This window comes from Pteropus medius, unplaced genomic scaffold (genome assembly GCF_902729225.1).
Source record: "Pteropus medius unplaced genomic scaffold, Ma_sr-lr_union100, whole genome shotgun sequence".
In the NCBI taxonomy this organism is placed as follows: Eukaryota; Metazoa; Chordata; class Mammalia; order Chiroptera; family Pteropodidae; genus Pteropus; species Pteropus medius.
In genome coordinates, this window is record NW_024354500.1 from 18920476 (window position 1) to 19497191 (window position 576716).

A 576716-nucleotide genomic window follows, 5' to 3' on the forward strand; every position below is an offset into this window, starting at 1 on the left:
TCTTAGGTCAGTAACAAGACAAGGATGCTCACCACTTCTGTTCAATATAGTATTGGAAGTCCTAGCCAGACCAATTAGGCAAGAAAAATAAAAGTCAATCAAATCAGAAAAGAAGAAGAAAAATTGTCTGTTTGCAGATGACATAATCTTTTATATATAGAAAACCCTAAAGACTTCACCAAAAAGCTGTAGAATAAATGAATTCAGCAAAGTTGTAAGATACAAAAGTAACATACAAAAACTAGCTGTGTTACTATATACTAGCAATGAACTATCTGAAAAAAAATTAAGAAAATAATCCCATTTACAGTAGCATAAAAAGGAATCAAATACTTATATAACCAAGGAGGCGAAAGATCTGTACACCAAAAACTATAAAGAAATGGAAGAAGACACAAATGGAAAGATATTCTGTATTTATAGTAGGTTGGAAGAATTAATATTGTTAATATGTCCATACTACTCAATGCAATCTATAGATACAATGCAATCCCTGTCAAGATTTCAATGGCATTTTCCACAGGAAAAAAGCAATCCTAAAAATTCATGTGGAATCACAAAAGAGCCTGAATAGCTAAAACAATTTTGAGCAAGAAGAACAAAACTGGTGATATCACACTTCCTGATATTATATTGCAAAGCTATAGTAATCAAAATAGTATGGTACTGGAATAAGAAAAACAGACACATAGGCCAATGGAATAGAATAGAGAGCCCAGAAATAAATCTATGCACATACAGTCAATTAATTATTGACAAAGGTGCCAAAAATACACAATGGGGAAATAATAATCTTTTCAATAAGTGGTGTTGGGAAAACTGGATATCCACATGCGGAAGCATGAAATTGAACCCTTATCTTATACCACACACAAGAATCAACTCAAAATGGATTAAAGACTTAGCTGTATAACCTGAAACCATAAAATTTCTGGAAGAAAACAGGGGAAAAGCTCCTTGACATTGGTCTTAGCAATAATTTTTTGGATACAATACCAAAAGCACAGGTAATAAAAGCAATATAAACAAGTGGAACTGCACCAAACTAAAAAGCTTTGCACAGCAAAGGAAATAACCAATGAAATTAAAAGGCAGTCTACAGAATGGGAGAAAATATTTATAAGCTATAGTGTGATAAGGGGTCAATATTTAAAGACCTCATACCAGTGGAAAAAAAAATAAACCCTCAAGAAATCTGATTAAAAAATGGGCAAAGACCTTGAATTGAAAAATTTCCAAAGAAGACATACAAATGGCCAACAGATATTTAAGAAGGAATTCAACATCAGTAATCATCAGGCGAAATGCAAATAAAAACCACTATGCAATATTCTTTCACATCTGTTAGGATGGCTATCAAAAAGTCAAAAGATAAGTGTTGGTGAGAATGTGGAGAAAAGGGAACCCTTCTACCCTGCTGGTGGGAATGTAAATTGGTACAGCCATTATGGAAAACAGTATGGAGGCTTCTCAAAAATTAAAATAGAACTACCATATGATCCAGTAACCTCACTTCTGTATATATATCCAGAGGAAATAAAGTCACTATCTAGAAGAGATAGCTTCACTTTCATGTTCATTATTACATGATTCACAAGAACCAAGATACAGAAACAACCTAAGTATCAAAAAAATATTATTCAACTTTAAGAAAGAAAATTCTGCCTTTTGTGATAACATGGATGAATGTGGAGGGCATTATGCTAAGTGAAATAAGACAAATACTGCATGATCTCCCTTATATGTGGAATCTAAAAAAGTTTAATTCATAGAAACAGACAGTAAGAATAGTGGTTACTGGAGTGGGGTGTGGGGGAAATGATCAAATGGTAGGAACTTTAGGTTATAAAGTTAACAAGTTCTGGAGAATTAATGTATGGCCTGGTGACTATAGTTAACAACAATGTGTTAAATGCTTGATATTTGCTAAGAGAGTAGATATATGTTAATTAACTTGATTATGATAATTATTTCATAATGTATACACCTATCAAAACATCACATTGTGGAGAAGGGGGGTAAAATGGGTGAAGATAGTTAAAAGATACCAACTTCCAGTTATAAAATAAATAAGTACTAAAGAAGTAATGTGCTATATGGTGATTATGGTTAATAATACTGTATTATGAATCTGAAAGTTGCTAAGAGAGATTTTAAAAGTTCTCAACACAAGAAAAAAAAAACTGTGTAGTGATGTATGTTAATAGAGTTACTGTGGTGATGATTTCTGAATATATACAAACATTGAATCATTATGTTGTACACCTGAAACTAATTAATGTTAAATGTCAACTATACCTCAAAGAAAAAAGAAAGAAAGAAAGAAAAAAAAATGACATTTTCAGATGCTGTTCAAGGTCATCTGCTAAAATGTAAGCTCCCTGATTTGTAGGAACCATCTATGTATCCCAGTGTCTTGCAAAGTTTCCTCTAAGGTCAAAATCAATAAATATTTATTGAATAACAAACAAACACAATTATCATATTCTACACCTTAAATGTAGGCATTTTATTTGTCAATCATACCTCAGTAAAGGTGGGAAAAAAACTCCCAAGATATGTAGATTCAAATGAAAAAAATATATTGCCAATAACAGTCAGTCCAGGGAGAGTATGTCAGTGCTCAGATTGTTTCTCCGTATTTCTCCCTTCTCACTTCGTGTTGTGTTAGCTTCATCTTCATTTCAGACTGGTAGTAAGATGCTTGTAGCTCTTTCCCAAATCGTATTCAGTCATAATTACCAGAAGAAAAAGGACAAAGTCTTCTTTATTTCTCTTTATAAAACCTATCCAAGAAGGCTTTCAGGCTGTACTTCATCTCAAAATTGGGGCATGTGCCATTTCTAAACCTATCACAGGCAAGAGAAATGAGATTATCATTAGTCTAAACTAATCATCTGGAGTTGAACTGATATTAGGAGTTACTTACCATCAACACCACAGGATTCTCTTTTGTCTGCATTTTGAAGTCATGTGGGAGTTGAAGACGTTTCTATTGTTAGCCAGAGACTGGCAGGGTGAAAAAGCTACTGAATAAGAAATAGACTTCCCTGACCAACCCGGGAACCTGAGAAGCCATGTGAAACAAAATCCAAAACTCTGAAGCTGTCTATTTCTCATAGATTGTCTGTTTTCCCAAGGCTAAGGAACCTCCAGAATCTCATATGGAATTTGGTACAAACTATATTTTGAATGCTCATTTGTTAGCATATTTTTCTGCTTTTAAAAAACTCTGCAATCAGAAAATTATTGACATTTCTGGATTCAGCTGTAGCTGATGCTGTCCACATCCATCAGGAGACAGGCAAACCCAAGAGCACTAAGGATCCTGTCCTATTCTTTTAAAAAATTTTCATGATGTAGTTTAGAAGGTAATTCTTTGTTGATTGTGTTGCCACTATTCTCTACCTTATAGCTTGTATTTTAGATTTATTTAGCACACCTTTTTTTGTAAAACATTAAATTAAAACTTTAAAATTTTGGCATTAAAAAAGGATCCTATTCTTAGTGTGCACATTCACATGATTATATTAAATCAAAGCGGTTACTTGCTCATAGGTTATACTTGTAACCCTGCCTTTTTTATTGCTCTAAAATATGTGTTAACAAAGTTTGTGCATTATTAGCATTTGATAATCGACTGCACACTCTATTTCTGGACCCATTGTGGTTCTTTGGAATTGTTATTTGTGTAATTTTACATGAATGAATTGATAAGTGGCTTGTTTTTTTTCAAAGATAATTTTTCTACCTCGAATCTGATTTTTGTTTAGCTTTACCACAAAAGTTAAATGGTTGCTTTATGTCACTAAAGGGTTAATATCGGAGAAAATGAATATCAACATGTATACAAAGCTAACTAGGTCAGCTTTCTCAAAGTAGAAATCCAAGCCTCCTGATAATACTGGTGTCACTTACAAATGTTTTAAAACTTTACATCTCCCCCACACCCGCAACATAAAAGGCCACACCAGGGAACCTCAGGAAAGTAATTATTTTTTAAGAAATCACTCAGTTCAGACACTGATGTGCAACACCAAATAGCCTTATGGGACAGACGGAAATAGAAAAAGTCAGACGGTTGGCGCTTAAAAGGGACAGTAATTAAGCACTTACTTGAAAGTGGGTTGGATTGTTGGATAATTTTTGTTCCATATGAAGGAATCAAGTGAGAGTTAAAGTCTCTTGCAAGGGGGAGATCATGTCAGACTTGACACTTCCTCTCTCTGATAGAGAGGGCAGGATGATCCTTATTCAACTTAATTGCTGTATGTTCAGTACTCTTAATTTTCCGCAGAGGTCGTATTCCAGCTTTCTCCTTTCTTCACCTCTTTTCTCTGAGAACAAGCAGTTCTCCCCAGGAGGAGAAAGAAACCCTGTGAATGCTCAAGATGGGAGGAAGGTGAAGGAGAGAGAGAGGCGGAGAGATTGGGACGTGAGGGACGGAGGAGAGAGAATGAGAGAAGGAAAGAAGGAGGAAGAAGATGGGGGGAGGCTCCAGGCTCTAAGTCTCAGGAGCTGTGTGCAAAGCGCTTTTCCAGCAGATGCGGATGTGGTCTCACTGTATTTCTCACAATAGGCCACTGGAGCTCCCTCCCCAGGATTCAGTCTACTACTACCCAAACCCAGTGTATCAAGAAGAAAATCTCGTGGACAGGTTCAAATAAATAGCACCAAGGGAGCCGCGCCGCGGTTTGGCAGCCTTACGTGGAGGGCAGACCAGGAGGTGGCGCAGACGAGTTGAAGGCCCACAGGGTCTCTCATTGCCTCAGCTCTTGGATGCTCCGGGTGCCACACAAAAGGGGTGTGTGTGTGTGTACAGGAGGTTTTACGGGCCAGCAGCTGGTCTCAGCTGGTCATCTCCTCCTACGCACATTCTTTCGGGGTGCTAATCTCCCCTCTCATCTGAGCAGCACCCTGGAGGACATGCTGGGGGATGGGGCGGTGTCGGTGTTGGGGGTGGGGGGCAGACTCAAATTGCAGCTGCTAACTGCCTCTGCTGCAGGAGTAGAAAGACTCTGGGGGCATTACTCGGTCTCAGATCTTATTTTTAAAAACAATTTTTTGAGCCCCTTGCCCGAAATCTTGAAATCCTGCTGGCTCTATCTTCAAAATACACTCCAAATTCCTACTATTTCAACCACTAACACTCTAGTCTAAGATGTATATTCTTCTTTTTTTATCCCTAAAATTCAGCCTCCGAATCCAAAATAATGAAACCATTAAGATGTCTTTTATCCGAGTTTTTGCTCTTTTAGTTTATAAAGGAAAGAATAATAGGAATATTCAGGTTTCCTTAACATTCTCCAAATTTTGAGTAACAACCATATTATGGATTTTTTTGGTTAATAAAACTTATAAATCAAAACAAAAGTTGAGTTTTTCTAACTTAATTATAATAAAATAATTGTGTACTTCTAAAGTTAAAAAAAACTCTCTTGCTAATTATATAGACTGATATAATAACTGTCAACACACCAATTTTGAAAAGGAAAATTCTTTGTCGACCGGTGACATTCATAATACACTACATGGAATGAATTAAAGTCCTTGAGTGTTTGTTAGTGCCCTTATTAACTTTCCTGGCAACTCTCCTCTCCTTACTTGAGGAGGAAGAGTTCATGATTATTTTTCACCAATAATAGGGTACAATTATATATATATATATATATTTGCTTAAAACTCCTTTGCTTAAGATTATTTACTGTTGCTTGTTAATAGTCCATACTTAAAAATATAAAGTAGAAATTTTCAAGCATTCTATGCTATCACAGATAAACTCTTGCCAGTAGAATACATACATATCGCCTTCTCTCAGAGGTGAAATGAGCTCAAATGACTGAATTGTTCTCCCTTACTTGAGCTTGTAAGCTCACAAGAAATTAAAAAACTAAGTATTTATGAAGGCATATGATTAGATTGGCCTGTTTTAGGAAACTTTGGAAATAGAGAGGTTCTTCCTTCCTTCCTTCCTTCCTTCCTTCCTTCCTTCCTTCCTTCCTTCCTTCCTTCCTTCCTTCCTTCCTTCCTCCCTCCTCCCTCCCCTCCTCCTCCTCCCTCCTCCTTCTCTCTCTCTCTTTCTTACCTCTTGTGGAAATCTCACTAAAAATGGCAAGAAATTAAAGAACTTTTAGAAGTTTTGCTATTCTCACAAGGGTAGCCATAATAAAAAAGTGCCAGTTCATTTAAAGTCAGATGACCCAAAACTCTGAGGTAATTCCTTAACTTACCACTATGCTGAACAAGTAGCACAGACCAAAGCGATTGACCCCAGTGAGGGCTTATAACTATGTACTGGCCATTGTTTGCTTATTTTCAGGATAGATCGAGGACATTCCTGATGGTTAGCCAAGATGCTGATGGTAAATTGCTTGAAAGTTATTCTGGACCTAAGGAATTCCAGCTGATTTCTTTGGTGATGTGAGGCACACATTTCCGCTGTGGTTGTTTCTCAAAAAAAAAAAAAAAAAGCTCCAAAACTAGAAAGAAAAAATGAACTCTAAATCTAAACTTGAGAATACCCTCCAAGACTGTTGAACTTCCATATTCTGAGAATTGCTATTAGCTTTGATGACAATGAGATCAACTCCTGGGATTCAGAAGATTCCTTTAGGAGTTCATTTTGAGCCTGTACTCTGACATATTGCAAGCTTACAATTATAAGTATTACAAAGGACTCATTTGACACATCCGGCTTTGTTATTATAGGGATATGCAATATCCCCCTAATTAGCCATGTTTATTGGAAACATGGAAATTTAGTCTTTTGAATGAGACTAAACTTCCAAAAATCTGGAAAAACTCTACTATTGGCCTGGATGGAAAGGACTTCATTGGAAAACCCTAAACTGAAGATTCTTAAGTATCCTCCAGAAGTAAATACTCTTTAGAGAAAGACTAGTGAACCAAGACCTTCAGATCAAGCCAATGATGACATGAAGTAGATAGCTTCCTCTCAAGACAATAAAGCAAGAGATATTTTTGCTCTCTGCCCTCCTTTTTCATTTTGCTGTACTTATCATTGTGCTTTGGTGCCCCCTAGAGGTCAACCAAAATTTTTCACGGTTCTTTCACATATCTACACATTTTACTCTAACCATCTGTAGTATTTCTCTGCTACCTCAGGAAATGCAAAACTCGTGTGTTTTTCTCAGACTGTAGCTATTGTTCTAAATCTAATCGATTAATGGATTTGTTATCCTCTACCTGATTTGACTAACAAAAATTTAATAGCTGTTCTTTCCAACACTTTGAAAGGTAAATTTTCTTCTACTGGTTCCTTCTGGAATTTGAATTTTCCTCACAGTATTAATCCTAAACTTTACTGCTATAAAAATTGGACATTGACCCCAAATAACAAAATACTTATGCTGACTTATGAAGCACATGTACAGGAGTAGAAACAAATATTGAGGCTATTCTTGCCATATAAATTTGTTCTCTTCAGTGACTCCCCAGCCTCTACTCAAGCTTAATATTAAGAGACTGATAATTGTCCCACTTTCGTTGTGATCACTGATACTTGTATTATCCATTCAGCTTGTGCAATATTAATGTACTCCTCTTTATGTGGACATCAAGCTTTCACCTGATTATTATACTAACCTATCTTGTGTATATGGAGTAAATTTTAAAGACTTTCTAATATTTAAAACACCTAGTCCTGCAGGAAACTATGCTTCTCTGAAAAAGATAGTCAGAGACCTAAAATGAGGGAAACATGGACTATTCAGGAAGCTCCAAAAGAGAGAACTGATTCTCTCTTCATCTATACTCTGGCTGCTTCAATTCTAATAGTAAGAATACAATTAGAGAAGATGGTCTAAAATTTGTCTCTGACCCTAGCAGAAGTCATAAATGACACTACCTCTGGTCAAGAGATCCAATAAACTAGCTTAAAGTTTCATGGTGGTTATGGATGATTATACAGACTTTAGCTCTTTCTTGGCTACCTAAGAACTTTGTTTTATAGCAAACACTGCAGCACCTACTTAAAATACTATCAGTCAGGTAGAATAATTTGTAGTTAAGTTAAAAAAAAGACTACCTGGCTCTCTAGGATCATCTAGATTCAGATGGATTTGGGAACCTGATTTCATGGCCTGGTTTTGGAATCTAGGCTCTTTCTTTTGCAGGGTAGTAATAAGATTAATAATCATTTTGTTTCTGGTAATTACCTGTACTGTAGTTGATCCATGTGTCCTGTTCAGGCTTAAACGCTACTGTGCATTCATTGTCAATTTACATGATTCAATAACTCATCTTGCAACAGAAGGCACATGAGAGAATCACGGTGGTTCAGATGCAGACGGTGTTCTCCAAATAACCTTGTGATCAATGGATTCTGATGATATTGTGAATCTGAACCCTGCAGATGAATGTCCTAAGGGTTGACTTGACTTTAGGTCAAAAAGGGAGATAGGAAAAAACAAACAAACAAACCCATACTTAGGAGCATGCTGCTGCTAGCTGACAGGTAAATGCCAATGTTCCCTACCAAACATAATACATCTCTTGCAGAATATTTTAACCAGTCAAGACCTTAGTGATCGTGGTGGAACAAGACGTAGAAAGACCACTCTATCACTGTGTTTGAAATTAGACAGTGACAATGACACTCTGAAGTCAAAACCCATAATCTCCCTGCTTCCTAGATGAAAATTGCTACAGTTACCACCAAATTGCCCCATTTTTACTAAACTGGCCTGTGTTTCTCTAATCACTCCTTAGAATCACTCGACCAAATGCTGTGATAAGCTTCCCACAACCCCCATCAATGAAGAGGCTCTGTATTCCTGTGTTGTTTCCTCTCCATGCAACACACTAAATAAGCTCAGTTTTATTTGCTACACATGTATAGTTATTGGTGGGCCAGCAGTAACTGCTCTGGTCTGAATGTTTGTGTACCCCCAAAATTCACACGTTGGTGATGGTATCAGGAGGTGAGGCCTTTGGAAGGGCTCCTCCTCATTAATATGATTAGTGTCCTTATGAAAGAGTCCCCAGAGAGCTTGCTTGCTCCTTTGGCCACATAAGGACACATTGAAAAGAAGGCTGTCTAGGAACCATGAAGCTCTCACCAGATACCAAATCTGCTGGTGCTGTGATCTTGGACTTCGCAGCCTCCGTTTAGTTCTCTCACCTATGAGAAATAAATGCTTGTTTATAGGCCACCCAGTCTATGATATTTTGTAACAGCAGTGTGAACAGACTAAACCAGTTCCTGTCCAAGTCCTGGGAGGCCATTTTAGGACCTTCTTGCCCTAGTACCTTCCATCCCTCAACCCCTGTCAGTTGCCCTGCTCCAAAATCTTTTGAAATTAGAATGAAAATGATTTTGAATTCCCGAGCATCAGAGAGACAAGTACTAATCAGATAATCCAATTTCATATGAAAGAATTAAGCTTGGAGTGGATTTTTTTTGAGAGAAGCTATAGGGATGGGCCACCCCTCCCTAAGGTGGTCCAAGACATGGGGTTATTTAGACACACATGGCCCGGTACTTTCCTGATCTTCTAAGTTTTTTTTTTTTTTTGACAGATCAATTGAGCTTTCCCCTATTCTGAATCACGACATGGAAACAAGGACTTGCAGTGAGGAGCCATGGTGGATTAACCCTGAAAACTTTTACCTTCCATTGGTATTTTACATGGAAGAGGACCAGGAGGAGCGCATCTTTGGTGGGTGGCCCTTGCCCATGTCCTTCCCCTACTCCTCTCTTCCAGGCTGCCAACCTTCCATCTGTCCCAGGTCTCTATCTCCAAATGACCTCCCACTTTCTGCCTCCCCCCACCCGCCTTTGCTAATAGTTTACTGTGCTTCTCCCTGGGCTCACAGGCCGTCTTGACACAGACCTTCATTGCATTGAGGTGCACAGCCACACCTTCATTCAACTGGAGGGGTGGTTCACGGCCACAGGCCAGACACGTGTCACCATAGTCGGACCACCTGAGGCAAGGCAGTGGCTGTTCCTTATGATCTTGAGCATGGGGAGCTGGGATTTGGACCAGCAGGCCCGAGGTAGGTGGTTGAAAGCTTGACGATGAAGTTGTGTGGCATCTTGGTTTCTTCAAGGATCACTTGGGTGGCTGGGAATCCAGGTGCTCCCTGGAGCCCTTGAGAAGCAGGGATCTGGAGACACAGCTATTTTTGTGGTGTGCAGTCTGGGAGTTATGGGAAGGTAGTGGCAAGATGTGGATGGAGCACCTGGAAAGGCCTGGGCTGGGGTAACACCCTTCAGCATTCCCTTGGGGATCCTGGCCTACCCTGGGGTCCCAGTTGTGAGTTCTGCCTCACTAGGACACTCTCTGCAGGCCTCAAGATGCTGCAGCGTGTCCGGAGCCAGGCACTGACCAAGGACGACCTGGCAGCGGCCCCCAGCATGCAGCTCTACCCTACGGCCCTGTCTTTGCCAGTCAGGAGGGGCAGGACTGTCCATTGCAGGTTTTGCTAGACTTCCACTTACCAGTTGCTTGGTTCTTCTGGATTCCATTAGATTTCACTGTCAGTAACAAAAGACTGATCTCCTCTGGGCAGTTGAGATATAGGGGAAGCTTTGGCTTAGCCGTTGTTGAGAAAGAGGTGAAAGGCATTGATGGAAGTTTGCATTTGTAGCCTAATGCTTTCCTCAGATGTTCCAGGCAGGTCTGAGAGACATGTCTCCGAAATGTAAGAAAGTGTTCTGTGGGCAAAGAAACTCAATAAAATAAGTGGCTCAATGTGCACAGCCTTTAGCATGCTGTCCTCTTTCCTTTGGATAAGCTTATCTATCTCAGCAGGGGCTTCTGCGCAGGTTTGGTGCTGAGATTTGGAGAACCATGATGTACTGCATTTGCTGCCTCCAGGAGACAGCCCAGTAAAAGAGTATGAAACAGAAAAGACAGCTCTTATACAAAGAGAAAAGACAGCTTCTCTCAGACCCAGAGCTTGGTCAGACTGCTCTGGATTGAAAACAGGGGCTTCTAGAAAAGACCCTCCTAGGAACCCTAGGATTCCCCCACTTCCCGTATCTTAAGAAACAGAAAATTGAGAGAAGGGACATATGTGGAGGAGTGTATTTAGATGGAGATAAAGTAGTCCCACCCCAACTGCCTGGGGAAGTAGCAGTCAGGAAGCCTGGTGAACACCGTGTGCCCAAGCATTGTCCTTGACTGTCAGAAATTAAAGGGTGGGATTGGGAAGTGGGGGGTTCTGGAGCAAAGGATCCTTGAGGTCCCTCAAGCCATGAATAAAATGATGAGTAAGGCTGCTTGAACATTCATTCTAGAACTTTCCCGAGTGCCAAATCCACATTTGGATCTCTTTGCCCAAGATTACGGCAAGCTAAACATGTCCTCACTTGAACTCCTCCTCTTCAACCTTCTCCGGCAGCCTGCATCTCACAATGAGGCCATTGTAGTGCTCTAGGTCAGAGAAGATGGTGTCTTGGACTACCGTGGAACGGTGGAAGTGCTAAGAAATGATTGAATTTGGAATATATTTTGAAGCCAGCAAGATTTTTTCTAATTTCATGGTTTTTGGCCAGTTATTAAACAAAAATTACATCAGGTTCGTGGTAGAAAAACACTCATGAATCTGGAAGAAAACCAAAGCATACTATTCTCAAAGGAAATATCATGCTTACTTTCTCATGGGTAATTTAAAGATTAATGGCTCATAAAGTAGGGGGAAAAACATTTTTGTGTGTATTAAAGACTTTTGCAAAAAGACACTATTGTCTCCCTTAATTAAGTTTCGCACCAGGAATTATCAAATTGACATTCTGCCTTCTCGGAGCTGTAATTTTGATTGCTACATCTCAGTCACCAAAGATTGCTGTGTGGGCACAGCTCAGGTATTAATGTAGTTTATATCTTGAACAATGGAGAGAGACTAAATGCATTTAAATCTTATCTTTACCACTAAATAGCTTTGTGATCTTTGGCAATTTACTGATTTCTCAGTGCATTACTTCTCTCAACTAATAATAACTACCTATAACTATACAGGTCACACACACACACACACACACACACACACACACACACACACACATCTATTCATTATTCTATTCTATTCTAACAGTTATAGTTTTGTAGGATTCTCCTCCCTAGTTTCAAAGGAGGAGTTCTGATTGGCTGAAGCCAGTCAGGGCATACACATAGTGACTGCTACCAGATTCAGGAATGAGCATGTGATCTAATCAGGTGTCTAATCAGTCTAATCAGGTGTCAGGAAAGGATTTATATTCCACAGTTGGGTGGAGAGTTCCCACCCCATTTGCAATCCTGTTAGATGTGATCAAGGAGGTCTGTGACACCAACTGGCCCTGGAAGCCATCTTTTGGACAATAAGAGAAACCATCAGTAGTACCCTGCTGATGAGGAGGAAAGCAGAGAAAGAACTTGGGACCTCGATGTTGTAACTGAGCAAATCATATTTTACCTGGAGCCACCGTACCTCTGGACGTCATTTATGTTAGATAATAGAAAGTCCTTATGTTTAAAGTTGTTTCAGCCAGGGTTTTCTTATACCTATAGCCAAATACACCCTAAGTGATACATTACCTGTGGGAATGAGGGGAGGATTAAATGAGATAATACATGAGAAGCATTTATTGGCACAGTACTGGGCAGTTCACCAAACATGGGCTGTTATTCTAAAGTCTGGGACCCAAACACTCCGTAGGCTGGCTCTGGCTCTGGGCCTGGCATGGGTAGGATACAGAGTAAAGATAAGTGGGGAGCAGGAATGTGATATTCCAGGGCTCAGGAACAGGGGAAAGAAGACTAGACCCCCTGATTTTCTTTGGAGCCGACAGTGAAGTTGAGAGAAGTCAGTCTTCCCAATGAACTAGCAAAGTTTAGGCATGGACATCATATATGGTGTCTTGGGGATGGAGAGGGATAGAGGCCAAAGATGCTGAGGCCTGGGTGGGGTTGAGAGAGGGGCTGCTATTTTAAGTCCTGTAGAAACATGATTACCAGTTATTTGGCATTAATTAATTTCCTGTCAGACCCCTTTAAAATACGAAGACCTTTGAGAGAAGTAACAGATTAAATCTGGGACAATGTAAATGAAGCTTGATGATTGTTCTTTCTCTTGACTGAAAGACTTCTGAATTTGCAGATTGGAAGTTGCTGAAAGCTGAGTAAAAGGCCCAGGGAGATCGAGGCACTTCCATTCATTTGACATTATTGAGTGCCTACTGCATGGCATGGTATAAGAAGCCCAAGTTATAATGTGAGTGAGATGTCCCTGCCTCAAGCAGTTTCAGTCTGGGGCATCTGAAGTGACTCTGGGCCCAAGTGAAGACATTTCAGGGTAATGCTCAGGAGGAAAATCTAGGCAGGAGATATATGATTGGGTGGGCTTATTCTGCGTTAGTACTTGAGATCATAGATAAGACCACCTGGGGGAGAGTGTGAAAGGTGAGGAGCAAAGGGAAGTGGGGCATGATAGAATCTGTGGGGACTCTGACAGTTAAGTGATGAAAAACAAGAAGGTTGGAAAAGTGAATAAAGATAATTGAGCCAGAGAGGTAGGAGACAAACTGGGAAGCAGTTTTAAGTAGTTGCCGTGTCAGCTACCTCAGAAAGTCCAAAAGGGATGCTGACTGAATGTGTCCATTGAATCTGTTTCTAGAAAGTCATGGATGAACTCAGACCAGTTTTCCGTGGTATTGGGTAGACTGTGGGTCTGACTCTCACGTGCTGGTTAGCAGACGGATGTTATGGAAATGGGAAAACCTCATGTAATTTATTTTATAAGTAGTTTGGTTATAAAAAGAAGGTGAGATGTATAGCAAAACAAAGAGGAAGGTTAAGTTCTCGAGTGTTGCTAATAGCATGGGAGAAGCTTACTCAGTTTATGAGGGGAAAGAGTGAGAGTGAGATGTTACCGATAAGAGGAAGGAGAGAGGCAACAGGAACAACCAGGGGCTTGGGATCTAGAGCTGAACAGACCTCTTTAAAGGCAAGGAGTTCCCATCCTGGAGTGGCAGAGGTCTCCCCACCACCAGGCGCCGCGGTGGGACCTCTGATAACTGGAGGTAGTGTTGGAACATTGCCCAGAGGGCTCAGGTGAAGCACTTCAGAGATGCTCAAAAGCATCTGTGACCTGAGTGTGTGTGGTATGATGTCTTCATGACTCAAATGAAGGAGAGTGGCACCCTGAGCTGTAGCAAAGGGAAGGTGTGAGTAGCTACTTACTCGAGGGCACAGGATGGGCCGGGATCGGAACTCTGGGAAGGGAGTCACAGCGATGTGGACGAAGAAAAAAGGAAGGAAGAAGCAGCAAGTAGTGGACAGGTGAGCATCCAAACAATAAGAAAAAGGGCAGATCAGTGAAAAGTTGAAAAAGTAGGTGCAGGTGTCCTGACAGTGTTTGGGAACGCTAGAACCCCCATGTCTATCCTAAAGCGTACAGGACTTAAAATAGTAAAAAAGTTATGATTCATGTGAATGAGCAAAGAGAAATATATCATACAAATGTATCTTTGGAATTTCTTCTATTTGTCTGAGCAGGAAATTGTTTTCCATTCAATAGGTTTGTGGTGCTGTGATTTAAGGCAGTGCATAAACCTATAGTTTGCATAGTATCTGATAAATTTCTGCTTCGAAATGTAGTAAAAATCTCAATGATTTGGAATTAGGTAGGCTTGAGGGTGAAGTCTTATTGTAATTAATGAGAATTTAAAAAGTTTAAAAAAAATTTTTTCTGTACTAGATTTTTAAAGCAGTTGAAACCAGGCTAATAAAAGTGGCTGCTCTAAGGTCTGGGAGCTTATTTTTATCCATGATTAGGACAGAATAATCGTTGTGAGTATATTTTGCTTTTAAATGGTGATGCTGAGAGGTACTGCTAACGTATGTAGTTGCAAAAGTGTTTGGAAGTGGCTTACACTTTTAAGTTGGTCAAGCAAGCCTGTTTCATACAGTGTTGTTGTCACTGGTCTCTCTAGAAGGTGGTAGAATGGACACATACCAGTCTGATCTCATTAGAACCATGCTGGGTGATCCCCTTACATTATCCTCCAGGATAATACTGCCTCATTAATTTTCCTCTTGTCCGAAACGTATGAAATGTCTCTGTTAGAACTTTGTTGCTTTGTATTCCAGAGTTCTAACATTCTGAGACTCCATTAAAATAATTCCCTTGGAATTAATCATGGACACATAGTGCAAAATTGCTAGTGGAATAGAAGGAATGGGATTTTTTAGAGAAGAGGGAAAAAATCCATTTTGGAGCAGGAGCCCTCCCCTGGAAAGACAGAGCTGAGTAGGTGCTAAAAATGGTTATTCTGAGTGGCCAGGGACTGCAGCATTTGGGTACCTGCCTGGTCACCATTTCTTATCATTTGTTTAGCAAACTTTTTTTATTATAGTTAGCACAAAGCTCACATGCACTGGTATCTGAGTTTTGATATGTCAAACTAAAAAAAAAAAAATCAAATTTATATCAAATTATTTTTCTTATGATACCCTCAAAAACATTTACAAATCTCTCTCTTTCCAATTATTTCTTCAGCAACATTGCAAAAAGATAGTTTTATATTTTATACCAAAATTTGTATATAGTCAGTTCGGTTGACTGGGACCAGTCAGTTCAGACCCAAACAGTTAGTTCCAGATAACAACAGTCACATTAGCTATTTATAGACATCTTTTTAATGTTTTACTTTAAAACAAATAATCTCAGTAAAAGAGAGCAAAGGAAATTACATTTTAATGGTAGCTTGAAATGGATATGGTATTCCTGATTTATTTGTTTTCAGGAAACAGACAATTGCATTGTCATACATGACTTTTAGAACTGCTCACTTAAATGCACATAATTATATAAATTAAGTTTCTCTTACAAAAACATAACCAAGTCATTTTAAGGCAAAAAAAAATATCAGCTTCTGGGGGAGATAAGGTAATATTTATGATATTTTCTTAAGTGACCCGTTAATTTAGTTGCTTAGGTTTCATCATTCCTTATAGTTTTGTTTTGCAAATGGACGTGAGAATTAGCCACTTTGTGCCTGATTTCCTCCTATTAGACTTGTTTAACCTGCAAATTAAGAATGTTCAGAATCACTGAGTCAATGGGAGGTGAGAAAGGCACCTTAGAGCAAGAGATAAAAAATTAAAAACTCAATAAAGTGTCTTTAAACAAAACTTGCTATCTATGGATATCAATTTAGTTGAACACAATGCAAACGTTTAGATCAGACATAGCAACATTTTTTTGTTAACCTCATACAAGGGATGTTTGCAATTAAGTGTTAGCTTGATTAACCCTGCACATTGAAGAAGGCAGACAAACTTGAACTGAGAAAGCACATGGCTACTCAGTGCTTAGTTAAACTGTGCTTCAAGACACCATTTGGGATTGACCAATGGGACCTTGCTAAGTGTAAATGGGAGACCCCTCTCAACTCCACAGAGAGTAACACAACAGTTGAATCCTATGGTTTTCACATAATACAACTATCTTTTAACATCCAAGAGTTTTTTTGCTCGAGTAAGATAGACACAAAATGGCCATTGGCTTCAATGCATAAGTTTTTCACAATATGGTTTATCACATTTTTCTGTGATTAAGACCTCAGTGATGCTTATAGATTTTGTTTTTGAATCTTCTGTCTTCAGCAATTCTGGATGAACTCTACTGTGTTTGAGGCCTAATGAGGCCCAAGGAGGGGTCCCCAATACATTCAGAATTCCTGCTGCCAGTGGGGTTCGACCCAGGACAGAGTATGTCCAAGAATCAGTGCTCCCTGAAAGTTGCTGCCTCCATCCTCTACCTCCAAGTGCATGGCAGGTGTCTGGCTTTAGGTCAGTGGAGGCGTGTATGTGCGTGTGTGTGTGCGTGCGTGTGCGTGTGCAGCCTCCTCTGGAGGGCGTATCACAACTTCAGGTTGAGTGGAGAGGTGGGTAGATAAAAAAAAATCACATTTAATAATTTACTAAGAGTCTGTTTCAAAAATGAAAATACTTACTTTAAAAGCTTGATAAATTTTTTTAACTAAAGTGGAAAATTTAGACTCTATTTCCTCTGTGTCTCCAGCAACCAAGAAGATCCTGAATGGTACACTCCAGGGCAGTATGCTAGAATTCAGGGGTGTTTGAGAAGAGAGAGCTTTCAAAATTTCAGTGTCCATCAAAAGGGACAAGGATTTTAAAAGGTTGAGAAGCACATTTTGGTAGAGTGGAGAAGTGGTTTCCTTGGGGACGGAGGCTGATTAAGGCCTGGTGAAGTTCAGAAGTAAAATAGTGACAGGGAATTGACAAGCAATTAATGGAGAAGAAAGGTAAAGAGAGTCGAGAATGGAGAAAGCTGGTTGTGGAAGAGAGCTAGGAAGGACTGGTGGATTTCAGGGCTTCCTCCACCTTTGGGTACCCGGTTGAGATCCCTGCTCATTCTTCTGGACTGCTGGAGAAGTTTGTCTGGAGGCACTTCTCCTTACCATTTGAAGGCCATTACCTTGGCCGAAGTTTTGCCGATCTGAGATTACTAGACTGGTTTCTAACAAGCAGTCAGCATTGCTTGCTTTCTGGTCAATACATTTTTCATTTTGTTTCTCTTGGGCTTTTTGCCGTCAAGCTGAATGATAAAGTGTTTTGATCTGCAGACCTTGCCAGTGCTACCTGACTTCCAACAGTAAACATTTATACCAGGAAGCTGAACCGATAATTTCAGATTTGGGGCAACATTCTTGGAAAGAACAGCAAATGTTCACTATGGTATAAAAGGTGAAGGAGGTTTAGTTTTAGCCTTTCATATGCAAAATGTACTCCATAATAGCAAAAAACATTCAGGGCATATTAAAAAATAAATAACTTGCAAAATTCTCTGTTTATATATAAGAATAAGATGTTTAGGCAGTTGAACTCCTTAGCAGTATTCATTTTCTAAAAAATCGAGTTCTTTTATTTTGGTTTGTTCCTGTCCTTCTCCTTGCCCTTTGAGGGGAAGTCGTTTTCTCGAACTTCACTTACTTCCTGGTGTTGTGTCTGGGTTCTTCCCCAGCCTTTCCCATCTCAGTCTCACTCACATGTCTCATTCCCTGGGATCCTGCCTGTATATCAGCTTAGTGGGAATAGCTCCTCACACTTCCCCTTTATGTGGGTGGTACTGGCAAGCCTGGGGCGGCGCCATTGCAGAGAGATCAGCCCAGTCACACTGGCCGTTCTATTGATCGGTATTTCATATGCTTGTGTAGAAGTTGACCACTTAGAAAGTTGATCCAGCCATTAGGGAATATGTTTCCATGAAGTCAAATGTGTCAAATAGTCAGTCTATTTGCCCCACTGGCCCTGAATTTCACGCTTTGCACATTTTCTAGTTGAAGAACATTCTCGTCATAAAGAACAACAACATGAAAATGATGTGCAAAATTGCTTGCCACAGCGTTAAATCACCAAAAGCATACAAATCGACATTCAAATTACATTAATAATAACATGACTGAATAGGAATGGGTTGGCAAATATATCTCGAAATAAGCAGCCATTTCTATTATTCCCAAATTCTGCTTTACTTGATACCTTGTTAGCAGCTGTTGTTGATAACCATTGTGTTTAAATATACATCATGGCCTAATTTTGAAAATGTATTTTGTATTTAATCGCAAAGCAGAAATGGCTGAAATTTGAAGGTGTTTACTCCCATAATTTCAAAACACAGAATCAAATCTTCTAAATGACCTAATTTTCACACACCCCACAGCGTTAGCAGTGTTCGATTTCTCAGGATTTTTAACTCAAGGTACGTTACTAAATGAGTGGGTTAATGTTGATGTACCTTGGAATTTCAGCCATCCCTAAACATGCATTTTCATGCAATTAAAAGATAATGGGCTTATAAACCGCCTTTCACGTTCTTCCTGATTCTTGCAAATTGAATTTTAGAAGGGCTTTCAAAATAGTTCATGCAATGATATGTATGGCTAAAGGAACTGCTATGCTTAGAAAGAAAACGAGGAACTTATTTCAGTTTGACATGAGGCAAGCTGAGGGCATCCGTACTTTCTCCGGCCTTACAAATGCTCTGAGATGATCGTGATCTTCCAGTCCTTAGAGAGTCTGACGCCAAAGCCGATTCCCTGGCCGGCTGCGGCATGGCATCAAAAGCGTCTGTCTCAGTCTCTTCCGGACCCACCTCTTCATCAGTTATAAACAATTTGGATTCCCTCCATTTGGGGTAAAAATCTTGGCTGCCTCTGGAGCCACTTGACTCGCTCCCTGAAAGCTGTATATTCAGTTCCTCTGTCGACCTGATCAAGTTTTGTACAGACAAAGATTTGCCCAAGTCCTTGGGCCCTACAGGGTGGACAGATAGCAGAGTTTCTCCTCCCATGTCAAAGCTTTTCCTCAAAGAACGGTCCTTGGTCAGATTCGACTGTGCAACCTGAACATTTTCCTTGGAAGCAACAAGGCAGGTGGTGACATCTGAAATGCTTTCCTGTAAGCCTGGGGGGGTTGGGTGCAGGGTGTCTGGCCTGGGCAGAAGCTTGATGGCTGGGAGAGGAGGCGGGATCTGTAAAGTTGTTGGGGCTGCCGGCTTAGGTGCCGCGTTTATTTGGTTTGCAATATTGTTGGTGGCTGCCACTGCAGAGCCATCGCTTTGACTCATTGGCACCTGTGTTGTTTGACTGTGCATAGTAGGGCTAAGCGCGTAGAAAGTCTGAGCGCTGAACTCATTTGGCGTCAGAATGAACTGCAGGCCACGAGAGATGTTGGCACTAGCTGATCTGGTTAAGCAGCCACTGTTCTGTGCGGAACTGGACAGGTCCTTGCTGTCAACGGGGCTTTGATAGTCAGACGTCTGTTCACATTCAAAAGGTGGGATCTGGAATGAGGCCAAAGTGAGGGCTGAAGCAGAGCCTTTCCGGAGGACCTGTTGATATATGTCTAGTAGGCAGTCCAGCTTGGACTCTATGGATTGTACCTAAAAATGGGGAAAATGATTACAGATGAGTATAACCTGTTATTAAGAATGGGCTTCCTGTCTAGGATTAAAAAATCAAGTCAAGGTGTGTCAATATAATTAAATATTGAGTGTAAAGTATAATACAGTCCTGACACTTAGTGCTGTTTTAGAGAGTGACGTCTAGCAATGGTGGGGCCAAAGGAAAACTTGAGAGGAGAGAGATGCTTTGGCATCTACATAATCTCCATTGGCACCCCTCTCCCCCAAGTCTTTAAAATGGACAATTGATGTTCTCAAGAAACATATAAGCACTTTATACAAATGCAACTCCGACTCCCCAGCCTAGTCAGTTTGCCTTTCCTAAGCCTCTTCTGTGAAGACATTCTGGAACTCTACTGCAGTGTAGTAAGGAACTTATTCTGTAATAAAAACAAGACCTTAAATGTCAGTCTAGGTAAACTTAAAAATAAAGGTACAAAATGCTTCAGAATTAATACCTAGAATATTTATAACTAAACTGAGGGAGCAATTTGATTTCTGGAAAATTTGTATAAGATACAGCTTGAGGGTTAATAAACATTCAATTTATCATAATAGCAATAATGAGTTTTTTTTAAAGAGTGGCCTAAAAGACAATGAAAATAACCAAAACACAAATGAAAAATAGATACTTTTAATCTTACTGTTGAAAATATACAGTTGCTAACTGCTTGATGGATGAAATTTTCTATTCCTTATATGGAAATCCAGGTGTTTTAGAGAACACTTTCTACACACAAAGAAAAATGAATTTCATTCATTCTTTCTTGATTTTATTTCTCTTTAAATATACTAATCACTAAACATATCCAATTGCCTATAATCAGTTTTGATTTTAAAAAAATTCTGGCTAGAAAGTTAACTAGTATTTTTGAGTTGTACCTGTTTCTCAACCTTGACCACCCGGCCGAGCATACTGAGATCATCTGTGGTCTCATGTTCTGCCGTTATTTTCTCTCGGCTCTTCTTATCTGATGTGATTTGCCCTTTTCCAAGAATTTGATCAACACTATCAGAGAAAGAGGAGATATGATGTGAGTGCTAAAGATGGAGGTTGCCTTAGGCCAGAATGAAGTGTTTTGAAAAGAAAAATTAAATACAATTATCTTTAATTTATGTAAGAAGAAGCAAAAATGAACTTGTTTCAGTTGATGTGCTTATTTTCTTAACATGAGAATTACACGAGATTAATTTTGTCATTATTCCAATCCATGATAAAATCATTTATGGGTGATCTTCTAGAGGAAAAATTGTCTTAAACTACAAAGCGATTTGTCTGTTTCCATCTCTGACCAAGTATTTCCTGAATTCAACTACTTAAAATATAACAAAATCATAATTATGATTATTTAATGTTAATAGACTAGATTATTCAATGAACACTTATTGTACATCTAATATTTGGGAGATAAGCAGATAAGAAAGCTATTGGAATTCCATTTGGAGAATATATTCTACATAAGCTAGAAACTCAGGATTTGTTCTGCAAATTCTGTAGCAGTTGATTTTATAAAAACTGTGAGAGCCACAGATAGTTCTATTATAGGACTCGGAAGATTGTTACCATGTATGAGGCTGTGACACGACCATAGGATGAGTTGAAATAATTTCCAAAAATACTTGATCAACCTAAATGAGAATTACAATACTTTCTTCTTTTTTGTGTTTTTTACAACTGAATTATCAAGACTACTGACTCAACTTTCCGGTTTACTTTTTCTGCATAGAAATACAGGCAGTGCCTACCTATTAAATTGCAAGCTCAGAAGGACAGAGATCATTATTTTATTAATATTTGGATGTCCACAATGCCTGGCACATATTATAGGCTCAATAATTACCTGCTAAATTAATGAATGAATAAACAAATTGTGATTTTTTAAAAAATAATTGATGAACAGATGTACTACTAAAGGCCTAGTATATGCCTCACCCTGGGATAAGTGTGTTATGGACATATAAATGAATGTTTCAGACTTAGTCCTTGTATTTTCAGAACTGTTCAATCACAAATGCTGGTAATTTATACCTGATAGGGAAGCAAGATTCTTAAAAAACTGAATCTACTAAATAATTTGGCTTTCAGATAACACAATCAAACACATATAGTTGGAATAATATGTTGAATTCATTTCTTTTAATCACTCAATAACATGTTCACTGGAAAGACAGTGTGTCTCTAGCATTGTACAGGACATGGAGGAAGGGAAAGGCCCAGTCTTAGTCACAAACAAGGAGAACAAACTTGCAACCAGGAAAGAATACAAGAGCCAACGAGTCATTTCTCAGTCTCAACTCTCTGGTGTAGTATACCAAGATAATAACAAAAACAACAGGAGCAGCAATAATTCAAATGACACCAGAACAACCATTAACATTTATTGTGCAAGCAGTTAACTTGTGTTGACTCATTCAGTCTTTGTGACAACCCTATGATACAAGCACTAACAATATCACCATTAGTACAGATGAGAAAACTGAGACACTGTATAGTTGGAGGCTGTTAGTACTTGATTTACATCCTTAAATAAAATCTATGTTAAAAGCAAAGTCCAGTTGTCCACTAGAAATGCACTAGAAACATGAAATTTAAGAGTTTTCTCTACTACAGAGTTCCTCTGATAGTTTATATGCCTTTCCTTTTCAATAAATGCTATTTTCATTGCTTACCGTGTTTGAAGGCTTTTAATTCTACACAACATGTCGAGATGGCCAGCAGAATATTGTTCAATGACATCTTTTACATCGTATGGGCGTAATGTTTCTTTAAACTTCCGTTTTGCAACGTGGAATTTCATTATTCTGTAAGAACAGCATATTATATATTAATTTTCATAATTTAATTAAAAGAAGTCACAAGAATAGCTTACTAGTAAATATAAGAAACTCTGGGGAAAAAAAGTCATGCATCAAATTGTTTTAAGCTCCTATGAAAATGAGATTACAGAGGACAATTTCAGAATATCTCATGTGAGGCACACCTTGAGAGTAAAAAATACACTAAAAAAGAGACTAAATGCTAAATGTTATACCTTTTTAATATTCACTGAAACCCTGGATTAAAATCAAAGTCAGAATGCAATTCTACCTTTTCCACGTGATCTCCAGAAGTCCAAGATATAACATCTAGTGGTTGCATCTCTTATAAAATATAAAAATTGTTAAAATGGTCTTTTATGTAACTATATTTATTTCTGAGATGCAGATGTATCTGCAAAACTCTCTTATTCCCTCTAGAGAAGTGTACCTTTGTATAGATGTACATTTATGAAACAAAAGCTTCATAAATTATTTTTGCAGAATACTGCTCAATTAGCTAGCCAAATTCCATTGGTTTCAAACATAATACACTTATAACCAAGCTTGGATGTCTAAGCTTTTCAGAACCAGAAATCTTTGATTACAATGCCTCCCCCAACATGGAACCCATTTTTTTCTTTTTTTTTTTTTTTTTAGGAAAAGTAATATTTATTGAAGTACATTTCAAGAGAGAAATGGGCTACACCAGAGAGGGCTGGACCCCATGTTTTAAAACAATATTTTTTCGATAAATTCTATAATGCCATAAATAGCTAAGCTGCCTAAGATAACCAGTGACTGTGGTAACTTGATATAATTCCTGAAGAAAGCAAAGAAGCATAACATTTTAATGAGTCTGTGCAGCCTTACTGCAGGTAAATGTTAAGTCTTGGTGCTTTTTTCAACTATTAAATGGCTCATAGACTCCCATTATCACATTCATGGATCTCAGGCTGGGAATTAGACAATGAGGCTCTATGAACCAAAATTTATTGTCCCTTGGCGGAAAGTGAGAAGATTAGGAACAAATGTAGAGTTTAAATAGGATATACTCATTAGCTATCCTAAACGATAGCTTATTACGAGGAATCCAAATTGCTTTATTCGTTAAAAGGCCCCAAACTCTATCTTGTAATTGTCTTACTAACTTTAAATTAATTGTATCCCAACTATTCCTGAATCATTTATCCATAATACATATTCTTTTTTTTAATTGCGGTATAATTGACATGTAACTTTATATTAGTTTTAGGTGAGCAAAATAATGACGATATTGGTATATATCATAAAATTACCACCACAGTAAGTCTAGTTAATATCCGTTCCCATACATAGTAGCCATAAGAATATGGATATCCAAGAATATCAATAATATTCTTGTTCTTCCTCTCTATCACATCTTCTCCACCAATCTTTTCTTTATTCAGGTTTGTTTTTTTGCAAAGACATTTAAGCAAAGTTATCAGCAGAAAGTAAAGGAAATCTATTTTAATTCAAATTCTTAACACTTAGATGGGTGAAAAGGGGAAGTGGATTATAGTCAATATTGTGATATGTTCGAACAGTGACAAATGATTACTAGAATTAGCGGTGTGATCACACTGTAAGGTATAAAAATGCCTAATTACCTGAAACCAATATAATCAGTATAAGATTGTATACCAGCTATACTTATATATGGAAATGAAAAAAAAAGTTAAGTTTTCTAAGATGGAGATCAAGTAGATTTTCTTTACTGGCTTGTTGTGGGTTGTAAACAAAAACATGAAAGAGATCTGAGGTGAGATAAGAGAATTCTGAATCAGGTAATATGTTTTATAAATGTAGAGGGAGTGTTTAAAAGCGTAAGTATTTTTGAAATCAATAATTTATATCAAGGATCGACAGTCATTTTGCCTTTTTTAAGGGCAGACCAAGCATGTACCAATAGCTCTTGAAACTGTTCCCTCCTTTCCATCTGCACTACTCTAGCCTTAAAAAGAATAAACCTTTCGAAATGCAAAGATGACCATCCATATTACTGTAACCCCTCCCTCCAACAGCCTTCATTGGTTTTCTATGGTGCCTATCAGGTAAACATCAAATTCTTTAGCATATCCTATAAGGCTGTTTATGGACTGGCCTCTATCTACTTCTCTCACTTCATCCTCTCCCACTTCTTTGGCACTTGAGGTTCCAAAAATAATAAAATATCTGTGGGTCCACAAAACACCATTCAATTATTTGCCCATGCTATTTCCTCTTTCTAAAATCCTATAATATCTTTAAAACTCAGCTCTTAAGTCACTTCTTTTATAGAAATTTCTGTGATTCTTTCAAAGCAGTTATCACTTGTCTATCAACCTCTATTTTAGTGCCTAACGGACCACATTGTAATTATTTGCTTACATATTAGCCTCCTCCACCAGACTGTATGAAGACCTGGAATGCAGGCTTGTCTTTTCCCCTTGATAATCCAACACTTGTCATAGAGTTTAATGAACAAAAGAGGTTTGTTTGTCTAGAAGCTCTACCAAGGAGACTGGGTGGGCAACTGGAGAGAGAAGAGAGTAACTGATGGCAAGAGCTCCTGCCTTCTCTCTCTCCAGGTGATCATCTCTATTCATTCCTCAGTATGCAGCCTGCACTCTAGCCCTTCAGGATTTTCTTGTCACCAAAAGTGCTCATTTATTAGGATTCTGTCTTTGCACTCTACCTAAAATGCTCACTGTTCTGGGTTTAGTTCGAGCATTGACTTCTCTAGGAAATCTTTCCTGACCTCTCCCACGGGGGTAGATGGTCTTGCTCCGTGCTCTAAAATGTGCTGTCATGTAGCTAAATCTGTGACATTCATCTCATCCATTGTATTACTGATGTCAGAGACTGTGGTTTTTACCACATCCCCTGGGAAGGATTCAAGATTCAATAAATGCTGGCTGAACAAATGAATGAGAATCAGCTACTCTTTAGTTGTTCAAAGTGTATTGTGTTTGTGATGAGGCAGACTCTTGTAGAGATCCTCTAAAAAGAATGCCTTAGAATAGATCTGAGGTCTTCAGGCACATTTTGGGGACAGCATAAGCTTTTAACGCTTTTCCATGAATACAAAAAGTAAAAGAAGTATTTATTCATTGATAGTTAGGACCCTGCCTGGTTTAGAAAAGAGTTATTTAAATAGAATTGCTTCTGAAAATCATAAAAATATATATTTTTCCTTAGATAACCGATACAATTTGCATCTCACAAGCAATTAAATCACCACAATAAGCTGTTATTATGAGGAAGGAGAAAGACAAAAACATTGAAAGTCAAGGAATAAATCATACTGTAACCCAATAAGTGCCAAATGTGAAGTGAGAGCTAATGGCAAAATGGAACTGTTCAGGGTGGGGAGGGGGAAGAGTTTGAATGAATAGAAATTATGTTGGCCGAATGAATTTCACAGTATCATAGGACTATCAAGAAAACAGAGATGAAAATAAGTGGTTAAAGTCTAAAAAGAGTAAAACTTCAGTTTTTTGTTCCTAGGAGACTACTCTAAGTGCTTCCAACAGTCATGTCCATCTAAGGGATAGTGAGTGCGAGGTGCACTACCTGGGGTTTCTGACCATTTTAGCCATTATAAGATGATCCTTTTTGAGGTAAGACCCTTGGTCATCAGAATCAGGTGATCTGAAATGTGTATATCATTCAATAACCTAAGCCTCCCTCCCTCTACCCAATCCCCTTGCACTTCTCCAGGGACTGGACATGATTTTTATGGTAGAAATCAGAAGGTAGAGAGCAGAAAACCTGAGAGAACAAGCTAAACCCGAGAAAGCACCTCCGACTTGTTAGTCTTGTCATCCTCGTTCCCTGCAGCATTTCCTCATTTCTCTGGCTGTCACTGGGATGTCTAAAACTGCTTCTGTCTCTACAATGCAATGAACTTGACATGAGAGCACAGTTTCCATCTACCGGACACAGAGCTGGATAGTGAGGATATGTCTTGCTTATCTTCATGAGCAAGACACAGATCTTCTTAAGGAAGATCAATTTAATGTCGATTGGGTCTCCAGTAGTGATGACTCTACCGGATGGCTGGCGCTATGTTAAGCACTTTATCTGCATTATGCCAACTCAAAACTCTTAAGAATCTCCCACCTTTCATATTTGAGTCAAGTGAAAGCTCAGGAGGATGAGTAACTTGTTCAAAGTCACACAACTAGTAAGAAGCAGGTTATTGCTGATGCCAAGGCCTGTGTTTTTACCATTCCACTAAGCTAGCATGACAGAGTGGGTCACAGCACTTAGCCTATTAAAGGTTAAGGAGAACGTCTAGGCTGTCTACTTGTCTGAACTCCTACTGTTTCCTGTACTTTCTGACACTCTTCACACAAGTAAGTCTGTTCAACCCATTTGTCTGTTCAACCCAACTCCATCTCTGTCTTCCCAAAGGGGATCTCATGCTTGGAATGTGCTCTGCCCTTCAAATTAGCCACCTCCATTCTCTCAAAGGGCCCTCTCCAGGATCCAGGCCATGGCTAATGTGCTTCCTTACCTCCAATAACTGTAATGTTTTCTAATCCTAGGAGCCTTTTGCTGACTGTACCCCAGTTGTAGGATATACATATCAGTTTCACTGTAGTCATCAGTTTGCTTAACAGTGTATATTTCCCAGCCAGTAGCTACAACTGCACAATGAGCTTTTGTGAACAGAAGGAGCCAGTAGGCCATTTTCTGGTTATTTGCAGGAAGAAATGAGGTCCAGAGTCCAATAATTCTCAATTTCAGGAAACATATGAGGGTACTGAAATTGAAGAAAATGTTCAAAGTAGCTGTCACACTATGCATTTGAAAGGTCTTTCAATTTTTTGATTTTTGTTCTCTTTAAGATCATTGAATTTCAGATATTAAGACTTATAATTACAGAGTGATGAGGAGAAAGGAGAGCTGGGAGTTAGGGGAGTCCTGGCTTGGCAGGCGGAAGAGAAAAAGCTGATTTTCCATCTTGGTTCTTGCATAGGCTAGCCTGAATGTTACAGATCTTCATTCTTCAAATGCAGCTGGGCATACATCCAGAGCAACTCCTAGTCTAGACAAGGGGCTGCAAGCATTTTCTGTAAAGGGCCAGATAGTAAATATTTTATGCTTTATGGGTCGTATGGTCTCTGTCGAAACCACTCAACTCTGCATTATAGCATGGGAGCAACCACAGACCACACACACACCAATGAGTGTAGATCTGTTCCAATAAAACTATTTACAGAAACAAGCATCGGGTTGGCTTTTGGCCCCCAATGTAGTTTGCCAACCCCTGTTCTAGATAAGAGCTGTGAGGAAATGCTTTGAAGCCAGGAATAAACTAAAGCCTGTGAACTGGCCTGGGAAAAAGAGGCAGAAGACCTTGATGGCCTCTTGCATGCTTATAAAAGAAGTTTAATATAAACTATGTATTGTCTTGTAGAAAGAAGTGTTTGAGTAAATCATTTTAAAGTAAAATTAGGGCCTTTAGATACATTTAATGATTAAGATGATGATAATGTCAGGCAGTACTTTATAGTATAATCCATGAGAAAGGTACTATTCGTCATCTCCATTTTGCAGATAAGAAGACTGAAGCACAAAGAGGTTAGGTAACTTGCTTGGGTTTAAATGGTTATTAAGTATAGGACTGGGATTTGAATCAGTCTGGCTCTAGTGCCGAGCTCTTAATCATGATGTTCTACTATTGTCTTAATATTAAGATACTATTTTAACACAAAATCATGACAACAGAAAAGATACTTTGATATGAAACAGCTCTTTTTACTCATTTGTGCTTTGCTCGTAATAGGTGCTCAATAAAATTTTGCTAAGTGAATGGCTCATTCTTACCGGTGTTGTTGGAAGGTCCTTTGGAGGAACGACAAAATGCTGAAGAGTAAGTCACACTCTCATTGGCTTCTTCTCTTTATGAGGATAATTTGCACCACCGGAGCTAATGCAAATAGCAAGAGCAAAAGGCCCTAAAGCTAGCCTCACTGATGTGGTGGGGGAACTAAAAGGCTAGGAGTCTAAGAGAAGGCAAGCTATTGCACAAAGCTGACATGCCTCAGTACTACCACTAGAGGGGGGAAAAGATTCATGACAAACCTAAACTGGCAACTGGTCTTAAAACTGCTTATACAATTTTCTGAGCATGAAAAAATAACTACGGCAAAGTTAAACTCTGGGTAGAATATATCTATATATACACTCAAACACATGTGCACTTATAAGGAAATGTAGGTGCATTTGTTGTGCTGCCATGAGTTATAAAATCTTGCAAAAGTCTTGTTCCAGCCCTCTAAATCAGGGTAAAAACATTGCGCATGAATATGCAAAGATAAGAATGATTAGAAACAGAAGTGGCAGTGACTGTTGCCGCCACCAAACAGATGGACGGGCCCGGCCAGCAGCCAAACCATGTGCAGGGTGGAGAGGGCTCAGCCGACTGTGAACTGAAGAGGCAGATTGATTGACTATAAAGACAGCAGTTCTTCTCAAGCTTGGCTGCTCATTGGAATCAGACAGGGAGCTTAAAAAATGCCGATGCCTGGGTGGCACATTCAGAAATTCTGTTTTAATTGCTCCAGGGTGTGGTCCAGAGATTTTATAAAACTCAAGGTGATTCTAAAGTGCAGCTCAGATTGAGAACGACTGAAATGGAGGTGGGATTGGGGTGGTGGTGGAGGTAGAACAATCTCCGTACTCCCTGCCTTCATGCAAAGAAGTGACGGTGGGTTTTGCATAAGTCTTTTAAGTCACACAAATTATATCCATTAGGCAAAGTGTCAGTGTGGCTTGGTGTCAGGCCTCCAATCAGAACCCAAATGCTTTCTGGGCCTCCTCGCCGGAGTCAGGACTGCAGTTTGCATGCAAGAATTAGTTAAGATCAATTAGTTTTTCAAAGGGCTACCTTGGAAGTGAAGGAGAATGCCAGGTGAATGATTGATTCATTCTTTCAATGAATATTTATCGAGCACCTCCTAGGTGTGCTGGCCACTGTGCTAGGCGTTGAGGTGCACTGACTCTGCTGGCAGAGTTGAAGAAGCCTCCAACGATCACTTGGTCTACAGTCTCTTTCTCTAACAGTCCTGCACTGGGAGCTCTGATGGGATTCAAGAGTCTGATTCCTCACAGCCTGGAGCTTTTTAGATGAGCTCAGTGCCACTGCTTCCCCAAATAATGCCAAAGGTGTGCCTGCCGAGTGGGACTCAAGAGTTCATTCATTCATTCACTCACTCACTCATCAGACATTTATAGCATGCCTGCCAAGAGCCAGGCCCTGTGCTAGATGCTGTGGATACATCAATGAAGAAACATACCCTGCTGCTTGAGCACTCCAGTTGTGTGGGGCAGACAGACAAGCAGGCAGTCATAATCCACTCAGTGAATGAAAGGTGGTGAGAAGCACAGGCTGATGAGGGTGTGCAGAAGAGGAGAGTTTACCCTCAGTTGGTAGAGGTGATAGGAAACAATTGCTGGAGGAGATGACAGTCCTTTACCCACTTTGCTCCCCTACCTCTGCAGTATAATTACCGAATTCCTCTAGGCTCCAGGAATGGCCCCATTATATTCCTAGATCTTATATTTTTGAGTGGATGTGTGTTTCTCCTCTCGACCCCTCTTTGACTTTATGTTGGCTAGTTGGGTTGATTTACTCTACTGACGTGCATTCCACATCCCCTTCCTTCTCAGTTTGGAAAACTATCCCTTGATTTCTGACTCTCTGTGAGAAACATAGCCACTATTTGCCTTGAAAGCAAGGATCTCAGGGCTCATTCGTGAGGTGACCCTTCTGATCACCATCTCTCCCAAGGTAGCCTTCTCTCGCTTTTTAGAGATTGGACAAAGTATGGTATTGATCATAGGGCAAATTCAGCAGACAGCTAGGCCTATGGAAGTTGATAATTTGGATCACTATTGAAGGTATATGTATTACTTGTTTGGATGATTTATTAATGCTATTTTCCTATCAATACAGAAACATGATTCAATAATAGAGATTGCACTTGTGTATACAATTGACCCTTGAACAACGTGCTTAGGCCCACTCATATGCAGATTTTTTCAATAAATACTGCAAATGTATTTTCCTTATGATGTTCTTAATATTTTTTCTATAGCTTACTTTATTGTAAGAATACAGTATGTAATACATATAACATACAAAACATGAGTTAATTGTATATGTTATAGGTAAGGCTTCTGGTCAACAGTAGGCTATTTGCAGTAAAGTTTCTGAAGTTATATGCAGATTTTTGACTGCATGGGGGCAGGGGTTTGCATCTCTAATCTCTATGTTGTTCAAGGGTCAAATATATAGTATTCAGACTTTGAAAACCCTTCAGAGCTGGTTATAGAATTATATATCCAAGACCACTCCACCCTTCTTTCATCTCAGATTGGGCTCCTAGCCAGTGACTAGGGAACCCCAGGAGTTTCTGGATATACCGACTTGTCTCATTTTCTTACTTTCAACTCTTCATAGGGACATGCAAATTAGCTTCATTTGTATATAGTCCACTGCAGGGGTGAGCAGATGCCTCACTTGGCTGACTGAGAGATCAAGAAAGTTCTGTGCCACACTGTTTTCACCACTGGGAGTAGGGATATTTTTCTAATGCTTGTCATTATTGTGCTTCATATTCAGGATCTAGTAGGCTCTCCTGTACATTTCGTTAGGTTTTCTTTTAAAGTGATAGGGTAAAGAATAAAACCCAAGCGATAACTTTTGGATCCAAGCAAGTCTGTAAATGGTAACTTTTCTCTCAGGATTTTGTGAACGCTGATTTAGTACCTAAATTTGGGAATTTTATTTTCCTAGGAGTATAAAATCTTAGTAACAAGTAAATAAATAAATCAATAAATGCCCACACATGCTGATTGCTCTTAAGTATTTTCAGTCACAGCAATGAATAGGAGATTCAGTTTAAATTACAACCAAATATAAAATTAAAAATTAGATGCTGCAAAGTCAGTTCATCTTCAGTGAAAACATTAGTTTAATGCAGCCTCAGAGCCAAACGTGGCCACGATTATCTTCAGACAAGAAACAAACAAAAAGAATATTCTAGGGAATATATTAGCTGATTTTAAAAATATGTGCTAAATGATCCATGAAATGTTCTTCCAGCAGTGTCTTTTACTGTAACAAGTCGTAGCCTTGGCTGTCAAGAACGCCTTACTGGTGACTTGCAAACAAAGACTCCTCACCTCTGCTGAAATAGCAGAAATGCCATCAGCACAATTAAGAGCTGGTGATGATTAAACAGCTTGTAGATTTAACAAAAACCTACAATGGCAAACACATGCCTCTTCTTCTCTATTTGTGGAATATTCTTGTCTGAAGTACGAAGTGAGATCTAAGAAAAATTCAGAGTTGAAAATGCATTTTAGGGGATGGTCAAGAGCATGGTCCCATTCCTGCCTTTCAGAAAAGGAAGGATTACAAGAGCGAGAAAACTGGGAAACTTCATCGCTTATTCCAGGGTTACACCGAGGACTGATTTGCATAACCCACCTCCGAAACGCTGACATGTCAGCAGCGGTTCTTCTCTTCGATGATCAGATCTGAGCAATTTAGAAGAGCTGATGAGTCTTTGCTAGTTATAAAGGAATTCTTGACACCTCATCTATGTTTCTATTAGAGTGCAAGATTCTGATAGATTGTTTTTAAAAGTTCATGCTCTGACTCCAAACGTTTTTGCCTCTACTGTATTTTTCTCCAAAGTCACTGGTGACTTCCATGTTGCCACTTTTGAAGGACCTTCTCACGCTTTATCTTTTTGACCCCTAGGCGACATTTACGCAGTTGACCACTCTGCCTCCTACCCGAAACACTCCTCTGGCTTCACTTCCACCACACTCTCCTGGTTTCCACCTGCGTGGCTGCTACGAGTCTGTCTCCATCAGAACCTTCTTCCTCTTGCTGCTCCTTATGTATTTGTGAGCCTCAGCTTCTGTGCTTGCCGATCACCCTTCTTTCTTTACTCCCACACTCTCCCCAGGGTGACACTTCCGTACTGATGACTAACAAGTCTGTCCTCATGCCAGATTTTCCCCCAGGGCCTCAGATCTAGGTAGGGATCCACCTGCCTGCTGGGCTTCACTGTGACCCCCAAACTCGACACCTGCAACAACGTACCATCTTCCCCAAAGCTGGCCTCTGTCTGACGAGGCACCTAGATGAATCACCCTCGATTCCTCTTCCTCTTTTACTCCATCGTCTCCAACCAGTAAATATCCAAATCCTATCATTTTTTATATCTGAGGAGCTCTGAAATCCATCCTTCACTATTCTTCACCATGACTGCCTGGCTCAGGCCCCAAGCAGATCCAGGTATTCTAATAGTTGCTTCTTTCCAGTCTGTTCTTTACATTGCAATCAAAATCATCTTTCTAAGTGTTAAGATAAAGCATCAATCTGATAAATTTACTTCTGTACTTAAAAGCCTGCATGCCTTCCTGCTTGTTATAATGGTCTCTGCTCCTCTTTTCAGTCTAACTTGCCCTCCCCACATCCTCTGTCCTCCTCCAACATGAATACTTTCTAATGTCACTTTCTCCTCTGGTTCCGGGCCATTGCAGTTCCCTCTGCCTAAACATACACCTCTTCACTAACCTGCCTGGAGCCTACACATCTACCAGATCTCTGCTCGGATACCCTTTCTTCCAGAAAGTCTTCCTGAATGCCCCCTCCCATGTAAGTGCCGACGTTATGTCCGCCCAAACATCCAGACTTCTGTTATTGCAGTGATATGTTACTCTGCATCTTAACTGACCCTTTACTTTTCTGGCAACTCCTCTCACTCTGAGCAGGGATGCATCTTTCTTGTTAACATTTAACCCTGTGCCTGGTGCAGGCTAGAAGCTCAACATAGTTTTTTGAGTGTATGAACTCTGGGAGGAACTTTAGAGGGTTTATGGTCAGGCCTCTGTGTGGGTGGGTGAGGGAGAAGACAGGTACCCTCTACCTTTCATTGTCTTCTTACTTCTTGGGAAGGTGCCTGCGGGGGCAGCAAGCTCACCCAGTGGACAAAGCGGGAGAGGGCTACTTGGAACACTGCCTCATGGTTGAGTGAAAAAATTGTTCTTCCAGCCTTGAGTGGCATTAGTCTGAGTGACTCCTCAGTGTAGGTGGTGAAGAGGTGACTTCAAGGGGTAACAGCAAATGCTTCCTGCAGAGGGTGCAGGTGGGCAAAGTTGCAAATGTTTGGAAGTTGGGAGCACCCCTTCAGAAGAGAGAAAGAAGTGCTCCTCTCATGTATGCACCGTGGGAGCAGGTGGGGCTCAGAAAGGAGAGGGTCTTGCCTCAATGGAAGACAGGCAGTGGAGGCAGCATGCTAAGAAGGTACTAAGGAGCCCAGAGGCTGTAACGGCTAGCGTTTATATAGTGCTCACCATGTGCCCAGCACTGTCCTAAGTGCTCTGCAAATGTTAATTCATTGAATCCTCCCCACAACCCCATAAGATCAATATTATTACCATCCTCACTCCACCAATGAGAAAATGAGGCACAGAGGGCACACAGAGGCTTTTGTTTCTTGGACTACCTTTTCTGAGCAGCTCTGGGGAGGGTTAAGGGTGGGGTGGAATGAGCCAGCGGTGCCAGGTGAAGTTGGGCTGCAGCTTCAGCTAAAGAATTCTTTGGGCTATCACCCAAGACCTTATTTACTTATTTCTCTAGATGGCTGGTTCGGCCTGGGAAATAAAAGGTTGGATATAAGTGAAGCACAGCAGGCACGGTGATTATGGCATAGAGATACTAAGAGAAGTTAAGAACATGATACAATCAACAACTTCTTGGGCATTTCTTTTCAAAATAATGAGTAAGCTCCACTGGTTTGTTCAGGTTATCGTCACAAGAACAGGTTGTACAGTATTCTGATTCACTTCTTGGTGACTGGCAGAAAACATGGTTGTATAAAACAAGCTGACAAGAGAACAATTGTTGAGGATCTCGTTAAGTGTGGCCTTGATCCTAAAGTAATTCTTTGAAAAAATACTGGTGAGAAGCAGGTAAGCTTTGCATTGCAACATTTTAACTGACAAAGTTCTCTCCCCAATTGCCTAGCACTTGTATGTTCCCTGGATATGCATATCTAAGAATTTATCTAGTCAGTTTGGTACAGGAAAACAAATACAAACGTTTCTTTTGTACTTAAAAAAATATTATCTGTGACCTTTTTATAAATATAGAGATGTACTGGATATAACTTTAAAAAATCTATTTATTATTTCAAATAAATGACATATTAATTTTTGTGTGGAATTTTGCCCAGGATTCACACTTACATAGTGTTTACACAATGCCAAGTGCAAACCTAAAAGATAAGTTAGTCAATTTCTTCAGATAGTCCTAAATAGCTAGATGTTTGATATTGTGATGGAACATATCTAGGTAATTGATAGACTTTTTTTTTTTAATCTGAAAATTTCGATATTGTGTCTGAGAAAATATTTTCCAGTGATATGGAAACAGATGTCTTGCCATGTGTTATGGGCTGAGTTGTGTAGCCCCAAAATTCATATGTTAAAGCCCTAACCTCCATACCTCAGAATGTAACTGTATTTGGAGATAGGGCCTTTAAAGAGGCGATTAAATTAAAATGAAACTTTTAGGGTAGGCCCTAATCTAATCTGACTGGTGTCATAAGAAGGGGAAGTTTGGACACAGACAAGTGGGTGCACAGAGGAAAGACCATGTAAAAATACTGTGAGAAGATGGCCACCTGCAAGCCAAGGAGAGAGGCCTCAGAAGAAACCAACCCTGCTGACCCTGTGATCTTGGAGTTCAAGTCTCCAGAACTAGGAGAAAATAAGTTCTGTTGGCTAAGCTATCCAGTCTGTGGTATTTTGTTATGGCAGCCATATCAAATGAATATACCATAATAGAGTGAAAAGTGAGTGTGCAAAATGTTCAGGCGTTTATTAATTTGCTTGTCAACCTGTTTACTTCTCTGCTAATTTCATCTTTCTATGTAGAAATTAATTTCTGAGTGGAAGAAAAGACACTTAACATTGTTTGAATTATATCATTAACAAGATATAGAACTTTTGTTAAAAATAAGCACAGTCTTCACTCGCAGACATGAGTTTGAAAACATATTTCCAGTAACTGTGCATTCCCACTAACTAATATTTTGAGACTAATCTGTAGTAACTTTGGAGGAACTATACAAAACTATGTATTCTTTTGTCTCTTAAGACATATTTTGAAAATGTCTAAGAATAGCCATTGTTCAGTACTACAAAAAGTGATGTCATTCATTAAAAAAAAGTCTCAAAGTATATTCAGGTAATAGAACCCAGACAAGTTTGAGGAGTAGCCTTAATCATCACCTTATTACCTGAGAATTTTTACTCTCAGAAATAACTATAAAATGGCAGATGCTTACTAAATATTAATAACTGAAAATAAGAATTCCTACTTTGCTTTTTGTGAAGATAACAATGTCATTTTTCCTGCTATCATCCTTGCAATGGAATACATATTTTCTGTTACACATTTTAATTTGGTTTTTAAGAAAAACTACCGGAAGACAAAAGGCATGTTCAAGTAGTCATATTAAATAATACAACAACCAAAAAGATCGAGGAAAATGCCAAAACAAAGTTGCTATTTTAGAGATGAATAATAGATGGTTCATACCTGCAATCAGTAATATACATACAAGATATTATTTTAGGTGAGCCGTAAGAAGTGAGCATGTTTTGGCAAAAACTATTCCAGTCAACTGATGTTCAGTTTATTTAAGTAATTAAACTTAAGAAAAGGACACATTCATAAGATTTAGGGACGTATGTTTGCAAAGTGCTTTTCAGAACTGCTAATTGTATTGGTTGCTATTTTTAGGAATTAAGTGCTATCTTGAGTCAAAAACTTCAAATTAGTTATTAACTATTGAATGCAGTTGTTATGTTTTAATAGAGTCCAACAATTTTAAGCAGAACTTGGAAGTTAGAAAAAAATTACCCACTAATCGGAATCATGACATGGAGGAGAAAAACATCCCTCTCAAGTGTCACCAAGTAGCAAGCAGAAGGCTTCCAAAATCCACAAAAAGGAGAGACATGTAAATAACAAAGTCCTGTTAAAAATAAGAACCGAGAAAGAATTCTGAAAAGAAGGGAATTCTGCAAAGGTCTTTACAAAAATCAGTCAAGTTTCAGTAGGAAGGTATAAGAAAGTAAATCTTAAGCTGCTGCTAAAGTGCTTAGCTAGCAGAATAAACCTGTTTCATTTTCTTTCTTGCAATTCTTTTTATAGGTTGCGAGGCAAAAGTAGAAAGCTTCTGCAGGTCTTGAGAAATGGCACAAACTGGATTAAGTGTGACTTTTAGGAAACCTAATCTGCTCCCATTAGATAACATTATTACCTTACTTGTTGCAAGTCAGACTAATCTGTGAATGAATTGCCTTACCCTCACTTTAGGGTCTTTGATGGGTATAATGAATGAATCTAAACAATTTCAAGGTGACTTCTAGCAATGTCCAACAGAACTTGCTGCAATGGTGGAAATGTACTATATCTTCTCTGCCCAACAGAGTAGCCACTAACCACCTGTGGCTACTGAGCACTTTAAATGTTGGTGCTACCGATGAACTGAATTTTAAATTTTATTTAATTTTAATTAATTCAAATTTAAATAGCCTCACGTGGCCAGTGGTTATCGTATTGGGCAGTGCAGTTCTAGATCCCTTCTGCCTCTTTAAATGAAGGCTTCAGGCATCATCTTACTACATATCGCTGTGTTTTCTGGGATTAAATATTGTCCAAGGCTTCTCAGTTCCTCGGAGGTATGGTGATCATGTAATTGTCTAAACTGGGATATTTTGAGAAAGACAATGAGTGTTACTAACAATTACGATGAGACAATAAGCATAATCTGAGATGGTCTATGGCACAGAAGACGGTTGTTCCCCCAATGCATAGGGATTGTTGCTTGCAGGTTCTATTGGGAAGTAACTGGGCTATACATCACTTCTTTTTAGGTTATAGATAACATTTAAGCATCTTCTGGGACACACGTTTCATCAAACTATAATCTTCTTTGCCCCACAAACATTTACCAAAACCTCTATAACTCATTTCTGCTTTCCCGGGGACTTCCAACCACAAAGTAAAGCAATGTCTAACATGATGCCAAATGACCAATTCAAAATGGAAGTAAATAATCAATCTTACTGATATCTGAGTTTAGACCAAGTATCTGAATAGCTAAATTGGGTTGCATAGTTAAGCTTTCCTCTGGCTTTTTGGCAAGGGCAGAAAGAGCCAAAAAGATCAGAGCGATTTCTTTGCAATAGAGAATTACTCAGCATTTCCTGACAGACAAAAATTTTCCCAAAGGGATTAAAGGCTGAGCACGTGGCAGTTCATTTAGTCCAGATTCCGATTTTTTTTTTTTTTTTTCTGGAGAGTGGATCCTGGATATGAGTTGCTTTGGGTACGTGCTTACCTTTCTGTCATCGATAGAGGAAGTGTATTAAGATCAGCTTTTCACAGTTCCATTTCAGCAGGATAGGAGCAACTAACTGCAGAATGCTTTAGGTTTCTCATTTTCAGAACGGAACCTGTTTTGAAATAATCTAGAGGGCTTTTTCTTTAATACAAAGTACAGAACGTGGATTGGAACGTCATAAAAAATAATTTTAAAAAGTCCAGTTGCATCTATACACTAAATGTCCTTAAAGAAACCAGTCCACATGACAAGTCAATTCTCATGTAATCTTGCTGACGTGGCCTGGTTTTTCAAATCTAACCCACATTTTATAACATACTTTGTGTTGAACACAGTAGAGTTTCGTATTAAGAAAAAATATTTCAGAATTTAATAGGCATGTGGATGAATAGGAAAAGAGGAAGCAATTATTCCAGGAAATTTACCTGCGGGGAAAATAACTTAACAATATAGTAATTCAAATAACCGGAGGTAGGTCTCTGAATCATTTCGTCAACAGTTTTCCACCAACCTGATAGCTCGAATGACAGTTTTAAGTGGTGGGGTGAGGTCTTCTACAGATACATCACACTGGCATCCTTTTTCATCATATACATCATCAGTGCCAAGGGCTGTGTCAGCTGGAAAGAAAAACTGCTGGTTAAATACCACCGTCAGCAATTTCAAACATGCAGCTGAACTTGGTCTCACATAAGAATAGGGGGAACTCAAAGACTAAGCTTATAAATCAAGATATATATCAGGTCAGCAAGTTGTTCTTCCTCAATATTATTTCTTCTCTTTTTCTACAACCTCACCATGGGGAAGATGAAGATGTTGGCACATTGTATTTCATTTAGTGGTGGTGGATTTGTATTGATCCACCCATGCTCTTTTGCCCAGTTCTTTGAAACTAACAGCCAGTATTTAAATAATAGTCGTTTGGGGTACGTAGGGAACCAGTCTACGTACACTTAACTAAATGACCTGTATATGCAGAGCTCGAAACCTATGATATTGACCCTGTTAGCTCCATGCCCTGAACAAATGAGCAAGCAATCAGACCCAAGAACACTGGCTACTTATCAGTTATTGAACACAGGTAGCCCAGGAGAGAGAGCTTGCTTAAGATAACAGCTAATGCTGAGAGATTTTCAGATTGGCTAATAAAATTGGTTCCTCATAAACCAAGCAAATTAACTTTTGGGTTAATTGCAAAGTTTAGAAAGGGGCTTGGGTTATAGTAAATACCAAATTAGTAGAAGTTTATAAGATTAATAAGGAATACACTCATATCACTGAAGCTTTGTTTTCAGCAACAAATAATTGAAAACAAATTAAAGTTCTTGGAATGGAGGATGAATTAAATAAATATTGGTAGGTTTATACAGTGGAATATTGGAAAGCTGTTAAAAATGATGTTGAAGACCAATGACTGGAAAAAAAAGTCACAATATAAAAGAAATAAATCTACACATCTGGGATTAAGAATGATTTTATTATTTTTGCTTGGCTATCTTTCTAAAATTTCTACAATGAACATGTATTACTTTGGTATTAAAGTAATAAAAATTCACTTATGAATAAAAATTGACTTCAAATTCTATTTAAGCTTCTTTAAACCCTGACATGCGCTAAAGGACTAACACTGCTTTCTGTTGTCTTTGCTCTGCCCAGTGTTCATTTGCTAGGTCATGAAAGGTACATTGCCATGCGCTGTCCTGATTGGGTTAAAAATCCTGAAAACCTTTTGGGGGTCCATTCATTGAAGCAGTGCTTGTAATGAAATGCAGTTGATGCGCCATTTTGTTCAGCTGCCTCTGTTTGCTGTGTGTTTACTAAGTTTGCTGTGTGCTGAGAGTGGAAGTGGTAGTGGAAACAGGTTTTCACAGCTCTTCCTCATGGTCCCTCTGATCTGGTGCCCTATAGCCTAGGAAGTGGGGAGAGTCAGAACTACCACCTTACAATAATAGCAACCACGCACTAAAATTTATGCCAGGCACCTGGGTGAAGCTAGTTAGTATTCTTACTCACAGCAACTCTACAAGTTGGTGGTGATACTATGCCTGATACTTAGATGCTGAAATTGAGGCTCAGAGAAGATAAAAGTGATAAGTGGAGCTAGTAATTTGCAGAGCATCCAGTCCCCTCAGGCTCCAAAGCCCTCGCCCTTGCCATGGCATTACTCAGTGTCGGAATGTGTTCAACAGTGGTTCAGTAGTGTCATGCAGCATGTCAGGAGAGGGCAGCGGGCAAGCTCAGCACAAGTGCTGCCTGATGGGTACAGCCTGTGCCTGCTGGGTACATTCAACTTCTCTCCAGAGAAGTTCCAAGAGTACATAGATTAATTCTGTGTTTGACAGAGTTCTGGCTCAGTGATGACCTTGAGGGTAGCCAGCCCATTTTGCTTGATTACCCACAAAACACAACACTTTTAGTGAATAACATTATGCCCAAGATGACATTCTTTCAGGATCTGTTCATGATTTCAGCCTCCAATTTGATCCCAACCTGCTCTTAGTTGATGTAGTAGGCTGAATAGTGTTGCCCCCCAATTCGTGTCCACTTGGAACATCAGAATATGACATTTAGAATAAGGGGCTTTGCAGATGTAATTAAAATAAAGTTTGAGATGAGGTCATACTGGATTAAGGTGGGCCCTAAATCCGACAAAAGCGTCCCTGTAAGATAGAGAAGAAGACACAGGAACACAGAGAAAATGGCAGCAGAGACTGGAGTGATGTGTCTATAAGCCACGAGCACTGAAGATGGCTGGCAACCACTAGAAGCTGAGGGAGGCACATGATGGTTTCTCCTTTAGAGACTCCAGAAGAAACCAACCCTGGTGACACCCTGATTTCTTGAACTGTGAGAGAAAAGATTCCTGTTGTTTCAAGTCACCCAGTTTGTAGTAATTTGTTATGTCATCCCTTGGAAACTAATACAATTGGGAAAACTTTTCTTCATGGTTGCCAAGTCTTCACTCAAGAACAATAATTATGATGATAATAATAGTAAGTGCTTTTTAGGGAAATTAAATTATGTGCCAAGAACTTTAATTAATTGCTACAAACCCACCCCATGAAGTATGTATTATTTTTACCTCCTGTTATACAGATTATGAAAGTGAGGCACAAAAAGCTAAGAAAGTTGCCCAAGGACACATGAAGAGTAAGTGACAGAACCAGAATTTAAATCTAGGCAGTTGGTTTGGAGCTGCACTATTAACCACTGCCTGACCCTAAGTCTCAACTTCCAACTCTTTCTAGCTTTGTCTTTCTTGCTTCTGTTGTTGTCACCTGGATTCCCTTCTCCTGCATTACGTTTTCCTTCACATGGCTCTGTGTATCTGGCTATTGTGGTCTCAGGTAAAGTGATCCCCCAATCTTAAGAGAGGATCAGATTCGGAGCAGCGTGGTTACCATGGCCATGTGCCGAGCCAGTCCACACTCCAAAGGAGACCAGCAAATACACTTACCCTGGAACTGCAAGGAGGGTGAGTGTGGTGTGGGAGAAGGGGGTGGGGAAGCTCACATACAGGCTGAGTGGCTGACGGAGCCAAGACCACCAGGCACCATTATGGAGTCCTGTGATGTTAGCTCCCCAAAGGAAATATCAAATAATGCACTTTATTAGGATTCCCAGTACAGAATTCACAAAAGTATTTTATGCTGCCTTTCAAAATAGAGGCAAATGCCTGCTTTCCCGTATCTGAACTCTAGTGAGGACCAATTCTAAGCATGGTCCCTTCTTATACCTCAGAAAACTGGGGAACACTGGAGAGGTTACAGGGAAGGCAGATAGTGCAATGCCTGTATTAATGACTTATCTGCTTGAAAATACAATATAACCAACCATAACACGATGATGCAGGTCCGAACAATTAAACAGTATAAAATGCAGGGTCCTTTTATTAAGAGGTTAATGGAAAACTTTTTCAGTGGGTGTGTACTATCACAATAAGCACAAAAGTAAAGACTGAAATTATAATGTTCGCACTGACTGTAAATAGAGCTGGGAACATCCCAAATGAGTAAAAGAGTTTCCTCCCAGCTTAATGCTGCTCCCTCTCACCCCTGTCCTGTACCTCGACAAGAGCTTCAGTCTATCCATCTTGTTTAGGAAACAGGACTAGGCAGAAGATGGGAGGCAGTCTTGAATTGCATTATATTCAAATGTATCGTATTGTGGAATTTATTATACCGTTTAAACTTGATTGTTCATGGCATAAATTGAACTCTCAGTCTTTAAAAAATTTTCTTCGTAAATTTGGTCAGAGCAAATGAATAGGAAATATATCTTTGCTGGCATGTATTGCAGCTAGGGTTGAGTTAGAAAAGTTTTCTCTTTATTTTAAAGCCACAAAAATGGAGAAAATGCCATCTTTCTGCTTCATAAGTATCTTGAGATGTCAATTTTCTTTCCAATGAGGTTAACACCACATTAAATGTCTTCCTTATGATTTCTAGAAGCTTAAAACTCTCTGTGAACTCTAAGGTACCTGGGTGGGGCTAAATTTTCAGCCAAGGCTGGCCCTGTGCTCTCCAACCACATAGCTGGCTTTCTGTCCTGGCATTTTAGAAAATGTGGGCTATGGGACCATAAGCACATGTGAACACCAATTTGAACAAAACCTAGTCATGAAGGGCAAAATGCCAATGGAGTGAAGTGCTCCCTGGGGCAGTCCTCCTAGGATTGTGAGCCTGCCCCAGTGCACAATCTATGCCTACAGAAAAAGAAGTATAAAATACAATCTTTTATCTGTCCCAATCCTCTTCTGTTTCCTATTAATTAGCAGTGTTCAAGATTTGCTTTCAAGTACTATGTTCACCCACATTTTGGAAAATCCATTTTATAGTATTTGGAAAGGATCACTTGGACCTTAGATGATGAAGAGGGAGGAGGTAAAGATACATTCTGGGAACTTCTGCTGTATCCAAAGACTGTTTTTCTGTTCCCACTATGCAATTTTGCCATCAAGATGCAGATATTTCTGAAAAAAGGACATGTTGTTTCTAGTTCTTTCTCTTTGTCACCTTCTTTAATGGATTATATTTCTTTTTTACATTTCCTGATGAAATAATTACAATAGTTTTCAACTTTGGCTACACATTAGAATCACCTGGGGAGTGTTAAAAAAAAAATCTCAATACCCATAATGCCCTCAAGACCAATAACACTAGGAAATGGAGGGTTGTAACCTAGGCATCACTTTTTTAAAACTCCTCGGAGAAATCCAGTGCAGCCAAGAGGCCGGGACCACTATTGTAAGTAGAAAAATGATGTCCCCTGGCTTCTTTCAGCTGTGCCGAGGGGTGTGTTTGACTAATTTGCCATTGAATTTGGACTGATTCTCCATTTTTCCCCTGGTGCCAGTAGTATATTTTCCACAGGAACAATTTACTTCACACGACAACAGGAAATGACTGAATCATAAAAAACAGAAACAAAAACAAACAAAACAACAACACCCCCTTCTCCCCAAAAAATCCCTTGAGAAATCGGTGTTATATGAACAAGTTTTCATCATGTTTTTATTCAGCTGAAAGGCCTCAGCTTTCTTAATTCTGGTTATTGTCCTCTGTTCCTCAGCCCTCTGAGACCCCATTCTGTTCAGGCCTTGGTACTGTTCTCTTTGAAAGGAATCACTACTGTTTTTATACATAGGAAGCTTACACATTCATAGACCAAAATCAAATTGTCAAAACCTAGCAGAAAACACTTTTTCTGTCTGTGGAGGAATGATAATGTCCGAATGTTAGGACCAACAGAAGAAATAAAGGGGGCACCTGACAGCTTTGATCATGAAGACAGAAAATGTTACTACTTGAAATAACTAAATTACGATTCAAAGAAAAATGCTTGATTAGAAAAAAATTGGAAGATATAAAGAGGTTTAATATTTATAATGTGTAAATATTTGAATGGGTCACAGTCCAAAATACAAGTGTGCAAATAAGTCAGTCAAGAGAGACCACTTAATAATAAAAAATGATTGAAAACTATTCAACTTTATTAGAAATAAAAAATTAAGTTAAAATTATGTGGAAGTATGGATTTATAACTAATTAGAAAAAGAATAATAACATACTAATCAAATTGAAGTGAGTCTGGTACACTTTGATATTGCTAGCGATAATATAAATTGGAACAATTTTTATGGCAATAAAAATTATAAAAGTTTGATCGGCAATTTATAAATTTACACAAGAGATTTTCTTTGGAAAGTAATTAAAAAATAAAGATAGATTAATGCAATAATGTTTATTGCAACATTGCCCACTGTAGAAAAGTAGTTATATAAATTTCAATGTCCCAAAGTAAAAAACTGTAAATTATAGTATTTGATCATGATGGTGTACCACACAGCTACAAAAAAGATATCTATTGATAATATATAATAATGTGAAAGTATTTTTAATGTTAATAAAATAAGCTGTGAAACTAATGTTCATGTTGATTATAACTATGTACAATGATATGTGAAAAGAAAACCAGCTAGAAGAGAATATGTTAAGTGAAATCAACTATACTAGTGTATAAGATCATAAATGATTTGTATTTCTCTTAAAATTTCTTAAGAAATTTAAAGAAGCTTTTCCATCATAAAAATAATGTATGCTTTTAGAATGAAGAAAAAAAACCTTCCTGAATTCTAGTACTAAAAGGCAAGACTATTGTAATATGTTTCTTGTAGTGAAAATGTGAGGGGTGGAAGTTCACAACACATTTTTATTTTAAGAATTTAAATGAAGCAGGTAATGATTCTATTCCATTATCCTATGGGGAACTCACTTTAAAATGGCCATTATTAATGGTGGCAATGATGAATTAATTACATCCTGTTTTGAATCATAATTTATTTTCTAAGGGTTCCTTCCTTCTGCTGCTGTTTGTATTTCAAATACCTTTTCCCTACTATCATTTCCCAACACCTTAAATATCATCCTAAATTTAGAGGCTCCATTTTAGTCATGTGCTAGTCCAAAGGTAATTCTTTTAATCCAGCTGGAGTTTAGAATAACTGCTTGGGCACTGATGTAGTAGCACAATTTTATTTCACTATGTTCTTGGCTCAGACTTTTTTTTTTTTTTTTTTTTCAATTCTATCCTAGATGCTGCTAAGTCACCAAGAGATATACTGGGCCCTCAAGACACTATTAAGGAACCCAGAAAAAATACTCTATATATTTTTTGTTGTAGACTTTTTTCTTTTCAAATACTTTTTATTTTATCTTTGTTTTTCTCTCATAATCATAATACTTGCTCTCCGTAGAAACCTTGTACATTTAAATTTTAAATTACATCATGAAGAATGAGAAAAAATTTACATAGTTCTAACACTCTGAGGTAAACTCTATTAAATTTTACTGTATTTCTTTCCAGTCTCTTTTCCTCTGCGTCAACTGATGTTTAATATCAAATTGATATTGTTAGGTGAGGGAACTTTATTCTGATAGCTCAGAAACCCTCATTCGGCCTCATCTCATTATTGCTTTTCTGGACCATGCTCCAACTACACCAACTACTAACAGTTTCTTGAGATGCTGTTTAAGCATCATTACCTTTGGATACTCTCCCAAAGGATATTATCTACACACCCCTACCTAACCTCTTTTCCTTTCTCTTTTATTTTTATTTTTTGGCTGGCAACCTCTGGGCACTGAATTTGGAGTGAACAGATTATAATATGCATACAGTCCTGCAAAACCAAAGGGCACCAAAAAATGAGAGACCATCAGAATATTTAGAACATACCACTTAAATTTCAGCATATGAGGACAAGGTGTAGAGGACAGCATGAAAGAGTTTACAGCCTCAGATTCAGTTCTACAATTATAAGCCCTTCAAGAGTCTATCACCTCCGTGTAACTCAGCCTAATCCCCGAGACCAACTCAGCCTTGTCTTCCTGTACTGTGGACATGTTATCTCTTATGATTGTTATTACACAGTATTATATTTGGTTGTTTACAAGCTCCTTTCCTTGCTAGACAGAAAGCTCTGTAAGGGCAGGGACGATGTCTTCTTATCCATGTATCTATCTACTGTATATCACCTCATCCATTTTCTACCCCTGGAACACTGGGTGGTACAAAGAAGATACTCAAGACTCGTTTGCTTCATGAATGATAAAGCATTTTCCCTTAGCACCAGGACAGCAGTGCCTTGAATTAAATAATGTCTAGATTTAGGATTTTAAAAATACATGAACTCTGTGGTTGGGTAGATGGCCCTTCACCGTGTCCTTGTTTACTCGGTGAATCAGCTCCCAGAAGCCGACGGACGAGTGTCTTCACTGAAGAAGCTGTCAGCTGAGAGGCCATGAAGGCCCCTGATTCTAAACTTTGTGTTCAGAGATGGCTGAATTCAGGGCCGTTTGCCTGAAGCACTTTGTAGCATGAAGGTGTAGGCCCTTTTTTTTTTTTTTATTAATGATAGCTGTCATTTATTCAGTCCTTGCATATGAGGTGGTTTATAAATATAAACTGTAATTCAAAATATAATACTGTCATATTGGAAATATTATGCTCATTTTACAAGTGAAGAAACTGCAGCTCATCAAGGTTAAATGGCCTGCCCAAGATACAGGGTTATTAAGGGCAAAACAATCCTTTTAAAATTGAGATCATGGCTCTCTGCACACAATTCTCCAATGGTGTCCTGTTTTTTCCACAGTAAAAGCCTAAGTCTTTACAAGGCCTACAGGCCCTGTGTGTCTGTCCCCTCCCCACTTCCTTTCTGACCTCATTTCCCATCACTCTCCAGCTTGCTGTTTCTCTCCAGGCTTCCTTCTCTGCCCCTAGGTCTCCTAGTTGCTCCGTGAAAGAGCAGAAGCCGCTGTCTGTAGGGTTCCCTTTGGGGAATGTTCCTCTCCAGAAGCCTTAAGGCTCCTTAGCTGCTTTAGTTCAATATCAGTTTTCCAGGAGAACCACCCAGACTACCCTACTTAAGGTTATATATGTCCCCTCTCCACCATTCTGAATCTCCCTACCCTGCTCTCCCTTTTTTTTTTTTAATAGCACTTGTTTCCTTCTAGCATACAAAACAATTCACTTGTTTGTGTTTTTTATTTATCTTCTCTATTAGAATGTGAGCTCCACAAAGACCAGGATCTTGTTCACTAATCTTGTTGTCTGATTAGAACAGTGTGCTAATATTTATTGAAAGGACCAGTCAAGGTGAGAGTGATACCCCTCAAATAACTCATTAGCTAACCTCTGAATTTTGGCCAGATAGTGTTCTCTTGTTTGTTTGTTTCTTCTTCTTCTTCTTCTTTTTTTATTTTTGATGATCTTTCTTGACTAGGTATACCTCAAGATCCTACTGTAAAAAAAAAATCAATTTTCCTCATAATGTTTAATTTTTATAGGAGTTTAACATAGGATTTTCCTTCAGTGGCCCATGAAAATATTTAAAAAGCAAACGAGTTCAAAGTAAAAGAATGAATAACTTCTATAGTAGAACTCAGGAAATGCTTGTCGAATAAAATCACATTGCAATTTTTAGGTAGAAATGGAACCTCTAGGTCCACTTTAAATTCTTGGGCCTATAAGTTCATTAGTAAATAATAGAAAAATTTTAACATTAGTACAACAAGCAAAAGGGATCTCTTACTAATTATCTATATCTATATCATTCATAGTAATATAATAAAGAAGGCAACCTAGACTTTTTTCCTCTTCAGAAATAGTGTAACATTAATGTAAATATATGTAAATATATTGCAGTGAGATATAATGTAACTTCGTATGTCACTTTTGGTTATTCGCTCCCTTATATTTTTCTAAATGTCACCTTAATCCTAGTATCTTATATTGCTAGTACCATAGGGACATATTGTGAAATTTCAGTCATGTGACCATTGTTTACTCAATTCTGAATCTTAGGAGATTTGGAGTTAAATAGCTTGAAAGTGAGTTTATATTAAGAATTAGATAATACCCATCTGATCGGCATAACTGAAGAAAATCAAGATGTTGAACAGCTGTTTGAAGGAATAATGATGGAAAACTTCCCTAACCTGGTGAAGGCAATGGACAGACAAAACTGAGAAACTCAGAGAATTCCAAAAATAAGGGATCCAAAGAGGCCCATACCAAGACACATCATAATTAAAATGCTAAATTTTAAATACAAAGAAAGACTATTAAAAGCTGCAAGAGAAAAACAGATAATTACTTATGAGGGAACACCCATAAGACTGGCAGCTGATTTCTCAAAAGAAACTATGTGGGACAGAAGGACTTGGCAAAAAATGTTTGACAGGGTGAAGACCCAGGATCTACAACTAAGAATAATTTATCCAGCCGAGCTATCATTTAGAGTTGAAGGACAGATAAAGAGCTTCTGAGACAAAAATAAGCTAAAGGAATTTATCACCACCAAGCCAGTATTACAGGAAATGTTAGAGGGATTTCTTTAAGAAGAAAAAACATGTATCAAAAACAGGAATAAAGAATTCAATAAGTACCTTAAATGAAAACAAATTAAGTGCTCCAACTAAAAGATAGAGGGGCAGAAAGGATAAGAAAACAAGACTCCTATATATGAAAAAGAAGAGGATGGAAAAAGATATTGCTTTGATGGACCTAGAAGGTATTTAAGTCAGACAGAGAAAGATAAACACTATATGATTTCACTTATATGTAGAATCTAAGGAAGAAAAAGAATAAACTGATCAAAAACAGACTCACAAATAGAGTGGAAAATTTGGTGACTGACAGAGGAGAGAGGGAGTTGGGGGCCTGAGAGAATGGGGCAAAGGGTTAAAGAAGTACAAATTAGTAGCTGATGGATGGTTACGGGGATGGGGAGCACAGCATAGGAAATGCAGTTAGCATTAATACGTTGCCTAAGTGGAGGGTCAGAGGAGGGAGGGAACAATTGGGGGGATCATTTTATGAGTTATATAGATGTCTAACCATTGTATTGTATACTTGAAACTAATTAAAATAAATAAATTAAAACAATGTTAAAAAAAGAATTAAGAAATAATCTTATTGAATTCCCATAGAGATAAAAGATAATCCTATATGAAAATTTTTGATGCATCTATGAACATATTCCCATTAAATATTTTCTAGGTTGTAGAATTAAAATGCTACAGCATTTGAAACTAAATTTGATAAACAAAAAATTTGTTTTTATTGAAAAAAAGTCCAAGTATTCATATCTGCAACATACATTGCTATCACAATAAAATATGCTCTTGAGTTTTTAAAGCAATATTTTAGTTAAAGATATTTTTAACGTTTTGAAGAGGTAATTTTCCTGTGTATTTTTACCAAAGTAGATGCAAATGCTAGCACAATTGAAGATTATAGATTAATAAAGATTGCATAACTTAGCTGTGCTTGCTGTTTATTTTATTTTTTGATGTTATGACAATTTTGACATAGAACAAAATTTGGGACCCAGAATAAGTAATGCTAGTACCTAGCACAGAAATGAAGAGGCACATCTGAATACACTATCAGAGGAAGTTCAGCTTATCTTTTTTTCCCTAGAATTAGATCTAGAGTTCTGTGAATACCACATTCTGGAAAAAAGAGCCCCATACACCTTCAAAACTGTATCAGTTCCATAGAAGACTTTCATGGTAAAGAGAAAATACAATTAGCTTTGTATGGACTTGACCATTTTGTTGTTGGTGTGACCTAGCTGCAGTTTTCGAATTTTTTGATTTCCATCCACAATAACAAATACATTTAATATTGCAATCCAGCTTGTGCACGTGCACACGCACACGCATGTACATACACACACAATACACAGACTCTCTTTTGGGTTAAGATGGTAGATTGAACATACACATCTAATCTTGATCCCTCTGAAAAACATAAACGCATGAAAGGATAGAGAAAGAGGCAGTAACAGCATAATTTTGGTAGTGGGAAAGCAGATGAACAAGTAACTGACTAGCTGATACCAGACTGAAAACCCTATGCCAATACAGGGAAAAGCTGAGAAACAACAAAATTTACACTTTAGAAAACTCAAAAGGCTCAGGAATCGGCACCACTAAGTATCTCCAGGGATAACAAGATAAATAAGGAAGGTTGTGTGCAGTCCACCCCATACTCTTGGGCATATGCTTCTATCCTTTTCCAGCAGAGGACAGACTAGAAGTCTTTGGATGAAGGGTCATTGGGCACAAATGAAGGGTGGTATTACACCAAAAACCAGGGCATCAAGTGACCATACATAGCCTGAATGTCACAATCATAACGATGGCAGCAGGACTTTACCCTCCAGCTAAGAGTTTGGATAAATACTCTCCAGGGAATCTGAGCAGCCCAGCAAAAAAGAGCTAAATATACTGACACCAGAAAATTTCCAAGAAATGGCCGATCCAGATCAACCTTTGACCCAGTAAAGGTCAAAGTTGATAGGCTTCAATCAAATGGTTGAAAATTCTAGTCACCCTTGCCATCTTCCACACTTCATTATGAGGAGACATCTAAGGTTTACTAAATACCTGAGGAAATCTTCCCATACAAAATAGAGGTCAAAATAAACTAGAAGGAAATAGAAATTAAGGAAGAATTTCAAAACATTGCCATTAATATCTTTACAGAGATAAAGCAACATACTGTATCTATGAAACAAAAATAGGAAGCTAAAACACAGGGACACTTAGTAAACAACAACAATAAGAAACCTTAGAAATAGCAGCAGAAATAAAAATCTCAATAAGAGGTTTGGTCGATAAAGTAGGCCAAAACTCCTAGGAAGTAGAGCTATAAGAGGTGAAAAATAGAAGAAAGATAAGAAAATCAGAAGTCCAGTCCACAAGTTCAACCTCCAAATAACGGATTTCTATATGAGACAACAAAAAAATGAAGGGAGGTGATTATACAAAACAATAAAATATTCCAGAACAGACGGTCATGAATCACCACTTTGAAATGACCCCTTGAGTATCCACTGTAGTAGATAAAAATAGACCCATACCAAGAAATATCATGAAAATTCAGAATACTGGAGACAAGAAGTGAATTCTATAAGTTTCTAAAATAAACAAACACACAAAAAGCCCACTGCTCACATGTAAAAATCAGAATGCCTTTCTACTTAACAGTACTGAAAACAAGCACACAGGGTTCAAATGCTTTTGAAAGTCTGAAGGGACATTATTTCTAGCCTCAATTCTTCTGTATCCAGCCAAACTCCTAAGTAGCATAAGGATGGACAAAAGCCATTTCAGGCACGAAAGATCTCAAAAAATTTGCTTTTCTTGCACTCTTTCTTAGGAATGTACTGGAGGATGCACCTCATCAAAATGGGAAAGTAAACAAAGAGAGAAGGAAATGCAGGCACAGGAGACAACAAGAATCGCAGGATGATGGTGAAGGAAAACCCCTGTGTGACCCCAGTGTGAAGGCAGAGAGGGTAATTGGTCCCTGTAGGACTAGTGAGAACCAAGGGACAGGCACATTGACAGCTGTCAGCATCACGCCTTCTGTCATCATGCCATCTTTTCGCAGGAAAAAAAAATTGGAATTTTACTTTCTGAAATAAGAATAAATCAAGAAAGACAAGAACATGAGACTCTGTAAACTGGGAATTCAATCTGAAAGAAAATCAAAAGAAATTCAAAAGATAATGGCCATGCAAGCAAACTTGGAGGGCAGTCAGCTCAACTGAAAAAGGGATGGAGGTTTTCAGGAGGGCTTCTCCAAGAAAAATCACGATGGGACTGATTGGTTACTTGTTGTAACTGACTTTGTGGAAAATTTTACTGAGAGATTTTTGGAAGATGTGAGGAAAATTATTGCCCCATTTTCACATGCTTCCTTATCAGGTGGTACCCAGCAATGCACATGGTCTTCGACCCACATAAGAGTCTTCAAGTACAGTGGTTCCCCCTTACCCAAGAGGAGTACGTTCCAAGACCCCAGTGGATACCTGAAACCACAAATAGTACCAAACCCAGTATGTTTTTCTCCACATGTACGTATACGTTATGATTTGTCTTTGGTGTATCTGAATTGGCAGCATCACTACTCTTGAATTTTCGCAGGGGTAGTCATTACTAAGGAAAATAAGCATTACTTGAAAACATAAACATTGTGATAGCATGATAGTCCATCTGATAACCGAGTTAGCTACTAAGTGACTAACGGATGGGTAGCTATGCATACTATGCACAGTGCCTGCCAACTGCACGAAGCTTGGTTACTGGGAGATTCAGTCAAAACAGTAACCTACCATGTTTCCTAAATACACTAACCAACACTCTTTGATTTGGAAAACTTGATTTTTATTATTTGTTCTCAGGTTTGTTAATTAGCAACATTCAGAAAAACTAAATCACACTAATGAGGGATCTTACTCATGTAAGCTACTACTGCACTTTCTCCTCAAGATCAAAGATCCCAGGTACACTGATTGACTAGGTAATTCATGTCTTATCAGCATCTTAAATTATGTTAATTATGATACAAATTTCTCTAAGATTCTTTATTAAGAATTGTCAATTAACCTTACTTACTGGTTAGCAGAAATGCTGGCAAAATTTCATGGAATAGTTCCTGACACTTAATTAAAAGGAGTCCTTTTGTTTTGAGCGATGATATGAAGTACTAGAGATTTTTGAAAATAATTAGTATCGTCTTCACTGCTAAAATTGCTGATCACACCATAATAATGGCTTAGTAACTGCCCATAGGTAAAAAGAAAAAAAAATGTAAAAACTTTTTTCTTTCTTCTTTTTAATTTCATGTTACTATATTCATTATCTTTATTCAAATGAGAACACTGGAGTATGTTTTTATGTGTTCTTTTAAAATTATTGCAACTATAAAGCAATACAGGAATTTTGTTATCTCCTTAAAAATCACTCAAATACCCATTTTATTGAAAACCTTAGCATTCAGTTATTCAGCAATAAAGACTTTTACTAATATCACACTCTATGCTTCAATGATACTTCTCATTTGTGTGGGGGCTTTTTACAGTCTTAAAGCAATTTTTATCAACAATGTTACTGAATTGACTAAATAACTAAATATTAAACCAATTATTTGTTCATTCTATTCATCATTCATTTACAATAAATATTTTTAAGTAACTATTATGTGCCACACGCTGCACTGTCATATAGTAAACCAATGCCTCTCTTCCAGAATAAATGAACTATTGTCATCTTTAATAAAGGCAATGATCTCTGATAAATAGTAATAGCATGAGGTATAATAAAGATACATCATTCTTTTTGTGATTATATAAATTATTCAACAAGAGGACTCTTAAAACTCAGTCTAAGGAATGAAGGAATAAAGTTTGAACAAATAACTTTTCACTTCCATTTACTACAGATAGAAATTGCCATTAGGAACTGGAAGGAGGGAAGATGAAAACATGCAAATTAATAAAGCCTAGCACTTTAACTCATGAAAATTAATGTAGAAATTAACATTAGTGAATTAATAAATAATAACAATACATTGAATTTATTACCTATTCTGTGCTGGGCATTGTACAAGGATTTGATATACATTATATCTCATTATTTCACACGAAACCATATTAGGTAGGTATTAGTCCTGCTTCTTTAAAGAAAGATAGATAGAAACCACAGTGAGGTTAAATCACTTGCCTCATCTCACCCAATCTGGTGGGGGAACTAGGATTTGAAACATTTTATCCCAGGACTGGTTTTCTCACCAGTGTGTCAAATTACTTCAGTTTTTTATAAATTTCTTGAGAACTCACCATACTCAAGTTATCGAGTCTTTCCAATTGAAAAGAAAGACAAAAAACTCCCAGCTTTGTGAAATCATTTAAAAAAAACCCAAAAAAACCTCATACACACACTAATTGACTTTTGCAGACTTTTGTAGTTCCACTAGCAAATTATCTAAGTTTGTAATCAGTGCAAGGTAAATTCACAGCCTAGCAGGACTGCCTCTATTAGAATGATTGTTCAGGTAATCTTAGCCAAGCCAAGTGATTTATAGCAAAACAAAGGGCAATCACATGCAGATAATTGGGGCAGTCAGTGGTCTGCACCTGACAGCATCATCTTAGACACCCTTCTCTCACAGCAAAATAATTGAATGAGGTCAGATTAGAAGAGATCGATGGATTGCTCTTGCCATTCTAAACTAAGACAGTCTCAAGGAGAAATATTTTGAATCAATGACAAAGTAACTAAAAAATACTTATTTAATCCTGTCTCCAAAAATATGAGATCTGTCTTCTTTGAATCATATTCAGAGACATCTGATGTCAATCAAAGCAGTCATGGTTTTCAATGCCTGACAAACTGTGGAATTATAAATATGCATTATTCATTAACCAAATCTTTTGGGAAATTCAAAATAGATATGATAAATTTTTTTCCAACTTTCAATTCTTATTAGCCTAGCAGTAATACTGTCAGAAAACGGCAATGTGTAAACCTGCATACCATTTGGGCTAGCCTGGCCGGAGATGGCAACATATAAGTGTTGCTTTCAAAAAATAATGGGAATTACTGGTGCATTACCTTAATCGACACTTGAAAAGAAAGGGAGAGAATATTTCTGGTGTATATATCATGACAAGGGACATGGCTTGAGCAGATTTGCCATATTAGTTGAAAAAGAAGATAAATAATTAACCTAACACTAAACTTACAGCTGATTTACACCAAGTTTCATTCACTCATTTATTAGTGATGTGACTTATGTGCAAGAAAACATACTAAGCAGCATGGTAGAACATAAAGAGCTCGGGAATGTACCTAAATGCAATTTCAAACCTCAACTTTGGCATTTAGATTGAGCTACATGGGCAAGTTATTTATGTTTTCCAGGTCTAGATTTTCTTATCTGCAAAATGTCTGTGCGGGTATTGAATGAACCAATAGAAAATGCCTAGTCAATGCCTGACATATATTAGGTGCTAACAATGCTGTCTTCCTTCTCTTTCCTTCTTAGGCTCTAGATATGGAGGAAATTTAAAAAAGGAAAAAATAAATCAGACATAGAACCAATAGGATATTATTGCAAAGAATAAAAGTGAATAAAATACAAATGACTGGGATGGTAGATTGCAATATTGGCCGCAATACTCACAGCTCACCTTAAGAGGTGGAACCTCTTTCCCCATTCCTTGTATTTGGCTTGTTCTTGTGATTTACTTTGATCAACAGGATGCAGTGGACATCACTCTGTGAGAGTTTGAGCCTAAGCCTCAATAGGCCTTGTAGGCTCTGCTTTTATTGATTTAGGAACCCACCACCACCATGTGAAGCAGCCCAAGCTGCTGGAGACTGAGAGACCATGTGGAGCAGAGATGATTCAGCCCAGTTGGCCCCTTCTTAGGCCAATCAGCCCCCAGGCAACCCAGCATCTGTGATCGGATGTGTGAGTGAGTCCAGCCAAGACCAGAAATACTGCCCACCAACAGAACTGTGGGCTAGATAAATGGTTGATGCCACTAAATCGGGGTGGGGAGAGGATAGTTTTGCTGCAACAGATAACTGATACAGATATAAGAAAATATGAGGACACGACATTTTTCAACCAAAACAAAATCATGGGAACACAGGCTCAAACCAATTTTGGGAAAGAACAGTCACCGACTCCAACAGAATGATATGGTACAGCAGTTGCTATTGCATTAGATTAGTGAAAGATGCAAATTTCTCACCACTGGGAATTAAGGATTTCATGTGCAAATGAAACTTTGTAACTGGAGGTACAGAGATTAATTTTCCCTAGGTAATATTCTTCTGAGGTTCCTATATTCTCAGAGCCCAGGAACTGTTGTTATGCATTGTACATGGCAACAGAGGAAAAAGATGGCAAGAGAAGAAATGCTGGGAAAAATTAGACATTGAAAATAAAAGGAATTTGGGACAATGTAAGTGAGTTTCATACTGCAGAAAGCAAAGCCTGGGTAACGTGTCTTTTTCCTGTGTCAGCCATCCGTTGCAGAAAAAGGATCCTGGCCTTTCCTCAACCTTTTTCTTTTTTTTCTTCTTCTTTACCAAGTAGAGCACACCATGAAAGCGATTAAATACAATTTTAAAATTGTGTCATATTGGTTTCTCTTTGTGAAGCAGACAACTAAGTATGCCTTTGAAGGAAATAATTTGAAATCTACGAATAAAAAATCACCGTGCAGCTGCAAAGTGCTTCTCTTAAATACGGGCTAAATTCTGTGATTTGTGTAATGGGTAACTTTGTGCTTATTTCGTGAGAATTTCAGAGTTCACCCTCACAGGTTATTTCTGAAAAGTGTGAAGTCTGAAGAGGAAAAAGATGCCTTTTGTCCTCTTCCTTCCCCCGTTTCAATCAATATTGTAAGTAGAATGGGGCTGGGTGGTAAATCTTACAGATAAATAGCAGGTTCTTTGAAGTGGTAGTCATTGTGTCTACTCACTTTGCTCCCTTTGGTGACCAGGAAGATGCTAGCCCTGAGTAGCAGCCCCCAAATACTTGCTGACTTGAATTGAAATCCACCAGTTGAAGACTTATTCAAATTCTGTGAATGCTCCACTATGGAGCAGACACATATACCTCATAATGATAAGAGGATAACGACACTTGACACACTTCTCAGGGAATTAAGGGCTACAGCTGACAGTGAAAAGGGAAGAGGAAGAATGAGACTAGTGAGAGGTAAGAAGCAATAGAAATCACTTTTCTCTGTGTCAAAGAGAGATGAAACTAGGGTCAGGACAGAAAATGTGTCCCTGTCATTCCTCAGCCAATATTTCCCTCCCTCTTCTCCTTTTCAGTTTGGGATTGCCAGGGAAGATAGAGGTAATGGCCAAGGAAGAGACAGCAGTTTCAGAAACTTGGGTTTGGAAGAAAATTTCTTAGGGGTTGTCAGCTTGATTTTGTTAAAGGCCCAGAAATTCCCAAGTGTTGGTCATCCATGTTTGGTTTGAAGATTTTCAATGACGGACTTCATTCCTTGGGTGTGGGGTCTCTAATTGCTAGGCTGTCATGATGTTGAGATAAAAATTGGTAGTACACCACTGGGTCTGGTCCTGCCCTTTGAAGTGACCAAGAACATCTCTTCAACCTTCTGAAGCAGCTGAAGGCTGGTTGCACATTGTCAAAAAGAGAGCAGTGGGGTAGAGGTTAGAACACATACTAAGAATGGAATATAATCGTGTAGTTCTAAGGCGATTAAGGTTGAGCTTTGTTTTTGTTTTTTTAAATTATAATACGTAGAATACTGGATATGAAATAGTCAAACTAGAGGTCACAAACCTAAATGCCTTTAGAGGCAGGCAGGTAAAGGAAACATTTGAAAGGGGTGGAGGTTGGTGGTTGGGGTTCCTGGAAAGACAATAGAGAGTGGTGAAAATCTGCCACTTGAAAGACATACCCACTTTAAAAGCACTTGTGGGTAGCCAGCTCCTCCTGGTATTTACCCCTTTGTACCAGTCCTGGTCTGTGTGCCCACTAGCATATATGATGGTATGTCACTTATGAGGTTAGACTAAAAAAGACCGCAGCTTCTGTCTTGGATACTCTCTCTCTTTGTTATCTGCATGTCATAAGGATATTCAGGTAACCTATGGCGTGGCTGATGTAGCAAGAAAATGAGACCTTCTAGCAAATGCTCCAGTGAGCTTGGAAATGGATCCTCCCCCAGGTGAGCCCTGAGAAGACTTCGTGCCCAGAGAGAGCTTGACTGCAACCCCATGAGAGACTCTGTGCCAGAATCATCCAGCCCAGCTGCTGCTGAATTCTTGACCATAGAAACTGTGAGATTATATCTGGTGTTTTAAACTGTCAAGTTTGGGGCAGATTGTTATGTAACGATAGATAACTAATACAGCATTCTAATTCATTTTAGAGCACCAGTGTACACAGGCACATACACTTTGCTCTGCTATTGAAACAGAATTCAGAGCTCCAGTTTACAACCCTGGATTTCTCAATAAACTCTGGATCTGTGGAAGCCAGAAAGGTATGGCTTAAGGTTGTACTTAGAGGTCACTTTGCAGCTCAGATTCTGCTGGAAGGGAGGAGATGGAATCCATGTACAGCTTATATCTTAAGCAGGGAACTATTTCTCCCACTAGTAGGAACAAAATATATTTTTTCTAATCACTCTAGGGTGATAGCAAATGTTGGAGCAGAAGCTAGAAATATCTGGACAGAAATACTGTTCTATAATACAAAAAGTACTTGGAATAGAATAGAAATCCAGGGGAAACTTAGATTCAATCAAAAAGGAAATATATTTCCCAAGTAATTAAAAACCAGAAACAGGCATTTCACAAAAAGTATTGGAAAAAGCAACGCTTACCAGAAATATAATAAATACTTAGTTGCTTAGAGTTTTATGACCAGAGCCTGAGACGTTCCTTCTCTACACCCCCCTTCCCATACTAATAATAATAGCCTTGGGACACAGAAGTAGATCTTAGAGGGACAGGAACAGTATAAGACACACAGGAGAGGACCAGGATGTCTTTGAATGAAGAAATTACCGATTGACTGAATGAGGAACCTGTATGACTAAAGGAAAAGGAAACCTATGGACCAAAATTCAGAAAATTCCTCCAAGGTAATGGTTTTCACGAATTCTTTAGTGAAGAAAAACTGAAAGCGTGTTTCAGAATCCCACTGAATATCCTCTGTAGGCTTTTGCATAGAATTATGCTAACTATTAAGTCAGGTATAGAGAGAGCTACAGAGTGTTGATTTCCAGAGTTTAGAGTCCAGTCATTCTCAATAAATCCTTTTGCTTTGTTGTGAAAGAAAATCTTCAGGTTTTGGTACAGCTCACAGGAGTGGGATGCTCCTTAGTCAGGATTTTCCCTGCCAGGGATGTGTACAAACAGATTAAGCCGAAGCCCTAATAGAATACTGTTTGGTTTTTTTTTTTTTGGTCAGCTTACAATCTCTTATTTTTTAAATTTTTTACACCTACAGCACCTGGTCTTCCTAGGTGGTCTCCCATCCAAGTACTAACCAGGCCCGACCCTGCTTAGCTTCTGAGATCAGACGGAATCGGGCTTGTTCAGGGTAGCATGGGCCGTAGACTAAAATACTGTTTTAACAAGAATTATTTCTGTCAACGCAATGCAGAGTCATTTTCACGTAATTTCCAAAAGTGCCAGGAAGCATCACATATTGAGGAAAATTATAATCAAAGTCTAGCTGAAGCTGGGCCATCAAAATGGAAAACCAGGAAAAATGTTAAGTGCAATGCAGTGCTTGGCCTTTTTTGTGCTAACATCAAAAATGTCTGCTGGGAAGACTGAGAAAAACATGAGAGAGGAAGATGCTATTAGAAAATAAGTGTAAAAGTGGATTAGTATAAGATGAAAGGTCTATGTGCATAAATTAGACAAATATAAAATATCGATAGCATGCGATTTATACTACTTAGAAGAAAACATCCATTGTTGGTAAAGGAATCTGTTAGTCAAGATAGTTGTCAAAACCACGGCACTAAAATGCTTCCTTTTTGTCAGTATTCTCATCAACTTAATATTGATAATCTCAAACGAGAGTTTTAGGAGACTGATGGACCCAGAAGACAGAGGTTAAAGAAGGGAGGAAGGGGATGTACTTAATATCTTCAAAAGTAGTTGAGGGTTTTGGAACTCTGTGCATTTCTACTCTTTTGCTATTTTTAGGGGAGACCAAGTTAGTTATCATTAGCCTAAAAAAAAAAAAAGGAGTCTCCAAGGCAAGCAGCTTGAGGAGTGAGGCGTGCTGGGGCTGGTGAGGAGGTGAGGGAGGCAACTGGGCCCGTTTTTTCTTGGTGGTGGTGTGTGGGCATTCTTCCTCCTCACTTTCACCACAAAGTAGAAAAAATTTCTTGGCTCTATGAGACACGATCAGAGGTTGCTTCCCAATATCTGATCTCTGAACATAAGTCCTCAAATCTATCCAGTCACCCCCCTTTGACCCATGTGCTTCAAAGGGAGTTTGGCCCCAGATCCGGGTGCTGGATCCTGACTGGTGACGGCCAATGCCCATTCTTATTACCAGTGACTATTTCAGGCATGAGACCCAATTCTGCAAAAATAAGATATGAATAGACAGTCCTCTTCACTTTAAGAGGAGATACCAACATAAGATGGTCCCTTTTCTATCTCTCAAAGTGTTGTGTCTGGATAAGATGCTTGGGGCTGCTGTAGCCATCCTGCTCCCCGCCTGAGGGGGAGGCAGGCACAAAGACTGGCAGAGTTGAAAGAAGACTTGAGAATCATAGAAGAGCGAAGCCGGGATCCTGACGGTCCTTGCTGGGAGTTGTCCTACCTCTGACCTTCTTTTGATGTGGTTTTATACATTTCATTTTGTTTAAGGTATTTGAATCTGCTTCTTTTGTGCCCTGCAACCGAATGCACCCTATCTGGCTGAGGGGAGAAAGGAACATGGAAGAAAGAAGAGATTAATTAGCAGTGCCTGAACAAACTGGCCTCAAGGGACACCCATGATTTAGAAGGTATTCCACATCTTCAGCTCACCCAGCCTCTGCTCAGGTGAATCCTTCACATCTCCTGCACCCAGATCGGGCTACTCTTTCTCATCAACATCTAGTGAGGATGTACCTCCCATAGTAGCTAGCAAGGGCCCTGAGGATTGCTCAGCAGAATCGATATGTTCCCCTTAAGTGGAAAAAATGTTAAACATGTTAAAACATGCAGGTTATACATGTACGTGGGAGATATAATGTATGAGCATTACAGGGTGGAGCTATCTCAAGCTACCTCCTTATCCTCCTCTATAAAGATTATTGTACTGAGTGTAATTCTGAAAGGTGTTCCCAAGTACAGCAAGGTCCAGCAAGTATAGCCCTCCTGGGTAGCAAACTAGTCACCAGAAATCTGGACTTTCTTCTAGCTCTATCTTAGTTGGACTCTTGTGGATTTTGGCTGCTAGGTATTCCTTTTTCTTGTCGTCTACCGTTTTCCATTTGCTCGTCCTCTATTGACAGCCATTTATATCTTGACACTACCTTTTGCATCTTGAAACAGGCCTCAGATGATTTCATCATTTACTTCCCTCTCTCCCTGTGTAAACGAACACAGACCAGCATGACTGCTATTCTGAGCCTCTTCCCAGATATTTGATCAAAACAGAGAAGGGCCATCTAAAGGTCATTTCCCCAATTTGCCTAATCTTTTAGCTCTGGCAGTCTTTGAAGGTGATATAGTTCAGAGATTTGGGCACTGGGTTGGGAGAAAGACAGGATGGGATAGTGGCAAGGTCAAATGATTTATATGGCAAGGGGATCTGACCAATTGCAGATAGAAGAGTGAATGCAGCTGAGGGAGGAGGGGTGGCAGAGAAAAAGAAGAAATGAAAGATGCTTAAAGGGAAACTGATGTGACATCTGGGAGCACATCTGAAAGTATGTCCTAAAGGAGGACTGTGAAATTAGACTCCTAGGTGTGTACTGTGGCTCCCTCACTTATATGTGTTAGACTTTGGGAAAGTTACTTAGCTTCAGTCTCAGTTTCCTCATTCATAAAATGGGGATAATAATGAACTTACTTCACAAGGGTATTAGAAGAATTACTTGAAATAATAGTAGAGCATTTAGAACAATGTCTGCCATAGAGAAGGATCTAATAAATGTTTTCTATACTACCTAATTTCTTTTTATTTTATTTTTAAAATAAAATTGTATATATTTAAAATGTACTACATGATGACTTGGTATACATATACACAGTGAAATGAAGTTATGGTATAATTATACAATGGAACATTATTCATCTTAAAAAAGAAAGACATCCTGCCACTTGCAACAGCATGGATGAAACTGGAGGACATTATGCTAAGTGAAATAAGACAGACACAGGAAAAAAAAAACTGCATGATCTCACTTACCAGTAGAATCTAAAAAAGGCATATCCTACCTAATTAAAAAAAATTACATGAAGAGTCTTAAATATCATTGATTGACTACTGAAACATTTTTATTTCTTATTATTGGATTTAAAAACTAAAAATACTATTCATATCATGTCAGTCAAAATAAATTTGCTATGGCAACACTGCACCAGTTCTTTATAGTTTATTTCTTGCTAAATTTCTTTTGTTTTTCTATTATAGTATCTTTCAATAACAGGCCCATTATTTTCCAAATGTAATGGTTATTAGCTTAAAGGCCAACCTGAATTTCCATTATTCTTTTTGCTATTCTTCCACTCTCCCTGAGCTAATGGGCAACGAAATGTCTAAAATATGTAAAGGAAAGAGAGAAGTAGAAGAAAAGAACCCTTAAAATAAATAAGCAAATAGATCTGGAATATTTGGGAGCTGGCCGGAGTGTTACATATTATTTTCTATGAATGGTAAGTGGATTTTTAGAAATATTTATAACCTGGAAAGGCACTATAAATAAAAATATATGAGTGAAGTTTACTTCAATTAAAGTTACTTTATTATTTTTTTTCCTGTAAAAAGAGAACTTCCATTTTTCCAAGACCTAAAGTTGAGTTAAATCAGACGTAAAGATTCTGAACTATTAGATCAAACAAAGCATGATCTCTTCACGTGGGCAGCCAACAAAACTACTTCAACAGAAGAGCAATCAGGCCTCCTGTCACTTGGAGAACTCAGAACCAATTGAGACGGACGTCAACCAGAGAAAAGCAATCCCTCACTAACGAAACAGGACTGCACTTGTATGGAATGATGTATGGCAGGAGACCTTTCCAGTTTGTGATCTGGTAGAGAATAGGACTTCTGTTTCTGTCTGACCTCTGAGACATCTTTGAGTTAACCGAAAATACTGTGATGGATAGTGCTGTCTCTAGGAGTCTTTGAAGAATGCTTTCCCTCTGGCCAAATATACAAGCAAAATTCATTTTTCATATTCAAAATCCAGATTCTAAGAATTTTATATTTAGATGTGTTCAGCCCACCATAGGGACCTCACAGCACAGAGTCGAATGCTTGAAGCCTACTTTGGAAGAATACGGACCCATTGTGGGTAACGTATGTGTTTCTAGCACAATGTGAACCCAGGGCTAGGCTTGATGATATGGGCATACCCCAACCTGTCTAAGAATGCTGTGATGTGAGTGGGCTGGAGCTCCGATATGGACTGAAATGTGTCCCTCCAAAATTCATATGTTGAAGTCCTAATCCCCGGTACCTCAGAATATGATTCTATTTGGAGATAAGGTCTTTAAAGAGACAATTAGGTTAAAATGAGGTCATTTGTATGGTCCCTAATCCAGTATGACTGATGTCCTTATAAGAAGAGGAAACCTAGACATAGACATGCATAGAGGAAAGATAAAAGGAAGACACAGGGAGGAGGTGGGCATCTACAAGCCAAGGAGATCTCAGATTTCCAGCCTCCAGAACTGTGAAAAAATACATTTCTGTTGTTTAAGTACTTTGTTATGGCAGCCCTAAACCTAATGCGGCAGCTTTATTTTTAATAAGAGCTGTTAAACTTCATTAGACAATCCATGTCTACATTCATGAAGGCTGGTCTCCAGTAGGAAGACCTGGTGCTCCTTTTCCTACTTGGGAGGAAATTGACCTAAAGAGAGAGGGATTTGGTGACCACTAATTAGAACAAGGGCCCCCAGAGTTGGGAAGGGGGAGAGGGCAGTGTGTGAAAGGAAGGCCCGAGTTTTTAGTAGAAAATCCACTTTTGCTTTCTTATTACAAAAGCTTTACATGCTCCTTGTAGAAATAACAGGAAATACAGATGGACAAAATGAAGAAACAAAATATAACTATGATTTCATCACTTGGAGGTAACTGTTCATACAATGTGAATCTGTCTAGACCTTTTCTTATAAATACATGAATTTATACACACACACACCAAAAATGGAATAATTTACTTTTTGTGATCATCTTTTCATGTCAATGATTTTAAGTTTATAGCATCATTCTAATGTCTGATATTATTTCATTTTATTGATTATATCCTAGAAAAGGAATTGGTGGGTGAGATGTGTCCAAGCTTAGACATATTTAAAGGCTTTTGATATATGTTGCCAAATTGCTTTCCCAAAACGATGCACTCGTTTATAACCAGAAAGTCTATTTTAAGGGCAACATAAAGCCCTGTAACTGGTAACTCTTGACTCAGCTGTTCATGGGCTTTCAGCCAATTCCGAGGGAGGAGATTGTAGAAACCAGAGGACACTGAAAATCTGTGCTGCCAGGGACTCAGGACACTCAGGGATTGATGGGGGAGTGTCCCATGCTGGCGGAGGGGACATTTCCTATCTTAGCACAGTGGCAGGTGACAAGAAGCCTGGCAGGATCAGCACATCCTGCAGCCGAGATGGGAGCTGCAAGCCACACCAGGAGGGGTCACATTGGGTCAGCCGCTAGGCATCTACTTGGAGAGCATGGCGCCCGTGGGGTTGCAGAGAATGAAGAAGTGGCAAGAGGGGATTCATATTGCTTGCTTGAGAGTGGGAGATGTCCCCAAGGATATCTGAATGAACTGGGAGGGACCCTGGGGCTGAGGGTCCAGTGATGTCACAGCAGGGAGCCTGAGAGCACTATGGTTGTGACCCTGGTTGTTAGTTTTATCCCTCAGGCTTTCAGGGCCTGGGAAAATACAGGTTATGCTGGGAACGAGAACAGAAGGACTGATAGCCTTTGCAGTTTTTATGCATCAATGGAAGATGCTATTGGATTTTGGTTCTTTGCCCAGTAGAAGAGATCCCAGGGGGCATACTTAAAGGGAAAGCCAAGCTAATCGTAAATGAAAAAGAAAATATTTTATTTTATAAGCATGAAAGTTATGTGGCACTCAATAAAATGTGTTGGCAAGTAAACTTCTGCCACAGAGAATGATAAATAAAATAGTTAATTCCTCTTGGGAGAAGAACTTGGATTCCACTTATCATTAGATAAGAACTTTCAACGGGAATCTTTCTAAGGAAGATAAGCAGTGGTCTCTGATTTAGTGGTGGATTGAAGGGGAATGGCACCTTTATCATTGTCCTGGAAGATACTGTCACCCTTCTTAGTGTGTTTCAAGACTTTCAGAGTACTTGCTCGTCTTTGGGCCCTGGACCTCTACTGGTCAAATATAACCTATACATCAGGCCAGTCACGTTGATCTTGATATAGAACTTGTCTGAGAAATAATGATGTGTTGTAGATACTAGTGAAGGATTAGTAACATTTTGTTTTATTACTTTGAAATTTAGATTTAGCTGCCAAAGTTGCTTCCAAAAGGAAATGTATGTTTTGTACATTTGCCCAAGGCAAGGAATAAATTTCCAATAAAATGAACAATTCTTTCTCTGGGGTTGTTTCCTTCTATCTTCAAGTGGTACCATGGAGAATTAATTACTTCATAATCTCACTCACTATAGCCTAGCAAATTAAAAATGGCTACGGAAAAACGGCTTACCGTCTATCACTGGTTTTGGCTGAGAACTTTTGAGGCGCAGCGAGGGCCGGAAACGGGTTCGGTCGTTGAAGCTCCAGCTCTTCTGCACTTTGGTAGGGCTGCCCTCGGCAGTGATGTCGGTGCTTGGGGACCTCCTGTCGCCTACCGAGGCTTGTCTGCTCTTAATGCTCTGGCCTCTCGGGCTAGCCATGCGCACTCGCTCCTTAAAACTTAGCTTCTGACTGTGGACAACAGAGGCACAATTATTCCATTTCAAACAATTTCTTCCATTCCACCTGGGTAAATAATTTGACGAAATGGTATATGGTCATATATTTCAATAAGTAAAATGTTTTCAGCAAATAGGAGCACATAAATATATTTTTCCCTCGTTGAAAATTTGAGCTTTGTTTAATCTCTCTGCATTCATTTGAAGTCAATCTCATACTACAGGTATTCACACCTTTCCTGGATTCATCATAGAAGGACTGAGATAAAGTACAGTAGTATGAATACAATTACACTGGAAATAACCAAGAACTGATTTGATACTCACTTTCAAAACAGATTTTAGCTTTAACCTCAACTTTTGAGATTTAAAACGTTTTTTTTGGGGGGGGAGGGGAAGGATATCTTTTTGTAATTTCTAAACATTTCTATAGGAAAACAGGGAGACGGTTACATATACATACATTACTACATTCTGCATGCATTTTATAGTCCAGGCAAGATTATGATATCCATAAATTCATGCAATCTCACAGCAGTTGATAGCACTGCATACATAATATTAAACATACAACACTTAACACTACATTTCTTTTATGCCTTCATTCATTCTTAAGAGATAAAACCACACAAGGTTAGAACAATTCCAACATGTAATGAATGTGATGACTGATCAACGGAATGAAACGTTATGTTCACTAACACAATTTCCTGTTATTAGACAGGTTATTGATTTGCTGTGGCAGCTACTGGTAAATTATATTTGTTCAGACATTCAGTCCTCAGATGCCAGCTAGGATTGAACTATTGTGGGTTGAAAAAGGAAGCATTAATAACATCCACAAATTTCAAAGTGCATCTCCATGCTTTTTAATCAAGAGATGTGGTATGATGTGGTGGGAAGGGCGGGTTAGAGTCTAACAGATTTGGGTTTTGGAGTCCATATCTCTCACACAGAGACAAAAATAACAATACAGCTAAGGGATTTTTGTGGGAATCAAATGAACTATATGAAGCTTTATGCACTTATTTTGTTTGTGTTCTCATTTTATTTACAAATTACTGTGTTACTCATTAGAAAATAGCACCATTTATTATTGAGTGAGAGGCCCAGGATTTTTCAGGGCCTGAAGAAATGAAGGGCGATGGTTTGAGGGGAGTCATGTGGAACAGCTAATGTGAGGCCGAGACCTGCAGTCATGCTGCAGCCTTTGTGGGGCATGAAGGCAGTGTTCTCATGGAGACGGATTATCTGAGACAAAGTGGAGGCCTTGTCTTTCCACTTACCGCCGTGTCCACTGTCCCCAACTGCAGCATGCCAACAGCAAATGTGTTTAGTGGATATGTATTTTGGAGCTAATAAGAAACAGTAACATTTATTTTTCCATGCCAAGTTGCTTAACAAATGATATTCTAAAAAGACACCACGCTTTATGTCTGTGTTACGTGAAAACAAATCAAATAATGAACTATGGTGATCAGAAAACCCTGGTAACAATAAACACATTGACCATGCAACTGACAGCTCTCCTCTGAAATGCAGACACAGCTAAATCCAGCATGAGTAGCTGAAGGCACATGCAAAGAACAGGCTGGGCAGTTTTGCGATAGGGTCAGGTGGGTTTAAGAATTCTTTTAAAAAATCCCTTGAGTCATAGAGTTTTTCTGTACTTGACACGTGTGTGATTAAATGGTGGATTACATTAAACAAAAGCAACAATAACATCATAAAACTGCATTTTTTTTTTATTTTCAGGCTAAGTTACCCATCTTAAAAAAAGCCTTCAAATTATTTGAACCAATTCTCCAAGGAATAGTGACTGAAGTGTCTATTCTTCTCAAGCTTTTTAAAATTTTTTTAAATGCCTACAGCATCTGGTATTCCTAGGTGGTCTCCCATCCAAGTACTAACCAGGCCCAATCCTGCTTAGCTTCTGATATCAGACGAGATCAGGCACGTTCAGGGTGGCATGGCTGTAGACTTTTTTTTTAAGTAGTAAAAATTTCAAATCTCTTTTCAGTTTCATCACATCTGTTCCATCATTGAAATTTATGATGATCTGGTTCAGGAACATATGCTTACCTCTACACCTTTATTTAAATTAATGAATGGCTTAAGTTGACATAGCTATCATTACAAGTGTTTTCACTGTTCTTTATCTAATTGATTACCTTTTCTGGCACTAACATGTCAATTACTACACAAGGTTGGGTTTAGTTAACATCAAATTATTTCCCCAAGTTTTTAACATGTATCTCTTTCCCATGCCAACTAAAAGAACAGGAAACTGATAAAGACATCATAAAATCATTTAATATGAAATTTAGTTTTTCCTTTTTAAAAGAGTAAAAAAAAAAATCAAAAATGAATATCAACATCAAATCTACCATGTCTTATTTACAATAACAAAAATGTTTACAGACAATTGCTCCTGTGAAAGTATTTTAAAAAATGGCCCATTTGAAATATTTTGATATTATTTTTAAGAATTAATAGAAAGTGAAAATAATATTATTCTCTGAATCAGCATCATATAAAGCATTTAAAGTTGATATAAATGAGTTCTAGGTACCATTTCCTTTTTTGTCCTTCTTAACTATCTGAATATTTGTTAATGTCTAATATTAAACAAATTCTCAAGAACTATTTTAAAGTGAACTCAACATATCACATACTAAATTACAAAAAGCATGTAATATTTTCAGTTTCTTTATTGACATAATTGTAGGAAAGTTAAAATTAAGATCCTAATCCAAAACTTTTTAACTAGGCAAAATTTTCTTTTCCAAGGCGAAGATGTGTTCTTGTGTCTTCTTACAAAAAGATCATTTTTATTAGTTTTTCTACTCCATGTCCCTTTGGAAATCAACAGAGCATCTTGATTAGGTGGCCATTAAACTGATTAGGTGGCTGTTACTGGAAACACAAATTGATTAAAAAATATAGATTCTTCACTAGCCCATTGAAGTTTTCATTATTTTCCTATGTGTGTGTGCACGCTTGTGTGTGAGAGACATTTATAAACATGATTTTTGAGGAAGATTTATCCTAACAGCGTTTTTAGAAAGAATGCCGAGGATTTTCCCCAGGAGACCAAGAAGGAGCTCTCTCTTGGGAGACAGTAACCAAAAGGTCACTGTGGCCATCAATTGCAGCATCTTTCTTAGTATGCAGTCTCACATTCCCAGCTGAGGACTCTGCTCAGGGGGAGCCTGCACAACCGCTCTGCAAGGGACTTCTTCCCTCTCTAGGAACCAGATGTACGAGTTACCCAAATAGCTCAGCATGCAGTCTACTACTGGTTGTTCCCTGCCAGGGAATTGTGTGGCATCACTGTAACCCCACATTAATCCTCTTGGACTTAGAATGCTGTAGTTATTGTTATACTTAATTAGGGGTTTTAGCCCTTCATAGGATAAGCATTCTACAAATTCTCGCCTCAGGCACAATATGGCAACTGAGCCATAACAATCCAGTGCGTGCAGCAGCTCAGCAGTTGTCCCACCACAAGGAGGCGCCAAGGGGCTGACTGACAGTACTGAGCGGGACCCTGCCATTAAGACAACTGTGTTCCTCGAGTAGAGAGTATCAAAGCAGGCAACAAGCAACAAGGAATACTACAAGCGGGTTGAAAACCTCATTCAAGAAGTCCCTAGGAAGAGTGAGTCTCTGAACAGGGCGTCAAGTGGGGTGGCGTGTAACCTGGTCATGCACCTGAGGTTAGTTGGCATTCTCAAATCTCATGTCAATAGCTGGGATGCTGGGTACCTCTGCTTCCGTAAGGTGTACGTTCTGAAGAGCTTCTGTTTATTACTACAGAACTTACTAGGAGTGAGGGAAATAGAGCAGCACATTACTAAGAATTTCACCACCAGAAAAATGCTGAGGGAATTTATTTTCCATTTTGAAAAACAGTCATTTCGCTATATTTTTTTTCCCCAGATATAAGTATACAGACTATTTAAACAGTAAGTACTAACTATGTAGTTTAATTGTGCTGCTCGAAATATATCTAGTGCTCATAATTAGATTTGAAATAGGCATTACACATGATGATAGTTTATGTGTTAGCATATGATTCATATAAAAATAAGAATATAAATATTTTAGACTATAGCAACGCTTGTAATTAATAGCAATGCAACATAGTATTAATATGGAACAAAATATTTCAGAACTTAAAAAAATAAATATTATAGGAATCAATGAAGTTGACAACATTAATTGCTTTGAAATAAAAAATAAGTTCTCGATTTGTGTGAAACACCTGCAGTTATAGCTAATATAGGTAACCAATTGCCAGTTATATATGTGTGTTCAAAAATACAGAAGAAAAGATTCTAGGTTGCTAGTTTGTTAAAAAAATTTTATTTTAAATCTTATGATGTGTTTTTAAAAGACTAAATCCTTCCCCTCTATCCACAAATGTGAACAGGAGAGACTATTTTGAAAAAATTAATTTTGAAACAATCTAACATTTTGTCAATAAGGACACAAGGTGACTACACTAAAAAAATTAAAGTCTAGTCTTACTGAGTTTAGTTTAATAAGACATGCAGATCATTCGTTACACACAGAAGAAAGGAAATTTGAATAATGGAAATAAATGCCGAAGAAATATAAGAATACAGTGTTCTAGAGTTCCCTCTCCCAAAACTACACATCTCCTCAGAACCTAAGAAAATCAACCATGTAGGAGCAATCTGGACAAAGCACACAGCACACCACAGCACGAGATTGTAATGTAATAAAAGAATATCATTTATGCTTTAACTTTTAAGACATGCATCTTTATAACAGTCTCACAAGTACCTGTTAAAGCAACTTTAGATAGCTACTAAGACGTCTGACGGTTCTATCAATGCCTTATAAACTGCAATTGAGGCAGCTCAACTGCGAAGCAGATAACCAATAATAGTTGATTAAGGATAAAGGGTAAGCAGAGGCAGTGAACTTTATAGATAAGCCCTAAACCTTTGAGGGTATGATCTATTCTTGTAGCAATAAAAACTTAACAGGTAGAGGAAATTTGACAGAAAGGAAATTTAACAGAGCCTTCTCGTACCAGTGTGATGACTAACTCACAAACTGCTTGACTTCCTTGAGGAGGAAGAGGAGAGGTCATAAAACCTCAAGGTGAGAATACTGGCTTAATCTGGTTCGATGGGTTTACAAGTCAAATTTTTTTTTTTTCTCTGAAAGTGACAATTTATACCATAGCAAAGAAAAACTGTCCAGTTTAAAAGTGAGCTGGAAAAATTACTAATGGATGATTAATTAGAACAAATTAATAACTACATTTACCACCACATATGAGATTAGAACTGTTTTAGTGGGAAGACAGAGGAAAACAAATGAAAAATTAAATGACGCTAAAGAAGTTGTATTTATGGTCTCAGTAGAGGAAGAACAAAACAGGCTCAGTCGAGACTAATAATAATTTGTACCTGACCCTCTACCAAGAGAGTCAAAGAAATATTATTTTCACCATTGTTCAGTTGAGCTCTTCTTGAGACTGATGGTTTGTATTTTTAAAAACCTTTTTGATCTGTCACAAATAATGCAATGCCGTCTCCAAACTGGATGTCTTCCTTAGTGGCCTAAGATGCCGTAGATAAATTTTGTTTAAACATATCTTAACCTCAATGCAGATAGACAAAAATCTCTTTAACAAGAAGATTTCAGAGCAGGGAACCTAGTTAACTAAGGATGTGATGCCTCGATCCATTCTGCAGAGAGGAAAAAAACCCTCTCTTTGTATGTATGGCCCAGTCTACAATTGTGGCCCTCTCATTCAGAGGGAGCCAGCGCCAGGCACCAGGAGAAGAGGATTGGTTGGCTGCTGTATTGAACTCATCTACACTTGGGTTACACCCAGTTCTTGACACGATGAAAAACCAGGAGGAAGGATTTAGGAAATTCCCGGCTCTGAGATACCAGGAGAGTTGGCTGACACTTATCTATTTTGCTTATTGGAATCACTGCCAATAACCCAATGGCCCCAAACAGTAAATGGCTCTGCACGTAGGAGGTATTAATCTGTCTGTTTAAAATTGGGTCAAGCATTAATCAACAATATTCTGGACCCAAATCTGCTCTCTGCTAAGGGAGAATTCTCATTATAAATGCACTTTCCTTTGTGCATATTTTGGTTGAGTAAGGGCAAATTCGTTATATCCTCAGATGGTACTGTTGCTATTATTATTACAATAGTCTCTCGGCATTCATTAAACAATATTATAAATTTCATTGCCTATGCAACACAATAAGGTGAAAGCTAAGGTAATATTGAAATGGGAGCTTCATATTATTTTCTTTAGGCTATTGAAATGTTTTTCATTTTCCATTTTATCTCATATTTCTCCTCTTTCCCACTTTTGTCATTTTATCTCTACATAAACTACTCGAGATCAGAAACATTTTATTACACTGTTCAAGAATTATTTAGTGAGCATATTCTCTGTCAGAGCTTTACATTGGGTGATGTGATACATATTTGGGGGACAGAATACCTAAGTGTATGAAGTATGAAGCATTAAGTAAGGTATGCATGCTAAATAGTGATACACGTACGTGTTTCAAGGTGGTTTTTGCCAAATGTCCAATGGCCACAGAGAAGCAAGAATCTCTGTGTGTGATTCTCTAAGTCAGTAACTTAGCTCTGTTGTTCCGTATATATTCAGACCTACAGGTAAGTTATCTTTGACAGCCTCAGCCACAGCATGCAAAATAAATTTTAATGTTTCAGGTATATGTGAGCATTATAAAATTTAAAAAAGTGGCTGCCAGCCTTTTTGATCTTGACACCTGACTAGGAGGTTCGTTTTTGGACTGAGGAGCTGATGCTCAAGAGTTCCACTTTAATCTTGTTATTGTTTTCTGCCTTGCTAACATTGGGAAAAAAATGTCATATCCCTGTCAGCTCAAGGTGACCCCTCCTCACTCAGGGCTGCTGTGAAGTTACACTTTAGCAAGCTCCTCCACATGATTTACAGACTTCCCTTTTAGGTGTCAACAGCTCTGTTTTGGAGGATGAAACCAAGACAGGTGGCCTTGCTCTCAGGTAGCTACGAGGTTTGTGCCAAAGATGGTCTCTGACCTTAGAATTTAGAGAAAATCGTTCTTGGAGATAATTTGTAAATGGATAACTCCTGAGACAAGGAAAACTTTTCAAATATCACCAAAGACACTAAAACGGCTTGTAATAGCTATGATTTATTTAGTGTAACTTTTTCAAGTAAAGTTGTTACAACAGAAGGATGGCAGGATTTGCTCTGTGTACCAGATAAGAGAAGGGTCTTTAATGGCCCCCGTGTGTACGCTTACTCACCCCAAAGGGGTGCTTGATGTTGAGCATCCTACCACATCCATTGCCCATCATAAATGAATACATTTATGTTTTGGTTTGTGAATCTTTTAAAGTGTTAATATAAAGCAGAAATGATTGAGCCAGAGCCTCATCACCCCAAGTGAACTTTAAAAACTAGTTTCAGTATTATATAAATATATTATGATTAATGCCATTAGTGTAACAAAGCTAAAAGAACGATCCTGGGACCCACATTGGCCCCCACCTGGAGGCTAACAGGGCAGGGGATGCCTCTGTTGCCTCATTACTCAAGCAAATGGCAATAATAGGGAAAAGACTTATATCCCTTCTTTTCTTGTGGGCACCTGGAATTCTCCTGCTGGTTCTGCTTCCGCTATTAATCACACCATCACCGGGCTCTGTCTGTCAGGGCTTTGCTCCCAAACCCAGACTCGGGGGTACTTACTGGTACTAATACAGATCAAAATGATGTCTTTCACTTCCTATTCCGTCTAGGTCTCTCTGCTGTTTAATCTGATAAAGCAATCCCTTCTAAAACATGAAAGAATGACCATAAATTATTTGGTAACATTTCTGGGAGGATTATCTTTTTCCTGAAGGATGGAGGTGGGGAGACTCTTCTTTTGAATCAGATCACCTGACTAAACGTCAATGTTCAATGAGCTTGAGATGTTACAGAGACTGTTCTCACCTCCTATATAGTGTTTCGTTTGCCAAACCAACAAATACCCTAATATCTCAGTCTAAAAGAAGGATCCTGATGAAGGGAGTCCATCTTATATGGCTTCTTGGGATTTGAATACTTGGGTGAGACTTTTGTCTGGAAAAATTGTAGCAAGGACTAACCAAAGGCTATAATTATTATCTCTCCCCACCTCCCCAATATTCCATGCCCTGCAGATTGTAAAAAGCAGTGAGTGAGTTAGGGGAAGACACTTGTGTTCCCAAAGCGGGGGAAAAAAATCAATAAAACAGCAACTTCTGCAGGCAATCTTGTGAAAGGTCACTTTTAATCATCTTGTATTTGTTGATCGATTTTACTCACATGAGACACATTTAAAACATCTGTTAGGTACAGATATATAAACAAATATGTAGCAGAAGAGATTACAAACCTGCTTGATGTTTCCCCTTGTTCTTTCCTTCAGGTGCGTGCAGACAGAAGAGAAATGATGATAAACCGGTGAATACATTTATAGTACTTGATAACAGCTAAATTGGAGACTGGGGACTCAAGTACCTTAAGTAATTCTTTTCAAGCAAGATGCATGGAGGCAATATTCTTTATAATAAATGTACCCAACTTTTTAACATATATTCTTTGTGGCACAGACCTGAGATAGCATAACGTCTATGTAGCAAAAACCAATGCTGCCCACATGTAACTGAAAATTATAAACTCTTCATTAGCTTAAGTTATCCATAATGCCAACCAGCATTAGCAAACACTCTTAGAACGGTGCTGGTTACCCTGTATCTGCAGTCCCCATATTTTGGACAGACTTTTGTTTTTTTTTAATCTGGATTCATTAATGTGCAACTTGTACTTCAGTTACTTCTTGAGGCAGACTTTGTTTTCCTATTGTATAAAGGATGAATTCTCTTGGATCATACTAGGTGCATAGAAAGCCTATAAGGACTCTTCCAATTTAGTGTTGGGTGGCATTTTTAATAACCTATGTTACCAAATTCAGGTCTGTGCAACATGGTGCAAATGAGCTGTGTGTCTTTGGGTAGACACTTTGCTTTCTTGTGAGTTTTGATTTTCTTATGAATAAATTGAAGGTATTGGGTTAGATAACATCAAAATTCTGACTTCTCAAGGTACCACTAGGCATCCTTGGAGCTTGATGATTCGCTATAGCTTCATAAAATATTGGATTCATTCCCTAACATGACACATTTACGTGCTTTTCACTCTTTGCATAGCCTTCATTCCCTTTGAGAAGAAAATCAAGAGAAATATGTTTCCTCTATAAATCCTTCTGTTATTAAAACAAAATTTTAAAATAGCAACTATGGAGACCTCAAAAGAAATTTGAGACAAACCAGAGAGGAGAGAGTAAGAAACTGCTGGCTGTGCCCCTGGCAGGTTTGAGTGGATATGGTATGCTTGTCACACTGCCCCTCTCTCCCTTACACAGTTCTCACATCTCTCTTCCATCCTATTCCCTGGGATGAGGTAGTGGATCAAAGCATCCCATTGTATCTCTAAAACTGTGGGGAACAAAAGTGTGGGCTGGTGTTTTTTAATGATAACGATGATGATGATGATGATGATGATGATAGTGATGGTGATGTCAATGCTATTGACAACATGTTCTCTTTGCTGACCACCTACTTAAAACTGCAGCCTTGAACACTCCTTAAATTCCTTTGCTACTTTTTTTTTCTTAGCATTTATCACCATCTAGCCTATTATATATTTTACTTATTTTTATTGTCTCTTCCCAGCATCCCTTGAATATAGACTCCCTGTGGCCTGAGGTTCTAAACTATTTGTTTTTTCTCTTCCACTGCTGCATTCTTATTGCCTGGAACAGTGCCTTGCACATAATAGGTGCTCAATGAATAATTGTTGAATGAATAAATGACTGACTGAATGATATTTCCCCTCAAAAGTTTTTAAACCCTGTTATAGGGAAATAAAAAGAAGTTTAAGTTTGTTTCTTCCTATATCACTTTGTGCTCATAAGGCAGTTAGTTATAAATGTAAAAATATCTCTCTAAGTCACTGTAAATTATTTTCCTACACACTTAATTAAAGCAGGTTTGCCTTTTTAGTATATGTACTGCCGAAGCGAGCATAAGGCTTGCTTTCTAAAACAAAGGTTCCGAACTTGGTTTCAGCAAGTTTGTGAATACATTAAAATTTTAGGCAAAGATTTAATTTTTTATGCAGTGAATATTTTACTGAAGAAAGAGTCCATAATTATCATCACATTCTCGCTGGTTTAACAAACAACAACAACAACAACAACAACAATAACAACAAAGATTAAGAACCATTATGATTTAGAACAATGAAGTATGGCTGGTGGGAGAGATGTTAGGACACTCAGGTTTCCATGAACTTTGCCAGTGACTGCTGTGTCATTCTGAACAAATACCTGTTATTCAGTACATGGGGCTGAGACTCAGGGGTTAGTTGGTGAGGGATGCAGGGAAAGGAGAATGAGGGAGATGCTTGATAGCCACAGTGGAACAGGATGAATGTAGGTGTTTGCATAAATTCTCCTCCACTCCCACCCCATTTAAAATAGGGAAATATCAAAGGAAAAGAGAGAAACCATGTGAGTAAAATAGAGGTTTATGCACTGGAAGGATCTGAATCATTATTAAATAATTTCTCCAGGCTTCAGAATGACTTTTAATTCAAAAACTCAGGAAGCAGGAAGCCAAATAGTCACATATGGTGACAGACCACTCTCTTTTGTGACTTGAGAACCTTCTTTTGGTTTTACTGCTAGCCCTCTTCTTACACATTTATCTGGCAATCTTCATGAAGACAGAAATACAATTTCTATATAATTCCCATTTTTCATTCATACCCCCAAGGAATAGATGGCACAGGGGTTATATTCCTTTTTTTTCATACTACGACTTTGAAAGTGTCCAATACTCAATAAAGGGAATTTAACTAAATTTTAAAATCTAAATGAAAAGACAATTCTCATTCACACATTCACTCAACAATGTCCATCCTTCCTTCCTTGCTAAGGTTCCATCCCTTTTATAATCCTGGTGTTTTATGACTATTTCTGTCACAGTGGCTGACAGAGTTTTGACGCTAGCTTTTAGGAGACATGTCCCGTTAGAGCTTAGAAGTTATATCGCCAGCTCTTGTCTTTCATTTTGTGGATGGGAAAGCTGAAACTCATGGCAGGATAGGAAAGCAATATAGCAGATGCTGTCAGTTAATGATGGATCTGCTGCCCCAACGGTGTGGATTCTGCTGCATCACAAACCTCCTTTGAGACTTCAATTCCTGGAAACATGTCATAAAGGTTTCCCCAGCTGATTTCTCTTCCACTTCAGTAAGAAAGAGGTTTCTCTGACTGAGTCACAGTAGTTAGGTGTCTTGAATCCCATATAGCCACTAGGATTAAGATTTTGTTGGGCTATGAAGGGAAACAGCAGGTGTTCTAAAATATTAAGTCGGATAAGCAATTTGATAACATTGAACAAACCAAGGAAGTGACCATTTTTATCAAGCTGGGTGACTCACAGAAAACCTTTCCCTTGATTTCTTTTGGTTATTTCAATGAAGAGTTCTTTAATTAGGTGGTGGTTATAACTTAATATGTACTCTGTTAGTTGAACTGGAGTCCAGGATTCCAGGACTAAGGATTTTTTTCTTTTTTTTAAATTGAAGTTCAGTAACCATCAGAACTTCATAATTTTTCTGGTTCTCCTCTCTTTCCAGGCACATGGTAAGATTGCATTTTCTCATCCTCCTGAAGTTTAAACATGGCCAGGTGATTTTCTTTGGCCAATGAATTGTGAATGCAAGTAATATTACTTTAAAATTTTGAAAGCTAATGCCAAATTTTAATCTGTTTGGTCCCATCACCTCATTATAGACTGTAATCCGATTAGGACTCCAACTATTATTTGCTACTGATATTAGTTTGCTATGCAAGTGAAAGCTCGAGGACCATTCTGTAAGGGGATCCAGATGAAAAATGACTTTGAGGGACTGAAATGTGCAAAGATATATAGTTCTCAAAGCATTCCCTGCTTGAGGTCAGGCGATGGATGGAGTTTAAACAGTCATGTTTTTCAAGAACCATGGTGCTTACCTTTAGACTTCTGGAGGGCTTTATAAAATGAGATATTAGAAAATGAGATATTATAAAATAGTAGAAATAAATCTCTATAAAAGTTCAGATTCCTTTAATCTTTAAGCCCTATCTGCAAATGGTGAGGAATGATACTGAGTCCATTTAGTTTTGTGCCCGAGTTGCTGCTACTAAACAGGTTGAGTCCCTTCAAGAGCAGCAGAGAATAAAGCCAAAAATTGACTCTCTGTGTGTGTGTGTTTGTGTGTCTGTGTGTGTGTGTATCTGGTTTGTTTTACAAACTTGAAGAGACTTGAGTACTGCACCAGCTGTCACACTGATACCTACTTGGTAGGGCTGCAGGTGTGCAAGGCCTTCAAGTGTGGCTTCCAGGTTGCAATGGAAACAGATTTCTCATCAGCTGCATAACTACGCCAAACGCACTGCATGTGGCATACATGGGTACATAAAGAAAAATAAAAGAGAAGAAGGTAGAATGAAACACAGGGAGATTATTAAGTTAATGCACACCAAGAATTTTTTCCTCGTCATACTCAGCCCTGATAAATGCCCAAAGGGTGATGACCATCTTGGCATTTTCAGCTGGCTATTAAACATATTCTACCACATCAGTAGAATTGCTTTTCAAAACATTTCATACCAAAGAACAAAAGTACCAATATGTGTAACATAATGCAATTTTTGAATTGGTTAGGGAAAGATATTACATTATCCAAGATAAATTACCTGAGCACGAACATACATTCCAAGATCCAACTGCACATCTTTAATCACTATTTGATAAGATAGAGGCAAAGGACTACTGAAAACTCACAATGCAACTAGTAAACTAACTAGCAAACTAGCTGGTGAACTAATGACCACCAGGGTATGTTAATGACTTAATGAAACTCCATCAGGTTGAACTATGCAACATTTTTAAGGCTAAAAATGAAGACAATGATAACAAAAAGCAGGGCTACACAAGATAGAGAAAAATGTACTCTCTAGGAATATAGCCGGAAAGCACTTAAGGATTTAATGTCAGAGTCTAAGAATATGTTTATAGCTCCTTGATGTAAAACATAAGCTCTGTCTACTTTATATAATTATATCTGACATATACGAAATATTTCCTTGAAATCCTCACAATCAGAGTGTGGATTAAGATTTTATTTTGTACATGAGAAAATAAAGTCTCAGATAAATTAAGAGGTTTATACAAGGTTGGGAGAGTTGAGATATCATCTCAGATTGCCTGGCTCTTGGTCTTAGCATCCTTTACATTCCTTTGCTGACTGAGGACTGTTGGAAAAGCTTCTCTCTGAAACGTCTATTGGAGAGATCGCTTGAATTGACTTTCCACATAGATTTTGGTGAATTTCTTCCTCTGTATTAAGTCTGGAAATATCTCCAGTGACCACTTGCTTACTCCAGTGTCCTGAGAGAAAATTTTTTATTATAATTCATAAATCAAAATGTTCTATTTATGTGGCAAATTCATTTAAACAGGTCACATTCCTGCTATATAACCATCATTCATGATTATGAAACCTAGAATGAAGAAAGCAGAGATCTAATAATATTCCTTTTCCTGAGAATATCATTGAATAAATGCAAGCTGAACAAAAAGTTAAAAATCAACGCAAGTACTTTGGAAAACGGTTTGGTAGGAACGCATACATTACCCTATGATACAGCCACAGACTTCTATGTACATACTCAACAGATATGTTTCTAGGTGCTTATATAGTACAAGAGATATGTACTATAATGTTCAAAACGACATTATTCTTAACAAATAAAAGCTGAAAATACTCAAATACTTATCAAAAGTAGAATACATATATGTTGTTAATATTAACAGAATGGAATAGTACACGGTAAAAGTATGCTATAACTATTCTCAACAGTATGGATGAACTTTACATGAATAATGGCCAGTGAGAGAAACAAGACACAAAAGAATACATACTGTGAATCCATTTCTATAAAGTACCAAGAAAAAAAAGAAGGAGGAATTTTTAGAAGGCAGTGTGGTGGTTACCCTTGGGATACAGTTATTAAGAATTGGTACAAAAGAAGTACTGGACATATTCTGTGTCTTTATCTGGCGCTGGAGTGCTCAGTTCTCGCAAGAGATGCGCTTTTTTCTGTATGCACATTACAGTTTAATAAAATGTTCAAGAAGCGATATTAAAAATCTAGAAAAATATATAGTAGAACCTGACTTCTTTATAAAAAAATAATATTAAGGAAAGTTTAAATAATTGAAGCAGGGTTCTTTGCCTGGAGCCTTGCTCACATGGCTCATGCTAATTTATCCCACAAATCTGGGAAAACTTATGCTAAACCTCTTGGCATCTTATAGAGAATAAAGCAGTTATTATATCATCCTGAAATGTTAGTTTTTGTTTGCAAATATTATATAAACACAACTTATAGAGTGGTTCAGAGTAATCAATGAAAGGATGTATTATTGCAGCTTCTTCTGTAGAGAGGCTGAGAGAACCTCCAATGCTGTGATGGCATTGATGGCTGCTTTAATTAAAAAATTTTCATAGAAGGCACCATATATATGTGAACTCAGTTTCTTTGGAAGCAAGACTCATGGAGAACTAGAAGCACACAGCAGGTCTATATGCATTACTAGACACCAGTAAAAAAATCCCAAACAACAATACAACAAAAAGTGGGACCAAGTAATTATCTGCCAATGTGTAAAGAATTGGGGGCAAAAGAGGCCACTCTTAGAAAATTGAAAATTTTAACAATGAGACCTACCTTCTTGCTCTTTTTCTATCAAATTGATCTCAACTGCTAAGCTCTTATTCCTTCATTACTTTTTTCTTAAAAATATCTTATAAATGGGAGGTACAGAAGGAGCAAGCGACCATGTATCTCAGGGCCGATATGAGCTAACCGGCAAAATGGAAGTGGAAAGTGTAACTCTATTACTCTTACACTCGAATAACTTTGTCCTGTCCTTAGCTCTTTCTCTCTCAGCTATTTGTTTCTAGTAGCTGAACCTCAAGCCCACAACCATATGATCAAGTAGCTGATGTTCCCATATTTAAAGCCAAAATCACAGTGGTTGACAAGAAAAAAAAATAATGCCCCAGAGAGATTTAATTTACATGTCATATACTCTCCAAAGGATAAGTCAATAAGGAGCAGAATGAAAGCCAAGTTTACCATTTATCAGGCCACCCTGGTGCTCTAGGAAGCTAAACAAATTCAAAATTTGGTCTATAATTATAATTACAATGTTAGCGTAATTAAGTTTTTAGGGAGTTTTTAGTTTGTATTGTCTGGAGTATTACAGCTATGGCACATTTGACTCTTTCTGAAAATTTTAATTTCGGCTGGCCATCTGAAGGTATAATTAACATGAAACTGATTATTTTCAGGATACAGAATTTAAGAAGTCAGGGCATTAAAAGATTCAGGATGAAAATCAGTAATCCCTTTCCCTACCTTGCTTTTCATTAATTTTTGTTCTTTAGAGGCAACCGCCTTCAATTCTTAGAGTTGTTGCTTCTATTTTTAAGAATCCTAATATTTATGGATTGTTCTCATTCTTATATTTCTTGATTTTTTCAATTTTAGGCACTATCAATGAACTTGTTACCATAAAAAATAATGACATCTCACTTACATACTCTCTTCCCTTCCTCTCATCCTACCAACAATTTTTAGTTAAGTTACTATTTAGTGTTTGCTTTATTATGACTCTGTAACTATTTTTCCTACATCAGCAATGTGATGTACCACGGCTTTTTTCTTTCTTATATAATTTTTTTGTTTTTGTTTTTGTTTTTGTAGTTATCGTTGCCCTATTTTAATTTCTTGATTTGCCTTTATATACCTATCATGAATACATTTCTGAACCCCCCAAAAGAACTCTAAGATTCCACTGGTTAAATACATCATGAAATCTGTCAGTTCCATTTTATATTTCCTTTAAGGATCTTTCTCCTGGAGCTCCCTAGCTGCCTGCTCACTCTGTTCTCTAGGCCTATTATAGCTTTTGTTCTGAGATTTCTCTTCCTTATCATCCTAGAAATTCCCTCTGCTCTTTCCTGTGTGGAATCTCTTGTGTTCTGGATCTCATGTCTCTCTTTCTTGGTTTATCTCCTTGTTTTAGAAGAATAATTTTATCCAAATAGCTTCTTCTTCTTTTTTTTTTTTAATTAGCTTTATCAATGTATAATTAACTCACAAAATTGTAAGATATTTGAAGTATACATAGTGATTATATATTTTTATATTTATACTTAATATAAATATATATTAAAAAGATTTCCCCTATCCAGATAATTAATACATACATCTCTTCACATATTTATCTTTTCTTGTGTGTGAGAACATTTAAGTTCTACACTCTTAGCAAATTTCAATTACATAATACAGTGTTATCAATTATAGTCACCATGTTTTACATTAGATTCTAAGACCTTGTTCATTTTATAGCTGAAAGTTTGTACCCTTTTATCTCATTTCCTCCACTCTCCATGCCCTAGCAAACACTTTTTACTCGCTGTTTCTAAGAGTTTAACAACAACAACAAAAAGTTAGACTCTACATATAAGTGATACTATGCAGCATTTGCCTTTCTTTGTCTGGCTATTTCACTTAGCATGATGCCCTCAGGGTCTATCCATGTTGTTGCAACATGGCAGGATTTCCTTCTTTCTTATGGTTAAATAATGTCACTGTGTGCGTATATATACACAAACACATATATAAATCCCACTATAGAAACAGTATGGAGGTTACTCAAAAAATTAAAAATAGAACTACCATATGATCCAGGAATTCCATTTCTGGGAATAGATCCAAAAGAAATGAAAACACAATATCGAAGAGATATCTACACTCCCATGTTCATTGCAGTGTTATTCGCAATAGCCAAGACATGGAAACAACCTAAGTATCCATCAATGGATGAATGGAAAAAAAGATGAGATACATATATACCAAGTAGTTTCCTGAGTAAGAGTAAGTGGAAGGTAAAGTTTTGAGATCTTACATGTCTAGGAGTGCCATTATGTTACTCTCACACTCAATGAATAGTTTGGCTGGGTCTAGAATTATAAGTTAGAAATAATTTTTCTCCATAATTTAAAAAGTATTGTTCTGCTGTCTTTTAAGTTTAGTGTTACTAATGAGAAATTCAACATAATCCTGTTTCTTGACCTTTCGATACTTCTTGCCTGGAAAGCATTTAGAATCCCATTTTTTGCAAGTGTTCTGATATTTCACTATGGTATACTCAGTGTGGCGTTTTTCTTTTCTTCAGAGGGTTGGGCATTTGGTGGGCCCTCTTGCTGTGGCTACTCATTTCCAGAGAATAATAATGTAATCTTTCTTTGATAATCCTCCCTTAGTTTCCCTGTACTTTTTTTGAAATACTGTTAGTTGAATATTTGATCTCCTGGAAGGGTCATCCAATTTTCATATCTTTTTTTGTCTTATTTTCCATCTCTGTGTTTGTAGTCTGCTTTCTAGGAGATTTTCACAACTCTATCTCCCTTTTGTTTTCTTTTCTTCTACTGTCATATTTTTCACCTTTAGAATTTTTTTTTCTAAATCTGTTCTTATTTATGACAGAAACACTAAAAAAGATGTATAAGCTCTGCATAAATGGTTTAAATTTATTGACTGGTGATCTTACTTTAAAGTAACTGGGTGAAAACCCAGTTATTTCACTAGTCAAAGCTAAAGTTTCTCTCTTTGTCTCTCTGTGTCTCTGTCTGTCTGTCTGTCTGTCTCTCTATATACCTATATATATCTAGATATAAGTGTATATATATATACATATATATGTATATACACATATATATGTATATATATATACATACATATATTTTTTTCTTTTGGGCCAGCTAGTTTCCTTATAGCAACACCTTCTAATCTTTTCAGGAAAATAAGGCTACCTGTCAGCATTCATTTCACAAACTTTCACTTAATTCTCCTGTTTCTGTTTCTAGTAAAGCATCTTGGCTCCATTCTGAACTGGCCCAGTCTCTCCAGAGTAAACTTCTAACATGGAACTTTTGAAGTACCTTTAAGTGCTAATCCCAAGGCTTCAGTAATATATATATATTATTCATATATTCATATATATATATTCATATATATATATGAGGACGCAACTGCCGCTATTTGAAAGGAGTAATGGATTCAGATCCGGACACAAGGGTTCTGAGTCCTAGCTCTTCCTAGGCTTGTGCTGGAGATCAATTGACATAATGTATTAGAAACACTCTGCAAACTAAAAAGCACTTCACAAGTCTTAGCCATTATTAATAAAAGTTGCGACATTTGGACAGGCATTTAAAACTTTAGTGAGAGCTGCCTTCTTTTTCCAGACTGCTCCACTTGAAATGAAAAGTTAATTTAAATGAATCATGCAAAGATATTGACACAGTTAAATTTGCTGCAAGCTGCTGGGGTTTTAAACTTTTCCCTCAACCCCTGAAATTCTGGTTAACTTAGTTGTATCAACCAAATGAGAAAGCAATTTGGAAATTTCAGTGCCCCTTTAGAAAGACAGTGAGTGGCTCTGGCTTAAAACAGATGATTGCTCTTGGTCTTGATGCTTTGTGTGTTCAGCAAATCAAGGCAGATTTATTGGGTAGAGAAATGAATGGATCAGTAAATGAGGCCTGCTTTGCAATCTAGTGCATCCTTAAAAATAAATTTCTACAGTATATAATTAAGGCTTAAAGCCCTGAATTCTGGCTAGGGGTCAGAATAATGAATATATTTAATACTTATGTAATTATTCCTATGTCTAATAGATGAATTAATTGCATTTGGATGGGGACACACAATTGCTTTTTAAATTCGTAGATTCTATTTTGATTAGTAGAATGAAACTACAAATAGATTTTAAAGGTATGCCTGAGTGTTTCAAGGCTTTCATTTTACACTCTTTTTGTTGTTGTTGTTCAGAACAACGTATAAGCTAGAGTTTTAAGTAAAAGAAAAATTAATGATTTTACTCCATTGTTACCTACATTTGTGTAAGTTCAATTATTGATCACAGTGTTATATAACTGAGTTCCATAAAATAATATTTTAGATCTCCAGGCAAAGCTGTTCAATCAGTCTCTTCTCCACCTTTTATGGGTTACCTAAGAGGAAGGCCTTGCCTTGCTTTGGCTGTGAACATATAAATGTCTCTGGTCCAATGATTTGCTGCAGGAGTAATATTCTATTTTCAAGTTCAATTGGAAATTGTTTTTGCACAATTTAGTAGTTGATAATAAGTTAGATCAAGAAAGTTCCACCTAATACAGAGATATATTATTCTCTATATCTATCTTGTGCAATTTAATAGCTAACAGCCACCTATGGCTATTGAATTTTTGAAATGGTGGCTAGAGCCACTGAGGAATTGAATCTCTAAATTTAAATAGTCACATGTAGCTAATGGCAACTGTATTCGGTGGAACAGCTCTATTGCATCACAAGGGATACATGCATAAGAAATCCCTCCAAGGGCTCACTTTCTAACGGAACAGCTGATATTCTAAAATGTTTTTTGATACAGAGTCCCCTTTTAATATTCAGATGTATCAAGGATCTGCACACAGAAGTGATTGTATTTTGAGTATGTGTTCATTGAGAAATGTAAAAAACTAATAACTTAGTAAGAGTTTTAAATAAATTTGAACTTTATTCATAATTATAGTATCTCCATTCTCCTGAGAGCAAGTAAGATACATCATTGGTTCTATATGTAGACAGGGCTTGGTGCCCGGATGGATGCAAGGAACCCAGGGAATAACTTCTGCATTCACAGGTTGGAAAACATTGTTCTAGAATTAAAAGATAAGAAATAAATTAAAGGATAATTAAGAGGTAAAAATAGTAAGGAGACAAGTTCTTTAGAAGTACGGAAACACCTCATAACCAGTTAGGAAGCACCAAAGGCTGAAAGACTATCAGTCTGAGCTTCAAGGTATCTTGTGTGCACACTTGAGTGTGTGATACCTCTTTTCATTAAGGCGATTGTCATTTGGTTTCACATCTTAAACTCCTACTACTTAGGGACCTTTTCCTTCAAGAAAACAAAGTTAACTTTGTTTTTAGGACTATTTTAAAACGTGGAAATTAAAAAAAAAAGACCTTCAGTGGTTTGTATTAGAAGTTATGCCCAATGCTCCATTTCCTTGTCAATAGTTGCAGAATAGCTTGATTTAAAGATTAATATCTTCATTTAGTCATCAGATACAAAATAGATTGCTTTCATAGTATAACTAAACCACCCTCACCCACTTCTTTCCCTTGCTCCATTTCTGTAGGAGCAACTTCATTTCACAGCAATTGGTAAGGGATAAGGATAGGGTTGTGTAGTGGTTCCCCCAACCCAACCCACCCACTTAAACCTACAATCTAAATTAAAACAATGTGCTTATTACTACAACATGAAAACAAGTCTCCTAGTACTTCAGATCACCACTTCAAACCCCTTCAGTTAGGAATTCTGAATCTCTCACTGGCTGACAGAAGAAGAAAACACTAGATTGTATAATCAGTGTGTCTATAATTAAATACCAACTCCACTTTATGGATCTATAGAAAAATATACTTCATGATTCTTAAACAACCTGGTTCTAGGATGGTGCTACTCCCAAAAGATATGGACAGCAAAAGGAGAAGAATTCCTTTGTGCTGAAGCAAATCCTGAGTTATTGACAAGGAAATGAAATGTTAAACACCTGTATATTATGAGTTAGCTTTCAAATAACATGCTCATGATTTCATATTCTCAAACATGGAGGTATTCCATAATCTCACCAGCTCTTAAGATAACTATTTTAAGTTATTGCTCTAGATGACATTAAAAATAATTCCACAGGTACACATCCTTGACATTCTAAACAAATATGCTGTTCTTCAGAACAGTGGCATCCATCTGGCTGGAGAAGGTAATTGTAATGCAGAGAACAATGCCATGTTCTGCTCCATCACTTGATGATCTATTATGTTTCACCGAGTAATTCTTAAGACATATTTGGTTATTGCAGGCGCAACATGGCTGCTAACCTCTGCATGACTTTGCTGGCATGACTAATTAACCTGAACAATACCTGGACTATTTACTGAAAGTATATATTATTTTTCTGTTTGGGAGGGGGGGAACATTTGTCCAAATCCAAGACTGTGTGTTAAGTTCCAGCTTCAGTTTAAAAAACAGAACAAAAGAATAGCTCTACTAAGCAATGAAGCATAGAGATTAGAAAATGACCCAGCAAGTGCTTATGGAGACAGATGTTGCCATCTACCTATTACACTGACATTTACCTGAATGAGGTTGGCAGCTGGGTTCCTTCTTTTCTCAAAGTGTTTCTGGCGGTGCTGTTCTTGTACTTTTAATGCAAAACCTGAGCCAAGAATGCCCTGGAAAAAAATACAAATCGGTACTTCAATTTTTTTTCAAAAGCACTGTTAAATACTATAAATATTAAAAAGTAACTCTCTAAAATGAGTTTGAGAGAAGACAGACAGTATGCAACCTGTCCATAAACATACTACTTACTCAAACAAACACTATTTACCTCTATTATAATACCATTGGCCAATGGCAAGTTGTTGGGCAAGACTGCCAAGAAATATAACAACTTCTGTTCTTTAGTAAATCAATGAGGCATTGCCATTTACTGTCTCTTATAGTATAGTAGAGGCACCATAATTACAGATAAAAATCACTATTAAAAACTATTTTTTGTGTGGTCTTCTCTGTAACATTAGGATAAATGGTGCTATCCAGTGATGGAATATGGAGGACATGAATTGTGGTTTTGAACAGAGTTGGATTTTAAATCTGGGACGGTTCAAGTCTTGCTGCTGTGGACATGGGAGTTTTTCTAGCACTTTGATGAAACTACTGAATTTTATATTTTCCATTTGTGAAACAGTGGGCGGGGGAGTGTTTAAAATTTGTCCCAGTTTAATCTTCGGGATGCTATAATTCTATACCTATCAAAGTCAAGTGAAAGAGGTGAGGGGAAGGACAGTTATCCAGATAAGACAGTTTTGAAGACATAGGAGGTTTTCCACTTTCCTTGTTTGTATAACAAAGACAAGAGCATGGGTAATTGCAAAGCACATTCCTATTTCCCTGAGTTTTAATCTCATACTTTTAGCATTCCTTGCCTTTTTGGTTTTGGCTCACCTATTCAGATTTTGGGGTTCGTAAGATTAGTATGTTCCTCCTATGTTTATGTAAATTTTTTTGGCTGGTTTGCTTCCTTCTGCCTCTCATCTTAATTTGCCAAAATTCTGGCTTTTAAAAATGCTCCTGTCTTCAGTTTGCTTTGGTCTAACATTGTGGAATCAAGATGTTTTGTCTCAGCCTTGGGTTGGCTTTTGGAGCTTGCTAAATTCAATCTCCGAGCTTTGTCTATAATTCTCCACTTTATTGGCATGAGACGTAGAGATCCACTGCTTTCAAGTCTGTAGATTTTGCTTGCTAGCTATAAATTATTAGCTTTTAATTAAACTTTAAAGAGTCTAACCCTTAGGTGAGATATGGGTGTCCTAAAAGCACTAAGTCGGTATTAATCACAAATAAGGAATGGTTGTTTTTCTTTTCTTTACTTCTTTAAAGTAGCTCAAAGATAGTATAGGCTGCCTGGGGAGGTGATGGGTTTCTCATCTTTAGGAGGTGTTAAGTCTCAGCTGGATGATAGCTTGGCTCAGATATTTTTGGGTTCTAGATAAACTTTAAGCTTTCTCTTATCTTGAGAATCCACAATTCTGAGTACATCTGTGACAATAACTAGATAATAAGTAATGTGATTACAGTAGTCCCCCCCTTTGTCACAGGGATATGTTCCAAGACCCTCAGTGGATACTCAAAACCGCAGTTACTATCGAAACCTATATTTGCTATGTTTTTCCCTATACATATGTACCTATAATAAAGTTTAATTTACAAATTAGGCACGGTGAGAGATTAACAAGAACAACAATAAAATAAAACAATTATAACAATACACTGTCATATAAGTTATGTGAATATAGTCTCTCTCTCTCTGATAACCAGTCTCATAATGGAGATGGCTATTAAGTAACTATTGAGTGGGTAGCATATACAGCATGGATATACAGTCCTGTACAGGCTGTAGTCCAAGAGTGGGAAATTTCATCACGCTACTCAGAATGGCATGCAATTTAAAACTTATGAATTGCTTATTTCTGGAATTTTCCATTTAATATTTTCCAATCAAGGTTGACCGTGGGTAACTGAAACCACAGAAAGTGAAACTGCAGATAATGGAGTGGGGGAAGGAATGACTACTGTATGCAAAATACAGTTATACGATAATACTATTTACTATTAATGAGCAGTTATCAACTTCATTATTAATAAGAATAAATGACTACCATAAAATTAGAAATTATATCATAGGTTCTGTTTTCCATTTCTTTTTCAGTGATTGTCTCATAGAGGTTGTGATTGCACAAACTAAACTTTATAAAAATCTGGACTGTATGATCTTGTTTTTAGATTTAAACATTTCTCTCCATTTGGAGGTTATAAAAGTGGCCTCCATTTCTAAATCCAAATCAACTATAGTCATTCTTAACTCCTAATTTTTTTTTCCTGCTACTTAAGATCATTTAGGAAAGATTTACTTATTTTCCTTTTAATGTCATTTTTCATGAAGTATAAACGTGTAAGAGAATATGAAACATTAGAATTTATAGCATATATTTATACCACATATTATGTGTAATCCACTCGGAGCTTGATTCAGATTTTGTACATATTGAATTAACAGCAATAGCTACCATTTTGGAGCATTTAGTACGTGGATATGAGGCTCAGAGTTAAATCCCTTTTGGAAATTGAAGACAGGCCCCACATAGCACAAACTTTGCATCTTCCAAATAAATTCAAATGTGCTGAAAATCACATTGATATTGCTTAGAAACATATATTAGTTGATGGCAAATATGCCAGACTGTACATTACAACAATTAAACCAGGTCTACTCATCGTCTCATTATAGCTCTATTCCAATTTTCTACCACCTTTCTTACTACACAGCTCAGTGAACCTAAATGGAAGTCTGTTAAAATCTATTATGAAATATATAATAGATTTTAGTTAAAAATATAATATATTATTATAAAATATAGATAATATATTAATATATATAAAATCACTGATTATTGAGTGAATATGTACAATTTATGTGCCATCCCTTCAAATATTGACACCTATACATACAAATTCTTAGAAATTGAGTTTTGTTGTAATCTATTTTCTAAGATCGCATTACTTAAATTTTTAGGTTTTAAATTTTAGTACTATGCCAAGAAGGGCTACGTAAACACCAAATGGGAAGAAAATATATTTTGGTAAGCATTTAAAATATTTATCCCTGTTATCTTCCAGGTTAAAGGAGCCTAATTCATACCCCACACATGGCAAACAGGATAGACCAAATGATACTCTTAGGAGTATCAAGCAGGAGGGAGGGAGCATCCTGAAGAAGAGAAAGACCTGCCTCTGAGGACGAAGAGCTGGGGGTGCCTCTGCAAGCTCGTTAGGCCTTAGGGAAAGCAACCCCTTAGTGGAGCTTGGAAAGGGTGGCCTTTGTGACTCTGTGATCTACAAAAGAGTCCTTTTGCTTTGAGAGAAAAGATGAGAAAATGCTCTTCTCTTTGTTAGTTCTCAGGTTTCCTGGGTGGGAGAAAACCTAAACGAGTGGCCCATGATCGACATATAACTTTCTTAGCAAAATGCCAATGTGCTCTCCTAAATCTCAATCAGACAACATGTCGGCCTGCAGGTGCACAAGACATAATGGCATTTCCAGCCATTCTTTTTTTAAAGGTATATATGAACCATTTAGTCTTTCACTCACTATATAAGAGCTCAACACCTTTTACAGAGGTTGCAGTAAAAAGATCCATGGTAAAGTTTACTTTTCTTGGCATTGTTAGGGAATGTTCTGTGCAAGCAAGTTTTTTGATTTCCAGCATATATTTATTTAATTTACATAAATAAAATTTTATAATCACTTTATTGAGAAACCTTTCCAAGAATGATTACTTAGTCTCTGATCTTGAACCTAAAAGAGTGACACAGTTTAAGCTCCCTGTAGTAGGCCAAAGTTTATTGACAGGGGCACGTATTTCTCTGTGCTGGATGTAGCCAGCTCCCAGAGGTGCGCTGACCCTAACACTCACTGGCCCTAGGTCTTTATGCCTTTGAACATTTATATATAGCTTGCTTACAGATTTTCTTTTCCTTCCCTTGTTGTTGTCTTTCACCATCTCTTCTTGTTGTAGTGTTTGTTCTATCAGTCTATCTTTATATTTGCTGTTTATAATCTTCAAAGAATTGTGAAGCTATATAGCCATGTTCATCAAAATTTTCTCTAAATTAAGAAAAGGTTCTGCATAGGTCTCAAGAGGCTCTCCCACGAGGACAGCACCTATAATGTGGATTTTAACAGCCCAGAGGTTGACAACTTCCCTGTTTGTGGTGTTTCACTGGATCACAGAAGTTGTTACATATGCGGCCTCAGGATGAGTATAAACACAAAAGCAGCGGTATTTCATGCCATTATTTTGGGGAAAAAAGCCCCAAATTGCATTTTATTTTTTCTTAAGGTATTTTCCTATAAGAAATCTGATTATTAAGTGAAGCTCTGCTCGTTCTAAATTGTTGAGACTGCTGGATAAGTTGACTCTGAATAAGTGAGATGCTTTTTTGACTCTCTTTGATTTTTGTCACTTTACAACAGTAAATTCATATATTGAGATTCATACAGAAAACAATGACTAGCACTGGACTTGCATTATCATATAGGTCTTCACAAAATTTCTCTGGGTGTAATAATTCTTCCTTCATTATACTGATGAAGAAACGTACCCAAGGTTATTGTTATGGACTGAATTGTGTCCCTCCAAAATTCATATGTTGGAGTCCTAATCTCTAGTTCCTCAGAAGGTGACCCTATTTAAAGATAAGATCTTTAGAGAGGTAATCAATTTACAATGAGATCATTAAGGTAGGACCTAATTCAATATGACTGGTGTTCTTAAAGGAAGAAATTTGGACACAAACACGTACAGAGGAAAGACAATGTGAAGACTCAGGGAAAAGACTACCATCTACAAATCAAGGAAAGAGGCTTGGAACACATCCTTCTCTCATCTCCCTCATAAACAACCAACCCTGACAGCTCCTTGATTTTAGACTTCTAGCCTCCAGAATTGTGAGACAATACATTTCTGTTGGTTAGGCCACACAGTCTGTGATACCTTGTTACAGCAGCCCTAGCAAACTAAAACAGCCACAGAAGTAGCACATGACAAAAACAGAATTCACAATGAGGTCTAATGCTCAAGCTTTTGCATGGTGTTTTCAGTCTCTTCTCTGTGATTTTGTGTGGTCTGGGGTAGAATCAGCTGGTCAAACCGGAGTTGGACAGTGGCCATGGGAAGGACAAGCATGTCCTCTGCACTCATTCACAGGCTGAGAAGGAACTCTGTTAGCTAAGCCTGTGGTGCTGAAAATCCCCACCCCCTCTGCTTCCTTGGAGGCGTGCTCTGGGGTCTCTGCTTGGCAGAGACTGTGACTATGAGTCAGCTTGTGTCTGGAGCAAGACTAAGGCTATTGTTCCTTAAGCATGACTGCTGCCACTTGTGGATGGAGGCAAACTGTAATATTTTGATCAATTTCCTTTAAAGAAACAAGTAGAAAATGGAGGAGCTTCATCCATTAAGGGGAAAATAATCAGAAGCTTGGAAGAAGATAAATGTGCTCTTCATTCTGATAAGATGCAGAAAGTGCTCATTAAGAAAAATCAATGATGATGACACAAAGAATAAATCATCTGACACATTGAAAACCCTTTAAGGTCATATAATTTTCACTCAAATGGATAAATACTACACTTGTGCACATCTATCTCTTTAGTAGCACATATTATAAACCAAATTGGAATGATCAGCTTAAAAAGAAATCTTTGTCTTTACAAATATTCTAAATGTATTAGTAGGATGTTGACAGAAAGTCGATGCCATCGGAATTATTATTTGGTCATAAAGACCTAGCTGGTATAAAACTCTCAGGTTAAGTGTCTCCAAGGGAAAACTATTTTAAATAAATTATCCACATAGATATATGTAGAAAGGTCGATATTATATCAGAAAAATTATATTTGTAAACAATATAGATATGTTCCTGGGCATGTGAATTTGTGAAAGCTCACACTAACAAACCTTTAAGATCTAATTTAAATTGCTTTATTTTTGCAGAGATACTCACGGCAGGAAGTGCAAAGAAAGAAATGCCAAGGAGCGCAAAGCCTGCAGAAAGCAATCTTCCCAGCCAAGTTAGGGGAGTTTTGTCTCCATAGCCAATCGTTGTCAATGTAATCTAAAAACAAAATAAATAGAATGTGCAGCTTAAGTACGTGAGAGGAAAGTTAGGACCTATGAACAAGAGGCAAAGCAACGTTTCCACTAAATCATTATTCAACACGTCTTGTGGGTGCATTTTATTACTGTGCTTTAATTTTCCATGACGCATAACAGAACCTCTCTTTGTTTAAGATAGGGAATAACCTACATACTTGTTCCTCTCTTATAACACAATTTTATTTTCCATCTTTTTAATGTGTGTTCCAAGAAAGGTTATTTAAGTTAAGTGGATAACCATCAGTGATATAGAAGCGATAGCACCATAGATTTAGGACTGGATCAGTACACAAAACAATAACTTATGTTAATTATGGCTGTCCATTTATTACCTTGGCAGGCATTTCCTGAAGGTCTGGTGTGTGCAAGGTACGTGTTATGATTTATAGTGGAACAAAAACAAGAGGTACATAGTTCTTGTCCTAAGATATTTACAGCATAAGAGGGCGACATGTCACACACAAATCATTAAAACACAAAATAGGGCAAGACAGGTATTATGATGGATGCACAATTAATCTACCACGGGAATTCAGAGGATAGATTATTACCAGCTTGGGGAGGATGTGATCATACCTAGCCTTTGAAAAATGAGTAATATTTTGAGAGGCAGAAATGATACAGAGGGTGATCTGGAGCCGGGGAAGGGGGTTGCAGGGGAGGAATCAGGTGACCAGCTTTATAGCAGTGAGAACAGAAAGGGTAGGTTCTGTTCAGCTGGGCTGGAGCATGGTGAGCCTGAAGAGGATTAGTGAAAGAGGTTAACTAGATATGCTAAAGCTGGACCAGGGAGTGTCTTTGAAAAACGCTAATTAGTTCATGTCTTTCCCCTGATCAAACTGTTCCAGGGTCTTCCCATGCCACTTAGAACAGTCCCAGCTCCTCTCCAGGGCCGACGAGGTTCTGCAAGATCTGGCAGAATGATGCAGCAATTGAATTGGAACAGTGGCGATGGGACTACACGGGAGTGGAGAGTAAAGAGATGTGTTTAGGAAGTTCAATAGAAATATATTTACTGATTGTCTGGGATCAAGGGGAAGACTAGGTCAACAAGGACTTGACAATTTCAAGGGGAAGATAGTTCCACCATAAATAAAAATATGAGAAAGAGAAGATTTTGGAGCAAAGGTGAGTTTGGTTTTGCAAAGAAAGGTTCTTTAAAAAGTCAGTATGATTCAGATCTAGAAAAGTTGAGCAGGAAATTGAGATCGTGAACCCGAGTCTTGAGAGAGAGAGAGAGAGAGAGAGAGATTGGGTTTCCCATGAGATTTGAGTTTTGGAATCGGGCACAGGGTAGTTGTTTAAGCTTTGTGAATAAATGAGATTGCAGAGCATTCAAAGAAGGAGTCCAAAGAGACCTCAGGAAACACAGACATTTAAGGGATGGAAGAGTAAGGAAAGTCAGAGAAGAATATATTTTTTTCAAAAAGCGGGAGAACTAGGAATGGGTTATATAAACAGAAACTCAACGGAGAAGAGGAGTTTCACAAAGGACCAGGTGATTCCCGATGTCACAGGCTCATAGATAACAAAGAGAATAAGGACTGAGAAAAGATTTTGGACACGGAGATAGGTAGTTACTGATGATTTCTAAGAAAGTGGTTGCTTTGTTCATGTCACCTTACCTGGGCTTTGAAGGAGTCGTAAGTTTATGAGACAAAGAAATGATAGAGGGATATAAACTCCACAATGCCAGACCTTTCAGAAGTACTCCACTCACCTGACCACTCCTTTCTAGAATCTCTCTTCTCTTATCACTTCTGTGGTTTTCCCTTTATATCTCCTATAGCTCCTCTTACGTGGCTCCTCCTCCTCTAGTCAACCTTTAAATATCACTTGAGGTTTGGTTCTGCATCTTTTTCTGTTTTTTTTTTTTTTTTTAAATTATATTATCCTCTAACTTTCCTTTCTCTTTTAGCTCCTCTTTTATTTTTTCTCTCTTCCCAGATGATCTTAAATGTTCTCGTGGATTTAAATACCATTTTTATGCTGAACAAACCAAATTTATACTTCCAGGCCAGGCCATTCTTTTGAGCTCCAGATTCTTACATCTGTGGTTGATATTTTTATTTGCATGTTGCGCAGTCATTTAAACTTAACATGTTTAAAACAGAACTCTTGTTTCTTCTCAACCTGTTACTCCCCCAAATGTATTCCCCCGCACTGTAATCCAGAGCGCTGTCATTTACTCCGTTGTCACATCAGAAGCCGTAGAGTCACCCTGATTGCTCCGTTCTCTCACTCCCTTCACTGAATCTATCAGCAATTCCCATTGATTTTATCTCCCAAAGATACTGCACATTTATCCCCTTTGCTCTGTCTTCACTGCCACCATGATAGACAAGGCAGCTACAGCAGCCCCTAAATTGCTCTCTGATTTTGCTCTTGCCTCCCTTCAGTTCCTTCTCCACACTCCTGCAAGCGGTATCATTTCCTTATTGCCCTCTAAAAATACTTCAATGGCTACTCATTGAATTCAGAATAAATTCCAAGCTCCTAACCATGGCCTACGTGACACGGACTCCACCTGCTTCCTAAGATCATCCTGCTTTCATCCTCGCTCACTGCATTTTAACCACAGTATCCTTTCAGCTCTTCAAACACACCAGGTTACTTCTGCCTCATCCTGTTCCCTCAGCCAGAAGTGCTCTTCCTACTCTTCCCAAGGCTCCTTCTCATCCTTCAGGTCGTCTTCAAAATATCTCGCCAACAGAGAGGACTTCCTTACCCACTTTGTCTACAATAGGGCCTCTGGTCATCTCTATTTCAGATTCTTGTTTCTTAATAGCACTTGTCCTAAGTGGCAGTTTGCTGTATTTTTTTATTTTTATTTTTTATTTTTTAGTGGAAGGGTCCTTATTTCCTTTACTAGAAAGAGGAACCATGTCTTTATTCTTTGTTATCTCCCTGACATCTAGCATGATGCTTGCCACGAAGTAGAAGGAACTCAATGAATATTTAGTAAATCAATGAAGAATTCTTTCAAGAATATTGGTGATAAATGGAGTGAGAAACAGGGCAAAAACTCCTTGAAATCTCTGACTCTGCGGGGATGCTTTCTAAAACGTATTTGCGCATGTTTGCAGAGAGGATGAGCCTGGGGAAGGAAGAGCTGGTGGCTTTATGATGAGTTAAGGCAGAGAAAATAGGATGAAGAGTACTGTTGGAGGGGTTAGCCGTGGCAGGGTGAAAGGACACCTCTTTCATGTGGGGGGAAGTTGTGGACACAGTGTGAATGGAGGGCAGGACTGAGAATGCTGGAGCTGTTTCCCTTCAATTCCAGTGAGGAAGAGGGTGAGATCATCTGTGGGGAGAGAAAAGTTTGGAACAGAGGAAAAGACTTGGGGCTGTGAGAGTGTGAGAAAGTGTTAAGTACAAATCAACGAGAGGCCTACTGGGCAGAGGAAGCTCATCCAAGGTTGGAGAGAGGGAATTCGTAGCAGAACCTAGTAGCCAAGTTAATTAAATACCACGAGCAGTATCAGTATGGGACTCTCAAAGGAATTCCTTGAGATTGCAATGAAAATATTCCAGCTCAATTTTATTACAGGTTCCTAATCTTAAATATGTGAAAATGATTTTAATCTGCTATGCTTTTTCTGCAAAATAGTTCAATCCTTTTACAGCAGTTTATTAATAATCATGAACTAAAAAAGAAATTTCATGGTTTGGTCACGGTGATAATGTTACATTTCAGGGTTTGCTTTACGTTCTAATAATACATTTGAGTTATTCTCCTTGGCCCAGTGCTCAGAGAGTGGGTTTTAAACCACTGCCTCTAATTCTGAAGAATGTGACATGGCGAAGTGACAATGTGCTCAGTGTTTTATTCTGAGTAGAGAAGAACGCCTGCTCCCTCTCATTCCAAGACAGTTGCCCTTACAAGAGTTGTGAACTTTGAGTTGTGAACTCTGAGAGCAGCACCCTGGGGTCCCTCTGGGGGCAGCGAAGGCTCTGTCTGCCTTCTCTGCACTCTGGTTCAGGCTTCCGGATGATCATGTCTCCCCACATGCAGGGGACTGGAATGACCAGCAGTGCGGCCAGCCGCAGCAACTTCCTCCACTCCGATTTCAAAGTCAAAGTCATTTAGGGTGTTGCTTGGTCGAAAGTGCAGGGGCCTTTTGTTGCCAGGCTAAGTGTGAGAAGGGTCAGGCAATAGGGGGCAGTTTCCTTTCTCTCCATGCCAAGGAGAAAGTTAGTGGGGAGTTTCCTGGGTGCATCAGTTCACATCTTGTGGCCGAAAGGAGACCACTGGGCTTCCTGATGTGAACGGAGAAGTAGCACCAGAGATGAAATTATGATGTTTCTAAGATAAATTTATGATAAAAAGATGTGAGCCTTCTTTGTGAATTCACACTGGCCCATATGCTTGATCTAGCTGCTGACTTTTTAAGGCCTTAATTGGCTGCATTTGATAAAACCATCCCCAGATGAAGCTTGCATAGATATTCATTGATTTTCTTAACTTTCAGGTCAAGCTGTCCTTGAAGTACCGGTGAGTCTTCTGGGAACAGGACAACTGCATTACCATTCTTTCCTTTTCCCAGCACCTGGAAGGCTCTGCTAATGGATATCAGTGGCTCCTTTGCACACGGACTGAGTAGCAGAAGCCCTTCTAGTGTGTACTCTCCCCGACTTGTGTTAAACAATAAACCCATTTCTATCCTTCGGAAATCTTGTGAATTTTTCAGTGGCTGAACCCCGTAATGATTAGTTTCATTTGGATCTAAAGTTAGAGAAAGGCTCACACAGAACCCCAAAGACATCAGCTCTTTAGGGAGCTCCTGGAACAGCAGCTTGTTTTAGGCAGTCTTGAGAGGTGGCATATGTGATATTGAGGGGATTGGAGGAAATCACACCTGGAGGAAATTGACTATATTGGGCATAATTCCATTTTTTGACCTACTTCTAGAGCTTATAGGAGGTATGTTAGTGAACATATGCTGAACTGATTAAATTTTCAAAATTTATTTATGTATTTATTTATGCACTTATTTATTATTGATTCTTACTCATTTACTTTTTTTTTCCTTTGCCAGTAATTTATTTAGCACAGGTTTGCTGTGGGAATTATAATAAATTCATTAGCCTTTAGCATACAAGATAATATTTCTTAATAAGCCAATTAAAGAAATAATATACTCCAAACAAATGACAGATTAATCACAGTATTGCTCCAGATAAGGGGAGATGAGAGGAATAAAGTCTAAATTTGCAGAGGTATATTTTTTTTATACGTTACACATTGACTTTTGACTATGGTGTCTACTATCTCATTAGAAAGGTCGTGAAATTTTGAATTTACTTTTAAAAGTTAGAAGATAAATTTAAAACACTTCCAATATCTCTTCCAGAGCAATTTTAAGGAGAGTGATACTTTCATGAAGCAAGAGGATGCCATTTATCAACCACACTTTATGACCTGAGGTGGAAGCTGGCAGATGCGTTCTCAGGCTGCAGCCTGACAGGATAGATGAGGACCTGAGAGGGATGGTTGAGCCTGTTGCTCAACCTTGGTGAGCCTAAGGAAGGCTGGGAGTTTGTGCTGCCTCTCCAGATGGACGATTTACTTGAAGGTGATTTGGCAAGTGGGAACAGCTCAGATGAATGTTTGCCCTCATATTCCATATGCTCAGCTGCAGTCATGCAGGTGAGAAAAGATATTTTCTGAAAATTCATGGGTTGCAAATATGGGCATAAAGTTATATTCGTAGTAGCAAAGTCTGAGGTACACTGGGGACATCTCAGTGTTTAGTGATCAAGAATTCTTCCTCAGGAATAATACTGCAAAACAAATGCAATTTTTTTTTTTTATGGGATGGCAGATGCTACGGTCAGATTATAACTTAGACATCAGCTGGACTACTGTTATTATTATTATTTTCAATAGCAGAATTCATTCAAGACCAGGAGATATAAATCTTTCAAGCAACAAATCAACAAGTATTTATTGGTCTGATTTTGAGGATACAATTATGAATACTAGTTTATAGCTAATGTACTTATGTGAACAAGTTAAGAATATACTATCTGTAGATTTAATTTCTCCATAAGGGGGTCTATTAAGGGAGGATGACTAACACTGGTAGTTTGTCAACAGTCTCCTCTTTCCCCCATTCTTCTTTCGTTTCTCTCTTCTCCTCCCCCACCTCCTCCATAGTCATAGAACCTGTGTAGTTAATTTTGAAATTTGGATACCTTGAGCTAGCAGATTAAAAAGGTTAGATCTTCAACATCAGAAGCTCCTGTATTGGTGGTATCATACAACTTGGGTTCTGCTGTGGCAGGTAGCTCAGGGCATTAGCATTCTATATTGATCTTCTGGGCTTGTGGTCGAATATGTAATAATAGTAGTAACTAACATTTGTGTAGTGCTTGATAAAGCACATCTACATGTCCTAATCTCATTTAACACACACAGCAACTTTGTGTTTGGCTGATATTACTATCACCATTTTACAGAGATATTAAATGATTGCTTAATATCACACCTCCACTAAATCATAACGACGAGGGTAGAACTCAGGTCTACTGACTATCGTTCTGTTATTTTCCATACAACATGTGCTCAACACTTATGGAATAATACTGAGCAAAATTTCCAGAACCATGTGTGAGATGATATTATACAAGGAATAGACTTCTTAGGAAAGACTTCCCCAAAGAAGTTTATGACCAATGCACTTCACAAATGCATGCTGCTAAGGTAGGCGTGCGACTTGCTGATGCTCATAACAGCCGGGGTGTTTGGGTGGATAGCGGCTGGGGGATGTGTGTCTCAGTATTTGCTTGGCAGTGAACAATGTTCTTGAATAGTTAGGAACTGGTGTGTTCATTATTTCATAGCCAAGTAAAGCTTAGATACCATCAGATAATGCATTGGTAGTAAGAAACACTTGTTAACTTTTATTTAATGTACCAGCACTGAGTCAGAAAACAAGAGTTTATAAGTGGTTCCAGAAAATGTTTTGTCCTGGTGAACCCAATGTAAGGAGGGTTGATTCTTAGAATTATAATGTATTATCAAGGACAAGGGTATCTTTGTTCATTCCACAAACTTACACCATTTCTTATTCTTAGATTTTGCAGGGGGGATGAAACTTATGGCATATATTTGGGCTGTATGACCTGTTGAGTGCACAGTACACTATATTATACATTGAGCTGTCTATATTGTTTGCTTCGAGAAAGACTGTAAAAATTTCAGCATGAATTCTAACTCTGGCTGATACTGAATTCTTCTACATGCCTGAAGTAATCATTTCAAGCACACAGTCTCAGGTGGAGGCTGTATTTAGATGCTTACTCAAGAGTAGATTTATACTATCTGCTGCTGTATTTTTTAAAAAAACCCACAACACCATCTTCATCATAGAAATAGCATTAAATAGAAAGAGGACAAACTGGCCTTTACTCGGTCATTACCAGAAAAAATTACTTCAGGAAAACCTGATCTTAAGTCAGTTCTGAACAAATTTAAAGCAAATCAAAATGAGAAAAATAATAACAGGAAATAAGATAATGATAAAAGATAACTCCAGAAATACCTGTTACAAATTTACTTCAGAATAAATCTAAAGCAACTAACAAGGAGGAAAATAATAACAGGAAATAACATCAAATGGAGCTGTGCCCATCAGAAGATCCTCTTTTCCTGTAGCTGCCAGCGCCTGAGCCACTAGAATTGCCTTCCCTTACCTCTCCTCCACTTCCTTTGTCATCAGGGCCCCTTGAGTTACCACTTCAGAGCCCAGAACATCTTTTAATCACAACCCCCAATTCCCGAGACCCTCCTGTGCGTAAGCTGTGGGTCCACCATGAAGCATATAGCTCTTTCTGTTTCTTTCGTTATAAAGGTGCTTCCATCTAATATCCACAATAGCAGTGACTACACCAAAAGTGGCCACCATCTTTGTTTGGGCACTTGTTATGGTCTTAGTACCAGGCCCTTTATCTCCATTATCCCATTTGAGTTAGGTACTGTTATTTACCTAGTATGGAATTGTTTTTAGAGATCAAAGTTCTTTGAATTGTTATTGGCTTTGAGCAGTGCTGATCACACCACTGTATTCTTCAAAAGGTAGTCTTGGAAATAGCCCACAACATCTTTTTAATGAAAGGAGTTGCGTAATTAGTATTTAGAATTCACTGGAATACTGTATCCCTGACCACAAATGGCGTTTTGATACTTAAGTCAATACTTGGGGCTTTTTTAACAAAAGGAATTTTCCTTTTCTCACCAAAGCCCAGCACTTAGAAACACTCAATTCTGGATGCCTTAATTTCTCTACTTACTCTGGATACTTCCATAATTAGCAAGATGTCTGTTATGTGCAACATGGACAACTTTACCTAAAAAGTATCGAACTATATATTCCTTAAGGTCTTGATTAACACATGATAAGGGTATAGTATTCTAAATTTACTTTATTTCACACTGGAGATGTGGTATATGTTCTCATAATGAATAAAAATAATAAGCCCTCTGCTGTTTGTGTCTTCTAGGCTTTACACAATTCCGTTAATGAGTCAGTTAATACCAAAAAACTCAGTAAGGCCTTTTTTATTCCTAGAAACTTAACATTTCAGAAGATTTTTACTCTCATATTCGAGACTAGATTTTTAAAAAATGGAGGCATAATTAGGCCATTCAAGGAACCTGTTAATCACAGGTTAAACTTCAGTCAGAATAGCACTACTGAAATGGAAATCAATGAAAATAGAGTGTTTTCCCACCCCTCTCCCCAAAGTCACAGATATGACCTTTGAAAACCTGCTACTTGGATTATTCTGGCTAAAGAAACAGCTGGTGACTAAGTGGGAGGTGTATTAAGAGGTTCTCACACAATTCTTATTAGTAATAAGGAGAAAAGGAGGACTGATAGGAAGAAGGATAAAGAACTGCCAGGCTGAACTCACGGGCAACTGCATCTCAGTGGGAAGAGGTGCGCCTGAGTGTCTCTGAGTAACTGCCTGAGTAACTGGTTTAAATAGTTACAATTATCAAAGAGAAGGAAAAACTGAACTTAAATTCAAATTGTTGCTTTGAAAGCTGGGATAATAAATTGTCTTCTCCTCACTGGCTAGAAAAGCCTCCTGTTTTCTTAATTTACACAGTTTACCGCACCATGAGTCATAGATTTTTGTTTGCTCTCCGCGTTTAAAAGTATTTTAAGAATGTCGGATGACTGCCCTCTTTTGGGTTTTCCACTTTCCTCCTTTCAAAATGTCCAATTTTCGCCTGTGGGGATGGGAGGGGGGAGGAGCTGGAAACCAAATTCAAATGAACAGAATGCCTTGTTATCAGTGGCACAATCTTGTAGACATTTACTCTGATAATTTAAGAGAAAAAATCTTAATCTTCAGGTACACATTTCTGATTTTTACTCATTTTATTACTGCTATGCTACCAACGAACATATCAAGTTCTTTTTAATACAGTCCTGAAAAATTTCCTTTGTCCGTGACAAGAGTTCTAGCTCCTGCTGATGAGGTTATGATATATAGTGGAATAACACAACAACTGGTAACTTAAACCTATGTTCCACAAAGTTAAAACAAACAACTTATCAATGTTTTAATCGCAGTTTAAGAAATATATTTTTTATTCAAAATATTTAAAAATATTTATGTATTTTTTTTGGCAACAATCTGACACTCAAGAAATATTGATGATTTATGAGTGAACTTTGTTGGACCAAAAAGATGGAGAAATTCTTTAAACAATTGTAAATGCTGTATATTTTTGCATATGAACCTTTTGGAATATCTTAGGGAATAAAACAAAAAGAAGTATGGTTTATATATTGATCAGAGCACTTTATTCTGTGACATTCTTATTAGGGCACATGTCTCAATTACTGTTTTTTGAATTCTTTACAAGTAGGGAAGTTTTTGCTTTAGTGGAGAACTATGCGTTGTTTAGCGTATACATGTCCAGGTTATTGAATTCTGATTTAATGGGGCTCGGCATGGCCTTTGAGCTATTTCACAACTCTAAGTTGCAGATAACTGGTAGTAATGCAAAATAATACTTGTCTATAGACATGTAAGTAAATTCTATCTAGTGGTGGTTTAATTGAAGCCAGTTTTGCCTCTATCTGCAGATTCATTTTAATATTCCTGATCTTTATACGTTTCTGTTCTTTGGCTAGTCCTTCGAACTGCTTGTAGCATCTTCCTGGTTCTCTCATCAATACTTAATTAAATAATAATAAAAAAATGAGTTAAATAAAATCTTTAGCATATGTTTATTTTCTTTCTATATGAGTCATGATTACTTTTATTTATTTGGAAAATCATTTCTTACTAAAAATATAAAAAAAAGTAGGTTTTTAAGTGGAAAATTTTGAAATCAGGTGTCTATACTATACTCTCTAATCTCATATATGGTTACCAGTTTTCTCTTTTTCACTTTTCGTGCCATAATTTTACTCTTCTAACTTTTATTCAGCTACCCTACCCCCTTTTTTTTACATTAGATAAACTTTTTGATGAATGTCAATCCAGTGCGGCAATTGGTAATTTAAATCTGTGCTCCACAAAGCTAAAACAAACAAATAAGCCCATCAGCATTTTAATCACAGTTAAAAACATGTTATATTTTTATTTTGGCAACAGTCTAGTACTCAAGAATTACTGCTAATGATTTATAATGGAACATAATTTTGTCGAACCAAAGAGATGGGAAAACTCTTTAAACAATTATAAGTACTGTATATTTCCATATAACTTTTTTTTAAGAGTTAATATTTTTATTGAGACCATTCATAGGAATCATTACACAGTTCAAAGGAAAAAACTTCATGCATCCAATAAATAAAAACAGATTTTTCTACTTACTGTGCCCCACCACAGAGCATCTGCATATGTAGAAAACTCTTTATTGGCGTCCTTTTCCACCAGATAGACGAGGAAAGATGAAAAAATAAGAACCAAAAATCCTATGTACCAAGCCGTGATTAATTCCTAGATAAAAAAGGAATGAAAGATTTTTAGCAGTGGAAAATCTTTGAAAAAGAGAGCTATCTATTCATGATTCCATTTGTTTGACTACGTCTTGGATATCTATGATGACTTTTAAACAATCTATTATATACCACATCTCAAAATTGCTTTGACCAGTTTCTGAAATGACTATTTGTTTGTGATGTTTATTAAATATTACAGCAATCAATGAAAAAGTTAAAAAACATCTTATCTTATAACTCAGAAAGCAAACCTTACCTTGCTGTGAGCATAAACCACTGAACCTAGTAATTTCCAAGTGCCTCCCCTTCGATCCATGCGCACCATACGGAGGATCTGTAGGAAACGGAGACTTCTGAGTGCAGACGTGGCAAAAATATTACCCTGAGTTTTCGCAGAAACAACTGCTATTGAAGCGATAAGAACAATGGTATCTGAAAAAAACAGGTTGAAACAGCCATAAATAGCGTGACTAGACGATTTAATTTCTCAAGACAATATTTCAGAAAGGTGCACTTGGACCTATTTGAGGTACAAATAACCATATCTTGAACCCCAACCTGGCTTAGTGCTACGTAGTGCTACTTGGACTCTGGGGTTACCCAAGAGTGAGAAGGCAGAGAACAGGGCCTACCTCTTGCCTTAGTTCTGGCCCCGTGACCATTCTATGCTTTACCTATGTAATTCTGAACCACTTACTATTTAATCTTCAACAAATTGACAATGGCTTTCAGGAAGTTTAGTGTTCCAGGGAGCCCTAAAGCTGTGGGACAGCTTTCCACAACATCTCTGGTTCCATTAGCATTTCTGTCTGGCAGAAAGGAGCTTCTGCCTCTGTCTTAACACCCTGCTTCCTAGTTGATTCCACAGTGGCATCATAGTCTATGCCGCTATAAAGGTGCCATTTGGTATAATCATTTCTCTTGTTTTCTTGCCAAAGAAGCTTGTAGCTCCTTTCTGGGGGGGGAAAAATCCCTTATGTTGTGGAGTCTGCAACTTTACATACTGTTTAACAAAGGCCTCAACTAAGCTGAATATTCTAAGCTCTCTGCAGAGTACTCTTTATACCTGTGCAGTCAATTATGTGTAAGTTTACTACACAAATTAAATAATATTATATTTGTTACAATAGAGTATGTAATTATACACACTGTGCATTGCATGGAAATGAATATTTAATGTTTGACTTATTGGCATTTGGCTTAGAAAACCTGCCCTTTTGTAAGCTAAAAAGAGAAAAAATGCAGCTAATGAAAGCATAGAAAAGATAAAAGAGGACTTAATTGCTCCAAAGGTAAACATCTGAATGATGTAAAGTAGGCTTTGAAGTGGAAGATGTGAAGTGGGGATGAATGGCCTCCTATGGCAATTTTAAAATAAGTTAGCCTGACCTTAACATCCTCAAATAAAATTTTCTTCCTGCTTTAAGCAGGCATCCACGGAGTTTTAGTTCAAGGGTATTGCATTTATAATGTTCCCATGATCCTTAGGATTAACTGCTGTATGAATGTGTACTCATCATTCAACTCAGTCCTTCCAGCACTTAGAAAGCTCTTGTCTCCTGATGTGGACTGAGAAGATCTTCTGAGTCACTCTCCTGGGGCCCCTTTTGGGTTAGGACTTAGAAGGAGACGGGTCGGTAGATGGCAGTATGAATGTCACCTGAAAGCTTTTTTTCAATCAGCTCTGGATGCTAGGTGGTTTTGTATATAGAAAGCCACACGTGCATCTTAGAATTACTGCTCTCTGCAGCTGTTGAAAATGAGAAGGAACTAAATGTGTTGTTAAAGATATCAAAGACATTATATGAGGTAAATAAAAGCCAGTTACAAAGCAGTATGTACAATGTAATCTTATTTTAATAAATATTTATATTATACGACCAGGAACACATGTGAGAACATACACAAATTATTATCGTTAATTATCTCTAGTTGTGGAGAGTTGGGGTGTGTAGATGCATAAATAGCCTTTTCAGTTTCTCAGTTATTAAATTCTCTAATGTTGGAATTTTATAACAATGATTTCATCTTTTGAAATCAGAAAAAACTTCAAAAAAGTTAAGTGTGAAACATCTCTTGGTTTTTATCATTTGAAGGGAATTACTCCTGAGACAAATGGTTTACAGACAAAGAGATATTCCTTATATGGCCCTGCTGGATATATATTTGCTTGTAGTTTTCATTGAAATCTTGCTTCCCAACAAGTGTACAAAGAAAAATTTACAATATCCCATTTACTATGTTAAAATATTAGAAATAGTAGAAGTAAGTAAATGACTGGTAGGGATGCAGAAAACATAGCACTTGAAACTTACTATGTGCCTGCACTTTCTTTAGTTTTAAGTGTTTTACAAACATTATGTTACTTAATTCTGTAACAACTATGTTGGGTAACTTAATTCTGTAACAACTATTTTGCAGATGAAAAAGGTGAGGCACAAAAAGCATACATATTGTATTAGTGTAAAAAAATCGCTACAGATCTCTTAGACTACAGCACAAAAAGTATGCTACGAAGTTAGTTCATTAGAGAAAACCTAGAAAAAGTAAAAGGAACACTGCTGGTTTGAGATAATTTAAAAAAATTATGCACACAGTAAATCATAATCTAAATGTTTGAAGTCACAAAATATGCAAAGGTAACCACAGATTTGATTTAATACCCTCATTGTAATTCAGATCAGAAGAAAGTCAGAGTTCAGTAAAATTAAATCATAAATGAGCAACCAAATGACAATCAATGAATGCAGTCACAAAAATGTTTCTGGTTGGGTTACAGTCATCTACTGGAATTTTGCTGTCAGTACCACCTAGAATATTTTCTAAGTTAATATTTTAGAAGTTATGAGTAATCTTTACTTTTATTTGTGTATTTATTATTTTTGAAGTCCATTACTTTATAGACTGGAGCCTCCACAAGATTGGATACTTATATTCCGAGTGCCTAGAACAGTACCTGAAACATGGTAGGCACTTGATTAGTATTTATAGAATAAACTTAGATTAACGGACACTTAAAAGTAGCTTGAGCTTTTTTCTCTTACCACATCAGTGGCTTAATGACTAGACTATTAATTTAAAACACTCTTAGGTTAATAGAGGGTCACCTCAATATTCAGCACTGAATTCAACTGCAACATAATAGTTCATAGTGATCATCCATTAAAGTTTATAAGAAGCTAATCTCACTAAGATTTACTTCTTATAAAACTGGGCAGAGGCAGTCTTTAAAGATGGCAACGTAGGAAGCTCCTGAAATCCTCTCCTCCCACAGACACACTGAATGAAGAAATTCCCTTTCAAGGAAATCCAGAAACTAGCTGAGGGACTCCTATATGTCAAATTAAAATTTACATACGTCTAAATAGGTAGGAAAAGGTGAGACACACTCTTGTCATAAACCCCACTCTCAGCACAGTGCCATATAATCTGAAGAGAACCCAATTTCTAGCCTCTCCCTGAGGGGGTAAGGGTTTGGACCTCACATCTAGTGCCTCAACTTTTAAGAACCCACCTGAAGGATGGGACCCTAAAACACCTAACTCTGAATCTTGCATCCATGAGACCCACAAGACTAGCACCCAAAGAAGCTGCTATTCACGGATGTGAGAACTCATGGTGATTATCCCCCATGGTTCAGTGCAGAGAGAAGAGGCAGAAACGCTCATCTCCCAGTCTTTCCCTCAAAGAGTTCTATTTGCATTCTTCAGTAGCTGCTGCCTGAAGGTCAGGCTTCTAATTTAGCAAGCATCTTGGAGCTGACGGTAATCCTTCCTGGAGACCTGGATGGACACCTCCCTTGCCCTCTTCTTCTGGCCCTATCAAAGTTGCCAGTAGCTCCCCAAAAGAGCTTGTACTTAAATCTGGTATCGCTGCTTTTGAGGCTGCTGCTTGAGGGAAAGGTCCCTGGGTCACCTGGGGCTTGTATTCATGAGTTCCACAGGACTACAGCAAAGAAGAAATTCTTCATGGGCTCAGGAGCTCTCCTCCCCACCTACTTCCCTCTGGCTATACAAGTGGGATGAGCACTGATGAAGCAGGTAAAAATCGCTAACCTCCCAGGTTCTCTAAGGAAGGGGCCTAACTACATACTTTCCCAGCTGCTGCCTGAAGGTACAGCCTTGGTAAACACTCAACACCTGGGAGCCATTAAGAACAAAGAAGATAGCTACACAATAACAAAAGTTTGAGAGACAACCAGAAGCTCACCTAGGCTGATTGATGAAGCTGATCTCTTATAAAAAAACCTGTCTGTCAAGATTGGGAAAGGTGGTTGTTTTATGTAATGTACAGAAATCAACACAGAGAGTCAAGAAAAATGAAGAAATGGTAGAATATATTCCAAACAAAAGGACAAAATAAACCTCCAAGAACAAATCTTAATGAAACAGACAACCTAGAAGAAATGGATAAATTCCTAGAAACATACAAATTACCAAGACTGAATCATGAAAAAATAGAATGTCTGAACAGGCCAATTATTAGTAAAGAGATTAAACAAGAATTTGAAAACCTCTATACATACATGGAGATGTGGGAGAAAACAAAAAAAAAAAAAAAAAAAAAAAAAAAAAAAAAAAAAAGAAAAGCTCTATACAAACAAAAGTCTAGGACCAGATGGCTTCACTGGTGAATTCCACCAAACATTTAAAGAAGAATTAATGCCAATCCTTCTCAAATTCTCTCTGTTCCGCCCCGCCCCCGAATAGAAGAGGGCAGACACTTCTAAACTCAATAATAAAAAAACAGTCTGATTAAAAATTGGGCAAAAACTGAGTAGACATTTTTCCAAAGAGAATATATAAAGGGCCAATAGGTATATGAAAAGATGCTCAACATTATTAATCATCAGGAAAGTGCAAATTAAAACCATAATAAGATATCACTTCACACCTGTTAGAATGGGTATCACCAAACAGACAAGAGATAACAAGTGCTGGTGAGGATGAAGAGAAAAGGGAATCTTAGTTGGTGGGAATGCGAATTGGTGCAGCCACTATAAAAAGTAGTATGGAAGTTCTTCAAAAAATTAAAAATAGAACTACCACATGATCTAGCAATTCCACTTATGGGTATATATCCAAAAGTAATTAAAGCAGGATCTTAAAGAGACATCTGCACATCCATGTTCATTGCAGCATTATTCTCAATAGCGAAGATATAAAAACAACTGAAGTTCCACCAACAGATGAATAAATAAAGAATATATCTATATCTATATCTATATCTATATCTATATCTATATCTATATCTATATCTATATCTATATCTATATCTATATCTATATCTATATCTATATCTATATCTATCTATCTATCTATCTATCTATCTCCATCTATATGGTTCAGTTGTGAGAAAGAAGGAAATCCTAATGTTTGTAACAACATGGATGGACCTTGATGGCATCATGCTAAGAGAAATAAACTAGATAGAGAAAGACAACTATTGTATATCACCTATAAGTGGAATCCAAAAGAGTTGAACTCATAGAGACAGACTAGAATTTTAGTTACTAGGGGCTGGGGGGATTGAGGGGAAATGCAAAGATGTTGGTCAAAGATTACGAACTTCTAGTTATAAGATGAATAAGTTCTGGAGATCTAATGTACACCATGGTGATTATATATAATAATATTGTATTATATACTTGAAAGTTGCTAAGAGAGTATATCTTAAATGTTCTCACCACTAAAAATAAATGGTAATTATGTTATGTAATGGAGGTGTTACAATATATAAGTGTATCACATCAATAGGTTGTATACTTTAAGCTTAAACAATGTTATATGTCAATTATATCTCAATAAAACTGGGGAAAATTGGGTAGAATAACTTAAGCTTTGCAATTAGTTAACTATCTAAATGTTTTTTGAAACATAAGAGCCTTGTCTCAAGTGAAGATACCACATTTTAGTATAAGGTAAAAACTACAGATAACCCTTGAAGTGCATTGGCTTTAGATTCATTTACTTATCCATTCATGAGTTAAGCAGTTAATCGAATGTCAAGCATTATATTAGCCACTTGAATTTGAAATGAATATTCATTCATCTGATCATCAATCTATTACAAATATTTATTAAATTCCTACTATGTACCAGACATTGTGGTAAACGCTTCATGTACATCAATGGTTGTCAATGGGGACAATTTTGCCTCCCGGGGACATTTGGCAATGTTTAGAGACATACTATTTGATTGTCCTAACTGCAAAGGGAGTTGCTACTGGCCTCTAGTGGTAGAGGCCAGGGTTGCTGGGCATGCTACAATGCCCAGAACAGACCCAGGGAAAAGGAATTACCCAGTCCCAAATGTCAATAATGCCGAGGTTGGGAAACCCTGATGTACATCGTTTTGTTTAGTCCTCCAAACAACCCTATGAGGTAGATGGAAGTATTACCATCTCTTGCTTACAAATGAAGAACTAAGTAAGGCCTGTAGTGGTCAACTAGCTGAGGCTAAACATCTGTAAGTGGTTGAGCTGGTCCTTACTTGACACCAAAAGTTGTGCCCTTAAGAGGTATGGTACACCATTCTTTGGATAAGAAAATCCAAAGTGACATGGGTGGGTGGTGGATGAGAGAGGGGTAGGCTGTGAAAGCAGGTGGATAATAAAACAAGAATAAATTGTTATTGCATAAAGCGTGCAGGAAAAAGTGAATTAGAGGGAGGATAAAGCAGAAATAAAATTATACTAAAAACATATGGTACTTGTATGGACAAATCAAGAGAAAATGGGGCTAGAGAAAGAAATAGAACTGCTAATAAACAAGAAGGAGCTAAAACTGCATAGAAAAAAAGTATTTTATTCTGAGCTCTTAAAATCAGCCCCTCCTAAGGGAAACAGATGTGAACAAGTTGGGAAGTAGTGAAGAAATAGTTATTGATTACAAGCACCTCATTAGAAGTGTGAAATATAAGCTTATAAGGTAGTAGGAGGTAGTTCACCTAGTCACTGAATCCAAATGATTTATGGATGAATTCTTGAGATTTGAGAAGACTGCAAAGATTCGAACAAAATAAAAACTGTAATAAAATTTAAAACACATAGAGACTGTTAAAGAGCTTGTTATTAAACTCCACTGGAACTTTGCTATTGTATTATTTATAAAATCAATATAAATTGATCACCCTGGACCCTGTGTAAGAGGGATTAGTCACTGAAATACTGAAAAGCTCTCATTATAAAATAGATTCACATTCAAAATTACCGTATTATGCACCCAAAGCTTGGGTTAAAGCAAGGTCAGTTGTACATCTGAACTTTATGGGCTGTACTTTTGCTACAATTACAAGACATAATGCTCCTATTGGAAAGTATACAGTTGTCCCTTGGTTTCTGGGGGAGATTGATTCCAGGACCTCCCATGGATACTAAAAGCCATGGAAGCTCTAGTCCCTTATATAAAATGGCATAGTATTTGCATATAACCTATGTACATCCATTCCTCTTTATACTTTAAGTCATCTCTAGATTACTCACAAAACCTAATACAATGTAGATGCTATGTAAATAGTTGTTTTACTGTATTGTGTAGGGAATAATAACAAGAAAAAAAGCTTGTACATATTCAGTGCAGACTCAACCATCATAGGCCTAACTACATAGTACATATCGGCAACAGTGTAACTCTCCTCTTCCCCACCTCCATATTTTCTACTTGTGGTTGGTTGAATCTGCAGATGCGGAACCCATAAATACAAAGAAAGGGCAACTGTATTTTACCATACTTGGCTTAATTAATTAATTAATTAATTAATTGCTTTTTTACAATTTTTTAAATTGTTTTAATTTAAAATCATAAAGGAAAGAACTAAATCATATGGATTAAACAAAGCATGATTAAACATTTTTAAACTAGTAATTGTAAGGACAGATAAATTCTCTAGAAGTAAACTGTAAAGAGAGTACATCTTGACTCCTAGAAACTGTCTGGAGACTTCAGACTTTTAACATTTTTGTAAATTATTGTAGAGTCTCAGAAAGTTTCACCTAATAGCTAACATAAATTTTCCTCATGCATTTTTAACTCATTTAATCTTGTTATCTGTGGGGAAAAAACAGAAGTGCCACAAATACAATATTCCTGATGATTATATCATCCTCTCCCACCACTGTTTTTGTTCCAATTCCCTCAGCTCTTTTTAGTGGCCTTATTGTAGGCTAAACCTTGGATAATTTTAATGAAATGTATGTTTTAAACTTATAAAAAATAATATCTGTTATAAAATATTAAAACATTGGACATGGGTATAAGTATGAAATAAATTTAATAAATTTATTTACTTGGCCAATAACTTGTTAATACAGTTTAGGTTGCTTTAATTTTTGCTGTTAAAATAATGCTGAAGTGAATAGCTCAGTACATACATTTTTGTACGTATTCTTTTTTTTTGTAGGTATTCTTTTTATGAACAAATTTCTAGAGATTGGATTTTTGAGCTGAATGTTGGCATATTTTGAGTTTTGATACAAAAATGCCCTCCTAATGATGGTACTAATTATCACTAACAATGTATGAAAAGACTTATTTTTCTATCTCCTTGATAATTAAAAGTAATGCTAATAAAAATAATAGTGGCAGTTAAAATTTACTGTTTACAGTGAGAAACATACTGTTCTAAGCATTTTCGTGCATTATATGGTATAAGTTTGTAATCTTTGCCAATACGATGGGCAAAAACATCACTTAAAAAAATCAGATTCTGAACATCATGTCATTTACAAGTCACAGAAGTCACATCATCTAGAAAGACTGCCTAAGATTATAAAAATATTTTCCTAAATTTTATTTTGGTATATTTAGATGTTCAAATTGTTAAAGTATTTACTTTTACTATTTAGAATTGTCTTCATGGCAAAGATGGCTAGCTGTGTACCAAAGGGGCATGTTTCTATTCTGCGGTGTAGAACTATGCCTATGAAGTGGTTGCCCATCCAGGGACATCACTTTCTAGGTCTGTTTGCCTCTGGGTGGGGGAAATGTGATTGGTTCTAGCTAATGGAAGGTGAATGGAAATGATGCATGCCACTTCCAGGCTGAGGGGAAGAACACAGCCTTATGCAGTCAATGTTTTCCTATCTACCAGCTGCATATTGGTACTAAGAATGTCCTTAGAAGCCAGATGCTGAGGATGGCAGTGCCTTTGTCAGCCTGGGTTCCTGAATGACTGCATGGAACACAGCCTTTACCACATATCACGTCCCAACACCCAATAAGAAGCACCTTCATTGCACTATTGTACAAGTTAGAAATAAACTTATATTGTGAAGTTACTGGAATTTGAGGATTTGTATATTATAACAATTAGCATTACTTTACCTTACACAATCCTTAACTTTACAGAAGTTCCGTTTGTCTCTGTGCCGAAGTAGAGAACTAACATTTTAATCCTATGTGATAGTCTATTTTTCTAATAGCAGCTAAATAAAAGGTCTATCCTTTTGAAAATACTTTCATATATTCTATTGCAAGGTCTGGATTCTATTCTATTTTATTGCCTATTCATGTATCAGCATGACACAAGACATTAGCTAGAGTAAGATCCCTTTAATGTTATTCTTTTTTAAAAAAATCATCAATTATCCTAAATCTAATTCTTTTCTCAGGTAAATTTCAGAAATAGTTTATCAACTTAAAAAAAAAAACAGAATTCTGATACAGATTGCGCATTAAACTTATGGATAAATATCTTTTTTATCTGCTTCCCTCATCTCATATCCACTGAGTTGTTTAGTCCTGTCGATTCTCTCTCCATAATATCTCTCACCTCTATTTTCTTCTTGCCATTTATCCTTTCTTCTCCCTAGTTCAGGCATGTCCTATCTCTCTCCTGGCCATCCCCATAACCTCTGACCTGGTCTTCATACCTGTTGTTTTTTCTCTGAATTATTTTGTATTCCATTGCCAGATTAAAATGTTAAAGTGATTCTATTTCTTCAGTAATCAAAAAAAAAATGTTTTTTTCAATACCTATGACAAAGATCAAATTCTATTGCTTGGCTTTCAAAGTGCTTTACAAAATGCTGCTGCTCTGCCTGTTAAGCCTTCCCCTTTCCCTGATTGGTTAACTACTAATTGCTTCCAGAACTCGACCCAGGCATCAACTTGTCAAGGAAGTCTGCTTTCGCACTAGTGCCCAGAGCTCCAAGGTACACTTCTATCATAACACTAACTACCATTACTACACTAGTAGTCTGTTTACCTGTCGGTCCTTGCCAGTAAACTGTAAGAAATTAAAGGCAGGCAGAAATACTAAATTTGGTTTATAACCTCAGTGCCTCGCTCAGTACTTACCGCAGTGTAGATGTTCAATACTTAATTATTTGACAGGTTATTTGCAAAGAAACAAGATAACATTTTATAATTTCGAAGGTTTTGAAACATAGTTCAATAGCCTCCATTTGGCAGTTGAGAAGCCGAGGAACAAATATACAAAAGTTAAAAATTCCAAATGTTTAAAAAAGCCCCACATAGATTGAAATACAAAAACAAAATGAAAAAATATATTTGCAATATATATGATGATGGACAATTAATATCCTTAATATATAAACATAAACTAATAAGAAAAAATGCTGGTAGAAAATTGAACAGAAGACATAAATATAAATTTACCCTAGGAAGAAATAAAAATGGCCAAAACTAGATGGAATAAAGTTCTTTATAATTTCTAGTTTTAAAATTTTAAATAGTAGCAAGTTACCATTTTAATCTATCAAACTGACAAATTCAAGAAAGTAAATATTGTCAAGTAAAAGGAGAGAAAGTTTTTTTCATGAAAATTTGGTGTAAGAATAAAAAGATATAATTTTTTTGACAGGAAATTTTGGCATTATTTGCCAAAGGTATTAACTATTTGAAACTCATTATTTCAGTAATTTTACTTCTAGGAATTTGACCTAATGAAAAAATTGTAGATGTCAACAAAGGTTTGCATAAGAATGCTTAATATACTATTACTAACAATACAAAATATTAGATTCAATTCAAACTTCTCATGAAAATGGATTCATCAAAAACAATATTGTCTGTCTAATCCAGAGCATGGACTATGAAGCTCATCTGCCTGAATTCAAACCCTGGCTCTGCCTCTTGTAAGCTGGGTTACCTGGATTAATTTACTGAACTTCTCTGTGCCTCAGTTTCTTTACCTGTAAAATGAAAATTATAAAAGTACCTATGTCATAGAGTTATTGAACTAAGTCAGGTAACACGTTCAAAGGATCTTAGTACAGTTCTAACACATAATAAATTTTATCTAATTTATTATCAGTAGTATTTTTACCATAGATAACTGTGCAACTGCAAAGCATCATGTTTTAGAAGAATATTGATGAGATAAGTAAATGTTTTCTTCAATACATCATTATGTAAAGAATTGATTATATAGCAGGATAGATAGAATGATTCCAATTTTGCCCTCCAAAGGATTATGTGTTCTTAAAATATATATAAAAATAAAAACTATGAAAGTACCTATAACAGCATTCTAACAGTGATTATCTTTGGATGGTGAGATTGTGTGTGAAGTTCAGTTTCTTTATACATATCTCTTTTGTCCAAATGATCTATAATACACATGCATTGCTTTTGTAATGAGAACAAGAATTATTATTTATTTAAAATAATAAGCTATGACCAAGGAAGGTTAGCACATTGACCAAGGTAATTTATCTAGTCAGTGGTGGGAAAGGAGCTTAGTACACTGACCCTGTTTCAGTCTTTCTCCATAATGGCTCTCCAAGGAGGCACAGAGGTTATGAGTATAGACTTTGTGTGCGAGAGAACCCAGATATTCTTCATTTTATCCTTTCTTAGCTGTGTGACCTTGGGCCTATTAATCTTGCTAAGTCTTGGAGTCGTCACCTATGAATAGGGGAGAGAACCATTTTCCTCACAGGGCTGCTATGAGGATTAAATGAGATAATATCCATAAAGCCCTTAGTCTGCCTTAGTGTACCTGGCATCATGTTAACTTTTTGACTTAAAAATAATTATTTTATGTATACACACATACTTTTATAGATCAGGAAATTGATACAAAGAAGATTCAAGAATCTTATCCAAGGTCATTTAGCTAGTAAACAGAGCCAAGAATCTAATCCACATCTGTCTGATTCCAAAGTGCTTATAATTTATTCCATGCTACTGTTTTGATAACTTTTCTCTAATAAAAAGACCAATATATCATGCTAAATGAAATAAGCCAGACAGAAAAAGTTGAAAACCACGTGATATCACTTATATGTAGGATATAAACTTAAAAGCAACAAACGAACAGGACAAATAAACAGACTCAAAGACATGGTCAATAGAATAGTGGTTACCAGAGGGCAGGGGGAGGTAGATGGGGTAAAAGGGGTCACATATGTGGTGACATTAAAGAATTACAAAAAAAGACCAGTAAACAGAAATGTAGGCAGTCAAGCAAAGCTTAAATGTGAAACTCCAAGAAGTAAATTATTACTAGGAATAGGGAATATAATTACTTGCAAATGGTTGATATTCAGATAAATTTAGCAAAAATCTTTACAATTTTTATATTTTCTAATTTATAAATTTTTATATTTTACTTTATCCCAATGAGATGGCAGAATATAAGAGAGTGATTAGCCTGTCCTGCTTATGTGAGGTCATTTCTGCTTGAGTTTGTAATTTTTTAGTGTCCCATGTATATCATATGCCAGATGCTTTATTGCCAACAGAACAGCAAAGAATTGAAATTTCATGGTTCCATTATATTTGCTTATGTATATAAAATTCTAACTCTCGAAAAGAACAGAGATATAAAGTACAGAAGCATACAGAGCTTTGAACTATGCCTGGTTTAACTATCGGTTTTACCAGTACCTAATTTAGTCACCGCTTATAACTCAGGGCTGGTTTCCATATCTTTAAAATGAAGTGGATTGAACTGGAAAGTATCAAGAATCCTTTCTAACTCTGAGTTTCTAGAATTCTAAGTGGTACATTTTTTATTTGGTACATTTTTTAAATGATCGAATGATGCAGTATCAGCAGGGGTGTTTTGGAAGTGATTTTTCTCAAATTAAGCATGTGGGTAATTAATTCACTTATGCATTAGTTCATTCAACAAATATTTTTTTATTGCATGTCTGCTGTGAGCCAAGCACAAGGGATAGAGCAGTGGAGAAATAGAAACGTTTTTGCCCTCAAGGAGTTTAAGTTCTACTGCATAGGCTGACACATTAAGCAAGTAAATAGGTAAAGAAAAAGAAAAGATAAAAATCAGGGGAAGAGATGGGATCACAGATGAGCAGAGTGCTGCTGGAGATGGGATGGTCAGGGAAATCATCTTTGAGGAGATGACATTTGAGCTCAGATCTAATGAAGTGAAGGGGTGGCTGTGACCACATCTGGAAAGAAGTTTTCCAGGCAGAAAATGTAAGAACCTTGAAGTAGAAGCACGGTCAGTGTGTTCAAGGAGAGGCAAGGAGGTCAGTTCAACTTGAGTGGACTGAGAGGGCGGGAGAGCGGGCCCTGGTCAGATCACGGCAGCTTTTGTAAGAGCTTTAGATGTCCTAAGTGTGATGTGTTTTCGGCAGAAGAGCACAGGATCAGAATTGTATTTTACAAGATCGTTTTGGTCGCCTTAAGAAACTGATCAAAGATGCTCAACATCACTACCTATAAAGGAAATGCAAATAAAAACTACAATGAGATACCGTCTCACACCTGTTAGAATAGCTATAATCAATAGGACAAGTAATAACAAATGTTGGAGAGGATGTGGAGAAAAATGAACCCTCATACATTGCTGGTGGGACTGCAAATTGGTATAGCCACTATGGAAAATAGTATGGAGGTTCCTCAAAAAACTAAATTGATCTATCATATGATCCAGCAATGCCTCTACTGGGTGTTTACCCCAAAGACATGAAAACCCACATCTGAAAAGATATTTGCACATACACCGATGTTCATAGCAGCATTATTCACAGTGGCTAGGACATGGAAACAACTGAAGTGTTCTATGATAGATGATTAGCTAAAGAAGCTGTGGTACATATATACAATGGAATATTTCTCAGCCTTTAGAAGAGATGAAATACTGCCATTTGTGACAACATGGATGAACCTCAAAATAATCATGCTAAGCGAAATAAACCAGATAGAAAAAGTTGAAAATCACATGATATCACTTATATGTGGGATATAAACCTAAAAGTAACAAATGAGCAGGAAAAACAAACAGAGACTCATAGACATTGACAATAGACTAGTGGTTACTAGAGGGTAGAAGGTGGGGGAGGAGAGGGTAGGTAGACAGTTAAAGGGGGTCAAAATATGAGCAGGGGGGGTGATGTGGGTAAAGGAGATCAAATATATGGTAGCTGAAAGAAACTAGACTTTGGGTGATAAACACACAATAGAATATACAGATGTCAAGTGATAATGTACACCTGAAGATTATATAATTGTATTAACTAATGTTACCCCAATAAACTTAATAAAAAAAAAAAGAAGTTACTGCCGTAGTCTGGACAAAGCATGAGAGCAGCTTTAGAAAAGCCAAATTAAAGTGCAGAGGAGCAGAGAAAAGGTTGGATTTGGGACACATTGTGAAAGTGAAGATGTCAGGACTTGCTGAAGGATTGTGCAATGTGGCACAAAGAAGGGACGGTAAGGGTAATACCAGGTTTTGGGCCTATGCAATTGGGTGAATGAAGTGCTATTTACTGAGATGGGAAAATATTGTGGTAGAGATATGGAGCAGGAAGAATGGCTATTATTAACAGTTTGGTTTTGGCCATATTAATATTGAGATACCCTCTAGACATCTGGTAGACATTGAGACTGAAGTTCTGGAGAGAGGTCAGGAGTTCTGGAGAGAGGTCAGGGTTGCAAAGTTAGGCAATAGATTTATTTATTTTTTTAATGCCACAGGACTAATCTCTTCTAATATCAGTAATCCCCTAAAACTATTGCTTCACAATGTGATCGCAAATATTAATTTCAGATGTGGGTTACAGACTGGAGGATGTAAGGAAGCTGTGTTTCTGTATTCATGAAGCAGGAAAGAAGCATTTGTCCTCTGAGAATCATCGTGAATGAGTAGGAGGCAAACCCATCCTATTTAAGGCACACTATAGTATCTTTAGTAAATTACCTAGGTATGATCCTATTGGTCTTCAATAAATCAAAAGAATGAAGAGTCGGTCACATTTAATTTTGGATGATTCAGGACCTGTTTTAGGGCAATGACACAGTGGCTGTATATTATGTTCCTTTATATAGAAAGTACAAGAAAGGCTTTTAGAAGCAGCGATTTTACACATTGATGTCCTCAGATGTTTAAAAATTTCTCCTAGCCCCTATTTTCACACATAACAAATGGCAAACCTGCAGCTAGTTTCAATTCAAAAGAGCCCCACACCAGTATTTAAGTGCAGGTCTAAAAAAAGATTTGGATTCCAACCAATGAATGATCAAAGTTAAAACTTCTACTGGAAATCCCCTAACATCCTATGATGAAATCCAATGCTTAGATATCTTGTTCAGTGTAATAATGTGAATGTTTATACGCCAACAGTTGAGCAATGTCATTACAGGTTTAAATTTACAGAGTAAAACCAAAATACCTAACTTTCAATACTCCCTTTTTGCACTTACTCTAAGCAGTTGAATGATACTGACTCTTTGAAACTTGGCAGCTGGTTATGTTTAGTACTGTTGGGATCTGCAATTTTTCTTTGAGAAACTTGATACTTATTTTCAGATGACATCAGGTTATGATTAATCATCACCTAATACTAAAAGTTTTTGAAAGGATATATTCAGGAAGCTCTTTCAATAGACTGTGCTATTTGGATTTTGCAGATGAACATGCCACTTCAGCTAAAATGTCACTAAGCAAAGGACATCTATCAATGGGAATTCATTCTAAGTATTATCGGGAGAAATTGAGAATTACCTGGTACACCTGGCTCTCTTTAATCTTTTTTCAATGCGCAATGTATTATTTTTAGAAATAAGAAATATATACAGTTTAGGCTTCTGGATAATCCTTAGGGATAAACACTGGGGTGTGAAAATGGACTTTTCCTTCTGTGAAGAATGAAAAGATAGTGCTTTAAAGGAGTGAATTTGAGTAAACACAAACCACAAATAAATACCCGACACTCATTATAATTTTGGACATCCTACTTGTTGCCCTGTGCAGATCTATTATATCCATCTTATTCAGAGGGATTATTAACCGAACAGATCGTGTTTAATTACACATCTAAATTCATCTTTAATTATAAAATCCTTGCCCCAAATTACCCTCACTGGCCCTTGATAATGGGCAGTTTTCAGAACTTTCTCATTTCATTCTTGCTTTTATGTGTTACTGTTTATGAACCCTACAAAGTATGTTACTTTTCCTATCTGTGCTTAAAGGAAAGAAAACAGTGTCCCAGAGAGGCTCGTGAAAGATAAAACAAGCCAGGACAGGATTAGGATTCATGGTAACCGCCTCACGAAGCTGCAGCTCAGCCTGTGAAACATACACAAAATCTTAAAGCTATGAGAAAGAATCTACTTTGGGCTTACTTTCTTTTTATTATGGACTCCTTTCCTACCATCATGAGCTTTTTGAGTACAACACACTCTGTTTAAAGAACAAAATACAAGGTTTGTTGAAAACATGTGACGATACAACCTAGGGATTGTTTCTGAGGAGGCTGGAGATGGCCTAACAGAGCTCAGTGCCATTCGGGAGCAGAATATTTTCCCACACACTAAATATGGAGAAGTCTTAGGAAAACGTAATTCAAAAATAGTTTCAGATGTGCACATTTGAACATTATGACCAGTAAATACTCCAGAAAACCACAGAAACTTGATAAGAGATGGATTTTTAAGTCATACAATGGCAAATGTGCTGAGGATTAGTGACAGTACTTTGATCACCAAATTCCAAGCACAGATTTGGAGTCTGTGGTAGGGGCTAAAATCAAATATTAAAAACATTTTGTAAAAGGCAGAAGTAAAAAAATTGAAAGAAAGTCTGTATGGTAGTAGAAGAGCCTCCCGTAAAGGAGCCTACGATTAGGAGGAAGCAAAGTAAGCATTTCATTAAAAAATGTTATCTCATTCACATGGCCACATTAAAGTAGGTAACTGAAGCAATGAGATCCAAAAATGCAGGCAACATTATTCTTCTGAAAACTCTTGAGGTAAAGGTGGCATTTGTTGTCTTGCATTGCTTGGATAATTTTCTTCATTTTCTCACATTGTTTTTACATTGTGTATGTCGAGGGCACAATGGGTGGGGGATGAGCTTCTACATGTGAATGTCTGCTAGCTTGCACTTTTTTGAAGATACATAGGCTCTCAAATTCTAGGAATTTAGTATTGACGGAGATATTTTGAGAAAAAACAATCAACAAAAACGTACAAAGAGGTCTTACCAAATTGATAATTTTTTTCTGATTGTATTTATAGATTCTAGGATTGATCAGAGATCAGACTGAACCCATTACTTTTATGGTTCAGTTTACTACCATTAACAATTATGGAGTATTTATTCCAAGCCAGGCATTAAGCTAAGCACTTTACATGTATTATCTCATTTAATCTTCTTGGGCAACCTTTGAGAAGGTAGAACTACAATTCCAAATTTAAAATTAAGGAAATGTGAGGAGGGCAAATTAAGGCAAATCATGCAACACTTTTCAGGAGAGGGTTTTACTTAAGAGAGTTAAAAATGCCATTCTGTGTTGCTTCGGCCTAGGAATGAGGACATTCATGCAAAAATCCTATGGTAAGTTATCTTTAACATTATCCTTTGCAATGACAAAAATGCCTTGAGTGTGAGATTCTGCACAACTGTACATTATAGGAACTGATTAACCCATCCCAATATTGCTAGACGACAACAATAACAATAGTCAACATTTACACTGTGCTTACTATGTGCAGATGACATTGCTTTTATATCGTTTTTGAATAGTTAATATGTTTACATGGTTTAAATATCAAAATGATATAAAGAGATAAATGACAATCTTGCTCCCACTCCTCTCCCCATTCTCTTTATCCCTACTGATTATCTTCAGGTGAACATATTTATTAAAAAAAAAAAAAATCTTCCCAGTGTTTCTTTAGTCAAATAAAAAGCAACATGAATATATTCCTATTTTTTCTTTTCTTATACAAAAATGTAGCACACTACATATGCGGTATTACATTCTTTTCCTCTTAATATATCCTGAGATCCTTCTATAGCTATACAGAATGATCTTCATTGCATTCTGTTTAATGTATTCTTAGTTCATTCAGCTATACTGAATACTTACTATAAATAGATGAAACTATTAGGAAGTAGAATGTCTGAGTCGAAGAGTAAATGTCATGTAATTTTAGGAGATATGGACACTTTTCCATAAGGGCAATACCACTTTGCACTCTACAGAATATAAATGCCTGTTTCCTTACAATTTCACTAAAAAGTGTGTGGTTGGATTTTGGATTTTTGCCAATCTGATAGGTGAGAAAATGCTATCATGTGCATTTACTTTTGCGAGCGAGATTGAGTACATTGAAGAGGCATGTATGTATTTCTTTTTCTGTGAAAACTCTGTTCATATCCATTTGACATCTTTTATTTTCTACTATGTTGTTGAATTTTCTTCTGGATTTCTAGAGCTTCTTATATTTTAAAATGATTAACTCTGTTTCTGATAAGAGTTGTAAATATTTTCCCACATTTGTCTTTTGACTTTGCTTCTTGTTTCTTTTGTTTTGTCATGCAGTATTCTTTGATTTTATGTACCTAATTTTATTAATTTTTAACTTTTATGTAGCTTACATTTATCAGTATTCTCTTTGATGGCTTCTATACTTTTAAGTATGGTTAGAAAGGCCTTCTTGGTTCTAAGGTTACAAGAGAATTAACTCATTTCTGCCATATGGTATTTATAGTTTTATTCAATCTACATCTTTGATCTATTTGGAGTTTGTCTTAGAATATGATAAGATATATATGGATCAACTTGATCTTTTTCCAAATGAGTAATTAGTTGTCCTAACATCGCTTATAACCAGAATGAGGATGGAATTGAAATTCATTAATTTGGCCACATGGGGTTGTTACTAACTTTTGAGAAAATGACTTCTTTTAGTTGTGATGAGGGATCCACTGGGAGACATTAAGGTGAGTTATGGAGGAAAAACAGAGTCTGAGAGAATAGTTTTAAAGACAAGGTGATTTTTTGAGAGGTGCAGGATTAGGGAGAACAAATTACTTCTTTTTAGATCACATTAGAACCATGAATAGTGGGCCCATTTTGCTATAAAGCACTGTTGGGCATTGGTAGTAATTTTGAACTTTTTATTCTGTTAGAGTTGTGCTTTGAGGCTCTAACTAATGTGATGACAGTTGGCCCTTCTTATTCACTTTCTGTATCCACAGATTTAACTGATAGTTAATCAAAAATGTTTGGAAAAAAATATGTTACAATGTTGCAGATGGTTGAGTCTTTACTGAACATATATAGACTTTTTTCCTTGTCATTGTTCCCTAAACACTACAATATAACAACTATTTGCGTAGCATTTACTTGTGTTAGGTATTATAAGTAAACTGGAGATGATTTAAAGTATGTGGGAAGATGCACGTAGGTCATATGCAAATACGAGACTTGAGCATCTGAGGATTTTGGTACCTGCGAGGGTCCTGAAACCAACCCCCTGAGGATACTGAGGGATGGACAGCTGTATATGTATCCTTTAGCAGGCAAGCATAATTAGTATCAATTTCATTAAAGTTTGGTTGAAAAAGGGCTTTCTACAAAGTAAAGTTAGATTTAAGTAAAGCTCCTTTAGAAATTTGCACAGTATTGGCTTTTTGCATTAATTGGTCTCTTAATACTTCATCTATGTAAACATCAAATTTACATTCATTTACCAGAGCATGAAGAACTGCTCCTTAATAAGCTATTTTTTCATTTGTTTTATTGAGTGGTTAAATATGAATTTCATCAACTTTTGCTTATGAAAATAATTTTCATAGAAAAACAGATAAAGCAGAAGCATACATTTTCTATGAAAATAAAAAAAAAGTCACTTAAGTAAGCATAGATGTAATTTACTGCCATGAAATATTCCAGGCATTTTTATATCTTAAAGGAATGGCCACATTCTGGAAAACAGTTTGGCAGTTTCTGATAAAGTTAAATAAACACTTACCATATGACCCAGTAATTCCACTCCTGGGTATTTACCCTAGAGAAATAAAAACTTATGTTCATACAAAAACCTGTACATGAATTTTCATAGCAGCCTTATTTGTAATAGCCAGAAATCTAAAAACAACCCAAATGACCTTTAACAAGTAAATGAATAAACAAACTGTGGTACATCCATTTTACGGAATACTATTCAGCAGTTAAAAGGAATAAACTACTGATATATGCAATGACTTGCAAGGATCTCAAGAGTATTATGTTGAGTGAAAAAAAGTGCCAATTTCAAGAGGTTACTATTGTATGATTCTATTTACATACTATTTTAAAAATGACAAAATTACAGTGATGAAGAATAGATTAGTGATTCTCAGGGGATAAGACTGGGAAGGGGAGAGTGACTCTAAAGGGATAATGCAAGAGATAGCAACCCAAGATATTTTAGGATGATGGGAAAGTTTTGTATTTTGATCGTGATGGTTAAATTAATCTATACATGTAATAAAATTTCAATGTAGAATATATAGAAAAAATTGAGTGTATGCAAAAATTGGTGAAATCTGAATAAGGTCTGCCATTTAGTTTGTAAAATATATCCATATCAACTTTCTGGTTTTGATAATTGCACTACACTTATGTCAGATGTTGTCATCGAGGGAAGCTGGATGAAGGTACGTGGGTACAGGGAAACTCTCTGTACTACATTTGTAACTTCTAAGTCTAAAGTTATTCCAAAACAGAAAGTTAAAAAAAGTTCAGATCTTAGGAAGATGACTGTTGGGAAAAGGAATTGTACCTTTTATGATGCCAACATCTATTTTCTTTTAGACTTTACAATAGCTAAAATGTGAGGTAGAGAGGAAACTTAAGGATAGGAATCAGACCTCCTCACATGGTTTATTAATTTGTTCCTATGTCACAAATGGGTGGTGCAGAGAGATGATGTGGTATCATAGGAAAAGAATTTAGGACTTGATGTGAGCAAATCTCTCTTTTTTTTGTGTGTGTGTTCTGACTCTTTTGCTTATATGCTGTGTGACCCTTGATAAGACCCTTAACATAAGATTCAGTTTTTAAATATGTAAAATTGATATCATAACTTAAAACTTTAATCAGATTGTTATAGGGATTAAATGAGATGGTTCATAAATATGATTTACAATTTAAACTATGAAATTTTCTTCCTGTTCATGTGATACCAGATAGCACAACTCTTAACCTCAAAGGAAGATTTCCTATCTAAATATAGCTCTTAAACTATTTTTTTTTTCTAACATATGTGCAGGAAATAGGCAATAGATTGATTAGCATGTACACAGCCACAGTGAATTAGTGGATAAGTAATCAAAAGTCAAAAATGAAGCAAAGGCTCACTTATTTTTTGTTTTAAGGAAGGCTGTAAGTTGAGCATTTAACTCAATGTGGTTCCTTCTTTTAACCCAGAAGGGATACAGAGGGAAATTAATACACTCTTTTCATAATTTTAAAAAAATCAATGTTATTTCTAACAAGATGGTCTGTAGCACCTTCAGGTGGAACCTTTACTTATGTTTGAAAGTGAGGAAAATCAAAAAGACCTTTGCCAATTGTGGCCAGTGGAATTAGAATCATCTCTTTCATGGCATTAGATACCATCTAAAAATCTGTACCCCAAAAACAAAGTGGTTAATTTATGTAACATAGTCTCCCACCAACCAGTTAATAAATTCATTTTTCCTGCACCTTCATTATTCCTCCATGTTTAGATCAAATGGATTATGCTGTAATTAAATTTGGCTCTCACAAGAGGCAGTGCTTTAGAGCCATGGGCTGGAGGGAGGCTGGAATTCTATTCTTAGCTTCACTGCTGACTTAGGGGCCCAGTAAAGCACCCTCACTTCACAGTGCCTCAATCTTTCTGTCTATAGAGTGAGATAAACAATGTCTCAGAGGGATGTGTGCTGCTTTTTGAGCTCTATATTTTAATTGAGCTCCAAATTCCTTTATAGAAGGTGCTCTTTGAAGAATTAAAGATGTATTTATATTGTTGTTGTGACTCTTAACAGCAATAAAGCTTTAAAATCTAATTTTAAAAGCCTCCTACTGCACAGTACATTATCCACATTCTTAAATACTGCAATCAGCTGTGCACTGAGTTGCTCTGTGGTATTTATTAAAAATAAAAAAAAAAGCACCACAAAGATGTACTATAGAACATTTTCAAAGCCATGTGCAGCGGTTTAACTGTAGGACTTCCCCTGAAGTTAATGGGACTCATACTGGCAAATTCCAAATGCCACTCTGAAAATTTACCCCACAGTGATAGTTTAATGCTTCTTATTGATCATAAGCCTTCAGATAACATCTCAAGGCAAAAAGGGACAATTTATCAAAGGAAATAAATAATCTAATGAAATAAATCTGCATTGCAATAAGAGGATGCAGCAGAGTAATTTGGTAGGCAGGCTCTTGGGGATTGTTTATTAACGATAGTTACCAGTGGGACTGTGAAATGGTTTCTACCAAATTCTCCTAATTCCAGTGGCTCATAGAAAATAATACATTTTCTTTTTATTATTCAAATTTCATGTTTCTAAGGGTAGATATGTAGCTATGTGGAAAAGAAAGAGAGAATAGGTTTATATTCTTCTGAATGGGTAAAATTTGGATATTGCTGGTATAAAGTTCAAGCAGGTATGGATGACTGAAAAACCCAAAGCCTCATATAGCCATACTTTTTGTTGCCTGATCAGAACTTTTTTTTTTTTCTTAACTCAAATATTCAGCATTATGCTTGCCACCAATCTACCTGACATTTACCTGGTGACCTGTCTCTAGAAATTGCCTTGTATCAGGCAACTATATGCCTTCACATGACCCTCAGGATGTGACCTCTGTTTTTCTCCCCATCAGCTCCAACTACTCTACCCACTGCTCATTGTGCTCCAGCCACAATGAACTTATGTTTCTTCCTTATACAAGTCAAGCTCATTGTGTCTCAAGAATGTTTGCAATTACTATTTTCTGGCTTGGAAAAATATGTGCCTAAATCTTCTCTTCTTCGTTGTCTCCTTTTAAATACTCAGGTCAGCTTGAATGTCAACTCCTTAGAGAGACTCTCTCAGGCCACCCAATCTAAAAAATCTCCAATATCTCTGTTTCATTTTCTTCAGTGTATTTACCTCTAGTTGATATTATCTTGTTCTGCAAAAATATTTGTGTATTGTTTTTCTGTCCATTGGGATATTATTTCTATGAGTAGGACCTTGTCCATTGGTGCAGCATTACCTTCCCAGCATCTAGAACCATGCTTAGACATGGTGGACATTGTATAAATGTTTATTGGGTGACCAAGCTCAAAACCTGGGGTGCCTTTTGCTCCTCTGTCTTATACAATTAATCATAAAATTCTATATTCTCTCTCCATGTCTACTTTTACCATCATCACCTTTACTTTGTAGCACCGTAATTAGTCTCCCTTCTTCCAGTTTTGTCCATCTTTAAGGACATGGGACACTGTACTTTTACAGGCTCGGACCATATTTTATCGATCTTCGTGTTTTTTGTACCTAAGACCATGTTTGGCATATAAGAAGTGCTCTGTCTGTGAAAGAGTTTATTATTTAACATTTGGTAGTGCAGAATATTAGTACAATATATCATAGTGCTCTACTGAAGTTTATAGAAGAGGTAGGAAATAAGTTTTAGTTATTCATTTCCCTCTAAGGGCATTTTCTATATGGTCAAGTCATGTTAGCTCACCAAGCTACTTTACAAGTTCAAATTTGTGCACTAGGTCAACAATTACCTAAATAGATCTCTCAACAGTCAACTAATATTAACAAACATTCAAAGGCTTTTTGGGGAGTAACATCGCTTACTCCGGAGATGTCTCCTATTGAGAAAAAGATGGAGAACTTCATGATAATATTGATCAAGAGCATATGCAATATGATACAAGGTGAGTAAGTCTATTTTAGAACCTAATTTCCCCTTTAAGTTAGAGAACGACCATAGGTGTTTTAATACTAAACCTGCTATAATTAGGGCTGACACTGCAATTAAAGTCATTTTATAAAGTCTGGCTTCTAATTCAAAGATCTTGGATTATGAAAGATGAACATAAAAATATCAGATTTTTTTTTGTGTGTGTGAGTTGATGACAATGAACAAAGTTCAATTCAATTTAATTTAAAAATGCTGATAAACAATAAGGTCAACTTTCTCATAGCTGGGTAGTGTGGTACAAGGGAAAATAGATACTTGGTCATTGTCCTTGGTTCCTGGCACGCAGCTCCTAAAATGCTTGGAGTCTCTGGAGTAATAAGTGTCTTTTCCATGCTCATGAGATGACTGGTAGCTGGGGGTGGGGGGGGGATCCCTAGATAGCTTCAAAATGGGGTCTAGTTACCAGGAAGACCAAAGCATGATTCGAGAGTTGGAAGTTTAAGCTACAACCCCAGACATCTGGGAAGGGAAAAGGACCTAGAGATGAGTTCAGTAACCAATGGCCAATAATTTAATCAAGCATGTCTACATAATGAAAGCTTCATGAAAATCTCTAAGCCATGGGGTTCTGAGAGCCTCCAGGTTGGCAAACACATCGAGGTGCTGAGAGGGTGACATGCTTGGAGAGGGCATGGAAGCTCCATGTTAGCCACTCTTCCCCCTCACCCTCCAATCAATATCTTGCGCTATGCATCTCTTCCATTTAGCTGTTCCGGAATTGTATTTTTAAAGTAATAAACCGATGATAGTAAATAAAGTGCTTTCCTGAATTCTGTGAGTCGTTCTAGTGAATTATCAATCCTGAAGTGGGTTGTGGAAACTTCTGAATCTGTAAGCAGCTGAGCATAAGTATGTGTAGCCTAGGCACCTCGTTGTGGCTGGCATCTGAAGTCGAGGCTGCGGGGAAGAGGAGTCTTGTGAGACTAAGTCCTTAACCTATGAAGTCTGTACTATCTTCAGGTAGTTAATATCAGAATTTAATTGAATCATTGAACACCCAGTTTGTGCCTGGAGAATTGGAGATTGGTTGGTGTGAGATAAAACCTCGTACATTTGGTGCCAGAAGTGTTGTGAGTAAAAACAGTTCATCAAGTAGGTCTATTTTTCTAGAGTGAAATCACAAACACTGAATTCCGGTTCTTTCACCTACTATCTTTCTAATTGTGGACAAGTTTCTTTAGCCCTGTCTTACTTTCTCATCTATAAAATGAGATATAATATTTATAGGGTGCTTAGATAGTACCTAGCATTATAGTGGGTCTTAATAGATATCAGCTATTATTAAATAAAGAGATTGAAAAGCTTTTCATGTTTTGTGATCAATGAATCCAACAGGGTTTAATTGTCCTCTGGTTGTTCAATGAATCATGTCAAGGAGTCTATATGTGCCAAAGAAATTTGAACACTTAGAAGTAAAGAGAAGCAGTGGCATATTTCCTATGACAGATAGGAAACGACTTGAAGGAACATAATTTCTACTAAAGGAGAAAAGAGATTAGAAGGTATAGAAAATGATGCAATCCAAGGACTTAGGACGAAATTCGATGTCTCTTAGAACAAAAGATGAAGTCAGAGAGGCAGAAAAATGTCTCAGATTTTCAGCTGAGAAGCCAGTGGCAGTTCTGGGAGTTTCTAACTTAACTTTTGAGTATATTAGCAGCTTAAGTGCCTTTTAATGAGATGAACTCACAAATATATTAAAGTGGCCTTGCCTGTGTGGTTGATTTTAATAAAAGCTTCAATTTTGTTTTAGCCAAGTAAGAAGCTGGTTAGTATGTATGTATGTATGTATGTATGTATGTATGTATGTATGTATATATGTATGTATTTACTTATTTTAGGTGAGGCAATCCTTGGTTGCAAGGACCTTGTCAGCTTACAATCCCTTATTTTTGGGATTGCAAGGACCTTGTCAGTTTACAATCCCTTATTTTTTTATTTTTTTATGCCTACAGCACCTGGTCTTCCTAGGTGGGCTCCCATCCAAGTACTAACCAGGCCCGACCCTGCTTAGCTTCTGAGATCAGACGAGATCGGGCTTGTTCAGGGTGGCATGGCTGTAGACTTCGTTATTTTTTTCTCATTAAAGAAATATACTTGTTGGCATTTTCCTGAGTGACTGTTATCTCATGTCAAAGGCATATATGCTCAGTTCATGGGGGAAACATCTGTGCTGTGGTTCGCCTCTTTTGTCCTCTTGTGGAAATATTACACTGAAGGAAAACTGTTAAAATAGCATTAAGAAAACACCTTATATTTAGCATCAAATACAGATCCAAAATTAATAACAGGCTGGTATTTTATGCTTCCCTGAGATGCACTGCAAGACTGAAAAAATATGATTCTGTTATATCTGTCTTTAGAAAGAGTCACTAGGGAATCCAAAAAAGCCACTGTTAGAAGTAATTTGTTGGCTTCCTGACACATTAGGCTCATTATCCTGATCTAAGTACCAGCCTTTGGCACTACTTGCAATTTTCAGGTAGGTCATTAATGAAAGCTTAAAAGAAGAATGACTACAAAATCAGTCTTTGAGGTTATTTCACACATTCTCAATACCTAGGTCATTGAATGAGTGATTTGTGCTTGAATGTAGAGAAACAGTAAAGCTGCCAGCCCAGGTACATAAAGGGCAACCTGGGTAGTCATCTCCAAATATACTTGACTCTCCAAATTGGTAAGGTAGTGATTATCACCCATAGGTGTAGAAATGTTGTTTCAACAGAGTCTTAGGAGAAAGATATAAATTGAACATATAGGTATAAAGAAGAATTTTGTAATTCAAGAAAGATTTTACCAGTTTTCATAGCAAACTTCCTAAACCAAGCAGAGAATAATAAATATAGCAACAAAAGAAAGCACCTAATCAAGAAAAGGCAAATAGATTTTTCTCTTTCCTTGGGCTATGGTTGTTTAACATGTTTTCTCAACACAAGTATACAATGATTTTATAATTTTTTACATCAACGAGTTTTTGAAATGCTCTTGGTTTTAGCTAGAGTACAGGGGTAAGAGGGTGGGCAGTACAGGAAGAAGAGGAGGGTTTAAAGTCTTTGGGAATTAGCTTGTGGGCCCTCTATCAAGTTGTGTCCAAATACTATCAGTTGGCCTATAGGGCTCAATGCTGTAGGAGGCTTAATAGTTAACCATTAGGGTGGCTTCAATCTCTTTCTAATTGGAAAGAACAATGCTGGTGTGCTTAAAGAAAGCAGTTCCCACACTGAAGGCAGAGCCAGCCTATCATAATCTTTTCTATATCCTTTTCTTGACTGCTCAACACTTCTAAGACCGTTTGGGTGTGTATTTGGCATGTTCAGAGTAATCACATCTTACAAACACATGGAGTCCTGAGAAATCTTAGCTACATTTCCAAACTCAGAACAGTTATCACGGACAGATGAGAGAGATGTTATTCCTTTTTCCATTTCACCACGGTAAATTATGCTGAACAAGGGAACTACAAGGTTCATTTCACATTGTACTTCATCATTTTATCAGTGACATCAATCATTTTTATGCATCTATTAAATGGACCTACAAAGGGTTTTGTCATCTGGCACAGCCTGTTGCCTTCAGGCAGGTGACATTTGGTTCTTCTGTGTAAGTTAAATTTTACTGACCTCATACTGAAGGGCCACATTTGAACATGTTTCACTGTTACATCGATTCAGCTGAACCATAGATCAAACTGTAACATGTACAATAAATAAAAGACTGAAAAATATGTAGTTATCCTAAATGCAAGTACAAATTTTGTCTTTGTTCTAATAGGAATTCATTATATATTTATTCATGAAATTTTCTTCCAAACCAATTAATTTGCTAGCAGTAAAATATCCAAATGAAGAAAAGGCCAAAAAGTTAACTAAACTGCAATTACACCTAAACCATATGATATTAAATTTGTAAGGTCACTATTGGTAGGTCCAAAGGCGTCTAAAATGACAGATAATATAACATCATTTTTAGAGCCACATGTTATATCAAAACCTGCAAGGATCTGAGACAAGAGGAGAAAGATTAAAGGACTAAGATGTGCTGATGTATCCACAGATGAGAACAGCTATCAAAAGGCAGCAGGCATCTGGGAAATAACTTTCTTTTCAGCTCAGGGGCCAGAAACACATTGGCATTGCCTCTGAAACTGGAACAAAACCAATTTTTAATTGGTTTTAAAATCTGGAATGGAACATTCCTGCAGTCATCCATGAATCGACCTTATCCCGAAGAAACTGAGTGAATCTCGGCCAACCATCTGCCTTGTGAATTGTTTTTTGGGCCCCTTATAGGACAGAAAGTACTTGTTGTGCAGTAGTTTCACGTCAAGTTATAGTCCTTCATGATGTTGCTTGCGCAGAGAATTCAAAAAGAGAAAAAAATCTTCAGGGAGAGAAATCAAATGCCTTCACTAATATGCCCTGGGGCTGGATAGACCTGCAAGGCTGGGAGCTACATACCCACTTTTCTCCAGAGCATAATGATTTCCAAAAAGTACAGGCTATTCTTGCAGAAGAGAGGCAGCTGGACAAATAGAATGTTCCAGTGAAGGACAAACAAGGTATTTTAAGATTGATTTAATTTAAATTTCACTATTGTCACTCCAATGCTTTCCACAGCCAAATTTCTATAAAGTTTGATTGAATAAATGGTGACTCTTTTGAAATGTACATACTATGAAATTACCTCAGCAGAGAGTGCGTGGTAAGCCCACCCAGCTCTTCCCTCACAACAAGGATGGAATAAAATATTCTTCTTAACAGTCCCCATGGATGGGGAGACACTTTCTCTGATTCTTTCTTAAGTTCACTCTGCCCCTGCCACAGGGAACAGGGGTAAAAGAGGAAACTAAGATTACTCAACAATTTGTGAAACAAAACAAAATAGAAATAGAAAACTTGTCATAGATGAAGAAGGTAGTCTAAACTACCTTGTAAATTAAAAATCAACTTTTGGAGATTGGAAGTAGTTGAAATAAATAAGCCTCACCAAGAATTTTCAGTATTTGGATCCAAATGGCTACCAAAGAAGTGAAAAGGTAAAAAGAGAAAGACAACTGAATTTAGCTGTTAAATAACAACCACCACTACCACAACAATAACAATAACAGCTTTTATGTATAGGGTTTTCTTTTTTTCCTCCCAAAAGAAGAATATTCCATTTATTAAAAAGAGGGAGCACAAGGTTGTATTTTTCAAAAAGCACCACTGGCACGAAACAAAGGAAGTCTGAAGAACTTTCCAAATTAAGAGACTAAAGAGACACAACAAACAATGCAGTATGTGGTCCTAGATCGGATTATGTATTGGAGAGGAGAAAATGGCTGTAAAGGACATTATTGGGTCAACTGACAAACCTGGAATACAACCAGTAGATTAAATAAAGTATTATATCAATGTTAAATTTACCTAAGTTTATATAAAAATATCTTTAGTCTTAGGAAATCTATATTGAAATATTTAAGGATAAAGGGCCATGGCGTAGGCAACTTACTCTATTTTTATTGAGGTATAATTTATAAGGTTTTCAATTTTATGATATACTTTTAAATGTATTACCAGAAGATCCCATATCTTAACTCCAGAATGCTATGTGGCATCTTCATTAAGAAGTATAATTTCAAGTTGGCACCCAGGTGAATGGAATCCCTCTGAAATCACAGCAGCTAGGTAGGTGCAAAGATGTGATACTTGTTTGGGGACTGCAGCGCGGGGGATTCATATTCCAGAGTGTAAAACACTTGATCTGAAGTTACCAATGCATAAAGTAAAACATACTTGTAATCATTCTTGAGACATAGTAATTGATATGCATTATCAGGGCTAACACACTGCTATCCATTCCAGTTAATTAAGAGCATAAAAAGAGTACTGCTCATAGTGTAGAGCAAAAAGAGGTTTTTATACTTACTGAAATCAATGTTTTCCTAATTCAAAGAAACACCGGAGAACCATATAGTTCAGTGTAACTTAATTGATACAAGTGGATGTTCTAGAGCCAGACTACCTGGCTCAAATCCTAACTCCACTGCGTACTACCTACATGACTTTTAGTAACTTACTTCACCTCTCTTTGTCTCAGTTTCTTCATTCGTAAAATAAGGATAGTAAAAATACCTATGTCACAGTGTTGGTTAAGGATTACACGGGTCAACAGCTTTTAAACACAAACGTGCCTGTCCATGGTAAATACTCCATGATTGTTAGTTTTAATATGAATTAAATGTTGCACTATCGGAAAATTTCTATATAAGGAAAGGATGCGAGGTCAAGGTATCTGAACATTGATACTCACCTATAACACAGAAGGGCTTTCGGGCAAACCTCAGTCTTCCTTGCCATCCTCTATACCGACAACAACAACCTGCAGACCAAATGCGAATGATGAACTCCAAACCAAAGACGACAATCATCACGAACTCCTGGAATATTGAATAAGACATGTATGAGAGAGGTATTATGGAACAAACCATAGCAAGAAGCTCTATGGGTGTTTCTGGATATTTAGGCACTTCATCTAAAACATCTATTTGTTAAATGTCTAAAGTTAAGAACATCTCTTTTCCAAGAAGATATTTTCCTAGAAGATATTGAAACCTTGTATTGTCTGCATTTGCTATCATGGAATGCCATTCCTTTTCAAGTCTCTAACACTTCGCAAATTAGGAGTCAGTTTTAACACTAAGTGTGCAGGCTGAATTACGGATTTGCCTTGTCTGGAATATAGACTGTAGCTGAATTTAGCTACTTGGTGAAATATCTGAAATGAAAGAGAGGACTCTGAAAACATAGCTTTACAGTTTTACAGAAAACAGAGCTTCATTTTGCTGCGAGGGGTGACACAATCTCTAAGCTCTTAAGAGCTGTTTTCAGAGAAAAAGAGCTAAATATTTAGAAGTATGAATTCTTTTGTTATGGTGTCCAAATCTCTTTATAACAGCAAATTTCAAAAACATTACTGCATGTGTGGCACATGTATCCTTTGCCAGAAATGAGACTCTAAATTCTTCGGATCTGAAGTTTGTTAAGTATTATGCTGCGCTTTGGTGAGAGCTGCATAGAAAATAACACCTGTTCCAGCAAAATGACTTTGAGATTATTTAGGAAGACTTATGAGTAAACCTTGGGGAAAGGCTGACTAAAGTGACTCATTAAGCAGTGGGCCATAGAATGAGAAACCAAATGGAATTTGTAAGAAAGAAGTATTTCTGGAACAAGCTTATCATAGTCACCTCATTGTCCCTATAGAGATAGGCACTGAGTTGATCAAAATTGGTTTTCCTTTAAAAAATAATGTCCTCCCTTGTTTTTAACTCAGAATTTATAATGCAGAACAATATTTATTGATTGAATTTTACTATAATAGCTTAATTATAAAAGTCATGTATGGTCTTTATTAAAACATTCAAACATTGCAGGAATATACTGCATAGAAAGTGAAGGTCCTAATCCACTCCCCATTCTCCCACTCTATGAAACAAAATAAAAACTGTTATCAAATTTAGAAAAATGGCATTTTTGTTGCAAATTTCAGGCAAATGTCTATTTCTTCAGTTAGAGCATGTGATGATGTGTTGCACTTTTGAAATGCCTGGTAGAGATATATCATTCTATCCCGTTATTTTGTGCTGAGTAATCCACAAATATTTCTCATAATGGGAAATAAATCTTCAATACCATTACTGCTTACTTACAGTGACTGAGAGCTATCTGTGGGATAAATCTCCGAAGATTACTTTATGCGGATAACTAAAACTATGGTCAATATACATTCATTAATGAGGGTTTTGTTTTGGCTTTATTTTGATTTTGAGTATATATCTAGGTAATTGAATCTATTCATTCATTAAGCTGGCTGCCATATGATATCACCTGTTTCTGATCCAGTACATTTTCCCATGTGTAGAAAGCATCTTGAGGCCCAAGATGCCCATGTAGCTGTGCCTGTGCCCCATCCAGGTTTAATGGCAAGTCCACTTTTCTATTGCTGCCCCGGCTCTTATCTGTGCCAAGAAGTTTGGCACACCTCTAGTGAGAGTCCATATTATAAAAGATACTCAAGAAAATCCCAAATGTGGCCTGAGTCCCAAGGCACAACCATATCACAGTTTTTCTTTTTTCGTGGGAATAGCTGACACCAAAAAATATATGATCATTATTCTAAAGTAAGGGAGGCTGCCTCTGCACCATTTCTATGTTGCACTGAGGCAGGATAAATTAAATCTACAAATTCTTTACTCAGGGCCTCTTGTTCAGGAATATTGCTTGTTACTTTTTTTTTTCTTTTTAAAAGTTTAAGAAAAAAATCCTTCATTTCCATATAAAGAGGAAGTTATAATCTGATTTCACCATGGGGTCACAACTTCTGCTTTGGGAGAGAAGAATTCTCTTTTCCTTGCTAGACCATTTCTTAGTATTCTCTATGATGGCTTAGTTTCAGACTATCTGAAAAATAACCTCAAAAATCTCCAGTCACTGAGTAAGCAGCAGTGAGAGAGGAGAGCTCAGCAGATTGTGGGGCGTTTATTTCAGGCCCAGAGCTGTAGGCTGTGGGAATGTCCTCTTTGGAAGATTTGGGCTTGTGTGATAGAGAACAAAAGTGTGAAAATCACTTTGAGCAGATTCTGTCTCTTGGTTCCTGAAATTTCCATCTTATTTCAATAAAAAGGAACAAAGTGCTATTGAGCCAGAGAAGGGAAATCATCCTTAATCTGACAGATTTAGAATAAGTGGGGAATGGAAGTGTGAGAAGACCAATTTTTCTCTTTTTTTCCCCGCCTTTGTCCAGCTCTGTTGAAGTATATAAAATAAAATTGTATATATTTAAGGTGTACCATGTGATGTTTTGACATACATATGCATTGTGAAATAATTACCATGACCAAGCTAATTAACAAATTCATAACCTCACAGTTAACATTTGTGTGTGTGTGTGTGGCGAGAACAGTTAAAATCTACTTTCTTAACAAATTTTCAGTATACAATAAAATACTATTAATGATGGCTACCATGGTGTAAATCAGATATCCAGAACTTATTCATCTTGCAAAACTGAAATGGAAACATTTCCCCACTTCCCCAACATCTAGCCTTGGTGAACACCATGCTACATTGTTTTTATGAGCTCAGCTTTTTTAGATTCCACATATAATTGAGGTTGTGCAGTATTTGCCTTTCTCTATCTGGCTTATTTCACTTAGTATAATGTCCTTCAGATTCATCCATGTTATTACAAATGGCAAGGATTTCCTTCTCTTTTAAGGCTGAATAATATTCCATTGTACATGTACATCACATTTTAAAAAATCATTTGTCCATCAATGAACACTTAGATTGTTTTCATGTCTTGGCTTTTGTGAATAATGCTGTAATGACAGTAGGGGGTGCAGATATTTCTTCAAGATCCTGACTTCATTTCCCTTGGATATGTGCCCAGGAGTGGGATTGTTGGATCATATGGTAGTTCTAATTTTAATTTTTTGAGGAAACTCCATACTGTTTTCCACAGTGGTTGCACCTATTACATTCACACCAACAGTGCACAGGGATTCCCTTTTCTCCACATCCTTGTCAGCACTTGTTATTTTTTTGTCTTTTTGATAATATACTCTAACAGGTATCAGATGATATATCACCGTGGTATTGATTTGCATTTTCCTGATGATTAGTGATGTTAAACATCTTTTCATATATCTGTTGATCATTTGTATGTCTCGTTTTGAGAAGGTCTATTCAGGTCCTTTTATTACCATTTCTTTAATTGGGTTATTTATTTATTTATTTTTGCTGTTGAGTTAGAGAAGTTCCTTACATATTTTAGATATTAACTCCTTATCAGATGTTCGGTGTGCAAATGTTTTCTCCTATTCTAGAGGCTGTCTCATCATTCTGTTGATTGTTTCTTTTGTTGTACAGAGCTTTTCATTTGATGCAATTCCATCTGTCTACATTCGCTTTTGTTATCTGTGCTTTTGGGGTCTTATCCAAAAAATCGTTGCCTACAACCAATGGCAAGAAGTTATTTCCTTATGTTTTCTTCTAGTAGTCTTGTAACTTTAGACCTTACATTTAAGTCTTTAATCCATTTTGAGTTGATTTTTCTATATGGTGTGAGATAAAGAAATTTATTCTTCTGCACGTGGACACCCAATTTTACCACTTATGACATAAACTCTTCACAAGTTAGAAATAAAGGTTTATTATCTCAGTAACATCTGCAAAAACCTACAGCTAATGTCATAATTAATGATAAAAGACTAAATGCTTTCCCCTAAAATAAAGAAATAAAAGGCATAAAGATTGGAAATATAAAACAGTTTCCACTTGCAGATGACATTCTTGTCTACAGAGAAAAATCACAAAGAATCTGCAAAAACTTTTAGAATAATAAAGGTTACAAGATACAAGATCAATGTATAAATATCAATCACATTTCTGTATACTAACAATGAGGATGTGTTAAAATTAAAAAATTAAAAGCACAATATTATTTATAACCATGCTAAAGAAAATAAAATGTTTAGCTACATACAACAAAACATATACAGTACATGCATGCTGAAAATTATAAAACTCCCAAATTAATCTGTGGGTTTAATAAAATTCTTGTTAAAATTTCAGCCAGTTTTTTTTTGTCGAAATAAGTGAACTTGTTCTAAAATTTATATGGCAAAGCACAGATCCTAGAATAGGTTAAACAATCCCAGCAAAGAAGAATAAAATGGGAGGAATCTGTCTGTATAGCTCCAGTAATCAAGACTGTGTGGTATTGGCAGAGAGACAGACCCATAGAGAACAATGAAACAGAATAGAGACTTTGGAAATATACCCAGGCAAATATGCTCAATTGTTTTTTGATAAAAGTACAAAATAAATTCAATGGAGAAAGATATAGCCTTTTCAACAAATGATGCTGATGCAATCAGTCATTAACAGGCCAAAAAAAAAAAAAAAAAAAAAGAATCTCAATCTATACCTCATACTGACAAACTGTAGACTGAGAAAACATTTGCAAAGCACATATCTGACAAAGGACTAGTATTTAGAATATATCAAAACTCAAAATTCAACAGTGAAAAAATAAACAATTCAATTAGAAAATAGGCAAAAGACATGAACAGACATTTCACTAAAGAGATTATATGGATGGCAAATGAATGATGATATTTATTTTAACTCCCATTATCATTGCAGTATTATTCACAATACCCAAGACATGAAATGGTATTCAACATCATTAACTATATGAGAAATGATGCAAATTAAAACCACAATGAGATAGCACTATATGCCCATCAGAATGGCTAAAAAAATAATGACAGCATAAAATGCTGGGGAGAATGTGGAGAAACTGAATCACTCATATATACATTGCTGGTGAAAATGTAAAAGAGTATAAAAATGTAAAAGAGCCCTTCTGGAAAACAGTTCGATAGTTTCCTATTGATTTGCAGTTACTATATGACTCAGCAATTGACCTCTTGGGCATTCATGCCAAAGAAATAAAAACTTATTGTTTATACAAAAATCTGTACACAAATGTTCACAGCAGATTTATTTGCAATGACGAAAAACTGAAAACAGCCCAGAAGTTCTCACCATATGAATGGGTTAAAGAAGCTGTATACACCCATACCATGGAAAACTATTCAACAATAAAAATGAATGAACTATTGATACACACAACAACTTGGGTGAATCTCTAGAGAATTATGCTGAGTTAAAAAAACCAGTCTCCAAAGGTTACATACCATAATATTCCATTTATATAACAGTTTTGAAATAAAAAAAAATTTTTAATGCCAGTTTATTTATTTTTCACACTATATATACATAATTTTTTTTTAAACATTTTATTTATTTTCCCCCTCCCCCTCCCCTCTTCCTTCTGGTAACCACTAGTCCATTGTCCATGTCCTTGAGTCTCTGTTTGTTTGTCCTGTTCATTTGTTGCTTTTAGGTTTATATCCCACATATGTGATATCATGTGATTTTCAACCTTTTATGTCTGGCTTATTTCATTTAGTATGATTATGAAATAAAAATTTTTAGTAACACTTAACAGATTAGTGATTCCTAGAAGTCAAGGATTGTGGGGGAAGGGAGAAAAGGAGGAGGGAGGTGGATGTGTTTATTACAGAGTGCCTTGAGAAATCCCTATGGTGACGAAACTATTTGGTGTCTTGACTTTTGTGATAGATACACAAACCTCTGCATATGATAAAATTGTATAGAACTAAATTTACACATACAAATGTGTACAAGCAAAACTGGGGAAATCTGAATAAAATCTGTGGATTGTGTCACTGTTATTATCCTGGTTGTGATATTATACTATAGATTTGCAAAATGTTCCCGTTTGAGGAAACAGGGTCAAGTGTACACAGGATAGCTCTGTATTTTTTCTAACAACTGCATGTGAATCTACAAGCATCTCAAAAAATTTTTCAATTAAAAAAAGCATTGCCTAAGATATACAAATGGCCAACGAACATATGAAAAGATGCTCAACATCACTAGCTATTAGGGAAATATAAATCAAAAGCACAATGAGATGTCGTCTCACACCTGTTAGAATAGCTGTTATCAACAAGACTAGAATAACAAGTTGGAGGGGATGCGGAGAAAAATGAACCCTCATACACTGCTGGTGAGACTGCAAATTGGTACAGCCACTGTAGAAAACAGTATAGAGGTTCCTCAAAAAACTAAAAATTGATGTACCATATGATCCAGCAATAACTCTACTGGGTATTTATTCCAAAGACTTGAAAACATTTATCTGAAAAGATATTTGCACACTAATGTTCATAGCAGCATTATTCATGGTGGCTAGGACATGGAAGCAACCGAAGTATCCTGTAATAGATGATTGGCTAAAGAAGTTGTGGTACACATATACAATGGAATATTATTCAGCCATAAGAAGAGATGAAATACTGTCATTTGCGACAACATAGATGGGCCTCAAGAGAATCATGCTAAGCGAAATAAGCCAGACGGAAAAAGTTGAAAATCACATGGTATCACTTTTTGTGGGATATAAACCTAAAGGAACAAGATGAACAAACAGAGACTCATGGACATGAACAATAGACTAGTGGTTACTAGTTGTAGGGGAGAGCGGGGAGGAGGAGTTAGATGGGGTAAAAGGGGTCAAATATATGGTGACAGAAAGAAATCTATGGGCGGTGGATACACAATGCAATATACATATCCCTTACTGTTGAATTGTACACCTGAAACTTACTGGATTTCATTAACCAATCTCACCATAAAAATAATAATAATAATAAATTTAAAAAAAAAAGGCATTGCCTGTCATCTATCCAACAAAGTATAGACTCTAGAGAGGAAATGTGTTCCTCTTCAAGTCCAGATTCTGGGTCTAATCTGACTTTGTTTTAGTTTAATGGTGTTTCTAAATGATCCTCTAAATGGGATCTCTTTATTTTATTTTCAAATGAAACAAAAATCTTTTATGCTCATTGAAAGGATTTATAGATGGTTCTTCTGACTCGCTGAGCCAGCTATGAGACAGGTTCTGGTGACTTGGCTGCTGTACCCGAGGATAACTCAGTTCATCTTCTCTTGTTTTTAATTGAAATAAGATGCCCACTATTTACTCAAATGTTTGCTAATGAGATAAGTGAATAATAGTCAGAGTACTTGATGTACTTGGAGGAAAGCTGTAATGTAAAGTTAGTGTTACTAATAGTGCTTCTGATCTTCCTTATTGAAGCCCCTAGAAGTTTGGCTTTGCCAGCCTTCTACAGAACTAAAGGCAATGTTTATTATTTTTATCACCTGTTTTGAAGGAGTTGCATTTCCTTATTTCTGTCCTCACAGAATTTTGGTAAAACAAAGAGCATCTTTCCTATTCTGTAAAGACTAAGGAAATGCATATAGAAATGTAGAAACCCAACAAGCAGTCTATCTAGAATATATATTGAGAATACGGACCTAGCATTAAGCCTCTTTTCTAGATATTAGGGAAGAATCTTTGTCACACAGAGAACTGTGATGCTACTTCATTGATATATATGACTTTGCTGCATAATTTGAGATTTAAATACTTTTCTGGCAGTTATTTTGTTCTTGAGTTACTCAAAGTGATTTTAAGAAAAGATTGATTTTTTGGGCGCACAAATTCACAATGCTTAACAGCTCATGTTCTAGTTGTTTTCTCATTAATTAACAGCACTGTTCATTAAAACACAGTGACCTTTGTCTAATTTACAAGCTGTCTGCTGTGACCATTAGTTTTTCCTGGTTTTATGCCATCGAATAGCATTTTTGTGCAGATGAAATGCTGACATTAAAAACCCCACGACATTTGCACCAATTCTTGAAGAGCTGTGGCTAATTAGACATACAAAATTGGAACTATTGCTTTTCTTCAGAAAATCAACATAATCAATCTCTAGCTATTTTTGCTCTTTTGTGTGTGTGTGTACTTAAAGTAACAAGGCTAGTAGGCCAGCATGCCTCCTCACATAATCTCTGCAGGGAAAGGATTTGTGACGTAAACTGAGTCATAAATTGCCAAGCAAGGCATCAGTCAGAAGGGTTGCAGTTAGAATTCTTTGTAATTTGAAAAATTCTATTAGTATAAAACATATTAAGGAAATGAAATTAACATCTAGAGATGACTCCACACTTAAATCAGAAAGCAGAAGTAAATATATGAAAGAAAGCCATCTTATGGATTCTTCTCTTTGAAGAATAGGAAAAGACCCTAAAATCATGCCTGTTACCCATTACTTAGAGGCTATCAGATGTTATCACTAATTTAGCTTAATTTCACATTTATCCTTACTTTTTAGGATGCTATATTAACTATTAGTATATTAGAAGAGAATTAAAGAAATAAGTATTTTTATCAAAGGGACTGATTCGACCAGGAGTTGACATAACAATACCTTCAGAATTATGTTTGCATGGGAGGTGGTAGTAAGAATATGAAATAATTTTACTAAGTTGCTTAGCAGATACTGAGTGGGGATGTGTAGAGAAGGAGGACAGAGAAGTGAGAGTAGGGTGAGGATGGAGAGACCAGAACAAGGTGTGAAGGGCCATCAGTTATTTCTGCCTTGGGAAACAGTGATGGAGATTGTTTTGAAAGCCAGTGTAACTTGGGCTGGAGTCATTGGCTGGAAGGCTTAGGAAGATACAGAAAAATGAATTCATTTCAGGAGTACCAGGCAAACTCAGTGCCTCCTGCGGTCCTTCTGTTTTTGTTGCTCAATTCCTGAAATTTCTCTAGAAATAATTTATCCCTTCAAGTTATTCACATCTGTTAAAATGTAAATCTCCCTCTGAAAAGTAATTCATTTAACCACATTTATATGATAGTGTTCATTTATCCCAGAGGTTCTTCAGGGGGCATAGGGAAGGGAGTAGATGGAAAATGTCCCTCCCTACCCCCCCTACACAAAGAAAATGTCCTATTCCAAATGACTGAATTTCAATTTGTTACCAAAGAAAGATCAGGGGTAGATTTTTTATCAGGTGTTGGGGCCACAGATTGAGAACATATTAGCCAAGGGCAGAATATGGGAGAAGAGCAGCACTACAAGAGTTGAGAACAGAGAACATTACTGGTTGTCCACACGGTTCAGCCGAGGAGTGGTCCTGTGCATCCCAGTTACTAGGTGGGGTGCTCTTGCAGTGATTTTGGACACTTAGGCATGGGTTGGCTGTTGTTAAGTGTTGTAATGGCCATCTGGTATGAGAGAGTCATTCAAGTGATCCCTTCTGTGTTCACATTCTGTGTTCCTAAAGTCACATCCTGTATCAGGGTAGAGCATGGCTTAGCCTTCCTTCCACCTGCCATGGGGCATCTCTCCATGAGACAGAGCCACAGTGGCGCTCTCTGCCGAGGTGCTCAAGTTGGCAATGCACGCAGAGGCTTCCCTCACATTGTCTTCTTCCCTCCCTTAGGAACAGAAAGCAGACTCAATGAGTTCTCTTTAGTTGTCCACTCTCCCCGACCCCAAACGAAATGATACCTTAATGGGTTTGAGGTTTAATATGGGTGTGTCTGCATGCAGCCACATGTGTATATAGCAGGGAATAAAACTAAACCTCCAAATCATGAATGCTAAGGTGGAAAAAGTGAAAACAGTTTGCTGCACCTTGAACTGAACCCAGATAATCAGTCTGCTCTGATTTTGCCAAATAATCACAAATGAACTAATTCAACTTGGAGTTGAAGCTGAAATCCCTGAATCAGATCAAAACAGGAAGAGTAAGAAAGTCTCCAAAATGATTAAAATCAAACCAAGTTTTCATTTGATTCAAGTTGCCAATTTGTCAATTTCTCATTCTTCTATATGCTTTTTTTCTCTAAAGAACTGTATGAGCTTGCCTCCCTTCCAAAAAAAAAAAAAAAAGAATATTAATATAAAATTAACATTGCTATCAGAAATAAAATTAGGCCATTTTATTCGAAAATATGCAAGAGTATTATTTTTTCTTACTTAAAATTTAAAATACTTATAAAAATTTAAATAAAATTTCTTAAAACATAAAAATAATGTATTTCAATCAAGAGACATTGGTACACATCAGCTAAGTTGACTATAAAGCAAAACTTACCTTCTGTTGGGGCTATTTCTCTAGTAGGTTGAGATGGACACCTGTGACAAGAGTTGGGATAATGTAAAGAACTGAATGTTCGCTTCTCTTCAAAATCCATATGATGAAATTCTAACCCATAGTATGATAGTGTTTGGAGGAGGGCCTTTGAGAGGTAATTAGATTTAGATGAGGTCATGAGGGTGGGTCCCCTGCAATAGGATTAGTGCCCTTATAAGAAGAGGAAGAGAGCCCAGAGCATGCACATGCACTCTCTCTACACAATGTGGGGACACAGTGAAAATGCAGTCATCTGCAAGCCAGGAAGAGGTACCTCACTGGGGAACCACATGGGCTGGAAGCTTGATCTTGAACTTCTTGCATCCAGAGCTGTGAGAAATAAACATCTATTGTTTAAGCCCCCCAGGCGGCAGTATTTGTTATAACAGCCTAAGCCGACTAAGACAGATGGCTTCTGTGCTACTGAGAGGCTGAAGTCAGGTTGGGACTGGGAGTGCTCTTGAAGAACTTTCAGAACTTTTTACTTTTTTTACCTGGGAGTTATGTTTCTTATAGATGCCCTTGCTTGGACCAAAGAAATTTCTCTTGTATTGAGAGATCCTTTGGCTTCCAGAAAGCCCTTCCTTTCCCTCTTCTTTTAGGGTATTTGCATTGTTTAGTATAATGAACTGCTTTGTAACATTTACTTCATTTATTGGTGTTCTGTTTTTCATGAATTCACTTTACAATTGTATACTGAATACCATGTAGGATGTAAAGATGAGCAAAGTGTCTACCACTCTTGAGGAGTTTATAATTTATTTCAGGATGATAAGACACACGCACACTGGGAAATCCTGTGCAATAATTGCTGTCTGAATGGCGGCTCCTTGAGGAATCCCTCACCCACTGTTGTAACTCAGTTGTACCCAGGCGGGCCTGAAATGTTTGTTGAAGTTTCTTTCAGTTCATAACTTTAGATTCCGCAAAAACCAATTAGCTTATTGCTTTATCTACACATTAAGATCAAAATTCTAAGAAAGAACCAGCTGGTAGAAAAATTGGAATACGTTAATTGGCTTAGGATTTTTTTCTAACTTCCCTATTCACCATTATTGACACTAATTGCAATTGGAGAGTGAGTGGCTTCTCATCACAAGATGTCTTAGTGTCGGTGTCTTAGTTTGATTAATCTAAGCTATGGGACAGTAACGGTAATTACCCAAATTCACTCCTATGATTTATAGCACTGAACTATTTTGTTTGCATTTGGAGTCATCTGATCATATCTATCTTACTAGAACAACAGAATTTTTCACCACTGGTTAAGAAAAGTTCATAAGACAAGGTAGGGAAGAAAAAGAAAGTGAGGGACAGTTTATTCTTTTTGTTTGAACATATTTTAGGCAGAATCTTCAAAGTTTTGATTTTTGGAAGAAATTTTGGGGTGGAGCCAAAATGGCTGCAGAAAGTGGAGCAGAAGCAGCCAGTGTTTTATCAATCAATAATGAGGAAGACAGAGGCTGTGTCAATGGAAGAATGGCACCTCGAGGACCTAAACTGTTGAGCTGTCCAGTGGGGAAGACACTCCCTTTGTTGGTAGAATGTGAAAACTGTGGGCATAACTTAGAATAAAAAGAAACCTTTGAGACCGTGGCTTTTGGAGGAGTAAATGCTCCAGGCTTGGTGGTGGCAGGGTCCAGAAGAGATCAGGTACTATCTTGCTTTCTCTCCATGCCCACAAACTATAGACTGCATTGCAGACGTCCATATGTCACTGGGAGAAATCTCATGCTTTCTTGGGTCATCCAACCCACTTTCCTTCTCCTCCCGGCAGAACAGGAACCATTTTTATTCTAAACAGTCTTGGCTTTCTCCTCTCCTACCCATAATACTTGTACACACACTTGCACATGCACTAGTATCACATACTTGTATGTGAACTTGTGCAAAACCTTTTAGAACTGATGTTGGGACTCAGTCATCTAGGCTCACACAGAAGAAAAGGAAAGACAAAAATCTAAGAATGAAAATCCACAGGAGACCCTATTAACAGAACATACTGTCACAAACAGAAGTGTACATCAGTTCTCGGTACAATCTCTGATAAACATGAAACGTTAACTATCCTCAAAGTATGTAAAACAATGGCATTAATAATATTTTCCATTAATAATATTTTCTAAATTGAAGGAAAATTTAAAGATTTCTGCTCTTTTGAACAATCAGATCACAAAGAAAAATCAAATATATGCAAGATCATTTATCTTAATAGTTTCAATTTATTAGCCATGTGAATCTTTGCACTGGATCCTTTATAAAATCTGTCATGATTCTGGGATATTTATTTATGTCTCTAATTGTTTCTGGTTATCCATCAAAATCATTCAAGATGGGTCATGTTATAAATCAAGCATTCTCTCAAACTGAATAAGATGAAGGGCCTGTTATAGATAACCTTGAACTAATTTAATGAACTCCTCTGCCTGTTGTTCATTTGAACCATTAAGCAATAGATTAAGAAGGAATACGTCTTCTATGCCTACTGGTTTAAGAAAAACTGAGATAGAAATAAAAACAAGAAAGCTACTTGGGAAATTTCTAAGTGTTTTATAACACCAATTTTTATGACCCTTAAGCATAAGACATAGCATATGGCAAATATTTATCGATTTGATTTAATGGCGAATATCCTGGCAGCTGAATCTGAGGAATATTGGGGGGGGGAGGTGCCCTTCGTCTCTCTCACAATCCATTTCTCTGTTATGTTATTTACCAAGCCATGTCCTCATCCCAATTTGTTTTTCTGAAGTCTCCATGTTGGAGAGAAAATGCTTTCTCTCGGTACACCTAGCCTTTAATTCAGACAGAGATGGCTCCTACTGTATATAAGGCATCATTCTTATTTACCCATAATAGTATTTGGAATGTTATTTCTGCCAAACACCTGTGCTCACATTATTAGCACGTCTTAATTAATACACCAATGCCTGCTTGTCTGTCACCCATTATGCACATCTGCCAAATGACCTCTGATCAGTGATGGACTGATTTGGAAAATCACCTAGTGTAAGAGGGAACTGATCTATCACAGTAATTTGAAACTCTGCTCTGCTCTCCTGCTCTTTTATTTGGTTGTAGACTTATTCCTACCTGGCAACACGACACATGATTTGGAGACCATGGTGGTAATATAACGATATACGAGAAGACTGATTTGCAATTTTAACTAATAAAGCATCCTGTATGCAATTAGTGCCAAAGCCATGGAAATAGAGACCCATATATTGACTTTATAGGACATTAACAAAAAATAAGCTCTGAACAAAATAAACTGTCTGTCTATTCAGAAGTAAGGCTCTGCCCCAGTAAAGAATGCATTGGAGAAGGTGCGCTTCTTACCTTTTCCGAAAGCAGCATGGAATGCCTGAATAGATGTAAAGTGATATAGCAGTGTCAAGTTGACCTTTTGTAGAATCTAGACAAAAGAAGTCCTGGAACAAGGTGTGCCGAAAGTAAATTTACTCAGACTGAAGTGGGGGGAGGGATGTGTTAGGCTAGAGGGAAAAAGAACAAGACACCCACAGAGGTGGATTCTCCTGGTGAAGGAAGGAGGGCCCAGGGAAATTCCTTTACTGAAAGGGGAATACCTCTCTCCTCTCTCTTGTCTGCATTCCCCTTTTTGATCCTTATTTATCTTCCAGACCTGTCCGCCAAGGTTTTAAAGAGGAAAGGCTGTCAGGTTTACAACAAGGTAGCCTGACTGCTTAGCTGTGTCCATCACAGCCTCTCATCATGGTTGAATATCTCTGCTGCCCCCAACCCCCCCACCCCCCCACCCCATATCCAGACAGGCAGGAAATAGAATTGTATTAAAGCAAGGATTTCACCTTTCCAATAACAAAGAGTATTTAAGAGTCACTGAAGTATACTTTTTCAAAGACTAGCTTTATATATCCAAAATTAGTATCTTATCAGAGAGCATAAATTGTTTATACTGTTGAAAGTTCCTATTTCCTCAACTTCTTTCATTATTTTTTACTCTGCCTGTTTACATAGTAAATGCAGACTCGGTGGAATCTTATCTTCTTCAAGGCACAAATACAATTCATTAGTTCCATTTAGACTCCATCAATTTAGAATTTTTGATAATTCCACTACAGTTTGGGTAACACTTATTTTGGTACCATTGATTAAAAGAGGATTTACTAGGCAAATTAAGAACAGAAATGAGAGGACAACTTGGAAGATTTAACATATTTAAAAGGAAAGAATCTTCAAGATCTTTAATAGCACTTATTTGCATTTAAACAATTAATGGAATAATTACAACCAAGCCATCTCATTAATTAAAGAAACCCAGCAGGATCTTTATTTGGCAACAGTTTGTTAGCAGAAATTCCCTAAGTATTGATTCAGTGGGAAATTGGTAAGAAATATGCCTCCTCTCAAATTCTAATTACCCCCTTTCAATCATCCTAAATGTTTTCCAAACATTGAGATAATCATTCCAAAAAGCTATAGTTAGCTGCATAAATCATATATGTAAATATGTGTCAGTCTGTCCCACAGGTAGCTCTAGGGCCCTGTGATCACTGGAAGCAGCCCCTAGCCCAGTAGAAGCATGGTAAGGTGGTTCCAAAGGAAGTGTCTTCAGTTGATCGAACAGATTCGAGACCTGTTTCCACAGCCCTGTTTCCACGGTCCCTTGTTCTGAATTTGTGGGTTTTGTTCTGATCCTTTTTGTACCTCTCTTGTGATCTGCCCCGGTACATATGCCTACTTGCCTCGCCCGACCCCTTTCTCTCTCTCCCTCCTCTGTTACCAGCCCCTGGAGACTCGATAAACTACAAGTTTCCCTTCCAGGGAAGCAGAAGGCCAGCACAGTGACTTGATTAGGTCACTATCAAACACTAGGATCATTAATTCAGTTATAGTAAGAAGCTTAGTTCCAAGTGCAGAAAATGGAGATTCTACCATGTTTTATTCATTCATTTAGCAGAGAGCAGGGATTAGGAGCACCAAAGGGCTCTGCTATTTACCAGCTGTGTGACTTTGGGCAATTTCATTTAAACTTACTGCACCTCAGAGAATCTGTAAAATGGGGATAAAAACTCCTTCTTTATAGGGTTGTTACCACAGTTTAAATGACAATATTTGCACAGTGCTTAGAACAGTGCCTGATACATAGGAATCACTTTTGTAACTGCTAAATAAAGTAAATCCACTCATTCAATATTTATTGAGTGCTTACTATGTGCCAGGTACTCAACTAGATTCTGGAGATATGGAAGTGAGCAAGGAGTCAAAAATCCCTGCCCTCTTGATGCTTCTAGTGAGGGTGACATATAATAAACCTAATACATACAAATTATAGAACATTAGAAGTAAGTGTTATAAAGAGTGATATAGGAGGGTAAAGGTGTTGAAGAGAGCTGGCAGATGTCCAGCCTTAAACGAGAGAGTTGGCATAGGTCTTTCTGAGCAGACTGGAAATTGTTAAGGGAATGAACCAAGCAGATTTCTGATGAAAGAGGCATTGAGGCAGAAGGACCAGTTGGTGCGAAAGGCCTGAGGTATGGGTGGGGAACAAGGACATGGGATAGCGAAGTAGGTGAGAGGAGTAGGAGGTGAGGACAGATGGGAATGGAGGGTCAGACTGTAGAATCTTTTAGTTCATGTTAAGAACTTTGGCTATTACTCTGCGAAAAATGAGGAATGTGCTTCAGGACAAAGGCCTCAGAAAAAACCAGCTTGCATTCTGTGTCTCTTCCCCATAGCTGCTCTAGTCACTCACTAGGTTTTGGCAAAGCTAGGTGCTCTCTCTGAGAGGAACTGGGCACCCACAGACTACCCAAGAAGCAGAGCATGGAAACTGGGGAAGGACTCGTATGTATGTGTACTCTAGGCAAGAGGATATGAATGAGAATCTAAGCTAAGAACAAGGCTTTCCCTGACATGTGCTAAACGCTTAAAGCTGTAAATATATTATATCCTATTCTCACTTGGTGATTTCCCATAATCATTAGAACTTTCAAGTGGATGCTATTCTGCTCACTGCCAAGTGCCAACCCACTGTTACTCATTCCTAGTCATCAGTGTGGCCCTGAACTGACAAGCTTCCAAGAGTGGCTCTAAGAAGATGAGAAACAATGTTAGATTCATTATCATTTGTTGGCAATAAAGGAAAGAAAACACAGTAGCTACACAAAGAATCATTTTATATTTGATCTTTTTGTATTTTCCAAGATAAATTAAAGGGAAATTCAGAACACTGTAAATGGTTTTATTTGTAAGTTTGTAGGGTATAAAATGCTACAACACTTGCCTAAATTCTTCTTGCTGGGGGTCTACAACATCAATTATGTTGCAACCATTTTGGTAAAACTGCCATCTTTTTTTTCAAATTTTATAAATATCTGGCTCAGAAGTCTTTAGGATAGTGTGAAGATAGAATCATATCACTCTTCACTTTGCTAACCGCTAAGCCAAAGTTAGAGAGAAGAGACTTCAAATTTTTCTTATTTTCTGACTGTAGGGCTGCATATAAAGGAGTGACTATAAAGTGAGAATTTTATTAAAGAAGTTTGGGAAAAAATAGTACTATCTTCCTTGGCCTCTCAACCAAATGTCGAGTGTTCAAGATGCTAAAAAAAAGCCCATGGATGACCCAGAAATTCTACTTTTGGGTATTAAGCTGAAGAACTCCAAATCACTAATTTGAAAAGATATTTGCACCTTATGTTCCTTGCAGCATTATTTACAATAGCCAAGATATGGAAGCAACCTACATGTCCACTGATAGGTGAATGAATACAGGAGATACACACACACACACACACACACACACACACACACACACACACTGAAATATTAGCACATAAACAAGAATGAAATCTGGCCATCTGCAATAACATGGTTGGACCTAGAAGGTATTATGTTAAAAGTGAAATAAGTCAGACAGAGAAAGGCAAATACCATATAATTTCACTTATATGTAGAATCTAAAAAATGAAATAAATGAACAAACAAAACAGAAACAAACTCATAGATACAGAGAACAAATTGATGGAGCCAGATAGGAGGGGGATTTAGGGGATGGGCGAAAAGGTGAAAGGGATTTAGAAGTACAAATTTTCAGTTATAAAAACAGTCATGGGGATGTAAAGTACAGCATAGGGAATATAATAACTATGTATGGTGTCAGATGGGTGTTAGACATTTTGGGGTGATCACCTCATATGTTGTATAAATGCCTAATCACTGTATTGCACTCCTGAAAGTAATATAATACTGTATGTCAACGGTAATTGAAAAAAAATTTCTTAATTAAAAAAATGTGGCTTGTAATTGATACTATTACTTAAATGTTGAAGTCTTTGAATGTCAGGAGGACTTTTAAGCAGTGCTGAGCTGTGCCAAGGAGGGTGGTGGATGGCCATTGGGCATGCAGCATGCTCTTTGCATCTTAGTATAGTCAGGCTGGGATCTGATTCGTAGAAGCTGAGTGTGGTTATTTGCTTTGGTGATATTTTTTTTTCTGTTGCAAAAAAACTCTACTTGAATAATGTTGTTGTTCATCTGAAATGTCTTGTAAAAAGTAGCCAGTCACCATGGTGGTTAGAAATTTCCATCTTATTATTTTAAAAAGTTGTCATCGGCAGAAACGTAAGAATGAATTCTGGCTCTGGCTACAGTCAAATCATGTTGAGATTTTATTTCATCCCTCAATATTTCTGAATATTACTGAGTCAAAAGAAAGAGCAATCCTTCATCTCAGATAGATTTTTCTTGGAGATTTTCCCAACCAATTAATTCTTCTCTTCAGCGTTCCTGCTCTCATCTTCTGAAAATCCCAAACTCTGATTTTTAAAAATTTCCCAGCTATCATTTGATGACATATCAAGGGAAGTGAACATATGTAAGAAACCTAAAGTTTTTCAGAAAATTGTTTTCCGTCAAAATCACTCTGTCCTAATGATGTAGGTGCTTGTGCCAGTGATTGAACTCTTAAATTGGTATATACTGCTCAGGTATTTGACCAGGATTATTTATGTCAGCGGCTTAATGCTAAAAGGGCTGACTTTTTATGGTTCACAACAGCTTAGGTGAGTGGTTCTCAAGGGCACAGGACATTACCTCTGATATGTTAGGGGTGGTTTTGATTTATTCAATGATAGTTGGAAAGGAGACTGTTATTTGGGAAAGATGTTGGATTCCTGCAAGGCAAAGATCTCACATAACTTTGGATATTTACGTTGATGAAAGGGATCAAACCTGCCAAGATACTCCATTTTTTGGAGAATTCCATTTCTCTGTTCTGTGGGAAAATGGGCTACAGTAGGGGATTGCAATCACCCTAAAGCTTCATGAATTTTTATTCTAGATTTAGGTTAAAGGACAATTCTCAGTAAGCCCTTTTTAAGAATTTTGCTTTTTAAAAATTAATTAACTTCACTGGGTCCTCAGTGCAATGTTGATCCTTAGCTCCTTCGAAGGAAGAACGCTCCATCCACAATTTTGTATCTATCATCCAGGAGCCACAGACTTTAGATGAAGACTGTGGTAAGCTAATACTCCAACCATTTAAATGCCAGGGTTGAAGATGAAATGAGTAGTAAGCTACGTCCTAGAAAGTCACCTAATAAAATGCCTCAAGTGTAAATTTTAAAAAAAGGGATGTTTGGCATTAGAGTTTCTAGGGTCATGACACAAGGAAGAGTGTTAATGATAGTGGGTCTGTTCTCAGAGTGGTTCGCTCATAATAATGGCAGCTACTATTTCCTTGTACAATTTTCTCACTCTCCACCTCTCAGGGTTCCTTTGTTTCCTCTACATACCCATGATTTCTAAATCCAGACTCCCAAATCTCCTGGACCTTAGATAAATATTTCCATTACCTCCTGATGATCCTCAAGTGAATGAAATGTAATATATTAAAAACCAGCTTATCTTTCCTCTGAACCTGTTGAATGCTCTGCGTTCTCAGCTTTGGGTCATAGTGTCACTGTGTGAACACAGCCCCAAGGCAGACGCACTGGCCTTTTCACCCCCAGTCTCTCACCTCAAACGCCCTCCCTTGTTGGCTCAGCCTAAGAAATGTTGCCTGGATTCAACCTTTTCTCTTCTTCCCCTCTGTTTCTGTTTTAGTCCAGATGCTCATTATGTGGCTCAGGGTAATGAAGCAGCCTCCATTCTTTCCTGCCCTTCACTGTACCTTCTCTAGTCCAGTTATTCTCTATGGAGCAGTCAGAATTATCTTTCTCAAAATCACATTTCATCAGGTCATTGTCCTAATTAAAGACGTCCTTTTGATTTCCATCACTTAACAGCTTAAAATCCAAATGACTTTATTTAGAAAACTAGGTTCTTCTCAGTTTGGCTCCAACCTTCCTCAGTGCTTCTGTTGTTTACCTGACCCCTCTAAGATCTAGCCAGACTGACCCAGACCTGTGTGACTTTAGACCCACCTCAAATGTCTCCAACTCTGGAAGCCTTCCCCAACTCTCAGGGGAGAATTAATCACTTCCAATGTAACCAATTATTTTTTTACACGTTTTTATTAAACTGTCATATTTATAGATTATATTGTCCCTAAGTTTACTTACTTTTGCTTCTCTCATTCACTTTTGTTTCTCTCTCTCAAGGTAAGAAATTGGATCTTTTAATTCTGAAAATTACTTGAAATTTTACTTTAGGTTAAAGACAGGAAAAAATAAATTAATCCAAATAAGATTCAAGAGGAGGCTAGGGCATAGAGCCTAGAACATAATAGATACTAAAGAGATGCTTGTTTAATGCACAATTTAAAGCAAAATGCGTCAAAAATGAAACATCGATTACGTATTACATGAGGTCTGAGGAGAGAGTGATAACTATGTTTTAGTTTTATTAGGCTCAGTTGATCTAAATGTTATCATGGGAAGCTGTTTAGAGACATCAGTCTCTATTTCTTTTGCCTCTAGAGATCATTAGTGAATGACTCAGTCATTACTAAATGACTTTTTAATTAAAATATATTAGTGTTGAATAAGTGTCTAGATCATTGCAGTAATTCTCTCTCGTTATATGATCTTATTCATTTTTAATGTTGGCTACTGACTCAGGTCATCCTATTATTCTTTAATGTTAACGATCAACCCATTCTGATATTAGCTAAGAGTATTTGTTTTAATAACATAAATACACGATTATCCCAGATTCAGAAGGGTAAATGAAAGTCAGTGGAAAATGAAGATGAGTGAAAAAAAGAGGCAAAATTAGCAAATAATTATTTTATTTTAGATTTTTGAAACTTGTGTTCCTCACTACTTAATTATACTTGCCTTTATAAATCTTCCAAAATTAATGAAAAATCGGTTTTGGAATTTCATACTACTGAAATGAGAATATTTAATTGAAATCAGAGTATTTTAATGTCTCCCTGGAGGCATTGAACTTATATACTAATTTATTAAGAAGCTTGCTGTTGAGGACAGCAAAATTTGTTCCAGGCACTGAGAATATGTTTTGTTTAGGCTTTGGGACGAAAGTGAACACAACAACAAAAGCCCACTCTTAAGGAGCCTGTATTCTGATGACAGGAGCCAATAATGAAAGAGTCACAGATAAGCAAGAAAATATCAAATAGTGATAGGGTGCTATAGAGACAACAAAACAAGGTTACCTGTGAATTACTGCTGGCGTCTTTTGATTGGATGGCCAGGTCATTTAGTTTTCATATATTTATTTAGTATCTCCTACATGTTAGGCACCGTGGTACATACATACCAAGAAATACAAAGACTGCTAGCAGATAATCCCTATTCTTGTGTAGGTTTCAGTCTAACAGAAATGAAATGTATGTTTGGAGACCGGCAATCATAAGGCAGCACGAATGGTGCTCTTGGCCATTCCCTCTGAGCTGCGCTGGACCCCAGAGCATAGAGGAAAGAAAGATCACAGCTCTCGGAGAGTCAGGAAAACTTCCAGAACAAGAGAACATGATCTGGACTTAAAAAATGAATAGGCATTACCAATAGGTGGTGGAAATAACTGGTAGAATCTGGCTTTTCAAATAGAAGAAATATCATTTATAAAGGCACAGAGGCAATATGCATGGACAATATGCACGGTTTAGTATTGCTGGAGTGTACAGTGTTACTGCAGGTAAGCGTGTGTGTGTGTGTGTGTGTGTACACAGGTGCACGCATGTGCACCACAGGTATATATACATGCAATGACGCCTGTGTGGGTAGTTTTAAGGGAAATTGGTGCAGATAGAAGCTTAGAGATACAGGAAAGACCAGAGCTATGTGAGAAGCTTGCATGTGGCAAGGTAAGGTATTAAATCTCTTAATTCTGAAAATTATTTGGAATTTTATTTCAGTTTAAAAACAGAAAAAGACAGAAAAATCCAAATGTTACAAGCTTTTCACATACTAAGAAGATATCAAAATACTTAAAGTGAAAAATGAAGTTTACAGTTATTAAATCAAATTATCTTATATTTTAAATAAAATATTCTTGCTCGACTGTAACAGTCTTAAAATTTATTTATTTCTTTGTAGTACCATTTAACATTATTTTTCTATCTAAACTGCATAAAGTTTCCTTTATTAAAATTTAGGCTAATTTTTAAAATTTGAACTTTAATGACTAACTCTATAAAGTTAAAGATTTCTTAACATAGCTTGATAAAGGGGAGAGTAGAAAAGCTTGGGCGAAGAATACTCCAAACCATCGTCTGATACACAGGTTTTTATCCTTTCTGTTTATTTGACCTAAGGATAACACCCCTCAACTTTGTGCTGCCGATGTCTTTCACTTGAAAAGACCATATTATTAAGCGGATAATATAGGCTTCTAAGTAGACAGAACAGATAAGCTTGTACCCACATACTGGCTTTCCAGGTATGGTACAATAAATGCATTGCTCGAAAAGCCTGGTTTTAAGGCGAGATTGTTCGTTAAAAAGAACAAGGCTCATGATGAAAATAGTTGGGGCAAACCACCCTAAACCTATGGAAATAGAGATCTTACAAAAACAAACTTAATAAGATTTTAGTAGAGTTAAAAAGATATGTCAACAAAATAAAGGCTATATTTGTATAATCTGAAAAGAAAAAAAAGCTATGTGAAATTCTAACAAGGAAATGCTGCATGAATCCCAGCCTTCATTATACCAATGTAAAGACAGCTTGATGGAAAGGGATGTTGGGCAAGTTACTGGCTACTGGGTTATGAAGTCAAGGGCTCACATCACATGTCACAGGTAAAGAGAGAAGTGGAGGCTTTGCACAAAATGTAGTGATGCTAAAGGTAGATCTCTTTCCTTTATCACCCTATGTTTGTGTCTTTTACACGGACTGGGAAGAATTGCCTTACAAGCCCTTCCAAGGCAGAGCGAGTGTCCAAAATAAAAAAGGCGAAAATGGGCAGTATTGCACTCCTTCAAGCTTGCTGCTTTTAGCTAGGCTGATACACTATGTTCAGTTGCAGTTATTTTGGAAAAATAATCTTTAATTTTCCTGTTACCTTGACTTCATTATTTAGAATCACATATGAGATGTTCTGCCTTATGGAAATGTGAGGTTAAAAGAAGTGACTGCATATGCACAATACTCAAAATTCTCCGTCTGATTTAGTCAGAAAAATAATTTTAAAGAACCATCACAGACTGGATGGGGACCATATGAGTATTTCGGTGTACAGCTGATGTGTAATAATTGCAATGCCTCTGGCTCACAGCATACCTGGTAGATGTTTAGTGAATATTTGATGAGTGAAAAAATGAATCAATAAGCAGCTCAAAGTAAAAAAAAAAAAAAACTTTCAGTCTGCAGAGGCGACTCAAGGAAGCACTTGTCCTTAGAGCTCTGGACCTCTGAACGACCCAGCTGGATATTTTCCATGACCCTCGACCTAGAGCTCTGCATTGCTCTTTCCTGGACTCTACAAACAGACAAGCTTCCCAACCTGGTCACACAGCTCATTTGCCTCAGCTAATTGAATGCCTGGCTATTGTGACCTTGAGTGTGCATTCCTCCACTGCTATGGATCACAGGTCAAAAAATTCCTCCACTGCTATGGATCACAGGTCAAAAAATTCCTCCACTGCTATGGACCCAGGAAGGAGCTTGCTGGAGACAAGTAAATGGGTTGGCCAACTGGGATAGAAAACTCTCCAGATTCATAGATGTATAATCAACTCACAAGTTCTCCAGTCATTATTATTATTACCATGACATCAAAAAGACAGGGATGCTCACCACCCGCTTTCACTTCTGCATAACTTTCTCCCATTATGTTTGAGCTTCACTTTCTTTTAAGGTTGCATTTCATATTGATTTGATACTTGATTTCACCTGATTTAAAAAAGAATGTTCAGGAATGTTGAGGGAGAGGTAATGAGAACCAGAGTGAGTCCTGCCTCCTGCCTTCACTCCTAGGGGTGATGCTCCCTTAACTTCCCCACATCTGGCCTCACCTGAGGGTGCTTGAGGTTTGGGGTCTGTTCTGCAATTAGTCTGCAGCAAGCCAAGGCTTGAGGGCCTGTCACACTCGCACAGTCTCTTTCTTGCTCTCCATTTTCCAGTAATGTTCTGTGGACTCATTGTGATTTATAGCCCCGGAGGGAGCCAGGTCTGCAGCATTTTCAGTGAATCCAACCTGTAATGTTTGTCAAGTTGCCATTTACAGCTTGGAAATTTTTTCTCTAATCTACTTTGCAGAAGCATGATGTGTCTTCTCACCTTAGTTGTGACCTTCGATGTATGCCTGCATGGGAACAGAGGGACCCACACCATTGCTTCCAACTTTTGGCTTTGTACAATACCAACCTATCATTCATGATATAGGTGTGATTAGTAGTAACCTGTATCGAAAATAATTTTTGATAATCTTATTTGTAATTTTCATGAAAAATAGATGACTTGAGATAGGCCTATTCTCTCATGTCTTAAAGTGGGAATTTGAAAAAAATGACAAATTAACCCATTTCTTTTTAATTTCCCGATTTCACCATTTATTCTGTATTAACTCGTGATTTCAAGGCATTTTATTTTTCTAGTCAAGTCAAAGTCTATAAACAAGAATGTGCTTTCCATACACTTCTAGGGCAGGGCAATGTCTTTCATATTTGGGACTCTAGTCCCCGACCCAGAGTCTGGAACATAGGAAGCACTGAATATATAGTTGGGTTAAAGCTGCAGTGAATTAAAGGACTGAGACTGGAGAAATTAGGAGAGAGGTAGGCAGAATCCGGGGAAATATCTGGAAATTTATGGAAATCCACAGGATCAGAGACTGATTGGGAAATCCAGGGCCGGGATACAGAGGTCAGAACAAGATGTGGATCTAAATCAGAGAGGCAGTGAGGAGACAGAGGGTGAATGAGAACCATAGATGGAACAAATAGCATCCAAAATAAGTCAGGAAGTGAGCAATTTGGAGCCACGTAGTATGCAAGGGCAGACTAGCTCAGTTCTGGGAAGAAAAGCCCTCCCCAGACTTTCTGTGAGACACTGACCAATTATACAGAATTTACAGTTTTGATTTAACCTCTAAACTATCCTATTGATCCAGGCCATCCTCTCCCCTCGGTTCACACTGCTTGTTTTGTTTAGACTTCCATCATGTTTTACACGAATGACTTCAATTGCTCTAAATGGCTTCAATCTTATGACTCCCTTACTCCAGTCCCTTCTAAAGCTAAGTACTGCGTCTTATTTTAATTTTGGTCCCATATCCATGATACTGTGAAAATTTCGACATTAATGTTGTACAATCAAATAATTGTCCATCTTCCTTCATCAAATATTTATTGGTAATTTGTCACTAGATACCATTAAGTAAGTGCTGTGTGGCTGAATCAGCTTCGGACCCTACTGTCCAGAAATTTATAGTCCAACCGGTGCCTCATTTTTCTCCATTCTCCCTGCTGGCTTACTCTCCTTCAGCTGTTCTGGTCTTCTTGCCTTTCCTTCACTCAGCAGGTATGCTCCTGCCCAGGGCGTTTATCCTTGAAGCTCCATCTGCCTGGAATGTTCTTTGTCCAAATCTCTGCATGGCTTGTTGCCTCACTTCATTGAAGTCTTTGCTATAAGGCTACTGTTTCCAGTGCACTTCTCTAAACATATTGTTTAAACACCCTTCATTACCTATTCCTTTTATATGTTTTATTTTTATTTGTAACAATATATTGATTTTCTAATTTGTTTACTGTATGTTTTCCCAACAAAAATGTAAGTTCCATGAGGATAGAGATTTTGCCTGTTTTGTTAATTGCTATATTGTCAGCTCCCAAAAGGATGCCTTGCCCATATTGAGTGCTGCATAGATGTTGTTGAGTAAATGAATAAGTGAGGAGTTACAATGTTAGGTAGCCAGTGCTGAGGAAAGTCAGAGGGAAGAGATAGTTTATTCCAGGAAGATTGAGGTGTTTGATCCAGGCCTGGAAACACAGTAGGGAGAGATGTTCTTCCTTCTGTAGGCAACCTTCTTGGACTCTTATTTTCTAATAACCCTCGAATATTTATCATACTACTTTGCTTCTCTCTTTCTCTCTCAGTTGAATATATTTTGTGGAGCTCGAAAGGACACAGGACATCAGCATCAATGTAGATCTGGCTGAATGTGGCTCATTGGTAGTTCTAAAGAAGTCTGCTGGGGGCTCATCAAGTCTCAAAACGAAATTGTACAGAGCAATTCTATGATATACCCTGGACCACTTGATTAGACATCAATGCCAGCATCAGAAATATGGAAAGTTCTTTCCTTCCTTAATTGTAGATAAAGATCTGGTCTTTTTCAGGCACTATTTCGTTATCTTTAACTTGAACAACTGTTTGCTCTAATATCTGAAATACTTTTCATAGGGCAACTTACTATATTATTATTCCTCAGTTAAGATTCATTGTAGGTGTTAAACTACTTCTGCTTTTTCTTTTCAGTCCTCAGCAAATCAATGAGGGTCGTTAGTCTCCATAAGTCATTTTAAAGTTTATTTACATTTCCTTGATGAAAGACAAGCAAAGGAAAATAATTGCAGTTTTCAGTGTTCATTGGGATATTCTGAGAGCTTTCTGCAATAAATTACAGGGATTTGATAAACATAAAGAAGCATCACTCATTCCTTATATCAAATTGCCTAATATCTCAGACTTTGTCACTTCCAATACAAACATTAAATTTAATATTCGCAAATGGATTCTTATTCTTACACTCTGTTATCTCTTTTTACAATGTTTAATGCCAAAGCTTTAAATGTAAAGACAATGTAATCTTATTTTGCACCAATCTGTACAATTTTATGTGCAAATCTTTCTGCTTTGTAAGGACAGGAAAATGTGTTCTTGACTGATTTTTTTCCCCCTCTCCACTAATACTGATAGATGAGAAATGGCAACAACCTCTCTAATTCTTCAATGCCATGTTATATCATGGATAGTTATGAAGCAATTTAAAAAAAAGCCATGGGCGCTCACATTAGAAAAAGAAAACAAACGTGTAACAGATTAATTATGTAGCTGTTATTAGCTTTTTAAGGGGACTCTTCTCTTTACAGGATTCACTACAGATTTTCTTTAAATAGTAAGCTCCACCAGTGTATTTAAGATATAATTAGATCTGCTTAAATTGGATTTGTACACATTTCAGGAACTGATTCATTGTGCAAAGAAATAGCAAACCCATGTTTGCTTTGCTACATGAAGCAAAACCAGCAAATATGCATATGCTCTATCTAGAAGGTGCCAAACACCCAGATGTTTGGACAAATATTTGGCCATGTGTTTGACTACTTGTCCAGATGCTTAGTACAATCTATTTGTGGTTTGGAGTCTTTCTGACACAGTAGGAGGATAGAGGCGCAAAGTCGCTGAGACATTCTCTATCTTGCTAAATTGATAATGGCGTTCCTTTTTATTATTTGTGGGTGTGCACTTTTAGAAATGACTACATTCAGTGAAAACTTTGCAAATGATATATATCACTTTTATTAAGTGAAGAGGCCTCCTATTTTCAATGTTTTGAACAATATACATTAAAGACCTAAAATGAATACTTTAAAATTAATCTGGAAGGCAGGAAGTTATCCAATTGAGAGGAAATACCCTCTAAACAGCATTGTTCTTAAGAAGGTGGGATATGAAATGCTAAGTATACAACCTCAGGCTAATGAAATCAGAACAAATAAAACCCCAACACTTTCCACAGGACCTTAACCTGGAAACAGGATCACTCCCTTCAACAGCCTGATGCTCACCTTAACAAAGTGAGCTGGAAGTCACAACTTTACACTTGACTATTTACTCCACAGATCAGGCTGTTGACTGTTTATAAAACAGTATTTAAAATTTTTGCTATGAAGAACTTTAAGTTGTCTGACTAGGTATATACTGATATACTAATTTGTGATAACTTTGTAAGTGGACCCTTTATGAAAAGAAGAAACTAACATCCCAAGTAAAAGGATGTAGGCATCACTCAGCATATATGGAACCAAAAAGAAGGCTTAGACATCAGTGCTTTATCGAGTGGTGGCAAACGCACTTTGGTAGACCTGCCAGTCTTGACTGAGAAGCAAGAGAATGAGGTTGCTGGATGCTTTAAAGACAGTCCAGGTTTTCAGTCAGCCATGCCCGGGTTGGAATCTTGGGTCTGTCTTATGCATGGTGTATGATCTTGCAACTTAGTTAACCATTCAGTAAAATGTAAAGAGTAATACTTATATTGCAAATTTTTTGTTTGTTCTGTTTTTGTTTTAATAAGAAATCAATGAATCATAACAGTTACTTAAAAAATGCTAGCTCCCTTTTGGTTTTGAAGAATTTACAAAACATAGGAAATTAACACCAGCTTTTACTTGTTGTTGGTGTTTGAGCACACATCTTCATATCATGCTCTAGAGTTCATAAATTTCATCCCCAGAGTGAGGGCAGAGCTAGCACCCTTGTCAGATTCGCAGTTAAGCCTACCCAGTGCACCACTCCATGGATGCAGACACTGAGAGAATAACTTATAAAGCCATGGGCATTGTCATGAGATGCATTTACCAAAAAACCACAACAATAAGAATCTGTTTCATTAGTCACTAAAAATAAGTGGTTGTTGTGAACACATACTCATTGCTGAATGCATACCACTGAGTCATTTTAGTTAAATGAACACATTTGTGCAGAAAGCTGCCTTAATTAACAATATTTGTGGGGAGAAAAGTCTTGCAAAGATACTTGCTTTCTTTTAGAAAAGTATGATATTTTCTCAATTTTGTATTTTCAAATATTCCACGGTTCACCTGTGTTCATGTCCCTGTTAGACCCCCATAATATATGGAAAAATTTACAAAACATTTTTATATATGTGATTATAATAATTGCTAGTTTTCTTTGTGCTGGGACCAGTTCTAAGCACTAGAATTTAACCAATCTTCACAACAACTTTATGAAGTAGGGTATTATTATCTACTTTTAAGAGATGGTAAAACTAAGACAGAGAAGTGATCTCCCAAAGTCACACAGCCAAAAAATGGTTAGAAGTGGAATTTGAACTCATGGCGTCAATCACATTTTTAAGTCTTTGCTTCACTGCTTCCTGGTGAGAAATAGGGGAACCTGGTGTATAACATAAAACCCCAATTCATACCACTGAAAAGAATAAAAGAGCAAATTAACATAGGGATCCATTTAACTTGTTACTGAGGCAAGTAAGTTAAGAGTTTACAAGTAGCCTTGAAGTGAAATTCTGGATGAGAATGATGAAAGCTTCCTCTTGGGGAAATCAGGATCTCAAAAAGATAACAACACCCCCATCGTCATTGCAGCATTATTTACAATAGCCAAGACACAGAAATGACCTGAGTCCATTGATGAATAAATAGATAAAAAAACTGTGGTATATATACATATATACACAATGGAATATAAAAGGCACAAAAAGAAAGATATCTTGCCATGTGCGACGACATGGATGGACCTTGAGGGAATTATGTTAAGTGAAATAAGTCAGACAGACAAAGACAAATACTGTATGATTTCATTTATTAAATGTGGTATTTAAAAAACAAAACAAAAAAATAAACTCATAGGAACAGAGAGAAGATTGGTGGTTGCATTGCTGGGACATGGGGGAAATGGGTGAAGGTGGTCAAAGGGTATAAACTTCCAGTTATCAAACAAATAAATTCTGAGGATCTGATATACAGCATGGTATTTGTAGTTAACAGTACTGTATTGTATACTTGAAAGTTGCTGAAAGAGTAGCTCTTAAATGTTGTCAGCCCCTACCCCAACACACTCAAATGGTACATATGTGAGGTGATAAAATGTTAACTAACCTTATTGTGGTGATCATTTTGCTATATTTACATATAGAAAATCATCACATTAGACACCTTAAACTTACACAATGTTATGTGCCAATTATATCTCAATAAAGTGAGGAAAAAAAAAGAGATAGAGATATCTGACAACATCTACATTTTTATCTACTCAAATTAACCCTAGTTGCCTAAACTTGATCAATTGTTTATTGCTCAGAAAGTTTTAAAAATCAAGATACTAATCAGCTTTGGGCTCCTTCGGACAATTTAAAAACTCATTAGCAATGACTGAATTTATGTTTTGGAGATATGGGAAGGTAAACTTAACATTTTGTGAGATTTCTAATTTCTAGTGGTTTACTCACAGTATTTATCATTGGTCATGCAGTGGATTTAGTTTTTCATGTTCCTAAATTTAAAAATCAGTTCTATATTTTCATTCTAAAATTCCTGGTTGTAGTTCTGTAGATGAACCTAAAAGTCAGCTGTGCCTTAAACCTTGGGCTCAGGTCATTTGTTGTTATCAAAGGGGTGCATAAGGCTAAAAGCCCACCGTGACCCAAATGGAAATCTTTTAAATGGAAGAAATCCGCAGTGTGGTCTTTGGTCCATCAGCTCTCTGTCTTGGATTTTCAAAGAGTAACCTTAACATTAGTGATATACAGCTAAGCACAATTTATATGGAAACAAATTGAGATAGATTTGTCTCGGCTCAAAAATGATTTCCCCCTGATGTAAGACTGAGACTTGAACTCTTGGTAACATCAAGAACAAATTAGCCACCTGACAGCATAGGTGGGAAGAGCAGTTGTTCTCTGCTCTGGTTATACAAGTTGACATCTTTCAGTTTCCACCTTCAAGGTAAGAATAATTTTCTCATATTAAATGATTATTGCAGGACATAACCAATCTCTGCTTATTAGGGCACACAGCCATCTTACCCCATCCCCTATTTCTCTCTCTTCTTTTGCTCTTTGATTCACCAGGATTTTACAGCAAAAGTGAGATCCAGTTTAGAGTTCATTCAGACAGTACTGAGACTGTCAAGTCTGATATTTTTGGGCTAAGTGAGTGGGTCAAAACTGATGTAAATGAACCAAATTTTCAATCAGATGTAATTTGAGTATACAGTGTTATAGTTTAGTTGTAATAGAAAGTATAAGAGCTTAAAAAGCCCAGAATAGTTCAGAATAAAATATCTTGGGATCTTTTTCCATTTTAAAATGGATTGAGCAATTCTGTGCAGTTGAAGATTGACAGCAAAATATAGAAATTCTTACCAGGTAACTATATTAGCGGCAAAACTTACAATGCAGTCTGTTGGTTGAAAAGAACATAAAGGAGTCTTTTTTTTTTTTTTTCATGAGGTGCTGTATCCTCATAGTTCTTGGCCAATTATACTTAGCTACTGCCAAATTGTGTTTTTGGAAAATGCTCTCTATTTTGTAACTTTTAGCAAATAATGAGAGACCTCACAGACATTGATTTTTCTTATAATTATTTGTTTATTATTATAGGTTAACATTGTTAAAACTACTTCCTATAGATTAACATTGTTAAAACTACTTCCAAGTATTGCCTTCTATTTATGTTGAACTATAACACAAGATATTGCTATATAATTGCAATCCGGAGTATTTTTAGATATTCTTGAGAATTGACCAAATGTTAAAATGGTAGGCAAATGTTTCAGTAATCTTTGAAACTTTTATACCTCATAGTAACTCTCTTTCCTAGATAGAACTTTCTGTGGGATAAAATGCATTGCATAAATATTATAGACAGTTATTATATTACATAAACTTTATATACATTTTTGTTCATATGTTTCACTTACCAGAATCAAGAGGCAACTTGAGGCCAATTTCGTGTGCTCAGGGATGGTGGAAAACACTGACAAAATCAAGCAACCAAATACAAGGAGAAAGCTGAAAAACAACAAAAAAGAGAATTCTGATGAGAACCTTGTCTTATCATGGCAGACTTAATTTCTTCTTTTTAAAAAATAAAGCACCGGATCCATTTGAATTAGCATTGATTAAATCATAAAAGTCCTAAAAGGGACTAGCTTTTTGGAAAAGCAAAATACAATATGATGTATGGTGCGAATGAGGCTCCTTTGCAACTTTATTAGTGAAGAGGTTTTGCGTGTGTGTGTGTGTGTGTGTGTGACATGCTGTATTTAAATGTCTACATCTAAGAATCTGTGAATCCCCCATAAACTCCTTTCCCAAGCAGAGTCCCAAGAAAGGCCCAGAAAGTGCGTTCTTGCTTTCCTATCTTGGAAGCATGTGCTGCAGCCGCTTTGCTGTTAGAGAAGCAGAATCTGCCTCACATTCAGCAGTTTTGGTGAACCGTCATGTTCTAAGTGGTTGTTACTAACCCACTGGCTCACTTTTAGAGTCTAACATTGCTCATGGAGTCTCATTTGTCATTTCTTTAGAAAAATAACAGGAGTAGAAAAGGAAGGGAATGATTTTCTCTGATATCCATGTGCTTTCCATTACTTTACAGTCAAGCAACTAGAGAAAGGACTTCTTGGCTCTGTTCACACATGATAGGGATTGGAAGTCAGGACAATTCACAGGCATTTTTATTCCTAGCAATATGGAACTTGTGAGGTCCAGAGGGGGAGCCGAGTTCTCAAGGAAATGTCTAATAAGAGGGAAGTCTCTATTTTAAAGTTGAAGTTACTTATCCTGAAATGCAAGATTAAAAAAATAATAATAAAAAAATAAAAATAATAAACAAACAAACAAATAAATAAATAAATAAAATTCCAAACAACGATATCTGGGCTACTTGTTCTAGGCCATATTTTTTACTTTGATTTATCTCTGGGAAGCTCATACAATAATCTTCCTTAAAATATCAGTTTCTGTGTTCTTTAGTATGGCAGTGGAGTCAGTCCCTGCCGCCTCTTGGCTTGCTTTGACAAGCCATGCAAGTCCTTCCGCTGCACTAGAATTGGAGGTTTCAAGGACCTAGAGTCAGGGATTGGCAAGTTTTGGCCTTGAGAACAAATCTGGCCCCTAGTGCTTGTTTTTATAACTAAGGATTTATTGACACGCAACTACACCCATTCATTTATGTATTGTCTATGTCACACTATAATGTAGTGTGACAGACAGTATGGTGTGCGAGACTAAAATATTTACCCTCTGGCCCTCTTGAGACAACATTTTCCAACTGCTAAGTGATACCATGTATTTCTTATTTCTTTATATATCTAGCCCAACACAGAACCAGAGTGGACGTTCATAACTGCTTATATTCTACATGCTAACAATTATTGGGATTCAGAGTTTTCCTATAAGCTGGACACAGGACTAAGCCCCTTTCACGTGCATTATCCACATTATCCACACATATTTATGGAGTAAAAATAGCAATATTTCTATTTTACAGATATGAAAACAAAGAATTAAGAACATTTTGTAACTAATCCAAGGCTGTGTAGAAAAAAGAGGGTTCAAGCACTCTCTGTTCTGAACTGTCTGTCCTGTCACCTGTCAGTGTTGCCGAATGGGCATGAATAGATGAGAATGGCAGTAACACGCTTGGAGTGTTACTTTTGGGTAACTTTTGGGTATACTTCTCTATCTCTTCAAACGGAGAGGGAAGTAGTTATCGTTCCAAATAGAGGAAATTTCCAAGGAAATGGAGTCCACTAGTAAAAAACGCCTAGTTCACAATGCTAATAATTACTTATCATACTTTCGACTCATGCGTATAATGATTCAAGATACTTTAGATTATACTTTAAATCAGCCCTAAAGACTGGAAATTATAAGCTAGAAATAAAATTCCATGATTTCTATTTGCACCTGCATGATCTGCAAACTACTAATGAAAAGATGAAGTTAAAGTACTTAGGAGGATGACGCGGCATCAGATAAAGACAGTGACGCATACTTCTTCTCTGGTGAGTGCCTTTTATCTAGATATCTCCCAGGGGTCCAGACTTAACAGAAAACATTAGGAAAAGCAAGCAGGGTATTATTTAATCGCGAAGACACCTTATTCCTCCAAAAGCATCCTAATGGTAGCTTCATGATCTCTACGTCTGTATTCAAAACAGTTCTATATTACGAGTCTTTTTGCCGGTTCTTTCTTTATTAATCTCTTTTTGCTTAATGTTTTCACTTTCTGTCATTATTTTGTCCATTTTCTTCCTTGAGCTGATCTTACCCTCTTAACAACAGTAGTTTCTATACTAAAATTCTGTTACTGCTATAGGGCCCTGTCTGAAGACTGCAGGCCAAAGGCCTCTAATGCTCTGGCTGCCCAGGGGTAATAAGTGGGCAAATATATTCATTCATTCATTCATTCCTTCCTCCCTGCCTTCTGTCAACTATTCATCCATTTATCCAATCAGCAAATATTGATAATTTATGTAATACTAGGCCGAGCCATAGGGATATAAGAATAAACAAAATTCTTTTCTTATTTTGCCTTCAGAGGCACACAGAGTACTAAACAGAGTGATGATGGCAAAAATAGGGAAAATACAGGGGATGACAGAAGCACACAGGAGAGGAAGGGTTAGGCAGGACTGGTAATACTTAGTTTGCGGAGTTGAGTGCAAAGTGGGAAATGCAGGGACCTTTGTTAAAAGATTATTAAGGCTTTCACTGCATCTGCTGTGGGGATGAAGATCATTCTCAGCAGACTGTCGACATTCCAGAAAATGTGGACATCACTCTGAAGGGACATACAGTTATTGTGAAGGGCCCAGAAGCATCCTGTGGAGGGACTTTAATCATATCAACATAGAACTCAGTCTCTTTGGAAAGAAAAAGAAGAGGCTCCGGGTCGACAAATGGTGGGACAATAGAAAAGAACTGGCTACTGTTCTCGCTATCTGTAGTCATGTACAGAACATGATCAAGGGTGCTACACTGAACTTCTGTTACAAGATGAAGCCTGTGTATGCTCACTTCCCCATCACCATCGTTACTAGGAGAATGGTTCTCTTATTGAAATATGAAATTTCTTGGGTAAAAAAATACATCCATAAAGTTCAGATGAGGTCAGATGTTGCTTGTTCAGAATCTCAAGCCCAGAAAGATGAGTTAATTCTTGAAGGGAATGACATTGAACTTGTATCAAATTCAGCTGTTTTGATTCAACAAACCACAACAGTTAAAAATGAGAATATCAGAAAAATTTTGGATGGTATCTATGTTTCTGTAAAAGGAACAGTTCAGCAGACTGATGAATAAGGTCTAAATTGTCCAGCTGTAGGAAGGTCAAGATGTTGAATGATTCCTCAAACTTATTTGTGATATTTTAAAGATGCAATAAAAGTTGTGTATTAAAAAATTGTTAAGAATTTCAAGATGGTGACAACAGAACATGACACCAAATGTGGCACCCTCCTAAGTGTTGGGCTCTGTGAGACTGCATAGATTGCATGCCCATGAAGCCAGACTTGGGGTCGGAAAAGACTTTCTGGAAAAAGTCCTGATCAAAATCAACTTTGAAGGCCCAGAAGGAGTTAGTCTGCATAATGGTTGGAATGACTGGGGAGAAGGAGCACTCTTCTAGTCCATGAGATTGTGTGAGTGAAGGCCGGGTGCAAGCGCAGCATCACTAAAATTCACTAATTAATCAAGAAATTAAAACTAGTGAATATCTGCTACCTAGTTTATCCTTTGGTGGTACGTAAAAAGTGTAAGGCAGGTCATTCCTACAAATTCATTTTCTGTACAGGAGTCCTTTCTGTTCCACGGAAAACATGTACTGAGTATCCACTGTAAAAGGCACTGTGCGAAGGATAAATTAAAGCAGTCCCTACCCTTAAGAAATTTAAAATTAAAGCAGTCTCTACCCTTAAGAAATTTAAAATTAAAGCAGTCTCTACCCTTAAGAAATTTAAAATTAAAATTTAAAATTTCTTAAGTGCGGTGGTTGAGGTGAACATAATGGATCATAATGAAGGGTTGAAGCAGATAAGGCCAAGAAAAATGTTATCGAGGCTGAAAGTGTGGAGAAATTCTACTCTACCACATTTGGGAATTATGGAAGCACATCAGAAAGTCTTTAAGAAATGAGCGGTGCTTGAGATGGTCTGTGAAGGAAAGGTAGAGTTTCAACAAGGGAAGTTTCTGGAGAAACACATTCCAGAAGGAGGGTCCAAGATGAGACAGGCAATAAGCCAGAAACTAAATGGGATAAAATATTTGCTCTCTGTTTTATGGAATAAAAAGTTATTGAGTTTGATGTAGCATAGGGTGAGACGGGAGTCTGGGCCATGATCAGGGGAAAGGCTTGTATGGCAGAGTCTGCCTTTAGTTCAGCAGAGTTGCCCTCTGGGAAAATCAGTTTGGCAGTAGTGTGTGTTGGGATGTATTTGAATAGTTAGGTAGCAGGGGCAAGAGTAATGATGATCTAGGTTAGATTGTAAAGTAGCTGGTAGAAATGAGAATGGGATAGAGAGGCAGACTGGAAGGATGCTATAAATATAGTTGCTTCTTGACTTTTATAATTATTAGATTGAGGAGTAAAGTTTGAGAAGGTGTGGTGGCTGAAAAGCCTCCTCGAGGTTTCCATACATAGCTATTGGTGATGCTTTTAGCAAGTCAGGAAAATCAGGAGGAAAACTGATTTTGAGGAGAAGAGGATAAATTCAATTTCAGACATCCACATGGACTGTGGATCTAAATCTTGGGCACAAAGTCTGGTTGGAGATACAGAAGTACTTTTTTTTCCTAGAAGAAGTGACTATATGGAACATGTTACCTTGAGAAAAGTGCAGACCAAGCATATAAGGTTTTGGTAAATGAACATAAAGGATTTTTGGGGAACATTTTCTAATCTTGGAGAATGACATCATGGTGAACAATGAACACATTTTTCTATGAATTAGCTCTTGGTAGCATTGTCAGAGACAGACTTTCTGGCTGGGAAAAGCACTTAATCGACACAGATCACCCCTCTGAGATGATGATGTTCAGACATAGGGCTCGTTTGGCAGTGACATGGTGCACTGTTGGGGCTTGAGCATGGCTCTGCTGACATCATTGCATTATCATATCTCATTTTACAGTTATAGATGAAACTATAACTGTTTCATCTTGAATATTGATTTTCCTCATCATTATTGCAGGATTATGGTAGTTATTAGACCCACTGCTGGGGGCTGTTTTCTTAATGCATTAATAAAGAAGCATTTGTAATACTATATCAGAATCTTGTATAATATTTTCATAATAGCATTTCAGTATAATTTTTTTTCTTTTGTAAACACATATATTTTATGCACTTAAAAACATTATTCTGAGGAATGGTTCATAGGCTTCGTCAGGCTGATGGAGAATTGCTGGAAAATGGACCATTTTGGCATGGGTCTCCAACATACTCAGGTAAATTTTAAATTCGTTTGGAAAAATATGGATATTTTTTCTTTCATATGAATTCTGAGATATCATAAGGTCCATATTCATTTGAAACTATTCTGTAACAGCCATTGACTTTCATTTTGCCTGAAGCAATCATTTATATTTTGTTTCTGAGGAAATTCACTTTGATGCAGATCTTTTGTCCAAAATTTCTTTAGAAGGCACTGACTATTTTGAGAAGGGCATTTATGATAAAAAATATTATCAGTTCAAAGGTCTCTATGTTTATTCAAGAAAACCACCATCAGCTTCTCTTGTGGGTTAATTAAGAATCAATTTGTCAGATTTAATTTGACAAAAAGCTTTACTTGGAAATATCATGGGTGCCTGTGGAACAGATGATGACCAGCTTCCAAAGCTTGTACTTCAAGCATGGGTTCATTTAGCAAGAATTAGAATGATATGAAAACAAAGCATTCAGAAAAGCTTTGCTGATGTTTTGTCAGACAAATCAGGGCAAGTTACACAATGTCATTCACACAGACACAAACCCCAGCCACACACAAGCAATTATGAATAATGCAATGAAGAAAGGAGAAATGAATCCGGTGTTTAAAGTAGACATCTCACTGAATTTAGTACAGTGGAGAATGCAAATTCATAGCATGGGCTTTGTAGATGAAACAAGTACACAGTTACACCTAGAAGATACTCTTTGCAAGTATTTGGATGAACTATAAGCTTTTCATGGTAACACTGTCCATGTAGGTGGACAGTGTTTAGAAAGCTTTGGGAGATTTCTGTAGCAGGAAACAAATTGTTTGTTCTTGAGAACTTTCCCTCAAGAATTTAGTAGAAGCAGGTATACTTGTATCATTTTGATGTTTTTGTTAATGTTTCCAAACAACGTACTTTAAAATCAGAATCACTTCTTATTTTCCTGATGCTCTTCACCGTACATTATTGATCAGAAATGAGATACAATTCCCCAATCCCTTCTCGCAAGACCTGAGTAGGATCTTACCGTAAACTAAAGGGAGTTTTGCTCTAACTCATGGTTTGTGCAAGAATGAACTGCTGTTGGGTTTGACTGATTGTAGATGGGTTGTGATGTGGAGTATTGAAGGCTGTTGAATGCAATTTACAATGCTTAATAAAAATCTTTATTCTTTTAGTATAAAACAAACAAACAAACAAACAAACAAAAAACAACAAAGAAAACTTTGGGACAGGGGAGATCTTAAATATCTTAAATGGAATAGAATCATGAGATTAAAATAAAGAATCTAATAGGAAGGAGATATAGTTTTTAAGGAAACAATTATTCAGAAATAACTTCCAAAGGAAATTCGGCCTTGCCTCTGACTTTGTATACATTTTTAAGTATTGCTTTGATAGAGTGTATTTCGGTACATTCGATAGAAACTCTCATAAGTGTATCATGAATTATGACTGGAGTACACATGCTGGCATTAGTGACCATAGATGACCCACTGGTTGACACAACACTTGCCTGGAGGACATGCTGCCTAATGAAATTAAAACCTCATCATCAGAGGCATGGCTGGAACCCATTTTTTTCTTCTGGTATCCTAGATTTACCTTTCTTTCTATACTTGGCACTTTGCAAAAATGTCCTTCTGCATAATTTTTCCATAAAAGAAGGGCATTTTGCACATGAAATCTATCCACAGCATGCTCCAGCTTCCATTACATAACAATAGAAATTAAATATGAAATTTTTAGTGTCTGTATAGGTAATGTGAAATATTTGATTAAAAACACTGCATAATTCTGCTTTTCAAGTGCAATATGCTCTAAATATTAATAAAAACTCATATCAATAAATACTATCTCTGTGAAGTTGCAAAAAAAGAGTATCATCAGCTAATAGCTTGAAAAAATAAAATGTGTTTTACATGTATGTAGTGTTAAGAGGAAGTCAGAGGAGATGGGATAGAATGATTTTTGCTTGCACAGTGTGTTTCTGTAGTGCAGTGGTCCCTAACCTTTTTGGCACCAGGGACCAGTGCTCCTATGAGAATGTAATGCCTGATGACCTGAGGTGGAGCTGAGGCTGTGATGCTAGCCCTGGGGAGCAGCTGCAAATACAGATGAAACTTCTCTCGCTTGCCCGCTTACCTACTGCTGTGCGGCCCAGTTCCTAATAGGCCATGGACCCATACCAGTCCTTAGCCTAGGCGTTGGGGACCCCTGCTGTAGAGGACTATGGCTGATGTAAGTGAGCTAGAACAAGGCAACAGAAGGCAAAGCAGCTCAGAGCAGTCCCTGGAGTCTGTAAACACAGACAAAAGGCACACTCAGTCTGCTTCTCACCCCAGGATCACAGAATCCTTGTATTTGAGCTCCCTCTCAAGACAAGGATTATTTTTGAAATATCACTGGTAGACAGTTGTGTAGACGGTTCTCCTTGAACCCTTCCAGCATCTAGAACCCTCCTAGCACTTAAGGCAACACAGTCCTGTTATAGACTACTGGACTGCTGAAAGACTATTTTTCCCTCTGAGTCAAGTCTCCTTATCTGGGACCCTGACTTATTGGTCCTCATTCAGGCTCTGGACCACCCAGGACATGTGCTTCCTCCTCTATATTTTATTTATTCAGAGATTCAAGGTTGGTTTTATCATGACTTCCCAGTCAGTCTTCAGGTTCAACATACCAAACCCAGTTCTTTGTTTACTTTGCATATGAAACAATGCCTAGAGAATCATCATTTTTCGTCGCTGTTCTTTAAGTATACCCAGTTTGTTCCTGCATCCCTCAGAGTTTGACTCAGACCTATCATTAACCTCCAGTCTAAGCAAAAGATTTGGCATTGAGGCACCAACATAAAATATCTGCGTAGTCAATTCTTGCCAGGGAATCCAAATTCAAACTTTCCACTGCCCAGCTATTAGCAGAAGTTTAGTTTCAAGAACTGTCTTAAAGACGTGCATCTGCTTATTTTCCTGTATCTTTCCTACCACATCACAGGGTCTGGAGCAAACCTACTATTGATAATCTGTGTATTTGAACCTCATTACCTTGATTGCTCATTGATTATTTTCACTAAACTGTGTTTGATTTTTTGTTATTTTCTTGAGGAGTAAAAAGCAGTCAATCAATTAACTCCCTACTTCACATCGTATGTGCTCAATGAGGTATCATTTAGAAATTTCTCTTAGGATTTTATTGCAAGAAACGTCTTCCTGCAATACGATGGGCAAATTGTTGGCCATTTTTACTGAGTTCATGTTGGCTGGGTCCAGATTTATGTTATGAGGCGTCGAAGTATTGGTGGGTGAATTTGAAGAACTTTTATTAGTAAACTTTAATAAATCTTGAAAAAGGCAATTGGTGCCAAATGACCAGAGAAAAATATTTTGAATGTCAAAAAAGGTAAAGTGAGGAATTCGGACTTTGTACATTGGCAAGCTAAATCACAACTCCTAGGAATATTCCACCTAGAATATCAAGCAAACAATTTCTAATAAATTCAAAAGAAAAACTATGATTTCTAGAAAACAACATAAATTTGCCAAGAGCAAGAAACACTAAACTATACTTGTTTTCTATTTTGATAGGTTTACCAGCTTGTTATGTTAGGGGAATAAAGTGTCTTGATTTCAGCAAATACTGAAAAGTGTTTTATAATGTCTTTGAGAAAAAGGAGGAATTCAGGCAGAACAATATGACTCTTGGGAAGATCTGTACCTGGTGAGAAATCTCCAGAGACGAGGCACAGTTTTTTTTTTGTAAGAAATCTCTGAAGACAAGTGAAATTCCATGATCCATCAAGCCAAAACATCATCTGTTGCTTCTGAAAAAAACATTGACGGCATTTTACTTTATGGAGACAATGATCTTTTAACATATCTGTCTCCTTGACTTGGTTGCTGGGAAGTTTAGAGGTGAATTTGTGCCCCACATTAATGGTGAAGATCTTTCTGGTATATGTGTTTATGGATTAACTTCATTCTTGACTTCCTGATATTATCCCATCATTATGTTATCTTCATTATATTATTTCAGTTGCAAATATTTACAGGAATTGGGAACTTAGGTATGGTTTGTGCCTAATAGAACTTTCAGTTTAGTGGGGAGACAGACCTTTGCTCGTTTTTATCCACATTTGTTTTGTTTGCAGTCTCAAGTCCTTTTCGGATGGTACAGGGTATTCGGGGTATACCCAACTAAATATGAGAGTGATAAAGGTGTGGTTTTGACTATTACAATTCTTTATTTGGAACAAGAGTATTAATGCATCTTAAAGTCGCCTTCTTTTTAAAAAAGCAAATGAGACCGTTGGCTCAAATTCAGCTTAATTTAAACTAAACTTAATAGATTTCTTTCACCTGAATTACTGAAAAGTTTTTTACATTTGCTATTTTTACATTTTATGTAATTTTGATTCATTTATTCCTAGCATGAACTACCAACTCCCTACTCCAAGAATCTCCAAATGTCTTACACTTGTCTTCAGTTTTCTTAAAAACCCTGTGGCTCTCATCTCTGGAGACCTCACCAGGTGAAAATCCTCCCAAGTCAGATCAATCTGCCTGAATTTCTCCTCCTTTTCCTTGAGGGTGTTATAACACACTTTCCAGTGCTTTGCTGAAATCGAGATGTTTTATTTACTCTATTCCCCTGATAGAGCAAACTGGAAAACCTATTGAAACAGGAAACAAGTGTAGTTTATTGTTTCTTGCTCTTGGCGAACTTGTATTGTTTTCTAGAAATCATAGCTTTTCTTTTGAATTTACTAGAAATTGTTTGCTTACTATTCTATATGGAATATTTATGAGTTGTTATTGAGCTTATCAATATACAAAGTCCAGAGTCCCCAACTTTACTCTTTTTGACACTCAGAGTATTTTTTTCTCTCTGGTCATTGGCACCAATTGCATTTCTCAAGATTTATTAAAGCTTATTAATAAAAGTTCTTCAATTTCATCCACCAATACTTTGATACCTTATAATATAATATTAGTATGGACCTAGCAACATTAATTCATTAAAAATGCCCAACAATGTGCCCATCATATATTTTTATTTTCTCTGAATTTCATTTTAAAAACTCCCCTTTAGTTCAAAAATCATTCTTTTTGATGGAATGAAAAGAAATAAGTTAAGATTTGAATAGCTCTGCTTTCTCTCTGTTATTGTAACAGTATTGGTCTCCAACAGTAGGGCTATATCTTCGCTATTTCTGTTTTTTGTTTTTAAGAAAAGAAAGATTGTGTGTGTTATTGTTATTATTGACAGTGACAGCAGTATTGATTGATGTGTGTGATGTTCTGGATTATTTGACTTTTTAAACCGAAATTATTCCTTAAAGATTGTGGTGTTTTTTTTTTTAGTTTCATGCTTTCTGTTTTCTCTGTTTTAAAATGCAGAGCAAATATCTGAGTGTTTTGGAGAATTTCTGGGTAAAATGTCTGGGTAGACAAGATTGGTTTCTTTTGATGCTCCTTTCTATCTCTCATTATACATCTCTGTCCAGTGTTTCAAATCTCTCATTTTTATTATTACTAAAAATTGTTTTCCTGAAACAAACTTATAGATACAGAGAACATTTTGATGGTTGCCAGGTGGGAGAGGGGTTAGGTAGTTGGGTGAAAAGGGGGAAGGGATTAAGGTGTATGAATTGCTGGTTATAAAAACAGTCATGGGAATGTAAAGTACAGCAGAGAAAATATAATCAATAAAATTTTAATAACTATGTATGGTGTCAGATGAATACTAGACTTATTGAGTCAATCGCTTTGTAAGTTATATAAATGTCAAATCACTATGTCGTACACCTGAGACTAATATATTTTATGTCAACTGTAATTGAAAAGCTAAAAGAATTTGTCTTCCTCACCTCTATTTATGTTTCTTTATCTATGTTCTCTGTCTGCTTCAGTCTGTGTTTTTTCTTTTTCTTTTCTTTTCTTTTTTTTTTTTAAAGATCATAACCTCCCTGAAAAGCGATCTTGAGATGAGAAAGTTCAGACATCAATTGTTGCCTCATCTTAGGTACCTATCACAAGCGTGAGTTCCATGAATATACTCACTTAGTCTGGAATGAATTGAATGAATCATGACTTATTAAAATTAAATAAAAAAATCTCTGCTTTTTGAGTGCAGTCAAAAAGCACATTTTTTATCCTGGTAGATGGTGTAGGCAGTCAATGGCTGAATGGAGTGACTGCAAATGGTCTTGCTGAATAAAACAAGGTAACAGAACACTATTTCTTAAAGGGCCTGAGATCCGCGATTTAGAAAGCCATTGCTCAGATTCTTGCCTGCTCTGCAAGTTCTGTTTCTGTGCCATTTCCAGGAAACATAACGGATTGAAAACTATTGTATGTTGTTTAGCAGTAATGAATTTAAAATAAAAAAAAAAAGCAGTCTTTTCTACTGTCATATATTCAATGCATATAGCAGGAGAGCATTTTATTTTTATATTTTGTATTCTTATATACTTTCTATTCTTGTTGCATATCTCATATTCTGTTATATTTTCCTCTGAGCAAATAGCTTCATTTGGAATTTTTGTTTATTTATTTTGGTCTCCTTTGCTAGAATATAAGCTTCATGAGAGCAGGAACTTTGCTTCTCTTATTTGCTACTTTATTACTAGTAACCAGAACAAGCCTGGTACGGGTACTAATAAATGCATTTATTCATGCAACTTGTATTACTCAGGGCCTGCCACATACTACACAGTGTTCTAGATGCTGAAGGTATAGTAGTGGATAAAACAGACAATAATCTCTGCTCTTACAGAACTTACATCCTAGTAGGAGAATTAGGTGATTAACCATGTAGATAAGTAAAATATACACAATATTAGAGAAAGATAACTGCTAAGAAGGAAAAACAAAAACAAAAACAAAAAACTTCACATGCATTAGAGCATAGGATGCAGAGGCCCGGGGATTTGGAAGTTTAGACAGAGTGCCAGGGAAAGTCTTACTAAAAAGGTAACATTGACTGAATTGCAAAAGTGAAATCCCATGACCCATCAAGCCAAAACAATAGTGCATTTAGAATTCAGCCTGCATAGGCCTTCCAGCCCTGCTCCCTAAAGGACTGCTTTTATCATGCCAATTCCTCATTTTAAAACTTATGGTTCCTCTTTCGCTGTCACATCCAAACTCCTTTTTCTGGTTTTTAAGATCCCTACCAGAACATTAATTCTTTCATTCTTCCAGAGGCTCTCTGGGCAGGCCCGTCTCATTTCTATTTTCTGCACAATATCATGCTGTAATGTAATAATGTGATATAATAACGGAACTTCATCCTTCTGTGTGCTGCTTCCCCTGCCTGCAGCCACAAGTCAGCAAATCACAAATCAGCTGGTCCCCAAGCTCGAGCTTTCTGTCTCATGTAGCCTCCTTTCCACATACCTCATTGCCTCTACCCTCCAGCTGTTTTGATTAAATGAGAGCATCAAACTCAGAATTTGTGTTTTAATAATAACATATATATATATATATAAATGAATGAAAGATGCCCATTGATCATCACTGACATATAAGTGCTACATACATAACTTTGACGAGTTTTGATTAACACATATGATAATTATGACAAAGAATTAAGTGATTTATCATCTGAAATCTCTGCTTATAAAGCAAGAGATTTGACAGTGTAAAACATGAAACAATGCCTAGCGAGGTCTGAGGTGCTGAAATAATTTGACTGTGTGTCTGTGCAAACCCTTGTAAACGATGACTTAACAGTTGGGTTTGAACCTGTGAGGAAGCTGTCTCAAGGCTGACTAGTCATGGTATCTCTCTGATGTACAGCAGCTCTGGTGTCTGTGTGACATCCTCTCATTAGTCTAGTTTCTGTGGAATGACTTGAGGCTGCCCTCAATAGGTAGTAGCATTGTGAAGCTTCTGGGCTATGGTCAGTACGTGGGAATGAGCCTTGGTTAAATTGACTGGGCAGAGATTCATCCTTTTAATGACCACTAATGACTGCTGACCCAGGCTGCCTTGCTAACCAACAGACGATCTGTTCGACCTGACTGAGAAAGGAGCCATTGTAGGAGAATGTGCTAATTATAGCCATGAATGAAATAAAAGTTATTCGTAAAAGGTGAAGAAGAGATAATATTTGTAAAATCTATGTGAATGTTCCTTTTAAAGTCATCTTTTCAAGAGATAATTTTGGTGCTGACACCATGGAAAGTAATCCAGTCTAATAGTTTTGATAATACGAACCCATGTGGATTAAATTTTCCATGCTTTGTTTCGAAGGTCTGTTTATGCAAGAAAGTGAGCTATGGCAAAGGTTGAAAACATATGTTAAGAGATGTTTGACAATTGTTTGACATTTTTCTATAAAAAAGGTTGCAAATTTATTAGGCAAATAATGACTTAATCATTACAATTTTCTATGAATATATGATAATAACCATTACATTATCTGAAAATGAAGAATAGAAATTCTGAAGTACATTTATTTAAATATTATTATTGGGAACGAAAGTAAAAGAGGATAGGCTTAAAGCTATTTTTCCCTGCAAACAAAAATCTATTTTAAAGTACTATATTTGATATTAAAAATTCAATTATGAATTTGTTTTTTTCTATAAATTAAACCCATATGATCTAATTGCTTTAAAAATAGGTTTTCCCTGAAAGGTTTTCTGAGTGCATTCACACTTCATGGGGAATCTTTGTGCAGCTCTTTGTCACACATATGCACAAGAGGACCCATCACTTCTCATGCAATGAGAGTCTTAAAGCTCTTACAAAACTAAAATTTGCAACCAAATGGAGCCAGGTTACTATGAGGGCTATCGCTATGGAGTAGGAAATTGCTACTGATTTTCTCTACCGTATTTGGCCTACAGAAATAAAGTAAAGTGACTAAAACAGCAGAAAACAAAATCTTCCTGAGTAGTTAAAAGACTCTTGGCAGTAGACTTTATGATGTGGTACAACATCAGGAAAAAATAAACCCAGCAGACAGATGTCTCTAGAGAGTAATAACCATAAACTGAAACTGCTACACATGTAAGTACCTGCCCAGGGGATATGCAAGATAGATGTTTCTCTTGGGATTCGCCTACAATGGCACTTGTTGCTGTTGCTGACCTGAGGTGAAAGAAAGCTGAAAGCCAGCATCGCATTGTTTGGAGTCACTGAACTATTTTATGAACAAGCAAAGTTAGCAAGCAGTGGACAGACACTAGACAGCACTTATTTCCCTCCTCCGAAAATGTATTTGCAGTCAGCTTAAAAACTGCAGACATTCTTCCAGAGTCCGGTAAGTAAAGGGTTTGTTTTCTCTAGCTGCTACTATGCAGATGGATGGTAAAAAATATATATTTTTTGTAACCAAAACATTAAAGTTGGTGATTCCATGTGATATAAACACAACTGAAAAAAATGGAGAGACAAAATGTGGCTATATCTAACATAATATTATGTCCACTAAAAGTTCTAGAGATGTTTACTTAAATTTTGTTGTTATTGTTTCAGATGCATAATTGAAACTAAAATATATTACATGGTGATGGAAGATGTAAAAGTTGAAAGTAGTTACTGTATGGATGTTTTGCTCTAAATCCTTAGTTTCATGGCCACCACTTCTTCTATCTTAAAACAGAAACATACCTTTGTTTTCTCATCAGTAAGGTGACAGAGATGCATTAAATAAACCCTAACACCTTGTCAGTTAACAATTCTGTTGTTTCTGGATACTCTGATGTTTTGCTTCTGTTCAGAGAGCAGTGCCAGGAAGGCCATGCTATTAAAGGGCCAGAAATGGCTTCTGATTCCTGGGTCCCTCAATACATGACACTGGCAAGGACTCAGAAGTTATCACCTGGAAAAAAATGCATTATTTTCCACTTCTTGCCGTAAGACATTCTAGGTTATGTCTTTCCCCACTAGCTATTGCCATCCGCAGGAGAAGAAGGGAAAGGAGAAAGATTTATGGCAGGGATTGTCAAACTTTTTTCTGTAAAGGACCAGAGAGTAAATATTTTAGACTTTTGAGCCATATGGTCTCTCTTGCAGCTATTCATCTCTGCAGTTGTAGCGCAAAAGTAGTCACACACAACACGTAAATGAATAGTGTGGCTGTATTCTAATAAAACTTTATTTACCAAAACAGGCTGTGGGCCATATTTGGTCCACGGGTTATGGTTTGCCAACCCTCAATTTAGAGCTGAGGGGCAACAACGTGGTTTCCACTCTCAGCTGAAGACAATTGTAATGCTCCTGTTCTGTAATTCATCCTCAAGAAAGGTTTTCATGTGTCTCCTTCTATTCAAGTCATTTTGTGTTCTTTCACTCCAGAATTTGTTTCAGATTTAGAGGTTTTTATTCCAAATAAATTTAAAGCATAGGAAAAATTTATCTACAATACCGAATGCTTTTTGTCTTTTTAAATACAAAATTATTGAAGGACAAAAAGATGCAGGCAAAGCAATGTCACATACTTTGAAATTCGATGCTACTTTGAGGTTGACAGAACTCAGGGAAATGCAGTTTCCTTTCTTTCTCGTTTTGCCATTTGTATTAGGTAAATGAGCACCAGTGGATCAGAAGAGTATTTGATCTTTGTCGTCTCTGTTTAATGTTGCTTGGTGGAGAACATTAATTGAGAGAAAAGCAATAGGAAATTAACCAGGTACCGTTACATGTAATCAGTGTCAGGCAACTTTTCCATCATTGTAAAATTTTAAGAGCTTGAAAAAAATTCCAGAGTATCTCTCTGCCATGAAGTTTTGGGAAACAAAGTAATTTACTGTTCTCAAATTTCAAAATGATTTTCCATAATCATTCAGTCTTTTAAAAAATTTCTACAAAATCTTTACCGTCCAAAAAAACCACAAATGCTATAATGTGCATACATACTTCGAAAATGCATCTGAGAATAACTAATATTTGAAAAAAATCTATGGCATCTCTAAGAAGTACTGTGAACCCCAAGATTTTAACATTTTCTTTCCACATAATAAAGTAAAAATTTTTAGACACAGATATTCTTTCTACTAACTAAAAATTTATAATCCTATCAACATAATGTAACTGTGATAACCAGTAATCTAAGATTAATAAACTATTAACTGATGCCCGTATATTGTTGAAAGTAGGACAACTTTTACTACTCATTCGCAGCATCAATGAACGAATGAATGGATATTATTTTCTTCTGTTTGTCAAGGTGCTTCCTTTCCAGTTTGATTTAGTAAGTCAGGGAGGTTTGGTGGAACTAACGTTGGATTAGGCATTAGAAGGCCTGGATTTTAGTTTCACTACCTTGGGACCTATGATGATTAATTTTATGTGTCAACTTCACCGGCGATGGGGTGACCAGATTAAACATTATATCTGAGTGTATCTGTGAGGGTGCCTCAAATGAAATTAGCATTTGAATTGATGGGCTCAGTAAAGTAGGGCCCAATGTTGAGGCATCATGTAATCTCTTAAGGACCTACATAGAACAAAAAGTAGAGAAAGGAGGGATTCACCCCCTTTTTCCTGCCTCCCTGCTTGAGCTGGAACACCTCTCATCTTCTCCTGCCCTTGATCTGGAATTTATACCATTAGCTCCTCTGGTTCTCAGGCCTTAGAACTGAATTATACCGCTGGCTTTCCTGGCTTGTAGATGGCAGATGGCAGATTGTGAGACTTTTCGGCCTTTATAATCACATGAGCCAATTTATTATGAGGATCCCCCCCCACTCTCTCTCTCTCTCACACACACACACACACACAATCTCCCCTTGACTAATACAGAACGCTTGGCCAAATCTCTTATCTCCTCTGAACTTTGGTTTCCTCATTTGTAAAATGAGAAGTCTAATACTTGTCATATGTAGGTCAGATTTGATTATGTATGGGTGAGAGGATTATAAAGTCCTTGAGAGCAGGTCTTCTTTGAATTTAATTTAAGAAAAATTCATTGAACACCTACTAAGCACCAGTATTACCCACCAGGGCCTTATCCAAAGAAGGAGCTCAATAATTATTCATTAACTTGTATTAGTTAAATCTTATGTTTAATATTCATTGGTTCACTAGTAAATAGAAAATGCTAGTTCTTTTAAGACTTTGTTTCTACAATAGATTTCTGAAAAGAAGAATTTGGAAACCAGCTTCCTGGCATGGCAGCTTTTGTTTGGATTGATAGTGGTTTGCAGAGGCAGTGGCTATGACAAATGCTGTTCTGGTCAGAGAATTTCTTTCCCAGTAGCTTGGAATGCTGATAGCCTTTGACACTATGCAAAAGCCATAGCTGACAATTATTCCTGTTTCTACTAACAAATGTTTGTTACAAAACTCATTAGGTCGTTTTTAGCACCTCTTATAAAGTCTAATTCTTCTCAACAGGGTAATTAGATTTGATATTACTGAAACTGCATGTGGAGAAAACCCACTACCATTTTCTATTTTCAGATTATTGTGTCAATATTATATACATGTGCATACATAATACACACATGGTGATAATCAAACTATTGAACAGTCACATCAAGGTTTAGATATTTAATACATGGAAGCTGGTAATTATTCTGATCTGTAATCGTAGTGGGGAGCTGTGGAGAATAAAATATAGGGGATAAAATAGAAATAAGGATGCTTGAACTTGGGGGAAATATTTTTTTGACATAATTTGTCCCAGAGCCAGTCTTCTATGCAGGCCTTTAGAACTCCTGCCCAGCAATTCATTAGTAACACCAGACAATCATAGGTTGACATCCGATAAAGTCCTCTCAGGTACCTGAATTTCTAGGATCCTCTAAAAGCTCTTTGATTGCATCAAGAGTAATAGAAATAGGGATGGATAATAGAGGAAGAGCAACGTCAATTCACTAACTCACTGATTCTGTGTCTGTGATACTGAACTCAACACAGGGACTTCCTTTGACCTTTAAGATCTGAGGTCTGAGAATTTGTCAACCAAAAAAAATGGAGTAACATTTAAGGATGGCTGTAAGTAGCCAGCCTATCCAGTAATGTTTAGGAGACAACAAGAGACAGGACAGAATGACATAGAAGTTGACGAAGCCAGAAGAGGGGAATTCTGACCCAAAATGGGAATGTGACGAGAGTCAAGGTATTACCCTAACAGAACTGGCAAACTGTCTACCCAAGTGAGAAGAGACCACCAACTAGTGAGCTAAACTATTAGGTTAAATCATATAAAATCACTTTTATTGTATTTCAGAAACAATCAAATTTCAGCAATTTTACATAGTCCAATCTTCCATGTCATATCTGTATTATGCTTATATATATTTGCTGAAAATATATGTGTACATATTTATTTACACTTAGCACAAAGTTCATGTATATTTTTTCCCAGATTAAAAAAAATTTCCTTATGAATAATATCTTAGGGAGATGAAAGAAAAAATGGCTTTCCAAACTGACAACAACACTTACAAAACCTTTCTTCTGTCTAGAAGGTTTTCAGTTTAGTTACTTTCAAATTTGGTTATATTTTCAGATCAAAAAAAATCTTGTGTTTTAGGCACAAGTAGCTTATTAAATGTTAAGCAATACATGAATCTGCCATTTTAAAAAGGAAATATACTTTTAAAAATAAATGTGAAATTGAGGAGCAACCAAAAGGTTCTTATAGAAGCCAAACGATAGTTAGGAAACACAAGTTGGGTCTTTTCAGCTTACTCCTCAGCTTATTAGTTTCAGGTATAAATTCATTACATACTAATTGGATGACTGGCCAAAAGAGGAAACTTAATAGAAGACCACATTGTTTACTCTCATCCCTGAAGTCAGCCACACCGAGAGATGAATAAACAACACGTGTAGCACAAGTTTACAGCACTGGTTGACCTTGGTGCTTCAACTTGTTTTTGACCAAGATATTGTATTTTCGCACCTGTTTGTGGTATTGCATGCATACATGTGCACACACACACACACACACACACACACACACATATAAATTATGGAAGTAAAGATCTATACACATCTTAGTTAATCTGATGGGTAAATCTTAAGGAGTTTTAGAAAAATATCATCTGAATATAAGAACAACCCATTGTATTATAGAATAAGTATTGTAAAAACAAGCATACAAACAATACAGAAATGTATAACTTAGAAAGTTAAAGTGCATCATTATCTGTACCTTTGCTCCCTCATGACCTCCTAAAGTAATCAATGTTAACAATTTGGGAGATATAACCTGAATTTCCTTTCCCTCATCTCAGTGTTCTGCTTTTTTCTCAACTGCACATTTTATTTCCTTAAAGTCCAAACTCCTCTGAAATTTTCCTCACCAGCCTATATCATAACAATCTTTCTCTTCTCTACACTTTCAGTGCTTTAAGATTGCACTCAAATGTTTATAATAAAATGTCCTATGTGGCTCTCTAATTCAGAATTTCCTAAACAGTTTTCCATAGAATATCAGTATTCCAAGAGACTTTCGTAGGTCTGACTCAATAGAATAGTTTCTCCGTCAAATACATCTCGAGAAGGCTGGGTTCAATGACAATAACTGGGTTTCTTTATTATAGGACTTCTGAAACACCTTTAACATCTACTGTGAATAGTGAAGTTCTGGGGAAGATTTTAGTATACCATGTTTCTAAAACTTGGATCAAGGAACACCATTCCTACCCACTCTCTTTTTGATATCTTAAGTGACACCTGTACTTCTTAGAACCTTATGTGGCAAACATTACATTCTTGAAAGTAGAGAACATATTCTTTGTTCCTATTGAGACCCTTGTAGTAAATAGAATAGTTCTGAAAACATCAAAGTACTCAATAAATATTTGTTGATTGCTTCATATGGTTGCAGGAAAATAAGAAGAAAGGAATGAAAAATACATCAAAAGATAAATCTGTGCCAAAGGCTTTCGCCATATATTTTTTTCATTGACTTATTTATCCTTAATTAAAGGAATGTCTTTTATTTTAGATGTACATTTTAAAATTACATAATGCCATTATATTTCATTATGTTGATCAAAAGTCATTGCAAAGGAAGGGTATAGAGATTAGTTATCAAATCATGGTGAGAACTTGAAAAATTTAACTAAAATTTTACAGAGCAAAATATGTATTTCTATCTTAAAGAGGGTCATAAAAAGGGGAAATAAAACCCTAAAATTAATACCATTAAGTTTAAGATAGTTCATCTCTGACATGTGAATGCAGTCTAATGGAAAACTTCATAACTGTGGACCATATTCATGATCACTGCTGAAGGGATCCTGTGCCGAAAATTTGCTCTATGTAGTAAATTGTACAGTGGAAGAAAGTATTCTACTGTAAATATATCTATTCTCTATGTACCACTAGATTATAGCTTCCTCTGACTGCTACAAGATGTGAAACAAATCAGTTCTTATTCCTTAATTTCTCCAACTCCCTCCAAAAACAAGTCTTCAAGGCATAATTGAGTGGGTTTTTATTAAAATCAGCTGTTGGTAGACCCTGCCAGTCACATGTCCCAGTTATTGAGTCATGGAGGAAGTGCTTGGCTCCCAAATATAGTTTGTATGGAGTAAATTCTTCTCGAAGCCTTTTCTTTACAACGTCACCTTGTCCCACAGTGCCCCTTACCTTGATCTGCTCGAGATCCTGTCATGGGTTTCAAACTAAACACAGTTGAGTTTCTGTTTTCCTAATGGAAATTCAGTTTTAATATAAATATTTTAGTGTCATCACAAATTAATAGAAAGTGTCTTTTGAGATATTGCTTTCCTTTTTAAAGTGAAAAGTTAAAATTTCTGATTCTAAATAATGGAGAATATCTGATGTCTATTCATAAATGTGCTTAAACTAATGAGGAAGAAAAGTAATATGTTTATGTGATAACAAGAAATTCCTGTTGGGCTCAGGATGATATCTCGAAGTAGTAAAAACATATCCCTATCCTATAGTTGGCTTCAGGACCTTGCAGGGAGGGTGATCTGATGGGGGGAAGCACGCCTAAGGAACTGGAAGACGGCACCTCCTCAGCTCTGCCCCACCATCTGGGCTTGGGCAGCACCTTCACCTCCCTTGGCCTGGCATTTCCCTTCTGTAAAACCAAGAGGTTGATCTGCATAAACTCATACATCACTGTTGTTCCACATAAAGGCGGGCTCTAGTCTAGACTCTCTTATATATAGACAACGCAGGTTATTCTCTACTTACGTAAGGCACATTTTTAGGCGTTGCTAGCCCTAAAGCAATGGGATTCTATTGTATTCACTCCAGTTATGGGCCCTTCCTAAACACGTAAGCAATAATATCTAAACCCAATAAGTTAAACCTTAGCAGCAGCCTGACTGCTGAAGTTTAAAAATACATGATCACCCAATGGTTAACAACTCTGGAGACTACTGGGCCATCTTTCTCCTGGAAATTATTTAACGCTGTGGGTCAAGAGATCATGCCAACAAAAATGGGCATAAGATCATCTGCTCAGATGGCATGTGTCACATTCACAACCAGGACATGATGGTTTGTGATAAAAAATTGGGAGAATGGCTCCTAGGAAAGAAAGAAAACAGAAGACACAGTCTATTTTTGTTATTTGTGGTAGTTATATGTTCTGCAAAGTTGAAGCAAACACTAATGGGCAAACACTGAATCATTGCTGTTAGGGAAAATACACGGTTAGGCTCCTGAGAGCTCCTGGTCCCAACAGTTTTTTCAACCATTAAATACATAACCTTGTTTCATGTGTGTTTCTGTTTAAAGACATCATATTTAACATATGTTGTTGGTTCATGAACATTGAACTCATGGCCCTATACCTGGTACCTGAAAGAAGCTTATCTAACACATATATATTCTATATAAGTCACATCGCAGTTTTTTTGTGTTTGGGAACAGTACACAGTACTTCAGTACTATTCATGGGGATCATTTTAAATAGTAAAATCATCAACAAAAAGCGAAAATGTGAAAAATGTAGCAGTCAATAGACTGTGAGAAGGACACATATACAGTATGGGAACTGAAACAAGAAGGCAGAGTGTAGCCTTTTCCAGCCTTAGCTGGAAACATGCATGTCAGGAGGCTGAAATTTTTTGCTGCTCTGCCACTGACCATGAAAGTGCCACAAGTACTGATTTTCATCTCACAAATAAATTTTAGTGAGTTAGCAAATTTGTAAATGTGGAATTCATGAATCATGTGGATTGACTATGTATAAATTGCACATACATTTCCAAATATGTAAATATCTAAATATAACTTCCTGCATTTAACAAGTAAAAAATGGTATAACTACAATCAATTCATGTAAAATATGAGCTTAAAAATATTTTCTTATAAATATGGTATATATACGATCAATAAAATCTTTATAGTTCACATAAAAACAAGCTTTTGCTGTACCCGAATGCATATTTTCATAGTGGATGAAGGTTTTAGAATTACCAAACAGGAGTTACAACCTGAAAAACTATGGTGGCTGCAAACACTCTAAGGAACTTGAGAGTAATGAGGCTGCTCCTATTATTAATTAACACAAATCACTTGGCCAAGTTCTTATAATAATCTAAATGAAATATTTTAAGGGCCATAGAGAGGAGTAAAATGAGCAACTTAGACAATGCTATCATTCTTAATGTTTCACAGCGTACACTTAAATGTCTGTCAGGACACAATTACAATTACTAAGTCTATTGACTGAATAAGTACAACGCTGCCAAGGCACTTGGTCTATGATTTGAGAACTAATGTAAAAGTGGCCAAGACAACGTCATTGCAATCTATTTCAGTAGTTACCCTTTCTTTTTAGTTTTCCCAAACGATGGATAATTGTGGAAACTCAAACAAGGCACTGAAACTCATCGTGACCAATTTATCAGGAAATATTAGCCTGCCATCTTAAAAATAAGAGCTGTGATTAATAGCTATAACAATCTAATCAATTAAAGGTTTCAGAGTCAGTCTGTAACATGAATGTTTCCTATTCTCATTTAAATAATGTTTATTTGCTGAACAATACTCCTTCTAGGTTTTAGTTATTTTCATGCTATCAGAAATGCAGATGTCAACTGGTTTTCTATGGCATTTAGTAGAAAAGAATACTCATATACTAAAATAAATAATAAGTTGAATTCCAGTAAGGCTGAGGTTTGTTCTATGCAAAACAGGAATTAAAACATATTAAATTATATTTTCAGTCAAGCTTTAAATAGACCATTCACAAATATGAATTCTATATATGCAGCCCATGTATTGGCCACAAGTAGATGATGAAGAGCAGCATCACATTTTATACTTTTTCAGCTTACTAAATTGCTTCAGCTTTAGGAGTGAATTCATTAAATTATTAATTTAATTAATAAGGATTGTTACTTTCTTGTTTCATATGATAATATTTCTGGGGGCATCGAAATACAATATTGAGGGATATATTTAAATATTTATTCAAAGGTAAGAAAAAAAGGAAATAAAGACATCTATTTGATATTTTTATAAATTGACAAAATGAGTGGTAGTTTAAAGGTTGTCTTAATGGCCTACTGTTATATCTTGATTATTTGTGCTAATGATACTGTGGTTGAATGTCTGTAGGTTCGTTTGGGTATTCCATCCCTCCCCTCCCCCAGCTTCTCAGACTTATGTTGGTGATTCTCATTATGTGACATCCTCAGATTTCATAATGCCTGTAGGATTATATTGTCAAGTTTCTTTCAAGACTCAGGACATGCAAAATATTGTGCACCAAAGCATCCCTTTTCACTTTAGTCTGTGGCCAGGCAGATTATCAAAAATCCTTAGCAATGCGAAATCACTCTATATTATATTTATTATTTTACAGTGTTAGATGAGAAGAGCTATTGCTGTAAGATTAGTTAAAAATTAAACACACTCGAAGTACTTCCATATTTTTATTCTCTGGGATGTCATTTTTGTAATTAGATTTGAATTGTATGGTGAAGCTTCTAGATCCTCAAGTTTATAAATAAACTTTTATTCACCAACAATTTTGTCTGAGTTTTTCCCAAAGCAGTTAAAAAAATGATGACTATCATTTTGTATTATAAGGTCTGAAATGAGAAAATGTGATTTATTCATTTCCCCCATTTGTGGTGAAGAATTCGTTTTTCTAAAATTTCTGAATCTCAGGGATGCCCAGCACATTATATAACCAAAATTATATTGTTTGCTACTTTTTAGCTGTACTAAACCATGTCTCCTAAAATATTTTCGTGGCATTCTTAATTGGTAGCACAATTCTGGAATTAAGAATGTGTGTTGAATGTCTTTGTAGATAATCCGTATATATGCACATTTCCTAAAAATTTGGAAACCTGAACTTTAATTGGTAGCTATGTTCCTTGGAGAGTTCTTTGGAGTTCCTTAGCTCCAGTAACTTGTAAGCATCTTCCTTTTCTTGCCCAAATATGAAAGTTAGTGTTAATTTGATGCATATAAATGAAAGAGCAAATGTGAAACAGCAAAATTGAGAGCCAAAAAGGCCCTGGGCAAGATTCCCAGTCAGAGCATCTAGAATTCTAGCTCCGATTTGCAGAATCATTATTGTCCAGACCTAGCCTGAAAGCTAAATACATTTTATTCTGCTTATTGATGCAGGCTCTGCCTCCTAACAACACCAGAGATTACTAAACTCATTTTTTTCTGCAAAAAAAAATCTGATTTAAAGTTCACATTTTCGAAAGGGAAAAGAAGAGTACTGGCTGGCTGGTAACATTCTAGGTATTAAAATATAACTCAGAAGTAAATAGGAGAAAAGAGAAGGATAAACACCTTCCAAACTCTCCTCTTCGCTTCTGCAGTAAATAGGTAGCACATATGTAGGCTTCTACGAAATTTCGTATTTGTTGCTGCTGTTAGTAAAACGGATCCTAACTGTGATGTAGGAACATTTACATCTTTACTTAATGTGGTTCTAATGGATGGTCACCACATGTTTTTCTGGTTTCAGATAATGTACTGTACTTTGAAAATGTAAGAAATCATGTTCCTATGATGACAATTAGGGCAATTCTCTCAGTAATGTCAATGGAATTGTTTCCTGATTCTTGACCTAGTTAGTGTAAGGCCTAGGTCAACAACCGAACATATATTTATTGTATATCTCATGTATTGAGGCCTCGAATGTTTTTCATATTTGCCATTCCTTAATATATCAGCACACAAATATCTAAATTCCCTTACCACATTGTTCAATATAGAGGGAATGTTTGACTTTAATAGTTTACAGACACTTAATTTAAAGTGAGAAACTAGAAAGCGAGCACATTTTTGGTAGGGGAGAGCGCTTTGTTTATGCCCATGAGTATTTTAAGAGGGAGTGTAGAATGGATTTCTGGGGCTAAATTTCAAAATATTATACCTCACATGAAAAACAACTGTGAAACAGTATTCATAAATTGAATACAACAGCAGTTTTGTGCTTCTACTAACCATATGATATGGATAGGTTATTTGAGATAATCTCTATCCTTGATGCTATAATTCCATCAAATCAACCACTCATCTTTCCAATTGATAAATTTGGGGTGGTGGTGAGGAGGCTACAACTTTGAGTACCTCAACTGCCTATTTCTTTCATAGGACATTCAAATTATTCTCTCATAATAGGTAATTTGAAGTTTCATGAGGGAACCATATTCATGTAACGCTACTCAGCTTTTGATAATCCATTGGCTAAATTGGATGCCTTTCATTTATTAAGAAAAAAGTGGGGGACCTATCATGTGCTAGGTATTTGTTGTACTAGGCACTGCATACAAATCAGTTTATAAGGCACAGAAGGCCCTATGGAACCTAGTGAAATAATGTAGTCATTATCAAAGAGGTCTAGTCCATAAACAATATGGACAATAGGACTTCATAAAATGAACCTTCCTCAAGCTCCTGATGTTACGGAGCAGAATGGCTGAGACATTTAAGAATGTCCTCATTAGCTTTTCGATATAGGACTACGACTAGTTTAGAAATGTAAGGATACAGGGAGATCATCTGGACCAGTAGTTCTCCATGCTGGCTGCATACCAGAATCATTTGGGGAGCATTTAAAAATATTCATGTTCAGGTTTCATCCAAAGATGAAAGCAAACTGGAATACCTGGGGGTGGGGCCTGGGTATTGGACTTTTAAAGAGCTTTTTATATATGTACAGCCAGGTTGAGATCTACTGTTCTAGGTCAACCCTCACTCATCTCAAAGCTTAGAAAAACCAGATCTACAAGGCTCAGTGATGCACTCAAGACCATATTGTAAAGTAGGAGCAGAGCTGAGCCTGCACACTAGTTTCTGGATGGGCACAGTAATGCAGTGGGTCTGAACACCAACTGCTCCAAAAACCTGCTTTTATCCATGCTGACTTTTGAGGAAACTTGGGATTGTCTATCAATAGTAACTCTATTAAACAAGAACTTCTGATATCACTTAAAGTTTTGAGATGCCAAAAGTTCATCTCGATGGAAGAAGGGGAAAGCCAGAGCTTCAGGAGTCAACCTGCCCTGCCTCTCCCCTCCCGCAATCAGACAATCTCAGTTTTTATCTGTTTAAAATATAGGTTTTCTCTTTAAGATTTCATGTGAAGAGAACAGCTATTTTAAAAAAGTAATTCAAGTTTTCTCCCCACCCTCAAGAAATATAATGACTTGAGTTTTTATTTAGATGTTGTTTAAATTAGGGGTCTCCAACCCCCAGGCAGTGGACTAGTACCAGTCAATGGCCTGTTAAGGAACTGGGCTGCATGGCAGGAGGTGAGCGTCAGGCAAGCCAGCGAAGCTTCATCTGTATTTGTAGCCGCTCCGCAGCACTAGCATCACCGCCTCAGCTCCACCTCAGATCATCAGGCATTAGATTCTCATAGAAGCACCGGGCTCTGGTGCCAAAAAGGTTGGAGACTGCTGGTAAAGTATGCCTCCTGTCCTTGAAAGAATATTTATGCATGAAAAGAGAGTTAGATATTAAAAGTAATATAATTATGGGGTTGTTAAATGACTTGGTCCTGGTTTGGATCTCTTCTCTCCTAACTGACTTGCTGTGTGGCTTCGAACAACGTCTCTGAACCTTGGTGTTTTTTCATATGTAAAATAAAGATATTGTCACTGGGTTGTTGCCAAATATTACATGAAATGGTGAATGAAATAAAGGAATAGCACAAAAAAAGCAAATGTAAAGCACTAAATGTAGCATTAACATGAAATTCGTGTTTAAAATTTATTAGTTTTATTTCCTTCTCTTTTAGTTGATTGCAAGGGAAAAGTTTCTATTAAATGGTGACACGGGATCATCGACTAAAGAATTTAGTGCTTTAAAAAATTTTAAGGTTGGCCTTATTTTGAGAACTATTGGTTTTGCATATACCTTTAGAAAATATAACCTTAGAAGACCCATTTATATGGTACTTTGCTGTATCACAGTGATTCCAAAGTACGAAATGCACACACACACACACACAGAGCATCATAGCCCTCAGATTCCCTTATATTTAATATCAAGGTCTGTCCTTCCTTTCAAGCATCATGTGCTCATTAAACAGATGGAAGACACAATTTAACATATGAAACCAATCATTTAAACCAGCTTACTGTGCTAAGGTCATCTGGGGAAGCTACATGTCTAGAAAAATACATTTGTTACCATATCAAGCCTTCAACTTATATTCCTGTTACCCTTTACTGTAGAGTGACATTTTTCTATAACCAATGAGAGACTAACAAGAAATAGCTAATTCTAACATTGCTGGAAGTGAGAGTTTTATAAACACACACACACACACACACACACACGCACGCACACACGTGAGCTTTGAAAAATCTTCAGAGACTGCAATTATACCCTAAGTGTTAATTCCTTGTTCAAAAAAATATAACTGTATTAATAACTCTTTCTTAAGTGAATACACTAGAATGTTGCCTTGGTTATCTCAAATAGTTTTCCTGCAGCATTATTTTTTACTTATTTGCACTCATTCCTCACCGTTTACCTCTGTCTACCTCCCCGTAAGCCTCCTGTTGCCCACTTTCTTCACTCCTCCACCTCACTTTGCTCTTTAACACAGCACTGAAATCAGACAGATCTTTCCTTTTCAGGTAGGCCTCTCTGGCAAAGGCCTGTAGTTGGAACCGGAAGTTTGTCGCAGTCTAAGTGAATCTTGTACTATGTCACCGATAAGGAAGCTGTGTAAAATACCTGAAGATGAACCCAGAGACAGCATATTCTTACTTGGTCATACTGAGGTCTGCCAAAGAAAAACCTTGAATGACTGCTAGGAAATTTGAACTTCAGCGGCCAAAGCATTTTGCTGATTTAGTTATACTGCTGTTCTTTGTTGGTGGATGGTCATTATGATTGAAGTCTCATAAATCGCTCCAGGGAAACATTTGGGGCCCAGAATGATGAGATAAAGAATAATGACTGTGGTGAAATATGGGCTGTGCTACCTCTTCCATTTTCTAACCATTTGCATTTTCTAACCTTACCGCCTCTCCTTACTTTCTTTACATTTTTTCTTTTTAACTTTTGTTTGCTTTTGTTTGGAATGGATAATACTTTCTCATGCTTTAAAAGTCAAGACTCTGTAACATGTATACATTGAAGAAATTTCATTTCACTACTGAGTTTGTCTACCCTGCTCCTGCCTCCACAGGTAACTGCAAAAATCAGAGTCCTTTCTTGAAGCTGGTACAAACAGACCAAGATTTCTTAGTGGCAAAGAAGGATGGCCACAAAAGGACCTAAGGGAGGTAAAGCAAACCAGAATATTTCACTCTGAAATATGTCATTTTGGCATAAGGATTATTTTGAGCCGATTATTTTGAGAAACAGCAGAAAAGTTACCCTTTTGTAAGGGACATTAATATTCATAAAAAATTTCCATTTGTAAGAGTGTATCTGGCTCTGTACCAGGAATAGAAAGATAACTCTAAGCTTTTCAATGAAGAAGGCACCCACTTAACTCTGTATGACAATTTTACTCTTGTTTACAATGCTTTTTCTGGTCACCTTTCCATAACTTGCCTCCCTCACACCCACCATCTTTTGTTTTAGCTAAAGATGGTATTTAAGCTCAAATTCCAAGTTTTGAGTTTACTTATTCATGAGTTTCTTCCATGTATGTATTAGATAGACATGTGAATATGTTAATAAACTTTTGTCGTTGTTGTTGTTAATCTGTCCTTTGTTACAAGTATGCCAGCTGAATACTTAGAAGAGTAGAAGGAAAAGATTTTTTTCCTCCTTTACAAAGGGCAGCAGAGCTGGAGCAGGGGAGTAGAGGAGCTGTCCTGAGAAAGGAGCTTTTACTCTCTGGAGAGGAAGTGGGGATAGAGGTGACAGGTTAGTATGATTTACTGCATATGAAAGTAAATCTAAGCATAATCATTGTTTCAGTAATATTAAATGTTTTACAATTTGTTGATGTCATTTTCTACAATATGAGGAAGATACTCTGCAACTAAAATACACAGTAGTCTGTTAAACAGAAACAACAAGCTCCAAATGGAGTCACTTTTACTAGGCCCCACCAAGACTTAATGCCCACCCTGACTGCAGTTCCAGTCTCTCTCACAAGTGAAATTTTAAACCAATCAGGCTGGAGATTCCTGGTCAGCACTAGTGAGGTAGTCTGCCTAATAAGATCTGCTGCCTTCCCCTAAGGGAAAGTAACCTTGTCTGAAATAATTCACTCTTTTACATTCTTTGTTCTACTCTCTTTCTGCCTCCAAAAACCTTCTATTTTGTACAACTCATCAGAGCACCTTTGTATTTATTAGACAGGATGCTGCTTGATTCATGAATCATTCAATAAAGCCAATTAGATCTTTAAATTTACTCTGTTGAATTTTTGTTCTTTAACAAGCTCAATATTAATGGCCTTGGTAACATTTAGTTAGTAATCTTCTCTTTTGGAACCAAAGGATGAATTAGCAGCTCTTATTATAAGGGTTAGAAAGGTCTTGTGACTCACAATTTGCCAATTGAAACTATTTATTAGTAAGAAGAAATTCTTGGTTTATAGCCAGGTGGCTGAAAATCAGACTGAAGTCCACTTGGGAAAATGTTAATTCATCAAAATTTTGGTACAAATATATGTCTTTACTGGATAAAATGCGTGTCAAGAGAAGTTCTCATTTTGTAAGCTTCATCATTGGACTGTGGGACCTGTGAGGGCAGGGACCAAGTCTATTTCACTCACTTGGTGTATGTAGAGCCTCGTACTGTGCCTGGCACATACTAGGTACTCAACAAATAATCACTGAATGAATAAATAATAGAATCATATGGAACCAGCCTACCGGAAAATTGTTAGCAAGCATTTACTACATTCAGGAGCACATTATTGGGTCCTTAGAAGAAACAGAAAAAACGGGAAAGAGAAAATATGTTAATTTCTGGAATATACAGTCTAGATGTAGCAAACAAGTTTATGACTTTTGACTTAAAACAATAAAATCAAATTATTTAAAGAAAAAAGTTTTTAGTTTAGGAACAATTTTGGCACGATGATAAAAGAAGGAATGAATGATATAGTTATTCCCAAGAAAGGTCTTCGAGAGCTTTGCTATTTAGAAAATTACTGAGGAAGGAAGGAGTTACTATTAAAGTGGAAAAGGGAAGTTCAAAGAAGGTGGAATCTGATATTTTGGCTTTGAGACTCACAATATCTGAACTCAGTTCAAACATGAAAATAATTTATAAAATAGACAGGTTTAGAGATTGGCATTGGTGTAGGAGGCTGAAGGAGAGCAGAATTTGTCACCCAAAATATGTCTATTTGGCATAAGGATTATTTTAGGTTAATTATTTTTAGGGAACATCAGACATAAGAAAAAGCTCTGAAAACTGAGTAGAAGTTACCTTTTTATAAGAAACATTTACATTTATAAGAGAAATCTCCATTTGTCTCCCTCTCTGTACCAAGAAGAGAAGGATGACTAAATCTGTAAGAACTCTTATCAATGGAGAAAGCAAGAACTTAAATTTGCATAATAACCATGACCTTGTTTATTGTGCTTTTCCTGGTAACCTCCCCTAACTAGCCTCCCCACCAAACCCTCAACATATTCTTTTGTCTTTAGATGGAGATAGTTTTTTTTTTTTTTAATTAAGTTTATTGGGATAACATTGGTTAATACAATTACATAATTTTCATGTGTACATTATCATTTGACATCTGTATATTCTATTGTGTGTTTACCACCCAAAGTCCAGTTTCCTTCAGCTACCATATATTTGATTCCCTTTACCCACTTCACCTTCCCTTAACCCCCTTATATTTCACCCCCTTTAACTATTTACCTACTCCCTCCTCCCCCACCCCCTGCCTTCTGGTAACCATTAGTCTATAGTCCATGTCCACGAGTCTCTGTTTGTCCTGTTCATTTGTTGCTTTTAAGTTTATATCTCACATATAAGTGATATCATGTGATTTTCAACTTTTTCTGTCTGGCTTATTTCGCTTAGCATGACTATCTCGAGGCCCATCCATGTTGTCGCAAATGGCAGCATTTCATCTCTTCTTATGGCTGTATATATGTACCACAACTTCCTTAGCCAATCATCTATCGTAGGACATTTTGGTTGCTTCCATGTCCTGGCCACTGTGAATAATGCTGCTATAAACATTGGTATGCAAATATCTTTTTGGATATGGGTTTTCAAGTCTTTGAGATAAATACCCACTAGAGGGATTGCTGTTTTATATGGCAGATCAATTCTTAGTTTTTTGAGGAACCTCCATACTGTTTTCCATGGTGGCTGTACCAATTTGCAGTCCCACATGCAGTATATGAGGATTGCTTTTTGGAGATAGTTTTAAAGGTGATGACTTGGGCTATTTGGGGAAGTATTCAGTTTTCCTGGGCTTCTCCCATGTATATAAGAGGTACACATGTTATTAAACTTCTGTTTGTTTTTCTCTTGTGAATTTGTCTTTTATTTCAGGGGGCGTCTCAGTCAAGAGCCTAGAAGGGTAGAGGGAAAACTATTTTCCTCCCCTAAGTGGCTAAAATATTTTTGTCAAGTTTCCAATTTAGAGGTGATTTCACACCACTATAAAAATGTCTTTTTTCCTCTAAAAATTTAAAGTGCTTATTAAAACAGTTGCAAGATACAGTATTCCAGAATACTGTCCTAAAAGGAGGAGTTCTGAGCTATGTATAAGAAGTGTACAATGCCAGGTGCTAAACTGGATCTAGCATCATGTCTAATAAAATTTCTTTTCAATGATGCAAATGATGAGGCATCCCCAAAAGAAAAACTCCTAGACCAAATAAATGGTAAAGTCGCTGGCACAAGTGAAAGAGAGAGAGTACTAGGTGTTTGTATTAGCTTTGCGTGTGTTTTCTTGGAACATTTTCTTTGAAGTTGAACTTTGAAGTTGACTTCTTTATGTGACACAGCAACTATCTTTTTTGACAATACTTTATTGATCTCAATGAATCCTTCCTCTTAAAACTGAGGGTCCATATGATTTTGATGAAATTTTGTTTTCAATTCTAGCTCTAGAAGTCAGCTCTTTCTCCCTCTGTCTCTATCTCTCTCTGTCCCTCTGTATCTGTCTCTGTCTCTTTCTGTCTGTCCCTCAGAGATTTAGCCTTTCCCCCAGATAATCAGCAACCCCTGAGGCAGCAGAAGATAGTAGCCCAGACCTGACTAATGGTGACATGGTCCAGACTTCTAACAGGTTAAAGATGACATTTTGAGCTAAGTTATGTTTTAGCTCCTGAGCCTTAAGGTGGAAAGACTCCCTAGCCTCTCCCATGATACTGGACAGAGGGACTCTAGAAAGGACCTTGGAACTATCATCAAGACCTGAAGAAATGATTCATTACCCTTACCTCACTTCTGACCAATCAGCTCCCAATAATGACTCCTAACCCCTAACCCACGGTGTCCTGTGATTTTGCCCTATATAATCTGTAATCTAAATGTTATCGGGGAGCTAGGTCTTAAGAGCACTAGCTCACCTGTGTCTCTGGGATTGATGTCATTTCCTTAAATAAATCTCTACTTTCTTTGCCGCAAACTCCTATCTGTGTCTCCTTTGGCTTTGATGTATGCAGGCAAAATGAAGCCTTTGAGTCCAGTAACACTCTTTGCTTCCACTTCATCACCCAACCTTCTAATTTGCTTCAACTTGGCAAATCTACAATGGCCATTGTTTTCCGCACAGACAAATTGTTCTTAAGTAATGACCGCAGCTGTTAAGCACAAACACTATCCTTTCATATCTAACCACAGTTATACAAACCAAACTATTTAATTTCAGACACACGACTCCTATTTTATTTGGTGAAATATTAACTATCCATTGAGACGCTTCAATCTCTCTTTTAATTTAATGGATTTAAATAGAATATGAGATTCTAAAAGTACATTTATCTTATGCTCTACAGGAATGAGATCGTCTTTGTCATGTATTAAGAACAAAAATATACCCTTTGTTCTAGATACATAATCTTCATCCTTAAAAGATATTTGTTCTCTGTGATGTTCTATGGGAAATGGCTATGAATTAGGATAAAATAAAAACACTATCACCAAAAAAAAAAAAAGTAAGCAAAGATATATACGGTATTTTCATTATTACTGCCAGGCTACATATCTTAGAAAAGGACATAGGTTTCTGTATTAGAAAGCTAAGGGGCTAAATTAAGAAAGAATAATTTTTGGGACAAGAGCTTCTGAGAAAAAAGAGAGATTTGAAAATTCGAATCATGGGGAGAATATCCTCACTCTTGCTCCATGTTCAAATGTTCCCTCTGCATGTGAAGACACTCAAATTCTTAGCACTGTTTTTTTTTTTTCTTTTTCTTCAGGATTTGGGGAACAGCAGAGGGAACTGGAAATCAGCCTCAAAGTTTTCAGAAAAACAATCTACAGTCTCAGATTTAAGAAGCAGCAATAGAAAAGGCTAGAGAAGGATTGTTTTAAGGTCTTGAAATCAAATATCTAATCTAATCTTTAATAGGAGCTCCATTTCACATAATCTCTTGTAGAGCACAGAAAGTTACACTTGGATGATTAATTCTTATGACATCATTAGAGGCAAAAAGAGTCAGTATTTGGATTCCTCCTTCCATGATATGGCCTTTCTCCCAGTTATAAAAGCATATCCTTTGAATTCAAGATGGACCATGCCAGACTGTGATTATTATATTGCTCCAGTCCTTGGAATTCACCCCCCAACCAAACTTCTCTGACACATACACAGCTGTGGTTCGACTGCCCACGTCAGTGTGGTCATCACTATGTATCGCATTGCTGCAGCAAGCATAAGTGTCTTAATCATCACTGTGACCAGGTGAATACAGGGCACAGCAACTGGCTCATCCACCCGAATGAGGCAGTGAGACAGCTGAGAGGAGCTCTGGTGCAGCCCGTGGTTCCTGTGACTCATGAATGGAGACCATACGGTTAGAGTATTATCAACCAGTTGGGCTTTTCTTTCATGCATCACACAAGTCGGCAATAATCAGGATACTCTGCCTGATTTTTGGACAATTTTAGTTTTCTTTCTTGTGGCGCGATAGCCTCATCAACTCTATTCAGTGACACTATACTGTGCCCTGATTCCAAGCAAGTGAATCGGCAAAAAGGATGATAAAATTCTTGGTGCAAGATAATCTTTTAATCAGTTTGTTTATCAAAACTGGCTGCTAGCGGCATGTCATGAAAAAGTGATATTGGATACTCTACCAGTTTTTAACACAAACAACTATCAAGACAGGCTTTTAAAACAAGCAATAAGGGATTCAAATTTCCAGTGACCCTCGAGATTTTTAGCTTTTCTTAGCTATTGATTTTTAATGATGCGGTTTACCAGAATAGTTGCTGAAAAAAATATTCGAGACAAATTTCTGCCATATTCTTATACTAATTCTGCTCCTGAAGGAACAAAAGCAAATTTCTTACATCTTCTTTGCGAATTTAAAGAAGATAGAACGTTTTGAATAAAAAGATTGTTCTTTTGTTTGAATATGGCATTAAGTTGATAACAATTTTCAAAATAAATTTAGTTTATTGGGGAAGATTAAAGGGTAAAGGGTAAAGCATATATTACTCATGCTTCCCAGTGTAACTTTGGTGAGAATAGCAGCTAGACTTATTCCTACTGTGAGTTATGAAAAAGAATGGCAAGAATAATTTATTAATCATTGCAGAAATGTCCATTCATAGCCCATTGAGCAAAAGTGACAAAATTGAATGTGGTAAAATATTGACCTGAAGTATATGTGAAAATGAATGCAATATACTTTTTAAGCTACACTAATGCAGTTAATTGTTTTTCTGTACAATTTGTAATATTGATGCTATATATGCATATAACACATAAAATTAGAAAAATCTTACATTGACTAACGTAGTTTCACAATCAGTTTTAAAGAAACAGGAGAGACATAAAAGAACAAGGGTATTTACAGCTGTCCTTGCCCATCACTTCCCCCAGGAGGCTCTGTTCCAACATGGTGGATCCAAGTGTCCTGCTCCACTTTACATGGTTGGAAATGCTATTCGTCACATGTAATTCTACACTCTTAGATTCCAGACCATGAAAAACAAGTGCCACAATATCTCCAAGAGAGAAAACAATACTTTCACTATTCATATTTCCTAAGAGATAGCATAGGCAAGATGATTTGTATAATGTAGAGAATTAATAATAAATGCAAGGCTGGCCTCAATTTTCCAACCTGGAGCACCATTTTGAGAGGGCCAAAATTCTCAATCTGTATTTTATTTTAATTTTAATGAATTAAAATAAAAGTGTTTTTTTTTTCCTGAGTCAATATAAGTATGAACATTGCCAATCAAGGAGCAATTTTGATCTAATAATAATACTAATCAGAAGAGAGTAAAAAAATAGTAAAAAAAAAAAAAGAGAGAGAAAAGGAAAAGGTATAAAGGGAGTAGAGTTTTTAATGAGATTGTTTAAGGGCATTTGTTTGCTATTTAAAACTTCCTTTGGTCCACACATCTGCTATCATCCTCTTCTATGGAATTTCAATAAAATAATACTATTCACATTAAATAATCACATAAAATCTTCATCTTCTCTTGATCAAATTCAACCTCTTTCAGGCTTTCCTTTATGAATTTATTTAAAGAAGACTAAAATGAACTGTGGGCATGTATTAATCTATTAGTATGACAAGTAACCTAAATACTGAAATACAGATGATAAGAGAATATTTTTCAGAACTATAAAAACACACATTGCATTATTTGGGGGTAGATTTAACCTTAAGATAACTGGCAACCTTAGTAACTGGCAAGAGTAAAAAATAGTCAATCTCCACTTTCTTTTTTCTCATAATATATTTCTTGAGAGGAAAAATTGGTACTGACTATAAATCCATGAAAAAGAAAAAAAGAATTATCCATTCCATGAGAGAAAGAAAGCCAAAACCTAATAAAACACTGTTTATATGTTACAGAAGATATTCGCTCACTTTGCACGGAGAGTCAGCCAGAAGATTCAGAACAAGTTCTTCTCATGATTCTTAACTGTGAAGTATAGTAACGACAGGTCAGTTGAATTTATAAGCCAGCTGGTTTTAGAAAGGTCTTGGCCATTTGCGAAGTCAGTCTTTTTTTAAAAAAAATCTTGTAAGAATGACCTCAAGAACCTACAAAATTTCCTTCAAATTTGTGGTATTGTTAATCAAAGTTCAGTCCAGCAATTACCTTAAAATTAAGTATCTGACCATCATGAAATTTGACCCTGAGATGGAGAGGAAATGTAATTGCTTTTTAAACTGCTGGGGTGCTACATTAATTGATTTTTTTTTGGCGTTCTGGGAAAACCCCAGCATGTTGGTACCTCTTCATAACATTGTATAATTGGACCCTTAGGACTTTTCTGAAGTTTTTTTTAAGTGGTTGTTTATATTTTTACTGTATCTAAATTGTACAGAAGCCAAAGTTCTAGTTAAAGCTTTATATTGTAAAACAAAATTAACTATAAGTTATTTCCATGTAACTTATCTGTATAACTTTCCAAGTAAATCTGTTCTTTGTGGTTACAATAATACATCTCATTATTTAATATTTGACAGAATAAATGTGGTCATTATAGATATATCAATAGACTGATAGTGACATATGCCTTGGGGCATCTATATAAGAAAAATCACCTTTTTTTTTTTTTTGCGTTTTGAAGTATAGAAAGAGAAACAGATGTTTCTGGATGTGGTACAATTATATCTATTAAGATTTTATACTAAGGATGAGAAACCTTTAACACTTCCATTGGTGTATTTTATTAGAGATACTCCACTGGCCTTTAGGTATCTCATATCAGTACATAATAGACTCATGACCCATTAAGTATGCAAGAAGTCTTATATCTCAGTTATGTTTATCAGTCCAAATCTTGCCTTTCTTCTGTGTAATAAATATTAGTTGATGATGATGACGACTTTTCCTCCTGACTTAAGGTCAAAAGAGTAAATTAAAAGCTGCCTGACCTCAGATTTGCTGTGTGAAATATTGCCTATTTCATGTTCAAAGCTCAGGAGAAACAGCATGTCAAGTGGAGTATATTTATTAGTTCCTGCATTAGAACAAAATTTTACTTTCTTTCTCTGAACATCATTATTATTAATTGTGATCCATGAGAGCCTACGTACAAGGTCCAAGGTTGTTCTATAGTTAAAATATAATTAACAACAAGATCAAGCACTTTACCAAACTTTAGCGAGGAAGTCCATCTTTATTTCCTTTTCTCCTTGCTTTCCCAATTAGATTTAATAGATGTTCAGGTTTGGTTTCTTAGAGGAAACAGTTACATTCAAAGTCATACAAAATATCTGCAGGCTTTTGATTTGTTTCTACTTTCTTCGAATGTACAAACACAAAGATTTTCCAAATCAATACATCACATTTCTATTGTAGTTAAAATGGTTCATGACCTATTAAATAAGCAGTAAGTCAGCTTTGCTTGTATCTCAGTTAGTTTTCCAGTCCAAATTCAGCACCTCAGGAAATTACAGTGTGTAATATTATTTGATGATGATGATGATGATGACTTTAAAAAGGTATATCATAAAATGAATGGGAAAGGTGCTAATTTCATCTATGCCAATTATATTATTTTTATTCCTTTTAAGGGATCATCAATTTGTTAAAAATGTAACACTTTATCTGAAAAATATACTTGGTTTATAATTATTGTGAGTGGCTATTAATATAATGGCTTTTGATAAATTACATGATAACATTAATGTGATATATGTAAAATAGAGTCTATAAAAGATGGTTTAGAAATACTTTCTCTTTTGAACAGCAGTGGTTTTATAATCAACTGCATGATCTCTGTTCAAGTAAAATTCTGTGGTTTCATGGACTACACCGTAGTTGGCATAGTCCTGGGTTTGCTACCTCAATGAACCTAGGCCAGATACATGGCTTTCCTGAATTTTTATTTTCATGCGATTAAATGGGGATTAAATGTACTTACTTCCAGAGTTGTTGTAAGAATTAATGAGATTATGTTTGTTAAAATTGTGTGTGGTCAATACATGTAAGTTTCCTTTCTCCCCTGTCATTTCTTAAGATCACCAGAATTGCAGAATAAAGAAACACATGTGCTCTCTCCTTAAATATTTAGGAGATGAAATTTTCTATAAGCTCAGTAATTTACTCTCAAAGAGTATAATGATTGAAAAAGTACCTTGAATAAGAATATTGTTATAATAATGAGTTGTTTTCCTTGTATAGTCAAAGTACATATCTGATATGAAAAGCCTTCACTCGTGTAATTAATCATTTCATATGATAATGATAGCAGCAAAGTATAAAAAAAATTTAAAAAGGACTAAGTGCAAGAGAAAACAACATGAGGGAATAAAATGGATGGTCAAATTCTGTTCTCAGGAATTTGAAATCCTCGGCTTCTGTTTTGGAACTCTGATGGCTTTTCTCCATGCAGTGATGAGAATAGGTTGACTTGCGAGACATCCACTCATGTACCAGTGGAGAAAAACATGGCCAGCACATTCTTTCCCAACGGGCTTCATTTATGGATGCAGTTCTCAGAGATCCTGAAATGTCTTTTTTTTAAGTGTGTGGAGGAAAAGCCAGCTCATAGAGGACTGTGGCCTGTGTAATTCATCACCCTGCTAATGTCTCAAATGTTTAACAATGGAAGATTTCAATTTTAGTTGTGGCACTGTTTCCCAGGATTAAAGCCTCAAGTTGGAATTGAGTCAATGACAAAATGATTTAGAGGAGGTAAGCTCAGTGACAGCCAGGACCTGGTCTGTCTGGTTCTCTGCTGAATGACCTATAATAGTTCCTGGAATAATGCTAGGCATGTAGTAGGTGCCTTATTGTACAAATAAGTATTTGTAGAAAAAAAATGAATGAATGATTTAAAAAAAAATTGACCTTGAATATTTATACTCTGGTATAAGAAATTATGGAAACCAAATATATGTGATGGCTTTTAGTATATTTTAACCCCAAAGTAAACCTACAAAATCCCACAAAACATACCTAAATATGGCATAAAAAAGAGAAAATTTTAGTGAAATGTTAAATATTTAATGCAATAACAGAGTCATCATATGCGAAACATAGTTTGTAATTTTTATAAACCAATAATAGTAATTACTACTCATTGAGTATTTATTAGAACTGCACAATGGTCTAAGTGCTTTATGTATATACTCTCATTTAACAGCCCTGTACGGATATGTACATCAGGCATTATAGGGTAGTGGTTGGGAGAGACTTTGGGGCTAGACACCCTAAATTCAGACTTGGGCACTGAGCTGCTCTGGGCACTTCTTCTTGGTTTCTCGGTTTTCTTATTTGTGAGAAGGGGAAAATAAGAGTGCTTGTCTCATATGGTTGTTACGAAGATTAAATGTATAATTGATTCTAGGATAGTATCAGTCATGTAATATCCATAATTTCTCTCTCTCTGTCTCCCTATTTCTCCCTCTCTTGCTTTGGACAGTGCCTGGTGCAAAGTAGGAGCTATATAAATATTAGCAACCATTGTCTATTATTATCATTCTCATTTTATGGATGAGGAAACAGAGAAATAACTTGCTCAGAGTCACACAGCTGGTTGATACTAAAAATAAGTTTGGAATCTAGGTAATCTAACTCTAGAGCTTATGCTCTTAACCCTACACCACGTGTCTTCCCAAATGAAGGTACTGAAAATGTAGTTAATTCACTCTTAGTGATAAAATGCTCCTAGGATTTATTCAGTAATTTCCAAATAATAATTTGACACTGCTTGACTAGCATATCATGTTGAAGATTTCTGATGCACAAGTACAGGTGTTTCTGTGGTTATTAATAAAAATATGCTATTATTAACCCAGTTGCCTGATTAATTTTAAGAGCGAACTCACTAGAAAATGATTGCTATTTTCTGTAATTTAGTCTTCAAAAATTGTTAGTAATCAAGAATAAACCTCATCTCAATAAGATCAGCTTTGCATTCATTGGACACTAACACATCCCTAATATTCAATTCCCATCTGAGGTGAAGGATCCACAACAATAATTCTAGTTAAGGGTGTATTTGTCGTGAAGATTTGATGCAGCCCAAGGAAGGGCACGGTTATCTTTCAGTGGCTGTGAAAGAGATTGGTGTTTCTGAAAAACAATCAGAGCACACATTTATTTAATAAAAAAAATAATGTGGGACAATAACATGCATTACTAACAATGCTGACTACATTTAACAGTAAATGAAGAGAAATCCTGTTTGTTTAAATGTTGAATTTTGTCTTTAGTTGCATCGATGGTATGATCATGAAATGAATAAAAAAAAAATTGATTTTCTAATTTCCAAATCTTCCTGCAGAGTAGTTTAATTTTGTAAGTTTAAACAACCTGTGAAACCAGGCCGGGTATGTCAAGTACATTATTTATAAAGTGAAAGATTGAAACTTCAAAAAAGTGATTTTCTATGAAAAATTACAACAGTTTTTCTTTCTGAAATCAGGCGCATTGGTTTATATGCATAGATACAGGCCAAGTGTAAAGTAATTAACTTTTGGACTAATTCAACTGGTCAATTTAGCTTTAGACACTGCCTCTATTGCAGTCATGACATGTCACCTTAGAGTCTCTACAACACCATAGTGAACATTCAAGAAAAAATTAATTTAAAGAAACCTGTACTTCTTTCTACTTGAAAAATTCAGGCATATTCTTTAAGCTTCAATTCTATATTCAGATTTTCTCCAAGTACTCTGAAAAGTTGGAAAGCAATTAGTATACTGAAAGCAGAATTTCTCTGCAACTGAGGTTATGATTTCTTTAACTTTTATCTGTCAATCTCTTTAGCTTTTTACCTGTAAAAAATACTTTTGAGCCTGTTCTGGAGGTCTACATGACAGCTACGGAGTTGAGGTATCAAGAATGATTCTATTTCTCAATTTTTATAGAATAATCATAAAATCTCTGATGAATATTTAGCTGTGTATGGGAGTAATTATTGATAATGACATTAACATAAATTTATGTAGAACAAAAGAAATAGGTTTAATTTTTATACTCCAAGTCAATCAGTAAATAACTATATATATAAAGTGCATGATTTTATAAATGGAAAAGAAACTCTCATTTAGAAATAAATCACAAGATACTGTTTGGTTAACTGTAAGGCAAAACAACTTTTTGCTAGGTGTTGTGATATTTCTGCCAAATCTCTCCAGCGCATCAGTCTTTTGCCTTGGCATCATTATTGCATCTTTCTCTGAGCTCGTCTTATTGTTAAAATGGCCTCCCTGGCTTCTGTGTGAGCTATTGCTTCTGCAGAGAATGTCGTCCCCTCCTTTAGGCCTGGTAAACTCCCTCACGACCTTCAGATCTAGCAAATGCTCCCATCACTCTCTCATTGGTTAGAGGCTTCTAACATATGCCCTTATAAAAGTGTTCTGTTGGATCAGCACACTTACCCAAAGTTGTAATTATGCCTTCATTAGTGTGATAATCTGATGAATATCTTTCTTCTCTATTAAAGTGTAAGAGTCAGAACCATGTTGGCTTGTTCCTGAATTTTATCCCCAGAGTTTCCAGAGTGCTTAGCATGGAGGAGGAAACCAGTGATTGTTAACTGAAAGAGGAAAGTAAGGAAGAGAGCAAGAGAGAGAGGAAGAGAGAATGAGGGAGGGAGAGAGATAGAGATAAAAATAGAGATAGAGATAGATGGGTGGGTGAGAAGAAGAAGGAGGAAGTACAGGAGGAAAGAGAAGAGAAGGAAGGAAGGAAGAAAGGAAGGGAGGGAGAGAGATAAAGAAAAGATATTAAAGAAAATAAAATTAAAAGTATTAAGGAAAAGAAGGGAATTAATACTTATCGAAACCTATCTTGGTCTTTATAAGCACTTTATAAGCATATTATTTTTGTGTCCTGACAACCTTAAAGAAGTGAGATTTTTGAATCATGTTCCATAAGACCCCACCCAATGCCAGTGCTCTCCATGTAATATTACATTTTCTTTGCCCAATTAAATGTTCTTTTTCTTTGTGGTTTAATTTTAATTTTTTTTCCATGTGGAAGTATGACATACTGATGCCTAACACAGAGTGTTTATCATGTGCCAGGTACCTTTCTAAATACTTTACACATACTACCTTTTTAATCCATAAAACAGCCCTACTATTATTCCCATTTATCAACAGGAGACATTAAGGCTAAGGCTCACAAAGCTAGTATACGCTAAAGCCATGATTCAAGCCCAGGCAATCCAGATTCAGAGTCCATGTGCTTGATCACTGCCTTGTACTGCTTCTTCACAGAGAGCAAACAGATTTGTCTGAGCGGTCTTTGTTTTTCTGACCAAAATGGTTCACCTGGACACATACAGTAATGCCATCTCTGCCCTCCATCTGGGAGTGTTAACTGACAGCTGGTAGCATCATAGAGTCAGTTACAGGCCTGGTCACACTTGGCCTGTCTTCCCACTGGCACAAGGACCATACCACCAGTGGTGTGAGGATGAATGGGAACACACTCTCCAGTCAGACAAAAATTAGTCTGGATTAGGTGGCATCCATTCTATTCATGAAAACAGAGCTGGGAAAAATTTTTTTCCTGCTGAAACTTTAATAATTTGACTGAAATGATAGCCATCTCAATAATAATGCATAAATAATTCAGCTTGATAAAATGTGTCCTTTGGTAGTCAAGATATTAATCCTTGTTTTTGGGAATAGTCAGCCCCGTTTGGTTCTTGTTCAAACTCTACTTTTTGCTGTGGAGCTAAGGCTATATTTTAGGTATGATTCAGAGTATCAAAGACTGTTTGAGTTTAAAGGGGCCTTGGAGGTCATAAATCCAACCCCCTTATTTTATATCAGAGAAAACTAAGGTCTAGAGAGACAGTTTAAGAAGAATGAATATTTCTTTCAAAGTTAAAATGACTCAGAGAGAAAGACACCATGGAAATAGACATTTTTCATGTGCTGCCTCATATTTAGTTACAAAATTGAGAAATCCAGTAAGTAAATGTTTGTTGCTGTTCATCTTTTTACTCATTTTCACATTTTATTCATCTTCCACAGAAGTGAATATAAAAAATGCCTACTTTTCTCTGCTATAAGAACACCTGTTTATTGGGTCGTCAGGGGCCAAACACAAGAATCTCCATTGGGAGATGTCCATGTAAGTTTATGTGTTTTAGTACCAGAGATGCTATCTGATTTTATAGGCTTGGATCAACTTTAAATAAATAATAAGGCCTGATAAATATTTGTTGAGTGAATGAACGAAGACATGAATTAATCGGTGAGCACATGTGGAGCTCCTCTCATTTGAGGTATATAGATGAGGCTGAAAGAAAATAACATCTAATACCTTTTCAGGGAGGCAGACACTGTGTGGAGAGAGAGATTTCCAAGGAAGAATTGTCTTTAAGTTGAAAAGGATTTGGGGGGTTCAGGATTTAAACTAGGACAACTGCTGGAAATAAAGAGAAACTTGGCAGAGCTGGGATTCAACTTCAACCTAGAGCAAGGCGGTCCTTTGTATTTTTCTAAAGCAGAAAAGTGTCCCTGGAGATAGCATGGACTGGAATGGCAATCTTTCCTTCTGGGTGGAAGCAGAGCTCCCAGCTGTAGTAGGTTTGAGATCACCTGCTCTGCCCATCCATTTTGCTTATTCTGTGATGATCTGGGATCCCTACCAGGCAGCATGGCCTAGGGGCCTGGTTCAAACAAACGAGTGTGTCCGAGCCAGTCTTCCCCAGCATAGCTTCCACGTGCTCTCCAAACATCACTAAGGATTCTGTTATGCTGAATAAACATCAAATTGACAATATTGGCAACATTTCCAGATAAGTTAAGGCCTTGTTTCTTAAACTAAAGTCTCAACTATTGGTCATCAGCAACCATATTTCTCTAGCATATTGTAGCATTTTTTGTTTACATGTCAGTTTTCCTCATTAGACTCTAAGATTCTTGAGGATAGAGACTATGCCTCATTTATTTTTTAAAAAGCTTTACTGATGTATATAATATACATCTCTTAAAATTCACTTATTTTAAATGTACAATTCTATAATTATTAGTAAATTTCCAGAACTGTGCAATCATGATCGCAATCTTATTTTAGATAATTTCTATCATGTCAAATAGAAACTTCATGCTTATTTGCTTTCACTTCCTTTCCCACCCCAGTCCTAAGCAACCACTAACCTACTTTTTTGTCCTATTTATTTCTTTTTTAATATTTACTCTTATTTTATATTTTATTTTACAATTTATTTTTACTCTTGTTTTATTACTACCTTCCTATATTCTCTATATCCACTTAAAAAATAAATTTATTTATTTAAATTAAAGTTAAACTAATTAGTTCATTAATTTAAATTAGTTTCAAGTATACAGTATATTAGACATCTCTAATGTTCATAAAACGATCCCCCCAATTGTTCTCTCCCTCCCCTGGCCCTCCACTTAGCCATCATATTATTGCTAACTACATTCTCTCTTCCATGCTCCCTGTGCCCAGCTATCAACTATTAATTTGTACTTTCACCCCATTCTCCCAGCCTCCCACCCCCAGTCTCCTCTGTCCGTCACCAAATCGTCCACTATATTTGTGAGTCTGTTTCTGATTAGCTTGTTCTTTTTGTTCCTTACATATTGCACATAAGTGAAATCATATGGTGTCTATCTTTCTCTGTCTGACTTATTTCATTCAGCATAATAACCTCTAGGTCCATCCATGTCGTTGCAAATGGTAGGATTTCATTTTTTATAATGGCTGAGTAATATTCCATTGTATATATGAACCATAATTTCTTTATCCAATCATCTTTTGATGGGCATTTAGGCATATCTTGGCTATTGTAAATTGTGCTGCAATGAATATTGGAGTGCATAGATCTTTACGAATGATTGTTTTGGTTATCATTGGATAAATACCTAGAAGTGCAATTGCCGGGTCAAAAGGTATATCTATTTTTAATTTTTTGAGAAACCTCCATACTGTTTTCCATAGTGGCTATACCAATTCGCAATCCCACCAACAATGTATAAGGGTTCCCTTTTCTCTGCATCCTCACTAACACTTGCTGTTTTTTGATTTATTAATGATAGCCATTCCGACAGGTGTGAAGTGATATCTCAGTGTGGTTTTAATTTGCATATCTCTGATGATTAGCGACCTTGAGCATCTTTTTATATGTCTGTTAGCCGTCTGTATTTCCTCTTTGGAGAAGTATCTGTTCAGGTCTTCTGCCCATTTTTAAATTAGATTTTTTGTTTTTTTTGTTGTCGAGTTGTATAAATTCTTTATAAATTTTGGATATTAACCCCTTATCAGATGTGTCATTAGCGAATATCATCTCCCAAACAGTCAGTTGTCTTTTTGTTTTGTTTATGGTTTCCTTTGCTGTACAAAATCTTTTTAGTTTGATGTAGTCTCATGTATTTAATTTTCCTGTCCTATTTACTTTTGAAGCCCAGTGCCTTGGAAAATGTTGGGTACCTAGTACGTACTTAATAAAAATTTGTTCAATGCCTTAATTAATTAACTAATTAATTAATTTGGTACCAGGGGCACAACACTTTCTGCTAAAAGTATTTGATGTTTTGTGCATATACAAGTACTTTAAAATGGAATCATACTTCATCAGAACAACTTGTGAGGGGTCAGAGCTAGATGATGAAAAAAATAGAGCTAGAGAGCATAAATAATATGCTCAAATCACTCAACTACAAGTGACAAAGCTATGCCTTTTGATGACATAGCATAGCAGTATTCACTCTGTTGTGGTCAAATAAAGGTGATAGAATTTTGAGAAAACTATGGTCTACATAAACATATTTGGAATTTTACTTAGAGTTTAAAATAAAAACTCTCACTATATTTAACCCTGAGTTTATTCGATATAGTATAATAATTTTTTTTACTTTAATATGAAGTTTACAAATGCAAAATGACATGGAGAACTGAAGAATTTATTCGAGGTTCCTAAAAACACATATTTCTCCTGTTATTTGGTTAATTCAAGAGCATGCAGTCTCCCTAAAGTCCCCTTTGTGGAGGTGGTAGTTCAACTCTGCCCTTCATTTTTGGTGAGGAGGTATGACTTTTAAATATCCAAAGTGATATGGAAAATAATTATTAAAAAGTGTACAAAAGAAAAAGAAAATACTTTTCATTAAAATATACTTTAACTCAATCAAAATTATCTTAATTTTCCTGTGTGCTATATTTTATGGATGTATGATTCTGTGGCAAAAATAAGCATACCTTTCTTTTAAAAGCGGTTCAGGTTGGCACATGCCTATGGTTTGTTATCCTGTTCCTCAGGGCAGATTCTTGCTGGTTCAAGCAAAGCAGGATGTAGTTCTTTGCCCAAAGTGATTTGGGCTTTATCTGGCAGCTGGATTTGTCTTAGGTTTACAGAATGCCACATAGGATCTTCAAGTTCAATTGCCCTTAAATATCCAAAAAATGGATGGTGAGCTTCTCTGGGCACCTAAAGCTATAATTCCTTTTTATGGAGTATTATTATAAACTACTGCAATAAAATTTTACTTTACTCCATTAAAATCCCAGCTTATATGCATTATTTATCAATATGAATAGTTGTTTTTATGAGTTAGCTTATTTTGTATGTACTCTCAGCTCCCTGGGGACTCTTACAGCCCCAGTTACAGTTATAGCTACTGCTCTATCCTAATTATGCAAAATGAGCAATTGAAAATGTGGAGCAACTACAGAGACAAGCAAACACAGAAACACATTTGTAGGATGGGAGTGTTAAGATAGAGTCGGAGAATTAAAGGACTAGAGAGATTGAATAATGATTTAAATTGAGGAAGAGAGAGGCAAGAAGGAAGTTTTGATAAAAGCCAAAAATTTGCTATAGAATTTATACTCTAATGAGTTAAGTAGATTTATTAGTTTAAAACCAGATTATATATATGACTGAACTATAAAATATATCTCATATATTTTACAAAAATAATAAAAAACATAATATTTGCTAAAATTGAAATCAGTCGTAAGAGGTTGGAAAAACAATAAATCCATCAGTACACAACAATAAAAACAATAAATCCATCAGTACACAACTTTGCATGTGACTCATTTTAATGCAACATCTGATTTTATGCTACCTTCCCTCATTTAGAAAAACCCCTCGTGCAAGGACCTTGTCAGTTTATAATCCCTTATTTTTTGTTTTTTACACCTACAGCACCTGGTCTTCCTAGGTGGTCTCCCATCCAAATACTAACCAGTCCCTATCCTGCTTAGCTTCCGAGAACAGATGGGATCGAGCTTGTTCAGGGTGGCATGGCCGTAGACCCTTGTGCAGTTTTTTGAGTTAAATTTAAGGTTAAAGTTGAAATGTCTAATTTTTCATTCATTCATTAATTTTACAATAAATATTTACTGAGTGTCAGCTATGAACCAGGCACTGTTCTGTGCACTGGGACTAGAGCCAGAATAAGTTAGATGAGCTGCCTGCCTTCATGGACATTATATTCAAGTACGGAGGCAAATCATGCACAAGATAATCAATAAATGAGAATTTCTGACATGTACAATGAAGAAAATAAAAATGGGCAATGGGATAGAGAATGACTGGGGAGGCATTTTAGATATGATGGTCAAGGGAAATCTTTTGTATGGAGGGGACATTTCAGTTGAGCTCTGGAGAAGGCAGGTCTAAGAAAAGCAAGGCATGAAGGGTGCACCATGTGTAGTGATCAGCAAGTACAAAGACCCTGAGGGAGAAACAAGCTTCTATTTGAGAAAGAGAAAGATCAGGTGATTGGAAATGAGTGAGGGAGAGGAAAAGTGGTAGAGAAATGTGAAGAAATAGTCATGGACCAGATCAGGCATTTTCTTGCAGGCATGTCAGGAGTTGAAATTTTATTTTAAGGGCAAAAGAAAGTCAAGAGGATTTAAAGCAAAACAGTCATAATCTGATTTATACTTTTATAGGCTCTTCTGGCTGTTGTTCGGATTTTGGATTATAGGGAACAACAGTGGAGGCAGGGGCAGTAGTTAGCAAGCTATTGCAATAACCCAGGAAAAAAGGTTGGGAGCGTGTAATAGTGTAGGGGGAGGAGCCAGGTAACAGAAAAGAGAAATGGACAAATTTAAAATATTTTAGAAGTAGGATGGCCTGGATGTGAGCAAGGAAAAGGGACAAATCAAGAATGCTTAGAGTTGATATAAGCAACTGAGTGGAAGGTGCCAGTTACTGAGATGTGGATCACTAAGGGAGGAATAATATTTTTTGGATGACACAAGAGTTCTTTTCTGGCTATATTAAGTTTAAGATGACTCTGAGACAAACTAATGTGGATGTCAAAAGCCTTCTAGTTGTGTGAGCCTGAAGTTCAGGGGAGAGTTCAGGGTAGTGAATAAAAGAGGGGTATTATCAGCATAAAGATGAGATTTTGAGGATATGGCATCAAGGGGAAATTTGAAAATAAAGAATGCTCAGTACTGAGTCTTGGGACAATCCCAAGCATAGAAGTAGTTTAGAGAAGAGAAGCCACTAAAGAGGCTGTGAAGTTTCTCTCAGGAGAGAGAAGAAAACCAGGGGAGTGTTGAGTCTCACAATGAAGAGAAGAAAGTATTTAGGAGAGTGGTCATCTGCATGGATTACTGCTGTGAGGTAGAGTGAGAAGAGGACTAATCATGGAAAGGAGAGAACGTTTGAAGCTGCCGTCCCTAAGTGTTGGGCAATAACATTTAGTAGGGGCATGAAGTCCCATTTGAGTCAAATGGTCATGAATTTAAAGGAGGAGACCAGTCAGCATGGTGTGTGATTTTCTCAAGTGCAGTTTAGTTTCTCAGGCACAGAATAGGAGAAGGCAAATATTTGGGTTTAGTCAAGGTTGAAATTTTGTTGAGAGGGGATTGCAAAGGAGTGTCATAGTGAAGATACATGGAATTTATACAAGTTAAAAGAAGGAAGTGAGCACATGAGAATGGTGATGGGTAGTGTAAAGTGTTAGGATCATCGGACTGAACGTTCCAATGGTCTCAAGATTTAGTGGCATTAGGGATACCAAAATAAGTGTTGCAAGGGTAGGAAGTGGGATGCTTACTAATTTTTCAGAGTTGGCAACACTGTTGATTGATGGAGTGAAATAATACAGCTGCTATGCAGATAATAAGAACACAGACAAAAGGTGGAGAGCGGCTTGTCATCAAGCTGGAGTATAGGGTTCTTCAGCATAGGATAAACTCATTTAGGCTGAGAAGTACCTAAAGAGTTTTGAAGTTAAGGGATTCCTGTGAAGATATGCCAGTTCTCTAAGAGCATCTCTAATATAATAACCAAAAAGTGATAGCTTAGGTCAACTTTTAAATCTCATTGTCACTAAATATTTTGGTTTGAGGATTGTATCATTTACTATTATGTGACTATGAGCATTATATTTAGTTTTTGAGCTTCATTTATAGAAGGAGTGTATTACCATCACTACAATTGTCATCACCATCACCATCACCACCATCACCACCATCACCAACACCACCATCATCACCATCACCATCATCCTCATCATCATCACTGCTATATATAGGTTGCTATAATTTATTTAGGGCCTTTCTACTGTCTCTGTATACAATACTCTGTCCCCAGATCGTTGCTCAGTGGGTTATTCAATCTTCATTTCAAACATTACCTCCTCAGAGAAGCAGTCACTCAAACTAAAGAAGGACATCCTGTCTTCTGACATTCTCTATTCCTAAAACACTCAGTTTTATTCCTTATTGCACTTATGGCTATCTGGAATGATCCTTTTTAATGAAAGATGATATACATTTATTTGTTTACCTGTTTAATTACACTTATTTGTTTGCTCGTTTATTATTTGTATTGCAGTTTTTCCAGAAAAATTCTATGAGATCAGGGACCTTGTCTAAAAATTAGAGTAATGACTTGCTCATAGTAATGATGAATGAAAAAGTAAACTGTAAAATCTTCTATGGCTACTGTTATTATTAGGAGGAGATGCATGACCTCAATATAATCAGTTTAAAGAAACAGTTTGTAACATGAAGAGAATGCAATTGATTCATAGACTGTATTTTTGTCGCATAATTGTTATGTATATTTTAAAACTCTCAAGAGTTAGGCTTATGGAGTGAAAATCAAGTTCTGGTCAGCTCATTAGAACTAATTTGATATAATCAAGTAGAATTAATTACCTATGACAGGTGACAGAAGATCATTAATTGGTACTTGTAGCAGAGACTGAGCTAACATAATGTGGTCAGAGGCAAGGCGCAAATCTCCAGAAGGATAAGGTTGCTGCTTGCCACCCACTTTTTCCCCAGACCGGATGCTCATCTTGAAAGAATCATGACTAGAAGCAAAGGTTTCATCCTTCAACAGATGATAGAATATAATCTGATGTAGTGATGAGGAGATGAAATATGAAAGCTTAATCTTGTCGCTCCCTTTCACACTCATTTACATTTTTCATAATACCTCAAGGCAAATCCTAATCTAATTAAGATTTTTAACTTAAATTATTAAAATTCTTAACATAGTAAATTTTGTTCAGAATTCTTTCCAATCTGAGCATCCGAAGGTAATTTTTATTGAACATACTCCAAAATATATTGGCTTATAAAAGTTCAGATTTTTTCCTTTCTTACTGCTTTATTGAGGGTGGTTACTTGAGAATGGCATTGTATTTTTTTTTTGTGTGTGCTCAAACCCTTTTAAAGCAATATAATTAATTTGTGTTTCATATAAATCATAGTCAATTGACAGGTTTATATTCTTAGTTAAGAAAAATGTTAAATATTAATTCATGAGAATTTTCAAGAAACGTTTTCTGGGCACTTTAAAAAGCAGTTTTAGTGTAATATAAAGTACAGAAAAGCTGATAATGCTAACAAATAAACCATAAGGAAAATGAATTCCTTGAAGCAACAATACTTAAAAACCAAAATTACAAAAATCCTCTTAAATATTATACCACATATAACTTAAATTTAATGCAGGATATAGATGCATTTTAAGCTATTTGATATGATGTAGGATGAGGCATCCAAAAATGATAATTCCTAGGACTATATATGTCTTAAGATGACGAATCATCATGAAGATATTCGTGAAAATAAGTTACAAAGGACAAACTCTGGGAAATTGGTAAAGAAAGAATAGCTGTCTCTTACATTCAATAAAGTTTGTTTTCTAAAATGAGAACTATGTAAGCATCTATTGTAATTTTAAATTTCGGTTTTTTATTATTTTTATTCTTTATTTTTGTAATTATTCTTTTTTTCAATTACAGTTGACAGTCAACATTATTTTATATTAGTTTCAGGTGTACAGCAGAGTGGTTAAATATTTATATAATTTATGAAGTGATCTCCCTGATTAGTACCCACCTGGCACTATATATAGTTATTACAATATTATTGACTATATTCCTTATGCTGTACTTTATATCCCTGTGACTATTTTATAACTACTCATCTGTACTTCTTAATTAAATTATTTTTTTTAATCAAAGTGATACACGTATATAATTGAGAGTCACCTAGTTTCCTATTTCCAAGCTAACCACTTTTAAGTCTAAATAATGGGGAAAAAAAAGCACAAAACCTCTGGCACTTAAATGCCATGTATTTTGTGCATTTACTTCCAGTTCTCTGATAATTTTGTTAATTTTTCAAATATCCAGATCTCATTTTGGCCATACAAGATGAACTTTTGCCATAGACCTCCTCAGCTAATGATATACCTAAACTGAAGACCTAAGGATCACCTTAAAGGAATCTTTGTATCATTTAATTAAGTGTCTAATAAGCTATTGAGACTCACCCAGGGAGCCATTGAGAATCGTCATTCTCTACTCACAATCTGACTCTAATGTAAAAAATAATCTAAATAAGATGCCTCTTAGCTGCTTCTTGGTTATTCAGGCATTATCTATTGACTTCCTTTTAGGAAGATGAGGTTGTAGCTCCCTTTCTCATTTTCCTCACCCTCACCACACACACACACATACACACACACACACACACACACACACAGACACACAAACACATACAGACACACACACACATACACACACACACACATGCACACACACACGCACATATTTTCTGTGCCCCGATTCTCACCCTCCTGATGGAGATGGGAGATAGTTTTGGTAGGATCCATGTTTAGTGTTTTGGTTATTGAGACCATGCAGTCCCTACCCTCAGCTGGACTTCTCCGTGAGGACCTAAAAAGCTGATTGGGAGCTGACTGGGCCTTTTCACTAAGGAACTGCTCCCCACCTCCCATCCCTTTGTCTGGAGTCAAATCTTTGTTCATAGGCTATGGAAATTCCCCAGAGAAGGCTCTTCCAGTACCTAAGGTGTGTAATCCTCTTTGTTGCTGTTTTGGGAGTGTGTGTTTGGCGGAGAGAGTGTACCCATATGATACCTTTCATTACCTGCCTGTGTTTAGTGCAGTGTCCCTTCCTCAACTGTGCCTGGATCACCATCTGGAAGCTCTCTCTGTAGTCTCTCTCATTTTTGCCAGGGTGTAGGAGGGTCAATTACCTGGTTGTATGGAGCTGGGGAGGTGCCCTGGGGTCTAACTGCCTCTTTGACAAGCTTATAAGAAGCCTTTTGTTTTAGCCCCATTTACTCTATTTCCAGAGGTGACTAGTGTCACAGTCCTGAGCTTTTTGGTTGCAATATAAATGAGGGGGCTTGTTGGCTTTTCCAGCTGCTGACTTACGTTTTAAGTTTCTAGGTTCCGGTAAGTCAGTTACTACTTGTCCATATGCTTTCTAGGGTGGTTCTTTGTGTGTGTGTGTGTTTCTTTTTTTTTTTAATTTTCTGTGTTCTAGTGAGTTAGAATCTTTAAAAAAACTCTTCATACTTATTTTATTGTGATTTTAGAAAGAGATCAGAAATGCATGAATTCAATCCACCACCTTTAACCAGACTTCCTGAAATCTAATTCTTAATAAAAGTGCTTTAAACAGTGTTCAAGAGAAATATAGTTTTTTAAATATGAGATAGTCTAGTAGAACCGTATTATCACACTATATTAGCCAATATGGCACAGATTCAGAAAAATAAAAGTAAACTTGTGTTTTAATAAAAGGTGAGTTATATTACATAAAAAATGTTATTTGTCTATATGAATCATCTCTCTAAACATAAACTTTAGTATCCAATTAAAAGTGGCCATAAAGAACATCAGGCATGATATAGCCTGAGCATTTCTGTATAAGGACCAGGTGTGTATATTTGATTGTATAAAAGTACAGATCAATTCTGCCACAATAAAAATAAATCACACTCAATGATGACTCACTTAACTAAAGAGAGTAGAAAATGGAAACAAATGCAAAGGTTTACGACTCTATTACTTAAATAAGTATGACTAAACAGTGATTAAAATTGGAATTACACGATCATCACTTCCCAAGTGTCTTTTCTAATGAATTAAAACTCAGGACAGCTGGAGATAGCAGACTTAATTTAAACAAGTAAACCAATGGTTTATTCATTTATTGCCTTCAATCACTTCCACAGCTGGTGTGAACATTTGTTAAGTTTCAGATAAATTGAAGCCAATGTGTGTTGTGGTAATTAACTTATGAAAGCAATTAATGTAAGCAACATATGTATGAACATTTTATGTAGTAGTGCATATGGTTAATTAAAGTTAACATAAATTAGATCTATTTAACCTTATTTCAAGGACCATTGACACAGGTTTTTTTTTTTGGTAAAATGCCCATATGTCTTAACTAAGGTGATTAACTGCATTATTTAATGACCTCAAAAAATTAGCCAAACATGGCCCAAATGCTCTGTTCTCAAGATGATTTAGAAACCAAGACTCGCTACAATACAGAAAAAGCCAAATCAAGAACCAATCTTTCTGGAAATAACTGATATATTGTAGATTTAAAGAAAAACTTCCCTTTGTAAATTTTAAGGTTATAAAACATACCATAGTTGCTCCTTGCAGGTAAACTTGAATTGCTTTTAATAAATTATTTAATCTGTTTCTCTTTACTTACTTTTTAATGAAAGACTCCACCAATAGATTAATACTTAATGTGTCAAATGTGTGTTAAGCTGCTACTTTACATGAAGAACTGTTCAACTCTATGACATGAAGATATATTTTTTTATTATAGCCTATCTCTTTGCAAAGATGATTTAAGATAGCTATAAAAATGGCCATTCATCTAATGAACTCAATATAGAGTAAGAAAATCAAAAACAGGAGGAGAGAACAAATAGTTACTAATTACTGTGACTATGCATCAAATCTTATACTAAACTTCCTAATACTCTTGGCAAAAAACATTAAATTACATAGATTTAATCTATATAAAAAAATAATAAAATGCAGTCCTTGCTCATGGTATCTCCCGTCACAAGGCTATGTCTAATATTAACACCTACCAAATACTTTTCTTGAGGTTCTTTTTTTTAACTTTGCCAACAATTGTATTTAACAAATTATATACAGTTTAAATAATCTTGGATAAAATGAACAGTTTTAATATTCTGGATTTTGCGTATCCTTATCCTGGGCCATTTTCTGATAAATTTGTTTCAATCTAATGTATTCTATATATTCCATTCAGCACAACCAAAGATTTGTATATGGACAACTCTGCAATTCAAAATCTCACAAAACATATGGAGTTGGTTTTACAATTCCAAAAGATAAGATTCTTAATTAATATAGTTTAAATTTGAATAAATAAGAGACTATGCCAGATAATTACTTGTGCCCAGACAAGTGAAAGTGCATTTTCTGGCAGTCACTTTTCGTGCCTGTGGGAGGCTTAGGAAGAATGGCCAGTTCATACTGTCCATTTGGTCTTATTCCACTGAACTTTATTTTCTCTTTCCTTTGGTTAACTGACACAAACTTTCATCTCTCCTCTCCTTATCCACATTAATGAGGCTTTTGATCAATGATCCCTCTCAGCTCCATCAATAAATACAGAAGGGATCTTAGTTTCAGCACCACATTTTGCAATTCAAACTTCTCAATACATTGGAGAGTTAAGGGACTTGTTCATGGCTTTTGAACTAGTTAAGTAGCCTTAGTTATGAGTCAGTATTTATGAGGCTAGGGTTTTAAAATATCACTTATATAGCTGATTAATAATATAATCATAATTATCTTCCTAAACTCACATACATGTGACCTTCCCACAGTTCTATAGACATGATCCAGGATGGGGAGCTAGCTTTAGGACGCTTTGTAAGTCTTTTACGAAGTCTTAGTTCTATCTCTATCTCCACAACACTTAGAGAAGTGCCTGACACAATGTTTAATAAATGTTGTTTGATTGAGTGAAGATATTCATGAGTGAAAAATCAAAAGCTTATTGGTACCTGCAGAGAAAGGAACTGTTTTGTGGGTATTAGCAGTTCATTCTAATGTCCAATGTCCACAGCAATTAGACTAAGAATTACTATTCTCCATAGATACACATATAGACATATATTAGAGTATATGCTACCTATATCTATATCATCTATATCTATATCATCTATATCTGTATCTATATCTATCTATATCAAATCTATATCTAACCTAATCTAATCTATATCTATTATCTATCTATCTATCTATCTATTATCTATTTTGGGATTTTTTTTTCTAAATTAAAGATTATTTAAAACTAAAATGAAGATTTTTCATGCCACCACAGATCCTAAAACATGGGGTTTCTATTTACAGTCTCTCATATTAAAACTAATTTAAGTGAATTTTTTTCAAAATTTTATGGAATGAGATATTTAAAAATGAATAGAAAATTATTTAATGTGAATATTCTTCCTATGTAGAAAGGATATTAATATAAATGCAACCCACAGAGCAATTATAAAGCACACTATGTGGAATCTCCAACATTTCTCAGAGGTTTTTTTTTTGGAATGAGTTCTTTCAATTGTGTATACAGTAGTTCTCAGACCATTGGCTATTTGGCCATATTTTGGACCGACTTCCTTCCTAAATTCAATGAAGTATCCAATAAAATATTTGCCCGTATAACTGGCTAAAAGGAAAGTTGTATTTCTAATTTAGCCAGTTAAATAAGAATATCACAAACTAAGAATTTTGCAATCTGCTATATACCTAAGGACTTGACACATGTTAAAGAGATTAACATAAAGGTTTTATTTCCTTCTCAAGGTAACCTTATCTGTCTGATTTGATAAAAACAATTTTGTTGCTTAAAGAGTTCTAAGCAGTACACATTTTTTTAAACATGTAATTTTTAGATTATTTCTCCTTTTTATGTATTTATTTCCTGGACTAAGTTTTGTAAAGGTCATATTTTTTTTCCCTCTAATGCTTTAAAGGTCTCAGGTATAGGAATGGGAACCACTGTTTGTTGAATACCTGTTGTGACCAGGAATAGTGCCTGGAGATCTGTGAGTCCAGAATTACCATTTGCAAAAATAAGTGGGAAAACCACTTGCATTGGTTACCTATAAATGTCTGCAAATTAATATCAATATACTTAATTAAAACAATACAAAGTGATAAATGCAAGGCAATCCTAGATAGAAAATTCAATTAATGAAAGCAATAAAGTATGCAATATTAAAGAAAAGTACAGAATATGGTTGAGTTGGCATTCATACTATTTACATCATGGTCTTTAAATATTTTCTTTTCTGATAGAAAGAAATTAGCCAGATTCTCCTCCCTCCTGCCCTCCCTATCTCATTTTCTCCTTTCTCTAGACTAAAATGATTGTATATTTTGAGACACTGAATTTATTTGACATTCTTATTGTGTTAGTTTCATTATCATCTACACTAGGCTAAAAGCCTTTATTTGTAGAAATCTCTAGGATCTTCATAGTCACAGGAGAACACATGAAAAAATAAGTCATCGTAAAATAATAGATGACTTGCTTCTCTGATTTGTGGTATAAACAAATTAAACAGTTTTCTAAAATGAGATATGAGCAAGTCATATTTTCTGAAAAAAAATTTAAGCTTGTCATAGTTGAAATATTTGAGAAGCTCAGTGGGAGTTAATCCAGGGATATTTGCCACATATTAAAACTACAGAATTCTGGGTTGTAAAAGTTTTAGCATTTCCACATGGCTAATAAAGAACCACTAAATACTACTGAAACTACTATAAAATTTCCTGCTGTGAGAGCAAAGTTAGCCAGTTTTGTAGAACTTAATTCCTTGTGTCAATGTTTTGTGAGTCTTCAGTTTTTAGTTTTTAAATGAAGCCTCTGAGTCTCGACTCTATCTAAACATTTACCAAGTAGTAAAAATGATTTGTTGAACTTAAAAGATAAGAAGTTGTCATGGGAATGAGAAACTTGTTGGAGCACGTCATTTGTCTCTACATATTTTAAATAAAAATACAAGTCTTACATTTCCCTTAAAAATGTTATATGAAGATTTCAAATGTTCACAATTAGAGGTGTCCCCTCCTTCCCAAAGAATTAAATTAGAAATTCTGAGGAACATTAGGGTTGTTGGCATCCCTTAGATATTGCTCATTGTCTTTTAATATAATTTGAGGCTTAGGGAGTCATTAGGTACCATTGCTTACGTAAGTAACTACATGATTAGAAGTAATAAGTACAGTTAAAAATATACTGACTCCCAGAAACCAGAATACAATGCAAGAGAGAAAGGAGGGAAGTGGAAGGAAATGATGCCTCAGCAGACCCTGCGGACAGATGTTTTCCATAAACAAAATAAGCATGTTAGTTTTTAATACGGAGCAGCTTTTCATGAACTGATAATTTCTTGCAGCAGTAATATTAATTAATCTTTTTCTACCGAGTTCTGTGTCCCAAACCAATAAAATTCTGTGGAGCGGAGCAATTTATCATCCTCTCTGGCAGTTAATGGAGTGATGAAGGTGGATCCCTGAAGGCAAAATAGCGAGCAAGCAGGCACTCTCTGTTCTCAATCTCCACCTCCCGCCTGCAGAGGACCCTTCCTGGGTCCACCTTATTGTCCAGATGCAGCCTCTTTTGGTTCCCTGCTATTTCTCTTGCCTTCCTAAGTCTGCTTTCACAAAGGTAGACAGAGTAATCTTTATACAACATCAATTGGACCACACATCTAAGCATGTAAGTGTGAAACTCTTACATGGCTTCTCGTGACATTTCATATAAAATGCAAAGCCTCTGCCTTAGCTAACAAGGTTCTACACAATCAAAGACTGTCACTTTCACCTCTGCCTGCAAGGCTCTAGTTGCAGCATCTCCCTCAGGTTCTTGGAACTGCTGAACGAACTCCCTCACACTAATTGAGTCAGGGCTCAAACCCTGATATTCTTGGTTCTACTGTTTCATTCTTTGTTACTCATTTCACATTTGGGTTTTCCAGAAATGCCCCCGGTCAATTATTTCTGGGTCACTCTTCCCCTGCCCTTAACATGCTGTTGAGCCCAATCGACCTTCACACCATTCTCTAAACTTGCTATGTGCGTTCCTGTTTCCGCATCTTTGTTCATATATTTGACCATTGTTTAAATAAAGATAGCTGATCTAGCCAAATTTTAGTGTGTAGCAAAACCACTATATTTTAAAAAATAAGACAAACTATAAATATAAAAAGGACTGACTAAGATTTAGTAAGAGAAATATTTTTAAAAGACAGCCTGGAATTGGGTAAAGAATTGGAACCATTAACATTATTCTGAGCAAAAATGTAGAAAAGGAAAAGAACATTGGCTTTGTCTTCACTGAAATAAATGTCAGGAAAATGTTAAAGGTTAGAGTTTCCTGATTCTGAAATAACATCTGAGTGGCATGAGTCTTCAGGAAGTAGCTCTAATGGCCACCCTATTAATAAGAGAACAAGTTAGGGAGAATATAAGTGATCTATATAAGGTCACAGGTGGGCTTGGCTATGGATTTCCACACTCTGGTTCAGAATGCTCCATTATATTCAAAGGGATCAAGCTATTCTTTCGGCGAAGAAGAGAGACCCGGATCCTCACACAGGCAGACAGGCAGACTGGGAGAGGAGGAAGGAGGCAGAATCTCCCTTTTGAAGAGGTGGAGGTGGAGGCAGTGCTGCTACAAGACAGCTTCAGTGAGCAGCTGGGACCCAGTGGGGATTGTGCTGAATAGTCCCTGGGCTGTAGGTTCTTGGGCGCCAAGCAATAGGTGCACTCTAAATGCTGGAAATTCCTAGTGAACTCACACAGAACACATCCATCATGAGCATGGAAATTCTGACACAGCTATATGATTGATCTATAACCACAGGCAGGTTTCCTTTAATATTGGCTAATGCTTTGTCTGAAAGACCAGCCCACCCAAGATAGTTTGCCGTATCTAGGCATTTGTCTAAAGTGATTTAATACGTGTGTGTATGTGTGTGTGTGTGTGTGTGTGTGTTTCTTTTGCAGAGAGGGAGTTCAGTAGAGTAACTAAGAGCAAAGACTGAATCAGATGGCTAGGTTTGAATCCTGGTTTCTTCACTTATCAGCTGCTGGATTTGGGAAACTTAACTTTTCTGCTTCTCTGCTGCTTCACCTATAAAATGAAAAAAAAAAAATAACCGTATCTACCTCATAGGTTTGTCATGAGAACAAAATGAATGAATGACCAAAAAGCATTTAGAGAAACACCTGACACACATGTAAGTAGCACTCAACCACTCAACAAATGCTAGTTATTATTATTGTGGTTTACGTCAGTACCATTGTTATAAACTAAACGCAGCAGTGGGATGTAATAGTTATGTTTTGGGGTTTCTGTCTCACCCATACCTCCTTCCATAAGAGCTGTTTTGGCCCTTAGAGCCTGCCGAATGAGCAGATCTAGGTGACCCTATAAATATTTTGCACCTGTTCCTTCTTCCTTTAGTTGCAGATTACTAGACCAGAGGCAAAAACCTGATCCAGGGCCAACTAACTAACCACTGCATGGCCATGGATATTCAAGGCATTTGGGAAAAGGTCATATAGAATCAGGGCCAAAATCAGACTCAAGACGGAGCAAAGTCACGTGCCAACAGAAGTTATGAGAACCAAAACAGTGAGGAAGCAGAAGCCTGTTCATGGAGAGGAAGACGAAACAGCCATTCTAAGAAAAGAAGAGACGAGAAACTCAAAGAGTGAGAGAATGGAAGAGAAGGGAAGGGAAGGCAAGATGAGATGAGACTAGACAAGACAAGAAAGCATTTCAGTCCCTAAAGTTTTCCTGGTTCCTAGCTCCAGTCTCCATGAATCTTTTATGAACTTCATTCAACTTTTCAGTACTTACCACTCGTTTACTTGAGCTTGTTTACATGAATTTTTGTTCTTTCACTGTAACATATCACAAAACCATAGAAGTATATATACATCATCGGAATCCTCAACTAATAGATAAGGTCTCAAAGTTTTACTTTGTAGCTATTTAGACCAGGTATCGTCATGTCTCTCATTGTATTAATTTGCTAGGTTTGTTTCATTTTCTGGAGAGGAGAGGAATATAGAACAGCAGCATTCACTTTCCTTTGACGTTCTGATTAGGAACTTGACTGTCAGCTCCATCTTTTTCTCTTGTCTATCGCTGTGACTCTCCCCCAAATTCTCAAAGTTCTGGTAGGAATAAAATTTGCCTCATAAAAAGACCTCTTTTTCATGACCTTGAAACATATTCACAAAAGTGATTACCTTTGTGTTCAGAGTTTTGATCACAGGAACCATAAAATAATAACATAAATTGTCCATTGTACTAGGCTCTATCAGTCGAAGCCCATCCAAAGTGTGTTTCAAGGACAAACTGCTTCACAAAATACTGAAGAATGTTATCATGTTTAAATAAATTTGTTTTGAGTTTAAACAAAGTTAAGCAGAACTTCGGAGATAATTTAAAATGCTAATGTGCAGTAAGGATCTTTAAGAGGGTGAGAGATTATGTACCAGTTCCCAAGGTGCCACTTTTTCATGGAGCATAGTGACATAGAGAACCCAGTTTGAAATGTTTAATCAAGATCAGTGGTTCTCAGTTGGAGACAATTTTGTCTACCCTCGTCCCTCCACCTTCCCCGGGAACATTTGGCAATGTCTGGAGATACTTTTGGTTGTCACAGCTTGGGAGAGTAAGGAGTTGCTATTGCATCTAGTGGACAGAGGCCAGGGATGCTGCTAAAACACACAGGATATCCACCTACAACAAAGAATTATCTTTACTGGGGTTCAGTGAGTGACCTTTGCTCAATATAATATGTGGTGGCCCTTTGCAGCTCTACTGGTTGACAATTAGAGCTGGGCAACTGTATATAGAATGCTATGTTCCCATAAATCTCTCAGATAAATATTGGGTGGTATTGAGAGGTTAGGTATATCAGGTAATGAGAGGTTAGATATTTCTCTCATTTTTTTTTCAAGTTTAAATAAAATAAAGCTAGAACATTCTTTCAACCTGCTCCTTAATATGTCATTGTTAATGTAATTAACAATGTAATATACATTGGTCAATCATTTTTTTCTGTAAACGAAAGCAAAATTACTAAATTAAATATTGCAGAAGGCTGTAGCTATGTAGAAAAACTCTTTAGATTTACTTAAGGGTGCGGTATGAAAGGGAAGCATTCACTTCCACTTCAGTGGAACTGACAACGGGGAGAATGTTTTCCCTTTTAGACTGGAAAAGGTTTACTGCTCAGATCTACAGCTGAGATAATCGAGCTGAACACAAGCATGCTTTTGACCCCTAGTGCTTAGGAAGCAGTGGTGTCCACACGCTATTGTTGAGAAAGAGAGGACTGACCATGCACATTGGCCTCTCATCAGTTCAGTCTCTATTTTTTATTCCCCTCTGGCTCACTTAGATTTTCTCCTGAGCTATTCCCCTGAAAGGTCTAAGAGAGCATATGCTAATATCAGTTTCATCTGAAATATTTCCAGGCAGGCACAGTATCTGGAAGTTATTGGGTTACGGTCACATAATGGGGTGAAACTTGAATTGCTTTTGTTTTGTATTAGGAATTAATACCCATTACTAATCCTGTGTAAATAATAAAGTGGCTAGGCAGAAGACATAACATGAGAAACTGCTGCCATAGAAACTGGAAATGATTTTGCTCCATGATTTTGTGAGTTGTATAAAAGACCTCAGTTTTCATAATTTAACAATAAAAAAAAATTACTTTTCTTCAAAAGACTGATTCTACAGCTATGTCTCAATTCTCAAGATTATCTATCAGAGATAAAACCAAAGCTACTTAATATCCACAGCCTAGAGAGGGATTCAATTAGCAAATTCATGTGTGGGGTTCTGTTTGCACTTGAATTTCTGTGCAAATTCTGGTTTAGGTGAGAGCCTTAGTACTGACTATGATTTTTAGTAGTGTCTATGTATTTCATAGATCACGTTTCAAGTCAGATTCATTTGCATGTGTTAATATTCAAATAGGATCTTACATAAATAACTAAACAAGGTTAGATATGAAAACAAGTACAATAAATGAATATGTCATTTTTCTAATGGTTAGAGATTTTTGACAGCACTTAAAATTTAGTCAGTGTGCTTGTGTGTGATTGTGTGTATGTGTACGTGAAGAAAAAGATGTGCTACCCTTTAAATCTTGAAGCATTTAGCACTGACATACATTTCTTACTTGAAAGAAATGTTTTCTAAAACTTAAATACTTAACGATAGAATCTACGTTTTTAGGGAGACTTAGAAATGTTTATTTTGGGGGAATCAAGGAAAATGACTCAATATGGAAGCCATTTGATCAATTTTTCTGATTCTTTGTGGTCATTTCTTTTAGACAAATAAAAGGAAAAAATGTAGACCTTTTTATTTGGGAGCAAAGAACCAATAGTTATTTAATCTTTAAAAAATAAGAACCTATAGTTACTTAATCTTTAAAAAAGAGGAACAAATAATTATTTACTCTTTTAAAAATAAGAAGGCAGACTGTATCAGAAGCAGCCAAGCTACACATCCCTTTTAATTAGAATAGACATCCCTGTGATCTAGAAGTTCTTCCTCATGTCTAATCTAAACATATCTAGCTGACACCTCTGGCTACTTCTTATTTTGCCTCAGTGGTAAAAGAAAAAATAGATCTGCATTTTCACTGCAGCATATTTTTTACTAAAGGCCATTATTAAGTCGTTCCTTTGGCATCTCTTCTCTTGACTAAATAAGCCCAACTCCTTTACCTTTTTTAAATTAAAAGGTTCTATTTTCTGGTGTTTGTTTCTTGTAACTTTTCTCCCTATATCTTTTTGTGAAAATGCAGAACCATAGCAAAGTAAAATTCTTCGTTGAGTGGAGAGAACAAGCCAGAGATAGCCAAGAGTGTTTATTTGGTCTGAGTTTTTTTGGTCATGCTTCCTTTGACCAGGAGACCTGCTGAGCTTGCATGCTTCCAAAGGGTTCTCCCCTTCCTCCCGCCCTTTGCAGGTACATAAATACATAACCGCCCAAGTCCTGACTTGTTGCCTGAGTGTAGGGACTCAGTCAACAGATCTCCCAGAATCACCATTGTCTGCAAAGCCCCTTCTCTCTCTCCCTCCGTAGACCCTCCACCCTCATATAATTTATCCTCATAGAACATTCTCTTTGGTAAAGAAAGCAAGATTTATTCTTTAGCTCTTTGGGGCCTTGATGCTCCCCCCAGCCCCCACCATGGGACTTTTCCTATTTAACTTTACTTTTTAAAAAACTTGCTTTTACTGTTCTTTATATTTATATTTTCATATTTCACATGGAGAGAAGAGAGACTTGTGGCATGGCAGGTATGCCAGTGGGAAGCTAGGGCCTCAAAACATGAGACCAGTTCTCTCTCTCCCCACCTACCCCCTCTTATCAGCAATGATTAGGTTGAGTTCACAAGGGCAGCCTTGTTCACAAGAGCCCCTCTGTTGAGCCTTGAAAACCCCACTCCTTAAACACTACTTTTGGTAATAACAAATTAATACATTTAATTTGGCTAAAAGTGATCTTCTTTTCCTTTCCCTCACCAATAAAACAAGCCCATACATCCTTCCTAGCTTTTCTTTATATCTTTATTATTCTGTTTTATAAAGTTCCTCATTATAACGTTCCACAGCTTGGACTGAGTAACCCTCCAAATGCTATCTGGACATTCTATAGTTTGTGTTCCAAGTTGCTACATTCCAAGCCCTTGACCTTCTAGTACAAGAACCCCATTTAAGATATCCACAGGTTCTACATGGGAGCAGTTGTAGTTTATGTAATTGTTAGCTGAGAAAGCACATAACAAAACACTGCTCGGGGATTCTGTGCACCTTTGAAAAATAGCCGTAAATAAATGGGATACTTAATATTGATTTTCCATAGACAATGCTTCGTGGACCCACGGACTTGCACACCCCTTGTCATGAGTCAGTCTCTGTGTGGTCCTTAGGATACACAATGAGAACTGCTGCTCCAGAAAATAATTAGGTTGACACAGTGCCATTTATTATTCTAAACTTTCGTGATAATGGGGTAAGCTCGAAGATCAATTTTAGGTTTGAATTTCTATAATTTTACTGCAGGGAATAACCTGAGTGTTTCCCAAGTTTGTTTAGCATGGAAAATATCACTGATTAAAATTTAACTGAAATCTACTGGCGGCGATAAAAGAGAAAGTGGAAAAACACACTTGGAATTTTAGATTGCAGCGAATATTCCAAACATTTCAATTAGGATTTTTCTCTAAATTAAATTAGGCTTACTCTAAACATCATGAATAAAGAATGCAAAAGTATGTGTCAGACTCAGAAAAGTTTAACAACTGGTACACAATTGCTAAGCTGAAGTGTCCAATGACTTGAATTTAAACCAAAATCAGTGTGATGACGAAGTCTGAGGATTTTGTATTACATGAGGCTACAAACTTCTCTGATAAATTCAGCATAAAGGAAAACAGTTGTTGCCAGTTCTGGGCAATCATAAACAGCTCTGAAACTAAGTGAAAGGGACTCTGAGTAAACAAGGAAGTGAAAAACTCTATTCTCTAGTGGAAGTACCTATAAATTTAGTAAACATACCTAATACATTAATGCTCATTATGAAAAAATTATGGATCAATAAACTCAGTAAGTCTATTTCATTTGCCTTTTATGTGCATAGCCCCGTGTTGTCAGCAACACATAATTTTTCCAAGTAATTAACCATTTTCAGTGATGGTATTTTGGATCTTATCCAAACTTGATCTGTCAACATTTGGGATGATAATGACATTAGTTAATAGAAATACTCTGCAATAACTCACCAGGTATGGATCTGCTTACTCTCTCCTGTTTGCTCTCCAATCTCTTCCTCTCCTAGATGTTAATAATTAGAAAGCTTATGTGTTTGAACCTTGCTGTGAAGAATGAGAGAAGAAATGTGCACTGCCAAATGGTGAAGAAGAAAATGAATGGGAGAGCCTTCCAAAGCACAGAAGCCATCAGCAAAACTGCCAGCTCAGAAGTAATGCAACTTGAATGGTAAAAGAATGCAACATCTTTAAAGAAAGGAAACTGCTAAAAGGGAAATGCTACCTTGTCAAAAAAAATCAAAAACTTTTCCTTTACTCTGGATTCAGCATATGACATAAATACATAGGATTTGCTCTTAGTTTTGCAGACTTGTATCGGACACTTATTCCTAACTTACACTTGATGACAAGCTACCATGCTGGCCTGGTAAACTCTTCTCCTGATGGATTTCTGCAATAGCATTTAACTGGTCTCTCTGCTACCATACACACTGTACAATCATTTATCAATCACTTCTTATTTTCCATGTACTATTCTAGGCATCTGTCTTACTCTCCTCTCACCCTTCTGACAACTCTTTCTCCATTTTTCACATTAAAGTCAGAATGAGTATTCTAAAACGTAAATCTGATCATGTGATTTTCCTGCTACAAACTCTTCATGGGTTTTCGTTTGCTCTTAGAATAAAGTTCAAAGCTCCTCAGTATAGCTAACAAAACTGTTCACAGCCTGACCTTGGCCCCATCTGGAGTCATAGGCACAGGCTCTGTATCTGAGAGTCCTTCCTCAGGCCTCTCTCGCCCATCCTTCCTTGCAAATGTCCAAGACAATGCGTATCTTCCATCTATGGCTTCCTGAGGTGATTAGTTAATATGAAGTTGATGAATCTCTGTACCTGCTTTAGTGCTGCTCATACAGTGAGTACTAAGTCACATTCATGTTTGCCACTTTATACATATTGTTACTCATGTTTATTTTTATCCTCTTTCAGCTACTCATTTAGGAAGTTATCCAGAAACTCAGAACAAGCAAATTTAGGGTTCAAGGATATTTGACTAAAAGGAGTAGGAGGTCTAGGCAAGAGATGAAGTATGCATAGGAGAATGATAAACAGGGAACAATAATTTATCAGCCTCAAGCATACAAAAAAATCCTTTCCATTCTATAAGAGTGATTATATATGAAAGAGCTTAAATTTATGAATGTTTACACATTAACCAACTAATCAGGTAAAGAATGATAGGTGATAGTAATAAAAATGTAATTCTTACACTATTGAATATAATCATGAATTGCACTAACAGGTGGTTCCTTTTTTATCTCTGTCACTGTGTAACATTGAGCAGATTTCACCTTTCTGGGTTTATTTTCTCAACTGCAGGATGAGAAGATTAAAAGAAATAAACTTTAACATCATGTCCAGCTCCAGATTCAATACTTTTATTAGCATTTTCTTAGAAATATGTAAGGAATGAAAACGTAATTAATCCTAGAGCTTAATGTCATAAGCAATGATCAGATTAGCTGTATGGTTAAATAATTATGCCTACAATTTAGGTGTATCGCCATCAGGTGGCAGTAATGTGCTTGTATATGCAGTTCTAGTGCAAATGAGTTGTATTCGATAAAGGGATTTATATATTTTCTTACATTTTATTATTAGAAATATAACCCCGCATTAAAAAAAATTCAATTACATTTAACAGTAAAGAAATAATTTGTGATTGCTCTCACCTTTTACTCTGGATTCAGCATTCAGTGGATTTGCTTTATCCACTAAACACGAGCTTGATGTCTGAAGTTCCTCTGATGGGATGTCCTAAATCTTTGATGTTATTCAATGCAAAATTGCCCACTATTATCAGTTTGGGATTTTTTTTCTGTTTTGCATTAGCCACAGTCTATTGAGAAATACCTAGATATTGCTTTAGGTATTTCTGCTTTAAATTGTCTATCTTCTATATCGATGAAGCTAAGAAACCTCCAAAGAGGGGCATGGTGACCTCCAAATAGAAACATTGGCTTTCATCATGGTTCTTAAAGTCCTTGCCATGGAATAGAGTCATAGTACAGGCTGGTTGTTTGCCTAGATGCCACAACTGTTGCCTTTTCTTAGCCCCCATGTACGGAAACAATTTGATGTTGGCCAGAGATCATCATTCTCACTTTGAAAAAATGCACTCTTAGTGCTTTAGTGTTTCCATCAGATTGATTAAGGAAAAAGATTTGGAGTCCTTTACATTCTATCTTCTGATTTAATCTTCTCTTTAATTCTTGCTCTTTCTCTGCTATCACTGTTTCTGTTTTCTTTATTTCTAAAACTTCACTTAGTATCACACCTCATTTCTCTTCTGTCTGCTCAAAAGCTATTTTCTCTAGAGAACACTATCAGTTTTTGTCTGATATTTCTCACAACTATTAAATCTTATTATCTGTAACTTTTTCCCTTACACCTACGTTTTTCTTTCAAGTGATTTAAGATCTGACTATGCCTCTATAGCTTTATCTTTTGTATGAAAACTTCCCCATTGAAATGTTATTTCAATTTTAAAATATCTGAGAATTGAAAACATCATAAGAATGCTCATCTGGTAAGATCTGCTTAGGATTTTTCTATTTTATATATTCAATTTTATAAGAATATTAAGTTATATGTATATATTTTTAATTGTAGAGAATAAGGAATATATAAAATTAAATGCATTTTTCTCAATTTATATGAAAAACTTGAACATTGGAGGTGGTATATTCAAATTAGCATATATCTTCAATTTTAAAAAGGAAGATAGAAAGATTTATTAGAATTTCTTCTATTCATTTGATTCTCTTCCATACCACCAAATTAAGTGATCCTGAATATCATTATATATTAATTTACAGAGCTTTGGTTCTATAGCACAAAATTGTTCCCTTCACTCTTTTGATCTCCTATTTTTGAATAATTCACTAAGGCTTGTTGCATTCAGCATTATTTAAAAGTCTCTTCAAGTTCCAAAAAGGTTTTCTTAATTTTAGAAAGTCCATATGCTTAGCTTCTGTTGATAAATGCTTTCTGAAGACATAAATGGATATGGAAAATCTGCCTGTGGAAAAAGTATATTCTTTCACATATTTTTAAGTGTCTGGGGAAAAATAAAGATAAAAATTCCAAATTCTTGAGAGAAATATTGAATAAATGTACATGCTAGGTAAAGGCACTATGGAAGAAAATGTCTTCACCTGTCAACACTCTTCTATTAATATCATTGGTTCAGAATGGGCTGTATGGTACTTTTGTTTTCCAATACAATACACGTCTCTATCCTGATTGAGGATGAACTACTATGATTCTGTCTTAATGAAGCAAAAAAACAACAGCGCGGGAAGATACGAAAGACTTAAGGGAGGGTTGATAGAGTAATGAAATGCTCTTCAGGAGAAAGACTCAAGCCCTAGCTTAGCCACTAGTGGCTTTGTAAATTTGAGTTCATCTCTGACTAGTATTCTTCATCTGTGCAGATGGAAGTGGTGGAGGAGAGGAACTCTTCCTCCAGTGGTAAAATACAATGGCAACACTCAGGCAGGTTTAGGACTAATTTGAAGGCTAAGAATTTTCAGGATGTGTGTTATTGAAAAGATTAAGAAGAAACACTTAGGAAATTGGTCTAAAAATAACACTGGGGAAATGTTCATATATATTAAAATTTCAAGGGTCACGATAATTACATGTCATGGTTCATTATATATCCATTGGTGTCACAGCATGAAATGTGGTGAGAAAAATTAACAGAGAAAGGCATCACTAAGCCTTTATTTTCTTAATGATGTGGGTTTGGAACACTACATCTTTTAGGTGACTTTCTTCTCTTAAAAAAAACCCTAGAACTTTTATGTAAAATCTTTACTTGATTCCTTAGGATCTTGGACTAACTTATTTTGCACATGAAGCTTGAAGCTCAGAATTTATACTTCAAATGAAGTAAAATAAATTATCTTGATTTGTCATAAACTATTTTGATAGTTTATTTTTTAAATAGTAGTGAAGATGGCATGCAACGTCATAAAGATAGACATACCAAAAAAGTAAGAGAGCCAGAATGAAATATACACTAAGTTCTCTTTACTTATAATGAAAGAAATGCCATGGTTTCTGGAGAAAGAAAGGATTACTAAATAGTTGTAGGACAAGTGGCTAGCTATTTATGAAAAAAATCTGAAGTCTTTGTTTCACACCATTCACCAATACTGGAGCTAGGTGTAAATAATTAAACCCGAAACATTCTAAATAAAAATGTGATTAGTTGTAGAATATCAATATGAGGGTGTACTTTTAAAAGCATGTATGAAATAACACAGTAAAAGTAATAATTTTAAATTTCTATAGATCCAAAAGAATACACAAAAATCTAAAAGGCAGGTCACAATACAGTCAGAGAAAATATAGTGTGGTCAACAATATGAAGACAGCCATAAACTACAAAACTTTTCCAAATCTTTTAGAAAAACATATGATCCTAATTAGTAAATAGGTATTAACACAAATAGAAAACTTACAAAGAAGGAAAAATTGTGAGTAAATAAGTTTGACTTTCTAGTAGGGTATGTAAATTTAGAAAAATAATATAATAGTTTATTATTAAAGTAATAAAACATGAGAAACAATTTTATACACTGCAGAATATGTGTAAAGAGTACAACTGTATTTTCAAAGTAATTAATGCATCAAATAGACTCATAGCCAGTAATCTCACTATTATAAATTTACCCTCAGCAAACAGTTGGGGATGAGGGACAAATCTTATGCACAGCAATACTCATTTCAGTATTATATATAAGAGAAAAAGGATCTTAAATGTATCAAGGAAGGTTGATGGTTGCCAAAAAATTTTGATACATGTACAAGTTGAAATAGTATATGATTATTAAAAATGACTTTTGAGAAAAAAATGTAGCATTAGGAGAAAACGATTTTGTTAAAATGTAAGTAAGAAATCAGGACATAAAATTATTAGCTCAATAATAACTCAGCACGTGGGTAAACACATTTTCCCTCACGTGTAGTTATTCACTAATAAACAAAAAACGCACTTTGCTTGCAAATTAAATTACACAGCAAATATTTAGTACTTGAACTTATAATTTATCATGGAAGATAAACAAAATTTTCAAGAGAAATATTCCTACCTTGCTCTTTATTGCTAGTAAGGACAGGAAAGACAGGGTTTTTGTAGTGTAGACAATAATTGTCAATTATAAGGTAAAACTATGTCTTAGGAAGTTCATTTAATCTTAAAATTGGTCTTAGAAACATTTCTTCTCCATCCCCTTTCCCACCTCCAACAGAGCCATTAACTTTCAGCTGTGGTCCTCTACTTGCTTACACTTCCAAACATGTCCTGTTGCAGCCCCCGCTTGCTCTCAACCATTTTGTACTTCCTTTCTTCTAATTTTTTTCTTTTCTTTTTCTATTCCTTCTCTTGGTTCTATTTTTGTTGAACCCTCAATAACTCTAATAGAGGTTCATAAACCTATATTGTATACCAAGTATTTTCATATGTCTCCTTTTAGTTAACCAAGAATAAAGAAACCAATAGCTTCAGCTGTGACCGTCCCTCATTTTCTTAAAAAAAGTCTTTAATAACTCTCATCACAGATCCAGTGAAATTAGAATTATTTTCCAGACTCCAAAGTGAGCCAATCTTACACTTTCACCCTCTTTTTCTACTCCTGTAGTGTTCTGCTCTTCTCACCATTATCCACATCTGTTCTGTTTTCTACATTGACTCTCTTATTCTTGCTTTCCATTTCACTTGAAATGACCTCCTAAGATGACTGTAATACCAGAATTATGAGAGTTAAGAACTTAATGGAAGAACAAAAGGACTCTGAGGATTCCTCAGCAAGAGAATACTAAAGGAGACTTCCTTTGGTGTGGTTTCTACCGTACTTGAGTTTTCTATAAATTTTTGAGAGATGGCTCAGTGACCACCTTGCAGCTGAAGGTATCAGTGGCTTAGAGGTGACGGGTGTCTAAAATTCTAGGAGCATCACTTTTTACCACTTGGGAAACTTTAGGGAACTTAAGGCACTCTAAACTTCAGCTGGCCATGATTTATCATTCAAACTAGTACACTGAGGGTAGAAGTGGGTGTTATTAAAAATTATATCAGGATAATAAGTGAAAAGCAGAGTAGTTAAAGACAAATTTTTACTACCTCTTTCTGCACTTTTATTAAAAATATGGACTCCTGGATTTCTGATCTTCCAAGTATAAATCTTTGCAATTAGAGCCTAGAACCTGCGTTTTAAACAGGCTCCTCAGTTGCTTGTTGAGGTTTGAGAACCATTAAGCTAAAAGGGTTTTTAAACACCTAGGTATTTCTTTTTGATTCTCTTCAAACAATTTTCCTCTAACGTATAATGGAGACCAGCATCAATACATTTTATTGAGTAAATAGTCTATATATGATGTCTTTAGGGTACAGTATTCACACAAAAAACTTGATTTCTGCCTGACATTTATAAGAATGCATTTATAGCTGCTACAGGTATTCAATTTAAAGACTTGTTTTAAACACTATAATTATAGAAGCATTGGTTTCTAATATTTTTCAGGACAATTATATGACATTTCAATGATAATATGGCCTACTTTACAGACTCTCATTGGGTATTTTTTTGTAACTTACACAGAATCTTGTTTTAATTTAATAAAGGAACTAAGAAACTTTTGGAACTCAATTCATGTCTATATTGAGATTATTAAGCTTTGTGACTCAATCACATTGTTTTAAAATAAAAACAAAAAAATTCTGCAATCTCCAACTCTCCAAAGTTTAAAATTCGTATAACTCATCTAGTAAAGATCTCACTGAAATTTCTAGTAAGCAGATTTTTCTGGAGTAGATACAAAATCTTTCTGAGTTGTAACACATTATAAATCCTTTGAGAATTAATATAGATTATTTTGGATGTATGAAAAAAGCCTCTAAAGTCCTTTTCCTGTTCTTTAAAAAGACGAACAGTTTCAATATATATAGTTAAACAGAGAATAAATGCATGAAGTCTATTACAGGTAGGTTATAAATATATCATGAGTAACATGTAAATTGAATGTATTATAATGTACATAGTAATGAATAATTTAAAGTATCAGTTAATGTTCCTCCTAACTCTGATTCTCCTTGGTTTTCTCTTAAAGAATCCTTTATAACCGCATGCTGTCTTTTTCCTTTTCAAAAGGTCCTGCTCCTCTCTCTCTCTCTCTCTCTCTATATATATACATATATATATACATACATATATATGTATATATATATATATATACATGCACACACACACATATATACATACACACACATATATGCACACATATATACACACACATACACATACATACACTTAATTGCATACTTCTGAATTGTTTGTCAGATGTCTGGCGAGCAATCTTTTCATATCACAGCCCGTCTGAAATTTAGGTGGCATATTTGGTGGTGGTTCTTAAGCAGGAATGAGCATCCACATCACTGTGGAGCTTTTAAAAAATACAGACTTCTAGACCCCACCTTAAATTTACTGTATCAGAACATACAGAGCTATGGCCTAAGTGTGTGTGTGTTCTCACAGGCATTCCCAGGTGACAACCACTGCGTGTCCTTCAGTAAGAAAGAAACCATTGATAGCTAAGAAAGTGTGTCTGATTGCTTTAGAGTTTTAGCTTTAGTTTCCAGGGGAAGATTTAATTCAAATACCTGTCTGAGCACATGATAGTTGTATGACCATGTTATTTAACCTCTCTAAGATTAATTGCTCTTCTGAAGTTCTCACATTGAATTTAAAATGTTATTTTTTTATAATCAGAATAAGACAACCAACAGAAAGTAATTTGCTTCTATAAAAAACAAATTTTCCTCTTTAGCCTCTAAAAGGAATGATTTTATATGAATAATATTCTTTATACAATCTCCTTATGTTAGTTTTTACTTAATTAGACAGATTCGACAGTATCCATAAGGAATCATAAAAATAATCAATCTTACCCCAGATGAATCGTCAACCAAGACAAAGCTGGAGGAAATATTATTTTCACTATCTTTTAAAATTTTATTTACAAAGAAATTTTTTTTCAGGCCTTTCTAGCTTTTAGAATAAAAACTTGAGACATAATCTTTTGAAAAAATTTGCATATCATTGCTAACCAAAATGTTATGACCATCTATCAAAGCTCAACACCACTCAAATTACTGTACAAGAACTAAATTTCTGCAGAGGTAACAGTGACAGCTGTTGGATTGAATGCCAGCAGAGAAATAAGAAAGGACCCAGGCACTAGGTAACTGTGTATTCATGGCTGTTTTCTAAATCACTTTCTCTTTAAATGCAATATATAGACCCCCATGGGAAGGGTAGGGATGTGTATAAGATATGTTTCCTAGGAAGCATCAAAGGTTAAATTTCAAGTGTTAGAATAATTGCTTTGACACATTTGGGTCAATAGAGATTTTTTTTTTTCCTTTACTTGGGACACTGTCATCAACCCCTAATCTCTTCTTCCTTTCTCCCCATGCATGTGTGACCTAAGCTCTAGGTCACCACAGATAGGCAGAAGCACATGGCAAATGCCAAACCACCTTCTCTGGATTCATGACTTCTTTTTAATTTTTGCCTTTGAGGAGCTCCCTTACTTTCCTGTCAGTTCAACTATTCATTTTTATGGGATGTTTTAAGAGAGATTTTAGGATATCATTGCATTGTTAGAAAGATAAATTCCTTTTTCAGTATTTCGAATTACCCATTTGATAGCATTTAGTACATTATTTTGTAAGTTTCTATTACATTTTATATCTTTCCCAGATGATTGTGTTCATTCTGAGGGCAGAAACTATTTTTTATCATGTACTAATTTATTTAGTAAAAAGATATGATTCAGTTTCTTCTGTTTACTAGGCACTGATGCACTGAGTTAGTTGTTGCATATACAAAGGTGGTCTAAATTGAAATGCTCTGTAAACTTAAGTAGCTGACACTTTAAAAATAATAAAAGCTAACATTTGTTGAATCATTTATAGTGCGACAAATGGCCAGTTGTTCTGATAAATGCTTTATATTTATTGCCTCATATTTTTCTTCACAATTACCCTATGTATTTGTCATTTTTGTTATTTCATTTTAAAGATGAGGAGATTGAGACTGAGAGAAATATGCTAGTTATGGTATGCTAACCATGACCTAATAAAAAAAAATTAAATAATCTCTTTCTATTGAAATCTCTTAATGGTTACCTGTTGCTAGAAACTCAATGTTATACATAGATTCAGCAATTATATGTAGAGGAAAGAGGGGAATATCTGTGAGGATTGACCCAGCCATAGGTTCTGGATTATATCCAGGATCAAAGAGTGAATATCTTCAGGCATGAAACCTTTTGCTAAAAGAATTCCAACCTTGGTTATTTTACCTGTAAAGAATTTTCACTGAGTCATATGTTCAAACACCTACTCAATGTGGCAAAGATTTATCTCATGTAAATTCTGAGAAAATGAAGAATATTGTATATATCCTTAATGGTATGGATTCTTAACATGTATTAAGCAATGATAAGAGTAATCGCTATGTAATATATAGCTGTGGTTAATTTTATTAATGACATCCTTTCAGCAGCAATTTGTACTTATTCAGCCTCATTTGTGCTTGACATTGTAAATCCCCCCTCCCACTTCTCTTAATCCACTTTATTTTAGATTCTAATCGATTGCATTCTTTGTTCTCTCCACCGCCTTATCTTTTATGGCAGCTCTTGTGGCTGCCTGGTCTTCTCTTACTTTCACTCATTGTCTGCTGTGTGATGAGTTGCAGTGAGAGATTTGGAGCACGTAGCAATGGAAACTTTTCTGTTCATTCCTCCTGCACCCCTGGACTCTATGCATACAACAATGCTCTCATTCTGAAGTTCTCTCTTCCCGTTGTTTGCAAATGCTGTATTCTGAGGACTTTTACTTTCCTTCCGAGTCACCGTCTTCCCAAGTGTACTTATTCCATACTGGATTCTTTCCTTTTTTCTTTTTCCTTTCAACTATTTAAAAAGTTTTGGCTGTGAAGTTTCAAAAGGAGTCTATAAAATCCAACTGTGGATACTCCAGAGATTTTTAATAGAGTATGAGTTTAGCAGGAAAAATAGTCTTGTCAGGATTTTTCACATTATAATTTCTCACTTTGTTTTACAAAGACAGAATACCAGAAGAAACACATTGGGAGACATCAACTATTCTAGAAGAAAATGGTGGTTTAAGTAAACATACAAAAACAGCCTAAGTGGAAAAATCATCTTGTGTTAATCTTGAGTAGTGCAGAGAGCGTAGGTGTTCTTCTAATTTTTAGCAGCAATCATCAGAGATGATTACCTGTTACACCTTAAAGGTAGAGAAGGAAAATTGGTGAGTCCGAGGCTCACAACTGCTGGAAATCTCACAGAAGAGTGGGTTTTTGATAGATCTTAGGCCTGTGATTAATTACAGACCAACAACTGCATGAGTCATAACTTGTTAGTCACATTAAAACTCTCTATATAAATCAAGTAGAAAATAAAATGGGATATAAATCTATTTTTCTCACATGAAAAAATAAGCTTCCAACATTAAAGATCATAAAGCTCCTACAATGACGCATACACTGTTGTCAAACTTCCCTCAGTTCTTAAGGAAAACATCTCACAATCAGCACAAACCCAACAGAATACAGAGAAATGAGTTAAACCATCCTTAGAATGTGTGCGATGTGTGCTAAGACAATAATAATAATAATAATAATAATAATATCCAATATGCATAATTACTCCAAAACTCTAATTAATAAATTTAAAAGGACTGATTTTTAGAAAAATGAATATTTGAAGTTAAAGACAAACTAAGTAAAAGTATCATTTCTGAGCATGTATATCTGATTCTCTCAATGACTTTATACGATGTTGGTACCTTATGCTTTTCCTGAAGACATTAACTATTGATGGATTCTTTCATTTTTCTTTACTTTTATGACATCTTATGTGTTTAGAAGTTCATTCGAGATTTGTTTGTGTGGATTCAGGCCTTTTAAAAAGAGTATTTCCTAGCTGATGCCTGTACTCTCTTCTGCATTACTAACAATTATGCAAATGAATCTTAGAACCACCCACGCCCACTGTAACATGAAGCTCTCTCTGTACAGTAGAACTAAAATTCAGAGATTAAATATATCTATAATAGTGCTGGACTTTTAAAATTTAAATAGGGATATTTTGGCTTTTGAAGTGGCAATAATATATTTTATAAAATTATATTAGTTAAATGGTATACTGTTATTTTTTTTTTTATTAAAAAATCAAGCGCATGGGCAAGCCTCCATAGAAATTCACTTATCTCTATTTTTTTACTTCTTTTATCAGTGAATACACAATCAAAAAGCTGAAAAGTAAAGACTAAATTGCAGAATCACCAGCTGGAAAGAGTCTCAGAAGGTAATCTAATCTACTCCCTGGCTTTCATCCCAAGTCACGTTTTGCTTATATTTTACTTATAGTACTGCTTTTATTCTGCCTGCAATTACAGTTGGTCACATCCTAATTTGTCTGCTTCTCTTTGAGGAAATTGTGTTTTTAGCCATTTTTGAATGTCTCATGCTTAGCACGTAATTTGTGCTCAATAATTGTTAAGTGGAATCTAAGAAACGTGTGTTTCTATCCTGCCTTTAAAAACTCCCAGAGAAAATAATGAGAGGCATACTTGAGAAAGCAATGAAAATGAGCTTAAAATAATTAGTACTGGAGTTGAAGTCCATTACTTCTATTTTGTCCTTCATAGAACTAAAGAAATTAGTTGACGATTTAATGTTGAGAATTCTAAGGGAGAGAGCCTGAATTTTGCTTCCTGTATCCATCAGTCCTTAGCTGTATAACCATGAGCAAGTCACTAAACTTCTTAAAATTCATTTTCTCATCCCTAAGATGGTGATGCTAACAGTTACCTTTCTCATATGGCTTTTCTAAGGATTAAATATGATGCACATATATTTAGGGCAGTTTCTGACATGTAATAATGCTCAGTCATTAAATGTTGGTTATTTTCATTACTATCATCATCATCATCATCATCATCATCATTATCACAATCCACCTGGATTGTTAGTCAATAGTTTCAAATATAATATTTCATTCTTTAATTCCTTTCTGCTCCATCAACTTTGAATCAATGCAACTGCTATCCCCCTCCCTCTTTTTTGCTCTTGACATTTGTCCTTTAAATGTTATCAACCTTGCCATTTAACATTGCACTGGAAGTTCTAGACAGAGCAATAAGACTAGAAACTGAGCTTGAAAGGTAGAGAAAAATGTTGATATAATAGTTGGATCTGATAATCTGTATATAAAATCCAAGATGATATAAAACCATCTATTAAAACATCAATTCAGCAAGGTGGTGAGATATAAAACAACCAGTAGTGTTTCTACACAGCATCAATAGCCAAATAAAAAAATGAAGAAAAAAGACACTATTCACAATGGTAACAAAATGTTTAAGATTCCCAGGCATAAATATAACAAAGACGTGCATGTATCTGTGATATTATTGTTATTCACAGAAGATCAGATTGAATGGCAAGCTAGGACAAATGCATGGAGGAAGACATGGTATTATTCAGATATTGTTTTTTCAAATTTTTCTATAAATTCTGTCAATTTCTAAGCACCTCAAAAGTAGTTTTTTTTGGGGGGGGGGTCAGATTAACAAAGTGATTTGTTTATAATACGGAAGGGTAAAGGTCCAAAGTTATACAACTAGAAAAAAGTAAATAAGGGAGAGTTGCCCTACTAGATGTTTTAAATATACAGTAATCAAGAATATTGGTGGACACAGAGATAGACAAAAAGTATATCTGTGTAAAAGAATAGAGACCCCAAAAGCCTACCCAAGGACACATGGATCTTGGTATGTCGTTAGGAGGCATTACGAATCAGCTGGAAAAAACAAGAAAATGGACTAATATGATATCGAGACAATTGCCTTTGGAAATGAAAACAAAATAAATTAGACTTGCTTTTTCATATCACACATAAAAGTCAACTCCAAATAATTTAAAGGCCTAAAGGTGAAAAAGGAACTTGAAAAATGTTGAAAACATAGGAGAATAATCTTATTACATTAAGGCAAGAGAGGATTTCTTACATAAGACAAAAACCATAAGATAATAAAAAATAGATAAATTCACAAAAAATATAAAATTTCCCTACAATTTAACATATATAACAAATGGCATACATTTAAAATATATAACATCTTTTAGAAAAGGACATAAAAGAAAAATAGGCAAGAATTTGAACAGGAAATTCACTAAACAGAAACTCTGAATGGTAAATAAATGCATGAAAAGATGCTCAGTCTCCCTTGTAATAAAGGCAGTGAAAAGCAAAACAATGAAGAGGAGACATTTCATGTTATCGGAAAAGGCAAAAATTAAAATGTCTGACAATTTCAAATATTGATGAGAATGAGGAGAAACTGAAAGTTTTTTGTGCTCCTGGTGGAAGTGAAAATTGTCAACTCAGTTTGAATTACAATTTATCAATATCTAGTAAAGTTAAAACTGAACAGAACCTATAACTTAATAATTACACTTATAGATACAGATCCCAGAGAAACTCTAGCACCTGGTGACAGAGATATACTTAAGGATATTTGTTAATAGCATTATTTCTGATAGTCAAAAAGTTAGAAACAGTCTAAATCTCATGGGTAAATCATAGTATGGTCATATGAAGGACTGTATATATATATATATATATATATATATATATATATGTATACATATATGTATATTTAGATCTTGAAAACATAATATTCATTCAAAAATGAATATACAATCATGATTTATATAAAGAAAGAGAAGACTCAGTTGCAAATGAGGTGGATACAGGATCTAAGCAAATCACATGTTATTTTTCAAAGGTTAGACATTCTCATAATTTAATCATATTATCTGTTATGATTACACGGCATATTCAGACTGGTGAAAGAATGGTAGTCTGAAAGGGAAAAAATGAGATAAAATATTTTATATTAGAACAAAAAATTTTAGCAGAACTTAATAAAATTGAATTTAAAGGTAAAATGAACTTCATGAAGTTTACACAAACTTTAAAAAGTGTCTTTCCTAGTTCTGTTACTAAGTATCCTAGGAAAATGTCAATATTAAGTGTAGTTAATTTCCTGCCATGGAGTAGGGAAAGTAAAGTTGTACTTGAAATGTGTAGTTGTTATCAAAAGGTGAGACAGCTTTCAAAGATGTCTTATAGGGGAAAAAAAATGCTTCCAGGGGTTGCAACAATTAGAGCACCAAAAAAGAAAATAATCCTGTCATGGGCCATGAGTTTATAACATTACTCAAATTAGATAAATCATATAAGTATATAGAAGCAAGGGCATCTATGGATTTCCAATAATGTCTATAGAAAATACACATTTCAGCTGAAACTATATAAGTATATTGCATTTTATTTTCATCAGTTTCATTAGGAAAAATCACGGTAAAAATATTAAGAGGAAGCTATATTAAAAAGTTGTCTATGAGATGTTAACAAGAACATGGGTAAGGGCGACAATTAAGGGATGCCCATGGGATAGGCTGTGAGAAATCATTTCTCAACAATAGTCCAATTGACACCTAGCAGCAGATGGTACTGTAACAGGATTCCATCCCAATAATCACTGGCTCTGTGGGACCACATAAAGAAGCACACCCAGGTTCCTGTGTTTTGGTCTCAACTCCTTGGCTAATAATCTAAGTCTATAAACATATCAAGGTTTGAATTCTATAATCTGTAAAATTCATTTCTAACCAAACAGCTATCTTGAGATGGTCATTTTTTTCCTGTGGCAAATGATTTTGATAGGAGATGGTATGACAAATGATGGAGATGATAAAGAAACAAACCAAATTCTTAGTATTTGTACTTTTATATTAGATGTAAGTGTAATAATGATTTATAATTATTTTGTTAATTTATACTTGCACTATTTGTTTTTTAAAGAGAGGCTCTTAAAGGGTTCTGATATGAGGACTTGAGACTTTAATTTAAATACATAGAAAGATTTAATTTAACTTTGTGATCCAATGTTTAGATGCTCAAGGCAATCTGATTGCTTAGAACCAGCCATTTTGATTTATTGTATCTGTAAGTGGTGTTTAAGTGCTTAAGAAGATTTTTGTTTGTTTTCCTTGTGGATATTTGAAAACCTGACTTCTTGGATGTTTGAAGTGCTAGAAAAAAATCAGATATATCAAATTTGTGGTTTTATTTAAAAATATTTAGGACAGTCTGCTTAAAAATTTTTTTGTACATTTTTAAGCATTTAGATTTTTATTTACCAGATGCAGAAATAAATTGAATATTAATTCAAGAACAAATACAAATCAGTGTTTAATTTATTCATAAAATTGATGATTTTTAAAAAATAACATTTATATGTTTACTTTAAAATCTTATAAAAACTGGGTTTTAATATCAAAACTCTATTAAACAAGATATCACCTTAAAGACAAATAGCTATAGCTATTATTTTCTGTATACAAAAGCCACCTCCCCCATGATATCAAAAAGGCAATTGACTAGGTTAAGTGAAAAAAAGCACGTTATAGAAAATAATATACCATATGATATAATTATAAAGAAAAATAACACAAACAACTCCACATATTGTATGTGGATTACCATATAGATAGCAACAAAAATATTCAAATGTGAACTGAGGGGAGAATACAGACATCTATTTTATCAGAAATAGTTAATTTGTCAAAAATCTAAATTAATAATAACGAAATGTTAATTTTTAAATTGTGGCAGGTACTTTGTCAATTAAGGTATCTGTAATGTAAAGATTCAAATATATGTGAAGAATCTAAGGGACCAATAAAAATAGTGAATTGGACATAGACAGGCTATTAAAATAAATTGTGAAAATAATGGTGGAATAATTGAATTATATAAAAAAATTTTAATTGGAAACAAAACAACTCAAGAGTGAAAAAATAAACTTAGAAGGGGGGAAAAAAGCAATAAGAGAAGTTTCTGCCAAGCTATCTCACACATAATGACTAATGAACAAACACAGTGAGAATTTGAAATGTGTTGTGTTTTTTTTCAAGTAAAGTGGTCAAAAAATGTGTATTTGAGGAAATAGTAACTGGAGATAAAATATGTTTTTTTCCAATAAAACCTGGAAATAAATCATAAATAGTCTGCAGTGGTAATGCCAACACAGAGAAAAGTTTACTTGCCAAAATCTAAGTAAAATGAATGATGATTTATTTCTCTGATATCAATGACATTACTCATGGAAAATTCATATTATTGGGTAAAACATTCAAATTTATTGTGATGGAGAAATCATGATGTATCTGAGAAATTCCTTATAAAACAAAGCCCATGGATAGAGGGGCTGTGCCTAACTTCACTATGATGATGTTGTCACATAGACTTGCTATAAAAGAGTTTTTGAGCAAATATTGTATTAATGGCCTTAATCATGCACCTTATGCATCAAACGAGGTTCCAAATGCTTTCAGGCTGTTTCTAAACATGAAATTCATCTCTAACGGACAAAAATTTTCTACTGGTGAGATAGTCAAAGAAAATGCACTGCAAGATTTGTAGGCAATTCCAGAACCAGATTCCTAAAGTATTTTCATTAATGCAACATTATTGGAAGAGTTGTATATAGCATTATATAAAGAAAAATAATATTTGACTATAAGCCTTGTTGTCCTTTTTTGGAGAAATTTGTTTTCCTATTTTGCAAAAATTTTGTGTTTTCTGCAAACTTTTAAAGGCAAATATTTCAGGGGCATATATAACATAATGAAGCACATGGGTTATGGACTCAGCTAGGGATTAAATTCATGTTCTGCCCTTTATGTAGCATCTGTGACTCAGTTTCTTCATCTGTAACATGAGGGTGAGAAAGTTTCAGTGGGCTGTGAGGAATGACAATGAGTCAAGTACCTAGAATAGTCCTGTTTGTGGCAGGCAATAAAAAGTAGCTATTATGATTACGATTGTTATTTTTTTATGATATTATTTGTTTGGTAAAAGGCCTGATGACTTTTTTTCTTCTCATTAAATTACTTCCATTAGACATGAGAAATAATATGCTTTTCTGTTTTGGTTTTATTACTTCAATGATTGAAGTGAAAATAAATTTCCTTGAAAAATCTCATTGTATGATTATTAAATCATTTGCAATAAAGAGTTATGATAGACCAGTTAGGTCTTAAAATTATATCTCCCACAATTTCTACAACTTTTTCACCTTGCTTACTCTAACATATTCAGTATGATGACAATATCTACTTCCAGGTAAATGGATGTGTCCACTTTAAAAAATATTTTCTAAAACACCACCATCAACCAAACTTTTACTTAGCTTATCTAACTAATTTGGTAAAATTATTGATAGTGTGCTTTCCAGGAAACTAAAACTATGATATTCCTTTATTTTACCTCTTTGAATATAGCAAAGATAAATTATGTTTTATATCATTAAAATACTTGTCTTTTTAGATTTGGAGAGGCATTCTCAACTATGACTTTTAATTCTACATGATATCATAATTAAGACATCAAATATAATATCAGCTGGATTTAGGTTTACTCACATTAAATGGGGAGCTTTAATCTAAAGATAGTTTTTCAGAGTCTAGATGTTACTGAATGCTGTGGTCTATAGAGTTTTTTCTCAACTCATACTATTAATATACTTGCAGACCGTCATTAAAGTTTTGTAAATGATAGATCATGCATGTACATCAGGAAAGCACTTCACAATATACACATGTACCTATTAAAATGACTACCTTAGACTTTTTCTAGTCGATAGCTGTTAGCTCATATAACTGTCTAATAAGCAAAAACAAAGTTTTTCTAGATTATTTTTAATGTGCTAAAAACATTACTCCTATTGAGATACTTTGGAAATACAATTAAATACTAAGATGGTTATTAATATGATCAAGGAGAAGGCAGAGCTAGGCTTTTCTAAGCCAGTTGAAACCATTTTGCTGGCTGCCTTACTCAGTAATAAGTCATGTCTGATGTCTGGAAGCGAAAATACCATGTAAGCGTTTCTGTTCTTTTCCTGTCCATAAAAGATTGGAGGGTTGTTTTAGAATAAGATTTCTGATGGGGTCAAATGAAGTCTCACCCAGATTGTGCAGGTACTTGCAGAGCTGCTTTATTTAATGGGGCTAGAGGCTGTTTTGTAAAATCAATGATGTACTTCAGGAAGCGCATATCATGTTTGTGGTAGATATAACACAGAACCATCAACTATAATAATTATCCTTAAATTACCCGAGCAGAGAGCATAACTTACAAGTTACAACAACAGCAGCAAAAACAAAACCCCATTAAATTTGAATATCACTTTCAATTGGTACATTTTATTTTTAGCTTTAGTAATATTAAAGCCAGAGAGAAAGGTGACTAGGAAATTTACCTGAGTATAAGAGAATGAAAATCTGACCTCATTGGTTAGAAAAAAATGGAAAGACGCATTACTAGGAGAGTTTAAATGAAAAGGAAAGGTAATTTCTCCTCTAAGCATGGAAAGATCTATAAGAAAAATGTGAGCACTCTCATCTTGGAGGCTTTTAGAGCAGAAAAATTATGCATATCTTTCTGATTTTGTTTTAGTTGGAAAGCTGTTTAAGTAAACAAGAATTATACAGGTTCTCCAATATCCGTATAGACGAACGGTTGATTCCATATAAAAATGATTTAAATGTAAAATAGAAACATCAATTTCAAGATTTTTTTTCAATTTTGGTCATAAAATACATGTTTGAATACTCTCCAAAGACAGCAGTAATGAAGAGTGTTTTGTTAACATAATTTTGAATGTAGCTCCCCCTAATTTTTCACAAATAGGAAGAAGAAAAATGTCCCTCTTTATAAAGTAGCAAACCAAAGTCTCCAGGGCTACATGGCCTGTGTTCAAGTCCTGGCTCTACCGATTACTAATTGTGTGACCTTGGTCCACTTATTTAACCACGCTAGGCTGTAAAATAGGGATAATGATACCTGGCTGGCTAAGAGAGTTCTTGAGAGTATTAATGAAATAATACAAGGGAAGCTTTTGGAAAAAGGTCTGGCACATAGAAATTACTCAATATATATCAGCTATTATTGCTATTTCAGAGTAGTTCCCAACATTGATTTTGCTGAGACTCACAAGACAAATAATGTCCACAGGTTATACACACCTTGTTGGTCCCTTTTCTGCAGAGCAGTCTTCCCACGCCATCATGACAAATATCATATTGGAATGCTAATAAGCAAGACTGACGTTATTGTAGAGATAACTCTGAATCTGTTCTATTTTAAAATAAAAAATAATTAAAAAACCTCAGCACTTAATTTTAGTAGCAGGTTAATAACAACATATGTCGCAGTAGATTATGACACAGTTGTGCTGACAATACTTCTTTTAGGAAGTAAAGGGGAGGGAGAGAAGTACATGGTGAAACAGAGGCCACAATTTTGGATAAGGTTGTTAAATTAAAATCAGTTCCTTTTCCATTTGTCCATCCGTCTGTCCATCTGTCCATGCATCCATCTATCCAACCATCTTTCTATTCACCAAATATTTATTGAAAATCTATAGGGGGCGGAAAAGACTGAAAAATCCTGCCAAGAAGTTTGTAGGCTTTCCTGAAGTTCTAGGTTTGTTGTTTTGCTGTTCTTTGTCTGTTTTTGCTTTTGTTTTTTTGACTCTTTAAGGAAACTTCCCACCCTGGCAGGAGGGAAGAAAGAGTAAAATTTCTTCTATACTCTTAGAATGAACATTCATCTCTTCAATGCTCTGTTTGAGAAAAAAATCTGAGGTTGCAGATAAATGCTTACCCAATCCTAGATCCTGCTAGATGGAAAATATCCTATTAAGGGGAGTAGGAGAAAGAGGGAGAGGCATCTTTAAATACAGAATCAAGAGTATATACATGGAACCTGGCTCAGTTTCTTTGATTTTTCTCTGGATTTTATTATTCTGTATTTAGTGAACCAATGAGGTGTCTTATAGTTTACAATTAGGTTAAATATTGTTCTTTTTGGATTAATATGTCAAGTATAATTTAAAATATTGTTTAATATTGCTCGTTACTACTATAGAGGAGTTATACTCAAAGTAAAATAAACCCTTAATTTTAGTGAGTAGCTACTTCTTCAATGGTCTATTTCAGGACACATTTGTTTGTTTCACAGACTAAATTATGAAGGGGTTGGCAGCCATATCATCACAGCATTTACTACACAAATATGTAAACATACCACAGGGAGTGATATATAACAGAAAAAGGGAAAAGTTAGCAACCTATTTCTATTTATTTCCCAGAATTTCCTACTAGGTTTTGCATAATCAGTAGTAGTATGTTACATGGTCAAATAAAAAATCAGATGTCAAATCATAGAAGTGATACAAAATTAAATTACATCTTCTTCCAAATTAAAAAATAATTTAATTAAGAAGTCCTCCTCTTGGTGCTGCAGGTTTCTGTAAAATAGGGATGCTAGTTCTTCTCTTGAAAACATGTGGTGATGATTCGGGAGACAGTGGTGGAACACTTAGAACTCTGAACTTAATACCGAGATGGTCACCCAAAGTGACTATTACTGTATGCAAAACATCAGCCAGGCCAACCCCAGGTTAATGTGTATGAATTCTCAGCGTATCTACTTGGGAGCCAGAAAAACTTTTCTTTTTGAGAGTATTGCTCTCAAATGGTTAGAACATAAAAGTAAAAATTAACGCAAGAGAAAACTGAAGCAGCAGGAAAATAACTATCATCTTCTGTTGAGTATCTGACTCTTAAAAAAATTGTATGGAGTAAATTATAGTCATTATGATGATATACATGAGAAATATGCATTACTGGATTATTTGTATATTGTATAATTTTTCTCCTGGCTATAAAATTTCCACTAGGTTATACATTAGATAAAAGGGCATTCGAAGAAATCATATAATATTTTCAGGACAATAGAATTATAAGTTGAGTGATGGCTTTCAATATTGAATGTGTTTTAATAAAGACAAGGAATTTGTTATATTTTTTGCTAAGCTTATAGGACATATCAGCACAGAAATATTAAGGATCATAAAATATGTCACTGGAGTAGTACGGTCATCTTGATGTCATTGTAGTCACAACAGAAATCTAGTGATCTGATTACACAGTGTAATATTTATACCATGATTACAAACTTTGACATTTAAAAAAATAGTCAGATAAAATTATAATCAAAATGCTAGCAATTCAGAAATAGTTGTACCTTACAGTATGAGCATGTGCAGGTGAAATTGATATGGCCAATTTGATGCTGTGGATTTTTCAATGCAGCATTTTGGCAAGGGAACGTTTTTATATGCCCTAAAGAGCAGACCATTAAATTCTCAACATCTTAAAATATCAAATTCTTTGCATAAAAGTCATCTGCATTCTCTCCCTGACACTCACCGCACCTCTGGTGCCTGAACTGTCCAGAAGTCCCACTGGAACACATGTCTAGCTTGAACTTGATGCTGGGTCTCACACCTCTTGTGGAGAATATCATGAAGGATGGCAGAGGGGGGAACAGCTCTGATGCTTATTACTTAAAAACACTATCCCCTCAATATATATATTTAAAAAATTTTACATCTTGAAGTGACTGAATATCAAGAAAGCTTTGTCAAAATGTTCTGTCTTTACATGTGCTATAACTGTAAAAGATGAACAAAGAAACCTATGGAAGTAAAAGCACTTGTGCATTTATCTCAAGTACATGTAAAAGTGGAAAAATTAAGTGCAAAAATATCTATGTATTATTACAGAATCAGAGTATTTAAGAATTGAAAAATACCTAAGATACTCTCTCATCTAAACATTGACCTAATACTTGAATGATCCACCTGGTTCCTGGTTCCCGGCTCTCACAAGGCTGTTCTCTCTCCAAGTAAAACTCACTTGACCCTCAGCTGCACTGTCAGTCTGCCCCAAGCTCAGCTCCCCAGATGGTGGGCATAAAAGGAATTCTAATTCAACACTCATGAAAACTTATAGCCTTATCACAAATCCTGTTTATAGATGAGTTCTAATTCTGACCAGGGTTTTTACTTATAGTTCAGACTAACTTCTGTTTAGAAACTGGTTTTTGACATTGTTTCTCGTGCTTAAACCTCTATCTGCATTATCTTCCTTAGGAAATGAGGATTGCCTCACTCTCCTCAGGTCCTGCAGAACACTACTTAAAAAATATGTTAAATTCATTTTTATGTTTATTTATTTATTTAGTTGAAGGATGAAAAGAAATTGCAAAGGAGATACAGTAGCTGTTACCAAATAATTGAAGAATTCTTGTATGTAAGAGCCATTTAGACCTGTTATTTGAGACTTGAAGGAATAGAACAAGAACCAAGCCACGGATCACCACATAGAGTTGCCTGGGCTGTGTCCTGCACAAAGACACCCAGCCACAGAGTAAATGAGGACTTAAATTCTGCCCATGCTCTTTGGCCAAGCCCTATGGCCTGGATTAGGCTATGAGATGATAGAGGCCCTTTTTGGATATTGGTCTGTCTAGAGGGGATGCCTTTTTCTAATTTGCACAAAAGCACTGTGTGTGTTATATAAGCCTTGATTTAAAATCCATATAATAGAAACATCTCTATTAGTTATTAGTTTTCATTTAAAAACATAAACTTCTTCAAAAATTAGCAGGTCCTTGGACCTCTAAGGCTTAAGCAATTGGACATCCACTTAATAGAAATTACATCCTATTCATGATACAAAGAGACATATTAACCAGAGGTAGTCTGGGAAGAATAGGACCTGAGCCTCAATTCCAACACTGGCAGAGGTTGTTGAGAGAGGGAGCCTAGATGGAATGAGATGAAATGGATTCGGGCAGGTGCCACATTACATTCAGTGAGTATCGTGGCAGGCAGCAGGTGGCTCTGCAGTTACAGCCAGCATCAGGAAGAACCAAGCAAAAGTAACAGATAACAGTCATGGGAAAGACAGGAACCAGCAAGATCTAGAGATAGAGCCAAATGGTTGGCAGCCTACATCAGAAAGGTAATGTCTGGAGGTAGGACAACTCCCATAAGAAGGTAATGGTCTAATGCCAGTGAGGGTGTGGAGAAAAGGGAAATCTCGTGTACTGCTGGTGAGAATGTAAATTGATGCAGCCACTGTGGAAAACAGTATGAAGATTCCTCAAGAAATTTAAAATAAAACTACCATATGATCCAGCAATTTCAGTTCTGGATATATATATATCCAAAGAAAATTAAATCAGCATCTTGAAGAGTTATCTTCATGTCCATGTTCATCGCAGCATTATTCACAATAGTCAAAACATGGAAACAACCTAAATGTCCATTGACAGAAGAAAGGACAAAGAAGATATTATATATGTGTATACACACACTACACACACACACACACACAGAGGAATATTGTTCTTTTATAAAAAAGAAGAAAATCCTGACATTTGGAATGACATGAATGAAACCTGAAGGCATTATACTAAGTGAAATAAGTCAGAGAGAAAGACAAATACTGTATGATATCACATATATGTGGAATCTGAAAAAGCTGAACCCATGGAAGTAGAGAATAGAACCGTGATTTCCAGAGATTAGGAGGTGGGATAACTGGACAATGTTGGTCAAATTGTACAAACTTACAGTTGTGAGAGGAATAAATTCTAGTATCTAATGTACAGCAGTGGGACTATAGTTAATGAATACTGTATTGTATACTTGAAAGTTGTTGCAAGAGTAAATCTTAAATAGTATCCCAATAACAACAACGAAAAGGTAATTATGTAAGGCAAGGGTCCCCAACCTCTGGACTTCGGACTGGTACCAGTCCATGGCCTGTTAGGAACCAGGCCACACAACAAGAGATGAGCAGCAGGCAAACGAGCAAAGCTTCATCTGTATTTGCAGCCACTCCCCAGTGCTAGCATCACTGCCTCAGCTTCATCTCAGATCATCAGGCATTAGATTGTCATAGACACACCGGTCCCTGGTGCCAAAAAGATTGGGGACCATCAATGTAAGGTGAAGGATGTAACTGCAGAGCTACCTGCTACCTGTCACGATAATCACTGTCTGAATCCATTTCATCTCATTCCAGCTAGGCTCCCTCTCTCAACAACCTCTGCCAGTGTTGGAATTGAGGCTCAGGTCTTATTCTTCCCAGACTACCTCTGGTTAATATGTCTCTTTGTATCATGAATAGGATGTAATTTCTATTAAGTGGATGTCCAATTGCTTAAGCCTTAGAGGTCCAAGGACCTGCTAATTTTTGAAGAAGTCTATGTTTTTAAATGAAAACTAATAACTAATAGAGATGTTTCTATTATATGGATTTTAAATCAAGGCTTACATAACACACACAGTGCTTTTGTGCAAATTAGAAAAAGGCATCCCCTCTAGACAGACCAATATCCAAAAAGGGCCTCTATCATCTCATAGCCTAATCCAGGCCATAGGGCTTGGCCAAAGAGCATGGGCAGAATTTAAGTCCTCATTTACTCTGTGGCTGGGTGTCTTTGTGCAGGACACAGCCCAGGCAACTCTATGTGGTGATCCGTGGCTTGGTTCTTGTTCTATTCCTTCAAGTCTCAAATAACAGGTCTAAATGGCTCTTACATACAAGAATTCTTCAATTATTTGGTAACAGCTACTGCATTTCCTTTGCAATTTCTTTTCTTTGGATTAGACATCTCAGGTTCCTTCAATTATTCCCCTTCACAAATGTTTTCAAATCCCTTCACCTTCCTGTTGGCTTTGTTTTGCACATACTTCCATTTATTTATATTTTTCTTCAAGTACACACTAAACCAAACACAGCAGTACTCTAGGATGGTTTCATCAAAGTGGAGTGGAGTGGAGTTCTAATAATTCCACTTGTTCTACAACATTCTGTGCTTCTTTTTAAATCAGCCTACGACTGCAGAGCATTGGAACAGGCTGGCAAGAGAGACGCTGAGCTTTAAATAGTAGGTGTTCTAAGTTAAATAACTATCGAACAGGACAAAACCAAACTTATATTTTCTTAAGATCATCTTTGAAAAAGAAGTATAAAAAAAGTTGTGAGTTACTCTGAGAAAGCAAGGGTCAAGCCAATTTTGTTTGATAAATTTAAGTAGATTAAGATTTAGTAATTTATTTCCCTTCATAAAGCAGATGCTGACTTACACACATATTTTAATACCCCTTTCCTTCAAATCAATGTACAAACACATATTTATCATTCAGTTATAAAAATAATATGCAATGTGTGCCTTGTATCAATTGTAGCAGTGTTAGAGTTTAATGGGTTAGAGTAATTTCATAAAAGTTATACAGAAAAAAATTAAGTAACCTTTAGGAGCAAATAATTTTAGATCATACAGACAAAGGGAAAAAGGTTTAAACAGTTCTTTATATTAAGGAAGAATCTTCTAATATTCCTTGATTGATATTGAGAATGTTGATGATAGAGGTCATGACGTTCAAGGTCCTTAGGCACTGTGGTTAGATCATGGCACAATCTGAGTTATGTAACTGTTTCCCTGTTTTTAAATTAATTGACTGATAATTTGGATGCATGGCAAGGACTGAACTGAATTAAAGGCTCTGACTAAAGTACGGTTTGGAGTCAGACCTATGTGTCTAACTATTAACACACATTGGTATCATCTTTGACTTTTTTAGCAGATCAGACTAGGATCTTCATAGAGGAGGACCAAGATGGAAATGACTGAAATAAAGAGGGTAGAGGAAATGAGAATCAGCATGATGATTATGGGGTGGCATAATAAAGTCGTAAAGATGGAGACTCCAGAGTCAGACAGTTTCAGTCTTGACTGTCATTTTATACCATGTGACATCTAGCAAAGTTATCTAATTTATGAGTCTTAGTATTTCTGTTTATAAAATGGGATTAATAATAGCTATTTTGAAGCACTGGTGGAAGAATTAATTAAGGTTATATTACATAAGTCTCTCAGCATATAGTGTATGTTCAACAAAATGTGTGTTATTATCTGGCTACCGGTAAAATCGATATAAGCAGTATGGTACCAGGAAGAGACTAAAGGAATGCATAGCTAGATTTAAATCTTAAATTCGTAATTTTTGTTTGGTCCCAATGCCTAGTTAGGAACACCAGCTTTTATCTTTTCACTTTAAATGAATGTGCTGTGCAGTTTCTATCGACACACACAGGGGAGCTGTGTACAGTAAGCCCTTCTCTAGAGAAAAACAGTATTTCTCTTCCAATTGCCTCACATTAAAGATTCTGGGGACTTAGAAGCTTCCCATAGTCAGAGAGTTAAATGACTGCTACACACTGATATGATGATTTGAAATCTTCCTAGATGAAGGTACATATACATAGAAGACATTATTAATAATCTCCAGTTGTCAGTTGTAAAGTATGTAGCCAGGAACTAAGTAAATGATATGTCCTAATTTCAACACACTGTTGGCTGTGGAATTGGGGCCAAGTTTTCATGACATGTCTCCAGCTGGCATCCAAGTAGTGCTGGTTTTCTGGATGGCAAAACATCCTGTTCAGGATCCCTCGTGATCAAAAGAACTCAGCATGGGGATTTGCCTTTCAAAGAGATAATGCATTGAATCTTACAGAGAGTAAGACTGTGACAGGACCATTATATAACCCTGAGACAGGTTCAATATTTTGTAATGAATTCATTAATTCCACTTAGTTTCTTTAATTATGGTGGATAAGGGAGATTATATATATGAGATTGTTTGCCCACTAATTTTCTGTATTTTGACCAAGTCTGTCTTTCAATATACATTTTCATGATGATGTTTAGAAATCCATGCTTGAATGACAACAGAGTCTATATGTAGACCATCAAAAGAAGAGGACAACACAATGGCATGGGAAGAACCTAAGATTCAGATCCTGAGGATTTGGAGTTCAGGTCCAGGTTTTCACATATATTTAAGTATCGTGGTAAAGTCACTTCACTACTTTAGACTCCAGGTTCCTCATCTACAAAGTAAGAGTTCTTATATCCACTTCTAAAGATGCTGTAAGGATTAAATGAAGGAATATAAACAATGTAATGTGGAACTTAAAGGTAAAAGGTTCTCAGTAAGTGTTTCCTGGGTCAATGACATGAAATATTTTTCATGAAGGTGGATTTAGCAGAAACTTTACTAATTGAAACAATGCTCAAATATTGACTAAGATGTGAAAAGCTCTGTGTAAATCTTAGGACTCTAGTTTTTCCATTTCCATGAAATACATATCAGTTTCTCTGACTAGAGGTGGAAAATGACTGAAGCAATTAAAAAAAAAATCGAAACTAAAATTTTTTTTCAAATTTACAAAAATAAATAAATGAAAAAAAAAACCTAAGTAAATATTCAAATTTTGTTTTCTGTAGTTTGTAGCATTGTGGCATTTAATTTTCTAAGTTAGTTAAGCCTAAAACTTCGCTAAGACTTTTGGGACCTCGTGTGTGTGTGTGTGTGTGTGTGTGTGCGCGCGCGTGCGTGCGCGCGTGTGTGTGTGAGAAGTGAAATTATGTAATTACTGATAGAAACTAGAATTTTCAAATAATTCTGTATGGCTTCATAAACTCAAATTCATTCAAGCTCTAACTACCGCTAACATTTTAATGTTTAATAGCTGTTACCCTTGTGAGAACATCAGGTTATTTTACAAATAACCAAGCTTATACTACAGGAGAAAACCTGAGGTAAAGAAAAGATAAGCGGGTTTACTAAGGTCGAGTACTGATCCAGATTGCTTCTGGGTAAAGTGTTTGGAATTTTGGAATTGGCTTTGGGTTATTAAGGCTACTAGGACAGTACTTAATTGTTTATTTTATATGCGTACTAAGTCACTTTGTGTCCTTAGTATCTTGATGGTCTGTTAATAATTTTTGATTAAAAAAAAGAAAAGCAGCAGCAAGACAGCCAGGTAACATTGGAAGTAGCTCTCATATGACAGACAAGGCCAATGTGTGTGTAGAGTACAAGGGAAAGGGCATAGGAAGAAAGAAAGCATAAAGCACATAGAGAATGTCATGTTGAGAGACAAAAATGTATAACATGGGCAGTATAGTTTTGATAGTTGGGCATTGAGCAGCTTGCAGAGGGAGGCTGCAACCCCTCTGAGATGCCAATAAGGAGATGAATATGGATTGAGACACAAACTGCTGCTACTAGGCACCCATTTCTTTTAATCACCACTTTTTCCCAAGAAGGAGAAAGTGGTGGTTGAAAAAAAGTTCATACTTTTATTGTTTACTTATAATACACAATTATTCTTATTATTGGTGTAATATAAATTTAAATATTTGATATTTTCAGTTATAATTTTATGTCATTCATTTCCAACAATAGTTTTAATGGAATTTATTTTTTGAATAAATGAAACACCCTAACGACAAAAACATCCTTCTCCCTCCCAATACTCCATAGTATAGGTTACGGAAATACCTATATCTGCAGGAAACTAATGACTTGTTTTGTTGTCCAGGTAGAAATTGGCTCATCTTCTTTGGGTCTATCTATTCCCCCTTACCATTGAGCTATTTATAAAATATATATTTTTTATTTTTATTATTTCTCAGAGTGGTTATCTAGCTGGCTCTCATAGCAGCTAAATTTTCTTTTCTCTAAGTCTTCTAGAAGATTTTTCAATAAAATGCATTGGGTTCAATGAGAAAAATGTTTTGTAATCATGTTAAAAAATGAGAATTCACAAATGTAAATTTTAGGAATTGATTATTGAGAAAAGACAATAGGATCAAAGAAATAATTATTTCTAAAGCATATATGATTTATGGGATTAGGATGACACATCTTGCCTAATGAAAACAAACTTGTCTGACCCAGTTTGTCTTGAGTGACTTGCTCTTAAGGATTAACATATAAAGGAAGATGTGAAAAAATTGCAGTCTCTCTGTGGCTTTACAGCATGAGTATACAAACAAGGAAATCAGGAAAAGGGGGATTTCCCTTGAAGTCTGGGATCATGCCTTTTCTATAGTCCCATATAATACATACCTGCTTGCTATGAAATACATCCTCTGCACATTACAGGGTATATTTATATGCATAATATCGATTGAGTCAATTAGACTGCCGTAAGGTGCTCCCAGTTTTTAGCCTATGTTCTCTAGAATAATACCATTTCTCTTTTTGAGTTATATTTCTATGAATAACAGTGCAAAAGTATTTAGTTTAGAGAAAAAATAAACATGCATTACTATCTTTAGATATAAAAAAGACACTGGGTTAGGTTTTTCCCCTAGCCTAATAGAGTCATTGGAAGGATGCTATTGCACTAGAATGAGCTTATGAAATATTCTGCAAATTAGTAAAAGTCTTTCTTAAAAGCTATTTGCTGAGAGATTTGAAAATCATTAAAAATATAAAAAGAAAAACTGCAGGAAACCTGAGGTTTCTGAGCACCATGTGAATCACAGTGAGAAAGCAAGCCATTTGCTATTGCCCTTCCTTGTCCAGTTATTAGTTATCTTAAGTAGACTAAAAACACTGAGTCAATTTCCTTTTTCAACGCTCACTCTCCTTACTCTCCTTAGAGAATCTGCCTTCCCACTCCCCAAGAAATTGTTCTCTTAGTCCATGACTAAGGATAGTCTCCAATTAGCCCAGGCACAGCTGATTGGATGGAGGCGACAAGCGACCCGAGCTGGACAGTCAGGTCCCTCCAATTTAGAATTTGAGTATAAGGACAGGAATTAGTTATTTGCCTGTGGGGATTTGGTTTGAAAGTTCATGCAGAATTGTGGCCAAATGTGGCACCAATGCCAGACAAAACTACACGTAAGCCCAGTGATCTAGTGAGGCCGGGAGGCTGCTAGCAAGCAGAAAACTGTCTTGAAGATGGGAGGAAAATGGATTAGACACAGTGGGAGGAGTAGAAACAAGAAATAAAGACCCCATGAGAGATGAGTTACTTGAGTTGGTTTAAATGAGTTTCTATACTTGACAACTAGGGATGGATCCACATTTTTTTGTGGGGCCTAAAATATGTACCATCTTGGAAGGCTTCTTTCAGAAGAAGAATTAACAATTACAATAGAAAATTCGATATGGAGTCCTGAAGGTTAAACTCAACTATTTTACATTCACCTGTGCTGAGAGAATTAACTGATTTCTGATGAAGACATCTAAAACAACACTAAAGGAGATCTTCTGTAGTAGGTCGGGAGCTGGGGGAATCAGGATTGATTTTTTAAAAATATTTTTTTATTTTTCCATTAAAGTTGACATACAATATAATATTAGTTTCAGGTGTACAACATAGTGACCAGACATTTATATAAGTTATGAAGTGATCACTCTGATAAATCTAGTACTCATCTGACACCATACATAGCTATTATAATATTATTAACTATATTCTGTATGCTGTATTTTACATCCTCACGACTATATGTAACTACCGATTTGTATTTCTTAATCCCTTCACCTTTTTCACCTACCCCCTAGACCATCTGGTAACCAGTTTGTTTTCTGTATCTATGAGTCTGTTTCTGTTTTGTTTGTTCATTTATTTTGTTTTTTAGATTCCACATATAAGTGAAGTCATATGATATTTGTCTTTGTCTGACTTATTCCACTCAGCACAATACCCTCCAGTTCCATCCATGTTGTTGCAGATGGCAAGATTTCATTCTTCTTTAAGGCTGAATAATATTCCATTGTATATATGTACCACTTCTTCTTTATCCATTTGTCTATTAATGGACGTGTAGGTTGCTTCCACATCTTGGCTATTGTAAATAATGCTACAATGAACAATGGATGTATATGTCTTTTCAAATTAGTGTTTTGGGTTTCTTTGAATAAATACCCCAAAGTGAAATTACTGGGTCCTTCTTTGTCTCTTGTTATAGCCTTTGTTTTAGTCTATTTTGTTTGGTATACGTATTGCTAGATCAGCTTTTTTTGTTTCCGTTTTCATGAAATATCTTTTTCCATCCATTAATTTTTAGTCTGTGTGTCTTTCAATCTGAAGTGAGTCTCTTGTAGGCAGCATATGTAAGGGTCTTGTTTTCATATACATTCAGCATCCCCATGTCTTTTGATCAGAGCATTCAATCCATTTACATTTAAAGCAATTGTTGATGGATATGTAGTTATTGCCATTTTATTGTTCATATTTTTGATCTCCTTCTTAAAGAAATTCCTTTAATATGTCTTGTAATACAAGAAGCAAAGATAAAGTCATATTGGAAGAAATGATGTGTGATGCAGTTAATTTGAAAGAAAAACTGAAAAATTTTGGAAAAACAACTATAAATTATTTCTCAGCTATTTCTACACATTGGAATAAAGTTAATTGAATAACTTTTGTTACTCATGTTTAAAAAATGGTATTATTTATATCAATAGATTTTTAAAATGTCATTGATGGGAATTTTTTCTTATAGCACTATGTAGTAGGAAAGCATTTGTAGTTAAAAGGAAAACTTTATTAATATTATAGGACTCTATTAAGTAAAACAAAGGAGAGATTCTTAGAATTTTTTAATGAGGAAGTTTATACAATCTTTGAGTATATAAACATTTTAAATTTATATGGCATAAACAGGCCCAATTGGAAGAAAGATATGAATGAGAAAACACTTAAAATTTTTTTTTTGAAATAAGTATAGACTTATTCAACTTGAAAAAAGTATATTGTATACCCTTCACCAAGCTTCTCCCCAAGGTATCATAACTGCAGTTGACTCTTGAACAATGTAGTAGTTAGGGGTGCCAACCTCCTGCACAGTCAAAAATCCAGGTATAACTTTTGACTCCCCCAAAACTTAACTAAGAGCCTACTGTTGACCAAAAGCCTAACTGGTAGCATAAACAATGATTAACACATATTTTGTATGTTGTACTGTATTCTTACAATAAAGTAAGTTAGAGGCAAGAATGTTATTAAGAAAATCATGAAAAAGAGAAAATATATTTATAGAATTTATTGAAAAAAAATCTATATATAAGTGGACCTGCACAGTTCCAACCTGTAACGTTCACGGGTTAACTGTATAATACTTTACCAAAACCAAGAAATTGGCGTTGGTGCAATACAATTAACTAAATTACAGATCTTACTCAGATTTCACCAGTTTTTGAGCTCATTAAATGTGCTTGTATGTGTATGTATAAAATTATTAAATTTTATTTCATGTATAGATTTGTGCTACCTACCATAATCAAGATACAGAATTTTAAAATGAGGGATCACATAACAGAGAAATTCCATATATAAGAAAGCTATTCTGAGAAGGACAATTAAAAGTGATATAGGGTCAGAAGATGTAAAAGATAAATTAAATATAAAGGAAAAAATATAATAAACTAAAAATATAAATATAAAGGTTGAGAAGCAATGATGTAAAAACTCAAATTTTGAAGGTTACTACCTTCAGATGACTTGGGAAATAGAAATGTGTATGCGACATTTTGCACAATGAGGGAATTGTCAAACTCAATAAAATTTACATGCATCAGGAACACAACTTTTCTTCTTAATAAAGGTATGAATTTAGGAACATGGGACCATCTGATATCATTGTGGAAATGCAAAAGAGTTTTCGAAATAAATTTCTATGGACATAGAGAGATATTAAGAAAAAATGTTATAAATAAGATCATTACTCAAAACGAATAGGCGATACAGACTATAGCTATAATATGGATTTTTTCAAAGTCTTGTGGAATTATACATTTTCATAGTTGGTAAACGTTTATGCCAATGCCGCAAACAGAATCCATTTTTCCACACTTCTTTCTTTCCAACAGCACCCAGTTCCTACCACGGTTGAACTTGCTTTCTCAACCTCTTTTTAGCTGGGACATGGGTATTATAATCCAATTTTGGCTGATGGAAGCTGGAGGAATGTAGGTTAGAGAGCATTCCAGGGAAGAATTTCTTCATGGATTAATAAAGAAGAATGAGAAAGAGACTGAGAGTCGAAAGAGATATGAAGTCCCTCTTACCCTTCTTGCTATTGATGTTCTGTGAAGACAAGATGTTCAGATCTGCTGCAGCCATCTTGCAACCATGAGGGGAGGACAAGAGAGTCATAGAGAAGCTGAACCATAGTTTTGTTTATTGAACTAATTTTGGATATATCTTGTCTCTGTACTTCTTGTTATGTGATCAAATAAAACTCAAATTTTTTAGACAAGTATGACCAGACTCTGTGACTTGAGGCCAAGCACTCTGACCGATTCAATCAGCTAAGAATCATGCAGTAATGCAACAGTCCCCACCCTGTGCCAAGCACTATGCTATGTCCTTTACTTCAATAACTCAACAAATTATCTATGAATACATGAAATTGAAGTGACCAAAAGCTAAGAATGGACAAAGAATGACAGTTTTATTTTGGAAGTAGAAAAGAATCCATAAGGAAGTTTTTTTTTTTTTACACCGAAGAATTTATGATTTTGGAGATATTGGTGTTGATGGCAGATATGAAAAAGAAACAAATTAATAAAAAAAGAAAATGTAAATGTGCATTTTAGGACTACCCTGTTGTAAATATATGCAATGGCTAAATATATTTTTCAACTTTAGAACCAGGAAATCTTAGAGATTAGCTCTTTCTTGGCAAGAGAAAGGCCATTTTCTGGCTTTATAATGATGAATAATTTAGTCTGTATGCCATATATATAAGTTTGGATGAACAACAGTAGTTCTCTCCAGGAACGTGTTCTCTCAATATAACCAAAAGTTTGCATTTAATTGAAGAAAGAAGTGAGTGTTCATACTAAGAAAAGATGGTTTAAGGGTATTAACCTTAGATTATCCTTATGAAGGGGAAGAACTTAGCCAATAGAAATGACTTTGTTCGATGGCTGTCATGTGATTAATAAACAGAGAGAACTTCATGATGGCCGCCTCTCTTGCAATGCTACCATGTGGATTTCTACTTTAGTAGAAATATAGGAACAACTTTAAAGCATAGGTCAGTATCTAAAAACTTTTTTGCTATATTTATCAATACATTTTTCAAAGCAAAACAGTATTCTAAACTCAACGCCATAGGAAAATTTAGAATAATTTTATTCTAATCTATATTCCATATATATTTCTATTAGCTATGATTCAGCTCAAATTCTATGTTCTCCAAAGACCTCCCCTAACCTCTCAAGCCCTTGTTATTTGTTCTCCTTTTTGATCCATATCATTTTTCACTTAACTATACTTTTCTTACTTATTGCTGTGGAGTGCAAGTTCTATGAGGCAGTGTTCTTTGTGCGTTTCATCCTTTTATGTATTCCAAAAGCTTGCCTTAAGTCTGGCACATAGTATGCATTTAAATGTTTATTGAGTAAATTAATGAACATATTTTTATTCTCTAATTAAATTTCAAACTCTTTAAAAGTGAAGTCCATGCCATGTAATTCTGTATTCTCTCCTGTATACACAGTGGGTTATTAGCAAATAATTGTTAATAAATAGGTTGCATGATGGAACACATACTGAGAGAATTCCCATTATCTCACTTCACAGGTCAGTGTCCTATGTCAACAAAACCATCATGGTTTTCTCTCCCTTGACTAGTAAATATGCAATAAACACAAATGATTTTGCTAGACAAATGCTCATTTATACTTTAAAGTCATTTCGTTTTATGCTTAATCCAAAAGGCAGAATATTAAGGTCAACATTGAGACAATTGTAAAGGCTTCAGTTTTTAAATTTGTTTGGTACTTAAAACTGTTCTTCCTGTAAACGATGCCAATGTTATGAATATACAGGTAGTCTTTGCTTTGCACAGTAGTGTGGGGCTGTGAGAATGACCGCAGACTGAAATTGTGCACAATGATCTTAACAATCAATGGGAAAATTATGATTGGTGCACGATCTTTACGAATTTTTGTCAAAACATTAAAAAGTCTCTCATTGTTAGTTATAAAAGTATAGAGAAATGAAAAAAGCATAAAACAAATATTTTTTTAGTATACTATAACTCAAAAGCTTAGAACTATTATGAATTAAAGTGTTCTACTTTGCAAAAACACATTAACAGTTCAAATAGTGCTTGCTTTTTTCTTGTCATGTAACTTTCTGTTGGGTAGTCACGCACAGATTTTCACTCCATACACAGCCTCACAAGAGTGGCCTTGGCAATTCACACCTCAGTCACCTCACGTAGTTAGCATAGGTAACATTTTTTGGGGGGTGAAGTGAGAATGCTTAAGAACTACTTAATCAAGTCAAGGAAATCATAAAAGGAAAAAAGGTGGCCTTTGGCCTGGAATAATTTTTTTAGTGAGAGATAAGGAGCCATCAAGCCTGTGCTGGGTTTATTGGAAAGAGTGTCTTTCCCTGATCCTATTCTGATGTTGACTCCTTTGTTCTCCTTTGTTCCTATGTTCATGGATGGTCCTCCAGCTTTCCGTATTTTAGAGTCCATGAGGAGGGGTTAGGGTGCTTCTACTCTAGCACAAGGTGGAGTGTGTGCAGCTACACTGCCCAAGAGGGCTGTGGAGTGGATCTGCTGGCTGGGGGGTGGGGAGCGGGACTGATGCATTGCATGCAGCTAAGTCTTGTGCACTTTCTCACCTCTTGCTGCAAGTAAATACTATATCGCTTGTGTCTGGTGTGTGTGTTGTCTATTCTCAGAGATCTTGAATCATGCACTGGTCTGTGCCCTTTCCCTGGGTGGCATTTATCTGCCTTTTAATCTTTGGCTGCACAGCCTGGCCACCCAGCGAATGGTGAAATACTTGCAATATGGAAATAGCATGTTTCTATGGCTTAGAAAATTGTCACATCCCTTTCTAGATTTGGATTAGCTTCCAACATTTTGTCCTTTACACTTTTATGGCATAAAATATCTCTAAAAATTCCTTAATGTGATTTTTATTTTTTTGCTGGCATCACTTTCTCTGGGACATCATCTTTTTCATCACTATGACTTTCCTCATGTATGTCAATAGGTTTGCCTTCATGACTGCCCATCTAGAGTCTGTTGAATGAGGTAGTGTAAACATTCTCATAGTCAGCTATTTCTTTCATAACTCCATTTAAATTTGATTTGAATTTCACTCTGGCATTATTACTTTTTATTTTTTGCTGCCTTTTGATATTTATTGGCATTTTCATTTTCATTGTTCATTTGTGTGTGCATGTTTGTGTGTGTGTATATAAACACACATGTATATATAATACGTATATATTGTTGTCAACGACTGGTAAAATTATAATTGACCTTCTTTTATTTTTAAATTATTCTCAAATCATACATTTTCGAACTATGTAAAAACCCTTATCTAAAGACTAAAATTCACATAGGGAATCTTTGAAGCTTTTAAGGGAAGAGGCTCCCTCATTGTCAACCATTATAGTAACAAAACAAAACAAAAAAATCAGCAATGTGATCTAAACCAAAGATTCATGTGTGTTGACTTCTCAGAAGACCTCTTTTTAGAATATTTGAAGTTGAGGGAAAAACTCAATGACAGAATTAATAGAATCTTTAACAGAGCACAGCCAAAAGAGAAACACCACTTATACGAAGCTGTATCTAATAAACGTATTTTAAAATGCTCGTTCGAAATTTAAACATTAAGAGTGTTTACTTTTTTCAATTTATAAGGAATAAACCCCTTCATTTTAGCTTCTTTTGAGAGGCATGTAAATGAACTACAATGGTTTTATATAGGATCCCCTGTTTGACTTCTTGGTTTATTCAATCTCAAGGTAAACTCAGATATACTGACAATTTTGAAGCAATATTTTTAGTTAAGATTTCCGGAAGATAGGCCTTTCGCTAAAATTTATTAAAGATCTCATCTTAACCAGAGGGTGAAATCTGCATGGTGAACTTTATATCTCAGATGGTAGTGCTCATTATTTCTACAGCTTAATACGCTCCTGACTGATAAACCTCTTCTAAAAACTTGGTTTCCATAGTAGTGCTTTTCCCCACCGTGGTCTAACCCTAACCAAAATTTCATCAGCATGCCTTTCTAAACGATATTAGGCCATGTGAATATAATTTCTTTGGTGTCAGAATAACTGAAAATATTTAACCAAACTGAATGAAATATTTGTATTCTAGTCTTATCTACCAATATAATGGATGGTGGTCTATAACATCAATACCTACATACTTTTGCTTAGATTATTTTTTGTGTGTATGTGTGCATACTTATATGGTCAGAGATAAAGATTATCTTTTTTCATTTGAATTCCTATTTTAATAATTGCTTTTTAAAAAACCAATATTTCAGTAAAATAATGGCTTTAATGTAAAAAGACTTGAGCATTATTCTAGTTTCCTGTTGTTTTATCAGCAAGTTCATGTTCTTTAAAAATAAACTTTTCAATTTTAAATAGTTTTAATTTATCTTGATTAAAATGCTACACCTGATAAAAAATACTTTGGTTTACCATGGCATAATTTCCTATTTTCATATCAAAAGCATGAACTTAATTTGATCATTTAATACTGGTGAAGCATAGTGAGAACATAATAATTTGCACTGGGTGAGGCTTGGTGCTATTTCTTTTCTAATGTGTGATAATTGATGATAAAACAATGACCATTGATGAGTGAGTGCTTATATAGCACTTCTTGTTCCTCTGAATGAAGGAAGAGTATTATTATCCATGGTACAAAATGTCAATATCAAGAGCCATTTGCTCAATGAGGCCAAGGACACTGAAAATGATAATTATTTCTTTTCTTCCACAAGGCCATGTAATTACAATAGGAAAATTGTGAATCTGTAAATGACACTTCCCATTTGGCATAATAAAATTAATCTGCTTGCTCTGATCAGCCATGTGACATGGTTCTGTGTGTGTATGTATGTATGTGTGTGTATGTATACATTATATACATATACATATATACACATATATATTTGTATATATACATATTTGTATTATATACATATATACACATACACATATGTATGTATGTATGTATACCTATATGTATACATATAGATACACATATATATTTCTATTATCAACTTTCTAGGAAGTAATTTAGATATTATTTCTTCATGCTTTGATACTATTAAAAAGTTGAATAAAAAATACAACTCCTGAAAGGACTAAGATATGATAAAAGAATCCTTTAACATGCATTCATCAATTATTCTTTCTTTTAAAGACTAATGACAGACATCGTAAATTTTTTTGGATTGCTTCAAAAAAACCAGGACAGAATTTTAGAGTGATGTTGAATGTCTTTTATATAAACGAACATATATTAATAGTAAAAAGAAACATTTCCATCAATTAAAGCTCATAATCTCCTAACAGTTTTGCCATTATGCATAATATTCTGATCATCTCATATTTAGTGTTGTCTCAGTAAAATGTTATTATAAATATTATATATGTTACATTAGTTGGCTAATTTGAAATTTCAATACAACCAGATTGTAAAGAGATGATTTATTGACATTCATATATCTTTTCCCTTCTTTTTCTAACTTTACTAGTTGAGATGAGCATGTTTTTCTCATTTAAGAATCCAATTTAAAACTTGAATGTAATTCTGCATGCAGATTTTTAAAAAGCATTCTCATTGTATTTCTATTTATTAGATCATTGTAATCTCACTGCAATCTGGTCTGTCATGTTTCCTGTTGGACGAAGTTTACACAAAAAGACAGATTGATTATATCCAGAAAATGTACAGTAAGTTATATAATATAAAGTAAATATAATTTTACTTTAAAGTGTACATATTAATAATACAACTACACATTTCTCTAAAGCTTTACGAGAAACATGATAATATACTACAAAACAAAAATGAATGGAAACTGAATTGTGAGAATTTAGGGTGTTGTTGGAAAGAGTACTACTGATGAATTACTTTGACAAGCCACATGTAGACTAAGAACCCTTACCCTCTCCCAAGGCTGCTCTTCTCAGTGATTGTTAACTCAGCTTCATTCTTGCTATTGGACACAAGGGCAAGCTGTTCGACCTGGCCGCCCATCAGCGAGGGGTGCCCTACAGAAGGGTGTAAATTATTTGCCAACTTAAAATTGAAGCCAATTTTTTTATGTTGTCAGACTTTCAAGTTTAGAAAGAGGGCTTAGGATCATAAAATCTCTAAGTGCTTCTTACAGATTGTATATACATTGCTGTCCTTTCCTCATTTCACTAAGGTCTATCTGAAAGAGAAGGATGCATTGATATAAAGCATCAATAGAATTAGATATTTGCCCAATAGTCTAGTTAGAATACATCAGTGTTGTGCCAGCAAATGTTTTAATAACCAATTCTCCTAGGGGGAAAAAACTCCATCTATAGGGTTTGCTGATTTCTGAGGTGTAAATACTTCCACAATAGCCAATTCCAAGCTACCAACAAGATGTCAGTAAATATGAAGCTGGGAAGAGATGTGCAGTAGCTCATTATTGTATAATATTACTTCATATAAATACAATAAATATCTTCAAGAGTATAAATAAGAAAATTAGGAATTGATGAGTTTTGAATATTTATTAATTTTATTTTAAGGTACTTTATAAATTTATATAAAAAAATTTAATAATGTGTGTGCTTAACAATGGGCTTACAAAAATTCCTGAAACTTTAACATTCTGTGCTCACATGCTGGTGTGAGCCACTTCCAGCACATTGCTGGGGTAGGTAGACTTTTACGTGTTTACAAAATATAGTGTAGAACGTCCTACTTATACTTAAATTATTGTGTTCTCTTTAATATTGTTAAGGGGTTCATTTTAAAGGCCACAGAAAATTGCTGTTTAATAAATAATTTTCTGGAAGAAAAATGAGAAATGAAAGACATAGTTTATTATTTGCTAGTACTATGCACAGTTGGCCCTGAACAATACAGACTTTAACCGCACGGGTCTAGTTTTTCAATTAGTAAGTACAGTACTGTAAAAGTATTTTCTCTTCCTTATGATTTTCTTAATAACATTTTCTTTTCTCTACCTTACTTTGTTGCAAGAATACAGCATGTAATCCATATAGCATACAAAATATGTGTTAATTGACTCGAAAGTCATATGTGGATTTTCGACTGTGCGGGGGTCGGTGCCCTTCACCCTTTCAAGGGTCAACCATATACATGTTTATGTAGTGAAATATCTCCATCTCTCCATATCTCTATTTATTGTCTATTATTAACTACTATCTATCTAGATATATAGATTGATATTGTGATATCTATCCATATTGAACTACATATGAAAATAAATTATATTCTAGAAAAAGCACCTCAATTATTTTCAAGAAAAATAACTCCATAAAATATAACTTTGCAAAGCAAATCATAAATATTCTTAACTTTTTAAACACGTATACATAATTTTTAAGACTATCAATTTTTCCTTACAGTGATCATAGAACAATTTAGGTTTTATGTAAACAGCTGTAGTGGGTGGAGAGAAGTTAGTGAGACTCAAATTGATTGAATATGTATCCAAAATATAAATAACCTGTAATCTACCTTAGGTAAGATTTTACATTTTGCCATGTATGTGCCGATTTTTTCAGAAAGTGACCTTTTAAGTAAATTGCCAGTACTGGTAATAATAGTGTAGGCATTAAAAAAAATAATAAGAATAAAGTCTGACATATTATGAATTGAAGGACCAGGAGCCAGACTTGTTCAGATCACGGGAGTCTTTGTTGAGTTAGTCTCAGATTAACAGCTGGAAATGAGCTCAGTTCCTGACTGCCGAGTGCTAATTAATGCTGCTAACTGTTGACACACATTATAAGAAGCACAAAATTGTATTTTTCAAAAAGTGTCATCGAACTAATAATTTTAGATGTGTTGACAACCTTAAGTAGTAGAGGTTTTTGGCAATTTACAAAATAAATTTGCAGATGTTTAGCAAGTCTATTAAAAAACCTGTATATGAATTGCTCTCTAATGTTTGAGCTACTTGAAAAGGTGATAACAACATGATTCTTAATCTGATAATACTTCATTTTAATGTGATAACTTCTTAAATTGTCTTGGAATTCAATAAGATTTTAAAAATTATTCACTTCAATTATATATAAACCAACTTCTAAGCAATCAATTACTTTTGGGTTTTGAATATCTTTGTAAGAATTTTCCTGAACATAAGGAATATTTGTTATTGAAGAAGCAAGTTAATTTTTTAATGTGTGACCAATAACAAAGATTTGAGGCACTCTACTCAAAAAAAAAAGATTAAGAGACATTTAGTCTATGTAAAATAGAATTTGATCTTTATATCCTTATTTTCTACTGGGCCATGAGCCACAGACACACATTAATGAAAGGCACATCAGCTATCACAGAATAACATAGCCCCAAGCAAGTAGCATTCAACCAGAAAAACCTGGCTTGTTAGAGAAGCTCCAGACTCTGGCTATGGCCTGGAAAGGCAGCATTCTTTCGTGTTTATATGACATATTCATCTGAGGATTTCATGTACTTCACAAACATTCACTTGTCAATTTCACGGTGTCCCTAGGAACCAGATAGTATGAAAGATTATTATTCTCAAAGGAGAGTTGGGGCAAGAGTCATACAGAAGATGTGTTTGCCAGGAGTCACAATGAAATTAATAGAGTGCTGCTGCTGTGTATGTAGTAGGCTCTCAATAAATACCATATAATGGAGCTGAATCGTAGCCTGAGCTAATTAGCCACAGCTCTGGTTCTCCTTTTTTCCTCCATCCCTCCCTCCCTGCCTCTCTTCCTCCCTTTCTCTGTTTTTTCTTCCTTCCTTCCTTCCTTCCTTCCTTCCTTCCTTCTTCCTTCCTTCCTTCCTTCCTTCCTTCCTTCCTTCCTTCCTTCCTCCTTTATTCCCTTTCTTTTCTCCCCTTTATTTTCATGCTATGATAGTTAATTTTATTTGTTCAAGAACTCATATTGCAAATATGAAACCAAGTATGGGCTTTGATTTTGTTAGCCTAGATTCACACATTTAGAAAAGTAAGATCAAACTGTGATCTATATACTTGGATGAAAACTAAAGATTCACAGTTAATGACATTGTAGTTTTTAAATTTCTATAGCCTAGAACTGAGAAGTCACAGATCTTTTAGGTCCTCCTGGATGTCCAACAGGGCATCTGTACTTTTCTTGGGTTAAACACTCTTATCAACTTTCAATTTTGGGTTGATAACTCTGTTATATGAAAGCATACCTTGAACAATCCTGAAATAAATATTATTGTTGATCATGCCAACTGTGAAAATCATCTCAGATAAGTAAACTATTTTAGATCCAAACTAAAGGCCAGACCGAGCCAGCCTTATCGTTCTTACCTGATAATAAACCTCCCTAGAAGTCATAACTGCTTTTAAAAAAATATTTTCTTCCTTGAGAAAAAAACTGATGCTATAAAATTTCTTGTCTTTAAAAAATTATAAGTTGATTAAATTTACAAGAAGGAAACAAGCAAACATTCATATCTTCAGAAAACATACTTAGAACTTCGTGGTATTGGCTTATGAAGCACCTGTCTTTCTCACAGACCCGCTTAAGAACAATGCCTCCGGAGGAATTCAGAAGTATCTGCCTCATCTCTTAATGCATTTGAACAGCTCTGATCTTGGATCATTGTTTTGGTCCTCCTCTATTTACTTGCATATGTAATGATTGCTTTGAGAATGTTTAAATTTAATAATGTGCACCGCAAATTCTGTTGAGTATCTAGCCAGTTAAATTGGCTTACCCCTCTTTTTTCTTTCAATCAATACATAGTTGGCTGTCTTACAGTAGAGGTGATTCAGATAAATAGGTTTAATCTTATCGTCAGATATCTGAAGGCTAGAATAATGTTTTCAGAAGTTGCCTGCTAGCCATTTTCCTTTTGGAGTTATATAGACTTTTGGGGATGGGTAAAGAATTATTCATGTTACAAAGCCAGGTCAGAATACCCCTTTCTTCATTCCAAATTGCACAAGAACACTTTAATTTTAATCTTGTTAACTAAGTACATTTGTCATTAATGAATCGGCATTGATCAATAAAAATGTTTATCAGTATTACAATCTTCTGAATAGTAAATGTTATCAATATTAAAAAGCTGTCTTGAGAGTTTTGCATGAAGCTCTTACATGAGGAGGCCACTACTGGTCCTTCGAGTGCCCAGCAAACATCACAGCTCCAGGATCCATGTCTCCTCTGGAACATGGCTGAGACTAGATTCAGATATTTCTTTTGAAACTGGACAGTTTTCATTGGGGGTTGTATTTCCTGGCTTTTCTGGATAGAGAAACAATGCTAGAAATTCAAGCTTCTCTTCAGATATTCACTGCTTGTGATAGATTATTCTGGTTATACAAGCAAGTTTAATTTAAGTTTCTAAGCTCTTAGGCTTTCTCCCTCTAAGGAAGGGACTGACATTCTTTCTGAGGTTCAGAGATGGTTTGCAAGTCTCCATGGTCTACCCTCTGATGAGGAGAAATGGATTCAGAAGACAGAGGCATTCCTCTGTGTCACAGTTAGACTGCTTTATCCTTCTTTAAAAGTTTCTATGCATAATGCGAATGTTAGTGATTGGTCACATTCCAAAGTGCTATTGGCTAGTACCTTCCTGACGTCTAGTATAGAACAAGAACTGAGATGCTGAGGGGAGGGAAGGAGGATTGGGGGTGCAATCTCAAGGGAAATAGAGGCTGAGGGAGGCAAAAAACAAAGTTTCTACTTCTAAGTTTTGCCTAAGCCCAATTCTCAACAGCTACTGAAAACCTTTACTCTCCCACTTTTACTGAGTCATTGTTGACAACTTTTCTATCGCCACCATCACCATAAAAAGACTTAATTAGAGGGCAAGTAATTTTCCCCAGGGACCTAAATCTTACATTCTGAGGAAAAAATCAGTAGCTAACATCCTTACTCTCTACCCTATCCCTTATTTTCTAGCACACACACACACACACACACACACACACACACACACACAACTCAAAATACAAACAAACAAACAAAACTACAGAGCAAGGCAGAAGTTTTCACACTTGGATTTTAAAAGAATGAGGCTCATTTTGAGTCTTCTGAATAACTTAAATTATCTAAATGAATAGGATCCTCATGAAAGTTACAAACTTAGTAGACTATATGTTTATAACAATGCTTTTATAACAAAACAATTTTGGAACTGATTAAAATAAACCGTGACAGATCCCTTTGAGTACTTTGGCAGTTGGCACATTTTCACCCGTTGAGGGTAGTTTTGACTCTTTTAACAGCCAAATGTCATTCAGAGCTGCATACTCATGCAGAATCATCCTCTTTGGTTAAAAAAAAAAAATGGTGGGACTCTAAAGCCATTCGGCTAAGTTGTATACATTTGTGGCTTATAAACTGTCTCTGAAGTCAATTTCCAAAGATAGCTCCACAACTATTTTGAAAATTGGTAGTGCCACTAGTATCAGATGAGAGTGTCTCAAGGGGCCTATTCATTTACATATGAAACCAATGTGATGCACTTGTTTGAAAACAAGCCTCACTATTTTACTGTCATATTCCCTTAAATTGTATGTCTTTCTCTAAGCTTACAGCATATCATTCATTTATTCATTTGCTCATTTAACAAGAATTGGTCCATCAGTATAGGGTTGCTGTTAAGAGAACCCTGAGTCAGAATGGCTGGATCCAAATCCAACTATGACACTGTAGTCTGTCGCCCTGGGCAAAGTTACCCAACCTCTCTGACTCTCTCTCAGCATCCTCATCTGAGAATAATAGGTATAACATTAGCATCGTTGGAGGATACAGTGAGTAAATGCATGTACTGCCTGGTGCCCGCAATAAGAACTTCACAAATGTCAGCTGTCACCAAAACTTTACTGATAGCCCATTTTATGCCACTCACTTTTGCTACTGAAATTCTTCGTTTGGGACTAAAATGAATCATAATAATAATTAATAACTTAAATTCAAATAAAAATAATAATGAAATAAATGACATTATTTTCATATGATCATTTATTTTAAATTGAAATGATATAAAATCTTTTAAAAATATCCATGGAAAATTTATCTAGATAATTGCACCAGTGACCAACACATGACTTGTTATGACAACAGTAGCTAGATGACAGTTATTTTAAATTCACATATGCTAATGGCTCTGAAAAATCCTCATTAAAAGCAACTGCTGTTTTAATCTGAAAGCTCTTACAATTTAAACTATAAAAAGCATATTACCTTCATATAATAATAATATTTGAAATATGAGCTGTATGGAAGTATTCTGCATAAAACTCCACTACTATTCTTTTGGAAATGTTGCTCATTTATGAAGACTACATAGGTATTGGATCAAGTTCTAAGTGAGATGGTGATCCTTCAAGTGATTCTGACACATGAACCCCCACTGCCAGGATCCAATTCTGACCACGAGTATGTAATGCTCTGTTTTAGAGTTCAGTAGAGTAAAACTGGAAGCTTTCTTTCCTAGTCATAAAGGACTGATATTTACAGTCATTCTTTGTACCTGTATGTGCTTACACATTTACTGTGTATCCTCTCTTCATATAGACAGTGCACCTGAATTTCTCATAAAGTGGGCAGTATTAGAAGTACCTTTTTGTTTAAGAGGATGTCGAAGAATAACAAAGCCTTTCCATAAGTTTCCCAAACAATAGTTTTAGTTTAAGATTGATTCCACCAAAGGTATGATTTCTCAGTTATTTTGGCAGTTGCGATTATAGTGTCTTGGGCTTAAATGCTTAATTAGGAGCTTTTGGAAAGTTTCATGTCAAGCTAAAAATATTTCTAATGTACACTCTCTGCTTACTCAAAGCTGCATGGAGCTGTAATTTACAAAGGAAACTTGTTTCCTTAATTGTTGTGTCAGTCAGTAAAAGCACAGAGAGCAGGCACAGAATAATCTGTTTATATTTAGCTGTGCCAGTGGCCATGAAATGTCACAACCTTCGTGTAATTTAGGGAAAGGTTAGGGATGTTATTTCTATAGAACTGATTGCTTTACAATTTATTTTACGTTTAAAAATTATGTACTTTGCAGGATTTTTATGTAAAACATTTCTATCATAATTTTGCTTTTATACAATACTTGAAGACTTGAGTAAGATTTATTAGTTGATGCCTTTGTTTTTGTATTACTGTTAGTCATTACAGAAAGCTAGATGAACAGAAAATGTAGACTAATATGTACAGTTGGAATTAAGAGGTTTATTTTATCTGAATTCTGCTATTTTTATACTGTTTTCAGCTTTTGAAAAGCACGTTTCATTATGGAATAGATTTAGAGATGAATAAACTTAAGAGAAGCACACATTTTCAGAATGACTCATCTATTTACCAAGTGTGATGAGAGAAAAGGGGAAAAACAAAGAAAAATGAGCAAACAAGGAAAAATGCCTTGCATCTCTATAGCACTCTCTGGCTTTCAAAGCATTTTCACGTCTATGCCTGCAACCTTTCCAGAGAGAGTTTACAAAGTATATTCTTGTTAGATGAGCTCATCCCCCCAAAGTATAGGGGCCTGTGTCATCTAGTGGTTACAAGTTCAAGCCTGTGAGTTAGATAGATGAGGGTTACGATCCTGGTTTTGCCACTTCCATCAGTGTGACCTTGGATAAACTATGTAATGTCTTCGACTGCCAAGTTCTTCCCCTGAAAAATGGGGATTTTAACTGCTTTTCAAGTTGTTTGGCCACACAAATGGGCATCGCATATGCATATAGTATCCACTCAGTGAATCACAGTGGTTAATTCTTGTTATCATCGCTGTTGCTATCTAGCTGTATAAGCAGAGTGAATACTTTCCAGCTCTTGTACAAAGACAGCGCCAAAGTAAAATGGACATTGGAGACTTGACAATGGACTTAGTAAGAGAGAAAGACATTTTTTTCTTTCTGGAAATCATTTCCAAAGATAATGTCAACATGCTGGCGTGCTCATTTCCACATCCCATTAACTTCTGAATATTATTTCTCAGAGTTGACCTTCTCCAACCAGAAAATTTTTCGGCCTGATCGCTGATGAATCCTTGCTTTATGACGTGTGGGAATCTCCAGTTAAAGAATCCTTTAACAGTTCTCATCTGTCCTATTCTTGAGTTAGTTTTGATTAAACTTATTTTTGTACTTTATATGCACTAATTAAGAGGCAATATGACAGCAATTAGGGACCCCTTGACAACCAAGATGTAAAAACAGTCTTCTAAAAGTTATTTAATTTCACTAACTTTTTGGTACATTCATGCTGAATTTTATTTGAATATCAGCATCACTTAAATGTTTCATAATAATTGCTGTAATGTGTAGAGTTGATCTGTTATCGATACAAGTGGATATATGAGCTCTACATCTTTTAAGAAATAAGTACTGGGATTCAGTGTTTAATTAGCATTATGTATCTAAATGAAAAAAGGGGCATTTCGTGCATATATGGATTTTAAGGAAAAATCAAGTGTAATATTGGCAGAGAAAGAACTCGGGGTTTATGGTGAATAAAAACAGAATGTAAAAATATGACACCATAGTCTAACAATTACAGTTAGAGAAGAATAAAAATAATAAAGAATGTAGAAATCTAGTTATTTCTTTCAATATCTTATGAGTCTTGCAACAAAGTTCTAGATGAAGAGTGATGTGGTATATCTATGACAGAGTAAGGATGGAGGCATTTTCATAACATAGTAGTTAAGAAAGTTAGAAGAATGGATACATTCAATTTAAGAAGGTCTTTTCAAGCTAGATAAAAATTTTGACTCAATTTAAGTCATAAGTACTTGGCTGGTCTTCATCATCAGAAGTTCATGTTCAAATAGTGTTTTTATAAAATGTATGAGAATTATGATAGTTTTCTTAAAAGTAATCAGTGAGCAATATGTAGTGTGACTGAAAAGGGAGAATGTGAAGAGATATGGGCTCTAGTTTGCAAGCTGTGGCAGTGACAAAGGCAGTAGGCTAGATTTAAGTTAGATTTTCTTGACTATCCTACATTAAGTTTGCAATAGATTACTCAGAAAATGATGGAAAGCTCTCCAGTTATTTGAGAGCAAGATTGGTTCTCAACAGTCTGGGGGCTGCAGGTGAGTGCTGCAGTGAAGTTGAGGACCAGGGACAAAAATAAAACATAGCTTTAGATTTTGTGTAAAAGAGAGATTTAATGGCATGATTGTATCAAAGTAACTATGTGAGCTTGCAACAATATGCATACACTATCAGGGCTGCTGCATACAGAGGACTGTAAACTGCCTAATCTTCAGGAACCTATTTGAATCACAGATTTCATAAGTTTATGTGTTATTGCAATATGTTTCTGACAAATGGCAGTAAAATGTTTTGTTCCATAAAATCAATATAGAAGTTTCCACTTCTGGTGTGGAAGAACAAGCTCCTAACTGAAGCTCTTGTGAATAACTATAAATTCTGGGTAAAATACAAAAAAACAACTACCTGAAGACTCTGGAGAGTGAACAAAAGTAGGAAATTTTGAAGGGAGTAAAAACCTGGAGGAAAAACTAGCATGGGTTGAGATTCAGATTTTTGCAGTTTTACCCTGAGGGAAGCTGGGGAAACAGAGGAAGTAGTCACTGGAAAGTGAGGGGAAATTTTCAGAAAGGAGAGAGTCTGCAAAGAGGAACTCCAAGATTTGTTTATAAATTCTGCCTAAGTCTCTTACTAATCCCTGAGGCACACATGTGCAGGAACAGTGATCTGAGCTGCCAACTACTACAGGTGAGAGGATTGGCAGTTTGAGTCTAACCAAGACAATTGCCTGCTAAAACAAAAATATCAAGGAACATCACAGAATCCAGAGTCTCCACAACATAACATTCACAATATTTAGAGTCTAATTCAAAATTATGTTACGAAAAGCAAGAAAAACACGACCCATTTTCAAGGGAAAACAACTGATAGATGCCAACCCCACGATGACTTGAACCCTTGTAAGATAAGGATTTTAGATACAGCTATTATAATATGCTCAAGGTGACAAAACAAGATATGCTTGTAAAGAAGAAAATGATATAAAATCTCAGTAGATAAAAAGTAAAAAAAAAACGTATATTACAATAATTTCTAAACAAATGGAAAAAGTATCTGGAGGAAAAGGTATCTTTTACTGATTTGCACAAAGACACTGTATAGATGATCAGTCAAATATATATTTTTGGAAAATACCTAAAGTCCATGTCTTGTCGAAGATCATAAAATAGTTAAGACTAACTCAGGAAAAATTACTTTTAAGTACTTGGAATTAGTCCTATATAAAAAGTGAACTAAATATAATTTAGCAATGCTAGGTGAGAACTAAAATATGCAAATTTTCCATTAAGTTCCATATTATAACAGACTTCCAGGAAATACAATATATAACAATATTTATAAAGAAGATATCAATTATGTAAAGTGATATAAAGTTAAATTCTCACAAATTTTTGGTCTATATTTTTAATATTGGTATTTCTTTAAGGCTGTATAATATAAAATATATAGAAAGCATAATTCATGAAAACTGAAAGATAATTTGTGAGCAATGTTATTATAAGTTATATTATTAAGTTGTGGTTTATATATATTAGTCATAGCAAAGATGGTAGAGAGTATTGTGAATGATTACAGAATTTCATTTACTGTCTTCCTTTTACAAAATAGTATTTTGTTTACTTCTTCAGGGAATACAGAAGTCTATTTTATAAACTACTTTGATGAGAACTTTCTAGCATACTATGTAAGAAGCATAAGAAGCAAAGGAATTATTCAGTCAGCAGTTGTACACAGAAAAAGAGTTCCTGAGGTATTAAATGGGATACTCTTTCTCTTCAGAGGGCTAATGTTTGAAGAAACCATGAAAGAGCTATCAAAGAACTTTGTGTCTATGTTATATGTTATCAGGTTTCTAGTTAGCCACATTACTACAGTCTCCAAATACAATGGGTAGCAACACACGCATATGATGATTTCTCAAATATACTGTCAGATATGATAATATAAATGTTTTAGACTGGCAAAAGAAAACTGTACAGTAAAGGAAACTCAGTATTACATACTCAGAGCCAAGCTCTTTATTTCTGTCTTTTGTATTTGCTGTTTTATTGGTGGCTCAATAGATATATACTCATCTTTTTTAATGTAACCATTTTTACATGTCTTTTCTCCTGTTACATTAAAAACTATGTTATATTCGTAACTATGTCACATGTTTCTCTGACATTCCACACAGCACATAGCACAGGTGTTAAATAGAGAAGCTCAGAATTAAGAAACACTTATCTGAGATGAGATCCAGACAAGTAACCTGAACTTTCCAAACAATAGTTTCCTTACTTTTTAGATGGGAACAATAACAACAGGTACTTCACTGAGTTGTTGCGTATTTTGTATAAGATAGAGCATGTAAAATGCATATTTTAGAACCTGGAACATAATAAGTACTAAAAAAGTAGTTATTATGCTTATATTACTATTGTACTTGGCAAAAATTTCATAAAATAAACAAAAAAAGAATAATGACATAATTCTATTAACTTGAAAATTTTATCTCAGATTCATCTCCAAAAGGGGCTAAATGGCTCCTTTGAAGGCATGTATAAAAAGTGAACAAAACTATTTGTCAATACTAGATGAGAAGAGAAATATGCACAATTATCACTCAGCTCCATATTCTAACAGACTTCTAAGAAATATGATATATAACAACATTGATAAAGAGAATACTTGCTATGAATCTTATGACTAGATGAATTCCACAATTATTTATCAGCACCTATAAATTGCAACACATTGTGCAAAGACAAAGGGTAGAATGAAAAATGGAAATATAAAGATGAAAAGACATGGCCCTATTTTCAAAAACTCACAATTTTTGCTTAGAGATTGAAACAATAGATTATTTAGTATAGACAGTGGGTCCCAGACACTGCCAATAGCCAGAGATTATAAAATAAATCATCATGATTGTATAAAAATAGGTATACATACACTACAAAATTTACAAATCTCCTCTAGTTTTGCTCTAATAAATACAATCTAAATTTCAGATAATTGCCTAAGGCTCACATAATCATCAGTTTATACCTAGAAGTCCCATTTTATATTTTCTTATTTGTCATCTATTAAATAGTTCTGTTCTTAAATTTCTGTTTTGTTAGTAATCTACAACTTGACTAGACAATGTAATGAGGCTCATCATTTTTGATTTCTGATTAAACACATTCATAAAAATATCAGCTCACTCCATATTTGTAGTAGTGAGGAATCCAATGGCAAAAACAACTACAAAAATAACAAATATACAAAACTGACAAGAACACCATCACCAATGTAGTCAGGGTCATGCTGGTAAATATTTAACAACTGGCTTTCAACAAAACAAAACAAAATAAAAAACAAAACCAAACCCTAATTTATAGCATTTGCCAATTTCTCTGACATAAATTCTCCATCCATGACTATTTCAAGCTACCAATGTGATGCCATTGAATGCAGAATTGGGAAGGAAAGTGAAGCAATACACTATCATATTCCATCAAAGGCGCAAATTATAGAAATAACTTTGAGTCATAATAATAAAGTATAGTAAATAACTGAGGAATGATGAACTTAGAGTATTTATTACTTTTATTTTTAATAGAATTTATTTCATTTTAAATTTATATAATTTAATTTTAAAAAATGGTCATGTTTAATGATCAGCTTTCAAACTTCCTGAAAATTAAATAGTTGGCTTTTGTGAGCCAGTACGAGTGGGCTCCGGCCCAACACTGAGTGTAGTAGAATGGTTAAAGGGCATGGCACGTGGATTTGAAACTGAACTCAGCTGCTTTCAGATATTATGGGTCAAGTTACCTGCTCTCTCAGTACCTCCGTATTCTCATCTGTATAGTTTGAGTACCTATTTCATAGAGTTGTTGCAAAGATAACATGAGGAAATACTTGTACAGGCACTTAGCACAGTGTCTGAAACAATAATAATTCATACAATGTATTATTATAAATTGTTAAGACCACAATACATTGTTGATAAAATTATTGCGTTCATGCTAAAAAAGTGAAATTTGATCGATGAGAAAATATTTCTTATTTTGTGATCTACAAGGAGATAGTCAATTTTGCTTCCTGGATAGTAGATGGTAATCTGAAACTGAAAGGTGAAAAATGGCCTCGATCAATAAGATTGAAGCAATATTTTATTTGTTGGGTTATAAAACAGAAAGGGATTCCATACATTCTGGAATACTTCAGTAAGAGGTTTCACCTCAGATATTAATTCTGATTAACTGAGCATCAGACTGAAGTTGAATGTTGAGAAGGATTCTGAGGTTGCTTCTAGGCTTGGCAGGAAAGAATACTTTAATATTAAGCAATAGTCACTGCGGTTAATGATGGGGAGGAAAAATACGTTATATGTATTTAATATCCTTGATGTAGGTCTATGCCTATAATGTCTGTAGAAAATTTGTTGTATCATTCTTGCAATGAAAAAAATATTTCTGAGTTTGGGGGGAGCACATCACACATTTGAAAAGAAGGTTGGCTAAAATATGGTGGTGACTTTATAAAAAAGTTACATAATTTATGGTCAGAGTTAGAGCAAGAAAACAAAACTGGCCAGGTCAGCAGTTCTTCGGGGGAGGGGCAGCTGGAAAACGATAGAAAGCAAATGGGACTTGGAATCAAAAGAAAAATCAACATTCCTGGCTATTTTTCCACATTCCACTTGAGAGCCATACAACAAAAATAGCGATGCTGGAATATTATTTGGGATATGTGTTAATGGAAGTTACACATGCCTTTTTAAGAAAAGATTATAGACTTTGCTTTGGCTCTCCAAGCAGTATGACAATCCCATTTCCACATAAAAGAAGCGAGGGCAGCAAAGCCCTGCAGCAGAAGGCTAATTCTGAAGTTTCCTTAAGTGAATAGGGTAGAATTTAATTGTGTCTTGGCCTTTTTACCAAAAGGCAGCTTATGTCCTGTGGGACGATTTTGTGTGTAACCTTTGGCAGGTACCATACTATCTAGAATCAGGTTTCTCAAATTATAAAAATCAGTTCTTGGATTCTCCAAGAATCTTCAATGTATTCTCTTTAGAGTCTCTACTCAGAAAACAAAATCAATTATCCTATTTAGGAACATATTTCAGAGTTAAATGTCTACTCATAACATTCAATACTGAACCGCTTACAGGAACGGAAATAGGTGTTATTTCTTTTGAACAGTGCAGGTCTTGGCAAATTATCCTAATTTGAGGGTAGTTACTTTGCAGTCAATTCAATTCTTCTTTTTTCTACACTCAAGTCCCATTTGATGCAATACTATTTTCTCTTCTTTTCTTTTTTCAAGCTTAAAACTATAGAAAAGTATAGAGAATAATATAAGAAACATTCATGTATTCAACCCCTAAATTCACAAATGTTAAAATTTTGTCATTTTGCTTCTTATATGTTCATTTGGTTTCATAAAAGAACTGCAAAACTGCATGTCACAGCATGGAAGTACCTTGGAGACATTGTGCTGGGTGAGATAGGCCAGTCACAGTACAGGTGTGTGATTCCATCTGTACAAGGTATCTGGGGCAGTCAAGTCCTTAGAAAGAATGGTGGTTAACAGGGGCTGGAGGGAAGGGGAGGTGGGGAGTTGTTTGACAGTATAGAGTTTCAGCTGTGCAAGATGGAAAGGTTCTGGAGAGCTGCTGCACAGCAATGTGAGTGTACTTAACACTACTAAACTGTATACTTAGAATTGGTTAAGATGGTAACTTTTGTGCTATGTGTTTTTTTTTACCACAACTAAAAATAAAGAAAAATATTTAAACAAATTTGCAACTCAGCATTTGCCTCTTTCTTCTAAAAGTTGTTAACCAAACAAGTGCTTTTTAACTGACGCTTTATTCATTCACTTGACAATTACCCACTACTAACATATTTGCTGGATACAGTGGGAGGCGTTATGGATAAAGAGATGAGTGAGGTGTGCTCATTGTTCATAAAGAGCTGAAAGTCAAGTTGGGGAAATAAACAAGCAAAAACAAATGAAAAAAAAAAAAGAAATGCAAAACTTTTCATAGTGTTGAGGTCTCTTTTCTTTCCAGCTTCTTCCCTTACTCTCTCACCGGATACAGTTACTATCACAAGTTAGGGGTGTAACTTTCCAGTCTACATTTTTATACTTTTACTATACACATAATTCATAATCCATTACAGTATTAAAATTTCTTATTAAATTTACACAAGTAATATAATTTTACATATTATTTAATAACTTGCTTCTTTCATTTAATTTTATCTTTTTGAGATCTATTGATGTTGACAGATGTAGAAATAGGTCATTCTTTTAATTGCTATTATCCCATCATATAAATTTTCCAAAATTTGTTTTATATTTTCTTATGGATGGACATTTAGGTTTTACTAAAAGCGGTCCTGAAAAAAAAAATACATGCAATTTGTCATCTTTAAAAATTTGTTGTTTTCCAAATTCTCAGTTAAAAATTTAACTCTAATGCAGACAATTTAGAAATCAACCAAGCAAAAAACAAATAAACCCTTTTCCAATTTATCATCTAGAAAGTTAAATGAATATTAATGCTCTATTAATATTTTGGTATGGGGCTCTCTAAAGACACACACACACATTTACAAAGATGACATCTCAGTGTATAGTTACCTGTCAAGGGACTCATGAATATTTTGACTCTTTCATATTTACTTTTTGTCCTAATTTCATCACAATGAATTAAGTAGGCATCTGTTGAAGAAAGTTACAAAAATAAAATCTTATTTCCAAGTGCAGAAACACTAGGAACCTGGGCAATGCAGTGCCAGCACGACACAGCCCTTGTGGATCGTTGCTGCCATTGGTAGGCAGGCACAAAAGTTCAAGGGCGAGCTGGGGCTGCTCGAGCACATAAACACTTATTTTATTGGTCATATGCATCTGTGAAACACCTGGATAAATATGACTAAATGCGAAGTTGTTCCTGGTTTTCCTACCAGCATTTTCCCCATATGTGTTAAGTTGAAATTACTTGAAAAAGATGAGTGTTTGCCTGCTTTCGTGTAAATAATTTGGTGCAGAACTGGCATTCTTATTTGATTATTTAATTTTTCTTTTACGGGGAAATGTAACGAAAGAGTTGGAGACCCTTGCAGAATGCTTATTTGCTTCTTAAAGGATTTCTATTTTTTTAAAATTCTTGTAGGAGATGGGAGCATTTGGTAGATGATGTTTATTTGATTAAACAAGATGTTGAAGGGATTTCGAGTCAAAATGATGGAGAAGGTAAACGCTGTGCTTGCCTCCTTTCATGACCACATCAAAATTACAGCTGAACTACAGAACAACCATCCCTGAGAGCTGCCTGAAGTCTAGCTGAACAGAAGTCCTACAACTAAGGATAAAAGAAGTCAACTCAAGACAGGTATGAGGAGTGGAAATGCAAAATGGGCTGCTCCCACACCCACATATGGTGGTTGAAAATCGGGAGGAACATCTTGGCTGCGAAGGTAACCCCTGAGGAGTGAGGGGTGCCAGCCCCATACCAGGCTCCCAGTCCAGGATTCCAGCACCAGGAAGAGAAGTTCCCATAATTTCTGGTTATGAAAACCGGTAGAGATTGGGGCTGAGTCAGATGAAAGGCTGCTGTAGTCCCAGGCATTCCTCTTAAAGCCTGCTCATGGACTTACTCACCGGTGGACTCACTTGCTCCGAGCTCCAGTGCTAGGGCAGCAGCTTGAAAAATGCCAGGGACATACAGGCAGGAACTGAATTGTCTGGCTTCAGTGTGAGGGTTGAAGGGGGCAGCTTTCTCCCAGACAGAAGTGCTGGTAGAGATCACTGTTCATTTGTTGAGCCTTCCTACCACCCAGGGTGCAGACAGAGGCAGCCACCATTCAAGTCTCCATCGACCTGGCTAACACCATTTGCCCAGTCCTGATGACTCTCTGAGACCCTGCCCCTCCCAACTTATAGGTCCACCTAAGAAGCTTCCGGTGGCTTTTTCAAACAAACAGACTGTCTTGGCTCCTGCCACAAACCTTCCTAAAACCTCTCGAAGGTTCACAAACCTCAAACAAGGAATGTCTGTCCTTGGCGTGCCCCATACCTCTTGCTAAGCAGCCCCAAGCCTGACTCTAGTGGTAGCCAGCCTTGGTTCACAGCTTAGCCTCTCCCAGGCACCTCCAAGCCCAGCGCAGGTGGCGGCCATCTGCAGATTGCTTTATGGCTCGTGCCAGGTGGCTTGATGCATGGCACAGGTGGTGGCTGAACTTGGCCTGTGGCAAGGCCCCTCCTGAAAGGCTCTGACCAAGCTGGAGCACCAATAGTCTGCCTCCACAGATGACACACCCAAAGGGCAGACTGGCAAGGGAACTGTTCAAGTGAATCTTGCTCTGTAGAGTCAGCCCTTGCACAACAGCTCCTCTGCTATAGTTATGGCCAGTCCTTATAACCAATCATCCTGAGTGTGGACCCATACCACTGATGTGCAAACAGCAACCAAGGCTCAGCTACAGCAAGAGGGCAAACATAACCTGCACAAGGGATACACATACAGTAACCAGCTCAACTGACCAGGGGGACTGTGCCACTGGGCTCCATAGGACATCTACTACATAACGCCACTCTACTAAGATTGGGGGACATATAAGCTCTACCTGATATATAGAAACAAACACAGGGAGAAAGCTAAAATGGGGACACAAAGAAATATGTCTCAAATGAAAGAACAGAACAAAACTCAAGAAAAAATAAAACTAAACAAACTGGAAGCAAGCAATCAACCACATGTAAAGTTCAAAACACTGGTTATAAGGTTGTTCACTGATCTCAGCGAGAACTTCAACAAAGAGATAGGAAATATAAAAAAGAACTAGTCAGAAATGAAGCATACAATAACTAAAATTAAAAATGCTTTAGGAAGAATCGACAATAGATTAGATTAAGCAGAGAATCAAATCAGCAATTTAGAAGACAAAGTAGCAGAAAACACCTAATCAGAACAGCAAAAAGAAAAAAGATGCCAAGAAAATGAGGGTAGTTTAATGAGCCTCTGGGACAACATCAAGTTTCTTTAAGCAGAAGAAATCATAATCACTTAGGCTTCACCTGCCCTTAAAGTCTCCCTGAAATCAGGTCCACATCAACTCACTAAATCTCCTCCAATCTTCTCTACACCCCAGCGTAGCGTGTTATTTTATTTTATTTTATTATTAGTTTCAAGTATATAGTACATTGGTTAGACATTTATATAGTTTATGAAACAATCCCCCTGATTATCTTCTCTCTAGTTCTACACATAGCCATTACATTATTGCTGACTGCACTCTCTATGCCGTGCTCCCCATCCCTGTGACCATCTATCAACTACTAATTTGTACTTCTTTAACCCTTCGCCCCTTTCACTTATCCTCCAACCCTCTCACCTCTGGCCATCACCAGATTGTCCTCTATATTTGTGAGTCTGTCCTTAGAAACCATCTTAATGGCTCTTCTTATCAATCAATGTGCAAATCTAAAGTCCTTCAGCACACATTTGAGATTATCTACAAACTGTCCACCACAAATTTTTCTAGTTCCACTTTTCCATCACTCAGAGAAAATTTCTGTTTCAAGGAAACTTGAAAACTTGCCTTGTCTCAAACATCTATTAGCTCTCCCACTTATATGCTTTTTTATAATGTTTTCCCTTACCCTAGAAATCCTATGTCTTCTCCATTTACCAAACTTCTACTTATATTTAATGACTTCACTGCTAGTTCAGATGCTACTTCCTCTCTGAATGCTCCCCTGATCTTCTGGGCCAGAGCGTTCTTTCTCCTGGAACCCCTATGATATCTACTAAATTGTCTAAACTATTCTCATGGTCCATTCAAACTGTAGAATTTTGAGTATGAGGCTTATGAGTCTAAAGCCTTTCCTAAAGTTCCTAGTGCTTTGCCTCACATTTACAATGTATTCAGTAACGTGTTAAGTTAATGCATAAAGAAGTGAAGAGAGAGGCCTTTAATATGATTATGAAGTCATTTGCAAGCAGAACCAAGAAGACTCCTTTACAGGTTTTGTCCTACTAAAAATGCCTTGGGCCAAAAATATCTCTCATCTATATAATTGCTGCATGAAATTCCACCTAATAAAATAAATGCCTTTGTTGTCTTGAGTTTTTTTCAGATTTTTAAGAAGGTATTGAAATAAGCAGTAGCTGGTTAATAAGGGCCTCTGTGTAAGAGGTCCTCTTGCAGAATGGGACATGTGTTGGGGCCCTGATAGTGGAGTATACGAGAGTATCTCTGGAGAGCCATGGTACACAGGGAGAACTGAACAAGCAGATGTGGGCCACACTACAGTCAAACTGGCTTACCATGAATATATATATGCATTTATATTTATATATACAAATATATATATAGATAGATAAGTATACATATATGTGATGTGTGTGCATATATGTGTATGAGGGTTGTATTAAAACCAGGAGTACTTTTTTAAAAATTTAAGATCATAGATAGAACACTCAAGAGATAATATTAAACATAAATATACTTATATTTAAGCAGATAGGCATTCAAGAAAGCTGAAATAAAAGACTTTTTTTTTTTCATTTAGAAGCACAACATATTTCTTTCTATTCATTATTTCTCATAATATTCTTGCAGCTTCTGAGGTGAAAACACTGAGAGACACTGACTTTCAATATTTCCAATCTACAAAAAATGCCTGTTGTTTCTAAATTTAGATCATTTTAATTATCTGGTTTTTCCCAAGGCATTAACAAGGTTAATCAAGGAGTCTAATGACTAATCTCAGAGGAAGAATGATTGGTGACTAAAGTATTCCTACTGTCATATATGAATATATGTATCTTTCGATGGTTAGAGTAGATTAAACTGGTATCTTTACCTTGCAAGCCTGTAGTTTTGCATTTATTCCCGGAATTGGTATGTTTAAATGACAGTCTCCAGAACTGAGGCTCCTTGCTATGGCTCTATGAAGGGAAGTTCTCTAGGAAAAGGGCCCCAGAGTCAGAGTGGCTCTTTAATCAGGCAAGTGTCATTGCTCGCTGGCACAACACCTAAGGTTGACCCCATAAAGGCAGATGTGATTGAACAAATGAATTAGCCTCCCAGACCCCAAATATCCCTCCTTTATTTGCTGACTTTTGCCTGATGGAGGCTTTCTCTCTACAATTAAAAATAAAGCATTTTATAACATGGATTTACTTTCATATACAAATGACTGGTTTCATTTATTTGCCATTCATTCATTCATTCATTCATCCATTCATTCAATGAATGTGGTGCCCCCATGTGCCAGTGTAGGTAGCCAAACAGGAATGACACTAACAATTACTTGCAGGTTGCCTGGGAATGAAGTACTTGGACTGAGAGACTACCTGCCCAGCCCCCGGCTAAGCAGGAGGATCTGCTCCTAAACTCAGCTTGTGGTGGGCCCTTAAGATTCCACATGTTATACAGTAGGGGCCCCATAAGCTTCTGTAAAGGGCTGATACCTAAGTCCAGACTATTATTCTAATTCAAGTTGTATTTATCTTGCTTATAAGACTATTATCACCCTCACCCCTGAAATGGAAAACACTCCCCCAGTGGAGCAACAACTGACCTTTCTTGCCCTCAGTTCTTGTATGCACCTAGTGACTCATGCTGGCATTTGATCGGGTCCTTTGCCAGCACTATTCCAGTTGCTCGGGAGATAGGTGCAAAACAGACATAAATCCTTACCCTCAAGGATCTTACATTCCAGTGGAAAAGCCAGACAACAAATAAATCGTGTGAACAAGTGAAATATGTAGTACGTCTAAAAGGAGTATGTGTGGTGGGAAAAACAAAACAAGACAGGGGAACAGAGGTTGCGGGACTGAGGGCAGATGTCATATTCTCTTTGCAGAGTAGATTTGAAGGGGTGGTGGGAAAAAGATAGCCTGATGACATTTGAAGGTGGTAGTGAACATTATACCAGAGGAAAAGGGGAAAAGGGTATCAGGGAATGACAGAGGTGCACCAGGCCAACATGTGTTTTGATTTTTGTTTCTCCCCAGGCTGCTCTTAGAGTAAAGTTCACCTGGCAGTTACAGATGAAAACATTGCCCAGAGGCCCTCAAAGCCTGCTAAAGCTGGAAGAGGTTTCTTTATGTGTCAAAATGGGAATATTATTGTCTCTCCTGCTCACTTCTCAGGGAAGTTGTGAGGATCAAAGGAGAGAATGGCTATAACGGTGCTTTGAAAATGAAGAAAGGTCTTCTCACTGGCAAGGTGATACTATTACAGAATTATGTTAGAAATAAGTGAGATGACTATTCCTGTATCCAAACATTATTAAGGTGGTATAAAGATGAGAGAGAAAGAAGGGGAGGGGAGAGATGTTAAATATAGGCTTGGCTTGTGTATCAAGCTGTTAGCTGACTATCCGGGTGAACTGATTTCCTTCCTCACCTGCAAGTCACTGCTGTTGGCCATTACGGCTTTGTTCTTCTGAGGTAATTTTGCTCGTTACCATTAGACTGCAAAGCATGGGCCCAATTCTTGGGTAAAAATATTGACTTTACCCTAGTAAGTAAATGTGTAAATTGAAAGGCAGGCTAATTACTCAAGCGATAGAAAATAACAATAATTGCCAAATGGAAAAAGAGAAACACCGGTGAGAAAAATATGTCTTTCAAGAACACATACAAAATATCAAAATTAATGAATATTTTGATAGAAGAAATAAAACTAACAATTTCCTAATTTGGTTAACTTTCATTCTCCTTTGAAAAAATCAAATTTTTTTTTCCTTATTATTTCACAGATTCCCCTCTCTAAATATACTAGAGATCAAGAACTGATACATTTGACGACCACTTCTATTGCTCAATTACTTCTAAAATAGTAGGTAAGGGAGAGAAAAAAAATGGCGTAGATGATAGAGGCTCTGTTCATCCCTCTGGTGACCAAACCAAAGTTGTGCTGGAAACGAGGAACAGCAGCAAGGAAAAATCGCCTGGGATCTAGATGAACAAGCCATACAACTACGGAGAAATCCAAGAAAGCACTCTGTAACAGCAGAAGGTAGGACGGGGTGAGAACTCAGGGCTGCCCGGTCCCAAGAGGCTGAGTGAGATGGAGGCAGAGCAGCAGCAGCAGCAGAGGCCTCTTAAAGGGACCGTGTCCGTGAGCAGATTTTCAAGGTGACGGACCTGCTGGCTCTGAGCAGCAGTGCTGATTCGGCTGCATGCAGGGGGCACCAGGGACTTACAGGGAGACATTGTTGGAGTGAGGGGTGAGGGGAGACTTGCTGGGTACAGAAGTGCCGGCGGTGTCCATTGTTTCCTCCCCCACTACCAGTGCACAGCCATAGTCATGACATCATCAAACTGGATAACAGAGGTTGCTCCGCCCAGAGGATTTCCTGAAGCCCTGCCTCCCCCAACTCGTGGCCCTACCCAAGCCACATCCCGGTGTATCCTCAGCGAGTCAGGCTTCTTGCTGAGACTCACACTGGAGACAGCCTTGGTTTCTGGTGTGGCCTTTTGAGGCAACTACAAGCATAGCATCTGTGGATTGCTTGCTGAATCTTAACAGTTGGCCCTGAGGGGTAGAGGCTTGGGCTAAGTTTGGCCTACAGCTGAACCCCTCTTATGCCTGTGCCACTGGACACCTACTTCATAAATCCACACTAATAAGACTGGGAACTTAGGAGCTTTGCTTAATACATAGAAATAGCCAAAATGGGAAGACAAAGAAACAGAAACCATATGAGAGAAGAGAACAGAGATTCAGATATAATGGAGTCGAGTAATCTAACAGATGCAAAGTTCAAAACACTGATTATAAAGATGCTCAATGAACTTTTGGGAGGTGTAGATAAATTTAGTGAGAACTTCAACAAAGAGATAAAAAACATAAAAATGGAAATGGAAATTATAAAAGGGAACCAGTCAGAAATGAAGACCACATTATCTGAGATGACAAGTATATTAAATGTAATAAACAAAAGAATAAACAAAGTGAATAAAGAAGAGGATCCAATGCCCTATCTAGAGGACAGGAAAGCCAATCAGGACACTCAATCAGAATGGCAAGAAAAAAGATGCCAAGACTATAAAAATAATTTAAGGAGGATATGGGATACTATTAAGGCTCCAAATATTTTGTCTGATCGGTGTAACTGAAGAAATCAAGATGTTGAACAGCTGTTTGAAGAAATAATGATGGAAAACTTCCCTAACCTGGTGAAGGAAATGGACATAAAACCCCAGGAAGCTCAGAGAATTCCAAAAATCAGGGATCTAAAGAGGCCCACACCAAGACACATCATAATTAAAATGCCAATGGTTACACACAGAGAAAGAATATTAAAAGCAGCAAAAGAAAAACAAATAATTACTTATAAGAGAACACTCATAAGACTGGCGGCTGATTTCTCAAAAGAAACTATGCAAAACAGAAAGGCTTGGCAAAAAATATTTGACAGGATAAAGACCCAGGATATACAACCAAGAATAATTTATCCAGCAAAGTTATCATTTAGAGTTGAAGGACAGAGAAAGAGCTTCCCAGACAATAAGCTAAAGGAATTTATCACCACCAAACCAGTATCACAGGAAATGTTGGAGGGACTTCTTTAATAAGAAAAAACATGTATCAAAAACAGGAATAAAGAATGGTAACAACTAAATTCCTATTAATAAGTACCTTAAATGGAAAAGAATTAAGTGCTCCAACCAAAAGATAGAGTGGTTGAAAGGATAAGAAAACAAGACCCCTACGTATGAAAAGGAAGGGGATTTAAAAAAGATAGTGCTCTGATGGACCTAGAAGATACTTAAGTCAGACAGAGAAAGATAAACACTATATGATTTCACTTATATGTTAAGAATATGTGATAGATATTCTGCCATAAAAAATGCAGAATATAATGCTCTACCAGTCATTAAGCTCCTGCTTGCTGGGATTTTAACAAACACCTTTCCTCTCTTAATTTGAATATATATTTATTTTCAATTCAGTATGTGAACAGTATTATACACAGGTTCATATGAACAACTAAGTAGAGTGGGGTAGACAGATGTTCATGTCCTAATCTCTGGAGCCTGTGCATATGTTATCTTACATGCAAAAGGACTTTAGAGCTGTGGTTAAGAATCTTGAAATGGGGAGATTATCTTGAATTGTCAGAGTGGGTCCAATGTGATCACAAGGTCCTCATAAGAGAGACAAGAGGGTCAGAGTCAGAGAAGGATAAGTGACGATTGAGGCAGAGGTCTGAGTGATATGGGGTCATGAGCCAAGGAATGCAGGTGGGCCATGGAATCTGGAAAAGAGAGGGAAATGGATTCTCGGTTAGAGACTCTAGAAGAGAATGCAGCTCTGCCAACACCTTGATTTCAGCTCTGACTTATTTTGGACTTCCGATATCCAGAACTGTAAAATAATAAATTTGTGTTGTTCTAAGCCACTAAGTTTGTGGTAGGTAATTTGTTTCAGCAGCAATAGGAAACTAGTGCATAGATTTTATGAATTGCTTTGTTTTTCCATTCTCCAATACATGCTAGATGTTCATAAAAATGGATAGAAAACAAAACTTATTAAGAGAAATCAGAGAAATAGAAGTACCTGCAAGATGCACAGCTTAAGCACACTTTATGGGAGCATCCGTGGATGTGTCCTATTGCCATTTATTTGTGATTTAGCTCCTGGTTACCATGGTGCAGCCTGTTGTTAAGAACAAAGCTCAGCAGACACCACAAAAAAGAAAGGTGAATGGAGAAAGTTCTAAGGAAAACATGGCACATCATTCTATGACTTTACTAAGCAGTAGATCTATAAGTGTTTATTGCAAACATCCTTTGTGGCTAATGGAGATAACCATATACACACAAGCAGAAATTGACTGGATGTATGGGCTGAATATTTGTGTTCCCTCAAGTTTATATGTTGAATCCCTAATCCCCATGTGATGGTATTTGGACATGAAGTCTGTAGGAGGTAATTAGGTTTAGATGAAATCCTGAGGGTGAGGCCCCCATAATGTGATAAGTGTCATTATAAGAAGAGTAAGAGAGACCAGCGCTCTCTTTCTCTTCCTTGTGAAGACACAGAAAAGGCAGCAGTCTGCAAGCCAGAATGAGAGCTCTCTCCAGAAACCGAATCTGCTAGCGCCTTAATCTTAGACTTTCTGGCTTCCAAAATTGTGAGAAGTAAATGGCTGTTGTTTAAGCCACATAGTCTATGGTATTTTATTATTGCAGCTTGAGCTGACTAAGACACCAGGCAATAATAATGTTTCATAGGAGGAAAGTTCCAACTGGTGTTATAAGGCAGGGGTCCTTAGAGGCTACATCTTAAGTCAGTCATTTCAGGAATTTGATAGTCTCCCAAGGTGGTCAGGAAAGGATGTATGCAGAAAATAGATATTTCCAAAATTACTTGAGGGTGGCATGGAGCATGCTATGAGTGAAGGTTCTTGGGGATAAGACTGAGAAGGAAATTAATAGCCTTTCTGAGAGTAGTGGACAGGAGGCATACGGAATGCAATGGGGCAGTTCATGGGGTGTGATGAGACCCTGAATGCAGAGACTGAATTCCTTCGTCCTGGTTTATTAGATAAGAAGAAACATTGCAAGAAGCCTAAGGAGAAAAACTAGAAATCATTAAAGAGCTATGTTCGGGACATTTTGACAGCAACAGTAAGATACTTTAGTGAGACAATGCTAGAGTCCTGGACTCTAAGAAATGCAATAAAAGAAAAGTATAATAGTCCAGGTTGAAAATTACTGGTTTGTTCTAAAAGTAGAAGTGAAGGAGATGAAGAGATGATGTGAGAGGAGAGTAGTGTCAGAAATTATCAAATGACTGGAAATTTGGAGAAAGCTGTTTGTCTGTCTGCTTGTCTGTGTCTATCTATCTATCTATCTATCTATCTATCTATCTATCTATCTATCTATCTATCTATCTATCTATCTATCTATCTATCTATCCATCTATCTATCTATATATCTATCTATCATCTATCTATCTATCATCATCATTTATCTATCATCTATGTATCTGTGTATCTATGTATGTATCATCTATATATCATCTATCATCTATCAAGTCCTTTGAAACTTCATGAGTAGCCACTCTGCAAAAAAAAAAAAAAAAAAAAAAAAAAAAAAAAAAAAAAAAAAAGAAAATAAAAGAAAAAAATCCCACAACTATTCAGAAGGAGAGATAAATAGCTGTGGCATTTTAGCTGTGCTGGAATATTTAGCTCTAAATGTCTTCCACAATGACAAGACATAATATATGAAATTCAATGAGAGGCAATTTGGGAGGAAGATAAGTAAATTTATTTCTCATGTATATGTATACTACGGTTGAGCTCAAGGAAAAAGATGATGTCTGTAAGTGTCCAAATGTTAGAGAGAAGAGAATTAGAACCCAGGACTGATCTCTGGTATTCTTTCCTTAGAGTGTTTTTTTTTATTGGGGGTGGCATGGAGGGTCCTCGAAACAGGAATTTTAGTAGAGAGCTCTTTTTGCGGACAGATTTTGAATGACTTAGAACACTAATGTTAGGTAACTATGCAGAATATTCCACTGCCATTTACAAAATACAGTTGCAGTCCCTGTCACATCTCTAACATCTGTCCATCACAGTTACTAGAAGTCTTATCAGTGTATCTCAAGATCCCCACATTATCTTCACTATTCCACTAGTCTTTAAAGACACACAGTCTTTGGTGGTACTTGTCACTTTTCTTTCTTTGTCCTTCCATTTCTGTCACAGCATTCATATTCATTATCTGTATCTCAGCTTCTCTTCCCCAGAAGTCCAGCTAAGAGCCCAGTGGGTTAACTTAATGCAGCTCCTTCACATTTATAAATGTATTCATAAAATATTCCAGCAATCACAAGATAAATGCACAAGACACTATTTGAAAAGTGATAGTTCTTATATTTCTATAAAACCCTAAGTTCATATGTGTATAATTCTAAGGCTATTCTGGTGTTCAGAGGCAGATCCTCATTTTAGAGAGAAATGACATATTTCATTGACATCTCCAGAGTTGCCAATGTTTTTTTTGTGACTATGTCTTTGATTTGATGCCACAGAGCAAAAAAAAAACTCCCATTTTTTTCTCCCTGAACTTTCCCCTCAAGACTACTCTGTCTTTCTGTTTAATGCATTTAATTCTCCCTACTATAGAAAAATGAAATATTTAAATATACTTTTTTATTAAAGAACACACATAATTTTTGAAATTTATATATAAATTCACAACCTATTAAATTTACTTAACAAAAAAAAAAAAGGAAAAATAAGGGCCTTCTGAAGACTTGTAATGGGTTAGAAGATTTGTTAGTAATCTCAATATTCCACTCCTCCTGCTTACCCTCTTATTGTCAATGTAGGAGTTTAAGAACACATTTTTTGGCATTCTGACTCTGTGTTTGAATCCCAGCTCTAATTTTCACCTGCTGGGTGGTCTGTTCAAGTGACTTAACTTCTGTACGCCTCAGTTCTCCCATCTATCCAGTTAATGATAAAAGCATTTTGGCCCTCAAATGGGATCCATGAGGTCCTCTATTTGGTCCATTTGAACTTCCACACACTATGACAAGAAGAGTTGATATCCCAAAAGAAAAACAAAGACTGAAACTCAATTACTATGGCTAAGATTAGAAGTATCTGAGCCGAATGGGCCCCCATTGGTATAAGGAAGATAGGATCCAAGGCTCTAGGTATAGAGAGTGAGAAAAGTGGAGAAGCAGTGCAATGCCCAGCAGGAGGAGTCTCTATTAAAGCGATCTGCAAAGCACTGGGCAGAGGAAGGGTCCAGAGCAGAAATCAAGTGTGGATCTCTCCTCTCAAGTCAACAAGCTACACAGGAAGTGGAAATCAGGAACTACTACAACAGGCAGGCAAACAGAAGCTTAAGTTACCTTTAGAGAAGCTCAGGAGGCACTGGCCAAAGCTGAGCTGGCAAAACATGATAGGTGAGAAGTTACTCAACTAAGTGAGACATGCCAAACGGGGCAATAATAATAGTGAGTGGTAACCTTTTGCTGATTAACCATAAAGTCCCCGGGGCATTGGACTAGAAAGTGGGTGATGAAGAAGGGAGAGGAGTCTTTTCTGGAACAAGGGGACCCATCTACAGGGCCCTAGAAGTTTTACTGAATATTTATCTTAGATATTCCTCACTTGGCTTGCTTTTGGAATATTAGATAACTCTTATTTTTGAATACTCTTGGAAGAAACATGAAACAATTAATTTTAGTAGTGATTTTATAAAAAAAAGAAAAAAGAGCTTCAAATTATGAAGAAATATGAATCAAATTATATAATGACATGATTTTATTTTAAATTTTTGCTATTTTTATTTACAGATTTACTGTTTATTTAGTAGCTTTATTGCAAGATAAATATTAATTCCCTGTGTCTACTGTATATGTTACTAACTTTTTAAATTTTTAAATCACAAAATAATGGACATCAATAGTAGTAGAACTTTTTACTCCATAATGAATATATAGATATTAGCTCTCATTTCGGAGTGTGTGTCATGTCTAACAAAGCACATGCATGTATCCAACTGAAGTATTTCTGTGAAATAGGAAACTATGCAAATCAACTAATTTTATCAAAAATTCCAAAATATCTCTAAAATAATTCTTAACACATAAGAGTTAAGAGAATCATCGAATTGGTATAATATTTATACTTCTGTAAAATACATAGCAAATATTACACACACATTTTAAGTTATGCATAGATTTTAGTTAAATATTAATAGCAGTGTTTATGTAAATTTCAAATTAGCTGATCTTAGCTTTCATAAAAGTAATAATCAAAATAGCAACATATGTAGTATGACTAAAAGTAAACTGTATAACACTCAGAAAAACACCCTTCCTAGCTGTTTTCTCCTGCAATATACTTACTTTGTGTAATAAACATAAACAAATTCTTGAAATTATAAAAATGTCTTAATATCCACAATAATACAGTCTGTATTAATTAGTGTCCATATTTATTGAATTTGGAGATTTATGGTTTTAATAAACAGAGAAAGCAAGTTAATTTTTTAAAACTATGTTGAAATTAACATATGACTTTTCAATGGAATGTTTTTATTAACCAACATTTCTCTACACTCAATACAAGTTTAAGTAAGTGTGTGAATGCTCGCTTATTCACAATTTTTCTAACTCGTGTGATGTGAGACAGCTAGTTCCATTGCTTGAAAGTTAAGCTTCATTCAAACTGAGCCTAGATATTTTTTAAAAATTAACGGATGAATATACAAATATAAATCTGTCACAGTTTAACATGCCCTACTGATTTTTGAAGGAATTTTGCTTGATTTATCTGCAAGTATTCATGTAATGTTATTCTTGGACGCCTCGGGCCTCAGTTTCCTCAATTCTAAAACCAGGAGGCTGTCAAAGGAGCCTCTAAGGTCCTGCTCGCTTTTAATTCCGGTTCCATAATTGTGCTGAGTGGTACTTTCTTAAATTAGTGCTCAATTTTAATGCATTTTTCTGAAATATTTATTATCTTTATTTTTATACTGTATTTTTAGCTGTCTTTGTATTTGTGCTGTAGTAACACATTTGTTTCATATTTTTAGAATCTAATTTTGAGTCATATACACTCAAATAAGTGTCTGAATTTTTGGGTTTTAGGTATTTAAAATGAATTTAAAATTATATGAGAAAAAATACCATTTTTCTCCTATAATTAAATCTCTGTTAAACTAAGATAAATTACACTTTATTCTCACAATTTCTCAATTAGATATATTACAACAAGTGGGGAAATATGTTTTCACCACTTCTATTAGTACTGATCATAATATTAATAATAATAATCACATTAATTGTAGCATTTGAATGTGGTTTTATTTTTAAGATGGAGTAGTTTGTCTATCCTTTCTTGGTGGAGGAAATAGACGAATCTTTATTGTGTCTTACCCAGTATTTTACTCTGAAGGAATTCCTACTCAACATTGGCAACAAATTCATTCCAGCAGTCCCTGGACAATACCTCATGTATATTTGTGCATTCTTTAGGTCAATGAAATGCTTGTACTGGCTGTCTTTTGTATGCAAAGCAAGTGTTGGAAGAACTTTCTCCCTACTCATTGCTGAATGCACTACCTAGTCTAGTTCCTTTTTCCATAGTGAGGAATTCTCTTGTGAAGAGATTACTTAGTCTATTTCTGTGATACTTCTAAAAAAATGATAATGGAAGGACAATGGTAATAGATAAGGTAATTCATCCATGGAAAGACAGTCCACCTCCACAGGCAACCCCAAGACTGGATTTTAAAATCCACCACTGGGATTCTCCTCATGGCCAGTTCTGAGCTGTTTTGGAGGTCACATTAACTATTACAATGATCTATATGTACAATGTAGAACTCAAAATTGGAACACATCAATTACATCCTTGGTCCCATATGTTACCACTTGCTTTGTGATCTTGTACCACTCACTATTAATTTTTATATTGCTCTCTTGTGGTATGCTGAGACCTTTCTTTCAGTTTATAGGCCTGTTGCAGTCTCCTTGTTCTTACAAAGTTACTTTAATTTTACTATTATCCCTTTAATTGCCAAACAAAGTTAGTGAATTTTAAGGGAGTAGTAGAATTAAGATAATTCTAAGATCTCTTTCACTATCAAACATCCTGAAAAAAAAAAATCTATACTCATTGAATCTACTTCTCACCACAATTCCTTCCTACTCTTCTGCTCTCATGAAAGGTCACCAATTTCCTCTTAGTCACCAAATTCAGCATCTTTTCTCAGGTTCCATATTTATTCGCAATAATAAAATTCTTGTCTGCCCTTTTCTTTCTGACACTTTCATCCTCTGTAACGTCCCTGATACTCCAAGGGGCTCATTTTTTTTTTTTTTTTTGGCTGTTCCCTCTTTGTGCATTCTTGCTCTGTAAATGCGAGTATTCCTAAATGATCTGCCCTTAGTCTTCTGTTCTTAGGCCTTTCTTGCTTAGTGAATAATTCCAAGGCTTCAACTATCTCTGTATGTAAATGATCTCTCCACTGAAAATCTCTCTCATGAGTTCTGGTGTCGAATGTCCTGCCAGCACCTTCAACTTAATATGACCCTAGTAAAACCAGTTCTTTCTTTTAGGCTGCCTGGTTCTGCTAATGACAGCATCATCTGTCACTAAGAGGCTCAGAATGAGTCATATCAATTTAACTTCTAAGTATCTCTTGCACTAGCCTCCTCCTTTCTATGCTTATTGATAGATGATTTAACTCTCGTCCTTATTGTATTTATCATTTGAAATTTACTGATCCATTTTAATGATTATGTTCCTGAAGCTCAACTCCAATCATGCTACTACCCTGCTCTAATGTCTTCCATGGGTCCTCATTACCTATAGAATCAAGTCCAAATTTCCAAGCATAACTTTCAAGGTCCTGATAGGTCCCGAGCCAATCTACTTTTCAACCTCATTTCTCACCACTTCCCTTCAGTTAAACTGAACTACTTACAGGTACATCTATGTTTCCTAAATCTTCTAACCTTACTGCCTTTGCTCATGTCTTCTCTGCCTACAAAGCCACATACCCTGCACATCAGTGAAGATCTGGCTCGTTCACATCTTTCTTTCATCTCTCCATAGAATTTTACATCTTTAGTAGAGCACTTATAAAAACCTGTTTTTAACCTTTGCTATATTTTCTCATTTTGCCGTGTTCTGGGGATAAGAAGTGAACAATTCACAGTTCCTATCTGCCAGGTATGTGTTAGATTCTGGAGATATAAAGTTCCCATGTACATGTCATATGTTGCCTGCCTGACTCCATAAGCTCCTTGAGAATAAAAAGCATGTCTGAATTTTTTGCATCTCCTAAAATACCAAGCACTGGAACTCCATCCATATAAACATAATTTAAAATGGATGATCAAAAACTTGAATCCCAAACTTTCTCACCATGGTCCACTTATTCAACACCTTTCCATGTACTCTTCTGCTTGATATTTGCTGTGTTTTCTAAATTCAGCTGACAAGATTCAATGTGAAAATCTGTGCAAAATTATGGATATTATACCAAATTGTTTCCAACTTAAAACTCTAGCCAACGATTGTTTTGCTTTAAAAGAAATGCATACAAAAACAGCCAAGGAAAAGTTACTCTTATTATTGTCTTTGTGACCTGGATTGGTTGTGTTCCCAGTACATTTTTCAATTAATGAGATGAAAAAAGGAAATACTAAAACTGTACCTTCATGCTTAGATGTTTCACATGAGTAATCTTCTGGATTTAAATTTTAAAATTAATTTACTGCAAAGGATTTAATAGGGAAAGAAAGACTTGCAAATACTATTGTCAGAAGAATAGCATATAGAAATTAAAGAGTTTAATAGCAAGCTTTTGGAGTTGCAACAGACAATACAATGCGAAAATACTTAACTTCCAATGTCAGCTGTTGCTCTTTGCAGGACTGAGCCAGAGTATTTTACTTAATATAAGTAATCATAGGGATCTATGAGGTTGATAATGATTTTATAACCTCTGTTTTACAGCTGAAGAAACAGGACAAGAAGAACTTGAGTCATCTCCATAACGTAGCACAATTAGTAAGTAGCAGAGCAAGGATCTGAAGCCAGGCAGCCAGGCAGCCTGAGTGGAGGCTGAGAAGTAAACTGCTACATCACACCACAGCAGAAGGGTACTATGAAACATAGCTAACTCATAGGGTTATTTCTTACCTAGAAATGCTATTTATTCTTCAGTGAGGAGCTGTGGGGTTTCATCTACTTGATTTTTGCAGTTCATTGTATTTGTTTCTATCCATCACCTGCTACTAAAGTGAACAATCTGAGAAATATATATTTATACCAACAAAATTCAGAAGGTTGACATTCTCTACAGGTGTGCTCTCTTTAGAAGACATGATGGCTCTGCCATCCTCCACTGGGAATCTGGCCCTTTTCTGCTCCTTTTGCTGTACTATTCTTTGTCTTCCACCCCTGTACTTTCCTTCCATTCTATTCCTTGCCCCAGAGTATGATGCCTCAATGGCCTTGGGGGTGACACTGTGCCAGTCTGCCTGTCCTCTTTCCTGTTCTTATTCTGCCTAGCTCCATAGGCTCTGGGTGATGCTCTGGACAGCATGAACCTGGGCTTAGTAATGTCAGCAAGCCCAGGATCATGCATTGATAGCCCAGAATGCTGCTAAATGCTTGGTTGAAGGGATACCATAAGGTAATTTAAATGAAAGCCTTCACTTTAAAGGTAGTATATGAAGTGTGTGTGAGATAAAGTAATGTCTATTAATTGTGGGAAGTAGAGGAAGAAGCTCATTTGGATAAAGAGTTATTTCTCTATTCCCATATGTTGCACACTAATAAACCACTGAAAAACCTTGTAACCTCATATTATTGTTACCGAACAATAAGCTGAAACTAAGTAGGCTTCAAAAATAACTGTTTCCCTAGTTGTCTAACATATTCTAGAGTGAGACCTTCATGCTGGGAGAATCTCGGAAACAAGTCCCTGAAAAGAAGTCTATTTTAAATGTTTTGTTTGGTTTAAATATGTATTTCTCAGATAGTTCACTCTAGTTGCAGGTAACTGATAAAAACAAATATAATGAACTGCAAAAATCAAGTAGATGAAACCCCACAGTTCCTCACTGAAGAATAAATAGCATTTCTAGGTAAGAAATAAAAAAGAAAAAAACAAAACAAAACAAAACTGAATGCTTGATTTCACCAGGAAAGCAATCACATTTAGAATGCTTCCAAAACGGTGTACACTATATTGTAATGTTACCTTATAAATAAATTCTCAATAGATTATAAATCACCTAGAGAAATAAGCATTTTAGTCCATTTAAATAAAAAAAAATGTTTCCAATTAAAAATGCCCTTCTCTTGATTCAGTAATTTTCATGACAGTAAGTACTTGGGTAAATCCTGGCTTGTTTCTTATTTTATAATTTGCTCTCACTTGTTCCTAAAACCTTTACAATGTCTCCCTACAGTTAGGAATGAAGCTTGAGCACAGTTAATGTGATGCTCACTGTGGCTTCTCAGTAGGTCTCACCTTTGAAGCCAATGCAATCATCTTAGCTCCATTTTATAAAGAGCTGATAAGCCTCCACACCTCCGTTCCTGACCAGCAGTAATATATTCCTTATAAAAAGTGGCTCTTTAGCTTTCTCACTGATTTTTATCATGTCATTTCCAAGTTACTCGGTGTACACGGTTATAGTAGTAAATCCAAGACAGAGTATACAGGGGTTTTGCCATAAATGAATTCTGACACCAAGTGTCTTTTATCATAGTGTAAGTGCTATTTCCTGTGGACTCCTTGTTCAATATGATTTCATTCAATAAACAAGATTTCAGTACTTACTATAGGTAAAGTGCTGGCTTATGCATTGGAGGAGTGGGCCTCCAAGTCCAAGGATGAGTGAGCCTTGGAAATTGGCACCTGCAGGTCATAATCTGGTGGGGTAGAAAGAATCATCCTTAAATAACTCTAATACATGCTGACCGTGAGACATGCTTTTACTGCTATAGAGCTGTGAGGTACAGAAAATTAATTCCGAGTGGAACCTATCTTAAGAAAACTGCTGGTGGAATAGAATGTTCTTTTTTAGTAGGAAAGAGATGCTTGCATATATCATTTATAGTATATTTATCCACAAACGGGAAAAATAAATTATCTTTTCCTAAAAGAGGATGCATAGAACTAGCTGATGATATTCAAATGAGCCTTCATGACATCCTCCAGAATTCAGAATTTATTAGACTTTCTTAAATTCAGAAAGCATACTTAAGTAAAAGATTCTTCTGGGAAGAGAAGGAAAGAAAAAGTCCCCTTCCACGATTCTTCCTTTCTACCGAAAGTATGCCTACTGTCAACTGAATTTTCCTTTGCTTCGAACAGCACAGGGAATTATTATGAAAGTTCAGTGCCAACTGTGGCAGCTTATTTTGCACACAGGCTTCGACCCTGGCAACTCGCCGCTTCTCCTGCATTTTGAAGCCACCTGGCGAAGTCTATGCTTGAGCAATGCCACGTGCAATGATGCCATGCCTGAGCTTTAAGCAAGAAGACATTTTCCTGCCCTTGTGTAAACACATGGAAATGAACCTCAGCAGTTTATAAAAGTGAATACTCTGTACCAAGGAGAACCAGACACAAGGTATTCTTAGCACCTCCAGGTTGGCCAGTATAAAAAAATGTTACCGTGTTGCTTTAGAAAACAGATTGAAAGATACTAACTCTTCATAGTTGTAGCTGTGGAAAATAATGTTAATTCTATATGTCAAAATGAAAAACACATGTTTATGTTTCAGATATTGTTTTCCCTGTCTTCATTTTTAACCCCAAAGTAATGACTAAGCATGCCCAAAGAGGCACTTTATTTTTATAGCCATGCTTACAGAAAGCCAAAATGGCACCTGAATGACTTTCCCCCTCTAATTGCTTACAGTCATAATTTTTAGCACTAGGACTGTTTTCAATAGCAAGCACTTCCTTTTTCATTTTCAAACACAGCAAGAAGAAATAGAAAGGTTCCCAGCAGAGCCAGAGGGTGAGAAAGTTTGATACTCTCACTATTCCTACGATGGGAAAAGAAAAAAAATTTCTACTCTGGTCAGATACCAGAAATCCTTGTTCTCCAATCCCTAGAGGAAAGTGACTCCCAGCATACCACAATATCATAGTGCATGCATTCTGTGCAATAAAATGCTATATCAACTCTAAAGTTTAGATCCATGTACTGTGTTTTTCACCTCCTACTTCTTTGAAAAGGATTCCTTTATTGAACAAGTTGAAGAATATTATAGGAAATAGGGATAGTCTCCTAGAATGAGTGGCAGAGTTTACTGAACGATTCAGAAAGCAAACTGAAATACTTCCCCGAGGTAGCACTCATAAATGATACGACATCATTGGTAAGAGGCATTTAGCTGTAGGAACCCAAAAGGAATGATTTGCTATTTCAGACATAGGGAGATGGCGAATGTGGTCAAGGGAGTAACAGTTATGCTCTGGGAACTTATTTAACTGGAACACAGTTTAATGACATGTTAGCTTGAGCCTAAAGTGTAGTAAACATTTACGGCCCATAGTATATAATGAAGCAGTGGGATAATGCCTTTTATCAGAGGCTGTTTCCTAATCATTCAGGGCCCATTAACAGTCACAACAGAGGCAAACAGAAACTGTGACATATGCCTCTAAAAATACTGCTTATTGGCAACTGCTTTCTGGAAGAGGTATTTTGTGTTCATTGGAACCATTAGTGTGTGAGTGAAATTTTCCAGCAGTTCACAAAAATACCCGGACCACATCAAGGGCACATCTGTGAACTTTAGAAAAAAGTGAAAGTAAGGGGAAGCATTAGAAAGCAGCATATCTCTGTTGTCAGGGCAGATTGACTGCCACTAAACATTCTTTTGTCTTGAGATTATTAGGACTGAATAATAGGGAAGTGTGCAAATTTCCTTCAACCGCGATCAGCATCCAGCCCACATAGATTATTATTTTTACATGTGTCCTTCTGCGTGCAAGGTTTTGCCCAGTCAACACTGATGTGATTCAAAAAATGTGGTGTCACTTTTACAGCCATTTTCATTTACCACCTGACTTGGGAAAGTCTCCTTTGTCAGTTCCAAGGCCTAAGACAAAAAAATAACAAATAAAAAGGGCCTTTCGTTGTTCTAGCTTTAAATCGATTTATTTTAAATAAAAGCACAGTGGATCATCAAGATGACTAACACAAGAAATAGAAATAAAGTTATATCTAATCAAAAGATAACACAGCTTTGGTGATGGCTATACCTTATTTAGTGAAATGGGGGCTTAACAGATATGTTTTTTATTTAGTCAATGTAGGTCTCTTAACTGAATATTCAAGACCAAACAAAAAATAAATAAATTCAGTCGCTACTTCTTTAGGTTGCATCTCTTTACTTTTCCCATCCCCACAGTAAATGTTCTTCCTGTTTCCTGTCTTGACTGTGCATTTGGTTTTTTGAAATAGAAAATTCAAAACCATACTTGACAACTTATTCCTTACATACCCTTAAGAGTCTCTTAAAACAACCCTCTTCCCTCCATTTCCTTTGCCACTAGCCTGGTAAGGCCACCATTGACTCTCTCCAACTTCTGTTCCCAGTCAGCTCTTGATCTTGCTGCCAGAAAAAGAATCTTTGTACAAGAAGCATTTGATCACATCTATCTCTCTCTAACTTTTATTTGGCAACTTATTACTTTCAGGGTAAAGCCCAATTTATTAACACTACCTTTTTCCTACTTCCTTTCCTACTTCACTTTCTATACAACAGCCATCCCGAACTTCTTCCAGTTATTCCCAGTGACCATGTTCTCTTGTTCTGTAGGCCTTTGTACTTGCAGCTTCCTCTGCCTGGAACACCTTCCCACACCCTATCCCAGCCTCCTACAGAGAGAAACTCCTTATTCTTTAGGTCTTATCTCAGATTTCACTTCTTCTAGGTGATTTGGTGAGGGTAAAGGAACAGGTATGTTAGATGCAGAACCACTAACCCATATACGAATGTTAATGAACTTCACAATTGCCTGAGCCCCACTATGCAATAGATTTGGTGGCATCCTGGACATCTATTCGACAAGGTCCCCCAGGTGGCTGTGATGTACTCCAAACTTTGAGAGCCAACGCTTTAGCTCAAAATTAATCAGGATAAAAGATAACTAAATAGAGAAATAATTTCAAAGTATAAAAGATGTTGACTTTAGATGATAATTTAATTTATAATTTATAGTTTGATAGATTTTACCTCCCCTTGAGAGAAAAGATGACTATTGTACAAATTGATTACACCTTTGAAACTTCTATTCTATTGTTACACATGTAATAAATACTAAATAAACAGAATGTGGTAAAAATAAAAATTTGTTGCATACTTATTATGAACCAAGCCTGTAGTATGAATATTATATGTATTAACAAGGGGTAGCTGGTGCTTGAACTCAGATATTCTGATATCAAAACCTGCATCGTTTCAACACTACTCTGTTGACTGATTTAAATAGTCCAACGGTAGGGTTTCCTGACATCCAAAATAAACACAGAAATAAATAAATAATTGGAGTAAAGCTCCTTACCATAGAGACTGAGAGAATTCTTACTGAGAAATTTCCATGACAAATGAGAATACCTATAATAAATAATGGGAGAGACAAAGGCTGTTTATAGTACTGAGTGTTTATTATATATACAAAGGAGATTTTAAAACCATAAAGCTATCTATAGATTTCATTCCCATACAATGGAAAAATGAAACTAAAAATTTACAAATAAACTTAAAAAGAAAAAAATAATTAATTCTCAGAAAAATAAGGTAAGAAATTAGAATTAGTTCAGCCAAAACCTTAAGGACCAAAACTGAACAGGAAAACAAACAAACAAACAAACAAAAAACACATAAAGTAAGGCAATAAGCACAGACTAATAATGCTTAGACAACCCCAAGAAGTCATCTTGAGATAGCCTGCACAAACATAAAATTTTGTCTGAAAATTCCAAGACTCCAAGATGTTTGGCCAATGTATCTATAACTAGGAATTAAAAGTCACACTGGGACATAAATCCCATACTGTAGGGAAATAACTGTATGTATGTATGTATGTATGTATGTATGTATGTATGTATGTATGTATAATTGACTGTGTGGGAAATAAATCCCATACAGTTGATTTGGCCTGTAAGTTTCTTACTGGGTTCCTATTTCATCAAGTTAGTCCCAGTTTTGCTCTTGCACTATAAACCACTGGACTGGAGCTCACAAAGTCTTCCTCTAAGCCCACCTGAAGCATTTAAGGGGCAAGAGCAGCATGTGAAAAACAATTTAACAGCTATAGATGAACAGAAAAGGAGACAAAAGACACATACTCTGTCCTGCTCTTCAATACTTGTAGAAAAGCTATCCATACAATAAGATGAAATAAACAAACAACAAAAACAGGATAAAAAGAGCTATTTTTCATTAGTTTGTAATAAATTCTTTTAAGTTTTGAGTGGTTATATTTGTGAATATAATGATGTAATTTGCTGATTATAATCAGTACCTGGCAATTAAGCGCTTCTTTTAACATTAACATTTCCATATTTAATATTATGTCACTTAGAAAGGGCACACCAGATATGCCTCATATTACCAAAGGGCTCTTATGTAAATTCTTCTTTTTCAAAATTCACATTTACATTAGCACTTGAAAACCTACCCCTCACCTGCTACACAGATTGATTTTGTAATTAAGACTTCAGTAAAGGGAGTGGTGAAAGTGTAAATTATAAATTGCTACAACTTTTGGCATATTAATTTTATAGTATGTGTGGACATAGCCTTATTAACCAGTAATTCCATTTCTAGAAATCTATCACAGGAAAGTAATCTAAGACAGACAGACAGACAGACAGACAGACACACACACACACACACACACACACACACACACACACACAAAATAGTTTTAGTACAAAGGTATTCACCATTGTAGAATTTGTAATAGTAAAAAACTGGAAATAAAATGTTAATCAATAGGGAAATTCCACATAATGGATTATTACCAAATCCTTAAAAATATTTTTGAAGAATTTTCAAGAAAACACATAAATGAATATGTCGCAAAGTTAAGTGAATGGTTAAAACCTACATATTCTAAAAAGGTCAGAAAGAAATATAACAACATATTAGAAGTAGTGTTACTTAGATAGTGGGATTATTAGAAAACTTTGTTCTTTCTATTTTTCTTAGTTTTCTAATTTTACCCAATAAATGTATAAAAAATTACATCGACAACCAGTAAGATAAGGGAGCAAACATGTTTTTAAGGGCATTACTCAGATGGTGACTAACCCTTTCCCTATGGAGTGCAGGTTTCTTCTCTTTTTGCATTTTTGCCTGTCTTATTGCTTGTGCCAACTAGCTATATCAATGTTGTTGAGAATTATGTCTCTGTTCCTTTTTATGGTTATGAACATAGGTAAGAAATGAGCACTATTTGGCAAAGATCTCAATCATTGCCAAATAAAAGAAAATATACTCTTGTAAACTTCAGTTTCTGTCTAGGCACATGGGACTTGTTTGGCGTCATGAAAGTTAAAAAAATGAGAACTGCCCCAGATCATCGAAAAAAGAGATGAAGTCAGCCTAATATATTTCTGGGTTCCATATCTACCCTGCCTCCTTTTTCAGGTTTCTATCACCAGTTGCCTCTCAGTAGATTTTAGGTACTTCATATGCCATAAAGTATCTAAAAAATCCAGAATAATATACACCTGAAACTAATATAATATTGTATGTCAACTGCAATTGAAAAATAAAAAATTGTTAAAAATTAAAAAAAATCCAAAACAGATAAATTTAAGGTCACAAAAATTCTTGCTTATATCCAAGAATCTAAGTTTTGTAATATGCTATGCTTTACTTCTCTCCTAAAATGCATCTATTTGTAGCTACTTAAATTATCGAAGGAAGATTATTGGGCTTATCTTTCTCACAAACAAAAGTATTATTTCTAAGAATAAAATAGAATTTTTCTTAAGAGATCTCTGAAAAACCACTTTGGAAAAATAAGAAAGACCGTGGAATTAAGCATATAGTCAAAGAATCAATTAAGTACAAAGTATTTGATGACAAGTAGGACCAATGTGTCACAGTTACTACAGTCTGTGAACATATTTGGAATATGTTTTCTTTTTTAAGCAAGTATATAAAACATTTCAAGCATTAACACAATGTAGCCAAAGCTCCAGGATTTGGGGGGACGGGGGGAATCTTGTATGAAACTAATTTATAGGACAGATCCAATGCCTGTAGGGATATTCTGGTGTGAACGAACTGAAACCATTGAGCATAAACTCTTGGAAAAGCCTTTGAGAGTTAAGATCCTTGGAGAAATGCATATGCTCAGCAATTCTCATACCAAACTTAGAGGGGCATGGCACCTAGGACCCAGCAAGTAGGCAGTGTGGTGACTTTTTCCCCATTAAGTGTGTTCCTGGCCTAGATTTTATCTTGAGTCCATTACATAGATTTATAAGTACTTGCAAAAATTAAAATGTTGAGAATGAACCTACACATGATGATATTTCACATCCTTCTGCTCCCAAAGAGGAGTTTCTTTTGAAACAAAGGAATCAATGGGAGTATAACAATAGGAATAAAGATTATGTCCAAGGCAAATATTGACTTTGGTTGGCTTGAAACTGTACTCTACGGTTGCCTTGAGAATAAGGTCAGGTACTGCTGTTAGATACCAGAACAAATGTCCTGGTACCATCTCTTTAAACAGCTCCCTGACTATCTCCGGAAACTTTAACACTGGTGCAGTCCAGGGATTGATAATTCTATGGAAGAATCATAAGGAAATAAGATCATTCAGTATAATGTAGTGATCATATTATAATTCCTTAAGTTCAACACAGAGATGCATGTTTATATGAGAAAAGAGTTTACAAGGAGAAGTGAGTTTTATGAGACTGAGTTGTAATAAGACCAGAATGCAGCATTATTGACTAAGGCTTCAGTTGGAGTAGGGGGTGGGGTTCTGAGTTCTGGCCTCTGTTTTATTTTTAACTAGCTGTAGGACATGCGCTCTTGGACCTTAAGAGAATTCTTCTATATGTATTCCAAGGCTCTTTCTAAACAAAATACTTTGATTTGGAAATATACAAAAAGCTCATCTTTTGATCTTTGCTACTGAAATGAGACGATAGCTAACACAAATAAATTCATTATAAGTTAAAACAATGATATGAGGTCAAGTTCTCCTTTTCCTGCATGAGAGACCAGAACTGAGTCAGTGGTTAATTTCACCAGCAGCTTAAGAGGATTGTTTATTTTATTGTATAAAATGCTTGAGTAGTTTAAAATTGTTACCACCATTTTGCTGCATAAGGGATGAGAAGTTAAATAAGACTTTATTAAAAAGTGTGTGACTTTACTCCTTGAAACTCAAATGGTAACTCGGGGGAGTTTGGCATGGGGGTGGAAATAAAGGTAGTCTTTCTCTTATAATTATTTATTAGTCTGATTAAGATTATATGATCTAAAGTGCTCAATGATAAGGTGCTAATAATCAAAGTAAACTGTCCTCCATCCTGTTTTAGTCTGAATTATTCTGAATGGCCCTAAAATGCAGTGATTGGGAAATTTTGATACAATAAGAATAATTAAGGAAATTAGAAAGATACTTTATCAAAGTGGATTCTATACCTTCAGCATCATCTGCAAGACCACAAATCTAGGTTTCTTATATCATTTGGAAGAATTTTATGAGGTTGCTGAGAAGTGAATGAAGGGCATGAAAAGCTCTTGGCCTAGGGTCTAGCACCTGGGACATACTCACTGAAGGCTAGTTGTCATTTTCACTCAAGAACAGGACCCTGGGGGAAACCCTAGAGTTAAAGACTGTTATGCCAAAACCAGTTTCCTTATCTTCGTCATATCCATTTCACATGCGAATTTTGAAGGCTGCATGTTTGATCTCAAGGAAAATGTTACTATACTGGGCTGTAGAGAATATAGATTCTGGTTTCTTCATGATTTGAAATGGGTATACAACTTACTTAAATTCATAAGTGTATTCCTTGTTGAATCTATGCATATAATTTTAATTTAGTAACGTGATGGGGTGAGGGAGATCTTCTCACCAGAAGCCCTGTGTCATGGCTGGTTTTATTTGTCAACTTTGCTAAGCTATAGTGCTCAGCTATCAACCAAATACTAATTAAGGTGTTGCTGTGAAGGTATTTTGTAGATGTGTTTTAACATCTACAATCAGTTGACTTTGAGTAAAGGAGATTATCTCGATAATGTGGGTGGGCCTCACCCAATCAGTTGAAATAGCAAAACTAAGGTTTCCCTGAGGAAGAAGAAATTCTGCCTTAAGATTGCAGCATCAGCTTCTGCCTGTTTTCAACCTGCCTGCCTGCCCTATAAATTTTAGACTTGCCAGTCCCTGTAAACCAATTCCTTGGAACTAATCTCTTTCTCTCCCTTTCTCTCTCTCTCAATAGAACATTAATTAATGTGTCATACTCTTCTATTTATGTAAAGAACTATTTGTAAATTTAAAAACATATCTCACACAATATATATATTTTGAGAGAGAGTAGAAGAGCTTTCATTACATATACACAAAGAGGTGCCTATGTGGGAAAACAATTGAAAATAGGAGATAATGTAGACAAATACAATTTAAAAAATTGAATATCATATAAAAAGAAAGGCAGTCTTTGAACTAATAATGTCATTGTGCCATGAACTCAGGGCTTGATCAATCCCATTCTGTGCCCCCACCTGAGAATGTTCATATTTATAAATTCCATTATGTATTATAATGTGTCTTGGTGAAACCTCATTCTGGAAACTGAAATATCAGCTTAAAAGATATTTTCAAAAATGTAGATTGATTACATCTAAGGAAGTATTGAGATAAGAAGTATCTGAACATATCTGTGAACTTTACGACACATTCAACCAATATGAATTATATTCATCTCTCAAGATCTAGGTTGGTTTCCAAAGTAGTGTTGCTCTGTGTCTCAGTTATTAGAGCATTCGCTGTTCAAATCACTCATTGGTTATCACATAATGCCTCATACTGTTAATTTTTGTTTTAAGTATTTCATGTCTTGTGTCCCATAGAGGCTGTAAATTTCTTAAGAAGATGAATGACTTTTGTATTTGTTTGTTTCCCTATAGTGACTGGTTAAATATCTTACATATGGTGACATTCTTATTTTAGGCACTCAATAATTGATTAATGGTAACTGATAATGAAGATCAAAGGTATAATTCTAATAAAGAATTAACAAAAAATTAAAAAACTGTAAATAAAAGCCTAATAACTTATTACGTTTTTTTCTGTCATATTAGCCAAAATTTGATTTTTATTGCTATTTATTCATACTATAAATCTGTTGTATCTAATGAAATAAGTCATTATTCTATAAAAATCTAATAAATTTTCTTAATTTATAAGGTATTCTATTCACACAATTAAAATCTCAATTGAACTAAATATCACTATAATAACCTATGAAATATATCATTAACTTAATTGACTGAACTCTGATAGCATATCGGGCTATTTGCCAATGTAATTATAACAAACAGTATTTATGCTTAAGATTTTAATAAATAAAAATCGACATAGTTCAAAATCATTATGAGTGTTTATTTGATATGTTGTTCTGACTAGAGTAGTTAATAAATAGTCAACACAGGTAAATTTAGGATTAAATACAAATTTAGTACTTCCATGAAGTTTTGTTGAGAATCTATGACAAATGTTTCTGTTTTCCAAAATCAAGATGAACGTATATTAACAAAACACAAAAAAGGTAGTGAGTTCATAGAAGTTGCAATATTAACGTCTTCTCTCTATAGTTCATTTTCTTGTTTAAACTGAGGACTCATCTGACAAAATAATCTCATTACATTCAATGAACAGATTCACCATTAGCTCTTTTTGCCCTTTAATCCTATTACAGTATCTATTTGTATTTCAATTTCTGCATTACTCTACCCATATCCTTCAAGTCAGATTCCCTCTAATGACAAGGATAGTGCTATGATCTGTGGCCTCAGATCCAGTGTGTTGCAAGGACTTACAGAAATTAGATCCCTGACTTTGGCCTCCTTATCACCAGCTCTAATGAACTGAGATAACCAGTTGCAGAAACCAATGAGTTCCTTTGGCTCCCTGTGGTCCTGGCTTGCTTTGAAATATGACACCTGCTTCACATCATTGTCAGGGGTGGGAGAATTTGTAAATTGGAGTTTATTTTGCATTCTCTTAAAGCTGTATGTTTATATTTACGGAATGATTATTTTCTGCTAGCAAAGAGGGCAAACCAATTGTGCTTATCTTCAATAACTGGAGGAAACAGTGATCAGAGGGACCAAGAATATATAAGAGGAAAAACAATCAGAATTTCTTTCGATAAACATCTTAGACTGAATAACAAGTTACTATAATAATAAAAACTTTAGAAATGATAACATAGCTGGAAAGGGAAAGAGATGGGATTTGTTTTTTAATTTTATGTAAAATTTTAGTAATAACCCCTGTAGTCCACTTTAGAAGCCATTCTTAAAATATTTTAGAGATATGCACTGAATGCCTTTAATAATATTCTGATTCATATTGATATTACTCCACTCAAGTATTTTGCACTGCTGTAAGATAACCAGCTCTTGCAATTAGCAAGACTCAATTTACAGATGAGCCAATTCTCAAAAATTACTTAAATTGATGGTTTTTTAACTACATAATTTACAAAGTCTCTTTCAGCTTTAAAATTGTGTCATTCCCTAACTATGCATTCTTATACCTCAAGAGGAAGATGAATGAAACTAGAATTTATGTAACTGCAATATATGTAAAACAGATTTTCTCCATATTTGGCTTTTTCCTTTGGATTGGACCACCAGCCGTGGCAGGATATAGAATCTCATCTCTTCTAATCTCAGTGCATTTGGTTCAGGTTCGGGTGGAACTGACACCCTGCCCCCTTTGAAGTCACATGACCTTGGTCTGGCCAATCAGCAGCATCCATCTATCCCCCAGCCCACAGTATTTGCTTCATGGACATGTGAACTGAATTGGTTCAATAAGACACATCCCAGTACTTACTTACTTACTTACTTATTTAATTTTTTGGAAAAAGGAAGCTTCACACTGCTTGGATAAGGATAATTTAGGCATGGTGCATATGTCAGCCAACATGTCGAGAGAGTACTTTAGAGTAAAGTCAATTTCGAGGAAGCCCAGCAGAATCAAGAAACGGAAAAAGAGAGAGACAAACACCATTATAATAACAAAACCCGAGTCCTAGCTATGTCTGAAGCAAGTAAAACCCTTGGATTTTCAGTTAAGTGAGCTAGCACATTCTCATTTTTGCTTAAAATAGTTTTGTTTGGGTTTCTACAACTTGCAGCAAAGAAAACCTGAGAAAGGGGGTTTATAAAGATTGATTCTAGAAATCTTTCAATTTATTGCAGATGTTACAATATGCCACCTTTTCAGCATAGGTACCCCTCTCTCCCGAAGTTGGCCCCTCCTACATTATCTTTATTCCTTCTTAAGGCGATATTTTGCTCAGTCAAAAATGAAATACACAGATACACTCTCTTCATTAAATACTAACCTCTAGCTTTACCTGGGCATTTAAAAAAGAAAGCAATCTGTCACTTATTCAAAATTATAATATGTTTGAATGGGCACATCTGAAATATTATACAGTAAAAGTATCATCAGTGCTTGAAAATGCCTAGGCAATATCTATATATCGGAAAGATCCTTTTTTAATTCTGATAGTTTATTTTTCATAAAATATTTTTTAAAAATAATTTTGTGTAAGATTTATGACTGCTGTATCTCTTGATCTTCTCTCTTTTTGCTTTTTGGTTCTTTATAGAAAATTAAATTTTTCGTACTTTCTAAATGCCTGGGATTTGGCTTAGTGTAGATACTACTTTTGAAACAACTCCACAGCTAAAAGCGGATATAAACATATGTGTAGCATTTCAATGTTCATTTATCACTTACGGATGTGTCCCGAAGCTATAAATAGGAAGCATGAGTGCACCAACGTGCACTGACATTCATATGCATATGAAAGCGTGTGTGCATCTGCTATGAATTTTTTTCAAATTTCATGATAATACTTCTTTGTGAAAATTCCATTAGCTGCCCTAAATCAGGCTCTGAAACTGTCACTTATTTAATAGAACTTGAAAATAATTTTAACATTCTTGTAATGTCAAGAATATTCATCTACTCATTTCCGCTCAATCTTTGCTCTCCAAATGTCAAGCAGACAGCTCTGAATGTGGCACTCTGGGGCCCAGAGATTCAAAGCACACGTGGCATTTCTCAGCACTGTGCACACAAATGAGATTATACATCTGAAGGGCTGGGCACAAGGCCTGACACACAGTAGGAGCTGAAATCAAGGCCAATTCTCCCATGCCTCTTTCCTGCCTTTTTTTTCTTTGCACTAAAGTGCACGTGTGTGCACAGGTACAGCATCCCCCACTCCTTGGAGGAGTGATATATTTTAGAAGAATTGTTCTTAACCTTCACTCACCTAACTCTCTTTATAATTATTTATTAATGTCTCTCTAATACCCTGAAATGAAATTCATGAATAAAATAATTTGCCTAAACACATGATTCTCCAAGAACCTGTAATATAAAGGGAACAAAGGAAAGTAAGTAATTATAAAAATATACTCCAATAGGTAAATGATACATTTGATTAGAAAATATAATTAAATTGTTGGACAGTGACACCTAAACACAGAATCCTGGAGACTGCAAATACTGCAAATGTATTATAATACAGGCATGTTTTATTGGCAACTCAAATACCACAAGCTGGGCCTGCCGTCAATGAAATACTTTTTTTGAAATGGTAACCGACTGTTTGTAAAGTTCCAAATAAAACTAACTACAGTTGTCTCTTGGTTTACACAGTAGTTGTATTCCTGTAAAATTCAGTGAGTATTAAAATTGTGCAAAAATACTTTGTGTTTCTTTTCACATGGAGTTAAGCTTAGCTAACAGGCTTTTTACCTACATAAAAGTCAGCTGGATTTCAAAGTGCAACAGCCCCATGCATTGCAGACAGACATCTAGTGTTTTTGACCTCTGCCTAGACACTGTGACAATCTGAAAACATCTCACCCATTTAAAAAACTTTCTCTAGGGGTGTGATTCTATCCCTGCTGAGACTTTATTTAGAGTTACAGGTTTTATTTTATACCACATCTTTAGTTGTAATAAAATATTTGCAACACACAATAAAGTATTCCATATTCTTCCCCAAATTCCTCTGGTGTTGCTGTCCGCAACAACAAAGACATCACCAATGTTCCTATGCATCCTTAAATATGTATGGATAGTCTCTGGGTTTTGAATTTGATGAAATGGCCTTGAAATAGAGACATTAATTACATGCTTAGTTGGAGACAATTTAATAAATTTCCTTTGCCAGAGTAATTAGAACCCTGCAGTTATGCTCTCCCAGTTATTATATGGTAGCAAGTTTTAAGACATATAAAACAGAAGAGGTAGGTAAGAGCAGCTCAAAGTCAATTGAAAAAAAAAATCTAAATTAAGATTTAAAAAACACAGGACCTGTCATTGAAATGCTCTGATTCATGACTTTGTGATTACCAGAATATAGCCATGTTAAGAGCTATGTTTATTTAAAGATCTATTTCATTCAAGAGCTGATTTATTTGTAAGACAGCTAAAAAAACATTGATTCCAAAATACTGGTACAAGAGGATACCTCTAATGTTTATTTTATTGTGCTTCAAAAGTCAAAAGAATGACATGGCAAGATCTTCCTCTACCAAAGCTGAAACAGCAACAAGAAGCCTGAGTTTAAGATTTTGCTAAAGTTTTATGAACAGAGATTTTGAGAAATAAATGGACATCATAAAAGAAAGAGACATTAAAAAAAAAAACAGAAGAAATAAATATTTAAACATATTTGGAATATGAAACACAAGCTTTCTCCATAGTCACAAATGTATTCAACAGTTTTACTTGCCACCATGACTAAGAAATAGTCAAAACAGGATTTTATGCTCATGGTATCCAAAGAAGTTTATTTTCTGAGAGTCTCAATTTACATAGTGTATTATATCAGTTTTCTTTCCATGAAAATATAGGTACCTTCTTTGCTAGTAGCTTCTAAATAGTTGAATTAACGAAAACCACCCACCAACCAAGCATAGGCAGATGACATTTGTTATGACATTCCGAACTAGAGATCAAGATGCACCTTCCTGGAAGTCAATATTTTAAATCTTTCCCAAGTTACATGTGAGAGTTTGAGATGGGGGGAAGACATGGGAGTAGAAGAGAAGGGAATTAGAACACCTCAAAATATGACATCAAGGGAATTCTCCCATCCTAATTTTCCATCCTAATTTCTGGATACTCATCTAGCTGATGTCACACTTTGTCATCATTCAGTGTGGGGGTGGGCGACTGCTCATTGTGTGGCCACACACACACACACACACACACACACACACACACACACAGAGGACTGTGCACTCCGGCCTCCTTTTTATCCCTCTCCTATGCAAACTGCAATTTCAGCCATTTACATAAATCAAACCCTCTGCCCCACATGCTTTTCCTCTAACTCATCCTGTGGCTGCTTCTTAGCCATCACTACAAATGTCACCTCTTCAGAGAAGCCCTCCCTGACTCTCTTTGCAAGATTCCATTCTCACCCACCACTAATCACTTTCTAGGAGTATACCCTGTTTATTTCCTTCAGAGTAATTAAAAAGCTTCAATGATTTTGTTTATTGAATTTCCTATTGTTTACTGGTGATTTCCCTCCACTCTAATGCAAGCTACTGGAAGGCAAGGTCCTTGTCTGTATTGTTTATCATTCTTATCTCCAGAACTAGAACCATTCCTGGTGCATGGAAGACACTCAAAAATCTTTGTAAATAAACAAACATTGAATGTAATTCTTTAGACCTAAAAATTCTGTCCTTTATTTTCATATTTAATATTTTGTGCTTTATTCTTTTTAATTTGACTTTCAAAACCACTTTAGTTTTCCCAAATATGTTTTAACTTCTACAGAAAGAAATATTTATATGTTATTTTTCTATATTTAATATGGAGCTCAAGTTGATGCCAAGTTGCCTTAGCCACTAAATTCACTTTCATTGCATTCCAGTTCATACCAGGCTGGCTGTGGCTTCCCTGGGCTTCACCGGCCTTTTCATTTACACAGAGGAATTGTCACTATTTTGGGAGCTTTTCTTGTGATTACTCTCATTCTATAGAGAGTCAAAGATTTAGACTTCGAGGAAGAATGAAGAAAAACTTGTTAGTATAAGTTTTAAAGAACTAAATGCATTAGTTTAAGAAATCGTTAATGTTTAAATCAACATTTTAATGCATTCTAGAGAGACAAGTTATGTCAAACACTTATCGTGACAGGTTGAGCTTAGTTCTGATTCTGTTTGGACACTGTAGGATCCCTCATCTCAGTACTATTCTATTCTCTTGCACTGGGACCCGTCTAAGTTCATTATAAAATGGCCTTTGTGAAACATAAGTACATTCTGTTCACCACTCCTATCCAATGGGTCCTTCTCATCCAGCCTTTCCCCGACAAGACAAAATAACACCCCCCACAGTAAATTTATCAAAAAAATAGCCTATAAAATCTTACTAAGACTTCTTAGATGGTTTTTAATTATAGGATATAGCCTATAAAATTTATAAGTTCACCTTTTCATGTATCTTTCTTCAGTTTTTCTAAATAAAGAGAATTTTGCCAAAGAGTTAATTAAATTATTGACCAAATCAATTGAGATAATAATGTCTGCAGAAAAAAAATCACAAAAGATAACGTATTGTACATCTATAAGATTCTATTTTTAGAGAGGGAAAAAACAGAACTTGTGTCCTATGATTTGAGTTCATTTCCTGACTTTGACACTCCCTAGTGTGACCACTCTGTGTATCAATTTCTTCATTTTTAGGCTGGGAATGGTAATATTCACCTCACAAAACAGACCTAATGACTAAAGAGTCAACATAGCTAATACATAAAATGTGCTCGATTGAATTTTAAAGAATGCATTAAAAATTAATACTTTAATCTTTCTATCACTGATATTTTTATATCCATATATTTAAATGAATTTAAGCAATATTCCATATAGTAAAGTTTTTGTATGTATCAAGAAAACCGTGCATCCTAAAATTCTAGGTTTAGGATTAACTTGGAATGTTGGTCTGGAGGTGGGAAAATTGGGCTTCAGTTCTAATTTAGCTGAGGGGCACTGGGCCAATAACTTAACCTCTGGGCTTCATTTCCCCTTATATGTTCAGCATAGAGGGTGGGATAGATTAGTGGCTGCCAATCTTGGCTGCACATTGGTATCATCTGGAAGACTGAAAGCAGATGATGCCCTCTGGCCTCCGCCTTCAGAGATTCTGATCTGGAGTGGTGCTGGGCATTGGAATTTTAAAAGTTATCTCCTCAGGTGATTATTATATAAATCCTGGGTCAGAAGCTTTTGATTCTTCATTATCTTATGACTATTCTGGAACCAATAAATAGGAAAGCACAACATTTTTAAGAATAGACCATGTTTTCCATAAGTATATAAAACATAAGGCATGAATTCAAATGAAGTAATTTCCCATCTCAAAACATAAGCCTTTGGGAAAAAATTTAATGTTATATAAAAAGGGACAGGGTTTACAAAGTGAATAGGTTTATGTGATGCTTTTATTATGGAAAAAATCTATTATTAGAACCATGGTAATGAACTATAACTTTAAGAATGAAATTTTATCTAGAATTATTTGAGAATTTTTATTAGAAAAATATATGTTCAAACAATGAATGATTTTTTAAACCAAATTATCTTTAATACTATTGCTACTTAATAAATAAGACTGCAAACTATAACTGTAAACAATTCAGGTGCAAAAGGATGCCATAGCCGTTGCAGAAGAAACAAGGAGGAAACTTTTTATTAAGGAGCTATTATGGATCAGGTACTAGACTAGGCATTACTGTATTGGTAACTCTTCCTCACACAATTCTGTGAAGTATTACTCTCTCCATCTTACAGGTATCCAAAACCTGTCCCAAAGAGGTAAAGTTATCTTCCCATGGTGTTTTCCAGGGAAAGTAGCAGAGCCAGGATTTGAATCTGATTTTGAATTGTATTTGAAACTCATTCTACCCACAACATATAGTCTGTAAAATTTTTTCTAACTTTTCTTCCATTCATTCATTCATTTATTCATTCATTCACTCACTCACTCATTCATTCAACTACCAATAAACTTATCCACCAAACACTTAAGTGACATGTTGGGCTGGAGACTCAAATATACCCAAGGAAAGTAACAACTGAAATGTAAATTGTTTAAGGCACAGGCATTGAGGCAACCAAGAAATACTTTGGTGAAGAAAAGATAATCGGATTGGTCTTGAGAAAGCTATAAAAGCAGCACTTAGTGAATCAGAACAGACATAAACAAAATCACATTAGAGACAGAATAGCCCCCAGGCCGATAAGGGAAGATTAACTGGTAAATGCACAGGAAGAATGTGTCAATCAGCAGGAACTGCTTAAGTTTGGAAGTGGAGGAACATCACAGTCACAGAGGTGAAGAGGTGAATACTGGCAAGCCCAGATGAGTTGGAAGAATGTGCCTTTGCATGCTGCCTTAAGTGGACTATATGCCGATGATTGACTGAAGATGAATACTCAAGTCGTTTTTCTGACCTGCAGCCATGTTCTCTACACAACCTTCTGGTTATTTTGGCTTCCTATCTAGATAGTCTATACTATTAGAATCAAAAGAAAAAATTTTTTTTAGATACCAATGCTTAGAACTCACTAGAGACTAATTAATAAGAGTTTCTCGGGGTAGGTGCTGGATATCTGTACTTCTTTAAAGCTCCTCAAGTGGTTCATAAATACAACATGAGATGAGAACCACCGGTCTATGGCAGGTCTTGGCAAATATTTTCTGTAATGAGCCTGATAGTAAATATTTTAGGCTTTGTGGGCCACATGGTCTCTTTCGCAACTACTCAACTCTGCTCTGGTAGCATGAAAGCAGCTATAAGTCACCTTTAAATAAATGAGTATAGTTGTGTTCTAATATAACTTTATTTATAGACACTGATATTTGAATTTCATGCAATTTTCATGTGTTACAATTTTATTTTTCTTTTATTTCCTTTCAACTATTTAAAAAGTATAAAAACCATTCTTAGCTCATGGCTATACAAAAACAGGTGGGAAGCTAGATTTTTCTCACAGATTGGGGGTGTCAAACCCTACTCCACGGGGATGAAACAAATTCACAGATCTCCTGACATGTTTTATTACAAATGGATTGGTAGTCTCATTTTTTACACCCATCTCAGAATCTTGCCACTGGAAGCCAGGATTCTGAAATAAATCAACTTTAGGACTTTGGATAAATAAAATTTTTCTAAATCTATGAGGCTGAGATCTGGGTCCTGGACAATGGTGAAGTCAGATAAGTGCTTATTTTTAAGGAACTGACAAGGGGAGCAGCTGGTTTTCCTCACATCAGACTGCTTCCCTCATTACCATATTTATTAGGCATAATTAATGAGTTTTATAACAAATCATTTTTTTAAAGTTCATATGCTCTAAAGCAGTGCGATCTAATATGGTATCCACTTGTCACATGTAGCCATTGACCACTTGAAGTGTGGTTAGTCCAAACTGAGATGTGCTATAAGAAAAAATATATGCTAGATTTTAAAGATTTAGTATGAAAATAAGAATGTAAAATATCTCACTAATAATTTTTATACATAATGATAATTATCTTGTCAAATATTATTTTGGTATTAGATTAATTTTATAATATTTAATAAATATTTAAACCCAAATTTTAGATATGTTGGTTTAAGTAAGATATATTATTAAAATGAATTTCATCTGTTTGTTTTTACCTTTTTTTCAATGGATATAATTAAAAAATTTAAAATTACCAATGGAGCTTGCATTGTTTCTATTGGGCAGTGCTGCTCTAGAGGGCAGGGGCTGAACTGCTCTAAACCCTGGGCTTCCGCCAGAGTGGGGAACGTGGTGGGTTCTAAGCAATTGTTTGCTGCGGGAAAGAATGTTTCTCTGGTAGAGGCACATACCAGCAGCGATGCATGCAAATGAAGGGGTGGGGGGCAGCTCTGCCAGACCTCTGGAGAAGGCATGCAATACAGACTCCAAGGAGGGAGTGGTGGTTAAACTTGGACACAAAGGCTAAATTAATCAGGTGCCAAAGAGGAAGAGGGATGAAAAAATATACACATTCTTCTCTGTTCTTGTTTATTTACTAACTCCCTAGTGCTGTTATGTTTTTTAGTCACTATCTAGGCTCCACAGTGTCTCCAATCTTTGCTACTGGAATCTTTGCCCCAGACCAGAAGCACACAGTGCCAGGGAGACTCGGCAAGGCATGTGCCCCTCCAACCTCCTGGGAGAGAAAATAGCCTATGTTAGTTATAAAATATTGTTGTCCTATTTGTTCTTCAAAGGTGTGAGAACAGAAATATTTTACTAGATAGAAAAATAAAGCAAAGAAAATCTAAAGCACTTTGGTTTTGGGCAGTGGCCTTTGCCATCATCTTTATTGGCTGATGTGGCTCTCTACCTCTTGCTTACTTAGCTTTGCATAGTTTGGCACTCAGATATATTCTTTCCTTTGATTATGTGATAATTTGGTCTTGAACCATTGTGGTCCATTCAAAATCCAAAACCATTTCTTTTCTCTCTTCTGTGTTGTCCTGTACCACAAAGGCTGGAGAAGTAAATCCTCAGGCTTTCAGTCTCTTGCAGGTAAGGGTTACCAGGTGACGCAGTTCTGGCCAAAGAAAAGTGGGCAGAAAAGAACCTTTTCCCATGTAAAGTTCTTGTTTCTAGTAGTCCCTTGGCCTCTGCCACTTGACAGGAATGCAGCCGCAAGGCTGGAGGTGGAGCATCCTCCATTCTGACCATGAGGAAATAAACATGAGGATGACAAACTGAGGAGGGTAGAGCAGACAGAACTCCAGTCCTTAATGATATGGTGGAGGCTTGATTTCTTCCAGATTTCTTGCGTGAGAAAAATAAATCCTGAACTTGGTAAGCCACTGTTAGTCCAATTTTCTATTACCTACGGTGAATATAATCTTAACTAATATAGTAACTATTATTTATAACAATGTCATAGTAAAAGTCTTCTTTTATCTCCCTGGAAATCTATCAATGGCTATGCCTCTTTTCCATCTTTTATCCAGTTGTCTTGTTCCCTCTGTTCTCTCTCTCTTCTCCCCTCCCTATCAGGTCTTGCTTATCAGATTCAGAATTTCCAGCAAAGGAGAAACACAGTGCCTTGAACAGTAATGGCGGTTTACAACCATGGTCAGTAACACATGCATCCTCAGTCCTTTTGTCCCCCTCCTTCCCTTGGTCATGCTCTCACTAAGCAAAAGAGTCCCATCAGAGCACTTTGCTGAATGTGTGCTCAGGGCCTTGGCCACACAGGCTCAGGATCAGAGAGACGGGGAAATCTCTACCAGCGATATAGAGGCAGGAGAGGTGGTGGTGGCAGCTCCCCATGTTGGCATGTTCATCTTACTTCCCTATTTGGTGAGCCTTTGGGCACTCTAGGACATATTTTAGATCTTTACGGGTGACACAGGCTTTTGTATTCTGTAGTAAATCTACACGAGCCTTGCCATCCCAGCAATGCCATCAAGCTCTAGTCAGGAAAGCATTCCTCCCCACAGATAAGAAAAAGAAGCCTCCAATCCAAAAACAGCTAAGTCAACAAAGGAAAATTGAAAAGATGCCCAGACAATAGCACAGAGACGTATTAAATCAGAGAAAGAAAATGTTTTTTTCCCCCTTGAGCTATTTATTCAGAACTTTTTAATGTAACTAGGTGATATTGGGTAATGTTGATATAGCTACAGTGCTCTACTTTTCTTTCAACACAGTGATGTATCTTCTTTCTTTCTCCAATTTCTTCACCTGGAAATACATACCTAGGATATTCTGGGTCAAATAAGCCTCTCTTGTTTCTGATATAAAACCATGTGGTATCAGATGTAGAAAGAACTGGCAAAGGCATATCCCAGAGGTAACGTTACCTGAATATTTGTTTGAATGTGTTTTGCATATTTTAATTTAGATATTTTATTTCGAAGTCTACATTATTTTCTTCCAACAATGTTATTGCACTGCACGCCACTGCTATATTATAATGCCATTCTCCATGGGTTATATTCATAAACATAGGATTTCAAAACGGATATTTTTGTTGTAAAGTCTCTGAGAATGAGAATTCAGCAACTTTCTTTCTCACGAGTTTAATTTCATTATTATATTTTATAGGAAAGCTTTAGAAATGTTCAGTTTCCATACCCACTACCACTTCTCTATACACCTGCCTGAAGGACATAACTTTAGGAATTTTGTCCCTGACCCATCACTACTTTGGGCCTAATCTCGAGACATCTTCCTCCTTCATCTCTGCAGATTGTGAAGCCAGCCCTTTTCCAACATTACCCAAGATTTGCCCCAGGTCCCCAGGAGAGTCTCTCTGCTAAATAACCTTTGTCTTCAACTAGTGTTAGATTCTACCGTAGCTTCTTTCTCTCAATCCTCACTCCTTATGGTTGCTGGGATATCTACTCTGCATGAATTGATTCATTCATTAAACAAACATATCACTAGCAACTGGCATAGCTCTAAGCTTTGTAGGTAATGCAGCGAGTAAGGTGGGTAAGAGTCTACCAGTTTGAACAGACAGAAAATCGATCAATCAATCAATTAATAAATAAGAAAACTCAGGTAAGTGTTAAGACAAAATAAAATGGGGATCACATGACACAGAGGGTTGAGCGACCTCTATGAGAAAATGTTGCAGCTAGAATCTAAATTTCTAGAATCTCCTCATTACTGACCCTAAAACCTGCATCCTGCTTCTTAATATTATCAATTCGTCAAAATAACGACAAAAATCTTGCAGGAGTGAATTTTAGGAGGAAAGTGGTACCTGCTTAGTTACAGTGTCCATGTGTTTCTGGAGAATAGGATAGTCATTTACCTCATTATACACACATAACTTAATATTCTCGCTCATAGGAAAGCATGAAATAAATTACATTGTCTGAGATCAGAGTAGTGGATGTGGAGAAGATGCTCTGAGTAGAACTGCTCAAGTCATCAAGTCTTCCTCTTTACCATCAAGTTGCACCTCAAGCTCTTATGGAAGTATGTTTGCATGTGCGTGTGTGTGTGTATGCATGCATGTGTGTGTGTATGTGTTCGTGTGTGTGTGTGTGTGTGTGTAGGAGTCTCTGTGACTGATGAGTCTGAGTGGACATCCCCAGAAAATCTCAAATACATTTGTGTCCAGCTTTTCTCTTTAAAAAATGAATGATAAACAAAACTAACCCCACGGCATTTGTGAAATAAGTTAGCAAATATAAGTGGCATGTCAACAAGAAAGTGGTTTGCAGAGAAAAGAATAAATGATGTAGGGTTAAAGTTCAGCCAGTGCCACTGTATTGGTAGGAACTGAAATGATTTTAACTACTTTTTGTCACATGTGAGTCATGTGTCAATTCTATCCGGCTAGCTCTGAAATCCTACAATTCTATGTTGTGGAAACTCAGGGCTTCAAATAAGATGAGAAAAAGACTCCTTTTGTATTTGATTGCATAATTTGCTTATCATGTGCTTTGCACACAACTCCTGATATTTCTGGTCTTTAATAAGAGCAGACCCTGTCAACTCCTGGGTCAATGCAAAAGTCAAGCCTAAACCAGGGTTGAGAACTTTTATACCCTTTTTCAAGCATAGAGGTAAATGTTTTGGTTATAAAGTATTAAATTCATGTTACTGTCAGGCTAAGGTAGAAGAGACTTCTGTTTTTGGAACCCAAAATATTTAAAGCGAAGGTAACAACATGAATGAAGGTAAAAGCGAGATTTGACCCCAGGGAATCTAAATGGGCAAATGGCAGTGAAATACAATAAGATGGCAGCCTCACGAGATCATCAATCGTGAATGATTTTTCCTTCAAAAACTACGCACTATTTGTATGGAACTATTAATATATGAGAATATAACCCTGAGTAGAAATTTAACTAAAGTCGTGTTAATGAAAAGTGTGTTAGTTTCTTAGGGCTGCTGTAACTCACAAACTTTTTGGCTTATAACAACAGAAATTTAGCCTCTGACAGTCCAGAGGCTAGAATCACAATCTGCATTCGAGGTGTCAGCAGGGCTATGCTCACTCTGAAGGTTCTAGGGGCTAATTCTTCCCTGCCTCTTCCTAGCTTTTGGTGGGTCTTGTCAATCCTTGGCCTTTCCTGGCTTATAGCTGCATCCTCTATGTCCCTGTTTTCACATTCTCTATGTGTCCTCCCTTCTTCTTATAAGGACCCGAGTCATTGGGTTTAGGGCCCACTCTAATTCAGTATGACCTCATCTTAAAAATTATATCTGCAAAGACCCTATTTCCAAATAAGATCACATTCTGAGGTTCCCGATAGATGTGAATTTTGAGGGGACACTATTCAACCCACTATAGGTCTTATGAGATCTATGTTTAGATATTAACAGCAAAAGCACCATTAAACAAAACAAACAAACAACAACAACAAAAAAAACAATGCCAACAACACTGGCTCAGATCTTGGAACCTAGGGCTGATTCTTGCTATTGCCTGAGGCCTGGTCCTCAGCATCTTTTACCTGAGGCCATTGCAATAGATTCCCAAACAAGACTCCTGCTTTAGTCAGTCTGTCTGTGTTCAAATTCTGCCTCTCCCATTTTTTGGCTTTGAGACCTTGGGCAAGTTACTTAACGTATCAGTGTCTTCCTCACCTGGTAAATGAGAATAATTATACTTCCCGCGTATGGTTTCTATGATGATTAAATCATTGAATCTGTGTAAATCACTTACATAGTGCCTGACCCAGAGTAAGTGACAGCTTATAATTTGTATAATTATTAGTCTCCCTGTTGTATAATCCATCCTGCCTGTTACTGGCAGGGTCATGTTTCTAAAACTCAAATCTGATGTCATTCTCATCTTTAAAATCTTACATGTCACCCAGCTGATTACCAGATAAAGTAAGTTCTCAGTAAATATAATGTCCTTAATATCTGGTCCCATTTCCCTTCACCCAACAGTCACCCTATGTCAGATGCATTGAACAAAAATATGATGCCTTCTCATATCTCCTCTATGATGCCTTCTCATATCTCCTTGATTTTACACATACAGTCTCTGGGTCTGGAATGCCCCTGATTCCTTGTTCACCTGAATACTGACTAAGATTTGCTCAGTGCTCAAGTATTGGCTCCCTGAAAAAGTCCCTGTTCTTTGCTCTCTGAACATCTTAACCCCCTGCATTTTCTTGTGATTATTTATTGACGTATCCTCTTTTGTGGATTAGGAATTCTCTGTGGCTAGGCAAAATGTCATATCAATTCCTAAAGCTCTAACTCATTGAAAGGAAATACAACATATTGGTTAACAATATCTGTTTTGCAGTTGGACACACCTGTACTCTACCTTTTCACCAGCTGTGCTACCTTGGAGAAGTTAGTTAACTTGTAAATTGGGGTAATAATCATACCTACTTACTGAAATTGAGGTGATGTTTGCAATGCATAATGCCAAGAATATATTAGAGATACTTAATAAATGCCTTTTTAAAAATTCTGTTAGCTGAGCACAAGTGAACAAACCACACAAGCTTGCAGATTGTTACTGTCAAACATTGTCTCCCACTCTTAGCAGCCTCAGTTTAATCTTCTTATTTATATCCTCAGTAATTCCCTTGCCTTCATGCCTTAGTCTTCGTCTAAACCCTTGCTGTTCTCTTACAACTCTACTTCCTCATTCTCAGCAGATACCTCTACCTTTTACCAGAAAAAATAAATATGAATAAATAAGTAACAGTCACGGTCTTCAAGCATGATCTTCATCTGCTTTCCTGGGTCTGAGAAGGAAATATTCCTTCCACTGTTGAATGCCAGCCCCTCTTCTGTGTGTCCTTCACCCTGGCCTCTCCTGCCTCTTCCAGAACTCTGCCTCATCATGCCTCTCTCATCAACTCTTGCCTTTCTAGCGGGCATCTTTCCTTGTCGCCTACAAATATACTAAACATCTCATCCCAAATAAAACAGACAACAACGGACAACAACAAATCTCTTTTGGCTCTGCCTCTAGATTCTTTCTTGCCTTCTTTTAATTTCATCCGAACTGTCAAAGAATAATCTAGAAAAGCAGTCTCCATCTTTTCATCACCCACGCACTCATCAATCCAACTCACTGCAATTAAAGACAATCACTCCAGTGACACCACTCATACTAAAGTCACCTATGATCTCCTCATTGCCAAATTTAATAGATGTTTTGAAGTACTGTTTTTAGTGGCTCTTTCTCTATATTCAATGTCATTGAGCAAACTCCCCTGAAAACTATCTAAATTTCTATAATCTGGGATACGAATCCCTTCTAGTTTTCCTGGTCAATTTCTGACTATCCCATTGAACTGACTACTGAAGTCTTTTCTTCTCTTCCAAATGCTGGTGACTTTATGACTTGCATCTCTGGCCTTCTGTTTTTTCCACTGCTCTTCTTATCCTAGAGGCTGTCCTTGAGAAATGACATCCACTTTCTGATTTTTCTTACCATAATTTATGACTTTCAAATTGGTAAGTCTTCCCAGGGTTTCAGAGTTGATTATCCCACTGTTTGAATGTTTCTAACTGAATATTCTAAACAGATTTTAAATTTAGCTTGTTTAAAGCTGAACTCATTATCCTTCTTCCTGATCCTCTTCCCATATTCTCTCTATTGGCAGCATAATCATCCACAGTCACCAAAGCATAACGCGGAATGCGTCAGGGCAGGAATTCAAGCTGGTGCCCTTTTTGGGGTATGTGTGAAATTTAAGGTGGGTCTCTGTAGACTAGGATGAAAGGCAAAAGCCTTGGAAACAAATCCTTTTGGCTCTGTAAAGAATCACCTCCACGATCTCTCTAGATTTTGTGACTATAGGGCAAGGAGGTATCTTTTATCCTTAGGTAAGAGTTTTGTTTTCGTTGTTTGTTTTCTTTTGAATACTTATCACAAATTGTTTCACTTGCTGGTGTTCAGAGATGTTTCCTGGGGGTGGGGGTGGATAATTGGGTAAATAGAGACCAGGGCTTATAAATGCTCCTTGAGATCTGAAGTTCTGAAGACCTGCAGTATAGATAAGAGGCCCAGCTTAAGACTCCTTGGCCACACCTTCATCTACCCACACCACTCACCCTATCCCATCCAATCATTCACTAATCATTTTTCTTAAATATTTCTGGACTATGCTTCTTTCTCTCCATAATTACCACTACCTTCCTAAATCAGCTCTTTACCACCTATCTCTTTAGGACTGCAGTAACCTCTTTGACAGAGTTCCCAGTAATTAATCTTGTCCTTTTCATATCTATCTTCCACAAAGTCATCTGAGTGACCTATCTAAAATTCAGAACCTTTCAATAACTTTCCATTTCTTATATGATAAAAACAGCTCATTAAATGGCACAAAACCCTCTCCATGATCTAGCATTTTCAGTTTAACTACCCCGGCTTATTGCTTGCACAACAGTGACAGCAGACAGCATAGTTTCCTGTACAACACATTATTTCATCTCTCTTCTGCCTTTGGCTCATGTGATCAGCTTTGCTTGGAATATCTGTTCCCAGTTTCCTTACCTGTACAAATTCTGTCCATCTTCCAAAGGTTCAAGTGATAGCTAGCTGTGTCAAGTGATCTGTTCCTTCATTTTCATGGCACTCTGTACTCATGTCTACTGGTTCTCTTCCACACTGTACTGTATCTACCCATTCATTAGTTCGCCTCTCCCCGCCCCTGCCTCCCCTCCTGAAGGATAAAGTCTTACTCACTTTTAAATCTCTAGCACCTATCATAGTGCTTGAAACATAATAAATACTCAGGAAATGCTTGTTCAACTGAAAAAATGAATTCCAGCCCTCCCACCAATTTATTATGACCCTGGGCAAGTTCCAAATTCTCTGGCGCTCAGTTATTTCATATAAAGTTAAGGAACTGGATTAATCTTTTAAATGTCCCTTCCAGTTCCAGCATTCTACGATGCTTCTATTATATTTGTTGAAAGAGTGTAATGGAGTGAAAATTTATTTTTAATGTTCTGTAATTACTAACAAAAACATCCCTTATTTCATCACTCAGCTCTTCTGCATGCAATTTAATATATAAAGAGTTTAACTTAAAATATCTCTGAGTAGGTTACAGTGCATAAAGATCCTACCTTAATATGTTGAAGTAAACAAAATTAATTCACATTCACAAAGTTTAATCACTAGAAATGCATTTAAACTTTTAGAGACGGCAAAGAATAATTACTGCATTATAACTGGCTCTTGGGTTATGACACTAGTCTTTGTTTCCTACTCTTGTATTTTCTTGTTGTTAATAACTTGGTTCTGTAAGTCATACTTCCTGATATAAACTTATTATGTAGGTTATTTTTTCTTTTAAATAAGCTTTTTATTTTGGAATAATATTAGATTTACAGAAAAGTTGTAACAATAGTTCCAGTACATATCCTGCACCAAATTTCCCCTATTTTAACATCTCATCATAGTAGAGTATATTTATAATAATTAATGAGTCAATGTCAATATATTATTACTAATTGAAGCCCATACTTTACTCATATTTCCTTAGTTTTTGCCTAGTATCCTTTTTCTGTTCCAGGAGCCCTTCCAGGATACCATATTACATTTAAATGTTATATATCCTTAGGTTCTTTGTGGCTCTGACAGTTTCTCAGGCTTTCCTTATTTTTGATGACCTTGACAGTTTGAGGAGCACTGGTAAGCTATTTTGTGGGATGTCCTTCCATTTGGGTTTGTCTGATTTTTTGTGATTAGAGTGGGATTATGGGTTTTTGGAGGCGGACCATAGAGGTAAAATATTCTTATCACATCATATTAAGGGTACATACTACACATATGACTTATCAGTGGCGATGTTGACCTTGATCACCTGGCTGAGGTAGTGATGTGGAGTTTTTACATTGTAAAGTTACTCTATTCCCTCGTTACATACTGTACTCTTTGGAAGGAAGCTACTATATTCAGCCCACCCTTAAGGGGATAATAGTTTCTACCTCCTCGAAGGTGGAGTACCTACATAAATTATTTGAATTGGTTTACATGGAAGATTTGTCTCTTCCCTCTCATTTATCAATTTAGTCAATTATTTATTTTTACCACTATGGACAGGATTGTGGGTTATTTGCGGAACATCAAATTTACATTAAATAGAAGTCAAAGGTGAACAAAATAAAAATGAAACAGAGAAGGAGACAGGGAGTCAAGGAGCATCACCTTTATTTATCCTGATGCTAATCTAATTCTTTTCAACTGATTTAAGCCCCTGTACAGTAAACTACAGAAGAATATAATGTACAGAGAACAGTCCACTTAAATGTACATCTCAACTAATTTTCACAAACTGAACAAACCTAGGAAACCAGTACCTAGTTCAAAAAACAGAATATTACTGGCCTTTCAGGAACCCTCCACATGCTTGTTTCCTTCCAGTTGTTTTGTCCTCCCACCTCAGTGTGACCATGATCTTAAATACTAACAACATAAAGTTCGCTTGTTTTTGAACTTCATGCAAATGGAATCACATTATATGTATTTATTTGTGTCTGGCTCCTTTCACTTAATATTTTTTTGTAGGGTGAAGCTGAGGAGAGATTTATCCATGTTATTGCATGTAGTTGTAGATTATTCTTATTGCTATATAATGTGAATCATATTCCGTGAATATACCACAATGAATTTTCTTGTGTGTATTTGTAGATGTTTCTCAATACTGTGTAAGATTTGTAGTGTGAATATCCCACATGTTATTTATGTTCTTCTATCGACGTGAATTGGGTAGTTTACAGTTTGTGACAATTATGGATAGTGCCACTATGGACATTCAGGTACATGTCTTTTAGTGAACGTATGGAAACACTTATGTTGATTTTATACCAAAGAATGGAATTCTTGGGTCAGAGGATATACTTATAATCGCCTCAAGTAGATCATATGGTTTCCCAAAGGCATTATACCCATCTGCATTCTCACTAGAAAGATGTGAGAATTCCATTTGTTTTACATCCTTGACAACACTTAGAATTGCCCCCTTTTTGTTGTGTACACCCAATAGTATGTTATGGAAGTTTTATTTTTTATTTTCCTTATAAATAATGGGACTGAGAAAATTTAGTCATTTAGATATTTAATTTCACGGAGTTCCTTTTGTAAAGCTTTCACTCAAGAATTTCTTTTTCTTTTTTTCTATTAGGTTGTCTTTCTCTTTTTAAATCTCTCTGTAGGATATGTCTGTGTGTGTGTGTGTATGTGTGTGTATTCTGGATAGGAATCTTTTGTAGAATATATGTATTTTGAATACTTTTTTCTACTTTGTGGGTTGCCTTTTTATAATCTTAACTGTTTTAGATGAATAGATTTAAAATTTTTAATGTAGTCTAATTTATCTAATTTTTATTTTTTGGTCAACACCTTTTGTGTTTCATTTAAGAGAATTTTGTTTACTTCAAGGTCATAAAGATGTTTTAGAACACAGGTTGAAAATCTTTGGCTTATAAGCCAAATCCAGCCTGTCATCTGTTTTTGTAAATAAAGTTTTATTAAAGCACAGACAAGGTCATTTACATATGTGTCATCTATGATTGCTTTTGCTACAATAATACAGAATTAAATAGTTGCAACACGGACTATATGATCTACAAAGCCTAAAATATTTACTATCTGGCCCTTTAAGAAAAGTTTGCCAACCAAAGTATTCTAGAAGGTTTTTTTCTTAAACTTTACACTTAGATTTACAATTCATCTAGAATTGATATTTGTTTATGTTGTGGAAAGGGGTCAAGCTTTATTTTTTTTCCCCATAATGCTATCCAATTGACCTTGCAGCTCTTATTGGGGGAAAAAAGTCTTTTTTCCATTGCCCTAGTGTTGTCTTTGTCATAAATCAGGGGATTTGTATGTGTAGGTCTGTTTCTGGACTCTATTCCGTTCCATTGATTTATTGCTGCTCTTCTTCGTACTAGTACTGCACTGTCTTAAATGCTATTGTTCTATAATAGGTCTTGTATTTCGTGATGCCAATTCACCAGAAGGCCTCAGCTATTCTTGGTTCTTTGCATTTGCATATGCATTTTAGAAAGTTTGATATTGATTTTGCCAAATATTTTTATCGTTAGAGAAGTAAAAAAAGGGTTTCTCTTTTAAAAACATATATACTTTTCAGCTATAAAAAGAAAGCTTCAAATGGAACATAAATTTAAAATTTAAAAATATTGAAACTAATGAATAGTTTCTCTATATTATTACTTCTGTTTCTTGATATACTCAATACTGTGTATTTTATAAAGTGCAACATTAAAAAGCTAAAATCTAAGATACCTGTGACATTGAAATAAAAGATGTCCTTGGCAATTTAGTTTGATTTTTAAACTTTATGTTTGATATCCTTAAAGTAAACATCACAATTTAGATGGTGAGTGTGCGGACATTATCTTTTCAATAAAGATAACTATTTTTGGTAGCTTCAGAGTTCTTAGGAAAAAAAAAATCCCCCAAATTTCTCAGTGTTTATGAATCGAGAGTGCGTTGTCATTTTTCCTAAAGGCTGCAGTTCAGTGAGGTTGGTTTTAAAAGAAATATTGTCTTCTTACCCGAGTAACAATAAGTTCAGAAATTTCCCTTCTGTGAAACCTATTTATTTTACTAGTATAAATAAGAATTTCATTATTTAGTATGTAAAAATCACTTAACAATTTATAATGAACTATACCTGATCAGTTTCTTAAATTTGTCAATGATTAGCTTTTTCAACAATTAGCCTTAAAACTCTCCTCAATGCACTTTGTAACAAGTATGCTACTGTAATCGCTGATTACAAATTCAGGCCTATGTTATAATTTTGCGTATGATCTTTTACAACAATGTATTTTCTGCAATAATTATTCTAAAACATATACAGGATTTTCAAAAATGTAAGTGTATCAGAGGTAAAATATCTCAAGAAGTAAGTTAAGGCCGAATTTCAGAGTGCAAATTTTTTTACAAATTCAGAATAATAAGGATACTGAATTCGTGAAAAGTCTGTATCATAAGATGTGTAGCTTAAGTTCTTATTTTATAAGGCAAAAGATTATAACTTTTTTGGAAATATGAATCACTTGAAAATTTGTTGAAAACTATAGACTACCTCCCAGAACACACACACACACACACACACACACACACACACACACACACACGGAGTTTTGCATACAATAGTTCAGGGATTCTTTAAATCCTTGTTCCCTTTCCCAAATTCCCTGTCAATAAATCCCACTCTATACTCCCTGTATCTGTCTTCCCAGCTTAACTTTCAGGAGCTATTAAATACACCTGATATCGAAATCACAGAAGTCTGAAAACAGTTCCTATCCATAAATCACATTACCATCAGCAGTCATTTTTAAATTACTGGCAAATAATTTGGTTTCCTAATGGGTTAAACATCCCAGTCTTTAAATTCTTTATTTAAAAAAGTAAATTTAATTCAAGTGAAAGTGTATTAATTGTTATTCTCTTGAGTTAGAATAAATGAATACATGCCCACGTTGTCTGAGCTTTGAATGCCTACTGACCTTCTGAGATCTGCTCTTGTCACTGTCCCATGATAACCTCTCCTTCTTGGCCACATATCAACCTGCATGTACACAGCATAGCTTTTTCTCTTTCATCTTCTGCTCACCTTTCCAGGAAGGTTGCTCACTCCTTTTCTGCTCTTCTACATGTGTGAGAACTTCTTTCAGTACATCTGAATTACTGCCTTGCTTTGATTGCAATCCCCCTGCCATTTCCCACTTCTAGCCTGAGGGTCCCTTGAAGGCTGAGAGGATTTCATATTTATTTACATATATCTGAATGCCTGATATAGTATTTGGCACATTACTAAATGATAAAAGTTTGTGGATAAACGAATGGAGAATTACTTTCTGTAGTTTTACATTTATTTAAAAAAAATTTTAATGCGATAAGAGCACTTAACATTAACATGAGATTGCTCTCAAATTTTTACATCACAACACAATATTGTTAATTCTAGGCACATGGCTCCTTTAAGGGTAAATATTACTAATTTATGACTGTATGTACAAGAAAAGTCCTAAAGCACATATTTTCAGTTCATTTTTTTACTATGATATGTTGAAGTACCAAGTGAATCTCAATAACAGACAAGAATTGTAATATCTGAGTCCACAACATTAGAGTATCTAAAAAGTATGGAAAATGAAACTGACCCACATATATGAATAAATGTTCTTTCCTACTTTAAATCATTATTAATTTCCTACTGAATGTTCTTCTTTAAAAATTTATTTTATTATCTGTTTCAAGTATATAATACATTGGTTAGACATTTATATAGTTTATAAAATGATCCCCCTAATTGTTCTTTCTCTCATCCGGCTCTCCACCTAGCCATTACATGTTTTTGATTAAAAAAATAATTCAGGTCATCTTACCGTTTTTAAAAACAAAATTGATTTTTCTGCGATTATATTTATTGTCATTGTATTTTCTTTCTTTCAAAAATTATATTTAGTTTCACTAAATTTCATTTCTTTCAACCTCCTGAAGTAAATCTACTTGTCATTCTTTTTCTTCAAAAGTCAAGTCATCATGATAACTTCTCACAATCATCTACTGATGTTTTAATATCTTTAATACAAAAGCAAAAGAGTAGGTGAGAAGTCTCTCATGTCTTTTGAGGTAATTCCTCTCAGTCATCTTGAGATTTAGATCTACTTATCCTTCCGCTTCTTTCCTTTCTTCCTATTGCCTCTATTTTTGGGCTATTGACAATAGAATAATTTCACCTAATGAAACTACCAACATTTTATTCTATTAAGAAATTTTAGTTCAACGAACCATTAAAAGCTATTTTAAACCATATCTCCCATTTAAACTTTCCAATCTGTTGCTTGAGATTGTATTGAGAGGGCTTCCATGCTGTTGCCTCTGTTTACAGGATTCTGTTTCTTTTATTGAATGTGATTTTAAAACTTATATCTACTCTAGGCAAGCCCTCTCCAGGAGAGTGCGATAGAAGGTATCACCTGTCACCACAGTGCCTAAAAATAGTTCTTAGTCTAGCTGATTTCTCACTTCTATGGAATTAATAGCTGTTGCGTGCTTTGAATCTCCAAAGTCTATTGAACTTTTATTCTATTTTCCCATCTTGAAACAGACCAAGAAAAAAGCCCATCATTTTAACTTCTTGTTATTTATACAAACTATTTTCAACAAAGCCATGAAATAAGCAGTTTCCGAAGGTATAGAAGTGCATTTTAGTGAGGTTTTTTTAGCTCCTTCCATATTTCAGTAGTAGGCAGTTTGCAATGATCAGAATACCAGTGCATGGTATAGTTCTGTGCATTGCTACAAGACATTCTCAATGAGCAGCCCAATGGTTCTCAACCCTGGCTGCACATGGAATTACTGAGAGAACTTAAAAAAAATTGATGCTTAGATCCCCCTCCAGAGATTCTGATTTAACTGATCTGAGGTGAAATTTAGGCACTGGTATTTTCTTTAAAAACCTCTCCAGCTTACTCTAAGGATTAAAAATACAGATAGATTTTTACATTTTGTGATGTATCTATGATTTATTTGGTACTTTGTAATTATTTCAAACAACCTAAAACACAACTGCTACCTTCAAGACTGTATTTTTATTATGTACATAATATTAAGCATTATATCATTGATTTTATTTCCATCTTAATTTAAAAAATCCAAAATCACTTTTGAAAAGATGAATACAGTTGAAAATATATGCATTTGTTCTCTACCAATGTGTTGGCATCCCATAGTATTTCTGTTTCAGTTTTAAATTATTTACTCTGTTCTGCTCTTCTACGGGTAGTTCCATTGTTTTCTGATCACTGCATGAGTAGAAATAGGAAAAGTATTTGGGGTAGAGGAGTATTTGGGGAGTTCCTGGCTAGGGCCAGGGCTAGGGAGACTGGCTATGAGTTATTCTTTTCCACATGATAAAACACTTTCCTCTCCTCCTCCACTGCAAAAATTGTTGGCTGAAGCCCAATACATAGCTCCAATGGTGAAGGGAACAGTGAAATATTTATAAATGTAAACCATGTGGGATAGTCCCAGGTTGGGACATGATGAAAGGAAACCAAAAGTTGAGTTTTACAACTGAAAGGAATTTCACACACACACACACACACACACACACACACACTCTTTTACAAATAAGGCAGCTGTAAAGAAACCCACAAACCTCATGACTGGACTGATATAACTGGGGTGACTTATTTGTACCCATGCTATCTGCCTTCTTTCCAATTATGTTGGATAAAGGGTCCCAGCTCCTATTCAAGGTTTATCTCTTTTCCAAGTAGGCTGTGGATTCCATCTTCTCTCAAAGACTTTGCTCTGATAATTATCCATCATTTTCCTCCTGTAGCATCAATTTCTCCTTTTGTATTAGAACAATCACATCAGAGAACAAAGCTGCTCTAAAACAAAAGAAAACAAACCAAAAACAAAACCAACAAAACTCACCCTACCTTAACCTAGTTCCTATCCCATCTTTTACCTTCTAAGCAAAAATTTCTCAAAGAAGCTATCAGTAGTCACCTTCCCTTCCTCATCTTCTTATCTCTTTTCCACTCCAGTTAATCATTCCCTCTTTCTGGAAATCCACTCTTCTCAGCTCTTCTCATGTATTTTATAGTTCCCCTTCCAGCTCATTGCCCACCGCTTTGCTGCTCTGCATTTTCTCCTTCTGTTTATATATATTTTTGGTAACAGTTTTACTGAGGTATAATTCATGTGCCATATAGTCGCTCATTTCAAGTGTATAATTCAATGGCTTTTTTTTTCAGAGTTGTGCAAGCATCACTACAATCAATTTAAAAATATTAACATCTCAGAAAAGAAAAACAAGAACAAAAAACCAAACCCTATATATTTTAGCAGTCATTTCCTATTTCTTTTTAACTGCCTCCCTTCCACCAGCCCTAGGCAATCACTAATCCACTTTCACGAGCTGGTGTTGGATTTCATGCGTCTTTTGATATGATCATGTGATTATTCTTCTTTAGCCTATTGATGTGATAGATTACATTAATTAATTTTCATGTGTTGAAACAGCCTTGCACATCTGGGATAAATCCTACTTTATTATGGTATATAATTCTTTCACATATTGAAGAATTCGACTTGCTAATATTTTGGTGAGAAATTTTGCATCTATGTTCATGAGAGATATTGGTCTGTAGTTCTCTTGTAGTAAGTTTGTCTGGTTTTGGTATTAGGGTAATGTTGGACTCATAAAATGAGTTAGGAAGTACTCCTTCTGTTTTGATCCTATGGAAGAGATTGGAGATAACTGGTAAAATTTCTTTCTGAAATATTTATTTACCATTGAACCCATCTGTGCCTGGTTGCTTTCTGTTTGGAAAGTTTTTAAGTATTAATTCAATTTCTTTAATAGATATTTATATTGTCTATTTCTTCTTGCATGAGGTTTGGCAAATTGGGTCTTTCAAGGAATTGGTCCATTCCTCCTAGTTCATCAAATTTGTGGGCATAGAGTTGTTTACCATATTCTTTTATTATTTTACAATGTCCTGGGCTCTGTAGTAATGTCTCTCTTTCCTTTCTAAGAGTGATTGTATCCTGTCACTTTTTTTCTTACTCTGGCTAGAGGCTTAAGAGTTTTATTGCTTGTTTTAAATAACCAGCTTTTGGTTTCATTGATTTTCTCTATTAATGTCATGTTTCCAATTTCATCGATTTCTTATTTCTTTTCTTCTTATTTCTTTTTTCTTTTATTCTCTAATCTAAATTCTGTCTCTATTGATTTGCTTATTCTGAAATTTTATATGAATGGAATTAAATGATATGTGTCTTTTGTAATGTCATACTGTTTTCAAGGTTCATTCATGTTATAGCAAGTATTAGTACTTCATTTCTTTTTATTTCTGAATTATGTTACATTTTATATCACATTTTATCCATTTAATAGTTGATGGACATTTGGGTTGTTTCCATTTAGAGCTATTATGAATAATTGTGCTATGAACATTCATATTCATATTTGTGTGGACATACATTTTCATTTCTCTTGAGAACATATCAAAAAGTGAAACTTCTGAGTTACATGATAACTATCTTTAACCCTTTGAGGAAGTGTCAGACTGTTTTTCAAAGTCATTGTACCATTTTATACTCCCACCAGCAGTATATGGCAGTTATAATTTTTCCATATCCTCCCCAACATTTATTATTATCTATCTTTTTTATTATAGCCATCATAATTGAATTGAATTGGTATCTCATTGTTTGGTTTGCATTTCCCTTGTGGCTAATGGTGTCAAACATCTTTTCCTGTACTTATTGGTCATTTTTATATCTTCTTTGGAGAAATATCTATTTAGATCCTTTATATATCTTTAAAAGTGGATTATCTGTCCTTTTATGATTGAGTTGTAAGAGTTCCTTATATATTCTGGGTACGAGACCCTTACCAGATATATGCTTTGCAAATATTTTCTCTCATTTGTGGATTATCTTTTCGCTTTCTTAATGGTGTTTTTTGAAGCACAAAAGTTTTTAATTTTGATAAAACCTGATTGATATATATTTTTTCTTCTGCTGTTTATGCTTTTGGTGTCATATTTAAGAATCCTTTGCCAAATCCAGGGTCATGATGATTTGCCTTTAAGTTTTATTCTAAGAACTTTATAGGTTTAGCCGTTACATTTAGGTCTTGATCCATTTTGATTTATTTTTGTATAAGGTGTGAGGTAAGGGTTCAACTTCATTCTTTGGTATGTGGCTATAAAGTTGTCTTAGCACCACTGGCTGATGTCACCCCTTTCTGATTTTAAATACATATTGCATATTAACAAGTTTCTTTGCATGTCTAACAAGCATCTCAAATCTAATACACCAGAAAAAAAGTATTGATTCCTTCTCTACAAATGTATTGCTGCTTCTCCTCTCATCTTATCCTACTCAATGAATGATGCCATTATATACGCAGTTGTTAAAGACAATAATTCATGGCTTATTTTCTTTCCCTGATCCATCATTAAACTCTGCTTTCTTTCTATCACCCCACATCTATTGCCTTTTTTTTTTTTTCCGCACAGCAGCCAGAGTAATCCTTTTAAAATATAAAACCTTTCTCCAAAAGTTTTCAATGTTTTTTTTCATAAAATTTAGAACAAAATCCAAAGTTCTTACCATGGTCTACTTGACCCTGTGTGATCCTGCCCTAGACCTCCAGACCTCAATTCTTTCCACTTGCCTCCTACCCAACTATGCTCCAGTCATACTGCTGTTGTTGAATTCCCCAAGCACATCCTCATTCGAGATCTTCTTGCTATCTCTCTGTCCGAGTCTTTCTTTGTCCAGATAACTGCAGTGTTTGTTCTCTCACTTCATTTATGTCTGATAAGAGGTTTTCACTGACCAGCGTATCTAAAATAGTCCAACCATTCATCATTCCCCTTGATTGTCTATATCTTCCATTGAATATAAACTACAAGAGGGCAGGTCCTGTGCTTCTGACCCTTGCTGCATGCCCAATGCCTAGAATAAGATTTGGTGCATAGTGGTCATCAACAAAAATTGTTAAATGAACGAATGAATGAATAAATGTCTTAATTATCATTATCCTAGTTTAAGCTACTATAGTTTCTTTGTTAACAATTCAATAATCTCCTATTGAGTCTTCTGGCTTTCACTTTTGCCTTTTACAGTCTGTCTAATCTTCATAGAGAAGACAGCATTATGTTTTATATATGTTAATTAGATCAAGTCATTCCCTTGCTTAAACTTCTCAGTGGCAACTAATCATACAATCCAATCCAAATGTAACATAATACATATAAAACAATCATATAATACAGTCCAAACTCCTTACTTGTAGTATAGGAAGGTAGATGCAAACTGTCCTCTGCCCATCTCTCCTTCTCTTAGTTCACATTTTCAACTTGATAACTACACTCTAGTCATAGAACCCTCAAACACCTCTAGCTCACTCCTATTTTAAGGCTTTTTTTTGTACTAACTGGTTCTTCTTCATGAAACACACATACCCCAGTCTTCACAGGGCTGGCTTGTTTTTGGTCACTGAGACTTCAGCTTAAATATCACCTAGTCATAAGGAACTTTCCTAATCACTGAGCATAAAGTAGACACCAGCTACTCTGACTCATTGCTCTGTTTTAGTTCTTGGCATAGCCCTTATCTTGACCTGATATTTTCTTATTTATTGTTGATTGATTGTCTGCCTCTCCCTTCCCTCCTCAACTAAATGTAAACTACAAGAGATGAAGGATTGTGCTTGCCTGGTTCAACACAGTATCCCTAATATATAGCACAGTACAGTAGTTGGCACATACTAGATACTTATTATTTATTTGTTGCTTTGAATAGTTTATATTTTTTCATCTTATTTGATACCAAACACCAATTTCTGGTTAGAGGAATATACTCTGTAATGTCTCATACAGTTTTTTTTGTTTTGTTTTGTTTTAGTTTTGCTTTTGTCATTCCAAATAAGTACAATTTTTAATTGAGAAAATATTTCCAATTAAACTATGAAGTGTTTCCTCATGACTAGAAGTCACATAGTCACATTTGCTTAGTTTTCTGAGTATGACCTTGACCTTGGCAAATACAACTTTTGTAGTGACTTGGCTTACTTAGATTCTTTTCCACTTCTAGGTTGCTATTAATAAAATAATGATCATAAGACCTTCTAGTTGTATAGTAGCTTAGAGTTTACAGTTATTTTATAAAAGCAAGCTCTTGATTTGCTCCCTTGTGTTCATTAGCATTGCATATTGAGATGGACACTAAAGTGCAAAGAGAGAAATGACTTTTCCAAGGATACAAGACGGAAATGGTGGAGCCAGAACTCAGTTCAGGTTTCTTTTTTCTCCCAAAATGTTTTGTTCTTTCTATAACAGACTGATTATCCCTCAGGAGACTACTTGGAAATATGAAACACTGAAAATGTCCCTCCATGCATCTTCCTCCTCTTTAGGCTTTCTCTCTCCTAGGAAGGAGAGAGAAACCTTAACTAGAATACTATGGAATTCAGAGAATGCACTAGCCGGAGACTTCCTTTTGTGACCGAGATTATAATAGAAGTCTCAGAATTGAAATGAACACCTTTCCTCTGATAACATAATTTGTTCTGGTACTAAAGTATTAGAATTGTAAGAATTTATATTTTAAGCATTCTGATATGAAGAATCTTGACACAAGACTATAAAGGGCACAAGCATGACTTGTAAGTGGCACTTTATACATTTATTTAAAGGAAAGATTTATTGAGAAACACTGGAATTTGCAAACTTTTGGGAAGGAATATGACAGGAGATGAGTATATGTGTGGGAGAAAGATGAAAAATAGGTTCTTGAACCTGTAATTTAAACTCCCACGCTGTTTCTTTCAAGTGTCTACACAGATAGTGTTTATAATAACTCATCCCTTTAAGGCCAACACATCCTGCCTGTGGGGCTATTAAGACTGTTTAAAAAATAATTAATGTACTATTTGTTAATATTGTTAAATGTGCTGTGGAAGTGACACATCCAGGTCCCAGGGCACTAGTACTTTTTCAGAAAAATAAATAAGAAGATATATCTGTATTCAAAGGAGAATTTTTATGTTTATAATAAATAAGTGATGTATTACATTGTTTATAGGTAAAATCTACCATCTGTGGAACCTATTTTTATTATTGTTATATAAACAGATCTGATTCTGGATAATAGCTTATTAATATAATTGTGTAGGATTTGTGTGTGTGTGTGTGTGTGTGTGTGTGTGTATGTTTACTATAAACATTATTAAAATGGTTCAGTGCTATCCAGTTAGCTTTATATCTGCTTTATATCTTGGGAAGATGAGATTAAATTCCAATAGTATCACTTTTTTGGCCACACTACATTGTCTTTTGTTCCTGATGTTTTCAAAATCCTACTGTGTCAAGCATTGTTTGACCATGGTGAAAGACAATGTCTAATTAAAATGATAAATGATGTGATATCAAACCATTAAGTGTGTTGTCTTCAGTCAAAAGATGTGAAGGGTCCAAATTAAAAGCATTAAGAAAAAATAACAACCTAGGGGCAGTTGGTTAGTGACAAAGCTGTGTTTCAAATATAGGCCTATGCTTTCTACGTCAACTTCCTCTTCTCACCTCCTTGTGCTTTCCCACAAAATTAAAACCATATACTAATACTTTTAAATCTGTCAAGTCACACACATACACATACACATGCATGCACACACTCAGCATTCTTTCCTGATTGTAATATCCTAGTCTTTCTTTCCAAACATTTAATGTGGTTTTATGAATTCTTCATATATAGAATGCCAACAGATAGTCTTGATTGATTAAACCTCTCTAGTGGGGTTCCCTCTGAGTAATAGTGAATATCTCCTATAGATGAGGCTGGGAAGAAGGAAAATGTTTCCTGGACACGCCTATAACCCAGTTCTAGTGATGAAGAGGGGTCAAAATTTACATTTTTGACAAATTCCTCTGCACAGGCCTTGGCCACTGTGACAGAGGAGGAAAAACAGACCTTTTCAGCACCTAGCCTGGACACTTGCAGATACTATCTAGGAATCTTGGTGATTTCTGCTTATCAAAGGTTTGTTTCCAACTGCTACTACCACAAGTGAAGACAAGAATATCCTAAAATGTAACTCCACCATATATCTGGGGATAGTAAGCTGTACTATTTTTAGTTATTGCATCTCTTCCCCTATCCTATCTAAAGATAAGTAGTAAACAAGAAAATATGCATATTGCAGTTACTGCAAAGACATCTTTTAGAATTATAGGTCAAATGACATTAACTACATAAATAAATGAAATGACATGTGGAGAATATGTATATATTATTTAATAATTCTGAAAGAATTATGAAAATTATGACTTTATAACTTTATGTTTATATTTATGATTGATTAAATATAATAGATATGAACATGTTTTGGACATTTTATTAAGAATCATGTACATATGTTAATTATTTTTATAATGTAGCTTAGAAAAATAAGAAAGAAGGCTTGAGGGGGAAAGAATAAAAGAATGAAGCTAAAGAATTTTTTAAATGACTTAATTAGCCTTTAAATAAATTATAATTTTTATCTATTGAAACTCATGTGGAAAATATCTTTATAATTTTACCGTATTCTTATTTTACATAATCTTTAAAATATTTGTTTTTATCTTAGATTCTGTAAAATAGTGGGATTGTAGCTAGTTATTTTGTTAAGTTCTTTTCCCAAAAGAATTTAGGGAAAAGAACTTAATTCTAAGAGAAAAGCTATTATAATTCTAAGAGAAAAGAAATAAATAAATTGATTATCCTTGGCTCTTAATATTTTTTGAAAATTCTGTCTTCCCTTCGGAAAGTAAAGAAAATGACTCTCAAGGGCTGACTTGATGATGATGTCAAATTCTAGGTTTACCTTATGTCCTTTAATTCTTAGTCCTCAGAATTGACAAATACATCCAAAAGAGACAGTCCCCCAAATGAGAAAATGTAAAAGAGGGTGACTATAACCACAGATAAATAGACAGGAGAAATAATATAATAAAATCTGGCTGCGATCATGGACTCAAACTAGGAATTAGAAACTACTTACAAAAACTAAAAGCATAAGCACAGTATGTGAAATAAGGTGGCCTCAATTTTTTTTTTCTGTTAAGATTTCCTTGTGAAAATTTTCTGTTAAGTTCAGTCACTGCTGTACTTTTTTTTCCCCTTTAGATAAATAATTCAGATAAGTAGGTGCCTATAATGTTGGTTCATCAGTTTTGACAATAGATACAATCTTACATTATGAAGAAAAGTGATGCATTAATGGGCGAGAGTCATTCAACCAATAACTGATGAAGAAAAAATAATACCCACCCCTTCTAGCCCAGAGGGTTTCCATGGGAATCCTGTCTATATTAGCTTTGGCAGAGACATGTGGCTATTTTTAGAGAATTTGAAAGCAACTAAGAATGCCTTTCACTTTTATTCCAAAGCTGATCTGGTATCTATGATTACAAACCTTCTCACTCCAAGCACATACCCCTCCCCCGCACCCCTCCCCGCCACACTCCTGAAAAAAACGATTGTATTGTATTCAGCTTTAACTTGAGTGCAGCTCAAAATCAAAAGCTAAGTCACTGGCTCTCTTTTCTACATTGTTCAGGTACTGACAAGCCTGTTTTTTTTTTAATTAGCTCTAATTGCTCTTAAAACTTTACCCAAGAGACCTTGCTACACTGTCTTTTAGACCCAAATCTGGAGGTTAATGCTGCTTTTCCAACAAAAGCCTTTCCTGGTACAGCATGAATTACTGGACTTGGTTTACTAATAAAAGTTACCAAGTAAAGACAAAGTCCAATAGGAGAACACTCTCATTGTGAAGAGAAAGTCTGTCATCTGGAAGAAGGTTGCTTTCTCCTTCTCATGAAATTATTTGCTCAAAGAAGTTCTGTGTCATTCTGGGACAGGAATGCTGAGCGCTTCAGTCTGTTCTGTTCAGTAGCAGCAGAGTTTCTCCTTGCCCTCTCACTCTTAATAAGGATTGCAGCATTTGCACATTTTATACTCTTTTTTCCCTTTTCTTCTTACCATACCTCTAAGCCTCACAGGTACTTCAATTTAAAAAAAGACTGGAGTGTGTATTCATGAATCTTTATCCCTTTACTTATATTGTGCTTCTTTTACTTTAGTTCTTTTAATGTGACTATAAAATGTGCAAAGTTTACTCTTCAGTAGCATTTAATACTATCTGTCGATATATTTAGCTAGCAGTTTCCCCTCTGGGGAGGAGCTATCTTGAGAGGAGTGGCTCATTAGCAGGGTGACCTGTGGTTTTATGTTTTCATCCAAACCATATTTTAAGAATGAAAGGGGCATGAACTGAGAATGTATCAGGTAAGCTGAAAGACATGGCTATCTACCCTTAAAGAAACAGTCCTCCTTTTATGTACAGGTAAGACTTAGGCAATGCCTCTATTAGAAATAATTATTCCAAAATGTTCAATTGCATGCTCATTATTCTATTGGGGAATGAAATAAAAATGGAAAGAGACAGACTATTATTATCTGAAGCTAACTTAGATATGCTTCTCCTTTAACCTTAGTCAAGATCAGCTTGAACTGATCATTATTTCTTCTACCACAATTATTTTTTGCTTATAACTGGAGTGGGAAAGAGACCGAATGTCTTGGAGAAAAGGAAATTTGTTTGCTAAGATTTATGTCTTTTGACCAGACTTACAGCTCCACAATTTATGGATCAGTTTTTGGATTTAGACCCCATATTTTTGCATTTCCCGAGAGGATTCTTAATGAGGAGGTCATTTATCTACCCAAATTCTGGATTTTATACAATTCCAATTGTTGCTTACAGTACTTCTGTGCTGGAGAGCCAGGTTTTTCTGAAATAAGATGCATCATGTGATGCTTTTAACTTTCTTTTGGCTTTAAAGTATTTTGTTCAATAGAAAGTTCTTGAAAACCAAAGCTACCCTTTCCCTACTTACTAAACGCCTAGTTTTAATAGATTCTCACTAATAATTATTCATGTTGAAATTTCTGGCCATTCTGGGTGAAGTTGATAACCTTTTCTTCCTAGCATGCTTTCATGCCTCTGGTTGTATCATTAGGTCAACTAAGTAAGAAGGAAATATGGACAGAGCCTAGCTCTGACACATCTCCTACTTATAGATGTATAACTTACTATTTTTAAATGGTAAACTAATGGAAATACTAACCATAAATAAATATACAACACAAAGTGCACGATCTAAATAAGTAAGTACATTCGAAGATGATTATAAGCACTAAATAAATATATTACCATTGCCCTAAATCTTATTTCTAGTCCTTTACTTGTTGGTGTATTTCTCCTTACACTTTTCCCAATTGGCAGCTGGTAATGTTAAAGGCTTCTTGCTTTATCCTGGCTCTCAGCACAAGCTTTGGCTTTCTACTCTGCATTGGTTTGACCTAAGTGCTTTGTAGTTATGTGACTGTTGAGACACAAAGAGAAAATTTACACCTGTTCCCTTGAACCTTCCCCTGGGTTATCTGTGGCTACAGATTTGGTAAAGATATGCTTTTTCACACAGATTACTGAAGTCTCCTAAAAATGTCTTAAAATCCTGAAAAATAATATAAAAGGAAGACACAAAAATAAAATAATAATAGTTCCAAAGTAGCATAGTTTTGAAGTGCATTCTTAAGAACAACAAAATAGAAAGGTAATTATTGATGGGAGATATGAGGGCTGGGAAGATGTAAGTGAATTGCATGTGGAATTCTACATTCTTAAAGAAAGTAAGAAAGGCTCAGTTTTGAGGCCATATCTTATGAACAGTATCATGGGGCTTAGAAGAGGGGAATCTTTTATATCTTCTTCCTGCAATGCAGCACTCCTGCAATGATCTCCATCCTCCTGTTCTCTTTCCCTTGGCTGCATGGGAGACCTCTGGGCATGCTGAATCTCATGCATGCTTCTTGGAGCTCTTACACTAATGAGTGTGTTTTCTTGTCTTTGTGTTGAGTTTAGATCATCCCTTTATCAGGCTAGAAGCTGCCTGAGAACAGCTGCTGAAGTACCTTGTCTATGCCTGACAATGGAATATTTCTTGAATTACTTTAATTCAAGTGCTAAACTCCGGCTCTAAAAAGAACTAATTGATGTAGTTTGTAACTTCATAATTAACTTTGTTAATTTTCTCCTGTTCTCAGAAATAGATTTAAATCAAGTGTTAATTTCCTAATTATATAACTTTTTTTCTTAGTGGAAAATTCTAAAAAGTAAAATAATAAAAGCCCATACACAAAGAATGTATACATTTTCCTTAAAAGATGCCTTAAATATACACTGATTAGGCAACGTTATGTGAACAGCATTTTCTTAGGGTGCTTTTCTTGGAAAGATGAAACTCTGCTTTATCATTCACTGCTCCCACAATTCAATCTAATTTGCATTTTTTAAGGGCTAATATGAGCACACTACATGAAAAATTCAACTTGAATGCTCTATTACAGCCCAGTTTCTTTTTGTGTTAATCCACGTTTAATGTTAAATTTCTTCACAACACTTCATCCCAGCATAAATGAAGGCAAAACGATTTTATGGGCATAAATCCTATTCTTTGTATTTGAATTGCTATATTATATTCCAGGTTTCAACATGCAGAAGCTGGCCTTAATTATTATTTAATAATATATAGATATCTTAAGAGAATCCTAAAATTTTGGCTTTTTTGCATGCAGTTCAGATTCAAAGTAATTAAAAATAATTATTGTTTTTAAATGAATTTAATTTACTTTTATCAAGTATGTATATTTAAATTAGTTGAGTACATATGAATAGGGAACAATAAATATGTTCCAGAGATCAGTTGGCTCTTAATCTTATGTATAGAATTTATAGGAATTAAAATATGTAAGATGTAATAAATAGAAATTTAGGCACATCACAAGGTTAATCTCATTGTATGCCACTACCTCTAAACAGCTCCCAACTTCAAGCCACAGAACTTATACCACTTTCATATATATGGCTTTTTGGGAGATGATTCTAATGCTTATGTTGAAATAGGCCCTTTGTGGTCATGATAAATAATCTCTAAAATAAAAAATTCCACAAAGAATTAGTAGGTGGCATATGTCCTTCTCAATAATTAATAACTAAGTATAAGATACTGCAAGGCACTATAGGCTCTGTTTTAAAGTACATGTAAAATGGAATTCCAAAATGCTTTGAGTCATTTCGAATCCAAAATTAGCTAGCACTTACATTTATTTAAAAGGTGAAAGGGAAGGTCCTTTCAACAGACAGTTAGAGGATGTAAAAAACCATGAGAGTGCTGCTTCATCAATGAACATGAGACAAAAGATGTGCAGAATTACATATCTCCTTGAGCTTATTAGAGAGCTGATGCGCAAAGGGACCAAGTAAACTGAATTCCAAATAGTGACAAACTCTTTTAAGAGAGACATAAAAAGTTTTTTATCTTTAGCCAACTATGAGAGAAAAGGGGGCCTCCGTACAAAGGGGTAAGAGGAAATTAGCTAAAATTCTAATAAATTTATAAAGGATAGCATGGACTGTTACATCAGTTTGAAGCAGCTAGGAACTCCAGACACTGGGGAGTCCACATAAACTCTTGTCCATGGGCCTCTCGCAGGTGCTCATGAGAAAGTTTGGAAGCAGGAAACTAGAGAGAGAAGTCCTTGCTATGGCAGCGACATGCAAGAGGTAATCAGCTGCCTCTGGGGAACAGGCATGAAGCCAACAAACCTATGGTACAACAAAAGTTAAAGGAAGTTCTTCAGATAGAATGTATATGATACCAGATGGCAATCTGGAGCTATATAAAGAAATAAACAGCGCTGGAAGTGGTAAAATAAAAGTACATATAAAAGACTTTTTTTTTCTCACTTTTAATCACTTTTAAAAATAACTGGCTTTCTAAAGCAAAAATAGTACCAATGCATTATAAGGTTTATAACATATAGAGAAATAAAATAGCACAAAGGATGGCAAAGAGTAAATGAAATCTGTGTTGGAAGGTTATTATACTATAGGTGAAATGGTGTAAAGTTACTTGAAGGAAGTGTGATAAGTTAAAGATATATATTGTAAACTCTAGAACAACTACTAAAAATATTTAAAAAGAAGAACAACTAATAGGCCAATAATGGAAATAAAGTAAAATCATAAAAATAATTAATCCAAAGGTAGAAAAATAAGAAAAAAATAAAGAACATATGGAATTGATAGAAAACAACTGGCAATATGATAGATTTTAACCTACAATATCAATAATTACATTATATATAAATGTTCTAAACATGTTAAGAGATAGAAATTGTCTGCTTGAGTTAGAGAAAGTCCCAATTACATGATGTGTACAAAAATATACTTTAAATATAGAGACATAGGTTAAAAATTATAGACTGAAAAACATACTGCATAAACACTAATCAAAGGAAAGCCGGAATGACTATATTAATATAAATAGACTTTAGAACAAGAAATATTACTAGAAATGAGACATTAAATAATAATAAAATTCTTCAAGAACTTACAAAAACCTGAATGTACTTAACAACATAGCTTCATAATATATGAAGTAAAAATAGATAGAATTAAAAGAAGTGAGAAATTTACTAGTTGGAGACTGCAACACTCTTCTCTCAGTAATCTATAAAACAAGTAGATAGAAAATTCAATAAGAATTTTATAGAAGATGTAAACAACACTAGCAACCAAGTTGACCTAATCTACATTTATGCAATATTCTCTCTACATTAAGAGAATGCATTTGTTTTTCATGTGTACATTGAACAATCACAGTTATATTTTGGGTCATAAAGAAAATCTGAACAAATCTAAAAGGTTTGAAACCTATAATAGCAGAATTTCTCAAACTTGGCACTATTGACATTTGGGGTCATAATTCTTTGTTGTAGGGAGCTTTCCTGTGCAATTTAGGATGTTTAGCAGAATCCCTAGCCTTTTCCCACTAGATGCTAGCAGCAAATCCTCCCCCTCCTCCCAGCTGTAATAACCAAACATGTCTGCAGACACCGCCAAATGTCCACTGGGGTGCAAAATTGTCCTTAGTTAAGAATCATTGATATAAAATATGTCCTCAAATCACAACAAAAAAAATTTTAAGTTTTTAAAAATTACAGTTGACATTCAATATTATTTTATATTAGTTTCAGGTGTATAGCATTGTGGTTAGACATTTATGTAATTTACAAAGTGATCTTGTCAGATTAGCCTAGTACCCTCCTGGCACTATACGTAGTTATTACAATATTACTGACTATATTCCCTATGCTGTACTTTACATCCCCATGACTATTTTGTAGCTAACAATTACAACAAAATTTTGGCAAATAAATTTCAGTGGTATAAAAAAAAACGACACATCGGATCAAGTAAGTTTACCCCAGAAATGCAAGGCTGATTCAGTATTCAGGAGATTAAAAACAACTGCACTAATAAAAACATAATCTACTCAATAAATATAGAAAAAACATTTGACAAAATGCAAGATCCATCCATAATAAAAACCTTCAATAAACAAGGAGTAGAAAGAAACATCCTCAACTTGATAAAGGGCACCTGCAACAAACCTACAACTAACATCACACCTAAAGGTGAAAGACTGACTGCTTTCACCTAAGATCAGGTACTGTCTGCTCTCACTGATCGTACTCAGCCTTGTAGTAGACATCCTAGCCAAAGCAATCAAGTTAAATAAAGAAATAAAAGGTATACAAATTAGAAAGCAATAAATAAAACTGTCATTTATTTGCAGACTGCATGACTGTCCATGTGGGAAATCTCAAAGAATCTATACAACATAAAAAGACACTGCTAAGAAAATGAAAAGGCAAGTGATAGACATGGAGAAAATATTTGCACGACACACATCTAATAAAACATTCTTCTATTCAGAATTTGTAAAGAATTTTTACAATTGATAACAAAAAAACCTGCTCGATTAAAAAAGTGATAACTTTAATAATAAAAAAACTGCTCAATTAAAAAAAATGATAATTAAAAAGATAACTTTACCTAAGAAGAGAAATGGGTGGCAAGTAACATATGGAAAGATGTTTACCATCATTAGATATTAGAGAAATGCAGATTAAAACTACAGTAAGATACCATTAAACATCAATTAGAATGGCTAAAATTTAAAAACTGTCACTACTAAGTGCTGCTGTAGATGTTGAGCATCTGATATTCTCATACATTGCTGATGGGAATGCAAATTGATATAGCTACTTCGGAAAAACAGTTGGCAATTTCTTATTAAGTTTAAACGTACACTTAGCATACAATCAGGATTCCCTCTCCTACATATTTAGTGAAATAAAATACCCACACGAAGACCGATGAGAGAATGTTTATAGCAGTTTTACTCATAATCACCAAAACCTAGAAATGACTCAACTATTCATCAACTGATAAAAAAATAAACAAATTGTGGTACATCCATACAATGAAATACAACTCAAAAATATAAAGGAATAAACTCTGATACACTCAACAAAATGGATTCACCTCAAAAACATGCCAAGTGAAAAAAGGTTATGTGACATTTTGGAAAAGGCATAATTATAGGGCCAGAAATGAGATCAATGACTACCAGGAACTAAGAATGAGGGAATAGAAATGGAGGAATTTGGAGGATGATAAAAATATTCTATAAGCTTGATTATGACTGTATAGGTTTCTCAAAACTCACCAAGTTACATGTATGTCTAAAAATGGCAAATTTTACTGCATGTAAATTAAACCTCAATAAACTCGACTTAAAGCAAAAATGATATTGAAAGACAAATCTTTAGAAGAATCATAGTATCTGACATGTGTAACATTTAGAGGGAAAAGTCCCCTAAATAAATGAAGCTAACTGCATATAGAAAGGCTAAAATATGAATCGTGCTCTATTCAAGAATTCAATACCAGAAAAAAAGAATTAAAAATAACCAAATATCAGATTTCTTTCTCTAAATCTCAAAAATTTTCCCCCTGATATCCTGTATATTTTAATGTTTGCATTCTTTGTCTGTTATAATAGCAAATAAGTTAAAATCTTTCTCATGTGAAAGCGATTTTTCTGTATTCTTAGCAAGTGAGAAATTACATTATATTGTAATTATTAATTTATAGATAATATTCAAATATTCACAATAGATTTTTCCTGTCTTTTCAGAAACTATTCTAGAATCTAGAAGAATCTAACTCAATTGCGTTTCACTTCCTGCTGTTTGTCACTGCACATATTCACTATGCTCTATTTCTGACAAAACCACTTATTCAATTGAAAGTAGTATCAATACCTGTATAAAACTACAAATGCAATATTATAGATTATCAGGACAGAAATAGAGCTTCAGAATAACTTAGTCTAATTTCTTATTTTACATGTACTGGCTGTCTCATATTGTCATTTTAAACTGCGTGCACATTAGGATGTAGGTAATTCAGGAGGGTGTGGGATCTTATACTTGTAATGGACTGTTGGTAGTGAACATGTGAGATATGCTCTGAAAGCTTACAGAAATAATTGGTGCTGATTTTGAAGACGAGTGCCAATGTCAATGGATGGGGCAGAGCCAGAGTGAAACTAATACATTCTTACTCTGTTTTTTATTTCCATGCTCATTTGCTTTGAAATATAGTTATTTAAAGAAAGCAGAAATCTTTACCTCAGTTATTTTCTTTAAAATCCTTTTATTTCCTTTTCCTGTTAGCTCCCACTCATCTGCAGATCTTAGCTAACATGCTTGAGGCCATTTTTCCTGCTCTGGTATCAAATTTCTTCTCTTACTCACTCTCCTGTACTTTGTCTTGTAGCACATAGCTTGATTTTAGTGAAGTAATTAGTTTGTGATTAGTATTCTTAAAATCTGTCTCTTAACTCAAATATAAGCTCCATAAAAAAAGGACAATATCTTTCATAATATCTTTCATAAAAAAAGGATCAATAACTTGGTGACTGCCTTTCACCCAGCTCCTGATTCTGTTTCCTATTCAGCATAAGTGGTAAACAAACGTTTGATTTTCCACTAGAGAATTGCTGGTCATGCTGTAGAAATAGCTGAACTTCAATGTGCAGCAAATACCTAAACTGGACAAAAAACAAATGATGTATATTTGAATCCCATTACTATTATTTACTTGCTAATGTTTAGGGAAATTTATATAAACATTTTGACCATTATTTGTCCTTAAAATGTGGCTAGTAACAATTAATGAATAGGGAGGGATATGTAATGTGCCTTGCAATGTACTTAGGACATAATAGGTGGTAAAGAAATTATAGAATTACATTATAGAATTAATTACTGCACTAAATTACAGTAGTGCCTCTCTCAATCTTAATTACATTACATTTTAAGAATATATTTTCATATAAGAAGTCAAAGGTAAAATACAAATCTATGATTCAAAGATGAATTTATTAAGGTGAACTCATTGAGAATGATATTTGACTTGCCGACATCCAAAAATGGCAATTTCAAGTGGTTCCAACTATTTGATGACTTTTTATTCAAAATATGTATATTTTCTTTACATTTCTTTCTTTTTCTTTTTTCTTTTCTTTTTTTTTGTAGCCAATGAGAATGTGATTTGATGATAGAAAAACTCTCAAACATTGTTTCTTGGTCCTCCATGAGACCTAAAGAATAGTCTTAACTACATAGTGTGTTATTCGAGCCTTTTCAAATCTAACTTCAACCTATACTTTCACCATATTTTCTAATCCCTTTTTCCATTCTGAGCTCAAATCATACCAGATGATTCATTACCTAAATGTACCCTGTACTTTCATGAGTGCTTGCCTTAGCTCACACTCTACCTTCTCTTTGAAATTACCTTTTAATGTTTCTATCAAAACATTGTCTATCCCTTAAGATCCAGTTCAAATGATATTTCTCACTTTCCCTCTATGCCTCTCTCTCCCCCATTATTACTCTGGATAACTCTTCTTACATTAAAGTTAATTTTAGGCAGGTTTTTCTATTGAGCCAAATCATTGGCTTCTTATTCGTAGGAACCATGTTAGCCATTTTTTTTTTTTTGCATTCCATAACGAGCTCTATTGAAGCAAACATCTAAAATAATATTTTTGATCAACTGGCATACTCTGAAGATGTGTATTTTTCAGTGACATAAATTGATGAAACTCACTAAATATATGCTGAAGGAATGAAAGTGGAAGGCTTGAACAGTAAATCTTCTTTTCTAGGATACTATAATGAAGTAAAAAGATTTATCTGGGGTAAGTTACACTCTTTTAGCATCAGCGCAGCTTTGCTTATAAGATATAAAATCAGTATAAGTGTGACCAATGGACCAGGTACTTTTATTATATATTTATTTAATTCGAAGCATTTTAACTTCAAATTCAGGAATTTTAATGTATCAGATAGAACCATATTTGATTATATAGAGTAACTTTATATTATAAAGCGATAGTGTTATGATTTTTTTAAAGCGAATGGTTATAAAAAGCATTATACTGTGGCTACATGAAAAATCACTTCAACTTAAAAAAAAGCTTATTATTTTTCTACAGCTCTGTCTATGACCAAAATATAATATCATCTGGTTTTATTGTTCATAAAATTAATAAATCTCAAACCACATTGATAATTCATTGAAGGTTATCTGAACTGAGTAAACTTTAAATAGTGCTGAGTTTCCAAACCTAGTGTGTTGAAATAGAATATTTTCTTTCCTGAAAATGAAATCTCAAAATGACATTGAAATTGGTTTCTAATAAACTTTTATTACTAAATAATTAATACTTAATCATATCAGACTTCATAGATTATTTATTTCCAGAGCATTCTTTCACTCTGGATAGAGGTAGTACATCTGAACTTACAAAACATTCATTTAAGAAATGCATTTGGGAGTTCTTTTTTAAGGTTTGTGAATTACTCACATGTGGCCAGGTTATTTACTTCTTTGTCTCTTAAGTGGCCCTATTTATAAAAAGTATGTAAAATTTTCCGTGTGTTATTTTGGAGAGCATTTTGATAGCAAGCTGTACAGACCAAGTTTTTATGGAATTTAAATTTTATGTTATTTGCATTTCAATTAAAAAAGTTGTAAACAATTAAGTGACTATGGGTTTTAAAAAAGATTTTTCTTTTTTTGATAATGTTGTCATTGTAATTTGACCCATAAATGGTGACTACTTCCTTGACAGACTACATTAATTTATATGTTTGCTTTTAATTAGATAATGCTTTCTGAAGAACCAAAAATATTCTATGAAAAAAACCCCCAATACCTCAATGGCATGTCAAAAACAACCCTAAGTTGATTACATAAATGGAAATAAAAATATTTTTAAAAATATTGTCAGAGACTGTTCAAGGCATGATTATTCCCTATGTGGGCCATTTGGGCCTTGTATTTTTCCATCCACCTATCTATGTTTGGACCATTTCCCTGACCGTTTTCTGTGGAATGGAAAGCAGAGCATAGCAGGAAAAATAAATGTAATGAAGTTCAAATACTTACTTTTGGCTACTTGTGAGCAATTGGAGGAAGTAGTTCAGAGTGAGTTTTAACAGCAGGTACTGAAGTTTGCGGAATATTAATGCTTTTAATTTGTCCACATTGTTCCATGAACAGGGGTAGCTGAGGAATTAAGTGACTAACTAATACAATCTAAAGCATATTTCTGAGTGAGAATAATTCCCGCCTCCAACTAAAAAATAAGCAGTAAATAAAAACACCTCATAACCAGGTGGCTTTAAACTATAAACCAAAATCACTCTTTTTAATTGGTTGGATATGTTGGTATTCTGTTTGAACTTTTAACAGAATCACAGTCTAAATATCAGAGCAAGCACTTGCCTTTAAATGAAAATACTTTGGAGTGTTGAGAATTCCTTCTGCAGTTTATTCGAATTTCTCTGAGTTGTAAGTTTCTATCATAGCAATGAGCAGTGAAGAGAAATATGAGAAGGAAGAAAATAAATATGTAACTTAGAATTTGTTCAAGATCCAAGAGTTAACTCCCTTTATTCAAGAAAGTTGAGTCATGGGCAAACCACAGGTGGTCAGGGAGTGGGTGAACCATGACACATCTGTTTCTCATAAAACCAGACTGTGCCATTCTAGAAACTTTACTTTTTCTGAATGAAATATATTCATGTATGAACATGTCAGAGCTAGTGCAGGAAAAACATTAGTTTTTGCTGGCACACTATGTATTGATGATTTGCCTAATGCAATACTTGGGCCTTCTTGCTCCCTGTAAACATTCACCACTTATACTCACTGAGTTCTCCTGGCAAGTATGTGGTGTCGACAGGGGCTGGTTTTTGTAATACACTGTTCTCTCCATTATGAAAATTTGTTTATAAGCTCTTTAGGAACATTTGCCTGATTAAATGAGATTTTCACCCAGAGAAATTAATGGTTAATGCAGTTTTATTAACATGGGCTTCACATCTCTTGATGAAGGTACAAACAACAAAAAAACTCAAACTATGGAAGAACAAGATGTAGAAATTTAGTCATCCCTCAGTTATGATGGCTGAACTTAAAGTCATCAGTACTTCTCAAACCTTAATGTGCATTCAGATCGCTTGAGAATCTTGTTAAAATCCAGATTCTAATTCTGTAGGTTTGGGGTGGGGCTCAAGTTTCTCATGCGTAACATGCTACCAAGCAAACAATGCTCTAATGAAACACCTTTTGAATAAAAACGACCCCACAAGCAGTTCTTCAACAGGAAGCCTACAACCAACGAAATGATATTGAAACCAGATTGGGTTTATTTCAGCTTGAGCCATCTCTTTTCCTCACTTTTGTATTTGTATTTAGGAAAAGATTGAGATAAAAAATGATTGTATATCAATTGTATTAAAATTTATGGGCAGTAACTACTTTCTCAGTCCCGACATCATTCTCTTTCTTCTTTCTTCTTTTGAGGTCTTCTAACCAACTTTATTCCTAACAAGCCATCTTATACTTTTAAGAAATGTACGGATTGGATACCACAAAAGACTAGGGACTTTCTAATGCATAACTTTTCTAAAAAAAAAAAAAAAAGCGATGTGAATGGAAGTCCTACTGAACTACAATATTAAAGAACTGACCGTTTTCTTATTCCATCTTTCTCTGCTTAAGGGAAAGTCATTTTGTTACTTAGAAACTAGTATGATCTTACTCTACCAATTCAACACCTATTGAGTTCTTATGTAGGACAGCATTGAGAAAATATTTTTTAAAATGTTATACAAATATAAGTCATTATTTTAAAATATATCAACAATGGCAATTCATATGTTATGTAACTAATTAGACTGTAATGTCACTGAAGATCAGAATTATATGTTACACTTCTATTTTTATGACCCCATATCTTGTCATTTAGTTCAAAGTTAGATATCATAGTACTCTAAAAAAATAATTCAAGTGATGAATAAATTGGTTGACTGAGGAAGAAATAAAGTTGTAATACGTAATGTTGACATTTGAGCCTATCTTTTAACCTGCCATTGTGACACTAACACAGGGGTTCTTAACCTCTTTTGTGTCATGGGCCACTTTGGCAGTCCCATGAAGCCTGTGGAAACATTTCATTAAGTGCATGAAATAAACATGTTACAATGAAAAACAATTGTACACAAATAGTTATCAAATTATTTTTAAAAATTTTTATTAATGAATTAAATAATAAGATCTAGCAGCAGGTCTAGTAACTAATATAATTTTGAAGTAGCAATGAGTAAAAAAAATTACATTTTATGTATTTTCAGTAACTGTGATGTGATTTAAAAATAATCTGTGATTTTTATTGGTGCCAATACTACTGTGGTTTGTTGCTTACATTCATAATTGAAGAAGGTATCAAATATTAGAGTTAGTGAAAATAAAGACTCTACCCAAGTTCTGAACCTTAGGTTATGAACCCCTGAACTAGAGGCAGGTAAATATTAGAGTTATAAAATAATGTAATCTTTAAGAGATCTCAAAATCCATACCATGGTCTCCTACTAGGCAAGGTTTACACTACAACACATCACCTTTTCTTACTATAATGAAAAGGGTTTGCAGTTCTGCTAGATAGAATCAAATAGTTTCATTACTTTGGGCAACTACTATATTAGTATGTATAATGTATGGTATATAGTAGTTTAATGTAGTCACACAATATCAGATAAAAGGATGCTATCACATCTCAATTTTTTATCTGGCACTTTTGGGTCTCAATTTATTATCCTAAATGGAATTTTCTAACTTTTTCTCTTATCATACTGAAAATTATATTAATGTTACTTTGGAAGAAAAGGTGGTGTTCCAAGATTTTGCTTAGATTTAAAAAAAGGGAATTTAGCTAAATGTACTCAAGTAGTTATTGAAGAGTAAGAGGAAAAAACAATTCTAAATATGTTCATTAATAGCAGGGCTGACCTTGTTTTCTTTTACCATTGCTTCAGATTTAGTTGAATGACAGCTACCACCGTATCTTGTCAGCAGATCCCTGACAGAAGGGTAAACTGGCACATCTACTTTGATCACTGGCACATCTACTTTGGTTCATCTGAACTACCTCCCAACGCTTTCACAAAGAAGGTAAAGTTTGACAAGTCTCACTGAGAAAATCATGAGAAAAAGAAGCAAGCACTGATATAAAGGAGCTAGGTCTTAGGTCAAGTAAACAATGATGTAGAATTTTAGATGACATGGCAATCAGAAACAAGGGGAAATTATTATCTGGCCATCTTGATGAAATTAGTATTTGTCATGTATTTTGGGTCTGGGAGGGAGGGTATTCCACCAGATCCTGCAGACAGAATGCCAGAGAATTACAGAAAATTCTCAATAATGCCACTGGTGTGGGTTGAATTGTGTCCCCCCAAAAGATATGTGAAGTCCCAACCTCTGGTACCTGTGAATATGATCTCATTTGGAAATAGAGTCTTTGCAATGTAATACAGTTAAGTTGAGATCGCTCTGGGTTAAGGTAGGCCCTAAATCCAATGAGTGGTGTCCTTTGAAGAAGAGGAAATTTTGGAGACAGAGACACAGAGACACACAAGAGAGATGAAAAGAAAACAACCATGTGATGATAGAGGCAGTGACTGGAGTGATGTGGCTACAAGCCAAGGGTTGCTGGGAACCACCAGAGGTTAGAAAAAGGCAAGGAAGGCTTGTCCCTGGAGCTTTCAGAAGAAATATGATCTTCTGACACCTTGATTTCAGACTTCTAGTCTCTGGAACTTAGAATAAATGACTGTTGTTTTAAGGCACCCAGTTTGTGGTAATTTGTTATGGCAGCCCTAAGGAAAAAAATACAACTGCCTCCTTTAAGAAAAGCTGGAAATTCACTATGACTACCACAAAAGTGGTACCTAATTTGTCTCAAAAATTTTCTTTAGTTCCAAACAAAAATATAAACGTAGTTTAAAGAGAGCATGGCTGCAATAGTCCCATAAATATAGGCTAAAGTATAGGAAAAGGAATGAAAAGTCACAAGTACCCTAACTGACCCTCGTCTTGATTGTTGCTATTATTGAATGAGAATGATGAATGATTTTGTGTGGCTCTTAGAAATGGCAAAATTTCACTCACTTGATTTAAACATTTAATTTTTTATCGATCTGAAAGTATAATGAATCGCTAAGTCTTGAGAGCACAATTGAAGCACTTAAATGATTAGAGGTGACAGAAGAAGTATGAAGGAGCCAATGATATCCTAATTGATCATTTCAGTTTTAAGGAGCAATTGTGCACAAAGAAGTGGATATAATTTCCAAAAATTTTTTTCATTGCCGGACCTTTAAATGGCAAAGCAATAAGACAAAGTGCAAGAGAAACAAAGACAAAAAAGCTGAGTCATTAGATTAAAAGGTTCTGATGTTTCAGCAAAAACGACATAAATGTGCTCATTAAGAATAGCCCTGAAATCAGAATTTCTGGAATTTTTGTTCTCTGAATTTGTTCTCTGAATCATCCTTTTCTTTTCCTAAATTCACATCCCTCTTATTTTTCGATATCCAGTTCTTAACTCGTGTTTCCCAAAAAACCTTCCACAGTCTAGTTATAGGATTCCTCAGAGAGCCTGGTGTCCATCTGCCTTTCATGCTATTTTCATACTATTTCACACACACACACAAATATATAAATATACGACATATATGTATATATTACATATATACACAAAATGTTCCTAATAATAGTGCCTATACCCATAAAATGTATCCTGATTTTTATTTATTTCATATCAGAACATCTCCCTTTCTCAAATCTTGGCTGCAATATCCATAATTCATAGTAGAAAGTTACATAACGGTGTTCCCTACCACTGCAAGGCAAAAATAATTTCTTCAGTAAATTTGTGTCAGGATAAATAAATTACAATTCCACATTTAAATACCTGTGATAACCATTAAAGCTCATCACAGATATGCCTGTTCCTCTCTCCTTCCAAGCATGTGGCAGAACTGTACTTCCTGACTCGTTCCGATAGTTGATATGGCCATGCGACTTGCTTTGGCCAATGAAATGTGAGCATGTGAACAGAACTGGTGTGCCATTTCTGGGAGAAAGTTTTAAGTGCCAGTTTGCCAGCATCTTTCTCCTCACCTGGTAGCTGTGGAAGCACCAGTTAATGTGGAGCATGGGCTCACAGGCTCACAGGGTCTTACGGGGATTACAAAGAGCCCAGACCTGAAGCATGAGAGTAAAATAAACTTAAACTTTTCAAGACATTGAGATTTAGGATTTTGTTTTTCTTTTGTTATTAAAACAAAACTTAGATTGTTGTGAGACCTATAATATCAAAAATTCATACTGCATTCGATACTTTTTCACCTCAATTAATACTACATAAAATAGGCAGGGTTTTGATTAGAATTACCAGGTTACCAAAGAGAAAACTAAGGTTTAGTATTATAGACCTAGTAAGAATACAAACCAGAAAGTTGAATCCAGGTCCACTATCCTTTCCTTTATAAGTTGCTTGTAATAGATACAAAGTGAATATAATCATAGTCCTAATAGCAAAGATAGAATCTGCATTTTAAAGTGGCATATGTTTATTGTAGCATAATATTGGTATAGTTACTACTAGAGATGTTAATAAATTGAATTTGTGAAATTGCCATTATGTTCTGTTTTCATTCATTATGTTGTACAATGAAAAATAAAAATAAAATGGGTTTGTATTTACCACAAATTTATTTTAAAATTCAAATTATGAAGTTGCTTGGTAATGTTAAATTAAATTCTATTAAAATTCTGGTAACATAATTAAATTACATTTTAATGACTAATATGAAAAATGCTTAACAAATGAATTATTTATATATCATAAAAATTTCATTAATTAGACTTAATAATATTTGAACTCATTACCAGTAGAGAACTGTAGGTTACTAATTTATTAATGCTTTTATGTATATAGTTATATTTTTACTTCTATTCCATACTTCAATCTTTAAATCTAAGTATTTAGTGACTATTGCTACATTATCTGAAGTTGAGACTGAATTTTAGATCAAGATACATCTAAAATGGTTAAAATGATCAGGGAGTTTTGAAGAATTTTGTGCAGAAGCTAGACAGAGTAGCCTTTAACATGGACAATTTCGAGATAAAAGTGTTATTGGTTAGTTTCACCCTTAAAAAGAGTTTTATAACCCAATTTTTGTTGACTGATAATTTTCTCGAAGAAGCAAGAATATTTCAGATTTCTTTTGGTTACAGTGTAAGGGGCATAAAATAAACAGAAGCCCACACTCCCTAGGTCTGAAAGATATCAGGGCAGACCTGGGGCAGATAGCTGTACTCTATTGAGTACGTTATATATATTCATTTCTGCATCTGGACATCACTGAAGTCTCTCACAGAAATTCCAACTCTAGGGCATGGACTCAAAAGACCACCACTGCTGCTTGTTTCTGAATGTCCCTGAAGCGTCCAAACTCGACTTACCTGCTTGTTAAAAATAGTAGAGTTTTTAATAAAATTATTGAAGCCAGGTGTAATGGTTATTGCATTTTCATATAAAAAGTATAAATTTATATTAGCAACAAAAGTATATTAGTGCTAAATTAGGAGTATAAATAACCAGATAGTCCATGAACTACCTGGAAATCTTGTGCAGATTATACTTAGAGAACTGTGTTTATTTATATTTGACACTGTGAGGAAAGCTGATCTCCTGTAGGACAGCTGATATAAATAGCAGTAGAAAGAGGAGCAGGGGAAGTCATATTTTTTATACGTGAGCAGATCAAGTAGAACTTTTGCCACCCTTATGAACTTTGGAAACTATTTGCAATCTTGCATTATAACAGCATACAAGGGAAGTTTTACTGCATTGAGTTTTAAGAGAAATACAAATTCTCTGGTGATCTTTGAATTGCATTTCATTAAGTATTCAAATGACCTATTATAATATAGAATACCGAAGCTACCTTCTAACCAGCCTTCCTCCATTACTCCACCACTAGGGAGATTTGAAATACCACCACCCCCATCTCCCATCAAATTACTCTAGAATATTTGAAAACCAAGTCTAAAATTCATCTATATCTATGAGTTAGGGACCTTCAGTTGCTTCCCTATTGTATGAAAGTAGTTGAAAGCCAGTGGCAGGTATGGGATGAATGGCATGGCATGAAGAAGAGTGAGATGGGAGTAGAGTGGGGTATGGGGGAGTAGATGAGTTCTTTAACCATTTAGTATTAAGTGGCCCTGAAAATTTAAAACAGATCATATCCTTCAGAGTTAGGAGGTAATGGAGTTAGGTTTTTCTGCTTCTCTAATAATTGCCAGATTTCCTGTTCTCTCTTGACATGTACTTTAGAGATTTGCTTTAGCAAATGTATTTATTTAGTTTTTTTTTTCCTTGATATCTGTAAGTCTTCCTGAAGAGTTCTTTAATTTCTACTTCGGTTGCATGGGATAAGCCAAGTTTCCTTTTATTTTGTGACTTTATAGTATATAAAGACCATAATCACATCTTATATGTTTTCCTTATTCTAATGCTCCAAAATTTTGCTACTTAAAGTGAGGTCTGTGGATCAAAAGAATCAGTATCACTTTGGAACTTGTTAGAAATGCAAATTCTTGCCAGTTCCATCTTCTAGCTTACTACATTAGAATCTGTCTTTTAATAATATTCTCAGGTGATTCATATGATCACATAAGTATGGTAACAATGTCCTAAGAGACAACTGAACTCTTGCTTCCGCAGTTCAGAGACTGAGTGTCATTCACTGTTTGGGACTCTACTCACAGTCCGCCTCCTGAGGAGGTAAAAAATTGAGGGGTACTGTCCTTTCGGTTAAATCAAAGTCTTCTTGGTTTTCTGTTACTATTAAAAGGCTACAGAAAAGAAAACATTGTATAAATTCAGGGGACACTTGAGATATTGAGCATTTACTGAGCAATCTTACATCCAAGCTCAAGCCAGCTAATATTCAAGTCATTGCCAATTCAACTTTCCTGAACATCCCAACTCCTATCTCTCACTCTTACAGAAAGGATGAGCACATAAGTAACTCGACCCAAACTCCCATCAGAGACTCTCTTCCTAACTTATAGGTGGCTAATGCCATCCTCACCAGTTTAAACCTTTTGCATAGGGAAAGCCCTCTAGTGGTGTTATTTCAGCTACAAGGTTCATTATACTGCAAGCCAAACAATGTGACCTCCATAATCACCCAAAACCCTAGAATAATTCCTAGATCTCTCTTTCAAAAGATGCTCAGTTCCAGCAGGAATCAAATTATAATTAGAGGGAAGAGGCAGGGATTAGACAAGGACATAAGACCTGATAGGACTGGGCAGTTAAAATCCCTAGGGTTTTATCTAGCATTCAAGGTAGATGATGGTACCAGAAGCTTGTTAAAGCTTTCAGTATACAATTAATTCTACTTCCTATAGTCTTCAATTTCATTTGCATAACTATGCTTAGAAAAGTCTTTATCCACCCTTCGATCCTCTACTCAGAATTTCATCTTTCTTACATGCTGGGTGAACATGGCTCTATCTTCCAACTACAAACATTGTTATAAAACTACTTTTTAGATTTGATCTGTCATTGAGTATCTCATTTTAGCTTTTCAGTCTTGTGTCAGTCCTCCTCAGCTTGGATGACTACCCAGCACAACAGCTCCCCTTAGCAAATCTATCATTGACAGAGAATTTCTAGTTACTCACTAGTAAGGAAGTTTCTCTTAAGACAAATTGACCCTGGCAGCTACTCTGAGTTTCCTTCTTCCTCTCAGAATGATTCAGGCATGGTCTCCCTTAATGTTCTTCCCCTAATCTGCTCCACTACCAGATTATTCATCCCCCGAGGTTGGGTCCTCTTACTCATTTAGTGTTTCCAGTGTCTTGAAATGACAAATAAGAGGTACTCAATAAATATTTTTGAACCGAAGATAATTGAAATGGAAAAACTAGAGAGACTCTCTGCAGATGCTACTCTCTGCAGATCCTACATTGAAATTTATTGAGAAGGCTATGGGATTACTGTAATAAAAATTAGAAAATACTATTTCTCTGGTAAGTACTTCAGTGTTTTGGTGGCTGACACCTTGATTACAATCTGGTGAGACCCTAAGCAGAGAACGCAGATAGTCTGTGCCTAGACACTGACCCACAGAAACTGTGAGACAATAAACTTATGATATTTTGAGCTATTAAGTTTGTGGTAATTTGTTACATTGCAGTAGATAACTAATACAACAGAGTAAGCTTATAAATATAAATGTTATAAATATTCTTAAAATGCAAGAGTTAATTTTATTTTCTCATTTTATAGATTTATAGTGTATGAAGCAGACTCTGAATGACATCAATTTCTGGAATCATAAAATAGTAGAAGAGCTGCCGTGAGAATTAATAGTTTCTCAGCCCTAAGTTCTCGGCTCACTGAACATACCATCTGTAGCTCTGTTGCCTTCTCTGATAGAGAAACAAATTATTTAGAAGACTATGGTTTTCTTTAAACGTTGTATTTGTAAAAGTGGTGTCTATATTATCATTTCTAAGAAAGAATAGTTTTTAAAATAAAATTTAGTGAAGCGGCAAAAACTCAGTTTCTGTTATGAAATGAAAGAAGTTCAGAAGCAATAGAGATTAAGCTGAGTAAAACCAAAATGAGCAGTTAGTGGAAAGATCATTACTAGAATAGAGTGTGGTAAAATTTAATTTGTTTCCTTATATTTTATTTATTGGTCCCATAATACATCACAAATGGAGGCTTCAGTCCTTCAGATGTAGTACTGTTGTCAGGCTTTTTCAGCAGGGTTATTCCGTGGAAATATCCAATAGAGAAATGATTTCTATAATTCCTAACAACTATACCCTTTTAACAATTCTTATATTAATCCCTAATTTGTTTTTATAAATGTTTTAAAAGACTTTATTTTTTTTTAGAGCAGTTTTGAGTTCACAGCAAATTGAGCAGAAAGTAAAGATTTCCCAAGCAGGCTCGACCCCTACTCATGGACAGCCTCTCCAGCTATCAACATTCTTCACCAGAGTGGTACGTTTATTAAAACTGACGAACTTACACTGACATCTCATTATCACCCAAGGTCCATAGTTTATGTTAGAGTTCACTCTTGGTTTTGTACATTCTATGGGTTTTGACAAATGTATAATGTCATGTATCTATCATTACAGTATCATACAAAGTAGTTTCACTGCTCTAAAAATCCTCTATGCTCCATCTATGCATCCCTCTCAACCCCTAACACCTAGCAACCACGGATATTTTTACTGTATCCATAGTTTTGCCTTTTCTAAAATGTCATATAGTTGGAATGATACAGTGTATAGTCTTTTCAGATTCAGACTTCTTTCACCTAATAATATGCATTTAAGTTTCCTTTGTCTTTTTATGCTTGAAAGTGCATTTCTTTTTAGTGCTGAATAACATACCATTGTCTGAATGTACTAGGGTTTATTTATTCATTCACTTACTGAAGGATATCTTGGTTTAAATTCCTTTTAAAAATGGTTTTTCTATGCTACCACCTAAGTTTTTATAATTTACCATGGAAAGTAATATAATAAATCCAATACAGCAGTAGACAGAAAAAAAAAATCAATGCAAATTGGTGCAGCTACTATAGAAAACAGTATGGAGTTTCCTCAAAAAATTAAAAAATAGAACTACCTTATAACCCAGCAACTCCACCCCTGGGTATTTAGTTGAAGAAATCCAAAACACTAATTTGAAAAGACACATACACCCTTATGTTCATTGCAGCATTATTTACAATAGCCAAGATATGGAAACAACTTAAGTGCCCATCAATAGTTCAATAAAGAAATTATGGTACATATATACACAATGGAATATTACTTGGACATTAAAAATATGAAATCTTACCATTTGCAACAACATGGATGGACCTTGAAAGTATTATGCTGAGTGAAATAAGTCAAACAGAAAGACACATACCATATGATCTCACATATATGTGGAATCTAAAGAACAAAATAAACAAACGAAACAGAAACAAACTCATACATACAGAGAACAAACTGATGGTTGCTGGATGGGGGCAGTTGTGGAAACTAGGTTAAAAAGGTGACGAGATTCAGAAGTACAAATTAGTAGTTATGAAATAGTCATGGTGATGTAAAGTACAGTATAAGGAATATAGTTAATTATATTGTAATAGCTATGAGTAGTGCTAGGTGGATACCAGACTAATCAGATGACTTTGAAAATTATATAAATGTGTAACCACTATGCTGTACACCTGAAACTAATATAAAATAATATTGAATGTCAGCTATAATTGAAATTATTTTTAAAAGGAGGAAAATGGTGAAGGGGAATAAGAGTTTTAAATTTTTAGTTATAAATAAATAAGTCATGGGGACATAATATACAGCATAGGGAATATAGTCAATAATATTGTAATGATGTACAGTGTCAGATAGTTACTAGACTTATCATGGTGATCACTTCTTTAGGTATATGAATGTTGAACAACTATGATGTATACCTGAGACTAATAAAATATTGTATGTTAGCCATATTTCAATAAAATTTTTTAAAATAAAAAAATCAAGAAAAACAAGATATTCCAAGTGATTTATGAATTGAAAGTCTTACCAGTTTATTTGCATACCGTTATGGATATATTGAAAAATATTAAATGGCCAGTATTGAGACCCTAAAATGTAATGTAATATCTTGGTATACTTATAGTCATTGAAAGAATGAAATTTTACACATCAGAATATCTGGATTCTATAGTGAAGTCTCTACTAATTGAAAGCAGCCCCAGAACTCCTCTAGGAAAGTACGGCCTCAGGAGCCTGAGGCTGTTTTGAATCTGAAGAACTTGGAGGATATTTATCTTCAGTCCTCTTTTATCAACAGATTACTTCTGCCCTCTAAGGTAGTATTTTTCAAATTTTTTCACTCAAATGATAAGTAATACGTTTTATGTTCTACATCTCTCTTCTTTTCTCTCTGACACACACACACAACTGAGACTTTCATGAAGTAATACTATAAGTATTGTGATAAAGTAAAAATATAACAAATTCAATATTGAATAAGGTTTCATTACTATTTAAATAAAACAGAAAAATTCCCCACATCAATATATAAACACACACACACACACACACACACACTCTCACACACACACACAATCGGGCTTTTCTCTATGCACTAAATTTATATCAAGCCCTACTACAAGCCTCACAGGATGAAAAAACACTCCAATGCCCACCCAAACTTTCTCTCAGGCCCCCTCAGGAAGCTACTTCTACTTCTGACCAGTCAGGTGGTCTTCCTAAAAGAAAAAAACAAAACATCATCTTTATTTTCTAGAAATCTTTTGGACCTAAGGGCAGAGACTATGTCTTAATTCCCTTTGTGAGCCCTGTACAAACTGGACCCTGTACAGATTATATTTTAACTCCTTATTGAGATTCCTCAATTCTAAAGAATAAAAAGAGAACACGTGGTTCAATTCCTCTTGAAAACATTTTAGAGTTGAAAAACTACTAGACCGAAGCAGTGATTTCCAGCTCAGATTTGTGAAAAATAATAAAACCATACTCATTTTATTCATTTTCCTATTTCCCTCTTGGTATTTTCTTTCTCCCTTCTCAGTACACTTTGAGGAGAAAATGAAAAATGTTTACTCCTCTTGGCAGGGAATGGAAGTTGCCTCCCTGAAATTCGTTCTTTCCTTCTTTCTGAGTAACAGAATCTATTTATTCGTGGGAGCATCTTCTTGTACAGAAAAGGATGGGATAAAGTGAAAAGAATGAGGCTTCTGAAAGAGCTTAGAAGAGGGCTGATTTAGCTTGGGGGCACACGCTTTTTGCCTTGCTCCTCTTTCTTTATCCTCATGCCCAAAATGTGAATGTTGGTGAGAGCTTTGGCATCTATCTTGAACCACGAGGCAAATTTGAGGATGGAAATCACTCATAGAGTACAGTAGCAGAAAAAGAAATAAGGAACCTGGATCACTGATGTTTATGGAATCACCACACTGATGTTGGAGTGGCAACACCCAGAACTCATACAGAAGAGAAAAATAAACCTCTATCTTGTTTAAAGTCACTGTTATTTGGGATAACTATTATATACAGCCAAGACTAATGATAAAAATTCTTAGACTCATTTCTCTTCTGCTTATAAATGACTGGTCTGCCTTCCGTGGCCTTTCCATGTACATTGTGCTTTGCCCGTGTTCTGTGTGCCAGCTAAATCTGGTGGCTTTTGTTGGGTAGGATGACAAAAGCTAGTTGGAACCCAATATGCTATACTTTCCCACCTGTCCCCTCACTTCCAATTAAAACTTTCATTTGCATTCTTACTACAGTATGTGTTTCTCTTAATCTTGCAGAAATTTGTATGCAGAGCCTGGGTTAAAACAGATAACAAGTCCTCCCTTCTCAGCATCATTTATGCTAAGCCATAAGTAAAATCACAAAGCAAAGCATTTAATTAGAAATATGTAAGAACCATATGAAGAAGACTATTAAAATGCTTCTAAAAAGGACATATAAGACAACCTGAAAAATAGAAATGCATACTACTTTCATGGACAGGAAAACTCACCATAAAGACATTTGTCTTCTCAAAGCTAATTTATATATGTAATGGTACCCCAAAATAAGTCAATATTTTTTTTTCCAGAACAAAATAAGGTCATTCTAAGGTTAATATGAAAAAATAAATAAACAAGAACATTCATGAAAATTCTGAAAAAAGTAATGAAGAATGAGTAACTCTACCACACAAAACACCATAAAGCCTCAGTAATTAAACTGATATGGAACTATTGCATAAATAGACATGTAAACATAAGGAAAAAATAAAGTTCAGAGATAGGCATGAAAATATACAGAATTGTGGTAAATAATAAAAGTGGTATTTCATATCTGTGGAGACAAGATGGACTATATAATAAGTGATTTTCTACATGTGTAGCCATAGAAAAATAGTTGAATCTCTCTCTATCTTAAACATACACCAGAACAAATTATAAAAGGATCAGAGATCAAATATAACAAAATAAAATAATAAAAGTATTAGAAGAAATGTACATGAGAATTATTTTTATAACCTAACTTAGGGAAAGACTTTTTTATTACACAAAATCTAGAAGCCATAAAAGAAAAATTAATAAATTAGGCCAATATATTAAAGAAAAATAAATAAAATTCTGAATAATATTTTTAAAACTATAAGCAAGGTAAGTAAATATGAAAAATATTTACAATTCAAACAACTTAAGAAAGGACTAATTCCTTGGTATACATGCAGCTTCTACAAAATATTCTCTTAATAGCTATTTAAGTAAATAAGACAAAACCCAAAAACCCAATGGAACACAGTCCTAGTCTAAAAAACAGTTAATATGTTTTTAAAAATAGAAATAGTTCTTAAATACATGAGATAAGTTCTTCCTCACCCAGAATAAAAGAAATGCAGCTTCATTTTTCACTTAGAAAATTAATCAAATTCCGAAAGTTTGCTAACTCTCTGTTGGCAGGACTGTAGGTAAAGAGGCTCTCTGTATATTGTTGGTGGGAATGATACTGTTAGAAATTCCATCAAAGGCATTTTGGTATTTTTTCTCAAAATTATATACACCTTGACTCAACATTTCCGTATTTATTTTTTTCTATAAATTTACTCATCAATGTGTGAAAAGACATGCACAAGATTATTCATTGTAACATTATTTGTAATATCAAAACATGTGAAACACCCCAAATGTCTTCTAATGGGGGACTGATTAAAGAAATATGGTATATCTACTAAATGGGATAATATATACCTCTAAAAAATAAAGGAACACTTTCTATACTGATATGGAAAAATCTATAAAATATGTTAAGTGAAAAAAGAACATTACATGATACTTATAGTTGACTACTATACTGTGTAAAAAAAAGAGAAGAAAAATAGAAACATTTTTGGAAATATACTATTCATTTTAAATCTTTGTATACTTTTTGGTGTTTGGGCCATTAAAAAAGATTACCTAGTCAAAAAACTAAATAAATTATTTTTAATAAAGGAAAGAATATGTGTATATAATACCAAGAACTTTATAAATCTGGAGACCTGTGTGATTATTTCCTAGGAGATATCATATTAAAGAAGCACAGAAAATGTCAAAAATAAAAGAAAAATTTATTTCTTTGCTTATCTTGAAAATCCCCATGGTTTCTGAATAGGTTCCCCAAGGAAAAAATTTATATAACCTCCTTTCCTTTCTTGCTAATTCCCAGAGAGCAGGATCTGTACATAATCCAAGTAGGGAGACCTGGAAACATTCTTCCTGTGGCATTTCAGAATTGCTATGGATCAGCGACTGCTATTGTCTCTCATTGTCCCCATTTTGAGTGGAATGTTCACTGTGACTGTTCTGTCTCTGTTTTATAATTATATTTTGTGAGAGTATATATAAGGAGAATAAGGTTAGATAATTTGTCTTTTAAATATACAGGTATCCAGATCAAGAGACGCTGCATCTGGAACTAATATAAATCATAAAATCTTGAACTTTGAACTTGATCTTACAAATTAATGATAATTCTGGGATATTTTGGGAAAGGACATTATTAGGTATAGGTATTTTGTGTGTGAAAAGCATGTAAAAATTGTGATCTAGAAATAGAGGATAGCAGATTGCATTTTTGTTCCCAATTCTCCACTTGACATATGCCGTATGAGTTTTCAGAACCTTCCATTAGAATCAAAGTATATTTTCTTTCCTCAGTGATGGTAGTTTGGCCATGTGACTTGCTTTGGCCAGCAGAAGTACTTGAGCAGAGGATTAAAATGTTCTTGCCTGGTTGGGCCATGACATATTTACTTGGTCTTTTGCCATGAGAAGACTATACCTCATTTATTTCTGATCCAAGAAGAATGAAAGAAAGGTTTATCAGACCTAGATCAAAATTGTAACTTAAAGCCAAGTCCAGTTGAGAACAGCCTAGATAAACCAATCTATAACTAATCTCAACTTATGAGTAAAGAAGAAATAAGTGCTTTCTGAATGACCCTGGGGTTTAGGCAATCTATTAACCAGTACTATTGTGGTAACAGTTAACTGAGATATTAACCCAGGAATCTGAAGAATTACTAAATGAATAATAGTTAGCTGATAAATATTGATTTTAATTTACTTCAGGGGCAGTTTTGGGGAAATCATTGTTATTTGGTACATGTCTACAAACATCCAAAAAGATCCAGAAAAACAGTGAAATCACATGACTACCCCTCAAAAAATACTGGTGATAAACTATGAGAGAGAAGGACACTGAGTACATAAATATCATAAGTGAATTTTAGTGTGGAAAAATTTTTATTTAATATCACTAATAATGTTTGGACATTATGAAGTGAAAAATCTTAAACACACTGGAACTCATTGCCTCAGAGATGGGCTTGACATTTTTTGCACTTGTTATTTCTCCATAAATCTTGATCAAAATGAAAAGTAGAAATCTGCAGCCCATAATCTTAGTTACTCTCTGTGAGATATTATTTCTCAGAACCCCCATGGCAGGTCACAGTGAGACCCTGATTTGCTACATAGGGAACATGGTGCATCACAGTTGAATTGATGGTTACATTTGGCCCATTTTGAGAAAACTTTTCTATGTGTAAAGGATGAATTGTTACAGCAGTTGATCAACTGCTATATTAATATTTGAAAGGAAATCACTTTTCTTGAATACCATGACTCAGTGTGGTCTGAACAGCTTACTTTTAATCAACATGTTACAGAACTTAAGACCTTTATTATGTCTTTACTCCCTCTTTTTATGTCTTGTCTTTCTCTATCTTAGTCAGTTTGGGCTGTTATAACAGATTATCATAGACTGGGTGGCTTAAACAACAGACATTCATTTCTCATTGTTCTGAAGGCTGGAAGCCCAAGATCAAGGTGTCAGCAGATCTGGTGTCTGGTGAGAGCTTGCTTTCTGGTTCATGGTTGGCTGTTTTCTCATTTTGTCTTCACATGGCAGAGAGCAGAGAACCAGAGCAAACTCTCGTGTCTTTTTTTTTTAAGGCACTAATTTCATACACCCATTAAACTTGATGACATGGGACCAAAAGGCCCCATCTCCTAATATCATCATATTGAGAGTTAAGATTTCAACATATGGATTTTGGGAGGCCACATTCAATCTATGACATTCTCTTAATTTTATTCCTCACTATTCTTCCTTTCCTTCAACCACTAAATAGAATTAAAGAAAGTATTATATATATATATATATACATACATATATATATATGTACTGTTTATTCAATAACAATTTATAATTTATTCTCTACTTCTAACATGGCTTTTAATAACCCAATCATCTCTCTCTATTTGTCACCCCTGCACTGGCTAGTCACCTTTGACAAAAATTTAAAAGGTGCCCTGTTCAAAAAAGAAAGCCCATACACTGCTGGTGGGAATGTAGTCTGGTAAAACCACTATATAAAACAGTATGGAGGTTCCTCAAAAAACTAAAAATTGAATTACCATATAATCCAGCAATCCCTCTTCTGGATATTTACCCCCGAAACCTGAAAACATTCATCTGCAAAGATCTATGCACCCCAACGTTCATAGCAGCATTATTCATGGTGCCCAGCACATAGAAGCAACTGAAGTGTCCTATGATAGATGATTGGATAAAGAAGCTATGGTACCTTTAAGCAATGGAATGTTACTTGGTCATAAGATGAAATACTGCCATTTGCGACAACATGGATGGAGCTTGAGATGATCATGCTAAGTGAAATAAGCCAGACAGATAAAGTTGAAAACCATATGATTTCACTCATATGTGGGATATAAAACTGAAAGCAACAAACAACCATGACAAACAAACAGAGACTCATGGACACGAACAGTGGACTAGTGGTTAGCAGAGGGAAGGAGACAGGGGAAAAGGAATGTTGATGGGGTAAAAGGGATCAAATATTTGGTGAAGGAAAGAAATCTAACTTTGGGTAGTGAACACACAATGCAATATGTATATGACACACTGTTGAATTGTACACGTGAAACTTATTTGAGTTTATTAATTAATGTCACCTCAATAATTTTTAATAAAAAAATTAAAAAATAAAAAGGTGCCCTGTTTATCTGAAACACTGAAATTTATGAAAAGAAGTAATTTGATGCGAGATAGTCATAATATTTAAAAACAGATTTTATTTATAAATACCTGGGATTCTCTGATAAATTTAAGAGATTATATTATTATAAAGTAAAATTTTTTTACCATCTTTCATAGATTTTTCTTAGATTATGTGAGATGAGACTTTTTATATACAATAAATCCATGCATTCTGCATCTAAATTACTTTGGGAGTAAGGCATTTTAGGAAACTGTATTAAGAGAGATATGACAATGATGCATCGATTTTTTTATATAATAAACTATCTGATAAAATATTGCTGATTTTATAAATTATCTTCACTGTAAAATCACAAATTCTAATCCAAAATGGGATTTTCGCTAAAAATAAAAATAACGAGGTTATACCATCTTCGATGATTAAAAATACTTTCTTAAAAAATAATTCTTATAGAAATTATATTTTTCTACTACTTTTATTAAGGAAAAGTCGTGAACCACCATATATGCTACTTTCAAATTTATCAGTGAAATCCCCCTAAAACCAGCAATAAATATGATCAATTAGTTTTTGAGAGACTTCTGTAAGCATAGGAAAAACGATTGCTACTTGACCTTTATTAAATATATTGAGTTTATACGTTTATACATTGAGTTCAGTACAACTCAGTGTTATTTATCATCAATTAGATTATAATTTGATATTGCGTTAAAAATAGTATTTTAAAAGATACCATGTTTCCTCTATTAGCTCATTTTTTAAATGAACCATGTTTAGGGGAAAAGTAGGAAAAAATTATAAGAAAAATACATATTTTATTTTATTATATAAATCAATTTTTAACATATTCTTTAAGACGGTTTGTTAATTTCATCATGAGTGAACTAAGACATTATTAGGTTTATATTGAGTTGTTTAAATTTGTTGTTTCCATTTCCTAAAACAACCATGTTATAAAGTATAACATAACTTGTATTTCTGCCCTGACTCCTATGGTAAGTTAAACAATATATTTTCTGTTGGACTTCAAATGCCTCTTTTTAACTGAGAGAGACCCACACCTAGAGGGCACAGACAGACATTTTTTGTAAGCATAAGCTATTGCTTATTTATAAAAACACAAATCACCAAGTCTATGGTAGTATAGGCTTCAGCACTGCTTCTCATTTCTCAGCCATGGCACTCATGCATGGTGACCAAGGAGGAACATGGGAACATAAATCTTTCAACAGAGCGAACATTTTCTACTTTGTCAAATGAATTCTCCATTTCTCATTTTAAATCCACTTGTGAGGTGTGTGTGTGTGTGTGTGTGTGTGTGTGTGTGTGTGTGTGTGACTCCTCCTCAGAATGACTCCTTAGAGTAGAATGGACAATTTTGCAAGGCACTGGGATACTGAACAAAGTTCCCAGGGAGAGCCTACATCCACTGTGGTTGCCTGTCTTATATTCTAGCAAAAATATACAAAGAGCAGACTGTCCTATAGGTCATAGGGGAAATTCCCAGTTGCCTTTTAGGTAAATTTAATCCCCTAAATTATATACAAAATTAAGTCTTTCTCTGAATAAAAGTGGCCAAAAGAAAAAAAAGAGGAAGTAATCCTTCTTTGCTTTAAAAATAATAAATGATAAGGGCTGAGTTCTAAGGCATCTATCTATTTAGTACATTTAAGTATACGTATTCTTTCTCTTTATAGGAATTAGTTTCATTTTTCTTTCTTGCTTCTAACAACAAAAGTAGTCATTACTACCAATTTTTCCTAGCATTCTTGTGTCATACTTTCTTGGGGATATGGAGCTATTTTATATGGCTTAAATAAAAATGAGCAATTCCAAGTCTCCCTAAAATTGAGTGCAACCAGGGAGAAAATATCTATATAAAATATATAAACATGTATAGAGATAAAAGACTGGCAAATAAGCCTGAGTTTCTACAGAGGAAATCATGTCAAAAGAAACTCGATTACTTAAAAATCATATTACAACATTAGCAGACAAAGGAAGTGCAGAAGATGTAATAGACCTTAATTTTAGCATAGTAGCTCATGAACTCTCATTTGAAAAATGAATTCAAATTAGCTGAAATAGGAGAGCTCTCATCTGCACTAAAATAGCTTGAAGAATCGTAAAGGGAAGGTAATGATGAATGGTAATGTATTGAATCACTGATTTTTTTTTTCTTGTGGCAAAAACGGCCCCCAAATCTAATGTAGTCAAAGTACTTAAAATACCAAACTATTCATACAATCACTTGAGATAAAAGAAAGACAGGAAGGAAGGAAGGAAGGAAGGAAGGAAGGAAGGAAGGAAGGAAGGAAGGAAGGAAGGAAGGAAGGAAGGAAAGAAGGAAAGAAGCCACTGTTCTAAGCACTATATAGTATTAATTCATTTAATCCCTACATTCACAACAACTCTTCATAGTTGGCATTATAATCTGCATTTTATGGGTGAGAAAACTGAAGTTTGCAGGAATTAAATAGTTTGTCCAATATCACACAGCTAGACAATGGCAGAACTAGTATTTGGTCATTTGTCTTGCTTCTAAATTCATATACTTCCTACTTTGCTGCTTTATCCTCTGCTAACTATCAGAAAATTAACTACTCTAGTCATACATGGAAAATATAATAGAAAATCTGCAATTACTTAATAGATGTACCTCATTCTTTTTAAGAAGAAGAAGGTGATAAGAGTGGAAAGGGGTAGAAGCTATGAACCAAGAACTAGAGGTTGGAATTTGATTCTGGCTCTGGGCTCCCCATCTTTGGGACCTTGGACAAATCCATTCACCTTCACGGTCTACATTTTCCAAATTTGAAAATCAGAAGACCAGACAAAATAATATCTGAGATCTAATATTGTTTTACATTTCTGGGAGTTTTATGATTATAGCAATTATGAATCACATCAAACAACACATATTTGACCATAGTTTACTCCAAGAAGGACTTCTACGTATTAGCAGAAACCTCTTGGGCTGAAAAGTGGCTAAATACAGAAGAAATTGAAGAAAATTACATGTTCAAACCTGCCTAGAATCTATAAATAACAGAGAAAATTTCCCTTACCAGTTACGTATTCCAAAGATGTAGCAACACAAATAACATAATATAGCTGAGAGCTATGGAGTAGGCAAAAACTTCCTCTGAAAAGGCAATAATTAATTCGGCAGATTCAGAAATTTAAGCAAATGCAGAGGAGTTTTTCCCTGGGAGTCTTGTCATCTCTCATTTTAGATACAATGTGAAAAAGCATCCTTTCTATGGCAGATTAAAAGTAGCAAACCTACCAGAAGGTTAAGCGAGCTGTGCACTTCCAGCAGTAAAAAGCAAAGGAGAAGAAAATAAAACTATTACAAGCTGACAAATGACACAAAAGCATAAACCTGAAGCTTCTTTGTATGGGATAAAGGATATTCCAGAGGCCAAATGATAGAATGATGATAAGTACTACCTTGAGTGCCAGACAGATATTGCTTCGGATCATGTCTCTAACGTTGATTCAACATTTACTGAGTTACCATCAGAGTTTAGTTTATGTATCAGGCAAATGAGATTCTTGCCTGATCTTTCAGTAGTCTGGACAATGGTGAAAGACACTGGCTCTATGGTATCATGAGTGGAGCACCTAAATCAGGAGTGTCAGTCCTTGAAGGAGTACCTTGGGAGAGGTCTGGACGATTGCTTCCAAAGTAGAGACTTCTGAAGGTGATGCTGAGAGAGCAACACTTCACTAATTCCTGAGGACTTGTTTGAGGAAGCAAGGGAGTTACAGATGGATCAGAGAGGAACCTATGAGAGCTAACCATAAAGGGCCCAGTAGGCCACTACTGCCAAGAAAAGACACCACCTCACAGAGAAGGACCTCTAAACAGGACACCACAAAGCTATGACTTTTAGAGTATATATGTCTTTGGAGCCACATAAACCTGCCCTTGAACTTGACTTGGCTTAGGTGCTCAGTATCAAGGTTTTTCACAGGTAAAATATCCACCTCATCTCACAGATGTGAGAATTGAATGAAATGTTGCCAGTTTATAGCTACACTTCAGTTAATCAAAAGTTTTCTTCTGTTGTTTCATCTTTATGTAAGAAGTTTTGGTTGCACTTAGAAGGAATACATGAAAGGAGGAGCTTCTAAGTGGAGTTACTTTGGGAAGCAGCTGGTGGAATGGAACAGCAAGGGCTATCTAATGTCTGGAGAGATCCCTGCCTCTGCCTTCCACCCCAATGCACTTCATTGCTAGGGAAGGGAGACTGTATTTGTCTTTCAAAATATTTTTCAGAGCAAAGAAAAAAATGACAATTTTTCATCAGAAAATAGTAGAGGGGTCTAAAAATTTGAGTGGGAGTTCAGACTCCTGCTGGTTCAGTACAAGATTATGATTTTTCCATCTAAACTGCATATTTTAAAAAAGTACAATGATGTTTCGTTCACCTTTGTATGTTCCACAGATTCTGACAAATAATAGATGTTCAATAAACAGTTATTGAATAAATATATAAATGCTGAATGAATACCCTCTCCTCTGATCCCAGCAGTGTCTTTTTTCCCCATTGACTATTTTTAGGAAAAAAAAGGCTATAATATTTTTATATTTCAATACAAAAAGAGCAACTGATAAAATATAAGCACATACAAAAGCAGGTCTAAAATGGAACTTATATTGGGGAGTAGGGAGAAATGTCTTTTTTTTTTTTTTTGGTCTGGGTATCCCAAATATGTAAAAGGATTCAAATGAGACCGTAAGAAGGAGCAGAAGGGAACAGTCTCAAGATCTGGCTTAACTCCCGAATCTCCAAGTGAAAAGCAAGATAAAGATAAGGCAGCTGTTGCTTAATGCCACCAACTGCTGATGGAAAACTGGCAAGCCGAGTAGGCAGACCAGTGAAGGATGAGGCCTACACTTGTAACATAATTAACTATTCAAATCCACTTAAAGATCAGTTCAGAGGAACTTTTTTTATAGGATCATGTATATCTAAAGAAAAAGTAAATGCTGGCTGCTAAAGCAACTTCAGTTTCTCTGGAAAGACACTCAAGGGAAATTTTTGGCTATTCAAGGCAAGGAAGAGAGAGCTCTCTACAGCTCTTTGCCAAAATCAATTTGTAAAATATTACGGGTGCTCTATGTGTGAGGCTTTGTGTATGCTTTGGGGTGGCCGTGGAGGGTCAAAGGGGTGTTCTCATGAAACATAATCTTTGTCCTCTAGAGATGTATGGCTAAGGATTGTCAGTGTGATATTTGGGAAAAAGAGAGGCATGTGAGGTCATGCTTGGGAAGACTCCATGGCAGGATTCCAGTTACTATTGGTAGTCCTGTACTGTCAAAGCTGAGTGAATATTTACTAAACACACGGTCTTTGAAAAACTAAAGAAATTTTTCTAATTCCTCCTTAGTGTTAGGGATATTTTTCATGTTTTGGGGAAAACATATTCATGAATACATAAACAAAGGCACTCACCTAGCTTTTATTTTTGTCTTAGATGGCTGTTAAAAAATCTAGAGACAGCTTCATGGAGAGGGATTCTAAATAATGACTTAGGTGATGCTATGCTTATTCTCCTTTAAAATGTGACTAATGCTAAGAAAAAGAGCCACAGTGTCTGCAGACTTTATTAAAGATTGTAACAAAAATAAATGTTCTTTTTTTAGTAATTTTTAAAAATTTATTTTTATCTTTTCCCCAGCTTTATTGAAATAATTAGTTGTTTGTATTTACATTGTACAATTCGAATTTTTTTTCAATTATAGTTGGAATACAATAATATATTAGTTTTAATTGTATAGCATAGTGATTAGAGATCTATATAACTCACAAAGCAGTCAACCCACTATATTTCTCCTTATGTATTTATTACATTATTCACTGTTTTCCTTATGCTATGCTTTATATCTTCATGTCTATTTTGTAACTATCCAATTGTACTTCTTAGTCCCTTTGCCCTTTTTCACTGTCTCTCCAACCTTCTCTTATTTAGTAGCCCTCAAAATATTCTCTGTATCTATGAGTTTGTTTCCGTTTTTATTGTCGTTATTGTTTGTTTTGTTCTTTAGCTTCTATATGTACGTGAAATCATGTGATATTTGTCTTTCTCTATTTGACTAACTTCATTCAGCGTAATACCCTGTCCATCAGACAATATCTATTTCTATCCTCTTCCTTTCAGTCTGTGTGTGTCTTTTAATTTGAAGTGAGTCTCTTATAGGCAACCTATGCAGGAGTCTTGTTTTCTTATCCATTTAGCCACCCTGTCTTTTGGTTGGAACACTTAGTTATTTTCTATTTGAGGTACTTGTTGATAGGAATGTAGTTTTATATGTTATTTTCTGAAAGCAGATGTCATCCAAGAACATTCTCCTATAACACATTATTTGGTAACTCTTGGAAAATTCAAGGTAGTCAACCATTCCTCTTAAACAGGCCATTTATAACACGGTGAAAGAATGCTTGGTGTTAGGTATTCCAACGTCTAGATTTGGTCAAGCTGCCTCCCTTCTGTGGTACAATTTATGAAGCTCATCAAATTATTTCAGTGGGATCCCACTACACTGCGATCATCACTCACATTTTGTCAACAATCAGAAACAGCGCTCACAAATAAATTACAATATCTTTGAGAATCATCATTCTCCCCACTAGAATGCAAACTCCTGGAGAGTTCTGTTTTGTTTAGACTACTATCTCAGTCTCTATAACACTCTTTGCCATGTAGTAAGTGTTTAATAAACATGTGTTGATTGAATGCATAAACGAATTTAAATTGCTACTTTGAGGTAGCACTGGGGAAATGTGGCTAAAGTGGAACAAAAGGTTTGTATATCATTTTATGAATTAGTATTTCTAAAATCTCTCCTCTAAAAATTGCTTTTGTTAAAATACAATTTTCTCTCTTGTCTCACCCAAGTTGAACACTTCTTTCAAATATCGGGAAACCTAAACATGACAAGGTGTTTGTCTGACATCCAACAACCACTCAACAGACAATGTACGGAGTACTATGATAGTCATACATCAGTGAACCAAAGAGATGTGGTCTCTTTCATGTCATAAAAACATGAAAATAAATTTAATCTTGTGGCTATTGATCTGGCCTTTACAATGTAGTACCCAGTATTAATCTATAGAAAATAAAGTTTTGGTTCAGATTAATAATTAAAGACTCTAGAGAATCCTCTATAGCTGGGTTTCACCTACTGCTTTTTGTATTGCAAAAGCCAAATGAATGTTTAACTAAGAAAAAAACTTTACAACAAAAGGAGAAAAATTTTAAATGCTTCCTTGACGTTAAGAATAGTTGAAGTGGGTCAAGGGGATCAAATAAATAGTAGCTGAAGGAAACTGGACTTTGTGTGGTAAACACACAATAGAATATACAGATAATGCACGCCTGAAAATTGTATAATTGTATTAACCAATGTTACCCCAACAAACTTAATTAAAAATTAAAAAAAAAAGTTTTTCATGCTATTAAAGTAGTTTATTCATAAGTAAATATATAGATAAAAACAAATGCCTATACATACTATATCTTACACATCCAAATAATTGCTTTTCTGACATTTGGGTTAAGAATAAGATGCAACTATAACATATTAGAACTTTTTAAAATGTGGTTTATAACTCGGTTACAAAGGCAAATCCAAAAGAAGAGCTCTAAAATAATTTTGAACAATAGCAATATCATTGGAGTAAGTAAAAAGTTTATTATGGTGATTATTGTTAAGATCAGCTCCCATTGGCTTATTTAAATGTATGCGTTCTTGAATCTCAGTATTTTATACTTCAACCCCTGAAGATGTATTCCTAAAGTAATAATTTTATTTCATCATCATCTTATTATCATCTATATTATAAGACTCCCCCCCGCTCCAAAATCACACAGAGGACATTGCTGCAAACCTTTCAAAATTACATATTTATATGTGAAACATAATTTTAATAACAGAGCTAAAATAATTCACAAGCAGATCAAATGTATTAAAATTTAAAATATAATGGGAACTATTTCCCCTAGAGTATCTATGGAAAAGGATGACTGACTGTTTGATCTGATCTGTTTCTCTAAATTCAACTTAGGATTTTGTTTTCCACAGACAATTCTTTATAAAACTTCCTTTAAGTTTTAGGTCTTTCTTCCAAAAAGACATATGTAACTTGTCTAAATTTTTATGTCAAATCCAAGATACAAAGGCTTCTTGATGTTGTAATATCATTTAGAAGTTCTTCAGAACAAACTTTTCATTTATTAGGTGACATTCACAAAATTATTGTTCTAAGTTATTATAAAAATGGTAATGTATTTTCTTTAAATATATAAATGTTTACATTAAACAAAAAATCAGAAAGAATATAAAAAGTTTAAGCACAAATGTTTTAAGTTTGATAACTAATGTGTGAGAATATTAAAATGGTCTCATCAGTCACCTTTTAATCTATTATAAATCATATGAACTAAGAATGCTTTATGTGAAAGTATTTTTCAAAACTAAAAAACAATCAACTCCGTTATTTTGTCTATGATACACATAAATATCATATTTCTGGATGTGAACTCTAATGTTATGAGACAATAGTCTCTCACTGCATTTCTCCCGTAACAAACTGTGCAAGAATTCTTATTTCCTTAAAATAGGTGCTCAGTTACAATCTCAGATATATTTTCATTATTTTACATGTGACAGTTTATACCATAAACATCAATCATAAACTTTTGAGTTTTGATGTATGTTATGAAGGAAAATCATTTTTTTAGATATAAGATTTCTGAACACAGGTGAAAAATTGAGACAATATTAGAATATTCAGATATTTAAAATAATTATTTTTAAGAACTCAGTAAGTGGATATCATTAGAATTTCATAGTACTAGATTATTATCATCAAAATTAGACTATTTCATAGTATTAGATTATCGTCAAAATACCATAGCATAAAACTAAATATTATTTTTAAGATATTTTATGTCATCTTTCGATTTCCTTTTTTTAATTTAAATGTGTCTACATTTCAAAGTAAACAGCAGTGCAGGATGAATTAAGTTCAAGAGATCTAATGTACAGTATGGTGACTACAATAAATAATATAGTATTGTATACTGAAAATTTGCTAAGAGAGTAGATCTCTGATACTCTCTTCACATACACACAAAGCTAACTATGTGAGGAAATGAATATGTGAATTGACTGTAGTATTCTTTCACTATATATATGTATATCAAAACATCATGTTACACACCTTAAATATATACAATTAAAAAAACCCAACAAAGTAAATTATATGTTATTAAATTGGTGCATGGCTTCAGCCAGGAAGACTGTTCATCCTCTTTACATGTTAGGGAGAGACCAAAGAAGCTCACTATTATGTGAAGGCAAGAGCAGATTTCAGCAAAATTTAGAGTTGGCTTCTTCTACAATTTCCTTTTCATCCTATACTTTAGAATATTTTCTGAACCTCTGTACCAAAACAGAGCCTTTATAATATAATCAAAGGGTAAACAATTATTGAGAGGCCATAGCCTGTACAAGACTGTAGCTGATTAATAGCCAAAGTTTGCAAGAGAAAGCCAGAGTCCCCCAAGGGATTTGGCTTGGGAATTTGGGATAGGTTTGGGAAACTTGGTTATACTGTGAACACACCCAGATTCTGGTCATTCTATGTGCTACATGCACCGGTGTGTTCTTCAATGAGCTTACCAACAGGTACAAGGACAAAGTTAATCCTCCACATCCACCCTGCAATGACCTGCCTGAAATTTGTCACTTTAGAAATGAATCATACTCTCACTTACCTCAGTCTAATTAAATAAATAATTTGGCAAGTGCTGCTTTGTCATAAAACATAGTTAAACATCAATTTTGGCCCCAATAGAGAGACAACTATTTAATGATAGGAACAAATAATATCTTATTTAGCTGAATTGTATGATTTTAAAACGCTTGCCTACATTTAAAAACTTCCGTCTATTTTATGAAAACAATTAATCTGCTCACTGAGACTTTACTTTTCCTCTTAGTAACATTTATTTTTATTTTCCCATTTCCTTTATTATCTCCTGTTAGAACATTGTTTCTAGCATTAACTTGTTTATTCTAAATATGATAGCAAAAATCTATCAGATTTATTGCCCAGACTCCCTGGTGCCCATGAATATGATCCTTAGGATATTAAGGGGAAATCAAGTTTTTGCTATTTTTGAACTTCTTTGACATTAGTTGTCATCATTTAGAAACCAATGGAAATTAGCCTGTATATGAGGTGTTCTGAAATATATCAGTTGACAATTAAGTTCTGAATCTGATGGTCATTAGTGAAAGCACAGTAGCTACCAATAATACCCAAGGCTACCATTATCTATATCTATCATAAAAGAGATTTTTAAGTCCTTTTGTAACCATACAATATTAGGCATAAAGTAAGTAAGCAAATGCTCCTGAGCTACATCAGAGAAAAAAAGGAAAGCAAAGTATTTAACCATATTACATAGAACATTCAGTTTAATGGAGGATTCATTTCCATTTTGAACTCTGAAGACTATGTGAAGTTTCCTACCAAATGGGCTATAAAATCTCCCTTATTGCTACAGATCAGAGACAGAGAACTTCAGTGAAAAAGAGCACAGATTGTGACATTGCAGAATCATGGCTAGCACTTTTCAGAGCATATTGAGGGAATCCAGGAACTCCTTAAACGTATATTATTTAATATAAACTTGAAATCTCGACTATGTAATTAGGTAGAAATTAAGACTTAGTAAAAAGAGGTCTTAAACAAACAAACAAAAAAATGGGCTCACCAGGAGCATATGTCTTTAAGATGTTCAGAATCTACTCTCCAGCAGATATGAGTGCTCTTACAGAGGAATAAATAAAGTCTGTGAGCAAACAGAAAAGGCTTAATTTTGCCTGGGGTAGTGGTGAGTTGACATTTGAGTTAGGTTCTAAGAATGAATGGGATTTTATCACATGTGCAAAGGAAAAGAAGAATTCATTCCAGTTAGAGAAATGAGATAAAAAAAAGACACAACCCAGGGTGGAAGTGCATACTCCTTCTGGAAACAACGCAAGAGTTATGTAGAGTATTTGTGTTTAGTCTTGAGAATGGTCTGGAATAAAGTTAGAAAAAGCAAGAGTGTTTGGGAATATCATTTTAAGGAATTAAGTTTTATTATACTGGAAATGAGAAGTCTGAACATTTTTGAGAAGAGCAATGACATGATCATTTCTAGTCTCTGCTCTTCTACAAGACAAAGAGCCTGTGTGGGCTTGGACTATTCCGTGAACATAGAATGGATATATAAAAGAAATTTAGTTAACATTTATTTATTGATTAATTAATATTCACATCACTTAACTGATATCTTATTTTAATAGGTCTCAGCTGATAATATGGAATATTGGCTGGACAACAAAGAGGCTAGAGGCACTAGAAGATCTTAAAAAGCTATTGCAACTGTTGGGAAAAAGGAGTTGTTATTCTATGAACCAGGGCAGGGGCCAAGTGTTTTGGAAGGTAGATATAAAAACATTGCAGAGGCAGAATTAGTAGAATTTGGTGGTTGGATGAATAGCTGAAGGAAAGAGTTTTATAATTTGACTAAGTAAGTAGATGGTGATACTTCTTTCAAAGTAAGAAAGCCTCGAGGAAGAAAAGGTATGAGGCTTGGGATGGAGGGCAAAAAAAGAGAAAGAATGGTGTTGGGATATCTTAAATTCAAAATGTCTAATGGATCTTCTTGTGAGAACATCCAATGTGGAGCTGGAGCTTAGGAGATCAGCCAGAGATGTTAATGAGATGTTTGTTGTCTGAATTTCAAATGTGTAACTTGATATCAGGAATCACATTTCCTACTAAACTGCACACTCAACCGACATTTTAATATTTACCTCCTGTCATCATGCTTTAAGCACCTATTCATTTATTCGTTCTGTAATATTACTGAGCACCTAAGATATTTCAGACATAGTGTTGGGACTACAGATGGAGAAAACATGAGAGACAATGTAGTTCTCATGCAAATTGTTTTTCAAGGGAAAAGTGAACAAGACCAAATAAGGTAATAAAAATAAAATAAAATTTTAAGTAAAATAAGTGTGTTGAAGAAAAATAAAGCAGGGAGGGAGAGGGAGAAGTACTCCTTAAACCAAATATTTACTATTGGCAGCTGAGATTTAAATCAAGGATCAATTAATGACTTTTCTTTGTATTTTTCCACTGCAGATAATAACATGTAAAAGTCAAGTGCATTATCCGTCTCAAGGAAGAGGCCATTCAGATGAACTGGAGAGACAGGATTTTCTGCTGAATATCCTCGATCTCTAGATTGAGAGCTGCTATTCCAATTTAGCTATAAGAAAACCGTGCTTGCGAGTATGAGGAGTGGTCCCCAGAGGGTCCCACAGCTCTCCTGCAAGGCAGAGAATCTATGAGAATAACTACATACAACCTTGGAAATTAATTACAGTCTGTACCAATCTGTATCAGTCTACCTTTTCTTTTTTAGAAGGTATACAGATGGTGAAATAAAATTATTTTTTTAACCATTCAACCGAATCTTAATTATGACTCATCATGTGGTTATGCATGAAGCTGACAAAATCTTTGTCATGTAGAGTGTAGGGTGAAATAAAAGAAGGGAGAGGAGGAGGTAGAAAGGCAAAAAGTGGTTGAGCTTTCATCTAGAAAGGAGACTCCGAGTGAACTTGTCAAGAAAAGTTATTGGTGTTCTATTACTTGACTACCTTTTATTTTGCAACTGTCATTCTGATCATAATTTAATGCAAAGAATGATGATGTAATTATATATACGCCCATGCTGGAAATGTGTCAGAGATGTGCTTTCAAATGTGGTTCCAAGGGATTATTACCTGAGATAAGTCTTACACATAAGAAATCAAATCTTCTTTGATTCAAAGATTGACAACAGTGATAACTAAATTCAAGTATTTTAAGCCTGTCTAGCTATTAGGATTGAGAAGTATTCATTCGTGTGCTAGGCGTGCTACCACATGCCACTCACTCCAGAGGATGGACTTGCCTTTTCTTGAAACGCTCTCTTCCTCTGGCTTCTCGAAACTCGGACTGTTCTTGCTGATTTTCTTCCTCTCTCTGACTATTCCTTTGCTGTTTCTCTGTGAGTTCATTCTCTTCTATCCAGCCTGTTAATGTTGCCATTCCTCAAGGTTTTATTCTTGACGTAGTTCTCTTTTCATGTTAAACTCTCTCCCTGATTAATTCATTCACTCATTCATCCATTGATTCACTCATTCATCCAACAACTATGGATTGAGTGCCTCCCATCCCATATGTCAACACTGCTCCTTACACCTGAGATACATCAGGTGCCAGAATGTAAGCTTCCAAGGTTTTGGCACTATATCCTTCCAGTCTAGAACATGTCTGGAATACAGGAGGAACACAATACATATTTTTTAATTGAATAATGAGTGCATTTATTTGTATAGCTACTTGATTCTGATTCGTTTGTCCTATCAGACTGTAATCTCTGTTATACAAGAAAAATGTTATGCTCACAAGTAACTGGGCACTTAAAACTAGTGGCTGGTACATGGTACGTTCATAGTAAATATTTGCTGAATGAATGAATAAAAATAAAAGAAGCAAAAGTAGTAAAAGTTTATAGAAAACATCTTGAAACAATTTGCAGAACATGAAGAAAAGTTGTGGCATTTGTAGCTATTTCACAATTCATTTTGATTTAGCAGGGGTACACTCTCAGTTTAAACATGTCTTTTCTGGGCCAAATCTCTGTTAGGGGCCATAAAACTGCCATCAGAGTGCTATGAAAATTATAGGAGAAAGAGAATAACAGTATTTTTATTTCTAGAAATATTTCCTTTCCAAGGACCAAGCGTAATCCCAGATTATTATTTATTTGGATTGTCTTTTAGTTCACAATGAAAGGGATTCCAGGACCAAATTATTTGGATGTTTTGTATGGATTGAAATAAACGTCTTAAAAACAAAGCAATAAAAGCACACATTAAGAATAATTCTTACTCCAAACCAAGTAATTTTGAAAAGTAAATATGTTCTCTACTCTTGTTTTATTTTTAGACAATCTTAAAAGGAAGGAAAACTGATCAATATAATATTTAAATAATATATTATTTTGGAATTTATAAATAAGATGCAACTTAATAAAATATCTATATATATAGTAGTTGAAATTTATTTTTTTGAAAAATCAGATGTATTTCATTTTATTATTTAAAAAATTTTTAAATTAAATTTATTAGAGTGACATTGGTTAATAAAGTTATATAGGTTTCATGTGTAGAATTCAATAATAAATTATATATGTATTGCATTGTATGTTCACCACCCAAAGTTAAATTTCCTTCTGTTACCATATATTTGATCCCCTTTACAATTTCTTAGAGAACTGTGTTCTTTCCTCTCCAGAATATCCTTATAGGAACCTGATTACTTGTTGAAAAGTACATGAGCCAAAAGAACTATACTTATTTCCATTTTGATTTGTCTCTGCATCTAGAGGAGAGTTTGAAAAAAGTATTTATTTAATAAGCTCAAATATAATTTTTTCTTTCTTTACAATAGAATAAAATTCCAAATAATTTTCTGTCTTTAAGAATATCTAAAAGAATTTTCCCTTTCACATTTCAAAATTTTTTCCAGCAATGTTTTCTATCATGACTTTTTTCCATTTTATATCTCAAAACATATCAAATATGTATTAACATGAGAAATAATTGGAAAAAAATCAAAGTTATGATTGCTTTGCCACTTAGTTGTAATTAAAATTTAAATATCAGAAAGTACTTTGGCCAAGGGGAAAAACCTTATTGCAGGAGGTAATATGAATAAGAAAGGGTAAAAACTGCTGAATAGCACAGATCGAAGAGTAAATTTAGGAAGAAGAAAGCTGTTATCAAGGAATTAAGGTAGTCCTTACTATGTTTTGATAAATACAATGCAGATATAAATACAATAAATACAATCAGTTTATCTTTAATTTTATTGTGTGGCTGCCACATGAAGGTTTAAAGAACTAAATTTTCAAATTCCTTCTGGCTATCTCTGAGCATTTCTTTGATCTTCCATAAGTAGTGGGAGGAAAGAGGGGAACTGCATATAATTGTGTCCCTTGGCTGAATCCCCAGAGGTTCTTTCTTTTGAGGAAATATATACAATACTTGGTTGTTTACAGTTAAATGTAACATCTATTTAAGCAGAATTTCCTAACTTTGGTACTACCAATATTTTGGAGTTGAAGATAATTCTTTCTTGTGGGGCTGTTCTGTACACTGTAGAATGTTTATTAGCATCCTTGGCCTCTGTAGATTCCAGTAGAATCTCCTTCTCAATTGTGACAAACAAAAAATGTCTTCAGACATTACTAAATGTCCCCTGGGGAGCCAAAATTGCCCCTGATTGAATACCATTGACTTAAAGTTTTCATAATGACCTTTGTAATCTACTCAACATATGAGAAGTTACTGAATACCTGGTAGTTCTCTTTGTGTTCTGCGTGGGGATCAAGAGAAGAATAAGACATGGCTCTTTCTCTTAAAAAGCTGAGTCCATGTTACAGAGACAATATCACAGTAAAACAGAAGACATAGATCACTGAGTTCCATGTGTCCCATATTGCTAATAAATATGTATTTCAGAGTTTTAGAGAGTGCTCAGAGTAGCGGAGCCTGGGGGAAATCTTTGGAAGGCACGGCTTCACATGGGTTCTGAAGACTGGGTGGGATTTGGAAAGTCGAATTAAGAGAAGAGTACATTTCATGTGTCATGGAGAACATGTTTGCAAAGACTCAAAGTAGAACCATATGAAGTCAGTGTAAGAAAAAGCAATGAAATAAAGGGTGAAGGGAATTACTTCCATGCTCACAGAAGGAGGTTACTATGGAAATATGACAAGATGTTAACGGAGGAAAAATAAAAGGTGTGGCTAAGCAGAAGGTGGGTTTCTTAAAAACTGTGGCCAGAATTTGAAGAAGTAATGTGATTTCTTCAAAAGTGGTCTAAAGCTCTGGATGAACAGTTTAACAGCAGATGATGGGCATAATGTGTATGCATGTGGGTGGTGGGGGGGTGGATGTTGAGGGATGATTGGAGGAGAAGACAGCAGCTTTAGAACTGATAAAAGAGAAGTAGAAGCAAAGGTCTGAATCTCAAACAAGAGAGAAAGATCTAGTTTTGGAGCTGATTTTGGGTGAAAAGCCAGGTCAGAGTCAGGCTCTAGAATTCTGGCTGATAGTATAAATGCTTGGATATCAGCTGTGGACCCTGAGAACTTGTCTGCTTGCTATGGGTAGCTGGCAGGGAAAAAATCTTTTTCATTCAGATTTTATTAAGAAGTTCTGTGGCTGCTGAATGATTCACATGTACATATGAAAATTATAATTGATATCTAGTTTCTCTTCTGTCCTAAATTAACTATTATCAGATTAATGTGTAATTTAAATTCCAGGAGAATCAAGGATCATGAAATAAATTGAACATTCTTAAGCATTTTATCTTAGCGATAATTTACCTCAAGGGCTATTTTTGGATCTTTTTCAGTATTATGCATTTCAGTTGTCAAGTATAAACTTTATTTTATTTCCTACTGAATCCAGATATACAGTATAATGTCGTTAAATTAAAAAAAAAACACACACACACATACATACACAATCAAAAGCTGAAGAATGCCCACAGGCAGAAGAAGAATGATCACGTATAGAACACTTCAATTACTAAGACAAATTGATACTGATATATTAATTTAATTAGGGCTTTCTGCCTTGATGTTTAAAAGTCTCAACACTGATTCTCTAGTCGGATTGGCAACATTTGTGAGATCCAAAATTTCACATTTAGTAATGGAGATGGTCAACACTTAAAAAAAAAAGTTTACGAAGTAGTTAATTGCCATTCTCAATTGCAAATCCTGATTGTTACACATGTCTAAATGGGTATACATGCATATACACACTCATAGTTTGTAGGACCATATTAGGTAGACATCTCTGTCACTGACATGGAAATAAAGAAACAATTAAATTAATAAATTGTCCCTAAAAGTGTCTTAACATAGTTAGAATAACCACATGGGTGTGGATATCTTTGTGTTTAGGAATATGAATGAGCATAGAAAATTATTACATGTGGTTTTAAGTATTATTCTTTTGACAAGAAGAAAACAGATAAAGATGACATTTTATAATCATTAATGGTGTGGCTTACTGTAGGAAAACTATTCTATACTTTTCTTTTTATGAACATTTGTAGTAGTTATTCTCCCTTTTGGTTAAATTATGCTTTGGTTTTATTTTAGATATTTTAGGAAGGTAACTTGAGGCTTTCAAGGCCACTACGACACCAGTTTAGTGTGCCACATTAGGAACTGACAAAAATAGAGACTCTATTGCTTAATGGAGTTGATGTGCTTTCTCATTTATCTAATCTAATACCAAGGTATGATTTGGCATGGGAAGAATATGAAACAAATGGTTATGGGCTGATATTCATAAACTGATTAAAAACATGAATATGTATGTATATAAATAGACACATTCACATATGTTCTCGGATTTGTGCAATTATAAAGATATAAATACATATGAATATATTATAGTATGTAGAATAAGTACTTTAGAATCCAACACAAGGCCATGAGCACAGTAAGGTCACCGCCATTTTTGTGCTTTCACTATACCCCATATTTACATAAAATTTACTATTTATATTGTAATTATTTAATTATGGGTCTGCTTACACTCCCTGTACTGCAAATCTCTGAGAAATGAGAGTTATAATTCATCTCTCCATCCTGAGTGTCTATCAGTATCTGGAAAAGAGAAAGCACTAGTAAATGTCTAATAAATGAATGAACATACGTATATATTTATTTATATTTACATTTATATTTATATTCTTATCTTAAAACAGACATTTTCTACATTTCAATTATAACAAAATAGTTTTTAAAATATGGAATCTCAACTTATATAGAAAACACCCTTTCCATTTCAGTTTGTTCTCAAAGTACCTAAATACTTCTGATTTAATAAAAGGAAAGATAATAATAGCCAGATTTACAATGGCCAATAAGGTGCTTTGTCTTTGAACTGTTCAATAATTAATTTTAAAAAGAAAAAGTACAACTACACTTTGAGTGGCATTTTAACCAAATTTAATTTTATAATGTTTAGTTTTTCTGAGTTCTGCCATCTCATTTAAGCAAAATTCCAAACTAAATTAACCAAGCTATTTATACAGTAAACATCTGTCAAATATTTATTGCAAAATAATTTGTGCAAATGTTAATATCTCATTTTAATAGTTTGCTATTCTTTCTTTTGTTTAACTTTCATACACAAAAAACTAATTTTTTAAAAAGTAAAACAGCAGTATCAAAAAGAATAAAAAAATTATCTTATATTACATTTATTGATCATATATATCAGGGAATTTGAGCCTGTCAACATTGTAACAATGTAGTAAATTTGCTCTCAAATTGAAGTAATTAAGGTATAAAATCTAACAGCTTTTTTTTGTGTTAAAAAATAGGAGTGATAATTGCTTTGAAAATTTTATTCTTCCCCAGCTTATTTTTTAAAGGGACTACAAAATTTTACAGGAAGCGAAATTATGTTTTCCAAATTTTCATTTATCTTATTGGCTGTGCTTTATCTAAAAATTAAGACAGTAAAACAAACAAAACAGAAACAAACTCACAGATACAGAGAAAAAAACTGATGGTTGTCAGATGGGAGGAAGTTTGGGGGAATGGGTGAAAAAGGTGAAGGAATTAAGTACAAATTCCCAGTCATAAAAACAGTCATGAGGATGTAAAGTATAACATAGGAAATATAGTCAATAATATTGTAATAACAATGTATGGTGTCAGATGGTACTAGACTTATTGAGGTGATCACTTTGTAAGTTATGTAAATGTCAAATCATTATGTTGTACACCTAAACTATTATAATGTTGTATGCCAACTATAATTAAAAATATTTTAGAAATCCTCTGGGCTCATTTTTAAGAATAGATACACAATTAAAAACACTCCAACAATTAAACCTGCACCTACTTAAACTTTCTTGCTTTTAAGATAATAAGTTTCCACAGAGAATCAACTAGTATTTGTTTTACTCTATTGGGGCAATTCTACCATTTATGTCTTGGCAAAGTATGTCTGCCCTATTCACATTTACCAAACACTGACTAAAGTAGTAAATGGATTAAATATAAAGCACATTCTATTTTTAGCTTCTGCTGTTCAATCTTACTGATAATTGATAGACATGCAGGGAATTCTAATGATCTGAGATGTGTGTCCTCACAACTTAACCATCTAAATCGAAGTGAATAAGTAGTTATTTAGGACACCCCAAGGTGCAAGTATCAAGAAAATCACCACCTGTGTGGTTAAGGGAACTTATGTGGGTGGGATTTGAACTCAAAAACAGAGGAAAGCACTTCCGGTAGAAGTAATAGATTGAGCAAAGGCAAAGAGGCAGGAAAGAAATCATTGGAGAAACACTAATTCAGTTTATTTGGGGGCGAAGTCACCAAGAAAGAGTCAAGTCAGGAAATAACTTGAAAGCCTGTTAAGCTATTGTGTAAGCAGTGGCGTGCCTCTCTGTTTCTGAACTGAGGGTTCATAATAAAATCTGCAACTGTAACATCTCTGTAAATAACTTTTATATTTAATTCAATAGCATTGTAATCATCTTTTAAACGCAATTAAAGTTAATGGAGTAGAGGAAGAAAAAGGGAAAGAAATGGCATGGTTTATACAGAATTACTAAATTAAGAGGTTTATACTAGAATAAAGTAGGAAGTCAGAGCTACTTAAAGATCAAATAATAGCATTCCATGTTTAAAAAGGCTTCTTGTTACAGAAATGGTAATTCTAAACAAAGAGAAGTTTATGTTTTATATAAACGGAAATGGCTTTTTCATCACTTACAACAATTATTTTTCAGAAAAACCAAGATTATTTTTTCCAAAAGCAAAAACAAGACATATGGAAAATTTAAACTCATATTTATGTTCCTTTTTTATTAGAAAGCAATTTCTCAAATTTTAAAGTTGCTATTGGCATATATCATTCTATATGTGATTTGTATTTTTCCTGAAAAATACCAAATATCATTTTAAGCAAAGAAAGTTGTTATTGCAGTGGCCTAAAAAATTTACTGAGTATCTCTTACAGACATCCTTCAGATGTCTCACTGGGTAATGGCTGAAAAAGGTGAAACAGGACAATTTATGAAGGCATAAAGAGAACCATGTATGTTGTCAATTTAAAGACAAATAATGAACTTTCAAATATTTCAGTTTTATCTTTGTATATTTTATAAAATAATCTTTTTAAAAATAGATTTAACAGGCAGCCACTATCATTACATAAATATAGAAAGAAATAATCTAAAGATTTAGGTTGCATATGTAAAAAAGGAAGAACACGTGAAATGATCTTCCCTCAAACTTAATTATGATAATGAAAACATATCTAAAAATTTGAAGCTTAATCCTAGAATAGAAACTATTGATAAAATTTTAAAAATACAATTAACACATTATTTTATGCACAGTTATCAGTATTCAGAAGTAAGGTAGAATTTATTTTTATTTTCACAGGAAAGTATAGCTCGACCATATTTTTTAAGGCACACAAAAATGTAGTACAAAATATTGGTATTTAAAAACAGCCACAAGTAAACTATTTATTGGATTTTCCCTATATGAAAACCTTATTTTAAGAGAAAATCTCTTAGAATGAGTAGTTTTACGAGTTTCACAAGAACAGCAAATATATCAGATGTCCTCATCCTGGGTAATTACTTCCTTTGCAGGGCCATGTACATTCTTGCAATTTAGCTTAAAATTAAAGCACACATTACAAACTCAACTGGATAAATGGAAATATGCTAAAAAAACAAAACAAAACAAAAAAAACCAGACCAAATGAAGGACTACTTCAAAATGCTGACATACATCTAAGACACCTGAAGTTGTTGGTTTATAGACTGGGCTGGCTTCTTTGCAAATGCTTCTTTGGGGGAATTTAAGTCTGTGTACCTTGGTTCTGGCCAAATAAAATATTTTTTAAGAAATGGTTTAAGTAGACATTTGCAGACTTCTGGTTTTGTTGGACTCGTATGACATTGTTTTTATCCCCTGAACGTTAACTTACTGGGGGAAGCAGACACTACAAAACAATGTGGAAGTGCAGTCAGTAATTGAGACATACCTGAGAGATGGGCTTAAACGTGAGAGCCACCCAACTCACATCTGGAGGAAGTGACTTAGGAGCAGAGTCTAAAAAAAGAAATTAGAGTAAAAGAAAGAGGAAGGACACTGAGGGCAGCATGGGCAAAAGCAGAAGATGAGCGGGGCAGGACATGGCAAGTAGCTCAGGGTTGCTGGAGCAGAGTCATGAATCTTAATCGAGAGTAGACAAACAGAAGGCAGCTCCCGAGCACAGGTTTGCCCCAGTTAAAGCTTGTCTTTTTTCTGCTGGTTGTGGGGAGCCACTGCAGGGCTCTGGCAGTATGTGTGTGTATGTGTGTGTGTGTGGCGGGGGGATGACAGCAACAGATCTGCACCCTAAAAAGATTACTCTGTGGCCCGTGCAGAGGATGGCGTGCAGGAGGAACGATCTAGTTACGACACTGCTTGAATAGGAGAGGGTTGAATAGAGACTGAGAGGCAGGTCAGGAGCGACAGGGATTAAGAGGAGGAGAAAGATTAGTAAAGTATTTTTAAAAAGAATGTAGATTAATTCTAAGGAGATGAAAAGGATGAACACTTGGAACAATTATAAATATGAATGATTTTTTTCACTTGGATCTGTCAAAAGTACAGCTTTATGAAGTGAAATCTTACTGTAAAGTCACCATTTTTTTTTTCAATTGCAAAGGAGTCTAGAGTAATGTACACTCCTTGACAATGGGAATCTACATTTGTCTGTCAATGTTCTGCATGAATGGGACACGTGCTGAGAACATGGGAGAACAACAGCCGAACTTAACTGATGCTGCACACAGTCCTGGGGTTGAGTCTTAAAGTATTTCCACAGAGTGGAATAGAACAAGGGGAGCTTCTGTTCCTTGAAATTTGAAAACACATCTTTTTCTACTTGAACTATAGCTACTTATTGCAACATTCCAAGAACTTAATACTTTTTTATCGCTTGCAAAAAATTACATTTCTTAAAATTTTTCATATACTCTTTTAAAAAAAAAATCTGTATTTCCTGAAGCTTGGCCCATAACTCAGGAACGCCCACCTTTATTTCCCTTGAGCCACACTCTCACCCATCTTCATTGAAAAGGCATTAGTTCGTGAATATTGGCTTTTCTCTGAAAGAGTGTTCTAGGACAGCATGTACAAATTAAGAAGAGCAGCCAAAAACTATTGTATTTGTTTTGAATTATTCTATAATTCTAACATTCTAAATTATTCTGTCATTTCTAATGTGGAAAGAATTTAGCAACTTGATTGAACATTCTCTTAACAGTGATGTACAGTGATGTAATACAGTTTATTAATTACATTGCGAACAAGTCCACAGAACTTTTATTCCCTCCACATGCATGAAACACAAAATAATTTCTAACTATATGATTTATAATACCATCTATTTATAAAATTACAAAATTTATTACTGATTATTTGACAGCATTTTATTTGCAAAAATTTTATCACAATATTTGGTACTTGCTTTTCAGAAGTTAAAAAAATTGTCTAAAACAGAATTTTTTGACCACTTTCAGAGGATCTGATGTTGAGGTAAAAAGCTTTAAACATTGTGTTAGTTTCGTTTAACCTTTGCACAACTACATAGATATAAAAATTTGGCTGAATTTCTGAATCGCTTGTTAAATTTTCATGAATACAAAGCTTTAATTATATTAAACATCCTTTCACCTTAAGTTGGTTCAAATAATCTTCTACAAAGATACAATTTATCAATCTTCTCAGAGTAATTTTAGTAACTCAGCTAACTACAAAATTTCCCTTCATATTTTTGGTATTAAAGTCTCACTTAGAATTTCATTTGTTGTTGTTTGTTGTTGTTGCTGCTGTTAGATTTCTGAAATGAGTTGAAACATGAATGACCTTAGTAAGCAGCAATGTAGTCAGATGATCGAAGAGTGACCAAATGTCATTTGGTCCCCATCTTACAGGGTATCTGATGATTGTAGTAGGTATATTACTACTTTTTTCTTACCAAGTCAATTAAGTTAGGAGGGAAATCTTTGTAGAAGTTTAGCTGAGGAGTGGATGTGCTCAGGATTCTTTACCTTTCATCTCCGCAATCCAATCATGATGAATGTCATAGAAGACTCTCTTCTGGGTGTGTGTAGATTATAGGCCTGTAGTTTATGTAAGATTCCCAGAGGACTGTTTGCAGTTTGCAATTCTACCTTGCTTTTCCTTTTAAAAAAGCATGTTTATAACAAAGTGAATGGGACACTGTTTTAGGGATAATCTTGCATCTGCTATAATTTATTTTTAAAAAGTCACTTGTAAACTTTAGTTCTTTACTGTACTATATTACCATTAAGAGTAAAATTCCCTGTGACACATCTAACAACTGGCGCTGTGGTTGAGAACCTTGGAATAGGATATTGCTTTCTAAATGTAGAAACTCTGTCTAAATCTGATAAATCTTCTTTAAAAAAAAAAAAAGAACTGGATGGGAAAGTACTGAATGGGTCTGAGCGAAGCTGGGACAGTGATGCTAGGTATGGGATTATTCATTCCAGAGTTTGTTTGAAGAATCTGGAATATGTTAAACTAAAAGAATTTTAATAGGTATTTAGCTCTTTGAATGCAGCTAAAAGACTGAACTCTGAAACCAAGCAGAACTGGGTTTGCATCTCAGTTTTGCCAGTTACTAGCTGTGTGAGTACCTGTACATTTAAAAATTGGAATAATAATAATAACACCTATCTCATATGGCTGTTTTGATTATCAAGATATCTGATTTTAACATCTTACATTTACTGAGTGCCTACACTCTGCTGATCTAAATGCTTTATATAAATTATCTCATTTAATTCTCAAACAAGCCTTTGAGATTGTGTTAGTTATTATCTCCATTTTACAGATGAAGTAGAAACAAAGAATAATTAATTATCCATGAAAAGTAAGGTGTGATACATGGGAAGCATGATGCCTGAAATGGATTTAATAAATCTTAACTGCTTTGCTCACAGAAGTTTAATCCAACTGTGTAAGTAAGAAGGGACACTTCAGTATAAGAATACTTAAGTCTAATCTATAGTATGCTATAGATTAGCATACTATATAAATTCGAATTAGTAATTTCATCTTAGCATAAACCAAACTAAATGCTTAAGAATGAAAATTATGTGGCTAATGGTTCTTATATTAAATAAAACTTCAATTCATCAAATTATAAATTATTGAGATTAATAGAACCATCATTTGTTTTTCAATTGCGCTATTTGTGTAGCTCACAATAAAGTCAGAAATTTGGCAGTTTTCTAATTCACTTGATGGTATAAGCAGCCAAATAGGATAAAATTTTTTTTTAAAAACCTAAATCATTAATTTTAAAGGTCAACAGAAGAGCTAAGCAAGGTCTTACTCAGCTGGCATGAATAAAGGAATTGTTTAAATCCCTTTATGGCAACTGGAGTAATGTGGGAATCTCTAAATGGCACTTCATCAGCATTTAGCCACTGATCTCATCTTCAGTCATCATTAGTTTGAACCTGACACAATCATCTGATAAATAATATGTCATACCACAAAGAAGATTAGAGCAACTTTCTCGTTTCCTAATTTCTTCTAAATTTTCTAGTTCTGAAATTCATATTGGATTCCAGTTTGTTTTGCTGCCCTCACCTGCTTTCTTTGCATATAATTTAAAAAAATGTTCTTCCAGGAATGAATCTAGAATTTGTATTCCAAATTTCAGCAGAAGAAGTTGTTGAAATAAACACAGCTGTGACCCATCATGAGTTACTCAATTCTATAACGATTCTCCATGGTCCTTCCTTCCTCCCTCCCCATGCATCCCACTTGCTTCCTCCTCATTTCAAGTGGTGCCCAGAAATGCATAATTGGTGAGATCTAGGGTACAAGTGAACATTCTGAATAACCAGTAAAAACAAACATCCAATAGAGCTGCAGAATCAATACTCTTTGAAATACTGTTTTGCTGGGAAAAAATCACTTGGTGATTCTCGAGTAGAACAAAATCACAAAACTAAACCCTCCTTGACTTTAATGATCACCTGATTTATAACATAGTAGTTTTACAGAATGAGTTAAAAGACTACTCCATCGATTACATAGCGATGAACATGGCAGGACATGAAAAAGAAGAATCATATCATGTTTGACCTCAAAAATGAGGTTTTGGAAAGGTGAGCGATAGTAACCCCATCTTTAATTGAGTTTCTTACTACAGTTACTAATATGCAGAATTGAAGTGCCAATCATTGTTTAGTACTAAAATCCCTACCTTTCAAATTATGGATGTATCTTTCCTCCTTATGTAATAGATATATTTCTAAAGCATTGAAAAAATAAATTTGGTATTATTGAATTATATTTAAGATATAGTCAGTGTCCTTATGCAAAGGTATTTACAATTGTAAGTCCTAATATCCTTCTATTTTAGGAAATCTTCAATTTACTTGAAAATTCAATTATATTTTAAGCCCATTTTTTAATATGCCAGATTTTCTTAAAGCAGAGAACTCCCAAATTACGTTAATTTACAAGACTTCTTTGTGATCTACTGAGATAGTATAGAGAGTTGCCACCCAGCATTATATAAAATCATTGAATTAAAATTGCAAAGCAGATCTTGCCTATTTATTAACCTGCATCTTTTGGAGATGTCTTATTTTTCTCCTGTAGTTATCTCATGCAAGCCCAATACACTCGTTTAAAACAGGAATAGATTATATAAAAATTATGGTGAACAGGTATAAGAGAATATACTTTGCTTTATAAAGTGTCTAATATTTAAATTTTTTCACTCCTAGATTTTTTCAAGTATCTTTGTATGTTTACGTTTTTAACAGTTTGGTAATTTTTCTAAGATTACCATAATTTGTTTTATTAAAATGCTATTTTAGCTGCTGTATAGTTTTGAACTGTTTGCCCATTTCACTATTTAGAGAAAGTTAGATTACTTCCATGTTTCATTATTAAAATCACTGCTATGAAAAACTTTATGTATGAGAGGTTTTCAAGATAAAGGCGAATTTCTGGGTCATAGGATGTATATTGTCTCAAATTTACTCAGTATTTCAAAATTGCTCTACTAAATATCTGTACAGATTTACCCTCTTACCATCAATATCAGAACCCACATAATCTTTTCAAGTTAAAATGAATTAAAACTATGGTAATATGGTAAATTTTTAAATGAAACAATTTATGAACAAGTTTAATTCCTCCAAAAACAACAGTGTATGTGTTTGCATGCATATATATTACATATACATACATATATATTATTATTACATATACTTCATGGAAAAATTCACATATAATAAAAGTACAAAAACATACATGCATGGGGCTGATAGACAATGACTTAAAGATAATGGTAACATTTGGAGAAGGAAAGAGGGACTGGAATGGGAAGGCGGGGCTTCAGCAGTATTGGTGAACTTCATATATTTGTAAGAAAATTTGAAGGAAATGAGATAAAATGAGGCAACAGTATTTTATCTAAGAGGAATATACAAGAACATCTATGATTTTCTCTACTTTTTTTGTGAGCTTAAAAATTCATAATGAAAAATTAGAAATGAAAACATTATTGAGTTTAGGTAGAAATTAATGTCCTCTTGAAATGGCAATGATTCATGAAATACAGACACATGGTGCTTTGTTTTACAACAGTGGTTATTTATGTATACAAATATCTAGATAGTACTTGTCCTATAACAGAGAAAAGTATAGTTCCAATATAATGATGATGACATACTTCAGGTTGTTGGTCCAGGTGTTCTCTCCTTAGAAGCTCATAGCCATTCTATGAGGTCATCAGAGCGGCATTGCTGCTTTTATTTTATAAATGAGGAAATTCAGACTCGGCAAGCTTCATTGACTTACCCACAGCCAGTTACAAGGTTAATAAGGGCCCAAGTCAGGACTAGAGCCCAGGACGTTTCCTGTCTTGGCTCAGTGCCTTTTCTCCTAACTCTGCCACATGACCTCCATATCTCTCAATCCATGAGAAGAAAGGACAGATACAAAGAAAGGATGGATGTGTTACCATGTCAAACATTCAGACCAAAAACAGAAACCTTCAGTCATCCAGCCAGTTTATCTGCAGACCAAGTCCTCCTCCCAGCCACAGGGGCACATCCCATGCAAGACCTCTCTGAGGGCCACAGTGTGGGCGTCCCATCTAAGGGGCACAGATTTTGCATATTTCCTACATACTATTTCTTATGGAAATGATATCTTGTAAAATATTGAAGATGGCAATTACCAGGAAAAACTGACCATATTTTACACAAACAAAAATGTACAATTTCTCACAACTCCATCAGTGACTTTGCTGCTTAAAATAATGTGGGCTAGAATGAACTGCCCTAGTTTTGCTGGGCAGAAGGCAGCTGGCATTCATGTATAAGGGTCCAAAGGAAGAAATTAAATCTAAAAGTTTAAGCTAATCAATGTTCTTAAAAAAACAGTGGAAAGAATAAATAAAAGAGAAACACGGAGTTCTGAAACCTTCAAAAACTAAAACATTTGAAGCTATATTTCTTTCCTTACTAAAACAATTCAAGTTTCAAAACTGAGAACCAATTTTGAAATAACCATGGTTTTGAGAAAGGTTGAAAGAAAAGTCTTAGAAACAGCTAATATAAATGTCTCTCTCCAAATTAAATCAGTGGGGTGCTAGTTTTAATACCTCTGCTTATTAGCTCATAATTTGGATTCAATATAAGCAATTAAAATATTCACCTCTCTGAAACAGTTTAAGTGGCGTCTTGGCCTACGGTGGTACAATTTAAAAACCAGTAATAATCAGTCCTATAATTCTATGATTAGAGCTTTCTTTACTGCCAGAAGATTAGTTTCATTTTCCTGTAATCCTTCCTTTTTTTTTCCTCTAAAGAAAAACTTTTACTCCATTAGGTTCTCTCTCTTGCCCCCAGAAAATTCTTTACCCCATTACTAACAGGTTTTTTTTTTTCCCTAACAAACAAGGTCTTACAAAGTGAACCTAAATAGCACTAAGGTTCAAGTGACCTTCTAATTGCCAAATCCACTGGTACTTTTTCGATTTTCATTGTACTTGGCTCCTTGGCAGCATTTGGCACCTCTTACAACTCCTCCTTGATTGGCTCCTAACCACTTTCCTGGTTCTCTTCTTTCTAATCACTCCTTCACAGTCTTGTTTACTTGTTCTTCCTTCTTTTCTCCAATCAATCACAGATATTTCTAAAGATTCCTTTCTTCTTTCCTGATTGTCTTCTTATTTTACCTGCTTTCCTGGATCCTCCAATCCATGGCTTTAATTATAAGCTATAAATTATAAACTCACAGATTTCTATCTCCAAGTTCAATCTCTTTCTTAAAAGCCTAAATCCAATATATTCTCCATCTTGCTACTAGAATTATTCTCTTTTAAAAAAATAATCGCACCTCTTCTCCTGTTGAAAATTTGATGGCTCCTCTGCCTGGAGGATGAAGTCCACATTTCTCAGTATTGTGTACAAAACCTTTTACAGTATGTCCTTATATTCTTTTCTAGTCTCAATTCTTATTTGCTCCTTATCATAAACCTTGCACCACACTATGGCAGTGCCTTGCCAGTTCTCTTTCATTCTTCTGTGTCTTTGTTACATTGGCCATATTTCCAGGATCAAGAGCGTCAGGATGTAAAGTCTGATAAAAAGGTTCTTGCCAGGGGAAAAGGACTCATTTGAGTTAAGACCGTCTTGGGAAGCAAAGGCTCTTCCAAGATGTGCCTACAGAACTCTTTCTCCTCTTTGTCGCTTATCTTAGAACATGTCAAAAATATTCATACTCACATAGAGTGTATTTGCAGTCTTGAGTAAAGGAATCCATATTCTAGAATCCCCACTCTGGGAGGAATAATCTTCCCTAGTTGAGCTATCTTCTTTAACTAACAAATCAGTTTTAGAAATGGAGAGGAAGGAAAGAGGCATGCAAAGGAACAAACAGATCAGTTGGATGAACCTTGATAATCAAGGAAGTGACCCCGCTACAGGCAGATGTTTCTTACACACACCCACAAGCTAAATCTGACTTAATCAGTGAACATAGTTCTTTCTCTGTGTTCCTATAACATCTAGTTTATGCCTTGATTATAGCTCAAAGTATATTAATCTGTAATTACTTGATTTTAAGTCCATTTTCTCAATCAGTCTGTGACTCCTGGCACAGAGCAGATGCCAATAAAGGAGTAATGAACTCACCCTTCAAAATCATCAATGCCAAGGATACAGTAGAGACATTTCTTCAGGATTTTGGCAATGATAGCGATGGCTATGTTAAAATAGCACAATTTGGTCAAGAAATTATGAATGCCACTAGAACATATCAGATGAACTGTGAAGTCCCTCCAACGAAACCAGCATGTTTGTGAAACAATCTATTATTCAACTGTAGTTAGAGATAACTATCTGCAACAAATATTAAAAACAGCTTAAAGCACTCATGATGGCACAAGCTATTTGTGCATGAAGATATAAGATAAAAAAACTGGCAAATATTTCTCTATGCAATTCCATCAGAATCTCACTTGCATGTTTTCAAAATCTGCTAAGAACTAATGATATACATTTGGTTTACAAAAGAAAGTCAGATGCTAATTTTTTTAGCTATGATGAGTAGAAATGTAGAGCACTCAGGACATTAGAATATCTGTCCAAAATGCCAGGCAATTAACAAGAAAGTGCTGATAGTAATTCTCTTTTTGACTTTCACATCTCTAACATTCCTGTATTTATTCCTTTCCTGATATTTCACATGTATATGACTTCTTTCTCGGCAATTTAGCTCTTCATTTAGCTCATAAAGTAGGCATTATACTAAGAAGGTAGAGTATTCATCTTTTGGCATCAGTACCAGTTGCCCTTAGCAACCACCACTTGAAGGAAACCTTATTTTCATCTGGTAACTCAAAATAGAACTAAAGGGTCAACTGCAGAGCAATTGTAAAAGGCTGGTCTCAAACTGGCAAATGGCTCAATACAAGACCCCTTTCATTTGGATCATTCCAAAGACATTGGAAGTTTTGTCCAAAAATATTTCATAAATTACAGAGTTATACATTGGTTTCTAAATAATACTTGCAAAAATAGAACTATTTATCCCAACTTGAAATCTCTTTATCATTGAGGTTATGGTGAGGAACCATATAATTGACACAAGTCTAATGCAAACAGAGAGATAGGTGAAAAGAATAAATATTCATTTCAAATATATCGAGTACTCTGAAATTATAAATCCTTTTGAATTTACTGATCTTTAATTTGAGTTCAAGCTTTCAAGAATCTATGCTAAGAAGCTAAGCCAATTGTCATCTGTTATTAGTTTAGGTTAAGAAATCCAATGATGAACAATGAAATTTTAGAAAAAAGAAATAAAAAACAATTCCTTTTGCAATTGCAACAAGAGGAATAAAATACCTAGGAATAAACTTAACAAAGGATGTGAAGGACCTATACACTGAAAACTATGTGATGCTATTAAAATAAATTGAAGGAAACAAAAGATATTCCGTGTTCATGGATTGGATGAATCAACATAGTTAAGATGGCTGTATAATCCAAAGCAATGCACAGACTTAATGCAATCCCCATCAAAATCCCAATGGCATTATCTAAAGAAATAGAGCAAAAATCATCAAATTTGTATGGAACCACAAAAGGCACTGAATAGCCAAAAGCAATCCTGGGAAAAAAGAACAAAGCCGGAGGTATCACACTTCCTGACTTCAAATTATACTACAAAGCAACAATAATCAAAATAGCATAGCATTGGCAGAAAAACAGACACACAGAACAATAGAATAGAATTGAGAATTCAGAAATAAACATACATGTATTTGGGCAAATATTTTTTGAAAAAGAAGTCAAAATCATACAATGGAGAAAAGAAAGTCTCTTCAATAAATAGTGTTGGGAAAATTGGAAAGTCACATGCAAAAGAATAAAACTAGACTTCTATCACCATACACAAAAATTAGCTCAAATGGACCAAAGATCTAAATATAAGACTTGAAACAATAAAATACATAGAAGAAAACGTAGGTACCAAACTTACGAACCTTAGTCTTAGAGGGGATTATATGAATTTGACCTCAAAGGCAAGAGAAGTAAAAGCAAAAATAAATGAATGGGACTACATCAAACTAAAAAGCTTCTGCACAGCCAAAGAAACTGTCAACAAAACAAAAGGCAACCAACTAAATGGGAGAAGATATTTTCAGACAATATCTCTAATAAGGGGTTAATATCCAAAATATATAAAGAACTCATACAACTCAATAACAACAACAACAAAAACCCCTAAGCAATCCAATTAAAAAATGATCAGAAGATCTGAACAGACACTTCTCTCCAAAAGACATACAAATGGCCAACAGACATATGAAAAGATACTCAACTTCACTAGCTATTAGGGAAATGCAAATCAAAACCACAATGAGATACCACTTCACACCTGTAAGAATGGCTATGATCAACAAGACAAGAAATAATAAATGTTGGAGAGGTTGTAGAGAAAAAGGAACCCTCATACACTGCTGGTAAATTGGTACAGCCACTTTGGAAAAGAGTATGGAGTTTGCTCAAAAAGTAAGAATGGAATTACCATATAACTCATCAATCCCTCTTCTGGGTATATACCCCAAAAACTTGAAAACAGTTATCTGTAAAGATATATGCACCCTGATGTTCACAGCAGCATTATTCACAGTGGCCAAGACATGGAAACAATCAAAATATTCTTTGATGCATGATCAAATGAAGAAGACGTGATCCAATACACAATGGAATATTTATCACTTAGCCATAAGAAAAGATGAAATACTGCCATTTGCAACAACATGGATGGATCTTGAGAATATCATGCTAAGCAAAATGCTAAAAGTGAAGTCAGATGGAAAAAGTCAAGAACCATATGATTTCGCTCATATGTGGGACATAATAGAGCTCCCCAACCTTTCTGGCACCAGGGACGAGGGATCCTATGAGAATCCAATGCTTGATGATCTGAGGTGGAGCTGAGGCAGTGATGCTAATGCTGGGGAGCTACTGCATATACAGTTGAAGCTTCACTTACTTGCCCGCTGCTCACCTCCTGCTGTGCAGCTCAGTTCCTAACAGGCCATGGACTGATACCGGTCCATTCCCTAGGTTGGGAACCCCTGGGATATAAAACTGAAAGCAACAAGTGAACAAACAAGACAAACAAACAAACAAACAAAAACTCATGGCACAGACAACAGTATGGTGGTTACCAAAGGGAACAAGGCCTGAAAGGGAAGTTGAAGAGGGTAAAGGGGGTCAAATATGTGATGATAGAAGACTTGACTTTGGGTAGTGAATACACAATGCAATATACAGATGATGTACTATAGAATTGTACACTTGAAACCTATATAGTTTTATCAACCAATGTCACTCCAATAAATTTAATAAAATTAAAAAGAAAAAGTTAAAAAAATGCAATGATTAAACAGCTAATGCTTCTGGATATTGTTGAATCATTCTGATGCACAATTGTCAATCTATTATTAAGGAAAACACAAGGGACAAATATAATTTTTATTATTTTTATGTTCTTTGAAGCCCATTTATATATAACTCATGTATAACACTCTAAGTGATATTTAATGTATACCATACATTAGCATCCTTTTTATGAGTCAAAGAACTGAAAAAAAACAAAAAAACAAAAAAACCCCACATCCACTAATGTGGCTTAAGAAATCTAAACTATTGGGCTGTTAGAGCTTTTTTGGCAACAGATTCCAGAAATCATGTGTCACCCAACTTTAGAGTTCTATGTGTGCTTGGAGACAGACGTTGACATCAGCACGGGCAGCAGCATCATTCATGTTGACACACATAAGCATTGCTTCTTCGATTGTAAGTCTTCTGTAGGAAGATGCCTAGTCATTGCTATCATCAATGTTTTACATTAAGTCAATTCAATTCAACGATGTATGACAAGGTATTTTATTAGTGCTGAGTCCACGACCCTAAACAGGACATAAGCCTTACTTTCATGCAACAATTTATCAAGGGCAATAAGGCAAAGAGAAGAGTGGGAACTGAAACACAGAGAATTTGAAGGTCACAAATTTAGGGAAAGTAACTTGTAAATATGATGATGATGGCAAAGAAATTATATTAATAAGCACGGGAGTGTGACTACATACAATTGTATGGCAAAAAGATTCTATAAAAACAGCATGTTTTCATGCCTTTTGCAAGCTATGCCTAAGTTTTAAAATCGATATGTTACAGATTTAATATTGTACTTTTCAACTCTTAAATAACTTCTAAGTAAATCAGTTACTGAATCAAATACTGTCAACTTACTATGGGGTTTTGTGCTTTACATTTTTCCTTCAAAACTGATGTATCAAAATTGTTTTCAACTGAAAAAACTAAATATAATTAAACTACTTTAAAACTTCATGTAATGTCACTGAATGTAGTTCTTTTCAGTATGTAAATTTTACCTCAACCATAACAAAAACAATATAATGAGTACAGATTAACTACAGTTTGCTTAATATTTTGTAAGCCTGAGTATATATAGTCTTTGAATTTTTATTCGAACACAACTTCTTAGCTACTATAAAAGTCTGTCATGTCTGAAATTTAGCTTTCCAAGGAGACTGAGATCTCATGCGTTTTACTCTGTTAGCTAGGATGCTGCTCTAGACGCTTCATTCACCAGAGGCTCCTTGCCTTTCTGAGTTGACATTAAGTGCTCTCTCACCTAGTGTCCCTTCCAACAAATGGTTACGTTTGTGAGGGGCCAGGATGAGCTTGGGGATGATGCCTGAGACTGCAGAACATCTTTTTTTTTTTTTGCTAGAGATTTTCCATTTTGTTTTTCCTCTGTGAAAGCCAACTCTATCCACAGGGGAATTAGACTCATGACTTGAGGTCCACTAGTCACTGCCTCCCTGTCATAGCCCTTGCTCATTCTGTTCCAAATGCCACTGTTAGAGATTTCCACACATTTGGAGAGTGACAGGAGTATCTGCACAGTGTTTGTAGTCTAACCAGAGAACTCCAGAGGGCTGTCTCTGTGTAGTTTATTTTAAATCTCAAAGTTAATTACAGATAGACCATCAGTAAATTAAGTTCTCAATTGCGACAACTTGGAATGAGCAAAAATTGTTTAATGACTTAATGTGACATTTTTAATGGTAAAATCTACAATTGTTTTTATAGCTATAATATTTCTCTCTAACGAATTGTTTTCACTTTACATGTGCTCTATTTTGACATGAAATATTTCTGGAGCTAATAAGTATTTATTGAGCTTATATTTTTTTATACCTCGGGTATAATGAGAAAACAGCACACCAAAAGACCGAAATTTTTAAAATCTCACTATTTAGCAATCATAGAGATTTTACTCTATTACATACCGTTAAAATAAGTTAGATGGATAAATACAATAAAAAATAAATATTTTCTATGAATAAATATAATATAATTTTAATAAAGAGTATAAGAAATTTTTTATGTGTGACCATACCTTACCTATCCTCAGATAACTTATTTAGAAACCTCAAATGTATTGCATCTTGGTGAAAAATTAACAATAAATTTAAAAGATCCGGTGACAGTCAAAATTGATTACATATGTTCTGGCACCATAAAACTCATATATACATTTATTTGTAAAAGGAACCATGATGTCACGGAGATCCTATAACTTCTTTCAGTTATAATTCTGACCAGCTTCTTCATCTGTCTTCCCAAACTATACATGATAAGAAGCAGCAAATAAAGAGGGATAAAGTTAAAGAAGTGTTGGAAACAAATACCTGGATGCCAGTCTAGACTTATACAGGGGAGGAGATAGAAAAATTCTTAAGAGAGCAAACTTTAAGAACATAGGTACCCAGGAGGTCTTGAATAGCCCCAAAAGGTGCGGTGCTGCACAAAAGATGTTCTTGATGGTATTTTTGATGCTCCTTTTTCCTTTTCATTTTATGTTTTGCTTTGTGCTTATTTGTTTTTAGCTTGACGTATAAACAAACCAAACAGAAAAGAGAGAATACTAAGTGCCAAGAAATCCAAACCAAAAGGAAGTGTTTTTAGAGTGTCACGTAGAGGAGAAATAGAACAGTGCCCATGTGGCAGAGGCAGGTCTGCCCCAAAAGACAATGATTAAAGTCTTTTGAAAGCTTTTACTGTCTATCGGAGTGGACAGGGTTTTCCAGGTAAAATAGTTAAGTAACCCCTTGGAAAGGAGCCCAAATATTTTGTCAGTGCAGACTCTCACCTCACTCTGTGGATGTGCCTTAAAATAGGCAAGTGGCTAGGGTCCTTTCTGTCAGGACCTCTGGGTATCAGGGAAGTTTGGGATGTGGTCTCTGCTCATGCAAAACAAGAGCTCCTGGACCTGACTGAGAAACAACCTTGAATGAGTAAAGTGAGATAACACTCATCTAGAAGGGGACTGGCAGAACCACAGTGGGCCTATTGTACATACGTACATATCTATCTGTCATCTATCTATCTATCTATCTATCTATCTATCTATCTATCTACCTACCTACCTACCTTTCTTCTATCTGTCTATCTGTCTATCTAATCTATCTGTCTATCTGTCTGTCTATCTGTCTGTTACTTATCTGTATCTTTATCTGTCTATCCTGTCTATCTCTATCTACATCTTATCTATTTTCTATCTATCTATCTATCTATCTATCTATCTATCTATCTATCTATCTATTTTTCTATCTATCATCTATTTTTATTTATTTATTTATTTATTTATTTATTTATTTATTTATTTATTTATATTGCTTTCTAGAGACCAGGTAATTATACCATGTGCATAACAAGTGATGAAAGTAGACACATAATTGGATAGACAAGAATGGATGGAGGCACTGGTTGTCCAGGAATTGAAGAGAAAGGAAGTGAAGTGGGGTGGAGAGAAGCAAGGAGGGTCACGTGTGTGATCAAAGGAAAAAGAATGCAAGTCTTGTTTTTTTAAACTGGAAATAATCAGAGAATCAGAGACTAGTAGAGTTAGAAGTTTTGAAGATTACCTCTTTTGGAGGCTCCAGAAACAAATGTCTTCAGGAGCCAGATAGAAAATATCAGTCAGGGAAATGGGATAGATGCAATAGGGGCTGTAGAGAACTAAAGCAAGTTGTCATTCCTAAAGACAATGTAATTGACAATCATAATAATACTGTGCCTGCCAATAGAACTTGACTGTGGGAAGAATTCATCCAGTCCCTTCAATATTATACATGGGATTGCTAAGCATTAAAATATATAAAGAAACATTTTATGATGTGAACTTGTACACAAATAGCTCAATCAGGCTCTTTTCTCCAAGGACTTGAAAGTTGGGTCAAATGTGAAGATCTCACAAGAAGTGGGCTCAGCTCCTGACACTCTAGGAAATCCTCAAATCTCGGAGAACTCCAAGAGTTTCCCAGTTTCCCCTCAGGTAAAAATTCCTTTCATTCTCCAAGGCAACCCAAGAGTAAGTCCAGGGTACATCTAGAGACCCCTCAAAAGAAAATTAAAGTATTTTAGGGTGATTATAGATTCTGTAAGTCAGAAATGGGTACTGAAGATATTGAAAGGGGATGGGTCACAAGTCATTTCAATTAAAACTCTATCACACCTTGTCCTGAACAGCCAGATCACAGCCTGAGGGATGGCGGCACACCATAGGAATAAGCTTAAAGGAGCAGCTATGAAGGTGCAACATTCAGAACAAAGGCCGGTGAACAGGTTTATTTGGGGCACACCATGCAGTGCCTGCATCTTTTGGGCTGCATAATCCATATTATCTTCAATATTACAAGTGTGCAACATCTACAGTTTTGATGTCAAATATGATTGCCCATCATTGACTAGTTCAAAAAGAGGGACTTTGAATTTGGCCAAGCTTGTGTTTGAATTCTAGCTCCATTACTCATTAGCTATGTGCCACGGGGAAAATCACTTCCCTCTTCAATGTCATACTTTCTCATTTGTAAAATGGTGATAATAAAAGTTATCTTGGAGGATTGTGAAGAAGTAAAATATACATGCAGTGTCCAACAGATAATATTAGATGAATAACAGCTTCTGTTATTATCCATCACCCTTGTTATTATTATCATTATAGTGGTTTCAGACAAACACCACCACACAGCAAGCAATTATGCCTGCTTCTCGCCCCCTCATGATGTGATTTCCCAAATGTGCAGGACCTGTGGGTTCTTTAGGAGACCGATGATAACCTCACCAGTCACTTATTGTGTGTCATGATTACAGAAGCAAGTACGTAACATGATGAGCAAAGCTTCATCGCCAATCCACGCTTTTTCACTCAGGCTCTTGGGTACATAATTAGTAAGCGGTATTTCTAGTAGCTTGTGATTTGCAATAAGTAATTGCAGTCTAGTGCTCTTTCTTCTATTGCCACTTTCTAAACACCCACTTAAAGTATCAGATCATAAAATTCACTATAAATTGAAATTTATGTTTCCTTTTGTGTTGTTTGGGAATAATCCAACAAAAACAACGAGGAAAGCATAATGCTAATTTCTATTCTTGGTTTTATAATACTATACTGATTATTTTCAGACTTCATTTGATGCAAAACAATTAAAAGAGGTATTGCCTTTTATATTTTTGGTAATGTGGATTTTGTCGTTGTTGTTCCAGCCGATGAATTTATACTACCACTTGTCAGGCAAAATAAGGAAAAGTAAAATGAACTTTCTGAGGTATTTTAGTGAGAAAAAAATTCTCATGGTTCTCTTTTGCCTGAATAATGGAAATCAGGGATTTTCTTTTTAAAGGTATCTTCTTTTCATAAACTGTGATTTTGTTAATATGAGAGAGAAGGCAATAGTATTAATTGTTGTCCTCCAGTTGGAAACTAGCACGGATTGTATTCTTGCTTCTGCTCTTCAGATTTTTAGTATGAAAGAAATATATGACCCAAACATCTATCAAATGATTAATGGATAAATAAAATGTGGTCTATCTATACAGTGGAATATTATTTGGCAACAAAAAGGAGTGAAGTACTGCTAACATGCTACACCATGGACAAACCTTGAAAACATAATGTCAAATAAAAGAAGCCAGGCACAAAAGGTGACATATTATATAATTCTGTTTATACTAAAGGTACAGACTAGGCAAATCCATAGAGACGGAAAGTAGATTGGAGGTGCCTTGGGCTGAGGTGGTAGTGGTAGGGGTGGGGAGCAACAGTTACTGAGTATGAGATCTCTTTTTAGAATGCTAGAAATGTTTTGGAATTACATAGTGATGATGATTGTATAACCCAGTGAATATACTAGAAACCACTGAATTTTGTACTTTAAAAGGATGAATTGTAGGGTATGTGAATTTTATCTCAAAATTCTACATGAAAAATTCTTGCCTGACGTTGTCATCATATTCCGAAACAAACATTCACTGCAAGCTTACCTTGGGAAGTTCAGGGAATTCTTGAGTGACACTGCATTAGCAAAACAAGTTTAAAAATCCTTATATGTAAATACCAAGTTGGTTTCCATAGTTTCATAAACAAAATTTCCTGCCAATTTTAAATTTTGAAAAAATTGCCTTGGGTGATCCTTTTCTTTTATTGGCTTTTCTCGTAGGTAAAAGAATTGCTTTGCATTTCTTTTTTTGTTTGTTTTTGTTTTTGGAAAGAAGTGGAGTCGAAATGGAATTAAGTAAGAATTATATTGTATTGTTTCTTGAAAGCAACAAAAGATCAAATATGGAACATACCCAAAGTGCAAAAGAAATAATTACTTAATTGAACACATTAATAAAAAAGATCTTGCTAATTAAATGTTGTTCCAAAGACATCTTAAACACTTACTGGAGCATCACACACATACGCTGGGAAAATGCCAAGTTTTATATTTTGATCTTCTAGCAACTTAATGCAATGAAAATTTCTAGAAAAATAAAAAGAATAATGTAATGTTTATTAAAAAGTGTATACACGCATACAATCAGTTACCTTTTCCCTTTATTTTTTAATGTAATGCGTTTGGAAGTGTCATTAATGCAAGGTTTTATTTAATAATGTGTAGCAGCATGGTGCTTAAGAGCACAAGCCCTGACGTCAGACTGATTTAAATCCTGATTTCCCTGTTTATGCCTTTGAGAAAGTTTCTTAATGTCTATAGGCCTCAATTTATTCATCTGTAAAATGAGGACAATCATATAGGGTTGTGAGAATTCAGTGTGATAATACATTCAAAGGGCTTAATATGATGCTGGGCACAGAGTTAGCTGAAAGTATTGTTACCATTATCTTCTTTTTTTTTTTTATTTTTAGCTTTGCTTAATGTCCTTTTATAGAATCATTTTTTATTTCACTGACACTTCTGATAGAATCCACAGATTTCAGCTAGAGAAGCAATGACAAAACTAATAGAGCCCTACAGTGAGACACTTTCTTCTGTTTCTCTCAAAAATTCAAATTATAATTCCAAGAAACCACTCATCCTTTTTGCTAACAGGCCTCTAACCACAATTTCATAAAATGTCTTTTTTTTTTCCATAAACGAAGCCAAACATAATATCTTGTTCATCTGATTATAAGCAGAATAGCTGCTGTCTGAGCACTGCCATATCACAGACAATAATGGCAGTAATTACTAACCACCCGGAAAAAAATCACCTAAGAAAGACATGTGGTATCCATCAATGTAATGAAAAATGAAAAGAATCAAACCAGGCTGCTTGTTCAACTTGCTGTGTTGACATTTGACTTACAGTTCAGTAGCATTACTTCTAGTCTATCAGGAATTCTTAGGTACTCACGATGTTTTGAATGTGGTAAGTACACAGAATAAATTTCTCATTCAACTGAATTAGCTAGCATTGGGCCAGGTGTCACAGATACAAACTGAGGTTAAAACATGCTCTCTTACTTAAACCTTAAAAACTTATTCTGAAATATGTTGTATTAGAACAAAAAATAGGCAAGTTCTACAATTACAAAAAAATGGTTTAATAAAGCAAGGCAAGCATCAGTAGAATATTCATGCCAGATACATTTATCCTCTGGGACAACAGACACGAATCACATTTAAAGATTAAGTTAAGTAGTTGAGAAAAGTTCATGGTACGGCAAACGGTGGTGGTAATCTTTACCGTAAGATTCCTCCCTTCTAAAAAAATTATTTTCTGTCATCCTAATATGAGCATTCCCATTCCTGAGCTTCCCAAATAATCTGGGAACTCTCCCACATGCACCATTCCTGCAGAGAATCTTAAATCAAAAGGCTGGTGCTGGTATTTCTGGAGGGCAGAATCTGAAAGGCCTGGAGTGCTCACAAGTTAAGGATGGATCTGATATGAGTAACTGCAAGGCTGGCTTGTTACATGTCACAGCCATGGAGCAGGGCAGTGGAGGCTTCAGATGGTGTGACATGGTGTGCATTTGATCCTGTGAACCAAGTTGTGGCTCACTCGTTGTTAGGGAAACAAAAAAGAACTGAGACAACAGTTACGGAACTAATTTGATTTGGTAGCTCAAGAAGATAAGACTTAAAAAGCCTGTTATGGAAACACAGACACACACAGACACACGGACACAGACACATGTGCATGTACACACGTACACACACACACACACACACACACACACACACACAGGGAAAAACAAAGCACAAAGCTGGAAAGAAAAATACTAACCAAAAAAGCAATTGTATCCAAGACCTAAACATCCCCTGTAATCCAAAAATACTGCTTACTGCTTTGGATTTAGGCCAGCAAGAACTCTTAACATTTGGTCCTATTATTCCATTTCAGGCTTTTGAATGAAAATAAAGTGAAAGATCTAGACACATCAATTTCATCTCCACATAAAGAGGTTTTAAAAAATCAGCATTTTATAAAGAATCAGAATAAAATTAGTATAACCAAGATTTCACCCAGATTTTAAAGAGAATGTCAAATTTACAGGAAGATGCAAAAATAAAATACTAATGAAAAGATAATTAATGGTATTTTTTTTTTTAAATGTCATGCTGGTCAATTAATGTCATGATTGCAATACAAAGAAATAAATAGTAAAATTTCTTTCTAATTACCAAAGTCTTGTTTTCTATCAATTCAACACAGAAATTTTTATGTTCTTTTTTAATCTGGGAAAGTTTGAGATGCTTACTCCAGAAATCCATTTTGAAAATTAGGGATACGGATGCCAACCTGCTTCTTCTTGGACTTACTATGTGACAGAAATATGCTGTCCCTCCTATGTCATCCCTGAGAATGCTCTGACTCAGTATAATTGATCTTATAACAAATAGAGTGAAATATTTTACGATGGGACTTTTATCTTATTACTTCACGAAAGAGAAAAATATTATTTAAATAATCCAGGAAAAAAGAGAGAGAAAATTCTCTAGTCTTTTGGATGTATTGCATTCCCATACATTTCTCCTATTCCTAGCTCACATGCTAGGAGGCATCTTTGTGTTCAAAAGAAGAGTACAGGATAACTAGCCCTTTTCGTGGAAAGCTAAATAGGACGTATAGTAGATCACGGCAGATTAGTCACTCCTCATTAGTAACTTCAAAAGTCAGAGGGTCTTTGTAACAGTTAATGAAATCAGATCTGATAATAGTAGTACCAAAGATACAATGCTCTGAATTTATTTAAACAGTTACAAAAGGAACAAAACACAGTTTCAAAATCAATAAGAAGCTCAGACTTAATATATTTTAAAAACAAAGAAAAGACTGTCCTAGAAAACTAGATTAAAATGTCCAGCGATTTATTCCCTCAATTCTGAAATGGATCGATTCTTCTAAGCCACTGCTCCCATCTCATAAGATCATCATTCAAAAATTAACAACATAAGGCTACAGGAATATAAAACCCTAAGGCTCAGTAAAATAAGGGAGATGAATTCCATAGGCAAAGTTTCACTGGGGCTCATTCTGGTAAACTGTGACACACACCTTCAAAAGCATGCCAGGAAAGTTCACAGTTATTATCTCACTGGCAGTTCTCACTATTGTCCAGTCACTCAGTCTTAACCACTGATGGTTAATCTCAGATGGTTGTTGTTTGTCTTTGTAAGAAGCAACACTGTAAGACAAAATGGGAGCAGACTCTAGAGCCAGAATAAAAAAATTGAAATCAATGGCCCATAGACAGTCTTTTTCACAACAGAATTTAAAAAGCACAATGCTTTAACTTAAATATTATTTTGGTCATAAGATAAATTAATATAATTTAGATATCTTTCTATAATTCTCCCTGGGAATTAAACTTTTAAACTTTATGTGCAGCAGATGACAGTTTTATAATTTTTTGGGAAGCCCTTGGATAGAAAATATAACTAATTTGATAGTTTAAAAAATAAGTTCACGATTAAGTCTTATGTATCCTTAAGAGTATTATGGATATTCAGTTTTTAAAAATCAAGTGATCCTCAGGTACAATATAGTGTTTTCTGGAAAATATGAACAGAGAAGAAGGTTTGTTTGGTTGTTTTTGGTTTTGTCTGAAGAAGACCTGAGCAAAGCAAAAATTTACTACTGAAATTTTTAAAGACTGAACTACAACGCTTTACATAATGAAAAATGTAAAGTGCAACTTAGCAAAACACTTTCTACAAAACAGCCTTTATGTAATGATTTATTACTTAAACTAAAAGATCTCACAGTAGCCATGTAGTTATGCTCACACACGTTTACTCACTGAACAATAAAACATAGAGTTATTCTATGAAGCAGAGGATCAAAATGAGTTGAAAGCAAAGCCTTAGATTGTCAAAAGACAATTTGCCACACCTACTCCCAAACTTTTAAAGACTTCCATCCATTTAGCATCTCTTGAATCCATCTTCCAACCCATCTAGTTAAGAAATTTAACTATAATTATTATCAAGTCTTTGAAAAAGTGGAAAATAACTTCTCCTAAAAAAAAAACAAACACTGGAGATGATAGATAGATAGATAGATGATAGATAGATAGATAGATAGATAGATAGATAGATAGATTTTCCTTCTCCCATTTATAAAAAGATCTGAAGTGACATATTATTCACTGCAGTTTCAATCTTAGATGTTAGTTTATAAGATAATGTTTTATTAGAATAAAATAAAACATTTGTTAATGTTTGTACTGTAACATATTGTCTTAAGATTGGTTGAAATTCTAGAAAGAACAAAATTCATGTTAACCTCTTCATACAGCTGAAGTGGAGAACTTCTGGTTTGCAAACATTTGGTTTGATTTTATCCAGATGAAACTGCTTTGTCATTGCTACTGTAGTCTAGAAAAGAATTTACAACGTCCACTCTGGTGGACCTCTCAAGTTATTACACCAAAGTAAAGCAATCAGAGGGTTGAAACTTTGGATGACATAGTTAACCACCTAACCAATTTGCAAAGGCAGAAGATAAAGGATGTTACGATGCCAATTTTCACAGTCTAAATGAACAGTAGGGTGTGCCCTTTACTAAATCTAGCATTTCCTCACTTCACATCCTCCTTTCTCCTTCCTCCTCTCTCCTCTCCATCTCCTCTTTTCTTCAATGCATAACCTTCATTGCCTGTCTGAATCCATTCACTCTGTCTCCTTTCTTCCTCCTCCACCCCTTTTTCTAGTCTCCTCCCTCAACTCAATCACTTTAAATGAATATAACTTTGGGAAAACATATGTTTTAATATTTACCATACTCATTAAACAAGTTTGTTTCTAATATTTTAAAATCAAAATTGAACATTTTAATTTTCAAGGAGGGAACATGCACTGCGTATTCAGTGTGTGACTTTGCATTGTTTGTTTATTTTTCTGTAGGTAAACAATCATTACCAGAAAAATCAGAATTCTGTTATTCACAGCACCCTAGATTTATTTATATGGAAGCACTGAGCACAAAGCTCACAGGGAGGCCTGGGTCACTGAAGTCTGAGACTTTGACTCAAAGGCAAGGCTGGAGGTCAATCATCCCCAGCCAAGGGACAGAGGCCACAAATGGGATTTCACAGTCTCCTCAGAAGCCAATTCTACTTTGCAGTCACTCTCGCTATTGCAAAGTTATTTTGTTTAATTACCTTAAATAACTCATGTTGAACTTTCCCATTCTGCTCATCATCATTAACTCTCCGAACTAGCTTTGACGGGCTCGAAGGCAATTATTAGATTATCTATTGGCCTTCTCTTCCTCATATATCATCTCTACAAATCATTTCATCTTTTAAAAAAGTAAGTGCTTTTTCTTCCTTATATCATTTTTACTGCAATATTGATATTTCTAGACTTTTACCATCATCTTTAATTATGAATTGTGAAATAAATATAAGAAAATAATCACTATCATAGTAATGAAAAAATAAGTGAAATAATGTAACATTTTATAAAGTCCTTCCTTGGGCATTATGTCTGCTGATTCTGACAAGTCTGTAAAGTAGGTCCGGCAGGGAACACGGCTCCCATTTTCCTCAAATGAGGGAAGTGAAGCTGCAGGAAGCTGGCACTTTTCAAAGACTGTATGACAATGTAGTGCCAAGGACCAAACTAGAACTTGGGACTCCTGACACAAAATCGTTAATATTTTTTTATTTTTTAAATTACTAGACTGCTTGTTCATGCCAAAGCCTATGGTACACTCTTAGTGGATCTTTTTGTCTTTCTTCTGCTAAAAAAAATTGTTAACATATGTGTATGTATACACATATATTTATAATTTGTAAATGCATATATGTATATATATATATCTATATACATACATCACCAAAAGCAAATATTTCCTACTAAGAACTGTGCTCTGTCGTCATGGTCTGGGTTACGAGGAAGCCTGTTGTCATGGTTACTTTGATAATCCTAGTATACTTTATTATATATAAAAGTGAAGTTACTACATATTGTACAAAATTGATGCTATTTCTTGAATAAATATTAGAAAATTTAAACTCAAGAGGCAGCACAATTTTAAAGTGATGAATAAAAATGTATTCACTGTCATTATCTTATCTTTCTAGAAAACAAAACCCAAGTACACAAAGGTTTGTGGTTTGGAGATAAGGTCGAAGACAACCTGAGTAAACTGTGAGAAACCCTTCTGACTATTCTCACAATAAACAAATCTAAGCCTTCAACATACAGCTCTATAAGCCCTCACTGTAGACTCCCCTTGAAATTCGACAGTTTCCTTACTCCTTTCTGAGACTGTTCACTGTTATGAACTGAATGTAGTGTCCCCTTAAAATTCCTGTGTTGAAGCACCAATCCCCAATGTGACTGTATTTAGAGATAGGGTCTTTATGAAAGAAATTAAAGTTAAGACAGATTTTGGGACCCAGAAGTGGAGTGCTAATGCAACAAGTATCTAAAAATGTGGAAATGGCTTTGGAACTAGGTGATGGGTAGAGGTTGAAGAGTTTTGAAGTGCATGTTAGAAAAAAATCAAGATTGCTATGAATAGATTGTTAGTACAACTATGGATGTTAAAGACAATTCAGGTAAGAGCTCAGATAAAAAGAGGAGAGCTAGAAAGAAAACTTCCATCTTCATAGAGAATACATAAATTATCGTAAACAGAATACTGATAGAAACATAGATATTAAAAGCCATTTTTGTCAGGTTTCAGACAGAAATGAGGAACATGTTATTGGAAACTGGAGAAAAGGCAATCCTTGTTATAAAGTGGCCAAGAACATGGCTAAATTGTGGCCTAGTGTGTTGTGGAAGGTAGAACTTGTGATTGATGAAACTAGATATTTAGCAGAAGAAATTTCTAAACACAGAATTGAAGGTGTGGCTTGGATCCTCCTTACCGCTTATTAGCAAAATGTGAGATTAGAGTGATGAATTAAGAAAGGAACTGTTGAGCAAAAAGGAAACAGAAATTGGTGATTTAGAAAATTCTCAGTCTATCCACATGGCATGAGAGACACACACACAGAGAGAGAGAGAGAGAGAGAGAGAGAGAGAGAGAGAGAGAAAGTTTGTGGAGAATGCTAAAGGTGTGGCTAAACAAACATTTGATAAAGAGATCATGGATTTAATCAACCATCTCAGAGGAAGCCAGGAATAGAGATGGGATTACACCAACAGAGACACTGCCAGTTTGAACTAAAGGGAACAGAGAAAGGAAGGCTGTCAGACTTCTTGGGTTCTATAGGACCAGAAGAAAGAGCTATTCAGCAGGAAACAAGTGCTATTCTTCAAGGAAAGGGAAGACTGACCCCTAAGGCAGTTGAAATCCTTAGGGTTGCCACTCCCAATAGAAGCCCAGGGGCAAGCCTGCTTCTTCCTGGGTTTCAGAGGGCAGTGCCTCTGCAGGGAGCAGAGGGGACAGGGTCACTATCCACAGGTGAGGGAGGGGGAGCACCCTACCCAGCCATAAGGATAAGTTTGCCACCCCAGTGGGCCTGGAAGGTGGGATATCCAGCTAAGAGAATTATTCTCTAGCTTTAAAATTTTATGGAATTTGCCTTGCTAGGTTTTAGATTTGCTTAGGATCTGTCATCTCTTCCTTCTTTCCTATTTCATCCTTTTTAAATGAGAATGTCTATCCTAGGCTTGTCCCACAATCAAATCTTAGAAGCATATAACTTGTCTGTTTCGCTGGTTTACAGTTAGACAGGAATTTTGCCTCTGGATGAACCATACTTGGAAATCTTACCCGTATCTGATTATAATGATACATAGATAAGACTTTGGACTTTAGACTGTAGAGCTGGTACTAAACCAAGTTATGACTTTTGAGGCTATTGGGATGAAATGAATGTATTTTGTATAAAAGAAGGACATGAATTTGGGGAGTAGGATATTATGGACTAATGTTTGTATTCCCCACAAATTCATATGCTAAAACCTCAACCCTCAATTGTGATTATATTCAAGGGCAGGGCCTTTATGGAGGTAATTAAAGTTGAATGAGACTGATAACTGTAGGATTCTGACCTGATAGGATTTGTGTTCTTATGAGAAGAGACAGGAGAGAGTTCTTACTCACTCTCTAAGCCATGTGAGGTCACAACCAGAAGATAGCCACCTCCAGTTTGGGAAGAAGGCTCTCATCAGGGACTTAATTATTCAGCAACTTGATCTGGAACTTCTAGCGCCCAGAACTGTGAGAAAATAACATTTCTATTGTTTGAGCCACCTAGTATATCGTATTTTGTTATGGCAGCCTGAGCTGACTAAGATATCCACTAATCACCTGAAATAATACACAAGTAATAGTCTATGTTTTGACAAACTGGGCCACCTATTAGTCCCAAACACTCTCACTTTCTCGCCTTACTTTGTGCTGATCTCTCTGCCTAGAACCCTTCTCTCTTCTGTCAAAATTCAAGCAAGTCTTCAAGTTCTATTATGTTATACTTACACACAAAGCTTTTCTAAACTTACGATGCAAAACAGACACACACACACACACACACACACACACACACACACACACACACACACACACACACACACACATACACAGAAAAACACACATATACCTTCCCCACAGTAGGTTGTTTATGCCTCTTTTGCATCAGCTCTCATGCCACTGGCTTAATTTACACTATTGCCCTCATCAAACTATAAATTCTTTGAGAGAAGAAACTGTTTACTCATCATCATAATCTCTGCTGTGGTTAGCATATAGAAGGTGCTTAGTAATTATGTTTAGTCAATATGATTGAATTATATTTATTTGAACTGTCAAGTTTTCTTTTCTAAAAATAATTTTTAAAAATTTTGAATTCATTCTAGACTTCCAGAAAAAGAGGCAGAAGTAGTATAGAGAAGTCCTATATACCCTTATTAAAAAAGAAATAATAGGTCCCAAATGGAGTCACTTGTGTTAAGTCCCACATCAGCAAACCAAGACTTAAGTGCAGTTTCAGCCTCTCCCAGGAATGTGACCTTGAACTAGTCAATCTGGAATTACCTGGTCAGGGCTACTGAAGTAATCTGACCGATAGGCCCCAACACCTCCTCAAAGGAAGGTGATCGTGCCTGAAATAATCCGCTCTTTCTTAGAAACTTCCTTTTATTCCTCACCCCCTTATGCCTATAAAAGCCTTCCATTTTGCATAGCTCCTCTGAGCTCCTTTCAATTTGCTAGATAGGATGCTGATGATTCATGAATTATTGAACAATTTACTCAATTGAATTTTGTTTTTTAACACTTATCCCCCAGCTTTCTCTGAGGCAACATCTTTTATAGTACATTTATCAAAATGAAAAAATTAATACTGTTGTGTTATTGTAAACTAATCTTCAGGGGTTTTTTGTTTGTTTGTTTGTGTGTTTTAATTATACAAGTTTTTCCACTAATATCTTTATTCTGTTTCAGGATCCAAACCAAGGTCCCACATTGCATTTACTTGTCATATCGCTTCAGTCTCCTCTAATCTGTGGTAATTTTTCCTTCCTTCTCTTTCATGTCCTTGAAACTTGAAGATCATTGGTCAATTATTTTGTAAAATATTTCTTAAATGGATTTTTCTTATTATTAAATTGAGGTAATGTATTATTCACACAAATATCATCATATGGGATCTGTGATTTAACATTCTGTTACCGTCATATTTGGAAATATAACATGAATATATCTTATTATTAGTGATGTTAACAATGACCATTTGGTTATAGTGCTGTCTTCTGGTTTTCTCTACTATGAAGTGACTATTTTTTCCCTTGTAACTAATAAATATCTTGGTGGGAGGTGGGACTTTGAGACTATGCAGATATCCTGTTTTTCCTCTAGATCTCATCTACTCATTTTAGCATGCATTGGCAGATCTTGCTAGCAGCAATGATTTTTGTGGTGTTTAATTTATGGTGATTTTCAATTTTTCATATTCTTTTCAACTGTCAACTTTCAAAACAAACTGATCAACTGCAGTCCTCTGTAGAGGAACAAAAGACAAAGGCCTGGATTTCCCTGCATATTGAGGTAAGGGGTGAAGTCCAAATAAGAGTCTAAGGGATCAATACAAGTACAATAGGAGGCTTATGGACATCTGCATGCAGAGCTGGGACAGGTATCAGGCATAAGAAGCTTCGGTGGCTACTTTAACTTGATAGATCAAGCCCATCATGCTCCTTTTCTTCTCATTTTATAGTTAGATTCAGTTTTAAAGCTGAGCTAGCTTAAAGGCTTGTAAGGGCAACTGAAAATAGATGTAGGGGGAGAGAGAGAAGAGGAAGGAAATAGGCATTAGACATATTTCTTAACAGAAGCTGTTTCTCACATTTTTTTTAAAAAAAAAAACCAACAGTATTTCCTCAATTTCTTAATGAATATTTGGTCATGTTATAGTAGCATACATACATCCTTGAAAAATTTTATTAATTGATTTATTTAGTGATTGATCTTGGCCAGTATTTTAGGAACCTTTATCCAAATAGTGGCTGAAATTCTTACATGGTTCATTAAGTGACTGAAGACAATTCCAACCAGATTGAGAAATAGCCCCCACCCTCATACTATATACCAGTGGGAATATTACCGCAAGAACAAGAGGGTATAGGGTATAGGGTCCCAAATCTCTGGCATACTGTACCACCTTCACACAGGCAGCTCTTGATCATCCAATGTGATTGAACCAATGAGGGTAAACAAGTGGAAATTTGAAAAGGTGCACTATCCATGAAAAATATAATTATGTGGAAAGGAAGTAGCTTGATTGCTTTGGGCAGAGTTATTGTGCTTCTCACCACCTCATGTGAGTCCTGATTCTGACAGTGGTTTCTTCTGTAATGGCCAATCTACAATGTAAATAATCCACATTGAGTGGCCAATCTACAATGTAAATAATCCACATTGAGCTATTTAAAGCCTTACCTCGATGCTACTGATTCTCTTTCCAGAAATTCATGGCAATTCTTGGGTGGATCTAAATGATGACATTAGAGTTTTAGACTCTGGAAATTTTTTAAAATCATACTATGTGAACGAATTTTGTCCACAAATTATAGTCTTAGAATTGAAATTTTTAATTGTTGCAATGGGTAATATAGGAATACTACTTTGTGAAAATTTTTATTTATACGCAAGACTTAGTTATTTATCTTAAAAAGCTTTGTTCTCAAAAACAATGCTTTTATCTTAAAATATATTTGCACATAGTAAACCACAGTCTGTCTACCTATCTTATATCTATGGAGCTAATTACTTCACATTTTTAGAAATTCAGGGAGTTTATGACATTAATGACAAACAGATTTAATAATAATAGTGACAGTAAAAGTTTTAAATTACAAGCCTTATTTCTTATTTATTTATTTATTAATAATATTATTCTAATAAAGTTCCTTTGAGTCATGGCCTTAAATCAAGCATTTGATCTATTATTTTCTTAGACTGTCATTTCATGAGTTTAATTTATACTCCTTGTCTGTCCTATAGCTTTCCAAATATTTACTAAAATTGTAATTCATTAATATAAACTGTATTTTATAGAATACATTTTGTATTTTACCCCATAAAATTTGAAAAAGATGCACCTTTGAAAGAAAATCTTATTTTAGAACTGAACTATGCATTTTAAAAGTGCCACATTTCAGTGGCAAAGTATTAGACTTAGGTCACGTCTTGAAACCTTAATTTCTTCATTTGAGAATTTATATCTGAAATCTTTTTGATCTAGTATGCCAATTTCAAATTTATTCATGGCTCAGCAGCCTTAAAACCAAAATCTGAGCATTACTTTAAGAAAATTCCATTTAATTTTAGAGAAGTGTGACATCCTAAGAACTTAACGCCGGGCAGCATCTAAGGGAAGAGAAGGTATATTTTCATACCACTCACTCCTAGGCACCCTGGTTAGTCTTAGCACTGTGAGTGGCCAAGGATACTGGAGCAGGGAGTCAGCGAGCTCAGTCTGCTCAGAAAGAGCCCTGAAGAAATACTGGTCTAGGTAACCCCAGGCTTCAGCAAATTTCAGTATAATAATCTTGAGTGTTGTGGAATAAAATTATACTGTTCAACAAGTCACAGAGCTTATTCCTTCAGATTGTACAAGGGTCACATTAAACTAGGTAGAATTTATCATAGAACCACATGGCATTTATCACATAGCCAAAGGTAGACCTCTCTTTGAGAAAAAAAATGCAAAATTACAAATATAAAATTGGGAAATTAAAATCAGAGCCTCGGAAGGGACTGTACAAGTGAGGGGTGGTGAAACTTAAGGTTCATTCACTTTGTAGTAAATTTGAGTCCTGTATATACTCTTGGAAATATAGACATTTAGTTATCTTTTTCCCCCAATTTAGAAATGGTCTTCCATGACCAAAATATATTTGCTTCTCTTATGCCAGCTACATACAATATAATATGGGACACACTTAAAATTAATTGCATGTGCTTTTAAGGCTTCCTCTTTCAGGCCTCACATCACATCTTCAAAGAACACCGCTACCTGAATCAAATAGCAGAAATCACTACTTGTTGCAAACACAGCGATATTTTCTGTAGGGCCTTTCCTTATCACTCTCTTACTTGCCTTACTTACACCATGTTAGAAATGGTGATAACTCATGAGGATTTCTTCTTATTCCACTTTAAGAATATGACAAAAATAATGTAAGGCAGACTTCCGATGAGGTTGCTCTCCGTTATTGTGAAACCAGAGAGGTATCCAAAGAATGAATTCTAGATACATCGTGAGGTTCCTTAGAGAAACTACACCATTTTCTGTTGGTACCGAGGAGCCCTCCAATGATCTGATTGTAGAATTCTCCTTGGGGAGGCCAGAGCAATGCTAAAGAGAAGTGTGTGGAACAAGCGGATCTTGAACTAAAGTCAACTCCTGAAGCTGTCTGCTTCTAAAGGTGGAATAGGCAAGCCATTCTAAAATTGCCCTCACTTCCTTGTCTTCTACTTTCTGTGTGGGGGTCAAAGCCACCTCCGTGTTTGGGGCAGCCACTGCTGATGAGGGGACAGCCACAGGAGAATAGATTGGAAACCATGGGATGGGGAATAGGAGTGAGAATCCAGGAATGGGGAGAGGGCTTGAAGGGATAAACCTCAGTCCAGCTCAGTGTCCTTATTTATAAGTAGAAGATAAAATATTTTGAAATAACTGACCCTAAAGGTATATTACTCAATAAATGAATTACACTTAACACTAATTATGATTATAATTATGTTATGTGATCTTCACATCCTTGACAAATCTTAATGAAATGAAACTTTAATCCTCCTTGAAAATATGACTAATGATCAGCAACTACTATTGTATCATGCATGAGTTTTCTGGAAAATCTTTAAAACATTTCCTTGTGGAAGGCTTTTACAAGAGTGACACAAAACTCACCAATATTATTCTCCATGCCTTTGTGTTTAGAGAAAGTTTGGCAAGTATTCCAGACCATCTTATCTATAGGTTAGAGCTGTCAAAAGTGGTCATCTTAATTTTTCTTTTAGCAATAATTAGGGTTATTTAAACAAAAAGAAAGCAAAACAATAACAATAAAAAAGCAATCTCCTAAAAAGATAGTCAGTTATTAAGTTTCCCAAAACTATATTTGCTAAATGGCACCATGAGACCTTTCTAGAGGTAAAAGAAAAATATACTCTCAGGTATATAAAAAATTTTCTTTTCCAAGAGATAACTGAAGTTTTTGATCACTTACTTATTTCAGTTTGATTATTTGTAAACGCTACTTAATTTTTAATTTCTTTTTATCTCTCATGGGCATAGTGTTATGTTATCTATTACTAGCTGCTCCATGTCTGCTTTTCAATAAATTAAAATATTCCAGACAAAAGTTATTTATGTCATCATATCACTACCACACTTTTTGAGTGGCTAAAAAGGATAAAATAGAAACTACTATACAGGGAAACAACAATTTTTTTTTTTTTTTACTTTTCTTCTTATTCCTAGAACACAAATATCTATTCTTTATGTATAATACTTTGAATCACTAAAAAAATATTAAACAGTCATTGTGATAAAGCAAACATATTTATATGGTAATATAATTCTCAGCTGCACCATAAAGGTTCAGGATGTAAATGTACTGAAAGGAAAATAAGTAATAATAAATATTGCTTTCAAATAGGTGAAAAATTATGCATCAGATGAGGAGAGAAATAGAATAAAAGATGATGCTAAATAGAGGCTTAGGAGAGGGAAAAAAAACATTAAACATCAAATAAAAAGTTTGGTGGTGTCCCTGTATTACACGTGAACATTTTGAATGTGCCTTCTCTACTTTATTAGGTGCTGTAATGAATACAAACAAGTAAATAACTTAGAAACAATCCAGTCCTTCATCTCATGAAGCTTATTCTAGCCCATGATGAGGTTCTATAAATCCAGAAAAAAATAGATGATTATGTGTCAAACATATGCTAAATGCTTTACATATATGAACCCATGAAGAACACACTTAGGAAGGTTAAATAATTGAACCAAATAACAAAGCATACAAAACTAGTTGAGTAACAGGTCAGCCTTTAGGCCCAAGTCTTTATGTCTCTAAAGCTCATCTAATCACTACACGCTAGTGCTCCACAATGTGATATATGTCATTCAAAATGACAGGACAATATTAAAAACATGTCCAAGCCTAAATCAGAACAAAAAAAGTAAAGCCAAATAAATAGAAAACATATGTAAAGAAACCAACTCCTATGGAAAAAATCATCTATGTGCTTTTAACTTTGTTACAGTAATTTGATAATATTATGGATTTCAACTTGCATTTTTCTAAAAGTAACTCTCAATTTAAGAATAGTATCTCAAGGCAGACATTCACTTTTTATTGTTTTTATTACATAATTGTGCAATAGTGATCATGCTAAATAAGTTCATAAACCTTTATGGTAACACTAAAGAAAAATTAATCAAGTTTAAAAAGTACATTAAGTTGTACAATTATGTCAATTTTATGTTGTACTTTATTCAATAAATTCATCATGTGGGATTATAATTTAAATAGAAATAATAATAAATTATATAGAATTTTATATTTCTAAAACAATAAGAACTGAAGAATATATTAGTGGCTTAGTTCTTGGTGAGAGAGTTACATTTCACTATATATATATAAAACAAGTTTCTTTGGACAGTTATTTAGTTATCAATAAATTTTGGAAAAGAAGAATATTAGAACTGGGTAGTGGATATACTTGCTTAAACTTCATGGAAAAATTAGGATATGATTTAAAAAATTTTGTCACCCACAAAACTGAATCTTCTATACATTTTAACAGTGCTTTTTACTATATGCCAATAGTTAGGTTTTAATAATTTTGGTACTAATCATCATTATTAGTGTGATGAAATGCAGTAACACTAACACTTCCCAACTGAACTAAAATTCTCCTTTATCTACAACTACATTCTTTTTATTTCTGCTCATTCTCATCAAGAATAGAATCTATTAATACATTTTTCTGAGAACAGCACTCATCACTGGTACTCATTTATCACCTTAATGAACAATGATTTCAAAAATACAGTGATGGTGAAAAAGTCAAAACAAGATATTGATAGCAGAATTTCAGTAAGGACTAAAGTGCAACATAAAATTTAGCCGTAGTAGCTCTAGGAAGACTAGAACAATCCTGGAGCCATCAGTGTCAAGAGAAATATTTGGTGGTTATTCAGTGTACTGCTAACCACTTCTTACATAAACAGGATACTAGGAAACTTCATCATGAAGTAACCCTTCTAAATATATTACATATTATTGTTGGCTCTTTTCATTGATAAAAATGAGTGATCAGATAGATCTTGTTTATAACGATATATTAAGAGGTTAAAGTTACAAAGAAAGGAGAGAAAACTGAGCTTACCTTTTTACTATCCATACTCTGGAATCTGAATGGTTAAGTTTAAAGCATAGCTCTGCTACCTCATTATCTGAGCGATCTTCAGAAAGTTACTTAATCTTGCTACAGCTCAGTTTTTCCATGTGTAAGATAGCAATGATAAAAAGAGATTGTGATGAGAATAAAATGAGAATAGTTATGTACGTTTTTAGCATAAGCTTTGCTACAGTGTAAGTGATCAACACGAATTAACTGAAGGTATTATTAACAATGTTCATACATTTCAGTGATATTGCTAGAGAGTTTTCAGTGGAGGAAACATATGATCTAACTTAAATTTTAAAAGGTTCACCCAAGCTTCAGTGTTGAGAACAGACTGGAGTAAACAAGAGCAGACTCAGGAAAATTATGTCAGCAGCCAAGGCAGTAACTACCCACTTGAGTGTGGAATTAAGTGGTGAGAGCAGGGAGGTTACAGAGATAGCACAAAGGGATTACCTTATAGACTGGATGTGGGGTTGAGACAAAGAGAGGTCATAATCAAAAATTGTTGATTTTTCTGTGGAAGGGGTTGTTTATTTGCTTGTTTGTTGGAGGGTTTTACTTGTTTTTGTCTGAGCGACTAGAAGGATTGAGTTTGAAGTGGCAAGAAACCTACGTGGGGATGATTATGCAGGTGCAGCTGTGGAATGAGGAGATGAGGATGACAAGAGATTTGGTTCTGTACATGTTCAGGGAGAGATGCCTATCAGACTCCATGTGGAGATGTTACGGAGGTACCTGCATAAACAAGAGGTGAGGTCTGGGCTGAAGATGTAAAAGTGGAGTCACAACTGATTAAATTATATTGTATGGGATGAGACCCAAATGGGAGATGGAAAATTGAAAGAAGGCAATCCCAAGTGGACAGCTAACTACAGGTAAACTAATTTTCCCCTCAATAGAGATTTAAAAAAAAAACCTTTAAATTATCTGAATAATTGCTAAACTGTATGCATGGCACACTTTGGTATTGTCTGGATGTTGTTGAATACGTCTGGAAAGCTCACACTCTCAAAAGTCACAGACCACTGTAAAAAAAATTCACAATTCTGAGAAACATCTATCATGAAATGTGCATATTTGAGTAAGAACACAGGAAGTGGTCAATACTCAGGAAAGCAAGTTTAGTCAACATCTCAATTGTTGATCCAAGAAGCACTAATCATTGCTTGGTTGCAAGATTCAGACATTAAAATAACTCTGCAATTCAAATTGGAAGTTGGTTATAGTCTCTAATAACAGCATTTATTCATGGGGCCAGCCAGTCACTGGGAATAGATGAAGAGTCAAAGCTGGAGCCTAGAGGAGCCTAGCACTGGAGACACGATTGCTGCAGGAGAAATTCCTATGTGTTCTACTAAAGGATCTCAGGGTGCTGAGGAGGCACAGGGTTGGAGTCAGTCATTGGATCTGTGCAGTCACAGGAAAGACTTCTGGGAGGAGGTGACTTTTCAGAAGGACCTAAAGGAATCTAGAAACTTTTAAGATCGAGAACATGGAATAGAAGAAGCATGCTAGAAGATGGAATGCACAATCAAGGATGCTTCTCCATGGGCTTTACCTTGCCTCCTATAACTGTTCTATTTTTATTTTTGTTTTGAACTGTCTTCATATCATAAAAAATTAAGTAACTGACTCTTCAAGTTGACACAGATAAATGTAACCGATTGACAGAACAAACCTACTTTATTTTCAAAGGGTCCTACTTGGCATTTATTCATTCAATATAGACAACATTTGGAATGTAGATTGAATCTTCATCAGTGATCCAAGCACAGAAGGAGAAGATTTCAGAAGTTTCAGGAAAGTCTCTTGGGCTACCCATCATACTTCCTGGCCTGCAGATGCCCCAAATACAATAAATGGGTATGACTCATCTAAATCTAATTGATGGATTAAAGTGTAAACATTGTGAGAAGCTTGGTGATATTTACATCTTAACTTCATTTGAGTGAATCAGATTCTGAAGACCTTCCCAAAAAGGTAAAGTTGTAGCAGCCACAAGGTAAGAATTTGAGTAGATTTGGGAATATCAGAGATAAGCTAATGTTTTATATGCTGCATTAAATTCTCTTATAAAATCATAGTAATTATACAACCTTGACAAACATAAAGGCAATAACTATATCATAATATCACTTGCAAATAAACTATGAGTTTCTCTTTACAAAGACCTTTATTTTAGGGAAGAGTTTTGTAGTCTTGGCATGTTCTGCATCTCTGAGTAAACTTATTAAGCACCTCTCAGCATCCACTGTGAGTGAACAAGACCCTGTTTCTTCCTATAGGCTCTAACAGTCCATGAGGTAAACTCAAAAGCTTCAAAAGTAAAATAAATAGTCTATTTTGCTGTGAGAAAGTACGCTATAATACTTAAATCTGTTTCATTGAAAAAGGCCTCAGTTATCTTTAATGAAGAAGTATATTTTGAAAGAGGATGAGAAAAAATTATGTGATACTTTATTTTTTGACTTTTTATAATTTTTTTAATTTTTTAATTACAGTTGACATTCAGTATTATATTAGTTTCAAGTGTATAGCTTAGTGGTTAGACATTTATATAACTTACGAGGCGATCCCACCAATAAGTCTAGTACCCACCTGACACCACACATAGTTATTACATTTAAGTAATACTTTTAAGTACTAAAAATCATTTCACATTTGTAAGAACTCTCTCAATTAAAAAATATGACTTGATTAATCACTGTATTTGAGAAGATTAAAAAATTCTGTAATGAATTTTTTAAATGAAGTGTCTTCCCCACCTCCCCATCATTTTATTAGGCTTTAGGCTTTAAATTGTACCTTGATTCATAGGATTTTGGTTAAAAGTAATTGTTTTATGATGTTGTGCGATAATGTCCTAAAGCACCTAGTGACAGAGCCAAATGTATTCCAGATGCACTCATCACTGGTAGTGATTAGGCCCTAACCCAAAGTGTCAGAGCCAAAGATAAAGGGCTGACAGTGGACACTCACGTGTGTGGTGGCAAAACCCTCATGGAGTATACAAATCAGGAATCTGAGTCTATGATGTTTATTTGATTCATTAAAATGAAGAAAACTAAATTTATGTTTCATTAGGTGAAAGGGAGATGAAAAAAACAAGGCCAAGAATGATAGACTGTTGATTCTTGTTTTATAGTCATTTTGTGTTATAAGTTTTATTATATCTAAATGCATTTTAATATTGCAAAGATATAATAGATGAATAAATAATATAATATAACTGTCTGAAATGCCCTTTGCTGGGAGATTATTCTCTTTACTGAGTGGAAAACTGAGATTCTTGAAATATAAATAAAACAATAAATTTTCAAGCATATCAATTACTCCTGATGGAATACCAGGTGAAATGCACTTGAGGCCTGAACCCAGAGGGCAAATATACAACGTCCAAGTTATAGTGGGTGAGGAGAGCAGTTAGCTGTCTTTCTAAAGTAATTAAGAAGCCATCTCTAAAACTCCTGGGGCAACCAGTTCATAACACCATACTGTTTTATATGGTCCTGAATTCCCAGTGAGATTTGAATGTGTGAGTGTGCAGCATAAGCGGACTAGAAGCAGTAACTGACTTTACCTGTGTATCCACTTTCATGTCTTGAGAAGGCGAGAAGATCCTTTTAATACAGAACAAAAGCAGTCCTCTAATCTGAGACTGACCTGTGCCAAATCAGAACATAGCTCGATCTGTGCCAAATATCTGAGGGCAAAGTGGAAAATTAAAACAACTATCCAGATACATGCTCTATGAAATTCCACATGAAATGTTTCCAAATATTTGCATTTTGGAAGACCTGCCTATAGATTCTTTCCTTTCATTCCATCCTGGTTCATACTTTCATAACTGCTGGGCTTTAACAATAGGTTCCCAGCCAGTTTCCCCAGCTCCCATTTGCCTTCATTATGGAACATACTACGTACTGCTGTCATATCAGTCTTCTAAATTACTACTCCAATGATATCATTCCCCTACTTGAAATCCATTCATGACTCTTCACTGTCTATGGAATCCACCAGAATTTCCTCACACTAGCACTCACGGTATGCCCCCTCACCTCCTTCTCTATCCTAATTTCCTACTACTCCCCGGCTTTTATGTCCCTTTTCCTCTAGCCAACAGGACACTCGTTCCCCAGAAACACCATGCACCAAGCCTGTCTATACGTCTTTGTTCATGTTGTTCCCACTGTTGGGAATGTGGCATCACTCTTCAGTCCTTTTTCTCCTTTCTCTCAAATTCTACTTCTCCATGAACATTTTTTTTTTTTTCACTCTGGCTCTCAACCAGATGGTGTCTTTCTCCTTCGAATCTTCACTGTCCTTTGGAGATGTCTCACGGTGATTGACCTTTGTGTCTTGGTTATTTATACTATATTTGTCTCCTTACACTTGAAGATAGCGAGCTTGTGGTTTGCAGAACCTAAAACATTGTTCAAAAATAGGTGGCCAATACGTATTTGTTGTTTTAAATTGAATCCAGCAGTATTTGAGGTCTCCTTTAGTAATCAGGCGTTGGGTTATAAACACTAATAGGTCTATTACAGTTGATTACAAAGGCCCTTTCTCCATTTTTTTCTTTTTGTTTGCACATAGCCACTAAGACAAAACATCTATAATTTTTTTTTCTTAAAAAAAAATCCTTGCTACTTAACATAATAAAATAAAGTAAGCATTATTTATCAGAAATATGTCTGGTTTATGACAAATTATGCAGAAAATTGCATAACTAAGCATTTTCAAACATTTGAACATACTTAAATCAGGATTTAGGCAAAAGCACATTCTTTACTATTCATTGAACAACTGCTTCGATACCTTTACTTTTATGAAAACAATGGTTTCACAGTGGAATAAGTAGATATGTGTAATTATTTTCATTTGTAAATATGGTAGATTTATAAGCCAAGAAAAAATCTATTTTTATCTTAATTTTCTATCACTGTAACTTGTAAGAATGATCCTAAACTCTAAAAAGCATATTCAATGTCTATAAAAGTGATTCTTCTGGACATCCATAATTTTTGAAAGTTCTCTTCTCCCCTAATACAGCGCTCTCTTGACATGTCTTCAGCCTCTTGTGTTGGTTTCTTGGAGATTTCTTCCTTCTTCTCTCCTCTTATTTGTAATCATTGAATAACTCTTCATGCCTAGCACATTGTTGATCACTCCTAAATTTTCCTTAGAAAATTGACTCACAAATTTACATATTTTCACCTTAGTTTTCTCAGCTAAGCACAGTATCTAGTACACAGTTGGCCCACAATAGATTTCTCTTGAAAAAATAAGTTAACAACATAATGGTTCTAGTCAAATCAGTGAGGTGGCTATAGTACATTTTTGCCACAATGACCTTCTAGTACTTTAAATTCAATGTATCCCAGACACAACTCAGTATTTTCTTTTCTCTCTCAAACCCCCTAAACACTCCCAATTCCCTGCTCTTGGAAACAAATTTCCTTCTTATTCTTATGTCACAAGATCTCAACACATGGAAGTCATTTCTATTTATTTCTTTTCTGTCTTCTCCTATCTAAAATTCCTATTTTCCTATTATTGTATTTCTAAAGCATTATGATGGGCTGTTTATGACATGAACTCAATCATAGCAGCTAGCATAAGTGCTTACCATATGCCAAGTACTGGGTTAAGTTTTGTATGTATTAATTTTATTAATTTTCAAAGTAACTCAATGAAAAGATGTTACTATTATTTCTATTTTACTGATGAGAAAACAGTCTTTGAAATATTTATTGCGTATAAGAATACGTAATTATATATGAAATTATCAATATAGAGGTTTGTATAAGCTTCCATCACATAGTCAAATATGTAATACCTATAATTTAATTTTTTCTAGAATATTTTCTCTAATAAATATTTGGAAATAGTTGTCTTAAAAATATTAAGATAATGTCACTTTACTTTGATAAGTAATTATCTTTAGCAAGAGAATTAACTGTTTTGTATCCACACAGCAACAGAAGCTGTTATTTAGTACATATTTGTACTAACAAAGTGTCACATTTGCAAGCATGTTATTCAGAGATTGACATCAATGCATTTATTATAAAAAACTATTTTTAATAAACAGTATAATAGCCACAACTATAAAATAATGCAGCTGATAAAAATCATCAAAATGCAGTAAAAATGCAAAAAGACATTTTTTCTCAGCTTCCTCTTTTGGGTACCATCCATTATCTCTCCTCTCTGAATTGTACTGAGAGAAAATTAACATCTATGAAACAAATTTCACAATTAAAGATGGAGATAAAATTACATAAATAGACTAATAAAAAAATGTGTAAACCAAAAGGGAATCCTTAAAGCAAACTGAAGGACTGGGGGAAGAGAGACTCATTCAGCGTATCTAAGACACACAGTAAATGGCTTGCTCCACTGAATCAGACAACCTGTGGTTACTAAACACCAACACAGAGGCTTCAAGACCTGGAAAATTCAGAAAACGTGGCAGCTGAAACATGTTGCAGTGAAAACACAAGGGATATGGCCTCTCTTTTAAAATAAAACTACTCTTGGGGAATAAACGAGTTACAGTAAACAATTGCTACTATGATTCTTACAATCTGCGAATACCTGTGATTGTGAGTAAATGGTGCCAACTACAAGGGGGAACATGTCCAGAACGCTGTAAACAACAAACAGCACAGAAGAAAAGAAAGAGGTACTAGGAGCCTTGCTTTTTATATCACTTCATGTAATCCTCATGACACCTTTGTGAGATAGGTGTAACCATCCTCATTTTATAGATGAGGAAACTGGGACCAAGAGGTTTCCTCACTTAAGATCATACTCAGAGTAACATGTGAACCTGACTTCTGACTTGGATTGAGTGTCTTTTTTTTTTTTTTTTTTTTTTGCTAGGATAGAGCCTCTTTTCAAGGTCAAAACAGATACAGCAATTTTGATATTAGTAAGTGTGCCTTCTATCTTTCCAAAGGCCCCTGAGGAATTTTCATGACCAGAGTGAGGAGAAATATTGGCTGTGATGTGGATCCTAAAAGATCCAAGAAAAATCCTAAAAGATCCAAGTGTATACAGGTCCTCATCACGTCCCTAAACGTGCCTGGGGCAAGACAGGGAATAGAAGGAAGTGAGAATTACTCTCAGTTACATTCTGTTCATTCTAGAGCATCTCCAAGCTCCTTGGGCTTTTTGTGGAAGGGGGATGAGGAGAGAAGAGAAAAGGAAGAGAAGAGAAAGCTGGGGGAAAGAAGAGGGAGAGAAAAATGAGAGTGGGACTCTAAGTTGGAGAGAATGATTCAGAGGAGTTAATATCCCACTCTGCTAAGGAAGCACATAATTAAAACTTCTTCATCTTCTGAAACATCTAACTAAAAAAGACATAAGACTAGAAAGCCTCTTTCTTTTTTTGCTTCTGTCTCAAGCACTTTTAAAGTTGTCTACACATTACAGAATGTTTTATGTTTGATTTCCTTTTAATATCTTAGCGAATATTTGGAGCGTTTTTAAATTTATGTATGGTGTGGGGTTGTTTACACATAGGTCCCATGAAAAATAAAAATAAAAAGATGTGAGTATCCAGGTGTGAGTGTGTGCATTGAGACAGGAGGAAGAGGTGATTAAAGGAGATGGAAGAAGTTTATAAAACCATGTTTCTTACCCTATCCAACCCTATCAAAACAAACAAACAAACAAACAAATTTTAATTAGTAAATAAAACATTATATAAATTTTATATCAGCATTATAAAGATCTTTATGAGTATAAGTGTTTTTTAATGTTATTGTGTTATAAAGTTTAATGGAAAATTTTTCTTTCCCTTAAAAATAAACCCAAATACCACAGACATTTCCCAAAAATTCCAGCTGTCTGCTTGCTTTCCTTGTGTCTCCAGAGCTATTTTATTTTTCCTGCATTGGTAGTTAAAAGGTGTACTTTTTGATATATAATACCATTTTAAAGAGTTTAACAGAATTAAGATTTTTTTCCAGTGTACAAAGCAGTTTATTTTCACAAAATTGAGGTACATGTTGCACAATTAGAATGTTTGAATTGGAAAACTTTCCTTACTAGTTAAAAAATGTCATATTAATGAAAAATATACTTCCAAATCAAAAGAAAGCTTAGTCCAACAGTTTAACAAGTATACTAATATATGCATGAGTGTGAAATTTTGGAAGGGCCAGACATAGGGGGAAATAATTTCTAATTTGTAATAAAGTCCAAGAGTGTTTCTAGTAAAATATTTTTATATATTAGCCACACCCAATGTATCACATTTTTTTCTCCCTATGTCTTTTTTTTTCCACTAAAGCCATCTTAGCCCAAGTACATTTCTCTCCAAATACAGAGCATCCATCCATCAATCCAACCATCTATCCATCTATCCATCTATCTATCCATCAATCCAGTCATCTATTCAACCATTCGATTCAACCAAAAGAGCATTCATTTCATGCCCACCAGGTGCTTGGCCCTATGCTAGGCACTAAGGAACAGAGACAAATAAAGTACTGTTCCTACTCTTGAGAACTTTACGGGGCAGACTAAAAGGTAATCAATAATTACAGCACAATGAGGAGGCAGCGACAATAAATATATGGAAAAAGACACGTGAACGAGGCTCTAAGAAGGCAGATACTTCACCTCTTACCTCACCTCCACACATAAGGTATAATCTGCAGTTCACAAAAGCAGTTCACGAAATATTCTCTCCAGCATGTGATCTCTGTTTCTAATCCTTCCCACCTCTTCCCTTAAACACGCTGACCCTTGACATCCTTCGTCAACCAAATTTAAGCATCACCTCCCCTGACTACCCTCTCCTCTGTGGCTCACAGGATTAGTTACTGCTTATTTCATTTTCATAGCACACACACTGTGTTTTCTCCTTAGGTTTCACCCTTAAAACTGTAACCACTTGAAGACAGGGACCATTTCTTTCATCTTCATATCACCAGTAAATGTGTGATGAATGAAAAAAGGAAGAAAATAATTACAAATAAACCGAACCCTACACGAATACATTTTGCTGTGCGCTCTCATACACATATATCCACCCACCCCCACTACTAAGAACCACTTTTTTTTTTCTTCTGTAAAGGTAAGAATTTAAAATACTTTCTTTTTTAAAAGGATTTTTCCCCCAGAGGGCAAATCATTCATTTACTCTCCTAGCAGAGAAAAATAGTAAAGTGTCAAAATGTCTAAGCCAGTTTGAAAATATTCTGGAACTTCTGGTTTCTTTTCCGTGCTTTTTACACAACTATATAAATGTGGACCTGTTCTGAAAGTCAGCTTAAAACACACATTTTAAGGTATTTGCAGTACTTTTTTTTTTCTTTTTGCATTTTATTTGGCTGGGCAGTTGTTTAAAATGTGGTATAACCAGACTGCACCTATTTATATTGGTTATTTCAAAATAGATGCCCATGAAACACGGCTTTTATATACTTTAGCTGGTAAGCCAGTTCAGAGAAAAAAAATGGTTAGGGTAAATTATAAGAACAATTACTAGATGAATGATCTAGTACAGATTAAATTACAAGAAAGAAGACAGGAAAAAGAAACTTAGTTTATATCTTACATAAGTTGCATTTTAATTGTCTGATCAAACCAATAATGATATAAATATCATTTCAGAAGAATAGAAAATGAAATTTAACATTGTAAAATAACATTGAGTATTTAAATCACAAATCAGAATGTGTAACAGTATTAAATACTTAGATATGTCAGTCACTGCAATATTTATTCAATGAACCGAGCTTCTGTGATTTCATTTCTATTTACTATCTGGTGAATAAAAATGTGTTAAGTTCGTATTGTCTATGACCTTTTAACAAAAATTTCATTCCTCAGTCATATTCTACATTGGTGGTGAGAGTCTGATGCCAAGAGTTTGCTTGTCATCTGAATTCCTTTCAATGCAAGCCTTCAGCTGGATTACACCATTTTAGATGACAGCACATGAGGTGACAGAATTAGCTGAAGAATTTTCTATGCCCAGTGGCTTCATTCTTTAAAGAATCATTCAAGAACCATTAGAAAACAATTAGAGCAAGAAAAATTCTGTGTATTTTGGACATTTGTGCTCCAAGATTGATAGTGACTAACAGGGTATCTAAATCAATGCATCTATAAAGTCTCATTGAGTGGCACAAACTCTTTACTGAATCAGCAACTCTGTCTCCAGAATCCTGTGTATAGTCACAGAAGTTATAGCAAGAGTTGTCTTCATTGGAGGATTTGACTAAATTTATCTAAGGCAATACATCTGTATGTTAGGTCCTTAACCAAGGCTCTCAGATTCTCTGGTCTATGAACTTGAGGAAATGTATGCAATCATATGTGTATGTACACACGAGCGCGCATATTTGTTTAAAGAGATGGCTCATAGTTTTCTCATATTCTCGTAGAAGCTGTGGCCCTCAAATGTTTGGAACCTTAGTTTTTGCAGCAGAAGGATTGACTAGGGAACTGCCATTCAGTTCTTAGAACTCTGCTGCTGTCCATACATGCGCAGATGCACACCTGAGGGCAGGACAAAGACTGTGCTCGAACACAACCATGTCCAGACTTTGTTTATTAGTCTGACCACATGAAGTGGCACCTTGATGCTCTCACAAAGCAAACTTCCCTTGGCTGACTAATATGATTAAGCACACAATAAAATGGAGGAGCTCAGAGCTAAAACTGAGTTCTAACCCATGTCATCTGGCCTCAGAGATTAAATGAGTGTAACCATTCACATTTTCTTTCTTTGGAATGTGTCTCTATATAAACACACTTAGATTTTTCTCTTTTTTTGCTTTTGAGATATTCAAACAGAAAAGGTCTGAGAATAATAAGATGAAAGTCTACGTACCCATCACCTATTTTGCTATATTTTCTTTAGAGTTAGGCCTTTAAAAAAATTAAACATTCAGATACAATTCAAACCTGTCCCTTCAATCCCATTTCCCTCCTTCTTCCTCTGGATTTAAAAGCTATCCTTATATCTATAAATTCTAAACATTAAAAAATACATATATTTATACCACATATGTATGCCAGTCTAAGCAATATATAAGTATTGGTTTCCATGTTTTAAAATATTATATAGTTTTTCTCATACTATAGGAATGTTTTTGCATCTCATTTTTGGCTCAACGTTAGGTTTGAGATTTATTAACTCATGTAGCTCTGATTCAGTCCTTTCAACTATTGGATGATATTTTATTGTATGATGACATTGCCAGTTATTTACTCATTATTCTCTTCATGGATATATAATTTTTCTATTATCTATGATGTTGCAGTGGACATTCTAATTATATCTCATGCACCCATCGCATGACGCCCCATGACAGCTTCCTTGGTCTCTGTGGCAGGAAGCAATACTCTCTTGTTGTGCACAGTGCTGCTGTTCTTCCAAGGTCAAAGTCTCATCCTCATCCATTTCGGTATCCATGGTGCCCGGCATTATGCTTCAGTACATAATGAGTCCACTATAAATATTTACTAGATTTAATTGCCACTGGTTTCTCTGTATAGTAGTTGTTGGTGTACCTGTCTCAACTTTCTTACAAGATTGCTTATGTTCCCCGAGAGTGGATCTTGTTATGTACATGTTCTCATCCATCAAGCTGTCATGCACAAGTTCTTTATACTTAGTAGGTCTTCAATATTTACTGAATGACTGAACAAATGAAATAAAAGGGGAAATGTTAATTTCATTAAGCATGAGATATATTAACTGCAGTCAACATTACATTTAAATTTTCTATCATGGCACTTGTCTATTTACATCAAAAGACTTTCTGCCAAAGCTGGTTTATTAGTGCTTATTGTTGATACTAAGACCCCAAAAAAGGAAGTTATTCCCATAGGAATTGAGAAATAAGGGAACTCTGTGATGGTAGAATATATAATAGTCTTTTACTCCCTCTCTTTTAATTGCAAAGAGAAGAGCCCCTTGCCTTATGCAGATGAAGGTTTATGCACATGGGTCGACAGCTGTCAGAAACCCGTGGAGCTTGGAGAACAAGCCAATCTTTGTCTCAGGGCTAAATGGTCTTTCTCTCTCTCATCTATGGTATCTCTGCTTTCCTCTGGCTCTGATCTACTCTCCTCTGTCTCCTGACTAGGTTCCTCTGTTTCACTCGTTGTTTCTGCTCCCTCATAATTCCACTTTGTACTCTCCCACACTGGCCATGACCTGAACTCCAACAGATGGCATCTTTTCAATTTCAATTCTACTTGATAGCTGATTTACCATGTTTATGTTTTCATCCTATGTTTCCATAAGTCATCTGCCAACAGGGCAAGAACACATGACAGAAAACAGTTTTCTGGCCTAGGCCAGATAGTAAACATTTTCAGTTTTAGGGGCCATAAGGTCACTGTTGTGGCTACTCGACTCTGGTGTTACAGTGTGAAAACAGTCATGTACAATACATAAATGGATGTATGACAGTATTCCAATAAAACTTTATTTATAAAAACAGATAACAGGCTAGATGTGGCCTGTGGCCTAGGCAGTGGTGATCTCTGAAGAGAGTGTAAATGGGAAGCATCAACTGACAGCCCTTTCAGAATAGAAGTAGGCAATGGACCCAGATTTATAAGATATGACCAGAATCTGATTGTTCTGTGCTTATTATTTACCAAGGTACCTTCTGATGATGGTTTGATTTTGCACATGGCAGGTTTTACATACAGGAAGAGAATTAAATATGAGGATTCTAACCCATTAGAGTTTTATAGGTCTAGTAAACAAGAAGAACCCCTTTAAATGTGACTAAAGTTTACAAAATAATGGTGACTCATATCTCAGTGCTTACAGACATGGCTAGATGGTAATTTGTAAATGGAACAATGCATCTAGGCTGTACACTTGCCTGTGGGCAGCAATAATATCCTATAGTGTATACTCATGGAACAAATGACACTAAGAGAATATGAACTTGAGACCAGCTAGTTACCAGCCAAAAGGCATCCTCGATAACTCAAGAAAGTCTTGACCAGTGGAGCACACTCACTATTCACAGGTTCTGATTCAAAAAGGTCCCATTAGTTTTACTGAAGGTATCTATGTATAAATGCAACTATGAACTATGCAGATCAATAGATATCCATACGCTTCTTCCTAAAATCCTTGTGGTTTTGCAGATATAGGATCAGTAATAACTACAATCTGTTCTGCTTGTGGATAACTCTCATATTTGGTAAGAAAAATAAATGTTTGAGAATTCTTACTAATTTTATTTTTAGAGGTCCATACATTTACAAAGTTTATTCTTAAAATAAACTCAGCATTTGTTGCTAACATTATTCTTTACAAGCCTGTGCATTTTTTTTTTCAAATGAAGGAGTGTTTTCACACATTTTGATTATATATGTGTATATGCATATAAACATATTTAAAAGACAGTATTCTCAATGTTTTAGAAGAGATACAGTGATGGATGGAATACTGCTGGTAGAAATCCAATTATACAGAAATTTGAACTATTTTAGGTAACAAACTAACAAGGGACATAGAGTGACAATTCATGGGAGATCATTAATACTAATGAATCCCAGCTATAATTAGATGTGGGCATCTTTTTCTTTACCCATTGTCAGCTTAGCTTCAGCTTGCTTTTAACCAAGGTTACAGTACATCACAGGAAGTACTGGGGGGAAACTGGAAATTTCTAGATTAATTAGGAAGAAAGCTTTTACAGGGAGGTTACTTTCTATTCAGGCTTTTCATGGGTGGTAAAAGGAAAGATCACTATGACATATGCAAAGAATGAAACATTAGACAAAATTAAAGCGTTTCCCGCTTTTCTAAAGCTACAAGTTACGATTGGCAAGATTTCAAAATTATCCAAGAAACCAAGCCTACGAGCTGAGGAAAAGCCAGAAATGGGTGCTCTTGAGTTCCAGATGTTCCGGGTAAGATGGGTCTCAAGAATTCTGACTGAGCTCAGCATGAAGCCAGTGGGGACCAAACCTGGGGACCTGCCACCTCTCCTGCCACCAAGATGGGAGGTGAGAAGAGATCAGAACCTGAAATTCTACCTGAAGGGAATTTCTACACATATGCCATATTTCGACTTGAGAGTTGTCATTATATCATTAATACTATTTGTTTCCTACTTATTAGACAACCTGTGGTAAGAATTTAAGCAAGAATATTTGCAAGACTTAAAGTGCCCTGAATTCCAGGCCTTCCCAGGGTACCGAGAGACAGGAAATATTCTTTAACACAAATTACCCAGAAAACTCACATTCTGAGCATTATATTTAGCATTTGTAAAACATCCTTCATTTGCAAAAGTATTTTGACCAACTTTATAAGAGCTGATTCAGTGGGAATTCACAATGATAAATAAAACCTTATCCCTAGAGCTCCTGAGAAAATGCGCATGACCTATTGAGAGAATGGAGATGGCAGTGGTGGTAGAGGACGAGGAGAGAGGACAGAGAAGGTAGATGTCCACAGCAAAAAAAAAAAAAAAAGAAAAAAAAGTCACATAGGACAAAGAGAGGTACAATAAAAGGTGCATCTTGTCTCACTTCTGCCCTAGAGACCTATTCTCCAAAGATCATTTCCATCATGCAATTTCTTTCAGATACTTTCCATTTGTGTACATTCATATATGGGTGTGTATATGTGTGCATATACATATATTGCTGATCGTCATTATTTGCAGATTCCATATTTACAAATTTGCTTACTCTTAAAATGTATTTGGAACCCCCAAATCAATGCTTGCTGGGCATTCATGGTCATTTGTGGACATGCAAAGGGCGGCCAAAAATCTGAGTCTCCTGACGCCCACCTTCCCAGCTGATATTGAATAAAGTGATTCCCTGCCTTCTTGTTTCTGCTCTCATATGTAAATAAGTGTCCTTTTCAAGGTCTATTTAATGCCATGTTTTTCACATTTTTTCTTCCCCCTCCCTCTCTCTCTCTCCCTCCCTTTCTCCCTCTCTCTTCTCTCTCTCTCTCTCTCTCTCTCTCACTCTCTCTCTCTCTCTCTCTCTCTCTTTCTTTCATTCTTTGTGATTTCACTATTTAAAATGGTCCCCACTGTAATGCTGAAGTGCTGTCTCAAGGGCAAGAAGGCTATGATGTGCCTTCTAGAGAAAATACATGTAAGGTAAAAGCTTCATTCAGATATGAGTTATAGTGCTACTGGCTATGAGTTCAATGTTAATTAATCATATATTAAACAATGTATCTTTAAACAGAAACACATAAAACAAGGTTATGTGTTGAATAGATGATGAAAATGTAACCAAAGGTTCCAAGGTGCTTAACCCTATATTTCTGCTAAGAGCAATGATTCAGTATTTGCTAATTCAGTGGTACAGCGACTTTATAAACCATAACTATCGTGAATAATGATAATCTACTGTGTATTTCTTATTTACAAAAGGGGATACTTGTGTATACTATACACACTATTTTATATCTTGATTTTTTTCACCTAATAATTCATTTTAGAAACCATGCTATGCTATATCATTCATGTTTACTTCCTTAATTTCAAAGAATTCAGTTTTCCCTTGGACAATTTTGCCACCATTGATGTAACTAATTACTAATGATAGAATTTTATGTTGTTTCTGTATTTTTTTAATGACAAAACAATGCTTCAGGGAACATTCTTATGCTTACATATCTACAAACAACACAGATTTCTGAATGAAAGAAAATTCTGGCCTTTGTATCAAATATGTAACCTCTGAGGCTGTCTTTAGAAGCCATTGTAAAATTTAATAGATTGATATTACTACATGGGGTATGGCTGAAAAGTGGCTTCCACATTGAGGATGTTTAACAAATGCCACATAATCAGAATTTCTTTGATATAGTAAGGTCAGGGTTTAATGACTTCAGAGTCCCTTTATTTGAAAGCCAGTGTAAGTGCTCTGCATCTGTATACAAATCTGCTCCATGATGAAGAGAGGCCTTAAAGTGCTCTTTGCCTTATGGTACCAAATCGCTCCTCTTCTCTAAGGAAAAATAGCAATAGCCATGTGCCAAAGAGGATCAAGCCTCTCCTTTACCTGTGCTCTGCCCCCAAAACCCTGCTTGGCTGAGTTTGGGTAGTGAATGAAGTAGGCTTGAACCAGGACCATCAGTGAGGGGGTTATGATGACCAAGAAAAAATATTGTAGATATTCATAACTCATGAGAATAACTTAGGGCTTAAAGAATTGTTCATAAGAATCAAAGAGAGCCCTTCATTTCTCCAAGTCACTTCTCTGCCTCAAAATTTTCCTAGCAAAAATGAAGATGCCTGAAGAAGCATACATAGTACACATCGACCTCTCAATCTATGTATATGACTCATGCAAAAAAATGGCCACTAATAGGCCAACAGTCTTAAACAACTGCCCAAATTCTTTTCTCCTCATAATTCATAAATGAAACCATTAATTTTCTAATGATAATATTAACCATAAAAGCTTATTTTATGTAGATGAAGAATTATCAGGAGAGTGGAAACCAAGTTTAAGTAAATTTTAACCATTCACATTTTAAAAATACATATATTGTGCTTGCAAAGCTGCAGATGTCTCTCACCTCTCGTGAAGTAGGGAAAGGAGTTTCAGAAGTTAGGGTCGTCTTAGCCTGCTGTTCCCACCTATGTCTCATGGTCATGGCCCAGGCTCTCTTGGGCATATAGGCTGGATGTTAGGCCTGTTTAACATGGCACATTTAAATATAGATGTTTGATCTCATTTGAATTTCTGGATGAACACATCTGATTTTTCCTAATGAATTTACCAAGTATAATGAGAGAGACAGACAGACAGACGGACAGAGATAGACAGAGAGAGAGAGAGAGAGAAAGAGACAGAGAGACAGAGAGACAGAAAGAATGAGAGAGAGAAAGGAGAAGAGGATGCCTTAGAAATCCTCATATAACATTTATATGTACTCTTGCCCACTCCCACACGAATTCTGGAGATATTTCTCATAAAATTTTCATATCTAGAAAGAAATCACAATGCTGTGACTCAAGGTATAAGTATTAATTTGTTTTTTTTTCTTGATCTATCCATTTATTGGAAACTTTAAAGAGCAAGTCAACATATTTTTTAACCCCACAGAGACACTTTCCTCAGGATTTGACTTCTTTAGAAGAAAGAAAAGTCATAGAAATTAATATCTTTTGCTGGCTTTTAGGAATTTGTAAGAGAGAGAAATATTTTCTCTGTCAATATACAAAGTGAAAAAATACTAAAATGCTTTTTAGTAGAATATTCTTCATACAACAGTTGAACTAACAACAGTATTTGAAATGAATGTACCTATTCATCTTTTAAAAATCATAAGGAAAGGTTAGGGCAGATTACAAGACTTAAAATTGAAGCAATTTCTATAAAGGCAATAGGAAGGCATGGCCACCAGTACTGTCTCTTACAGTGAGTGTTTGATTCAGAGGAAGTTATTTAATATTTTTGCTGTCTCAGTTTTCCAATCTTTAAAGGACAGTGTTAGAAGAGGTGAGCAAAGGTCCTTTGAGTTCTATAATCCTATTATTTAAATGTGGCAAACCATTAGTCCTTGGCAATTTTTTTTTTCAAATTTAAGCTTTACCCACATACTCAAAAATTAAGAGATTATAAAATATTTCCTGATTTCTGAGAAAAATCTTTTGGTTCAAGCTCAGAGAGCTTATATAGACAACAGGAAATTTCTGACCATATAATCTTGGTACTAAACAGAATGCTGTTGTAAAATAAATAATATATTATGTTAACTGATGTATTCACTCATTTATTCATTAAAAACATGTTTCTACAAGTGTCTATCATTGCAAAACTATATTTGGTTAGGGACTATAAAAACTATTTTTTTTTTTTTTGTGCCGGCAATAAAATAAAGAGCTTTCACGCTTGCAAATTTCCACATTTATCAGATAATTGGTGCTTAGGGATGTTAGTGGTTTGTCCAAGGTCACACATGTTTAGCGTGTGGGACCTCTAGAATCTAGAGCATTTCTCATTCCCTTTACGTTGGACACAGAGTTGCCAGCTCTGGGTTATGGCTCCATCTACTTTTTGAATCTCCCCTGCATACCACTGTTAGATTCTCAGAATCACACTCACTGAGTCTTCCACCTGGTCATACCAAACTCCATTAGAGCCTTTGCTGTTGTCAAAAAAACATGTTATCCACTTCCTGCTGCTACTTTATCACACCTCAAAGCCACCATCCAAAACTTTTATTTACCACAAATCCCTATCTCTCTTCTTCCAGGATCTTGTTTCTCTCAACTACTTTAATCTTTCCCCTTCTAGGAGGCCCTTTCCCTAGCCTTTTATATTTGTACAGACTTCCAGCTGCTTGGAGAAATAAAGAAAGATTTAGTTGGACTCTGCTGCTCCCTAATCTACCATTTTCCCTCTCTCTTCACCCATTTAATTGTCAGTTATGCAGCCTAATCTGTCTCCTCCTTTTCCCCTCTAAGCACTGTTGGTGCCTTATCTCAAATTCTTCAGAAGTGCTTTGCACTTATCCACATCTCTCTTGGGGACTGCAAGATTACTTTCAAACCAGATTTCCCTGCTTTCACAGGAGGCTCTGAATACCACTCTTTCTCCTAGAGTTCCCATTCCAGTGACGCCTTCCTTACGGGACACTCCTCACCCTGTTAGGTGCCTTTCGAGATGCTGATTGCTGTGCTAGGACACTGCCTAGTTGGTGGGTTATTTTGGCCCTTTTTCCAGGACATGATTTTCTTATTCCTATGCTATTAGATGTCCTCCTAGCAGATGGTGCTGCAGATGCTGTCCACTCCTGGATCATTGTGTTTTCTTTTAGGTTCTGGCCCCTCCTCTTTTAACCTATATCATTGCCTCTTTTCACATTTACATTTTCATTTCTCTTTTTTTATAATACTCTCACTCCAGTGTAATCCTTCTTTGGGATTGGGTCCTCCTGTGGATGCTGGATTGCCCTACCTTTTCTCTTCTCTCACAAAGCCCTTTCTCCCCAAATGCCACTATTCCCTAAACCTCTTTTTCTACATTCTTCTCCCAACATCTTTATTATTTCTTCATCCATCACCTCCACATTGGTAAGTAAAGACCCTCTGTCTTTCCCAAAGCCCAAACAGGTTACACATCCACACGTGCACCCCATCTCTTCCTGAAACAGCATTAAGCAACTTCTGCTTGGTCACAGTTACATTTGCTTGAAACCTTGAAAGCTTTGATTCTTTGATCTCTTTTGCCTACCAGATGCTAATCAAGACTAAGAAATCCAATTCTCCCTTTGAATTCTCTCCTCTTTTCCCTTCACATCCCCCGAGCTAAAACTCTGGGCCAGGCCCTCGTTGTCTATGTTGCTACACCATGTCCAGACACTTATTCTGGAGTAACCGCTAACTTTACATGTTGCTCTTAAAGCAACTATTTAAACACACACACACACACACACACACACACACACACACACACACACACACATAGATTTATTATGAATAGATCATTTAAATATAATATGTGCTTTGGAAATCTATATTAAGATTGCAATGTGGAAAGGGACTTTGGACCAACAACAAACCAAAAGAAAAAAAAAAGCAAGTAATTGCCTTTTACCTTTTTTGGAGGAAAAAGGAAGATCTTTCATTGATGATAACTATGAATTATGGTATCTACCCTCGGATTAGAGGAATATTCTGTTTTCTCCAGTATAATCTTATAGTTCCTTGACTATTCTTGTTTAAGGTTGTCTAGGCTACCTCATGTTAGTGCCATCAATAAACTTATTTTTATTATTCATTTCCTGCCTCGAAGCCTGGAATAAAACTCCATATCCATGAACTCTGGAAAACAGCTAAACCATATCATTATGTTTATCCCTTGGTGGATCTGAATTTAAAGAAACTTATCTTGCTTTTTTTCTGGGGTGAAAAAAAACTTGAATGCCAATTTGAATGTTCAAGCTTGGTAAATATGTTGCCCCTAAACAAAATGATTGTCATTTTTTCTAGTTGTCAAGGACTGCATGAGTAAGAACAGATGCCCCTTGGGTTCAGGATCCTATCTTGAAGGTTATAAATGGGTTCCCTCAAAGTCATTTATATTGCCATTTAACTTCTCCATTTGATAGAGCAAAACAAAATGACTATAGGATTTTATTATCTGGTATGGTAAATTTAAAACCAATTTAACCTCACTTTGTAATTCCCTAACCAGACTGCTTATCTACTAGAGAAATATATTTGAAGGATTAGGCTGTAGTCTCAAGGAGATGGATCAAGAACACCTTAAGGATCACGATGAACAAACATTCTTACACTTACTGACCTGACCTTCACTCTGAAGTGGCACTCTCTAGTTGAAGAAATGAGAAAGCCTGGAGAAAGTCAGTCAAAATCAAATGGGAAGTAGTGTTTCCAAAGTGTTCCAAGAACGTGGTACGTGGTGGGCACTCAAATATTGAATACATGAAAGAAAAAGAGAAAGAAAGCTAGAAAGAAAGCATATTATACCCATGAAAGCCTGGGTATAATATTTTCCTTCCCTGTATTGGAATTAAAAAGTTAACAATATGAGAAACTTAGAGTGCACACTGAAAATGAATAGGCATTTCATTTGATTAAAAAAAAACACACACTTTTAGTTCACATTATTGTTCGTAATCCATTTTAAGCAGAAAAAAAATAACATCTCCAAAGTATTATGAAGAAACATTAGTTTCTTTTCTATTTTTAAAAATACTTTGGAACAAATTAAACATACTCAGAATGTTTTATTAACTAGAACATTTAGTTTAACTAGTTTAATTACTACTCTTTGGAAATTACTATGATCAGGGGGAACTCCTGCGTTTGGTCTTTGTGTGGGAATGCCGTGAGCAGAACGCCCACCTGCACAGACAGCTGAACACTCAGCTCCAAAGTTTCCCAAGGGGTCAAGGGAACTGGCAATCAGCAGTGCTCTACATGGTGATCCTGCTTTACCTCGTAAGTCCCTTCAATAGGAGCAATAGCTAAATGCTGCTGGAGAAGGGCCAACCTTTGCTTTTATCCTGTCAGTTCAGAGAGATGGTTTTTGTAGCTCAGTAAATAGTAAACTAATATCCTTCTGCAGTGAAAATTCCTGAAGAGAACAGGCTGCGTTTCATTTCTGTTCAGCTCTGTAGTTCCTACTCAGGGCCTTAGACATAGCGTGAGGTCAGGTTACTAAACAAACATTGAAGAATTATGTCCTAATTTCACAAATCAAAAAGCCGAGAAATGTTTCCAATGTCTCAAAACACAGGGAGCAGGATCTAAATTCTCAAAACCAATCCGTCTTAGATTCATTCAAGTGTGAGAGAAACAGGTTTAGAGAAATGGGAGCCCTAAACTTGATTCCCATTCTATAAAAGGTTATAGAAATAGCTTTCATGAGATCTATGCTTTGGAAAAATTTCCAGCTATGAAAAAATGCAGGTAGTTTTCTGTCTCACATGCTATACTATGACAACTTGCATTTTGAGACCATGCTTTAATCTCTCTGTTAAACAGAAAAACTACAGTTCTCTGCTGACAAATTATAGATTATTTCTTGGCTCACTGAGTAAAGAAACTCCTAATGATTATAACAGTCTATGTGATAAATATTTTTAAGTTAACTGCTATTTAACTATGTTACAAACATATTTGGACTTCTGTAATGTGCCTTTTTTAAAATAATAATTCCATCTAGAATAAAAATAATTTCTAATTTATTTCTCAACTATATGTAGTAGTCAATTTCCAAAAAAAATGGAAAGAACGATCTTTTAAAAATTATTCACTGAATATTTGAGTACTCCCAGATTTCAGGAATAATAGATATCAGAAAGCCTCAGAAAAATTTTAAGGCTTCGCTCCCTTATTTTCTAAGAAATCTGAGCGCAACTAAAACTCCAAGAAAAGTAGGGTTCTCTAAACCTCACATCTTTCTCAAGAGCCCTCTGTTAATTACTGCAGTGTGATATGTAAAATAGGTAGCCCAGTCTACACCTGCAGTGCACTTACGGAGCTCGTAAGCAATTATGGGGTCAATGCGTCTCTTGATTAAGAGCAGACAACTTTAAGAGGAAGAGAAATCAAATTATATATGGTAAAATAAATGAAGAGAAACACCTTTCCAGAAAGACAGATGCACAGAGAAGAAAAGAAAAAACAATAAGCTAAGAGTAATTTAATTCGGGGGAAGGAAAACAATGGGACAAATGGGAGAGAGAAAGCAAGAAATGTCCAGGAAAAAATGTATATGCGGGAGGGGAGAGAAAGAAGCATGAAAGATAAACAGAATGTATTTATATTAGTGTGAAGGAAACAAGAACATTTTATTTATTATTTTAAAGAAAGAAAATCTTATAAAATCAGTTTGGAGCAAATAGTTCTACATTCAGCCATTATGAAACAAATGAAGCAATTGCTGTTATTTTTTAATGAGTCATAGGTATTCTGCAATGAAAGTATAAATTAGAAATTTAATGTTCATAGAAAATGGTATTAAGAAGTTATACCAATTTAGACCCTCAAAACAAGTTGCTCCATAATTTCAACTAGGCAACTTAAGGAAATTCCTGTTTGGAAAAAAAAAAAGAGTTATGACATTCAAATAGTCCCTCTGGTAGCAATAAACTAGGTGAAGTTTGATTAAAAATAAAGAATGAAAATCTGGGCTTGATGCCATAAAAGATATAAAAGAAGAGGGTACTTCAGTTTCTTTAAACACAATTTTTTTGCAAAGGATTAGATATACAAGACAACGCAAGAATGTAATTAAGGGCTAAAATACATGGTCCAAATAACAAAAGTTATGGTAAGTAAATAAAAGTAAGGAAATAAGCCAGAGCTGCCAGGAAAAACTTTATAGAAAAATTAGATCTCAAGCTGGTTAGAATTTGAAGACAAACATTCCTAATATTATCAAGTTATACATAACTCTCTGATACAAGGTTATAAAGGATTTTAACTATCGTTCATTTTTTTCAACAAATATTTATTGTGTATATCCAGCAGATCCTCGAATAACACTGTTTTGTTCAATATAGATTCTCAGCCAAGGTCACTGTCTATGTGAAGTTTGCACACTCTCCCCACGTCTGTGTGGTTTTTCTCCGGGATACCAGTTTCCCCCTATATCTCAAAGATCTGCACATGAGGTGAACTGGCAAGTCTAAATTGTCTCAGTCTGAATGAGTTCTGGGTGCGTATGAGTGGCCCTGTGATGGAAGGGCATCCTTGCACCCTGAGCTGCCAGGATGGGGTCTGGCTATCTGAGACCTGGACAAGGAATAAGTGGGTTGAAAATAATTACCTTTCTTGTTTTTATTAATCTTTCTTAAATGTATATATAGCTCACATTTATTTCAATGGTTAATATTAGAAGTGTTTCAGGTCTTTATTTAGGAGTTTGGTGATGTTTCAATGACCAGAAATATGCCAATTTAACTTTTATTTATATCAATTATTATGGTAAAATTAGTTTCATTATACATTGTTTTGCTTAAAGTTGCAGTTTCCAAGAACCTATCATAAACATTAAGTGAGGACTTACTATATACTATGTTGCTAAGAGCAGTTTTTGTAATTATGCCATCCATCTGATAGGAGGGCCCCTGGGTGCACAGGTACCATCCACAATCAAGAAATAGTGGCTAAGAACAAGAAATAGTGGCTTGGCCAATCTGCCTTGGTTCAAAGCCTTATTCTGCCATTAACTCAGTGGTTAATATTGGACAGGTTATTGAACCTCCCGCTACCTCAGAATTCCAGTCTGTTAAAAGGAGATGATAAGACTAATAGTAGTACCTCTTAGGGCTATTCTGAGGATAAAAAGCATTAATGTGTATAAAGTATTGAGAACAATGTTCATCACATAATAATTGCAATGACTGTTGTTGGTGATAAAAAATTTTCTTTCCCACTCTCTGTATTTCATAGTTGATTATTTTTGAAACTCTGGATATCCTTGGTTTCCATGACTCCCTGACCATCTTTTTGTCTAGTGATTCCTTGCATCTTGCCGTCTATTTCGTTTTATTCACCTTTTCTTCTGCTTACTCCTTACATATTAGTTTTCTCCAGGTTTACATCCTTGAGCCTACTGCCCTCTCTCTTTACATGCTCTCCTCATGGATTTATCTCTTGTCTGTACTTTCAGGTATTTCAAAGTTTCATCTACAGCTGCTGGACATACATAGTTGGAAGTCTCACAGGCACTCAAAGCTCAGCATCTCCAAAGCTTCTCAACCTGTTATTCCACCTGTATTCTTGATCTCAGTTAATGGCCCCATTATCTAGCCAACCACCCAAACCAGAAGTCGAGAAATAACAAATCTGTTCCTCTTCCTCATCTCCCACATTCACTTATTTATTAATACATTTTGATTCTATCGTCACATTTTTTTCTTCATCTTCACTACCATAGCCCCAGTCTAAGTCCTAATTATATCTTGCTTAAGTTGGAACAAGAGTTTCAAAGTGGATCTCCTACCTCCAGTTTGTCCCCTCCAAGCCATTATTCAAAGCATAGTTGACAAAGTGATCAATCTAAAATGGAAATTCAATGACGTTTTTACGTGCCTAAACCCCACCTACCTCAAGGACTGCCTGTCACCCACAGGGTAAAATCCTAACCTTTAACATAGCAATACAGCCTTTTATCACATTATCTCCATTTTTCTCTCCATTTTTAATAACAGCCATCATGCTAAGTATAATTATATACACACATATATAATATTGTAATATCTTGATTTAATATTATTATTTTTATTTTACAGATTAAATAGATGATATTGGAAGCAACGTGTTCATAGTCATCAACTCAGTAAAGGTAAACTTGATAATTAAATTCAAATCTAATCATATTCCCTAGTGGAATTTCCTTGAAGTCAAGATCTACATCATTCCCTCTTTTGAATGTACATTAACTGCTACACATTTGGCTGCTAATTAAATATTAAACTCAATTGTCTGTTTAAAAAAAGAAAATTTATGACATGATTATTATAAAAGGTCATCTTGCCACTGACTGAAGAAGAAATAGAGATTCTAGAATTATCTCTCAGGAACTATAAATGGACATAACATACACTATGATTATGCTTATAAAAGATGTATCTCTTCATATATATTTAACTTTAAATATCTTTTAAATTATGATATAATCTCCATATTATCAAGAGTAACTTTAAGATTCCTTTTACTTTTAAATTGCATTTTATTCAAATATCTGATTTACTTTCAGAGAAACAAAAATAAGGTAAATGTAAATATTTGTACTAACAAGTTCTCTACTAAAGGATACAGTGTATGTATATGTTGTGTGTGTATTTGTGTGCATATGGAATATATGTGTGCATATATATAATACACATCTACATTTATATGTACGTAAAAGATATATGAAAAAAGTTCAAACTATTTTTAAGTTTAGAAATAGATGGCCACTAACATTTAACTTATTTTTGGACAAACTGATAACAAAGGATTGAAAGATCACCTGAAACTCTGAGACCCATCAAAGAATTTCAATAATTATGAAAAAATGCAGTTGTGTGGCCAATCTATCTTCTGAGTTGCAACCAAATAAACTTCGACAGAATACTTATAAATGGTTGAAGAAAAAGGAAATTAAAATGGAAACATCTACAAATCATTAAACGTAACTATGAGCTATGGCTGTTCAACAATTGGACTTTAAGTAGTTTCACACCCACTGGGTTAGGATAAAACATGCTCTGCTGGCATTTTCATCTGCCAAAATAGCCATTTGTAATTAAAAATTAAAATCAAAACCACTTTTTGCTGCTGGCTATCTTCCTTGTTTAGTGTTTCTTATATCAAGACTTCCTTTTATTTTGAAATATTCTTTTTTTAATGTTTTGTTTCTCTTAGGCCATAATAGTCCCAATACTAATATTTTAACACTTTCATCATTTTTAACTGTAATATGACCCTCAAATACTATAGTATTTTTTAAATTCTGAAAACAGATTGATTTGAAAAATATAGAGAGTATTTTCTGTTACTATATTAGCAGGCTATAAAGTAGTATAGCTTGTATAAGGCATCTTTACATTAAAGAAAATCAGTGATTTTTAAGGAATACAAGAGAAAAATAAAATGTAAAAATTAATTTCTATAGACACAGACAATTCAAAATAGAATATATATGTAAATAATAAAGTCATTCATCAGGTCTAATTGAGTCTTGACACAAGGATTGGCCCATAGAGTAAAATTCCATCTTCTACCAGGAAACCAGTAGTATATTTTGAAGATCTGGAGTATCAGTAAGTGAATCAGTCTGGGTCATCTACATGGCTTTGGGTGCTGGTGCTATAGCAGAGAACAAGATGGAGAAAGACCCTGCCTTTAAGGAATGGAGTAGAGATAGGCAATGAACAGCTTTCTCTTCCAAGCAGAGGAGTGATCATTCTATTTAACTCTTCAGAAGTACCACTTTGGCTACTATGTGACATATAGATCTCACCAGAAGTTAAGAGTAAAGTTAAACTGGCTAATTAGGAGGTGGCCCTGAAGCTAAGAGATAAGAAAGGAAAATGATAAAAAGATTGGCTCACTTCTTATAACAAATATTCCTTCTCTTTATGATAATATTTTAGTATCCTCCTATAGTATCCTCCATCATCTTGGTTGTATCACAGACCCTGTTGTGCCCATTTCACAGATAAAGATTTGGAGACCCAAAGGGGTGAAATGACTTCTTCCAAGCTAATTAGTGGAAAAATTGGGAGCAAAGAAATTGGTCTCCTACTTCTAGCCTCATTTCATTCTTCTCTTAAATGAATCATCAGTATCTTCCAAGAAAATCAAAATTACTTGGTAATTGATTCAGCACTGGTTCACTGTAATACTTCTCTATAGAAGACTTCCAAGGAAAAATATGTACTTTCTCATGAAGCAAACATTTATTGAGGGTGTACTGGGTACAAGGTATCTTGCTAGGTGCTTGGGATTCAGAGGTAAATAGGCGATTTTCTGTGTGGGTTGCTCACCTTTCTGTGGGAGACACAGACCATGTAGCACACAATAACAACACAGTGGAGCAAGCGCCATTATAATGACATTCTTAGAGTGCCATGGAACCTGAGACCGGACTACCTAAATCACTCTAGCAGTGGGGAGATGTGCCCAAGAGGAAGTGATCCTTAAATTGTGTTTTAAAGAAACCGTAGGAACTGGACAGCCAGCGTGAAAGAAGTGGGAAGAGTCCAAGAGAACAGCATGAGCAAAGGCACTGCAGAGAGACACAGGATGGTAAAGCTGGGGCTTAGGGTGTAAATTAGAGATGAGACAAGAAAGGTGGACAGAGGCCATGTCATGAAGAGTCTTGTGAGCTGTTCCAGGGAATGTGGAGTTAAACTACTGGCTCTACTTTCTGACCTCTTAACATCCTCAATCTACTTACATCACATTTGTGACCCTCACCATTACACTGATGTTGCTGTAGCAAAGGCCATCAGTGACCTCCTTCATGACCAATCCAATAAAATCTTACTTGCGTTCTCTAGACATTTCTACAGTACTGGAAACAGAAGACTACAAACTTCTTCTTTTGCTTTTGTGAAAATAAGGTCTCTTGGATTTTTCCTTGGCCTTCAGGTCACTTTGTCATATTTTCTGAGACTCTTACTCTTCCATTCACTATTTGACGTTATTATTTCCCAGACTCTGTCCTCTACCATCTCCTCATCTTACTCTGCATCTCTGGGCTATCTCATTTAATCTATTCATTGCTTTAATTCTCATGAAGTTGTTAGAAGCTTCCAAATATAAATATCTAATCTAGACATCTAGATTAAGCTCTAGACTTGTAAATGCATTCATTCATTCAAAAATATTTTGTCGAATGCTCTCTACATGCCGGAAATGGTTCTGGTTGAAAGAGACCGAGTGTACCTGGTTCATGATTGTTTTTATCACTTACAATCTCCATCTAAATGTCTTACAAACATTTGAAGCCCAACAAGTCCAAATCTGAACTCATTATATTGCCCTGCAAATGTGCCCCTCACTCTTTGTCCCATATATTAGTGGTTGGGGGTACTTCCATTCTCCATATCATCCAAGTCAGAATCATCCTTCTTACACTACACATTATACTGGTGAAAATAATCTGCCCAGTCTACCTACTTATCATTTCCCTACTTAAACTACTCCTTCTTGTCCCCATGGTTACTAAGTTCCTTAGGTAAGCATCTCTCATGGCCTTTCTAGAAAAGTCCATGACACATAATAGATAGTCAACAGACAATCATAGAATGAATTTATAAATAAAAGAATACAAGAATAAATGGAAAACTTGAACAATTGCTATCATCTTTTTACAGGCCATACATACTCCTTTCAATCTATTTACAGAGTCAATGAAGGACAAATCTTCCCCAAATTTGTATCTGATTACATCATTCCTTTGATGATAACCATTCAGTGACCACTATTGCCTACCCAATAAAGACTGGATTTCAGGGCCGGCATCTGAGGCCATCCAAGTACAGGTATGTATGCCTTTTGTTCTGCCCTCTTTTCATATGGCTCTCCTCACCCTGAAAATGCTTAACAGTACCTAGAATTACTATGTTGATTCATAATTCCACAGTTTTCTCTAACAGGATCACTCATTTTCCCCTGCTTTTCCCATCTGAAAATTAACTTACTCATTTGTCAAAACTCAGTTCATGCCTCGCTTCCTCTTTGAAGCCTGTGCTGACCTTTCTTCCTTCTTCTCTACTTCCTTCTCTTTTCCCATGAGACTTTGTATTTACCTCTGTAATAGCACCAATAACATCGTTTGACATTTGATCACAAGCTTGTAGTCATTCTATTGTGAAGTCTTTTCCCTCCTTGAGACTGGACACCACTGACTTGTTAATGGGGGATTAGCACATAATAGACACTCAAATGTTTGCAGATGGATAAATGAATGAATGAGTAGATGGTAAAGTATCATGGAAAGATCTTAATCAAGGGGATGATATGAAAAGGTTTACATTTTAGGGAGAGCACTATGATGTCAAAACAGAGCTGTAAGGCTTAGAACAGAAGCGAGATGATTAAGTAGGAGAATATTGCACATAATCCAATGGAGAGACATTGAGAAACAGAGATAGTGGCAGTCACAAATGAGAAAAGAGAATAGATTTGAAAAATTATTTATAAAGTGAATTTAATGAACATTTGAATGGCCAGCAGGAGCAAGTATGAAAAAAAATGAAAGCATCAAGGGTGACTTCCAGGTTCCTAGCTTGGGTGAATGGACTAGTTTTCCTAGTTTAAAATATCTATAAATTCCAATCCATGGCCTTACATCAGACAAAGATTCACTAGACAAAGTGATATGTTACATGTATCTGCCACACTGTTTCCCACACTAATCCCCAGAACCACATTTGCTGCAACAAAGCAAATTTATATATGGAACCGCATCATGTGTTCCTCAACCACCATTATTCTTCTAAACTTTTCCAAAAAAGAGGAGAAATTAAAAATAGACGAACAGCATTCAAAGAAATACGTCACCTCATATTTGAATAGCTTGTCTATGAACTGAAGAACAGTCGAAGAAAGGAAACAGAAAACCAGAAAACATAGCTGTCTGGCAAATCTAAAAGAACTGTAAGGGAACAAACACGGCTAATTTCCACTAATTTATAAAGACTGGCAGAAGGTATTTGAGGTAGGTCATATATTGTTCTTGTCAGCCATCTCATCAGTAGACTATGATACATACATTTGACACCACATTTTATACCATTAAAATACTGTTATAGTAATGATTCCTGCATATTTAACAAAAATTTTTCTTTACTTGAAACATAACTTTACACATACTTTTCTTGCTTCTTGGCAGTGAAAACATGGGTCTACCAAGTAAATCCATCCCTGAAGTACCTCATTAATCACAGTGCACTTGTTCTTGGCAAGAACCTTAATGCGCTACAAAAACTGTTATTAAAGTAAGATTTGGGGATTCCCAGGCTGGCAGGGAATTAGTTAGTTACATCCCTCTAGAAATTGTTTTCTTATAATTCCCTTTATTATTAATGATCTCGTTAGACTCACAGCTCAAAATAACTTTATTAATTTAATGTGTAAAATCCAGCTATTCTAAAGCTCACTTAAAATCATAAATAGCAATTGCCAAAGTGGCCTGTCCCCGAGGGTTGGCTATAGTTGCACGATCCTCCCAGAAAATGATACTATTCATTCTCTCTTTGTGTTAATGTGGACCTAGAACCCCTATCCAATTGCTCAAACATTACAATGTCAGACTCTAGAAATATATAACACAAAACTTCACATTAACATATTATATTGAAAAGTACATAATTAATTTCATATCTACCACTAAAGACATTGATAGACTGATTAAGACTGGTGAATTATCCAAACTTGAACACTTGAAAAAATCATTTGTCAATATTTAGAAATTCTGTAAGGCCATAGAAACCCATTAAACACAAACATATTGGGAGAAAAATGTTGCATTACAAGAACCCTCATTCAAGTTCAAGGGAAACACATAGGACATATAAAATATGAGCACTGGCCAAGTTTGTCTCTAACCCTCTCTGAATATACAATGCATAATTTATCAAAAAATTAGATGCCATAAATGGCATCATACTGTAAATTCAAAGCTATGAGTTTTTCGAACATACTCTTGTAAAATAATATCATTTTTTTTACAAGCATGTATTTGCTGCCAAAGTGAGCACAGATCATTATTGCTAAATGTTTTAGTAGATCTTGGCAAATCAAAATAATTTATTAGGCTCATTAGGTAAGAGGATTAATTATATATTAACTCAGAAGGGATGAACAGGAAAAGTATCAGTAGTGTTTCACTATGACTATCATTACAGTAACACATCTAAATCAATGTGAATCTTACATAAGTAAATAATAAAGTTATACCTTTTGATGTAATAATAATGCAACACAACTTTCTCCCTGTGTACATTGTGAGATGGAAAGTTGGCTGGAATAGTCTACCTAATGCTACATGTTCACATCAATCTGGGACTGTAAAATTTTCCAGACACCAGAGCCCCACAGATTGTAGACTCCACCAATTTCCTGACTCCTACGTGGTCAAATTCCAGGTTCACCTATTTACAAAACCAGCCCCTTCTCTGTTATTTCAAAAAATGGTTCTGGTGTTGTCAATCTTCCATCCTAGGTAAGAGCTACGTTTGAATGGCACACCTCATTTCTAAAAGAAACCTAGGCCATGTGTCAACACCAATTTACTGGGAAATAAGGAAAGTATCAGTGACTGTAACTTTCTCTACTGGTTTCCTAAGGCGTCTTTATGTTTCTTTTGAATATAAGAAGGCTGAAAAAAAAAAAAAGAAAAAAGAACTAAAGAGAGAAAAACGACAAAGAAGAAGAAAAAATAAAGAATTAGAGAGGGCATAATGGCATAAAAACTACCTTAAAATGTCGAGATAAACCTAACTCTAACAGGAGGCTGAATGAATGGACGTTGTGGGAAAAACAGTAGTAAACTCTAAAGCCACTGAAAGGTTTTAAATGCCTAAGGGAAAAATAAACATTTGCTTCTAATCATTTTCTCATTAAGTATTCTCTGCTAGATGGCGAAGGCTTATATGCTGCACAATAACTAATAGTAGCAGCATATGTATGCTATCAATCACACACACACACACACACACACACACACACATCCTTTGACTCAGCGCCACAAATGCCTACTTAACCCACTGTCTGATTCCTATCCTGGACGGCCCACTTGCGCATCTGCTATTGCACTTTGGCCGGGGCTTATGCGCCCCAGACTCCCCACTGCGCGGGAGCATCACCTCTCCCGGCCCTGCTCTAGACCTTGGCCATCTCTGTGGCAGGAAGGGCTACATGCACTGACAGATTTTCCGTTAATGGTGGCTGAGGTGGTGGCGAGGCGTGTTTCCGGGCGCACTTAAAAGCTGCTCTCCCCAACAAGCAGCAGCTCCCCCAGCTCCGCCCCCAAGACTGAGGACCCAGCCCTCTGTTTTTCCTCTCTCCACCCGGACCTACCCCACCATCACCTCCTAACCTCTCCAGTAAACTCTCACAAGCCTCATACCAGCGCACGTCCTCCCTTTGCATTTCCCAGCTCCCGGGCGCCCCGCTTGGTTGAAGTTTATGTATCTCGGAACCTAATCGCTCCCAATTATCCGCGCAGCTTAGGTCTCAACTCTGCCTGCCTGGCTCCCGCCTTTGGTGCCTAATGCTGCCGGACAGCTCTCTGGGTGTTCTCGGAGAGAAGGTTCAGTCTGTAGAGGTGGGAGAGGTGGGGCTGAGAGTGGTGGAAGGCTCTGTGAGGAAGATCATAAACACGTGCAAAGAAATAAAAGCCACCACGTGTGCGCGCGAGTGTGTGTGTGTTTGTGTGTGTGCACGCGCGCGCGCCGAGCCAGGGCGTGGGCGCAGAGCGCGTCCCAGGGGGCCAGGCACATCAGCCCCCGAAGCGGGCGTGGCGGGGGGCGCGTGGGGGCGCGGGTACTCACACGAACGCGTGGTATATGAACGCCCAGCCGCGGGGTCTCTCCAGCACGTTGTACAGGTAGTTCTGCACCCTCCGGTACTTGACGTTGCGCCGGCAGCTCTGGCTACTGGTGTACGAGAGCGGTTTCCCCAGCAGGCTCATCCGGGCCCCCTGCTTGCCCCGGCGGCTCTCCCTCAGGCCGCCGCTGCCGCCGCCGCCGCCGAGCGCGGCCGCGCGGGTGCCCAACAGTAGCAGGCCGTCGCCCCTGGCGGCCGCCGAGTTCAGCAGCACCCTGCCCCGGCCCGACTCCACATCCTTCATGCCGCTGCCCAGGCGCCCCCCGCCCGCCGCCGACGCCGCCGCTCCGCTCTTCACCCAGAGCCCGGCGGCGCCGCCCTCCTCTCCTCCCGCGTGGTGGCGGGGCATGGCATCACCACGGGCACCGCGAGGGGGGCGCCAGTGCCTGCGGCGGGGGCAGCGGCCTCATGCGCGCTGGCGGGTTTCAAGTAGGAAGCCGCGGTGGACCCCGCGCCCGCCCGCCCGCGACCTCGGAGTCGGGGGCGGGGACGCAAGCAGCTAGCAAACTGCCGGGGCTTCAAGGCGGGGGCGAACGGGGGTGTGCGGAGGAGGCAGAGGAGTCCTAATTTCTAGCAGCCGTTAGCTTCGAATTTGAAATCTGGACCTGTTTGGGGCGTCACTTTGAGAGGGTTTCTCTCGCTTCCTCTGATTCCCGTGGCTACCACTCCCTCCTTCCGAAGTGCCCCCAGGGCTGGAACAGGGAGTGCGGGCCGCTCCGAGGCGCGCTCCCACGCGCGCACCCCCAGCCCCAGGCTTCCCCTTTCTTCTCTCCCTTCACTCTCCACGCCCAGGCTGCGTCGGCCCCCCTCCCCGGGAGAGACAGGACTCGGAAGCCCCTCTCCGAGTTTGGTTTGGTTCTCTCTGGCGCTTTGGAGCTGTCCGGAGGGTTAAGTCTGCCTCGTGCCCTGAAAAGAAACTGGAGATGCAGGTCGCTGCTCTCTCCCGCGGCTACGCTGGCGCGCCAGGTCTTGCCATCCTTTCGCAAGGGGTGTGTGAGCGGGAACGGCCCTGCCCTGTCCTTCAGGTACCAACCAAATCCCAAGCCTGGGCGCGGGGTGGTGGTCCGGACAGTGGCTCTTGGGTCCCCGCACAGCTGTCGACTCCTTGGCAGTTCAGTGTGCAGACCCGCCGGACACGACTGCCAAGACAATGAGATGGGAACCGGGCATCTCCCCGCGGCTCACTCAAGCTTGCGGTCCGTGACTTTCCATCCCAGCTTCAGACAGCAGGCCCGCGAGTAACTGGCCATCCTTCCCAGCCTGGGGGTGGAGTATGGGGGGAGCGTAAAAACTCTCAAGCTGCTCCTCCGCGGTTAATGAGTCGCCTGGGGGACTCTGCCTGACAGCGGCGCGAAGCATGGCAGAACAACCCAGTTCCCTCCGTCAAGAAATTTCCATTTAAGTCTGAGAAAGTCATAAAACTGCGAAGTCTCGGCAGTTGTGGCGGCAGACCCAGCGTCTGGGAGAAAAATCCTAAAGGGTGGAGAGCCCAAGGACACCGGCTTCTCAGAGTCTCCACCCTACCCCTATATGCTGTAATGTACACCGTGAGAGATGTGTCGCAAGTTAAGACTGGCTGTGTCTCCCACCCCCTTTGACACTCGGGCGGCCCAAAGCCCGCGAGGAGGCCACAGTGCCTCCGGCTTCGGCCTCTGGCCTTCGGCAGCACTGTCTTATATAGCATAAGCAGTTAAAAACATCAGAGTCAGCGTGGAGAAACTGAAAGGAAGCCAGGCTTGGGAAATTCTTCCAACAGAGTGGACCCCTCGCCCTCGCCCCCGCCCCCCAAAATATGAAAGAAAACGATCATTAAGTTAAACCGAAGGAAGAACTAAGCTTCCACCACAAAACCATAGCATATCGCGGCAAGGTAGTGATTCCTTGTGCCTTATTTTTTCCAGAAGCCTAAAACCGAGGCAGTGCTAAGATAAAAAAGTCTTATTTCAGCTGTCTCCGCCTCTCAGAAATACTCTCCCAACTCCCTCCTGTGCACACACCCACGCCCGCGACAGCTCCTTTCTGCCTGTCAGTAGTTTATTTAATTGCGTTACTTTTACTTTTTATTGTTATTGCTGTTATTTTCGTGAAGCCCTCTTGCCAGCTCCTGGCTACTGGCAAGACCCTGCTTTCCTACCCTACTTTACCCCAAGCCTCTCGGTGGCGGGCACTAGCTTAGAGCCGCTCCAAGCATCTGGCAGCGGTGCCACGTGACTATTCGCCAAGCACCAATACCCAGAGTCACTCTCGCTTTCCCCTAATACACTTCACACCCACGCGCTGTGGAGGTGCAAGAGAGATTGCTCCGTGCCCAGCTATTCGAGGCAGATGCAGAGAGCACCCTGGAGCAAGCTCTCCAATCCTAAGGCTGCACGAGGGCCGTGGCAAGGGCTGGGGGGAGTTTGCTGTTGCTATATTTAGACTCCCCGCGGAGTTTCTGGGCAGGGAGTTTCAGGGCGAAAGATCTAGACTTAAACTGACTCGCGTGCACGCTTTAAACTTGAAAATCCTGGCTTTTCTGCAGGGAGGAAGAAAACCATTTCCTCTTAACCAAGAGATTTTCTTTCTTGGAAACACCACCACGGCTGCGTAGGTCAGGTCCCCTCCATCTCACTGGTGTGGCTGGGCCCAGAGTGCAGGCAGGAAGTCTCTGGAAGGCAGGACACCAACACGTTTTCCCCGGAAGAGATCCAGAAGCTTAATTACCCAGTGATTTTTTCCTGAGGGCGCAGCAATAATACAAGTGAAACCATGATGTTGATTGAGCTAATGTCATTAAACTTAAAAAAAAAAATCAGATCCAGTTATTAGTAGCGATTTAGAGCTGGGAAGGACCTTTGGGATCACCTCTTTTAGAGCAACCTCCAGATAGAGAGCCCAGAGGAGACCCTCCCAAGCATTGACAGGTAGTTAGTACGAGGGTTAGTAGGAACCCAGCAATCTCGCCTCACAGTTCAGTATGCCTTCCACCCAGAGGGCTGCATCTCCAACAGAGTAAGTATTTAAAAAGCACATGGCTTTGTTTTAGTGTCTCTGCCTCCTATCATTGGGAAAGAGGTGTTTAACTGCAAGCCCTATCCATCCTGCCCTTGCATGCTGGGGAAGGAAGGCCAAGTAAGGCTGCACAACCTCTCTCCTACCAAATTCTCTGTATGTACCTTGCTTTACTACCCACCAACTTCCCTCAAAAGGCAGGAATTAAGTGTGGGGGAAACAAAGTGTTGTGATTAAGCTTTTTCTGTTGTTGTGCCTTTGAATACAGGTGTTGCTAGGAAACTGCCTTTCATTCTTTTTGCTGAAATATTAAAACCCAAATATCAGAAGAGAGGGTGGGCATATTGGGCAAAGAATAAAACTATATAGTGTATATTCTGTGCATAATAATTACATTAGAGTATTATAAAGAGGTATAAAGGTAAAAGACAACCACCTTTTTAAAAGGCAAATATTTATTGTTAGTGTAGAGCCTGTGAGTTGATTGGCCTTCCCTATCCTTTGGAGATAGGTTTGCTTTCAACTGTTCATTCCCTACACATTGTGAGATACCTGCCTGAAATTCATGACCTTGGAAACTTTTATTCTCTGAAGTATACATGGAGATGGTTTCAATTGCAAATAGTTACTAGAAATATTTTATTTCAGTGTGTTTTCTATCCCATTATATTTTTCTTCTGAAGGATACTCTAACATACATAGTAATACCGAAAATTCTATACAAGAGCTAGAGATGCCTAAGAAAGACTTTTCAAGCAGAATAACTAGATCTGAGCTGGTTTCACAAAATGTCAGTGACCCTATTGCTCTCCTCCTTTCCTTCCTCTCTGTATCTCCCCTTTTTCCCATTTGCCCCAGCCCTACCATCTCAACACATCTTCTCATTAAGTTATGTTCATGTTTCTGATCAACTAGTGAGTAATATAAGTACCATTTTTAGTGAAGTGGGTGCACTGTGATCCACTGTGAAATTCCTGGGCTGATGAGAATGGCAATGATAAATAGAACTCTCAAACCTTAGAGCAAAAAGGAAATTTACTGATGAAGAAGTGGAAATCCATTGCCGGCTGCTGTTCAATGACTTGTTCAAGGCTCAGCTATTTGCCTTGTAGACCTAGAGACAGAAATGAAGTCTCCTAGCTCCTGAATAAATTACCCATTAAACTATGCCACCCTTTCCCTCAGCTTTTATTTCTTTCCTATCAGATTATAACCAAACCAATAAGTATAGCAACAATAATTGCATTTGTTAGGTATCTTATTATAACCATTGGTTCAGTAAACATATTTACCTCCTCTTATTATGTTAAATGTGTCAACATTGTGTAGCACAGTACCATTTTTAATCTATCAAGAATTCTTATTTGTAAGAGATATGATGCTAAATTTCTCAAGATGTTTGTCCAACAAGCAGAAATTAATCAGAGAACCCAGGGCAACATTAGAGATCATTTGAGCTTGGTCAGACTACATAAAGGTTCTAGTGCAATAGGGATCCCAGTGCTGCCCCATAAGGTAGATGAAACACAGGCCTTTCACAACAGCCTTTGCCCCAGGGATGCAGAATGAGTATAGGTATGAGTGTGAAGAGAGGCTGGTAGGGGAGCAGACAGCAGAAAAGAACTGAAAAGTTTTCACCATTTTCATTCCAGCAGCTATCAAAATTTATTCTCCTAAGAATTACTAAAATGATGTACTGATCACCATTGTCAAAACAAAATAATAGCAAGTACTTAACATATGTTGCTGTGCTCTAGGTATCGTGATTTCCAAGAATTATTTCACTTGATTCCGACAATAACTGGGCACTGTATTCAAATCCAGTTTATAGAGCAAGAAACTGAGCTGGGGACAATTTAATAATTTTTCAAAACTAATAAGTATTTGAGCCAAGGCTCAATGTTATAGATATTGAATGCAAAACAAAACAAAACCCACAAAAACAAAAACAAACCAGATTTTTAACACTAAATTATATTAACTTTTGAAATAAAAAAATGCTATTGTATGTTAGTGATCTTGACAGTTTCTCTTTCCAAAAGAGAAATATTGGAAAGTTTCTATTTGTTGTTTGAAAGTAAGATTTTAGGTTTTATTCTAAACGCAGAGATTTCAATATTCCTCTTCACTTTTTCTGCAGAAGGATTTCCCTGCAGATACTTTTTTTTGGTATTGAAAGTTTTAAAACAGTCTCAAATCTTTTAGTATCAATTTCTTGAAACTGTGTTTACATTTTGATATTTTTCCTAACTCTACCTTCAGTTTTATTCATAAAATCCTGTTTATTGTATTTGGCTATACCTGATTTCATTTTTTCTGACTCTATTTCAGACAACTACTTATACTTTCCTTTCTGGAAGTAGTTTGAAAACAATTATTTGATCTTTTTAAGATTCATATATTTAGAAACTGTGTGAAGAGGTTGCTACAGAAGGAAAATACCTCTCCTTTAAGCTAGTGTGCTGGAAAATTCTGTTATAATTATGTGCCCCCTAGTGGTATTGACATTTTACCTTTTTTTTTTTTTTCCAAAGGAATTAAAGCATCCTTTGTGAATCTCTCCAAAATTATTCATCACTTCAACAAGCAATCCTTAATCATCTGATGCTGTGCTAGCTGGAGGGTTTGAAGAGATGAAAAAACAGCCTTGATTCTTATCATGTTCATCAACTAGTCCGGGAGATGGATAGACGGGCAAGTAATTATGAGGTGGTGATGAGTTCACAGAGGTTTGCACAGGATGTTATGGGAAGCCACAGAAAGTTTCCCGAAGAGTGCAATAGCTGAGCTAAGTCTTGAGGAATAACTGGACTTTGCTGAAAACATGAGGGAAGGTATTCAAAGAGAAAACATTTGAAAAAATGTGAAGTCTCAAGAGCTGATCATTCTTTGAGCATGATCAGTAGTTGGATTCTCCTGGAGCCCAGGACACTTCTGAAGGTGTGAATGTGAGGAGGAGGGAGGAGGAGTAAGGCAGGGGCTCCATGGACAAATGTCTCAGAAAGTGCTTTAGATTTTATCATGAACTGAGAAGGGAGACAATCAGTTCCCCTTATTAAGCAAGAAACTGTATATATTCCTACTCCCACTTTCAGAAAAGCACTTGATATTAGTTCAGTTTAATGGGGAAAAAAACTGTGGATTGAGCACCTATGTGTGGTACACACTATTCCAAGCTGGGAGTTCAAAGATAAAGTGTCTGTGTTGGCGTTTAGTGATAGTTACTAATCTGTGGACAAAACTAAGCCCAACCTTTAGTTTTCAGGCATGAGTGGATTGTGGTATCATTCACTGAACTAGGAAAGACCATCTGGGGAGGCCATCTGGGGGAAGGAGAAGATGCTGACTTTGATTTTGTATTGAATTTGGCATGCCGGTTGAGACAGTCCAGTTGGATATATGGATCTGCAGCTCAAGAGGGAGCTAGGAATCCAAATTTGAGAATCATCAGCATATAAATGATATATGCTGATATATCATAAATATAGCATGGATGAAAATAATAAATTGGGATCAGATTACCTGGGATATCAAGCAAATTGGCTTAAAAAGGAAGAGGCATAGGGACCCAATCCTGGTATGCATGAGCATTTAGGGTATGGGAGAAGGAAAAAGAATAAAAGAATGGAAGGAGACTGAACTAGAGAAAGCTGAGTAACCACTGAGGATCATTGCCACAATAGCCAAAAAAGAAGCTTCACCAGGGAATGCTGGAAAGAAATCAAATGAGATAAGGATTTTGGATTTGGCAACAAAGAGGCCATTTGAAGAAGTTGTTTCTGTTTTTTTTTTTTTTTATCTTCTCCCAGAATTATAGAAATAGAAATCAGGTCATAGAGGACGGAGAAAGAATTTGATGATGAAGGCATGGAGACAGTGATTCCTGAAGGGTAGGAGAGGGGCAGCAGCAAGCAGAGGGTTTGGGTTCAGTGGCCATCACAGTTCCTCTCACAGATCCTGTGGCTGAGTCTGAGCAGGTGTTTGGACACCTGAGCTGCAGTTTCAACTGACAATATCTCACTGTCAGTTGTGAGATCTGAAACAATTTGAACAACTTCTACTTATTTTACTCAGTACTTTTATAGCATTTTAAACAAAAACTATCATTTTATTTCTAACAGTTCCAAAGAAGTTCAATTTAATAACTATACATTTCTCCTGTTTAGTTTTACCTGGAAGGAAGAAGTATGTCAGATAAATGATACCTTTTTGTTTGAATTTATTTATAATGAAAGGTTGAGAAATTGACCATATCATTCAGGAAAAAAAACAAAAAACAAAAACAGAATATATTTGGTAGAAAAATATATACAGTTTCTTGAATACCTGGAGTCTCTCAGGTTGGAAATTGGCCGGGGTGAGGGCATCTGAGTTCCTGGTGTTTTAATCAGAAATATGTTTTCCTTTTTTAAAATATGAGGCTTCTGAGTAAAATTATATTAGTAGAAAGGCTGTTAAAAGTGTTTTTGAAGACCAATGTTTGTGGGCTGCTTGGAGGACCACTTCCCAGCTTTTTAAGTCATGGCTACAAAATAGTAAGACTCATGGCCCATTGAGGCAAAAGGAGGAGGCCAATGACAGCTAGAGATGGTGGCTTGAGGGCTGGCCATCTTGAGGTATGCAGCACGGAGTCTGGGATGCTCTGGATTATGAAAAGGGTGAGGATCAAATGCTACAAAAAGACACTGGACCATTTGTAGGAATCTTGAAAGTAAAAAGAATTAATTTCTATGAGAAGCAAGTGTCCTGAAAACAGAGGGTAGGTAGGATTGTAACCAAATTGTATTTGTTTGTTTGTTTTTTTGCTACCATGATGCAAAGTTTTGATAAAGTGAAATAAAGGGACTATTACTTGGCATGTTTTCAAAGTTTTTTGTTTTGTTTTTTTGCTTGTTCTTTTGTATGTGAGAATGCAGCATATTGAGAAAAAGAAGAACAAAGTTGAAAACTGTTTTAAGGAAGATGATATTTCCTAATATGAACAGAAAGATTAAATGAGGAAGAATATCGCATTGGGTGATGAGAATCGAAAGTAGAGCAATAAGTACCAATAAATTGCTTTTAAACTGCTCAGGATTTAGAGTCAGACAAAAATATAAACTGTGGGACCCTGGTTCCTGGCTGAGTAACTGAATTTCTCTAGGTCTTCATTTCTTTCATGTTTAAAGTGGGGATGATAATATCCATATCACAGGGCTTCTGTGAGAATTAAATGAAAGTTTTTGTAAAGGTCTTAGAGTAGCTCTGACGCATAATTAGTTTTCTATAAATGCCAGATACTACTGCTAATGTTCACACATATCAAGATTTACCTTAGGTTCAATTTGTGATTTAGCCTGCAATTTAAAAATAATAGCCGGTTAATTTTCTGAAACATTAACTTCTGTACTTGTTAACATTTAACTAAAATTTAGCAAGCACATAAAAATTATAGAAATATGAGCTTGTAAAAAAATATGATTTTTATGGGTAAACCTTGAGATAACCCAGAAGTGAAACTTTAAATTTTGCAGGTGATAGATTTCAGGTGAACTATTTATGAAGTTTTAAATAAAATGAAAGCAAACATATCTGATAATATATTTGGCCATATATTCATTTATTATTTAATAATACTTTGTTAAAGGCTACTAGATATAATTAAACGAGGTAAACCTTGAGATATATATCTTGGGATATTATTATACTCCTAACAGCAATATTAAAATGGTAATAGTGTTTAATTCTTTCACTCTAAAATACATGGATATTTTAGATGTCTGGTGATGTGTTGAATTCGTCTCTCTAGAATATCTTTGAATGTATGATTTTTAAGTTTTTCTGGATGACATAGGTTTGAGAATTTCATGAAAGCCTTAGAAAAATGTCTGAAAAGCATACTTATAATTTTATGTACAATCGCAGTGGTTACAGACACTCTGAAACCTGGAGTGTATGGATTCCAGATTGCGAGTCTTTGGACTGTACCCTTAAAGGAATGGATTTTATAAGGATTCTCTGGAGACTATCTTCAGGATGCCTTGTATCGGACATAGGGAAATATTTGTAGTAGTAGGAATCTCCTCAACCTCCCTGAAATAGCCCATATGATTTCTCAAGCAGCAGTTAGAGATACCTTGATGTTGTTTATATAACGAGTCCAGAGTATTCCCAGGGCAGGAAGGTTTGTAGTCACCACAAAGCCCTTGAATTGGCAGAACTGAGATTTGGATCTCTGTGATGGATTGTTCTGTTAGAAGCGTCTATATGAATTCTTAAACTCTCATTACTTTCTTCCTATGGTATACTCTAGGAGCATATTTACTCAAAATAATGATATTTCTGTTCCAAATTATTTTTTCAGAGTTTGACTATTTTAAATCCAAAAGTCTGTGTGTGTGCGTGTGTATACAATAGCTTAATGTGCTTATATTTAAACACATATAAATATGTATTAATATAATTACAACCCAGTGCTTTAAAATATTGCCCACCAACATACAAACCACCATCTACTCATGCAATAAAAAGGAAGATTATGGGCCTACTCAGGGCTTCAACTCTGGTAAATGCATCACAGTCAATTTTATGCTTAAATTCCTTTTACTGTTGCCTAATAACTTGACATGGGAAATCCTCAGTTTTGTTCTTGTCAGTCACCCCCAGGAATTAAAGCCTTGACTTTGTGTCTCAGAATGGTGACTGGAGTACCATTACTGGTTTACCAACTTCTAAAATGTCAGCTGCCTACCTGCCCACCCACTCAAACCTTTACATGTCATCTTGGCTGCAGTATTTCTTTAGGGGCAAGTGTTATATATATTGGATTACCTCCAACTTCATTGTTAAACAGCATGGGCCTTAAATGAGGCAATTGCTGCCTACCAGACAATTTTCTACCCACACCTGAAATGGGCCATTCTCCCTGGCCCTTACCTGGGTTTCTAAGTGGGCCTGTCAATTCTGCAGTGGTTAGTTGGGTCATGAGATCATACCTGAGTTTACACAAAACCCCATCTCATTATTTTAGTAAGAATTCATTAATTCAGGCCTTCATTTATTTACCAATTCATTCGACAATTGTTAACTGAGTGCTTACCATGTGTCAAAATTCTAGAACAGATATTACCCCTATCTAATGCAACCTGTAATTTGCCAAAAGCTTTACAAACTTTTTAGCAGACTTAAATACATAACGGAATGACAGATTATCTAAAACTTGATAATCTAAGACCAACTAAAATGTTTTCCAGTTATGCATTCATCCAGAGATAATTCTTTACATCAGTGGTGATTTTGGCCCCTGAGGAGATATTTGCAATGCCCAGAGACATTTTTGGTAGACACTGTGTGGAGTGGTTGAGGATGTGGTGAGACATTACGATTGATGTCCAGAGGGTAGAGGCCGGTGATGCTGCTAAACAATACCCAGGACATTTCCCACAACAAAGATTTATCCTGCCCTAAATGCCAATAATGCTGAGGTTAAGAGACCCTGCTTTAGACAAACTCTTTAAGGCAGCTTTTGAAGATATCAAGGTGGGAAGTTTTATCTGCTGTTATATCATAATATATGCGTCTTTACATACCATTTGTTTCTATATTTAGAATTTTAGGTTTTTTTTTCATGTTCAATATTTACTGAAGGGGAGAAAATGTTTCTAAAGTGTTTTAAACAAATATAAAAACAAAGCTATAAGTCAGGGCCTGCCTTCCACATTCATGCCTGCTCCTTCCCTTCCCTTCCCTTTTCAGTTTCTTTCTCTTCCTCTCTCTCTTCCTCTCCCTCTCCTCCTTCCCTCTCCCCACCATGAATTTTATTTTTTAGTATGTGTCTCAGAAAATGATGCTAGATATTCATATGAAAAATATTTTACTGTTTAAAATAAAATAAAATCTTTCAATGTATGCACTACCAGAGGTCAACAGGTAAGGGAACATGTCTATCTTAGTGATATTCTAGAAGATTAAAGTGCTATCAGTATTACTTATACATAAAGATTAACATCTTTCTGCTTATACCAGAGGATAGAGATGAAAGAGGCAGCAAAAGAGTCAAGGAACAAATGAATGACCAGTTAGTTCGAAGTTTTGAGAGCTCTTTGAGACACTCTTTCTTGATTGCATTAGAATACAGTTCCTTTGAATGATGCTATAGGTTTATTAAAGTTTTATCTAATTCCACATAAATTTATACAAGTTTAGTTTAGTTTAAATCATCATTTCTTTGCTTAACACATGAATAAACTTAGACATATTATTTAAACTTTTGTCCCTCGATTTTCTCATTTTCAAAATGGGAGATGAAGTAAGTTACATCAATGCATGCAAAGTGACTTGCACTTTGTAGGTGCTCTGTAAATGTTAAAAACCAGTTATTTTGTTATGGGAAAATAAGAAAAATATTTTAGGAGAAAATATTAAGAGTCACAACGTGTTGGAATATTTATTTATTTAAAACTTTTTTTCTTGTAAAGGGACATGGTTAACCAGAAAATTCAACATTGCTCAGCCATACAGATTAAGATGTTTTAGCTGCTCCACAACTAAAGTATATACATGGGAACACTTATGTACATGAACTTAAATAAGCTTAGTCTCTCTCTTCTATTCTATGTTTGTTTGTTTGTTTGTTTATTCATTATTTTAAGTCTCTGGGCTCTGTCTCCACCACCAGAATGATGTACCAGTCCAAGATAGCAGATGTTCAGATTCCTTTTATTACTTTTCCTAGAACAGAAATTGTAGTCTTATAGTGACATCCATACACAAATTTCTTACCTCATTTGGGACAATGCGATGATGTTGGTCTGTATTATTTTATGCAAACATAAATTATAAGCAAATATAATTTCAAATATAAGCAAACTAAAAAATGAACAAAAAGAAAGACTTAATAAAGAATTTGGTGACATTATCTGTTCTCTATCTTCTGGGAGCTGTCACAAGAGACTGAGTTTTATTTCATTTCTTTTCCAGAAGGGAAAAAAACTGCATGGTGCTGTCAGGGATCACAGATTCTATGTAGAAGATTTTTTTGAGGGGCTCCTGTGGATTCAAATGCAACAGAAGCTAAAACAATACAAATTGAAAATAGTAGATAATCAAAAATGTCAGGTAAAAAACAAAACAAAACAAAAACCAAGTACTTCAATGTTATTCTCAGATGTAGGCATTACATGTAATTTGGATAATTATTTAATTTTTAATGAACAGTAGAGAGCAGATATTTCTACACACACACTAACTGAAGTAATAAGGAAGTCTACTATTGCTGTTCTGTTTTGACATTGTGGAAGAAGAAACACTTTGATCCAGCCTCCCTCAGATGCCAAAAACTAATGAAAACAAGAATTCTGACAGGTAAGCGCAGCTATCACCATAAGATATATGCCAAATTCAAGAGAACTTGAAATTCAATTTTCACAGAGTGTTAGGATTGGGGGCAGAGAATAGCAGGAGGAAAAACTATTCAAAGTAGGGGTTCTAATAGGTGATGCTCCCTGCATAGAACCTCAATGGGCTAAATTCTCAATGACAGGGCTAATTGGTAGAAGACTGAAGGGAAAACTATCTGTCATAAAACTTGGTGTTAGCTTTTTGGGAAAGGAGGATTTCCACGTAACTCTTAACAGGACAGTACACAAGCATTTACAGACTGCAGTTATATCATGTGGGTAGTTCAAAAAGGCTATTAGTAGTATTTTAGTTTAAAGGTGTTCCAGGTTGTTAATGTGCTCAGGAACTTGGAAGAAGTAAATGCAAACATGCTATTCACTATCAAGCCAGGACTCAAAGAACAGCTGCAAATGACATTCCAAAGAATGGTAACTCATTGTTAAAATCACAAACATGCAAGGAAATAGGACAACATGAACACCATAAGAGTAAATAAATAAACAACTAAATCAAATCAGCAAAACTTTTAGATACTGGATTTATCAGACAATAAAATGGCTTGCTTAGCATTTAAAAAACATTTTTTTTTTAAAAAAAGAGAGAGCATTGAAATATAGTGCTACAAAATTAAACAAGAAGACTTGCAAAAGAATAAAATAGAATTTTCAGAAATAAAAAGTATTAAAATAACAACAGTAGTTAGGTTTAACGAATAATTAGATACATCATGGGAAAATTAGTGAACTGGATGATGGATTTAAAGAATTTATTCAGAATGTAATACAGTGAGTATATTTTGCTTTTATTTTGTTTGTTTATTTTGTTCTTAAGAATAAATAGAATTTTCATTAAGAAATTGAATCAGTAGTTGTCTTTGTTCCCATGCCTTTCCAAAAAGGCTCAAATACCTTACCCCTAATTTCTACCAAACTTTCAATAGCTGAATTAATTCCAGTCATACACAAACTATTCTAAAGTATAGAAACAAAGGAAATATTTCCAGTTTATTTTATGTGGCTCTCTTTACCTTGGTTTTAAACATGAAAGGACAGTATAATGAAAGTACTGGTCAAACTAACTTGTGGACATAGATGTTATAGTTTTAACAACTAACATATGTATATTCATTTAAGACTATAATATGGTATAACAGAAAATAAATTTCAATAATATATCATATTAACAAATTAAAGAGAAATGTACAATCATTTAAATGGATGCAGATAAAGAATTTGATAAAATTAAAGTTTCCTTTGTGTTAAAATACATATCAAACTAGGAATTAAAAGTAAAAATTACCCTAATTTTTAGCATACCTAGTGATAAAACTTTGAAAGCATGCCTTTGAAGAGAAGACAGAGACAAGGGTTCCTGCTATCACTACTGTTAACGTTTTATTAGGGCAGCTTGGGAAGAAAAAAAAAGATATACAGTTTAAAGAGATAAATTGAATCTCTTATTTTTCATAGATGATACATATGTAATGTAGAAACCACTAAAGAATCATTTTGTAAATTAGGCAAGGCTGTTGGACACATAAATCAATGAAATACTTTAACCATATTTCCATACATTAGCAACAAAGACTTATAAAATAGAATCAAACAAATATAATCTTTACTATGACATTAAAAAAATTAAGTACCTAAGAATAAATAATTACAAATGTGCAAGACATCCATGTGAAAAATTATAAAACGTAATCAAACTGTACTAAGACAGACCTAACTAAATGGAGAGAAACAGCATATTTATTGATTGGAAGATATAATGTCATAAAAATAACAGCTTTCTTTTTAGTTAATCTGTAAATACAATACAATTCTAATAAAAAATTCTGATGATCCTGTTTTTTGTTTGTATATATTTTATTCTGTTATGGAACTTAATAAAATAACTGATTCTAAAATTTATATTGAAGAACAAAGTCCAAAATAGCTAAGACACTGCTAAATAGAACAAATTTGTCATACTGAGATAAATTGTAAAGAATTAAAAAACTGTAATAATCAAGTCAGTCAATAAAACAAAAGAGTTCCCAGAAACAGAATGAAACATATATAAATTCTATTGATAATGAGTTGGCATTTTATATTTTATAAAGGACTTTTAAAGAAAAGGTATTGGAATAATTATGGAGAAAAATGAAATTGGGCCTAACAAAACATAAACACAAAAATAATTTCCAGTGGATGTAATGACAGAGAATGATCTTTATGCTTATAGCATAGAGAAGGCTACTAAAACAAGACCTCAAAAATGCATTAATGGATACATTAAAGAACTTCTGCTCAAAATATTCAAAAATTAAATTAAAAGACAAACTCAAATGGGAAGATATTTGCAATGTATATAACTGGCAAAGAATTAGAGTTTAGGATATTAAAGAAATCACACAAAATCAACAGGAAAAAGATAGACTTTCATAAAATGGACCAAAGAGAGAAAAAGGAGAAATAAAAGTATAGAGTCATTTCACTTGAAAGAAACAGAAAGCTGGAAAATATACAAAATGTCCAATCTTGTTAAGGATCAGGAGAATGGAAGAGAAGCTAGTTCATGCGAGAATATATTTTGCCCAATGTATGGAGCCACTAGACCACTATGTGCTCTTGGTGGACGTGTAAATTGGAATCATCATTTCAAAAATATTTGAAAATTTCCAATGGAGCTAAAGATATACCAATTCTATGACCTACAAATTCCACTTCTGTCTATATTCCCCAAAACTACATACACCTGGATACCAGGAAATAATGTGCAAGGATGTTATTAGAAGCACTGTTTGTTATTAGCAAAAAACTAGAAATAACCCAATAGTAGACTGAATAAATAAACTGTGGCATGTTTGTACAAAGAAATAGTAAACAACTGAAAAATGAGTGAATTACAACCAGATACAATGTTTATGAATCTTTAAGGAGCAAAAAAACAAATCTGGGAAAACACTCCATAATTCCATTTATACAAAGTACTAAATCATGCAAAAAAGTAAACAATATACTTTGCCTATATAAATATACTTGGTAACAGTTTTAAAAAGCAAAGGAATGATATAGAAAATATGATTATGGTTACTTGGGATAGAGAGGTGGAGCTGGGAAAAGAAATGAGATCGGAGAACCACATTTAGGAGACTTAGAAAGTAATAGTAATGCTGGGTTTCTTAAACTGGGTTGTAGGTAAGCATGTGTTTGTTGAAGTGTTGTACTGCTATTTTTTTTTTGTAATTTACACATATTTTATTCATGTTTTTGAATCTACACAGTATTTAATGAAAAAATTGAAAAAACTATATTTAATAAGTACTGTAGAGCAAACTCATTCATAATGTAATAACTGGAGAAACTTCTAATAGTTCATTTCCCGTGAGACAGTAGTGTTACCTGAGAATATGCCAGAGGCTATCAGAGTAGATCTGATTCTGCGAGACAACCTTGGTGCAACTTCTTAAATACTTTTTTTCAATGTCAACTTTGACATTACTAAACCATTTTTGGTAGGGAGAAGAGACAAACAACAGGATAATGATAGCTCACAAATCTTTACTATTATTGACTTTCTTGAGATTGCTGTAAGTGGAGGGTTAAAATATGTTGTGGTTAAAGCACAACTTGGTCTCTGAATTTGTTGTTTGGGGATACTTTAAGGTTAAGTGGGATGCACTTACAGACAATGTTAAATGAGACTTACATATAGATTTTCCTCATCATCTTTTGTCTTAATTTAAATTATGATTCTTTTTATGTGAAAAGATCTTACTGTTTTTCAGTCAACATTATGAGCTACCAACCATTGTTGCTTTATTTTAAAGGATATTAAATAGAAACATCTTTGTCAAATATATACTCTTGAGGTTTTCTTCCCCTTAGTTTTACGTGGGTCCTAATACTTTTCCTTATTAGTGTTATCTTACTTGTTCCCCTCGTCAACGAGTTTATAACCTATAACTCTTTGCTTAAGGCATAATTGCTATTCAAGCAGCCACTTGTAAGAGGCACTTAGCTATTGCTTTTTGAAGTTGTTTCTGCCTTGTAGAGCTGTGCTTTCAATTAATTGTAGATCAAGGCTTGGGCTTTCTTGCACAGGATTCTCCTCTTACTCTCATCTTCATAGACTCAATTTAGTGATTTTCCAGAGCTCAGCAGGGTACTGAAGACAAACTGAATGTAACAGTACCAGTTATCATTTTTCCTTTTACCTAATTTGAAGACACAGTTTTTAAAACCAAAAAAAAAAAGGAAAGAAACCCCCAAAACTGATATATTATTTTAAATTCAGCTGCCTTGTAGACTTTTAGTAGTAAATGAACTAATGTGATTAATATGGAAAATAAGTCTGCTCTCCTTCACCCCCACACTCCATTCTGTGTTTTAGCTGTATCTGTGCCAAGAAGTTTCGGCAATCTGTACATCTTTTTTTTTTAAACCTCAAAAGTAAATAACAAAACACACAGACTCTATGGTCGTGTGGTTGATTTTACAGAGTATTACGGCATGGATAGCTGTGATAAAATTCTCCCAAATTTTACTACCCCCACAAGTGCAACTTTGGAATCCTGCCATTGTGTGTGTGTGTGTGTGTGTGTGTGTGTGTGTGTGTGTGTGTGAGGAGAGAGAGAGAGAGAGAAATTTCTAAATTGCATTATATTTACATGATTCAAACTTTCAAAAAAAAAAAAAAGGATTTTTAGTGGATCCTAAGCATCCTAAATAATGACTTTAAAAAGCTAGATAAAATGTTTAAAATTTTTCTAAAAGCATAAATGAGCTAACAAGATAATGAAGAATTACCTAGCCAAAATCTAGGATAAACTGAAAATTCAGAGGGTTAGGCTCACACAGAAAGCTGCTTTTATAGCCTTTGAACTGAGCTGTGGTTTTGGCAGTCTCCTGGGGCAAAAGGACAGACTTCAAAAATCAATTCCTACCTCACTGCAGAATTCAAAAAGAGATATACCCTCTGAGGAAGGGTGGACCAGAAGGAAAGGAGCCTTTAGCTAAACCTGCAGCCTCAGTAGATGACATTTTTGTAGTACTCCCAAGCCCCTGGCAAAAGCAAATGAAAATTCTCTTTTGAGGCCTCACATTATTCCTGTGATTAATTTTTTTTGAATACAATGATCAGATACACAAGAAAAGAAAATATCATAAATTACAACCAGCATAGAAAAGTAAACAATAGAATAAAATCATAAAGAATTCAGATATTTAAATTAACAGACATATAGTATAAGACAAGTTATGCTTAGAAGCTAAAAATATAAAAATATAAAATAAAAGATATAAAAACAACTGGCTTAAGAAACAAAATTATTTAAAATATATTGATTAAAAAATCAAACCAATCTTCTTATTCTGAAACTATAATTAAAATTAAGAATTCAGAGGAAATATTTAATAACTGACTAGAAATAGCTGAAAAGAAAATTAGTGAACTAGAATTAATGAGATAGATTAGCATAAGTTTTTCAAAATGCAGCGTGAAAAAACAAAAAGATGGAAAATGTAAACGACACATTGAGAGACATAGAACACAGACTGAGAAGATCTAAAATAATATGGGTAGGAATTGAGTTTTGTAGTTTGTCTCTCTAGACCCAGGAGTCTGCAAGAGGGAGATGAGTGTGGTTATAAAAAGGCAACATGTAAGATTCTCATGGCATTGGAACTATTATTTATTTTGATTGGGGTAAGGAACATACAAACCTACATATGTGATAAAACTGTGTAAAACTAAATACACAGAAATAATTACAAGTAAAATTGGAGAGATCTGAATAAGATCAGAGGGCTGTATGAATCTTAATTTCCTATTTGTGATATACTATAGTTTTATAAAATTTTAAAGTTGGGGCGAACTAGGAAAAGTGTACATGAGATCTGTCTGTATTGTTTTATTACTGCATGTCAATCTACAATTATCCCAATAAAATCTGACTTATAAAAAGAAGCACGCATCTTGACATACAATAATAAAAATTCAGAATACCTAAGACAAAGAGAAAATCTTAAGCACAACGGGAGAAAGTAAAGGTAGATTACCCCTAAAGGAACAGCAGCTTAACTGACAGCTTACTCCTTTACAGCAACCAAGGATATTAGGAGTCAGTAGAATAATACCATCAGTGTTTTAAGATAGATAGCCAGTGAAGTTATCCCCTCAGATAAACAAAAAAATAAAAAGTAGAAAAATGTGGACTGTTCAACATCCACAAAACTATATTAAAAACAAATTCTAAATGATGTACTTAATAAGAGTAAAAATGACCCTAGATGAAAGATTTGAGATGCATAAAGGAACAAAAAGCAAACAAAGTGGTAAATATGTTAGTCTGTGAAACATAACAAGGTATCAGATATCTCAGCTAGTCATCAAGACTCAGTAACACTAAGACAGTGTGGAATGATTAAGACAGTCCAATGAGACAGAAAAAGAGCCTACAGAGTCATGCATTTATGGGTATTGGATTAAGTAGTGGAGAACAGTGGAAAGGGTATCTTTTAAATAAACAGTGTAGTACTAGTTAAGTATCTATGTGGGACAAATAAAAGTGGATCTCTATCTATATCATTCACAGATGGATGATGAGGCACATAAGTGGGACAGGACAATGATAAGCTATGAGAAATAAGTTTGCATAATATATTCTTCACATCTGGGAAGGGAAATGTTTCTCAAATAAAGCACACAAAGCACAAACCATAATGGAAAAGATTGATAAATATGATTTTATTAAAATTACAAATTTTATTCTTCTGAAGGCACTATAAATTGATTACCAAATGAGAGTAGAAGGTATTTACTGACAGATAAAGGACACATATCCATAACATACAATGAGCTTATACAAATCAGTAAAAAGTGAGAAAATCCAATAGAAAATAATGGACAAAATACATGAATAGTTACTTCCTCAAAAAAGTCCAAAAGGCCAATAAACCTTTGTAAAAGTGCTTGACTAAATTTATAATTAGGGAAATGCCAGTTAAAATCATAATAAGATAATAATACTACCCCTCACTGCCCACCACCATATTGGCAAAATTTGAATTCTCAAAACATAAAAATAAGAAAAGCAGTCAATTTAAAATCAGCAGAATCTTTTAACAGACACTTCACCAAAGATAATTAGCTGACATATAAGCACATGAAAAGGTGCTTAACATCACTGGTTATTAGTTAAATACAAATTAAGATCGCAACAAAAAACTACTACACACCTATTCAATTGCCAACAGTTAAAAACACTGATCATACCAAGTGTTGGTAAGGATGTAAAGGAACTAGAGCTTCATACACTGCTGGTAGTAATGTAAAAAAAAAAAAAAATTTTTTTTTGGGGGGGGCAGCCTTTCATGTGTTTTGGGTCTGGAATAGATCCGTCTCCTAGTTTCACTAAAAAGTCGATTGCAGGTTTTTGTGACTTTTCTGTTTTTCAATAGGAGGAGGGGGAAAATGCTGACTTTCATAGCCTTATTTATCTGGAAGCATTCCTTATATTTTAAGGCACATCAATTAGTAATTTTAAAAGGCTGATAACAGGTACCTTTTTAATATTAAACTTTAAGTAGTTATATTGGATTGTATAGTGCTCTCATATAATAAAACAGAAAGAATATTTTTCTACACTCTACTATTTCTTATGCCATGAAATTTACTCTGATCCAAATTACTCAGCAAAATAGAATGAATATTGCAATCAGAAAAATGAACAGTGAAGAAAATCAAAGCAACCATACCGTCCTAAAGTAATATTTAGTGCAATAAATAGATGAAGAAAATAAGCAGGCGTTTTCACTCAAGGCATGTGAGTATTTTAAGGTCATTCAGTGGACAGAGAATATTTACCCTGATGCCGGCTCACAGAGGAATCTGAGGTCATTCATCTGTCTCTGGAGGGCTACAGTTTCATTCCTGCAAATACCCAGGGGAGAGCTGAGTGTATGTTCTTGTTATGGGATAGAACTGAAGTTTAATTTTTAGGCTTTGATTAAAGCACGAATCCAAGAGGCCTGTAGGAGTGCCTTTTCATATTTCTATTGATAGATATTGGACAGTATATACTTGATAAAACACTAAAAAGGGCTCTCTCAGAAGCAATTTGTTTTCGTATACTGGTGTGTTGGTTTCCAAGAGGTTTTTAGCTCTGTTGAGCTTCTGCTACCTAGAAATGCCCAACTCCATTCTCCCATCACAACAAATCCCGAATTTCTTTTCCATTTTATTACCCCAACCAACTCTTGCAAATTTTATCTTATATTCACCTGACTTGTTTTACAGAATTTATTTCTAGACATTTTCTATCTTCTCTGGAATGTTTTAAGAAGTCCCTTTTTCTGAAAGGTAGAAAAGAAATATGAGAAAGCAGTTGGTATGATGGAAGATGTGGGTTGGTCCAAAAGGAATGGCAAATGGAGAAGCAGCAGTAGGACAGAAAGACTAAACTAAGTGTTAAAGTGGGGCATAGACAGTGATTGCAGAACATGTTTTTGGATAATATATATCATGATTTAGATGAGATGTTAAATATGTCAGGATAAAAGGCGGGTAGTTCTCTAAAAAAGAATACATTTTGGACCCGATCAACTTGGGTTAAAACAGCAGTTTCACTACTACTATTCTTTTCTTTTCTTTTTTCTTTTCTTTTCTTTCTTTTCTTTTCTTTTCTTTTCTCCTTTCTTTTCTTCTTCTCTTCTCTTCTCTTCTTTTTTTTGAGCAGTTATGGGTTAAATAATATTAAGTAAAAAGACTTGAATGAATAGTGTGTGCAGCACACATTTTCCAGCCATAATGGATAAGCAAACCTGGCCCATCACACAGCTATGGTCAGGTTTACTGTACACATGCAACTGTCTTGCCCGTTTGGTTGTTGCTTAAAATGTAAAAACTCCCATGAAAGGAAACTCACCAAGGCACTGTAGTGTAGAGAGAATAGGTTTATCAGATTCTTGGATCTAAGAGAAGAAGCATCAGGAGAACATAAAAAAACTTGGACACTGAGTGGAACATGGCAAAGGGATATTTAGGACAGACAGAATACAGTAGCTGTCTCATGGTTTTCTTTACCAGTCCTAAATAAGGGGGTCTTAGAAAGAAATAGGTATTCTAGGCAAAGACCTGCTCTTTTCCTAATCAGTGTAGGGTATAAGTGATGAAAATTCCTGGGAAGGAGTACAGTTGGGCTTGCATTAAATACTGTGAAATTCTTTTTCTGTTGTACACAAAATAGCATTTATTCTTAGTACAAAAAAAGAAAATCTAAATATTACTTTATTTTCATAGCGATTAGGAAAGATTTTGATCAACTCTACTCAAATGGTTTTTAGAAATAATAACTGACACTTTCTTTCAAGAGTCTTGATCATTTAAATATCTTTACCATGTATTTGTTATTAGCTTGAAGGGCCTTTGATCATGAATTTGTCCTTGCAGTCTTTTACTCTAATGCTTCTAATTTCTTTATCTCTTTGCAACCGTGATTTGTTTTATGAATAATTAAACACCATTTGCATTATCACACCGTCTGCTTCATTTCCAATATTGAGGAAGTGGCTTGTGTACTTTTAGGAAGCTATGATCTTAAAACACTTCAGGGAATAAGACTCTTGAATTAATTATCTGCCAGATGAGGATGGTCTGTAGACAGGGTGAAAGGAAGGTATAATTCTCTGGAACAAAATGAAAAACTAGCTCAAGGGATAGTTACAGAGTAACTGTTGCTAGTAGATAGTTTAAGAAAGACTGTGACAATCCTCTTTGGGTGTTTTATACTCACATATTTAGGTAATAAACTTGACTGTTAAGGACTAAACTATGTAATTATCCCAACAGAGCATGTTTCATTATGTTTGCTACAGCAAGTATGAAAATCTAGTTGAAATTCACTCAGCCCCTTGCAAGTGATCCAAAGGACCACCCACCAGGTGAGCTGGATAGAGTTGCTCTGGGCAACTAGCTTGAACCTTGAGGACATTCATGACCTTCAGAACTAAAACAAGGGGACAGACTAGAAAGAACCTGTATAGACTCAAGAGCTTTATCTTAACTGGTAGCCACCCTAACACACGCCAGATCTTACAGTAATGAATTTTATGTCAGAGAAAGACAATCTAAGTAAGACAATAAAGTATCAAAGGGATATGGATATTGTCATATAAGGTGTGCTGGTCCTTGGAAGAGGTACAGACCATGTTTCCAAATGGTGTTGTTGCTTAAAGAGTCATAGGGTTGCACACTTGGGTGTCATTTTCCCTGTTCCACAAAATAATCTAATCACAAGCAGACTTTCTCTCTCCACTGAGGTAGTAGTTGGCTATCAATATGTGTCTTTGGAAGTACTCTTTAGAATAATGGGCTCGCCTAATTTTTTAAATGTCTTTCTATATCTTCCTATTTATTTTTATAGCTCAAAAACAAACCCTTTAATGGGAAAAAAACCCAACATGTAATTACCCCCAATAAATTTTATTATTAATGCCAGTAAATTATTTTTGCTGCTTCCAAATACAATAGATTCCTTATTTTTCTAAGGAGCAAGCTGAAAGATAATAATAGCTTCACTGTAGAAGAGCTGAAGCTGATGCTACTGATAAGTATCAAATGGAATTATTACACATAGACTTTTTAAATAGAGGAAATAGAATACATTAAGGGAATATCTTTAGTATAAGAATCATCAAGCTAATCATTATTGTTAACTATTTCTAAGACAGTTTCCAAAGAGTTTTCTATGTGAGAATGCTATTATAGTATGGTTTCTTTCCACACATGGATTGCAAGTTGATAAACAGGGAGGACGCCAGCTCATAAACTCCTATTAACTTAAATAGTTCCCCCTACAGTAGCCGGAAGCATGCAGCAGATGGCACTAAGAACATTTAGCAAAGCAGTCAGGAAGAGGTCTTCCTTAACTACATCTTTGGGGTCAGAAAATTGCCTGAAAAATGAGATACACTAACTAACTGAATACTTCCTCCTCAAGACAAGTTACACAATAGAAACTGTAAGTTCCATAACTGTCTTCTTAATTCGGAAGAACTTACACTATTCAAAGTAAACATAAATACCATGTTGAGCCTCTTCAAGAATAGGAATATTGTGATACTTTCTGAAATGTGAGCTATCACAACCATTATTTTTTAATTCTCAGATTAAATGCATTCATTTGCTTTTAACTTTGGAAACATAAAATACTATGTGTGTGATTTTTATATACCAAGAAAAAGGATGATTTATACAATAGATGGCAAAGCAAATATATGATTTTTTTTCACAGTATTTTGTCCATGGCTCTCATTTTATTCCTTCCTTCTCTGTGTTTCCACTGACGCAGCACTGTAGAACATTTTTTATCACAGTTATGATCTTATTCTCTATGGTGTGCTTTCCTTTAGCAAACTGATGTTTGTGTAGGATTGAATTGTTAAGTTACGATATCTTTAGTTACCCAATAATATATGACTAAACCATAGATAAAAACTAAATTAGGCTAATGTCTACCATGGAAAATAAAAATCAAAACAAATTTTAGGCAGTGTTTTGCTTTTTAAAATAACCTCTATTATAGATTAATTTCTTTTCTACTCACAGTGCAAATTACATCAATTATTTTTGGTCTACAAGTAACTTTTACATAAATATTTTTTTGCATCAATAGTGCATATTTATATCAGAACCATAAGGTGCAAAGAGTTTTGAAATGTATTTATTATACAATGGGAAAACAGCTTCAGCCCATCGCTTTCCGTAAGTGAATCTTTATTTAAAGAAAATGAATTCATTAGAGGATATGGATACACAAAGCCTGGAATATTTTGGTGAACCTGCATCACACAATGATATTCTGTCTCCATGAATGTTTTGTGGTCACAATACTTTGTTATTCCACTTGGCCTGTCATCCTTACATTCTAAAACTAGCAGTCATAAAATTTTTTTGTGACTTTTTGCTCTTACTAATTGAAATTTTCTTAAATTTTTATTCATTTTAATAAATTTAAATTTACATGTAAATTTAAATGTAGTGTTTAAGTGTAAACGTTGCTAGCAGCTACCCATTGGACAGCACAGATTGAATAGACTAAAAATGCTATTGTATTTGAGGAGAGAAATCACAAATATCTGAAAGGAGCAGGAGACAATGACATGGAGGACATACTTTCTAACTAATTGAAATTTTAATCAGATTAATTCTACATACAATACAGATGAAAATAAATATGACACCTGCTATAGAAATATAAAGTAAAGATATCAAGTATCATTCTGTCTCATTTCTTTATGTAGAAAATTTTCCTCCCAGGATAATTGTGTAAAGGGACGAAGGAAATCATTGGTTGATCAGGATCCTGAGAGCCTCATATATCAAATTATAACACAAATGAATTACTGACTTGTGAATTTAATATTCATCATTCCTTGAAGGTTCTCTATCTTCAAGAACAGGTTTTAATAATTTCTGCCAGCCCTAACATGCTCAGCATGCATATGTACATCAGGAGACCAACAGGTTTTGAAGGAATATAATATGTACTGTTTCTAGCAGTGTCTCTTAAGAGTAGAAATGACACTATGCTTTAGCAAGCTTCTCTGTTTATATCTTGTCAGTGTTTGCCAGGATGAAAGACAATGCCGTTTGTTTATTTCATGTCTTTCAATAGACTATTCCTCCTTTATTCTGAAGTTACCTAATCATCTAGTGCGAAATTTTCCAAATCCTGTTCTACGGAATACTAGTGTTTCTCAAGATGTTAACAAGTGTTCTGTGCAAAAATATTACAATATCTTTCTTTTTAGATGTATTTTTTTAATGTGCAAAAAAGTTTAAGATAGATATATATGTTTTTATTATTATGCTAGAATCTAATTTTAAGAAAAATTCCCAAGGGTGTTAGGAAGTCAGAAAAAAAAAGAAGTACCTGATACATATATTTGATCAGTGTGTTAAAGCAGAGGCGGCATCACCAGTATTTGTGTGCTGACACAAGATGGTCAACTGACATTGACCATCTGCTCATGTTGTGCCCTCTGGTTTTGTGTCTTTAGCACACAATGGTAACATTTTTAATATTCAAGATATATGAAGCATTCATAGATTAATGAGTTCCTATTGGGATTCTGTCCATATATCATAATTTAAAAATTGTTTGGGAATCAAATAAGCTTGAAATATGTAAATAGAGAGCAATTTTACAGTTTTCAATGGCCCATGAATAACAAAGACTGCTGATTATGTAGAGGAAGAGTAATGTGAACAAAATTTTTCTCCCATCTTATGTGATAAGTAGTTTTGCATACATACAGTAAAGATATTATTTTCAATTTTGCCATAGTTGGTTTGATGACATTTCCAATTTTTAAGTACTATTCTACAAAGAATAACTGGCATTATTACTTGAAGATTTTTTTAATTAGTAAACTTTATTTTCTATACCAGTTTTAGGGCATAGCAAAATGAGCACAAAGTACAGGGAATTCCCAGATACTTTCTGTCCCACACATACACAACCTCCCCCAGTATCAACATCCTGAACTACAGTGGTATACTTGTTACAGTTGATGAGCCCATGTTAACACCTCATTATCACCCAAAGTCCATAGTATATTTTAGGTTTGTTCTTGGTATTGTGCATTCTATGAGTCTTGACAAATGTATAATGACATGTATCCGCCATTGTAATATCACACAGAATTGTTTTATTGTCCTCCTGAACTTCCTCTGTGCTCTTACCTCCTCCTCCTCCCTCCTCCTTAACTCCTGACAATCTAATTTTTTACTGTTATAGTTTTGCCTTTTCCAGAATGTCATACAGTTAGAATCATATAGTATGTAGCCTTTCAAGTTGACTTCTTTCACTCAGTAATATACACTAAATTTCCTCCATGTCTTCATGGCTTGATAACTCATTTCTTTGAGTCCTAAATAATATTCCATCATCTGGATATATCATAGTTTATCCAGTCACTTACTGAAGAATGTCTTGGTTTTTATTTGGTTTGAGTTTTAATAAAGTCCTATTTATCAATTCTTTCTCTCATGGATTGAGCTATTGGTGGTGTATCTAAAAAGTCATCACAATACTTAAGGTCACCTGATTTTTCTCGTATGTTATCTTCTAGGAGTTTTATTGTTTTGCATCTTACATTTAGGTCTAGATTGATATTGTGTTATTTTTGTATGTGTAAAAGATTCATCTTTTTCTTTGTCTAGATGTCTAGATTCATATATATATATATATATATATATATATATATATATTTGCAATTAAATGTCCAGTTGCTCCAGCACGCATTTATTAAAAAGACTATCTTTGCTCCATTGTGTAGTGTTTGCTCCTTTGTCAAAAATCAGTTGACTATACTTCTGGTGGTCTATTTTAGGGCTCCATATTCTGTTCTGTTGATCTATTTGTCTATTCTTTTGTCAGCACCACAGTCTTGATTTTTTTTTTTTGTAGTTTTATAATACGTCTAGACTAATAAATATAAAATTTCCCATAGTAAACTTGAAAGAAATCACAGGTCAAGGAATTGCAAGCAAAGATATTTCCTCTGAAATGGGTAGCAATTTCAGCTAAACATATTTCAACGGATAGACTATTTAGAAAAGCAAAGTGAAGTTATCTTTTAAATTTTATCTTTTAGTAGCATCACCTGAAGAACAGAGTTAAGAATGGAAATTTTAATTTTTATCTGTTAATATGGATCCTTCTAAATACAGTAAATTTTATGATAATTAAATTTCAGACATTTTATCTCCATTAAAATTTGTCAAAAATCATCGTCTATTTGGAAGTCATTAGTCTTCAGAATAATAGGTGATACATTTTGGTTCATTTCTGTTATATAGAGTAGTATGTTTTGGTTAAAATTCAAAACTAGTTTTTATTTTAATTTGGGATGTGCTTTCTAGGTTCATTTTAATTTTAGTATAAAAGTTGTATTGGAAAAGATGGGGAAATTAGTGCCTCCCCTAACTTCTTCTATTTTTTCTACTATCAACCTATTTTATTTGACTGATTATGTTGTTTTTGTATTGATAAGGAGCTGCATTAGAGAATAGAGTGATCATTTCTTTCTAAACCTGAAGAGATGAGAGATATCTTTTTGGAAATGTTTATTTGACTTGCTTTATTTGACCTTATTTTTTCAACATTCCTCCAAAAAATCTCATTAATGTAAACAAAGTGTTTAGATTAAGTGGCAAGATCACCAATATTTTTTAAATAACAAGTTTTATAAATAAAGTTTGTTACGTTTTTACATACTCAGCAAGTGTGAATTAATACTCAAATCGCTATGACTAAAAGCATTGACCTCACAAGACTACGATTACAATGAATTATTCAGTTTTTATCTTTCTTATATTTTAGAAATATAAACTAAATTTTGAATGAACATATCTGTATCTTGAGGATTTTAGAAGTGGAACAAAACCACACTTTCATAATTGTTGAAGTCTTGAATAGTTAATGATTTTTAAAGGCTAAAGATATATTATCTTATTTCTTCTAGTACTGAGTATCTTTCTTGATTTTTTAATAATCATATTAGAGGTTATTTTTAATAACCATTTACACAATCTTATAAGTTCAAAAATTTGTGTGAGTTTGTTTCTTTAATTTTTCCTCATTTCCCTCAAACATGTTTTTGTGGAATAAGTTCAGTGGTCAAAGGCAAACTCTAATCTCACTTCACCCGTAAAAATTTTTCTAATCTTTTCAGAAGAATTACTAGCTTCCTCCCTCTGTGTTCCCACAAAGAGCATAGTATTTACTTTACTATCTTTGGTTAGTTGTCTATCTCTCTCCCTTGACAACATAGAAGCTCCTTGAAGGTAGAGACCATGGCTTACTTGTCTTTATTGAACTTAATGGCATGGAAACAGCTTTAAAATACATGCTTAAGGGAAAGCAAATACTGAGAATCATTTTGGTCAGCAATGTCATTTGACATTTAGAGAGCCACTAGGGATGGAAGAGTACAACTAGCCATTCCATTCGATTTTCTATAGTAAATGCCACAGTGAAAAGTGACTAGGCATTTGAGAACCCCCTCAAGAGTGTCACATTTTGAAACAGCAGCTTTTGAGTGCTGTTTTAGGATCTATATTCGCTCTTGATATTTGGTTGTTCAAAGATAATGCATAGCAGAATATAAAATATCAGTAAATGATCTTTTAATCCTTTGTATTCTTTTTTCTCCTAAGAAATAAGATAATATATCTTTAGCCTTTAAAAATCATATAACTTAGGGCATTAAGGAAAAAGGACCTATTTCTTCTTTCTAAACTTGATAATTTTCTAATGAGTATAAAAATCAAAGAATATCAAAATGCTTGCATTCTAACTACTACTTATATTTATTATAGGCAAGGCATAGTACTAATTTCTTTGCACATGATATCCTAATTGATTCTGTCAACAATTTTTATAGTTAGGTATTATTATTTCTATTTTATAGCTAATCCTCCCCCCAAATATCAGTAAAGATTAAATAAACGTTCTGCGGTAACTTGGCTAGTAGTTGGTATAAGAGAGATTCAAATCCGTGCCATCTAATTCCAAAGTGGATTCATGAGCTTAGCCACTGTATTACATTATTGACATTGGATAGGAGATGTGCCTGTAAAGGACATCAAGAAACGCAAACCTACTTGGTCCCTAGCTTCTAAAAGAAAACACTCAGGACGGGGTCTTAGCCTGGAAGGAATTCGCAGAGACTTAGAGAACTCATCAAATTGACGGACACCACTATGACTAGCTATCCCGGTATTTGATTTCATAATTCAGGAGGATATCACTCCTCACATCTCATTGTTAGAGTTAGATAGTCTGTTGACATTCTATTTCTTTGGCACAAGACTACAAAATCCTAACCTACATACATGGAAATTAATACTTCTGGTCTCTACCTTTAAAATTCCATTGATTTAGTTATTTTCTTATGTTTTCAATGCTAGGACTCTATATTAATAAACTTGGAATTCTCCACTGTTAATAACTACAGACTACACTACAGGGGAAATGTGAGATAGAAAATGGAAATGGGAGACTGTTAATTTTGACTGAGTATTCATAGATAGATAATCAAAGAGAGAAGTTGTGCTGGCAGTGAAAGGCATTCTGTCTCAATTTGCATTTCTGTCTCAATTTGCATTTCTGTGACCTACAGGCTACAGGGAAAAAAGTGTCTGGAAGACTCCCTGGTAGTTGATGCAAATGTCTGTGGGTCATAGTAGGCCAGGTGGATGTTGATCAAATGCCTGACTTATGGGATTAACCAAAGCTAGTCTGTAATAGGCAATTTCTTCTTTCTTCCTAAAACTATTACTCAGAAATACATCACTCAGTTACATTTTTCATGAAGCTCTTTATTTTACAAATTAGATAGTGTTTCCATGTTGGAAGAACAAGTGAAATCCATCCTTAATTCACCTTTTTTTATACCTGATTGAATACAATAAAAAAATTCCTAATGGTGAGTTAGTTACTCATGAAAACTGCTTGAGTTTTTCTCTGTAGTAATTATCTATAAAAGGATTTGTTTTGGAAAGGGCAGTGAATTTCAGCTCTTGATTCAAAATTTTCTGTCACAAATTAAACTATAAACCATCTTATCTAAAGTTTGTAATTTGAGAAATGTCTGAAGTGGGAAATGAAAAATTAAAGGATCTTGGAGAATCTTTGTATTCATAGGCAAGTTTCAGCAAGTCTGACTTGGAGCACAGTGAAAATGATGCTGTGTGCGTATGTGTGTGTATCAAACTCCTGAAGCAAGAAGGGAGAATCTATAGAATGCTTTGGTATCTAGTATGCACAGTATACATATTAAATTGTTAGCAAAAGAAAATTATAACAGAAATTGATTTAAAGATATAACACTGGGGAGATTATTTTAATATGACAAAGTTAATATATTTACTAACAGAATGACTACATTTGCAAACCTCTTAATTGGATTTTTTCTTTATATAAATTGCAAAGCACTTGTACTTTATTATAAGTGAAATGGCGCATCCACCCAGGTAATTATCACTTAATATTGAGCATTCACCTCTGGGCTTGTAACTCATATAAATCTGAATTTGGTTATTGAAACAGGTGATTAATTTATATACTTTTAAGTTATTTCTCATTTGTAACTCTAGTAAAATAAAGAATGGAATGCTATAATATTTTTCTGTTCTGATATATTAGGGATAAAAATTTAAGGTAGACATTCCAGTAATAGACATTATTAATTATTCAAAAATTTTATTAAAGAAATATCTTACCAGTTATAATCACTATTATCATCGGTATCATGACTGTTAAGAATAATGCTATAAAGTTTTTAAATAACTAATAATAAATTGATTACTTTCAGAGAATTATTAACTTACAGGGTAAAATTCATGAACATTCTTTATCAAAAACTGAGATGTATAACTAACAATTTGTCTTTGTTGATGGTAGCATGTTTTAACAAGTGTGATCTTAGAAATAAGAAAAAAGCAGAATAATACATCAACTATATATAATTAAATAATTGAGAAATAAATTATATTTCTTTACTTAAATATTTGAAGTGAATAAAGGGTGAAAACCTGAATATACTAGTTCTAGTTCATGGCACAAAGAGTCAGAATGAAGAAATTTGAGAAATAGCAAATCAACTATGAGCGTGAGCAGTTTCTCCTTTGGCTTGTGTCCTGATAGAATAACTGTATAGGAGAACCTGGAAATAGGCAAAGGACTTAATGCAATATACTTCTCTTGATTTCTATTTCCCTGACATTGTATTAAAATAATATTCTTAGTAAACTTTTCCTTGCCATCATCAATACAATGCCCTCTGAGTCTAAAGAGGTGGGCTTGGAAGGCATGATGGGCTTACTTCACCCTTAGGGGCTGAGGAGTGAATGACCACCCTGTTCCTACACAATGCATAGAACAACAGGCCCTGCATAGAATGAGACCTCATTCTCTAGGGCTGTACCTCCCCCAAGGTCCAGCATTCTTGGTCTATAGTGAAGCAGGTGGAGATATTCAGAATATGCAGCTAGATGTGTGGAACTGAGGCTTGGGAGGTAGACTGAGCAGGGGACAGAAATAAAGAATTTGTTTTTCTTAGAGGGTCGTTAATAATGTGGTAGTGGGTGATATAACTGCAGGAATGTGAATGTGTTGAATGAGAAAGGTAGAAAGTAAAGATAGAAACCTTGGGGAAAAGAAAGTTATTGGAATGAGCCATAGAAGAAAATCCATTGGGAAATGCAAGACAGTTAGATAGATAGTGTATATCACAAAATGGGGAAGAGGCATAGTTTCAAGCCTGATGCTCTAGCATAGTGTCAAATGATGCAGATAGACTGAGTATTTAAAGGACTGTGGATTTGTCCAGAAGAAGTTAATTGATAGCCTTAGCATTGTGCAGTCTGAATGGATGGTGAGTGTGGAAGCCAGTATGCTACTTTCTGAGGTGAATCAGAGAAGAAGTGGTGAAAAGCCAGCTTTGTCTCTGCTGGTATTGATTTATGCTATTATTTCTACCACTGAAATGATAGGAGAAGAAACAGAATAGTGTAGTACCAAAGTTCACAATATTCCAGTCACCTTGAGGAGGATTTATTTAATTTTTTTTTGTTTTTATACTAATGTCTGGGTCTCACCCAAACCAATTAAATCTGAATCTCTGGGGGTGAGACCCAAATATTGATATCTTCAAATAGCACTCCAGGTAATTCTAATATTTAGCTACAATTGAGGACCATTGAATTAATTAGGTGAGAATACGGGTTCTAGAATGAGCTTTAGTTTAAATGTCAGCCTCACTATCTGCTGGTTGCATGACTTCTCCAAGCCTTAGTTTCTTTTCAAAGAAGTGGGAATAATAATAATATCTTCTTTGTCAGAAGAAGGATTAAATGACATTGATGCAGGACAAGGTAAATTCCCCTGAGTTGGGGGGAGCTCAAGTCCTGCACTGAAAGAGAAGAGGGTTCTTGGTGGAGAGTAAGAAAGAACTCAAGCACATGCCAAAATTAGAGCCAAAAGGAAAATTTATTAGAGAAGAGGTAATACTCCATAGACAGAGCATGCTCTCCTCACAGAGGCAGAGAGTGAGAGAGCCTAAGAGAGGCTCAGAGGGACAAAGACAATAGGGAGAGATAAGGACTGTGAGAGAGACAGAGTAAAGACACTGAGAGGGAGTTTGAGTGTTGGGGGAATTGTTTATATATCATTCTTTAGTTCCTGTGAATTATAGTCTAGAAACTTTGTTTACCCATTTTCCTTTGATGTGGACATGCAGTGAGGAAGGATAAGAGCATGTAGTGTGAAAAGGTAAAAATATGTAGCATGAAAGGTCTGCTGGCAATTCCCAGCCTGCGATCCATAGGTTCTCCATGGTTTTAGCCATAGGGAATGGATAATTTTATTTTGTGTGGGGGCCACTTAAAAAGTCTGTTTTCCGTTTTTTCTTTCAGAGCGTGGGTAAATGGGCTGTTAGCAACACCAGCAGAAATCTTCCTTTGTTCTGAAGGTCTCCTCATAGTCTGGCTGTAGGGCTGATTAGCATATCGCAGTCTCTGAATATAGCTTGATTTAACATTTTATTTCTCTTGCCTCCTCCCTATGTTAACATAAGATATGTAGAACACTTGACATGGCACTGTTATTGGTTGTTGTGTTTGTATGTCTATGGATGGATGGATAGACAGGGAAAACACTGCTCTCCCCGCCCTCCCCCCGCCCCCGCGACTGTATACTAACCAAGAAGTGAGAAGAGGCAGGCTTTGCAATTCTATCTGCCACTTGTACTTCCTGTCATCTACTCAACAATTATGCTTCTACGTATGCCTGGTAACTTGCTCCTGGCCTAATATTAGCTTTGTCAAAAGTTTCTTGTTTTATTCTTGTTGTTGCTGGAGTTTTACATGTGCATCTTGGGCCTTTCTTCCGTAACACCAACTATAGAAATGAATGATTCTTTCATAGAAATTTATAGTATCTTTCAAGCCACCATTCATTTTTCAATTCTGCATTAAAATCATTTATAGCCCAGTCTAATTTGGCTAGTAATCTGTAAATACCATATTCTTTGCTATTTCAGAGAGCTGATAGGCATTTGAATATGTCTGTTGATTGTTGGTACTTGTGTAGTGCCTGGTTTCTTGCCTGGTGTTCTATCCTTGGATCTTACCTTGGCTGTCATAGTCAAAACGAAAATCGAATTGGAAAAAGTTAAACGGGCAAGGAAGATTTTATTCAAGGCTATTGCAATATGGTAGAGAGGCCTCACTGGCAACTAAACTCTGCTGAAACAAAAGGTAGGAAGGTTTTTATGCGCTGGGTGGGCTAGTGGAAAGTACTAGAGGATGGTTATTGGAGAGGTTGAATAATGGAGTGTGTTGCAACAATGAATTATTCCTGAGTTTGCAAATATTCTTCTCTGTGATCAGGCCTTTGTGTTTGCTAATTGGTGTCCATCAAGTTAGGCTCCTAACCTCCCACAGGAACTGAGCAACAAAGGCACTATATCTGCCTTGATTTCACTTCAAAGGGGTTGTTCTCAGATCCTTGAGAAAGATATTCTTGTGTTGTAAAACTGGCAAGAGATTCGGAAAGATTTATGTCTCAAAGAGGCAGAGAAAGAGTTTACAAGTTTTCTAAAGTAATTTACTCTAAGAAAAGGGAGATCAGGGGCTAAAATCAAGAAGAAGCCTATCTTAAGTTTAGTCACACTGAGGGTGAAAGTTAAGGCTGTTTTAGTCACCATATTTGAATTTTCTTTGCTTTAATCATTTTTTAACATCAGCTCTTCTACACCCCCTTGAGTCTGGTTTTTGCTCTGCCATTATGCTATGTTTTAAGTCAAAATTTTATTGAGCTAATATTTTTTTTAATTTAAAAAATTGTGTTAATTGGGAAAAATACATAAGTTTAAACTTACACACACACACACACACACACACACACACACACACACTTTAGATTTGGAAGCAATCTTAAAAATCATCTAACACCTGTGTCAAATATTTGAGTTTCCTTAAAGCGTTCTGTACTAGTTTAATTATTTCCAGGGAAGGTAAGTGTTAGAGAATTCTTCCTTTCTGTGGCCATGTCCTAACTCTCAAAGACAAAAATGTGCAAATCAAATTAGTTACTTACATGAGCATTTCTGAAGTAATTGTACATACTGTTGAACTTTGATCTTCCTTTCTTTGCTATGTCTTTCTCTTCTTTGGTTTAGATATTCACTATTCCATTTATGATGTTGTTTCAAAGCAACTCATTATCCTGTTGTTTTCTTCAACATTTCTTTTAAGATGAGGCACTCAAAAATAACTGCAAAACTTCCTGAGTGTTTATTTGGGATCTTTCTTGTTTCTTGAGATAAGCTTGTAATGATATGAACTTTTCTCTTATTACTGTTTTTGCGTTGTCCCAAAAGTTTTGATATGTTGCACTTTCATTCTCATTTGTTTCTATGTATTTCTTCATACTTGTTTTTATTTCTTCTATGACCCAAACTAAAAAGCTTCTGTACAGCAAAAGAAACCATCAACAAGACAAAGAAGTAATCATCCAAATGAGAGAAGAAATTTGCAAACAATACCTCTAATACGGGCCTAATATCCAAAATATACAAAGAACTCATACAACTCAACAATAAAAAAGCAAACAATCCAATTAAAAAATGAGCAGAGGACCTGAATAGACACTTCTCCGAAAAAGACATACAAATGGCCAACAGACGTATGAAAAGATGTCCAACTTCACTAACTATTAGGAAAATGTAAATAAAAACTACAGTGAGATACCACCTCACACCTGTTTAAAGGGCTATCGTCACAGGACAAGTAATAACAAGTGTTGGCGAGTTTGTGGGGGAAAAGGAACCCTCAGACACTGCTGGTAGGAATGTTGATTGGTACAGCCACTATGGAAAACGGTATGGAGGTTCTTCAAAAAATGTAGAATAGAATTACCATATGACGCAGCAATCCCTCTTTTTAGTATTTACCCAAAAAACTTGAGAACATTTATCCACAGATATATGCACTCCAATATTCACAGCAGCATTGTTCATGGTGGCCAAGATATGGAAACAACCAAAGTGTCCTTTGGTAGATGATTGGACAAAGAAGATGTGGTTCATATATACATAGAATATTACTCAGCCATAAGAAAAGATGAAATGCTGCCTTTTGCAACAACATGGATGGATCTTGAGATTAAGTAAAATAAGTCAGACAGAAAAAATTGAGAAGCATATGATTTCACTCATATGTGAGATATAAGACTGAAAGCAACAAAAACACGAAACACAGACTCATGGATACAGACAGTAGATTAGTGGTTACCAGAGGGAAATGGGGAGAAGGAAGGTAGATAGGGGAAAAAGGAGTCAAATATTTGGTAATAGAAGGAAATTTAACTTTGAGTGGTGAACATACAATGCAATATACATACGACATATTGAATTGTACACTGAAACCTGTTTGATTTTATTAACCAATGTCATCCCAAATAATTAAAAAAAAAACCTTCTTGAGTGGAGATTGATCATTTCAGAGTAGAGAATGATCGCTTCACTTCTGGACAATCTACTTTTATTAATGCAGACAGAGCTCCCTTGTAGTAACTTTTTCTTTTTACATATACTTTTTTTACCATATTTTTGAAAACTAAGTGTCAGACTTAACATACACTTCTATTAAATATTTTGTTGGATTTGATCCACCATTTTAGCTTGTGAAGGACATTGGGATATTGGTATATCTTACATTTTATTAGCTAACTTTTTCATTTTTCTGTAACCTGCTACTTCTTCTTCATCACCTGAAACTAAGAAGAGCCCCATTGCCCACCAGTCACCAACGAGTCAGCACTTTTAGGACATGGTCATTCAACAAGTTGTAAATTTACCTCATTGTGCCCAATCTCCTTTTATCAATCTTGTTTGTGTCCATATTCTAAGATATCTCTTCAACAAGTCTTTATTATTTTATTGTAATTATGAACTTAGCTTTTAAAAATCAAAAGATTTTACAAAAATTATAGCAGACCCTTCAAACCTTTTGTGGCATGCACAGATATTTATTCAAACTAAAATACATAGTTTTTTAGTATTTATAAAACAAACAAACAAACATTTCATTTTGAAACCTATCCCGGCCTATCTGCAAAACATATTTTCTCTGAGAAAAATTGATTAGAATTATTTTTGGAGAAAAAGAAAATTTTTATTCTTACATTAATGACCAACCAAGAAACAGAAGATCCAGGTGTTCTTTGCTTGACTTCTCTGTCAAATGATGTTTTCTCTGCTTTTAGCTTAAGTAGAAAAATATTTTAAGGCATAAGCTTCCTTTAATCCCCACATAATTAGTATTCAAACATTAATTTTCATAACTTTTTTTTTCTTAAATTGGCACTCTATATCTTTAGCAGCATATTAAAAATTTAGATGATTTGTTTAAATTCTTATTATGTGATATTTTATGTATATAAAGACATGCAGCATATAAGGTATGTTGGCTAGTAATAAAATAAACATTTATTCTCCAATTTAGGAACTAGGTTATCATCAACATCATTGCACTTTTCCTTATTGCATTTAACTGCCTTCCTCTTGGGAAATAACTTTTATCCTGAATTTTATTTTTAGCTTATCTTTTCTTTAAAAATATTATTATCACATATATAGGTATACCTAAACACTATATTAAGTTATGTTTGCTTGTATATTTTATTTTTCAAATATGAGGTAAATATCAAAATGTTTGGATACCCATAAAGACCAAAATGGAGATTTACATGGTGAGTTCTTATTAACAGACCAACTGGCTGAACGCTTGACAATCTGCTTCTCTTTGGATCCATCAGTAGATTTAGAGATGCTTTCGAAAACTATATTATAGACAATGTATCCGATAATGCCCACTTGCCAAAGTACTTCTTTACTTTTACTTCTCAAAAAGTTACATGCAGTATATGTAATAATTTTGCTGATGTTAATAGAATATTAAAAAATAAAAACATATTTAACTCAAATTTTGATAAAACAATGGCTTTGACCATTCTCTTGTAGGAATAGTCAAGTACATTCACAATCGAAGAGTAATCACGCTATTTAATTTATATAATGGTTAAATTGGCTGTCCATATAAGTACTAAATTTCAGATACCCAGATTATGATTAGTTGAAGGTCTTCATCTAGATCTTGTAAAATCTTGTGGTTTTTTTTTTATAAGGTCTTTATTCTCCTTGGTTGGTTGTCTAGCTGCTTATGTACTTGTTGATTCATTTCTCTCCTATCTGAATTTTGCTTCTTTCAACATATGTCTTTCCTTAATCCTCTATTGTTTGACATTTGCCTTCATGTCTTGTCTGCCTCTACAAGTCTCTCATTTCTGTTTTGTCCAGGAGGCAGGATGAATTCAAAATTCCGAGTGTTAAGAGTCCAGATCGAAACCTTCTGAAGAAACTCTGGCCATGTCTAAAATAAGTTGTGCAATCACAAGGAGAGAGATGCAAAAACTTCTACGATTGGATAACAGATACTGAGATAGACAAGGAAGAAGTGAAATGTGGACATAGGTGGGGGTAAATTTTAGTACAAGATGAAAAATAGGAAGGAAATTAATCTCAAAGTTAAAGGAAATCTACACTAATCGCTTTTGTAAAACTGAGATTTTTAACTGCTTGATTTGTTTGCAACCTACACTGAAGACCCTTCGTTCTGGACGAATGAAACTCAAGTTTAGTTTTCTTATTTTATTGTGGATTATTTGCTGAGATTTGCTCATAAATAAGGCAACCATATCCTGTTTCAATAGAGCTTACATCCAGACTATAATATAAATAATTGGTGGTTTTGTTTGCAACTTCTTGTTTTGTTTGTATTATCCTTTTATAATTTATGCAGTCATGGCATGCCTTCAAGTAGACTATAAACCTTTGTTTGGCAGAATAAGACTCTGGCACTAGACACAATCAAAATTAATCTCTCGAATATTAAATAAACATTTAGGGAAAGGTGATTGCTGAGGCAGCCAGGAATAAAGAAAAGGAACGAGAGAGGGGAGTGATGTTTCTCTATCACAAATCTGTCACCAAACAGTTGCCATGATTTCCATGAATGAATAATTGCCATGATTTCCACCATCTTACATTGAATTCTATGTGGTTTTCAGTCTCAATTTTGAGTTCTTTTATGCATTAAAGCAAACCAAAGCCAAGGAGTAACCTAGAGATGTGACAGGTCTCACTCCAAGGTAAAGCTTTTGTGTCATTGATCTTGTTGGGAATCAGAGGAGAACTAGGGCTCCAAGAAAAACATACAAGTTATAATTTTATGAACAAGAAACATTTTCAAGTGTGGCTACAGTTGTCATCTGCTATCTCCAACCAGGGATATCTCTAGTCAGCTGAGACTGAGAGTGGCTACCCTGGATCTTGGGGTCCTGAAAGCCTGCCTTACACACAGTCATGGATATTCTAAATGTGAGGAAGAGTGATGGCCATAGGAAGTTCCTTAAGTTAATGTTTATCCAGCTTTAATGTACTTACTACTCACCTGGGGATCTTGAAAAAAGAATGCAGAATCCAAAGATATTGATATAGTATAGTTTGGAGTAGGGCCCCAGAAGCTGCTTTTTTAGCAAGCTCCCAGGTGCTCCTGCTCTGTTATTTTGAGGACCATACTTTGAATAGAACGGTCCTGAGCAGTCATTGCATTATGATCAATTCCGTCAGGAATTTGTGATGGCCTCTACGAATGTCCGGAACCAAAGAACGGGCCGCTCTGGAGGGCTGCCCACAGACTGGAAGGTAAGATCAGGAGGGCCAATACTGGAAGTCAGTGTGGTGGTAGATCACACCATTGGATCACTTTCCCAGCCACGAACCAGTACCACAAGTGAAGAGATGAGTCATGGTTGTGACCCAGATGGGAATCTCCTTCACAGAACCCTAGTGCAATCAACACTAATTAATGAGTTTAACATAGGCTGTTGCCTGCAGTGGTGAGTGACCATTTGTCTGGGCTTGCAGAAAACTCTGTAATATAAAATAGTGATCAAAACCAAAGCTTTTGGGTGAGACAGCCTCCTGTAAAAGATCTGCACTGTCACTTCTTAGCTGTGTTCCTTTGAAAGTTATTTAACTTCTCTGGGCCTCATTTTTCTCTCTTTATAAATAGAAATATTAAAATTACCTCCTTCTCAGGGTTGTTGTAAGACATATAGAAGCACTTACCACCATGCCTAATGCTTAAAAAGTGCTCAGTAAAGATTAGCTACTATGCTTCCAGCAAGATTAATTTTGTTTTGGTGTTATTTACTGACTTCATCAGAGTAAAGACTTTCTTATACATTGTAATGTGACAAATGCAAAATATTCATACATGTGCTGGAGATTTTTTTAAAAAGTTAGTTTGATCAGAGTATATAAATTCTCTGTTAAGATTAGTTCAGTTACTGTTTTTGTGATAATAACTGTGCTTAGCTAAAAGGTTCTTGGGCCATTTCCTCTAAATTCACATTCTAACTTGGGGACAATTTATCTCACAAATTAGCAAATTCTAACAAAGTTAGAATGTTAGCCATTTCTGATATAAGGACAAGCGGATATTTTTCTGATACAGTTTCTCAACCATCAGTTTGATTCTGAGTTCTCTCGGAATACGTATTGTGTTTATTCATTATTCATTCCTTTCTGCTCTTCATTGTACACGATCTATTCCTATTGCCATGGGGATAGCTATTAATGACAATAACCTCTTTACTTCATTTCAGTCATTTCCACAGTTACTGTCGTGTCAGCTTGATTTTGGCTTTGATGTTGATGCAAAGGAAAAAAAATTATTTAATAAAGTGATTTTTTTCTGCTCAATTTGCTTTTGCATCTCTTTATCTTTGCCTCAAATTTAGCAAGTGAAACATTTGTTCCAAGGGATTATCTGAAATACATTGTTGGATGTCACATGCATGATTGATTTTAAGCATATGCCTAAATCCTTCCTACCAGACTAAACCCCTAGGATAGCAAAACACTCTGTAAAAAAGGCTTTCCTGTCATCGTCAGGTACACCCGTCATCTTTGACTTAACCTTTGTATTGTAAACAAGTAGTTGCTGGCAAGAGATCCTAAATATAAACAATCTCTGTGTCTCTATTTTCCACATGTCTTGCTAGGAATGGTATCTTCCTAAGAAATCACCCCATTTCATCTTCTCCTGGTCCTTTACTCTCTTTGTCCCTCTTCTTGCATGCCATATTCACTTTCCCTGTATTCATTTTGAATCAGTCTGCACTTCTCCAGTTACTGTGGCTCAGCAATGAGTCATGGAAAATACTCAAGACTTGTCTCTCTCAATTTATCCTACCAGCCATATCCTATGATTTGTCTGCCTTTCAGCTGCCCTTGAGTAACAAGACGCTCTTTCACTTGACTTCTTCAGAGTTATTTCTCTTGTTTAACTTCTCTGTCTTCTTTGAATTGCCAGCCCCTATCCTCATTTTTAAGTTTAAATATTTCTATTAATTTCTTTTCTTAAAAACAGCAATTTGCTAAGTGACAGTGTCTCTTCATATTATGAACTAAGAAATAGTATAGTGTGCTAAATTTAATTAGTTCTAATTAGTATTTCTAACCCAAGTGATCATATGCTTATTCTCATCTCCTTTCAATAGCAGAGAGATATAGTAAAAATTTTCAGAGTATATGTGCAAAAACCTGATTTCCATTTCACTTATTAATTGTGCTATTTTTACAATATTTGAGAATATAGCTGTAACCAATTTTTATGATTTTTGAGAGTTCAGCTATATCCAATTGGACTGATTTTCCAATTACTTAAATTTATCGTCACCAGAATATTGGCTAAGTGCTAGTTCAATAGTGACATGAGTTGGAAAACTATAGTGTGTGGGTCAAATTTGGCCTGACACTTATTTTTGTTAATAAAATTTTATTGGAACACAGCCGCACTCATTTATTTATGTATTATCTGTGATTATTTTCACACTACAAAGGAAGAGTTGCAACTCTTCTCTATCATACAAGATTGCATGACATGCAAAACCTAAAATATTTGCTATCTAACACTTTAAGGATATGTTTGCCCACTTGTGGACTATTCAGTACATCAAATCTGGCAAATTTCCCTGGTTAGATCTTGAGACAAATTTTATAAGAAGTTCACTCATGAATACCTCTTTCTTGCAACTTTGTAAAAATAATGTATCGACTCATTAGAAAGACCAGATTATCTTCAGAGATAGCTCAAAGCTAATTCATACAAATAGGATTGACAGATAAAATATACAGAATACTCAGTTAAATTTGAATTTCAGATGAACTACAAAGAACTTTTTTGATATAACTCTTATCCAAATATTGCATGGAACATACTTATATTAAAAATCTATTTGTTGTTTATTTGAAATTCAAATTTAACTAGACATATTGTGCTTTTATTTGCTAAGTCTGGTAGCTCTCTATATAAAGGGATGAAAAGAAGAAAAGCTGAAGAGAAGTTGAAGCAACATCTACAAGGCACTGTGTGAAGTTTTTAGTTTATTAGCATCTTGTGATGTATTGTCTGGTAACATTCCAGAGTTCTCCATTTCATATTCATGATTTGAATCAATAACGAGAGGTTTCATTCTTTACACCCAGGTGTTTGTCACACAGATGGCCTGCTTTCCGACCCAGGAATCCAAGCTGTTTATTAGCAGTTTTAAAATTTCAATTGTACAACAGATTTCAGGGGGAAAAGTATTTTTCAGTACAAGATAAAGGAGAATTATAAAGCAGCACTTCATAGGTTTGATTTAGTCACAGGAAGAGAGCAAAAAAATAGAAACTTTACAAAATGAGTGATTGGGGAAATGGCAAGAATTCACTTGTCCTAATATTGCTCTCTCTCTGTGAGGGACAGTGTTAGGGATTTAATTGTAATTAGGAAGCACTGGGCAATGCAAGATATTAACCGAGAGAAAGCAAAGTTGTGTTAAACAGAAAAATAATATATTAAAACAATCTATATTAGAGGCAAGCTTTTGCTTAGGTGTATCTTAGAATATTTACGGAACTCCTGTGATGGCTTTCTTTCTCATACCCATTTTACTTTTCTAATTTGCGTATAAGAAAACACATTTACATATATCTATCAGCACGTTTGTCTCAACTTAAATCATCATTAACTTGCTGAGTGATTTTATGTTAATAACTTCACTTTTTGGTTCCTTATTTCTCATCTAACAAAGCTGAATTAGAAGATTTTACCAGGAATAAAACTCTACTTCTATTACATGCCTGTGTACATTCTATAAGGATGTGAAGTTAATAATATGTCTAAAACATCAAATTATCAAAATGTAACTGTGAATACTAGCCCCAAATTTTGTAAACATGACAGCATCAGAAGCTAGCTGATTCTCATCAAATTATAGCAGACCTGTTTAAATTAGTGGGAGCACTGGCTTATTATCTTAGGTTTGTCTGTTTCTGGCATATTTTCACGAGATAGTTGAATGTCTGAAATTTATTCTTCTCTTTCTTATAAATATTTTGGTTTCCTGGTAGTTTGTAAAATTTCAGACAAAATTTTAATGGATAGTAATTTCCATTCTATGGTGCCAGGTTTGGTAATATGTACCGTAGAAAGAAAATCTGTCTTTCGTGGGGTTTGTGATACAGTAATCTATCAATTAGACAGAAAAAATACAGATGAAATTATGGTAAAAATTGAAGGGGAAAGAATTGACCCTCGATATGCTTATTTAGAAATAGTTATTGGAGAAAATACAACTAGAATTGGGGAGATGATAATGTGTTCTCTGTGTTAGCATTTTTAAAAATATAAATCTGAGAAAGCAAAAGAGTGTGTAAACGTGCTGCTAAGATTAATTTACATATCTACTAAAACATTTTTAATTGATTTTTTATTTACACAGTAGTATATAAAGGCATTCTTTTTGCTCAAAATTAAAATATTAGGGATGAGGCTAAAATTGTCTTTGACATCACGTTAATTTTCTCCCTTCGCCCGCTCTTTTGAAGTACTGTTGTTTTGTGCGTGTACTTTCAGATAATTTTCAATGCATTTTCTCACAGAGATTTGACTCTTCTTTGTATTATATGTATGCTAACAAGCATAGCCTTCTGTTTTTGTTAATGTTGAACAAGAAAACAATTGTTGCTTTATGAAAGAAACTTTGCACTGGGTTTGATTATCAAAATGAAGAAAGCGTCATTGGCAGAGGGTGAGTCACATCAGCGGCAAGGTATATGTATCTGTACGTATGTGTTTTATGTGTATACACACACACACACACACACACACACACACACACACACACAAATTTGGTTCACAAGTCAGTCTGTAGTTTGGTTTCCTTATCTGCAACTCACAATGTGGTAATCCAAAACATCACTAGTTTTTTTCAGCTCTCAGTTTCTCTTGGCCTATTATTTGCAGTGCTAATATAGCTGAAAAAAAAAAAATGGCTATATGACAGGATTTCTGTTTTGTGCCCCATGGCATTTGGTTATAGTTTCTGTTTATGCAACCTATTATTGTTTGCAGAATCAATGCATACTCCTTTGCTCAAAATGAATACAGCTCATTCCTGGTTTCCACAGATCAGGAAGGAAGATCCAACAACGTTGGTTGTTCTTTCACAGAATCTTATGGTTATTCCTAGGAGTTTTTCCCAACTCATTTGGAGTTAATTCTACTAAATTTACCCTCTCATAATTGTTCTGGGTATCACTGTAATCTTTTCCTCACACTGAATTTGGGGAGCAATGCCATTAACTCATATGATATTCTGCAACTTCTTATTTCAGAGCTGTAAATTCAGCTTAGTTTCTATACCCCTTTCTCTGATACCTCACATTCTCCTTCTTAAAATCACTGCTACCTGTACTAAAGCCTCAAAGGATAGGCTTTTTAGAATCTTTTTTTAAGTTTGTGATTTCTACACTTATGTGAAAGTGAATTTTAATCACTTTTTATTCTTCTCTATCAAATAGATGATTATCTATTTGATCTGGGTACCAGTGTTAATTTATAAGCTCTACATCCTGGCCCTGCATCTATGGTATTAGCATTTTGTTGTTGTTGTTTTTAGAATGTTTTTTAACTTTACTTAAATCTCCCTCCTCCGCCAGATTTCCTGTTACTCTCCACTGCAAACGAAGCCTGGTAAACATAAGAGGCCAAGTGGAGTTAAGCAAAGGATTGGGAAAGAGAGCTGAACACAGGGAAACAATGTGTTAAGAGTTTCCTGTTGTCTTCAAAGCTGTAGGACAAATGCAAAATAAATGAATGAATAAATAAATAAGCAAGCAAGCAAGTTGCATGAAAACATATACTTTTATATTTTCAGAGTTCAATGGAAAATGCTTTTTGCAAATTTGTTACCTCTTTATAATTGTGTCTTCATTAATAATCTTGAGAAGTTGAATTCCCACTTAATCTGAGGTTTTCAAAATAGGCAAGAATAATATTCCACAATAAAAATAACATGTAACCACTGACAGTTTCTACTTAGTTAAGGTATCTTGTTTCTAATTTGACATGTGTCAGTATCTGGCTTGCTTCAGCCAGTTCCTTTGCCAGTTTTGTTTCCTGTGATTTCCAGTTAAAACTTTATCACACTTAGGTGATTGGAAAACAGTATAGACATGAGAGGAAGAGGTTCAAATTCTGAGGCATAGATATTCTTTAATATTTACTGGCATTCTCACTTTGCTTTATTACACTGTGTTTTTTTTACAAAGGGAAGGTTTGTGGCAACCCTGTGTCAAAGAAGTCTATTGGTGTCATTTTTCCAAAAGTATTTGCTCACTTCATGTCTCTGTCACATTTTGGTAATTCTTTCAATATTTCAAATGTTTTCATTATTATGATATTTGTTATAATGATCTGTGATCAGTGAGCTTTGATGTCACTAGTGTAATTGGTAAAGGGTACCAAGAACCACGCCCACACAAGATGGTGACTTAATAAATGTGTGTGCTCTGACTGTTCCACCGATCAGCCATTTCTCCATCTCTCTCCCTCTCCTCAGGCCTCTTTATTCCCTGAGACACAATAAATTTGAAATTAGGCCAACTAGTAACCCTGCAATGGCCTGTAGGTGTTCAAATGAAGAGTTTTATATCTCTCACTTTAGAGCTAGAAATGATTAAGTGAAGAAGGTATGGCAAAAGCTGAGGTAGCCAAAAGCTTGGCCTCTTACACCAAACAGTTAGGCAAGTTGTGAATGCAAAGGAAAAGTTCTTGAAGGAAATTGAAAGTGCTGCTCTAGTGAACACATGAATGATAAGAAAGTGAAATTAATTTACGGCTAATATGGAGAAAGTTTTCATAGTATGGATAGCAAACAAGTCACAATATTCCTCTAAACCAAAACCTAATCCAGAGCAAGGCTCTAACTCTTTTTAGTTCTATAAAGGCTGAGCGAGGTGAGGAATCTGCAGGAGAAAAGCTTGAAGCTAGCAGTTGTTGGTTCATGAGGCTTAAGAAAAGAAGCCATCTTTGTAACATAAAAGTGCAAGCTGAAGCAGCAAGTGCTAATATAGAAGCTGCAGCAAGTTATTTATAAGATCTGTCTAGGATACTTAATAAAGGTGGCTGCACTAAATACCAGATTTTCAATGTAGATGAAACAGCCTTATGTTGGAGGAAGATGCCATTTAGGTTTTCATAGCTAGAGAGAAGTCAAGGCCTGGCTTTAAAGCTTCAAAGGACAGGCTGACTGTCTTGTTAGGGGCTAATGCAGCTGGTGACTTTAAGGTGAACTCAGTGCTCATTGACCATCCCCCAAATCCTAAGGCTCTTAAGAATGATGTTAAATCTGCTCTACCTGTGCTCTAGAAATGTTAAAAAAAAAACAAAAACAAAAAAAAAACACAAAAAAAACCCTGAATGACAGCACCTGTATTTATAACTTGGTTTTCTGAATATTTTAAGCCCACTGTTGAGATTTTCTGCTCAGAAAAAAAGATTCCTTTCAAAATATCACTGCTCATTGACAATGACCCTGGACAGCCAAGACCTCTGATGGAGAGGTACAATGGAATTAATGTTGTTTCCATGTCTGCTAACACAACATCCATTCTGCAGCCCATGGATCAAGGAGTAATTTCAGTTTTAAATCTTAATATTTAAGAAAAACATTTTGTAAGGCTATAGCTGCCATTGATAGTGATTTCTCTGATGGAACTGGACAAAGTACATTGAAAACCTCTGGGAAGAATTCATTATTCTAGATGACATTAAGAACATTTGTGATTCATGGGGAAAATGTAGAAATATCAAGGATTTGAATAGACATTCCTTTAAGAAGGATGTACAATGGCCAACAAGCCCATGAAAAGATGTTAACATTATTTGTCATTAGGGAAATGCAAATCCAAACCACAATGATATTTACATCTTCTAAGTAGGCTATAATTTAAAAATGGAAAAAAATAAGTGTCGATGCACTTATGGAGAAATTAAAACCCTTGTGCATTTCTGGTGAGAATGTAAAATGGTGAAGCTGCTGTGGAAAATGTTTGGCAGTTCCTCAATAACTTAAACACAGAATTGCCATATGACCTGGCAATTCCCAAAAGAATGTAAAATATGCACATATGGTCAAACAAACACTTGTACAGGAATGTTCATAACAGCACTATTCACAATAGCCAAAACGTGTTAAAAACTCAAATCTCCACCAACTAATGAATTAGTGTTATATCCATACAATGGTATGTTATTTAGTCATAAAAAATGGAATATTGATACATTCTACAACATGGATGAAGCTTGAAAACAGTATACTGGATGAAAGAAGCTGGGCATAAAAGGCTACATACTGAGTACATATAATTTTATTCATATGAGCTACTCAGGAATGGAAAATTTATAGAGAAAAAAAGCAGATTAGTGGTAGCCGGGGTTTGGAGGAGGGAGAATGGGAAATGAGTGCGTACCAGGTTTCTTTTTGCAGTGATAAAAATATCTGAACCTATAAAGTGAAAAGGTTGTACAACATTTGAATGTATTAAATGCCATTGAATTGTACTTTTAAAGTACAATTAAAATGGTAGATTTTATGTTTTGTATGTTTACCACCAAAAAATATATGGGAGAATTTTAAAAAATTATATATATATATAGTCTATCAACTATAAAATTCTATGATTCAACCTATGATTCTATTTCTACTTTAGTGCTGTCTTAAACATCATGAATTTTGATGTCAGAAAACCTCTGGTTTCTTGCTCTCAACATTAAGGAACATTATAAGTGTAAAAATTAGCCTAGAATTAAAAGGTCTAGCAACATCAATCTATATCAACTGGAATATTTCTATTCCAGGGGTGTGTATGATGACTCATCTTAAGATATGCATGAGGATCATAGTCTTGAAAAGATTTCAGAGAAAAGCCACTGACATTATTAAAGGATAAGTAAATTACATTTGTGAGAAGAAATGAAAAGAATAGGGATTAACTTGCCTAGTAGAGAATAAACTCAAGACTGATTTAATAGCTGGCATCAAGTACTATATTACACATAACAACCTGGGGAAATAAAAGAATGCTGTAGTATTTAAAGGCTAAAGAAAATGCTGGATTTTTTGATTATCCTGTTTTCTTTCTCAGAGACATTTTAGTGAACTACTTAAAAAATGTGGAAGCCAGGTGGGGCAGGTATGGTGGATTTGCCATAGTAACCTATGTGAGCGAGGCAGATATTAAAAGATATGCACTTTATCTTGTAAAGTTACAAGGGTTATGATTGTTTAATGGTCAAAGATAGAAAAGGGAACTAATCTCACTTTTTCCTGAATATATACAAATAACTTTGGTATTTCTCTTCAGGTAGAACCGAAGAACACTTTGGAAACTAAGGAGGTAATAGACAAAGGTAGGAGAGATGAGTTGAGGCCATGATTATAGAAGAAAGAACCTTCTTTAGAGTCAGAGATGATAAATACTATAACCACATTTTAAAAAGTGTGATTTTCTTTGAAAATCTTTGAATAGAATACATTCTAATCTATAAAAATCTATTTCATTGTCATTTTGCTTAAGAGGAATGAATGGATTAGATGACCACTCAAATTTCATTTAAGTGAAATATGAGAATAATGTTTTTCTGATCTTAACTCTCTCTAAATTTATAAATTCTTAGAAACAGAAGTGCTCTTAAGACAAAATTAGATCCTTTAACAGTCTTGCTTAATTTTGTCCATTTTTGTAGGTAGATAGTATCACTAACATAGTATCAAGAAAGTCAATTTATTCTCCATACATTTGTTATTTTTCCAGTTTTCTTCTTGTAGTTGATTTCTAGTTTCATACCATTGTGTTCAGAAAAGATGTTTGATTTTAATCTTCTTATTGAGACTTGTTTTGTGTCCCAATATAACTGTTGTTTAGTATTTAAAACATTTGGATTTTTTTTATCTTTCTGTTATTGATTTACATTGTGGTTGTAAATCATAGTGTTTAAGATTTCAATTATTTTAAGTTTGTTGAGGTTTGTTTATGTTCCAGAATGTGGTTTATCTTGATATGTTCTATGGCTACTTAAAATAAATTTGTACATGCTGAAAACCCTATTTCCAAATAAGGTCACTTGGATTTTCTGTAAACATAAATTTTCTGTAAACCTTTGGTGTCCTATTAACAAACATGCCGGTGATAAACAGTAATGGTCATGAAGAAACTTTCTGCAAAGTTTGGAAAACGTAATAGAATTTTCAGGAATAGAGAGAATGTGTTCTATAGGTATATGCATACACTTTATATGACATTAGAAATGATAAAGAAAGGTCAAAGAATTTCAAATCTGCTGTACTGAAGAGCAATGCAAGCCTAGTTATGGTTATTAGAGTTGAAATGTGTTGGTCTCAAAAGAGATATTCAACTCAGAAGTGTTCTGTGATTATCAAAAATTCTTGAGGCAAACATTCACAAGTCTTTTATGCTGATTAAACTCTTGAAACACATGCACACACACGTATACACAACACACAATTGATGATATAGGTAATTGTATCACCATGCAGACCAAGTCAGGCCAAAAGTAAATAGAAAAGTATGGAGATCATGCACTAATCTGCACTCTAATCAACAATTCATACAGTAAAAATCTAATGCTGGATTTAAGTTAGATACAAGTAGCTTATGTAATGATGTTGAAAACCATACCAAGAAAATCTGTTCATGTAGCCGCAGTGAGAGAAATAGAATGGTTACTAAAGAAAGTACACAGGCTCATATTTTCAAAGACAAAGGAACTGCAATGGGTTCCAATAGTTCTTAGTTCAGAGACCAAGAGCCAAGGATTCAAGATCCTTCTGGTTTACAATCCCAGGTGGAAAGTGGAGAGTTATGGGTCATGGTTAGATTATTTATGAGCATCATCCACTCAACTACATTAGCCATTTGAGTAATTCTTACTTTGTGCCTCTCTCGCCACCTTTCCCATTCTGCACCAGCCTTGAAGAGACTTAGGGCAAAGAGATTGGTTGTCTTGTTAGGACAAATATTTTGAATCTAGTCTTGCTTTTGCAATCTACTTCTAAAAAGAAGTTTTCCCTTTGTCCATTAGTGATTCTTCTTCCTCTAGGCTCTGAGAAATGATCTGACAATGCCCAACTAACCCTTTGGAATTATGTAATTAAAAAAAAAAATAAGGAGAGGAAGATAGAACCAGAGAAATAAGAAGAAAAGTAGAGGATTACAAAGATCAAGAAGTAGGTCAGGGTTGGGGAAAGAGAGATGAAGGAAAGGAATTTGGGAGGAATTTGGAGAAAGACACTGGAGCAGTGCAGCAAGGTGTGAGGAAAGGGGGCAGGAAATAAGTGGGATCTAAATGTGCAATTTTAACTCTATATATCTGGATCATCTTCATGGTTTTTGAAAACTCAATTAAAGGCTTTAAGTAAAAATTAAAGAAGTTTTTGCTGACTTTTTGATCTTTTTTTGATAAAAATATTGAGATTGAACCATGTGGATCTCCACGTTCATAAGCCTGTACTGGAGACAGATAACAAAGACCTGAATTTGGTTAGTGGTTTACAAAAGCACTTTAGTCCTACATTCAGATGTCTCATCAATGTCTCTCCATTTCTGTAGCCTCGGCTTTTATTTATATCCTGATTCATTTGGCACATTGAAAAATTCTTCTTCCTTCTACCTTCTTGTCGATCCATTCTCTTTCTTGTTCCATAGCATGGTCTTCCTGGAGACTGTCATTTAATGCCTAGCTCTTCTTACTTAGTACTTCAATGGACCTAAAGATAAGATGACAACACTATTTCAGTAGCTCTCTTGAGCTATCATTGTGCCTTCCCTAATATCTCTCTTGGGAAAAACTTTAGCCTATGATTTGGCTGAGTTGTGAGAGCAGGGCTTTTAGGGCTTTAAGCATGGAGATGTCAGCCTTTTCCTAAGGATGGCCTTTAAGCTCAAAGAGATATCTGGGATTCTAACCAAATAGGCAAAATAAAAAAGTTGATAAAGTAATAGAAAAAAAATCTGTCAGAATTAAAAAAAAAATTGCTTCGTTAAGTTCCTTAAGGAATATAAGCCTTAAGAACAGGGTACTGAGGAAGCACAAATAACATTGGGGCAGGATGGAGGAACATAAGGGTATTCAGGGACCAAGTTTCAGAAGTGAAGTGTGACTCAGGAATGTATCGTTGCTGGAGGAAGCATGACAACTTGAGGTATACACTACTGTGTAATCAGATCATAGTATAGTTCATTATCACAGTATATTTTATTATATTTTTATATATCTTTCTGCACTCACACATACACTTTTTTCAAATAAAAGTTTGTATTCATTTATTTATTCATTCAGTACTTATTGAGTACTATGCTAACATACTAATGATTCTGCAGTGAAAAGGCAATTGAGATTTTCATGGGACATAGTCAATAGGGGCCCAAAACTAAGATCATGCAAATTAGTGAAACCTGCAAAGTATACTGAGGTAGGGAATTGTGAAAGCTTATTAAACCTCACAAAGTCTTCTATCTATTGGTATTAAAATTTAGATTATTAAACAACATCGAATTACTGACAAGATGCCAATCGGAGGCTTCTCTAACATCAGGAGAAATAATTGCTTTACAGTTAAAATGTAGAAGAGAAAGTTCTGTAATACAGCTTCACAAGGACATTTGAATCATATGGTAGAACACTGGGGCAGAGGGAAAACAGACATGAGGTCTGGGGCCCAAACAGATATGAGCCAGCATGTCTATGCTTGGCTGTGGAGTCTTGGTTGTCAACTCTAAAGGAAGCATCACTATCACCTCATTCCCATTTCTCACTCTTTTCTACTTATTTGCTAATAGTATACCTGGAGGACTGAATCGACTTCACTTTTTTTTACATCCCTAATTTAGATTTTCAATGAAAGAAATAAATCCATAGAAAACATAAAGAACTATTAGGATTATGATGCTGATAACCTGCGGGAAGAATTCATAAGGTAATGGAAAATAATTTCCAGATAGAAGCAAGAGGAGAATCAGCCATTTCAAATTTTAAGGGTGATGTTGAAGGAGGTTTCCTCCTAGCTCCTGTGAATAGAAAGGAGGTACAACCCCTAAAATGTGGGGGAAGGAATGATGTATGGATCTCTGAAGGGTCCAAATTCACTTTGGAGCAATATCAAGGAGATGTAGCTTCTCAGCAAGGCAGCCTCAGGGCAAAGCCTGTGCTCTACCCCAGAGCAGTGGCCTCAACAATGGGACACAAACAAGCTGACAGTTACCTGAGGAAGGTATACCTTGTCAGCCACGAAGCCAAGCATCAGTAGTGTGACATGGACGTGGGGGAGCCACAAGGGAGTGGCAGAGCCCTGGCTTAGGGACATAGGACGGATCCCGCAGTGCCACCCATGTTGGCCACTGTGACAGTCAAAAAGAGTACTGCTAGAAAGGAGAGAAGCCCCAAGGCTAGAAGCAGATGTGGGAGACTTCCTAGTGTATGATTGTGGCGAGGAAGGTTAACAGGGCCAAGAGCAAGATAGGGTATCATTGTGAGCCACTGTAGGACTCTACAAATGAGGCAGGGATGGCATAACAGAGTTGTGTGCTGCTGGTGTGGCACAACTACCACCTCTTGCTTAGGGGCAGTAACCTGGGAAACATTGCTTACATATGCTGTCTTCTGTAATGTCCATATCAAAAAACACAAAACAAGTAGAGTGAGCACTTTTCTCCACTTTAAGAGAGTTTTCTGGAAACTTTTCTATTCCTGATGTCAGAGTAGCATTACCCAGTTTGAGCATATATTTCCCACTCCATCTGGTGGTAATATACTTCCAACTGCTTCCCACTTGTGAAGAGGAAAGAGCCAATAAAGATTTTAATGAGTACTTGGCTTAATAGAGCATCTTGAAAAGTAGCCACACATTCTATTAAGATTATTACAATACATTTGCACAAGAGCAAGCTTTTGGGTAAATACATAAAGCTTAAAAGCAACTAAATAATCACTCTATATAGTGTTGGCAAAGGATGTCATTTTTCTAAAAATATCTAGGCATAAATTGAAACGTTATATAGCAATGCTTAGGGGAGATGGGGCCGTTGCTGGTGTATGTTTATGTTTGTATCTGAAAACAAAACTCTTGGGTAGCTTATAGTCCAAATTCAGACTTTCAAAGGAGACACATTCTTCATGCCAGTTATAATATGAGCACTCTGTGAATTAATGTTGAAATTAGGTAAAGACACATCTACTTTTCTTCTGCAAAAAGCCCCAATGTCTCTTTAGTTTGCCTCCATATCTTGTTTATTTTGTTTCTAATGCACTTACGGCTTTTACCGTTGCTTTGCAAAACTGATCACAGTGTATGGAATATTTGGACATTAGCAACAAAATTCATCAGGAAGCATTTTTCATAAGAAATGAGAATATCATCTCCTCCTTATACTCTTGTCGCAAATTCTTAAGTATTGACTAAAACCATTTATACCCATGATTTCTTCTATGGTTGAACAAGGGGAACATCTCTCTCCATACATTTTAATAGTTTCTATTATGGGTACTAACTTATTATGTTTTACTGTACTTCTCTTAGCAGATCCCTCAGATTTAACACTTACGAGTTGAGTAATTATCCAGCATATATATTGACAGATCAACAGTCTCAAGCAAGCAGTGAACAAACTTGCTACATATGTTCATCTCACCACAGATGCTTCCCTCCCCTCTGGTTTTCTAAGCGCATCGAATATTAATAAATGCACTTGTGAATGTTCTTACATATGTCTCTAAGATAATCTGATTTTGTACCAAAATCTATCTTTACTGGGTTTACAAAATCTTTATATAGGCAAATCTTTTGTAATCAAAAATTCCTGCGGGTGGTATAGTACTGTAAACACAGATTGCTAAAGGCAGAGAAGAAAAAAGATTCATCAGTGTAATTTAGACTCAAGAAACTATATTGAAAGGCATATAGCCAAATGGTTACTATTAAGGAAATTCATAATCAAGGCTGAGACTGCTAGTACAGGATGCTGACTATAATGATGCTGGGTCTGCATATCTGGCAAACAATCGGCCAAATCCATGGTGATCAACAGTGTGTCCAGTGTTAATAGAGTCAGTTTAGGATGTGCTAAAAACTGATGGGTAGCATAAACATCAATAACTTCTCTTTTATTTGAAATGGGGAAATAGTTTTCAACCAATAATGTTCAACATGTATACTGGCTTCCTCTGATAAATGAAATAAACTCATTTTACTTGGTAAGGTCAACATATTATGTGCACAACAACACAAGTAAGTGAGGATTCAAGCAAATAATATATGGTAAAAGATGAGGATAATAAGCGGTTGTAAAAGTTCTAAGCTTGGAAGCCTGAGACTTGACTTTGGGTCCCAGTTCCATATTTAGTAGCTCAGTGACCTGAGAAAACATTTATCTTCTCTTAACCTTTGTTACCAGCCCCGTCTGATGCCCAGGTTATTGTGAAGGTCAGATATGAAGATCACATTGTTGGAGATTTTAGATTCTCTTCCTATGCTGTTGATGAAATGATGACTTGGCAACATTTATACTAGAATCACTTAACTAGAGCATGCTGATTCTTGATAAGTGGTGGTTTTCATTTAGTAGTTCCTCAGTGATGCTTGATTTATTTTATCTTCTGTTCTTTGCTTATGTAGCTCAAGGTTATATGTAATGGAAACAGCGTGGTGTGGGGAAAATCTGAAGTTTAAAGTCAGATGGTCTAGCTTAAACTCTTACTCTATGCCCTAGAGTAAGTTATTTAATTAAACTATGAAGATGATGGTGATGATGATGATGATGATGAAGAAACTAACCTTTCTGAAGTGCTTATACATGCTTAGGACTAAGTCTCCTACATCTTGATATTAATTTGTCACATCAACCTTATTATCATCCTCATTTTATGAATGAGGAAATAGAAACTAAATAAGTTCATATGACTTGCCAAATTAACCAGTATTATAAACAGTTAACAGTCTGAACCCACACAATCCGATTCTATAATCCTTACTGTTACCTGCCGTTATCCCACAAAATGGGGATAATAACCAACTTGAAGTGACTATGAAAGTAAAATGCATCACTATCACTGTAAAACACATTCAATGGTTATTCTGAGACATACTGAGCTACCACAAACAAACTTTTTTGGGGATAAAAGTTTTAAAAGTTTCTTCTCTATCTTCCTCTGGGATCCCTACTGAATTTGAGCTTGAGAAAAGACAATTAGTGATAACCTGAGAAGAGCTTCTGAGTACATGATACATTAGAATAGTGGGAGCTATTGTTTTCCACATTAGAACACTAGGACAGCCACAGAGAAGAGTTTCAGAAAGTAAGAGTTATTATAATCTCAGTCAATGACTAGGATGTAATTTTAAATAACAGAAATGATGACATGCCATGGAAGCTCTTGGATAGGAAATTTTTCTTCATAAGTAAAAAAGAAAACATGACTATTCATCTCTTTGAGTTTAACTTTGGCTTAAACTTATAGAGTTAAAAATTTAATATAATCTTTTAAAATTTCTTTTAAATCTTTATGAAACTGTGATCTGTACATTTTAATATTTTTTTTTAACAAATCATTTTGATGCAAACCCTTGAAAACAAGTTCTTTTACTGGTAAGCTTGTTAGGATTGCCAGAGATAAGAGACTAATAAAGTTTTGACTGAAATGTCTTTTAAACAACCCAAAACGTATATATATGTTTGCATACATATGAACTACTTTAATTTCAATTAAATTGGGTGAAAAGTATCATAAAACACTCAGGATTTGGTAAATTATCTTTTAGGAACAGATGTTGTTATGACAGTTTAAAAAACTTGATTACATTTTAATGTGAAGATGGGATGCAGTTTCAGTGATGGTGTTTGAGATCTTTTATAATGAAAGCTGACATTCCAGGGCCAGTTGCTACAATACTTGGTGATATTAGTGTTATTTTTATTGTTTCTGTGGATAATTGCCTTTTGGGTATTTCTTTTGAAATCTTTCTGACATTTTGATCTCATTTAGGATGCTTCAAATATATAGAAAACTGAACTTTGGAGCAAAATCTCTTTATTAACCAGGCAGATTTTGAAATAAAATCATCTATTTAATTCTAACTAGAGAAGGTTAACAAGGCTGGTCATTAATACAGAAAATAAAAATAAAGATAGTAATTAATTCTACTTTGGAGGAGTGCTTACATAGTAGTAAAGGATAGTAATGGTTTAAGGGCTGGTTTGCATGTCAGGGAGGAATACAGTTGATTTTTTGACATGAATGACACAATATATACTTCTTTGGTTCAAGGCACTTCCAGCTTTTATTAAAATGCAAATATTAATTGGTGTGTTATTTTAATTATGGTCAACATTAGCACCTTAACTCAAATGCATATATAAGGTTAACATAGTAATATACTCATCTTTTAAGAGAACTTCCAACATGGGATGTATGTTCTCAGTTTGGATGTGTGTGTGTGATAAAGAAAGGTCTGGGTATATATGAGAGTTCCTAGTGTTGAAGGATTCAGTCTAGACACCGTGGCAGAGTAATGGTGGTTGTGATGAGGACACCCACTCATTTTCTTGGACATGATACAATACAGAGAGTAATGCAACGAATCTAAACCTTGGCTCTTTCCCTGGAATAACTCAGTACCTTCAAGTATAAACATATCAAATAACCACTGCCCCCACCCAGGAAATTGCCTCTACATTATCTATAGCCATTTCTCATAATGAGCCAATATCTTTCTCCTTCAAACTTGGATTCATCGATTCAAACTTTGCCCTCTTAGACCACACAGAATTAGGTCTAAGGTCAAACACATATAGTATTTTTTTTTTTTTGTATAAAGTATAGAGCAGCAGGGGTTAATATACACAGAATATGCTATGCAAAGGACCTGGAACAAGAAAGGATCCCCATATGTATTCATCCTGCTACTCATAATAACAATCTCAGTTGTATCCATCACAATGTATGGCTTTGAGTACCTTGGAGAAGTGATGGTGTATCTGTAAAAACTTGATAGTGTTGATGGACTTTCCTATTTCATCCAATGTTAAAAGGAAACAGTTGAGAAGGGTGATTATTTCTGAAGGTCAGGATGAAGCAGATGGGCCAGAGTGGTTATTCCAAAAAAAGAATGGGAAAGGTTATTAGATCGATGTCAATCTGTATGTATTTCTCTAGGGGATATAACAAAAGATTCTGCTTCATGCTGTTCTATTCAACATTTTAAATAAATGGACTTAGAAAAATACATTTATGGCATATATTGAATCAAATTCAGATTAAAATATTAAGAATAATAATAAATACGTTGGATAAAGAAGCAGGAATCAAAAATAACTTTAAAAAGCTGGAATGTTTATATAGGTAAAGATAACATGCAGAATGTAAAAGGCCTGAATGCAAAGTTATATGTTTGGATTTAGAAGTCAAATTATACAATTCTAGTATAGAAGAGATTTGGTTTAGCCAACTGTCAACTCAGTGAATAAAGAGCAGATGTGTGCACTAAGAAAGCTCCTGTGGTTTAGGCTAGGTTTATAGAAAGTGTCTAAGTGGTCTCGCTGGATTGTGTGTTGATTAGACTTCACTAGAAATCATCTAAGATAAAAAGATTCCTGAAGGGCATCCAGAGGGAGGTGTTTGGAATAGCTAGTGGTCTAGAAACCATATCCCATGGTTGTAAGAGAATGGGATGTTTAATTTATAGAAATGAAGACTTGAGGGAGGGCACATGATGGGTGGTCTTTTGAGTATAGTGTTTTTATACAGAAGATGGATTAGATTTCTTCTGTGTGGTGTAAGAAGGCAAAGCTAGAACCAATGGGTCCAAGTTTTAGGGTTAAATACATTGGCTCACTCTGAGGAATGATTATGGATGATGAGAGTCAGCTTCCTGGGTAGAGGCAGGGGTTATTTGACGTGGTTATACTTAAAGGCATTAAGTTATTCCAGGAAAGCCAGAAATTCAAGGAAAATGCAGTCTTTGGAAATGGTGTTTTCCATTGCTAGAGGTGGTCAGGAATAGTCTACAGGATCATTTTTCAGGGATGTTGCTATATCTGGGGGCGATTTAACTCCTCTCATCTTGAATTTCTGTGAGATTCTTCAAAGGGAGAATCTGAAAAAAGATGATTACTAAACTCTATTTATGGAGAAAGAGTAAATGTCCCTTTCATGTAATTTGTTCATGTGATTATTCTTCTAATTTTTTACCTAGTTTGTGACCATGATCCTTCTGCATAAACATTCTTTGATATATACAATGCACATTTATATTTATCTAAATACATATAGATATTTTAGCATTTGAAAAACTCATGCAGTTTTCTGTGCTAGAGTGTTGAGCTCTCCCCACACTATCTAAACATAATTTGCCTCTTTGTAGCTACGCTCTGCTTGGAACAGTTTTGAAAGGTGCATCATAAGAATAAAGTTAACTTTACAAATGAAGAAAGAGTCTGTAAACTATATGTTTTGTGACAATGGCTTAAGTTCTGTCAACAGCATTTCATTAGAGGGTGAAAAGACCTCACCACCTGGCACAATGAAATAATTTTAGAACTCTCTATTCTGGCAGAAAAGAAGAAAACAACTGTGGGAGTGATGTTCCTTTCTGACAAGGAAAGAAAAACCAAAGGAGGAAGAAAAAAATAAAATGCTTCTTGGGAATTAACAGAACTGAATAAGTGAGAAATACTCAGTGAGGCACAAAATGAAATAATAGGAAATCATGCCAAGAGTTAAAAAACACTTAAGCCAAGAGATTAGAACGCCAAGAGATTAGAACTTTCTCGGCATAGCCTTTCAAAGCTCCCTTCTAAGAGGGATATATTTTGAGTCCAAAGTTTGTCTGGTTCTTGTGCAATATGATCACTTACGTAAGTGAAGTGATCATAAGATCTTTTATATATGAATAAAGTAGAAGAGAAGCTTTAGTTTTAGGAATCTTATCTGAAATATACTGAAGTTAAAGGCTATTAGCGATCAATTCCTCTGAGAAATCAGATTTCAGAATGTTCTTTTCTCAAATATCCTGCATACTAATAGCTTCTCCTTCATAATTGACTTTATAACTTTTTCAAGAGGCTAAATAAAGTGCAAGGAAAAGTATGTGGGAACTCTAGATTCTTCTTCATAAATATTTTCTGGCTGCTATTAATCATACTCACATCCTTCTAATTGCATAGCACCTCGTTCAGTTCTCAGCGTACACGAACACTCACAAAATGCTTTTGTCGACCAATTCCTGGGAAGATAAAAGCCTATTGCCAGGACAACTTGTTCATATTCAGAGTCTTGCCTCAAAATAAAGTATTTGATTAAATTCACAGGGAAAAATATGTTTAAGAGACAGTCCAGCCAAAGAAAAAGTAATTACCTGCTACAAATTGCACATGGATCTTATTTTTCTCTGTGAGAGGAACCAGAGTTTGCCACCTCCAAATACCTTTCTGGATACTGATTTTAAGTTGTTTACTAAGAAACACAGACTCAGAAAGAACCTTTGACCCTCTCTCTCCCTTACCTGTCTAAAGTAATTTCAATAGAAAAACCTGCTTAAAGGAAAGGAGCTATTCACTTTAGCTACTCGTTTTATCATGAATTAAGTGTGGCAGATGGTGAAATCAGCAAACCCTGTATGTTGGATTCCTTTCTGTGTCTCATTATTTCTCGGGGGGTCCAGCAGGAATTTACCACATGTTTGCTCTTTCTCATCTACCTGTGATTTCCCCACTTCTCTTTCGAAATCTCAGACCCCTGATTTTTCTCCTTAGTCCGGAGTGGCATATAAACTTCAACTGCCCAAGGTCTCTTATTTTTATGGAACCCTCCACATGTAATATGTAAATATGTAATAAATTTTTTTTCTATCAATCTGTCTTATGGTAATTTGATTATGAGTACATCCAGAAGAACTTAGAAAGGTGGGAGGAAAATTGTTTTTTGCACTGCTCCCCTCCACAACTGCTTCAGCATGAATCTCTCTGCTCGACCTTGAGCTGGGAAGTCCCTTGGTACTAGAATTGTCAATTATTCTTATTCTGGAAAGGGTGAACATCTGTCCCCAGAGACAGTCAAGCTCAACGATGAGAGAAAGAGAGAGAGAGAGAGAGAGAGAGATTATAAGGAGTTGGCTATGCCATATAGAGGCTGAGAATTCCCACAATCTGCTGTCTGAAAGCTAGAGATCCAGAAAAGCTGGTTCTGTGGTTCCAGTCTGAAGGCTTGAGAAGCAGGAGAACAAATGGCATAAGTTCTAATCCAAATTTTAAGACCTGATTACTAGGTGAGCCTATGGTATAAATTTCAGCTCCAGGATAGGAGAAGACTGATGTCTCAGCTCTAGCAGTCAGACATACAGAGTGGGAACTTTCCCTGCCTTCACCTCTTTGTTTTATTCGGGTCCTCAATAGGTTGGATAAGGCCCACTCACTTTGGAGAGGGCCATAGGCTTTTTTCAGTCCACCAATTCAAATGTTAATCTCGTCTGGGAACATCTTCATAGACATACCCAGAAATAATGTGTGTGTGTGTGTGTGTGTGTATATAATTTATTTACTTAAATTAGTTTCAAGTATACAGTACATTGGTTAGACATCTATATAGTTCATAAAATGATACCCCCAATTACTTCCTTACTTCCTCCCTACCCTGGCCCTCCCTTTAGCCATCATATTAATGTTAACTGCATTCCCTCTGCCATGCTCCCCATCCCCGTTACCAACTATCAACTGTTAATTTGTACTTCTTTAACCCTTCACCCCATTCTCCCAGTTCCCCAACCCCCTCTCCTCTGTCCATCATCAAACTGTCCACTATATTTGTGAATCTGTTTTTGATTAGTTTGTTCTTTTTGTTCCTTAGATTCCACATATAAGTAGAATCATATGGTATTTATTTTTCTCTATCTGACATTTCACTCAGCATAAAAACCTCAAAGTCTATCCATGTCATTGCAAATGGTAGGATTTCATTTTTTTAATGGCTGAGTAATATTCCATTGTATATATGAACCATAATTTCTTTATCCAGTCATCTATTGATGAGCATTTAGGTTGCTTCCATATCTTGGCTATTATAAATTGTGCTGCCATAGAAATAATATTTAATCAGCTTTCTGGATGCCCTGTGGCCAAGTCAAGTTGATATATAAAATTAGCCATCATACTTTCACATTTTTTTATGTGTTGTACCATTTTGCATTGTCTTCAAAGATTTCTCCTTTATGATTTGCTTCTCACACAGTGGTATTGGTTCAAAGAGAAAAGTTGATGAGCATATTGACATCCAAGTCAATGACGATGATTTTTTTTTTTTTTTAGGCAACCCTTGGTTGACTCACTGATACAAAAGACCTTATCAGCTTACAATCCTTTTTTTTTTTTTTTTTTTACACCTACAGCACCTGGTCTTCCTAGGTGGTCTCCTATCCAAGTACTAACCAGGCCCAGCCCTGCTTAGCTTCCGAGATCAGATGGGATCAGGCTTGTTCAGGGTAGCATGGCCATAGACAATGATGATGACATTGACAGCTAAGTCATATTAGAAGTAGTTTGTGTATTTTATTTTTAGCAGCAATTTGAAGAAAAGTTTATTACCTTAGTTTAAGAAAAAAATTTAATGCAGTATTTTCAAGAAGATTCAAGACTATAATAATCATTAACATTTTAAGAAGAATCTCTTTTTTCAATTACAATTTACAAGTTTTCATTTGCCTCTACCATGATGAAAATTTGATTTAAAGAGGATTGATATTTCTCATATGTCTTAATTAATTATTATTAATTATGGTTTAATTTTAACCATTATTTATAAATTCAAATTCCTAAATTACTTTTCGAAAAAAAGAGAGCACTCCTCTGTACTTTCTGATACCTTCCTCTTATGAAGTCATTTTTTACCACTTCAATAAATTTTAGTTTCCTTTTATACATTTTGAAACTGTCTTTTCAATGGGTGAATTTATGTTACTTTGGCTTTAATAAGCACAATTTATTGATGCATTTATCTTGCGAATTATGGGGTTATATTGTTAGATGCTTTTTATTATTTTATTGTTCTCTGAATGGAATCTTATTTTTAAATAAGCTATATCTATATCTATATATCAAACATTTCACCAAAGAGGATATACAAATGGCAAATAAATACATAAAAAGATGTGCTACAAAATTAGTAATTAGGGAAATGTATTTGAAAACCACATCGAGAGAATCCTGGTCAAGTTCTGGAGACAAGATGAATAATTGCATTTCCCTTATTACTCCCTCTAAATAAAGTTTAAAATCCTAGATTATATATTGAACAAACATTGGAAGAATCTGAAATATGGAGAGAAGCAAGCAGACCAGCTAGATGCCTTGGGACCTGAGAAAAGACACTGTGGTGAATTCCCTGGGCTTCCTTTCTTGCTTTACATCCCTGACTGTGTGCTGGAGAAGGAGGGATCTGGAAACCCCAATGGGTGTAGAATAAAAGAATACTCTCATAAGTAACAGAACAAGAAAAGGAGCAGCACAGCAAGAGAGAAAGCTTTTAGACAATACCCTCTCTCCCTACACTAGCCAAACACGTTGGACAAAATTGTGACTGTATTCCCACCCTGATAACAAAGACAAAGTGGGAGCTTAAATTTTCGCCCTTGTGAGGCTATAACAAGTTGCCGCCTTCACCACTGGGTGGAATCAGTGAGGACAGAGCAGGAAGCTAGAACTTTTTTCCCTTCCCAAAGCTAACAAGCTCCCATCTTACCCACCCTCACAGTGTCTGTGGAGGCCATATTAGGAGCAGTAATGAGCAAATTCTTCTCCTCCAAGTTAGGGCAGTGACAGTAGAAGCCTAGTCAGCAGCCTGAAATCCCACATTTACCCAGGAGCAATAGGCCTTCTTCACCGAGGTATCAACTGAGGCTAGGTGGGAAGCATGGACTTCTATTTCCATCTAGCAGTAATGAAGTAGTGCTCCCCTTTTCCCATGGGCAGGATGTCAGAGGAGGTCTGCTAACAGATTATTTAAATAAGATCCAGAATTTCATTTAAATAAGATCCAGAATTTCATAACACAGGAACCAAAATATTCAGATACAATAGAAAATCACTTGTCATACAAAACACAGCAAATATCACCTCAAACGAGAAAAGATAATCATATGAGAACAAGATGAAATAGATGTTAGAATTATATGACAAGGATTTTAAAGTAGCCATCATAAAAATGTTTCAACAAGTTTGAAACAATTGAAAAAAATAGAAAATCTCAGCAATGAAGTAAAAAGACTGCAGAAGGAAGAAAAAAATTAGAAGATATAAAAAAGAACCATATAGAAATTTTAAAATTGAAAGATAAAATAACCAAAGTTTTAAAGCTGATGAGTTTAATAGCATAAAAAAAGATGGCAGAGGAAAGAATCTGAATATAGAACGTAAAACAATTGATTCAGAACAGTAGAGAATATTAATTGGTAAAACAGAGTGGAAATGGACTGAAAAAAAAAATGAACAAAACCTCAGAGATCTATGGGCACTATAACAAAGTTTAAATCTTTGTGCCATCAGAGTCCCAAAAGGAGAGAAAAAAGACAGTGGGGTTTAAAAATATTCAAATAAATAATCAATGATATTTTCCCAAATTAGGCAAAGGACATAAATCTACAGATTCAAGAAGTTGAGAAAATGCTAAACAGGATAAACTCAGTGAAATCTATACCAAGACACATTGTAATCAAATTTCTGAAAACTAAAGACAAAGAAAAAAATCTGGAAAAAAATCAAGAGTAAAACATTAATTTTCTTACAAGCAAAAAAAAAAAAAAAAATTGAGTGATAGTAAATTTCTCATTAGAAACCATGAGGCCAGAAGGAAATGTGACGATATTTTTCAACTGTTAAAAGAAAGAACTGTCAACATAGAATTCTATATGCAGTGAAAATATCCATTAGGAATGAAGGGGGAATCAAGACATTCGCAGATGGATAAAAACTAAGAGAATCTGTTGCCAGCAAGATCTAACCTAAAAAAATGACCAAATGATATTTTCCTAAACAAAGGGAAATGATAAAAGGAGGAATCTCAACACAAAGGAAAAGAAAAACATAAATAGAAAAATCCAATAAACTTTCTTTCTGGAGTTTTTTAAAGCAAAAATTATAACACTGTGTGTATATAATGTATGTAAAGAAAATATTTCAGACAAATATATTATAAATGGGGGGAGATAAAGGGACATTAAAGGAAGTAAGTTTTCTATACTTTATTGGAATTGATAAATTGGTGACACTAATGGACTGTGACAAATTATATATACATAATCTAATACCTATAGAAATCACTAAAAAATTTATACAAATAAATACACTCATAAATACTATAAATAACTCAAAATGAAATTATAAAATATGTTGAAAGTAATCCTCAGGAAGTCAGAAAAAAGAAAATACAGGAATGAAAATCAGAGACAAAATAGAAAACAAAAAACAAAATGCCAGATCTAAATCTTAAAATATCAATAATTACATTAAATGTAAATGATATAAATGCATCAATTAAAATACAGAGACTGGCAGGGTGGATTCAAAAACCTGATTCAACTATCTGCTGTCTATAAGAAAGTCATTTCAAACAAAATATAAGTAGGTTGAAAGTAAAAGAACAGAAGAATATGTACCATGAAAATATCAATCAAAATAATGCAGAAATGGCTAAATTAATAGCAGATAAAGTATACTTCAGAACAAAGAAAATTAGCGGGAACAGAGCAATCATTACATAATGATAAAGGAGTCGATTCAGCAAAAAACTGTAGCAATCCTAAATGTGTATACACCATACAACAGAGCTGCAGAATATGTGAAGTAAAATGATAGAAATGAAAGAAAAAAAATTCTTATTATGGGTAGAGACACCACACCCTTTTTCAACAATTGATAGAACAAATAGAGAGAAAATTAGTAAGGATATAGAAGAACTCAACAGCACCATCAACCAACCAGATCTAATTGTCACTTATAGAACACTCCACTCAGCAACTGCATTCACATTCTTCCAAGAACTCACAGATTTACTGTAATAGATCATATCCTGGGCCATAAAATGAACTTCACCAAATTTAAAATAATTGGAATTATTTAGGGTGTTCTCTGATTACAATAGAATCAAAATAAAATCAATAACAGAAAAATAATAGGAAAATTTCTAAACTCTTGGACACTTAGCAACACATTTTATATGCTTAATGGGTCAAAGAAAATAGAAATACTTGAACTGAATGAAAACAACAACAACAAAAATAACATATCAAAATTTGTAAGATGCAGCTAACGTAGTGTTAAGAGGAAATTTCTAGTATTACATGTTTACATTAGAAAAGAAAAAAGTCTCAAATCAATAACATAACCTTCATATTAAGAATCTAGAAAAAGAAGATAAAATAAACAGACAAGCATAAGGAAGAAAATAAATAAGAGCAGAAATTCCACAAAATTAAAAGAAAAAAATTGAAAGTTAAGAAAAAAGAAAGCCAATTTTTTGGAAAAAAAAAAATAAACCTGCTAGCAAACAGATAAATAAAAAAGAGGATACAAATGATCATATCATGAATGAAAGAAGAAATATCATTTTATATTCTGCAGACATCAAATGGATAAAACCACAGTGTGATATCACTACATACTGATCAAAGTGGCTAAAATAGAGTAGTGTGATAATTGCTGAAGATTCAGAGAAACCGTATCAGTTTTACATTTCTGGTGGGAATGGAAAATGGTACAGTTATTTTGGGAAATAATTTGACAGTTTTTTACCAAACTAAATATGCATATACTTTATGACCTAATAATTATATTCTTGAACATTTATCTCAGAGAAATAAAAACTTATGTTCACACAAAAACATGTAGACAAAGGTTCATAGCAGCTTACTTCTAATAGACAAAAACTTGAAACAACTCATATTTCCTAACAAATGCTAAAATAGTTGTGTTACCTCTATAGCATGGAATACTATTTAGCAACACGAAGAAACAAACCATTGATATACATAGCAACTTGTATGTATCTCAAGGGAATTATGCTGAATGTAAAAAGATGATCTCAAAAGGTCACATACTATGTGATTCCATTTATAAAACATCCTTGAAATAGTAAAAATGTAGAGATAAAGTATAGATTAGTGCTTGTCTGAGGGTAGACATGGGAAGTAAGGAGAGCAGGTAAGGTTAGAAAGGGATAGTGCAATGGAGTGTGGTGATGAAACAGTCTGTATCTCGATTGTTATGCTTACACAAATCTGTAGATATGATAAAATTTTATAGAACTACACACACATATGTATGCACACACAAATACATGCATACAAACTTAATGAAAACTAAATAAACTGTGTATTGTATCTATATCAATTTTGGGGACTGTATTTGTATTATAGTTATGCAAGATACTACCATTGGGAGATCTGGATGATGGGTACACCGGACTGCTGAAGTCAGAGTGTGGACTTCTACTTCTGATCTGAAGTGATAAGCTAGACATCACCTGTTTGGGGATGGATAATATCAATAGGTGACAGTTACCAGACACTCACTCCATGTCAGATACTCTGCTATGATCCATATATGCAGTTTCTTATATAATCCTCAAATTTTTAATATAGGTAGTATTTTAATCCATTTTTCAGATGACAAAATAGAAGCTCAGAGAGGTTAAATTAATTTTCTGTGTTTTTACAATTACTATAGTATCACATTCCACAGAGCAAGATAGAACATAAAATGCTTTCAGGAGTAGTGAGAAAGCCTGCCTGCTTTTTAGCCACTCTTGCTCTTGTCATTGATGTCTACATTTCCTACATCAGGAGAAAAACCTTTCAATTTCTGATTAGAAATGTGTCTGATCCCATGAGGGAAGGAAAAAAGATACCACATAGAGAAAAAATGGAGAAGACACAGATGTAGGCTATCTAGGACATATTGAATCCATTTTGTGATTTTGCTCAAGAAATATTCTAGTCTCTCCTGAAGGTTAGGAATTTCCTGAAGACAAACTTTGTATACTGAAAGATTTCTTCTAAGATTGGCCTTGATCTTGATACTTAAAACCAAAGCATAACAAAGTTGATCAAGATAAGTCAACTCATTTGAAAATTAGTAGGAAACAAACAGATGTAAAACACTAAAAGTTCAAACTGATTTCACCATGTTCAATCAATGTTTTTTTCATTTTCAATTCAGCAGGTAGCCTTCTTTTAAACATCCATCTAAGCCAAGAATGACTGAAAAAGTGTTTGATTTTACCACATACTGTTAACTGAAAATTAACCATAGGGTGGCAGAAGACCAAATATTCAATAATAATTCTATTTCTTCCTTCCGCATGAAAAAATTCTCATGTAGACCATATGAAAAGGATACTCTGTAATTTATATACTAAGTGTTTAAATGCATTTTTGTTTGATTTTTAGTGTGTCCAATATTCTAACTAATGATTCCTTTCTTGGGTTAAAGAAATTTTATGATAGAGTTTAAAACAATGGTATAGCTAGAATCATTAATTTAACATACTTTGCTGACTTAGATGTTGACAATTTAGTTTTTGATCTTAAAATACTAAATATTTGATCTTATCCTATAACAGTGAAGGCTTTATTGTCTTATTTTTAAACTTTGCAGATAAATCTCAAACCCAGATGTCATGAATAGTTCCTCCCTGACCCCAATATTGGTAAAACCTATTCTTTCTTTCAACAAAAAATGATTTAACATTCATTTAGTGCTAGATATTATGTTCTGCACTAGGTTATATCAAGTTAAATTACGTGAAGTTGTTAATATACAACCTAAAAACAATAATTTCATACTGTTCAATTTAATAAAAATAAAAAATGAAACTCCTTCCATTAACACTTCACAAGTTGATACAAGAAACTTACAAATAAACAAAATTAGAAGTTGGAAGAATTTGAGGAAACTTCCTTGAGGAAGTGCTCAGACTGATTCCAGAAGGATGAGTAAGAAGATCCAAGTGAAGAAGGCATGTCAGTCAGAAGGCCTTTTCTGGGAGAGAAGAAGTATTCACAGAGAGCTCTAGAGTCTGAGGCAAGGGGAAATATTATGAATCTTGATGGAAAAGAAAGGGTCAAAATAAAAAAGACTCTTATGAGGTAAAAGTTTTCATGAGGGTAATTGGGAAACATTTAATAATTATAAGTGGGAGAATGGAATGGAAGTTTTGCATTTTAGGAAAATCACTCTAGCCACAGTGTGTGTGTTGTGGGGAAAGGTATAGGAGGAGTTAGGCAGGATTGGAGGCTGAGAGATCACTTAGAAGTGATTGCACTCTGGGGAACATGGCAGAGTAAGAAATGTCTTCAGATCTCTCCCCTTGAAAAAACAATCAGCTGGACATCTAAAACTCAACAAAAAACACCTAAACTGCACATCAGCACATCTGAGCATGGATGGGACCTACGCATAAGAGCTACCACAGGTCAGAACCCCAGGTGTCGGGCTGAAATAAAGAAACAGCCTCTCGCAACCTCCAGAGCTCCCTGCAGGAGGAGGGGGAAAGGAGAAGGTGTGATGACTTCCCTGAACAGCCCTGCCTGTGAGTACTGTGAGTTCCACGCAGCCAGTGGCAGGGACCAGTCATCAGGGCAGAAAGCAGAGAAGAGAGATGAGACTGCAGATAAACAACAGTTGATTTTTACCGACCATGGCTGCAAAACCAAGGCTGAGCCAAAACCCCCAACTCCCAACCCAGAGAGCCCTTCCCCACATAACCTCTGAGGCCGAACATCGCGGAGCCCCAGAGTAATCGGAGTAAATGCTGCTGAGACTGTTGCTGACACTGACAGGGACTGAAACTGAGAGTAGTGAGTGTGATTAAATATCTACAAGAAAAGTAAACAAGCATTATTAAGGCTTTATATAAAGCAGGGATCCAAGAGGCTTAGACATCACCTACTGCAAACCAAAAGAAAAGCGCCTTCTTTGCACCAGGCTAACGAGAGACCTTTATATAATAAATCTTTCTGGAAAAAAGCAGAATACATTTACATTAATGCCTAGGCAGAGAAATAGTCCATTTAACACCATGAACAACCAAGGTGACAAGGCATCTCAGAAAAAAAGAGAAAAGTCTCCAGAAAATAAGCTTACAGACATAGAAATTGAAACTTAAATGACAGAGAACTCAGGATGGTACTTCTGAAAAAATTCAGTGAGTTCCAAAACGAGTCATATCAACAATTTCAGGAATTGAAAAAACAACTAGATGAGCAGAGTAAGGAGATTGAAACCCTCAAAAAGAAGAACCAACTAGAACTTCTAGAGATAAAAACACACTGCAAGAGTTGAAAAATGAAATAGCAAGCTTGAGAAATAGAGTCGACCAAATAGGGGAAAGGATCAGTGATATCAAAGACAGAAATCTAGAAATAAATCAGAAGGAAGAAGACAGAAACCAAAGGATGAAAAAATAATGAAAGAGAAATAAAAGAACTGGCAGATACCATCAGGAGAGAAAACATAAGAATAATAGGCATTACCAAAGGTGAGGAAAAGGAGCAGGGACTAGAAAGCATTTTCAGACAAATAGTTGACGAGAATTTCTCAAATCTAAGGCATGAGCTGGAGTTTGGAATTTAAGAAGTCAACAGAACACCCAATTATCTCAACCCAAAAAGGCCTTCACCAAGACACATTGTATTAAAGTTATAAAAAATCAACGACAAAGATAGAATTCTCAGGGCTGCCAAGGAGAAGAAAACGGTAATGTATAAAGGAAAATCCATTAGATTATCATTGGACTTCTCAGCACAAACCTTACAAGCTAGAAAGAAATGGAATCAAATATTTAAACTATTAAGTGAAAGGAACTACCAGCCTAGATTATTTGTATCCAGCTAAGCTCTCCTTTAGAGATAAAGGAGAAATAAGGACCTTTCCAGACATATAAAAATTGAGAAAATTCTCTACTACAAGGCCTGCACTACAGGAAATACTGAAAGGGGTCAGCTCACCTAAAAGAAAACGATAAAAAAAAAAAAAAAAACAAACCCACATAATTATGAGTAAAGTGACTATCAGGCAAATAGGAGAGGACTGTAATCTTTACTAAGAACAGGGCATTATAAGCTTAAATAATAAGAGAATTGCTATAGCAAGATAGTAATGAAATTCAGCATATATAGGAACAAATTGAGATAACAATGACTGAAAAGGGGAGGATTCAAAGATTCAAATTTACAAAGGGGAATGGAGATAAGGCATGCACAGAAGAAAATGGATGACTGTATATAAATAACTATCCTTTACATATTCGTAATGGTAACCACATGCCAAAGATTCAGAACTGAAGTATATAACATAAAACAAGAAGGACCAGAGGGAAAACCCACAAAAGCCAACCAAAATGAATAAAACAGAAACACAAGGACAAGAAAGCTATGGAAACATTGAGCTATCAGAAAGCAAATGGTAAAATGTCTATAAGAAGACCTCATATTTCAATAATCACCCTAAATGTAAATGGATTGAACTCACCAATAAAAAGGCACAGAGTTGCAGATTGGATCAAAAAACAGAACCCAACCATATACTGCCTCCAGTAGACACATCTCAGCTTCAGACACATATAGACTCAAAGTGAAAGGGTGAAAAATGTTATTTCAAGCAAATGGCATTCAGAGAAAAGCAGGAGTAGCGGTAATAATATCAGACAAAATAGACTTCAAAATAAAAAGGTAAAGAAAGATACTGAGGGACATTTCATAATGATAAAGGGAATCTTGCACCAAGAAGACATAGCACTTATTAATATTTATGCTCTCAATCAGGGAGCCCCAAAATATTTAAAGCAATTACTAACAGAACTAAAGTGAGAAACAGACCAAAACACTATCATAGTAGGGGACCTAAATACCCCACTGTCGAATATGGACAGATCATACAAACAGAAAATCGATAAGGAAATACCATCCTTAAATGATACATTAGACCAACTGGACATAATTTACAGAGGCTTCCATCCCAAAACAGCTGCTTATACACTCTTCTCTAGTGCACATGGAACATTCTCAAGAATCGACCATATCCTGGGACACAGAGATAGCCTCAACAAATATAAGAGGGTTGAAATCATACCATCCATAATATCTGATCATAATGCTTTGAAATTAGAGATCAACTGCAAAAAGAAATCAGGAAAAACCACAAATACATTAAACAACATGCTACTGAAGAATAACTTGGACATAGAAGAAATAAAAAGAGAGATCAAGAGATACATATAAATGAATGATAATGATAGTACAACATATCAAAACTTTTGGGACACGGCAAAAGTGGTCATAAGAGGAAAGTTCTTATCATTACAGGCCTATCTCCAAAAACAGAACGAGCTCAGATAAGCAATCTAATGTTTCATCTTAAAAAAAACTAGAAAAGGAAGAACAAATGAAGCCTAAAGTCAGCAGAAGGAAAGAAATCATCAAAATTAGAGCAGAAATAAATGAAATTGAAAACAAAAACACAATAGAAAAAATAAATGCAACAAAGAGTTGGTTCTTTGAGAAGGTTAATAAAATTGACAAACCCCTGGCTAGATTCACTAAAGAAAAAAGAGAAAGGACACAAATAAGCAAAATCAGGGATGAAAGAAGGGAAATTACGACTGACATCACAGAAACACAAAGGAACATACAAGAATACTACAAAAAAGTATATAACACCAAATTTAATAACCTAGAAGAAATGAACCAGTACTTCGAAAAATACAATCTTCCTAGATTGAATCAAGACGAACTGAAAAATCTAAATAGACTGATCAGCAGTATGGAAATTGAAACAATCATCAAAAATCTACCAAAAAGTAAAAGTTCAGGATCAGATGGCTTCACCAGCGAATTCTAACAAATATTCAAAGAAGATTTAATGCCTATTCTCCTCAAACTATTCCAAAAAATCGAAGAGGAGGCAATGCTTCTCAACTCATTTTATGAGGCCAATATTACTCTGATACCAAAACCTGGTAAGGATAACACAAAAAAAGAAAACTACAGACCAATATCTCTTATGAACACAGATGCAAAAATCCTCAATAAGATACTAGTGAACCAAATACAGCAACATATTAAAAAGATTATATACCACAATCGAGAGGGCTTAATCCTAGGGACATAGGGATGGTTCAACATACACAAATCGATTAATGTGATACACCAGATAAACAAATTAAAAAGTAAGAATCATATGATCATATCAATAGATGCAGAAAAAGCCTTTGACAAGATACAGCATCCATTTATTATCAAAATACTTAACAAAATCGGTATAAAAGGAAAGTAGCTTAACATAATAAAGGCCATATATGACAAACCCTCAGCCAACATTATACTTAATGGTGAAAAACTAAAAACTTTCCCTCTAAGATCAATAACAAGGCAAGGCTGTCCATAATGGCCACTGTTATTCGATATAACATTGGAGGTCCTAGGGAGTACAATCAGGCAAGAGAAAGATAAAAGGCATCCAAATAGGAAACGAAGTCAAACTGTCACTATTTGTGGATGACATGATTCTCTACATAGAAAACCCTAAGGACTCCACAAGAACACTACTAGAAACAATAAGCAAATACAGTAAAGTTTCTGGATACAAAATCAATGTTCAAAAATCCATAACGTTCCTATACTCTAACAATGAAGTGTCAGAAAAAGTAGAAAAAGTAATTCCTTTTGCAATTACAAGAAAAAGAATAAAATACCTAGCAATAAATTCAACATAACATGTGAAGGACCTATATAATGAAAACTATAAGGTCCTATTAAAAGAAATCAAAGAAGATACAAAGAAATGGAAAGATATTCCGTGTTCTTGGATTGGAAGAATGAACATAGTTAAAATGACCATATTACTTAAAGCATTATACAGATTTAATGCAATCCCCATCAAAATCCCATCGGCTTTTTTAAAAGAAATAGAACAAAAATCATCAGATTTGTATGGAAGCACGAAAGACCCTGAATTGCCAAAGCCATCCTGACAAAAAAGAACGAGGCTGGAGGCATCACTCTGCCTGAATTCAAATTATACTACAAAGCAACTGTAATCAAAACAGCACAGCATTGGCAGCAAAACAGACACATGGTCCAGTGGAACAGAATTGAGAGTCCAAAAGTAAACCCATATTTACATGGGAAAATAATTTTCGACAAAAAACACAAAAACATACAGTGGTGAAAGGAAAGCCTCTTCAATAAATGGTGCTGGGAAAACTGGAAAGCCACCTATAAAAGAATGTAACTAGACTGTTGTCTATCACCACACACCAAAGTTAACTCAAAATGGATTAAGGACCTGAATTTAAGATCTGAAACAATAAAATGCATAGAAGAAAACATTGGAACTAAACTCAAGGACCTTGGACTGCTCAGCCAAAGAAACCATCAACAAGGTAAAGAGACAACCATTCAAATGGGAAAATATATTTGCAAGCAACTCCTCCGATAAAGGCCTAATATTCAAAATATACAAAGAACTCATACGACTCAATAACAACAAAAAAAGAAATGATCCAATCAAAAAATGAGCACAGGATCTGAACAGACACTTCTCGCTAGAGGACATACAAATGGGCAACAAATATATAAAAAGATGCTCGACATTGCTACTTATTAGAGAAATGCCAATCAAAACCACAATGAGATACCATCTTGCACCTGTTAGACATTTATAAAATTTATGCAATAATACCCATGATTAGTGTGGTACCCAGCTGGCACTATACATAGTTGTTACAGTATTATTGACTGTATTCTCTAAGGTAGACTTTACTTCTCCATGATTACTTTGGAATTACCACTTTGTATTTCTTAATACGTTCACCTTTTTTACCAGGACCCACAAACCCCATCTTCTCTGGCAACCATCCATTGGTTGTCTGTTATCTATGAGTCTGTTTCTGTTTCGTTCATTTATTTTGTTCTTTACATCCAATATAGAATAAGTGAGCTCATATGTAGTATTTGTCTTTCTCGGTCTGACTTATTTCATTCAGCATAATACTCTCTAGATCCACTCATGTTGTCACAAATGGTGAGATTTTGTGGGTTTTTTTTTATGGCCAAATAATATTCCATTGTATATATGTTCCACATCATCTTTATCCAGTTTATCCATTTCCACTGAGGTTGTTTCCATGTCTTGGCCATTACAGATAGTGCTGTAGTGAAAATAAGGGTGCATATATCTTTTTGCATTAGTGTTTTGGATGTCTTTGGATAAAGACCTAGAAGTAGAATTGCCAGGTCATAAGATAGTTCTATTTTCAATTGTTTAAGGAACCTCCGAACTATTTTCCATAGTGACTACAGCCATTTACATTTCCAGCAACAGTGCATGAGGGTTCCCTTTTCTCTGTATCCTAGCCAATATTTGTTTGTTGATTTATAGATGATAGCCATTCTGACAGGTGTGAGATGATATCTCATTGTGGTTTTAATTTGCATTTGTCTCATTGGTGACCTTGGGCATCTTTTCATATGTCTGTTGGCCATCTGTACGTCCTCTTTGGAGAAATGTCTGTTCAGGTCTTCTGCCCCTTTTTCAACTTGTTTGTTTCTCTGCTGTTAAATAGTATGTGTTCTTTCTATATTTTGGGTATTAACCCTTATTAGATGTGTAATTTGTGACTATCTTCTCCCTGTTGGCAGGTTGTCTTTCATTTTGTTAATAGTTTCTTTGCTGTGTAGAGAGCTTTTTAGTTTGATAGAGTCCCATTTGTTTCTTTTGTTTCTTTTGTTGCCTTCGCCCATAGAGACATATCCAGAAAGATGTTGCTAAGACTAATGCTAAAGAGTTTACAGCCTGTGTTTTATTCTAGGAGTTTTGTGGTTTTAGGTCTTAAATTTAAGTCTTTAATCCACTTTGAATTTATTTTTGTATATACTGTAGAAAGTTGGTTTAATTTTTTTTGCATGTGTCTGTCCCTTTTTCCCGGCATTTCTTATTGAAGAGGCTGTCTTTACCATCAGTTTACAATATACATTGTATATTCTTGTCTCCTTTGTCAGATTGATGGACCATATAAGTGTGGATTTATTTCTGGGCTATTTATTACATCTAGATATTCTGGGCTATTTGGGCTATATATAGATATCTCAATGTGATAAAATAGCCCAAAAATGTATATATATTTGTTTTTATGCCATCACCGTACTATTTTGATGATTGTAGTTTGTCAGGTAGTTTGAAATTAGGGAGTGTGATACCTCATTCTTTCTTGAGTTTTCCTTGGCTATTCAGGGTCTTTTGTGGTTCCATATAAATTTTAGGATTAGTTGTTCTAGTTTTGAGAAGAAGGCTATTGCTATTTTGTAGGAACTGCACTGAATCTGTGTATTGCTTTGGGTGGTAAGGATGTTTTAACAATATTAATCTTTCCAGTCGATGAGCATGGTATATCATTCCATTTATTTGTATCCTTTTCAATGTCTTCAGTGTCTTACAGTATTCAGGGTTCAGGGCTTTCACTGGTTTAAATTTATTCCTAAGTATTTTATGCTTTTTGATACAACTGTAAATGGGATTGTTTTAATTTCTCCTTCTGATAGTTTCTTATTGGTGTAGAGAAATGCAACAGATCTCTGTCTATTGATTTTGTATCTTACAAATTAGTGAATTCATTGATCAGTTCTGATAGTTTTTTCAGTGGAGTCTTTAGGGTATCCTATATGTAGTGTCACGTCATCTGCAAATAGTAGCTGTACTTCTTTTCTGATGATGAGGCCTTCGATTTCTTGTTTTCTGCTGTGTCTAGGACTCCCAGTACTATGTTAAATAGAAGTGGTGATTGTGGACGTACTTGTCTTGTTTGTGATCTTAGAGGAAAGTCAGCTTTTCACGACTGAAGATGTTAGCTGTGGGTTTATCATACATAGCCTTTAATATGTTAAGATATGTCCTCTATCCCCACTTTGTTGAGAGTTTCTATCATGAAAGGATGGTTTTTGTCAAAGATGTTGAGCTTTTTCTGAGATACGATTTTTATCCTTCATTCTTTGATATATCACATTGATTGGTTTATGGATGTTGAGCCATCCTTGTATTCCTGCCATAGATCTCACTTGGTCATAGAGTATAATCCTCTAATGTTTTGTTGAACCCAGTGTGCCAGTATTTTGTTGAGAAATCTTGCATGAGTGTTCATCAAGAATGTTGGCCTGTAGGTTTCTTTTTTTCTAAGATGTTTATTTGGTGTCGGTATCAGGACAATGCTCGTTTTGTAAAATGAGTTTGGAAGAGTTCCTCTTTCTTCAATTTTTCGAAATAGTTTAAGAAGCATAGATATTAATTCCTTAAATGTTTATAGAATTCACCTGTGAAATCATTTAATTCTGGACTTTTATTTGTAGGGAGATTTTTGATGACTGCTTCAATTTCTTTGGTAGTAATGGTCCATTTACATGTTCTGTGTGTTCTTGTTTTAGTCTTAGAAAGTTACATGCTTCTAGAAATTGATCCATTTCTTATAGATTGTTGAATTTGTTGGCCTATAATTGTTCTAAGTATTCATTAATGATTCATTGTATTTCTGTTCTTCTTTGTTTGAAAAATCTATATTGAGATGTTAAAAAAGCACTTGTAACTCCAGAGAAAAACACAAGTAATGTATTAATGTTTACATTTTAATCTATAATCTTCCAGAGTTTTTCTATGTATGAAAAGACAAATTTGTGTGTGTGTGTGTGTGTACACATTATTGGTAAATTGCTGTCTAGTGATCTGTTTTTAATACTTAACATATAATGAACATATCAATAAATAATCTTATGTGACATTTATTTGATCAGGCTTTATGGATGGACTATAATTATTTAACTATTCCATATGGTTTGACATTTTAATTATCTTCTTTCGTAGCTACATGCTTGTCCTCTATCCTTCTGCTCCTATCTATACTTGTTCTTTTCAAAACCTGGGCACAGCTGGCATCTTAAGACTCCCCTTCACCTGCCAGTTTCTAAAAGTAATTTTTCTGATTCCTCACATGTCAGAAACTTAAAAAAAATTATGTTGACTCATTTGATACAACTTTTGTATATAGGGCTCTGGGCTAAAAATAATTCTTCCAGAACTCCCATGACATTGCTTCATTATGTTTAAATATCCACTGTGGCTGATAAAAACAAAGAACAAAAGAAAACAAAAATACTCATGTTTATGATTCTTTCTCCTTTGTATGTGCCCTGACTTTTTTCTTTGAAGTGATTGAAAACCTTGCATACATACTTGGTGCTCCAAAATTTCAGAGTTGAGGAATTCAGGTGTTGGTCTGTTTGAATTCATTATTCTAGTTATTCAGTGGCCTCTTTCAATTAGGAGGCTTTATATTTTTTAACTCTGGAGACCTACCTTCAACTGTTTATTTCATCATTTCTCCCTTTCAGTTTTATCTGCTCTTTATCTTTAGAGATTGTAGTCTATTAATCAGATATTTGAATCTTCTGGAATGTTTCTCTATGCTTCTATATTCTCACATGTTCCATTTGTTTGGGTTTTTCTTCATTCGTTTGGTTGTTTTTGCTATATATTCAGTGAGAATCTCTCATCTTTATCTTTCAATTCACCTAGGAAACTTTGGAAGCAATAGATTGCATATGCAAGAGCTTCTTTTGATTATCGAGTTGTCCCTTTTCTAGCTTCTTATTCTTGTTTTGTGGATGTAATTTTTTCATGAGTCTTTGAAGATAACAGAAGTATTTTGTTGTTGCTTTCTTTTTTTTTAAAATTTGGTTTTTATGTTAGTTTATTTTTATCACTCACAGTGAAAGTTTTTTTCAGGCTTCTGGTACGTGTTGGTTTTGTTTGTTTGTTTGTTTTTATATACAAGCTGGTAAAAAAAAAGCTCCTTGGTAGCACCATATATGTGGACAGTGCTAGTTGACAGGTAACCACTTCTTCAGAGCCATAGCAGTGGGAGTGAGATGTGATGGGGCTGCTGAGGAAACCTTATATTTAAGTTCCTATGCTGGGGAAATTTTAATAGATTATGAATGTTTCCACTGCTGTGTTCCTAGTGTCTATTACAATGTCTGAAGTCTTGAAATATAGTTACTGAAAGAGCAAATAGGATTTGTGAAACTTTGATAAGAGAATGTGCAAATACAAAAGTAAAACCATTGAATTTTAATCCAGTTGGATCAAATTGTAAAATGTTAAGGAGGGACACAATCTGTTTTACATAAAGTTAGCATAATAAATTATCTTACATTCATTGAGATCTATCTTAGCTACTTATTTTTTGAACAATGAAAAGGGTGATACTGGACAAGCAAGAGTGACGAAGAATTTGGCTTGTTTTAGGACTGACTGCCCTTTAGAATTTATATCTACTCATGTGTGTGTGTGGAGGGGGGGTGGTGTAGGAGGTATATGCTCATGTATGCACATGCACAATGCCATTTTTATTGTTTTTCTCGGAATCCTCTTCATTTACTAGGCTTTGAAATTGTCAATTATGATTTCACAACTAAAGTGCTTAAGTAAATTATCTTACATTCATTGAGATCTATCTTAGCTACTTATATTTGGTGAAGAGTAGCTCTGTTGAAGACACTCAGATATCACAGTTGTCATCTGCCTGGCTCCCAAATAGTCATACACTGAGGCAAACTAACAGCTTAATTAATTTAATCATGGCTTCCTGAGTTTGGACATCTAATGCCTGCCTACTGCTCATTCTCATTGCTTCATTCATCTATTCACCAAATAACTATGAAATGCCTATTATTTAAAAGCAAAAGAGTTAGGATTTGTGTGTATTTAACTATGTTAACAGCTACATAAAAAAAGCATAGGCAAAAGGACACACGTAATTTTGTAACAGAGAATACAATGTTCATAGATACTCAGCAGTACTGGAGTACTAGTGATGGGCATGAGGAAAGAGGAAGAGAGAGGTGCTATGGCTTGCAGCTACATGGTCACTTAGGTGTCAGTTCTAGAGACCAGAGATTTGGACACAGAGTCTCAATACAAACTCCCAGAAAAAGTAGCAGCTCTGGACAGAGCAAGTTAATTGCGTATACCAATATAGTGTTGCCAGAGGATCGCAATACGCCCTCTAACTAAACCAGAATTGGTTTTGAACTTGGCCTTCCTGGAAGTGATGGCATCAGTGGACCAAACTGCAAGGAAATGTGGAAAGCAAAACAAAGAAAATAATACAATAGTTAGCATAGAAGGTTGCAAAATGCACTGAATAATAAAACTGGCCTTTTTGATCTGTGTTCTTAATAAAAACGTTGTTTAAGCCTTTTTTTTTTTATTACTTGTGATACTTGGAACTCCCCCTCAATAATTCTGGTCTTTAGATCACCAGAGAAATAAGCTGAAGACAAATTCAAGCATAGCTTGAAGATCGCTAGAACTATGAACTGTAGGATTTCACCTAGCAGTGAGGAAGGTGGTAACGTGACAGCTCAAGTTATCAACTTGAGCTATATATCAAGTTATATAGGCTCAAGAAGTCAACTTAGACAAAGATACCTTCTATAAGTTAAATGTTTCTCCTCCTTATGGAACCTTGACTAGGATGACAAGTAAGAAGCCTAGAGAGAGTGCAAAATTTAAGGGGATCCTTACTCCCAAAGTCACATAAGTGCCACCCTGCTCTTGCAAGACCCTGAGAGTGAGTTCCTTCTTAAATTTTCTGTCTTTGTTTCACTTATCATAGACTAGCCCTGGCCCTGCCACATTAAAATATGTTTTAAGGCATCTACCATACCTCAAAATAAGTAGTGAAGGGATTATTAAGAGAAATGTGCCTGAACATGAGATCTTCACTCTCAACCTAAAGATATTTGTCCTTAGATGTCTCATTTGGTGATTTTCATCTTCTTTTTAGCTTTTGGAATCCTGTAACAAAATAGCACATGCCTATTAGCCATTTTTGCTGGCTTATGTAAAGACAGAGAACACACTTAAGCAAGTCACATTTGACACGAAGTTGGCAGGGATAGTGAATATGTTGCGTGCCAGAACCAAAATTCTAAAAGATTTTGACAGGTTAAAATGATGGGCCAAATATAATAAGATGAAATTTAACAGGGATAAATGTCTGTGCTTTGGTCAAAATTCCAAATAAACAAATGCAAAATGAGAGAGATGCAGTTAAAAGGCTAGTCTTCTGAAAGACTTAAAGGTTTCAGTCTAAACAGTTTCTATGATTCAATTGTGAGTTTGACATAAAACTAAATGTAATTTTAGGCATTGTTGACAGAATTATCTAAAATGAGGAGATGATAACTCTGCCCAGTTCAAATGGAGTCACTCTCCCATTGAGGGGAGTGAACAGCTCTTTTGTTTAAGAAAACCTATAAGTGGTTCCCTTGTGAATGCGATATGTGGACTTATTGAGGAGTGAAAGTATGATACAAGGTAAGCTAAATTTTCTGGATAATAAAGTAATGGGAATTTTCTGCAAGAAAGATCTCTGTAGGTGGAGGTGGGATCTAGCAGTACAGTGGCAGGCTAGAGACTAAGGAGAAAAAAAGGCTAGTGAGAGTTTTCTTATTTGAGAAAAATTTGTGAGCTTTTGGAACGGCTCTTAAGTAGTAGTAGATTGTTTTCTGTTTTGAATTATAATTTCCTCCTAAATCCCCAAATCTTCATTATATGTCAGTTATATGTCATAAGTTTGTATTTGGTGGAATAAAGGAGGAACGTTAGTTTGTGAGGGAACAATGGACAGCAGCCATAGGAAGTAGGACAGCATGAAGACATTAAAAATGGAGCATGGGGCAGGGATTTGGAGCAAGAGAAGACGAATGGTTTCTGAAACTAATCAACCCTCATTTCCTGATGAATGTTTAGCAATATCAACAAGGATGCTAAATTTCATTTAGCATGGGTCTTTGAATCATTTTATATTATGTTATTAAAGTAAAGGATGATTCTGGGAGGTTGAAGAACTTGGGAAAATTGGATTGCATTTGCATAGTTGGGATCTTTCCTGGTGGATTGCGAATTTTTGTCACTGGACTGTTTTTCTCACTTGCATCTATAACACAGTGCCTTAGATATAGAAATAACAAAGATCTGTTGAGTGAATTAGTGAAATTACTGCCTTTGATGTGCCAAGGGTAAAGTCACACAAATCAAGATTATTAAGATAGAGTCTGTTCTCAAGAAGCTTGTTATCTTATGGGAGAGTCAATTATTCAATTGATTATTTTATTGATATGTTTTTCTGAACATTTGGAATGTGTAAAGAAAAAAACAGACAAGGTCTGTGCTCTCATGAGGTTTACTTTCTGGCTGGGGGCACTTAGATAAGAAATAAGCAAATTAATAATTAAGAAAAATGTTCAGCAGTGATGAGCGCTATGCAGAAAAATGAAATGATCTAAAGTGATAGAAATAAACAAAGCTATTGAACGGTTTTAACCTTGATTATGAGAGTAGAGACAGAAAATAGTAATATAGTATGATAAGTACTCTGATAGAAATAAGAGACAGTCACAAGTTTCTGTAGGAAAAGCCAGTTGCTGAGGGGCTGGCTGTTAGGGAAGCTTCCTTGGAAGATGTAGTGCCTCTTAATAATGTCCAACAGTTAATCAGATGAAGAAGGAGAAAGGAAACAGGGCATGAAGTGTATTCCAGTCTGTATGCTGGATAAAGTATGGCTTTGTCATAGTATAGCAAAGAGCACAATATTGATCAAAGAGAAAGAGAAAAGATGAAGCTAGAGAGGTGAGCGGTGACCCAAATGGGAAGAATCATATATGTGTTGCTAAAAAATTTGTCTTTTTGTCCAAAGACAATGGGAAGACAACACAGAATTTCTATCAGAGAATTTCTATGACCAGATTTGTGTTTTAATGGGCCTGACCTGGCATCATCATGAAGACAAATTGGAGATGGCCTAAACTAAGACAGTAGGAGTAGAAAAAAAAATGTATGGGTGTGATAAATAATAAGGAAGTCAAAAAAGATCTTATTAGCTGCTTGGCCACTAGGTAGATGGTGATATGTTTCACTAAGTGAGAAATAAAAAAGAACACCAAGCCTAGCGGAGGAGATATAAAGAAGAATGGAACATAGTGATGAATTTAGTTTTGTACTTACTGACTTTGAGATACTCAAGAGATAGAAATATGGATGTGTTTAGTAGGCAGTGGGATATTCAGGTCCATGCTTAGGAGTAAACATCTGCCTGCAACAGAGATTTGAGTCCATCAGCAAGCACATGAGTGGCAGCTGACTTTGAAGAGATGACTAAGGAAGAGTGTGCATTAAGAGACTAAATGAGACATGAGAACAGAACCTGGAGGAGCATCAGCTTTTTCGGGAGTTTCAGAGGGAGAAGAGTCTATGAATTTCTGGGGAAGCAGGAAGAGTGTGAAGAAACCTGTCACAGAGTCAAGTGTCCTTGACAGTTTCAAGTAGATACAGGCCGAGAGTATCAAATGTTTCCAAGACATCAAGAAAGGACTGATGAGTGTCCTCAGAGTTTAATAATGAAAAAAAAGGTAAGTGATAACAATAGTTAAGCCCATTTTATTGAAGTGGCAAAAAGAGCTTACCACACTGGGAAAGTTTCTAAAAAAATCAGATATGTCCAAGGAGGAAATATGAGAATGTCCTCCCTATGGCTGGATGTATGCAAGTACCATTACTTGCTAAGATTTTTGCATAGCAAATTTAAGGTTTAAGAAAATTTAAGATTTAAAAAAATCATAATTAGTAATTTATAAGATGAAGAGTGTAGTAATACTGCCTATTCATACCAAAGTAAACATATAATACTTAAGGGAATATAGCAAAGGAGCTGTATTCTCAAGGAAAAGTGAATTTTCAAACTGCTGATGCAATAAAATGTTCAAATACATACATACGGACAGACAGACAGATAATTTCAAATATGGGGAAAAGTTGCAAAAACAGAAAAAACTTTTCCCTTTTTAATTTGAGAGTAAGTTGATGACGTGCTGCTCCATCACCCCAAAGTACTTCAGTGAGTACTTCTTATAAACAAAGACATTATCTTATGTTACTGAAAATCATCAATATCAGGCAATTAATATAAATATATCACTCCTATATAATCTCAGACCTCATTTAAATTTTATCACTTACTAAAAAATGTCTTTTGTAGCAGAAAGATCCAGTTTAGAATCACGTGTTGCATTTAGTTTCCATATATCCTTTTTCTCCTTCAGTTTAGAACAGATCTTCAGTCTTTTCTAGACTTCATGACCTTGACACTTTTGAAATAAAGGTCTGTTTATTTCAAACAGACCTTTATTTTGTAGAATGTCCCTCAATTTGGGTTTGTCTTGTGTTTCCTCATAATTAGTTTCAGAATATGCATTTTATTTCTTGCAGGGATACTACAGAAGTGATATTGCATTCGTTTCATTTCATCTCATTAATCAGTATATGATTTAATTTGATTTGCCCTATTACTGTTATATTAATGTTGATCATTTGTTTAAAGTAGTGTCTGCCAGGATTTGCACTAAAAAGTTACTATTTTCCCTTTTGTAATTAATATGTATTTAATATGTATGTACTTTGAGATTATGTAAATATGAAAGATGGTCTCATCAAACTTTAATTAATTAATATGAGTATGGGCTCATGGATTGTTTTATTTGATGTTATAATTTATTGCTATTATTTCTAATTTTGATGTTAAATGGTCTAGCTTTGGCCTTTTCAAGCTAGCTCCTGTGTCCTTTGATATATCCTCATCATTCTTTGAACACATTTTATGGCACATCAAGATGTTCTAGGATTGTTTTATACTTGTCCTGCCCAGCCTTGTATTCAGCCATTTCTCTAAGGAGTCCTTTTAAGGAATAATAGTATTTAGTAACCAAGATCTGGGTGCTAGGTACTTTAAACACAGACACACAAACACATACATTGTGATGGTTGATTTTATGTGTCGACTTGATTGGGCCACAGGGTGACTGGACATTTGGTCATACCTTATTCTAGTGTGTCTGTGAATGTGTTGAATATTTCTGGATGAGATTAACATTTGAAATAGTAGACTAAGTAAAAAAGACTGCCTCCCCTCAATGTTAGCGGGCTTCATCCAATCAGTTGAAGGCCTGAGTGAAACAACAGGACTGACCTTCCCACAAGGAAAAGGAAATTCCTCCTGCCTAACTGCCCTGGAATTCGGACATTAATTTTTTTTCCTGCCTTTGGTCTCAAACCTGAATATTGGCTCTTCCTGGGTCTTGAGACTGCTGGCCTTTGGACTTGAACTTCACCACCAGCTCTCTTGGGTCTCTAGTTTACCAACTACAGATCTTAATCCCGTCAGCCTCCATAATCATGTGAGCCAATTCCTTATGATAAATCATGCACACACACATACACGCACACGCACACGCACACGCACAAGCAGACATCCTTTTGGTTCTATTTCTCTGAAAAACTTTAAAACACATTTACCTTTACATATATTTCTATGTTATCTAAATCCATTGAAAAACATGAGTTCATACCAGTATCTCCAATTTTGATGCAATACCACAGCATTCATTCTAGTTTTCTCCCTTTTCATAATTTGTACCTTCCTCCTCTGACCATGAGAAACCTGACTCCCATCATGCTTAATATATATTCTTATTTGATTAGAACTCCTGTTGCTGTTACTACTCCTTGTCTCAATGTACTGAAGCTGTTTTTACTCTGTTGGGGCTCTAGCATTACTTGCCAGGCTATTGTCACTACTGTTCCCTGAGCAGTCCTTTACATATGTCCCTGTAGCTGTAGTACCCTCTCTTCAGATGTGCTCCTCGCTCCACTCAGGCACTGACACTAGCACTGGATAGCTGCTGTTGCAGATTCCTACCTTCCCTCCCACACCATGTGGATGCCCTTCTCACCCACTTATTTTCCTACGCCCCGTGTAAGTCTGTCCTCTCCTGCAAAAATACATCCTCACCTGTTTTTTTAAGTCCGCCAAAAAAAATATGTAAAATTTTCAATAAATAGTTTTAATGTTTTCTCATATAAACAATTCTTTAATTCATCAACTACATTTAGAAAAATACCTATATGAATATGGATATCACATAGCCTTCCTCCTCTATATGCCACTCTTGAGCCTTCAGTGTTAGTATATCACCACCAAGTGAAGTAAGAAAACTCATGATCTTGATACGTATTGAGAGGACTCCATATTATTTTTGAGAAAAGGCATTCTATGGCCACTTATAAAAGTTGTGCATTCAAATTTAGGATTCATGGCAGCTGTGCTACTATACTTAGGAGGAAGGTAAGAATAGAAATTTATTTTGACAAATTTCACAACACAGCATAAATCTTGTTTTGAAATATAAATTATTTAAAAACAAAACACATTTATGTAAGTGTGCTTTTCAAAGTCTCAATTTAAAATATTCATAACTTTAGTCATAAAGGAATATATATTATGATAAATATCTACATTTCTGGTATAGCTCCTGTAACAGAGTTTTTTTTAAAGAGAAGAATGTTTTTATAGTGAAACACTGACGAAATATCTTTATCTTTCTAAATGTTTTGCTCTTTAATTTAGAAAAACAATGAGCACTCTCTCCTTTAATAGGCACCGAAATGCTGACATACAGAGCGCAATATTTATTACTTTACACGAGGCAACGTAAAAGTTGGTAGATATGTTCTCCTTAAGATTAAAGAAGAAACACTACAAATTTCCCTGTCAAACACCATGGTGATAAGAGAACTTACATGTGATTTATTCACAGTAATAGAGTTGTCTAGAAATAGGAAAGGAAAGATATAATATTCTGGAATGATCTTTATATATTTCGAATTGATTCCTATCGCTAGCTTCATTCCAAGAAAATTGTCCCATAGTCATACTTTATACTAAAGTATTTTATTTAAAAACAAAGAAAAAAGGAAGCATATGTAATAGAAATGAAACACCATCACAGAACTTTAACTCTTTCTTAGTAGGAAATATGGATTTGATGTTTAGACTCAACATAGAAAACTGAAAATGGAAACCGTGATTGCAAAATCTGCTTCAGGTCATTCAGCCTGCTTCCAATTATTTCAATGTGTGTGAAATATGTATAAAAACTGTTTATAAGCTATTTGTTGTCATTAAAAAGTAGAAGTGACATTGGCAATGAGGATCACATATTTAGGGAATTTACGAGTAGCTCTAGGAATGAGAAAATTGCTTATTTACTTTTTACCTACAGCCTTAATTATTTACTGAAATCATGTTAATGAAAACCCGAATAAGCCAAATATGGTAGAAATACTAAAGCAGTATTTTCCAAATAAGTCAAAAGATAAATTTAATGATTTATAGGCAACAATTAAAAAAATAAAATATAGAAAAAAATCAGAAATCATCCCATATAGTAAAGGTAAGTCGTTTTTGTGAAATTTATATTTCTGTTATTATATTTTATCAGGTGGTGGAGGATTTGTACTTTTACTGTTGATTGTATAAAAAAATACTTGAAAGTTATTCTGTTTGAGGAGTACCATAGTGAGTTCTTGCATTTACTAATTCTCTCACTCAAGCTTTAATTCAGTTTCCTTAACATGTATGTGTGTGTGTGTGTGTGTGTGTGTGTGTATTTCTCCCACACTTGCTAAAACACAGCACATACTAAGCACTTAATCACTTTCTATTATTACAATTATCAGTACTAGTTCAGCAACTATTTGTTGGTCACATTAATTTCTCACAGTCTGGTAGATCTCAGGGGATAAAACATAACCTGTGCTCCAGAGGGTTGGGTTGAATGGGAGAAAGTGAGATATGAACAAATGATTAGAGTAAGCTGTGGCCCGAGGGTCCCAATAATTAGATGGACAAAGTAGAATGGCAGGGATACACAAGGGCCTGAAACTGAAAATCCTGTGCAGACAAATAATATTAGAACTGAATCTGGAAGGTGAAGAATAATAGTGCAGGAAGGCAGGAAGAAGAGAAAATATATAGATGTGAACATGTATAAAACTGTGGAACAAGAAATCATTAGTGAATAGTGTCGGGGGGGGGGTAGTGGGGAGTTGTTAGGCTATTGATAAAGGATTAAAGAGCACATTCTTAAAGATTCTATTTGTTATATACTACTAAGATGCTAGTATTTTGTCCTATAGGCAATAAAGAAATGTCACCCTTGAGAATTTCAGGCACAAAATTAACATGATTAGATCAGTTGTTGTAATAGAAGGCTTGGATTGGAATGATTAATTGGCAAGGGGACCCAGACTGGATGAAGGAAACTAAGTGCGAGTTCTTTTATTATTTCTTTTTTCCCCTATTTCTAGACAACTCTATTACTTTGAATTTGAAAGAGATCTAAGAGGAAGAGTCATAGGATTTGTGACGGGAGATCTGATGATTAATTGAATTTCAGATATGTAGATTAGAGTTGTTGGAAGAACACACCATACTGGTATTTAATAGGAGCTGAAATAGAATAGGCTATCAAAAATATTTGTTAACTGAACAAATATATGTGCAGTTGGACGTGAAGGTCAAAAGCTCGGGAGCAGCATCAGTGATTTGGGAATCTCTTGTTTGGAGTAAGACAAAATGATGTACAGCAAGATTCTGGGGGAACACTAAAATTGTAGGATGCAAGAGGGAAAAGGGAAAGTAGTGGCAAAATGGAAGGTATGCAAAACATAATCATGCCAACATTATTTTAGTCTAAATGTGAATTTTTAACTTCAGGACATAGCATTTATTTAAGGAAAAATATCTATGTAGTTTATTATGTCAGGTTATCTATCTTGACAGATTTATCAAGGCCTCCAGATCATGTTAGCGTAGGATTTAAGGAATGGGTATCTATAAAGTATGATATGACTCAGGAAGTTTCCAGATACATAGGCACTCTGGATTATTGTATGTTTTTACATTTCCAAGGTGTCTATGAGTTAGTTTAGTCAGGAGCGAAGAGACTTGAATTGACCATGTTGGAAATTCAGGCAACCATCAAAAGGCATTTGCACTAACCATAAGCTACAGGGTGTTGGTGTCGTTGTTCCTAGAGGTATTGATGTATTATGATGAACTAATGGAATGTAGCTGTCATAGAGTGACAGTCTTCATTGACTTTCATTAAGAAAACTGAAACTGATGACTTCTCAGAAAGTAGATGAAGAAAAAAAAATGCTGGTATTCAGTAACTCATAACTTGGTGAGAATTAATATATCTTTTTTATTTTATATTAAAAATTCCTCTCAAATCAGTCAACACTTTCCTCTTCAATAATGCCATTTTAGGATAAGCCATCATCACATTGTCTTCTCTCACCTGTACTACTCTACTAGCTTCTTAACTGTTCTCACATCATTTTTACACAAACCTCTGCATTTGTTCTCTACACGTTAGCTAGAATGACTTTTCAAATGTGAATCTGATTATGTCCCCCTTTGCTTAAAACTTTAGAATAGAGATTGAAATCCTTACAGTCAACAAGTTCCTGAATGGTGTGACACCAAAGTAACTTCCTCACTTTGTTCTCTGTGTTCAGGATAACTGGGTGACTGTCAGAGACTTCAGCATGTGGTACAGTCCAGACTTTCATGAGCCTCTTACTCTCAGCTCAAAGGCAACCTCCCTGAGTCTCCAGACTGGGCCGGACAACCTCTGGACCCATATAACAAAACACTGACATTTCCCTTTATAAAACTAATTACACTTTGTACTGACAAATGTATTTGTGTAATAACATGATTAACGTCTCTCACCTTACTGGACAAGAAGTACCATGTGGTCAGGGGTTGCATTTATCTTATTCATCATTGCATCCCAGCATTTAGCACAGTGCTAGGAACGTGGAGATGCTCAAGACACTTGGAATGAATGAAGCCCTGGGAAAGAATCTGCTGAGTTGGGGTGCAATTGTGTCTGCTTGGACAAGCAGAGAGCTCTTTGTGGAACCAGCCCCACATTAATCTATTTCATAGTGATATGCTAATGTGAATATGTTTTCCTGGCCCTTCTGTCTTGTAGAGAAAATAATGACAACTAGCTTACCAAGAAACTATTTTTATTAAAAAGTTTTAAGATTGAATTATCTCTATAGTCTTTTCCAGCCATGAAAAATGAGTACTTAATATGATATTAAATATGATAGTATCTTTATACTTTATTTAGAGTGTTTATATCTAGTAATATGCTTTTTTCCTGCATTTTCTACTACTTGTAGGTCATAGTTTGTAATCAATCCTTGCTCTTCCTATTTTGGGGAGTTTTAATAAAATAAATTAAATGCACTATCATGTAATGCTTTCCTGGCAGAGAGGGAAAAGTTTAATGACCTTGTTTATATCTATGCAGTTGTAAATTAGCCTAATATTATCCTTTGCTTCAAACTGACTAAAATAAAATTTGAATTTAGCATTCTTAAAGAAAATTGCAAGTATTGGTGTGCGTTAATAAAAAGAGCCCACTTAAAGAATAGCTGATCCTGAGTTCAATATAGTTAATAATTTTCTTAAAAATTTAAATATTGTATTAGAGAATACATGTTATTAATTCTATAAAATTATACCTCTATTTATGAATTTTTAAACATTCTTAACACAAAAAAAGAACAATATTAGATGAGATCGTGTCTGATGAGCTGATGGCAAAGGCTTCTAGAAGAGTGAAGCAGTGAACTTTGTACTCTGTCCCCAGCAGCCATCAACTTTTGGCAAAAGGCTCCAGTTTTAGTCTAAGGTTCTCTTTCCTTTAGTCCACTTGGCCCTCCGTCCTCAGTTCAAGGAATGAAACATGTGATCAAGGCCCAAGTCTCACAGTACATTTTTTCTTATAGTCCCCTGGTCACAGTAATTTATTGAGGAATAGGCATATAACTCAATCAAAGCCAATGAGACACAATAAAACTCTCAACTGGGAATATTGAGACAGAGGCAGATCCTCTTTCAATTAGACTTGAAATTGGAAGGATGTAAGGCTGCAGATGCAAACATCTTGCTGTCATGAAAGAAGAACCCACATGAGGCACTAACCCAGAGGAAGTCTTAGTGACATCTTCTGACCTTTGCATTAAGACACACCTGAAACCATCCTTATTCCTCTGACCTTTTTAGTTATGTGAACCATGAAATGCCATGAGTTTTTTTTAGTCATTTTTGAGGGTTTTTTTTTTTTTGTCATGTATAACTCAGAGTGTTAATACTGATGCTTTCTAGAAGGAGTTGAATTTACATCATGAAAATATTAAATATTCATTGATTCAGTAGCTTTCTGATATCTGTACGGTGCTTCTTAGATCTTTCACATCCTCACTTTGGAGAAGTTCTTAACTCTCTATAGATCTCTACAGCAGTCAGCATAGCTTCTTTGGAGAATCACTTTTTCCAAAAAAAGTTGTTTTTTTGTTTTTTTTAAAATCAACTTCTCAAGGATTATATCATGTACTATATCAAATGAGGTCAATTTTAATTAGAGAATTCTTCACACCCAGGCGTTCAACTGGGTCAAATGAATTGTTCGTTCGTATTAGCCTTGAAGATGGCACAATTCAACACTGTAGTTAGATAAATTCTAAACTACAATGCCATGAATCTACATGATTGTTTTAAAGCCGTCAAAACTAAAACTTAAATACCTCAAATGCCAAGGAGAATTAAAAATGGTTTGACAGTGGTTCATACTTGCTTGCTTATACTCTTTTAGAAGACAGAAGTAAAGTATTGCCATTCATGATAGATATATTTTGTGCCTTATCGAATCTATGATGAGTAAGTTGATGATATATTTTTTAAGTTTAAGCAAAGTTTAAATATGCAAGAAGATACACCCTTTTGTTTTGGGTGAGAAAATAAATTTAATTTAGTAGATTAAAGAGCATAAAGTTACCAGTAGATAGGTATCTGGTGGCTAAGGGGATCTTGCTGTGGTGGGTGTAGAAGTGTTAGGAGGGAAAGAGGAGTTTCATTGCCCTCTTAAAATGAGAAATAATTACTATCTAGGAACTACCTGCTTTAAGGGAAATTGTATCTTTCTGAATAGATGAACTCCTCTGGAATGGTTACCTCTAAGATCCAGATACAGCCTTTTACAAGGAGTCTGACTTTGTCGATGTCCTCTGTTTCTTGCTCTTTAATCTACAAAGACACAGCAAGATCCCCTTAGCCACCAGATACCTATCTACTGGTAACTTTATGCTCTTTAATCTACAAAGACCACCCTCATGGTCCAAACAGGAAGTGTGAAACACTAATTTTCATTAGCCACCTCTTTGCATGGCAATATTTTGTTTCCACATTGGAATAGAAAAGTTTCTACTAAAGGGTGACTGCAGGGCTTAATTGTGTTAAAAGAGTAACAGATTTAAATGTTCTCAAATGGTTGTTCATCTGTATGTATGCTACAGTATCTGTATTTTCACATCTGTAAACACAGCAGATAGAAAGGACAAACTGTGCTACACATAATCTCTTGTGCATCAACTCACACCAAAGAACTGTTCAGTTCAGTAAGGCTGCCAGGTCCTATTGCAGGAGTTAGTTCTAATCTTACCTTTTCCTGGTGCCAAGACAGTGTTTACACAAACTCCCTCAAGCATATTTTTTATTGAATGACCCACAGTGAGGAAAAAATAAGAGTAGGGACTTCATGGATTACCTAGTTAAGAATTTGTGTTACGTTTTTCATTTTTCTTAGTATATTTGTTTCACTTTGTTTTCCATTTTAACTCTCTCTCTTAAGCATCACTGGGGAGAAGATGTAACCTTGTGTAGGACATTAGATGCTGATTCTTTTATACATTATAAAAAATCTGTTTCAATGATCAACACATGTTTTATTCAGTCAAGCTCTCATCTCATATTTTTCCAGAGTGTAAACATTTAGACATCAATATTTTCATTATTAGCAGTAATGAAAATACTGTCATTTATATTTTGTTTTATATATGAAAACACTGTCAGAAGCCAATTTAGTGATTTTTCCATAACAGTTCGCTGAAGGGCGTTAGCAAGAGAAATCCTTATGCTGAGTCTTAGCCATGTGAAAAATCATTCTTGTTATTTTTATTTTCTTTGAAGAGTTCAGTTATAAAATTGAGTCGTAAGGAGGGGGTGTCATTTTTATGCTATTTAAAAAAGATCAGTCTCTTCCACTCAAGAAAATTTTGCTAAAATGAAGAGAAAATAAATGTACCCACGTATATATTTAGGACTACTAATAATTATTGTCTCGTATGGAAGAAATGGTGTGTTATTGGGTAGCAAAACTGAATTGGCAAAATGAAAAAAAAAAAGAACCTTAACTTTTAACCTTTTTACATACATTTAAATAGCCTCTGTCCATAGGTCTGTGAGATGCACTATACCTTTTATTTAGCTCACTGACAATGTTATATGTGCACATGGAGTTACTACCCACTTGGAATAGCTGGTGCTCACTGAGGTCCATGGCATCCTGTACAGGCTGGAAACAACTATTGAAGAGGGACAAACAGGCAATTCTTTTTGAGGGCCTTTGGGAGTAACTTCCAAGAGATTCCATAATGGAAAAAAATGTATAAAATCATAAAACAAACATGACATCTGTGTATTGTCTTTTATAGTTCTGATAACATATTCCTTAAAATGTCTATTACCTAGAAAATTCTGAGCTATTTTTTTTCTCTTTACTGTGACTCCCATGGAATTTCATCAAGAACATGAGTAGAGAGTTATTCTTGGAATAATAATGACTGAACTGGAATAGATGGAAATGGTGGGGAGGAAGAATGAATGATAAGCCATAGGTAAGAAGGATAGATGAGACAAATTTAATATAGATTCTTTATTTGTTGTTCTAGTTTGTAAGCTTACATTTATTGATATAGAATTCACAGGAAGCTGATCAACTTCAAGGAGCCAAAGTAAAATAAATATCTAATTATTAATAGAAAAGAAATAAGACCTGCCTATCTTTTAAAGTTATTTTTTTGAGGAACAGAACGGTCTTCTGTTTTCTTAATTTTCCATGCCTATGCTGATTTTCTTGTAGTTTTTAAGAACTGACAATTTTTTCTTATTTCAGGGGTCCAACTCAGAGTCACTCTCTGCTTATTCTTCTAGTAGTCTTCACTAACATCTTTGCTGAAGTCATTTAAGAATAATTAGGTACAGTATTCTTTTATTTTGCTTAACATACAACCAGATTTTATAGTTCAATAGGATTATAACTTCTTTCATGCTCCCAAATGTTAAATATTTTTATAACTATTTTTATACTATCAATTATACCATACTAGCTTATTAGAGCTGAAATGTGAATACCCCAAGATCCAACAATTTCTCTCCCACATATAAATCCTAGAGAAATTGTTGCATGTATGCACCAGGAAACAGATAAATGGATGTTCAGAGTTTGTAACAGCAAAAACAAAAGCAAAATAAAATATACCCCTGCCAAAAAAAGTGGAAATAACATACAGATCCATTAATAGTAGAATGAATAAATAAATTGTGGTAATTTTAATACTATTAATCATTAATACTATTAATCAGTGACAAAGAAAAGAACCAACAGATACATACTCTACAGAGATGACTCTTAAAGAAATAATGGGGAATGAAAACAGCAAGTCATAGAAGAATGCATATAATATGATTATTCCATTTATACAAAGTTTAAAATCGGGCAAAACTAACTATTACATCTTTACTATATACAAAAATGGCAAAATTATAAAGAAAAGCTAAAGAATGATTAACACAAAACTCAGGTCAGACAGAGGTTATCTCAGAAGGATGTCCTGCTGTTTTTATTCTGCTTTTTAAGAAGTAATAATTTTAAAAGGTTCTTTTTCTAGAAACCTTTATACTCTTCGATACTGATTTCTAAATGTGCCAGGAAGACAACTTGTACTAAATGAGTCAGGAATTCTATCAGTATTTATTTCACAGGCAGTGTGAAACTAATGGTACTTCCCAAATCAAAACTTGTCATGGGGCTCAAGTTCATATATTATAGGCCAAGACCATCCTCCCTCCTTCCCTCCCTCTCTCTCTTCCTCATTTCTTCCCTTCCTTCTTCCCTTCTTTCCTCTCTCTCTCTTAGATAAAAGTAAAGTCAGGTGGAAAAAATCTGGAGAGCTCGATCCTTGTACATTTGAGAATTGCTTCACATCATGGAAACTCATGTTGAAAAGAGGAAGAAATCCTTAAAATGTTCTCATTTCACCTCCTTTACAAGGAGAACACCAAAGCCAAGAGAGATTAAATGAGGTATAAAAGTTAATCAGTGAGTTAGCAGAAGCTCAGCATAGAACCCAGCTCTTCTTTTAATCTAGTGCCTGGCATTATAGTACAATAATTAAGCTTGAGCCTTCGAGTCAGGGACACATGGCTTCAGATTCTACCTCTTCCACTTACTAACTGTACACCTTGGGCAAACTGAATTACTTAACCTCTTAGAATCTTAAAATGTAAATCTTTGAAGTGGCAATAATTATAGTTCTTATTGCACAGGATTCACATAAGAGCTAAATGAGGTTGTACACATAAAGCATTTTGTACAATGCTTGTCTCTTACTAAGTGTTTGGCAGCCATTTATTATTATGAGTAAAAAAATGATTTGTCATCAATTTTGAAACTGGTATTAGTTCGTAAATGTTTTATAAAGCAAATAAACTGTTCATACTTTCTTATTTTTCTTTCTAAAATCTTATTATATGTTACATACAATAAAGTCAGACATACTTGGAGTTCAACAGTTGCTCTACCATTTAATAGCCTTTTATCTTTTCTCAGCTTTGATTTCTTTTATTATATAATGTATATAGAAAGATTGTGTGAAAATTACACGAGGTGATTGATAAGAGAATGAACAGATATTTTCTTCTTTTTATATATTTATTCATAAATCATTCTTCAATCATAGTCAAAGGACGGAGGAAAATTAAGTTTTGTTTCCAGAGATGAGAGAAACTCTCAGGGGACAGTTGTGATATTAATAGTGGAGAGAGGAACTTGAAATCTACAAAGCACAATAAAAATAACTGTATTTTAAAATATGCTCTCCTTCTATTCACAATATTATCATTTCTAGTTCGATGTGTGGCCTTTCACACCACTTCAACCTCTTATTTGCCAAACATATTCTTGACAATTTACCAAGTGATTAGTTTTCTTGAGGCCAATTTTTTTTATATTAAAATGGAAGCCTATAGGAAGAGGAGATTTCTTTTCTAGTTAATATTGTTTACTACAATGTATATGATAATTACTTTTATCTATTTAAGCAATGTTTTTAATTTCACCCCCCAAAAATGAAAGTTAAACCACAATAGATGGTTTAACTTAATATTTGATGTACATATAGATAAATATCTTTATACCTAGAAATGTATCTTAGTTATAATATTTAAGTATATACTATATGTTTTAAGATTAAATATCAATACCAGGCCACATCTGCAAATACAAGGAATATTGAAGTACTATAATTGTCACAGCCAAATTCATTCTGATGAAACATCTTTGATTGCAAAGATTCATGAAATCATAGCATGCCAATGATGGGAGAAATCTTAGAAATCATCAGACCAAAATCCTGACTTTTCAAATGATGAAGTTGAGAACCCCAAAAAGCAAAACGATGTGTGCAAATGCACACTTAGCTGGTCCAAGAGTCCAGACTGTACTTGGAACCTGACACTGTGATCCTGTGGCTTTTGACAGCCTCTGAGGCCCGTGGCAACAATTATGTCATGGAAAGTCTTTCCAGAGGTTGCTCTTTACACCAGAACAAGGGTTGAATGAAAGGAAAAACAGGATAGCTATCAAACATCAAATGGGTGGCAAATCTTGAACTGGCCCTAGTATATATGATTTTTGTCCCCTAATTTAATGCCAGTAAACTAGTACAATAGTGAAGTTGGTAGGATGATGACAATCTTCGACCACATTTCTAGTAATGACTTCAAACATTTGTGTGTTGAGAAGATAGGAGAAAATGAATGAAATGGATCAACTGTTGGGTGCTAGAGTTTTGAGATACGAAAGACTGCCTTTAACTACGAAGAAGAAGCATAAAATTAACAACTCCTATTGCATTAACAAACACCAATCGAGTATCTGTTATGTGCAAGCCAGAAACTCCACTAAATATTTATAATAAAAAAAATAAGAAAATAATGTATTTATTTAGCATAATACTGTATTTCACTAAAGGAATTTAATAGCTCATGTGATGTAACTGAAGAGGGGGAGCTGGCCTTAGGCATTAATCTCTTCCTCTAGGGACTTTGATGAGACTTTCAAGACTTTTTTCTTTTTCCTTCCAGCTTTTATCTCAGCTTCTCTTGGTAAGTTTGTCTCATTATCTCAGGCTTTTCTATACACAGTTGCCATCTAAATCATATCCTTATAACATCTGACCCAAGAGGAAAGGAAGGACTTCTTTCTCACCAGCAAAGTGTTCTGATTGGCTCTGATTGGGTCACATAGCCAAAATTAGAGCCAATAACAGAAGCCACAAGAACCTGGCATAAATCTTATGATTTATGAATATCCAACGTGAATAAGCAAAAAATACTAAGAAGACCAGCCCTGTCAAGACAAATAATTTGAGTGGTAAAAGTAGTTTTCCAAAGGAATCGAAGGAGAGCATATTTTAATATGAGTAGATGCCAGTAATGTAAAAACACAGAATGAATTGTCCCTACATACTAAGTCTACATTCAAAGAACTCACCACTGAGTAAAGACAGATGGTAGTAACACAATGTTATAGATGCCACGGTAACAATGCATCAAGAGCACCATGCATGCAAGGTTAAAGCGGCCACTAATTTTTCTGAGAATAGAGAAAATATTAGTAAGATCTAATATGGGTCTTAAAACATAGTGCAATTTTTCCCCAAAATAAAATTGGAAGATAATGTGGGAAAATATTCTAGGTGAAGGCAAAGGCAATGACAAACTTATCTTACCTTAAGAATAACTGTTTAATAGGCAAATCCACAGAGACGGAAAATAGATTAGTGGTTGCCAAGGGAAGTGACTGCTAATGGATAGAGGGTTTCTTTTGGGGATGCTGAAAGTGTTCTGGAATTATATAGCAGTGATGATTGCACAACTTTCTGATTATACTAAAGAGCTGACATATTTTTAAAGGATAAATTTTATGGCATGTTAATCATATATCAATAAAAAATATAAAAAGAACAACTGTTCAGCTTTGGTGGAATTTTGAAAGGTTAAGGAAGAGTCATGAAAGGCAGTATAAAAAAGGTAAATTTAACTTGCTTCAAAAAGCTTATAACTTATACCAGAGAGTTTGGATTTCACTCTTTAGGCCCAGGATTAGGGTGCTGCAAAATAAATTTAGGGGGCACCTAAAAATTCAGTAATCAAGAAAATAACATTTTCATGCATTGTTTTTTCTTTTTCATTTAAAATAATGTAAAAATTCATGACAAATAAAATAACAGAATTTTAAATGAAGACAAGATCATTGGTAACGGGGAATCAAAGCTTTTGGCAGAGCCATGACTAATCACACTGAGGCTTTGGAAAGATAACTTTTGGTGACAACAGAGACTGAATTTAGAAAGAAAGGTTGAGGCAGAGTCATCTTTACCGGGCTATTGAAATGCCCCAGTAAGAGATAAAGAGGTCCTTACTAGGATGGCTATGTGGAAGAGAGAGGGAATTGGTTCAGATAATCTGCGTTTCTCTGTGCCCTGCCTGAGGACAGGCCTTCAAGTCATCTCTACTGTCATTGCCTGCTTGCTTGTTTACTGCAGTGTTTGTAATCATCTTGTAAAAGGCATCATGTCTCTGTACTCCTTATTCTTATGGCAGGGCATTTTGAACTCAATACAAATTTGTTGAATAAATGAATAATGAATGAATGGATGGATGGGTGGATGGATGGATGAAAAACTGATTACTAGTTGAACTGTGGGTATGGTGGTGGGTGGTTGTTGTCTTTGAAGAGTGACCAGCTGAATATGACAATCGGGTGCATAACTAGATAAAACAGATGGTTAGCAGTGCCACAATGATGACATTATATAAGAGGAAATTTAGGTTGGCATATGATGAACTTGCTGCCATAGTAAATGGCTGAAGACAGTGGTACAAAATGTACAAGCTTTTGATGGAAAAGATTGTGCCCCAACAATTTGTAAATAGTCAAGTTGTCACTGATGTATGTATGGGTCAGAAGAGTGTATTAAGATATGCTAGAGACAAGAAAGAATGCTTGTAATCTCTCTTTAACCAAAAAATAATTATATATTGAAGATGTATTCTGACCAACCAAGACCTGATACCAACTGTGAGCTCAACAGTGGGAAATTCACAGACCATGCTAATAAGCTACAAACACTTTCCCCACACCCACCAGAACCTGTAAAACTATGGAAAAGAGAGGGGGGAAATTGTTAAAAACTAAAGGTAAATGTTAAAGAGAATTCATTGATGTAAAAATAGTAGTAATAAAAATAGTAACATTCTGTATTTGAAATAATTGCATTAATAAAGACTAAGTTCAAGATATAGGAAGGAGAAATAAAAATGTTTTAAGCATGTGTTTTAAGTATTCAAAAGATATTTTATTTTAGTGTTTAGTAATTAGAGAAAAAAGGGTTAAAACTACTTTTACAAAATAGAAGGTTATCAGTAAAATGAAAAGTAAAGTATATAGCTTTCAAAAATGTGGGAGAGATCACAAGAAAGGATCAAAAAAAGAATAGTCCATGTAGCAAAAGAACAAATATAAAGAATTCTCTGGAAGGAAAACAAAAATAAAACTAAAACAAAAACCCAATCCAGGTTGCTTAACCAAATGATAGAAATTTTAATATTTGTTTTAAGAAAAACATAAATGGGTTAACTACTTCTAATAAAGAAAAAAACCCACTCATAGTGAGTCAAAAACAATATCCACTGATAAGCTAAACACACAAAATATACAAAAAGTGATATAAAAAATGGAATAGAAGGATAGTAGCTAAATAAAGAGAAAAGAGAGCAACAGTTACTATCAGATATAATAATTCAGTATAAAAATTGTTAACTATGGGACTGTAGTGTTCATGTTATCTGGACAAAGAATCCAAATCATTACATAGATGTAATTTTAACAAAGATTAATGAATTGAATACATCACATTGAGATACATAAAGAAAAAAACACTAAATTAAAAAGGAAACATTTCTAAAAATATAGAACTGGAGAGATTTTTAACACATTTCCCTTAAGCTTTGACAAATTAATGTGGTAAAAAACAAAGATTTAAAATATATAGAATCTAATTAGTACAATTAATAAAGCGGATTAAAAGATCTATATTGAACTTATAGTATATAGAGAATGCATCTTATTTTCCAGGATCCTCAAAACTTAAAAAATTCTTAGTCCAGAAAGAAATCTTAGTAAATTCAATGTAGAATATGTACAGATTGCATTTTTAGTATGATAAAGTGAAAATGGTAATTTATTTTTTTAAAGACTTAACTGACAAAAGCAATCATGTGGAACTTTTTAAAAAGAATTCTCCTAAACAGTTCTTGGGTTGTGAGGAAATTAAAATGACAAAGAAATTTTAGGAATCACCAAAAAAAAAAAACAAACAACAACAAAAAAAACCAAAACCTCTACACAGAAACTTATAGCATATAGGCAAAACTATAATCAGAAGAAAATATATCACTTATATTACTTAATTATTAAGTAAATAATGAATAAACTAAGCATTCAATCTAAGAAAATATTTTTATAAAAGCAAAAGAAAGTTGAAGAAAAAAGATAAATATAAAAGAAATAAAAATTAGGAAAAAAGTAGAATGATAGATTTGATCAATAAACCTCAAAGATCTCACTTGACAAGACGATTAAAATAGCCAAATTTTGAGCACAACAAATCAAGAAAAAATAAAAATATGTGAACATTAAGAATGAAAAGTATTAGACAATCAAAGATTGAGAATAGATAAAAGTTTTAAGAACATATGTAAGTTCTGACTTATAAATATAAAGAAATTGGTAAAATGAATGACTTTTCTAGGAAAATTAGCTTATGTAGAAGAAGAAACAGAATAGACTGATAAACCAAGAAATGAAAGAAGAATTGTTCAAGAACTCTCTTCCTCAAACTTTTGGGCTCAATTTTATAGATAGGTTTTAATTTGAAGATAAGATGATTCCTACAAAATTTAATTTGTTCCCAAATGTAGAAATAAAAGAAAATTTTCCTATTTTTTTATTAAGGTATTGCAACCCTGATGTTAAAAAACAGCTTAATTAAAAAAAAAAATAGAGACCATTCTCATTTGTGAGCATAGTTATAGAAATAAATTATAGCAGGACTGACTTACACATTATGCATAGCAGGCACAGTGCCTAGCCCACTGTACTTTTAAGAGCCCATTAAAATGTTTTCACTTCTTTTAAAATCAGAAGAAAAAATGAACTTCTATGTCAAATAAAGTGTTGTAATATATAATATAATATATTTCTCTTCATGCCAACAATTATAAAATGTCATATATTTTATATAATATTATAAAATATTATATATATACATAAATAAAATGGAGGAAGGGGCACCCAAAGGAAAAGTGGTTAAGGCCCATGACTGATAGGTAATAAGCCCTGCTTGCTTAAATAATGGCTCAACAACAGTTGAGGCAATATTTAGGCTTAGCAAAACTGTGACAGAAAAAACAATTTTTTTCGTAATTTATCCGTGAGAATAAGAGTGCCTGTTTTGGGATTCATTTTCTCATTCACAAACTTACTATTTTTTCCATATATTTCATTGTGTCTTTTTGAAGACTGATAATTTATTATTCTTTGGTAGGGGGCGGGGTGGGAAACCCAGAGGGTTTTAATCTGAAGCACAGTTTGCTCTGCATGTTCCATAACAAAGCCTGCAGCATGAGGTGGGGACTATCGTGGGCACTCCTTTGAGCCAGAATCAAAGCAGAGCCTGGGAGCTAAGTAAGGCCTGGAGACTGTGTCCTCATCTCCACTCTGGCACCACAACAGAAGAGGACATTTCACTACTTCTTGTTCATTTCACTTTCTCCCTCCACTGTCATTTACCAAGATGTCTCTTTCATCTAGAAAAGTATAAAATTATGACTGCAAAACATCCAGGGCAGTACTTGTTCTCACAATTCTTAAACAAAGAGAAAATACAGAGGAAGAGAGAAATTTTTAAAGGGACAACTTTTTCCCCTTAACAAACAGCATCATTAACATATTTCAGTCCCAGACCCACAATTCTAATCTTATTTTTGGTCTTTTTCTTCCAAATCGTTGCTCTTAATGTCATATATATATCAAATCAGAAGATTTCCTCTTTCTCCCTCCCTCTCCAAAAGTCCTTACCGGTCTTAAATTATTTATCTGTTATATTGTCTAAACTCCCACATAAGGTAAAAAATTGCCATTAAAAAAGCAAAGAGGGTCAGAGGCCTAGCATGGGAATACAAGTGAGGCTAAAGCCTAACTGTTTTTAAAGGATGAGCATGAGGTAGTTCAGTATTGAGGACTTTGTCTACAGTACAGAAGGTGAAGAAGCTGTGTGTATATAACAAATAGAAACTAAGTTCCTAGAAAATGTGTCCTGTGGTCAGAGTAGTAATAATAATACCTAATTTTTCAGTGTTATAAAGATTAGAGAAAGTGTACTATAAGCCCTTAGCAGAAGGCCTATTATATAGCAGGTGCTCAAGAAACAATTTTTACTATCAGTAGTGTTGGCATCAGACAGAGAAGTCTGTGAAACAAGTCACTTTCATGTAGGTGCTCCCCAATTTACAAATTGATCTTATGTAAATACTCGCACATATTTATCTCATTTCCTCAAATTCTGTGTGTGAGGGGTGGGGGTGAGGGTGGAGGAGCAGTATTTCTTTCTCTGCTTTGAAAGCCAAGAAAACTAAGATTTGGAAAATTTAAGTGACTTCCACAAAATCACACAGGCCCTTTTATTCCAAATCTTGTGCATTCTCGCTTATAACAAGTTGGCTGTCATAATTTTAAAGACATGCTTAACATGCATTATATATTGCTTCTATACTTGTTGGAACAGTCATCCACTCCCACTGCCTTTTGATTAGTTGAAGAGATTTTGTAATGACTCTTTTCGAATATCTTGTATTTCCTTTTTCCATAAAGAGGTAATTTAATTCTTAGCCATCAACACAGTATTGAACATTTTGCTAAAACGGGAGATTCTAGGTAAGTGTTATTTTGGAGTTTACAATGCAATAGAATGAGGGGTAATTTTTTAAATCTCTATATGTTATGTTTCTAAAATAAAATTGATACACCTTCGAATACTCTCTACTTTTACATTTCATATAATGCTCCCAATAGATACAGAATCTTCCTCTCTATTCACTGGACTTACTGCTTTATTTCTGCAACTGTTAGGTACAAATGATGTTCTCAGTACTTTTCATTGATTCCCAAGCTCCAGCACTCATTTCATCTCCCATTATTGCTTTCTTTCTCATCTTTATTACATTTTATGTAATGATCGCCAATTTTAAAACATTGCTAAAAATATTACTGGTTCACACAATAAAATTCTAACTTTAAGCGAGGCCCTAACCAAGCATATGAATGAAATGAAGACTTTGAGGGGGTACACCTAGAGAGCAGTTAACCCACAGCTAAAAGGCAATTGCTAAATTATAGTATGTTGCTTGTTCAATTACTGGAAACAGCTACAAAAACTAGAGCCAGACATCAGAATAATGGTAGTATCAACCCAGGGAAAGTGTAGATGTGAAAATCAGATCTATCAGATTAAACCCACCTGGTTAGTTAAGAACGATTTAATTATTTTAGCAAAAGGAAAATATTTTGCTGTTTTTCAATACTTGGGAAATAAGGAGTTGTATGCAAGGATAGATAGTAGCAAGAAAAAGCTGAGTGGCTCTTGGGGCAGCTACTTAAATTCAATGAATCGAAGGAATAAATTAGGGCAATCAAATCAAAACCGGATAAAGCCACAAAGCTAAGGTAGCGAACTAGCCGATGGCTATGCCGAGGAAGCAATAATAGGATTCTGGCCCCAAAGCAACAGTTGTCCCTGAAAGTGGCATGTTCTGATTTTGTAATGCCAGCTCTACTGCAAGGAGGCATTGTTTAGACATCTGGGGCCTACGTCCTGATGCTCAGAGCTGGTCTTTTGACTTAAAAGGAAAAGATGAATCCTAGTGACGTATATTAAAATATGCTCAAATTGGTATATTCTCAGGGCTCTAGAAGCCCAAGCGAGCCTCTGCGTCATGTGAGAGGACTGCGAATGGCTCCCTCTGAGCTCTGTGTCTCTTTTCACAGCAGTAGCAGCTTGATTCGCTCATTTGATTTGTACTCTATGCCAGTAAATACCACAAGCTGCCATGGAAGCCTGAAGCCATTTAGACTGATTCTGTTTTCTTGATCTGTACGGAGTAGAGAATAAAAACAGACACCTCGAAAGGTCGTTTTTTTCTCCTCTTCTGTTTTATGTTGGTGGTGGGGACTGTAAATGGAGCTATGATTGTTAATTGATCATTGTCCTAATGAAGCCATCCCAGTTCTGCCAGAGAAATGCCTTGAACGGGGCACTGGAAACATTAATTATGTGTATTGGAATGGGTGTAAAGTACCCAATTAGAGGCTTGAACTCAGAAACGTTCCAGGGCTGTGTGTTTCATGATAGAGGAACAGTGAAGTCCTCAGAATTGGTTAAAAGTGGACTTTTCAAGTCAGTGGGTTAGCCATGCCCTCTCACATTTTCAAATGTGTGCCACATTCTTTATTGTGGACTTTTTTTCTATTCTGGTTCATTTAAGGTGGCCTTTTCTCTTCCTCTCCTCCCCCAAAGAACTGTTCTCATAATTTTCTAAGGTAGTTCTTTAGCTACCATGCATTTAGCCATTGCTGACTCGCTATAAATAGTTCAGTTTTACATGCCTGCCAGAAAGAAATGCAAACAGGCACACGTTCTGTAACTCACTTTATTTTCTCAAGCCTTGCAGGGAATACAGGCTTACACTATGTCCTTTCATGTATTATTTTACTAGCTCACCCATATTTTTCCTCATAATTCAAAATCATACTTTCAGCTACCCAACTAAGAATTCTGGCATTACTATCACACGATCCAAAATCTTGTAAGAAAACTTTTGCTCTCTTGTTAGACAGCTATGATTTTTTTTAAAAAACTCGGCTTAAAAAAAAAGTGACTCTTGATTTCTTGTGTGATTTCTTGTTCCAGGAATGCTGTAAACCAGAGTTTGGCTAACTTTTTCTGTCAAGGGACAGATAGTAAATATTTTTGCCTTTGAGGGTCATAGGGTCTCTGTTCCAAATATTCAGCTCTGCCATTGTAGCTTAAAAGCAGCCACATAAATGAATGGGCATGATACTTTATTTATGGACACTGAAATTTGAATTCCATATTATTTTTACATGCCATGAAATATTATTCTTCTTTTGATTTTCTTTTTCTTTACCAACTATTTTTAAAAATATAAAACCATTCTTAGGTCATAGGCCTCACATAAATAGGCAGTGGGCAAAATTTGATTCATGGTTCATGGGTTATAGTTTGCTGACCTCTGCTATAAATTTTTTTTTCCATTAGAGACAGCCTGTGCTATACAAAGGCATTACTGATAAAACATTGTGTATACACACACATATGTACACATATATACATGTATATATATACTTATACACACATATATATGTATGTACATATATATATATAATATTTATTTCCTATGAAAAAGCTGTAATAACACCAACAAAACCCTGAAGACTAACAGCAAAATGTCAAAAGGCTATATTTAAAACTTTCAATCTTTTGAGCTATACAAATGCCCAGTGTACACTGCTTGAATTAATCATTAGGCAACATTTATGGATTACAACCAGTGACTATTAGGGTGAAGAGGTTTTTGAATTAAACTTTCTGAAGTTACGAACAGCCCTGATAATTTAGGAAGAAGGCAAAAATTTCCCTGTTCATAAGTCAGCTACTATAACTTTCCTGCATCTCCATTTTCAGTGATTTTGATTTTAAGTGAAGAGAATCTTCATTTTACTGACAGTATCCTCCTTATGACTTAGCTGTATCGTGAAGCCATCAGGGAGAGTGAGTAGCTCAAAATAACATTTGATAGCTTGATTATAACATGACTAGTCTAATTGTCCCTATAAATACTTGTATGCATTTCATTTGTAATTTTTTTCAGCTGGTCTCAGTGTTGTGGCTAACAAGCATATTCTAGATTCCAAGATATAACATTTTGAAAATATTTCCAGACTGCTACAATATGGTTCAAGATAATAGTATCTAAAGGCAAGTCCATACTGAATCATACATGATTGTTAGTATTATATAAACAATGAGGCCATTTGGAGAAATCAGACTCCTTAAAACGAGGCAGTTTATTTCTAGATGTGGTTCACTTAACCTTATGTAGTCTAACACAACCTTCATCTTTGCTTTTTTCTCAAGAAGCAAAGAAATAAATATTTGATCTTGAGCTAAGCAGAGACCAGTATACATTTTCTATTAATAGTCATTATTGTTGAGTGTCACAATATGGCAATCCCAATAGGCTATGTGTCTTTGTGATGTATCACTTGCTTTTACTATTGAAATAAATGGTTATAAATTTCTCCTCTCCAAAATTCACTATTTTAAGGTTATTAATTACTTTTTAAGCTCATAAGTTTTCTATTTTCCCTAAACTCTATCTGATCGTATTATTCCTCCCTTGCAGAAATTCAACATCCAATCACTTAAACGAGAATAAAATTCAAACATCTTAGTCAGTTGCTTAAAACTCTTAATAATTTGATTACTCCACTTAACTAATCTTTATTTTCATGATATTCCTTCTTCACCATCCTTTCACACCTCACTGCACCCATGTCTTTGCCTACCTAGTTTCATCAGGGCTGCCTTCAATGCCCTTCCCCTTGATAGCTGCCTGTGAATGCACCATTCATCTTTTGTTGCTGAAGTCGAAACTTGACTCTTCTAAAAATTCTTAAAAACTCAAAGATATGTTTGTCTTTCCTTAGGTGATCATGGTTATTCACAGATTGCCTTGAAATTGAATTTTATGCGTATATGTGTATGTATGTATGTATGTGTATGTGTATGTATGTGTATGTGTAAATGTATGTGTATGCGTATGTTCATGTATATGTATGTGTATATGTATATGTATAAAGTCTGTATTTAAATCTATCTCCCTTGTCTTCCAGGTTACATGCCATGAAGAGTAGGTATCTTTGCACGTTCTAAAGTATCTGGTATGATGCTTTAAATACATAAGAGCAGAAGGCCATGATTTCTAGAGTAGGCCTTTGAAAGGATCCATCATTTGAGAATCCACTGTTGTCATTGCAAGATTTAGGTATTCAGTTAAGCCCAGGTGTTATCAGAGACTGCTGAGAAGTTCACAATACCTTATAAGAAGCTTTAATTAAACTGAGAATCTTATTGGGGGTTGAAGAGGGGAGATGAAAATGAAAAAATAAAACAAAACAAAACCCCAAACCCCAAATCCTGTAATTTCAAAAATTCCATCTATTTTCTATGTGCAAGAGCTAGAGACTGGAAATCTCTTTTGCTTCAGACATTTAATTTTAGATAAAAGATTGCAATTAAAAAAAATTTGGTGTGAAGGGGGTTGTGTTGCTTTGTTTTGTTTAGGTGTAGGTACAGGAAGCCCATAGCTGAAATGGAGACTGCAGTGATTTTGTGGCTCTGGGAAGACAAATATTTTCCTTAGAAGGAAAAGAATGGCCTCAGAGAGAAACAGTTTTTGAGGGAGCTAAGTCTGAGTTGATAGGAAAGATTGACCGTGGGCAAGTGCATTATTTTCCATACTCTACACAGAACCCAGATTACTCTGACAACTCAAAGACTGGCAGCTTTGGAAATTTGGAGAGACACGACTTTAATGTTTATAATGGTGTTCTCACAATGGGCACAGTCAACAATGTCTGTGGGTTTCCATGGAGACTCATGGCCAAAGATAATGGACAAGTGAGAGCTGGAAATAAAGAACAAGATAGAAGACATCGAACATGTGCTGCAACTGACATACCAGTTTTGGTTTCATGCCCATCCTCTTTTTGGAGACTCTAATAATTAACTGTTGAACCCTCTGAAGATGCTGACATATGAGAGAGAACACTTGGATCTTAAAAATTGATGTGATGTCATTTCGTAGACATAGGCTAGGACATAGATATTTAATAATTTTACTTAATAGAATTTTGTCCATTTTGATTTGAATTCTGGGTGATTAGAATTGTCATTCTGGTATAATTGCCTCTTACAAGAAACTCTCCAACCACCATTACCACCAGACTATTGAGACATCCAATAGACTACTGTCTTCTCTTTTTTTTTTTTTGTTTTTTTGTTTTTAGCCAAACAGAAATATGCAGACCCATTCTTGAACATAAACTTTAACAATTTTGACATTTTAAAAGCAAACTTATACCCTACTTAATCTTAAATTTTGCACAAAGTGTTCTTAGTACTAGGAAGAGAAGTGCTGTAGTGAATACTTATGATATGTGAGCTTATACTTGTCACCTATATACCACCCACAAACATAACTGGTTTGTGTGCGCTAGAATCTGTGAGTGTGTATTTGGCCATGAGCAAAGCTGCCTCTCATCCTCTACCTCAAGGCCCAATCTGTAGTTCTGAGGAATAAAACATTCATTTAGTTTAAGGTATAGGTTATTCTTTTCCACCACAGAAAATTCCGAGTTGACAAGGAGGTCATGCCAAAAGCCTAGTTCCCCACCTTCAACATAGTACTTGTTCTTTGAAATTTTGGTCACATTAGATACATTAGAATTTTAATTCAGTTTCTATTACTTAAAGAGTCTACTTATATGTATTTATATGCACATGCAGATGCATGTGTATGTGCACGTGTATGTGCACACGTGCACACACATACACTCAAACACCCAAGACAAATATGTTGGCAATACAGTGTTTTGTTTTACAGAAGAAGAAGCAATTAAGAAATATAGCTAATTCCCAAGGCTCTTAAATACCTTTTCATTTCTATTTCCTTACTACTAGGCATCTAATGATTAAAAAAAGAAAAATCTCTCAGCTAGACCATGCATTAGTCTGTTCCAATATGCTTTGATTTTAATTTTATTTAGAGTCAGTGTAAGCTGTGTATATGTCTTTCCTCTAATTTTATTTGCTTGTTTTTATTTTAGGCATGCCTCTTAGGACAATCGTGTACATTTTTTTTTCTTTTTGCCAGAATATTCTCACATCGTAAGTATTCTCTTCACATTTTAAGAACATGTTTGTAATCTAGTTACACTAGTGTATTCTCATTGACCATTAAAAGAAAAGACTAATTTTAGGGGATGGCAGAAAAGAAGCATAAGAACAATGCTAATTTTTATAAATTTTCATTCTTTTTTTTTTTACGTATGTTAAAAATAGCATTTTTGCTTTCAGGGCTAAGTGAGAAGAGAGAAACTATATTTATCCTAATGGTTTGCTTAATAAGTACTTTCTCTAGCAAAGGAAAAAAAGCAGCTTTAGGGCAGCAGGAGTGGATAAGGGTATCTAAATTACCTTCCACTGGAGGACCCTGCAGTGTGTGCCTGCTCTGGTGGCTGCCTCCCTAAAGAGCATGAGGCACGTGTTAGTGTTAGAGCAGCCACATTTCTTTCTTTCTGTGGCTAGATGTTTCTGGATGAGGTCATTAAGTAAAGAGAATTTACTGATTAGGTGTGGGGCCCTAATGTTAATTTGGATGACAGGCTGTGGTGAGCACAGTGGCTTTCTCAGTGAGGGTCAGTTTTGTCCCCTAAGTCTCAAGCTGCCTTCAGAAATGTTGTGCTTGTGAGTACTTACAGATGGGGATGGAGAGAAATGCCAATAAATCCTTTGACTTTCTCCCTTAGGAACATGAGTCATGGTGGTTCAAAGGAGGAGAGACTTCATGGTGTGCATGCTCATCATCTTCTTGTGGCACACCTGGAGGGCTCTTCACCTTGACCAGCAGCTTTCAGAGACCCAGGCCGAAGAGCTCCTCAGTCATTCTTGGCTTGGCTCTCACAAATCAATTCAAAGGCATGGTTAAGATTGATGCTAGAACGAGCAAAAGGCAATGAATAAAGTTAGGTAAGATAAGCAAGATTTCTCCAATGTCTAGTTATGTGTTAGTACATGTGCTCGTAAGTAGACACATGCATATAAGCTGGTATTCACAGAGTATTTGATCTATGATTGTAATTTGGATTTAGACATAGGAATAAACAGAAAAATATGTTAGAGGTGATAGTTTATTGTATAAAAATTGAGATAAGGACATATTGCTTTCAAGGTCAAAAGTGAGAGAGAAAATTGCAGGAGTGGAGAAAAATCACCTTGTTAACAGTGAGATAGAGTAAATCACTTGATCGGAGGATAGAGAAACACTTTTAGGAAGTGCAAGAAAGTGTGAATTAAACTCTGATAGTTGTAATTGATAAAGAGATCTTCTCTATACTTAACCAAATATTTTATTCACAGTGACTGCACCAAGTAATAAAAGATTACTGATGAGTGACATCAGTGACCACTGTTAAGCACTGCTTTGCCATCTCTGCCAGGTATTGATTTAGACAGTTTTAGTGGCTGTTTTGGAGATTTGGGTTTCGTGTTCATTTGCTTTGTTGTAAAAATCCCACAGACTAATAACTAGCTTCCCAAGTGAGTCCCATGCTTTTGACAAAATCTAGCTTTTTTATTTCATCAAGTTACCACAGATTCATGTTTGATAGAGAAAGATGTTATCAACTAGGCTAGTAAGGATGTGTTGTCTGAACAGTGTTGTCATTTTCATGGGACAACTTCTGGGGCTTTAAAGATAAAAGGGAGAGGAAAAATAACGTGTAATTTAGATAAACTCTACTCTAAATAGAAACATAATTTTTTTATGTTGTTTGTGAAAAGGGAGCATGAGATAGGAATTGATCTCATGGTTTTCCATGAGGTTCAAAATAGGAAAATAAACATGCTCATTCATTAGGATAATTATGTAGTGATACTGATAATAATGTTTATTTAGCAGATGAAAATAGAGTTTCAGACCTGCAAATGTAAGAGTTAGAGGTCTCGGGCATTAGAGTTAAAAGAGAACTTGGGGACAATTTAACCTCACTGAAGCCTAGAGAAGTCTTTTGGCACTTAAGTTCACAGAGTAAGTAGAGAAATAGCCCTGGCTTATTGAAGATATGATTAGAGCCAGTTGTTCAAAAATAAGGTGTACAGATTATGAATTAGCAAGACCTTTTCTTCTTCTTTTTCACTGATTTCATCTAACTTAAAGGGAGAGGTCAGGAAACATTCAGACAAAATAAGTAAAGTGAAGAGCTATGCATGTTACTAGATCAATCAGTGGTGCCTACGTATGGTTTGGAGTAAACAGAATTGAAACCAGTATGTAAACTGAAATCTAATTCTTTGTCCATTTGCAAAGAATTGGTACTTGATTATATAACTACATGTGAAAGATTATATTTTCCAAAGATGGCAGTAACAATATCTCTCATTCCACATGTTCTTGCTACTCTCCTTATCCAGAGGTGAGTCGATTTCCCCACCGGCTCTACTCCTCACTCTTAACTCCCCTCTCTCCTCTCTTCTTACACCTGGGTGTTCCTTTATGACTGTTTGGTGAAATGATGCTGTGTTACTTCAGAGGATAGGTCACATAGAGCAGTACAGCTTCTACATCTATGTTGGGATACTTACCTTGGCATCAAGCTGTCATGCTATCAGGGGAGCCCAGGCCATCTGGAGCAGCCACTTATAGGTACTGTGGCTGGAAGCCCCAGCCGAGGTTCCAGATAACAGCCATATATATGAGAAAGCCTTTAGGATGACTCCAGCTGCCACCACCATCTGACTGCAGCTGTGTAAGCGATCCTGGACAAGGTCTAACTTGCCTGAGACCACTTTCCCTGCCACACGATGAAAAATAAAAGCAAATAATTTCTGTTATTTTAAATTATTAAGATTTTGAGGTGGTTTCTTTCCATAGATAAGGAGAATGCTACTCCTAAAAACAGGCGGGGGGCTGGAAAAAGAAAGTTGTTATTACCCTTTAAAAAGCAAATAAATTTAGACTCAGACTGACATTTTACCACAAAGATACCAATTGATTTTAAAGAAAATGTGAACTAATAGCAAAGCTCATATGGTTCTAGCAAAACCCACAGATAAGAGACTATGTAAGGGAGAACCAACAACATTTTCTAAGCTTAAAATGCTGTTACATAGACTCAAACATTACTGTGCACACATCTTTGTATTTGCTAAAAAAATAAAATAAAATAAGCAAGGTGACCTTATGCATCTTTTTCACCTCTAACTGCTGTCATTCTATCTTCATCGTGTGGGTGTTCAGTTTGCTGAAAAAGCCAGATTTCAGAACAGCTTTCTTTCGGAAATGATGTTTTTAAAGTTAAGAAAGAAAGCTTGCCACATGGTAGAAGTGGCAGCTATAAAAATAGATGTAAAAATAAATTGAAAATTCATAACAATTGTGCTGCAAACTGAACTGAATTACAAAGTAAAATTAACAAAGTGGGCTTTTGATTAAATGAGTAAGCCAAGGTACTTACAACATGATATGTTGAAAGTGGCTAGAGATATTGCCAAATAAGTGAAGAAAGCACCACGTATTCAGTGCTAGGATTGAGCTAGCATAAAATAAGAATTTTAGAAAGTATGATCTTATAGTATAAGGCAGTGGTTGGAGAGCTGGGTTAATTCCCAGCTCTAACAGAAAGAACACACTCAAAATTGTGCTCAGAAACTTCAGAGGAATGAAAACCACGATATGTCAAAAAAAGTTCTGTGCTGGTAGAAAGATACTAAGGGAGAAAACCAAGGGATTTGGACCGGGTTGTATAAGATGAAAGTACATTTCTTTCCTCTCCTCGCATTCCGCCCCCGCTGTCCTCAGACACATATCAACACCTTATATTT

At 35.5% G+C, this 576716-nt stretch overlaps 2 protein-coding genes, 1 long non-coding RNA gene, 1 other non-coding gene and 5 pseudogenes across 5 annotated transcripts; 3 read left to right on the forward strand and 6 right to left on the reverse strand.

Annotated features, from left to right (window-relative positions):
- The first annotated feature begins 8456 nt into the window (after positions 1 to 8456).
- KHDC1L (KH domain containing 1 like) lies at positions 8457 to 10453 on the forward strand. The gene is made up of 4 exons (XM_039853335.1): positions 8457 to 8476; positions 9541 to 9680; positions 9838 to 10020; positions 10314 to 10453. Exons 1-4 carry the CDS (start codon positions 8457 to 8459, stop codon positions 10451 to 10453), a joined length of 483 nt encoding a protein of 160 aa, XP_039709269.1.
- A 5118-nt stretch (positions 10454 to 15571) lies between these two features.
- Positions 15572 to 467019, reverse strand: KCNQ5 (potassium voltage-gated channel subfamily Q member 5). Of its 2 annotated transcripts, XM_039853207.1 has the most exons (13): positions 464709 to 467017; positions 166131 to 166221; positions 134711 to 134837; positions 104492 to 104667; positions 104108 to 104233; positions 93114 to 93224; positions 87125 to 87220; positions 78155 to 78249; positions 65488 to 65708; positions 38698 to 38806; positions 22609 to 22740; positions 20821 to 20947; positions 15572 to 19917 (listed from the first exon to the last, which is right to left on the reverse strand). In XM_039853207.1, exons 1-13 carry the CDS (start codon positions 465110 to 465112, stop codon positions 18955 to 18957), a joined length of 2778 nt encoding a protein of 925 aa, XP_039709141.1. In that variant the 5' UTR covers positions 465113 to 467017; the 3' UTR covers positions 15572 to 18954. The 2 variants fall into 2 exon arrangements, with proteins under 2 accessions (XP_039709141.1, XP_039709142.1); XM_039853208.1 differs by lacking the exon at positions 93114 to 93224 and having other exon boundaries at positions 464709 to 467019.
- On the reverse strand, positions 59049 to 59168 carry LOC120595065 (uncharacterized; annotated as a pseudogene).
- Positions 67558 to 67676, reverse strand: LOC120595226 (uncharacterized; annotated as a pseudogene).
- LOC120595118 (5S ribosomal RNA) lies at positions 130366 to 130484 on the reverse strand. Its single transcript, XR_005650768.1, has one exon. It is a non-coding gene; the product is annotated as a 5S ribosomal RNA (ribosomal RNA).
- On the forward strand, positions 168174 to 169518 carry LOC120595024 (60S ribosomal protein L9-like; annotated as a pseudogene).
- Positions 214240 to 214358, reverse strand: LOC120595092 (uncharacterized; annotated as a pseudogene).
- LOC120594973 (uncharacterized) lies at positions 433349 to 463801 on the forward strand. Its single transcript, XR_005650750.1, has 3 exons — positions 433349 to 434198; positions 456951 to 457003; positions 460558 to 463801. It is a non-coding gene; the product is annotated as an uncharacterized LOC120594973 (long non-coding RNA).
- A 59071-nt stretch (positions 467020 to 526090) lies between the features above and the next one.
- LOC120595202 (uncharacterized) lies at positions 526091 to 526209 on the reverse strand (annotated as a pseudogene).
- Positions 526210 to 576716: the final 50507 nt, after the last annotated feature.

What these genes read in the sequence shown, in the direction of transcription:
- KCNQ5 (XM_039853207.1), bottom strand. Translation starts at nt 465,112, where the DNA reads ATGCCCCGCCACCACGCGGGAGGAGAGGAGGGCGGCGCCGCCGGGCTC. An exon ending in TTCATATACCACGCGTTCGT is followed by an intron (nt 166,222 to 464,708) that starts GTGAGTACCCGC and finishes GTTGTTTTTCAG; the next exon opens with CTTTCTCCTTGTATTTGGTT. An exon ending in CACACCTGCAGCCCTACCAA is followed by an intron (nt 65,709 to 78,154) that starts GTAGGTATCAGT and finishes TGTTGTCCACAG; the next exon opens with TCAGAAGCTAAGTTTTAAGG.
- KHDC1L (XM_039853335.1), top strand. Translation starts at nt 8,457, where the DNA reads ATGCTGCTGCTAGCTGACAG. An exon ending in ATGCTGCTGCTAGCTGACAG is followed by an intron (nt 8,477 to 9,540) that starts GTAAATGCCAAT and finishes TTTTTTTGACAG; the next exon opens with ATCAATTGAGCTTTCCCCTA. An exon ending in CCAGGAGGAGCGCATCTTTG is followed by an intron (nt 9,681 to 9,837) that starts GTGGGTGGCCCT and finishes CTGGGCTCACAG; the next exon opens with GCCGTCTTGACACAGACCTT.